A 576,716-nucleotide genomic window follows, 5' to 3' on the forward strand; every position below is an offset into this window, starting at 1 on the left:
GACTTCTACTCAAATCATCACGAAGGCTATGGCGTGCACAAGGCTGTGTCCGTATGTATGTTAAGGACCCAAAAGAAGACTGGGTGAGATCTCGGGCTGTTTCAGTCCCAACACCACCAATTGCAGTTTCACACATAAAAGACTACAAGTTTAAACTGCAGCTTTTTTTTTTTTTGGCGGGGGGGGGGGGGGGGGAGAAGCGCTCATCATTATACTCTTCAGATAAAACCAAAGTATCATTTTCTTAGGGATACCAGGAAAAGCATCTTAATGCATAAGCTATTAAATACACTACACTACTAAGTTGCATTAAGCATCTCAAAGATAATTCACCCACATGCAATGTTACTTGGTGATGACAAAAACATGCTTGAAAACACTTCTTATTCTCACCCCTAAACTGTTAAGGTTGGACGAACAGTTTCGAACATTTTAGTCTTGAAAAAACTATTGTGCTATGAACTGTTAATTTTCCTCACTGGGATAAAAGTCAAACTATCCATCAGGCAATTCAGATCCATAAAATGCTAAAAATTAGTTCAGGTCCAAATTGCAAACCTTTTCAAACTTGGAATTAGGATGAACCTAAGAGTAACCATATTCACATTTCAACAGCCGATTATTTTGTGCATCTTTTAATTCATGTTTACCATTTACATCAGTGAACATTCTGTTGACACAAACCAATTAACATGAACTATGGTTTTTGAATACAGGAGCACATTCAAAGAAATCAAGTAAAATTAAATTCTTTTAAGTTTCCTGTTATGGGGATAAGAGTAACAGATACATTTATACAAAAAAAAAAAAACATAACAGCATTTCAAAAAGGAATCAAAGAAAATGCAATACAGGCCTTTATTTTATAATATGTATAATTATATAATTTATTAAAATTAATTTAACAATATACAAAATATTAGCAGTAATTTTTAGGTTCAAAACCAGAAATGTTGAGATGGCAATACTCTAGGAAGATCTTTTCCATCAACAATGTGATCTAGCTCACTAGTTCAGGCTGAACATTGACTCTTCGAAGCACTTCTTCAGGCATGCAAAAAACAGGACTAACAGGTTTAATCTGTTCTTCTCCCAAAAGTGACAACCCAGCAATGCCAAATAATGTATGAAAAGGATCCACCTATTAAAAAAATTTGAGACCATTACAAAATGAAAATGCCTCTAAAGTTAAAAATACTAAATGTCAGTTATGCTTAAAATTTTTCTGAAACAGACTAACTTGTTTACTACTTGGCCTTTATAACATAAACTAAATTTTACTGAGGCCCCCAGCCTCCAAAACCAGGAAAGAGAATTACACATTCAATAATATAGGCTGCTATAAAAGAAAGCTGACTTTGGAGGTAAAACAAGGAATAGAGACTCAAAGGAGAATGCAGGTCATATACAGAGGCAAAGAACTGGTGATGAGAAACTTGGATCCATATCATTCACTATGTTTTAAGTTATTAAAAAAATACACTACTTTTAAAACTACACTAGGACTATCCACTGGATGTACCATCATTTCTACAACCATAAATGCCAAGAACCATGACATTTAATATTTTAAAAACTTTATACAAACAAACATGTTCAAAATATACTTGCCATGTCTCCTGGCCTATCTGCAAACCCTCCAGTTTCTTCATCTTGACATGCCAAAATGAAGGCTCGCAGTTTCTCTCTGTCAATCCAATGAAGCCTTCCAATTATCTTTAGGGAAGCCAATACCCACCATGAATAGCACACATCCGGTAACTGGAAGGGGAAAGGGGCACAAAAAATTGTCACCATTTCATCCTCTTATATTCTTAGTTTTTAGAAATATTTGTAAGTGAATAAAAGTCTCATTTTGTTAAAACAATGCAGGGAGAAATCAAAGATGTTACAAACAGACTGAAATGTTTCTTTCAAACTGATCACTGGAAAAGACCAATCTCCAACTCAACTCTTACCCATGCTGTTTCAGTTCTCAGTGAATAAGCATACATATCTTTATTAATGTCTAACTTAGCACCTTAACCAACAAGCCTAGTCTAGTAGTAAAGGCTCACAAAAACCCATTTTCCACTTTCCTAGGTAGAGCATTTTTAACAAATACGGTCCTGAAAATGTGGTCACCTGAGTGTAAGAAATGCAGATCCTACACACAACAGTTTGCATTTTTAATGAACTCCCATAAGGATTTATATGTACATTAAAGGCTGCTCCAGATTCATATGCAGGCTCTTGGTGCTCTGACAGCCACCCATTCTTCTTAATGAGGTCTCCAGGATTCAAAATCAGACCTTATCTACATATCACTTGTGGGTATTTCCCTAGCCATTAATGATATCCAAAAATATTTATAAAGCAAAGTTTAAAAATACATCAGGTCAAATGAAATGCACCATCATGCCCTAGTTCATGGGTCCGGGGCACAGCAAACCTTCAGAAAGATGGGGAAAAGACCTCCCAAAAGTTCAGATATGAGACTATAAAACTATGTGCATTTAATGGGGTCTTACACTAGTACTGGAGATGGTTCCTAGATTTGTTCATGAGTCAAAACTAGACTATAACCTAATAGTTTTAAAAACAATACATAGTTTTTAGATCATAAAATACAAATGTTATCCCACAATAATTTTAACTGGAACACTGCTAGACTCTTATTTCTATGACTGCATTTGCAATAGGACAAATTGTCCTGCAAGCAAAACTGCATACCAGCAAAATCAAAACACTGGCTGACTATCCTACATCCAAAATGCTTGGGAACAGAGTTTCAAATTTCAGAATATTTGCAAAAACATTCAAAACCATGTTTCATATATAGTTAAAACACATGGACAAGTAATGTTATACACTATTTTAGTGTGCTTGTGTTTTGGTGGTAATCTGTCACATAGGTTAAGTGTGGAATTTTACACTTTTGTAGCATCATATAGATCTGAAGCTTTCAGATTTTAGAACATACTGGATTTCAGATTATGGATACTCACTCAATCTGCATTCAGTATGGCTCTTAGAGACTTAAGATTTAGAACATAACGGTAGGAAAATTTTAGTAACCTTACCTCTAAAAATGTCAAAATTTGGGTTTTCCCAGAAAAATGTCTTATAAGTTTTCAAACCTCAAAACTGGGCAAAATCAATTGTGCTTTCAAATATATGGGCATGGAGACTTATGTATAAAATGTGTCACAGTAAAGCCTTTGGCTATCAGCTTTCACCCCTTCAGTGCATGTCTGATACCCTGGTATAGGTCCCTGAACTAAGGTTTAGAAAAGGTTTCATTTCAAAGCCTGAAAAAATACAAGGCCTTCAGATGGGGGGGGGGGGGGGGTAATCCTTCTAAAAACTCAAGACAATAAATACTTACACTGGGGGATGGGGAATAGTGGTGACTGACTGATTACACACAATTCTGAAAATAGATACCAGGGTCATTAAGAATTTCTTCTAGAAGGGTCTTTTGTTTTGCCAAGGACTGTATTTTTGGGGGGATATTATTTAAAATTACAATACAGCAAAGTTAAAGCTCATAAGTGATCAACAGCAATATTGAAATGTGATGACAAAGAAGCAGTGTCTGCTCAGGGTTAAAAAATTAGTAATGCTAGAACACAGTTATGAAACAATACCTTCTCCGGCCTTCCATTGAGTCCTCCTGAAGGTAACTGACGTTCACAAAGCCACCAACCAAGTAAATCAGAATTTACTTGATGCAGCTGACTAGTAATAGCCAGAAATCCTGTGCAACAATAGATCTAAAATTACAGACATAAAGTACATGTGTATAATAACTTCTTGATAACAAAATTAAAAAAATCATTCAAACTGTTTAAACTCCATTTTATATTTAAGTTTTATTACTAGGAGCCAATTCTGCCCTGACATAATATTGTCAAAATTTCTTCACAGCCCATTTCCACAAGCATTTACATATACAATATTCTTGGCAGAATGTGCTCACTCAGAAAAACATGAGGACTTAATCTAATTATGTTCTACCTAATCAGAGGTATCTACTAAGAAGGAAGGTATATACATGGGACAAACTATTGTAAAAATGCTTTCCCCTCATGTAGCACTAAGCAATTCTTATGTAATATCCCACATTACAATCAAAATTAACTTCATTTGCATTCAACAAATTTACTACAAATGGTCTCTTCAAAATGGACACTGAATCATAATCAATATAAATTACCTGTCCAGCATGGGATTCAGAACCAGGTCGACAACCAAATCCACCATCAAAGTTCATACAGGATAAAACAAATTCGATTGCCTTTTCAACATTAATAGCATCAAGTTTCCCCTATACACAGAAGGAAAAGAAACTACTGAATTCCAGAATATTCACAAATGTCTATAATCATTTCAATATCAATAGTCAAATCTTACCAACAGAGCCAAAGTTGCCACTGCACAAAAGGAGAATCTTGTATCAATTTCTCCTAAAACAAAAATGGATTAAACCAACATGTTACCAGAGGCTTCTGATCATAACAGTTCAAGTTATCTTAAAAACAATGTCAGACAAATATCTCAAAATTTCCAGAAGTTTAAGCTTAACTTTTATGTTGCATAGTCAGAAGTAAACTGAAAAAAACTAACAAATAAGAGTAAATTATCTTAATTTACTTACATAGAACTGAAAGGATTAGTAATTTCTAAAATGCAATAAACTTACCCTATTTTACAAAAGTAGATTTTCATATCCCATGAAGCAGCTGGTCTCTCTGGTCTGCACTTGTGTTCAACCCTAAAGCAGAGATTATCTACATTTATCAAATAAACTACTATTCCCTCCCTCCATTCAAATATTCAGAAATTTTGTTATTTTTTTGGTTCTCTTTCCATCAAAAAATTTTAAAACTTTACAAAACCACCAAATACTGGGGGGAAAAATGTCACCTACCTTATCTTTTTAGATTGGGCCCCTCTGTTCCAGTGCTCCTGTATGCTGATATAACTACCACAGGGCATGCTGGAACCTCCAGGCCATTAACTCCAGTTAGACCAGCTGCTTACTGGGACCTGAAAAGATGAAAAACTTAATCTCCTTATAAACTGATTACTACCAAGACCAGGATATATTGATATTTAATTTATGGTAGTATGGACAAAATCTGACATTACCCCAAATGTCTCCAGCAAAAGAACCATCTTCTTTCTGTAGACTTTGAACATATTCCACAACTTTATTTACATCAATAACATTAATACTATCATAAAGAGTAAGAATCTGTAAGAAAGATAAATGAATCTGGTAAGTAACCTTCCAAGTATGTTCTTTTGCAGTTACTTTCTAAGATGTTAAACAATCATGTCCTTTGTCTATATGAACCTGTCTCAAAACATGCAGACTATCCTATTGTTAAATATATCAACCTAAGTATAAATAGACTTCAATATTAAATTCTCATTATTTTCAATGTTACATATACTGAAGGAAAAAATTTTACCCTCAAGGTCTCAGTGTAATTTTAGAATTCACATCACTTTGCATTCAGATAATACATGCCATCACATCACTGACCTTGTGGGAATGACTTCACTTAAACAGAACAAGACTTTTTAACATTAACATACTAATCATCTTCCTAATACAGTTTCAATTCCTAACTCTTGAGAAAAGAGAATACATTATCGAGACAATTGAATCTGAAAATTTACCTGGACAGCACTAAGAGTATACAAAAGATGAGGATCATGTCCAATGCTTGCACTTATTCCACCACACTCATGTTGGCATGACTTAATAAACGTCAGAATCTCTTCTCTATTCATCCGATCAAGTTGTCCCATGAGATCCATTACTGTCAGACCCCAGTAGATACCACTCATTCTCAAATACTCAGACATACAGTATTCCTAAAACAACAATTTCTTAAATGTGTCAGTTTGAATGACAGGTTAAAGAGATTTAACGCTAATAGCTGGCTTATAAACTGGGTTAACCAGGATTAATTCACCTGTTTGAAAACTTAAGGGCAAACCAGAGCTTTAAAAAACAACAAAAAAAGATCTGTTTATATCAGTAAAGTTCAGTGTATCTTTCACAGTACCTATACTACTTATCAGAGATTCATTCTTTTAATGTGAATGTAGCACAAAATCTATTATCTATAAATTTACAAAAATGACCTAAAAACACAGAAAGTAGATGTGCAGATAGATGCCCAGCTCAAGTAGTAGATAATCAAGAAGACTTAAAAATTAATATGGATTCCAGAAACAATTTTTTAAAAAAGTATTTTTAGTTATAGATGGACACAATACCTTCATTTTATTTATACGTGATAGTGAGGATAGAACCCGATGCCTCATATGTGCTAGGCAAACACTCTACCACTGGGCTATAACCCCAGCCCCAAACAAAAATTTGCTGCACTCAACAATGCATTATTTTAGAGATTGTAAATCAGATGAGGATCTTAGTTTGCTGCCAAACCAAATCCAGGGTTCAAAGGAGACAATTCATTAAAAAGGAACAAGTCAAGTTTCATGCCTCTTAAAGTCACACTGGGGAAATTGAAGTTCTGACTTAAGTTCATGATCCTATTAAGAAATGTGAAACTACAGGGTTAAAAACCTAAAACTTAGGAGTGAAAGTTAATATCAGATGTTTGTTTCCTAAGATAGCAGAAAACTAGCTGTTCAGATACTATAGCCAAACTGTTCACTACTTCTTGCTAATATTCTCACGGAGCCAGATAATCTACTTAAATTATTGTTAAAAAAGCTTGAGATAATGCTGGGCCTGGTGGCGCACACCTATAATCCCAGGGGCTCGGGAGGCTGAGGCAAGAGGATTGGAAGTTCAAAGCCAGCCTCAGCAACTTAGATGCACTAAGCAAATTAATGAGATCCTGTCTCTAATAAGATATTTTTTAAAAAAGGACTGGGGATGTGGCTCAGTGATTAAGCACACCGCCCCCCCTCAATCCCTGTTACAAAAAACAAAAAAATTGAGGCAAAATTTTCTCAAGGTCTCAGTGTAATTCTAGAGCTAAGTATTACACATCAGCAGTGAATTCAGGTAATACATGCCAATACATCATTGACCTTGAATGTATACCTCAATTACAAAAACAAAAGCCTATTTTTTACCTTATACTCTATCTTCTTTGTCTGGCAAGGTCTCTACTTATGGGTAAGATCATGGTTGATTCTGCCAAACCACCAAACTCATAGATATACAAGCGACACATATTAAACTTTAAGGGCAAATCTTCAGTCCTCTGCACAGAGGAGGATACCACTTTAACAAGACATAAATACTACTATATTGCTTAGATATGTCAGACTTCTTTATAACTTTTGAACATAAAAATTCATACATACATAGTCATCTTTCTTTGAGCCATAGGATGCAATATAATCTGCATGTTTCTCCAGTAAAAGGGTGACAGGTGCATCAGACTTGATGATAACATCCTTCTGTGGTGTGCCCTTTCAAAAAATAAAAAGCAGCAATCTCATCAATGTTTACTCTGCCCCTTAGCATACATTCAATTTACACCTGAATTTTCTCACTGAAAATTTTCCAATTAAGAAAATCTCAGGTATCTGTTGTAAAAGTAACTTTTTAAACAACCAGTCAAATTCAGGTATTTTTCAGGTCTCAGAGTAATTCTAGAGCTAAAGTATTAATAATCAACTTTTGATTCAGAATACATGCCAGCTCATCATTGACCCAAAAATTACCACTTGCATTTATTGTTCCTGTCTTTCACTCGGTTAAGTAAAAGCTTACCAAATGGGGAAAACTTAATACGTGGCAGAAAGCACGCAATTTTTTTTTTTTTTAATGTCTGGGTGGGAAATAATTTGCACTCCCGTTTAATCAAACTCAGGTTTCAAAGCACCCTCTACTCTCATAAACCATTCCAATAATGAAGTATGCAATCCCATTAACTCCTTCACCACCGTTAAGCTCAATCCGAGTATTTCCAACAATCCCCAAATAATGTAGTTATTAATTTTTCCATATATCTACACCTTTCCATATATCTACTACTGAACTGTAGTTACCATAAGTATGCCAAGGAAATGACCAAAAATAAAACTGAGTAGCAAATTTCCTTTGGATTCCATTTAAAATTTAGAGATTTCCAGCTATCCAAGAGGGTGAAGCATAAGGATCTCAAGCACAAGGGAGTCTAGGTAATTTTTCCACTCGTGTCTTAAAATAAAATTAGAAAGGACTGGCTTGCATAGCATGCACGAAGGCCACGATTCAAACCCCAGGACCAGGGAAAAGAAAAAAAAATTGGGAGGCCTCATCGCTAATGATTTCTAAAATTTACTCGAACCCAAAACTAATTACAACAAGCACGGAAAAACGTGTATATGTACACAGAAATTAATAAACACGGAGGGAAAGTCAGCCATCAGTGAGGCTTTTTTTAGAGGAACCAAGAAACGTGGCCGCTCAGCCCAAAAGAGGCCCGCCCAAAGTGAAGAAGCCTACGTAAAATTAGAAGCGGCAATTGCGCCTGAGAAATTTGCAGAAAACGCTGCGTAATACTTTAACCTGAGCCCTCAGAAAGTTCCCAAGGCCCGCGCCTTAACCTAACCATTCTCTAATACTAGACAGATAACCTATAGCAACTAACTGCTCAACAGTACATATTCTTTTTCTGACCACTCTGAGAAGCCCCGTAAAAACAGTCCACACTCACCATGTCTGAGAGCGAAAAGAGAGAACCTACCCACCTCCTGCGTAGACTTATGATTCGCGCGCCTGCGCAGTAGCTTCCTTGAGGCCCCCACCACACCCGACATAGCTGCCCAAATGCCCGCCTGAAGGACACAGCAGTTCCCTGGCTGCTCTAGGACTCCCCTGGTTTCTCATAGGTGTCCTCATTGCCTGTGTCTTAAATTTTTGGCTCACCTTTTCCCGTCGTAAGATCAGTTCGATTTATATGAAGCAGTTTTTTTTTTTCATTTTTTTTATTGGTTGCTCAAAACATTACAAAGCTCTTGACATATCATATTTCATACATGAGCTTCAAGTGAGTTATGAACTCCCATTTTTACCCCAAACACAGATTGCAAAATCATATCAGTTACACATCCACATTTTTACATAATGCCATACTAGTAACTGTTGTATTCTGCTACCTTTCCTATCCCCTACTATCCCCCCTCCCCTTCCCTCACATCTTCTCTCTCTACCCCATCTACTGTAATTCATTTCTCTCCTTGTTTATTTTCCCATTCCCCTCACAGCCTCTTATATAAGTAACGTTGAAATATCTGAACCCTGTTAAGAAACTATTTGTTCTTTAAATGCTTAAAAGATGTGTAAAGGCAGTTAATTAGAATGCCCGCTTGCACGTAGTAAGTGTCCATTCCTGTATTGCCTTCTGCTCCCCGAAGTGCTTAGTAATTAAAATACTTAGATATTATTTCCAAAAAGAAATTGAGATTTCTACAGAATTCTGATTTTTTTTTCTCTTGTGTGTTGTCTTCCACGCTAAAGGTTTTTGTTTTGCTTTGTTTTGTTTTGGGGGTACTGGGGATTTGGTACTCAAGGTCACTTGATCACTGACCTACATCCCACCCTCTTAATTTTGAGGGGTGTAGGTGGGGGGAGACAAGGTCTTTGCCAAGGAGCAGAGGCTGGCTTTGAACTTGCGATCCTCCTGCCTGACCTCCTAAATCGCTGGGATTACAGGCTTGCTCCACCAAAGCTGGTCACACTTAAGCATCCTTTAGAAATATTCCTGATATGCTGATTCACATGAACTGTCAATAATTGAGACAAACTATGATGATGAGCTTCATTATTTTTCCCTATCATTCTGTTGATTTTCCCATTTATAATTTAGAACTGTTTTGCTAAATGCATCTAAACTTGTTTGGTGATTCGTTTGGTGAATTGAGCCTTTATCATTAGGTAAGGACTATTTCTGTTTCCAACAATGTGTTTTATCTCAAAAAGCCTCCTCTGTTAGATATTAATGTAATTTTCCTAGTTTTCTGTTGGTTAGTAATTACTTCCAGGGGATTGTTTGTTTGTTTCAATTTTACCTTTTAAGCTTTCAGTATTCCTATGTTTTAGAAAATGTCTTATAAATAGAAAGTAGCAGATTTTTTTTATTGTCTACTTTTAACCAATAACTTCAGTCCATTTATATGTATTGTGACTATTTATTTGGACTTATATTTAACTTTTTACTTTGTATTTGTTATTCATTTTCTAAACTCTGTTATTTTTTCTTCTTGCATTATTAGGGATTGAACCAAAGGCCTTCACATATAAGCTGTACCACTGAGCTTCACCTCCAGCACACACATAACACACACACACACACTCACTCACTCACACACCCCCACTTTTTTTTTTTTTTTTTTTTTTGAGACAGTCTTATTAAGTTGCCCAGGATAGACTAAAACTTGGCATCTTCCTGTCTCAACCTCCCTCCTAACTGGATGGTAGACATTAGCCTCCATGCTCAACTCTATGCTTATTGTTTTGGCCTTTCTTGCCTTTTAAAAAAATGTATGTTCTAATAATCTGTTTCCTTATTCTATTTTTTTCCTAGTCTTCTGGTTTATAAGTTACAGACTATATATAATTCTATCATTTTTGTGACTACTTTGAAATTTACATTGTATGCTTAAAATCACTTTTTAAATTCTTTTGTTTTAAAATTGTAGATGAACACAATACCTTTATTTATTTATTTATTTTAATGTGGTGCTGAGGATTGAACTCAGGGCCTCACACATGGTAGGCAAGTGCTCTACCACTGAGCTACAAACACAGCCCACTTAAAAACATTTAAAGTTAATACCCTAACTTTACCTCCCAACAGTATAAAAACCTTAGTATGCTCTTGTCACCCTTCTTTTAACTTGTTCTGTGGTATTTTAGTTTTTTTTTTTTTAAAGAGAGAGAGAGGGGAGAGAGAGAGAATTTTTAATATTTATTTTTTAGTTCTCGGCGGACACAACATCTTTGTTGGTATGTGGTGCTGAGGATCCAACCCGGCCGCACGCATGCCAGGCGAGCGCGCTACCGCTTGAGCCACATCCCCAGCCCGTATTTTAGTTTTTTTTTAACTTCAAAGATAATATTTTGTTATCATCACCTGATGAGGGCAAAGATTTATCAATTCAGTTAACTATTTCCTCCTGCATATCACACTGTCCTTTTGGAGTCATTTTTTATTCCTTTAATGATCTTCCTTATTTGAATGATTGTCTGCTGATTGTAAACTCTCAGTTGTGTTTATCTGAAAATGTCTTTATTTTCACCGTGGATGATTCTTCAAATAATTTTGTTTGTTGCTGTTTTTAGAAAATTCTGACTTAACAGAATTGTTTTTTTCTCAACATTTAAAAGATAATCCATTAATGCTATTGGGAAGATACTAGTCATTCTACTTGTCACTTTGTGGGTGAATTCTTTTTTCTGCTTAGAAGATCTTTTCTTGGTCTTCTGTTTTATGCATTTTCAATGAAGATGTGTCTAATTGTGGATTTTTTTTAAACTAAATATTTGATGAACTTCATATATTTGCAAGTTAGTTATTTTATCCGATCTGAAAATTCTCTAACATTTTCTCTTCCAATGCCACTCTTAAACCCAAATTGGATTCCTGGTCTGGACCTCATTTATAGAAGGTCCTGCTCTGTTCATCCTCCATCCAACATTCTTCTACATCTGACAAGGTGTCCCTGGAACCAAGCCATTCACTTATCTTTGACAACTGAGTATGCCTCCCATAGCCTCCTTCCCCATTTCCAGACCATATTTTAGGACCTCCTGAATTTCCCTGCCCAGCTGTTTCATAGCCCACTTCCATATTCTCTCTGGGTTCCTTCTGTGGGCAGGTTTCTTAAAAGGTAAAGCATATGCTTGGATGTGTACCACATGTCCTCAGGGTGGTCAAAGCACTGTGCTAAGTCATGTATGGATACAGCTTGGATATATAGGCTGAAATGTCTACATTCATTGGTACAAAACCCAAGACAAGGTGAGGTACAGGCCCTAAGAGGCATTGCTTTATTCTTTTGAATTATTTAGCACAGGATTCTTAGAAGCCCAAGTAGTCTAAATTTGATCCTGGCTTTCTGCATTGTTATAAAGGTATAATTATGAAAGTGGGAGGATAGAACATAGTTTAAGAGTTTATTAACTTTGTTTTTAACTTTTAAATATTAAGACATATGCATAGGCCTCCATTTGTGCTTATTCTAGGCCCTAAAAATGTAAGGGGTGGATCTTCTCTCAATATTCTCTACTTGTAGGTCTTTAGTAAACATGTTAGACTTTCTTGTTCCATGCTTCTTATTTCTTAGCCTATTGTATTTTCTGCCTTTGTTTTTTATGATTGTCTTGGGTAATTTCTTCAAGTCTATTTTCTTTTGTCCTTTTGTTACACAGTCTGTGGGCTAATAGCATCAACATTGCAGGATCTTTTAGAAAGGCAGAGCTGGACCCTCAACCTACCAATCACGTTTTTTATTTTAGCAATTTCCCCAAGTAATTTCTATGCATGTTAAAATTTGAGAAACACTACTTCAGTTCTCTAAGTCTCTCTTCAGCTGGTGCCTAATTTGCTATCTAACAAATTCAATACATTTTAATTTTAATAATTATATTGTTCAGTTCTAAAGATTCAATCTTATTATTTCAGATCTGTTTTTATAATTGCCTGTTCTTTCTTTTTTGTCATTAGTTTTGTTGTTGTTGTTGTTTATTTGTTTGTTTGTTTTGTTCTAGGGATTTAGCCCAGGGTTGCTTAACCATTGAGCCCTTTATATTTTTTGAGACAGTGTCTTCCTAAGATGCTTAGGGCATTGCTAAATTGCCCAGGCTGGCCTCAAACTTACAATCCTCCTGTCTCAACCTTCTCAGCCCCTGGGATTATAGGCATCTACCACCACCCTGGCTTATCATTAGTTTTTGTCTAACTGATCATTCTAGTTGTTTTGTTTTCCAGTAGTGGGGATTGAACCAGAAGCCCTCTACCACTGAGCCATACCCCCAGCCCTTTTATTTTATTTTGAGACAGTGTCACACTAAGTTGCTGAGGCTGCCCTCAGACATATAATCTTCCTGCTTCAGCCTCCTGAGTCAATGAGATTGCAGGTGTCCCCACCATGCCTGGCTGTGTCTGATCATTCTTATATGTAGTCTTGGATTCCAGAATCTGTTATTTTTAACTTCTTTTTACTTTTTTCCATGAGACTGATTGCTTATTTATTTTAGAGATTTTTGGGGTGAAAGCTCCTATTAGAAGTTGTTTTTCTCTGGAGAATATTTGCATTTGCTTCTGACAAAGGTCAAATGGTCCAAATTACCTAAATCTACATTATGCATACTTGTAATAAATGCCCTATATAGCTGACACTCAACTAGAGAAAACAGCTCAAATAAGAACTGTTTCTGCTGGACATAGTGGTGCACGCCTACAACCCCAGCAGCTTGGGAGTCTGAGGCAGCAACTTAGCAAGGCCCTAAACAACTTAGTGAGACCCTGTCCCAAAATAAAATGTAAAAAGAGTTGGGGATGTGGCTCAGTGGTTAAGTGTCCCTGAGTTCAATCTGTGGTACCCCCACCAAAAAAAGTTTCTATTATTAATGATCCTAGTGGGAATGACAGTTGGTAAATAATCTATGATTAAATTCCATGATAAAGGCAAGCTCAGCATCCTGGAAAAAAGGTGTCTAAATCAATGGGGTGAGGGCAGTATGGTAGGTATGTAGTACAGAAGAGGTGGACACCCAAGGAATTTTTTAGAAGATGGTTTAAGCTGCAGTAGTCCAGAGGGGCTAATGCCTAAAAATTTCTGGACCCCAGGTCTGAAAATTTTTTTAGATTTATACTCATTGGGGGTTTACACCCAGGGCAGGTTACATAACAGTTATTCTTTGTCCTGTGTTTTAGATCAGACAGGTTTCACAAGTTTTTACCAAGGAAAACAGAAATAATAACTTTTGCACAGCAGCAAGCTTGATTGCAGATCTAGCTTTTATAAGAAAGAGAAAGTTGGTCTTTACAACAAAGAGGAACCCTCAAACCATAATGAGCTCTCTGCAGAAATACTTTATAAAAGGAATACATTCTTTGTAATAATCTTTCTCACAAGAGAAGCTTAGCTATGGTAGAAGTCTTTAGAGAAGCTTAATTATGGTGGGGATCTTTTTGATGGGGGTATCTGGTGGCTGAATCAGTAGAAGAAAGTAGAGGAGAGAGAAACTGATCACATGTCCTAGGAAAATCAGTCCATGAAATAAAAATGATACATGCCTCAAATCCAAGACATAGCATTATTCAGATTGTGTCAATATTGGATGAAGGAATGAAAACTATACCTCACTTCCTACTTTATAAATTCACTGAACAAATATGAACTGGATACCCAAAATGTGCCACATAGTCTAGGTTCTGGATATACAATTGTGAATAAAATAGAAATACATATAAGAAATATATTATTGTAATCACAGTCAGTAATTCTGTTTCTAGGTATTTTTCCTACAGATAAGGGATACCAAGATAAGGTATGAAATGATTTATGTGTAAGAATATTAATAGCTGGGGATATATCTCAGTTGGTAGAGTGCTTGCCTAGCATGCACAGGCCCTGGGTTCAATCCCCAGTACCACCACACACACAAAAAATTTATAGTAGCAGTTCTCATAATAGCGAAAAATTATGAATATTTTAATTGACCATCAAAAGATCAAATAAATTATGATACATTATTCAGTTATTTAAAAAGAATAAAGAAGCTCTATACATATTGCTATTGAAATATTTCAAAATACACTAAGTGAAAAGAGGATTTAGGGTGTAGCATAGTGGTAGAGCACATGCTTAGCATTTGTTGTGAGGTCCCTGGTTTAATTCTGAGTGTGTGCTCCCCCCCCCATATGTGTGTGTGTGTGTGTGTGTGTGTATAAATAAAATAGTGTATAAAATGTACTATGTATATATGTATACACACACACACGCACGCACACTAAATGAGAACAAACATAAAAGGTACCAAACTGTACAATATGCTATTTGTGAGGAAAGCAAAGGAAAAGTACATATACATATTTGTGGATATATGGGATTGCTAAAAGCAGTTACCTACAAGGAGATGAAATAGTTGGCTGAGGAACAGGATATGAGAAAGGTTTGGAGTCAGGATGCAGCTCAATGGTAGATAACTTGTCTAGCATGTACAAGACCCCTAAGCACTGTAGGGAAAAAGAAATTCTATACTTTCTTTATAATTTCAGATTTCTTTCCTCCATTTTTGTTAAAGCAGCTTAAGTTGACTAAAATATATAGTACTATACATCGCGGTTTGGTAGTGGGGATTGAGATAAGAATGATACATGCTTCAGATTTTGCACATGCTGAGCACATGCTGTGCCACTGAGGTATCATCCTAGACATAATAGTACTTCTTAAATGATGTTTAGTTTTGTTTGTTAATGAAGACGCTAGTTAGTCTCAATTTCCTAAATTTTTATATTGGTTTATTGATCAAATTAACTAACCTAACTTCTACATAGTTTAGAATTTTGAAAAATATTATATTTGAATTCTACTAAATTGAAACCTAATTTTAATAACTCTTCTTTTAAAAAAATTCCATCAGTATTTTAGAGTCATGTCATTTTGAAGAAAAATGTTTAGGAAATTTGAAATTTTGAACTGATTGATTTTACTCCAAATCAATTATGCTTATTGTTTCTTAGAATAGTGAATCATTTATTGCTAAGCATACTTTTAAATATGTATACTCTACTTAGGAGTTGTATCTTTAGGTCAAGTTAATAGTGTTTCTTAAATGTCAATTTAAGGTGGAGAGGGATGGCTATAGTTATATAAAAGTCGTGTTATATTCATGAGCTTTGTTGGTTTGCTAAAATGTTTGCATGACAATTCTCAGTGATCTACTTTCTAGCCTTCTCTGTGAAACAGAAATTAGTTTCTTTGGAAGCGGGGGTATAGCTCAGTGGTAGAGCATTTACCTAGCATGCATGAGGCACTGGATTCAATTCCTAGCAACACACACACCAATTTTTTTAATTTAAGAAAGGATGTTAGTTTTTCTGACTAAAGTATAAAAAGAGTCATGTAACTACAATGGGAATAATAGTGACAGAGAAATACAATTATGCATGTGTTTTGGATTTTTAGGAGCAAAAGAGTTTTGTTCTAAAGTATTGGTTTGTTCTGGAACATGACAATGTGAAGTGCAAAACTTAAGAAAAGTGAATTTTATTTGCCTTGGTATATATTACCTACTTCTGAAAGATATTGGATAGTGCTACAATTTTGACAAAGTTCACTCAATTTTACTGAGCTTGTTTCTTTGGCTTACTCATTAACTCCCTCACCAACAATGTTAAAGGCTTATTTTTACCTTCTGTTCAGATAGATTTTGAATTTTATCAGAATAAATTTTCTTTGCTCTATATATTGACTTTGTCATATCCTTAATTTTTAAGAAAAGGAACAAAGTTTCCTCATTTGGAAATAGCTAAAGTTCTTTATAATTGTTAATAAATATAACAATACTTATTAATAATATAAATAATCATATCCTTGGTATGTTTATTTTTTAAGTATTTATTTTCTCTTGAAATAAAGTAACCAAATGGTCTTTCTCAGCTATCCATGATCCTATTTTAATCTGATATCTCTTTTGATTTTATCTTCTCAGGGTTAAATCTTTAGTTAATTACTTAATTAATTTTGGACACTGGCGTTGAATTCCGCACCTTGCTCATGCTAGGCACATACTCTACCACTAAACTATATCCCCAGTACCTAACTCTTTAATTTAGAAAAATAAAAAATTTCATGATATATTTTATATCTAGAAATCTCTTTGAAATTTTCTGGAGAGCCCCTAGAAAATCACAGAAATCTGTTCTTTGACCTTATAGAAAGAAAGATGTCAAAAATAATTAGGTTTATTTCTTTATTTCAGGTGCTCCATACTTCCTAGCAACACTATTCTAAGATCATCATAGGAAAAGTGACAAGTAAGTCAGAAAAGTGAACGCCTTTCTTGGCTCAAATTTATATAGGTAAAATTTTACTAATATAAATATATCTCAAATTACACACTTTATGAGAAGGTCCTAGGGATTTTTGCAGTGCTCTTAGTTCCCTTGGGGTAAACGATGATCAAATTCTTGAGAAATAATTACATACTATACTGTAATAGGAAATTTTACTCTCCTCCCTTCTGATATTCAGCCTGTTATACCTTGATATTTGCTTGAAGGCTGTAATATAGTCAAGAGGTCAAACTTTGTGCATTCAAGAAGAGACAGTCTCAGAGCGTCTTGGAAACTATCAGATGCTTTGAACTGTAACACTTTGACCTACTGTTAAATACTTAAAAGAAGAAGAAGAGCCTTTGTAGGACTCTATTTAGTTTGGAAATAGCTTCATGAAAGTAGTCCACTGATCCGCAAGATCCATAATAATTACACAGGCAAATTTAATCACCATTGCTTTTTGAATATTGTTTAGTTGTAATGTTCTATTTTAGAGGTATATTAGGTATAGAGGTATAAGAGGTTAACTCTTCTTAACCTATCTTTTGATCTATTTATTTTTCATCTTTGGAACATCAATTTTATTATAAGATTTGTGAGAAATAGAAATTTATTAAGAAGAACCTCTACTATACCCCAAAACATGGGAGAAAGGGCAGAGAAGAACAGGGCTGGGGAAAATGTCCCAGGAAAAAGTTTTTGATGTCTCTTTCAGGTGGGGGCAGAGGAGCCCACTCGTCTCCAGGTGACAGAGGAGGCCACAGGCAGGTTTCACTTCTCCTCTAGCAGCTGTTCTGCATAAGTAAGAGCTTGTGTGATCTGTCTACTTGACTTTGCCTATTTCTCAGCTATCTACTTTCATTGGAGCCACTTTTGTTCTGAGTCCAGGTTGTGTCTGTTCTCCTTTTCCTGAAGCCACTTTTTTTCCCCACATTTTTTATTGGTGTATTATAATTGTATATGCTGATAGGATTTGTTACATGTTTGTACATGCACACAGTACACAGTATAGCAATATAATTTGGCAAGTATCACTCCCTAGGTATAGCCTGTGGACCCACCATGGAGTTACTCAGTGGAGACAGAGCTTTCTTCTGATGACACATCCTGAGTGTACTTGCTGCACTTTGCCTCCCACATATTGCTGCTCAACTGATCAGAAGTTGGAATGAAGGGGTGAAATGAGATGCTGGAGGGAAGGGATGCTATGCTGGTAGTGGATGTGCTTACCTGCAAGCTGCAAGGGGAGACGTTACGCAGTCTGGCTCTTTTGCTGCCCTTAGAAGCTGATGATCATGGAGCAAAGGGGAAGGAGTGAAGAGCAGACTCACTGGCACTCTTTGGGTAAAGGGTGAAGCTGGAAAGAACTGAGGGGAATGGACAATGCCAAACCTCCAGCTGTACAGGCTTAAGTTGGACTGTGCAGTCTGTCCCCTGGTTTTTCTGGTACTGGAGCAGCAGTTATATCACCATTGCTTCATCACATTTTTTGGTTACCAGAGATACATAGGTATCATATAGGCCATAACCCAGGTTAACCCAGGCCCATCATTATTGAGGGGTCCAGGTGTGTGGGAAGTGAGTGATGTGGTGAGTATTCCTCACCCTGGCCCAGCCACTGGTGCTCTTTGATTTGGTCTACTGTGGGCTTTTGTGTGGATCACAGTCAGTATTTGATGAAGCTTTTCACCTTGGCTGACGTGGGAGAAGATGCACCTTGCATGCAGAACTTGCTTCCTCAGCTGCTCAAAAGTGGTCCCATTAAATAGGAGGCACCCTGTGACCATGAGGTACAGGAGGACACCCAGGCTTTAGACATTCACCACAGGGCTGTCATACTGTTTGAGCTCTAGAGCTCAGTATGCCAGGGTGACGCAGATCGTGTCCCACTTTTGTCCAGTCATGGACCTGCAAACCAGGCTGAAGTTACAGAGCTTGGTATTACCTCCAGCATCTTGAGTTCAATTTAGTGGGCTCTGTTTTTGTAAACTTAAATTTTAAAGTGGCATATGATTTTAAGCCCTCAGAATACAGAAACTACTTGTAAGGAATCTCCTTGCATTTCATGGCAATACTCAATAGAAATATGTACTCCTTTTTACCTAGATATAATTGAATAAATTTATTATATTAACCTAAAATTTTCTCTTCAAGAATAACTCTCATGATCAGTTATGACAAGTGCTATCCAAAGCAAATTGACTTTATATGTGGTGTCAATGCCTACAAAACTGTTGCAATTAAATTGAAATAGTGCCAATACCATTCTTACAGGTGTTAATGAAGGGTACTGTTTGGCAGGCCCAGAAATCTAGCAAATGTTTGAAGATACTCAGGAGAGAAGCTCACCCAAATTCTTAGATACTACAGGCAAAACCTAGTGGATAATTTCTTGAGTTTGGTTCCCTATCCTTGGGATAGCAAGTTACAGAGCCTTTTAATAAAAGTCTAATGTTAGAATTTTTATGAAAAATTTCAGATAGAAATTAATCTTATATACTTAGTAATTGTTCAGTGTTTCATGGCTCTTTTTTTGCAAAGCAAATTTGAGATCTACAGGGTTAATTAACATTCTTGGGGAACCTAGGTAAGGTCAGGCCAAACGTAATAAAACCTTTCTATTTGTAATCAAAATAATCTTGACCCATTACTTATGATTGTAAGGAAGAGACTCTTAAAAAACATCATAGAAGACTTAGATAAAACAGAATTACTGGATGTCCTTTTAGTAGAGTGCTAAGTACTACTTAATGGATCTTTTGCATATTATCTGAAGGGATATGCACCTTTGATTATCTTTCTGTTGGTCATATTATGGTTTGGATATGAAGTGTACCTCCAAAGACTCATGTGTTGAAGTCTTAGACCCCAGTATAAAATGTTCAGAGGGGGGCTCTTGGGAATTAATTGGATCATACAGGCTGTGACTACATCAATATAGTAATGGACTAATCCTTGGATGGATTAGTACTTTGAAGGCATTATTGGAAGGTGGTAGAAAATATAGTAGTTGGGGCCTAAGTTAGAGGCATTAAGTCACTGGATGTGTGCCCTGAAAGGGAATTATCTTGTCCCCAGTCCATCCTCCCTCTTTCTGCTTCCTGGCTGCCATGAGGTGAGCAGGTTTTCTCCCTGACATTCTCCTACCAAGATGTTCTGCCTCACCTCAGGTCCAAAGCAATGGAACCAGCTGACCATATATTGAAACCTCTGTAACTGTGAGCCAGAATAATCTTTTCTTCTTCTAAGTTGTTTTTTTTTTTTTTAGGCATTTTGTCTCAGTGATGAAAAGCTGACTAACACAGGTATCACATTAGTTTACTTTGCATTTCTACAGTGAAATACCGGAGGCAATTAACTTTACAAAGAGAAAAGCTATATTTAAGTTTTAAAGGTTTAGCAAGCCTACCAAAGGTTTAGCAAGCGCTGCCACTCAACTGCATCACTTTGTGGTATGGATGGCAATGATTTTGTCAAAGCAAAAAGCGCGTCTCCAACCACAGCAGAAAGCTAGTGGATCAGAGTCCCACAATCTTTTCCAGGGCACATCACCAATGTTCTCTCATTAGGCCTCACCTCTTAGGCCTCACCTCACCACAGCATCTCCCAACATAGCCAGCCACCCTGGGGACCAAACCTTTACATATGACTTTTGGGAAATATTCATCCAAACCATAGCAACTACACTGTTTCACAACTCTCTTAGAAATTAAATTGTAGAAAACAGAAAATAATACAAATAAACTATAACCTACAACTTATTTCTACTATGTAGGAAAGATGGCTGCATTACATTTTATTGCCTTTTCAGGTACTAATCAGTTTCTTATCAGTGAGCAAATTCTGATTTGCTATGTCTGCTCTTCAATTTTTTTTTTTTTTTTTTTTTTTTTTTTAGTACTAGGGACATAGAACCCAGGAGTACTTAACCACTGAGCCCCATCCCCAGTTCCTGTTTTTTGTTGTTGTTGTTTGTTTGTTGTGTTTTTGTTTGTTTGTTTTGGAGACAGGGTCTCACTAGGTTGCCTAAGGCCTTGCTATTGGACTCAAACTTGTGATTCTCCTGCGGAAGCCTCCCAAATCACTATTACAGCACCACATACCAGCTGCTCTTCAATTTTCATAACAGTTTTTATGAGTTAAAATCTGTCATGTTGTTATGGTTTGGATGTGAGGTGTCCCCTAAAAGCTTACCTGTGAAACAATGCAAGAAGTTCAGAGGAGAAATGACTGGGTTGTGAGAGTCTTAACGGAATCAATGATTAATAATCCCCTAATAGAGATTAACTGAGTGGTAACTGAAATGGTAGAATGTGGCCGAGGAGGTGGGGTTTAGGGGTGTGGCTTTGGGGCATATATTTGTATCTGGCAAGTGGAGACCTCTCTGCTTTCTGATCACCATGTGAGCTGCTTCCATGTACCACACTCATCTGCTATGACGTTCTGCCTCATTTCAAGCCCTGAGGAATTAAGCCAGTCTTCTATGGACAAGACCTCTGAAACCAAGAGCCTTCAAACTTTTCCTCCTTTATAGTCGTTCTGGTTGGGTCTTTTAGTTGCAACAGCAAAAAAGCTGAATAAAATACGTGTTAAAATAAATAAATAAATAAACCAAACACACTGTTGCCTGTGGAATAGTTTTTAATCTCCAAAGACCTCTTCTTCTGTTTAATCATGGGGTAATGTCTTAAAATTTGTGACTATAATTCTAGAATCCATATCAATGGCACTTTTCCCCTTACCTTTCTTTTCTATTTCCTGCATTGTTTTACTTTTTTGAAGGCAAAGATGAAAGCCAAGGATGGGGGCTGAGATGTGAGATAAGGATGTGGGCTGCATTGCTTACAAGTTGTTTGTTTTGCATTTCAAGTTTCATGGGAACTTCTCTATTGAGACTCAGTGTACTATCTTTCTTTTTCTGTATTCCCAAGTTTCTCTCTCAGCCCTAGACAGTTAATGTCTATATGTGATGGTCAATTTAATATTACAAATATGCTATAGAGAGGTCTTATTCTATTGTGGAATCAAAGCTGAGAAAGCCAAACTATAAAACAGGACGGAATGAAATGTGAGAATAAGAAGTGTTCGGAGTAAGAAAAGACTGTGTCTCATGGATTCCTCAAGACTGTCTGGTTATAGTCCCTTCTTGTAAATGATTCCATTCCCGATCTTCAGATCCAAGAGACATTTCAGTGTATTTAAGACACGTTTGCCTTCTTTGCTTAAAGTAGCTTAATTTGTTGTGATTCAAAAGTTATAATTCATATAAGTTGTATAATTGCTTAATGCTAAAAAGCTTACTTCATATTCTCATATGGCCTTAAGAGTACATTTATATCATGTCTATAAGCTATATGTTTTAAACTGGTAGGTAAAATTTTGAATCTGCAAATTGCAAATTCAAATCTGCATTTGAAATGCATATTCTCTATTTAGCTTATAATTTCTATGTAATATTCAATTAAGAAATCTCTAAATCTTACCAATCTTGTGCCGTTGAAATACAATTTCAATATTAGCATGAAAAAAAGTCATTTAAACTTTAAACAAGAAAACATTAAGCTGAGGACAGTGGTACATTCCTATAATCCCAGCAGCTCAGGAGGCTGAGGCAGGAGGACAAGGAGTTCAAAGCCAGCCTCAGCAAAAGCAAGGCACTAAGCAACTCAGTGAGACTCTGTCTCTAAATAAAATACAAAATAGGGCTAGGGATGTGGCTCAGTGGCTGAGTGCCCCTGAGTTTAATCCCCAGTACGCCACCCCCCAGTTAGATTTTTGTGGTATAATAAATGTGGTATAATACATATTTGGTCTTTGTCCACAGTTCCTGGCATAAAATCAAATTATATACAGGGTCTGTAACATATAGAGCATCTGAAATCTGATTTTGTGAAATCTGTGAGAATAACTTAAAATCATTTTATCAAAGCTTGGGAAAAAAAATCTTCAAAGAGGATATTTATGTTTCAAAAAGTTTGGAAAAACTAATTTACTTTGATAAAGATATCATGTATCATTCATAGTGAGCCATTTTCAAACATACCTGCATTTATGCTAATAAGGTGATTTAGGGTGTGTAGAGAATCAGATGTGACTGCGTTACTATTACTGTCCTTGATGGAGTTTGCCTGCAAACAGGATATTCTGTCAAGATATAGAAAGGCAACAGCGGACATGCTTGAAAACGAGATGTTTGCTGTCCTTGGGAGAGCCTGCTCGCAAACGAGAGGCTCCTTCAAGGTTTAGATAGGTAACAACAGACATGCTTGAAAACGAGGTGTCTGTTGTCCTTGGGAGAACTTGCCTGCAAACGGGATGTTCTGCCAAGTGGGCTAGGAGGGCACTGAGAAAAATTTTATTATCTGTTCTTAACAAAGAGCAGAGCTCAACATACTCCGGGCCAAAAATAGATAAGCCATGAGAAGCGGGTCACTTCTGATTAGAAAGTAAAACTTCTGTATGCTATGTTTAATTAGCTGAAAGACCTGATTTATTGATGTTGGAAGGCTGCCTTCTTTGTTCACAATACTATAAAAAGATTGCTTGTACACAATAAAGGACTTTTTTTTCTGCTGCTGCTTCGCTTGCTCTGCTTCTTCTTTTTCTTTCTTTTCCCATGCTGACCTGCAAGTGAATTACTGCAACAAGGGTGGGACCCCTATATAGCCTCAAAAGGGTGTTGATCACCAGAAAGACCAATTAGAGTGTAATGACATGGATTCAAGTGTACATAGGACCCTCTGCCCGCAAATTCCCAAGTTGAGAAGTTGAAACTGTAACTCCCAGTGTGAAGGAATTTGGTGACAGTATTCAATGAGTCAATTAAGATCACAGATAGGGCCTTTACTCTTATAGAACTGGTGTCCTTGTAAGAAAAAAAAGAAAACCAGAGCTCCCCCTAATCCAACCCTTGGTATAAGCACAGAGAAGACATGAGAATATGGTAAGAAGGTAGCAGTCTACAAGTCAGGAAGAGAGGATTCACCAGAAAACATCCCTAAAAGCACCTTGAACTTGAATTCTAGCCTCCAGAACTGAGAAAATAAGTTTCTATTTGCACCATCCTGTCTGCAGGGATTTTTTTTTTTTTTTTTTAAGGAAGCCCTAGCAGACTCTCATAAGTGGGGATTTTCAGCTTCTCCAGTGGGGTCAAAAGGAACTAGTGGTTGAACTCTATAAACACTCTTGAATGAGATTCAGGGAACTTCCAGGTTAGAGAACACATAGAGGTGCTGGGAACCTGTTGTGCTGGTAGAAGGCAGGGAAGCTCTATGTAGTGCCCTGCCCCCAAACCATGCCCTGTGTTCTCTTCCATTGGCTGTTCCTGAATTGTATTCTTTGTAATTTATAAACAGGTAAATGTAAATAAAGTGTTTTTCTAAGTTCTATGAGCCATTCTAGCAAATTATTAAACTTGAGGTGGCATCATGGGAATACCTAAATTTGTAGTCATATTGGACAAAGTAAGGACTTTGAGGACTGAAGACATATGATTGGCCTCTGAAGTGAAGGCAGTCTTGAGAGACTTGTAAGTTTGGGTGATACTAGAATAGAACTGAAATACAGGATATACTGATACAGAAAAATTGAAAAATCAGAAGTAGTACCAGAAAACATCTCAATTTAGTGTAACATTTTTGCAATATATATATTTTGAATTATAAAACATTTGCAATCTTTGGTTCTTGTTTTATATTTATATTTTCTGAGGTCTTTCATAATAATAGTCTGATTAAAAATATATAGTTGGTAACATCATTGCAATTTAAAATCAAAACACGACCTGCATCTCATAGTAAAGCTAGGAAGTATACATATTACATGAAGTAATAAAACTTCTAGAAAGAATACATAATGATACATTATTAAGCACTGAACAGATGATTTTATTTAAGTTCCCCTTCAAAATGCATGTACATGAATAAGATTGTACATGATAAACAAAAGGTTACCTAGAGTTCAACAGTCATATAAAAATAATGTAGGGCAAATTTTATTGATTTAAATAAGGCAAGTAAAACATGAGGTCATCATTAAAAAGATTTTCAAGAAATTTTTCATAGTTGTATAATGAGCAAATATGAATATTGAAATTTTGGCTATTATTGTGCAGAAATGAAGGCAAGTGCATTTCAAATTGTAAACACTTTTAATACATAATACCATTAAATCTTCAAAGTTGCTTGCAAGTTGTTTGATGTTATCCAGATCCTATAATATTTTCTCAATGTAAATTTTGGCATATTTGAATTCATAGGCCCAATTTTATATCACTGGAAAATAATAAAATTCCAAGGTATTTCTGCTTCTTTAAGGCATCAAATGACAAATGTAATTTTCTTGGCTAATATAATTCAAGTACAGTGATACAAAGGGACCCACAATACTGGGGACTGAACCCAGGGCCTCACACATGGTGGGCAAGGAAAGTCAACCTACATTCCCAACCCTTTTAAAAAATTTTCTTTAATTTAAATATTTAATTTAAATCACTAAGTTACGAGGCTGGCCTCAAACTTGTGATCCTCTTGCCTCAGCCTCTTAAGTAGCTTGAATTATAGGTGTGCACCATCACAACATTATGACAACACATAATTGTAATGAAACCAAATCTATCTGAAAAAAAGGGAAATCATAGAGTTGTTAAACAAAAGTGCAAACTAACATTAGAATCAATGGTATAGATTTATATAAGAATATTTATTTTAAAGCCCTTTCTCTTTTCTGAAACATAAACAGTAGGTTGTATTCTAATTATTCAACGATTAACCACGTTTCTGTAGAGGTCTCTTTTAATTTTTATACCTGCTAACATGTTCACGAGCTATAATAAGCCTTTGAATTTGGGCAGTACCTTCATAAATCTGTAAGAAAAATATAAAACTAGGTTAAATATCTTTTGTACATAAATATCTTCATTTATTCAATATGTGGACAACAATAGAAGCTTCATTTTAATACTAAACTGAATCAAACTATATATAGGGTCTGTAGCATAAAGAGGGTCTGAAACCTGATTTTGTAAACCTGTAAGAATAGCTTAAAATCATTTTATCAAACTTTGGAAAAAGTCTTCAAATATCAAAGAAGAGGATATTTATATTTAAAAAATTTGGGAAAACTGAAGTTTAAAATTGCTGAAATACCTATCCAACTTTTCTGAATTTTCTTATCCAGTCACTTTCAGGAATTTTCTATTCTTCATATTAAACCTAATTTTTTCCCTCCTGCTTCTTAAGCACAGAGATATTAAAAGAAACAAAGATGTTGGGAGGATTTGGTTTTGGTCACTTACATATTCCAAGTAGTAAGCACTCACTTCCTTTCTAAGTTTCTAACCCTAGTTAGCCATTTGTTAGTTCATTTTCTCAGATGATAGAGAAAAGTTAAATGATTGATAATAACATAATAATTACAAGCCTCAGGAAAGGGAGACTATTACCAGATAAACTTCTGATTTTGGATATGAACAAATTCTGGTCCTCAGTTTTTTCATGTTTAAATGGGAGGCTGCAGTATGTCTAACATATTATCTCTAGAATTCTTTTTTGGGGGGTGATTGGAGAGGTACTAGGGGATGAACTTAGGGACACTGAACCACTGAGCCACATCCTCAGCCCTAGTTTGTATTTTTTATTTAGAAACAGGGTCTCACTGCATTGCTTAGTGCCTAGCTTTTTGCTGAGGCTGGCTTTGAACTCTGGATCCTCCTGCCTCAGCCTCCCGAGCTGCTGGGATTACAGGAGTGTGCCACTTCCCCCAGCTTCATCTCTAGCATTCTAATTCCACTCAAGATTTCAAACGACTGGATTTGTCAAACAATTTGGTGGGGGTGAGGCAGCAAGGGAAGGAATATTAAGGAGCATGTCTTATAATTAAGCCATGAATGAAGAAGATGCCCATTTTTGTCTTATTTGCTAAATTATACCTAAGTTTTTCTAACCACAAATTTAATTTAGAAATCAAATATCACTGTCGCCTCATGGTGGCATCTGACTACAACTATGGTTTTAATGAATCTGAGTAATCAGGCAAGACTCAACATAATTTTAAATGGCATGCATACTTTTGGGGAGAGCAAAACGTGGGCTACAATTAGTTAAGATGTTAATACTCAAAGAACACTGATCCAGACATATATGTCTGCGCCATTTACTTTGTTAGTCTAGTCCCTCTCTAGTCCTATACTTAATCAAAAATAACATTCTTTTTTGTTCAGGTTGGTTCTAAAAAGTAGTTCAGCCATCCATAATAGTGAGTTTTATATGACTAGTGGCATAAAATCTCTAAATAATAAAAAATCTATTATTTATGAATATTCTATCCCCCAATAAGCAACAAAAAAATCATTTTTAATCTTACCTGATAGATCTTGGCATCCCTCATTAGTTTTTCTACAGGATATTCTGTATTAAATCCATAGCCTCCAAAAATCTGCACAGCATCTGTGGCTAATTGATTTGCAATATCTCCAGCAAATGCCTTTGCAATAGAGGCATAATAGGTATTTCGGCGACCAGAATCAACCTCCCAAGCTGCTCTCTGGTAACTTAATCTAGCTAGTTCAACTTTCATTGCCATTTCTGCCAGCAAAAATGCTACTCCTTGGTGCTAGAATTAAAAAGAAAGCAATTTAAAGACACCTCTTGACAAAATTTAAAATTTTTCTCCTAGAACTTCTTTAAAAATTAATTTTAGACTTGCATAAAAGCTATTCCTACTTTCCCTTAATGTTAATGTATTATATAACTACAGTACAATGAGCAAGGTATATTATGAACTAAACTACAGACTTTACTCAAATTTGGCCAGGTTTTCCACTATCCTTTCTTTTCCATGATCACACACTGAATTTAGTTATTTCTTCATAAGTTCTCTCAGGCTGTTTGCTCAGCCTTTGTCTTTCATGACTTTGCCCTTCGGAAGAATACTGATTGATCATTTTTTGTAGACTGTCCCTCAATTTGGGTATATCTAATGCTTTCCCATAACTGGTATAAGCTTATGTATGCACTTTGAGCACGAATACCACAAATTATATATATTCTTCTAGTGTCTTTTGGGATATTTTTATTAGTAAAATTGCTACAGATAGAGAAAAATAGCATGGTAAGGTGTAAGATACTGATAACATGCTTCACAAACCCTAGATATTCATAACCATATAGACATAAAACAAATATTGTCAATAATAGGTAAGTGCTCTATGATTTATATAGTCAAGATGTGTTACAAGGTAGAATATGTTTACCATATATTATGTGAAATTTTCAAATATATAGTATAATTTGAAAAAATATACTCATAGAAAAAAGAATAAAGAGTGAAATATTCTCTGAAATTATCTCTAGATGATAGAATCATGGAATTTCATTACTTAATTTAACTTATATTGTTATAATACAAAATATTTTACAATAAAATGACATGTGCTTTTAAATAATATACATTAAAAGAAGCTCTATAGGCATTCAGAAACAATAAGAGGACTAGAAACCTGTTCCTTTAGTAAGCACATCAAACTGGACTTTGAAAACTTAGATGTTATGAAAACCACATATGTTCTAATCTGACTACAAACTAATTTAAACCAACCATCATAAAAAAACAGAACTGTTTAATTTCATATATTCACTATATTTAGTAACTGAAACCTGGCTGCACTGTTTTGGAATGTGACAAGTTGCTTGAGATTGACTTGGTAATTAGGTCTTCTAGGAGGCATAATTATCCAGTATGAATAACTCCTGTGTGCAATAAGCAGGATAATATCCTTCCTTATTTAAACTTGCCTGAATTGTTTCCTTTCCTCTAATCCAATAATTCTTTCAGCTTTTTAAAAATCATTTTGTTATTTTTGAATAAGTAAAATAGCTATCAATTCAAAGTCAAAAACTGTAAGTGGATGTGGTTATTGTTTAGATCTTAAACGTCCCCCTAAAGCTCTCATCCTGAAGGCTTGGTCCAGAGCTGATGTTGCATTGGGAAGTGGTAGAAATTTTAGGAGGTAGGGGCCTCGGTGGAGGATTGGTCACTGGGGCATGCCCTTTAAGGGTATATTGGGTCCCCAGGCCCCTACCCCCACCCCTCTCTGCTTCCTGGACACCAAGAGATGAGAAACAGCTCTGCTACATATTGCCAGCCATTATGTTCTGCCTTGCCACAGGTCTAAAGTGACAGTGCCTAGTAACCATGAACTGAAACCTCTGAAACCATGAATCAAAATAAATCTGTCTTCTGATTAAGTTGATTATCATAGGTATTTTGTCATAGCCACACAAAGCTAACACAGATATATAGTAAAAATGTTTCCTTTCTTATTCTACCATACCTGCCCACTACCTACCTCACTTAATTCCCCTCCTAAGAGTTAATCAATGTTCAGTTTTTTTTAATTCTCATAGATATTCTCACATATGGAAGCAAACATATCTATAGTCTTCCACATTTTTACACATCTTCTACACTACTACATTGATGGATTTTCATTCTGCTTTTCTTGTCTCAGACAGCTTTCTATATCAATGCATAAAGAACTTCCTTATTTTTTATAGCTACAAAGTATTCCATCCATTCTATGGACAATAAACATTCTGTTTTTATCTACACAGTGCTGAAATGAAAGTTAAAAATATTAAGGAATATAGATTATGGATTACATTATGTGGGCCCAAGTCTAAGTTCTTTTGATATATTGCCAAATGTGGTTCATAAAAGTTGCACCAATTTATATTTCTATTGACAACATGGGCAAATGTTTATTTTATCACAGCTTTGGCAAGCTAATACATAATAGAAAATTTCTTTAAGTTGCCCATATGCCTCAGGAGATTTTGATTTAAAATATCTGGGGTGGTACTCACTCCCAGCGAGTCTCATTCAGTTGGTAAACCCAGTTCAGACCTCCTGTGGATATGTTCAGCCCATAACAACGTCTCTACTTTTGGTTTGTTACTCTGCCTTGTAGTTCTTAGATTAGGACTTAAATTTTATACTGCCCTATTTTATTTCTAAGACTTTAGAATATTTGTTTTATGACAGTATCTTACCTCCAAAGTAGCATTAAAGGTTCCTGAAGGAATAAACTGTTAAATTTCTTTTCTATCCCTTGGAATACCACATGTAGCATGCAAGGAGGATAGGCTCTTTTAATAAGTGACTACTTGGGTTCAAGTCTTGGATCCATCATTTGTTGGGTAGGCCTAATGTTTTTACATGTGATAAATGAAAATAACAGTACCTACTCTCCAGTATTCTGAGGATTAAATTAATTGATATATGAAAAGCACTTAGAATAGTGTCTGAAACAGAAATAGCATCTAATTATTATAATTCTAATATAGTAAGTGTTCAATTACTATTTATTAAATTAAATAGAAGTTAACAGTAAAAAATATATCCTAAATGATAAGAGCATAAAGGTTTCTAAAAACAGAAAATCCTTTCTCACTTACATTCCAGTGAGAGTATAAGGGGTGATAATAAAGAAACATATATATGATATAATGTTAGATAGTAATAAGAGTATGAAGAAAAATGGGCAGGATTAATATATAGAGTGTTGGAGGTATTATTGTACATAGAATGAATAGAGCGGATCTGTTAGTGAAATAATCAGGAAGTGAATGAAATGAAAAAAACTATTCTTAAGCATATTTTGGGGAAAAGTAAAAATAAAAAGACAAAATGGTTGACAGAAGATCAGTGGAAAGACTTTAGAATTTAATCTTCATGTGATGAGAAGATACTGGCAGAATTTTGACCATAAAATAATTAAGGAAGAGGAAAGGAACAAAAAGTGAATTTAGTTTTGAAATTCCTACAGGACATTAAGTAGGGAAGTTAAGGAGGCATCTGAAAATCCAAGCATGAAGCTCAGAGAAGAGGTCAAGGCTAGAGATATAATTTATAGTAACTGACACATATTTTGTCTTTAAAGCCATAGAATCATACAAGATCACACAGGGAAAGAGTTTTCATAGTTCCCACTTAACAGATGACAAAATTGAAGTGGAAAGAAGCTAATTAAATTGCTCAAGGTCTCAAAATCCTCCTTTGTTGAAGGAGGATTCAAATTTAGTCCTGACCTTCAGTCCAGTCTCTTTTTTATTAAGTCATACTGTTTTCCAAAGAGAAAAATAATACTGGCAGCCCCAAGTTTCATTACTCTGAATGGCAGAATGAATTATTTTCCATTTTTCCTGACTGGGCTGCCACTGACCACCATTCATAGAGGAGAATGCAAAACAGAAAAAATAAAGGAAGGAAAAAGAAATGTAAATATTTTTTCTTGATAAGTAAATCATATTTGAGTTTTGAGTTTCATAGCATTTTTCACCCTCATCCACTTTCCTATCAAGAAATGGTTACTGTAGGAGAAAAGTTATTGCTAATTAACAATAATAATCAATATAATGGGAGTTTATTTTTAATAGATTCTTTCATAATATCCCAGACTAGACTGCACCAACTTCACCCAAAGTGTTTTTGTTTGTTTTCTTTTTTGGTGGTTACTGGGATTAAACTCAGGGACACTCTATCACTGAGCAACAACCCTAATCTTTTAAAAAAAAAATTTTTTTTTTTTAAACTTTGAGACAGGTTCTCAACTAAGATGCTCAGGGCCTCACTAAATTGCTGAGGCTGGCCTTGAACTTGAGATCCTTCTGCCTCAGTCCTTTGAGTTGCTGGGATTACAGGTATACACCACCAAACCCAGTTCAAAGAGTTTTGACTAGATAAAAGAATATGCAATTATTGCCATTAAGGGATTTTATCTTCCTAATATATAACTGATGTTTCTGGTTTTAATCATTGGTAAGAAAAAAATACCATCTTCTTACTTTTAGCAACTATCAGGCAGCCACATCAGGTTAAGCAAAATAAAGATAAGAAGCGGACACAGCATTCACATAAAGAGAGAAGCAATAACAACAATAAACATACTAGTGAATGAGAAAGTTCTTATTAAAGTACCATTCTATATAGTCCCCTAAAATAAAATAAAATAAAAATAAAAGTCAGCTGGGTATAATAGCACATGCCTATAGTCCTAGTTTCTCAGGAGACGGAGGCAGGAGGATTGCAAATTCAAAGCAAGCCTCTTAGGGAGAAACTGTCTCCAAAAAAAAAAAAAAAAAAAATTAAAAGGGCAAGGCATGTTGCTCAGTGGTAAAGTGCCCCTGGGGTTCCATCCGCAGTACCAAAAACAAAAAAGAAAGTGGAATAATCCCAATCTTTCTTTTTGGAGTTAATGGACACAAGCTACATATACACCAGTTCCTTAGAAAGAAAAAGAAAGAGTCTGAGAAATGATAGAAATAGAATGAGGAATAACTAAGAGCTATACCAAGACTGGTTATGTTTGAGTTAGAAAAAGAAACAGCAAGTACAATAAAATATCATTTCCTTTTAGAAAGTAATGAACAGGTCCTATAGTGTTAATTTAATATTTCAATGTAAATAAGCAGAAGAATAAAGTAGACTGCATAGAGGGTCATAAATGAATCTGAATAATATGGACAGAAAAACAATATTGGTGGTAAAACCTAAGTTTTATTAAAAATTAACAAAACATACTAAATTTTTACCATTTAACCTCCCTCCTGCCATGTTTATAATATGCACTCAACATAAAAGATTTAAGTTTTTTACTTTGCTTGGCTCCAAGTTTCTATGTGTTACCAGAGGAGTATATGGTTATATATTATCACATATTTCCTAATATCTGACATGAAACACCTAAACAATTATTTAAGCATGGATTTCAAGTATGAAGTGACTCTTTTTAATCATAATACTAACTATATACAGAGAACACAAACTAGCAGATTGGAGCTGCAAAGAGCACACAGATTGGGGGTACCTGGTAAAAGGGTGACAGGGAATTATGATACCACATCACTATACTTATTAATTAAAATGCATTTCATAGAGTACTTAAGAGGGAAGCAAATCTTCAGTAGAAATAAATGATAAATATCTAAGACTGTATTTTAAATTAAATAGTAAGCAAAAACTAGGAATTCTTCATATGACTTTTCCTATACTGAATAAGAATCTTCAGAACCTATAAGAAAGGGAACACAAAAGGAGAAGATTCCATATTAAGTTGAAGAAGAGTCAAAAAAAGAGTTATCTTCAGATAATCTGGTAAGAAGAACCTGAAAGGGGATGGGGATGTGGCTCACTCGGTAGTGCACTTGCCTGGCATGCAGCGCTGGGTTCGATCCTCAGCACCACATACAAATAAAATAAAGATGTTGTGTCCACCGAAAACTAAAAAAATAAATAATAAAAAATTTTCTCTTTCTCTCTCTAAAAAAAAGAAGAACCTGAAAGATGACAGATCTTAATTTTATAGTATATATAGATATTACTTATTTATGAATAAGCTAAATTAACTTTAATATAATGTACTTATAATGTACAGAAGTTCCAAGTAGAAAAATTGATGTAAAAGAACAGCTTATGGAATGATAAATCTTTGTGGTACTTGACAAAAATAGAAAAAAAGGTACCAAAGTCAGGCTCTAGGCTGCTTCAACAATGTACTAAGAAAAATAATACCTCCTGCAGATAAGCTTAGAAGCAAAAATTAAAACAGGAGATAACTGGCCATCATGAAGTTGCCTGATGCAATATACTAAAAGACTGGCACTAAGAAATCCAGAGATAACAGAATAAAATCTGAAGTAAACTATGAATGAAGAATTTTTGCATAATTATGGAGATAAAAGGAAAAAGAGATACTATGTTAAAAAAAAAACAGAATACCGTAATAGAAGGGAAGAAATGGAAAAGAACCTAATATAAATATATGTTATGGAGATTAAATTTTGTCATTAAAAATGTTTAAATAATCAATAAAAAAAAGGGAAAAAAAATGTAATAGGATTAGAAAATTAGAAACTATACCTGAGAAAACCATTTAGAATGCAGAATAGAGAGATACTAATCCAAATTTGGTCTGTCCTTAGTGGTAGTCTGCAACCTATTACTAGTTCATGATACAGAAGGTGGGTGACAGCAAGCATTTAGAAACTTTTATAGCAATTAAACATTTTGTGACATTTGTGAAAGTTGCCAATAACAAAATAAAGTCACTTAGGTCTTAATGAAACAGAACTGAGGCCATAAAGGAAAGTCCCTCACATATGTATGTCTATGACAGGAAGTTCACAAGGTATTCCACAAAACTGCAGAATTTCAGATAATTTGCTTGCACATGAACACTTGCCTATCAATGGCTGTCTATAGCAATGAGCTAATGTCAACTTCTGCAACAAGTCCCCAATGGTCTTTGCTATAGAATAACTTATATGGACTTCCTTTATCTTTAAGAGTTTCCTATTGTCTCAACTCCCTCAGATGTGTCTATGATCTGCCCTAGACTGCATATTCATATTATAATCCATTACTATCTTCAAATAAACTCTTTGTTTCAGAGTCAGCTCTGTTACTCAATTTAGGTTGACCCACTATTATATTTTATTAAAAAATGGTCTACCATTGATTGGAAATTAAACTCATTCTTCACCAAAGATGATTTGAGAATCACTAACATATGGTGATACAAATAGGTTCACTGTACATGGTAGATTATACATGACAGAATATAGTTAATGGGGAAATCAATGTTTGAAGAGTTAAGAATTTCTGTGGTAATTCATAGAAGACTTGACTTTGTATTTTCAATTGGTTAATGAGAATATTTATTATTTTAAAGCAAGTAGCAATGACTTTGGATGCCTATTTTAGAAAATACAATGAGAAAGATGGATTTGAGAAGCCAGTTACAAGGGAAGTAATACCAGCATAATTAAGATACAACAGTGGTGATGTGGGGATGCAGGAAGGAATCAAGACATATTTAAGGGGCTGGGGTTATGGCTCAGTGGTAGAGTATTCACCTCATACATGCAAGGCCGTGAGTTTGATCCTCAGCACCACATAAAAATAAATAAAGGTATTGTGTCCAACTACAACTAATAAATAAATAAATAAAGACATATTTAAGAGGTAGGATTGACAAATTTTATAAAGGTACAGTGTAATATGCTAGATTCAGAGAGGCCAGGTGCAAAAACTGGTTCTGCTTCATGTTAGTTTTGTGGTCTGGGGTGAATTGTAAAATATTTTTGAGATTTAATTCTCTCATGGGTCAAATGGGAGCAATGGAGGTTGCTGAGAGGATTAAATGTTTATGTGTGGAAAGTATTTACAACAGTGGAAGAAGACCTGACTTTTCAGTACTAAAATCTGATACACAAGAAGATATAGAAAGTAACATGGACTAAAAGCATAAAACAGAATCCTGGATTTGTGGTTTTTGTATAGACTTGGAAAAACTACTTAGTATCCCTAAAGCTCAGTTTCTAGATCTTTAAGAGAGATTAAATTTAAAGCACCATGAAGAAAAGGGTTACTGGGAGAATTAGAAAATGTATTTAAATACATAGTATAGTTAGTGTCCAGGTATATAAGAGGTACCCAATAAATGTTAGCTGTTCCTTTTCTTCTTAAAATAATCCCCAGAGCAACCAATGGTTACTGGCATTGTCTAAAGAAAATTTATTGTTAAAAACCATCATCATAATACCCTGGTTATCTTCTTGCTACCAAAGTAAGAAATAGGTATTCAGATAAAAATAAGTGTCTTTATATTTTACAAAACAAGCACAGTGTTAAATTACCTCTACAAGCAGCTTTCCAAAAGTTTTCCTCTCAAGGGCATACTTGGTAGCTTCATCCAAAGCTCTTTGTCCTAATCCAACAGCACCAGCTGCTACCTAGTATTTTAATAGTTCGTAAAGAAATAGTTAATGTTGTCTTTAAAACACAATATATGGCTACCTGCCTAAGATCTATGTTAAGGATTATGCAAGAGAAAATGACCTGTAGCTTAAGGCAGTTGGAGAATGGGTGGTGAGAAGAATCAAGGCAATTATTTATGAATTAAAGGTAGTGGTGAGGCTGGGGATGTAACTTAGTGGTAGAACATGCACTTAGCATACAAGAGGTCCTGGGTTTGATCCCTAGTACCAACCCTCCCTAAAAAAAGTAATGGTAGTCATTTGTAAAGCACAAGATAACCTAGAAGACAGACATTCTCTGTTTGAAAAGGGAAAGCCTCAGAGGGGAAATACTCTTAATAGGTAAAGGAATAAGAAATACATAATCAACAAAAATGATCAAGTGTGTGGACTGCCTCTCTGTAAATCTACAGAAACTACATTAATTTTGCATTTGCTAAAATAATTTCTATGAGCAGCAAAAAAAAAAGCTGAAGAATTACAAAAGATAAAAGTAACATTTCCCCTCCATCCTTACTAAAATAAAGACATTTAAAAACACACTAGGCCCAGTAGTGTGTGCCTATAATCCTTGAAGCTTGGGATGCTGAAGCAGGAGAATCACAAGTTTAAAGCCAGCCTCAGCAACTTAAAAAGTCCCTAAGCAACTCAGCAAGACCCTGTCTCCAAATAAAACACAAAAAAAGGGCTGGGGATGTGGCTCAGTGGTTAAGCACTCCTGCGTTCAATCCCTGATACAAACAACCACAAGGAAAAACAACCCCACCAAGCATATAATGTTAAAATAAAAACTTACTTAACGTAATAAAGAATCCTATAAACTCATATTACTCACTGTTGGTCTGGTTCTATCAAAAGCTCCCATTGCAATTTTGAAACCAGCTCCTTCACCAATTAAAACATTTTCTTTAGGTACTTTCACATCTTCAAAGACAATTCCTCTTGTATCTGAACATCGCTGGCCCATGTTTAACTCCTAATAGGAAAATTGTCATATTTTAATATTTCTGAGTCACATCAGTTTCAGCTTTAATCATTGTTAGACGACGTCTTTCTGCAATTATCTAAAGCAGGGGCAACACATTACGGCCTTAATCCTGTTTTTGTAAATAAAGCTTTAAAGGAATACAAACACACCTGTCTGTTTATATATCTTCCATGGCTACTTTCTTGTTACAATGACAGAATTGATAAATTGCAACAGAGACCCTATTGCCCATAACTTGGACCTTTATGAAAACCCTTGTGTTTGCCAAACCCCAAGCCGAATATGATATTTCATAAACTTTGAAATTAATACTAGTCTAAAGGTCTACAAATTTATTAATCTTTGTATATGTCTGAAAAGTATCTTTTTTATCATGAGTGTCAGGAAAAGCATTTAGTAAACATAATTTGATTAGGGTCTTTAATCTTAGCTTAACTAACAGAGCTAGCAAAGTAATTTACTGATTAAAAACTGGATTTTGCTTTCCTCTCTTTCTTAAAATTAGGTGTAGCCTAGGCAAGAATATTGTAAGTCTGGACTGAACTTACAGCAACTTGTCTCAAAGTTAAAAAATAAAAGTAGTGGGGATGTAGCTCAGTTGTACAGTGCCCCGTATAGGAAAAGAAAAATTAGGTTTACTCAAGTCAAATGTACACAAAGAAAAATTTTAGGTAGTTTCCCCTTATCTGAAGGGAGTATGTTCCATGATTCCCAGTGGATGCCTGAAACTGTTAATTGTACCAAATCTTTCAAATACTATTTATATGTATATTTATAAATTAAATTTTATCATATGATCATATATATTATCTATACATATATGTATGATATATATCATATGTACATATATGTGATAAATTAGACAGTAAAATAATGACTTAACATCACATCTCAAAGCCCTAGAAAAAGAAGAGCAAACCAACATCAAAAATTGTATAAGACAGGAAATAATTAAAATCAGGGCAGAAATCAATGAAATTGAAACAAAAGAAGCAATTCAAAAAATTGACAAAACAAAAAGCTGGTTCTTTGAAAAAATAAACAAAATTGACAAATCCTTAGCTACCTTAACACAAAGAAGGAAAGGAAATATCACAAAAAGGAAATATCACGACAGACATTATTGAAATACAGAAGACAATTAGAAACTATTTTGAAAATTTATACTCCAGTAAAATAGAACACCTTAAAGACACCAACAAATTTCTAGAGGCATATAATCAACCCAAACTGAGTCAAGAGGACACACAACTTAAACAGATCAATTTCAAGCAAGGAAATAGAAGAAGCCATCAAAAGCCTACCAACCAAGAAAAGCCTAGGATCAGATGGTTTCATAGCTGAGTTCTACAAGGCCTACAAAGAAGAATTAATACCAAAAACTTCTCAAATTATTCTATGAAATAGAAAATGAAGGAACCCTTCCAAACTCATTCTACAAAGCTAGTATCATCCTGATACCAAAACCAGGCAGAGACACATGAAGGAAAGAAAATTTCAGACCAATATCCTTGATGAACATTGATGCAAAAATTCTCAACAAAATTCTGTTTGTATTATTTTTTAAATATATTTGTTTTTAGTTGTAAGTGAACTCAATACCTTTATTTTTATTTATTTATTTTTTATGTGGTGCTGAGGATTGAATCCAGTGCCTCACCTGCGCTAGGCGAGCACTCTACCACTGAGCTGTAACCTCAGCCCCCCTGTTTGTATTCTTGATGTCTGTCATTCTGACTGGAGAGAGATAAAATGGTATTCTGATGGGAATTGAGGGACTGCATTAAACCTGAATATTGATTTTGACAACATTGGCCATTTTGACAATATTATTTCTGCCTATCTGTGAATTTGGGAGATTTTTCCATCTTCCTGTGTTTTCTTCAGTTTCTTTCTGCAATGTTCTATAGATTTCATCATAGAGGTTTTTCAAGTCCTTGGTTAGAATTATTTCTAGGCAGTTTTTTATTTATTTTTCTTTTTGAGATTATTGTGAATGGGATTGTTTTCCTGATTTCATTCTAACAGATTCAATATTGGTGTATAGGAAAACTGCTGATTTTTGTATGTTGATTCTGGAATCTGCTACTTTGCTGAATTTTTTTTTTTTTTTTTTTTTTTTTTTTTTTTTTTTTTTTTGGTACCAGGGATTGAACTCAGGGGCATTCAACCACTGAGTCACATCCCCAGCCCTATTTTGTATTTTGTTTAGAGATAAGGTTGCACTGAGTTGTTTAGAACCTCGCCATTTCTGAGGCTGGCTTTGAACTCATGATCCTCATGCCTCAGACTCTGGAGCCACTGGGATTACAGGCATGTGCCACTGCGCCCCCGCCTAAATTTGTTTATTACCTCTAGTAGTCTTCTGGTAGATCTTTTTGGATCTTTCTAAGTATAGAATGATATCATCTGCAACAGTGATCATTTTACTTCTTCCTTTTCTATTTTTATCACTTTTATTTCCTTCTCTTGCCTAATTGCTCTGGCTAGAATTTCTGGTTACTATACTGAATAGGAGTGGTAAGAGTTAACATCCTTGTCTTGTTTCAGATTTTAAGGAAATGGTTTCAGTTTTTCCCTTATTCATTATGATGCTGGTTTTGAGTTTGTCCTATGTAGCCTTTCTGATGTTGTTTCCTCCCAATTTTAGCAATCAAAAATAAACTAGCCAAAATATTTCTGCATAGGATTTTGTTTCCATTTCTCTCACATAAATACCTAGAAGTACTGGGTATGTGGTGTATGTATATAATTTCTTATAAATTTATAAGAAATTGCTAAACTATATATTTCTTCAACTCTTTGCTTTGAAAATTTTCAAACTAATAGAAGAGTTGTAGAAGTAATATGAGTACTAATATACCTTTTACTTAAATTCACCAATTGTTGACATTTTGACACATTACTTTATTTCTTTCACTGTGTATGTATGCAACTATTAGCATCATACTGAATTATTTAAGAGAAGTTGCAGACAATGACTCTCCTCTTTAAGGAAAAAAATTAATCTTGTTTTAATAAGCAAGAGGAGAAACATGCAATGGAAACAAAGCTATAAGCTTATCCTTTAATTTTCTTGTTTAAATATTAATAATATTCTTCTAGGTTTTAACAAATAGTGACAATGTATAGTTTGACTCAGGAAAAACCAATATCCCTTTACTTTGCCTTTATAAATCAATAAACTCTAGTACCTTAGACTACCATTCAGGTATAATGAAAAAATATTATTTACAAAACACTGTTTAACCTGTTTCCCAGAATCACCTCCAAGCCCCACATTTAAAACCAAAATGCTTCCTTGATTCAACTCAAACTATATAATTTCTAAAACACACAACATTTTGAAAACATCAAATTTTGCAACTGGCCATTTGTTTCAAAAAGATTTGAGAAGGCTTAAATATATACAATATAATTATCTGTACCCCTTCACTAGAAAGTGAGTTCTCCAAAGACAAGGGATTTTATCTGTTTTAATAAATGCACTATCCCTAAAACCTAGAATGGTGCCTATTTGCACTCAGTAATAGTATTTATTGAATTAGAGATGCTTTAAGTGAGAAAACTGGATAAAAAGACAATGAGATTAGAAATAGCAAGATAAAATTAGGAGTGGATTTACTATGGAAAAAAGAAATGTAAGTTGGTAAGTCTTTCATACTTTATTTCTACAGATGGGCCATACAATTGGCCCTGAATTTGCTAGCAACCATCCCTAAGCAGGAAACATGACATGTTCAATTTATTTGAAGAAACACAACATTCTTAGTACTTATATTTTGTTTTATAAATAATATCACTAGGGGTAGCCTACCTTTAATGTGTTCTTTTAAAAAATATAGCACAATAAAATGTCAGAAACTGCAGTGGACAAGTTCCTAGAAAACTTTACTACTGATCTCAATTCAGCTTCTTAGGTTTGTGACCTTAAGTAAATCATTAACTTGGTTCTCAAATTCAATAATCAGTGAAGAGACTGAAATAAATAACACGTAGGGTAACTTCAACCTTTAAAATTTCACAACTTAAAAGAGAAGTTTACATACTTCCATTTTAAGGAGGTTTGGATACAACAGGAAAGATTTTTTTTTTTTTTTTTTGTTGCAGTGCTAGGGACTGGACCCATGGGTGCTCTACCACTGAGCTACATCCCCTTTCCATTTTATTTTGAAACAGGGTCTCCATAAATCGCCCAGGCTTGTCTCCAACTCCTGCTTCAGCCTCCTGAATAGCTGGAATTACAACCATGCACCACAACATAGAGATTCTGATGTAGTTTAATAAAACAGGATTCTACACATACATAAGACTGGTTTAGAAATTTTTTAAAACTCAATTCAAATTAGTTTCTCCAGTTAAAGCTATGTAGACCTACTCTAATATCTGATCAGATAATCTATACTTTTTCCCATCTGGGAAGAAGAAAATATGTTCATATAACCTCCAGTAATTCATAATAAACATCCACAAATCCTCCTTTGCCTTAGGTACATTGTATGGTTATAGTTTTTTTGTTTCCTTCCCTGCCACCATCAGAGCCATTGGCATTCATCAGCTCTCTCAAATGTCCCTGCCAACACAGGCTTCCTCATAGGCTCAGAATTAGACTCTTAAACCATGCTTTGTGAGCTCCCACTAGGACTACTTTAATGACTATTTTTTTTTTGATTTGTCAAGTTTTAAATTTTCTTAAGTGCTAAATTATCTCCACACATTCAGATTACAACCTTTTTCAAATATGTTGAACCACCTTTTCTTATTTAAGTAATTTTTTTTCTTTTTATATTTTAGGTGCTTTGCCATCCCACATTCTTTCAGGCATAGATGGTTGACTTAATGTTATATAATCTTGGGTAGTCCATTTATATCACATTAACACAGGAAATGGGCACAATGTCACTTATCTTACCAAAAGCTTATGGGGAGAATCCAAAAGGAAAAAGAGTGGGAAAGTCCTTTGAAATATAAATGATAGTGTGATTTCTGTTTCATTACACCTTACAATATTAGTATTCTTCATAGCTTGATACTATGAATGGGCAGACTTTCAAAATAACGTGAAATGACTCTTCTCAATTTAAAGCCTTCAGCAACATATAAAATATTTCATGTTATCATCAAAGTTACAAATAGTAACTTTGATAATTATAGTTAAAATAATATTTGAGATCTTATTCATTGATAAATATACATTTTACCTTTTTTCCAATCTGCACTCCTGGGGTATCTGCTTCCACAATAAATCCAGTAAAAGCTTTATTAGCAGGAGCTTTCGGATCTGGATCAGAACGTGCCAATAAAAAATACCTAAAATAAATACACACATTAATAGTGATAATGATATTAATTAATAACACATGGTGAATGTTATCTCAATCCTCCCAACAATCCCAATTATTATTACTCACAGCTTATCATAGAAAATGAAGAATCAGATGGGTTATAAAACCTGCACAAGTTACATTTCTACTATGTGGCAGAATTAGCATTTCAACACAGGTCTACTTCTTGACTTATACAGTATTTAATTTTTTTGTAGTATAAGTTAAAATTCCTTGTATAAGATAGTGTAATATGAAAAAGAAAAGTATATATAGGGTGGAGTTGGCATTTTTTCCCTCCTGCATATCAATTTTTTTTTTCAGTATTAAAGATTAAACCCAGAGGCACTCAACCAATGAACTACATTGCCAGTCCTTCTGTGTGTTTTGTGTTTTTATTTTGGTAATGGGGACTGAACGCAGGGGCATTCAATCACTGAAATACATCCCAGCCGTTTTTATTTTGAGACATGGTCTTGCTAAATTGCTTATGGCCTCACTAAATTGCTGAGGCTAGCTTTGAACTTGCAATCTTCCTACCTCAGGCTCCTGAGTCTCTTAAGATTACAGGCATGTGCCATCACACCCAGACTGCAAATCAATTTTATTCTTTAAGGGACAAGCTCTCAGAGAAAAGGAGGGCAAAGAGGGTTGCCTATGAAAAGGAATAATAATCTTGACTATTATGTTCTATGTTCTGACAACTACTGTCCCCGCCACCCCGCCCCACCTTTTTTTTTTGTACCTGGGATTGAAGTCAGGGACACTCAACCACTGAGCCACATCCCCAGCCCTATTTTGTATTTTATTTAGAGACAAGGTCTTACTGAGTTGCTTAGTGCCTTACCATTGCTTAAACTGGCTTTGAAGATGTGCTTCTCCTACCTCAGCCTCCTGAGCTGCTGGGATTATAGGTGTGTGCCACTGTGCATGGCACTACTGTCCCTTTTATGCAGCAAAGTCAGTGTATTTGTTATAGTTGGATTATGAATATTGCTGGTTCCTACCTCTAGGATTTTGACCAGAAAGATTTTTAAATAAAGAATGAGGGGGGAAATGCAAAATATTCAAAAAGTTGCATATACAGAATTTTACTAAAAATGTTTTAAAAAGAACAGGTATGGTGGTGCACACCTATAATCCTAGCAACTCTAGAGGCTGAGGCAGGAGGATTGCAAGTTTGTGGAAGCTTCAGCAATTTAGCGAGACCCTGTCTCAAAAGGAAGAAAATAATAAAATGGGAAAATGGGAAAAAAAGGCCAGGGGATAGTTTAGTGGTAGACTGCATGGTTGGCATGTGGAAGACCCTGGGTTCAATCCCAGGCAGCATCAAAAAAAAGGGGGGGACATATTCCTCCTTAAATAACAAATTTATTTCCTGTGCTTTGAACTAATAAACTATCTTGACTCTATGGTTTTATTTAATTATAGAAAAAAATTGAAAATTGCTTTTTTAGTTTTTGTAGTACCTAATTTGTATGTGAAGACTCTAGTTCTTGACATTGGATATTTCAAATTGTGTTAGATTTCTCAACTTATTAAATTTTAATACTTTTTAATTTTTGGCACCAGGAATTGAACCCAAGAGTACCTAAGCATGGAATCACATCCCCAGCCTGCTTTTTGTTTTTAGGACAGGATCTTGCTAAATTGCTGAGGCTGGCTCTCAACTTGCAATCCTCCTGCCTCAGCCTCCTGAGTTGCTGGGATTACGGGCATTCGCTACTACACCAACTAATAGATACTTTTTTATGACTTGCTGATATTGGGATGCTTAATGATAATGTTATAGCACTTTATCACAATGGATATATTTAGGATACTAAAAGGGACTGACATATATTTAAAATAAACAATAACTTCATTCCCAAGAATGATTATTTTTATTCATTTATTTTTAGAAATGCTGGGGATTGAACTCAAGGTCTTATGTATGCTAAGCAGGTGCTTTACTACCACTGAGCTTCAGATTCTTTACTTGCTAGAAATTCTTTACTTGCTAGAAACTTGTACTACATATCACACAAATACATTGAATCAGAATTATTTTCAGATAGTAGTTTCAGATAGATAGCAGTCAGTCAGTACATTATCACGATCACTAAATTCTTTTTTTTTTTCTTTTTGGTACTGGGGATTGAATCAAGAGGTGCTTTACTCTTGAGCCATATCCTCAATCCTTTTTATTTTTGAGACAGAGTCTCACTAAGTTGTTGAGGATCTTGCTAAGTTGCTGGGGCTGGCTTCCAACATGCAATCCTCCTGCCTCAGTCTTCTGAATCATTGAGATTATAAGTGTATACTGTCACACCCTGCCCACTAAATTCTTTCAAAGAATTCCCTATTTATATACTTGCAGTGATGGGCAAATATATACCAAACACATATTGGACAGCATTGTTGAAAAGCTTGTTCTTATGTTGAGCTAAATTCTACATTTTTCTGATTTTCACTCATTAATTCTTTTTTGTTTGAGTTTTGCAGTGCTGGGAGTTGAACCCAGGGGCATTCTGCTACTGAGCTACATCCCTACTCCTTTCTATTTTTTGTTTTGAGTCATGATATCACTAAGTTGTCCAGGCTGGCTTCAAACTTGTGATCTTCCTGTCTCAACCTCCTGAGAGGTTGGGATTATAGGCATGTACCACCACATTTGGCTCATCCGTTAATTCTAAACTGGCTTTCTAAAGTAAACTTACAAGCCTACTAGTCTTTCTATATATTATTTCAAAAATTTCAAGATTATTCAAAAATAACTAAACCTACATGCTTTACTTTTTACAAATGTCTTATAGCTTCCTCCTAATACAAGACCTGCTTCTGAATATATGTCTTAAAATGTGTTACCTATAACTTTCTTTTTTAACTCTTGTTTGGCTATATCTCTATTACTTCAGCTTAGCTCCCCCTCTACCCTTGGTGCTAGGGAAGGAACTCAGGGCTGTACACATGCTAGGCAAGTGCTCTAACCACTGAGTATACCCCCAGCCATATATTTGTTTTGTAAAGGTTGATATCTTGTTTAATCCCATTAAACTTATAGTTATTTATTAGACTTTACTTTCTTTTTTTTAAACAAATAACCAGGTATTTTTTAACACTTTATATTTAAACAAAGGATGTTTTAATCTTTGGTTTACCTTAATTTCATTATTTTTAGACCTATATAAGTATATGTGTATGTTTGTGTATATACATATATATGTGTATAAATATACATATAAAATTTTTTAATTTAAATATTTTTTGCTAGTACTGGGAATTGAACCCAGGGCCTTGTACATATTAAGCAAATAGTCTATCACTAAGCTACATCCCCAAACTCCTTCTAAATATTATTAAAGTCAAATTCTGAATTCTCTAAGTCTCTCCCTATTTATGAGATCAGAGAAATGTTCTATACCAATAATTGTCCTATTCCCTTATACTTTTAGAGGTTCCAAGAAAGTGCTGGTATAGGAGATGGGTAAGTGGAGGTAATAAATCAAACAGATGGAAGACTAGCCTTTGTAATCAAATTTAACCAGAGTAGGTATTTTATTTTACAAATTAAACTTCTTAATCTGAAACAAGCAGTTCAGGGGCTTCAAAATAGTTCTTTTTAAAAAATGTTTATTCTTAAGCTTTATGTGGATACAATATGTTTATTTTACATTTATGTGGTGCTGAGGATCGAACCCGGTGTCTTGTGCATGCTAGGCGAGCACTCTACCACTAAGCCACAACCCCAGCCCCAAAATAGTTCTTGAATTATGGAACTGCTTATAATCTCTTATGGACCTTCTAGTTCATGAACATGATTTACTTTAATTATAGTGGTTTAAAAATAAGAGAAAAATTGGGTATGGTGGTGCATGCCTGTAATCCCAGCTACTCAGAAGTCTAAGGCAAGTTCACAAGTTCAAGGCCAGCCTGGGAAACTTACCAAGTCTCTCTCAAAATAAAAAATAAAAAGGGCTGGGAATATAGCTTACTGGCAAAGCACCACTAGGTTCAATCCTCATACCACTAAAATTTTTTTAAAAATAAATAAATAAAAAGAGGAAGAAAGGGAAGATTCTGAATAAAAAGTCATTAAGAAGAAATATACAGAAATTTTTCAAAAAGCATACCAATTAGCTTTTCCTCCGTTGGTTATCCACATCTTCTGACCATTAATAATATACTCATCTCCTTTCTTTTCTGCTCTGGTCTTTATACCAGCTACATCAGAGCCTGCTCCTGGTTCTGTTACACAGTAAGCCTTGAATATGTGGAATAAAAGAAAAAATTAAAGGCTAAGTACTAAGTTATAAATGTATAGAAACAGAATTTTGTTTAGTCTTGTTTCTGCAATTTGGGGGACTGAGTCCAGGGTCTTGTACATGATTGAGCTATATCTCCACAGTCCCCATATTTTATTTTTAAAGCAAGTAAGTAGTTCAATTATTTTTAAAATATCAAAAATTAAAACATTTTTAGAAAATCAAATAAATGTCTCAAATGTAAAAATATTTAATGTATCAATTAAAATTGGGTGTAGGACACTAATAAATAATATAAAAAATTAAAATGCTAGGTATCTTCAAGCAAATTCATTTAATTCAATTCAATATATATTCATTTCCTGGAACATTTGCATATACTAGACTATAAAGTAGGAGATGGGAAACCAGAAATGAAATCTTGTCCTAGAAAGTTTTACAATGTAACAGTAAAGATAAATAACCTTATTGTTACTATATGTCTAAATGTAAAAATTATGCACAAAGAAGTTGAAAAACTGTCTAACTAGAAATGATGCTTAAATTAAGTCTCAAATGGAAAAGCAATTCTTTGGGGGGAGGAATAAGAATTGTTACCATGTAATCTTGGTATAGATGTTTTCTAGGCAGCAGTACAGAATATGACACCAAGAAAAGAAATAGGGTTATCTAGTATTTGAAATGCTGGAAGTACTGGACTTCTATAATATGTGAATATATTGTATTATATACTGTGCATGCAAGGAATGATAAGATATGAGTCTGGATAAAAGGAACAAAACAGATGACAAAGAACCCATTATATCAAACTAAAAATTTTAAATTGTATCTATTAGAAACAGGATGGCTTCTTAAGGCTCTTCAACAGAGGAGTGACAATAGACAGCCAGTAATGGATAAAGGGAATCTAGGGAGGCAAGAGTTAGCGAGTTCAAGTTAATTTGAGTTTATTGAGCAAAAGGTACAGTGGATATATACCATCTAAAGACACAGGTTCATTGCTCTTAAGTTACTTAAGAGTCCAAAGAAGAAAGAAATCTTAATTTAAAATCAAAGTATAAAATAATTACTTAACTTGTTACAGGAGGGTTGGGAGATGATGGGAGGTATGGAGGTTGAAAAGAAGTAAAACTCGCTGGAAAAGGTAAGTTTTAAATAACAAGAGTGAGGTAAATAGATCTAAGGCTCCAAAAGAATGAAGGAGCAAATGTGTAGAGGAAACTACCAACAGTTCAGTACTAAAATGTAAGGAGAAACTTAAAGGCATAAAAAGAGGCTGGTGAAGCAGGCAGGGAAGAGCTCATGGAGGCCAAATGATATGTCACACTGAGGAGAGAATATTTTTATGCATTCAACAGAATAGTTAAATGACTGCTTACTATTATGCCATGGAATCTTAAGGAATCAAATAGATAGGCTTCACAGAATAGATAACACCCTAGTGTGCAAAAGTGAATAGTATATACATTTTTTTTAGAGGAAGTCAGATTTGGAAATGGACTCACAAATTTAAACATACCTTAAGTTCTAGTGCAATTGATAATATAGAACCACTGAATGCCTTTGTAAACACATTTGCAAACACATTTGGATGTGCTTTTAAGTTTACTATTACAAAAGTTTGAAGGATGGATTTAAAGAGGAATTATAATAACAGCAAGAATCATCTTTCAGGTGCTGTTTGAATAAAAACCATACTTGGGGCTGGGGATGTGGCTCAAGCGGTAGCGTGCTCGCCTAGCATGCATGGGGCACTGGGTTCAATCCTCAGCACCACATAAAAATAAAATAAAAAGATGTTGTGTCCACCAAAAACTAAAAAATAAATATAAAAAAATCTCTCTCTTTCTCTTTAAAAAAAAAACCCCACAAACAAACCATACTCAAATATCAAAAGGGCTCTACATCTAAGGGAGATAATTTGAACTAGTGGAAGGAAACTCTAATGACATTATTAAGATACCTATAATGATATTATAGTAAAATTTCATAAAAAGAAATGATAAAAAACTGTCACTTGGTACATGTAATGTTGGTTAGAGATGTTCCCAAAGGGAGTTACTTCAAAAAACCTCGACTCCAGGCACTCAAGGTATGAAAACATGAGTATAATGGCTTTTGGACAGGAATGCAGTAGAACAAACTCACTTGTCACAGAGGTTAAGTGAACTAGATTACTCTATTTGAAGATTCAATAAAGTGTTCAGCATCATTAACAAATTAAGGTTTTATACAAATGAACTGACCAGAAAAGATGATCCTCTTAAGTACCAAAATTTTGTGTTAACCATCTTTAATAATTTTAAAAAATATACTATTAGACATGTTTCTTCTTAATAAGGCAAAATTTTTAGAGCTTATAAAATATATGGGTCTATCTTTGGATACAAAATAGCCTGTCACTGCTGCTTCTTTGGAGTTGTTTTTTAATCTTATTTGACCCTTGTTTAGTAATTAATTTACTTTTTCTAACCCTCTTTTAGAAGAAGAATCCCTTTTTTTTTTCATTGTAACTTATTCCCTTCTTTACCTCACTATTTGGTATGATACAGCATTATACACAAAAATGTAGTTGCTCATGTTGTTTTTCTTATTCTACATCACAATCTCTTGAAGATAGGATTGATAATACTGTTTAATAAACGATGTCCCTAAAATTTTTCATCTTCATTATTCTAACTAGTTTGATTTCCAACATTAGATGTGAATTTGCAAACTAGAAGATCAAGGAAATCAAACCAGTACATTGTTTTGTTCATAATTAGTAAGTAGACACTGCATAAAGATATAAGTTTATCAGATTCCTAATTCCTTATAAGGAGAAGCCCTGTCTTCTTTACATTCTATTCTCAGTCTATCTGGCTTACAACTCAAATATTTGAATAAGTATAACATTATGCTTTTCTTTATTAATGATAATACCACCTCCTTACATTTATATAATTCACAAAGCAATATTGCATTTATTCTTTGTTTAAATTTTCTGGGCGGTATTAAAGCATTTTAAAGGAAATTAGATAGTTTATATATTTAAAAACAAAAATATTAGGGTGAAAGAAATAAAACTAGAAAGAAAAACAATACACAGCAACATGTTTTGAGGTTCAAATAATTACTAGAGTAAAAATTGACTCAAGTTTTCCTACTTACCAAAAGAGAGAAAACAGTATTAGTTATAAGTTTCAAGTATGCATTTCCATAAGTGAAGTCTGGCATATATCATGAAAAGCAGTTATAAGAGAAGCAGTTCCCTTAGTCATTAGGTATGAAAGGCATTTCGCTAATATATTTTTGCAACACTCAGTGAAGATATTCCTATAGAAACATAAGTTATCTTGTTTTTCTTTACTATATCCTTTTAAAACATTATACACTCAATGTTTAGTAAAGACTTCAAGATTAAGTGAATATACAAGATTATCCTGCTGTTATATGACGAGTTAAGACCTGAAGCCCAGTCTTTAGAATCCAAGTTTAGATCTGTTAGGCATATTCCAGCAATTTTCTAGTTCCATGAAAAATACAAGGTTTTACGACAAGAGTTTTATTTACCAGGGGGTGTTTTACACTTCTGGATTCTAAGACTATGTTTAGACAAATGAGTTTTACTGAATGTCCCCATAACAAGCTATTGAACAGTTTACACTTGATCTTAGGCAAAGGTTAAGAAGTGATAAATTATCTAGTGCTACATATATTTTAGGTATATACTGCTTAAAAAATAAAATATGGCTCTTAATTCTTAGAATATCATATATATAATATTAATTAATAATTCTGACTTTACAAAATGTTTTTGCAGTAAATGGCATTAAAAGTTATGGTTTTGCCCTTATTTATCTCCTCAGGTAGGGCATATGTGACTATAAGATCAGGTAAGTTATAAATAAACAATAATAAATATATCTGTTCTGTGAAGTTAAATATAAAGATCTGTGTTAATTTTTATGTATCAATTATTCCATGGCATTTTTAAGAGCAAAAATCTAAGAAGTTTCAATATTAAACAGTGTAGAATAGTAATTTATAGTGTATACATTAAAGACCATATTGCAGTAATAAATACCAAAGCATTTAAAAATAAGTAGAGCAAAAGAAAGTGCTCATGATATTAAATAAAGATATAAGAATAGGCAATTGTGCGACCCCAGAGATCCGGGCTGACTGATTCCCGCGGCCTGCCCCGCGGCTACAGAAGGCTGGACGCCGCAGAGAAGTGATTAATTAGCAAGCAGGGAGGAAAGTGGCTGCGATTCGGTGGATCCCCGCCGGCCAAGCCCGCACTGACCCCCGGGCTGAGTATGGGATTTCAGACGGGGAAGGAAGCAATACAGTCCTATCCCCCACAACGGAAACTCCAACAAGGCAATCAGCGGCCACCATCTTGGAGAGCTGAAGTATCCACCGCCACTCTCCGACAGACTGCAACAATAAAACAGGTCTGTGTCACTCAGCCCATCCCCCATACATCGGGGAATTTGCATAAAACCTCCCCTAGGCTTTCCGGGGGAGGGAGTATCAGAGTGAGCCTGCATAAAGACCAGGGGAAAACTAGAGACACCTGACCTTCAACTCCCCCTCCCATCAGCAGCCAAAACGAAACCTGTCTAGCCAGCGCTGGGGGAGGGGCAAGCAGAAAAAAACAAAACGATAGAGTGCCGGGGATCCCAATAGGCAATTGTGCGACCCCGGAGATCGGGGCTGACTGATTCGCCCGGCCTTCCCCGCGACTACAGAAGGCGGGGCGCCGCAGAGAAGCGATTAATTAGCAAGCAGGGAGAAAAGTGGCTGCGATTCTGTGGAATCCTGCTGGATGAGCCCACACTGACCCCCGGGCTGAGTACGGGATTTCAGAGCGGGAAGGAAGCGGTACAGTTCTATCCCCCACAACAGAAACAAAACAATAGAGTGCTGGGGTTCCCAATAGACACCCTCCACACCCAACAAACGGCAGGCCCAGAGTACAGTTTGAACTGCCGAGAGCCATCACTCAGGGGAAATCTGGTCTAGCAGAAGAAACCAAGACTAGCAGGAGAAACCAGGGGACTAGAGGCCAGGCCCTCGCGACTGGGCGGCTGGAAACCGCACGCCAGCCGGCGACAGTTCACCCACTGCCCGTGTAACTGGGCGGTAGGAGAACGCCCGCCCGCCAGCTACTGACCGCAGGACTGGGTTCCTAGAGATTGCCTGCCCACCGGCGACAGCCGGCCCGCTGCCCGCGCGACTGGGCGGCTGGAGTCCACCCCCCCGCCGGCGACACATCACCCACCCGCTGCCTGAGATACTGGGTGGCTGGAGACTGCCCGCCTGCCTCGACATGGAGCTGAAACCAAACAGAGACAGTTCAGTCACACAGCCCCATTAGGACACCCCAGCAAGGAACCTGGGGCCCGTCATAGCAGAGTAGTGATGTCACCGGAGCTCGGCCGTCGGAATTCCATCCCAGCAGAATCCACGTTAGTAGGCACAGTTTAACAACACAAAGAATAAACAACAGAGTAATACAGAACCAAAACAAATCTATAGAAGAGAGCAGAAACACGGCAATCAAATAGAACTGGAAAGTAACGTGGACAACATGAGAAAACAAACAATGCAAGACAACTTAATTCTACAGGAGGACATAGAAACATCAGAAGCAGGGATAGGGAAAGAACTCAAGGCATACCTAACTCGAATGTAAAAAATATTAGAGAAGACATGAGACAGCAAGTCCAAGCAATAAAAGTATATTTTGAAAATGAATTAAACAAACAAATTCAAATGGCAAAGAATGAGCTCTACCAGGAGATAGAGATCTTAAAAAAAATCAAACAATAATCCTAGAATTGCAGGAAAATATAAACCAGATTAAAAACTCAAATGAGAATATTACAAATAGACTTGATCAAGTAGAAGTCAGAACATCAGATAATGAAGACAAGGTTTATCAACTTGAAAAGAATATAGTCAACACAGAAAAGATGCTTAAATCCCACAAGCAATCTATTCAAGAGATATGGGATGTCATAAAAAAACCAAATTTGAGGGTCATTGGGATAGAAGAAGGCACAGAAATTCAAACCAAAGGAATGGACAGCATATTAAATGAAATAATTCTAGAAAACTTCCCAGAGATGAAAGATGAAATGGATTGCCGAATCCTGGAAGCCTACAGGACCCCAAACATTCAAAACCATAATAGACCAACTCCAAGACATATAATTATGAAGATAGCCAACGTACAGAACAAGGAGAGAATATTAAAAGCTACGAGAGAAAGGAGGCAGATTACATTCAGGGGTAAACCAATTAGGTTAACGACTGATTTCTCATCACAGACTTTGAAAGCGAGAAGATCCTGGAACAATGTATTTCAAACGCTGAAAAATAATGGATTCCAAAAAGAATACTGTATCCAGCAAAATTAAGCTTGAGATTTGACAATGAAATTAAAATCTTTCACGATAAACAAAAGCTAAAAGAATTCGCAGCAAGAAAACCAGCACTGCAAAGCATTCTGAGCAAAATACTACAAGAAGAGGAATTGAAAAATAGTGCCCAAAACTAACAGCAGGAGGTATCTCAGTAAAGGGGGAGGAAAATAACCAAAAAGTAAAACCAGCCAAACTAAAATAAATAAATAAAGAAGCATGACTGGAAGTACAAATCATATCTCAATTGCAACCTTAAATGTTAATGGCCTAAACTCACCAATCAAGAGACATAGGCTAGTAACCTGGATCAAAAAAACAAATCCAACAATATGCTGCCTTCAAGAGACTCATATGATAGGAAAAGACATACACAGGCTGAAGGTAAAAGGTTGGGAAAAAATCATACCACTCACATGGCCCTCGGAAGCAAACAGGAGTGGCCATACTCATATCGAATAAAATCAACTTTAAACCTAAGTTAATAAAGAAGGATAAAGAAAGACACTATATACTGTTAAAAGGAACCATCCACCAACAAGACATAACAATTATCAATTTGTATGCACCAAACAATGGAGCTGCAACGTTCATAAAACAAACTCTCCTCAAGTTCAAGAGTCAAATAGACCACAACACAATAATTATGGGTGACTTCAACACACCGCTCACGCCATTAGACAGATCCTCTAGAGAAAAACTGAACAAAGAAACTATAGAACTCAACAGCACAATCAATAACCTAGACTTAACCGACATATATAGAATATATCAACCATCATCAAGTGGATACACGTTCTTCTCAGCAGCACATGGATCCTACTCAAAGATAGACCATATATTATGCCATAAGGCAACTCTTAGTAAGTATAAAGGCGTGGAGATAATACCATGCACCATATCTGATCACAATGGAATGAAATTGGAAATCAATGATAAAAGAAGGAAGGAAAAATCCTACATCACATGGAAAATGAACAATATGTTACTGAATGATTAATGGGTTACAGAAGACATAAAGGAGGAGATGAAAAAATTCTTAGAGACAAATGATAATACAGACACAACATACCGGAATCTATGGGACACATGAAAGCAGTTTTAAGAGGGAAATTCATTTCTTGGAGTTCTTTCCTCAAAAAAAGAAAAAACCAACAAATAAATGAACTCACACTAAACCTCAAAAACCTAGAAAAGGAAGAGCAAAACAACAGCAAATGTAGTAGAAGACAAGAAATAATTAAAATTAGAGCAGAAATCAACGAAATTGAAACAAAAAAAAAACCATTGAAAAAATTGATAAAACTAAAAGTTGGTTCTTTGAAAAAATAAATAAGATAGACAGGCCCTTAGCCATGCTAACGAAGAGAAGAAGAGAGAGAACTCAAATTACCAACATACGGGATGAAAAAGGCAATATCACAACAGATACTACAGAAATACAGAAGATAATTAGAAAGTATTTTGAAACCCTATATTCCGATAAAATAGAAGATAGTGAAGATATCGATAAATTTCTTAAGACATATGATCTGCCCAGATTGAGACAGGAAGACACACACAATTTAAACAGACCAATAACAAAGGAAGAAATAGAAGAAGCCATTAAAAGACTACCAACCAAGAAAAGCCCTGGACCGGATGGGTATACAGCGGAATTCTACAAAACCTTCAAAGAAGAATTAATACCAATACTTTTCAAGCTATTTCAAGAAATAGAAAAAGAAGGAGCTCTTCCAAATTCATTCTATGAGGCCAACATCACTCTGATCCCAAAACCAGACAAAGTCACTTCAAAGAAAGAAAACTACAGACCAATATCTCTAATGAACTTGGATGCAAAAATTCTCAATAAAATTCTGGCGAAACAAATACAAAAACATATCAAAAAACTTGTGCACCATGATCAAGCAGGATTCATCCCTGGGATGCAAGGCTGGTTCAATATACGGAAATCAATAAATGCTATTCACCACATCAATAGACTTAAAGACAAGAACCATATGATCATCTCGATAGATGCAGAAAAAGCATTTGACAAAGTACAGCATCCCTTTATGTTCAAAACACTAGAAAAACTAGAAATAACAGGAACTTACCTCAACATTGTAAAAGCTATATATGCTAAACCTCAGGCTAGCATCATCCTAAACGGAGAAAAACTGAAGGCATTCCCTCTAAAATCTGGAACAAGACAGGGATGCCCTCTATCACCACTTCTATTCAATTTAGTTCTCGAAGTACTAGCCAGAGCAATTAGACAGACAAAAGAAATTAAAGGCATAAAAATAGGAAAAGAAGAAATTAAATTATCGGTATTTGCGGATGACATGATAATATACTTAACAGACCCAAAAGGGTCTACAAAGAAGCTGCTAGAGTTAATAAATGAATTCAGCAAAGTGGCAGGTTATAAAATCAACACGCATAAATCAAAGGCATTTCTGTATATCAGCAACAAAACCTCTGAAATGGAAATAAGGAAAACCACTCCATTCACAATATCCTCAAAGAAAATAAGATACTTGGGAATCAACCTAACAAACGAGGTGAAAGATTTATACAATGAAAACTACAGAACCCTAAAGAGAGAGATAGAAGAAGATCTCAGAAGATGGAAAAATGTACCCTGTTCATGGATAGGCAGAACATCATCAAAATGGCGATATTACCCAAAGTTCTCTACAGGTTTAATGCGATGCCAATCAAAATCCCAACAGCATTTCTTGTAGAAATAGATAAAGCAATCATGAAATTCATATGGAAAAACAAAAGACCCAGAATAGCAAAAGCAATTTTAAGAAGGAAGTGTGAATCTGGAGGTATAGTGATACCAGAGTTCAAACTGTACTACAAAGCAATAGTAAAAAAAACAGCATGGTACTGGTACCAAAACAGGCAGGTGGACCAATGGTACAGAATAGAGGACACAGAGACTAATCCACAAAATTACAACTATCTTATATTTGATAAAGGGGCTAAAAACATGCAATGGAGGAAGGATAGCATCTTCAACAAATGGTGCTGGGAAAACTGGAAATCCATATGCATCAAAATGAAATTGAATCCCTTTCTCTCGCCATCCACAAAAGTTAACTCAAAATGGATCAAGGAGCTAGATATCAAATCAGAGACGCTGCGTCTGATAGAAAAAAAGTTGGCTCCGATCTACATATAGTGGGGTTGGGCTCCAAATTCCTTAATAGGACGCCCATAGCCCAAGAGTTAATAACAAGAATAAACAAATGGGACTTACTTAAACTAAAAAGTTTTTTCTCAGCAAGGGAAACAATAAAAGAGGTAAATAGAGAGCCTACATCCTGTGAACAAATTTTTACCCCTCACACCTCAGATAGAGCCCTAATATCCAGAATGTACAAAGAACTCAAAAAATTAAACAATAAGATAACAAATAACCCAATCAACAAATGGCCCAAGGACCTGAACAGACTCTTCTCAGAGGAGGACATACAATCAATCAACAAGTACATGAAAAAATGCTCACCATCTCTAGCAATCAGAGAAATGCAAATCAAAACCACCCTAAGATACCATCTCACTGCAGTAAGATTGGCAGCCATTAGGAAGTCAAACAACAATAAGTGTTGGCGGGGATGTGGGGAAAAGGGTACACTTGTACACTGCTGGTGGGACTGCAAAATGGTGAGGCCAATTTGGAAAGCAGTATGGAGATTCCTGGGAAAGCTGGGAATGGATCCACCATTTGACCCAGCTATCGCCCTTCTCGGACTATTCCCTGAGGACCTTAAAAGAGCGCACTATAGGGATACGGCCACATCAATGATTATAGCGGCACAATTCACAATAGCTAGACTGTGGAACCAACCTAGATGCCCTTCAATAGATGAATGGATTAAAAAAATGTGGCATCTATACACAATGGAGTATTATGCAGCACTAAGAAATGACAAAATCATAGAATTTGCAGGGAAATGGATGGCATTAGAGCAGATTATGCTAAGTGAAGCTAGCCAAGCCCTAAAAAACAAATGCCAAATGTCTTCTTTGATATAAAGAGAGCAACTAAGAACGGAACAGGAAGGAAGAGCATGAGGAAAAGACTAATAGTAAACAAAGACGAATGGGGGGAGAGAAAGGGAGAGAGAAGGGAAAGCATATGGAAATGGTAGGAAACCTTCAATGATACACAAAATTATAAGAGGTTATGAGGGGCAAGGGGGAGGGGGGAAAAAGGGGAGAGAATTGAACAACAGCAGAGGAGGTAGAGAGGGAAGATGGGAGGGGAAGGGAGGGGAGGGGGGATAGTAGGGGATAGGAAAGGTAGCAGAATACAACAGTCACTAATATGCCATTATGTAATAATGTGAGTATGTAACAGATGTGATTCTGCAATCTGTATTTGGGGTAAAAATGGGAGTTCAAAACCCAATTGAGTCTAATGTATGAAAGATGATATATCATGAGCTCTGTAATGTTTTGAACAATCAATAAAAAAAACAAAAAACAAACAAACAAAAGATATAAAATTGCATATCTAATATGATGTTAAAATACAGAAAAATATTTATATATTTAAAAATCTAGTAGGAAATATAAAATAGCAATCCCAATTAGCTTCATATCTTTAGAATTACAGATATTTTTGTTCTTCTTGATACATTTCTAAGTTTTCTCTACTATTTACAATTTTAAAAATGTATTAAAATTTAAATAATGAACTGAATCAATTTAAGTTATCAAAACTTATTGATACTTTCTATTTTTACCCTCAGCTTAGTATTTTAAGTACAACTACTGCTATTTAGCACTAGAATGAGAAAAATGCACAGCAAATCGTCATTAATTTAGAAGTTATCAAAAGAGGGAATAGTAAATGTATTTTTACATATATTGAAGGTATTATTTAAAAAAAGTTTGAATATTTGGGTTATATTTAAAGACTCAAATATTTTAGAAATACCTATTTATAACTAGTATAAATATTCTTATCAATGTATTATGGTAGGTTCACTTAAGCATTTCTATGCTTCAATTGATTAACCCATGTCTATCAATATATATGCTACAAGAGAAGAATCTAGATATTTTATGCAGTTTTTAGACAATATTGAGAATATTTACACTAAACTCTATAATTTCCAATTACCTCGTAAATATGTATGAATGTCTTTATAAGTAGTTTGCCTGACTTTTAAGTATCTTCAATGAATAAAATAATTTATTTTAAAATATTGCTTTCTACTCTTTCAGATGAATTCTCTCAATTAGTTTAAAATTCATAATAATCTACTATATTTCACTATTATAAACACACCGTAGATGGATATTTGGCTAATCAACAGGTAAAAATCCTTCAATAAAGAACAATTTCAAAACAGAACCTTGTATATATGTATGTGCGTTGTTGTTGCTGTTGTTTTTGTTTTTAAATTCATTTTAAAAATTTGTTGAATTGCTTTCAAATAAAATGACAAATATACTCCCCAAGTCAACTGGCCATTCAAAAAATAAGTTAATCTCTTCAGTCACAGGTTTATATTAGTTTCTCACTAATTCAAACATCTACTGTTATACATTTAATCTGAACTTCCTCAGAAGTGGTTCTTCAGAAGAACCACTTAGTTCCTGAACTGCAGAATTAAGTAGATAGTGCTCCATTAAATAGATACTGTTCTCCTGAAAACATTATTTAGTAGATATTTCTCCTGTAGAAATAAGAAAGGGGATTATTATGACACTTTATTGGCATCTTAGAACATCACTCTACCTAAATATGTTGACTACTTTTATCTTAATGTCATATAGAATAGTATATACATATAGATTCAAAACTCTTTGTAAATGTGAAATATAAAATAAAGTCGTAGCTATAAATACTCACACACATCATTGGCTCCTCAGTCATCCTCCCCAAATACTTCTTTTTTTGTTGATCATTTCCAGCAATAATAATAGGCATTTGCTAATGAAGAAAACAGACATTAAAAAGCAAGACATTTTTATTAAATATGTAAATTCAGAGATATTACAATTCAAACAAGAAAAGAACTATTTCCTCCACAAGAGGTAAGTTCACAGAACTGGTTTTTATTCTGCCTTCAAGTTAAAAAGCTAAAGCCATGAAGTAATACATCTGCTACTGTCAGTATTTTCATATAAGTTATTTGTATAACTTATTACTTTAGTAAAATGCTCTAATAAAGGATTAAATTTAGAATGCATGACTTAGTACATATGATCTGGCCTCCTAAGAACTGCTCACTAAATTTCAGCACTGCTGACAGTGGCAGCAAGCCAACCTGATTGGTTCCTGAAGGCTGGCTCTAAGGCCTTGCCCTTACTTAAGAATTCCCACTATAGCTGTAGCCAAAAGTATACACTTTCCCCACAAGGACAACTAGGACTCCAAGTACTAGAGGCAAAAGACCAGAGCAAGGAAGCCTTAGTATCATACCCTGGGCTTCACTGCTGAAACTTGTGTTTCTTTTTGAAAAAACAAAAAACAAAACTATTTTAATATTAATCTAACTTAGCTGTTAACTGTCTCATTAACAGCTTAGTTAGCAATTAATTTTTTAAGTAACTTACCCCCAAAGAGTTTGCTTCAATAGCAGTCTGAACCCCTGTGCATCCATAAGCCAATTCTTCAGTTATTAAACAAGCATCAAAAGTTCCAAGTCCAAGTCCTCCTACAGCATCAAAATGTTTTAAGAGCCCATTCTGATGTGTAATGCATCTCAACAAAACTGTAGGTGAACTATTTTAACTTACTTCAATTTGGCTTAATTTTTATTTTTTTAATTCACATTTAAAAAAACATTAATTACATTTTCTCCAGTTTCCTATATTAATGGTATTCTGAGTTCTTTTTCCCCCCCACATTTTTTATTGGTGCATTACAGTTGTACATAATGATGGGATTTGTTGTTACATGTTTGTACATGCACACAATATAATATAATTTGGCCATTGTCACTCCCCTGCAGTTCTCCCCTCCTTCCCCACATCTGGGTATTTTCTTTCCTCCACTAGTCTTCCTTTGATTTTAATGAGATTTCCCTCCCCTCATGGCCTAATTTTGTTTTAAAAGAAATATACAAATATAATATCTGTAAATGTTTTGGCTGGCAATAATAACAAGCCATACTTTTAATTCCATACTTTTCTAAAATAAATTTTAAATACTTCAAAAATTCTCCATTTGTAATCTGGATCTACATTTCTGTTTAAACTTGATTTTGTAAAAACTCACTTTAACTCTGCAAAAACTCTGACCCACTGATCTGTTGAAAAGAGTAATGTTTTGGAGGCTGGGGATGTGGTTCAATGGTAGAGCACTTGCCTCGCTAACACAAGGACCTGGGTTCAATCTCCCTAGCACCGACCAAAAAAAAAAAAAAAAAAAAGAGTAATGATCTCACATACAAAAAAGAAGTCTCAATGAAATCTAAAATGCAAGGTAGGATTAAAACGCATGAAATTCTTGGGAAAAATAAAAAAACAAAATGCAACAAACTAACCAACTCTAGAACTTTAGAGAAATACCAAAGTTCAGGATCAATTGATCAATTAGAGGGAAAAAAAATGCCTGTGTTTTGCACAAGGCTTTTAAAAGCAGACAAATACTGTAGTCTGAACCAGAAAACAAAGGCAAAAAGTCACTTAATGTCAACAAATATTTAAAACAATAGGTAGAGTTTCATAATTTTTCTTGTTCAGGTGTATTCTGGGACTAAAAATGTGAAGAAAGCTTACCACAACTCTCGGGAATGTGTGTATTGATTAAACCAAGTTCCCAGGCTCTTTTAATTAGGGGGAAAGGGTACTAAAAGAAAAAAACAAACAAACAAACAAACCTCAGTTATAATACATTTAAAACTTTCCTAGTCTGATTATATAATCTTGTAAAAAATGTAAAATTTTTTCTCCCTAATATTTGTATACCTACTTCACCAGTTTTATCATATTCTGCAGCAACAGGGATTATTTCCTCTCTGGCAAATTTACGAGCAGTAGCTTGAAATTCTTTCTGTTGTTCAGTGAACTCTAAGAGAAAGATATTTAGAAAACATTAAAATGGGACAATGAGTTGAGGAAAAAAGCCCTATAAAATTGGTATGTGGAAATTTATATATATAATGGGGAAGGTAATTTTTGATTAGCCACAAAGACAAAAACTATATTTTCTGACTAATCAAATTCACTGTACAGTACAAACAAGTCTATGTCAATACAAATGCTGAAGGAAATAAGATTTCTCGTTTCTACAAGTAAATAACAGATATAAATCTGTAGAGCTCAAGGGTTTTTTTTTTTATCTGATTGGTGAGATAAGAAATTACTTATTTCTAATACATAATAAGACTTATCAAGTATTTCCTAATATTGGAGTGAAACTAATTTACCTGATATCAAGAATAAGTCTAAGGCATTGAAACATTTTCCATGAACATAAAACAACAAAATTTGTTTCAAAGAATTATATAAAATAATTTAAACAAATTTTAAGTGTAAAAATTAGCACAAAGAAACCAGTAAAAGTGATGGGATATTTTCTCAGAAGACAGTAGTAACATAAACTCCTGCTGTATTGCTAGTAAGTGGTGTCCAACAATTCATTTATATAAAATGTTATTAGAAAATGAATGAAATGAAAATAGCTGGGTGCAGTGGCAAATCCCTGTAATCCCAACAACTTGGGAGGCTGAGGCAGGAGAATCACGAGTTCAAAGCCAGCCTCAGCAACTTAGATTAGGCCCTCAACAACTCAAGGAGACCCTGTCTCCAATAATATATATCATATATGTGTGTGTGTGTGTGTGTGTGTGTGTGTGTATATATATATACATAAATAAATATATGGACTGGGGATGTGGCTCAGTGGTTAAGTGCCCCTGGGATCAATCCCTGAGTACCAAAAAATAAAAAATAAAAAAAAGGGTCAACCACTAACTATATTTTTACAAATCTATGTTATCTAGTGTCTTAAGGTAGTTGCATCCAACATCAAAACATAGATTATTTACAAGAAACATGGGGTATTTTAGGCAAGAAAAATGAGAAAAACACAGAAGAATGAACAAGAATGTTTTAAGACTCTAGTAATCACTTGTCTGGAAACATGGAGGAGAAAATGTAAGATAACAGAATTTTGGTACTGAATTGAAGAATGTAAGATGCAATCTCTCATTTTATAGACAAGGAAATTAAAGCACTGAGGCAACAAATGATTAGACCCATAGTGTTATAATGAAATAGCAGAAGTGGTTCAAGTCAGGGTTTTTACATCTTAACTTCTTTTCTAGGAGTGGTCAGTCCATATCAAGGTTGTAGGTGGGTAAAGGTAGACAAGACAGGGATCTATGATGTATTATTTATTGAGAAACTACTTTGATCCAGTCATTCACTATATGTTAGGGACTTTATATACTGCATATAATTTAATCTTCAAAGAAATTCTTGGTAATATTCATTATCTCCATTTTATAAAAAATCAGATCAACTGGTCATATGTGTTATTCTATATTCTTTTCTTTGGCTTCACTATCTCCCTCCCAAATATTTGTAGCTATCTCATTCTCTGGCACTCCAAAACCCATCACAGCCTTCTGATAGTTTCTTACTATAGTGATTATTACCAAATCAATGCTAATGTCTCAATAAGACCCATTGAATCAAACCACTATCCTCACACCACTTGAACATTTTTCATTTCATTCTGGCAAAATATTTTATAATCAAGGGGGAAAAATTTTGAACAAAAGCAATAACCTTAAAGACTGTCAATTTCACCTCAGTGTGAGTTAATTATCTGAGGTGCCTTGTAATTATTTTTCGAGATTAAGTTAACTAAGAAAATGTTTGTTTTTTTTAACTAGAGGAAAGGTAAAAACTTTGAAGCAAGAAGTTCTTTTAGGAGGCAAAGAATGCCAAAGATAGGAATTATTATTAAAAATTTTTTTTTGGCCTGGGGTTTTCCTTTCATAAAAGGGAAATAAAATCTTTTATTTTTCCCTCCAATATCACATTACTCCCATCTCCCATATCTGACAAATTTCATCTAATTGCACCAAAACTGCAATCAGATTAAATGATGACCAAAATGGGCTTAGTTTATTATTAGACAGCTAGCATTATATATCTAATAAGTGTTTTAAGACTCATGAGTATTTGTTGAATTCAAATTTGTAAGTCAAGGACTATACATAAATACAGTAAATCTGCCATTTATTTTTGGCTACATACTTAGAAAAAAGGAAAAGAATATTTGTATGTATGTTGCTAACATAGATCAAATGTATTTGTTTATTTATTTGGTACTGGGGATTTAACCCAGGGGTACTTTGCCCCAGAACTACATCCCCACCCCTTTTTTTGTTTTTATTTTGAGACTTGGTCTCATTAAATTTTCGAGGCTGACCTTGAACTTGTGATCCTCCTGTCTCACCCTCCCAAGCTCCTGGAATTACATTTGTGCACCACTGCCCCTGGCCATAGATTGAATGTATAGAATAATATGCTTTTTTTTTTTTTGGTGGTGCTGGGGATTGAACCCAGGGCCTTGTGCATGCAAGGCAAGCACTCTACCAACTGAGCCATATCCCCCAAAAATGTGTAAGGAAGAATGGGGGTAACTGACTTAATCTCTATGTATGAATGATGACTGGGTTCTATTCATTATCAAGTTTATAAACAGATTCCAGACAAGTCCATTTTAAAATCAAAAGACAGAACATAACACATACCAAAACTAAACCCTAATCCTGGTTCTCGTTTTTGATGAGCTTTTGTATGTTGTGATCTCCAGTCAAAATGAGAAATAATACTTCTCAGGACCTGTAAAAGATAATCTTATTAAAAATAAATTTGATAAATTACATATCAATCAAATAAGAGAATTCTGACCATTTTTATCAAAGGGTACAACAGTTTTTAAAGTCATTATTAAATGTCGTTAATTATAATTTAAATAAACCAATTACCAGCTATATGAGTACCTATTATAGAGAAAATTAATGCAAATAAAATTAGTGATTGTGGGAAGCCATTCTGACATGTGATTGGGTGACTCCCGTTAAGGGTCTGAGGTGTTCTGGCTGTGTCGGAACTTTCCCTGCCCTTTCCTGATGAGAGAACCCGTCAGTGTGGGGGTGTGACTGACCACTGACCCCGGGGACCCAATCACTGACCCTGACCTTGGAGTGCAGTCCCCCCTCAACCTTCATTGGATGGAATTCTCCCCTGAATCTCTTGTTCCCCAATAAAAAGCTACTCCCAGGCGTGTTCTCTCTCTCTCTCCTGCTAGCCCAGAGTAATCCTCGCTGCCCTGCTGGGCGGTTAGAGGTGGGAACAAGAGAAGGGAGCCGTCTCGGACCTGGCAATAGAAATAAGGTAACTGAGTCTGTGTGTTTTATTTCGATCTTGCTAACTTTTATGCCAAGAACCTCATTAATGAAACCATTGCGCTGGCCGCATGGTGGAAGTGATATTTGCACTACTGAAGTGGAGGGTTTCCAGGACAGAAAACAGGGATAAGACACTATTCTGGAAATTTCATCAATAAACTCCTAGACCCACTTCAATCTAATGTATGAAATATGATATGTCAAGAGCTTTGTAATGTTGTAAACAACCAATTAAAAAAAAAAACAGAAAAAGAAAAAAAAAGAAAAAAATAAATAAATAAACTCCTAGGACATCGGTGAAGAGGAAGCTGATGAAGGGAGAATAGTAATATGGATTTGATAACCTGATAACCAGTCCCTGTGATCCTCCCAGATATGCCTCTGGGAATCTACCCATGGAGGATTCCATTTTCTAAGATGACTCACTCTATCTAACAAAATAAATCAGAATAAAACCATGTTCTATAATTAATTCTGTTGTTTATAGGCCTTCATACACGGTTCTAAGCCAGGAGCCAGCAAAATACAGAAGCTATCAGTTTTTTTGTTTGGTTAATTTTTTTTTTTTAAGCAGGGGGGCAATACTAGGGATCAAACCTAGGGGTGCTTACCCACTAAGCAACATCCACAGAAATTTTTATTTTTTATTTTGACACAGAGTCTGGCTAAGTTGCTTAGGGCCTCACTAAATTATTGAGGCTGACCTTGAATTTAGTAATCCTCCTGCTTGGTATCTTCCAAAGTTGCATGGATTACAGGCATGCACCACACTGCTTCTGGCTGGTCACCAGTTTTTTAAGTAAAGCCCTATTGGAACATAGCCCCACCATAACCTCTATTGCTACTTTCACAGTAAAGCTATGTGATTGAAACAGACACCATAGGTCTACAAAGCCAAAGATAGTTACTATTTGTTCCTTTATAAAAAGTTTGCCAGCTCTGTTCTAACTATTAATATACAACCTGTCTTAATATCTGAAATATACTCATATTTCTTCAAGGATATATTGAAAAAATACAATCAAGATACACAAATACTATTCCTTTGGAACCCATTTTTATATTCACTACAATTTAATCGACACAAAAGTAACCATTAGTATTAAAGTTATCAAACTGGAAACTATAATAAGGTTTAATTTAATTTAAACCATAATAAAGGTCTGAGTTCAGAGAAAACCTATAAATTGAAAGCAATTTATACTTTAAAGATTTTGATGGAACTATACCTACATAGTTTTAATAAGCTAGGTACTGAGAAAAAAGAGAAGCTCTACAATACACTAAAGTTTTTAGAACCTAAGTTTTTCAAAATATGTAGAAAGAAACTGACCACTTTATAAAGGATAATTTCAACTGATAAGTGTCACCTGCATTTAAGCTGACAGTATGACTGCCAAATATAGTAATTTAAATAGCCTTTTCAAAAATAACATACCTCCAACTATGACTTTAAAATAATACACTGTATGAAAACATTTTCTTTAAAGTTTTTATTAACTTTGTTTTGGAAGTAAAACATGATTTCTTTTGTCCTCATTGTATAGTCTTCACAGACCAAACCTATTCTTTACAGTAACATTACACATGAATTCACTGAATCTCAGGTCAAACCTAGAATTAAGGAACTGTTTTTTTTTTTTTTTAATTATCATTTTGTATAGGAAGAAACTGAGGTTCAGGAAGGTCAAGTAAAATTAGCCAAGATCACTCTACACTTAGGTAGTGGGATCAGAATTCTAATTCTCACATTTATTATTAAGAGTCCATGCTATTAACCATTTTGCTTTAGTTATACTGGTCTTTCAATTAATTTCCTATCTGATCATTAGGTTCCAGAACAAAGAAAAACACCCACAAAAATCAGACCAAATAACCTCATTCTACCATAATGTGTTTAAACATCATTGCACAAAAATCATTCTTCACAAACAGGTAAAATGGTCTGCTGAGAGACATTAAGGAATTATTTGTGGACTTAAAGTAATTTACAAGAAGTCAGTTTACATGGGTTTTCAAGAAGACATGTTATATAAAATAAGTGCAAAGGTTTCTACAGCCAAGAACACCGCCCACTATGCCCACTAACCTATTAATTACATAACAATGTTAAACATTTATTTAGAGAAATGGTCTAGTAGAAAAAAGAAACAGCACATGATTTCAAGTTAGAATTGCTGAATTTGAATCTAGATAGCACAACTATCTTTGTGACCTTGGACAGGTTACAAACTTCTTCTTCTATTCATACCAAAAAACTGGGGGTTAATCTCACTGGATAATTTGGGGGTGATTTAAATAATATAATATTTTGAAAGCCTCATGTCATAAAATATTGGTTTTATTGCTTAGGGCTGTCTTTGGAGAACAATGGTATTCCAAATAGGCAAAAGATAGCAACTTCAATTATCCATTTTGCAATTAAAGCACCACTACAATCAAATATTTCCAGACATTTCTTAGAAATATAAGGGGCCGGGGTTATGGTTCAGTGGTAGAGCGCTCCCCTGGCACGGGTGAGACCTTGGGTTTGATCCTCAGCACCACATAAAAATAAATAAGTGGAATAAAGGTATTGTGTCCAAGTATAACTAAAAAAGAAATATATATTAAAAAAAAGAAATATAAAGTGTCTTAGTTTTATGGGGATGCCAAAAAAGAGATAAAGGAATGTACATTTTATGATTTTTTTTTTCTAGATCCTTTCTTGGGAGAGATTGAGATATCTATTTTCTGATGTCAGAGTTAAAAGTAATTCTTAAAATATTCCAACTTCTGCCTTTAGAGCCCAATAACTTGTATATATAACAACGGCAAAAATTCAATAGGATTATTGTAAATTCTAAAACTGGAGGGGCTTTTTCTGTTGTTGTTTTTTTTTCGTCAAACAGCTTTAAGCAACATTTAAATGGCAGTCTTGCAATGAATATATTAATAATATTTACGAAACTAAAACGCATCTAGCGACTGAAACATATTTAGAATCTATAAGACACGATGCTAGAAGAGTTAAGCTTCAAGGAAAGTTCTATGGTAGGTTTTTTTCTTTGACTTTTTCTTTAACGGATGCAACTTGGAAAGGCATCCCTCCAGATTACAAAACTACCGACATATTACATATTTAGTGACTTGAGCAAACTACTCCATTTTCCTTTTCCAATGATTTTGTAGATACCCAAGATAAGACTACTCATATTCTAACACCTTCTAGTAAATATAATTGCAGAACGAAGTGTATTTGATGAGTTCCTTCTTGGGCTGGGGGCATGGGCGGATTTACACTAGATCTGCAAAAAGCAGAGCAAAAGTGAACTCTGTTCACTTTGGGAAAAGGGTGGGATTCCTAGTTAGAATTATCTAGAGGGCTCCCGCGCAGAAGAAAGAGTCCGAAGGCAGGACGGCCTCATTAGGGTCTAGGAGGTTAAGCGAAAGTGAAAACCCATAAAGCTTTCCGTCTGGCGTGGAGAGGAGTGGCAGGCCTGCAGGCACCGAAACTGCGGAGGCGTCCAAGCCTCGGGTAAGCAGGCCTGGCGCTAAGAGGTGGTTCTATCATAGCTCGGCTTCCTACCCCTGTGATCCGCATCTGTTCTCGGCCCCCTTTCCAAACACGACGCCATCCATTCCCGCGCCCCACCACTACCCTGGTCTCCCTCTCACCCCGCAGCTTCTCCTAAACGCTGCGGCCATGTTGACTCGCGTTGTGGACCCTCGGACTGTAGCCGCCCGGCCGCCACTCTGAGTCTGTCAGACTTCAGGCACCCGCTGGGCCCATCTGGCCCCGCCCACCTGGCCTATCTGGTCCCGCCCACCGTGAGGGGGCGTGGCCGGGGGCAGGTCGCGGCGGAGAAACGCGGGGCAGGGCTCTGAGAGAGTGGAGGGCACGGAAGGGTGGAGCTTGGCTACCGTCGCTAGAGCTGGTCCTGCGACCTTGGCAGAGGGTTCGCCCGCGCTCTCACGTGGTCACCAGGAACGCAGCACTGCTGTCTGGAGTTTTCTAATGTTGCGTCTTCTCGGGAGGACGCCAGGGCAGACCGCAGGGTACGGAGGGAGCGGGGGGGGGGGGGGGCTGGACGCTGGGCTGGTTCTGAAGAAGAGCTCTCTCGGCGGTGGGCGGTGACCTTTATCTGAAAAGACCCTGTCAGACTGAAGTGTTCTTAAGATTCAAAGTAGACCTCACTCACAAAGGCTGGACCAAAGCGAAAGGTTTTCTGTGCTTTGCAAAATCTAAACAGGGGAAATTAATTGCTTCGATAAATTCGACCTTTCTGAATATTTCCAAAGCGATTTTCTTTTTTTTATCATTATTTTTAATGCCTTTGTTTGTATTTATTTTTATGTGAACCCAGGGCTTCACATGAGCTAGGCGAGCGCTCTACCGCTGAGCTACAACCCCAGCCCCTCCAAAGCGATTTTCTACCCACTTATGAAAGAGTGTCCTTGGAAATGAGGGTGCAAGAGGAGCCTGTCTAAAGCTTATGGCTCAGCTGATGAATGTTGATTTCTGAAGAATCCTACGTGAAGTTCACGTTGTCCTCCACTGGTACCCCGCGCCTGAAACGGTAGCTAGAATGTCATAAAGCCAGGGGACTGTAAAGCTGGGTTTGGATACCTCTAAAAAGCTAACAGAGGGCTGGGGATGTGGCTCAAGCGGTAGCGCGCTCGCCTGGCATGCGTGCGGCCCGGGTTCGATCCTCAGCACCACATACCAACAAAGATGTTGTGTCCGCTGAGAACTAAAAAATAAATATTAAAAATTCTCTCTCTTTCTCTCTCTCTCTCCCTCTCTCCTCTCTCACTCTCTCTTTAAAAAAAAAATAAATAAAACAACATCCCAACTACTGTCTCTTTAAAAAAATAAATAAATAAATAAAAAATAAAAAGCTAACAGAAGCCCAAATGAAAGCCAGGACTAATTGTTTCAACTATTCCCCAGGATTTTTAAATGCTTTCATTCTAATTTAGGCTTTTCTCAGCTTGCCTGTAAATCTTGTGACTAATTTGCTAAACATTCTCTTTTGTCTACTAAAAGCCACCATATTAGGATGAGCAAAAAGTCTTTCTAAGCCAAGCCTGGTGGTGTCTATAATTCCAGCCACTTAGAGGCTGAGGCAGGAGGATCAGAAATTCCGGCTGTCCTCAGCAACTTAGACTCTGTCTCATAATAAAGAAGACTGAAGGTGTAGCTTAGTGGTAGAGAGTGCCTGAGTTCAATTCCCCAAATCACCCCTATCCCTTCAAAAAAGACTTTATAGGGATTAAACACAAAATGTACTCATAAAGATGTGTAGGAATTTGCTATGCACAGTTATTTTTCCAATTTCTTATTAACATCAGAAAAGATGAACAAAAAAGTACAAAATCATCTGTATACCCATCACCTAGATTCAAATATATTACCATATTTATTTTATTTTTCACATTTGTGGATTTTTTTAAAAATCAGAACTCTTAAGTTTTACACAAGACACTCCACCTGTAAAAATACTTTAGTTATTAGCTCCTATAGGTTGTTTTTTGTCAGGGTCTGTAAACAAGTTAAGATGGCGCCTGGCATTTTGCCAGAGGGAGTGGTTTGTGAAGTAATGCCAGCAAGCCATTATGTGTGGAGATTACTTATAGGTTGACTGCTGTATCTAGTTTATGTTAATTAAGATAAGCTGTGTGGAATGTATATATACCCCTCCTGTCCTACAATAAAGGGCTCCCACTCCTGCTGTATCAATGTACACAAGTTGCTCGTCACCCCCCCCCCCCTTATTTTGCTGCAGCCGGACTGCTGCAGTTTTTCTGTGAAGATCTTTATCACTGCTATGAAAATAATTATTCTCTACTGTCTATATGTAGATTTCTCCAATTGTTGACAAAATGACATTTGTATTTGTTTTGAATCATGATCCTATGAATGATGGCACATTGCAATTAGATTTTAACTTTCTTTGGTCCTTTTTTTTTTTTTTTGCAGAGCCAAGGCAGCAATTACAACTGCATGCTGAGATTTATTTGCAAGTTCCTTTTATATTCTTCTTCTAACAAAGCAAGCAATTAACACTTTACCCACATTGCCCAAATATCATGCCTCAGCGGGTACACAGAGCTAAATTCAGATCGTTCCTGTTCATATGATAAGTACCCTTCCAAAGTTCTTTGTAAACTTTATCTAATCCTCTGAGGATGCATTTGTTTCTTTAGAATGACTGTTCCCAGGACAAGTATGCAGGAAGCTTCTTCCTCTTGGCCAAACCTTGCAGAACTTGTGACTTGCCATAAGGGGAAGAGAACTTTTCCTCCTCCTAACTGAGGTTTGCCTCAGCTGACCTAAATCACAGCCACAGCTCTTGCAAAAAATCAGGCCTGAGGGAGCTAAACTCTGCAGACTCAAACCCCAACAAAGAGCTACCTTTAAGGATGTGGAAATTCAGTCTGTTCAAATCATTATGAAATGTTAAAATGTTAAAAAGTTAAAATGTCAAAATTTGTAAATCAAGATGTGAAAATCTGGGGCTTATTTTCCTATATCTATGTCCTTCCTATAACTCGTAATTTCACCATTAAAATAAACAGAAAATAAATTACAATGATATGATAATGCAAATTATATTCCACATTAAGTTTGATTAAAATGTGTAAAAGTATTAAGAGATGCTAGAGTATTATTTACTCAATAGTAGGTTTTACTGTTGCATAAAACAATCAAGTGGAATACTGTGATGTCTGTCATTTAATGACATGATGCAATACATGTGTGTTAACATATACAGAAATATAAGACATATTGCATACATAAATAGGTAAAAATGCTCTGTAAACCTGGCATGATGGTCCATGCTTGTAATCCAAGCAAATTGGGAAGCTGAGTAGTTTCAGAAGTTTAAATTCAGCCTCAGCAACTTAGTGTGGTTTAAATCTAAAACATTTAATCTAATCAATTTCCTCTTAATAATACTAATTTGTTTTCATTGAGAACAAGCTAGGTGTCCTGAACAATGCCCTAATTTTGAGTTGTCTGTTTGGTTTTTTTTTTTTTTTTTTTTTTTTGTTTGTTTTTGCCTCTAAATCTTGTGTTTCCTTTAAACTGCAAGTTACGAGAGGCTTGAGTGCTTCAGATTAAACATTTGGAAACGATATTTCATAAATCATACTGTGCAATTCATATATTGCATCACTATTAGAGTCATTTAATGTCAGTTTTTTTCCACTGTTGATAATAAGTTTGATCCTTGTATTAAAGTAGTGACACAGTTATTACTGTGGTTAAGGTTTATTTTTTTTTCCCTTTGCAAGCAAAATAATCTATAAGGTGACATTTAACATCATGCCAAACAATCTTTCTCTTAAATTTTTCCCAGTGGTAGAGATTAAATCATCTCTCAGTAAATACCATATCAATAATTGGGCACTGTTCCATAAAACTTTTATTACATTTTTAGGTGAAATAATTAAAACATCCTAGTGTTCTTTTCTTACTTGCCATCTCTACCTAACCCATGGGAATAAATAACATGCCACCTGTAGTTCTTTAGTTTAGCCTTCTTACCTTGGTGTCTCTGAATATTCAAACTTAAGGTGGAACTGAGATGACTTTGGAGTTAAATGCACTATTTTATATGTATGCATAAATTCCTGAGAAGATTCTCACAATGGTAGGAAAGTAGGAGTTTGGTAGGTATGATGGAGGAAGTACTTGAAAGTTTTCTTCTGATTTTGCCTAGGAAATATAATTATTAGCAGAGAATAAGGAAATTTGGAGAAAGAGTATAAAATTTTGTGTTAAGTATGAACTATTTCCTCTTCTCACTACTTACGAAGTGAGGGTGTTAGAGGGTGAGGTTCAATACTTTGGCATGTCTGAGGTATTTGAAAAGTTAATGGAATTAGAATATTGGTGAAAAAATGAGCTTAAAAGGCAGAGTGTAGTCATTAGGTAGAGAAGTGTAGTTACAATAAGACCACGTCTAGGTTATTATCATCAAGTTAGTAGTTGAAGTAGAGAACAAGATTATTGCAGGAAAGGAAGGAGGACAACAGAGGGGCCAGATTATTGGAAGGGTCATCTTTGTGGATATTAAAATAATGAAGAATGATGTCAGTAGTTTGAAGGAAAGTGACTATGAACTAAATGAAAAGGTCTTTATAGCATCCATATCTTTTTTCTCTCTCAGATAAAAGGGAAAAATTGTAGAATTATAAAGCTGATGTATTTGATGGAAAACAGCAGCCTTAGCCCTTTTGGTACCCTTCTCCCCCTCCCCCCAGTCCGTTTACAAATAGTACTCTGTGTTCCCTAGCAATAGTTATAGAGTTATTATTTACTAAGCACATTATTATCCTTGGTAAATTATGTTCTTATAAAAATGGTTTCATAGAAAAGGAGTTGGTAGTCACACCTGCCAAGTCTCTGCTATTGCTTAAGGCCCTGTCAGCCTTGGCAATGAAAAATCAAGTTCACATTCAGTGACACTTCTATTTATAAAGTAAAAGTCGTACTTAAAAATTGTTGATTCTACTTTAAGAACTAGATTTAGCTCTTTGGCTCAGATTCCAGGAATTAATCCTTGCTGACATATTTTTCTCTTAAAGATATCTTTTACCCTGTACCAGGTACAGGGGTGCATGCCTATAATCCTAACTACTCAGGAGGCTTAGACAGGAAGACTGCAAGTTGGAGGTCAGACTGGGCAACTTGGGGGTGGCATTCTTCTAGGGGTTAGGGGCTTGGCTTAGTGGTGGAAGAGAGTGTGCCTAGCATGCATGAGGCTCTGGTTCTATTCCCAGCACCTGTGGGGGGTTTGTGGGAGGGACTTCTTTCTCTTACATGTGTGAAAGATTAATCTGTATATTCAGTTTTAGATGGGACTCATGTATGATCATCCTAGAACCACAGATTGATTTTTTTAACTTTATAGCCTCAGAAAGTTGAAATTATCAGTTTTCCTGAATAAGATCATAGTATAAACTCAGATATTAGTTTGAACCACATAGGCAAAGGAGCTGAGATTCACCAAAGCATAAAACCAGACTTTATTGTCTAGTATAATTCCTTAAGCCAGAAAACAGAGAAACAAGTAAGGGGCAAAAGTAGGATCTCTTGGGTTCTGAGAACTGATGGAAGAGTAAAGAGAATGCTTATAAGGTGAAATCTTATTTAACCTGCCTAGTAAATACTACCTTCATGGGGAATGATCCTTCAGGAGACAAGGAGTAAAACATAAACTAGAACAAGAAAGATTTTAAAAGAAACTGAGACTATCTCATACCAAACAACAACAGTTATACAATTCATATTCAGGCCAAAAGTCAGAGTAACATGGCTATATAAAGTGCTAACCAACAAGAGGGCCATGGGTTATGTGTAGGTCACCTGGTTCATAACCTGATTTCAACATGAAATTAGTCTAATAGAGATATCAAGCACAGGCTGCTGTCCTCACACCAGTTTCTATAGGAATTAGCCCCTGCTATTTGGGCCAATGTATGCACAGTCTGATCTAAGGGAAATCAATTCATGAGCTGATTAAAAATTTCCAGTGGCCTGGCACAAAAAAAGATAAATTTAGCTAATCATATTACCTGTTTTGGAAATTGAGTCAACAAAGCAGAGGTATTGATTGGTTCATGGGCAACTAAAAGCCCAGAACCCCCACTGCTCATGTGCAAGCTAAAGTTATAAAGGAACAAAAGCTATGAGTACTGAAGGCCACTAGCTAGAAAGAAGAAAACAAAGTAAATGAGTGAAGAAAAACAGAATTACTGGAGAAAGGGGTTGGGGGAACCTTACATCTTCAAACAGAGCTCATTAGATTCATTTTTTCCAAAACCTGCCTTCCAGTTTAAATTGTCATTAGGCCCTATTATATTTTCCTAGAGTATATTTATCCATCTATCTATCCATCCATATATATATATATATATATATATATATATATATATATATATATATATATATATTTAAGCATATATATTTAAGCATATATATTTATTTATATACACACATATATATAAATATGGAAGTGATTTATGTATACATATATGCATTCTCTAGTTACTGGGTCCTTGACTTTCAGGAGATTCTCAAAATAATCTTTAAGAACTGCTGCTCTATTTTATTAGCCTCCTGCACATGAATGCAGATCCATGCCCAACAAGAAGCACTGGAAGTTAAATGCTCATTTGCAGTTAGATTAGACTAATTCTACCAAACCAATTTCCAAAGCCATGTCTTAAAAGAATTGGCTTTTTACAACCTTAATTCTTGTGACTTTTCTGTTTTCTGAATTAAGTTTGTATACAGGCTTTGGGGTTGGTCCAATAGGTATTGATATTCTGATTCTATACCCTTTAACCATGTTCTTTGGCAAATTCTTTAACCTTTAGGAGTCTTTGATTCTATGAATTTTCATATTCTTGTGGATATAATTGAGACATATGTGTCTAGTGTGACCACTAGATCACAAAAAAACATTTTCAACTCTTTTTTTGGGGGCGGGGGGGTGGTAACTGAGAATTGAACCCAGGGGCACTTTACAACTGAGATACATCCTTAGTCTTTTTTTTTTTTTTGAGACACAAATTTGCTAAGTTGATGGGGTCTCAGTAAGTTGCTAAGACTGGCCTCAAGCTTTCAATCCTTCTGCTTTGGCCTCCCAAGGTGCTAGTTACAGATAGGCAAGCACACTACCACCAAGCTACATTCCTGGCTGGCCCTGTTTATTTTATTTTGAGGCAGTGTATAGAACTCTGAGCCTATGCACACCAAACCATGAATCCTCTAGTATAGTCCCTCCCTCTATTTTAAAAAGTAGCATTTCCAATGTTTCTAAGGCTGACTTATGTTAGTTTCTATTGTACCCAGCCTCCAGGTTGTATATAATGCAAGACTGTATTTGGGGGTGCCTCTTGGGATATACAGCTTGCATCCATTGGCATATGATTGTACACACGATATTGGATTTTGACAGTATTTTGCAACTTAGAATATAATGTGGGACATTAAACCCTTCTGAAAATTTTAATAGTTTAAGTTTAAAATAACATTAGTTTTATCTTTTTTTTACCAGAGATTTTTAAAAAATATTTAGGCAAGCAAGTAATTTCCTGTTTTAAAGGGGAAATCTTAAATAATTTCTTAAGTATTTCATTTGTAAAGTGAGTTACTCTATCACTGAAGAGTATTGAATGTATTCCTTCTGTGAGGAAAATAAAACACAAAAATATTTTTATTGTAACAATTAGAGGCCTTATCTTTTGGCAAGAGAAAATATAATCCATCCAGAAAATGATAAGCCTTAAAAATCTTTAAATGTAGGCACCTAAATGCTGTTCATTTCTAAATGTTTATATGGTCCATAGGATGTTCAGAGGTTTATCCTACCTTAACAGTTGTTTCTGGGTTATAATTATAAAAAAGGCAGAATTTTGTCACTGGTTGAGCCTGTCAGGTAAAATGTTCTCACTAATATTTTTGTTACATTTAGTGCAATTCATCCTGCCAGTGTAAGTGCTCTCACATGGCGGGGGAACAGAAGTTTCTACTGGTTGATTTAGACATCACCAAGTTGCTTTCTTCAAAATGCTGAAGTCTACTTTGATATCCATGAGATAATTTTGAGGTAACAATATCTTTTTCTCTTCTATAGAGGCAGAATATTTGTTATATCTGAAAAAGTCTTTCTGAGTTCATTATCAGATAGAATAACTAACTATCTTTTAGGTGCTAATAATAGTTAAATCAGTATAGGTTGTTGATTTTTACAGAGTATTTACATCCTTCATCTTAAAAAATTATCTTATGTGTGAATTTCAACTATATTTGACAGATTTTATTTTGTATGTTGGAGTGACTCTTGGTAAGTCATTAATTCATTTTCCATTTTTGTGTCAAACTCCTACCAAAAAAAAAATCTTAGAGGTATATTTACTAGCATAGATGTTAACTATGAAAACTTTAACAAATTGGCATATTCATGTTAGAGCTTTCAAGTTGGCAATCTGAGTAAAATAAACTATGTTATAAAGAAGTATCAATAACAGAATTTTCAGAAGGTCCAGCATATCCTGTATAACATATATCTTTCTAAGTTGTGAGCCATCAACAAAATGGGGGAGTATCAGTAGAGTTAGGATATTGCATGCTTAGATTTTTGAGTAACTGTTAGTCATGGGATTTATTTATATCAAGAATGGAAATAAGGTTGCTGGATTTAGATTTGACTGGAGTTTGACAGTTGTAAGGAAAACAGACAATAAAATAATTTCATAAGCAATAATGTGGCTGGCCAAGAATTGAGTACTGTTTTGGGGTTGAAAAGGTTTCTGCTCCACAAGACTCAGAGTAAAAGGCTGATATAGAACAATGTTGTGGAGATTTCAACTAAACTACTTGCCTCACAAAAGCATATACACAAGGCAAATTATTCTCAGCTACAGGGTTAAGAGAAATTCAAAGGTAGATAATGTGCTCATTATGAGTTCTTGGGTTTTGAAGCAGCACCCCTAAAGTACAGCCACACTTTTAGCTATAGTGTTAGCATTGATTGGGAATGCTCAAAATCAAGAGTTATGGGGCTGGGGATGTGGCTCAAGTGGTAGCGCGCTCGCCTGGCATGCGTGCGGCCCGGGTTCGATCCTCAGCACCACATACCAACAAAGATGTTGTGTCCGCCGAGAACTAAAAAAAATAAATATTAAAAATTCTCTCTCTCTCTCTCTCTCTCTCTCTCTCTGTCTCTCTCTCTCTCTCTCTCCTCTCTCACTCTCTCTTTAAAAAAAAAAAAAAGAGTTATATGTTTGGCACCAAATACTTTTTTGATATCTTGCCCCCAAGGAAGAGTTACTGGGCCATATGTTTTTTTAAGTATTCACAGTGGTTAAACTAATTAAAATTTGACAAAACATATTGAATTATTTTAATATCCCTCCTTTTATACGGCAAAAGTACAAATTTTAGTGCATGTTACCATTTGGGAGGCATGAATGATAGCTGGGTATAACGGACATTTTAACAATTTTATTATTTTGAATTTATGACCTGAATTTAGTGAAAGCAATATGAAAAGAATCAAAAGAAGAGTTGTCATTTTAATAAGATTTGGGTATAGTACATACATGCCTAAAGACAAGAAATAATTAGTCTTGGTTCAGAACAGATATTCTCAACTTTTTTGATTCATGGACCCTTGTGGCAGTTTGATGATGGCTTCATCATTTATATCAAAAATGTATTTTAATGCATAGACAAAAATGCATTGAGTTTCAAAGAAAATCAATTATATTGAAATATACTTCTAGAATTTGGCAGTTGTTTTCTATATATAGTCTTATGGCATTCTATAATTTCCTGAAATAAGGATTCTTATTTCTGATATCATTTAGTTTTTTACAAGGTTATTTAAAATTTGTAGTGTTTCATGAATAATCATCCATGAACATATTTGTACAACATATTGCATGTGCATGCCTTTCCTTCATAATATAGTGTGAGAAAAAGAAAGAGAATAAAAAGAGCAAAATAAAATAAATAACCTCTGAACTAATATACAGGGCTGAATGTTAAATCAGATTTACCCAAATTGGAGTTTTACACAGAGTTATTGTTTGGATCTAGAATGTCCTCCAAAGTCTCATGTGTTGAAGGCTTGGTCTCCAAATGCAACAATGTTTCAGAGGTAGGGCTTTTGGGAACTGATTTGATTATGAGGACGCTGACTTCATCAGTGGATTAATCTATTGAGAAAGTCATAGTTAAATGGATTGTTGGCTGCTGGTGGAAACTGTAAAAGATAGGACCTAGCTGCAATAAATTAGTTCATAGGGGTATACCCATGAGGATCGTATCATGTCCCCAGCCCCTTCCTCTCTTGTGCTTCCAGGATGCCATGAGGTGAGCAGCTTGGATTGAAACCTCTGAAACCTTGAGCCAAAATAAATATTCCTTTAAGTTGTTGTAAGTTGTCAGGTGTTTTTGTCCCTGTTAAATAAAATTGGCTAACACCATCAATATCAAACTTAATTAAATAATTTCAAGGTTGCAGACGTTCAGAAGAAGCAGAGAGATTCTGTGGCATTGGATATGGCTCACTGGGTCTTTTAGCTCCTGACATGCATCTCTGCCTTACAATAGATGAGGTCTGTGGGGTTTGTCAAAGAAGGTGTTTGGATTATGCAACTTCACCTTTTATACCTATTGTTACATAGCTTTGAAGAGATTCCAAACAGTTATGTAGTTTTTTATGCAAATGACATATTTTGGGGTGACAATTTGTAGTGTGATCACCTTTCTTGTAAAGAATGGAACATTAGCCCCTTTCAGATCAAATACCTTACATGATTTAATCATTATGTTAACATTGTAGAGTGTACTCACATAAACACAGATAGTGTAGGTCATTCACTTGATGTGACTCCTTAATGAAATTAAGAGACACAGCAAACATGACATATCTGAGTCTTTGAAGACATAACATGGCAAACTCTTTCGCAGTAGGTATTTTTTATAAGTAAGAATACACTTCAAAATAACAATTAAGGGCTAGAAGTTAGCTCAGTGGTAGAGCACTTGCCTAACATGCACAAGGCCCTGTAAATCAGTAACATAGTCATTTGTTGTTGTTATCAAGTATTGTGTACTATTCATAATTGTATGTGCAATACTTTTATATGACTGGCAGCACAGTAGGTTTGTTTACATCAGCATTGCCAGCAACATCTGAGTAATGTGTTAAGCTGCAACATTACAATAGCTATAGTGTCACTAGGTGATAGGATTTTTCCAGCTTCATTATAATCTTATGGAATCACCATTATAGATGGGTCCCTCATTGACAGAAGCCTTGCTATGTCATCATGACTGTACTTAAAAACCTAATTGTTTGACAAACACTTTGTAGGCATAGACTGTGGCAGGCTGTACTATCAATTGCTTCTCCAAAGACTTGACAACTCAGGTTTCCAAGGGGTCATACCCTGTTAGCCTTGGAGCTATTCTTTGGAAGCCTTGCCCACCAATATAGGCATGGCCCATAAGTAGCAAAGTGCCTTACCTGTCATTGAGGATCTAGGTTGTGTTGGATGCCATTTCTTCTGAGAACTAGTTCTAGAAAGTACACCTCAGACTTTATAATTAGACTATTTTTCATGAATGCTACTTCCATCCTAACTGAGAAACTAGACTAATAATTTTGTAACTCATCATGTGGTTAATGTATGTCATCTATTGAGTATGTTCCTTGTGAGATTTTTTTATGTTATTCCCTTCATCTTTAAGCATCATAAGCCTAAGAAAAACAACATGTTTGGTATAAAGCAATATATAGTATGACTTGTAAAATCATACTTTGATTGTCTCCTTAATGTAACCATGTACAGGTTATGTGATATTCTCCAAGAAGGAATGCCTGACAGAGCCTGATTCTATTTAGACTGCAGAGATCCAATCTCCACCACCCCTTTTTGAAGGAAGTGAATGGAAGGCAGACTGCCTGACTTAATATCTTTCTACTAATCGTAGAATTCAACAAGATACATGATTTTTATTTTACAATCTATCCATAATAAAATTTTATTCTAAATAGCAAATATAAATAATAGTTAAAGAATTACCTCTGTTATCTGATGTGTTATAGCTTTTCTGGCATATCCATGTAGCCTGAACACCTACTTGTGTTTTAAGAGGTCCTGCTGCCTTATGGAGTAAGATGAGATTTCTCATTTGAACTGTCCAGACTTGCCAATGTTAAAAAATGGATGATGGAGTTGATGTTGTCATTTAATCAAAAAGGAATTATAGATTGGGATTTCTGGGTCACCACTGTGAAAACATGCAATGTCTCCCTTTTCATGCTGAACAAATGACAGTAGTAGAGTTATCCAAGAGTTTTCCAGCTACATTGCAGGAGCATCTGTTGACAAGAAGACTTCAATCACATTTGCTACAGCTTGGAGTATAATAATGATTGTAATTTCAAAATAGCATAAGCCTAAAAGATATTTCAACCTCTGCAATAATTGTAATGTGTTATAAAATATCTATGTAATTTCTATTTGAGATAAAGTCACAAGTAATACTAATATATTAAAGTATTATTTATTTATTAATTTGCTTGCTCATAATTCTCTAATTAAACTTTAATTAGATGTTGATGAAAATAAGCATGTATTTTTTTCCTATTAAAATTCAGGATCCCCTGAACTCTATGCAGATTCCTTGAAACCTCTGGTTTAGAGTGACAGGATTCAGGACATACAACCTGAAAATATGTGCAACACCTGTACTGATGTTTGCTTACATCAGATGTTTAAAATGATGCTTCAACCATCTTTTGAAATGTTTGTTCTTAAGAGTTTCAGACAATACCACAAATCAAAATAGCATGTAATTGAAGCTTAGTTGTTTTATTAATGATAATTTTTTTTTCAGCACTGGCGATTGAACCTAGGGTCTTATGCCTACCAGATAAATGTTCTACCACTGACCCATATCCCCAACCCCATGGATGATAATTCTAATAGGTATTTATTGAACTCTTACTGTGTGACAAGCACTGCTCAAAACTTCTGTTACATTTAAATAAGGTATTCTTCACAACAATTCTGCAAAGTAAATGTCATCAAACTCAAAGCAATTACAAAATTTGTTCACGGTCATACAGTTATTGAATAGAAGTACTGCATTTCAGCTTCAGGCAGTATGACTTCAGAGTAATTTCTCAAAATCACTATATATGTCAAGTGAATCAATCAATGATTCACTGTATTTTTCCATAGATAATCCTTATCTCTCTACTCATATTTTTCCAGTTTTGAAACATCAACTGATTTTGTCAAGTAGAAAAAGCTTTAAGATGAACACATTAAGTTTTTGTCAAATTTAAATATAGCTAACATACACAGTGTTTATTCTATGCCAAGGACTGCTCTAAGGACCCATTCATTTGCCTTATGCTTCCTGAATATTATTCCTATTTTCTAGATATTAAATCAGTCCTTTATTGTTTTCATGATATATTTTAATTTTTGATTTGTAGTAGACAAATACATAAGCAAATTTTGTTTATATTTTAATTATGGGAGGAAAATAATCAAGGCTTATTACAAGGGAGTGTTTGTGTCTCCAAAAAAATTCATGTTTGAAACCCTAATCTAAATGAGAGTATCAAAAGGTGGGGACTTTGGCATACAAATCCTCATGAATGGATCAGTGTCCTTATAAGAAGAGGAAACTCATTCTCTTTTTACCATGTGAGCAGACAGGAGAAGTCAGCTGTACAACTTGGAAAAGGACTTACACCAGAAACCAACCATGCTGGCACCCTAATCTTATACATTCTAGTCTCCATAACTGTGAGAAATAAATCTTTGTTTGTTTGTTTAACACATCTCTAGTAATTTTTTTTTGTTAGTCTAATGTGTCTATGCCACTCCTCTACAAAAGGAAATCATTGATTTAAGAAAATAGAAAGGCTATTGAAAGAATAAAGAGACAGATTGAAAAGCCTTTATCTTGGTTTCTCCATGGCACTCAGTACTGCTAACCATTCTTTTCTTTTCAAATTGATCTTTTCATTAGCTTTCACATTATTATTCTTTACTTGTTCTCCACCTTCTCCTACACTAATGTTTCCAAGTCTCCTTCCTTCACTTCTTCATTTCTATGTTGCCTTTTAAATATTGGTGAATTGTAATGTACACCATGCTTTACACTGGGCTCTCTAGAAATGAAGAATTATATGCAGATTGTTTATTGAGGAAAGTCCTTGGGAGACACACCTTTAAGAAAAAGGGAAGACAATGTTGGGAAAAAGCAGCTGACCCTCAATACATTTGGAACTGAGACCTCATCCAGCTTTACAGAAAACTCTGGAGCTGGAATTGAAGCAAGAGAATGGTATTTGTTTATCTGCATCAGCGAGTAATTGGCCACAGATCAACAACTGGGTGAGGCTGTTTCCTGCAGCCAAAGCAATTTCACATGAGGGGCATAACTGAGATCCATCAGAAGCCAGAATTCCTAACAGCTAGTGTACAGGTGCATGGGCCTTAAAGAGGGAATCTGATGGAGCACCACAGAACCAAATACATATTCTAAGCCTTTCCTCTTATATACTTCCTTGTTTCTCTCTCTGAAATGTAAAGTCAAGATCATATCTCTAATTTTAATACCTATTTTGGCTTATTTATATTTGTAGGAAAATGTTAAAACTTTGTTGCATAAAAGAAAAGAACCTTTGTATCTTAACTCCAGGTGATTTCTCCATTTCATCTTTCTCATATTTCTCTTCTATATCATGCTCTTTCATATCACCATGGTTGTCTGTCATCTGATCTCTCTGTATGTATATCCAGTGTCTTGGATTTCCATGATTATTATCATATGATATTATTACTCAAATGTAATGTTAGGTAGAATTCCCAAATCTGCTTATCAAATCAAGTAATTTTTCTTGTGTGATTCCTGAACAAACCTCTTTTACAATATAATCCTAATAAAGGGTTAGGGCCCTATATAGCCTCATTTCTGCTTGGAGTTACATATTAGGAAACACAATATGTTAATAAAATGACTAAAAGATGAATTTTAATCTTTTATTTATCTGCAAGAAAATTGTTAGGAATTCAATATATAATCCATATTAATGGACTGTTAAATCCTATTCCCTATTTTCAATTGATCTTTTTTCCTTCCAAATTCTCTGCTCCCCTCTCTCCATAAAAGAAGTTTTCTTTCCCAATTTTCTTACCTCAGTGGAGGAAAAATCCATAAAAATACTTGGTTTTTTTTTCACTTTCTCATAGTTTCTCTCATCCACACTACCTTTTTCTCTTCTTTCCCTCCTTTTTAAAAGCAGTTTTGTTAAATCTATCTATAAGAGATTCTAAGGAATTGAGTTACAACATTATGGAGACTGCAGAGTCTTTAAGTCTGTAATTACCAAGTTTAAGACCCAGGAAAGCTACTGTTATAGCTCCAGTCTGAGTCTGAATGAGTTCAAAGGCTGACATTTCAACTTAAATAGTTTGGAAGAATTCTCTTTTACACATGGGAGTACAGTCTTTTTAAAGGTTCTACCCAGCTCTTAATTGATTGGATGAGGTCCACACACATAATTAGGGCAATCTGCTTTATTCATCTACCAATGTTAATCTTACCCAGAAAATCCTCACAGACGCTCAGAATGACATTTGACTAAATGTCTGGTCACCCCATGACCCAGTCAAATTGCATATAAAATTCACCATCACAATTGGCAATATGTATATATGTAATACTAAAATTAATATTCTTGATTCAATACTATTATATAATAATGGCTGTAATATCTTTAATGACCACAATTCCTTAGCCCCAGTTTTACTTATGCGATGTAACAGTAAAAATGAAATGTAGAGCTACCTATACAATAAATAGGTTTAGCAGAAAAAAAAATTTCTGTCTAATTTTTAAAATAAAGAAATACATATAATAAACATATTGCCATTTTAAACATTTCGAGTTTATAATTCAGTGACATAACAATTGACCATATCAATTTCTGAAATATTTTCATCATCTAAACAGAAACTCTACTTATTAAGCTATAGGTAATGTATTAATCAAACAGTAGCACAATGGTTTGTAGTAGATTTGCTGAACAGACCTGGGCTACATGACATTGTGTTGTTTTCTCCAAAGGGTTTGTGTAGCTCTACTCCTATGTTTTTGCTAGTTGCATCTTACATAACCCCTTTTCTTGAACTGTTTATGCTTGATTCCTGTAGCTTTCATCTGCAGGCATTCCACATTACTGGCATCTCCAATCTCAGGGGTCTTAACTGCAACTTCAGCTTTCTTCTCACGTCTTCCTGCATCACCCTCTCAGGTAGCCTGCGGCACTCTGAACCTATTACACTTTGCCTGGCTTCCCAGGCCTTCCTTTGAAGTCTTAGTGGAAGCCTTCATGGACTTCTAACTCTAGCATTCTGAATTCCTGAAGAACCAGCACAATGTGGGTGATACCAAGGTTTGCAATAATCTGGAGCAGTAGCCAAGCTTCCTGGGACCATGAATACAGCAGTCTCTGAGTGTCCAAGCAGCTGAGCAGAGTGAAAAAACTCCCTAGGCTCCCTTTTATGTATGGAGTGCTACCAAGGTCTTTACTTAAGGGAATTTTTACCTTTATACCCTTTAACTTGAGATGGATGTAGTCTTGCAAATACCAGAGGTGCCTTCAAGCCATCTTTCCAATTGTTTCTGTGCAAAGTATCTAGTAACTCCTTAGTGGCTGTAATATCTTTAATGATCACAATTTTCATTATCCCCAGTTTTACATGCACTTTTATGGCCAAATTCCAAGTTTTTCAAATCTTTTTGCTTTGCTTTCTGCTCCTGATTATCACAATAAACTTGATTAGAAGCCTCTAGAAATATTCACATCACCCCCAAATTCAATGTTGCCTTGAAATTTCCTCTACCAGATTAATTAATCCATCATCTTTAAATTCAATCTCATACAAAGTCTCAGGACATGGACAAAATACAGATAACTTCTTTGCCAGAACCTAACATGAATGGCCTCTAGCCCTTTTTATAATAGAGTCCTCCTTCTTTTCTGAAGCCTCATGAACCCAATATTTACAATCTTCAGTCCTATCAGTATTCTGGTTTTCTTAGTCCCCACCAGAATTGCCCATTACATTCCACTTATAGCATTCTAAAGCTTTTCCAACTTGCATCTCTATGCTTTTCAAAAAAATTTCTCCCATAGGTTCCAAAAAGTTCTGAAAGCTTCTAAACCACATGGTGAGGTTAGTCACAGCAACAACCCTACTTCTTGATACCAATTTGTTTTTGTAATTTTTATGTTGCTGAGACCAAAATACCTGACAGAAACAACTTAGAGGAGAAAAAGTTTATTTTGGCTCTCAGTTTCAGAGGTGTAGTCCATATCTCTGGGCCCAAGGACATCATGGTGGAAGGGCATAAAGGAAGCAAGAAGCTCAAGATATGGCAACCAGGAAGCAGAGAGTATGTACCTTAGTAGTTATTAATCACATCTACCACCACCATCAAACAGGAAAAATGAGGGCTTGTTGTTTTCCAGGGATGGTTCTAAGTTTTTGCAGGCATTCATTGGTTTAGCCTTGAAACAACCTTGTAAGATCATTATTATTTGATTTCCAGATCTCAGATCAAGAAACTAGAGGACAGAGATGTTAGAATGTTAGCTAACTAGTCCAAGGCACAAAGTAGAAAAACTGATTTGTGAATAGAGGCAATCACAGAACCTAGTGCTGAAATGAGTATTGACCTATGGGTAATATTAGCTCTTCTGGAGTGTGAACAAATGTATTATATATGTCATATTTTAAAACTGGCTTTGGGCTGGGGATGTGGCTCAGGCGGTGGCGCGCTCGCCTGGCATGCGTGCGACCCGGGTTCGATCCTCGGCGCCGCGTGCCAACAAAGATGTTGTGTCTGCCGAGAAGTAAAAGATAAATATTAAAAATTCTCTCTCTCTCCTCTTTAAAAAAAAAACTGGCTTTAGCCTATTTCATAAGTTTAGAGTAAACTGAAATGATAGTCATTCTGAAATAAGATGAAAGAAGGTGCAGTTACTAGAATGGTCAGCAGAGGGTGAAGGGAGGCAGCATTTGTAATGTGCTATTACTTTACAATGGGATAAATGCATGGAACTGATCATCTCTAAAGTTTTCTCTTGTTCTAATGTTCTATGATGATCCTTACTTAAATTTATCCATTTCAGTGCAATACAAACACAAGAAAAAAAAAGGAGTGGTCCCTTCTCAAATATATGTAACTGAAGCAGTTTTTAAACCTAATTTAGCATGGTTTGTATTTTAATATTTATTGAATGTTTGTTAAGAACATCTCTAAAGAAGGGGTAAGATGTTCTATATCCTTAAAGAGTGCAGGGCTCACTGAAGAGGCAAGATAAATAAAAATTTAAATGATAATAATATATGAAACTGTGAATTTTGGAGAGGAGAAAATTAATGGTGATGAAATGGAAAATAATATACATGGGAAAAGGTAGCCTTGCTCCAGTACTGAAGAGTGCATAGGAAATATGTGAATAATAAGGGAAATATTAATCTCTTCTTAAAATTCAATTTCCCAAGCATTTGAACTGTCTTCAATGCTCAGGGTTCCAGTTCAGGTGCTGCAAAGAAGTAAAGATGGGTGATTGAGTCTCTGCCCTAAGGAAGTTACGGATATTCTGACAGTAATAATATGAGGCAGGATGTATTAGATAAGTAACAGGATTTTCTATCCGAGACTCCAAAAGTTAATGACAAAATGATATGTGCATCTCATTCTAAAGGGAGGTGCCAGACTATTCATGTTGAAACCTCAAGGTTTCCTAAACTAGTTCTGTCAGCCATAGCAGCTCATCTACCACCATCATTGATGAAAAATTGAGGTTGAAGAGAAAGAGATTTCTTTGGAGAAGAATTGAAAAAGTGCTTTGCATTTCACTCACCTTAGTATCCACCTCTGATGGGAAAAAGGAGAACGTATTCCAACACAGCAGAAATTCTCTAAATAGACACAGATGGAAATGAAACCTATGCTCAGAGAAGAGGAGCAGCCTCAGTGCTGGCACAGCAAGAATTTCAAAGCCTGGGGAATATGGCTCCCTGCATAGCAAACTCATTGCCTTCTGTTGGTGCTCTAAGTTGTTTCTGGGTACCAATGTACTGGGGCATGAAAGACAGTGAGTCCATATCATTCTCAGATCTGGAAAATTGGCAGGCTGCCAATTTCACTGACTGTAAGATGGGGTTCTGTGGGATACATGGAAAGCCTGGGGAGTGAACCACTGATATCTTGTTTTATTTCTATCAATGGCAGTTTATTTACTGCTTTGGGAATAATAAAAAATATGAAAGCAAACTTTTATACATTTTACCTATCCTTGAACTTGGACCAGTCAACCCAGTAATACTAATTTTAAAAGGCAAAATATGGTAGATGTACAGCCTCCTCTCAAGTCAAGGAGGTGCTTTTCTAGAGGGACCTTTGGAAAGCTTTATGAATGTCTCTGGGGGACCGAGCCTGCTACCAGTGAATATTCTAAAAGTGCTATGGCTACAACTGCCCCAACTCGGGGGAGAACACATTGGTGGCTGCTTTAGGACGGGGCTGCATTTCCTCCCATTTCAGGTGCGTGTCTTTGAGATTTGATGGGGACTTGTGGAAATGATCCTAACAAAGAATACTGCCTGAAGGACACAAACAGGGGAGCATCCCAGAATTCTAGCAGCTAGATAGAAAAGATGCAGATGAGGCAATTATGTGAGATTAAATAGAAACCCAAGATACCCCAACAGAGACAGCAATTGTACTACTGCTATCTAGAGGGCCTTCAGGTAGATTACAACAGTGCCTGTCAAAAGTGCCCCATTTCTCCAACATCTACTCTCCCATCCCCCAGATATTAGAAGCAGTGACTAGGAGGATGGGGCCAGGAAGGGAAAATAAGCTGATTTAATCTCTTATCTTACTTGGGCTGGTGACCAGAAAAAAATTAAATTTGAGTGGATTTGAAGTTTGAAATTATATTCAATATTTGTTCCTTCTGCTTTCTAACTTGGTTTTAGTTCTATAGGAGTGTTGTAGGTTTCTCATTTGTTCTCATAGCTTTGTATTCTACCTTTTCATCTGTAATGTTGCTTTACACCTTATTGTTAAAATAGATTTGATGTTCTCGTTAACTTTTATATCATGAAGCACTTTCGGGAAACTTTTTCTTTATGGAGTTCTGCTTATTTCCAGAATGGTGCTTTCATCTGTATTCTCCTTTCTCAAATTTATTTATATTTTTCTGCTAATAATATGTTTGCAACATTGTTGTGTTCTTTTATTTCTATTCCCCTCCTCCTCCCCCTCCTCCCCCCCTCCTCCGCCTCCTCCTCTTCCTCCTCCTCCTCTCCTTCTCCTTCTCCTTCTCCTTCTCCTTCTCCTTCTCCTTCTCCTTCTCCTCCTCCTCCTCCTCCTCCTCCTCCTCCTCCTCCTTCTCCTTCTCCTTCTTCTTCCTTCTTCTTTCTTCTTCTTTTTAGAAGCTTTGTCCAGACCTCCTGTTTGCTCTGCAATGTGTTAGTGCATTCCACTTGCTTTCTGTTCCCTTAGATTTAAGGAGGAGGGGAGAACTCAGCTGAGCCTGTGTGCAGTATTGGCTGAGGACCTGTGCTCTATCTCTTGGGGTTTGGGGATTTTAGTATATATTTTCTTTTGGTACCAGGGATTGAACCTAGGGGTGCTTAGACCTGGCATATATATATATTATATATATATATATATTATAATTATATATATTATATTATTATTAATTATTAAATTATTTTATACATATATAAAATAATTTTGAGACAGGGTCTCACTAGGTTGTTCAGGGCCTTGCTAAATTGCTGAGGCTGGCTTTGAACTCGTGATCCTCCTGCCTCAGCCTCCAGAGCTGCTGGGATTACAGATGTGTACCACCATGTCCAGCAATGTTAGTATATATTTTCTGTGCTAAATTCTGTCCATCTATTGGGATTTATCTTCACCACTCTGAGAAATATTATTGAACTTTGGATTATTTCTTCTAATCATCGTGAAGCCTGGGTTCTTTGTTTCCTTTACAGTTATCTGCGTTTTGTTCTATTTGTTGGACTCTCTACTTCATTGTCACCAGTTCTTAAATGTTTCTCTTTCCATATTCACCTTTTTCTCCCCGACAGCAATTTCCTTTTCTCCCAGCTCTGCTACCACCTCCATTGGGGAAAAGATTAATAATAAACTTGTAGTTTACTTCTCTTCAGGTACTCAGCACACTTCTTTTCCCCGTTCCTTCTCCAGAGACTCTTGTCCTCATTATTTTCTCTTTTCTCCTTCCTATCTGCCAAACCACTATTTATTGTTGAACATTTAACTCTGAGTATTTTTTATTGTTCTTCTGTTCTCCCCATTTTCTGTTAGTTGGAAGATACCAAAATGGAGAGTCTTATTAGTTTTTCCCTTTTCTGATAGGACCTGAAAGTACTTGGGATGGAACTTTCCCTCCCTTGTGAAATTCTCCTCTAAGGAGAAAAAGATCTCCCATATCTTACCTGAAGTCATCTTTCCCATGTTGTGGGATGGGACAGGGGTTAGAGTTTTCAGGATTTTGTTTGCTCATGTTCCCTACATAGTACTTCTATGCAGGGTGATATTTAGAGGCTTGTCATGCTGCTTTGAAATTTGTTCTGTAAATTCTTAGAAACATCTCTGTCTTTGATGGCCACCAATGTTTAAAGGTTATAACATGACCCTGTGCCTTGTTTGAATGCTACTGATATGTTTTAGCTGCGTTTATATTTTTTTCCTCTGCCTGCTGTTTATTTAATTTTCGTGGGAGGAAGATTTTTAGATTTGACCAAACTCCAATATTTTTAGATTTGACCAAACTCTCTTATTCCTGTTTGTGAGTTGTAGAAATTAAAGGTCATAGTATTTAAGAAATTTGCTTGAAACACAGCTTGTTGAAGGAAGGGACAGGGAAGAGACATGATTCAAATCTAGACCTGTCTTTTATCTAGTAATCAATGTTCCTTTCTGTAATCTACGGCAAGTGGGGAGAATTTTTAAATAGGTTACTGATGAAATGAAACATTCATCTTAGGTTCAGAGCTGGCATGTGGTCTGGTAGAGATATGTGAAATGAATCTGAAGAGAGGAAAATATGAAAGCAATGAAATAAGCTAGGAAGGGGTTATAAAAGCAGACAGAAAGCAATGAATGCTTGAGGTACAGGGGAACTTCTTTCATATCTTAAACTTTTGAATTTGGTAATCAGTGTCTTTTTTCTTATAGGTTTCTAGGGTATCATCAGTCTTTCTATCATATGCTCAAATTTGTAAGAATTTTGTATTAATATGGGAAGATTTGGATTAGGAGGAAAGGCAAGGATTAGTTTGTAGTTGTTTCTTGTAGTTGAACTAGCATGAGGTCCACAATAAATCATTTCAACTTTCTGGACCTCATTTTCTTTAGGTTTAAATTGAAGAGTTCTCTTGCAGCTCACAGTCAACGCTCAATAAAAGATGAATAAGTGAATAAGTGATGTTTGAAGACTGAAAGAACTTTCCTTCCCTTTACAAATGGAATCTGTTAAATGAAGAAGACATCTAGGTTATTTACAACTCTTCAATTAAAATGTTTATTAAATATCTATTATATACTCATTTCCATTCTTTATAACTTGACATCCAAGGGCTCCCTAACTTGATCATAGAGTACCCTTTCAATCCTATCCTTGCTGCTCTAGTAAAGAACATCTTTATTAGCCAGGCACCATGGTGTATACCTGTAATTTCAACAATTCCAGAGGCTGGGGAGTAGGATCACAAGTTTGAGACAAGCCTCAGAAACTTAGGGAGGCCTTCAACAACTTAGCAAGACCATCTCAAAACGAGAAGATAGGAAGGAAGTGAGGAAACAAAGTGAAAAACAGCAAATTTATAAGAACATGTATAATATAGTTAAGGAACTGTGAGGAGTCCAGTGTGGCTAGAACATTGAATACTGAGGGTAGAAAGTAGAAGAGACTGGAAAGGTAACCTGAATCCAGGTAGCGGAAAACACTGCGTCACATAGGTAGCTTGGGCTATATTATATAAACTTTCAGAGAAGGATATGCTTTTTCTCAGTGTAATAGGATGATGTCAAAAGTTTGGATCTGGAGTGTCCCCCACAAGCTCTGTGTTGAGGGCTTTGTCCCCAGTGCAGCAATATTCAGAAGTGGGGCTTTTAGAAAATGGATCATAGGGCTCTAATCTTATCAGTGGGTTAATCCATTGATGAGTTCATAATTGAATGGACTATTAGGAGGCAGTAGAAACTGTAGGAAGTAGGGCCTACTTAAAGGAAGTAGGTCACTTAGGGACATACGCTGGAAGTGTATGTAACTTATCCCTCGCCCCTTCCTTACTTCCTACCCTCTGCTTCCTGGCCTCTATAAGGTGAGCAGTTTTGCTCCTCCATTCTTCTATGACATCCCATCTTGCCTTAGGCCCAGAAATAATGGAGCCAGCAATGACAGACTGAAACCTCTGAAGTTGTGAGCCAAAATAATTCTTTCCTTCATTAAGTTGTTCTCTGGCATTTTGTCACAGGGAGGGAAAACTAATAACAGAAGATAACCAAGGCAGCAATGTGAAGAGCAATAAGAGAGGCAAGAGAATGGAAGCAGGAGGTCAACTGGGCTTCAAGCAGAAGAAAAGAAGTTAATAATAGAATTTGCTAGTTAATACAGAAAAGGGGCTGAGCTAATACAAGCAAAAAAGGTTCTGCTAAAGAAGCAAAGCTGAGGGTATACATATGAAAAAGAAAGTAATAGAATCCACCCCAAACTATGGACTTGGATTTATTTCTTCCTGCCCCTCTCTACAGGCTTGCATGTAGAGAACAAGGAGAAAGACAGAATAGGAGGCTAGAAATGATCATGGATCAGATCATTCCTGTGTAGACATTTTTCTAAAAGCAATGGAACTTGATTGCAGAGATATTAGCAAGAGAATGAAATGGTCAGTCTCATTCTGTCCTCATATCCTTCCTTATTTTGGCAAGTTCCATAATACTCTACTTGTTTCTTGTCAATCTCTACAACTTCTGTGTCTTGTTAAACTTTTCTTGAATCCTGCCTGCAAAACACACACCTAGTTCAAATCCAAACACCCACCTTCTCTTGTCCTATGCATCGACTTAAAAATAAAATAAAATAAAATAATTATTTCTTTTTTATTATTATTTTATTTTATTTTTATTTGTTCTAATTAGTTATGCATGACAGTAGAATGCATTTTGGAACATCATGTATAAATGGAGTATAACTGCTCATTCTTTTGGTTGTACATGATGTAGACTCACACCAGTCATCTAAACATATGTACAGAGGGTATTACTATTGCCTTTATACGTTCTAAATTATTATATTTCACATATATTTATTATTATTTTTAGCTTTCTAACTTTGATCTCTTTATTTTTAATTTATAATATTTCTATGATTTCTTATTCATAGAATCCTACTCTTATTTTATATGTCCTTAAATCTTTTTTAAATTGATTTTTATTTTTTTAAATACATGGCAGCAGAATAACATTCTTATTACCCATATATAGCAGTTTTTTAAATGTCTTTGTTTGTGTGTAAAGTATGTTCACACCAATTCATGTCTTCATAAGTGTACTTTGGATAATGATGTCCATCACATTCCACCATCATTGCTAACCCCCTGCCCTCTCCCTTCCCCTCCCACCTCTTTGCCCTATCTAGAGTTCCTCTCTTCCTCCCATGTTCCCCCGCCCTACCCCACTATGAGTCAGATTCTTTATATCAGAGAAAACATTTGGCATTTATTTTTATACACAATGGAATATTACTCAGCAATAATTTGCAGGTAAATGGATGGAGTTGGAGAAGATAATGCTAAGTGAAGTTAGCCAACCCTAAAATAATATTCCTTTATAAATAAATAAATAAACATTTTAAAATAAAATTGTTTTAATAAGTAATGATATAATAATTAATGGAATAAGCTAAAATAAATAAAAATAAAATAATTCTCAGCTTGGTTAAATTATAAATCAATCCATTACCTTCAATAGTATCTTGACTTCAACAATGACAAGAATTCTTTCAATGTTTCCTTAGTTATTCTTTTTTCCTATTCTCTGCAGTAGACATATAAAATCGTTTCTGTTCTTTTCTGGTGTTCTCCACAATCCACTCCTGCTACAAACTCAGCTGATAATTTCATTTTCTGCTTCAAAGAGAAAGTAGAAATCCTTAGAATCTTTCTCCACATCTTGCCATATCTGCAAAGTTACTTATATCTTCCTATGCCCACATACATTGGTTAGGAAAGGGACTGTATCAGAAAGCACAACAGCACTTTAAACTATAGGAGTTTATGTTTTCTGACATAAAAAGATTGATGGAAGTTACTTAGCTATTGGAGAACAGAGACAGTAGTATCAAAAAATAAATCAAAAAATAAAATTCCTTGCATGTATAATTTTATAAAAATTAACCCAAATACTATGTATAATTATAATGCTCTAATAAAAATATATTTACAAGGAATTACTGTTGAAATGTGAATAAAAAGATCTAGTATCGTAGTTAGCCTAGCTATGGCCCATAATAAGAGCTCAGTAATTACTGCTGCTATTTTTTTTCGAGTATGGAAGCTGTCCAAAATCACAAAGTATAATACTAGACAAGTTGTGACTCAGATTTGCTGATTTACTATGTTTTGGTAACCCTATTGTAGACAGTATTTTTGGCCTGTGGGACTAAGTAATGTTTAAGTCCTCACAAACCATAAGGAGTCCTGCAGTTCCTTTCACATTGAATCAGTGACATTCATTACTTCTGGGAAGGCACAATCCACCTAGAGAAAAGGAATCTCAGTTTTTAATCTCAAAACCAATTTTTTTTTTCTGAGCTTCTTGTGAGACAATTGTCTTTAAATTCATGTTGTTTAAAAGTGAAAAAAAAAATTCCGGCTTCTAAATTTCAAAAGAAATCCTTTACAAAAGAAGATGAAAGTTCAGTTCTCTGAAAACAGAGACCTCTCATGTAAAAATCATGGAGGATATGCCCACAGGATATTCAACCTGTGAAAATAGAAAGTGCTTAGAGAGGAGATGGAAGTATTGGGGGGATAGATGAGTTAGAGGTTCTACTGTACCTTTACTAACAGTGCCACTCATGGTTCTTAGTTTGGGGGTGGGGGATTTGGGAAAATCAGTAGTTAAGAGGTTGGAAGCCCTGTCCCAGCATGAGTTGACCATGGTAACATATGAATACTGGCATGCCCTGTTAGGTAGAATGGTAGCTGGTTCCCCTGCATGTTATGGAAACAATACAGAGGTTCCTGAGTGATACTGAGGAGATGTAAAGGGCAACTTAGAGATAAGCTTTATTATACTTGTCAGAAATCACAGCCAAGGAAGTCTCAGCAGGGTTCCCTGTTCAGAGGACATCATAGTGGTAGTTGGGAGTGGGTCACTCAAAACTGTGGTCGAGATGGAAGGCACTACTAAATATCAGAGGATCAGTAGCATCAGCAAAGATCAATGTAGGCACTCTGATAAACAGGAGAAGTTGACTGAGCTTCTTATGAACAATCACCATATCTGAGGAGAAAACCCATGAAAGATGGAGCATTAAGCTCCTAGGGAATTAAATTTATCCCAAATGAACTCTTACTTTTAATTGGGAGAGCCTGAGTTTTCCACTTTTTCCTGCCATTTTTCTTCAACTTATATTTTAGAACTTTCAGAACAACAAAGAAGTTGAATGATTTTATATGAACATATTTGTGTCCTTTGGTAATATTCATCCATTTTAATATTTTGCCTTAGTTGATCCATGTATCAACTAATTTGTATCTTTCTATGTATCTACCATCTATGATTTTTTTTTGCCTAAAAATTTAAAAGCAAGTTGCAGATATTATGGAATTCAGCTCTAAATGTAGGTTGAACCATATGAAGTTGCTGAGTTTTAGCCATTTTTGTATGCTTAACATAATACTTTGGTATATCTCTCCAAAGAAGTAAGGCTTTCTACACAACTATAGTACCACAAACTTACTTAGGAAGATTCACATTAATCCAAAAACATCCGATATAAGTTCATATTTGACATTTTCAGTTGTCCAAAACATCTTTTATTGATGACTCACTTTCCCATTTTATCTGGAGTCCCACTGAGGTTCATGCATTGCATTCGGAATTTATGACTTTTTCTTGTCTGTTTTTATGACATTGACTTCTGTTTGTTTTAGAGAAGTTCCCAGGTCAGTTGTACTACAGAATTTCACATTTTGGATTTGTCTTGATTTATTTCCTCATAACTAGATTTAGGGTAAACATTTTTGGCAAAAATATTACATAGGTGATCTTGTTGTACTTACTGAGTCACATCAGGAGGCAAAAGAAATGTTGTTCAACAATTGGTGATGATATTTTAATCACTTAGTTAATTAAGGTGGTGACTACACAAACTCTCCATTGTAAAGCTTCACTTTTACCTTTTGAATTAGTAACTAATATATAGGAATCATATTTTGAGACCATATGAATATCATATTTTCAAAAAAGTTTGGTCTAATGGTGTAAGCATTTTTGATGATCTTTAGTTATTATAATCAGGCATTACAAAATGAGGATTTTCTAATTCTGTCATTTCTTCTACACTTATTAGCTCACATTATTCTGAAAACATAGTTTATATTCTCTGTCTTTTTGATATCACTGTGGATAATTTATTTTATTCCACATTATTATTTATTGTCATAATTGCTCTAAGACTCAAATTTCCATATGTTTGATCAGTGGGCAATCACCTCAAGCTGGCTCTTTTGTTCTTTTGACATGACATCATTAGTCTTTGAGCTCTTCCTTGTTTTCTGACACAACAAGAAATTTCTTTCACCTGCAAAAGACTTGGAGTCATTTTCCAAGGTTCTCTGCTTCTTTTCAGTGGACAAAGGTTTTCAGAAACCAATTTCTGGACACCAGTTGTGTTCTTTGCTATGAAGTACATTGCTTCGAGGCCCTTGAATTGCTTTTATTTGAAAAGTTTTCATATTGCTTCTCAAAGAGTTCCAGAGCATATCAGAGTCTTAGTGTGCAAATTTAACTCTCACCCAATCCCATAACTATATAATGAATTTATTAGGCTCATTCAAATTACCCATACAAGAATCAGAGAGGTATTTAAAAATGTGAATTAAATGATATTGTTTTTCCTACTTAAAATCGAGTACTAAACTCCAACCCCATTGATCTTTCAGTTCCTCTCATGTAGCACTTTCTGAAGTCATAGTTGTCAAGCATTTTTTAAAAATTTTATCTTTTTGTGTGTGTTTTATAATGCACATAATATATTAGTGAAATAGAACACATGATGTAAAAATAACTAAATAAATGTAGCTGGAGATGTGTGAGCAGATTTTCTTTTTTAATTAATAAGATGCCTGATCACTTTGAAACTTAGAGTTCATTGCTCTAACTCGGAATTTCCTATTGGGGTCTTTTAGAAGATTGTTTTCCTATCTGGAACAGTTATTCCCTCACTTTTTGCTTGATTCATTCCTATCTGTCATTCATTTCTTTGTTTAAAAATCACTTCCCCTGAGGATACTTTTTTGACATTCTGAATCTAAATTATGCTCTACGTTATTCTCCCACAGCTCTATGTTCTTTTTCTTCCTGTAGAACTTATAACAATTTATACTTACCTATTCATTAATTCTGTCTTCCTTACAAAACTGTAAATACTATGAATGAATGACCATGATGTTTCACTCTACATAGTATAATCAATTACCTAGAAGGTGGTTGGCACATATATCACTCCATGCATATTTGTTGAATAAATGTTGGATAATTGATGAATAAACAGAAATAAAAAGAAAATAATGGAAGATAAAACTTGTTCTATTTTCAAACATGCCAGAAACATTTAATAAGTTATTTTGTATCCATTATTTTGTATGCAGATTGCTCATTTACACATGAGACAATCATTTGGTCAATTGGAGTTAAGGAACAAAGTTTTAAACAGAAATTAAAATTATAATGGGACAGATTAAGATGGGGATAAATTGATTAATTGGAAACTAGCAGAGGTATGAGTGTTCTTTCTTTGAATAGAACAACTGGTGTATCAAAGAAAACAATTTTAATTGTTTATATGTTTCCTGGAAAACCTTGAAAATTTAGATCTGGATTGAATATATCTGTTCCCATGTAATGTCTGGCAGCATCTTCCACAGATTGCCTTACTCAGGCCAGATCTATTCTATGTTATTCATCACATTGGTAATGCACTATTGAATTTCTGAATGATATGATCAGAAATTTTAGCTTTAGGCTTTCCTGGCTGTCACAAATGCTTTCTTTGGCTTCATTGTAGATTTTTAAAAGTGCCTTATTAATTAACTCCCTTTCAAGGAATGCTGTTCTATAGGTTTGATGACAGTTGGTAAATTGAACTTGACAAGATTAAATAAAAAATTTCACTGCACAGATTCATCATGATATTTTCAATTGCTCATAATGATGGTAGTGATATGGGTAGCTGGAAAGCAATAAAGTGTTAGGGGGTCTCTTTGTGAAGACTTTATATTTAAACCTTTCAATGATGTCTTAGAATTTCATGTCTTTCTGCACAATTTAAACATACATAAAAGAAATTACATGTTTCCTAAGACAAGGGTCCATCAGAGGTATAATCAGAGTGAGATAAAGAAACAAAAATTCTACAGGCTCTTGCTGGGGACTCTCCATTCAAATCAGGTGAAATTTTATTGTAGTAAGTATCTGAATTCTACTGGTTATCAGCAAGAAAGGTAAGTGTAATTTAAGTCTCATGTGTCCATAGTAGTGTGTGGGATGAACAGGAACTCAACTACAGTTCCTTTATCCTCTTCTGTTGTTGATTTTGCATACATGTAAGTGCCACAGGAATTTCTTTTTAAGGTACCAATTGGCTGATTCCAGTCTCTTCCCACAATTCTATTTTTACCTTTTCTTAGTTCTACCTAGAACTGTTTAGTCCCTTGAACTATCAGCTGAGGTAAGTATTACAATTTTTCAATACATACAATTTTAAAATAGTAGGTGTTTTTTCAACAGCAGGGTGAGTTTGGATTCTTTTGACATTCTTTGGTATAATAATGTGATTAAAACAGAAAGTGGAACTTTTGATTTTCTTTTTCCTTTTCTCTAAACTACTTGTGGGTTGACATTTAAGATAAAATATTTCAGCCAACATCTTCTAAGGGTTTTATTTTTCAACCTTTTTATTGCAATTGCACTAACGTACAACCAATGACAATCACACCTTGTATAGTATGAATTATATTTTTATTTTGGTCTTTAGTGTAATTTTATGATGAATTCAGTTCCCCTGTTTAACTCACTTAATATTTCCACATGAGGAACATCCAGTCTCTCCCCAACTCTATAAGTAATCCAAGAAGAATGATTTACTCTACATAGAACTAAAGTTACCAATGTGGCTATTTTTTGGCAGGGTTCATTCAGAACCTTCCTAGAAAAGAAATCAAGAATAGGCAATTTATACATGTCATCATCATTGAATAAAATGTGTATGTGTCTGTGTGCCCAGCAGAATCACATGTGACTTAGAATTATTTAGTTTACTCAGATCATTTTCATTGATGACTTTAAGAATTGCCAGAAATTTAGAAAAACAAAACCTATCTTTGTTACCAAAGTCTTGATAATCTCTAATTCTACAGGCACACTGAGGCCATAAGAATCAGAACCATATCCAAGGATTCAGGTTAGTCCCCATTTTCTGGGGATAAAACTCGATGTGATGTAGAAATGGATACAGACACACAACATATATGTTGTGTATTATTGGCAGGTGTGTCTTGTTAGACTTGCCTTGCTTTTGTTTTTGTTTTCCATAGTAGGTCAACATTACAAAGATGATTTCACCAGAAAACCTGGATTCCCGACTCTCTGAAAAATCAGAATCCTTATAACCCAAGGTCTCCATTCCCACACATGCACCTGAGTAGTGGTATATATGCTCTCAGATCCCTACCATTTCCATCCCTCACTCAAATACAACAGATATTCTTATATACTGCTTGAGTCATTTACTTTGCCTTACTGGTTTTTATGGGCATTCTATTTGTATCCCTTGAACAAAAACATAGAATGTAGGCTACATGTAGACAGTTGTGACCTTAATGTCCCTGGGTCTTAGTTTTCTCATCTGCACAGTGGGGCTCTTTTGATGATTTTCTGTGATGGCTGTGGCCTTCAATTGAGATAATGCATTTTGAAGTGCAACAAGTATAAAAATGTTAATTCTATCAATGTACAAAAATAGATATAATCAATTAAAAGTTTGAGTTTCCTCTGTTGAGAATAGCATTAGGACTATGGAAAGAATAAATGCAGAAAAGGAAATTGTCCCTGATCTGAAGCAGGAAGTCTATTTTACAGGTAGCAGGTGTCATGGGAAGAGCTGGAATACTGAGTTGAAGTCCTAGAAGCCATGGGAAAGTTGTCACATCTCCACAAATACCTTTTCATTATCTGTAAATCCCAGAAGACAAAACTTACCTTTCAACTCACATATTTGTCAGGATCAAATGAAATAAAGTATGTGAAAATAATGCATGGATTTAAAAAAATGTTATTCTGATATAGGTAATGATTAGTACATAGTGATAGAATATGTGCACATAGAAAACACTAAGAATATTTACCCAGCCCAGCATTTACATAACTTAAAAATGTGAAGTCCTGGAAGACTAGTTTTGATGATGTTGTTGTCTTGTTTTTGTGGTACTGGGGATTGAACCCAGGGGCACTCTACCACTGAGTTACATCTTCAATCTCTTTAAAATTTTTTTTTTTTTTTTTTTTTTTTGAGACGGTGTTCGACTAAGTTACCAGTGCTGGCCTCAATCTTACAATCCACCTGCTTCAGCCTCCACAGTTGCTGAGATTACAGGTATGTGCCACTGCTCCCAGCTAACAGTAGTTTTCAATTTAGTGAGAGGCAGCTTTCTTAGAAGAGGGAAATCTTGACAAAGTCTCATGTTTGGCAAAAATCTGAGATGGTTCTGTTTTGCTTGTTAAAATAAACTTGTGGGCTGGAGATGTAATTCAATGGTAGAGTACTTGCTTAGCATGTGTGAGGCCCCCCTGGGTTTGATCATCAACATTGAAAATAAAATAAAATAAACTTGCTATTTGTGTTTTACTTCTGATACACATCTTTGTTGTGAGAGGAACTGGGTATTTCACAAACATTCTTCAGATTATTTACAACAACATATTGCATTATGTCAAGTTAAACCTAGAAAGATTGCCCAAAATAGCTTGTGATGATTTTGTGACTAGGTATCTCAGAAAATCTTTGAGATGATATTTTACAGACTAGACAACAGAAAAACAGAAGAAATAAGTGATTTGTCCAATTTCTCAGAGGTATGAAGTTCCAGGGCCAGAACCCCAAATTAGTTTTTGACCCTAGTGTTCTTTTTACTGTACATTGATGCTGGAACAACTTTTCGCTAGAGGTACTAAATAAAATCATTCAATATTTAGATAATCAGATTGGGAGTTGTATTTACCTAGGAGGAGGAAAAGAAATTAGAAAGTACATTAGGGAACAACCCCAACAATTTTGCCTCCTTCCCCGAAGGTGGCATACGCTGTTAGCCCCTTCCCTACCCTACCCTTTGCCCCATTGTTTTAAATCAGGCTGCTCCTTTACATTCTCAGACCTGTCTCAAACTTTTGCCTGCCTAGCAGTCTCAGGACAATGGCTGGCTTCTTTCTTATCCCTCATCAGCACGTGAGAGAAGGACAGCTCCTTCAGGAAAATAAAAACTTTCTAAAGAAATCACGGATCAGAGCGAGAAAGAAAGCGGCCAAGGGAATTAAGTTTCTACTGGAGGCTAAGAAATCACTCCTCCCCCTCCCAATTCCTCCAACACTTGAACTTTCTTTCCTCTTTTCTACAGTGCCAAGGGAATGACCATGAGCTCCCGTTATGAAGAGCTTTAGGGCCAGAATAAAGTCCTTTTTGCAGAGTCTGGCGGTGGGCTGCCTCTGGAATGTAATTTCAATCCTCCCTCAGCCTTCAGCTTCCCTCTTCCCTCTCCCCTCTCCCCTCTCCCCTTTTGACTCTGGAGGGGCAGAGGCTACCTCGCGCTCTGGGGCGCGTGGAATTTGGGCTCGCCATCCCGGAGCAGGTGGCGGAGGAGGGCGGCTCCGGGCCGCTGGAGAGTGATGGTGTTGGTCCTCTCTCAATTGGCAGGAGTTCGTGGCCTATGAAGATGAGTCCCTTTGGTGAGCTAGTTGTGTCCTGCTGCTTGATCAGGGGCTTCGGAGGCCCAAAGGCAGGTAGGCCGAATGCAAGCTTCTTCAGATTCGGACTGTCTGGCTTCCTTAGCCACGGCCCCAGATGGCCACGGTCTCTCCACTTCCCCCACTCCCCGCTACCGCCACCGCCACCGTGGTCTTCTCCAGTAGTGACTGCGGGATGAGGGCGCCGTCGCCAGTTGGATTGAAGCTGTGGCTCAGACGGGACACCCAGGGTGGGAAGTGGGGGAGGGAGGCTGTGGGAAGGGGGAGGTCAGCGCTGGGCGGGCGCTCTCGGGAACCAGCGCTGCCCCCTCCAGCAGCATGAGCAGCATAGCAGCATCCACTGCCTCCGCCGCAGCTACAGCGGCCACAGCAGCGCGAGCTGGGGGCTCTCAGCGCCGCGCGGCCGAGAGCAGAGGGGCGGCGGCGCCCGCCCCAACCGAGCAGAGCCGAGCGCGCAGCCGGCCGCCGCCGCTGCCTCGCAGATGCCATCACAGCAACAAAGAGCTCGCTGAGCGGAGAGCGGCCGCGAGAGCTCGCCTTGAAGCCACCGCATCAAGCTCCCGGAGCTGCGCGTCAGCGGGAGGAAACGGAGAAGGAGTTCTGGGGGAGGGAAGAGGGCAGAAGATGGCCAGGAGGAGAAAAAACCCCAGCATCAAGGGTGAGTCCCTTTCCATCGGCTCCTTCCATCCCGTTTCTCACCTTCGATTCGCCCCTCGGGCCCGCCTGTTTACCAGGCTCGGCTAAGTGGAAGCCTGCCAGCCAGGGAAGAGTTTGCTTTCTTCAGGAGGTGGGGGGGACCTCAGCACGGCTTCACAACCCTTTACCTCCGGGGACGCTCTGACCGGAGTTTGTCCCCTTTTTGTAACCTGAGGAAACCTGGAGACTCTTTCTTGTCACCCCACCCCTTTCCTACTTTGTGAGCTTGGGCTTCTATCTGTTGCACCTTCTCCCTTCAGGGCAGTGGTTGAGAGTAGCGACTTGTGGCTCCTAGCATACACACACATACACACACACACACACACACACACACACACACACACCTCTCTCTCTCTCTCTCTCTCTCTCTCTCTCTCCTCTGCTCATCTCTCCCCAGTCTCCCTCTCCTGTTCCTGTCTCTCCAACATCTCTTCTATTCTTTGTACCCAATGCTCCTCTCCTTTCGCCTCTTCATCCCAAGGGGGACAAGTTCTGATCATTTTCTCAACCTCCATCCGAGGAAATTGGAGCTGTCTGGCTCTCTTTCTCTGATGCTCAAAGGGACTTGCTACTGCTAGGTCTTTGAGGGCTATTACCACCTCTCCAACTTGCCCAGGTGGGCCATGACTGAGTCGTCCCCCTTTCGTTCCTTAGGAACCAAGGCTTCCGAAGTTGGAAAGTTCTTGGGGTGGGGTGCGTGGGGGGAATAACAAGAAGGACAAGGAAGATCTTGTTGATGGAGTGACTTGAAGCTTCGCTGCTCGGTCCTGGGAGGGATTTCAGAGGGAGCCTTCTGGGTTGCGCCCTGCCAGCAGGCAGGACTGGGAGGAAGGGGAGGCTCCCTGGGACAAGGAGAGCGCAGCGAGCGCGGGAGGGGGGGGGGGAAGCAGGTGAGAGGTTGCCGGCGCCCTCCTCGGACTAGCAGAGGTCGTGGCTCACCCGCTCCCCCCCCCCCTCTTTCTCTCTCGCTGTCACTGGGGAACTAGCAGTGCTGGAGAGGTTGTCTGCAGCATTGCGGAGAGGTGGAAGTCGACTTGACACCACGCACCACGCGCGGTGAGGAAGGCTGTATAATAGGGAACTGAATCTGAGGGGGGGGGGCGAGGAGAAAGGGGCGGTGTTAGATTTTGGGTTTCAACTCAATGGATCTGACGGCGTGGAAGGCGGAGACTTGTTACATCTTGGGGTTATATAAAATAGGACCATGACTCTGAGATGAGAGCTGGGGCTGTTGGATATATTGGCTTGGTCTACTGCGATGTGCTGTGCTTTGGCATGCTCCTGCTTTTTCTTCCCAGGTCTTGCTTATGGAAGCTCAGCTCCACTCTAGAGGTCACTAGGGGGACACAACTTTATCTTGTTGCTTCAGCTTGTATTTTAATTGTTCCTGACTACTCGAATTGTTCATTGGAAAGGGTTAAGAACCATGATCCTTAATTCTTTAGACGACATTACTACAAAATTTCCGAGATTTTCCCTTTAAACTAGAACCTACCTATAACAATTTTATTGCAAGATATTATCTTAAAATATTATATTAAACTTCCGTGCTTTTCATCATTAATTAGTATATGTCCATAGAGGTAGACAAGTAAAGAATGAGGGAATATATTCATCAGCAAACACTTTGGTCTCCTTACCAAAATATCAAAGAACTTGTCTAAACCCTTACTGACTGGTGCACTAGCTACAGTTTTGGTTTGCTCCTTTTTTTTTTTTTTTTTTTGTGGAACCATATGGCACCATGAGTGAAACAGAAGGATTGGTTTTTAGCACTGCTGATGTGACTATCCATTGGCAGGAAGATATTTCATACCCACCCCAAATCTTGCAGATTGTAAATGGTCCATGAAGAGTCCAAAAAATTTACAGTTTTACAGTACATGGTGGCTGGTGACAATACTACACTTGAAATGGATAATCTTGGCAGAAACACCAAAAGATACAATGAGCTGGGGTTGTGGCTCAGTGGTAGAGATTTGCCTAGCATGTGTGAGGCAATGAGTTCAATCCTTAGTACCACATAAAAAATAATAAATAATAATAACAAACAAATAAAACAAAGTTATTTAAAAAGAATTTCTTAAAAAACCTTAAAAAAGATAAAAATGAAACAAAATCAATGGGAAGTGAGCTAATATAAGAAGAGATTTGGTGAAAAGACAACTTTTTCCTCCTCCTGCCCCTCAAAACACAAGAAATTTTTGTTTTATATATCAAGATGGAATTGTGTGTATTTTCTTAAATAAATTAAATTGTTAGTGAAATAGTGAAGAATAGTAGTTAACAGAGCTTTGTCATTTAAGTGTTAACAGTTCATACCAAACTTTCCTAGTATATGTGGTCTTAAAAAAGTTTCATTGTAATTCTTTAAAAATAAGGTTCTCTCATGCTACACATTTTTCTTAAAGGAAATATTACATTGTTTAGGTCCTACTGACTTTTGTTTCTCTCTTCTTTCTATCTCTCTCTGTCTCTGTCTCTATTTCTTTCTCTCTCTCCCCCACCCATTGTTTTTTTTTTTTGAACCAGTTAATTTAATATTTTTAGAACAAAAAGATACTTTTAAAATCCTTGTAGTTTCATTTTAGCAGAATTGATTATTTTATATATAACAAAGAAAACCTAAGAAAATGTAATCCATTGACTTGCCTGAATTTTGCCTTTTAAGAGAACTGTACATTAGCCCCCAACCACAGCCTTACTGAACTGCTCTCAGACAACTCTTCTAAGCTGCAAGCAACTACACTGGGTCTGCATGATAGAAAACAAGATTTCTGGGCTTTTTGGGGGGGTGGGGAGGGTAGGCTGCTGATATGAACTTTACTGGATAATAAAATATAAACTATAGATTTAGCAATATTCCATGTTGTGTTGATTATCCTCCTCCCAGTGCTGCTTCTCTTCTGAGTTACACTGGGAGAGATCATTCATTGGATCTTATGGCAGGCAAGTTGCTCCTTGGCTTCTGAAGTCCTAGCAATAGACACTACATATCTATAACAGCTAGAAATTGGACAAAGAGAAATGTAGTTTCTCAACGTTGACTGAAAAATAAGATCCTTCTGCAGAATTTCTCAAGGAACACTAGCATTCACTTTGGCATCTGATGAACAGGACAGCTTTTGAAAAAGGCAAATGGAATCTTTATTATTTAGTATTTATAAATTTTCAAATAAAAATTCTGTAGTCCATGATCAATAAAAACTCTTATATGTTAGCCATCCTGTTAAGGTGATACTTATACCATCCCCTCACCCTTTCCCAATATTAGTACAACAAAGACTTCTTTCCAAATTACTTAAGTTTAAGGGTTAAATGCTTGCAGTCATCTATTCATTTTTTTCATTCAGTGTGTATTTATTGAGCATGAAATATGTACCAAGTTCTGTGCAAAGCACTAGGGATTCAGTGATGACTATGATAAATCATAGGGTCTAAAGGGGGGGTGTGGGAGGGGAAGGTAAATAAAAACATGAAGCAGAAATTTTTCACATGGTGATTAATACTATGAAGAAATAAAACATGATGTTGTATTAGAAAAAAGAGATTGTGGGGTTACTTTAGATTGTCTGAGGAGATGACATTTGCATTGGGAAACACAATGAATAGTAATTTGCATGTCAAGAACTAGAAGGTAGCACTGCTGGTCTTCAGACAGGAATGAGGTTGCAAAAAGGCAGGTTCAAGGATAGAATGGAGGCCAGTTTGCCTGGATTGCCTTGGTGAGAGATGGAGACAGGTAGAGAGAGGCTAGATCTTTTTTGTCCATAAAAAGGAATATAGATTTTAGGTGAAGTGGAAAGCCACTGGATACTCCATGTTTGGGGCTCCATTCCTATACTCAAGGATTTCAGGGAGGATGGGTTCCTACATCAACTAAGGCCCTAGGCAGAGTAGGGTGACCCAGTAGACTTCACTTTTCTAAAAGGTCCAATTGTACTTATGTATCCCTTCTTACTATTCACCAGAAATAATTGCAGTGTTCTGGGGGATTGAGATATTAATAGCATCTCCAGGAATGTCTGCTTAAAAAACAATTCTGGAGAGAATGAGGACCAATTCAGCATTTTAGTAGAGACTGTCAGATTAGTCACCCCTGTCCAGCAATCAACTCAAAGCAAGGCAGGAATGACAAAGGGTCTGGAACACAACTCCCAATAGGCAGATGTGGAAGACAACATGGGAAGCTCCTAGGTAATGGAAAGAGGTCCATGAATGGAGAAGAAAAGTGATGCTGGGAAAGGGGACATAGGAAAGCCTCAAGACAGCATCAGCCAATTCATGATTTTGCCCAAAGAAGTGGGAGCCTGATGTGACAGTGTTCCAAGAGAATCAATCCAATTCAAGTACAAAGGAGGTTCAAATCAGGGTTTGCCTTAAACTGATCTTTTAATAGAGAAGAATTCATAATAATAAAAGCATCCAGGCTTAAAAGATCTCAGAATTTTACTTAATCATTATTATGTTGTTCTTAGGGATTACAGACCTCACAAATGAAAATAGCCTGAAAATATTAATAAGCTGCCATTCATTAGAGGAAGCTATTTGATAGCTAGTTAGCAGGAAAATTATGCTCTTGGGTTTCAGATTTTACTGTGAAAATATGGGCAAGGGAGAAATGGGTTTTGTTGGATGATTTTCTTCACCCTAAGTTTCTGTGACTAGAAGATGCCATGATATTTAGAGACGATATAAATTATAATTGATTATTTAAAGCTCTCCCCTGTCTACTCCCACCTCCAAACTATCTGTTTCTTTGCCAAGGATTGATAATTAAAAAATATTCTAAGAATTCCTGTAGAGCTTTGTTTACTCTCCTCCTCTTTTTCTTTGTACTTCAAGCAGGTCTTTGGAGTCTGGTAGTACTTCAGGGTTTATATAACTAAGAATGGAGTCTGGTCCTTAGTGACACTGTAATAGAATGTGTTTATGACATCAGCTTTTCTTTAAAGTAGTAAGAGTTATAGCTTGTTGGCGTTAAAGGAAGCTCAGTATTTATAGTTGTTGAAGAAATGATACAGTAAGAGGTGAGTGATGCTGCCAAAGATGAAGAGTTTATGTCTATAAGGAATTTAATTAAGACTATTATTTGAGACTATATATTCTACACAAGCATATACATAGATGTGTGTATATATGAATATACACAAATACATATGTAGTGAAGTCTAAATGTAAGCTGAACACCCTCTACATATGTATTTATATAAATGCATACAATCTATAAATAAATGTGTGTATACATACACACATGTGCACAATAGAACTTTTTTCCCATTTTATATTCAGACTTTACTCTTTTTTAAAATTTTTTTTAGTTGTAGATACACATAATATCTTTATTTTATTTATTTATTTTTATGTGGTGCTGAGGATTGAACCCACTGCCTCTCTGTGCAAGGCAAGCACTCTACCACTGAACCCCAACCCCAGCCCCAGACTTTACTCTTTATACATGCCATTATGGTGATATTTTATGCATTTTACATATGAGGAAATTGAGACTCAAAGACATTAGACGCTTTCTTGAGGTCTAATAGTATATAAGTAGGCACATAACTGAGCCCTTTGACTCATTCCTTGTCTACTTTCAGCATTTGAATATCTGCTCCTTTTCTCAAGATCTACCAAATCTAACATAGAAAGGCAATTTATCGGGGCTGGGGCTGTAACTCAGTTGGTAGAGTGCTCGCCTAACATGTGCGAGGCCCTGGGTTTGATCCTCAGTACCACATAAAAATAAATAAACAAAATAAAGGTATTGTGTCCAACTACAACTAAAAAATAAATTAAAAAAAGAAAGGCAATTTATCAACTCCTCCTCAACCTCTGCTGAATCAAGAAGATGTTATGTTTTCTTATACTTTCTCCAAAAGTGTGACAAGATTATTCTTAGTGATCTACCATTAAAGTAAGAAATACATTGCTAGCAAAAAGTGGGCTAATGCTCAAAGATGAGAAGGCAATGTCATAGGATTTAGGGCTTTTTAGAGATAGAGAAAAGACCAGGTGAACAAGTATCTTGAATAAGATAAACAGGAAAAGATGAATCTGTGTTAGCACTGAGTGGACTGAGATCAGTTTGCCACTCATAAGATAAGCCTTGAAGAGGGCTCTCAATGCTCCTTACCTACTGGTGTTCATGTTCCAGTGTGCTCTCCTCTCAGACTGAATCTGGGCTAACTTTGTGACTGACAAAGTTATGGAATAGGGCTGGGTCACCGGTACAGGCATTGCAGTTTCTTCCTTGCTCATGTATGGTCTTTGTTCTTGTATATTGTTCATTGGTGGGGAAATCCAGTTGCTACACTATGAAAACACTCAAACATTCCCTGGAGAGGCCCATGTGGGAAGTAACTGAGGCCGCCTGTTAACTGCTAGCACCAACTTGCTAGTCATGAGAATCATGAGAATGATCAGAAATGGATCTTCTAGCCTAGTCAAGCATTCCAATGTCTAGTCTCTGTCCACATCTGACTGAATTTCATGATTAACTCTGACCCAGGACTGTCCTGTCAAGCTACTTTTGGATTCCTGTTTCAAAGAAACTGAGAGATAATAAACATTTACTGTTGTCTTAAACCACTAAATTTTGGGATAATTTGTTACATTATATTAGATGATGAATATACATGTAGTACATTATTTTGACATATCTATCTTGGGATGTAGGGAAAACCTTACTGGTGTGTAAATATTAGGGAGACATTGTTTGTGCAAGAGAATATTAATGCAAATCCTGCACTTCAATGGTATTACTTTACTTATTATACAATGACTGTAGGGATTCCCCTGTACCCTGCTGCTTCTATGCTCCAGAGGAAAAAAGAATATTCTAATTCACCATCTTCATTACTAGTCTTAACATTGGCTTTGAATCATAGTGCTCTTTTCTAATTAGTGAATTGGGCTTTAAGCCTGAAATTTCTTTTTCCTGTTTCCCTTGAGTTAGTTTTAGCAGCTTGCTTCCTCCTGTGCTCTTTTTGGGCAATCATTCCTGACTCCTCTGCTTCACTTGGTTTAGAAATTTTTTTTCCAAATAGAAGAACCACCAAACTAAAAATCAGAGTGGTAGAGAATGTACAAGGCCTAAAATCTCCAAATAGCCCCAATGCCACAGTCCCCTAAACTGAAAATGCAGAAAGTCCCTAAAAACCTAAAATCTTTTATTTTCACCACAGCTATTCTATGACACATACCTATATCAAAAGATGCTGTACATCATAAACATAATTTTTTTTTTTTTTTTTGGTACTAGGGATTGAACTCATGGGCACTTAACCACTGAGCCACATCTCCAGACCTATTTTGTATTTTATTTAGAGGCAAGGTCTCACTGAGTTGCTTAGTGTTTTGCCATTAATGAGGCTGGCTTTGAACTTGTGATCCTCCTGCCTCAATCTCCCGAGCCTCTGGGTTTACAGGTATGTGCCACCGTGTCCGACATACAATTTTTACTTGTCAAAGAAAACAAAAAACTTAAAATATGCCAATAAAAATTTCTGCAAATATTTTTATCCATTCCTCTCTACCAAGTACCTTTCTCCCCTCTCATTCCAACTAGTCCTTTGATGTATAAGCAAGAGTCTGAGAAAGAAGATAAATAAAAAAAGAAGAAGGTTGCCATGTCTTCATATCTTCTGCTTCAGGGTGGAGTATTAGTTTTATTTCACTTGTTCACTTATCCTTCAGTGACTCTACAAATAATATATAGCTAATCATTTTATGCTAGGCCCTATCCTATGTGTGCTTGGGATATATCAAGAGAAGAAAATGGAGCCTTTGTGGAGTTTTCCTTTCAGATAGGGAAGGCAGACAATGAATAATAAACATAAATTATTGATATTAAAAATTGAAAAGTGCTGTGAGAGAAAGAAAAAATAGAACTGAGTAAGGGGAATTTGGAGCACTGGTGTTAAGAGATGGTAGAGAGGGCCTGCTGTGAATATTAAGAAGATGATTGGGGTAGACCTAATTGAAAAGGTAATATGCAAGTGAGGTAGTTATCTATGGAAAGGAAAGAGAATTTCCAAAGAGACAAGCCAGGACAAAGTTCTTAAGGTGATCATACAGCTGGCCTATTTAACTACAGAAAGAAGACTGAGTGGAATTAGTAAAGGGGATAGAAATGAGAAATAAGGTCAGAAAGAGGAGTGGGGACCAGATTGTGTTAGGCCCTTCAGACAATCTAAAATCTTAGACTTTGACTTTTATCTTGAGTTTTGGCAGAGTAATATGATGTGACATACATTTTAAAAGAATTACTGTTGACACAGTTTTGGGAATCAGCATAATTTGTAGGGCTAAGGAGGGGAGCTAGAAGGCCAGCAAGAAATCCTCTGCACTTCTTCAGTTGAGATGCCCTTCTTTTTGGCTGAAAAAAAAAAAAATATATATATATATATACACACACACACACACACACACATACATATACATATATAAAATAATACATTTTAATAATAAATTATATATATACATATATATGTATATATTTAGGGACCCTGCCTCTAAATAAAATATAAAATAGGGCTGGAGATGTGGCTCAGTGGTTAAGTGCCCCTGAGTTCAATCCCCAGTACCAAAAAAAAAAAATATATATATATATATAATTATATATATAAAATATATATATATATAATATATATAATTATGCACATCATATTTTCTTTCTCCATTCATCTGTGAATGGATTCTCTTAGTTTACAGATCTTTACTGTTGTGAATAATGCCACAGTGAACATGAGTGCTGATATTTCTTTGAGATACTGATTTCATCTCTATCAGATATTTACCCTGAAATGAGATTGCTGGATCATAAGAGAGTTCTATTTTTATTTTTTTGAGGAACCTCTTACTGTTTTCTGTTATGGCCATTCCAGTTTGCATTCCCACCAAGAATGGGAATTCGTGTGTACAAGAGCTCCCTTTACATCCTGGCCAGAATTTGTTCTCTCTTTTGTCTTTTTGATAATAGTCATCCCAGGTAGGAGGTGATATCTCATGTGGATTTGATTTGCATTTCTTTGAGGATTAATGATGTTGGGCACTTTTTCAGATGTCTGTTGGCCATCTGTTATATGTCCTCTTTTGAAAAATGTCTATTCAGGTCCTTTGCCTATCTTTTAAATTGGGTTATTTGCTTTTGGGGTTTGATGACATGGATAAATTTGGAGGACATTACACTAAAATGGTAAGATGTGAAGAATTGCTGTTTTTTCATATCTAACTTCTTATTTCCTGAATCAGCTTTAAACATACCCTCAATAGGAAATTTTCAATAAGAAATTTTCAAAATGTCCAGTTACTATGGGAATAAAGAACATTTTTATTTTTAAATAATTAGAATATTAATTTGTTATTTAACAGGGTTTCCTTTTTAAAATGATTATAGCCCAGTGTGATGGTACACACCTGTAATTCCAGTGACTCAGGAGGATTGTGAGTTCAAAGTCACCCTCAGCAACTTATTGAGGCCTTAAGCAACTTAGCAATTACCCTGTCTCTAAATAAAAAATAAAATAAAATAAAATAAAAAGGGCAGGAAATGTGGGCTCAGTGGCTGAGTGCCCTTGGGTTCAATCCCCACTACCAAAGTAAATAAAATATTAAATGATTATAAAGGCACATTTGTCCACAACATACAGCAATGTACCCATATGGAATTGTATTTTAGGCAGAAGTGCACATGATTTTCTTACTTATAAACTAACATTAAATTTAAGAACATTTTAAACATGATTAAGTGGACAAAAAACCTACTTTTAAAAAGAGTCCTACAATGTTGATTTAGAGAGTGATACTATAATTCGTAGCTTTCATAGTCTCAGGTTTTTGAACAATGTTGACATATATATGATTTTATGTTCTTGTCATTTGTGAGAAAGGGAACAAATGCTCTTTTTTTCTATGATGGAGATGCTAGGTTCCAAGTTGGCAGAAAGGTTTCAACAGCATCATTTGGTCTATAAGATACATTTATTGGTATACTGGCTATACTATACATGTTAATTGTAGGGTTTTTATTATAAAATATTTAAAATAAATAAAAATTCATATAGAAAACTATAGAAATTCCCCATGTACCCACCACCAAGAAAATTAATAATGTGTATTTTAAAAATGTTACAGTTCTTTGTTCCATTTCTATTCACTGCTTTCTGCAGAGTTTGCTGCAGTTGTGTACCTCTTTCTCTCTTTGTTTTGTAGTTTTCCTATATGCCCACATACATAAATACCATAAGATTGAGTTGTGAATTTTATGTTACATTTAAGTGGATAATGTTGTACATAGCATCCCACAGCTTTCTTTTTGACTTCATATATGAATTTGGAAAAAATTAATGTTGATGCAAGTACTCTAGTTTATTTTTATGGATGTATAATATTTTGTCATGTAAGTAAATCAGAACTTATTTATCCATTTTCTCATTGATGGACTTTCTTACTAATTAATTCTTTTTTATCAGTGTATACAGTTTATACAAAATTGTGATTTCATTATGGCATATTTATATATACATATAATATGATCAGTTTCACTCCCCAGTACCTCTCTCACTCACTCCCCTGTTACCCTTTCTATACCTAATGGTCTGCCTTCTACCTTCATGTTATCTTCTCCCCTTTTATTCCTGTTTCTTCATTCTAGTATCCACAGTAAGAGAAAATATACAATACTTTCTTTTTCTGAGTCTGACATTTCACTCAAAATTATGGTCTTCAGTTTCAACCATTTTCTTGCAAATAACATAATTTTGCTCTTTCCGGCTCAATAAAACACCATTATGTAAACATACTATATTTTCTTTATCAATTTATCTGTTGATGGACACCTAGGTTAATTTGATAACTTTGCTATTGCAAAGTGCACTGCCATAAATGTGGGTATACATGTATCTCTAAAGTATGCTGACTTTAATCCTTTTGAACGAATATTAAGGAGTAGTATAACTATCATATGGTAGTACTATTTTTAAGGTTTTGAGGAACCTCCATGTTGATCTCCATAGTAACTGTATTAATTTACATTCCCACTGACAGTGTTTAAAAGTTTCTTTTTTTCTCCACATCCTCATCCGCATTTATTGTTACTTATATTCTTTATTTATTTATTTTTGGTATCAGGGATTAAACCCAGGGGTGCTTAACCACTGAGCCACAGCCCTTTTTATTTTGAGAAAGGGTCTCACTAAGTTGCTGATGATCTCGCTAAGTTGCTGAGGCTGTCCTTGAACTGGAAATACTCCTGTCTCAGCTTCCCAGGTGTTACACAAGTAATTATTTTTTAAATTTTCTTTGATATTTTATTTTTTAGTTATAGTTGGACACAATACCTTTATTTTTTTAATCTATTTTTATGTGGTACTGAGGATCGAACCCAGGGCCTCAGATGTGCTAGGCAAGCACTCTACCGCTGAGCTACAACCCCAGCCCACTTACACAAGTAATTCTTGATGATTGCCATTTTAACTGGAGGTGGAATCTTGATGTAATTTTTTGATTTGCACTTCCCTGATGACTCAAGATGTTGAACATTTTTTTTCATATAGTTTTTGGCCATTTGAACTTCTTTTGATAGTATCTTTTCAGTTTATTTCCCATTTATTGAGATTGGGTTGTTTTTTTCAAGTTGAATTTTTGAGTTTTTATATATTCTGCATTCTCTGTCAGAGGAATAGCTGGCAAACATTTTTCTGCCATCCTGTAGAATCTCTCTTCACTCTGTTGTATCCTTTGCTGGGCATGAGCTTTTAAATTTGTTGCCATCCCCTTTACTGATTCTTGCTCTTATTTCCTCAACTATTGGGGTCCTATTTAAAAAGTCTTTGCATGGGCCTATATGTTGAAGTGAGTACCCTATTTTTTATTTTTTCCTTCTAATAGTTAGAAAGTTTCTGGTATTATATTTAGGTATTGGATTCATTTTGAGTTGACGTTTGTACAGGGTGAGGGGAATCTTGTTTCATTCTTCTGTCCATGGAAATCCAGTTTTCCCAGTACTACCTGGTACTGGGAATGTGTCTTTTTGCACTTTGGTCAAAAAAATAATTGTGGATTTCATTATGGCATATTTATATGTACACATAATATGATCAATTCTTGCTTGTTTAAAGAGTTTCCTTATGAGGGAGGGGTGAATTAGTGCAGAATTGTCTTCTATTTCTTAGTTCTACAGATGTTTCTCTTTTAACTTTGTTTTGTATTTAAGTGTATTATTTTAAAGGAACTTAAATGTAGATTAAAAGAGGTGTAGAAATTGACTACCTTACCTATTATAACATTTAATAAAACGTTATAATAGGAGAAAGTTAACAGGAAAAAAGTTTACCAGTCACCTTGTGCTCACTATTGTGGTCCATTTCTCAGCTGAAAAATTCTTGAAGAACCCAAGAAAAAAAAATTAAAAATGTCTTGTGTGGGGACTAGCCTCGTGGTTCTCCACCAGGGGTGATTTTGCAATGCCTGGGGATATTTTGGCTTGTTGTGATGGGTGGGGTTGGTGGCATATGGTAGGATGAGACCTAGGATTCTGCTTAACATTCTATGATGCAGGGATAGCCCCATAAAATAAAGACTCATCTAGTTTAAATACTCAACAATAGCAAGGTTGAGAAACTCTGGACTAGCCTCATCAGTTTTCCTTTCTTCCAAAGAGGAGCCTGGAGCTACTTCTAAAAGAAGGAATCCAAAAGAATCAGCTCTCCCTATTCCATTGATCTATGCTTAGACAAGACACAGCTTTTTAACAAAGTTCAAAATAAAGATATATCTTTTTTTTCTTTGGCTTTCTCTTTGCCCTTCTTACTTCTTCTTTGTGTTCTCACAGAATATTATGGTTTTATAACTTTCAGTCGTGTTCCCTTAGGACCTGCAATATTGGAAAAACATTAAAGTCACTGTGAAAAGTCCCTTGTTCAATCAAAGAACTGCAATTCCACAGTGCTCATTTATGTTCTGCATCTGTCAGATAACTTTGCAAAAGAAGGAATCAAGAAATAGGAAGATTTTGTAAGCTCTGACTCTACAGCTCTTTAATGGGAAAGGATGGGCCACTTCCTAGACATATATAAAACTTCTGTTGCTTCTTTTGGTCACCAGGGTTTGGAGGAGAGCTGTATTCTTGATAATCCTACCTTTGAGATATGCTTTATCTGATAGAGAAGGCTCAGACAACTCTCAGGATGGGTCCTAAATGCTTGCTGAGTGAAAATTTTCCTATAGGATCAAAATTTAAAATCCAGATTTAAAAGAAACATAAAAGAAGCATAAATTTGTGCATCTTAAAAATTTGATGGATGGGATGGGATTGTGGCTCAGTGGTAGAGTGCTTGCCTAGCATGTGTGAAGCACTGGGTTCTATCCTCAGCACAATATAAAAACACAAATAAATAGAGGTATTGTGTCCAACTACAACTAAAAATAAAAAAAAAAAATTGAAGGTTGTCTTTTGTGTAAATTTATTTATTTATTGGGTTGTATTTCAGTGTTCAAACCCAAAGACAAAAATAAGCTTTTAAAATCAACATTTTATAAAAATTTTATTGAAAACCTAATATCTCTTTTTGCCTTAAAATATCAAAAGTTATTTTAAGTTTGCTTATAATTTTTTTTACACCTTTGTTAGGTATAGGTTTAAAGATATCAAAAGTCATAATTGTTTAAAAAGGTGAAAGCTTCTTACTACTGGGCATTTGTATTTCAAAAATTCTAGACTTAACAGTACTTTCACTTTGAATTAAGCTTCTTTTTCTTCCTCTTCACTATTCTTATCCTCGTATTCACACTTCTTTTGTTTGGCTGCTCAAGAATGTTATCACATTCTTTTCTCAGGCAATGACATTGATTCTGCTGATTTAACACCTTTATGTGAAAGAGCCTTTGTGAGTAAAGGAGGACCATAATGCTGTTAAAAAATACTGATAATAAATAGATTAGTTCAGGGATACCTTGGCTGTTTGAGATATGACAGACCTGAAATTATAAAGAATACTTTGGCACCCCCCTCTCCTATCCTTCTTCACCACTAAGAAGGTCTACATTTAAATGTGTACTTTTTCATACATTATGGAAGCTGCATTAAATAATTATCACACTTTCCACACACAAATTTTTCTTTAGTAACCTACAGAAAGATAACAGACAAAAGAAGGGCATATGCACTTGACAGTTTCTGAGTTCAGGATTCCTTATGTTTTAACATCTGTAAATTCTCATTACCTGATTCTGAATTAATACCGTAGGTATGATGAAGAGTAGATATTTAATACATTAAATAAATTGAAGTGGGTTTAGTCTATTTAACCTGTTTGGGAAAACAGACCATATTTAAGTTTTTTGGCACTATTAAATGAAAGAAAAGTGAATTAATTAGAAAGAATCATTTACTAAGGCAACATTTTGAGGCAGCCTCATGGGTAATGTCCTTAGTTAATTGCTTGTAAAGTAATAGAATGTCTTTTGGATATTAAGAATTTTCATGAATCTAGACTTGCTTCCCTTCATGGATTAGTGAGGTTTTATGCTGCATCTGGTATTTCCAAAAATTAGTTTTTTTTTCTTTTAAATATTTATTTTTTAGTTTTAGGTGGACACAATATCTTTATTTTACATTTATGTGGTGCTGAGGATCAAGCCCAGTGCCTCATGCGTGCTAGGTGAGCACTCTACCACTGAGCCACAATCCCAGCCCCCCAAAATTAGGTTGTTTAGTGTATTGCAGCAGAGAATCTTGAGAACTGATATTGAGTTGGTGGTTCAGGAATCATAAGGAAGACAATCGGGGATGGCAAGGTGATTTGATGATGTCCTTGAGCCATCTTTATGAGAAGGCTATTTATGAGAGAGTTCCTGAATAAAGAGGCAATCTTTTCATTGCTGAAATATGCTAACAAATCTTAAAATCAACCAGACCCTGAGATAGCTCTTTACCCAGTTCGTGTTAATTAGCTGTTATAATGTTCTCTGGCATCACTCTATTAAGTTAAAGGATATTATTTCTTGTGCTGCTAATCACTATTTTACCAAGAATCTGTATTCTGAAGGGCCTAGTGGAGAAATTTCTCTGAAATGTCACTAGTCAACAATGGACAATATGTGAGTCATGGAACTCATTGTGTTTTCCAGGCTGGACAGAGAGGTAGGAAGGTCAGAACCAAGGCTAGCTCTCTTGCTCAAAACTATGTCTTTGTGAGTCAAACACATTAAATAATCTGCTCAAGTTTATAAACTGGTAATTTGCACAGTTATTAATTTGTAGTATATCTGGGTTTATGTAATTACTCTGCAAACATTTTTCTTCCTTCATTTTGATAGGTTACTGTCTAGTTTTTGTTCATATATAATTTCTCATAGTTGTGATTTTTACAGAATGACATATTTATTTACCTTCTTGCACAAGCCAAGAATCCTTGATTTTACCTTCCCTCTTCACATCCTCTGTCTAGGACTTTGTTCACTGATTGAATAAGCTGCTACTATTGATCCTAAGTCTCATTTCTTCTCTTTCTGCACTGCCACAGCTATAATTCAGCACTCAATATTCCTAGGATGATGAGAATCACCAATATGTTAACTGCTTTCCTGACTTTAGACCTAGATCTCCAAATTTTTCACACTACTGTAAATGTAACACTCCTAAAAGACAAATCTGCTTATTTCACATCCCTAAAATCCAATATGAGTTTCAAGTGTCTACAAAGGAAAAAGCGAAAGTTCCATAGTAAACCATACAAGAGACCAAGATGTGGCCCATAATGACCTTTTCATTTTCATGTTCAGCAACTTCCCACATCCATCCTTATCTTAATTAGTCCACTACCCTATATACTAGGGCCATACACATTCTGTTCATGATGCTGTTTTATTTTTTTCCTCATAATGCCAAAAGTTCCTATTTAACCTTCAAAACTGAGCACAAATATCACTTTCTCTACAAGACTTTCTGTTTCTCTTCCCTTAAATTAAGCACATCCTCATCTTTGCTCTCAAAATTTTTTGTACATACTTCCATCAATGCTTTTATATTTTGAGGCTTACTTCTGCCCCGAAGCAAAAGGAACTAAAAATCTGAATGGAAATCAGTCATTGTCTTAACCATCCAGGATGAGAATGTCACTCTAATCCCTTTGTTTCCCATTGTTCTGGTGACACTATTGGTTAATTGTAGGCCAGCCAGCCTGCAGCTCTTTCCTAGGTCTGCTTCTAGTCTCTTTGCATATCATATTAATTTTTCTGGATCAAATCTGGCTGGATGGTGTGCCTGGAGTTGGAACTGAATTTTTATGAGATTGCCACAAAAGCTTGCCATAAAGATTTAGATTGCCTGAAGTTTGTCATGTTTATTTGCTATCTACTTTACTAGGTCTGCTAGACCTTGAACAACTTGAGGGTCCTGGTAGTGTGACATTTATCCTTTAATCCAAAATGTCCAGTATAATTCTGGGCATACAATAAATACTAAATGAATATTTATTTAATGAATTATATATTTTATGTATTCTTCATTTCAATAGTTCGATAATATTCAATTACATTGCTTTAACATAAATGGCATACTTAGCAATTAGAAATTTTCTGTGCAAATATAATGGTCTAATGAACATTATATATGTGTGTACATGTGTGAGTATGCACATAAATGCATGCTTTTACTGTGTTAAACTGTCTCTTTAGGTTAAAGAGACCCAGGAGCTTCTGAGTCTAAAAGTAAAATATGGCACATAAAAGGGAAAGTAAATTTGCTGTTAATATATCCAGGCACTTATACCAATTGAATATCAGAAGATTTAATGTTAGCTCCAAATCTTAATAGTATTATCTTGGGATAATGTTATAAAATTATCAGAAAGTTAGTGTACAAGTTAGATATGTAATAATAGCTTGAGTTCTAGGAAAAGAGGCACAAAAGAAAGGGATGCTAAATTGTCTTTCTTTAACAGGAGCTTCTAAGCCTTAGATTTCAAGAATCATTCAATTTTCTTTGTCCTATTTCACTGATAGCACATTTACACATGAATATGAAATTAAGTTGTAAACTTCTGGAAATTAGGGACTACTAAATCTTTCTCTTGATGTCTAGTACTTAGGAAGTCAGTAGCTAAAAGGTAAGTAGCTAAAAAAAAGTGTCCAATAGTTATTTGTTGAATGAATACATGAATGAATTTTAAGACATAGCTCTTTTCAAATCATAAATGGATGGAACTGAGCCCTGGTGCTGGAGAGTGAGCTGAAACCCACAGAAAGCTCAGAGCAGGTATTGCTTCTTCCTGTAATGGAAAAGGTTCTTAGACCATGTCTGAAAAATCTATGAAATGAGTCTTTCTGGATAATCAAATTTACTATTATTTTTATTACATTTGGATTTCAAATAGGAAGCAGTGCAATTCATCAAAATATTTTTTTTTACTGTAATATGAAAGTTATTCATGATCCACAGGGAATAAGTAACTTTAGGGTCCAGAGCCTTTGAGATGTTTTGAAACACTGAAATCTTGTATGCTTTGGACAGGAACATTTCTCATTTAAAAATATAGACAATGGGATGGGGAGGCATGTGAGTGAATGATGCAGGGGTGCTCCTAGGCAATGTTTTTTGAAAGGTTCTAACACTGTTGTTCTAGAGTTAGTCTTTAGTTAGATCCTAATCAGTAACTTTTCTACTACATTTGTAATCTTTAAAGATCATTATTCTAGCTGCTGGGGTTATAGCTCAGTAGTATAGCACTTGCTTTGTATGTGAAGCCCTAGGTTTGATCCCTAGAACTGCAAAAACAAAACAAATCAAAATAAAAACAAAAACAAAATACTCAAACAAAAAACAAAATCTACAAACAATAAGCAAAAAAACACATTAGTCTAGAATTACTTCTGAAATACCTATACAGATATATTTTTTCTTCCTCTCCTTTCTCAACCCTCTCCTTTCCCTTCCTTCTTTTCTTTTTTTTTAAATTACTTTCTGATTTGGGGTTAATCTTGGTTAACAAAAAGTAATTTATTAAAAATGGTTACAGTAAAAATTGCAGCACTGTAATACCAAGTTTAATTTTAGATGAATTTATGCCTTTGTATTCAGCCTTTTATCTTTCATTGAAATCAGAGGCAAAAATATTATATCTTGAAAAAACAACTTTACTCTCAGGTTGTTATTATTTATCATTGTCAGTTTAGTAATCTTTTTTACTAACATGACATAAAAGTGTACTCTATTCTCTCTTTCATATGCTGTTGCATTGTTAACTTTCTTTCAAGGTATAAAACCTTTATAAATGTTAAATCATTAATCTTCAAGAGGCAGGGGAAATTTGAAGATGTTATTTTTTTGATCTCTAAAGGTTTAAAGCATTTAATTTCGTGCTTGCTATCAATTCATATCACTCAGTAATTTTATTATAATTTTGAGTGTCATTTTATTTTTTTTTAATTTATTTATTTTTTTAATTTAATTTAATTTTTTTTTAATTTTATTTTTTATATTGGTTGTTCACAACATTGCAAAGCTCTTGACATATCATATTTCATACATTAGATTGAAGTGGGTTATGAACTCCCAATTTTACCCATGATGCAGAATGCAGAATCACGTTGGTTACACATCCACATTTTTACATACTGCCATATTAGTGACTGTTGTATTCTGCTACCTCTCCTATCCCCTACTATCCCCCCTCCCCTTCCCTCACATCTTCTCTCTCTACCCCATCTACTGTAATTCATTTCTCTCCTTGTTAATTTTCCCATTCCCCTCACAACCTCTTATGTGTAATTTTGTATAGCAATGAGGGTCTCCCTTCATTTCCATGCAATTTCCCTTTTCTCTCTCTTTCCCTCCCATCTCATGTCTCTGTTTAAAGTTAATCTTTTCTTCCTGCTCTTCCTCCCTACTCTGTTCATAGTTGCTCTCATTGTATCAAAGAAGACATTTGGTATTTGTTTTTTAGGGATTGGCTAGCTTCACTAAGCATAATCTGCTCTAGTGCCACCCATTTCCCTGCAAATTCTATGATTTTGTCATTTTTATGGCTGCATAGTACTCCATTGTGTATAGATGCCACATTTTTTTTATCCATTCATCTATTGAAGGGCATCTGTGTTGGTTCCACAGTCTAGCTATTGTGAATTGTGCTGCTATAAACATCGATGTGGCAGTATCCCTGTAGCATGCTCTTTTAAGGTCTTCAGGGAATAGTCCAAGAAGGGCAATATCAGGGTCAAATGGTGGTTCCATTCCCAGCTTTCCCAGGAATCTCCATACTGCTTTCCAAATTGGCTGCACCAATTTGCAGTCCCACCAACAATGTACAAGTGTACCCTTTTCTCCACATCCTCGCCAGCACTTGTTGTTGTTTGACTTCATAGTGGCTGCCAATCTTACTGGAGTGAGATGGTATCTTAGGGTGGTTTTGATTTGCATTTCTCTGACTGCTAGCAATGGTGAGAATTTTTTCATGTACTTGTTGATTGATTGTATATCCTCCTCTGAGAAGTGTCTGTTCAGGTCCTTGGCCAATTTGTTGATTGGGTTGTTTGTTTTCTTATTGTCTAATTTTTTGAGTTCTTTGTATACTCTGGATATTAGGGCTCTATCTGAAGTGTGAGGAGTAAAAATTTGTTCCCATGATGTAGGCTCCCTATTTACCTTTCTTATTGTTTCTCTTGCTGAGAAAAAACTTTTTAGTTTAAGTAAGTCCCATTTGTTGATTCTTGTTATTAACTCTTGTGCTATGGGCGTCCTATTAAGGAATTTGGAGCCCGACCCCACAATATGTAGATCAGAGCCAACTTTTTCTTCTATCAGACACAGAGTCTCTGATTTGATATCAAGCTCCTTGATCCATTTTGAGTTAACTTTTGTGCATGGCGAGAGAAAGGGATTCAGTTTCATTTTGTTGCATATGGATTTCCAGTTTTCCCAACACCATTTGTTGAAGATGCTATCCTTCCTCCATTGCATGCTTTTAGCCCCTTTATCAAATATAAGATAGTTGTAACTTTGTGGATTAGTCTCTGTGTCCTCTATTCTATACCATTGGTCCACCCGCCTGTTTTGGTACCAGTACCATGCTGTTTTTGTCACTATTGCTCTGTAATATAGTTTGAAATCTGGTATCACTATACCGCCTGATTCACACTTCCTGTTTAGAATTGCTTTTGCTATTCTGGGTCTTTTATTTTTCCATATGAATTTCATGATTGCTTTATCTATTTCTACAAGAAATGCCGTTGGGATTTTGATTGGTATTGCATTAAACCTATAGAGAACTTTTGGTAATATCACCATTTTGATAATGTTAGTTCTGCCTATCCATGAACAGGGTATATTTTTCCATCTTCTAAGATCTTCTTCTACTTCTCTCTTTAGGGTTCTGTAGTTTTCATTGTATAAATCTTTCACCTCTTTTGTTAGGTTGATTCCCAAGTATTTTATTTTATTTTTTTTGAGGATATTGTGAATGGAGTGTTTTTCCTCATTTCCGTTTCGGAAGTTTTGTCGCTGATATACAGAAATGCCTTTGATTTATGCATGTTGATTTCATATCCTGCCAATTTGCTGAATTCATTTATTAGTTCTAGTAGTTTCTTTGTAGATCCTTTTGGGTCTTCTAGGTATAGAATCATGTCGTCCACAAATAGTGATAATTTAAGTTCTTCTTTTCCTATTTTTATGCCTTTAATTTATTTTGTCTGTCTAATTGCTCTGGCTAGTATTTCAAGGACTAAATTAAATAGAAGTGGTGAGAGAGGGCATCCCTGTCTTGTTCCAGATTTTAGAGGGAATGCCTTCAACTTTTGTCCATTCAGAATGATGCTAGCCTGAGGCTTAGCATAGATAGCTTTTACAATGTCAAGGTAAGTTCCTGTTATCCCTAGTTTTTCTAATGTTTTGAATATAAAGTGATGCTGTACTTTGTCAAATGCTTTCTCTGCGTCTATTGAGATGATCAGATGGTTCTTTTCTTTAAGTCTATTGATGTGGTGAATAACATTTATTGATTTCCGTATATTGAACCATCCTTGCATCCCAGGGATGAATCCTACTTGATCATGGTGCACAATTTTTTTGATGTGTTTTTTATCCGATTCGCCAGAATTTTATTGAGGATTTTTGCATCTAGGTTCATTAGAGATATTGGTCTGTAGTTTTCTTTCTTTGAAGTGTCTTTGTCTGGTTTTGGAATCAGGGTGATGTTGGCCTCATAGAATGAATTTGGAAGAGCTCCTTCTTTTTCTATTTCCTGAAATAACTTGAAAAGTATTGGTATTAATTCTTCTTTAAAGGTTTTGTAAAACTCCGCTGTATACCCATCCGGTCCTGGGCTTTTCTTGGTTGGTAGTCTTTTGATTGTCTCTTCAATTTCATCCATTGATATTGGTCTGTTCAAATTGTGTGTATCCTCCTGACTCAGTCTGGGTAAATCATATGACTTAAGAAATTTATCGATGTCTTCACTATCTTCTATTTTATTGGAATATAGTTTTTCAAAATAATTTCTAATTGTCTTCTGTATTTCTGTAGCATCTGTTGTGATATTGCCTTTTTCATCCCGTATGTTAGTAATTTGAGTTCTCTCTCTTCTTCTCTTCGTTAGCATGGCTAAAGGTCTGTCGATCTTATTTATTTTTTCGAAGAACCAACTTTTAGTTTTGTTAATTTTTTCAATAGTTTCTTTTGTTTCAATTTCATTGATTTCCGCTCTGATTTTAATTATTTCTTGCCTTCTGCTACATTTGCTGTTATTTTGCTCTTCCTTTTCTAGGGCTTTGAGATGAAGTGTGAGCTCATTTATTTGTTGTTTTTTTCTTTTTTTGAGGAATGACCACCAGGCGATGAATTTCCCTCTTAAAACTGCTTTCATTGTGTCCCATAGATTCCGGTATGTTGTGTCTGTATTTTCATTTATCTCTAAGAATTTTTTGATTTCCTCCTTTATGTCTTCTGTAACCCATTGATCATTCAGTAACATATTGTTCATTGATATATGGTTTGTACTTCCAGCTATGTTTGATTATTTATCCTTTTTTTAAAAAAAATTTAGTTTGTTTCCCCATGATTATCTTTCCCCTCCCCCTCTGTCTTTACCGAGGCACTTCCCACTGATGGTTTTGGTTATTGTTTTTCATTTCTTCCTCGTGTAGTGTTTTGCTCAAAATGCTTTGCAATGCTGGTTTTCTGGCTGCAAATTCTTTTAACTTTTGTTTATCATGAATGATTTTTATTTCATTGTCATACCTGAAGCTTAATTTTGCTGGATACAGAATTCTTGGTTGGCATCCATTGTCTTTCAGTGTTTGAAATACGTTGTTCCTGGATCTTCTCGCTTTCAGCGTCTGTGATGAAAAATCCGTTGTTAACCTTATTGGTTTACCCCTGAATGTAATCTGCCTCCTTTCTCTTGTAGCTTTTAATATTTTCTCTTTGTTCTGTATATTGGATATCTTCATAACAATGTGTCTTGGCATTGGTCCACTGTGATTTTGTGTGCTAGGTGTCCTGTATGCATCTTCAATTTGTATATCTGTTTCCTTTTTTATTTCTGGGAAGTTTTCTGTAATTATTTCATTCAGCAGGTTACTCATTCCCTTGGTTTGAATCTCTGTGCCTTCTTCTATCCCGATGATTCGTAGGTTTGGTTTTTTTATGTTATCCCATAACTCTTGGATGTTTTTCTCGTGATTTTTTACCAGCCTATCTGAGTTGGCTAGACTCTTTTCAAGATGATATATTTTGTCTTCATTATCTGACATTCTGGCTTATACTTGCTCCACTCTGTTAGTGATACTCTCAATTGAGTTTTTAATTTGGTTTATCGTTTCCTTCATTTCTAGAATTATTGTTTGATTATTTTTTATAATCTCTATCTCTTGATAAAGATGCTTAACTTCTTCTTTTATCTGTTTATGTAATTCGTTCTCAATGTGTTCTTTCGCTGCTTGAATTTGCTGTCTTGTATCCTCTTTAAGGTTCCATTCCATCTGTCTAAGGTGTTCCTTGAGTTCTTTATATGACCATTTTTCTGATGACTCTAGGTCCTCCTGAATATTTAGGCTGTCCTGCATTGTTTGTACTCCTTTTCTTCCTTGCTTTTTCAAGTTGCTCATGTTACTTCTTGTTCTGTTTGACTGCTGAGTTACTGTTTACTCCTATAAATTTATTTGATGCTTGGGAGAAAAGGTATTAGAAGGGAAGGGAAGAAGTCACTGTAGCCGCAGGTTTCAATGAAGTTATCTCCTCCACCGCAGTCTGGTGACGTCAGTTCTCTGCCATGGTGGTATCTCTTGCAAATGGCGACAGTTCGTTTCCCTTTGCCGGGTGACCAATGCAGTGGGTGGGTCCTTACTGTCTCTTCCAAGCCCCGTTTCAAACCTGTGGCCACTACCTATGAAGGCTCGGTTGGCATTTACCTCCGTAGGATCAGAAGGGCTGACCAGTTGTTTCAGCCGGATGGATTAGTGCTGAGTCACAGCTGTTTGTCTGCAGGAAGCAGGCAAATGGGAGCTTGAATTCAGCCGATCTGGGCTCAGTGTGTGTTCTGAGAGGCCCAGACTGATAGCCCCAGATTCACGTCAGTTCAGCGTTGCCTAGTGATCCTGAGCAAACAGAATTTAGATTTTTATGACTCCCTATGCCCGCACAGCTGAAGAGGTCAGAGACTTGATCTCTCTGCGCCCGCCGCCATATTGGAATCCTTGAGTGTCATTTTATATTTAACATGTTGATACTTTTAAAAACTGTAGACCTATGAATAAAATTTTTATTAAGACTGGAATTCAGCTTTCCTAAAGTTTTTCTACTGTATAGGAGTCTGGAAATATAATACAGATAGGGAAAATTCTGTCTTTTAACATTTATTTCCCTAGGAGACAATAATAATTTTGGATTTGGCTTTAAAGATTCTTATACTATATTTAAACATATTTCTTCCCATGCCTCAGAACTTTGTTTTGGAATTTTTCAAAATCTGGTAGATTTGCATTTATGATGTCAGTTTTTCTTACCTTCTTCAATATTGTACTAAGCCCAATGAAATGTACTGAGCCATGCTGTGGTCCTCTCATTTCGTTGGTTCTCAGTACAGTTTTCAAATGATACAACTTGAAATAGTCATCAGTATCAAAGCCTTAAAGATAGTTATAAATCAAATTTCCGATCAGCAAACTATGTATATGGTTGAATAGTCATTAGAGTTAAAACTCTAGAGAATGTTAAAGTGTGGGAGAGAATTTAGAAATGGTTTAGTTTCATTTGCTTTGCAGATGAGGAAACTTAGACACTGAGAAATTAAAATTACTTTCCCAAAGTCACATAACCAGCACTTGGCAAACCCAGATCTGTTTTTCACCATTTGCTCAGGAATTTGCCCTTTGGTCTGTAGATGACATGGCAGATGGAGTGACAGAGGTCTACATTTATCTTCTGGAATTCAAATATTGTTTTGAGTGTGTGTGTATACGCGTGCATGTCCACACACAGGCATGTGTGTGCAGTTCCTCCAACCAAAGCAGAAGAAAGATGCTTTAACTTTCTTTACTTATACCTGAAGTTAAACTGGAAACTTTGACATTCTTCCTTTTCAATATTTATTTGTTCCTATACTGCCTCGAGATTTCATTTGTCGAATTTATCACTGTATTTTAATTGTATGCTCACTTTTCTCCAGTATTTGACTGCGTATTTCATGTTTTGTTCAGATTTGTGCCTCTGATGGTCCCTAGCACAGTGCCTTATCCTTACTAGGGTACACAATTGTTTGTGGAGGAAATAAGTGAAAAAATTAATAAATGTCTTATATATTTTTCATATTTTTATTAATGCATTGCAATTATAATGGGATTCCTTTTTATATATTCATACAATATATATTTAAAGAAAACATTATGGAGTAGGTATATGGATCATACATTCTATTTTAAGAAGAACGATTCCATATTATAGTCAGTTTCTATTGTGCCTTGTACATTCCCAAAATGATTTTTCTTGACACATTTAAAAAATCATCTTCTGAGTGCTTACCTCCTTTTTTCATTTGGTGGTAGTTGTGGAGACTTGAGATCAGACATATGTATTCAAATCCCAACTATAGGATTTTGGGGAATAATCTCTTTGAACTTCACTTTCTTTAGCTGAAAAATAGAGATAATAATACCTACTTTAGGATTTTAGTCCCATTGTAAGTATTAAATTGCACAACAAATGTCAAAGTGTATAGTATCCTGTGTGCAGTAGGTATTCAAGAAATGCTCAATTCACTTCCCCTGTCTTGCTGTCCTGAAAATAAGAGAACCACAGCACGGTCAAAGTTGCCTTTTTCTTATACCAAAGGTGCTCTGTAGCCTCAGCTTGCCTCCTGGTCAGTCTCTGTTACCTCATACTTCTTTCCTTTTCTCTGTTGGTACCCACCACTGACCAGGTTTACTTTCTGTTTCCCACATTGAGTTCCTTACAATCTAATTATTCTGCCATATGCATGATGGTCAACATGTGTTCCACAGCAAGGGTAGCAGAAATGGGAGGAGGAGAACAGAGAAAACGGGGAGTGGTGGATGCTGGTGCCAGAAGCAGTTAAAAATGCCAGGAGATTGTGTTGACTGCAGAAGGTTCTTGGGGTCTTTACAATGCCATTTTAAGGTCTGACTGAAAAAGGAAAGGGGGAAGTCACAGTTATTTGTTGTTACTGTTCCTGGCTGTTAGGGATGCTTTTCATTTTCTTTCAATCAGGCTATGTTGTAACACATTTTTAACCAAGATGTGAACTAATGTTTAATAAAGGCCTAACATAAAAAAAGAGCTAAGCCATATAACTGAATTTAAAAGTCAAAATAATAAAATGATCAAAACACTGTCTGAAGGACAAGGATCTCTTGAGATGTGATCTTGTCTAGGCACAGAGGAGGAAGCTGCTGGTGAGGTTTGGATTGGCTCCTTAGAGGTTCAGAAGAAAGCACTTAAGAGTATTTGGCTCAGAGTAAGACTGCATTTCTCCTGACCTGCCACTACCTTGAGTCCTTGTGGCCTGAGCCATCAGGTTATGAAATGCCATCTATAAAACAAATTATTATACACTTGGAAACTGTTGTTATTATTATTATTTTTTTATTTTGGAGGGCAATAGGAAGGAGGTTATAGCCCATGCTAAATTACCTCAGATTCTTTTATGATTTGGCTTTGAAATGTTGCACAAAGGCTCGTGTGCTGAAGGCTTGGTCCCCAGTGCAATAATGTACAGAAGTTTTTGGGAAGTGATTTTATCGTGAGGGCTCTCACCTCATCAATGGATCAATCCATTTAATGAATTCCTAGTTGAATGGGCTATTGGGGAGGAGGTGGCAACTTTAGAGATAGGGCCTAGTTGGAATAAGTAGGTCATTGGGGGTGTGCCTTTGAAGGGTCTCTGACTCTTTGGCTATCTGGCTACCATGAGCTGAACAGTTTTGCTCTACCATGTGCTCCCTCTACGATGTTCTGCCTCATCACAGACCCGAAAGCATGGAACCAACTACCCATGGATAGAAATTTCTGAAACCCTCAGCCAAAATAAACCTTTCTTCTTCAAGTTGTTTTTCTCAGATACTTTGTCACAGCAATGGAAAGCTGATGAACATACATTTCTCTAAAGCTGAGTTTCTCAAACTAGGCATTTTTGAGATTTTGGACTGGATGCTTCTTTGTTATGGGTGATGTTCTGGGTATTTTAGTATGGCTAGCGACATCCCTGACCTTCACTCGCCAGATGCTGGACCCTCCTTAGTTGTGACAAACAATGATGTTTCCTGACATAGTCAAATGTCTTCTAGAGAGCAACCTCTCCCTGCACACACACACTTTGAAGAATCACTGCTGTAATGAAAGAGAAGAAAGAGAGATGATTGTCCATGAACCTCTAGACTTCTCTATAGAGATGCTATGAGACTTAAAAAAATTGTGATAAAATTTACTCTTCTAAATTGAGTTTATATTAGTTCATTAAGGATTTTATTGGCTATCTAGAGGCACTGTGCCTAGACCCTTGGGGGTTCATCGATGAGTATAATCTGATCCTTGCTTTTAAGAAGTTTGCTTTCTACTGGAGAGAGGGAGTAATGCTCTAACAGTTTGTATCAATACAAGGCTGTTCAGTGTAATCATACATCTCAAGTCAATACAAAGTACAGCAGGGCTGCAAAGGTGTGACCTTCACATTTATCCTAGAGCAAATGTGTCAGCTAAAGTTTCATTGAGGAGGAGTAACCACATGAGACTATTTCAGCTTATCAAATTCAACAAAATTAAACTTCTGATATCTAAAATAGAAAATTTTGATACTATATTCTCTGCCTATTGTTTATTTTTAATTTTATATGTACATAATTTCATACGGTATTAGGTGGAATTCTCTAGAGAAATAGAACCAATAGGAGACAGATTTATTTTTATCATATGGAACTGGTTCAAGTGACTATGGGGACTGAGAAATCCTATGATTTGTTCTCAGAAGGCTGGAGAATCAAAAGAGCTTGTGGTATAGTTCCAGTCTGAGGCAGAAGACTGACATCTCAGCTGAAAAGAAGAGACAGGCATGGTGGTGCATGCCTGTAGTCTCAGCAACTTGGGAGGCTGAGCCAGAAAACTTGAGTCCAGGAGTCTAAGAAAGCCTGGGCAACATAGCAAGACCTCACCCTATCTCTTAAAAATAAAAACAGTCATGCAGTGAAAGAAAATTCTTCCTTACTCCTCCTTTTTGTTCTATTTAGTTCTCAAGTGGTTTGAATGAAGCTCATATGCAATGGGCAGGGCAATCTGCTTTAGTCAGTCTACAGTTTCAAATGTTAAGTTAATCTCATCCAGAATCACTCTCATAGACACACCCAGAGTAATATTGAACCAAATATCTGGGCACCCTGTGGGTCCAATTAAAGTTAACCCATAAAACAAACCATCACAGATATCATTAATGTTTCTCAAATGCTATGGTTCACAAAGTGTCACTCTTGGACCAGCAATATCAACATGTCCTGGGAACTTGTTAGAAATGCAAATTGTTGGACATAAATTCAGACCTACTGAGTCAGAAACTCAAGAGGTGGGTCTAGCAAACAAGTTTTTACAAGTTCCTCAAGAATCATGCTGAAATTGGAGAACCATTGCTTTGATAATTCACTAATTAATTCTTAAATGTGTTGTGTAAAATAGTTTTATGAATAAATATTTATAAATATTTAGAAAGTATTTACATACTTGATGTATTAAGCATGTGTTAACTGCCTTAATATATGATCTCATCTAATCCTCACAACAGTCCTCAAGGGAAGCTTAGTAGCTCTTTGTCCTGAGTCAGCTTCTAGTTACCCATGGAACTTAAATGCAGTTGTCAATGCCTTGCCTCAGGCCTACTCAATCAGAAACTAGAGGGTTTCTGATAAGTACTGTAATTGAGACTCACTGAAGTAGGTATTTGTATTTGTATATTTTGCATACATGAATTTTGAGGCCTAGAGAGAACACAAAATTTGATTGGAGGTTCTAATATAAGTGAAATTAAACAAGTAGTTGGTTAATTTACTTATTCAGCAAATATTTTTGACAATGAATGATTACTGAGTCCATCTCACCTGAGGGAGTGTGTTCCTAATCATTCAGGTAAATTGTATTCACATGATCTACCTAAACAAAATGCTTTACTAAGGAGAAACAAAGCTAATATTTGCAAAGTGATTTTCAGTTTCTTTATAAAGTGTAACAGCCTCACAATGTTATTATTATTGCTGTTTTAAAAACTAGGAAACCAAGGCTGAGTGAGATTAAGTAATTGCCTGAAATCACATAGCCATCAAGTCCTGGGGTGAGAAATCAGGCTAACTCTGGATTTCAGCTTTTCCTCACTACTCTCATGTATATTCATATATAGAATTAGAATAACAAGGCTAAGTTATGTAATATTTGCAAGATTATCTTCCTGATCATCAAATTGGCTTAGAAACTATAAAAATAAAATTGCCCTCTGCCAAACTTAACCAAACAAAAAAGAACCCCAAGAACAGTTTTATGGTTGAATTTTCTTTTCCTTCTTAAAGAAAGTGTCGACGAATTATTACTCCATCTTCCAAACACCAGGAAGCTCTCTAATTAGCAGTACATACACTGACAGTGTCCTAATTCTTAGTTAATTCAGAATACATTTGCCGATTTACCACAAAAGGATTTTGCATTCTAGTGTGATAGTGGAACCTGGACTAGTTGGCTAGTATGGTGACTGAAACAGATTAATGTATTCATACCAGGAAAAATGCAATTAGATGATGCTGTACTACTCTTGCTATAATGACCTCTTAATTACCTTGGACTTTCACCCTCTCCACCAGTGCTAGATCACAGAAGCTAAAAAGGACAGTAGTTTACTCTTAAGGGAAAGAGACATTTGGATGAAGCCTTTAATTCCTTTATTTTGAATTTTTCCTCTCCTGGGTAGTTGGGTAACAATTCAGAAAGACAAATTCTCAAAATTCTCATTGGAGGAGATTTATTTAAACGGTACTTTAAATCTCTGACATGTGGAATGGGAGATGCCTGCTGTCTTAGAATTTGAGACCTCAAAGCTTAAGGCACACGGTGACAATTTCCTTCACATTCCAAAGAAAGGTGCAAGACCTCACCCTGCAGGAATTACTGCAAATTGGTCAGACCACCAGTCCTGTCATCTTTTCATTGGTCTGTTCAGAAGACAGTTATTAAATATTCTTGGAAGGGAATTTGCAGGACTAACAGAGCAATGTGCATTTTCTTTTTCCCCTTTCACAGAGAGGGTAAGGAGATTCTTCCCTTACCTTCAAGTCAAGTGTTGGGAAGCCCCAAGAGTACTTACGGCTCGTAGGGGTTAGGATTTTCTACAAAATGGTAGAATGGTATCTCAGTCCTTGGCTGAATGTTTACAAAATTATAGTGGGGATTAGTGGGGTTTCCTGTGCCTATATATAAGCAGAGTATTTTTTTTTGGGGGGGGAGGTGTAGTTATTATGAGAGGTTAGCTGAAGAGCTTATTGTCCTTTGTAGGAAACATGTAGGCCATAGAACCTTGCTAAGATCTCTTTCAAATCACAAATACACCTGGTGAGTCCTAATATTTGGAAATCTGCCACAACAGAGGGCATCTGATAGTCAACTAAGAATTAAAGACAAGACCTCTTATTTTGATTTCTATCATCTCCTAGGATTCAGAAATGAAAAGGGCAAGGTTGGAAGTGGGATGGGGAGGGAAGAAAGGAGCATAAAAGAATAGAACAGGGCCTTCCTCTATCTTCTCACTGTTTCTCCCCTCCCCCAAACCAGGAGTCTTACTCCAGAGCTACCAGGTGGGGAGAAGATCCAAATCGAATATTAGATGAATGCTTTGGGTTAGACAAGACAGGACTTTTTAATACCTGATGGCAAAATTGTTATTGTGGAAAGAAATCTGAAAGAGAGGCTGTCAAGGTGAGAGGAGGGGAGAGCTGACAGAATGTTTGAAGGCAGTGATGGGAGGAAAATGAAGCTGTTTCCTGATTGCTACTGAGTCCAGCTTGTGATCATGAATAATGAAGGGTACTATTTCTTTTATAGATAAATTGTAAGGAGGGGAAAAAGATGAAAGAGGAGTCTTTTTTTTTCTGAATTATAAAGAATTTAGGAAATTACTATAATAGGAAATGCTCATTTAAATAAGATAAAATAGTTTCCAAGATACCTTTAGACTCAAAAATCTATACTTTGTGAGAGGGGTGGACAGGGGTGAGGAGGGCAATTTTTTAATAAATAGATTATGGCCAGAAATACATTGTCAGACTTCAATATAATTTATATAACTGGGGATAAAATATTATTTGGAAGTCTCTACCTTTCTCATGCCATATACATCATTTTAAGGAGTTACGGGAGAGTTTCATTATAATTCTGAAATTACATTCTCTATTGCTGACAATGCAGCTTTTAAATTGTTGGTCCTGATATGACATGAACTACTTGGCATTTTTTTATTATTTTATGCCAGTCGACCCAAATGACTTCTTTTGAATATCAGCCAATTCATTTAGCTATCTCTTATCATTTTTTAAAGGCCAAGACACAAAGTGGAACAATTTTAAAAGACCCCATGATCAATTTTTAGACAATGAGCTGTGGTTTTGAAAAGCTTGATCATATAATATGATATAAGTGCTAGGCTCCCACTTCCAATCTGCATTCCTCAGTTTCTTTTTTAAACCTTTGTCTGCTAATGCTAATGCTTCTTGATTCTTTTTTTGGTAGTAAAAAATAAATCATTGGAGTTATATTAGATGTTGAATTTGGCTGTTTTCATCAGCCTTCAGAGACTGACCTGTCATACTTTTAAACTGGCAAAATTGAATAATAATATTTGTTTTTTTTTTTTGTTTGTTTTGGGTACTGGGAATTGAACTCTGGGGCACTCAACCACTGAGCCACATCTCCAGCTCTATTGTGTATTTTATTTAGAAACAGGGCCTCTTGGAGTAGCTTAGTGCCTCCTTGTTGCTGAAGCTGGTTTTGAACTTGTGATCCTCCTGCCTCAGCCTCCCGAGTGGCTGGGATTATAGGCAGTACAATTTATTTTTAAAAACATGATTGCCTTAGAATTTTTCTGACTTTTTGACATGTGCTTAGAGCCACGCTTCATAGAAAGTAGGTATCCAAAGAAGCAGATTTTCCTCTAGATTTTGATTAAAAGATACACACACACACACACACACACACACACACACACACACACACACACACACTGGTCCTAACTCATTATTTTCCTTAGGTCCTTCAGCAGTGCTAACTTTGAAGTGTCATAGTCCTTTCTGCTAAAATACTTGGTTATATGATGCTTAGTTTATTTCCACACATGAACAAGGGCTTGTGGACCTTATGGTCGAGGCAAAGTAAGAAAACCCAAATATTTGCATCTGACTCTGGAACAAAACACAAGTTTTAGAGCTAATCATAGGAGAAGATCATTCTGTTTTTTTTGTTTGTTTGTTTGTTTTGTTTTCTTGTGGTGCTGGGGACTGAACCCAGGGCCTCACACATGCTAAGCAAGTGCTATACCACTGAGTCACATCTTCAGCTCATCCTTTCTGTTTTAAAGCATAATAACATATTGTTCAGAATGATGCAAGTTTTGCTTCTAGGCTCATAAATCCTTCAAGAGTCCACAAAATAATCTTTATAATTTAGAATTTTTGTCTTTTTATTTTATTTCATCCCTTCTTATAATACCAGTATTATAGCTGAGACCTATCAAAAAATACATGCCAAATGCTATACTAACTCCTTACAAGCTGAAGTATTTAAAACATGCAAAAGGTTGATCTGAGATTTTAAAAGATGGTCATTTGTGTTACCTCCTGAATTACTTTTTTTTTCCTTCTTGGTTGGCAGATCGATATAGACTGGTTACTTTTTTTCTTTTTGGACATTTGAATTTTGGAGTCTCAAAATTTTCTTTCTCTGTTAAAGGCAAAATCTATAGTCATTTCAGATTTTTTTCTTTTATATATTTTGTCTTCTCTAAGCCTTATTTGTCAAAAACCCTCTTTTCATCTTCTGTCATTTCAAAAGTGATCCTGGGTCTTAACCCACTGTATATGACTCTTGATGAGAGGTATAATTGGTAGGAAAGACATCTCTTAAATGCTCTGGGTCCATGAAAAAAGGGTGTCAATTTGGAATTTATGATGAAGAGGAATATATTAGCGTACGGAAGGAAGTGAAGGAGAATCCTTTTAGACATTTTGCTCAGGGACCTAGAATTTATTCTTATTCTACAGCTTCTGGCTTAAATTTATGTATTCTAACCAAATCCACTTGATTAGTCAAGGCATTTCCTTTCATCTGAATTGCCTTCAGTTGTCATCCAAATGTAACTCTTTCCTGATTACAACCAACTCTTTTTCCTAGTTAACTAATGGTCATAATTTAGCATCCATTTCATTTCTTGAAGAAAACTCTTATCTCAGAAATCTAAACTGTAAATTTTAATTATTTGTTTTTATAATGAACATTGCAAGTCTAAAGATCCCAGTTTTTAATCAATATTACTACTATTGATTAGAATAGTTAAATAGTATACTCTATTTAAGTACATAAGATAGATTTTATATGGTAATATTTTTATGTTTTATATGATGAAATTTGAGAATGGATGATTTTTTAACTGATATTAAAGTCTTATATATTTATGATGTACAACACGATTTTTTGATAGATGTACACATTATGAAGTGATTAAAATTAAGCTATTTAACATATCTATCTCCTCATATATTTATCATTTTTTGTGGTGAGAATATTTAGCATATACTGTTTTAGCAATTTTCTGGTATACAATGCATTCTTATTAACTGTAGTCACCATGCTATATAACAGATTGCCAGATGTGATTCTTTCTGTTTAACTAAAATGTTGCACCCTTTGATCTACAACTAACAAACACTGAGTCTCACTAGTCCCTGACAACCAACTTTCTACTCTCTGCCTCTGTGAATTTGACCTTTTTGGATAAATGAGATTATGCAGTATTTTTCTTTCTGCGCCTGGCTTATTTCACCTATCATAATGTATTCTAGGTTTATCCATCTTGCAAATGACTAGGTTTCCTTCTTTTTAAAGATTGAATGGTTATTGATTCTATTGTGTGAATATTTATACACCACATTTTTTAATCTCTTCCTCTTTCAATGGATACTCCTCAATTTCATATCTTGGCTAAAGTGGATAACACTACAGTGAACATTGGAGTGTGCCCATCTCTTTGATATAATGATTTCATTTCCTTTGGTTATATGCCTGGTGTAAGATTGCTGGATCATGTGATAGTTCTATTTTTAATTTTTTGAGGAAGTTTCATACTGTTTTTCATGATGCCTGTACCAGTTAACATTCACACCAACAGTGTTCAAGGGTTCCATATTCTTATTGTTGTCTTTTTTGAGTATAGTCATTCTAACAGGAGTGTGGTAACATCTCATTATGGTTTTAATTTGCATTTCTCTGATAAATAATGATGATGTTGAGCATTTTTAATATGCCTTCTGGTCACTTCTGTCTTCTTTTGAGAAATGTCTATTAAAATACTTCACTTATTTTTAAATTGGGTTGTTTTCTTGCTTCTGTTTGAGTTCTGTATGTATTTTGGATGTTCACTTCTAAGCAGATGTTTGCAAATGTTTTCTCCTGTATCATAGCTGTCTCTTCACTCTGCCGATTACTTCTTTTCCTTTGCAGAAGTTTTGAAATTCAATTTGTCTATTTTTGTTTTTGTTGTCTGTAATTTTATTACCCAGAGACCACAGATGACTTTTTTTTGAAACTTAAAGTTCTGTGTAAAATCATGTATAATATAACTCTGTATTGATTAGGCAGGAGAAAGAGTCACTTGGTAAAAGAATTTTGGATTAATTAAAGATTATATGTGCTATAAATTAATAACTGAATTAGGCAAAATTATAATCAATAAAAGGTCTGCACCACTGAAACTGTGCAAAACAATCAAAGCTTTCTAAATAGTGTGTCAGAATAATTACTATGAACATCTGCTATTTTGTGCTATAGACATACAGAAGTGCTAATTAAAACCAGCACTAGTTATGTTGGATTCCAAAGAACCACCTGAATACTGCTCATATTTTTGATATATGATCCAGTTATGTATGAAATTAACAAGAGGTAAAGAGAGGAAGATAATGGCATGTTCATTTTTTTTGGAATTTCAGTAATTTATTATACAGTTTGAAATTCTTTTAACTAATTAAACTCATTTAGTTCACAATTTTAAAGAAATTATAGAAAATGAATAGAGAATGATATATAATTTATATGTAACTTTATAATTCTCCTTACTTAAAAGGTACTTATGAAAAATGTACATAGGGACTCTTTAAAAGAGTATACAATATATATTTATGATAGAGTATTAAAAACTAATTTTTAACAGCATCTTTGTATGAAATGACTTAGTTGTGAGTTTTTGATGCTAGAATAATTAAATAGTAAAGACAAAACAAAAGCAATACATTGAGAAACAATAAACTATTTTGAAGTTAACACCATTTATGCTCAAAGTAAATGTTGAGAAGACTTTAAAAAATAGGGGTAATTATATAAACCAATACCCTGAGTAAACTACAGCTAACAGTTACTGTACACTTTGTATGTGTCATGCATTATTAAATGTTTTGTATTTACTAGTTACTGAATTCAATTATTTGATAAACATTTATTGTATACCTATTCTGTTCTGGATGTTATTAGTTCAGGCTCTGGGAATATATGCTGAAGAATGAAACAGAAAAATATCTCTGCTCTCAAAGGAATCCCATTCTAGTGGAAGAAGACACACAATACTCAAAATTAATAAGTAAAACAGTTTGTTACTTGGTGGTAAATGTTGGGAGACAAAATGAATCAGTAAAGGGTGAAAGAGGGAGTTTGCTTGAATGTAATGCTTCTTTCATATTAAAAGCTTAGTCTGGGAAAGCCTCACTGAGACTTGTGATATTTGAGCAAAGATCTAAAGAGGTGCTAAAGACTTCTGGAAGAAGAAAAGCCTAGCAAGAGGGAACAAGGGCAAACATCTCAGGGTAGGAGTTTTCTTCACACATTTCAATACAGCAGAGAAGCTCATAGCCAGGAGGAGACTGTCAGGAAATGAGGTTCAGAAGGGTCATGAGGGCCTGATCATGTAGGTGTGGGATTTCTTCCTGGGAGAGATGCACAGCTAACAAAGTGTTTGAGCAGACACAATCTTATATTCTAACATGATTCCTCTAAACTGCTGTGTTAAGAATAGATTGTGGAGGGAAGAGTTAAAAGAGGAGGTCAAGTTAGAAGCTGTTTGAAAAGTCTGAGCAGACATTATGGTGTTTGCACCAGGGTGCTGGTATCGGTGGTGTACGATGAGAAGTCTTAGATTCTGGATGTATTTGTATTTTTCCCCCCAGTTTTTGATGCATTATAATTATGTATAATGGTGGGATTTATTGTTACATATTCATTTATGCACACAATATAAAAATATAATTTGGCCAATATTGTTCTGAATTCTGGATGTATTTGGAAGACAGAGCCAACAGGATGTGGTGTCTGAGAGAAAGAGAAGAGTGAATTACATGGAAAGAGCATGTGGAAGACTGAAAGGAATAGATACAGAAAGGGAAGATTAGGAATTCAGTTTTGGACATTTTGAATCTGGGATGCCCCATAGACAGTCAACTAGAGATGAATCCTCACTGCAACTCTATGAGGTAGTCAGTAGCATTATCCTGACCGTGCAAAGTAACAGTATAGAAAGATTGCCATCTCTTTATTTAATCAGGAAGTAAGTGGCTGTATTCACACCCAGGCAGACTAACAGCATAGCCTCTGCTGTTTAATAAAACACTGTGAGTTCTACATCTAAGGTACTTGGGAATGAGTGTAGTGACATTGAATCATACAAAATTATAATATGGAAAAGTCCTATCACCCATCATGTATAGGGCATGTGGTAGTTAGATTAAAATGGCTATTTTTAAAGGAACTTTTTGAAGTTCCTGCCATTCCTCATTACTTCCTGAATGCTGGTTGGTCCAACATTCTGGTTTCCTAGGAGGCCATAGCTAATGGCATTGTTCAGCATTAGTGTATTCTTACCGTTCCATCTTGCCCAACATGCTTATAATTAACTTGCCACACATAAGCTATTCAGGTATTCTTTTGTCAATTAATTTTTCTACACAAATGCAGCCCACACAAGTGTTGTATTGTGTACCACATAACTCAGTAAAACAAGTTGTTACAATTGAAATATATATCTTCTATATTAAGTAGGATAGTATTAATGTGGACTACTCTAAATTACTTGTCCAGACAATTATGGAGTTTAAAAAATTGATTTAGTCTTCAAAGAATTAGTTATGATCTGGGCTGTTTCCTACTAGTTCATAGGAAATGTTTTATATTTTGGCATGGCATCCCTGGAAATATGTATTTATAAATGAATGGCTGACAAACTGTTAACTGTTCAGTAATACATTCACCAAATCAATACAAATATAGTGCATAGTCAATAATATGAATCATTTGTCACAGGCAGTTGGTCCCATCAGAATAAGTACATTACAAAAAGCTAATTTTTTACCTTTCTACACTGTACACTGTGCTTTGCTCCATGATTAAACTAAAAAATTAAAGTCTAAACTTATTATGTTTCATACTTACAAATAATAATATATGTGGTTGGAAACAATATAATTTGTGGAGAGAATTTAATATTGTGCTGCATTAAAGCAATGTATGACTTGAGTTCAGAAGGTTGATTAACTGTAAAAATGTGGAGCCTGTAGATAAAGTAGTCTTAGGAAGAGAAATGAATTTTGGTTTTTCTGCTTGTCTAAGTTTTAGTTAGCATTTTAATGTGTTGTATGTTTTCTCTAGAAATAGGAGTCTACTCCTAAGACTTCTTGCATTCTTCATTGTCTTTTTTTCGTATCCCAGAGGAATATGTACTGCTGTCATTCCCTTACAGACCTAGCCAGCTCCTTTGTGTTTTACTCCTGTTAGTTCTCAAGCATATTGCATATAAATGTTCTGCCTTACCGGGAGCCCAGAGGAATGCAGCCTGCTGTCCTTGGATTGAGACCTCTAAAACCAAGAGCCCCTGAATAAACTTTTCCTTTTCTACAATTGTTCATGTCAGGTCTTTTTTAGTTATAGCAGTAAAAAAAGATGACTCAAATAATATTCTTGCTTCAGTCAAGTTGATCAAAGTCAAGTGGCACTACTTAGATTGTTTACTAAACAATATTGACATGTATTTTCTATCTGGGCTTCCTTAAAGTAGATTAGTGCAATGCAGTCTAGCTGGAGCAACTTTTTGAGAATGCAACTAAAAGAATCAGAGAGGCCTTATTTCTTAATAAGAGAACCCATAGGGAGAATACATTTTTGTCCTCTGGTAACACAGTTTACTTCCAGGTGCAATTCAAGGTGTTAACTTTGATGCATTTTGCTTTCTCACTTTTATCTTTTTCCACATGCCACCTCATGAAGCTTATTCAGCTGAGACTGAAATGAGTACAGACTTTTGCTGACAAGTCTCCAAATTTGTCATATTTGCTCATGCTTTTGGTGCACCAGTGCATGGGGTGCATAATTATTTTTACCATAAATATTATATCTGGGTAGAAGATGCAAATATTATTTTTGAATCACAGTATAGCCAAAACATTATGCATAGTTTTCAAAGTAACAAAAATTCTCACAGGAAGGGGAAGAAGGCTTTTCCAGACTTCTTTTACTTGAATTCATACTCCATATGGACTAAATTATTCTTTTAAAAATTTACATGATGCTTACTAAAGTTGTGTCTATTTGTTTTATAAGTCTCCATAAACTTGTAACAGTAGAGTTTACTGGATTGGGGTCACTCTTCTAATGTAAGGTGACTGTCATTTTGAGAAGTTAGTATCAGATTAATCTATACTTAGGCACATTCCTTTTACATTATTGTGAGGGCGCACTCTAAGAAATATTTTCATATATTGATATGTCAACAAACATTCAATTCTATTGAAACAATTGATTTACATGGTGAAAATGTGAAATAATACAGAAGAATTTATAACAAAAATCCACAATTCCTTGCCACACTCTTCCCTATCTCTAGAGGTAATCAACTTCTTTTTTTTTTTATTGGTTGCTCAAAACATTACAATGATCTTGACATATCATATATCATACATTTGATTCAAATAGGATATGAATTCTTATTTTTCCCATGTGTATAGATTGCAGGATCACATTGGTAATAAACTTCTAACAGTTTTAGTGTTGATTTTCCTGAGAGTTATGACTGTATCTCTACATTTTCAATGTGTTTAATGTAGGTGTTTCATATTAGAATCTTTCTCTATAGGTTTAATTCTCTGCCACATAGTGGAGAAGGTTCTTAGACTCATATCTCAAATGAACCATTTATTGAAATACCCCACTCTCAGATTTTATCTTATTCTCCATTTTTTCAGAGTTCTCAATCCATTCGTTTCCCTTTTTCCTCTTGAGATGTCCCTACTGGAACACTGCATCTGTTGGGTTGAGTCTGTACTGTTCCTCCCTAGGTTCACTCCAAAGCTATCTTCCTGAGCCCTATTTCTACTCTCCCCTGGGCAGTATCCTGTTTCTTGTATCTGAAATTTTCTTTGTGGCTTATGTTCTCAAGTTTTATCTTAAGGAAGGGTATATAGGAGGCAAAGTGAATGAAATGTTGCAAAAAGAAAAAGTTTTATATGACTGTCATACTCAATTGACCTAATAATTTGGTGGGAAATAGAATTCTTGGTTGAAAATCATTTGTTTTCATAACTTTGGAGGCATTACTTCGTTGTTTCCTAGTATATAGTTATGCTGATAGAAAAAAATCTAATGTTACTAATTCATTTGTGGATTACCTTCTTATGTTTGAAATTTCAGGATCTTTATCTTTGTTTTCAATGAACTTTATTTACTTGTTTATTTATTTACTTTTAGTTCTAAGGTATTCTCTTTTTTAAAAATATTTTATTTATTTTTCTTATTGGTTGTTCACAACATTACAAAGCTCTTGACATATCATATTTCATACATTAGATTCAAGTGGGTTATGAACTCCCAATTTTTACCCCAAATGCAGATTGCAGAATCGCGTCGGTTACACATCCACAATTTTACATAATGCCCTATTAGTAACTGTTGTATTCTGATACCTTTCCTACCTTTCCTCTTCTAAGATCTTCTTCTACTTCTCTCTTTAGGGTTCCGTAGTTTTCATTGTATAAGTCTTTCACATCTTTTGTTAGGTTGATTCCCAAGTATTTTATTTTTTTTATTGTTGGTTGTTCAAAACATTACATAGTTCTTGACATATCATATTGCACATTTTGATTCAAGTGGGTTATGAACTCCCATTTTTACCCCGTATACAGATTGCAGAATCACATCAGTTACACTTCCATTGATTTACATATTGCCATACTAGTGTCTGTTGTATTCTGCTGCCTTTCCTATCCTCTACTATCCCCCCTCCCCTCCCCTCCCCTCCCCTCTTCTCTCTCTACCCCCTCTACTGTAATTCATTTCTCCCCCTTGTATCATTTTTTTCTTTCCCCTCACTTCCTCTTATATGTAATCTTGTATAACCCTAAGGGTCTCCTTCCATTTCCATGCAATTTCCCTTCCCTCTCACTTTCCCTCCCACCTCTTATCCCTGTTTAATGTTAATCTTCTTCTCATGCTCTTCTTCCCTACTCTGTTCTTAGTTACTCTCCTTATATCAAAGAAGACATTTGGCATTTGTTTTTTAGGGATTGGCTGGCTTCACTTAGCATAATCTGCTGTAATGCCATCCATTTCCCTCCAAATTCTATGATTTTGTCATTTTTTAATGCAGAGTTATACTCCATTGTGTATAGATGCCACATTTTTTTAATCCATTCATCTATTGAAGGACATCTATGTTGGTTCCACAGTCTTGCTATTGTGAATTGTGCTCCTATGAACATCGATGTAGCAGTGTCCCTGTAGCATGCTCTTTTTAGGTCTTTAGGGAATAGACGGAGAAGGGGAATAGCTGGGTCAAATGGTGGTTCCATTCCCAGCTTTCCAAGAAATCTCCATACTGCTTTCCAAATTCGCTGCACCAATTTGCAGTCCCACCAACAATGAGCAAGTGTACCCTTTTCCCCACATCCTCGCCAGCACTTGTTGTTGTTTGACTTCCTAATGGCTGCCAATCTTACTGCAGTGAGATGGTATCTTAGGGTGGTTTTGATTTGCATTTCTCTGACTGCTAGCAATGCTGAGCATTTTTTCATGTGCTTGTTGATTGATAGTATGTCCTCCTCTGAGAATTGTCTGTTCAGGTCCTTGGCCCATCTGTTGATTGGGTTATTTGTTATCTTATTGTCTAATTTTTTGAGTTCTTTGTATACTCTGGATATTAGGGCTCTATCTGAAGTGTGAGGAGTAAAGATTTGTTCCCAGGACGTAGGCTCCCTATTTACCTCTCTTATTGTTTCTCTTGCTGAGAAAAAACTTTTTAGTTTAAGTAAGTCCCATTTGTTGATTCTAGTTATTAACTCTTGTGCTATGGGTGTCCTATTGAGGAATTTGGGGCCCGACCCCACAGTATGTAGATCGTAGCCAACTTTTTCTTCTATCAGACACTGTGTCTCTGATTTGATATCAAGCTCCTTGATCCATTTTGAGTTAACTTTTGTGCATGGCGAGAGAAAGGGATTCAGTTTCATTTTGATGCATATGGATTTCCAGTTTTCCCAGCACCATTTGTTGAAGATGCTATCCTTCCTCCATTGCATGCTTTTAGCCCCTTTATCAAATATAAGATAGTTGTAACTTTGTGGATTAGTCTCTGTGTCCTCTATTCTGTACCATTGGTCCACCCGCCTGTTTTGGTACCAGTACCATGCTGTTTTTATTACTATTGCTCTTTAGTATAGTTTGAAGTCTGGTATCGCTATACCGCCTTATTCACACTTCCTGCTTAGCATTGTTTTTGCTATTCTGGGTCTTTTGTTTTTCCATATGAATTTCATGATTGCTTTATCTATTTCTACAAGAAATGGCGTTGGGATTTTGATTGGCATTGCATTAAACCTATAGAGAACTTTTGGTAATATCACCATTTTGATGATGTTAGTTCTGCCTATCCATGAACAGGGTATATTTTTCCATCTTCTAAGATCTTCTTCTATTTCTCTCTTTAGGGTTCTGTAGTTTTCATTGTATAAGTCTTTCACCTCTTTTGTTAGGTTGATTCCCAAGTATTTTATTTTTTTTTTGAGGATATTGTGAATGGAGTGTTTTTCCTCATTTCCATTTCAGAGGATTTGTCACTGATATACAGGAATGCCTTTGATTTATGCATGTTGATTTATATCCTGCCACTTTGTTAAATTCATTTATTAGCTCTAATAGTTTCTTTGTAGACCCTTTTGGGTCTGCTAGGTATAGAATTATGTCATCTGCAAAAAGTGATAATTTAAGTTCTTCTTTTCCTATTTTTATGCCTTTAATTTCTTTCAACTGTCTAATTGCTCTGGCCAGTGTTTCGAGAACTATGTTGAACAGAAGTGATGAGAGAGGGCATCCCTGTCTTGTTCCAGATTTTAGAGGGAATGTCTTCAATTTTTCTCCATTCAGAATGATGCTAGCCTGAGGCTTAGCATAGATTGCTTTTACAATGTTGAGGTATGTTCCTGTTATCCCTAGTTTTTCTAGAGTTTTGAACATAAAGGGATGCTGTACTTTGTTGAATGCTTTTTCTGCATCTATCGAGATGATCATATAGTTCTTAATTTTAAGTGTATTGATGTGGTGAATAACATTTATTGATTTCTGTATATTGAACCAGCCTTGCATCCCAGGGATGAATCCTACTTGATCATGATGCACAATTTTTTTGATATGTTTTTGAATCCGATTCGCCAGAATTTTATTGAGGATTTTTGCATCTAGGTTCATTAGAGATATTGGTCTGTAGTTTTCTTTCTTTGAAGTGTCTTTGTCTGGTTTAGGAATCAGGGTGATGTTGGCCTCATAGAATGAATTTGGAAGTTCTCCCTCTTTTTCTATTTCCTGAAATAGCTTGAAAAGTATTGGTATTAGTTCCTCTTTAAAGGTTTTGTAAAACTCTGCTGTATACCCATCCGGTCCTGGGCGTTTCTTAGTTGGTAGTCTTTTGATGGTTTCTTCTATTTCTTCAATTGATATTGGTCTGTTTAGTTTGTCTATATCCTCCTGACTCAATCTGGGCAGATCATATGACTTAAGAAATTTATCAATGCCTTCACTATCTTCTATTTTATTGGAGTATAAGGATTCAAAATAATGTCTGATTATCTTCTGTATTTCTGAAGTGTCTCTTGTGATGTTCCTTTTTCATCCTGTATGTTAGTAATTTGAGTTCTCTCTCTTCTTCTCTTTGTTAGCATGGCTAAGGGTCTGTCGATTTTATTTATTTTTTCAAAGAACCAACTTTTAGTTTTGTCAATTTTTTCAATTGTTTCTTTTGTTTCGATTTCATTAATTTCAGCTCTGATTTTAATTATTTCTTGCCTTCTACTTCTTTTGCTGTTGTTTTGCTCTTCTTTTTCTAGGATTTTGAGATGAAGTATGAGATCATTTATTTGTTGGTTTTTTCTTTTTTTAAGGAATGAACTCCAAGCAATGAATTTTCCTCTTAGAACTGCTTTCAATGTGTCCCATAGATTCCGATATGTTGTGTCTGTGTTTTCATTTATCTCTAAGAATTTTTTAATTTTCTCCTTGATGTCTTCTATAACCCATTCATCATTCAGTAACCTATTGTTCATTCTCCAAGTGATGCATGATTTTTCCTTCCTTCTTTTATCGTTCATTTTCAGTTTCATTCCATTATGATCAGATAAGATGCATGGTATTATCTCTACTCCTTTATATTGTCTAAGAGTTGCCCTGTGACATAATATATGATCTATTTTTGAGAAGGATCCATGTGCTGCTGAGAAAAAAGTGTAACTGCTTGATGTTGGGTGGTATATTCTATATATGTCAATTAAGTCTAGGTTATTAATTGTGTTATTGAGTTCTATAGTTTCCTTATTCAACTTTTGTTTGGAAGATCTGCCCAGTGGTGAGAGAGGTGTGTTGAAGTCTTCCAGGATTATCATATGGTGGTCTATTAGATTCTTGAACTTGAGAAGAGTTTGCTTGATGAACATAGCTGCACCGTTGTTTGGGGCATATATATTTATGATTGTTATGTCTTGTTGGTGTATGGTTCCCTTGAGCAGTATGTAGTGTCCCTCTTTATCCCTTTTGATTAACTTTGGCTTGAAATCTATTTTATTTGATATGAGTATGGACACTCCTGCTTGTTTCCGAAGTCCATATGAGTGATATGATTTTTCCCAACCTTTCACCTTCAGTCTATGTATATCTTTTCCTATCAAATGCGTCTCCTGTAGGCAGCATATTGTTGGGTCTTGTTTTGTGATCCATTCTACTAGCCTGTGTCTCTTAATTGGTGAGTTTAAGCCATTAACATTTAGGGTTATTATTGAGATATGGTTTGTTCTTCCAGCCATATTTGTTTATTTATGTGGCTAAATATGGTTTGTTTTCCTCTTTGATTATTTTCCCCCCTTTACTGTCCTACTTCCCACTGTTGGTTTTCATTGTTGTTTCCCATTTCCTCTTCCTGAAATGTTTTGCCAAGGATGTTTTGAAGAGATGGTTTTCTAGCTGCAAATTCTTTTAACTTTTGTTTATTGTGGAAGGTTTTAATTTCATGTTCCATCCTGAAGCTTAATTTCGCTGGATACACGATTCTTGGTTGGAACCCATTTTCTTTCAGAGTTTGAAATATGTTATTCCAGGATCTTCTAGCTTTCAGAATCTGTGTTGAAAGATCAGCTGTTATCCTGCTTGGTTTACCCCTAAATGTAATCTGCTTCCTTTCTCTTGTAGCCTTTAAAATTCTCTCCTTATTCTGCATGCTGGTCATCTTCATTATCATGTGTCTAGGTGTGGATCTCTTATGATTTTGCACATTCGGCGTCCTGTAGGCTTCTAGGATTTGGGAATCTGTCTCATTCTTCAAGTCTGGGATGTTTTTTCGTATTATTTCATTGAATAGATTGCTCATTCCTATGGTTTGGACCTCTATACCTTCCTGTATCCCAATGACTCTTAAGTTTGGTCTCTTTATGTTGTCCCACATTTCTTGAATGTTCTGCTCATGGTTCCTTAACAGTCTTGCTGAGCTGTCTATGTTCTTTTCAAGTTGAAATACTTTGTCTTCATTGTCTGATGTTCTATCTTCTAAGTGTTCTACTCTGCTGGTAGTATTCTCAATAGAGTTTTTAAGTTGGTTTATTGCTTCCTGCATTTCTAGGATTTCTGTTTGTTTGTTTTTTATTACCTCTATCTCCCTGTATAGTTGAACCAACTTTTAGTTTTGTTAGTTTTTTTTCAATAATTTCTTTTGTTTCAATTTCATTGATTTCCGCTCTGATTTTAATTATTTCTTGCCTTCTGCTACATTTGCTGTTATTTTGCTCTTCCTTTTCTAGGGCTTTGAAATGAAGTGTGAGCTCATTTATTTGTTGTTTTTTTCTTTTTTTGAGGAATGACCTCCAGGCGATGAATTTACCTCTTAAAACTGCTTTCATTGTGTCCCATAGATTCTGATATGTTGTGTCTGTATTTTCATTTATCTCTAAGAATTTTTTTATTTCCTCCTTTATGTATTCTGTAACACATTGATCATTCAGTAACATATTGTTCATTTTCCATGTGATGTAGGATTTTTCCTTCCTTCTTTTATCATTGATTTCCAGTTTCATTCCATTATGATCAGATAAAATGCATGGTATTATCTCCACCCCTTTATATTTACTGAGGGTTGCCCTATGGCATAATATATGGTCTATTTTTGAGAAGGATCTATGTGCTGCTGAGAAAAAAATGTATCCACTTGATGATGGTTGATATATTCTATATATGTCAGTTAAGTCTAGGTTATTGATTGTGGTATTGAGTTCTATAGTTTCTTTATTCAACTTTTGTTTGGAGGATCTGTCCAATGGTGAGAGAGGTGTGTTGAAGTCACCCATAATTATTGTGTTGTGGTCTATTTGATTCTTGAACTTGAGGAGAATTGTTTTATGAATGTCGCAGCACCATTATTTGGTGCATAAATATTGATAATTGTTATATCTTGTTGGTGAATGCTTCCTTTTAACAGTATATAATGTCCTTCTTTATCCCTTTTGATTAACTTAGTCTTGAAGTCGATTTTATTCGATATGAGGATGGCCACCCCTGCTTTCTTCGAGGACCATGTGCGTGGTATATTTTTTCCCATCCTTTCACCTTCAGCCTATGTATGTCTTTTCCAATCAGATGTGTCTCCTGGAGGCAGCATATTGTTGGATTTGTTTTTTTAATCCATGATACGAGCCTATGTCGCTTTATTGGAGAGTTTAAGCCATTAACATTTAGAGTTACTATTGATATGTGGTTTGTACTTCCAGCCATGTTTGATTATTTATCCTTTTTTTAAAATTTAGTTTGTTTCTCCATGATTATCTTTCTCTCCTCCCTCTGTCTTTACCGAGGCACTTCCCACTGATGGTTTTGGTTATTGTTTTTCATTTCTTCCTCATGTAGTGTTTTGCTCAAGATGCTTTGCAATGGTGGTTTTCTGGCTGCAAATTCTTTTAACTTTTGTTTATCATGAAAGATTTTTATTTCGTTGTCATACCTGAAGCTTAATTTTGCTGGATACAGAATTCTTGGTTGGCATCCATTGTCTTTCAGTGTTTCAAATACATTTTTCCAGGACCTTCTTGCTTTCAGCGTCTGTGATGAAAAATCCGTTGTTAACCTTATTGGTTTACCCCTGAATGTAATCTGCCTCCTTTCTCTTGTAGCGTTTAATATTTTCTCTTTGTTCTGTATATTGGATATCTTCATAATAATGTGTCTTGGCATTGGTCTACTGTGCTCTGTGTCCTGTATGCATCTACAATTTGTATATCCGTTTCCTTTTTTATTTCTGGAAAGTTTTCTGTAACTATGTCATTCAGCATGTTACTCATTCCCTTGGTTTGAATCTCTATACCTTCGTCTATCCCTATGGCTCTTGAGTTTGGTTTTTTATGTTATCCCATATCTCTTTGATGTTTTTCTTGTGATTTTTTACCTGCCTTTCTGAGTTGGCTAGACTCTTTTCAAGATGATATATTTTGTCTTCATTATCTGACGTTCTGGCTTCTACTTGCTCCACTCTGTTAGTAATACTCTCATTTGAGTTTTTAATTTGGTTTATGGTTTCCTTTATTTCTAGAATTATTGTTTGATTATTTTTACAATCTCTATCTCCTGATAAAGATGGTTAACTTCTTCTTTTATCTGTTTATGTAATTCGTTTTCAATGTGTTCTTTCACTGTTTGAATTTGCTGTCTCATATCCTCTTTAAGGTTCCATTCCATCTGTCTAAGGTGTTCCTTGAGTTCTTTATATGACCATTTTTCTGATGACTCTAGGTCCTCCTGAATATTTAGGCTGTCCTGCATTGTTTGTACTCCTTTTCTTCCTTGCTTTTTCATGCTACTCGTGTTACTTCTTGTTCTGTTTGCTGAGTTACTGTTTACTCCTATAAATTTATTTGATGCTTGGGAGGAAAGGTATTAGAAGGGAAGGGAAGAAGTCACTAAAGAGAATGAGAGTAAGCAGGTAGAATTCAAGGAAGGGGGAATAAGAAAATTGAAAAGAAATGAAAAGTCAAAAGAAGACAAAATAGGAAATAAAAAAAGAAAATTTTTTTTTAAAAAAATAATAATAATAAAAAAATTAAAATTAAAATTAGAAGAAAAAAATTAAAAAAAATTTAAAAAAACAATTTAAAAAACAAGAAAGAAAAATGAAAATGAAAGAAAAAAAACCCCAAATCAAAAAAAAAAAAAAAAAAAAAAAAAAAAACTAATAAATGCAGTCTTAGAGTTTGATTAACTTCTCTTCCAGTAGGTGGAGCTGTGCCCACCAGGCCAAGCTTCTCCTTTCAATACGCGGGAACCAATCACTGTGCAGCAGCTCCTCCTCCCAGACTGGGCGAGTCTCCAATCCTGAGTGCCTAGGGCCTCCTGTTGTGTCTAGTCACTTCCCCACTTTTCCTCTAGCCAGGCCCCTCTCATGGGTGACTCTCACCACAATACTGGCTACACGCCAGGTCTGCTGCTCCCGGGAGCCCTGTTTTCATGAACGACTGGGCACACTCTCCGTGTTTGCCATTCCCTCAGACCCTAAGTTTGTAGAGCTTGGGGCTGAGAATCCTCAGCAAATTTTACTTGCCCTCCGGTAGCCATGCCCCCGGTAGCTGGTGCAAGAGACCTCAGTTGTCAGCACTGGTGGGAGCGGTAGTTGGGAGTTCCGCGCAGCGGGTTCCGCGCCACTCCTGATTCCCTGGGTCTGGCTATCACGCTCACGGGAGAGCTGGGAGGGGCCCTTAAGGTTTCCCCAATGTGTGGAGAAGGAAGGGTAGGGGATTACACACCTGTAGCCACTGGTTTAAATGAAGTTATCTCCTCCGCCGAAGTCTGGTGACGTCAGTTCTCTGCCATGGTGGTGTCTCTTGCAAATGGCAGCAGTTCATTTCCCTTTGCCGGGTGACCAATGCAACGGATGGGTCCTGACTGTCTCTCCTAAGCCCCATTTCAATCCTGTGGCCACTGCCTATGAAAAGTCAGTTGGCATTTACCTCTGTAGGATCAGAAGGGCCAACCAGTTGTTTCAGCGGGATGGATTAGTGGTGAGTCACAGCTGTTTGTCTGCGGGAAGCAGGCGAACGGGAGCTTGAATTCATCCGATCTGGGCTCAGTGTGTGTTCTGAGAGGCCCAGACTGTTCGCCCCAGATCCACGTCAGCTCAGCATTGCCTAGTGATCCTGAGCAAACAGCATTTAGACTGTTTACAACTCCCTATGCCTGCACAGCTGAAGAGGTCAGAGACTTGATCTCTCCGCGCCCGCCACCATGTTGGATCCCCAATATTTTATTTTAGATGTAGTTGGAACACAATACCTTTATTTTATTTATTTATTTTTATATGATGCTGAGGATTAAACCCAGTGCCTCTACTAGGCGAGCGCTCTACCACTGATCCACAACCCCAACCCCTCTAAGGTATTCACTTTATGTTTATTTTTGATAATCTTTCCTTTATATATTCTCTTCTTTCTAGAAAATTTATTTGTGAATATTGAACTTCTTGGGCTTATTTATATTTCTTCATTTTATATTTTCTGTTTCTCCATTCTAATGTTCTATGTCCTAGAAGATTTCCCTGGTTTCATATTCTAATACTTCTCTTGAATTATTTACTGATGTTTCTTTTGAGTAACATCTTTGTCCTGTGTATAGAGTGAACATTTTCTAGAAATTCTTTGAGAATATTATTTTAAGATTTTAAGAATCCTCTTAAATAACCTTAATTGTCTTGCTTCTTGTGGGGTCAATTTTTTCCTGCTAGTTATGTCTTTCTTTTTAATGTTGTAAGCTTTGGTCAAATGTCTGTTGATTTTGGTGGGCAGTTCATCTGGAAGAATGAAACTAAATGGAGGCTCTGGGTCTAGAGAGAATTTCCTGATTGACACTCTCTGCTTTTGTGTTCATGGCTGGGTCACTAGTCCTTAAACTTTGCTGTCCCTAATTACCAGCCTAAGGGGCCTTTACTTAGCACACTAATACATGCACAGTCTTACTTTTTCCTAATATGATCAGAGAAGATGGCTCAGATTTCACCCCTAGCCCCCCATTGCAGGGTCAAGTGCCTGGCTCCAGAAAGTCTTATTTCCAGGGGATGGGGAAAGGCTTGTATGTGTTTTGACTGTTCTATAAACCAGGAGTCAACAATATTTTTCTGTAAAAGCCAGATTGTGGATATTTAGGCTCTGTGGATCATATATTCTTTTTTAAAAAATAATGCTTTAAATATTCAAAAAAACCTACATAAATAGACGATGGGCTATAGTTTGCCAACCTCTGTAAAACAGATTTGTAGTTAATCCCTCTGTTTTTAGCTCCATGTGTCACTCTCAATTTCTGAGTCTCAATTCTATCTGGGATTGAGATTCTTTTTTTTTTAATTGTTGCCTATTAATTTTGCAGAATGGTGGGTTTCATTGTGACATATCCATATATACTTATAACATGGTTCAATCAAATTCATTCCCCATTACCTCCCCTTACCCTCTCTACTTCTGATTGCCTTCTATAGTGATTCATTTTACATTCATGACATCCCCGCCCACATTTTTCCTCCCTCTAGATTCCACATATGAAAGAAAATGTGATTATTATCTTTTTGAATCTGACTAATTTTGCTTAACCTGATAATACCCAGTGTTTTCCCCATTTTCCTGAAAATGACTTGATTTCAGTTTTATTTATGGCTGAATAGAACTTGTTTGTGTACATGTACCACATTTTCCCTATCTCTTCATCAGTCAATGAACACTTAGTCTGATTCCATAACTTTGCTACTGCAAATTGTGCTGTGATAAACATGGTTATGCATGCATTACTGAAGTATGCTGACTTTCATTCTTTTAGATCAATACCAAGGTATGGTATAGCTGTATCATATGATAGTTGTATTTTTAGTTTTTTGAGGAAACTCCATACTGATTTCCATAGTGGCTCTAGTAATTTACAATCCCATCAACAGGGTAAAAATGTTCCTTTTCCTCCATATACTCATCACCATTTGTTGGTTATTTGTGTTCTTGAAGATTGCCATTCTGAATGAGATGGAATCTCAGTATAGTTTTAATTTGTGTTTGGGATTGGGATTCTATAAGGTATATTAAGCCTTCCTGTATTAGTCAACTTTTCTTCACTGTGACCAAAATACCTGACATAAATGACTAAAAGGAGAAAGGATTTATTTTGACTCATGATTTCGGAGGTTTCAGTCTATTGTCTCTGACTCCTTTGCTTTGTCACAGAGGTGTGGTAGAATACCATGGTGGAAGGGTATGGTGGAAGATAACTGCTCAGTTCATGACAGCCAGGCAGCAGAGAGAAAGAGAGGAAGGGACTGGGTAGTTCCCAAAGGTATGACCTCAAGGCCTGCTCCCTTCAACTAGGTCCCACCTCCTACATTTTCCACCACCTCCCCATAGACCATTGAGTCACAACGGAGGACTAACCCTTTAATGAGGTTAGTGCCTTCATGATACAATCACTTACCCCAAACCTCACCTCTGAATGCTATTGCATTGGGGACCAAGCCTTCAAAACACAATCTTTGGGAGACACTTCATATCAAATCACAACACTTCCCCTCCCAGCTGGAATCCTTTCTGGGCTTCCTCCTTCTTCCTTGTATATTCTGAGCTGGTTTTCTTGGGTTTACCAGTTACTAATTGTCTGTCTGCATTCTGTCTTCCAAAAATCTGTCAAAAATTCATGACACTAATGACTTCTTGCCCATTCTTTTTGTGTTGTTATGTATAGTAGATACTGTTGGTACCCTTTTCCCCCAGAACCCACTCCCTCTTTCAAATGTGAGCATCTCCAACTTTTAGCCTTATGGTTTCTTGTCTGGCATAGGATTTTGGTCTGCCAAAAAAAAAAAAAAAGGTTGGTGGAGCCAGAGAATGTTGTATTCTACCAGCCCTTAACCAATATTAATAGGAATTGGTGGGTAAATGCCCCAGCTCCTTTGTCCTTCTGTTGGGATAACTCTGAGGAATGTGTTCTACACTGGGTTCCAAGCTATATAAGGGGATTAGGCTCCAGGTAACTGATGGTATCTTACTTGATAATGAACGCTTTATTGAAAGTTCTCTATTTCATATCTCATTTTTCTTCTTCCTATTAGTATTTCCCATGATTAATTCTTATATACATGGATTGTATTCAAGACCCCTTAACTCAGGATCTGCTTCTGGGATACCTAAATGGAGATATCATGAGTTAGATTTTTCTTTATTTTAATTTTAATAAAATTTCAGGTGGAAGAATAGATAAATTGAACATTTTATTATTCTTAATTTGAATCTTATTAGCTCATATTATATTGGGTATTCCTATGGGTCAAATATTATTCCTGGGGGACAGAATAATGAATTAGACATGATTTCAACCTGCAAGGATCTGTGTTCTACTAAGCAGATAATCTACACAGTAGAATGTTTTAAGTGTTAAAGCAGACTGAGATATATGTGTCATAGGACATAATAAGTTTGAGAAGTTATTTGCAGATGGGTGACTTCAGCCAGAGAGGGAGTATTTGAGATGGGGAAAGGAGAAATGGATTTGGAAACAGAATTATGGGGCTGAGCATTCATAGAAGAGAAAACAGAATGAGCCCAGTCCTTCAAGTGGCATGTAAAATGGTTGACTCTAGAGAAGCCTTCCATCCCTAAAGGAGGAGAACAAAATCATGTATAACAAGTATAAGAGCATATAAAAATCGAGACATATGCACAGAATTAATTAAAATTGTAGGAAGATGTTTGTATGAATATTGATGGAGATGGGTAATAAATGATTCATATAATTAGGAGTTTGGATTTCATGTGGGAAGCAAATAGGAACCATTAGTTTCCTCTGTAAATGGAAATTAAAAACATCATTAAAGGGAGAATGTTGTGGTTTAAGATTTTTCATTCTTGTGAGGAACAGACTGAATGGCATTGAGGAAAAGACTATTGCAGGCAGGTGGTGATTTTTCAGTCTGCATCCTGTGACATACTATGGGGTTAGGGATGTATGAAGAATAGGAAAGTAAGAAAAAATTCAGAGGAAGAGGTCATCCTTTCTTTGAGAGGTCTTGAGAATCTCTCAAAGTATAAAAAACACTAGAAAGAATAAAAAAGAAAAGGGCTTCTATTTGGGCCAGTGAGAACTGAGCAGGTTAGCAAGATAACTTATTGGCAAGAACTCCAATAAGAAATGCTTATTTATCCTGTTACTATTTGTAATCATTCATGCCATCCAGAAAAGATGGTGAGAAATTGTGCAACCTTAATTATATTATTTATTTATTTATTTATTTATTCATCTATCTATTTATTTATTTATTAGTACCAGCTCTCTAAGATGTTTTCAATTGGAATGATTTATAAAAATAGAATGTGATACATTTTTTATTGGTAATAAAGTCTTGAGATTGAGTGATTCTTAGAACTCTTGAACTGTACATTGATATTTTTAACAACTGATTTGCTGATGTAGTCACAACAGTTATTTTTCTGATTTCCATGAAGGTTTCTTGTATAAAAAGAAAGTACAAAACAGAATCTGTTCTTTTCCTGCAATGCTAATTTCTTAGGTACCAATCCATAAATTAGTGTTATTAGTGGGTAAGACACCCTATGACTAGCTACGTGTATTTAACTATATGCTGAGAAGACTGCTCATTACTGCAGCCATAGATGTGTGATAGCTACACATTAATAAGTTATAAGCTACTATTTCAGAAAAATTGCTGTACCAATAATAAGTAGTCTATGTTCTATTTTTCTTCTCCCTTGGATATCTGTAGAAAATAAAATTAACTCAGAAAACAACAATTTTAGAGAAGTGGCAAAGCTTAAATGGTTTCATTATCAGCCCTTGCATCCCCATCACAACCTCATTAATAGTATTTCAAATTATTTTAGCATATTAGTTGTTCTTTCAGATCTCAAATCTTAAGCACTTGTTTCATTTCACACATCCTGTCAAGGTCACCTCCTACTGTCTTTTCTGTCAGCAACTAGTACAAGCGTATAACATTCTTCTCACTACCTACATTTTACCTATTCAAAATTTACCTGAAGGTTATTTTTCTTCTCTTTTTTTTTCTTTTTTTTTGGGGGGGTCATCTAACTATACAGAAGCAGGCTACTCTATAGGAATTCTGCTCTCTTAGAATTTTAGAAGTAGTGATTACTCAAAAGCCATTGGATACTCTAATCTTGCCTTTTTTTCTTCCAAATTTACTTATTCTTTTAACAAATATGTCATTGTTTATATCTACATGTATACAATTATGTTTTGCTGCTTGGCTACTGTTCAGACATTTCTGTTTAGCAAATTATACAGGAAGTTCTAATTCCAGGTACTTCTTCTTGGGGGGCTTCTGGGGTTTTCATATATATGGTGAAGCTCTACTTCAGAAGATAGCCCTTTTTTCCTGTTTCAGCTTTAACTTTGGAAAAAATGCACAAAATTATCATTGCAGAAATGAGGGATACTTAAATACCTGCAGAAGTGGTAGTATCACTATCTGAACTCATCTACTTCCAAGATAATACAATGATTAGGCTGTGGAGTCTGAAAGAGACCATGTAGATCTGAGTGCTCCACTAGCCAGTTATCACTCTCATTCAGTACTAGACTGTGAAAATATGAGGTAGAAAGAGAGCATATAATATCCATTAGAACTTCCTGCATAATTTTCTAAATAGAAATATCTGACAGTAGCCAAGCAGAAAAACCTAATTGTGTACATGCAGATGTGAACAATGACATATTTGTTAAAAGAATAAGTAAGTTTGGAAGAAGAAAGGTGAGATTAGAGTATCCAGGGCCTTTTGAGTAATCGCTACTTCCAGAATCCTGAGAAAGCAGAATTCCTATTTTTTCTAAGCTGAAAGATGGGCTCTGGAGTCAGATGATGATCCACTTATATTTATGTAACCTTGGGCCTGTTAATTAATCTCTTTTTGCTTTAACCTTTTCAATAGTCAAAGAGAAATATTAACAATGCCTATACTATAGAATTGAGGGGTTTAGAATATTTTAACCATAAAATAATTGTAAATGGTTATTACTTTTGAAGCATGTGAAGATCATGTCTTTTTTTTTTTTGGTATTGGGAATGAAATCAGGGGCACTCAACCACTGAGTCACATCCCCAGCCCTCTTTTGTGTTTTATTTAGAGACAGAGTCTCACTGAGTTGCTTAGCGCCTCGCTGTTGCTGAGGCTGGCTTTGAACTCTCGATTCTCCTGCTTCAGCCTGCAGAGCCGCTGGGATTACAGGTGTGTGCCACCCACTAGAAGATCATTTCTTTAAGTTTGTGCTGAAATCTTTTCCTGTCAATAATCCAAGAAATGCATTATCAGCCCAGCTTTTTGAGTGAAGGCTTTTTCTTTTCTTCTGTGCTCTGCATTGTAACAAACCAGTTTGGCAAATTATTCAAATGAATATACATGTTTGAGAGATTTTAAAGCTATAGCTATATTTACACAAGGATTTAAATAGAGATGATAAAGATATTTGCCTTTTAGCAAGCGTGATTTATTCGATTTACTATTATGCTGGCATTGGAGCTTGGGCCAGTACTATTTTGCATGACTGCTTAAAATAACTGTAAGAAAAATAAAGCATATTCTGCTTTAACTGCAGCTGGAATTGACCTTTTGTTCACAGATTCAGTCTTAATACTTTTGAAAAATAAAAGCATTTTTTTTAGCATTGATTATTTAGTTCTGACAAAATGATTTCTGAATCTCATAGAACTTCTGTTGTTACTAGCAGATTAGAGGTGATCACCTCATGTGTATTTTTATCCTAATTTAATACTTGTAGTGAATGTCTCCTATCCTTTTTATTTTATGTGAGTTGTTACTCTAATCTTTAGGCACTGAGTCTCCCTAACCTCTAGTTATATTCTATATAGAATAGTTTTCTGTTTCCTCTCATTTCTCACAGGCTCTACACATTGATTTCAGAACTCCTTCATTATTGCATAATGTTCCTGGTTCATTGTCAGAAAAAGATAACCTGAAGTGGAGTATATGCTATTTAAAGACAGTGATGTTTTTCTTCTTTTTTACATTTGAATAATGCATCAGTGTGAAAAATAGCATCTTCTATATTAATAAGTTTTGGATGCCAAATTAAATTTCAAAAGTTTATGACTCAAGTGCTGCTTTACTACCTATAAAGCTCTATCTATACTCAGAAGGGAAAGGTTTTCATATTTATTTAGTTGCTTTCCACTGCCAGGCATTTTGCATAAATTGTGCTGTTTAATTCTCATAATAGCTCCTGGAGGTAGGAATTACTCTCATTTTATAGAGGAGGAAGCATAGTCAAAGAGATAAAATGATCTGCAAAACTGGTAAGTGAAAAGCTGGGCTGGGACTTGAACCTAGATCTAATACCAAAGACTGTCCACCCTCTTTACTCTCCTGCCTGGAGTGAAGGATAAAGAAATAGATGTAGTGAAAATTGAAATGGCTATGGCCATCTGGCAGGAGAATTCTGCCAAGTTCTAATACAAAAAGTGATCTGCCTTGTCATGGCAAACATTAACATCAAATAAAAATCTGATACAGATACAATTTCTTAGTTCCCCTACACGATGGCACAGCACTGGCCATAATTAGTGCTCTCATTTTAATTTGTACATTAATGACAATTTTGTGAGGCAAGGTGAAGTTTCCTATTTAGCAAGAGCTTGATTGTTCTCTCTAAGACTTCCCTTAATCTCCTGCTGAGATCATGTTAAACATTTGGAAGATGCACTAATCAATGTTTTGCATCCTTTCAATATTGTGAACATTTAATTTTTTGGTTATAATTTAATCTGAGACTATTCAGGTGGAAGTAGATGGAAAGATTCCCTCACTGGTTATGGTCTGACAAATGATGCTGATGGGTAGGCAACCTCATCAATGTTTAACCTTTAAAGGAGACTTTAGATCAACATCTATGAATGGGCAAAAACTTATAGATAATTAAAAATAATTTATTCTCTCATTCTGAAGATAAGCTATTCTAGGCCACTTGCAGAGACTAAAATTCCTTTTGGAGGTCTTATGAGAGGAAGGTAATTCATTTGCAAAATCCTCACAGTCGAATCGACAAGCTTTTGATAGTGCCTGTTGATGCTTGAAAATCAAATTTGCTCTTCCTTCACCCCAGTGGATCACCTCAGCATAGAGTTAGAATGCTTAATTTGAAACTAGTTCTCCCAAAAGGAGAATACTTCCAGTTTTCTGTAAACTGACTTTGTATGTTTAATATTAGTAGATTGCACTGTTTTTTTGTGTTGTTCCTGAATCAAGGAGAGTGCATTTGAAAATGATGGGTATGTCTCCACTTGTAACTAGGAGCCAGTGTGTATTTTTAGTGTTCCAATTATTAGGCAAGAGTATCTTCAATGGCAAGAGTCTTCACCGTATATGTTTGTAGAGTCATGGGTGATAATCCAGTTCTTTTCTTTATTTCTTTTTGTGTGCTGCAGGGTACAGATTTTAATTCTCAGCTTTACAACTCATATTTTTGCCTTATCTTCTTGATTACCAATATCAATCTTTCCCAAACATTTTTAAAGACAGTTCTTAAAATTTGGTTTAAAACAGAAGTGGAAATCATAGCTTTTTGTGTGCTTTGCAGACACCTATATTAAAACTGAAGTAGCTAAATGCCTCATTATATAATGAGATCCAACAATTATGTTATTTGCAGTTATATGGTTTTGGCAGATGAGTTATTTTGAATATAACCACTTCTCTTATGTTTGATATCGGGACCATGGCTCTGACTTGTTTTCTAGAGGAGATTTTGGATAAGTAGGACAAATAAAATACTTCTTTTACAGAATGGTTCCTGACAAGGTTGCTTCTTGTTTAGGTGTGTCACATTCACTGTTTTCCTTCCCTTCTTTTCTTTCTTCTTTGTTCCAGGGACTGAACCAAGGGCCTCAAGCATGCTAAGCACACAGTCTACCACTAAGCTATACCCCAGCCCCATTTTCTCATTTTAAAAATACTCATGTACACTTATCTTCTCATATCTTTGATACTTTTATTCAATGCTAATGAGTTGATGAGGCAAAGGTCTTGAACTGTTAATCTCAGCATCAGCTAGCTTAGTTTTACATTTCTCACAAATACATCCTGATACTTTACTGTATTACATTCCCATATCTTTTATTTTCCTGCCAAAGGAAGAATTCTTTTATCTTCATATTTTATGCAATTTCTTGGATAAATGATATTAAGATACGTGTAGTCAAAAATTCCATAGAATTTAGTGATATCTGTTCAAAATAACAAAGAAGTTTTCACAATTAAAAGAAACCTAAGCAAAATCATATGAAATACATAAAAAAAAGAAATGAAGTACATGTATGTTTATAAAAATTCCAGTGTTTCCTTTGGACAGTTTTCTTGAATTGTTTCACTTCTTGAGGATTTCTATGGTTGTCTTAGAAAAAAGTAGGATAAAAAATTCATAGAACACTAAGAATATGGTGGTCCCACTGATTTGAAAGAAAGAGACTGAAAGGATACGTACAGATCCTGAGTCAGGAGGAAGAAAATTAAGGGAAAATTTCAGAAGAAATAGAAAGACAAAAATTGCAGCAATAATATAGAAATCACTTAAAAAAGCTGACATAAAAATGTGCAAGAAATGATGGTATAACTTTTGAATTTATTTCTATGAACAAAATGAAATCTGAGGGTCAAAAACATTCTCCATAGAGGAGTAATGATGGAGCAGAGGAGAAAGAGAATAGGAATAATAAAAATATGTGGGGAATATTAGTATCATTTTTATGACTATCATCAGGTAGGCTTTTATTGAAATTTTATCAAAAGTTTCTAAAATTGTGTTTGTTATAATGAATAATATTACATTAATGTGGCTTCTGATAAATACCTGCATCTCTAAATAAAAATTTCTCATTTCACTTTTCCAATACAAATAAATTATAACCATTGCTTCATGCTAACACAGTAATAATAAGCAATAAAGTTAAAGTAACAATTGCTGCAGTCTGGCTGGGCACAATTCAGGAGCCACTTGTCAAAAGAAACGAACTTTATTTTTAGAACCACACGTGCCAAACAAAACAGCTCCTCAGGAAAAACCTTCAGAGCCCAACTGCCACCACCGGCTTCCCAAAAGCCTCTCAACCTCCCCCACTCCTCCTGCTCTTGAGGCCAATTGGCTAGGTCGTGTGGGCGGAGCCAAAAAAGTCCCCCAATGAGCAGCTCCGTGGTCTGAAAGGGCAGGGAAACAGCCCAATGAGCATCACCGCAGAGGAGCCAATCAGTTGGCAGCTAGAAGTTGCTGGGGCCACTGTGAGCCAATCATCAGCTGGCAGCTGGAAGTTTGCTGGCAGCTGGAAGTTTGCTGTGGCTCTCAACATCTCCCCCTCTCTGTTTAAACAACAAGCATGTGGCTTAGGGACTGTGCCTGCCTTAAGTTGTCCAATAGTACATATGGTCCTTATCCGTTATCGGATGAGCTGACCTGAAGGCGTCAGCCTCCTGTCTTAGGTTGGTACCATTGCAATTGGATCTTACCTGTCCCTGACTACCAGTCCAGTATACAGCCACATCTGTGGATAGGTCTTTGCACCAGCGGGGTGGGGGGTGAGGTTCTTTGCCTCACCTTTGTTGACCCCCAAATTTCAGCTGAACGACCATGACAAGCAGAAGGGAGGAAGATACACCAAGCCAATTGATGGCTCCTGTTGGAAAAATTGTACCACTGATGACACCATCAGCATAAATACCCCAACACTACCACAAGTCGCTGCACCACAATGCATACAAGTGAGTTCACAATGCATACAAGTGATACATAGTCCAGGCAAGTTCTGCAAGCAGTTTAGTGATGGCTATTGCAGAAGCTGTAGATTGGTTTTATCTTTGTCTTCACCGGCACTGGGATGAAGATAGGAATTCTGGCAATAATGGCTAAAGAAAAAATTATATAACATTCCAGAAGGCACTAAAAGAAAACAATTTTCTTAACAATGTACCTTATCTTGAACAGAATTATTAAATATAATGAAAAAGAAAGGTGAAGTAAACAAACAGATCTGTTAACCTCCTTTTTTGTTCACATTTTAAAACAATCCTCAACAGCTGTTTACCCATTTTAAATTAAACCATTTAAATCACATGAAAAAAAATATATATTTGGATCCATTTTTTCATTTGTGCTCATCATATATGATATATGGACATACGTACATTCAAACATATAACACAAAACACAAGTGTGCACACATAATATAATACATACAACACATAACATAATAGTAAAGGCCTTATAACTTTTTACAGGTAAAATCTCCATTGCAATGTTTAAAAACTTTACAGTCAAAAAATAGAACTGATCAGCAAAACATTAACCTAGGTCTGTATGAGCTCAAAAAACAAAATAGAACTTCATGATGTGGGAAAGTGTAATAATAAAATAGATATTGAAAAAAGCATCCTGGTTCTGTCGCAGATGTAAGAATAGCCAAACTGGAGTTTGGGATATCAGTTGTTATGGATTTGAGCCAAATCATCTTCTTCTTGGTCTGTAGAAATCGCTTTAGTTAATCTTTCTGGAATCGAAATCGGCTGCTATTCTCCCTGTGGAAACACACAAACAGACCCCTGACTCCAGACAATTACTGGGTCAGGACCTTTCCATCGTCCTGTTAGAATATCCTTCCAAAGTACCTTGGGCTTATGTAAATTTTTTGGACACATATGCCTTTCTGCAGCACTAAGCCCTGATGAATCCAAATTTAAAAAGTTTAGAGTAAAAAGGGTTATTTTAAGTTTATCTTTGGGGAATTATATACCCCTTCCCAATTCTTTCTTTTTGCTTTAATAAGTACATTTTAATAGTTTGATGAGCTCTTTCAACTATGCCTTGTACCTGTGGATTGTATGGGATTCCTGTTATATGAGTAATGCCAAATGATGAGCAAAATTGTTTAAAAGAGGTAGAAGTATAACCAGGGGCATTATCTGTTTTTAACTGTTTTGGAATGCCTACAGTGGCAAAATTTTGTAAGCAATGAGCTATAATATCTTTAGTTTTTTCTCCGGCATGAAGGGAGCCCATCAAAAATCCAGAAGAAGTATCAACTGTAACATGCAAATATTTTAATTTTCCAAATTCTGGCAAGTGTGTGACGTCCATCTGCCAAATATGGTTAGGTATCAATCCTCTAGGATTGACTCCAAGATTAACTTGTGGTAAAAAGGTCACACAATTTTGACATTGTTTTATTATTTGTCTAGCTTGTTCCTTAGTTATTTTAAAATGCTTTTGTAAAGTATAAGCATTGACATGGAACTTTTAATGAAAATTTATAGCTTCTTATAGTGTAGAGAAAATATGTATGTCATGTGTAGTTTTATCTGCTAAATCATTGCCCAAACTAAGGGCTCCAGGCAATCCTGTATGTGCCCTGATATGTCCTATAAAGAATGGATCTTTTCTGTCCCAGATTAGACTTTGTATAGTGGAAATCAAAGAGAAAACAGTAGAGGAAGGGGAAATCCTACCAGCATCTTCAAGGGATACTATAGCATTAACTATATACTGACTATTGGAAAATAAATTAAATACAAAATCTTTAAACATCACAAAAGCTTGTAATACTGCATTAAGCTCTACCTTTTGAGCTGATTGTTTGGGTACTAAAAATGTAAAAGTTTGGTCAGCTGTAACTATTGCTGCTGTACCATTATTTGACCCATCAGTGAATATATTTGGAGCATTCATGATAGGTGTTTTTCTTGTCATTTTTGGAATAGTATGACAGTAAATGATAATCTTAAATGTTGTTTAATGTCTTGAAAACACAAAATCTTATTGTGCATACAGTAGAGATTGGGGTCATCAAGAAATTGAAGGGATTTCATGATATAAAAGAGTTAAAATTTAAAAGCATTTGATTTTTTTGTTTTGAATATTGTTCAAACAGTGATTATATGATTCTTCCAATGCTTTCTAAATGTTAAATCTATCAACTGTTTATTGACCACTTTACAGTACTGAAATATTGAACACCTCTAGTATTGATGTTACAAATGCCGGAGACATAGTAGTGAAAAATACTAAATCCCTTGCCCTTGCAGTACTTATTCTCCTGGGAGATGATGGGCATTAATAATTTATAGAAAGGATAAATGGAAGTACCATATGCCAGTTAGCATTAAATACTATTGAAAAAATAAAGCTGGGCAAGAGCAATTTGAATGACTGTCTTATTATAGCTTTATTGTAATAACACATTTCTATTTTTGTCTTTATTTAGTTCAGAAATTTACTAATAATAGACTCTGAAAATACTGTGAAACTCCATGTATAATTACACATAATTGATTTCTCCACTTTTTCCCATATTACAAAGAGCAGATTATGATTCAGTAAATTTAGATCATGCAGAGAAAATATTTCACATAAAAGTGGTCCATGGAAATAGACACTGACATCTTGTGTGCTATCAGAGGTCACAGTTAAATAGCTAGTGAAGTGCTGAGTTAGCCCATGGCCATATGCATAGGAGTCTTGGATAGAAGTAGTTTTAATCAGAGATAATTTTAACCCTAATAGAATTTTTATAGCAAGTATAGCTAAATAATTGAGTACATAATTTATTATCAACCTAATTTATGTTTTGGTCACTGAAAACATACATCTGAAATGCAAATAAATTAGAAATCTAAGTAAGTTGTCAGCACATTTCTCAGCCCGGTTGTGATTAATGAACACTTTTTTTTTAAGGAAAAATCTTTTTGAGTAGAAACCAGAGCTGCTTCTGTCTCTTGAGGCATTTTCTTAGTCTTGGGGTGCAGTGGGGTGGAGGAACAAATTTACCACAGACAAACTTTGTAATGACAAGTAGAAACCAGTCAAAATTTTTTAAAAGTTCATTTTTTGAATAACTGCTTTTTTATAACCACTATACAATACTATTTGCCTATTTAAAGTATCTAGCTAAAATTTTCTTTTAGAATATTCACAGGGTTGTGCATACCATCAATGGAATGTGTCCAATCCACAATTTAATTTTGGAACACTTTGTTTCCCCTAAAAGAAACCCAAACTCCTTAGCAGTCATTCTTCATCCCTTAAATCCCCCACCTCCTAAGTCTCAGATAACCACACTTATCTACTTTGTCTCTATAGATTTGCTTATTTTGGACATTGCATTCAGAATTTTTATAGCCAAACATCATTCTATTATGTGGAAATATACTATATTTTGTTTATCTAGTTGATAGACATTGAGTCATTTCCATATTTTGGTGCTATCATGAATAATGTTATTATAAACATATTTGTACAAATTTTTCTGTAGACACATATTTTCATTTCTTTTAGATATATACCTAGGAACAGAATTGCTGGACCATATGGTAATTCTACATTTGCTTTTTTGAGTAAGTGTCAAACTGTTTTCTAAAATGGCTGTACCATTTTACATTCCCATCAGTAATGTATGAGGGTTCCAATTTCTCCATATCCTCACCAGTAGCCATTGTTGCCTTTTTAATTATACCCATCCCAGTGGATACAAAATGGTGTTTCATTGGGGCTTTGATTTGCAGTTCTCTAATGACTGATGATTAACATCATTTAATGTGCTATTTGCCATGTGTGTATCTTTGGAGAAATGTCTCTTCAAATCTTATTCCCATGTTTTATTAGGCTATCTTTTTTATTGTGAAGTTATAAACTTATTTATATGTTCTGGTTAAAAGTTCTTTCTTAGATATATGAGTTGAGGGTGTAGTTCAGTGGTATAATGCTTGCTGCCCAGGGTTTGATATCCAGCACCACTAGAAACAATAATGATTATAAATGTGTGTGTGTGTGTGTGTGTGTGTGTGTGTGTGTGTGTGATTTTGATGATGTTTGACAATTTTGATATTCTGTGGGTTGTAAAGATTGTATTATTTACAGCACAAAATTTTAAAATTTGGACAAAGTCCAATTTGTTTATTTATTTTTCTATTGATGCCTGTGTTTTCACTGTCATTTACTGTATACTTGCTAAGAACCTAAGCACCTATCTTGTTTAAGAATATACACTCATTTTTTTTTCATGGTTTCATGTTTGTAAGATTTTTTTTAGGAGATTCCAGGCTTCTTGTGAACAATGTCTCTATGCCTGAAAAAATGGCAGATGGTTAATGAATAGTGTCAATTACTTCCCTTGATATTTTGGGCAATCTTTCAATGATAGTATATGTTTTATTTATAATAATAATAAAAGTCATATTAACTTAGTTGAATCTATGGCAAAATGTATGACCAACATCTCTCTGTATTTTCCTACTCTTTTTTATTTTTATTTTTATTTTATTTCCTACTCTTTGCATGAGTTTGATTTCACATGAATGTGTTTTTTCTCAGTCCCAATATTGAGGTTTCAGGGCCTACAACAAAGCATCACAAAATTGCCGATAATAATAAAAGTGAATTATAAAAGTTTCACGTTCTATAGTTCCATATGAAAGTTTGAGAATTTTCTGAATACAATCTTTTAGTGTTTTCTCTTTTTAAAAAGTGATAACATGGGGCTGGTGTTGCAGCTCAGTGGCAGAGCACATACCTCACACATGTGAGGCATTGGATTCGATCTTCAGCACCACATAAAAAAATAAACAAACAATAAAGATATTGTGTCTATGTATTACTACAAATATTTTTTAAAATCATGGGTAACAGCTATAAGTAAGGCAGTTTAGAGTTTTTCCTTTTCTCTCTATGGACTGGGAGATCAACTCTGTGCCCTTGCCATACTTGTAGGTGTCAGAAGGCAGCAAACTGTGCCTCTGTGGCCACTTCTATCTGTTCTATCCAAGTGATATTTGTGCTGGTTTCTAGGCAGTAGGTTGAAATCTCCAACAGAAAATAATTGATGTAGCTTAATAATCAACACACTTGATCTTTGGCAATGTTTTGTCCCAGCAAGTAATTTGAAAATTTGTGTTATATTTTATTAAGTGATAAAAATTCAGATAATATGTTTCTCAAATCTCTCTGGTGAAAACTCTACATTGCTCTTGTTATTACTTGATCATCTTGCTCAACTATCTCACTGTTATTTCTAAAGAAGAAATAAAAATGAAAAATGTGAAGGGAAGAGAAAGAGAAATCAGAACTTAAAAGTAATTTGTTGTGTCAGTCACATAGATTTACTATAATTTATCAAATTGTCAATCATAAGGTTGTAATTTTTTTGAGGACAATGCTCAGTAAATGGCTCAGTAGATGCTCAGTTAATGGCTGTTGATTTATTTGTGTTTTTGGAGTTGGCAAATATATAATGAAGCTTTAATAATTCAAACTGAAAAAATGGATTTTTTTTTTTTGTACCAGGGATTGAACTCAGGGTCACTTAACCACTGAGCCACATCCCCAGTTCCTATTTTGTATTTTATTTAGAGACAGGGTCTCACTGAGTTGCTTAGTGCCTTGCTGTTGCTGGGGCTGGCTTTGAACTTGTGATCCTTCTGCCTCAGCCTCCTGAGCCACTGGGATTAGGGGCATGCACCACTGCGCCTTGCATGAAAAAATGAATTCTTAATGTTTGACTCACTGACCCTAAAATTGTATATTAATCGTCAAAAGTTACAATTAGCACTCAGATAATAATTTATTCTTGATAATTTTTTTATACTTGCTAAAGTCTTGGGCAGATAAAAATCATGCATACTAATCAGACTGCTGGGCACACCTATATATATACAGTGTAAATGTGTAATGGGCTTGATCTCATAGCTGGAAATGACTTGAAAAAAGAATGCTTTAGAAATATTTAAATATTTAGTATTTAAATATGAACCATATTCTTTTTCTTTTTTGTTTAAAAAAAATTTTAAGTTTATGTTCTGTCTACCTTGCCTCCTCTTGACACCCAGGCGACACTTGTAGAACATGAAAATCGCCCTAACAGAACTCAAGAAAACACTCTAGATGTGAAATGTTCAGAAACTGATGCTGTACTATAGAGTCACACAAGAGGCACGATTGTTAGATAAAAATGGTGTGAAGTTAAGCCACTGGTCACTATTCCCACCCCTCTTATTTTCACTTCTTTTTTCATTTTTCCAGTTGCATTTGCTCTCCCAAAAGATAAGAAACTAACATGTTACTGTAAGATTATCCGCATGCTCCTTGTGGTGTTCACAGTATGTCAAATCCATTTGCTCTCAGAGTGAAGTTTCTTCCTCTTGCTTGGCATATTTATATGCATTTTGAGAAAATTTATGGATAACTTTGTTCACATAGCATCATAATTAATAGCATGGATATGGGTAATAAATCTAGACCAAATCCTGAATCTACCTTTTAGTAGCTGTGATACAGATTACTGGTTTGCTTCTCTGGCCTCTATCCACAACCCCCTTCTCTCTAGCACACTTTCATTTAGGGGTAGCCATATGATACAGTCCTGGTGAATGACAGATAAGCAAAATCCTGCTGGGTGGGAAAACTTGGAGATTCTTCCTACCTGGAGCCCTGGGATGCCCAAAGATGCAGCAGCATTATATAACTATGAGGCAGCATGCAAAGCAGAAAGAGAAAGCACCTTTCTGTCCTGGTTCATGTTGCCTAGCATCTAAAACAGACTCAGATCGCCTTCTTTTTGCCACCTTTTAAAATTTTATTTATTTTGAAGTTTAATATACATTATTTGTTTAAGCCACTGCAGTTGGGTATTCTGTTACTTAGAATTGAACATATTTCTAACTGTCCTCAGTTTCCTCACCTGCAGCTTGGGAATATTTCTACCACCTACTTCATAGGGTTGGCATGAGGATGAAATGAAAAGATGCAAGTGAGAGGCTTACCAAAGGGGCTACTCAGAGTAAATACTCTGTAAGGGTCAGCCAAAATCTTTACTCCAACTGGAGTATTATCTTCATTATATTTAGTGGCAGCAATTTAGGTTTAATACAGATCAGTTAGGTCTATCTCTTTTTCTCATCTTCCATGGTTGTTTTTAGTATTTTCTTTCTCTTCATTTTATTGATTCTTTTTAGTTACACATAACATTAAGATGCATTTTGACACAATTATAAAACATGGAATATAACTTGTTCTAATTTAGTCTCCAGTATTTCCCCCTCCCCTCTCTTTCTCTCACCCACTGTTCCCTTTTTATAGTATACCGATCTTTCTTCAATTTATTTATAGTTTTTTTTATTAGTGCTTTGTGTACATACACAATGGTGAGATTCATGTGGTATATTCATTTATGTCATATGAAATTAAGGTCAGATTCATTCCACTGACTTTCCCTATCACATCCTTCCTCCCTTCCCTTCATTCCCTTTATCTACTCCACGGATATTTCTTCTATTTTTTTATTCCCCCCTTATTTTGGATTACTTTCTGATATCAGAGAAAAAATAGTTTTGATGAAGTATATTTGCCTAAACTGTACACATTTTTTAATTTATTTTTTAGTTCTAGGTGGATACAATATCTTTATTATTTTTTTAATGTGGTGCTGAGAATCGAACCCAGTGCCTCACACATGCTAGGTGAGCGTGCTACCACTTGAGCCACATCCCCAGCCCCTAAACTGTACACATTTAAAGTTAACGGTTTGAGAAGTTTTGACGTATTTATTACCTGTGAAAGCAGTATAGTGCATAGAAGTAGAGCAAAATAGAACCTCATTAATTGTGCCTGGTGGGAGAGGGGTCAGAAAAAGCTTTAGACCACCATTATAATTAAGATAATAAGTGGATCCACCATTCCCAAAGACTTCATCCTACTTTGTTTAATCCCTCCCTCCCACATCTACCTATGCCCTCTCCTTCCATACCACCACTGATATGCTTTCAGTCACTGTAAGTTAGTTTTCATTTTATAGAGTTTTATATAAATGGTATTAAATAATGTATACTCATTTTAGGGTGATGGGGCTGATTTTTTTTACTTTTGTTTAAAACTACTCCTATGACTTTTTTTTTCATAATTATTTTGAGATTCATCCATGTTATTGCTCAGTCAATAATTTGCTTTTTTGTATTGTATTCTTTGTATTCTACTGTGTGGTCATACAAAATTCTGTTTTTCACCTGTCGATGGGGAATTTTTAACATTTTAATACATTAAGCATCTTTTACAACACTGTTCATAACTCTATTGGAACAGTTCTCATGGTAAACTATATTGCTTTTATATATCCCCCATTAGACTATGTGATTGCCCTTTAGCATTGGGGAATTATGTCTCATTAATCCACTATGCCAGACCCTAACATAGTGGCATGGCTTCAAACTGACACTCTATGCAAACTGTTGTGTAAGGTGAGGCCCAAACATTCTTTTTCTCTGGTACTGTTTGAGACACATGTTTGTTTGTTTTTTTCCTAACCAGTTTTGTTTAGGTATAATATATTTCATAAAATTCAAACAGTCCGAGTGTACAGGTTAAAGACTTTGAGAAATGTATAGAACATTTTCATCTACCCAAGAAATTCACATTTGCATCTTTAAAGGCAGTATTTGCACTGCTCCTTTGTCCTAGGCAAATTCTGATCAGATTTCAAATGGTAATGTTTGAGAAGATAGAGATGCTTACCTTGATTGGAACATTACACAATGTATACACATATCAAAATATCACATAATAAGTCATAAATATGTATGATTTTTTTGCTACTAGGGATTAAAACCAGGGGTGCTTAACTACTGAGCTACACTCTTTGCTCTTTTTATTTTTTTATTTTGAGACAAGGTCTCATAAAGTTGCTTGGGGCCTTGCTAAGTTGCTGAGGATTCTCTTAACTCAGCCTCTCCAGCTGCTGGGATTACAGGAGTGCACCACTGCCCCAGGAAATGTGCATAATTTTTATGTATCAATTAAAAAATAATTAGAATTATCAATTCTCAGGATGACCCAGAACAGGGTCCTGAAGAAAAAGTAAAATGGTTTTATTTAAACTTTTCTGTAAAGAAAATTAGTATGTACTATTTTGTGTTTACATTTTTTTCACTTGGCATAGTATTTGAGAGGTTTAACCATGTTTCATTGATTGTATTTTCAAATGAGGTGTTTAATCTATTTATATTTAGTACAATTATTGACATTTGGGGAGCTAAGTATACTATCTTGCTATTTGTTTTAATTCAGTTGTTTCTATTTTTTCCGTTGTTTTTTTTCTGCCTTATTTTAGGCTGATTGAATTTTGTGCATGTGTTTTATCTCAGTTTTTGTATTGACTTCTTAGCTACACATTTTATTTTTTTAATTGATTTCTCTAGGGCTTACAATATGTATCATCAACACAGCAGAATTTATAGGGGCAATATTCTGCCTTTTTGTATTTCCTACTTTCTTTACATACATCTTATCTCTTGCTTTACAAATATAGTAATATTAATCAATATTCTTCTATATATACCCTCCCCTAAATTTGCTTGTTTTGCTTAAAACCACTCAAATAACTTCCATTTTTTCTAGTATTCAACTTAAACTTTCAATCTGTCTTATCAAATCCACGTTTTTGATTTTGTTCACATCCCTAAACGACATCTATTGCTACATCAACACCAGGAATATTGATTTTCTTATAATTCTTCAAATGCATCTTTTTAATTAAAATTTATGTTTCATATATGCATAAATATGCACACAAATCCATATACTTATTTATCAGGATATATATGTTTATCTCCTTCTGTCTGGAATACCCATCCCCTTTGATCATCTGATACTTATATTAATTTTCAGAATTTTTCTGAGGATTTGTTTACATGTGAAACCTTTCCTGATCCCTTTCTCTCTAGGCAGAGCCAAACATTCTCTTTTTTTTAAAGTTTTTTTTAAATCTTATTTTTTTTTTGGTGGGGTTCTTTTTTTTTTTTTTTTTTGTCTTTTTTGGAACTTGGGGTCGAACCCAGGGCTTTGCGAATGCAAGGCAGACGCTTTGCCACTGAGCTACATCCCAGCCCCAAAATTCTCTACTTAGTTTTACTTCTGTGCCTCAGATATGCTCATATCAAATGCAGCTGTGTACCACTTCAGATTGTCTTGGCCCTACCTCTTATTCCAGCTGTGACTCCAGTGACCATTTCTGTGAAGGTGCTGTCCAGTTTCATGAAGGCATGATGTGACTGTGCTTTGCCTCAGGCCTCTGCAGTTTACCACAGGCTTTTTATTGACTCACTCCACACCTTAAGGATTACTTACTGAGGGAGAAGGAGTTTGGGATGTCTAGGGGATTGTGCTCAACATTCATGTATGTACAAACCAGAAGTGTGGGGGGTACACGCCCTGGAGGACCATCCTTGACCAATGGGGGGAAAGTAATAATGGATAAATGATTCCTGTTTTCTTTCTCTGAGAGATTATAGGGCTGTCCTATAATACTGAACATCCAGCCACTTGTATATGTGGTCATTTAACTCAATAATAAACCATTTTTGGATTGTCTTTCATTTCTTGTTTTGTCCCTCTCACCTTTCCCTAACTGTTACTCCCTAAATCACACCCTTTGTCTTATATTTTTGTATCTGGAGAACCTAGCAAAGACAGTACTTCTATTGTTAACAGTATGAGCTTGTATTGTAATTAAATGTTTTCAGCTTTCCCTAGACTAGTGATTTTTCCAATATCTTGAAGCAGTAGTATATTAAATCTCCAAATATAAAGCAGGTAAAAATAAAATCATTCCGATTGAAATGGGTGTGGGACAGAGACTTTGAAAAAGCAATTAAAAAACAATTATTAGGATATGAACTTCACCAGAGTTAGAAAATATGTCTTATTAATATTTGATTTCTCAGTAGGTAGTCAGTAACAGTTGTTACACTGAACTAATTGAGCTGAAGGAAACTAACACCCAGAAAACAAAAATAATTTTTTTAAGGTTGCAGAGATTATGGGTAAAATAGGAAACAAAATAAATTAGAAGTACAGTCTACTTTTTCCTTTGGAAATACATGTGAGGTTTATTAGAGAAGACAATGTAACTTCTGTAAGCCCACACTTTTCCATTCTTGACTTGGTATGTTAGTTTTCAAATTGTTATTCTGGTTTCTGGCATATGCCAGCAAAGAGAGATTGAAAAGAAAATCTTTCAAAACACCTTACATTCGTTAAGCTGCTATTACCAAAGGTGAAAGGAATGGGAAAGTTATCACTTATAATTATTTTGTAGACACAAATATGAAATGGGTGAGGTAGAAAGCTCGAGATAATTTCTAGAAAACAAATATACAACTATGAAATCAAAGGCTTGTAAACAGAAGCTTCTCTTAGCTACTGAGATTATAATCAATATTGAGGAGTGTCCTCATTTCTTAAAGGCAATGAAAACTCAAGATGGACATATTTGTTGAATTACTTATTGTGAGCAAAGTTTTCTGAGAAGTCAGAGTGGAGAAAAAAGCCTAAATCCAACCCAACTCAACCAAACAAACAAACAAGCAAAAACCGAGTCAGGAAATTTGTGCTTTGAAAAAATTTAACAAGGTATATTTTTTGTATGAATAAAATATTTTCTTTATCAATTGATGGATGCATTCACTCATCATAATGGTGCTGAGGTTGCATGAAGATAGCCTGCCTAAAAGTTTGTCCTCAACCTCTAGTCAATGAATTTTTTGTCGTATTTCCTTAAACTAGAATTTTCTTTGTTTGGATTCAGACAGTTTGATGGAATTTCATTATAATGATTGTAATTTTACTTGACTCAGTCCTTAGTTACTCAGGTCATCTGACCTCAAGAGAAGTTGATTCTACATCTTAGATGGTAGTGCACACAGAAAACTAAGGCTCATGCAGAAAACTCGTGCACAGGAATCAGCAGTTCTTGATTACCACAGTAGTTAATTCATTTTACTTATTTGTATGTGCTTGCCTAGAATAGAATATACACTATTCCCCCCTTATTTGCAGGAGATACTTTCCAAGATTTCCAATGGATGCCTAAACTGCAGACAGTATCCAACCCCATATGTATTGTTTTTCCTACACATATATAACTATGATAAAGTTTAATTTTAAAGTTAGGCACAATAAGAGATTAACAACAATAACAAGTAATAAAATAAAATAAGCTAGGCCTGGTGGTACACACCTGTAATCCCAGGAATAAGGAGGGTAAGGGAGAAGGATTGCAAGTTTGAGGTTAGCCTAGACAATTAGTGAGATCATTTCTTAAAATGTTATGAAAAGGGCTAGGGATGGAGCTCAGTAGTAAATTGCCCCTGGGTTCCATCCCCAGTACTGCAGAAAAAAAATGATTATGATGATATGCTGTTATAAAATTTATTTAAAACTTTTGAATTTATTTCTGGAATTTTCTATTTTCTATTTTATTCTGTTTTTGGAACCCAGTTGGTTGCAGGTAACTGAAAATGTGCAAAGCAAAGTCACACATAAGAGGGACTACAGCACCAAAGAAAGAGATTAGCCTGTTTTCCATTCCCCTAATTCCCTCACCTCACTTAAATCAGAACTTTAAACTTTGTATAGAAATCTAGTGACTAATTTCCACTTTATTTATTGTAAAAATTGGGCCTATTTATAAGATTTCTAAGCAAAATATAGTCTTAAAATATATACCTCCAATCATTCCACATAAATGTCAGTGGCATTTACTTGGTGCTAATTGCTGAGGATTTAATAGTGAATACTGGTCAGGGATATCAAAGCTTGAAGGGACACTGAGAGACATTGTAGGGTGGGGTAGGAGGGCAGAAGTAAGTACTTGCTATGAGACTTGGATGTCCAGAAAAGCTAAGGGACTTGCCTGAGATCACAAAGCTGGTGAGTAAATAATTTCTCAGGATATATAAAGCTCTTCTCAGATGTTATTTTTATTTGCACTAATGCTTTCCATAAGCATTACTGCAGGATAAACCATAAAGACAGTTAATTGCAAAAGGTAGTTGCATAAATGAGAAAAAAACACTACAAAGGAAACACTTCAGAGGAAGGATTAGGGATAAATTGTGATGGAGTGTAAAGAAAATTTAGGATCATTTCAATTCGTCTGTAAATTTTTCAAACTTGGATGTTTTCCCCCTATTGCGTGGCATATGGTTTAAAAAGATTAAGCTAGTGTTAATTGAGAGTCTAACATAGACTAGGCACTTTAATATAAACGAATGCATTTAATATTGATAACAGCTCTGTAAAATTTTGTATTTTCAAATCTGGATGGCTGATTGTAGCCTCATGTCACAGTGTCTGTGCCATCCTTAGTGGGTTAGTATTGCTCAGAGTCTGATAACAGCTTTCAGGTTCAGAAATTGGGTGATCTTGTGGTCACATAGAAGTTGACAGGCCCAGGCAAATTGATTCTTTCCAACCAAACTTACAAGAGCCTGATTATAAACCAGAACATCAATTTACAAGTCTCTATGAGGAAATTAACTGCCAAGTAGACCAGAATACTCCTGTCAGCTTGTCAGCACATTTTAATTCCTAAAGGAAAGAGAGCTTGGGGAAATAAAATTAAGGACCAGAGGATGCTAGGGAAGTAGAAAATCAGTAGAAAGTGAGTTGGGTGCTTTTAAAAAGAAAATTGTCATGCAGTGTTAGATTCCCAGTGTGCCTTCTCCACCACGAGAATATACTTGCCTGGCTAAGGGATCTGAATATTATTTTCAGTTAGTCAGGTCCTTTTATTTCAATAAATCTCAGATTATGGCTGTTTGTGAATTCATTAGCTGCAGCAAGACAGAAAATTAGAAGAGCCTAAAACTTTGTTCAGAATCAACCCTCTGGGGTTGGCTAAGCTTCTGAAAGTGCTAGAAGAAGAGACGGAGAAGTCACAAATAGAATAAATCTTGTAACCAGGACAAAGATTATGACAATCACAATCTCTACCTGATGGAGGAATTACCATGTGTTAGGAACCTGTGCTAAGAACTTTACATCAATTACCTAATTTTATTCCCACAGCTTTCTTAGGTAGCATTCACATTCCTACTCTGTAGATGAGAAATAGAAATTTATAAAAATTAAATACATTTAGAAAGTAGAAGTTTCTTAAACTAGGATTATTCTGACTGGGTTATGTGCATCTCAAGGTTTAATGTGTCCAAACTTGAGTACTTCATTTCCTCTTGAAATATGTTCTTCCTTTAGTCAGAACATATGAGCGCTTCTGGGTTCATCTTCTCTGAGTGCTTCTAGGTTCATCCTTTTTTCCTCCACTCTCCCTGCCCTCAGTTCTTGACATCAGCAAATACTGCATGTTTTATTTCCAGAATGCACAGTGGATCTTTTCCCTTTTTTTCCATCTGTGATGTCACCATTCTAGTCCAGTTGTGGACTAGCTCTTATAACAGCTAGTTTGCCTCCATTGCAACTAGTACATTGTTTAGAAAATGATCTTTTTATATTTTTAATTAAGGTAAAATTCACAAAACATAAAATTCTCATTTAAACTTTAAAAAATATACAATTAAATGTTTTTGATAATCACAATATATCACAACCATCACCAATATTCAAATCCAGGACATTTTATCACCCTCTGAATATACCTTCATCTATTAAGCCATCTGCCATAGCCCCTGGAGACCAGTAATCTATTTTCTATTTCTATGAATTCACCTTTTCTGGACATATAATAAATGAAATCAGCCACTCATAGCCTTTGAGTCTGAATTCCATCATTTGACATGTTTTCATCCATAATGTAGCATGTACTAGTACTTAATTCCTTTCTATGGCCAAACAATATTCCATTATATAGATATATCATATTTGCACCTCTGTTGGTTGATAGACACTGGGGTTATTTCCACTTCGGGGCTATAATGAATAACCCTGCTATGGACATTGGTATATATGTGTTTGTTTGAACACCTGGCAAGAAAGTGTACAGTTCTAGCCTTAGTATTTTACTAGGCAGGTATCCAAGACTGAACCACAAACACAAACAAAGCCAACGTTCAAGGTCTAGATGCTGAAACTGCATTTAAGATGGGAATTTGGTCAAAGCACAACCTCTACATGTAAAATGAAAGTTGATGAAAGAAAGAGTATGTTTAATTTTATGTCAATTCTAGAGAGGCTGATTAGATTTCCTTAAATCTCATCTGTCTAAAAGTATTGTTTCTAGACACAAGGCTGGGCTGAAGTTATAGCCGTAGCTTTTGGGAGAGGGAGAATGTAAAAGATTGGGAACTAGGCAGGACTTGATCAACCCCAAATTGTGTTATAGAAACATGAGTGAACCTAAAGCACTTCAGATCACCAGCCATCTATTTTCACTTTTAATTAACATACCATTCTTAACTGCCTTGTGTCTCCTTGCTTCCATTTCTTCATTTACAAAGGGAGAGCATTGGGTTGTATATGACCACCAAAGTTCTTTGCAGCTCTGAAAATCTGTTTTTCTCTATGCTGTATTTTCCAAGTTTCAAACTGCTTTTTATTCTACATAGCTGATATTAGCTGCTTCTTGATCTTATTTGTTAATAGTTTTTACAGGCACAAAGGTATGTTATTCATAGTGGATGAGACCTGGTTAGCCTCTTTTAGACAGATGCATTTCCTTAGTCCTTTGACAAGGGAAAACTGCATATTTGGGACCTGTACCTATTACTGAACTGATTAGAGAGAGAACTTCAGAAATAAATTCCAAAATAACAATTTCGGAAACATTTGACTAATACTTGGCAGCAAAACAGTCTAAATTGTTCTTTAGTCTAGTAATTGCTTCATACAAAGATTTTAAAATCATTAAATTTCAGAAATCACCCAAAGTAACTTTTTTTTCATTGAAATTATTAGGTCATTCTCTGAGGATTTCATTTTGATTCTGGTCTAGAAAGGAAATTGAACTAGTGGAATACAAAGAAACTGGTCCCTAAATTACAGAATTTAGATTGTCTTTCTTATTCTCTGCTATGTGATGAAACATGACAAAAATTCGAATTAATTTGCTCAAAATGAGAGGTATACTATAAGGATTCCTAGGTAGGAGTTGAACATTTCCCAGGACTTATTAGGGAGCAATGTAACAAGTCAGGAGTAGTCTCAGATTATAATTAGAAGGTTGAAAGGAGACTTAGGAACTTCTGATAAAAATTTTACAAAGTATAAAATGGTTAAGTTGAACAGTATGAAATGTCAGCTCTTTGGCTTCTTAACATATAACATTTGAAATCTAGAGTTAAATAAAAATGTGATTGAAGTGTAAAAATAGATTCAAAGAAATCTTTTTTTTTTAAAAAAAGTCTTGATTTTGGACACACAAAAAATAAAAGTGCAAATCAAGGAGAAGGACCTTCAGAAAAAATCAATTAGTAATGTAGAAGGAATAAGGAAGATAGGAAATCACCATTCTGCAATCATGGAAATACTGAATTTAAAAGAACAATCACTGGATAATAAAAGTTTAAAAGAGGAATAGAATATCTATGTATTACAAAAATATTCTCCCAAAGATTAGTTATTGATTAAAAAATGAAAAATGGTAACTTTACAGTGGAGAAACCTGACCAACATCACCTCCTGAGTGATTGAGTTAACATCATCCGTGATGGGATAAATTGAGATTTGATTTCTGATGCTATACAGTGAGATAGGCACAAAATTATTTATACAGATCCCTGCTGAAAATGCATAATATGAATCTAACCAAGCAGGAACATCAGATGCAAAGGAAAAATTTTCAAAATAACTACTCCAGTGCTTCTGAAAAATTTTGTTGTCATGGAAAACAGCATGAAAAACTACTCCAGATGAAGGGGATTATGAAGACATGCCTACTACATGTAATGTGTAGGTTTGGCTCTGGATCAGAGAAAAATATTTTTATAAAGGACACATTGGGACAATTGTAGAAAAATGAATATAGACAGTGTATTAGATAAGAGTATTGTGTACATTTTAAATTCCTGAATTTGACAAATGTACTGTGTTATATCTGAGAATATCCTTGTTTTTTGGAAGTGAATCTCAAAGTATTAAGAAATAAAGGAACATGATTATGCAACTAATTTCTAAATGGCTCATGAAAAGTATTGTGTGTGTGTGTGTGTGTGTCTGTGTGTGCACATGTGCACATACCTGCTAATGCATGTACGCTTATGCACATGCAGAAAGAAAGACATCAAATATGGCAAAACAAAACAAATGATTAATGTGGCCAAAAGGTGTACAATAGCTCTTTGTTCTATTCCTGTTTTAAGTTTGTTATTCTGCTACTATCACAGAAGGCCACAGACGGATCAATTTATGATGAATTGAAACTTTCTATAACATGGTTCTGGAGGCTCCAAAGTCCAAGATGGAGCTCTCACATTTGGAGAGGGCCTTCTTGTGTCCTAGCATGGCAGAAGGCATCACATGGTGGAAGGGTAAATAGAGGGAGATAGAGACAAAGAAAAGTAAACTTAGCCTTTTATAAGAATCCCACTCTTTGAATAACAGCTTTAATTCATTCAAAGGGCACAGCCTATGTAGTCTAAACAACTCTTAAAAGTCCTATCCCTTAATACTATTAAATGACAATTAAATTTCATTTCTTTCTTCTTTAATACTGAGGCTTGAATCCAGGGGCGCTTTACCACTGAGCTGCATCCCCAGCCCCTTTTATTTCTTTATTTTGAGATAGTTGTTGAGGTTGGCCTTGAACTTGCTATTCCCCTGCCTCATCTCCCCAAGTCACTGAGATTACAGCCTGCTCAGAAAAATGGCAATTCTAATTCAACATAAATTTGGGAGGGAGACAAACATGCACACCATAGCATGTTCATACTCTTGAGTAATTTTGAAATTATTTCAAAATAAAAAGTTAAAAAAGTAAGAATGATTATGAATCACGTGTCTGAGGATAGGTGTTATCTTTAGTCTGAGTCATTCTTCACAAGATAGAAAGAATTTGACAATGCCAAAATGAAGTTGTGGAATTCTGTGGGACAGACCTGATGACAGAGTTGGAAGATGAACCTGCCAATCAGTATAATTTAGAAAATAAGGTAGAGATTTTTATAGGTCTCCCAGAAGACTGTTACCTTTTGTGGATAGTTGATTTTGTAAACATTAATGGTTCTCCTATTATATGTCAGGAACTTTGCTAGGCACTGGAGCTACAGTGATGACTGAGTTTCCTGATCTCAAGTTACTGACAGGTGGGGAGAACAGCTATACAAGATATGCCAGGGTAATGCAACAAGGCAAACACAGAAAGAAAATTAGTAGCAAGTGCAACAATTACAATGATACTGGGCATGGTGCAGTGGAAAGAAATAACAATGAGGCCCTGGAGTTTTCCAGCTGGTGGGGGTGGTAGAGGGATGGAGTGGGCGTATTCCATACAGAGAAAGCCACAGGGCAGAAGTGGGTGATATAAAAAAGCTTGGGGTACAATGAGACTTCTAAGCAATTTGGTGTTATGGAAGTGTGAGATAGCTTTCTGACTTTCAGTTTGTAATAATGGAAAATAAATTAGCTTTTGGTTTAGTTATGAATACTTATGACATTAAAATGCTATAAAATAATTAATACTAGGGTACATATAATACAAACTAATATTTTGATGGATGTTTTTATTGTATGTGACATGCCATCTCATTATAAGTTGGGATTCCTTGTTTGACCTGTGTACCAATTATATATAAATATATATATATTTTTAAATCAAATTTGAATAACATGACCCTTTTTTAGAGAAAGGGTCATAATTCCCAAGTGTCACATCTTCAAATGCTTAAGGTTGGTGGATCTTAGTTTGAGAAAACCCAAGTTAAGGAACAAAAATGTTATTTTTATGAAAATGTTTTTCAGTTACAACTTAGTATAAAAGAGGTATTTTGTTTTCAATTGGCAAAACAGTTTTGAATTATCAAACTGTTTTGAATTATCAAAATGAAAACAAAACAATAAAAGGCAAATATCAAACAATAAAGGTTATAGTCTTTGTGTTAGAAGCTTAATAGTACCAATATTTAAGTTTTACACAAATTTGTAACACTCAGATACCAATAAGTACATAGGCACAGGGCCCAGGATAAGTAAAATATGTTTGAATTGACACTGTACGACATTATTTGGACAATACAATGATGCTTTTGAAGACTATAAAAATGATTGTTATATTAGATGTAGAAAGCAGTCAAAAAACAGTAAAATTTCAACTTTGTTAAAATATACATAGAAAGAAGATCTAAGTAAATATATTATGGCTGGGGAAGATTTTAGCATGTCAAATGTGAAGAGCTGGTGAAGAATATATAAGAACTCTATTATTATTTTTTGCAGCTTTCCTGTATGTCTAAGATTATTAAACATAGAAAGTTAAAAAATGTGTGGGAAAATTACTAAAATGAAAAATTACAAAACTTTAGCATTGTTTTCTCTGTGGTAAAATTGAGTAGTTTCCCCCCATCATTTAGAACATGCTTCTCTGTAACTTAAATTTTTACAAAGAATTACAGGTTGTACAATCTTCCCCTGAAAATTAAAACAAACAAAAAATATTCCTAAGCTCAAAATAAAAAATGCCACCTACTACAATCAATGCATTAATCAGCATGGCAGCAAAATAAGAAGTGAATGTGTAGCTAAACAAAGGATGCATGTGGATGGAGGATAAGATAGGAACATCAGCTGGTTGGGGATGCAGTTTACAGGTGCAATGGGAAGTGTGAAAACAGATCAAGTGTAAGGACTGAGACTGAATCTGGAAGCTGTGGCACTGAGCATTTTATTTTACTAATAAAGATAAGAAATGCTGCATCTCGAAAGTGTGTAGATATCTTCAGACTTCATGTGTGAACGATAATTAGGCTAATTCTCTGGGCTTTGGAGGAACATATATCATAGTAAGTTATGGATGTATTCCCAACTGGTTGTTTTTTTAATGAGGTAAAATCACTTGCTTGAGATAACTATCTTCAAACTTGTTTTTATCACAGACTCCTTTCTAAGCAACTCAAGTTCACGGTGATTCAGGAGTTCTTCTGAAGAGACAGCCTCTTATCTTAATGAGTGACGAAGGTAATCACCTCCTCAAATTAAGTCTCTCTGGATCTAGACTTTGGTGTCTTTGTAGATTTCTGCACTATGGTGTCAGATAGTCATCTTTATTCAAAATTAAATAAGAACAAATAGAAAAATGAATACATAGCAGTGATGTTGTTAGGAACTGCTCTGGAAAAACTGTAGCATGTGAGACATTGTGGTTCTCAATCTTTCCCTGTGTCAAGACCCCTGAGATGCAGCCATCCCTAGGATGTGGCAAGCAGGGACTGGATGGCTTGTGAACACACATCCCCAGGCTGACTGCGTCATTCCCAAGCTGCTCTTTTCTCCTTGCACCACCCTCTCTACCCTGGGAGTAGTTCTAGAACCAGAATCTTCTAGCTTTCACATTTTATTTTTTGGGATTCTTCTTTTAGCCACCTTCTTCATAGTTTGGACAAAGCCAGAGTGTATCCCTTAGAGAAGCCTCATGGTGTCGCAAGTTGTTTTGTGTTGAGGGAACATGTGACTCCCATTCCGATTTTTGTCCTGATTGAAACTGTGTCTCCATAATTAGATTTTGAGCCCCTTGCAGGTACAAACCTTGTCTTATTCATCTTTTTACCCTTCTTCAGACTTAGTCTTTGACTTTTGAAAAGCTAGTTACTTAGTAAATGCTTATTGAAAATGAATACCATTTTCCCTAAGGGCAAATTATATTCCTTCCTGAAGGAAAATATATCCCTTGCTATAAAAAATGTGGTTTAAGTACAAATTAAAGTGGAAAATACAGAATGTGCAGCTTAAAGCTAAGAGCAACTTTGATCTCTGGATGAGTATATTAAAAAGATTAAAAGAGTTATTAAAAATAGGATCTGAAAGTCTGTCTAACAAGACTCTTCAAAGAGGGTCCAAGAATATATCTGAATTTACACACAATCCTGAAGTCTGAAAATACATTGTGCTATGCGGGGAGTCACTGACAGGGGCTGTCTAACCTTGTGAATGTTACAAGAGATTCCTTGTCCAGAGCTTCTGCCTTCCAAGTGTTGATTCCTCTTTGTTTCTCAAGTATGAAAACTGGGAAATGACCAACTTACAGGACTTTTTCGGTCATAGATATGTGCACTGTTATTAACACACTCATGCTTAGGGTAGATTATTTCCATATAGGCCTATTTGCTCAGTGGTAAAAGACGATAACAGTTATTATCTTATAGACTGAAGTAATGACTACTTTGGCATAGAGGGAGTATATACATGTTCAATAAATGGTGGTTTTTATTTTTGTTCACAGATAAAAATTCAGAAGTGTATCACAAGTGGGTGTGTGAATTTGAAGTAGAATTGCTAGCACCATACTATATTTTTGATTGGTTTATGTGACTTGAAAGCAAAGTGTTGCTATCGTGTCTCACAATGCTTGCGGAAAGCACTTCCTCTTGGAGTTGTGGAAGCATGTCACACATTCTGAGTGTTGCCTAGCCCTTTTCCATGTTGCTTATTTGATATTTATCTCTCTTTTTTTAAATATTAGGTAACCTAAGAAGGGACATCACAACTTTCACCATTGAAAATAGAAATAGAGTGTTTCTCTCTCATTAGCATTCACTTTTTTTTAAACTTCCAGTAATCACTGCTTCTTGTTGACTTCTACTTTATGTCAAGTAGCTTGAAGGCCTTTTAACCTTAAGTTAATGAATGACTTCCTCTTTAACATTGATGAGTCAGACTCCTTGAACTTGAGCCGTTTTTCAACTCACTGTGTGAGAACATTCATTTTTTATTTTTTAATTCAAGTTGTGGGAAGTGTTTACAATACAGTGAATGAAAAAAATCATGTTGATTGTTAATCTGTAACAAAAATTATAGAAAATAACAGATGTTGTCAGGAATGTATCTGTTCATAGGACAATATTTTTATATACTTGTCACAAGTAGAACTGAGATGCTGACATCACCAATGCCACCACCATCAGTGGAAATCATCCAGTAGGACTAAAATTACCTGTGAAGCCAAGCTAGATGTTCTAATAAGAGGAACTCATCAACAGCAGTGACCAGTGATTTATATAGAATTGACAGATGGATAGAATAAAACCACGAGGCAAATACCTACATCCATGGACACTGTAGTTTTCACTATAAAAAGATAAGGTACAAATGAAGTTTTGGCATGTGGAAAAGGTCAGTTATATAGGTGAGGTAGAGCTGGGAAACGAAGTTTATTTTGATGTCATTGTGGACTAATAACAGTTGCAATGTGAGCGTGTTCTCTTGAGTTTGTCAGGGGATAGGGTGTGTTTGTGTTTCATGGACACGAGGACAGGGTCTGGAGGAGAAGAAGCTGTTATTCAATGTGGATTTCTTCAGGCTGATCGAGACTCTGGGTGATCCTCACTCCTGCAGATGGGCAAGTCAACGACTTATGATACATTTCAGTGTGTCTTTGCTTTTGTGACCAAGGTAGGGGTCATTGAAGGGAATACCAATATTTTTATGCATATAGATGCAGGTCAATATGTAGTTTCAGGGATAAGAAAGAGTGCTGCTAAAGTAAGAGGTAATGGAGATTAGACATGAGCAAATTATTTAGCACCAAAAGTTGCCTTAGAGCTGAATGAAAAATTTCATTTGAAATGAATGTGAATTTTATGTTGCCAAGGTGGCATTTAGCAGTAAAGCCAATAGATGTTTTGGATTTTCATACTAACAGTTTCCCATACTTTCTATCTTTGTTTAACTGGGAGGGCCTCAATTCACTTTATTTTTTTATTTTTAGAAATTTTTAGACACAATACATTTATTTTATTTATTTTTATGTGGTTTTGAGAATCTAACCCAGTGCCTCACACATGCTAGGTAAGTGTGCTATCACTAAGCCACAACCCCAGGCCCTCCATTCACTTTTTATTTATTTCTTCAATCAAAGGGAAGACTTTGTAGCATGTTTTAAAGCACACTGAGGATTTATTTGTACAAACATCTTAATTTTACTAAACAATAAGTACCATGCCTTATTTTCAATCTTTTGTTAGGAAATTGCCCAGAAGACAATGTTCATTGTAAAATTTAAGAGTTATATGATAAATAGCATTTCCAGAAATAAGAAGCTGTCTTTATTTTACATTTATCTGTACATCCACATCTGGATGTACATTTACATCATGTCTATATATATCTATTGCCGCAGTCTGGCTGGGCACAAAATCATGAGCCACCTCACCTTGTAGATTCAAACAGCAACTCTTTATTCCCAAACTCACACCGGCACTCTACACTCACGTTCTGGGAGAATCCACCGGCACTCTACATGCACATTCTGGGAGAATCCACTCCTCCACCGGGCTCTGCATCCCAAATACTCTCTGAATCCCGCGAGAACTCAACGGGAACTCAAGGAGCGGGCGCCTGGAGGCAGCATAATACGCCCAATTCCCAGCAGGATACACCTTAAACCTGGAACCGCCCTAAACCCAAGGAGCGCCCTAAACCCTGATCCGCCCTAAACCCGGATCCGCCCTGGTCCTTGAGCAGGGTCACCTTTCTCAAACATTCATGCAATGTCACTGCAAATGACCTGGGTCCAAGGCAAGCCCATTTCCACAATGGAGAGTCCTCCCTCTAAGCAACATGGGGTAGGCTGACAAGGAAATTGCCATGCGTCATTCTTACTTGGCTATGGCTCTCAGCAATTTATCTTGTCCAAGAGTCACACTCTCAAACATATTGGTATTACATAAAATAGAAATTGACATGTTTAGTAGCATTGATAGGGTAAAATATCATAAAGATTAAACCTACACACATTTAGAAAGACTACAATAATGAAAATAAAAAGAATAATACTTTTTCTTCTACTAAACATATTTAATCAAGATCCATCTATTCATTCATGGACATTCAATTCTACTTCTGCATTTAGCTTTCTGCATCACATTTACTACCACTGGAATATTGCAGAGAAGATGACTCACAAATTTGTAAAATTACATATTTCTGCATATTAGGTACTACTTTCTGTGGATTCCCATAGCATGTATGTACACTAGCTGTCATCTTATTACTATACTGTAATTAACCATTTTCTTCTGTCTCTATCATGAAACGATTTCCTAAAGAAAGAAATTATCATCTGTGTCCACATGGTCTAGTACAGTGCCTATGTTCTAGAAAGCATCCAAAAAATGTTTGTTTTTCTTTTTTTTTCTTTTTTATTGTTGGTTGTTCAAAACATTACATAGTTCCCGACATATCATATTTCACATTTTGATTCAAGTGGGTTATGAACTCCCATTTTTACCCCGTATACAGATTGCAGAATCACATCAGTTACACTTCCATTGATTTACATATTGCCATACTAGTGTCTGTTGTATTCTGCTGCCTTTCCTATCCTCTACTGTCCCCCTTCCTCTCCTCCCTCCCCTCTTCTCTCTCTACCCCCTCTACTGTAATTCATTTCTCCCCCTTGTATTATTTTTCCCTTTCCCCTCACTTCCTCTTGTATGTAATTTTGTATAACCATGAGGGTCTCCTTCCATTTCCATGCAATTTCCCTTCCCTCTCACTTTCCCTCCCACCTCTTATCCCTGTTTAATGTTAATCTTCTTCTCATGCTCTTCGTCCCTACTCTGTTCTTAGTTACTCTCCTTATATCAAAGAAGACATTTGGCATTTTTTTTTAGGGATTGGCTGGCTTCACTTAGTATAATCTGCTCTAATGCCATCCATTTCCCTCCAAATTCTATGATTTTGTCATTTTTTAATGCAGAGTTATACTCTGTTGTGTATAGATGCCACATTTTTTTTATCCATTCATCTATTGAAGGACATCTATGTTGGTTCCACAGTCTTGCTATTGTGAATTGTGCTGCTATGAACATCGATGTAGCAGTGTCCCTGTAGCATGCTCTTTTTAGGTCTTTAGGGAATAGACAGAGAAGGGGAATAGCTGGGTCAAATGGTGGTTCCATTCCCAGCTTTCCAAGAAATCTCCATACTGCTTTCCAAATTCGCTGCACCAATTTGCAGTCCCACCAACAATGAGCAAGTGTACCCTTTTCCCCACATCCTCGCCAGCACTTGTTGTTGTTTGACTTCCTAATGGCTGCCAATCTTACTGGAGTGAGATGGTATCTTAGGGTGGTTTTGATTTGCATTTCTCTGACTGCTAGCAATGCTGAGCATTTTTTCATGTGCTTGTTGATTGATAGTATGTCCTCCTCTGAGAATTGTCTGTTCAGGTCCTTGGCCCATCTGTTGATTGGGTTATTTGTTATCTTATTGTCTAATTTTTTGAGTTCTTTGTATACTCTGGATATTAGGGCTCTATCTGAAGTGTGAGGAGTAAAGATTTGTTCCCAGGACATAGGCTCCCTATTTACCTCTCTTATTGTTTCTCTTGCTGAGAAAAAACTTTTTAGCTTAAGTAAGTCCCATTTGTTGATTCTAGTTATTAACTCTTGTGCTATGGGTGTCCTATTGAGGAATTTGGGGCCCGACCCCACAGTATGTAGATCGTAGCCAACTTTTTCTTCTATCAGACACTGTGTCTCTGATTTGATATCAAGCTCCTTGATCCATTTTGAGTTAACTTTTGTGCATGGCGAGAGAAAGGGATTCAGTTTCATTTTGATGCATATGGATTTCCAGTTTTCCCAGCACCATTTGTTGAAGATGCTATCCTTCCTCCATTGCATGCTTTTAGCCCCTTTATCAAATATAAGATAGTTGTAGTTTTGTGGATTGGTTACTGTGTCCTCTATTCTGTACCATTGGTCCACCCGCCTGTTTTGGTACCAGTACCATGCTGTTTTTGTTACTATTGCTCTTTAGTATAGTTTGAAGTCTGGTATCGCTATACCGCCTTATTCACACTTCCTGCTTAGCATTGTTTTTGCTATTCTGGGTCTTTTGTTTTTCCATATGAATTTCATGATTGCTTTATCTATTTCTACAAGAAATGCCGTTGGGATTTTGATTGGCATTGCATTAAACCTATAGAGAACTTTTGGTAATATCGCCATTTTGATGATGTTAGTTCTGCCTATCCATGAACAGGGTATATTTTTCCATTTTCTAAGATCTTCTTCTATTTCTCTCTTTAGGGTTCTGTAGTTTTCATTGTATAAGTCTTTCACCTCTTTTGTTAGGTTGATTCCCAAGTATTTTATTTTATTTTTTTTGAGGATATTGTGAATGGAGTGTTTTTCCTCATTTCCATTTCAGAGGATTTGTCACTGATATACAGGAATGCCTTTGATTTATGCATGTTGATTTATATCCTGCCACTTTGCTAAATTCATTTATTAGCTCTAATAGTTTCTTTGTAGACCCTTTTGGGTCTGCTAGGTATAGAATTATGTCATCTGCAAAAAGTGATAATTTAAGTTCTTCTTTTCCTATTTTTATGCCTTTAATTTCTTTCGTCTGTCTAATTGCTCTGGCCAGTGTTTCGAGAACTATGTTGAACAGAAGTGATGAGAGAAGGCATCCCTGTCTTGTTCCAGATTTTAGAGGGAATGTCTTCAATTTTTCTCCATTCAGAATGATGCTAGCCTGAGGCTTAGCATAGATTGCTTTTACAATGTTGAGGTATGTTCCTGTTATCCCTAGTTTTTCTAGAGTTTTGAACATAAAGGGATGCTGTACTTTGTTGAATGCTTTTTCTGCATCTATCGAGATGATCATATAGTTCTTAATTTTAAGTGTATTGATGTGGTGAATAACATTTATTGATTTCCGTATATTGAACCAGCCTTGCATCCCAGGGATGAATCCTACTTGATCATGATGCACAATTTTTTTGATATGTTTTTGAATCCAATTCACCAGAATTTTATTGAGGATTTTTGCATCTAGGTTCATTAGAGATATTGGTCTGTAGTTTTCTTTCTTTGAAGTGTCTTTGTCTGGTTTAGGAATCAGGGTGATGTTGGCCTCATAGAATGAATTTGGAAGTTCTCCCTCTTTTTCTATTTCCTGAAATAGCTTGAAAAGTATTGGTATTAGTTCCTCTTTAAAGGTTTTGTAAAACTCTGCTGTATACCCATCCGGTCCTGGGCATTTCTTAGTTGGTAGTCTTTTGATGGTTTCTTCTATTTCTTCAATTGATATTGGTCTGTTTAGGTTGTCTATATCCTCCTATCTCAATCTGAGCAGATCATATGACTTAAGAAATTTATCGATGCCTTCACTATCTTCTATTTTATTGGAGTATAAGGATTCAAAATAATGTCTGATTATCTTCTGTATTTCTGAATTGTCTGTTGTGATGTTGCCTTTTTCATCCCGTATGTTAGTAATTTGAGTTCTCTCTCTTCTTCTCTTTGTTAGCATGGCTAAGGGTCTGTCGATTTTATTTATTTTTTCAAAGAACCAACTTTTAGTTTTGTCAATTTTTTCAATTGTTTCTTTTGTTTCGATTTCATTAATTTCAGCTCTGATTTTAATTATTTCTTGCCTTCTACTTCTTTTGCTGTTGTTTTGCTCTTCTTTTTCTAGGATTTTGAGATGAAGTATGAGATCATTTATTTGTTGTTTTTTTCTTTTTTTAAGGAATGAACTCCAAGCAATGAATTTTCCTCTTAGAACTGCTTTCAATGTGTCCCATAGATTCCGATATGTTGTGTCTGTGTTTTCATTTATCTCTAAGAATTTTTTAATTTCCTCCTTGATGTCTTCTATAACCCATTGATCATTCAGTAACCTATTGTTCATTCTCCAAGTGATGCATCATTTTTCCTTCCTTCTTTTATCATTCATTTTCAGTTTCATTCCATTATGATCAGATAAGATGCATGGTATTATCTCTACTCCTTTATATTGTCTAAGAGTTGCCCTGTGACATAATATATGATCTATTTTTGAGAAGGATCCATGTGCTGCTGAGAAAAAAGTGTAACTGCTTGATGTTGGGTGGTATATTCTATATATGTCAATTAAGTCTAGGTTATTAATTGTATTATTGAGTTCTATAGTTTCCTTATTCAACTTTTGTTTGGAAGATCTGTCCAGTGGTGAGAGAGGTGTGTTGAAGTCTCCCATGATTATTGTATGGTGGTCTATTAGACTCTTGAACTTGAGAAGAGTTTGCTTGATGAACATAGCTGCACCGTTGTTTGGGGCATATATATTTATGATTGTTATGTCTTGTTGGTGTATGGTTCCCTTGAGCAGTATGTAGTGTCCCTCTTTATCCCTTTTGATTAACTTTGGCTTGAAATCTATTTTATTTGATATGAGTATGGACACTCCTGCTTGTTTCCGAAGTCCATATGAGTGATATGATTTTTCCCAACCTTTCACCTTCAGTCTATGTATATCTTTTCCTATCAAATGCATCTCCTGTAGGCAGCATATTGTTGGGTCTTGTTTTGTGATCCATTCTACTAGCCTGTGTCTCTTAATTGGTGAGTTTAAGCCATTAACATTTAGGGTTATTATTAAGATATGGTTTGTTCTTCCAGCCATATTTGTTTATTTTTGTTACTAAACATGGTTTGTTTTCCTCTTTGATTATTTTCCCCCCTTTACTGTCCTACCTCCCACTGTTGGTTTTCATTGTTGTTTACCATTTCCTCTTCCTGAAATGTTTTGCCAAGGATGTTTTGAAGAGATGGTTTTCTAGCTGCAAATTCTTTTAACTTTTGTTTATTGTGGAAGGTTTTAATTTCATCTTCCATCCTGAAGCTTAATTTCGCTGGATAGACGATTCTTGGTTGGAACCCATTTTCTCTCAGAGTTTGAAATATGTTATTCCAGGATCTTCTAGCTTTCAGAGTCTGTGTTGAAAGATCAGCTGTTATCCTGATTGGTTTACCCCTTTCTCTTGTAGCTTTTAAAATTCTCTCCTTATTCTGTATGCTGGGCATCTTCATTATAATGTGTCTAGGTGTGGATCTCTTATGATTTTGCACATTCGGCATCCTGTAGGCTTCTAGGATTTGGGATTTTGTCTCATTCTTCAAGTCTGGGAAGTTTTCTCATATTATTTCATTGAATAGATTGCTCATTCCTTTGGTTTAGACCTCTATACCTTCCTGTATCCCAATGACTCTTAAGTTTGGTCTCTTTATGTTGTCCCATATTTCTTGAATGTTCTGCTCATGGTTCCTTAACAGTCTTGCTGAGCTGTCTATGTTCTTTTCAAGTTGAAATACTTTGTCTTCATTGTCTGATGTTCTATCTTCTAAGTGTTCTACTCTGCTGGTAGTATTCTCAATTGAGTTTTTAAGTTGGTTTATTGCTTCCTGCATTTCTAGGATTTCTGTTTGTTTGTTTTTTATTACCTCTATCTCCCTGTATAGTTGATCTTTTGCTTCTTGGGTTTGTTTATGTAATTCATTGTCAAAGTGATCTTTCATTGACTGATTTTGCTGTCTAATGTCTTCCTTGAGACTCCAGATCATCTGAAGCGTGTATATCCTGAATTCTTTATCTGACATTCCATCTGCTGCAGCTATTACCTCTTCTAATGTTGAGTTGACCTGCATTGCTTGTGGCCCTTTCTTTCCTTGTCGTTTCATACTGCTCGCGTTTCTTTCTGCTTGGTGAAACTGTTGTGTTTTTGAAATTTTCCCCCTATAAATTTATATTGCTCTTGTATAGTTGAAAAGTCTCCCTTGCAGGGTGGGCAGCGGCTGTGCTCCTCCTCCAGTTGGTGTGACGTGTCTACCATGCCCGCGGACCCCTGGGGCTGCTCTGGCGGTAGGTCCCAGGTCTGCCTACCTTGCAGGCGCGGGCGGCGGCTCTGCTCTGCCCTTACACCAATTGGGGTGACGTGTCTACCACGCCGGGGGGTTGCTGGGCCTGTTCCGGGCACGGGAGGCGGCTCTGCTCTGCCCCTACTCCAATTGGTGTGACGTGTCTACCACTCCGGCGGGTCGCTGGGCCTGTTCCGGGCATGGGCGGCGGCTCTGCTATACCCCTACTCCAATTGGTGTGACGTAACTACCACGCCGGCGGGCCACTGGGCCTGTTCAGGGTGCGGGCAGCGGCTCTGCTCTGCCCCTACTCCAATTGGGGTGACGTGTCTACCACGCCGGTGGGCCTCTGGGCCTATCCCGCCGGTCGGTCACAGGTCTGCCTACCTTGCGGGCTCGGGTGGCGGCTCTGCTCGGCCCCCACTGCAGTTGGGGTGAAGCGATACCACGCCAGCGGGTCACTAGGCCTGTTCCGGGTGCGGGCGGTGGCTGTGCTCTGCCCCTATTCCAATTGGTGGGATGTGTCTAGCACACCGGCGGGTCGCCAGGCTTGTTCCGGGCACAGGCGGCAGCTCTGCTCTGCCCCTACTCCAATTGGTGTGATGTGTCTACCACACCGGCAGGCCACTGGGCCTGTCCTGCTGGTCGGTCGCAGGTCTGCCTACCTTGCGGGCTCTGGCGGCAGCTCTGCTCGGCCCCTACTGCAGTTGGGGTGAAGTGATACCACGCCGGTGGGTCGCTAGGCCTGTTCCGTGCGCGCGTGGCCGCCCTGCTCTGCTCCTACTCCAATTGGTGTGACGTGTCTACCACGCCAGCAGGCCGCTGGGCCTGTCCCGCTGGTCGGTCGCAGGTCTGCCTACCTTGCGGGCTCTGGCGGCAGCTCTGCTCAGCCCCCACCGCAGTTGGGGTGAAGTGATACCACGCCGGCGGGTAGCTGGGGCTGTTCCGGACGTGGGCTGCAGCTCTGCTCTGCCCCTCTGGCCCCCACAGTACTCAGCAGGATCCGGACCAAGAAGCAGTCTCCATGGGTTCCTCAGCCCTGGGTCAGAGCAGCTCCGGGAGCCAGAACTCGGCCGCTCTGGGCTCCGTGCATGCTCTGATAGGAGCAGGCTCCAAGAAGCAGCCTCCGCGGGCTCCTTAGCCCTGGGCCAGAGCAGTTCCGGGAGCTAGAATTCAGCCGCCCCGGCTCCGTGTATGTTCTGATAGGAGCAGGCCCCAAGAAGCAGTTTCCGCGGGTTTTTTAGCACTGCGCCTGAGTAATTTGTCTCCCCAAAAATGTTTAATGAATGAATAAGAGAATGGAAAGCTTTATATTCTGTGGCTTAGAAACAAGCCGCAGCTCTTTGAATATATCATGCTAACCCAAAAATGATTCTAAAGCCATTATTTACTTCCTTCCTTACCTTGTCTTCCCAATGGCAGAAATTCTATCATAGCGTGATTCCTGTGTGGTCATCCCCTGTTGATAACCAGTGAACGCAACTCAGTTTGATGATGGACAGACAGCTAGACTGGTCTGCTCTTGTTCTTGGCCATAAGACCGTTTCTGCCTACTTTTGTAGGTACATCGAACATGTTTTTATTTCAGTTTTGTTTTTGCTGGACTGTCAATATTTGCTTTTGATACTATATGGATTGCTATAATTATAATATTAGAGGTCAGAAGGAGGCTCTGGAAGATATATAATGAGAAATATTTTGGGAGATGCATGTTATCTAATACAAATAAAGTGGACTTCACAGAAAAGAGACCATAAAACGTTGCTATTCTTTAAATCTTCCTTCTTTATATTCTACAATAGTGGGATTGAATAGAAGAGAAATAAAGTTGCAACATTTTTCTGGAAAAAGAGATTTACATTGTGGTACCTATTTGAATTATTCTGTGTGATGATTGCACAGATTATAATTCTTTCAAATGTCACATGATTACATACCTGTCTAGCAGTTGCCTCAAATGAACACTATACAGTTAAATTGATAAGACATTGGCACATTAGATTTTAAAATCAGGTACAACAGTAAAAGCCATTTTAACAATTTTTTTTTTTTTACTAGTAAGATGATAATGGGAAAAGGAAATTAATATTTAGTTTCTATCATGGATCAAACATTTTTATGGGGCATTTTTCATATATTTTTCTGTAACTCTTGGAATATAGAAAGCTAGTTTTATTATGATTATCTTATAAAAGAGAAAACTTGGACTTGGAGATATAAAGTAATTTGCTCGTGATCACAACTGAGAATTGAAAAGCTGTGATTCTAAATCAAGTTCTCTTCTACTTTCAAACTCATTCTCTACTTACTCTGTTGGATTAGCCAGAATTCAGTCATTTTTCAAGGAAAATGACAATGTTTTTGAAGGGTTTTTCAGTGACTGTGAGTGGTATCTCAGAGGCCAGCTAAAAACAGTTCTGCTCTGTGAGGTGGAACACTTGTCCCTTCCCTGAATGAGCAAGTGTATTGACTGAAGAAGTGATGTCATCAGTAATGTGATGGGGGGGACGGTAAGCTATGAATTATGGGACTAGAAACTAAAATGCACCAGCTTTTCACAAACCATTCTTCAGGGAACACTGGTCCAACTTTCTAGAAGTCAAATCTGCTCTGTTGTCTAGTGGGTACGTGCTCAGGGTCAGCTAGCAGAGGAGATCCAACCAGAACTTCTGTTTTCATTTTTGTTTTGACTCCAATTCATGATCCACCAGTGATATCTGGACTGAATATCATGGATGAAGTGAAACTTTCTTCAGCCTTCTAGGGCTCCCTGTCCATAGGCCTGTGGCTAGATTTTCCCAAACTGGTAAAGATTGCTCCTGTGGATATGGGTGATAGGCCCTGCCCTGAGAAGCAGGGGGTAGTGCAGACCTAACTGAGCAGGCAGATTTGGCATTCCTCCTGGCCTGGTGGTAGGGTGCTTCAGAAGGGAATGGTCCTGTATACTTGCTGATTTCCTGCTCCTTCCTATAAGTAGGAGTCAGCTTCACCTCTTGGGGTAAAAGATCAGACCACAGGAGCCACTGCCTGAGCCTTGTAACTAAGCAACATAGTTGCAGAAGTGCATTAACTCTAGAAAGTAACAGAACTGTCAGTTGTCATCCTGGTTTCCTTGGTCAATGCAGAGTGCCAGAGGCAGTTTCTTACCATGTTAGATCATGTTTTTTTTCTCAGAAAAGAAGCTTCAATTGTAGTATGCCTAAAAAATGAGAGTTAATCAAGACAGAATTATCAATTGGCTAGGTGACATGTGACAACTCAAGTTTTATTCTAACTGCATTATGAAGGTGATGGTAATATTTGGAAACTATGATTTGGAGAGATCCTCTGGAAAAATTATAATTCTAAAATATAGGCATACCATGGTGAGGAAATGGTCATTATTTGTAGTAAGGTAGATGTTTGTCTTCCCTCAGCTCTTTATATTCCTTCAAATCTCTATCTTTTCTTAAAATGTAAATTTAGCGATTAAGCTATGTTTGAATGAATGTCTTGCAATTAATGAGGGAGGTCACCTTTAAACAGCTGACTCTGTCAGGAATGTATTCAAGCCCAGTTTCTATTAATGAACACTATTTCCCTTTTCTTTTTCTAGGAAAGTAGAATTGAAATAATCTGTTTTGTCTATTTCCAGTCATGACACATTCTAGGTTTAGGTAAATAAACTGAACTGAAAAATAACAGGCTAACTATCCCTGTCTATCACTCCACTCGAAGCTGTTGTCATTTTTCATTTCAACATTATATTTATCAGCATTAATATGAAAACTTGCTGTCAAAGGTTTGCTTCTCATGTTTTGATTGCTTTAAAATGGACATTTAAATACTGAATTTCAGAAATGGATTGGAAGGGACAGAGAGCCTGGACACAGAGTTAGGTAGCTGATTCTGGCTGTGGGTCTGATGTGTGTGTGTCTGGACAAGTCACTTTAAATTTCTTACCATCAATTTTCTTTTGTCTTTAAAAACAGGATAGTTAGGTTAGCATGGCAAATAAGTCTCTTGTTTTCCACCAGCTCTAATCAATTGGTAATGCCTGCCTGGAGAGTTTCACAGGAATGATGGGGAAGACTTTTGAAGACCCAATTGTCAGGAGAACTGGGAGCAAGATACCCAATTATTTGCCATCTGCAAACTTGACAACTTCTTGCATGATTTTCTGCTTCTGTTATGACTTTCATGATTTATTCTTACTCTTTCTCCTCAAGAAATGTTCTTTCTGTAGTTTATTTAACGATGTTTTAGAAATGTGAGAGCAAGAAGAGATAGTCTTGAGATCACCTGGTGAAAGCTAGGCCAATGTATATACAAAAGTGCTTTTTAGAATGTAAAGTATCACCTTGATTATTTGGGACAACATTGATTATTAATGGTAAGACTTCCTATTGTTTCCTTTGGACTCTGTTTCCCATGGAATGTTTATCTTGTGCATGACACAGCCTCTTTTTAGTAAATTCCTTGGGAATTACTCATTCCACTGTCACTAAATCAAGATAAATAGTGCTAAATTGTATGGTGCAGCAGTACAAACATTCAGAGAGCTAGAATCAGCAGAGTTGTAAAATAGGGAATATTAAAGCAGAAGGTGAACCTGAAGCAGAGACTAATATGGACTGACTTTAGATGAAAGGGCACATTAGGTATGGGACAGAATTTGAGTACAGCTTGGAGTAACATGGAAGTGCAATTTGGGACCATAAGTAGGAATCAGAAATGTTCAGTTTCATTAAGGAAATATTTAGACTGCTAATAATAACACTAATAGTTGGCATTTCTCACTCCTTCATCATAGCATTGGGTGTGTGTGTGTGTGTGTGTGTGTGTGTGTGTGTGTGTGTGTTTGACTTTATAGCTCTTATATCCTGTAGAAGAAGATATAGATGAAGCGACAAGTAATATGTGCAGCAGGTTAGTGAGTAATAACTGCAAGGGAGAAAAATGAAACAGGAAAGTGGATGAGAAAATGGTAAGGGTGGGTTGCAATCTTGGATAGAGTAGCCAAGAATTTATGAGGGTAATGACTGTGTGATTATCTGTTTCCATTGTTAGTGCAGGTAAGTGAACTCACTTCTGACTCACTTTCATAATTGAAACCTATTTAGACAAGATCATAGGAAGGGGCTGTGGTCTCTGTCAGTTCTGGTCTGAGAAAAACATGTAAAAGTTATTTTCTGTCTGGCAGAATGAGGTGGAGCTACTGGGAAATGTCAGTGTCACCGGTAATATACATGAAGTGAACTCAGGAGGTATGGATGAAGAACAATTCCTGGGCAAACAAAAGAGAAACACCAAAGTTTGATTGACAGTTATAAAATATAAGATCTATCACCAATTTTTAACTCAAAACTAAAAAGAAACAAGTGAACAGGAAATAAGGGATGTTAGATTTGGGAGAGTTCAAAATTGTTTTTCTGTGGTTTATTTCCATTGATTTTCTTTTTGAAAATTTATGGCCCATTTTAATTCTAACTGATAATTCCAAATTCTATAGCTCAAGAAGCATTTGATTTTAAATTATACTTGCTAATAAGTTACCAGTATTTTAGATAAGATTTTGTTCACCCAAGCCTCTGTTTCCTCAAAAAGTCAAAACAGTTTCACTTTGTTTTTGTTACAGAATAACTTTTAATAATAAGAAGTATGAAAATATTTTCTTGATAATATCCTTGCTTTCATCAGTAAGCCATATCATAGTCAGTTTTTTCTTTTTTATAAAAGTATTTTTTAATTTGAATTTGTCCCAAAAGCTCAAAAGCTTTCTTTTTTTTTCTTATTACATTTTCCTAACAATTTAAAATATCATTTTTTGGGCAAAATCAAGTTAGTACTGTTATTTCGACTTATGACATATACATAATTTTCTTAGGAATTTTTCTCTTGAGTCACTTAACTTTGATATTACTTTAATGGGTAAACTCGGATATGTAAACATTGCAAATCTGACTCCATATGTTTCTTTTCCCTGTATCTTTAGTTGACTGAATTTTCTGCCCTTGAAGGAGAAACTTTGAAGAGATGGGTATGAAAATTTTAAAATTAAGCAGAATATATTGAATTAAGTAGTCTTTGATTTCAAAAACTTCTGGAGGGGATTGGTAGAGTTTCCACCCACTTTTTCTCCATCCCTAAAATCTACACTTCCTAGAACAATATCTCTATAATGATGACTTTGAGATCCCATAAACAACCCAGTCTTCCTCTAAAGATTCAATTTTTCTTATTGTACTAGATTTACTAAGATAGAAGGTAGACACAGAATAGATAGAGGTTGACAGTCTCTACAAAATAGCATTTTTCTTCCAAGATGCTTGATCTGCTTTGTTGTGAATCTCTCAATGGTGGGAGATGACATTTACTAGGCAACCCTGATTCTTGAGTTGATTGAGACCTGGATGATTGAGCTAGCTGCACAGCTGCACACCTACCTCTAAACAAGAGAATAAGGCAGGTGTTAAGAGAACATCAGTTGGTGATTTGCGGGTAACATGGGCAGTTTGTACTACAAATCCTTATGGGCAGTAGGGAAGAAATAATAGAGGCAGCAACTGTCCCACATGCCAAAGGTAACTTGCCAATGAGCCATATTTAATGTACATGTTGAAGGTTGCCAATAAGACTTCAAACTAAAGGTTCAAATTTTGCTTTCGGTTACTAGGATTCTATTACCTAAATACTTATATAGCATCTATCCAATAAAGTATTTATCAGCCCTCATCAGATGCCAGATTTGGTGTTGGGTGCTGGGATATCAGGGAAAAAATGACAAACATGGTCATTATCATCTTCTTGCTTGCTGACTAGAGCAGGATGCAGACAAGTAACAAAAATAATAAAACAGTGAGTTGTGTGCTCTGGTAGGAGAAGTACAAGGAACTGTGGTGGTATGCAGGAGGGATATTTAACTTTTACTTCAGGAGTCAGGTAAAAAGAGACATTAACAGGAAAGATGAACAGGGAATAGGCAGACCAAGAGGAGTTGAGGCAGAAAATAATATTCTGGGGAAAAAAACAAATAAAGATCCCAAGAAAGGTCATAAGAATGTTTTGTTTGGAGCATAATGCTACTGGGAAGAAAGAGAAGTGGCCAGAATTGAGGATCAAAAGTATACAAGGTACGAATTTTCGGTAAGGTTTTGTAAGCATTTATTCCAGATGGAACAGGAAACTCTTGAAAGATGTTCCAGCAGAGAATGATTAAAAATGCATCCTATGGCAAGGAGTCAGGTGGCATTCTGGAGAAGGGTTGGAGGGAGATAATGCCAGAAGAGGGAGATCAAGAGAGAGACTGTTGATAAATTCACATAACACATGTCAGTAGCCTGGATTTGACAAACAATGTCATTCTTTTAATTTTTTTAAATGTCATTTTTAACAGCTGGTATTTTGGTGTTTGACACACTAGACACTGAAAGTTGTGTACTCTTACTTTTATAAGAAGCATTTATACTGTTCTTAGTATTTCGCATTTTGTATTTCTTCAAGAAACCATCCTTTTTTTCCCTTATATATTTGTAAATTATTACATTTTTGTTGCTTCCTGAATATTTTCTCAAAAATGTCTTTTCTGCTCTTGACAGGCATGTCTTTTCTACCTTTGGTCTTTGTGTTTTCTTTTTCAATCTTGGGCACAGAGGGTTCACGTTGTGAGAAAATAATCAGGATTCTAGAGAATAAATCTTGATCATCACAATGCTGGCTAGCCTGAGATTTCCTGGGAAGGACTAGTAGAAAAAAAATCAGTGGTTCTCAGAATTGGAAGGAAAAAATCAGTAGTTTAAAGAGAAGTAATATTCCCAGAAAGAAAGAGGCTTGGTATACAGCAATCAATATAGTAAGATTAGAAAATAACACACACCCCAAAGTACAATACATAATTAAGGGCACAGAAGGCACAGAATACATGTCAAGTTCAAAACAAAAGCTGAGGAATTACAGAATGAAGTTCAGAGTTTTAAAATGACAGACAGGGCAAAGGTGGAAAATAACAAAAACATTTCATGCAAGATGAATGAAAAGTGCTACAATATTGCATAGAAATTGCCTAGAAAGGTGTCTAATGGATAGCAGGGGTGACCCGTTGACTGAAAGGGTCTTGTGAACAACTGATTAAAATGGTAAAATTAAATGAATTATTTGCCTTAGTGATATCAAGAAGCATAGTCCTGCTAAAAGGAGAAATCAATTTAAAATGAAAGAAGTAAATTGTTCCTTAGAAATGTTACCAATCCATAGGTGGTAAAAATAATAGAGAAATTTGAATTCTCCTATAGGGCCAGATATGTTTTCTTCCAGGATTAGTGCAGCCCAAGGCCAATAATTCAATCTTTGGCTGAGAAATCCTTTTTTTAAAGGTATTACGTTGGTTTTGTGCATTTTCTTCCCAACTCATTGAATTGCAGGTCATTTTATTGCTTTCTTGTCTATACCAAGATTACTAGCATTATGTACTCTTTGTCCCCAAATATATGCTGGAGTATGTTACATCTGATCCTTAGGTAAAGCAAAGGAAACATCAAGAGGATTTGTAGATGTCTTGGCAGAAGGATTTCCAGCCTGTTAAACTATTTTCTTTTTCACATGGTGGCCCAATATTCTTGTTGTGTAAGGCAGAGATCTGGAGAAACAGGCATTGCTCACTGTATAAATCCTCAGCAATAAAAATAAAATTTCTCTAAGGAACGCCAATTGTTCTTTTTTTTTTTTTTAAAGAGAGAGAGATTTTTTTTAATCTTCTTTTTTTTTTTTTTTTTTAGTTTTCGGTGGACACAACATCTTTATTTTATTTTTATGTGGTGTTGAGGATCAAACCCAGTGCCCCACGCATGCCAGGCGAATGCGCTACCACTTGAGCCACATCTCCAGCCCTGTTCTTTCTTAATTACATGTTAAAGACAAGAAAAGTGAGCGGGATGCGAAAGTAGAGGAATTTCCTATTGTCCTATAAGAAGGGGTAGAAACTATTAGGTTAACCACATGAAATTATCGTTTTTTTAAGGAAAAACAATTGAATATTAGTAATTTATATACAGTTCAACCTAATACACATAGTTCAGGGACTGAGATTGGTATGATTTTTCTACATTTGTTTGTCTTCCTGTTTCCTTAGGTCTGTTTCCCCATTGTGATGAGAGAGTAACTCATTAAAGCAAAACAAACAAAACAAAACAAATAAACCCCAAATCAACAGTAAAAGGTTTTCCCTGGGCATCTTTGATGGGCAAAATTTTGTCCCTAACATGAGGGTCTTTGGGGACAAATAGTATGCAGTGAAAGTAGTAATTACTAGAAGAAAGTTGGCCCAGCTACAAGGAAACAAGGTACAGCTGAGCCCCAGAAAAGGTGCCTTGAGGTGGAGTCTAAAGGGATTGGGTGAGGATATTCAGTTCTCTGTGTTTTCCTAGTGAATGATTAGCATGAGGAATTGGTGTAGATTAGTTAATAGTTTGGGGTTAAGCACTCATTCTGAATCCTGTGTGATCTTGGGCACATTACTTAACTCCAGCACCTCCACCCTGCCCGCTGCATGCCCCATTTCCTCATGAACAAAATGGGAAAGATAATGGTGACTTCCTCACTGCTGAGAGTACAAAATGAAAGAATATTTACAAATCATTGGTTTTATAGTAAGCAATATGTTCTAGGTATTATTATAAATAAAATGAAAATAAAAGGAATAGTAGCCAAAGAAGATGTTTTAAAAGGGGGTCTTGCATGTTTGTCTTACATATTGATTGTCAGTATAATTATGATTAGCTGCCACGACAGGCAAAGCCTAAAATTTCAGTGGCTTCACACAATAACAATTTCTTGCTCATGTGACAGTCTACTGTGAATGGGGCATCTTCCTCCATTATGTCGCTACACCACTGGGCTCACTTAGCCCCACAGGCTGCTGTGATAAAGGAAGAGAGAAGGATAGAAATGGCTATGGGGCTCTTAACTGTGCCCCGAGGTGACATATACCTTTTTTGCCTAAACCAGTTAGATGGCCCCTAACTAACTCCTGAGTGGCCTTGGAAAAACAGGGGAGCGCCAGTAAGTATCTGACCAGCACAAACTGTTTTTTGTTGAAGTTAAGGAAGTCAGTTGCGGATTGATCTGTGTTCTGTATTGTCTTCCCATTATTTTGGGGGAGAGAAGGAGTAAGGTAAAGATAGGAGCACTTCAGGTGGACAGGATGGCCCTTGAACTGTATTCCGGAAACTGGGGAGATGAATGGGAGTGGAATAGAGCTGGGGTGAGACAGTGTGAGGGTGAGGAAGTCTGTCCCTTCAGGAGACAGTTGTAGGTTCTCCAGTTCCAGGTAACTGCTATGTACATCTGGTCTTGGAAGGAGAAGGGCTGGTTCTAGGACTACTAATTGTATTACTTTAAATATAGTTATGTTGCTTCAGATACATTACTTTAAAATTTTGGGGTATTTTTCTTAACTTTATATTGAAGCATTTTCAATCATATAGAAAGATCAAAAAGCTAATATGATATGAACACTTGACTGATTATCTTTGATTTAACAGTTGTTCATATTTTGCCATATCTACTGTAACAATTTATATACATGTATACTTTTTTGACTACCTTGAAAGAAAGTTGTAAACATGATATTCACCAAATATTTTATATAACTAAATGCCATCATCATCTCTGAGAATTATACACACACAACTCTCCCTCCACAATGTCAGGAATTTATATTTGATTTATATTGTTTCCCTAACTATCCAAAAATGGCATTTTATTTCTCTTTCTCCTCCTCCTCCTCCTCCTCCTCCTCCTCCTCCTCCTTTTTTTTTCTTTTCCTAAGAATAGGATTTAAATAAGGTTCACAGACTGTATTTGGCTATTATGTCTCTAATGTCTTTTAATCTTGACATCTTTTCTTTGTTTTAACATTTGCTTCTTGAGAAGACATTCAGGACAGTTGAATTGTAGAAGGTCCCACCTTCTGGATTTGTGTGATACACTCTGCATGGTGTGGTTTTTCTAGTTTTATATTCCCTGGATTTCCTGTAAATTGAAATAAGATTAATGGCTTGATTAGATTCATGCTAAACATTTTTGACATGAATATTACGTAGGTGATGCCCTTGTTTCACAGTATGTCACAACAGAAGTCACATAATGCCAGGTTTTCCACTAAAATGATGTTAAATGATGTTAAACTTGACTACTCTGTTATCATGACGATCACTAGATCTCTTCATTGTAAAGGGCCTTTGGGGACATGGGGTAGATAATCCTAGTAATCACTAGAAGAAAGTTGGCTGTGGGTCTGGGCCCAGTTATAAAGAAACAAAGGTAAGCTGAGGCCTGAGAAAAGCTGCTCTGAGGTACCTATGTAATTAGCAACTAATTAATCCACTTTGCAATTAGCAACTAATTTGTGGGATAATACCTTAGAACTTTTTGAGTGCCCCAACAGTATTTCACTAGAGATTTTAGAATTCATTGACGATTCTTGCCTCAAAGGATTAATTGGGAATTGTAAAAATTGGAATTAAAAAATTCATATTATTTCTCTTTTATTTCTTGTTTGGCATTCTTCTACGAAGAATAAATTTCCATCATTAATTAGTACTGAATTATATTCTTTCCTAAAAAGCAGGGTACATTCATGATTTTAAAAAATAATTATAGGAAAGTTTTACTATAGAGAAAAAAATAAACATCAGTTGTAGTCTCAACAGTCAATGAACTGCTATTAAATTTTTGATGTATTTGTTTACATTCTTTTTAAAAGAACATATAGGATAATATTTTATAAAATTTGGTAAATTTTATATTCAGTCTTTTATAGTTAAGAGCATAATTGTTGTCACTTTACTGGGTTGTTAAATGTACTTTATTTTTGCTGACTGCATGCCATTCCATGATAACCATAAGGAACATTCCCTTATAGCCAGGGAAACCATATATCCTCATTTTCCCAGGGAAGGTCTGATTTATGACTACTGTCCTTGCAGAATTATTAAAGCACCACCCTTTCCTCCAAGAATTATCCCAGTTTGGAAGACGAATTATATGGTCACCTTTCACATAATTACCCAACCCAAAATTGATAATTTGCTGTCTTTAATTTTCTGATATATTTATTCTTACATAAGTCTGTAAGTGCATTTGTGAGAGCAAATTCCTAAAAGTGAAATAAGTGGAGTACAGTGTGTGAATATATATTTCAAGGACTTGTCTATATATTGTCCTTCTTCTATTTCAGTTAAATAAGTAGCACTCTAAACTGTTGAGAACATGATTCTGGGGCTGGGGTTGTGGCTCAGAGGCACAGTGCTTGCCTAGCATGTGTGAGGACTGAGTTCAATTCTCAGCACCACGTATAAATAAATCAATTAATTAAATACAAGTCCATTGACAACAAAAAATATTTGAAAAAATAAAAGAATATGATACGGAACAAATTTAGCTGTGTTTAACTTTGAATATTTTATTCTCTTTGAAGGAGGGTTTCTCAGCAGCAGCACTATTAACATTTCCTTGTTGTAAGGGCTTCCCTGTGAAGCCCTTACAACAAGGAAATATTGCAGGGTATGCTGTTTTTTAGCAGCATACCCTATCTCCTAGATTGGCAGCATCCGAATTCCCAGCTACAATCATCAACCTGTCTCCAGATGTTGCCAAGTGTCCTTGAGGGTGAGAGGCAAAATCACTCCCAGTTGTGAACCCTGGTTTTAACAAATGTGCAGGAGTAATAACCAACAACATCCTCTTTCTCTGATTTGTTTTAAGCCATGAGTTTTTGATCTAAGAATTATTTAGCTAGTGTATTGGGTATGGTAGAAATTACTTATTTAAAATTGTATAACCCAAAGCAACAGAGTAGGGATTTAACCTAGGTCTGTCCCTCCCCAAAGTTTTATCCATATGCCTTGTTCTCTGAAGAGCACATTGAGTAGTGCTGTCACATACCAGACATTGCTAAACAGGAAAACAATGAGAAAAGAAGTATTTTTCTCCAGCAATTTCTTGCCAATTGTGTAGGGTCTGTTTGATTGTTACCAAGGTGATTCTTTTTATCGTGGATTGGCTGTGTGGAGTCAGCGCATAGAACCTATATTCATTTCCACCTCCTTGCATTGGGGTTGTCATAACCATCTGCTAACGTGTCTGTCTAGGGCTTAAAGGGGAACCAAGCAGAGTACTGACTAGTCCCCCCACCCTTTCTCCTTCAAGAGCTGTCCTCCCGGTTTCCCTTATGCTGATAACTCTTATTTTTTAAGAAAGGAGCAGGAAGCAAACAGACTCCAGGGCATCCCAAAGTGGAGGAAGTATGATTTAAATCACAGAAAAATGTTGATCCTTTCTTTTCCCTTCTGTCTCAAAAGCTGTTCATTTAGAATAAGAAAGCTGTTTCCAAAGTCTAGAAGTAGAGTGCCACATGTCTAGCGTGGTTTGGGGTTGTCTGGGGACAGGTTCTAAGCCACAGTGGGGAGAGTGTGTTCATACAATCTTGTGCTGCGGTCAGTCCAGCGCTGCCAGGTGAGACCTGAGTGATGATGGATGGTGAAGGAACCTGACCCCGCATCCTCCTCTCCTCACCCTGGAGGGGGAGATTTGGCTCAAACTCAGCTTAGAACCTTAAATCTGATTGCCTTATTGTTTTCATGAATGTACCATCATACATAATCACAAAACTGACCTAGCTGTAGCATACACAACAGACTGGTGCATGAGACACATAGGAGAGTTTAGCCATTTACTCAAGATGAACTGGTATGGAAGGGCCACTTTCTGTTACATGTGGGGCGTACTAAAATCACAGGTGTCCTCCTCTTCTTCAGCCATTTCAACCAAAATAGCAGTCCTTGCCAATGGTCCACCTTCTCCTCAGTCTGCTCCTTCTTCACAGAGATTTCAAGTTTTGAAGCAGTCCTCATCTCTAAGCAAGCAAAGTCAAAAAAAATTCCAAAGAAATTCTAATAGTCGGGGACAGTAAATTTTAGTACCCCTGGCTGAGCATCAGCCTGGTTCAGGATGATCCTGGCAAGCCTCTATTGTCTTAACTTATTCTTAACTTCAAATTATACTTTGTTTTGGGGTATTCTGTAGTTTTTACAATTTATTCACAAATATTAGTTGTTTGACCATTAAAAAACAGCATCAAAAGGCAAGTCAAATAGATGCTAACATTTCAGAAGAGGAAAAAGTTGTGGGTTTTCCCAGATTTATAAAATTAGGAATGATGACTGATTTAGTGCTGTCTATATTCTACCCGAATGAGCACACTATTTATCTGATTTTAGACTTTTTCTTATTTTACCTGCCCTTTAAAATGGTCTATTTGTAAACAGTACTTGAAAGAACAATTATGCATTTGCCTTCCCCAACTTTAATGCAATATTTCAGAATGTGCCCACCATATTGTCTGAAATTAAGGTACTACCCTGACTCTCTTTTATAAATTTTCTGCTTTTATGTCCTTGTGAAGGGCTGAGCAGTTTATTGCTATACATATATCACATTTTGAGTTTATGAGAGCTTTTCTGTTAATGTGTTGGATATTATTGTGTTTCAACCCCTGAGACCCTGTGTCAGGACAACTCAGCTCTGGGATATATTGCAGAGTCATAATTTTAAAAACCCTTGACCCTTTTCCCTTTAAAGCAAACTTAAAGGTTATAACAGTGTTTTCTTAAGGAAGACAGAGCTGGGATTTCTTTTTTTAGTAAGCGGTGGATATTTGAAAAGCAGTGTGTGGTTAAAATAATACAATCTCTCCCCACCTTGCTATATGCACTCCACTTCTTACACTGTGTTAAAACATACTCTGAAATGAAGAGGAGTGCTTTTCTTTAGCTATCATGGTATTATTTTTACTTATGTCTCTTAATCCTTTCCATTTTATGAGTTTTATAGAACTACTTTCTCTCCTAGACAGGCTTTCTTCTCTCTCTCTCTGTCCCTTTTCCCCTCCTTCCTCTGTTGTATCTATCTACACATTCATATCTCTCTCTCTCTCTCTCTCTCTCTCTCTCTCTCTCTCTCTTCCTGCTTCTCCCTCCACCGACCCATTTCTTCATCTGTAAGTTTTTCTCTTAGTAATAGGGAAGCCCATATGTAACATCTCTGGTAGACAATGCAGAACACTTTCAGAATTGAAAGTTGAAAAGTTTTCTTAAATTAAATGAGTTTGAGATTGGTGTGCTGGCTCCAGTTTTAAGAGTGTGTTCTCCTAATAAAATTATATGATTGTCCTTTAGCTGTAATCATTTAATCTAGTACTTATAATTTCTGGAACATTAAGTGACGTCAGCAACTAAGAAAGCTTATGCTCAAGAGATTGAAATTCAAAGCCAATTCAAACTATGATGAAAATGATTTTCTGTGCCTCCTCGTGTTTTTAAGACATCAGCCTTTACGATTTCAGTGACTGTGCCATTTCAGGCACCCCCACCCCCACCCCTGTCCTTTTCACCCTGGGAGAGACCAGTCTTACTGGTATCATGACTCTGCATCTTTGGCTTTCTCCGAAAGGAAAATAACAGTTGGCTGGGGAGTTTTCCCTTAGCAATCCAAAAGATGTCTTAGAAACAACTGTATTTGTTTGTTTTTATCTTACAAAAGACATCAGGAATTTAGATGACTCAGTAGTGAGTGGCTAGAGTTGTTATTGAATACCTGAAGGACTTAAACTCAGCACACTATAGTGATGCAGCCATGTCAGTGTTTATAACAGTGCAATTCACAATAGCTAAGCTATGGAACCAACCTAGGTGCCCTTCAACAGAGGAATGTATAAAGGAAATGTGGTATATATACAAACAGAATATTACTCAGCCATTAAAAAGATGACGTTTGTCCATAAATGGATGGATCTGGAGACTATCATGCTAAGTGAAATAAGCCAATCCCCCCAAAACAAAGATAATGTTCTCCTGATATGCAGATGCTAACACACAATAAGGGGTAGGGGGTTAGGGGAGAATAGAAATTCAGTGTATTAGAAAAAGGGAGGGCTGGGGATGTGGCTCAAGCGGTAGCGCACTCGCCTGGCATGCGTGCGGCCCGGGTTCGATCCTCAGCACCACGTACCAACAAAGATGTTGTGTCCGCCGAGAACTAAAAAATAGATATTAAAAATTCTCTCTCTCTCTCCCCCCTCTCTCACTCTCTCTTTAAAAAAAAAAAAAGAAAGAAAAAGGGAAATGAAGGGAAGGGAGGGGGAATGGGAATAGGAAGACAGTAGAATGAATTGGACATAAATTTCCTATGCTCGTATATGAATATAACACATGTGTGGTATATTCCACATCATGTACCTCCACACTAGAATGGGATCCTAATTACAATAAGTTATAGACCGTGTGTATATAATATATCAGAATACATTGCATTGTCATGTATATCTAAAAAGAACAAATAAGAAAGATAAGAAAATTTTATTTAAGAGATAATACACATGCACTAAAGAGAAGATATAATGACTTCAGTCTCCATGAGTTTACAGAATCCTGCACATTTTTCAAATGTAATAGGTTTCCCATTTGTTATTGAGAATTGTGCATGTTGTAGTATGTGTATCCAGAAAGATTTTTACTTAGGTTAAACCACTTTATGAACTAACAAATACATTTTATGAAGGTGCTCATGCTTTGTGCTAAGCTCATCTCTGTTGTATTTGGTTGCAATATTTTGAGGAAAAAAATGTGTTTTTAGGGAGATAATCAGAGCTGCAGATTGTTTCTGGATTCAAATAAAAAAAATGAGAGCTTGTAATGAAATAAGTTTTACTAAAAACATTAAAATATTTTAAACAAATATTTATTGAGACCTAATTTCTTTCATAAGGTTCTCCCATTTAAAATATATAGCTCAATGCTTTTTAGTGTATTTACAGAGTTGCAAAATTATAGATATAATCTAATATTAGAAAATTTTCATCACACCAACATGAAATCTCACTGGCATTTACTCTCCATCTCCATCACCAACAGCTTCCAGCCCTAGATGAATACTAATCTCTCTATGTTGTTTGGGTTATTTTGGACAGCTCACATAAATGGAATTATACAATACATGCTCTTTAGGACTGGCTTCTTTTACTAATAACTTTTTGTGATTATACAAATTATTCTTATTTTAGGATTCTTAACATAAATTATTTTTTAAAGAAGAAAATTAAAACTACTTCTAAGCACATCACTCCAAAGAAAACAGCTGTCTGTCAATCAATAAAAAATTCAAAAAGAAGACAGTTGTGTTCATCGCCCCCCCCCCCTTAGTTTTTTCCTATTTAAATTATTTCACTTGCTAATTTGCATAGCAACCTATTTTGAGTACTGGATTAGTCTCAGGGCCTGGCACTGGAGTTGCAGAGAGACACAAGACAAAGGGTTAGAACCATTAGGGTGAGGGCTACAAAAGTGGGTACAGACTACTTGTACCATGTAATAGGAAACTCATTTCATTTATTATTTTGAATCATATGACACAAAGTTTAGTATTTTTTTCTAAAACTTATATCATAAATATTTTACCTTCCTTTGTTCTTTTTAGAATGCTATTTTTAATGGCTCCATTATTTCTTGCTGGGCAGATATAACAAATTTATTGGAAATTTGAACTTATTTTGAATTTAAATACATTCTTCTTAAGGTTTAAAGTGATAAAAAGCTCACATGTGAAAACATATGAATTTATAGCTAAGATCTATCAATTCCTTTAAACACATATAACTTCAAGATCCCTCTAGAATCCAGACCTTGGATTCATGGCTTCTGAACATTAAGGATGGTCTCAGCACTCCTTGCTTTAATAACCACCTTTGCTGCCATTGCTTTCAGATATTTGGCAAATCTCAGAAATCCAGTAACAGGGATGGCAAAAATCACCCCTGAACTTTCACAGCCCCTCTCTACTCCACAAAGAGAGTTTTCTCTTAACTTTGTGTAGAGACTTGGAGCTGTTGTTAGTGGCAAAGATGCTTTTTTAAATGAACTTTTAAAAGAGATGTTAATATCATTGATGTTTGGAAAGTAACTCTTTGAATTTAATTTATGAGTTTATTTGCTTTTGGTTTTTCCTTTTTGTGTTCTTCTCTCTACTTTTCTGTGTGCATCCACCTGTTCTTTATGACTCACCTTCTCTCTGTGGTGTGCAGGTCAGATATTCTAGTCTATCTCCCTAGGGTCAGAATTATCCAAACATAAACCCTTTTCTATTGGCCTCTAGCTTTTCTCCTACCCTTCAGTCTCCCTTCCTGAAACTTTCCTGCTTTTTTGTACTTTGGTATTTTGTTCTCTCTCTCCCCTCTGTTTTTGTCAGCCTCTCACTGCTGTGATTAAAATAACTGACAAAGACAATTTATAGGAGGAAAAGTTAATTTGGGGTTCAGGGTTTCAGAGGTCTCAATCTCTAGATGGCCTCAGAGATCTCAGTCCATAGATGGCCGACTCCATTTCTCTGGACCCAAGGCAAGGCAGAACATCATGGCTGAAGGTTGTGGAGGAGGAAAGCAGCTCAGGGCCCGGAAGACAATCAGGAAGCAGAGTTCTGCTTACAGCAGAGTTCTGCTTACCAGGGACAAAATATAAACCCCAAAGGCATGCCCTTAGTGACCTACCTCCTCAGCCACTCCCCATCTACAGTTACTGCCAGTTAATTTATTCAAGTGGATTAATTGGATTAGGTTAAGGCTTTCACAATCCCATCTTTTTACCTCTGAACTTTGTTGCATTGTTTCACACATGAGCTTCTGGGGGACATGTCATATCTAAACCATAATAACTTCATTCTCTGCATTTAGTATTTGTTTTATCTTAGTTCTGTTCATTTGTGGTCCTGAATTTGTGTAATAGCTTCTCATACAACCTATGTAGACTCACAGGGGGAAGAGGAATTGAAAGGAAAAAAAAAATTGGAAAGATCAACTGTTGTCACTGATGGATGGAGCACCAGTGTCACATGTAGATTCACCTAAAAAAGGGACTATCTGAAGAAGGAAATTTCCATAACGTGTTGCTCCTATTAAGAAGTTTCCAGGCTTAAGCCCAGCATTATTTTGAAAGAAGACTTCTAAAAGTAGGCTGGTTGCTCAAGTATGATATTGATAGAGCTACCCCTGATTCTTCCCATAAATGAAATTGCTATTTTAGAGGCTCGTAATGGGGGAGATATTCTAGGAAGTAGCTGATCTTTAGGGCTATTTTGAACTAGATTTTAAAATTTTCACACACCTGATATGTTTCAAAACTCCATATGGTAAAAAATGGCTATCTAGGAACTCTTATAGTAGTTTTTTAAAAAATATTTTTTAGTTGTAGAGGTACACACAATATATTTGTTTATTAATTTATTTTTTATGTGGTGCTGAGGATCAAACCAGTGCCTCACACATGCTAGGCAAGCACTCTGCCACTAAACTACAGCCCCGCCTCTTCTACTAGTTTTTTAAAAGAGTTTCTTTCTTTCAAGAAAAAGAGCTAATTTGACAAACAGCATTGTGGGGCTACTATATGTCATGCAGTGCCGAATGCAAGAATCTTAGGTGCGCAGCACACAGCACCTGCCCTGTTAAGTTCTTATGCAGAATTCAACCTTTTTCAATCTGTTCACTCATTTGTTCATTCAACATCCATGAGCACAGTTTTAGACTTTGACTTCAATAGTCTAGAACCTCTGATTTACTGTCCACAGGAACTCAGGTTTTGGATTAAGGATTTGCAAACACATTTTGCAAACAGAAAAAAATGGTAATTTTTCAAAGATAGATGAATTTGAATTGATATAAAAGTTTTCAGATAACTGAGAGCTTTTCACAGTAGCCCTACCTAATATAATTAGAAAATTGGACTGGAAAATTTCTTAGGTTTCTTTCAGCTATTTAAATTTTTTTTCTGATTTTATTCATGTCTCTTTTATCAGTTGATGTCTGTGAGATTCTGGTATCTGTAAGACATTTCCATAACTCAAGAGAAAAGAAAATTATGTTTTCCGTATCCAACCATCATATGTTGTTTTTAGTCATAACAGGTGCTCCTGAATAATATTGGAATGGTCTGGGTTTGTCCTTAGAGATAAGTGTAGTTTTTCGATCCAAAGAATTCACTTTTATTCATTATTGGATATTTAAATAAAAAACATTTTGTTGCCTTTTCATAGTATGAAATGAACTTGGTGTAATCAGTATGATTTCAATGATGCATGTTTGAAAATATTAATTACCTAATTACATACCAAAATAACCCTGTTCCAAACAAAATTATTTGAGTAAAGAAGGGAGATTAAAATGAGTATATCAGATTAGAGAGGTAGGAGGCAGAAAAGAAGCTCTATTTTCAATGATGTATCTCAGTTTTTCATGTGGACACCATTCTAGCATCTTTCCTTTAGCACATGCAGAGTGTCTGAGTACTTCGCATGATGGCTGCATTGACTACAGTGGAAATGTAGTTCATTTTTACAAATTGTTGTCATGCTTGGAATCTTGGTGTGACAGATCTGTGCTGGCAGAAAGGCAAGTATATAATCAGCTTTGAGAGACTCAGGTTAGATTCAAAGAAGTATAGAGCTACCAATTCCTTGCTAGTAATTTTTGGTTCTACCAAATGTAAAAAAAGAGATACTAAACAAGAGCCAACCAGTATAAATGGTATTTTTATCATACTAATAGTGATTAGGTATGATTTGAATATACAGTGATATGTGGTGGTCCTTTATAAGTAATGATTTTAAAATTAGAGTAAGATTTATCATACTCATCATGCAATGAGGAGAGCCAATATGAAAGGTATAATTTTCTCTTCTAAAGATTCTTTCTCTGTGTTGGCTCCTTTCTGAGTGTTCATCTACTTCTGGCTATGAACAAATTAGTATTGGTGAAGAGCTCCCTTCTTTGCCAAGGGAGTATTTGGAATGTATAAATAGGAATTTAAATATAACTAGAATTGTTTTAGAGGTGGAAAAGAAAGCACACATATTTCTGTTTGCATATGCCATTTAAGGAAAGGAATACATTTAATGTTAGCACTCTGATATATTCTTCTACAAATCCAGAATGTTTTGTGTTTAAGCTTTTACACTGGAGAGTGATTTATTTTGTCCAATCATCTAGTATAAATGGACAAAGCCACACTTTACAAATGCATAGAATATGAGCTCTCTATATAAAATATCTAGCAATCTTTAATTTGAGACATCAAATTTTTACATCCTGATAAACATGATTCCTCTATTAAGGAAGTATATACCGGCAAGTGCATTTGGGGAATGTATTATGCTAGTTCATTTAACTTAAATTCTAAATGAAATTTGCTTCAATCGTAAATGCTGACCACATGCAATTCACTTTAGAACTTCTCCTTTCTATTTAATGTCTGCTGTTTAGTTCAGATCCAAGCCTAAATTGCACTGAACCAGGAGTCACAAGATCTGGTTTTCAATTGAGGCTTCACTGTTTACTAACCATGTAACATTGATCAAGTCCCTGCATCTCAGACTTCATATTTAAACAAGCATAATATTATCCTTCTACCTGATAGAGTTGTTTTAAGAATCAAATAGAATTAAGTTAGAAAATGGATGATAGAATCCTAACTATTGTAATCATCCCAAAGAAATTAATCATAGGCAAAAGTACCAAGATTAATGGCATAAAATATGTGTGGGAAACATAAATATGGGATATGCTCCTATTGTGGTCCCTTTCCTTTCCCTTTCTCTTTGCCTGTTAGCTGTACCCCAGCCATCCCTGGGCAAATCTTACCTGACTTCCTTCTCCTCCACTCCTCCCTCATCACCATGGGTAATTATGTTCTACCCCCCGTCATGCATCTCATGATCACAAGACTTCTACAAGTGATATCTACTTGTGTGTTTATCTTATTGTCTCTCCCCTTAGGTCTTAAGCTTCATGGGAGGGGGTGGGGCACTTGCTTGTTTTGCTCAAATATCCTAACACTGCCACTGTGTGTGGCATCAAATAATCATTGAGTGATTGATTGTTGGATAAAAGTTTCAGCTATTAATATATTTATCTTAATTAAGTTGAGGCACTAACCAAAAATTGGATTCAGGACAGCTCAAATACTCAAGAAAGTCATCTCAGAGATGAAGGAACAGTCAGTCATTCTACTTGAATTTGGATTCATTATCCTTGGTCTAAATCCAGACACAGATTGTTATCTTTGGGGCCCTAGGTTCAAAGCAAATTTGATTCTACTAATATTACATGAAAGGGATTTCTGGTTGCAGTACTTTTTATTGAACTGTGGTCAGTCATCATAGATGTTGAAAATCTTCTGGTTATAAATGCATTTTAAGTTCATTTTCATTATGTAGTTATAAAATAATTCCTTAAAGTAGAATTACATTTTCAGAGAGAAATTCACATCTTAAGGCTTTTTTTAAAAAAAAACTTGAGATGTGCTCATTTACATGAGCACACTTTCAGATTTACTGAGGCCAAGCCATAGCAGATAAACAAGATTGTTCAGTGGACTTAATACAAACCCAGGGACTTATAAGTTCCTGGCACAGCTCTGCACATAACTTCTTTTTGACCCCATATCAATCAGTAGGACCTCTGGACCTCAGCATCACAGTCATATAATTGGGAATATAATATGTGTCTCTTCCCTGTCTCACTTGAATGGTAAAATGATTAATGAATAGACTGGATTGACTCTACTGGTAAGAAAGAAGCAAATCACTTGCTTTTTAAGGGGTTCATTAGCTCTTTGAAGTTAACTTGTATTTAATGCTTGGAAAGATAATGATAACTAAATACCTCAAAGATATAATATTCTTCCCAAATGTGAGAAATTGTTCATTTCTTGCTGGTAAAAGCAGGCATTCAATCTTGCATATCATTCTATGAGAGTAGGTTTCATAAATGTGCATATCAGTTACATTAATTTGTTAATATCTTATGAGATGAAACTAGTGAATATATTATTATTCTGAGAAAATATATTAAATAGGATTTTACAGATAATATTTGTTCAAATGAGAAACATTCCTAGGCTGATATTTATATTATTCTGCCTTCCTATTTTCAAGTAAATTCTAAAAATTACATGTGCTTTTATCATACCAGTGCTTTTCAATCTTTCTGCCTTCCCATAAAATTTATGTATTTTAAAGTTAACTTATATAAGTACAACATAGAAGTCTGTAAAACATGTTTGGTTTTAAGTCACGATACTTAAAAAGTTTAGAAACTACTGTCCAATTACAAATCTGATTATTTTTAGAATACAAATCTGGCTATGTTTAGCATTCCTGTTCCTGACTATAGCAAGATCTAAAGTAACATTTTGAATTTTCTCAATGTTCTTACCACTTTGGTGTCATTAACAAATTTTTCTTTGTTGATCAGAACTGAGTTCAGAGAACATGTCTCTTTATTCTTTACTCTAACTTCTCAAACAGGGATTTTATCAAGGCATACCAATAATTTACCAGATTTTAGCAAATAATCTTCTGTGAGATGCTTCGCTATTTAAAGGCTTCTGTGATTGCCATATCCTGAGGCAGTGTATGTGAATTTGCTTAATATCACCCAGTAGCTACATAGTGGATATTCAGTAAATCTAAGCTTTCATTTCCTTTTTGCCTTTAAAATGTATAAGGGATGTGAATTTCATATCTTCCATCTGTCCAAATGGCCTAGAATGTATGTCCTAAATAGTTTCATATGTCTTCCTTTTTCCTTTTATCCAAGTTTTTCTTTCCATAGCGCACTGCTCTATCTTTAATCCTAGTTTCTTTGTACTGAGATATTCATTTTTATCTCTAAAACCTAGCACAATTTTATCCTAAGCAGTTTGAGAAATATATTATTTTTCTTATTTACTTAGAATACCCTTTCCTTTTTTGCCCTTTAATACTCTGTTCAAAGACTACTTACTCATAGCAAGCTTTCCATGACCTTTTGGATTGAGTTGGATGTCCCTTATCTCTGAGTTTATAGCAACTCATATGAATCTCTGCCATATTATCTATTACCTAATCTGCGTATGCATTAGACTGTGGGTCTTAGATACTGGGTTTCTTGTGCACTGTATTTCATCTCTGAAACCCAGGGCTTAGCACATAATGAGTGTTCAATAAGTATTTACTGATTCAATAAATAAAATTTTATTTAGTTTCTTGTGTTAGTATCTTAAATTTATTACTTACTGTCCTTTGGAGTATACACATCTCAGATGGTAACTTTTATTTCTGCCTTTCCTTCACAAATGACTTTCTCTTGTCAATTAGTGGGCATCTCTTTCATTGCAGATCTTTTTTCCAGTGTCATTTATATCTTCCAAAGTAATCACTTTATTTTCAAAGTTTTAACTGAGCGTTTTTACCTTACCACTTCTCATTTACATTACCATTTCTCATTTGAAGTCTTCCTGATCAAAGCTATAAATTTCTGGGCAAACATATTGACTTTTTTTTTCTTTAAGTTCTCATGAATCAAGGGCTTTGTACCAACTAGAGTTCATAATTTGCTATCTTAAAACAATTTCAGAAATTCAAATCACATTCTCTGCTCTCATAACCACCTATTTCCCTTACATTTTTCTCTTTGCAAATTCAAATTTTCAGTTTGGTTTAAAAGTTCAATGTAGGTTGTATGTTTCAACCCTTAAACATTCTGTCAATAAGATACTTCTAGATATTTCTTGATAGTGGTTTTTTTTTTTTGACAGATGAAAACTGATCCAGCCAATCTTATTGGATATAAGAAGGCAGATAATTATTTCATAAGAAGAACACTGGAGTACTAAAATACACTTTTTCTCAGGATAGGCTTAACAATTATCCTTAGTACTTATGGAGAACAATAAAAACCAAGTAGAAATTCAGGCAAAGTGTGCTTTAGGTAAATGATATTTTCTTAATCTCCTGGCCTTACCGTCACACACATACACACACATACACACTCTCCATCTCTCTCTCTCTCTCTCTCTCTCTCTCTCTCTCTCTCTCTCTTTCTCTCTCTCTCCCCCTCCCCCACAAAGCCTTGATTTGTATTGATTTATATCTGCTTTTCTCACATGTTCCTGATTATGGGTGATATTAAACCCTAAACTAAACTAAATTTAGCCACTATTTGGTATAGAGTCATTAATTAAAAGGTTCAAAATAAAGCTAACTATTTCCCGAAGTCCAGAAAGCTTTCCCCTGGCCATTTTTCTGTTCAAGGACATGCATTCACTAAATAAATCAGAAAAGTGTAACCAATTTTCACTAAATTAACTCATATAACTATAGTAAACTAAGTATACCTGAAAACATCAAAAATTTAAATTCACTTACAAATAAAATATTAAAATTAAAATACCACTTTTGAACAGATACTTTGATATTCTTATGAACATTGAATCTTACTTTTGATCCAAAAGAAAAAAAATTCAAGGATGAGATATTGTTCTCTAAATGTATATTCTATTCCTTTCTTTAGAGCAAAATCACACATTAGAAATAAAAAGGATTGAAATTAGAATGCCTGCTTGACAGTGTTCTTTTTCTTGCCATGAAACCCCAGGTATGGATTATGTGGAAATGCCCCAGAAAAATCAGTAGTTTCTGGGTGTCCATGTCAATCTGTCATTTCCATTCCCCCAAACAAACTGGTTCCAAGAATTCCCTCCTTTGTAACTGCCATCATGAAGTTTATTTCCTTCTAATTCTTCAAAGATAATTTACTTGGGTTACTTCAGAAGATCTAGAAAAATCCATTGTGGATGAAAATCTCAAAGATGTGGCATAGCTCAAGTAACTTAACATTTTTTCACTGTTTGATTTAATTATTTTTATTTACTCTTTGCTCAACAGTGGTATGATTTTAAGAGCACTTAATTTCCTTCCTTTCTATTTGTAGTATTTTCTTTATTTGAAAGAGAAAGCAATCATTTTCTCTAATAAACTGTGAGATATAGAGTTATTTCTCTAGTTAGAGAAAATTTTTGTATACTGTATAAGGCAAAAAAGTTAATGATTTAGCACTAATTTAGAACTTTTAGGTTTCCACAATGGTTTTATATGTACAGGTTTCAAGTTAATTTCCAGTATTGATGTAATTTGTTTGGAACTTAATATAGAAGGTTTTCTTTTTTAGTGAAAAGAACAAAGGAGGGGCTGAGGCTGTGGCTCAGTGGTAGAACACTTGCCTAGCATGTTCGAGGCATTGGGTTCGATCCTCAGCACCACATATAAATAAATAAAATAAAGGTATAAAAAATCACATCAATCTTTAAAAAAATAATCAAAGTTATTTAAAAAAGAACAAAGAAATAAAATGTGTATTTATATGGTTATTTCTACATTTTTTTCTATAAAACTTGTATGGATTAAAATAATAATTGAAATGCCTATTTTCATTACTCCTATCTTCTTTGTGATTATTTTTAAATAATATTTTTACTTATTAGATGCATATACAAAAGTATGAATGTCATAAGAGTATAGTTTAATGAATTATCACAAAATGAACACATCAATCTAACTATCAACAACATCAGGAAATACACACCATTGGTCCTCTAGAATCTCTCCAATTCCCATTTCCAAATATTATCACTCCTTTTTTATTAAAAGTAACTATTATTTTAACCCCTATCAGCAGTGATTACTTTTGTCTATTTCTTATGAAATAGGCAAATAGCAAGAGTGAGAATTTCCCATTTGTGGAGTACAGAAAACCTTAGAGAAAATGGAAATATTATATATCACTTTAATAGAACTTAATTATGCACACATATATATCAAATAACTTTGTCAATTTAGAATTATAAAAATGCTTATATAGCTAGGGTGTCTCATTCAAGTTGCAAAAATGAATCTTTGGAAGTAGAAAAAAGGTAAAATGATCAGAACAAAAATTTATCACTCAGTGGTTAGGAAAAACATTAGGAAACAAAATCTATACTTATATTAAAAAAATTCTCTCTCTCTTAAAAATATCCTACATTTTCTCAGGTCTTCATATCTCCAGTCTGGACATGTAGTGGTAACATATATTTGTCTATTTCCCAGCTCTTACCTTTAGTGACTCAGAATACCACTGGGCCCTGAGCTGTGGTGGGTCAGCCTGGCTGAATATTATTGTCCTAGTAGTTTCATGACCATTCATATAGGCACAGTCTCTTACTTTCATTGCAACCCAAGTATTAAGGCAGACCAATAATTTTGTCAGCATGTGAGAACTTGTTTTTACAAATGGACAATCTGAATAGAGCAGATTTACTTCAGAGATTTATAGGAGTTAATGCATTTTTTTTAAGACAACATGAATCACATACTAAAACGTTGACTCTACAAATATAATTAACACTATTAAGGAGAAGAATTAATTGATATTATGTGTGAGGAGATGTTAAAAAAGTGTTGAGATAATGTGAAATTATTCAGATATTCAGAAAGGCCCATGTGTTTTTGTTAATTATTCTTGTAACTGTGAATGTTGCTTTGAATAAAACATAGGGACAATAATACCTTTTGTTCATGTAACACTTCTAACTGTAATATAGTGCTTTTATCTCATTTAAGTCTCAGAAAAACTCTGTTACAGAGGCGAGAAAAATATGAGCCTGGGAAAATAAGACTCAGGAGACATTGAGTGATTTGAGGCTAAGCCAAGAATAGAGCCCCCCTCTTGAGCTCCCAGTGCCAGGCTTATTACATTACAATGCTTGGGCTTGTTCAGAAATAAGCCAAAGCCCAATTTAAGTCACTTTTGAAATGGTAATTTTTTCAAAGTCAATTTATTGGACAAAATGAATTTAAGTTTCTACTTTAAAAAGTAGAGATCTTAAAATTTATCCTTATCCTCTTCATGCACAAATATCACTTGAGGGTCCACAGTGTGGTTGACATTGTAAATGACTAATTTCATGGACTTCCCATGAGTTCATGCTGAAGTAACATGCTGCTGGCTAAAAACATGCTGTCAGATATACAGGCAAAAATATTTTTCTGTCCTTTGATCAGTGTTGTTTAGACTTATTCAGCCAATTTTTGCCTTTCTCTACCGGCAAGCAAGACATAGCAGGCACAGAGCTGCCACTAATTTGGGAAGAAGCAGCTCTGTATTCAGAGGAGCTCCACGGGTGTGTTTGACGGGAGGGTACATAATTTGGCCATTTACTGGGTGCATCAAAATTGCTGCCTTTCCTCTGTTGCTTTTGTTAGAAAAAATTATTGTTGGCACTTCACTGGGTACCATCCACTGATTTTCACACTTGCTTTTAGGTCTTGAATCTATCTCATGCATTGTTTCATCACAAAGAACTTCAGCAATTTTATTCCCATTGTATCTGAGTAATCAACTTTGTATGTAGAACTTGAGCTCATTAGATCCATTTGGGGCACATGTGGACTCAGAGAGAAAGCAGATTTTTAAAAGGAACCATGGAAGTTAATTGTTTTGCTGTATGCTGTTGTTTTATTAAAATTTGGCTTTGGCATTATTCATTGGCATCTGTCATTTCTCTTTGCCTGAGGCTTTTGATTCAGATAACAATTCATCGGAGAAGCACAATTATTCAACAAGAAACCTCTGTGTAAGAACATGGAGAGTAAACTATTTCGTATATCTGTTGGGGTGATGGGACAGTTTATTGGTGACCAAAAAAAAAAAAAGCCATAATCTCTCATTGGCTCATAAAATTCATGACTGCAAACTTTTACTTTGAGCAGGTATTACTTGATCATATTTCTTTCAATATAATGAGAAAATGGATGTGAGAGTGCTTTGAATTTTATAGAATGCTTAGCAAACATGAAAGTATTGCTATCATTATCAGTTATGCCTACTAGAATGTCACCCTAATAATGTGAGATTAACTTGAAAAGGGAGCAAGATCTGCTGTCTTTAGTTTTGTGCAATTGGGGAGAATGTTGTAACAAAATGTCAGCTGACAAAGAAATATCTGATCCATTATCTATTTTGTTACTGCCTTTTAGTCTTTCAGTGCTTAGCAAAGGGAGATGAGGAAATACAGAGGAATCAAGAGATAAGAGATGTGTGGGGAAGACAGGTTCTTTGTCTCCTGACTCCATTAATTGGAGCTTGTATTACGTTTTTAATGTTCATTAGTGTCAGTGATGGGAGTCTTTTAAATGTTCTCTTCTTACATGTGAATACAAACTACTAGTTTTCTGTTTGTTTAAACTTTGAAATTAGGACAGGATAAAGAAACAGAATCAACTGAGCACTTTACCAAATGCCTGGCTTTGCCTTAAGCATATTGTACATGTTATAATATTGTCATGACAACCTTACAAAGTAGGACAGGTTCTCCCCAAGTTATACAAAAGAAAAAAGGTGACTTCAAGATAACAGATCAATTTGTTCAAGGCTATACACCTAGTAAATGGAGAGCTCGCATTCAAGATGAGGTTTCTTCGAGTTCCTTCAAAACGCTTTTTACTCTGTATCCACCATACTAACTTTGAAGTGAAGTTGCTATTGATTTGAAGTGGCTATTGATTTGATGTTTTCAAGATTCTTTCACCAAAGTAATTTTCTCTTACTTTACTAATAATTGTATTGGTAAGCATAAATGAGTAGCTTCATTTTTTTACAAATCAGCTTCAGAGTGTATCAGTTAAGATTATTTGATGTCACAAAAAGCTTCAATATGTGTAATATTCTAATCTGGTTTATTTCCCTTTTATAAGAAATAAAAAGTAAACAACACAACTAACCTTATATTTTTAACTGGTGAATTGGTTCTCCTCCAGGTAGTGATTCAGGCATCTAGGTTTCTTCCATTATTGTGACACTTCCATTTTAAACACATGGCTTTCGAGGTCATGATGGCAGAAGGTCGATGAGGAAGAAGAAAGTGATGACAATGATTGCTTCTGCTGATTTTTTGGTGCAAGTTAGTCACATGACCCTACATAGTAGCAAGAGGCACCGAGAAGAGTAATTTCTAGCAATGGAGATATGGTTCAAAAGGCACATGATCATCTTGTAGGTTTTTGCAAGCAAAAGTTTTACCAAGTGTTTTGCCACTGCATAACCTGAGCTTCCATCTTTATAGTATCTGACATTAATTCCTTGTTATTTATTACCTAGCCATACATTTTAGGCTTTTGTTACAAGGACACCCATTTCAAGATATGATTTTGTGTTGATTATGACAGACTGATGTACCAAATAAATTTCAAAATTGCCATACTTTAACACAGTAGAAATTTATTTCAGGCTAATGTAATGGCAATGTGGGTCCATACTGTAATTTGTGTGTTGGAAATGGGGAAAATCAAGTTCATGGGGATTGTACTCCAAACATCATCCAAACATCTTCGTATCCATTGGTCTGCCATATTTAACAGGTGGCTTCCAAGATTGCTTGGGCATTGATAGATGGCCACAGAGTGGATGGAAGAGTTTCATGGGTGAGGTCTAGTAATGGTTAGTGTCACTCCTGCTCATTTTACCTAACTCAGAACTAAGTGACATAAACATACTATCCTGTAAGGGAGGTGAAAGTGCAATAGAGCTATATGACCAGGAAGAAGGTGTAATGAATTGGCAATTACTTTCTTCCAAAGTGAATAATGCTTTTAAAAGAATATTTACATTTGCCACATCTGTACTTTGGATAAAAGACTAACTGTGTTTGCAGGAACTGAAAATATTCTGCCATTGTATAAGCAGAAAGAGAGGTAGGACAGCCAAAGAACTACTTAACTGCAGCAAGCTCCTGTGTGTCATTTGAGTATATAAAATATATTTACAAAGATGCAAAACATGTGGCAAACCTGTTTTGATTATATTTGTGGGTAGTAAAAATTTGATTTTTAATGTGTGCTGCATATAATTCTGTCATTTGAAAAAGGAAGTGTATTTGCAAAACTATGAGTGAGTTCTCTTGTCTTGAATATAATCCATGTTTGCAGCTAGATTAAATTCACTTCATGGAAAATTTACATACCTACTGCTTTAAAAAACATGATTTTGCTAATATGTATTTCCTTCCACTGAGCATGTCTGACTTCAGTCCTTTAGCATGGAAAAACATAGACTGATTGCATAGCTTTTGTTGTACTATTAAATAGAAAATGCTTTTGAATACTAAAGTAAAAAGAGCTCTATTTGCATACCAATATTAACATTAAACATGAAAATTGCTATTATTTTAGGAAAAATTTAACAAAGTAAAATTAATCTTATATCTTCCTATATATAGTTTAAGAATTCAATGTTTTAATTTTGTAAAAAATAAAAATATGATTCAATTGACTGAAGTAACACCAAAATTTTAGGAAGATTGTACTTCTAGTTCAATAGTTTTATTATGAAAGTTTACTGTTATCTTGACTTGATATATATTTAAGACTTGATATGTAGAAAAAGGAGAATACATACTCAGCATGTGTGATATCCATGTCCCACCTCATCTGACCTTTTGAGAATGATGGACCAGACTAGATTTTAAGAAATATTTGTTGAATGAAAGCACAAATGGCAAATGTCATATTATTTAGTTCAGCAAATTGTTAGGAATAGTAGTCTTAATCAATAGACATCTTTTTTTAAAATTTAAGTTAAATTGTTTTCTTGTTCTCTCTCTGAACATGACATTATGTCCTCCCACCTAACATTCTTCAAGTACCCATTGATTAGAATCTTTATTTTTCTCTGGATTTTCTTGTCTAGAATTTAGATTTTTGCATTTTTTAAATAATGAGTTACTTTATTTGTAGTCATTAGTAAACTACATTTAGTAATACTTAAAAATCAATTTCTGTGACTATCTTTTTTCCTTCTGGTTTTATTTTTGTTCTCAATAAAGTACATTCTTAAGTCATTATTTTACTTATGGTATAGTTGTGCTTGAAATCCCTACTGATATTTTCACTTTAGTTATGGTATTTTTCAGCTCTATGATTTCTATTTGATACTTTTTGTTTTCATCTCTTTGTTGCATTTCTCACTTTGTTTATTTATTGCCCTTCTGACCTCAGTGATTATCTTTATGACTCTTATATTGAATCCCCTTGTAGGTAAATCTCCATTCCATTTGGGCCATTATCTTATTCTTCTATTTGGAACATATTTTCCTTGACTCTCAGTTTGTTTCTGTACATTAGATAAAATATCCACCTCTCCCATTCTTCAGATATTTTAAGTACTTCTGAAACTTTTGTGTTCCAAACCATCATCCTTTTTCTTAATGGCACCAGGAGACTAGAGTATACCAAGTCCAATCAATACCCTGAGGCAGTGGTGCCCTGAGCAGAAGGCAGAAAGGCAGTGTAACAAAGAAAAGTAACTCCCTTTTCATAATACCATTAATCTCACCCATAAAAGCACACCCCTTAGGAGTTAATCACCTCTCTAGTGTTCCACTTCCTAATACTATTGCAATATAATTAAATTTCAACATAAATTTCAGAGGGGACAAATATTCAAACCATAGTTGGGAGAAAAGCCTGTTCCTCTCTAAGTTCCCAGGGGACCGATGATATTTTGGCCCCTCAACTCTCAGATACCAGCTAATTAGATGCAGACCCACAGGCAGCTTCTATTTTAAAGGAAAATTTCTCAGTCACCTAGTATACAGGAGTCTATCAACTTAGACTTTAAATTTTTCTCAGAGGGAATTGATTCATGTATAGATATTTATTTCAGAGCTCTGCAGGTGGAGAGGCAAATCCTATGCCTCCTATTCTGCCATCTTGCTGACATCCCCTCTAAGACTTTTTTTTTAATATTCTGTTAATTGCTATATATCTGAAATGTCAGTATTTTGTTCCTATTCATGGATGGAAGTTTAGCTGTGTATACATGTTTGAATTAAAGCCATTCCCCCAGGATTTGCAATCCTCCTGCCTCAGTCTCCTGAGCTGCTGGGATTACAGGCATGTGCTACCGCATTCAGCTTCCCTTAATTAGAATTTTATTCAACCAATATATTTTTATCATTGCCTTTTTGGAGCCTTCCTTAGTCTTATCTATGTGTACTTAATCATTTTATGTGCTTCCTTGACATTTTGCATTTGTTATGAAGTTGATCACCTCATTTCATAGTTATAATGGTGTGTCTCTCCCTTCTCAGACTGTAATCTCTGTGGTAAGGGGCCATATGTCCTTGTCATTTTTATATGCTTCATTTATTTATTCATTCAATCATGGATCTGTTCTACTAATATTCATTCCTTTCTTTGTGCCAGATACTGTGACAGCCTCTGGGCAAATATTGGACATTCAATAAATGCTTTCTTGGATAAAACTTCCTGAACAGAAAATGCTTCTCTTCTGCTACTAAGGTTTTGACAGGCTAGATATTGTTCTTTTCATTTTTCTTGTTTTGTAATTTAAAAGCACAAATTATCAAGAATGACCTTTGAAATGCTACACATGATGTGCATTTCAAGGAAAAAAAATGGATTAGCACAACAACTTCCTCACCATGTTTTGAAATCCAATACTTCAGGGATAGGGCAAAAGAGTAAAGCAAGCCAAAAATCTTCTCCACAGAGAGATGCATTGTAGAGCTTGGTACATCCCTGTTTTCATGTAAACAGGTAACAAACCCATTGTTTGCATTCAGCTATGAACTCTTTCAGGATACTTTTTAATAGCTTGAAGTCTCTAAAATAAATTCAAGTGATTCTCTGTGTAGCACCAAATAGAACAAAAGAAAAAAATGTAAAATGGGAGAAATAAAAACCCCATGTTCTTTCTCTGATTACCACTTACAATTATAAGAAATGTATTAGAGGTGAGTTTCTTTTTCTAAGGCAAAATAACTTTTTTTTTAGAAATAAACTGACGTTCCCACATAGCTAGATAGGTTCCAGCAGATTCTGTCACATTGCCAAAGACCTAACATGAACGTATGCATGTGTGCACATGTGTGTGCAACCTTGTGTGCATATTAAAGTCTGTGAGACAGACCCTAAACATATACATTTTCCAAGGACACTTGTGTATGGTTTTCGGGAAAATAAAGCATCATAGAAGTAGAAGTATCAAATTATATAATTTATTTATCTTTATAAAATATATTTTTTCTCAGTTTTTTGACTTTTTAAGTCTTGTTTCTTATATCTCTGTCTCTCCTTCCCATCCACATATTTAACTCATCCTCCAACTTTTAGAAACAGAAGATCCTCAAATTGCCTGATGTAAGCAATAAGAAAGTACATTATGCAATCTAGAGTTTCCAGCATTGGTTAATTCATATCTCACCAATATCAACTGTATCCTGTTCTTGACATCTCAAAACTTTTATGTCAGTATATCAAGTTTGACCTTAAGCTGTTTTTTTTTTTCTTGTGGTGCAAGATGACATCACAACCAAATCACAACAATGTCTTGCTGAAAAGGATCCATCTTTTCCATGTCTCTTTTTCAGAGTGAAGAAATCTTAACCACAGCCCCAGCAGATTGCTTCTCAATGACTCTTTGCCAGAATTAGGTCACATGCCTTGACTAAACCAGTCCCTGGAAGGGGAATTACTATAATTGTCTTGGATTAGCAGGATTTACCTCTGAGTAATAAGGGAAGAGTGGACACTGGTCAAAATCAAGGAAGAAATGGGAACTAGATATCAGGCAGTCCTACATGGTGTCTCTTAACCCACCTCGAACACATCTCTGATTCTCTTAGCAGCAGGCATTTGATTTGCTGTCTTGCAAAGAGCTGTTTAAAATGTCCTTTGTGGGGGAAATGCCATATCTGAAAATGTTTTCATACATTCCTCTTTTAGCATTTTCATATTATAGTCTATTACTAAATTTTTTAATATAGTTTTAGGATTAATATTTCTTTAGAGATAATCTAGTCTGACACCCTCAGTTTATTTTTTCATAGTAATATAATTTACTTGTATTTGCATAACACTTTTTTGAAATGTCCTTGAAATGAAAAATTTGTAAATAACTTTTTAAAGAATAAATTTTTATTTTTTTGTCTCTTAGAAAAGGGGCAGGGATTTCCTTTTTCTAAATGTTATAGTAACGCTTTGATTTCAACATCTTATTCCAGGCTCTCATTTGGAAATTTCTTTATATATTTCTAAATCCTGGGTAGAATATGTGTTTCATCTTATTTCAATTTAGGAGGTCTTTTAAATACATAAACTACCCTATGTGCTACTAGGTAACAACTGGGCTTACAGAATAAGCTGTATTTATGGTTTAGTACTTTTTAAATACTAGTAATGATAAATGATGTCTGGGTTTCGGGACCAAAACTTTGGTCAGCTGTTTATTTCTTAATTTCATGTTGACTAATCTCTCTCCAAAGCAACAGCTGTCTTTTTCTCAAGCCAGGTTTGGCCAATGCAACTTTCCCTTTGTCCTGAGAGGTGGCAAGCTATATCAGATCTTTTCCCCCTCAAAATTAAAGGATTTTGTAACTACTTCTTATGCCTAGCATCTGGTAGGTGCTCAGTAAATTAGTTGAATATGAATAAAATGTTGTTATTATATTTTTACCATAAATGTTATTTATTCAGCTTTCAAATTTAACTGGTAAACTTTATATACTCATGTGATTATATTATTTCATAATTTTTATGTAAATGAATTTTCTTAGTGTTTCAGATTTTCCTAAAAATCTGATCCAGTAATATAGGAATAAAATAATACATATCCAAGGATTAAAAAATGAAACTTATCTCTAATCTTTAAAATAAATTTTTTGAAGGGCAGGTACAATGCTACATATTCTCTCACGACAGTACATTTCATCCACTTTGCAAGTTAAGAACAGCTTGCTATTAAAGTCTTTTTGTTTTGGACTCATATTCCTGACATTTTAGGTCCAGAGGAATTTTTAGAGTGGTATAAACTAAATTTTTTAAATTTTGAGACAAGAAACATGAGCGATTGTTTCTTCTAGCACAGTGTGTGTGTTATTAGATATTAATAACATGTTCAACACTCAGGCTAGTGGCTATGATTCTAAATGCTGTTTCTGTATTATCTTGTTAATTCAGATACACCCTTTTGAAATGTGTATTGTTTCTATCTCCATTTTACAGATAAAGAATAAAAGCCCAGAGATATTAAGGAGGCTTCCCCCATCACACAGCTTAATCAGTTGTAAAGTTGGGTGTTGGATCTATTTATGTACCTCTTTGAGCCCTCATTTTTGTTTTTTTTTTTTTTTTTGTTTTGTTTTGTTTTTTTGTTTGTTTTTTTTTTTGAATGTAAAAGAGTAGGATATGTTCAAATGAGAAGAAAAGAGACTGAGCTCCCACAAGTGAGAAGAAAAGAGACTGAGCCAAAGGGGACCCAGGGGTTTGCCTGAGCCTTCATTCCCAACTGGTATACCATGTTGTCACTCTGATTAAAGCCATCTTGTGAAGACTAACTTGCAATGTTTTAATTATGGGTATTCTCTAAAAGGTTTAGAGATGGTTGACTATTTTAAGTGATAATACATCAGAGTGGCAGCAAACATATGAAAGGGAGCTGGTGAAGCTGGCAGAAGGTAAAGAGGACAGGAATGATGGTATGAAATTCTTTGTCAGTAATCATACAATGTTGAAAGAAAATGGATTTTCCTCAGCATCCAGAAACAACATTTATTCTGAGGACCTAACTAATCTTACTGTTGGAAGGGCCGGCCTCCCAGGGGAGTAGATCTACTAACATCTCTCCTAGATATCTGCCCCTCATGCCTTTTCTTCTTCTGAAATGAATTCACTTATTAAAACTGTAGTTTGTCTTTTTTTTTAAGGACTTGCAAACAGATTCTGCATTTTAATAGGTGAAGATAAAAAACACAATACCTAGTTAACAAATAGAGAAAAGAAGGAAAAATTGCTGATGTCATGCACTCTATATCATACTACCCTATTTTATACATGAAGCTTATATAATTGTTTGAAGGAAAGAAACATGTTTGAATATCCACAGCTGTTAAGCAGACCAGTAGAATTCAGAATCAACTATGCATGACTCCAAGTCACAAAGATTTTCAGTAGGCCACATACTACATGCAAATTTTCTTACTGTCTGAGGTTTTGGATAGAGACATAGCAAAAAAAAAAAAAAAAAGCAGGATCTGTGTCCATATTGTGTACATCACCAGTGGAAATAATATACTCAAGAGTGTTTTTCTGAAGCTTCTAAAAAGAACTTGGAATAATTTTGAGTAATGGCTGATGTCTCAATTTAGAAAATCAATAATAAACAATACATTTTTTTATGAGAATAATACAATGCATTCCACAGGCATGTTTGTCTTTTGAAAGGTTTTCTCAAATGATTTTGAAAGAACACCTAGACAGAGGACATAAAGCCACTGTCTTCATTGGGCTTTTGCTGAGCTGTGACTGTTGAAGAGATGAGGCGTAACATCATCACTGCTGATGTTATTTTGCCTCATCAGGACTTCCTTCATGGAGGACAGAGAGGGCAAGTAGGCAAGGACACAGAGCTCAGTCTTTTCGTCATTCTTCTTGCTGATACATGAATAACTCAGAGTTTTCCCTTTATGCTATTTCAGTCACCTGAATTGTTAATGATCTCTTTCCCACTTAAGATCATAGATTCACTGTGTATTTTAGTAAGAGAAATTCCATGTCTCCACATCCAAAATTCCAACAATTATGTCTGGGTCTTGTGTTGCCATTTTGTCAGCTGGACTGGACACACTGCTATTGGAGAAAGTCTAAAAAGGCTGCTTGGTTTTAGTAGGACCCTTAACTGGGCCACTTTAGTAAGAGTGGCACTCTGGAAGAATTAAAAATTATGTGAAAATTATGTTAACTAAGGTATACCTTATGAATCAAATTAAATGAAAGGAAGAGTTATATTGTTTACTCTAAAGTTAGTGCAAGCAAGTTTTCTGATTTTTAAAAAAGAAAACTCAATAAGATCATAGATTAAATATATATTTAAATAAGAGAAATCCCAGGTATAAAATCCTACTGATTTTGACTTTTCCTTGTATTATTGCCATTTTAAAATATAATTTAGCCACATAATTCTATGCCCCATAAAGCAAACTTGCAATTAAGTTGGCCTACTAATTGGCAGTAACAAAACAAAACATCCTAGTGTAAGGTTACTCATAAATGTCTTACTATCAAAATTAGTCAATGACCTATATCTTAATTTTATGAGTGACAATATCTCCAGGGTACTGATTACCAATCCAGAAAAATATTAATATCAGAGGAGAATACTGACATTTAGGTATGTATTTGAAATGGTTAGTATTTATAAGATTAAAAGTAATCTGTTCTAGTGAATGAATATAAGTATGTAAAGTAATTATCCTTGGGGTATGTTTAACTTAGCTTCATTATGCAGTGTTAAATGGCTTTATTTAACAATAAAACAAAATGGGTGTAGTAAATTTAGATTGGACAGATTTATTGTTAGCAGTAAGTGCCTAGGAAATGGTAGAAGGTGCAGGCCATATGATAATAAAATAAATATATATATATATATATATATTGTTAGATGTTCTTGCCTTTTCTGTTTGTCAGATTATTGCCACAGCCCATCCTGTCCCCTGAATTCTAGAGTAAAATCTGCTATTAACAGTGAGCTGATTTAATGAAGGAGTGTTAAGTATTCAGTGAAGCAGCAAATCTGCTTTCATATTTATTAGCACACAATTTTGAAGAAACAAAGCAGGTCTAAAGCGAAGGCCTAGGCTGAGATACAGGTATAAATCGAGATCATGTATATATGTCATTTATGTATTCAATTAAATCTAAAATACTTGGCCTCTCTGATTTTCTATGACACAGCAACAGTGAAGAGCCATAGAGCTTATATTTGGAGAACTGGCTATATTACTTGGTAGTAAATAATTGCCAGCTAGACTGAACAAATTGTGGACAAATCAAACAAAGTCTGAGAAAGCTACTACAGAGGAAACAACCATCTTATTTAAAAAATTTAAAAGAAAGATAATTTATAAAATTATGAGAAGCCCATGAGGAAAAAATAATACTAGATTCAAAAAAAAAAAAGAGCTGGTAAAATAGAATGTTGATTATGGAATGATGCTAGAATCAGAGAAGCTGAAAACAATAGGAAAGTCATCTGGGAAGTTGTCTTTTGAAAGTGAACATAGAGATGTTCCCAAACTGATGAAGAGAGGGTAATGCAACATCTATGTGTGAATGGGTTTTGATTGGGGTAGATTGGTGATTTTAGGAGAACAGCACAAAACTAGTCCTACCCCCACCCCTGAACAAATAAAAAAACCTCATTATCCCTTCTGTCTTACCAAAAACTGTCTGACACAGGCCAAATCCATGTCACTAATTTAGGAATTTTCCTTTGGAAAGCAGCCAGTGCAATTGAGTCATATTTTCAGATGCTTCTTTTTTGGAAAAACACCAACACATTCTCATTTTGTGGGATGATTAAAAAAAAAAACAAAACAAACTAGAATCAATTTTAAAAACTTTATTCAATTCTTGGCTCTGAAGAGGCCTATGAAGGATTAGGTAAAGTGCTACCCCCTTTGGAACTTCCATTTAGGCCCTGGAGATGTTAGGAAGTGCTTGTGAGTAATTTTTTTATGCAGGAAAAGGACACCCAGCTGAATGTTGGACTGTAATTCAATCAAAAAGTTCTGATGGCATTCTAAAACTGGAAAGTACAGTTTGAATGCTTTATGAATAATACCACATTGCCAACATTGAATTACAGCTAGTATTTTTATACGAGGACCAGGAATACTAGGAACATAAAACAACTTTATAGCCAGTTACCTTTGAGGTTGAGGGAGATGACAATTCATCACACTGAGGTCTTTAGTGCATGCCACAATGAAAGATTATAATATGTGTAGGAATGAAGGTTTGCCACTTGTTAGTCTATGAGGAGAAGGATTTGAGTATAGAGGACATAGCGGTCTGCAAAGCATGACAGGACTTGGGAAATGAGGACAGGGTTTGCAATGCTTTTAAGGTTACTCGGTTGCCAGGGACACAAATCCTACTCCTCATAAATACCACATTTTATACTCTAATCAGAAAAATTCTATTAAGACTAATGTTTCAGTGAGGGAATATTATCTAAACATAACACAGTCCTTTCAGCTGCTAGATGAAAAACTTATAGTTTATGAGGCTAGGAAGAAGTGAGTTTGAATGTTATCGTAAGATAGCACATGGTCCTGAGGCACCCTGGGGTGCTGATATCTCACATCCCAGCACAAGCTCAAGAAAAACCTAGCCTGCTTGATAATTGTTAAAATTATTTTAATTTGAGCCATAACCAATTATTTATGTAAAAATATACTGTAAGGATGATAGTTGGAGAGCAAGAACATGAAAATGTATTTTTTTTCAGCCTTGTTGAGATTAACAAACCCTCAAAAATGTTATTAACTTTGCAGAATGAGTACCAAGTCTAAACAGTTCTGCATTTCAAAATACTTTGGTTTCTTTTCAAAAAATGAATTAAGGTGATATTCATGACTAAGCCAGAAAGGTACTATCAAAGCTTCTCAGTACATTTTTCCAGCGTGAATCACCCTAAAGATACCTTAATTTTGCCACAAAGCCTTTTTATTCTTTTATTTTTGGTCTTGTTTGAAAGCTGTATTCCCCATGACATGAAGGAGGAAAAATAAATAATCAGATTTCACTTTTTTTTTTTAAGCCAGGAAGATGTGCTCTGCCTATTATCCTGACTACTAGCCCAAGGCCTACTAGAGCCTGGTATCTAGTATGGCCCAATCCTGCTCAGTGTGGGCCTGAGAGCCCTGTCCAGTGCTTGCCACAGAACAGATTAGGGGTCAGACAAAAAAGAATGCCTGGTAAGTGGCATTATGAATACACATCAGAGAAGAAAGGACTTTAGTAGTTCCTTAGTTATGATTCTCAAGAATGTTCAGGACTTTTGGATAAAGGATATTAACTAGCATATCTGATGTTCCCTGAGTATAGAGTAAGAGTAAATGGCCTAAAGCATTACTCAAAGGATTTTGAGACTCACCTAAAATAAGAAGCTCCCAGTCTAAAGACAGTTGGCAGAAGAACATTAATAAGAAATAGAGGGTAATGGAATGCCAGAGACGGGAGTGCTTTAAACTCATTAGAAAAGAAAACCTGAAAAAAAAAAATTGGAAAAGAGACATCAGCTCGAAGAATGTACACCAGGATTCCAACATGGCTGCAGGCGCAGAGAGATCAAGTCTCTGACCTCTTCAGCTGTGCGGGCATAGGGAGTCGTAATCAACCTAAATCTGTTTGATCAGGATCACTAGGCAATGCTGAGCTGACGTGGATCTGGGGCGAACAGTCTGGGCCTCTCAGAACACACACTGAGCCCGGATCGGCTGAATTCAAGCTCCCGTTCGCCTGCTTCCCGCAGACAAACAGCTGTGACTTAGCACTAATCCATCCGGCTGAAACAACTGGTCAGCCCTTCTCATCCTATGGAGGTAAATGCCTACCGAGCCTTCATAGGTAGTGGCCACAGGTTTGAAACAGGGCTTGGGAGAGACAATAAGGACCCACCCGTTGCATTGGTCGCCCGGCAAAGGGAAATGAACTGTCGCCATTTGCAAGAGATACCACCATGGCAGAGAACTGACGTCATCAGACAGCGGCGGAGGAGATAACTTCATTGAAACCTGCGGCTACAGGTGTGTAATTCCCTAGACCTCCCTCTCCACACATCGGGGAAACCTTTAGGGCCCCTCCCAGCTCTCCCGTAAGGGCCCCTCCCAGCTCTCCCTTGAGCACGATAGCCAGACTGAGGGAATCACAGGTGGCATGGGACCCGCGGCACAGAACTCCCATCAGTGCTGACAGCTGAGGTCTCTTGCACCAGCTACCGGGGGCGTGGCTACCGGAGGGCAAGTAATATTCGCTGAAGATTCTCAGCCCCAAGCTCTACAAACTTAGGGTCTGAGGGAATGGCAAACTGGAAGAGTGTGCCCAGTCGTTCATGAAAACAGGGCTCCTGGGAGCAGCAGACCTGGCGTGTAGCCAGTATTGTGGTGAGCGGCACCCGTGAGAGGGGCCTGGCTAGAGGAAATGTGGGAAGTGACTAGACACAAGAGGAGGCCCTAGGCACTCAGGATTGGAGACTCGCCCAGTCTGGGAGGAGCTGCTGCACAGTGATTGGTTCCTGCGTATTGAAAGGAGAAGCTTGGCCTGGTGGGCACAGCGCCACCTATTGGAAGAGAAGTTAATCAAACTCTAAGACTGCATTTATTAGTTTTTTTTTCTTTTTTTCTTTTCTATTTTTTTTTTTTGATTTGGGTTTTTCTTTCATTTTCATTTTTCTTTCTTGTTGTTTTTTTTTAATTTTTTTAAAATTTTTTTTTCTTCTAATTCTAATTTTAATTTTTTTAATTATTATTTTTATTTTTTTCCTTTTTTTTCTTCTGTTGTCTTTTCATTTCTTTTCAATTATCTTATCCCCCCTTCCTTGAACTCTACCTGCTTACTCTCATTCTCTTTAGTGACTTCTTCCCTTCCCTTCTAATACCTTTCCTCCCAAGCATCTAATAAATTTATAGGAGTAAACAGTAACTCATCAGTCAAACAGAACAAGAAATAACATGAGCAGCTTCAAAAAGCAAGGAAGAAAAGGAGTACAAACAATGCAGGACAGCCTAAATATTCAGGAGGACCTAGAGTCATCAGAAAAATGGTCATATAAAGAACTCAAGGAACACCTTAGACAGATGGAATGGAACCTTAAAGAGGATACAAGACAGCAAATTCAAGCAGCGAAAGAACACATTGAGAATGAATTGCATAAACAGATAAAAGAAGAAGTTAAGCATCTTTATCAGGAGATAGAGATTATAAAAAATAATCAAACAATAATTCTAGAAATGAAGGATATGATAAACCAAATTAAAAACTCAATTGAGAGTATCACTAACAGAGTGGAGCAAGTAGAAGCCAGAATGTCAGATAATGAAGACAAAATATATCATCTTGAAAAGAGTCTAGCCAACTCAGAAAGGCTGGTAAAAAATCATGAGAAAAACATCTAAGAGTTATGGTATAACAAAAAAAAAAACCAAACTTACGAGTCATTGGGATAGAAGAAGGTACAGAGATTCAAACCAAGGGAATGAGTAACCTGCTGAATGAAATAATTACAGAAAACTTTCCAGAAATAAAAAAGGAAACAGATATACAAATTGAAGATGCATACAGGACACCGAGCACACAAAATCACAGTAGACCAATGCCAAGACACATTGTTATGAAGATATCCAATATACAGAACAAAGAGAAAATATTAAAAGCTACAAGAGAAAGGAGACAGATTACATTCAGGGGTAAACCAATAAGGTTAACAATGGATTTTTCATCATAGACACTGAAAGCAAGAAGGTCATGGAACAATGTATTTCAAACACTGAAAGACAATGGATGCCAACCAAGAATTCTGTATCCAGCAAAATTAAAACCTATATTCCAATAAAATAGAAGATAGTGAAGACATCGATAAATTTATTAAGTCAAATGATTTGCCCAGACTGAGTCAGGAGGATACACACAATTTGAACAGACCAATATCAATGGATGAAATTGAAGAAGCCATCAAAAGACTACCAACCAAGAAAAGCCCAGGACCGGATGGGTATACAGCGGAGTTTTACAAAACCTTTAAAGAAGAATTAATACCAATACTTTTCAAGTTATTTCAGGAAATAGAAAAAGAGGGAGCTCTTCCAAATTCATTCTATGAGGCCAACATCACCCTGATTCCAAAACCAGACAAAGACACCTCAAAGAAAGAAAACTACAGACCAATATCTCTAATGAACCTAGATGCAAAAATCCTCAATAAAATTCTGGCGAATCGAATACAAAAACACATCAAAAAAATTGTGCACCATGATCAAGTAGGATTCATCCCTGGGATGCAAGGCTGGTTCAATATACGGAAATCAATAAATGTTATTCACCACATCAATAGACTTAAAGATAAGAACCATATGATCATCTCGATAGATGCAGAAAAAGCATCTGACAAAGTACAGCATCCCTTTATGTTCAAAACATCAGAAAAACTAGAGATAACAGGAACTTACCTTGACATTGTAAAAGCTATCTATGGTAAGCCTCAGGCTAGCATCATTCTGATGGACAAAAGTTAAAGGCATTCCCTCTAAAATCTGGAACAAGACAGGGATGCCCTCTATCACCACTTCTATTCAATATAGTTCTCGAAACACTGGCCAGAGCAATTAGACAGACGGAAGAAATTAAAGGCATAAAAATAGGAAAAGAAGAACTTAAATTATCACTATTTGCAGATGACATGATTCTATACCTAGAAGACCCAAAAGGGTCTACAAAGAAACTACTAGAACTAATAAATGAATTCAGCAAAGTGGCAGGATATAAAGTCAACACGCATAAATCAAAGGCATTTCTGTATATCAGCGACAAAACTTCTGAAACGGAAATGAGGAAAAACACTCCATTCACAATATCCTCAAAGAAAATAAGATACTTGGGAATCAACCTAACAAACGAGGTGAAAGATTTATACAATGAAAACTACAGAACCCTAAAGAGAGAAGTAGAAGAAGATCTTAGAAGATGGAAAAATATACCCCTTCATGGATAGGCAGAACTAACATCATCAAAATGGTGATATTACCAAAAGTTCTCTATAGGTTTAATGCAATGCCAATCAAAATCCCAACGGCATTTCTTGTAGAAATAGATAAAGCAATAATGAAATTCATATGGAAAAATAAAAGACCCAGAATAGCAAAAGCAATTCTAAACAGGAAGTGTGAATCAGGCGGTATAGCGATACCAGATTTCAAACTATATTACAGAGCAATAGTGACAAAAACAGCATGGTACTGGTACCAAAACAGGCAGGTGGACCAATGGTATAGAATAGAGGACACAGAGACTAATCCACAAAACTACAACTATCTCATATTTGATAAAGGGGCTAAAAGCATGCAATGGAGGAAGGATAGCATCTTCAACAAATGGTGTTGGGAAAACTGGAAATCCATATGCAACAAAATGAAACTGAATCCCTTTCTCTCGCCATGCACAAAAGTTAACTCAAAATGGATCAAGGAGCTTGATATCAAATCAGAGACTCTGTGTCTGATAGAAGAAAAAGTTGGCTCCGATCTACATATTGTGGGGTCGGGCTCCAAATTCCTTAACAGGACACCCATAGCACAAGAGTTAATAACAAGAATCAACAAATGGGACTTACTTAAACTAAAAAGTTTTTTTCTCAGCAAGAGAAACAATAAGAGAGGTAAATAGGGAGCCTACATCCTGGGAACAAATTTTTACTCCTCATACTTCAGATAGAGCCCTAATATCCAGAGTATACAAAGAACTCAAAAAATTAGACAATAAGATAACAAATAACCCAATCACCAAATGGGCCAAGGACCTGAACAGACACTTCTCAGAGGAGGATATACAATCAATCAACAAGTACATGAAAAAAATGCTCACCATCTCTAGCAGTCAGAGAAATGCAAATCAAAACAACCCTAAGATACCATCTCACTCCAGTAAGATTGGCAGCCACTATGAAGTCAAACAACAAGTGCTGGCGAGGATGTGGAGAAAAGGGTACTCTTGTACATTGCTGGTAGGACTGCAAATTGGTGAGGCCAATTTGGAAAGCAGTTTGGAGATTCCTGGGAAAGATGGGAATGGAACCACCATTTGACCCTGCTTTTGCCCTTCTCGGACTATTCCCTGAAGACCTTAAAAGAGCATGCTACAGGGATACTGCCAAATCGATGTTCATAGCAGCACAATTCACAATAGCTAGACTGTGGAACCAACCCAGATGCCCTTCAATAGATGAATGGATAAAAAAATGTGGCATCTATACACCATGGAGTACTATGCAGCAATAAAAATGACAAAATCATAGAATTTGCAGGGAAATGGATGGTACTAGAGCAGATTATGCTTAGTGAAGCTAGCCAATCCCTAAAAAACAAATACCAAATGTCTTCTTTGATATAATGAGAGCAACTATGAACAGAGCTGGGAGGAAGAGCAGGAAGAAAAGATTAACATTAAACAGAGACATGAGATGGGAGGGAAAGGGAGAGAAAAGGGAAATTGCATGGAAATGAAGGGAGACCCTTATTGCTATACAAAATTACATATAAGAGGTTGTGAGGGGAATGGGAAAATAAACAAGGAGAGAAATGAATTACAGTAGATGGGGTAGAGAGAGAAGATGGGAGGGGAGGAGAGGGGGGATAGTAGGGGATAGGAAAGGTAGCAGAATACAACAATTACTAATAGGGCATTATGTAAAATTGTGGATGTATAACCAACGTGATTCTGCAATCTGCATTTGGGGTAAAATTGGGGGTTCATAACCCACTTCAATCTAATGTATGAAATATGATATGTCAAGAGCTTTGTAATGTTGTGAACAACCAATAAAAAAGAGACATCAGCTCCATCTGCATCTTTCAGGATATTCAGCTTGATGGAGGGCATGTGCTTTCCCCAGCCACAAGTGGGCAGAGGCTATGGTCAGGGCAGGCAATGATTCTGAATGCTGCTGATATGGTTCCTCCTCCCTTCTCTTTGCCCTTATTCTGACTTAATTCATGGTGTGTGCATATGCATGCATGCATGCACATGCGCACACATTAGAGAGAGGATTTGAACACTCCCCACTCCTACCCCCAGGCAAAGTGAAGGCCTCAAATGGGGGAAAAAAAAGGTCCATTTCTCAGGAAAATTTTATCCTGGGGATTCCCTTTAAGGCAGAAATTCAAGCAATAGTGAGAAAGGTGCCCTCAGACTTTCCCTGTAATGAGATGTTACAAGCAATTAATTTTATGAATGTTCCACAAACCACAGCCAGACCACAAAAAAAGAAAAAAAATTGATCTAGGAATCACTGAGAAAATACTAACTTTCCAAATTCAGTGAGTGAATTTGACTGAGTCCCCTCCCCCCTTTAAAATTTCCATGTTGACTTGAATCAAATGTATGAAATATGATATGTCAAGAGCTTTGTAATGTTTTGAACAACTAATAATAAAAAAAATAAAATTTCCATGTTGTATTTGAATCCAAGTTATGCTTAATTAGTTTTTACATTTCCCCCGGAAGACCCTGCAAAATGGTTTTAGGGTTTTCAAGTAATTGGCAAACTAGGAAGAAAAAACGTAGAATGACTCAAAGCAAAAACACTCAAAAGCTTTTAGTAGTTCTCTATGGCTCTGAAGGTCAACTCCATAATAATTATTGCACACACAAGGGACCAAGGATCAGCCTACCCTTAACTTCTGCCCTCATTTCTCTATCAGGTGGTCTGACTTCTCTTGGTTCCTTGTCATGTGGTGTTTCTTTCTGCCCTTGGCACAACTGGTGGTTTACTTTTATTCCAAATCTTTTCACTAAGTTAGCACCTCCATGAAGTTTAGCTTAGGTTTTTTATTTCTTCTGGAAGCTGACCAGACTTCATACCCTGCCCTCCTGTCAGGCTATGATGCTTCCTCTGTCTCCACCCTAACTTCTCATCTCGGTCTTCTCTGCACTGTGAAGTTGTTTAGAGGCCTATTTACTAGGCCCCTAGTAGTCCTCATTTGACTATAAACTCTATAAACTTTTATTACATTTCACAAAAGTTTTTATAACATAAACCAGCTTTCATGGTAGGATCGTTTCAAACTTGAGGGCCTAATTTTAACTGTGGCAGAAGGTGAGGAACATTTATGGTGGGTGCAAGGATACATTCACTTGCTTTCCCTTAAGTGCCCATTCTCTTCCATCATTGAGTATGTTTTTTTTTTTTTTTTTTTTTTTTTTCTTTTTTTACTGTAGTTTTAAACTATAGCCCTGGGGTTTTTTGAAAACCAAAGTTTTAAGCTTCACTTGTGGACCTCATTCAAGTTTTTAAAAAAATAGTCTTGAGAGTTGACTTGAAAAGCTTGTTGTCATCAAAAACCCTTATCTTTCCTGGGTCACTTGGTTGATCTTATAGAAGCATCTAAGCTGCAGCAGTACCTTTACTGTGGCCGAGGTGTCAGATGAAATGGTTGGTAATAAATACTTGCCTTGAAAGAAAGATTTTGGTGCTTGGGAAATTTGCAAGACATTCTTAAAGCCCTCCTTTCTTTGAAGGACAATTTGCTATTTTAAGAGTCAGGATACCTTGACTTTGCTTTTTAAGGATGCCTTACTCCAATGGCACAGTATTTTTATTTTGTTATACTTGATAACATTTTGTTATTTTTTCCCCTATTAAGTTACACATATTTTGGTTTTACAGAGATATGCTAAAATAAAAAAGGGGGAAAAATAAATCCTGTTTTCAGCAGGGAATGAAGGTAAAATCTGCATCTGAATCCCATGAATTGTATTACTGCCTTCCTATGGCACATGGGGTTACAGATCAATATTTGTTGTGTAATCATTTACCTTGCATAAGTATTTTCATCATTCTTTTTTCAATCACCTAGATTTTAATTGTGCAGTCTAAGACAGTTTCCTTTTTGACATACGTAGCTATTGAGCACCTAAAATGTGGCTGGTCTGAATCCAAATGAGCTATAAATGTAAAATGAAGACCAGACTTCAAAGAATCAGCTAAAAAGAACTTTAAATAACAAATCTATCTTAAATAAATCCATTTACATTGATTTCATGTTGAAATTATCATCTGGATGTGTCAAGTTAAATGAAGAGTATTATTAAAATTAATGTTATTTTTTTCTTTTTAGTTTTTAAATGTAGTTACCACAAATGTTTTAATTGCACACATAGCTTACTTTTTATTTTTATTGAACAGTGTTGGTCTAGACAGCATCTGAATAATGAGGAATTTTTGTTTACCTTTTCTAGGAAAGAGCTATTTATTTCATCATTTTAGCAAAGAAAACTTGTGACAGTTTGACTTTTTAGACTCTCAAAAGGACTTTAAGTATACTTAATATCTAGGATAAACTACTTATAATAATTTTAAGAAGAATGACTATTCATCTAAGACTAACTACTTTAATAAATTAATGATATTATTTAATCCCTCAGATTTTAGGGCTAGGGTTTGGGTTAGGATTTAATAGATATTATTGTGAAGGAGTGACATTAAATATTGTCTCATGAAGAAAAGGGTATAGGTGGAAACTATCATAGAACAATTTTGAAACTATTTTCAAAACTGACATATGTAATGATGGGCTTAATTATCTATAGATTCAGAGCATAAGAAAAAGGATCTCTTGTTGTCTGTGAAGATTTGTGCCAGATCTTTTTTCATGTATCTAGATAAGCTGTGTAACCCTCCTTCTAAATGGTTTATGATATTTTATTTAATCAAGATGTCAGCCTTTATGTAACTATTCCCCTGTTCTTAGAGATTGGGTTGCTTCCATTTTCTCACTATTATTGATGTTATGATGATAAATATCTGTGAAACTCTTTCCATATTTTGGGTAATTTTCCAAGGATGCCCAGTTGATTTTAGGAGATAACAAATTATGTAAGAGTAGAAAAAACATTCAAGTTTTTGGCTAAAAGTGAACAATTATTTGACTTCACCTATTTTGCATTTCTAGGGTAGAAAAAGAAAATGGGGAAAAGATTTACTAAATGTTGACATGAGATTGTTTCTGTTGTGAGAATTTTGACAAAATGATAACAAAACTAGATACCTTTATTATCAGAATCTTGAATGTATAACTTTATTTAGAGTAGCTGAAAGAATTCTGAGAGTGCCTACAATCTATGTAAGGGCTCATATAAATGACCAGCATCACATGTGAATTAGTTTAAATATGCATGGTAATTTTGGAAAGAGACTACTTATTTGCGTTTGTAAATTAATTTAGACCTTTCAGTTCCATAATAAAAATCTTGGAAGAAAGATTTCATTTTGCCCATGATTGTGTGTTTATACAAGTTTTATTTTTAGAGCAGATGTTTAAAACCCCCAAAGCTGAGTTTACGTTTTGTGAATATATTTATTGTCTTAATCACACGTCTGTTACTGGTAGTGGGCTAGAAATTGCAATTCATTCCAAATAAAGTTGGGCGGAAATAGGAAGGCAACCCTGCAGTAAAGCAGAGTATTTTTAATGATGATCTCTTTAAAATACAGCTTCTCATTATCATAACATTACAAGTCCCATTTGTAGCCAGAGCTCCAGAGTTCAAGAGCAAATGTTCTGAGCTTCTGCAGCAGTGCTCATTCATATGGAGAGAATATTGCAGAGAATATATATTCAGTGAGCCTGATTTGTGTAGTTCATGTTCTGTTAGGGTTGTTAATTTTTATACAGTTGTCCTTACTTTCAGGAATACCTGCTGCTTGAACAACCCACTCTCTCCAAGAATTATTTTTTACTTCTGTTGTTTGGTTTTAAGAACAGTGATTGAGTGCTGCTTTTGTATAAGAATGTTTTTAAGTTACAATTACTGTGATATTGGTTGAGCATATAAAAGGTTCTTGATACCTTACAGAGATCATGACTCTTGGCCTGCTTCATGCTTGCGAATCCTAATGATGGTGTGCTGATAAGATGACTTTCTGAGTTTTGAAGGAAAAGTATTCCATTTAGAATCAATGCCTTAAATTTGGGTGCTGTCCATGTAAACTGGGCCAGTCATATAACTTGGGAAGATTCAAATAATAATAATCATGTGATCTTCCCAAGGAAGATATTTACTACAAAGGTACATAAGGAAAAGTTGGGGGAGATCAAAATAGTTTATGTATTGATTGATACCTGCATGACTATGTACATCTGCCAAAACCAAATATTGAAAAAAAGGATAAACTTTACTCTGTATGAATTATATCTCAAAAAGCATAATTTACGAGGAAATTCTGTAAAATACTAAACAAGTCAAGTGATTTGTTTTTCAATTTCGTAAGATAAGCAATAATTTCATACTGACTATTAGAGGGAAATGATTCTTCCCTACTTGAATTTGAGTAGATGTCCTGGTAATTCTTGAATCTTGATCTACATAAATTGTTTACCTTCCAAATCCTCAGGTCAAATGAAATGAAAATTTTATTTAACTGAGTCCCTAGGGCACTATCCTTCACCAGTATCTTCTTTCATTCTGAGCGCATCCCTTCCCATGACATCAACTATTCTGATAGCATCCAATTCTCTCTCACTTGTATCTCACTCCTGAGCTCTAGACCTGCATTATTATTTTTTTTTCCTGGAGATTTCTACTTGGAAATTCCACAGACATCTTCAAACTCATTACTTTCAATACTGAGCTCCTTCTTTCTGCAAGTCCCTTGTTTTTTCATGAATTCTTTATATGTTTATTGGATGCACACTTTACAAAAGCATTGGGTTAGGCACTGGAAATGCATATGTAAAACACACAGTCCCCTTCTTTTTTTTTTTTAATTTTCTTTTTTTTTCTTCTTCTAGAGAGAGTGAGAGAGGAGAGAGAGAGAGAGAGAGAGAGAGAGAGAGAGAGAGAGAGAGAGAGAAATTTTTAATATTTATTTATTTTTTAGTTCTCGGTGGACACAACATCTTTGTTGGTATGTGGTGCTGAGGATCGAACCCGGGCCGCACGCATGCCAGGCCAGCGCGCTACCGCTTGAGCCACATCCCCAGCCCAACACAGTCCCCTTCTTTATTAAGATTATAGACCAATACAAGAAAATATATAATAAATTCAACAATGTGTGATAAGTATTTCCTTCCTTAATTTTTAGGAAATCTAGATTTAATCCTTGATTCTTTCCCCCTCATTTCTACACATTTCTAATGGTAAGTTTTTCTGATTTTGCCTCCCTAACCCTCTGAAGCTTATCCATCTCTCCCTCCATCATCTATAATATAACTACCTAGGTTTAAGCCGTTAGAGTCTCGTTATTTGACTCATTGATAGCCTCCAATTGCCTTCCATGCCTCCTGGGCTGTTTCCCTCAAATCCATCAATAGTTCTATTATCAGAGAGCTTGGCCTAAAGAATATGGGTTTTTTTCCCTGTTTAGAATTCACCTGTAGAATAGCTCAAAAAGTTCTTAGCAGAACATTACTTACCCTCCAGTATTCAGCTCTTTCCTTTCAGTTTAGTCTCATGACAAAACATTTGCTTCATGCTTTGCATCCCAGAAACACATAACTATTTTGCTTTTTATTGCACACAACATACCATTTATGATCTCCAGGCCTGCACTTAAAACTTTTTCATTCTGCCAGAAATACTTTCCTAACCTCTCGGTCACCATCCTCACATTAGCCTTTTCTTATTCTTTAAGATTCACCTGAGATTTTCTCAAGTTTTTCCTAGAGTGAATTAATGCCTTTCTCTTTGATTTCACTTGTCACTTTATGTTGAAATCTGTTTTGGGTCCACTTACCAGACTGTAAGTTTCCTGAGGGTGATGACTGTGTCTTAGTACTCATATCCTCAGTGTTAGATGCTTGGTAGTGCCCAATATATGCTTGTTGACTTGAAACAAAGGATGTGTTCCTTGACTCTTCTCCAACTTTATTTCCTGCCATTTGATCCCACTCCATTATTTCACCTCAGTGAAATTCTTATAGTTTCTTGAATAATCCATGGTCTTCCTTCCAAGTGTGTATGGCATGATACTGTTACATAGCCTGGAATTCTTTTCTTCCCATTTCTCTGTGCAGTTTATTATTGCCTGTTCTTTAAGACTGCAGCTTGACCTAAGTCATCCCTTCCTCTGGAAAGGCTCTATTCCTTTCCCCTACCATTTTAGGATAGATGAGGATGCCCACTTTAATTTTCTTACAGCAAAGTCAGTGATCACAGCACTGTTTATTCTGATCATCCTTTTGGAATACTTGTCTTTCTCCCTGACCAGACCAGGACATCTGCTTCTTATCACTAGATTTATTAGATACCTAATAAATTTTTCTTTAAAAAACAAGAGAGATCAGTGGTTTATTGATTGCAGGGTTTTGTTTGTTTATTTTAAAAGTGGAATTGTACACTTCTTTGGTGCAAATTAGTACATCAAAATATATTGGGACTTCCTTTTTCAAATTAAGTGTGCATGATTATATATGGAACAATTATTAAGGTATCAAGGTGGAAGGGCTAGGGAAAGGAATATCGAATTCTTACTTGACTTGAAGGTGCACGAGGAGGTGCTTTGTGTAATATATTGTACACTATAGCATCTTTGTGGGTTTCAATAAATTAAAGTTTTTATCCCCCCCTAAAAAAATAAGGAGGGAGACAATTTTTCTTTTCTATATTTAAGAAAGAATTTAAATTTTGAGAACCTAATATGTGCTTGTCAGTATATGATAGGTGTTTATATAGTATTTGGAAGAAAACCATAGACAAAAGATTTAGCAAACAGAAATCATTTGCAGTTTCATAATCTGAGATTGTGTTTATCACAGGTTTGGGTTATCTACATTGTTTTCCCCATGTGTACTATGGCTCTTTCTCCCATTAGAGATAGTGAACTATTGGGGAAGTTCAGATAATTAATTTATTTTATAATATTCTCTGCTTTAGGGGAAGAAATCCTGTTTAAATAGATTATAAGTATCTCTTAAATTGGGGCAAGCTTCTTTTGGGGATGTGAAGCCGAAGAATAAGCAGATACATCTTCCTGACATGTTAGTTCATTTACTCAGAGCTACATATAATGCAGTTAAATATGGTAGAATAAAGCCCTTTTAATATTACTCTCCTCTTAGAAACTCATAAAACAATAAAAACAAATGGAGAAACTCATCCCAAATCCCAGATTTTAAAAATTGGGAATAAAATATTTATGTTCAAGTGAAAACAGGAGACAATTGTGAAGAATTATTAGCTAAATATAGTGAAATGGAGATCAAATAGGAGAGGCTCCTCAGACCCTAAATAAATCTAAGACCTGGGATAAAACAGTCTTTTGTAAACATAGACCTGCAAGGAGAAGTGGGGAATAGTCCTGAGAACACAGGTGCCATATGCAGACCCCAAGGGAATGGGGTAAAAGGGAACCCACATAATCTAGCTATTTTGGTTAACGATAACTTAGATTCTCAGCTGAGGAAGATTTCTGATGGTAAGACTGGGAAAAGGAACTAAAAAGGGAAAGCCAGTATTAGTAGGGCTTGCAATTCAGGGCTGAAGGCAGACTAGCCTCACTCATGTCTACAGCTGAAGGGAGGCGGCACTGAGGGAAGGGCACACGACAAACATGGCAAGATGTTGCTGGAAGCAATGAGCCCACATTGAAGATTCTGATTTCCCTAGTTCACTTAACAGCAAAAATGTATAAGTAAAAACAGTGACAAAACGACTAGGTGCTATGATGGGGTATAAATAGGTCATTTGACAGTGTCTGTGGCTCGGGGGTTTTCTCTGAGAAAGCAGTTTGAGTTGAGAACTGATGAGTGAGTCAGTGAGGCAATGTTTTCTTGTTTGAGGATGAAGTACATTTAACATCTTTGAGGCAGGAGAGAGAAAACTGTGGGTGAGAAACAGAAAGCAAATGTGTCTGAGATGAAGGGTGGGAGGGTTGGAGAGAGGATAATAGTGAGAGGTAAGACTAGATGAAAGCGGGGAGGTTCGGGTCAAATATTTGCACTTCCGTGTTCTTGTTAAGGATTCCTCAGAGCAATGGGAAGTAATTGGAAGATTTTAATGAGTTAGGGCTTGATAGGAATATTGGCTTGATAAGAAGATTGGCCTTTTAAAATTGTGTAATGAAGATGATTTGAGAGCATAAATATAGGGAGACCAGCTTGGAGGCAGTAGTAAAACAGGTGAGAGGTCATGATACCTCAGACTAGGAGCATGACAGTGGAAGGCAAATAGACCCACTTCAATAATGGATTAGATTTGGGGATGTATAGGGCAGAAATGTCCTTTGTAGGGGAAAAGCCATATAAGAAAATATTTTCATACATTACTCTTTTTAGCATTTTCGTACTATACTTTATTACTACAAATGTTTATGTAGTTTTAGAATTACTATTTCCTTAGAAATGATCTAACCCAACACCCTGATTTAATTTTTTCATAGTAACATAATTTACTTGTATTTGCACAGCATCTTTTTTATATATTTTTTATTTGTAGTTGGACACAGTACCTTTATTTTATTTTTTATGTGGTGCTGAGGATCCAACCCAGTGCCCCCCATGTGCTAGGTGAGCGCTGTATGGCTGAGCCACAACTCCAGCCCCGCAGAGCACTTTTTTTGAAGTATACTTTGAAATGAAACTTTTATAAATAAGTTTTTAAAGAGTAAATTTTTATTTTTTATTTTTTATCTCTGAGAAAAGGGGCTGGGCTTCAAGATTCATTCTCCCTTTCTTCCTTTTATAAATAGTACCATCTACGCCACCTTGAGTTGGGGCTACCCCCATGTATTAGTAGCTGTTTCACTGCTGTGACTAAAGGACCTGGCCAGCACAATTGTAGAGGAGAAAAGGTTTATTCAAGGGCTCACAGTTTCAGAGGTCTTCATTCATAGACAGCAGGCTCTATTCCTTGGGGCTCCATATGAAGCCGAACATTCAGGACAGAGTGTGTGGCAGAGGAAAGAAGCTCACGTGGTGATCAGGAACTAAAAAGAGAGAGGGACAAAATATATACTCCAAAGCCATGCCCCCAATGTCCCACCTCCTCCAGCCACACCCCAGCAGCCTTCAGTTACCATTCAGTTAATACCTATCAGGGGATTAATTCACTGATTGGCTTAAGGCTCTCATAACCTAATCATTTCTCCTCTGAACCCTCTTGCATTGTCTCACATGTGAATATTTGGGGGATACCTCAAATCCAAACCATAACCCATGACTAGTGTCTACATTTGTAAAATTGTCTTTCTTTGAATGTGATCATGGACTAAATTTGAGCCAACATCCAGATTCCTCCCTGAAATACAAAGCTGCTTGCCCTGGACTCTGAGCCCCTTTTCCTGAGCTGGAATATAGACACAGTGCTAAAGATCCTTTCCATCCATGTAGACTTGAATATCAACCTAAGGGTTATCGGAAGAAGATAGAAGTAACCTAGATTCTTGGATAATCTTGTGGAGTAGAGCCTTCTCACTGGCTCAGTTCTGTTCACTTTTGTATTCTACATCTGATAAGAGATCTCCTGCCTTAGTTGAGCTACCATACTTTAAAAAAATTTCTTTGTTATAGCAACTTAGCCCAATTATTTTAGGTGGTAGAAGAGGACTGAACTGGACGAATGGTGATGCCATTCACTAAGATAGGAAACATTTTCATTATCTCATTAAGCTTTTAATCATTTACATCTTGAATAAATATTTTATATCTTAATTCAAACAATCGATAAAAATGTTTCAAAACTAGAAATTGTCTGGTTTGCCACAGACTCATTCTAAGAATAAGTTTTACCAATTGTAATTTTATCTAATTGTGCTATTGCCAGTTCATATTTATCAAAATATTAAGGTATCATGAAAAGCAAACCTGACTTACTGACCACTGGATTGATTTACTTCCATTCTCTTGAGATGACATATCAATCTAGCTAAACAAGATGCAAACAAGGCAAGAGAAAACTTAATAAGGGGGAGGAAAGAAAAGAAGGAAAGAGAAAATGAGGTCAACTTAGCTTCAGTTTAGTTTTTAGTTCACTTACAAGAGTCTCTAAAAATCATCCTTATCAATTTTCAGAATGGTTCATGTCCTCTACATGTAATAATCTACATAATAATTTTATTCAGAGTAGAAGCCAAACTTAATATTCAGAGTCCACGGCTTTTTCCTTTTTTAAAACCACGACAAGCAACCCAGGGCAGCAGATTTCAAATTTTCTTTTTTCTTTTTGATACCACCCCAAATTTAAGAATATTTCTATCAAAACATTTTCTATATTATTTATCAAAAAATAATTATTACCAAAGTAGTAGAAGCTAGAGTTAGGTAAAATAAACGGTTACCATCATAAAAATTATCCTTACCTTACACAACCTATATTAAACTTACTTGGAATTTTATGAACTTTTTCTATAAATTCAAAGAGATAAAAATTAACAAAGGACCCCATTTCCTGCAATAATCTTAATTTTAAACTATAGCTCCAATTTCAACAATTTAGGTCCTTTATACTTATCAGAAGAGAATTTGTTGGAATATATTAGAGCAGCTCTTCTTATTTAACGGATGAAACAGTAGAGTTATTGAGTAAGAGAAACTATTATAGGTTTACATCTTAATTAGAGACTAGATAAGTTATTCACTTGGAAGTTTCTGCTGTTCAGTCTGAGGTACCTTCCACAGGCCTTCCTCTGCTTTCTTAGTGTAAATAGAAGTTCATTTATCAAATTATATGATATGGGAATCTATTTGAAAAGATACTAATTTCTTCTAAATGATGATTTCTGTAGATACTCTATTTCCAAATCTTTCAGTGTTATTTTAAACATTGGAAAGTCATTTGAAGAAATGATTATTCTAGGAAGCAAGTAAACTTTGGAGTGTACCGTGATTCATAAATCAATAAACTTGATGCAAACAAAATTATTTAAAAGATAGATTTGCCAATTAGAAGGGAAGAATTTAGCTGTAATTTTCAAAACTATTTGAAATGGGTTTGGATTCATTCAACCATCATTTTTTTTAAGCCAGACACATAGTTCACAATGATAAATAAGATAGTTTCTGCCTTCATAGAAATTTTTTTTCCAATGAGGGAGATACAAAAAAATGTACATAAGACATAATACTCATGCAGTTAAGAAAAATGAGGTAGAATAAAGAGGTAGGGAGTGATGAAGAGGGTAGGACTCTTTACAATCAAAATATCAGCTTGAAGAAGTGATATTTGAACAGAGAGTGTAATGAAGGGAGTGAAAAATCTCAAAATTCCTGGACTACCTTTCAGAACTGATGCTGGATAGGTTTAACTTGACATCTTCTAAAAATGAGAATGCTGATGTCCCCGAAATGAGTAAAATGGAAGTGGGAAGACATGATCAGGGAGGCAGCCATAGCCAGATCCCTTAGGGCCAGGTCCATCAAAGTGAGAACTCTGAATTTTGTCCTAAATGTGATAAAAAGCACTGAAAGGTTTGAGCATGAGAGTATGTGATCTGTTGTTTTCAGAAGATTACTCTCACTACACTATGAGAATAGATGGAGGGAGGGAAATGGAGATGGTGTGGAGGCAGGGAAGCTACTGCAGTGATGTAGAGAAGGGATGCTGGTGGCTGAGCAGTTGTGGAGCTGGTGAGGATTCACATTGTGGTTTATTTTGAAGATGAATCTCTTATATGTTGCTGAGGGATTGGATGTGAGATGTAAGAGAAAAATAAATGAAAGAAATACCTACGTTTCCACCTTCAACAACTAGATGAAGGGTGGTGCCATTTACTGGGCTGATGAAGACTGAATTGAAAAAGGAACCATTGGAAAAATTAAAAGTTCATTTTGGCCATATTAAACTTGAGTTGCCTTTTAGACAGCCAAGTGGAAATATCACACGGGTAGTTGGATATATAAGTCTGGAGCTCCTAACTGAGGTAGGAGATGCAGATAACCAATTTGTGAGTCCTTAGCATGTTGATAGAGAGTTCACACAGACACATAATGAAGAGAGCATATCTAGGGCTGAGCTCAGGAACTCCATCATTAAGAGGTGAGGAAATAGACAAAATTCAGCAGAGAAGAATGATAAGGAATGGTTAATGAGGAGGGGGAACATAGAGAATGTGTATCAAGAAAATGGATGTCTCCTCCCATTTTATTGCTCAGTGTGTTCTCTTTCTTACTCTTAAATTTAACCACTTCTCACTTTTTCTCTGCAAATCTTCATCTGTCCCTTCCCTACCCAACTCAATTTACTATCAGCTTATGACACTGTTTCATATTTCACTGCAAAGATAGAGCTGCTATGAGAACTTCAAAATCTTCATAAAAACAAATATATCATCTGCAGCTACACTGCCTTCCCATCTGTTAAAGCCAGTGAACTGTCTCTGCTTCACTGTAGGATGGACTCCTCCACTTATGTACTGGCCCAAGCTCCTCTTTCTATTCAAGGACTCTGTTGTTTAATTATGTTTCTCTCTTGCATCATCAATCACTTTCATGTTGCCTATCTCTTACCTATTATTGTCCAAATATGCTGCATTATCTTATATCTTAAAAAACAGAACAGAGCAAAATTAAAATAAGCAATAAAATTATTCCCTGTTTCCATGTTTCCTTCTATCTTTGACTTTTTATCTTTTCTCCTCTTTATAGTAGGTCTGTGGGTTAGATGTCTGTTTATACTGAATCTACATCCTCACCTCATATTCATGCATGTTAATTTTTATTCTTTTACAGAATCCTTTCAGATGATCATATGATTTTTCTCCTTTAATTGCTCATTTATAATGTTTTCTATTTTTACACAATTTTCCCATTCCTGTTCACATATCTCCCCCACCCCCCTCTCTCTTTTTGGTATTGTTAGTTTTTCCACCCTCCACTCCCAGCACTGAGGATTCAACCCAGGTTTGCTTTACCACTGAGCTACATCCCTAGTGCTTTTTATATTTTGTTTTTAAGACAAGGTCTCATTCAGTTGCTGAGGCTGTCTTCAAGCTTAAAATCCTCCTTCTTCAGCCTTCTGTATCACTACAGGCACGTGCCACTGTGCCTGCTATGCCACTGTATGTATGTATATATGTACGTATGTATATGTATGTATATATGTACAAATATTTAATGTAAAATTTGTTGTATTTGGCTGAAATTTTCTTTTTGTAACTGTCCTTTTGTGCTGTTGGAATCAAGGTTATGATAAATTGTCCTAGATCATAAAATGGGAATTTAAAATTATTTTTTGTTTATCAAAACAGCTTGGGTATTGATACGTGTTCCTCAAAACCTTGGTAAAACTTGCCTGTGAAAAAATGTGAGTCCTTTGGTTTTTTAGTAGTCATTTAAATGGTTTAATAGTTACAAATTCAGGGTTTTTTTATTAAATAAATTTTGGTAAGTTACATTTTTCTACAAATTTATACATTTTATTTAAGTTTGCAAATTTTGACGTAAAGCTGTTCATAATGTATGTAGTTTTAAACCCCTTTTAGACAGAATATGCATTTATTTGTGTTTTCTTTTTTTGGTCATACCAACCAAGATTTTCTCAATTCTTTTAGTCTTTTCAGAGGCAGGGTTTTTTCCGCCCTACTTTATTGATTTATTTAAATTTTTATTTAATTTTTTATACTTTCTTTAAGTTTATTCTGTTATTTTCTGATTTTTTATGTTAAAGACTGTTCCTACTAATTTTTAGCATTTAACCTTTTCCAATATATGCATAGAAGGCTACAGATTTGGTTGAAACCATTAAGAAATTGCTGACATTTGATTGATGTTGATTTTTTTTTAAATGGCAACTTTCTATTATTAAATTAATGTTTTTAACACAGTATTGTTTTCACAGTTCCTCAGAAGTTTCAGTATGCAGCATTTTAAATTATCAATTTCAAATTTTAAAAATTTTTACTGTAGTTTCTTTGACTCATGAAGTATTTAGAAGCATGTGGCAATATATGCTTATGATTTAAATATACAAACTTATGAACATTTAAAACTGTCTTTTTCTATTATCCTGTTATTGACTTCTGAATGTCATTTTGTTAAGGGAATACAGATTATGTTAAGAGAAAATAGTTCAGAAACTTGTTAAAGATGGCAAGAAAGGCTTTATTCAAGAAGGAAGACATTGCAGTGAGGTCTTCACTAAAGGAGAGATTGGGGTCAACTCTGAATACATGAACAAGTGAAGATATATAGTTAAGAATCAGGGTATGGATCAGGAAATGGAAAATTACTAAGAGGAAAACATCAGGTCAAGGGAGATATTGGCTAAACTGACTTAGAAGTCTCTTCCTGAAGTTAGGGCAGATGATAACTTATCAAAGAAAGATGGGGAAGGAGAAATTTGATCAGATATTGAAGGTGGGGATTCTCACTTAGCTGACCCAGTTGGATTCTTGCTCAAACCAAAATTAGTACATGAAGGTAGAGCCCCAGGTCAGAGCGGGGTTAAGAAGAGACTCAGGGGAAACTGACTCAAGTTTGGTCAAGAAGACAATCTTTGCCAGGTATGTTGGTTCACATCTGTAATTCTAGCAGCTCAGGAGGCTGAGGTTGGCAGATTGTGGGTTCATAGCCAGCCTCAGCAATTTAGAGAGGCTCTAAGTAACTTAGTAAGACCCTATCTCAAAATAAAAAGTGCTGAGGACATAAGTTAAACACCCATGGTTCAATCCCTGATACCATGAATAAACAAATAAATAGTCTTTGTCCAGGACTAGAGCCAATTCCTCTCCCCTACTGCCACGCCTATCACTACAGTTTCTTCAGTCTTCCTGATCATCTTTATCAAGTGTCATGAATATTATTTTCTTTAGCAGCTGTACATTTTCTTAAGTTTATAGAAATTTTTCAGTGATTAGGTTCTGAAAATGTTCCTTAGAGCATATTCTGTATTGGTTAAAATTATGGGCAAAAAATAGAGCCAAATTACAAAGTGTCAGATTTCAGTTTGTACTTATAGACCTAGCTCAAAACAGTATCATGAGAATTAAATAAAAACTGCACTGCTATCTTTAGTTACCTCCACTATTGCCACCACCACCTTTAGTTGCATATTAATACTCCTTGCCCCATAATAATAAAGACTTTAACTATATGTTATGGTTTGGATGCGAAGTGTTCCCCAAAAGCTCACATGTGAGATAATGCAAGAGGATTTGGAGGAAAAATGATGGGTTATAGCCTTAACCCAATCAGGGAATTAATCCATTATGAGATTAACTGAGTGGTAACTGGTGGCAAGGGGGTGTGGCTGGAGAAAGTGGTTTACTGAGGACATGGATAATGGGGTATATATTTTGTATCTGGAGAGTGGAGTCTCTCTGCTTTCTGATCATCATGTGAGCCAATTCCCTCTGCCACACTCTTCTGCCATGATGTTCTGCCTCACCTTTAGTCCTAAGGAATGTGTCCTGTTATCTCTAGATTGAGACCTCTGAAACTATGAGCCCCTAAATAAACCTTTTCTTCTTACAGTTGTTCTAGTCACAGTAGCGAAAAAGCTGACTCAAACTCTATATGATGGCAATGATTGTGAAAAGAATGTGTGTTCTCTGACCCACATGGGAGTCAAGGCCCAGGCCCTGGCCTAGGACCACCTCTGCATACTCATGTGGGAGCCTAGGCCAAGGTTAGTCCCAGGACTGCTCTGCCATCAGGCAGACCCACACAGGAGCCAAGGCCTATCCCACCTCCATCTTGGACACTGCAGCCATTGCCATAGCCCTCCCCACATAGTAGCCTACACCTTGGGACAACAGATAGAGCCTGGAGGCTGCTGCATCTCTGAACAGGCAGGCCACCCCTTCAGACCCATATCTTAAATTGGTTGCATCCTTCTTGGGACAACTGCACTGCTGTCTTGAGTTACCTCCACTACTGCCACCATCACCTTTAGTTGCAGTAGCATCCATTGTGGGACACTGGCCAGGGACTAGAAGCTGAACACCAAGGTGAGGTACAGGTAATTTGTAGGGACACTACAAATATATATAAACTGTAATGCTTCAGATCTGTACCACAAGAAAGGAAGACACATAGACAACATGAAAAAACAAGGGAAGAAAGTGCCCTAAACAAACCAAGATACCACAATAATAGAATTCATGGACAGTGCGATTGATGAAATATCAGAGAAGGAGTTCAGATTGTAAATAATTAAAATGATCTATGAATTAAAGAATGACCTAAGTGAGCAAATATACGCCAAAATTGATCACTACAACAAAGAGATCAGAGAGCAAATACAGGCAACCATTGATCACACCAATAAAGAGATAGGGGAGCAAATACAGGTAGCAAAAGATTACTTCAAGAAAGAGAGTTTCTGGGAAAAAAACAATCAGAAATCCTTAAAATGCGGGAAATAATAAACAAAAATAAAAATCTCAATAGAAAGCATCACCAACAGACTAGATTACTTGGAAGACAGAACGTCAGTTAATGAAAACAAAATATAGAATCTTGAAAATAAAGTTGACCATCACACAGTGAAGATGGTAAGAAATCATGAACAGAATATCCAAAAATTATGGGGTAACATCCAAAGACCAAATCTAAGATTTATTGGGATAGAGGAAGGCACAGAGAGTCAAACCAAAAGAATGCACAATCTCTTCAATGAAATAATATCAGAAAATTTCCCAAATGTGAAGAATGAATTGGAAAATCAAACACAAGAGGCTTACAGGACATCAAATATAAAAAATTACAACAGATCTACACCAAGGCACATTATAATGAAAATGCCTAGTATACAGAATAAGGATAGAATCTTAAAGGCTGCAAGAGAGAGGAATCAAATCACATATAGGAGGAGAACAATTTATATCTCAGCATATTTTTCAACCCAGACCCCCCAAACCAGGAGATCTTGGAACAACATATACCAAGCTCTAAACGAAAATTGATACCAACCAAGAATCTTACATCCAGCAAAATTAAGATTCATATTTGATGACAAAATAAAAACCTTTCGTGATAAAAAAATAAAAGAATTTACAGTGAGAAAGCCTGCACTACAGAACATTCTCAGCAAACTATTCCAGGAGGAGGAAATGAAAACCAACAATGAAAATTAGCAAAGAGAGGAACTACACTAGAGGAAATCAAAGGAGAAATGAAGTCAAGTTAAAAACCAAAACTAAACCAAAATGTTTTGGAATACAAATCATATTTCAATAACAACTCAGAATGTGAATGGCCTAAATTCATCAATTAAAAGACATAGATTGACAGATAGGGTTAAAAAAAAGACCCAACAATATGCTGCCTTTAAGAGACTCATCTCACAGAAAAAGACATCCACAGACAAGGTGAAAGGGTGGGGGAAAAAACCATACTACTCACATGGACCATGTAAACAAGCAGGGGTTTCCATCTTCATATCAGATAAAGTGGACTTCAAACCAAAGCTAGTGAAAAGGGATAAAGAAGGACATTTTATACTGCTTAAGGGAGTCATACATCAGCAAGACATAACAATCATAAATATCTATGCCCTAAACAATGGGGCATCTATGTATATCAAACAAACCCTTCTCGACTACAAGAACCAAATAGACCACAACACAATAATACTGGGTGACTTTAATAAACCTCTCTCACCACTGGATAGATATTTCAAACAAAATCTAAACAAAGAAACTATAGAATTCAATATTGCATCAATAATTTGGACTTAACAAACATATAAAGAGTATTCCATCCATCAATGAGTGAATACACTTTCTTCTCAGCAGCACATGGTTTCTTCTCCAAAATAGACCATGTGTTAGGCCACAAAGAAAGTGTTAGCAAATACAAAATAAAAAAAAAATAGAGATACTACCCTGCATTCTATCTTACCATAATTGAATGGAATTAGAAATCAAAGATAAAATAAAAAATAGACGCTACTCCAACACTTGGAGACTAAACAATATGCTATTGAATGATGCATGGATAACAGAAGACATCAGGGAGGACATAAAAAAAATTCTTGGAAGTAAATGAGAACTCCAATACAACTTATCAAAATCTATGGGGCACTATGAAGGCAGCGCTAAGAGGAAAATTCATTGCATGGAGTTCATTCATTAAAAGAAGTAAAAGTCAACAAATAAAAGACCTGATATTACAGCTGAAAGCCCTAGAAAAGATAAACAAACAACACCAAAAGTTTGTAGAAGACTGGAAATAACTAAAGTCAGGGTGGGAATCAATGAAGTTGAAACAAAAGAAACAACTTAAAAAATTGATGAAACAAATGGCTGGTTCTTTGAAAAAATAAATCAATTTGACATCCTAACCAACAGGAGAGGGAAAACTCAAATTATTAAAATTTGTGATAAAAAAGGAAACATGACAGACACTATTGAAATACAGAAGATGATTAGAAACTATTTTCAAAATTTATACTCCAGTAAAATAGAAAACCTTGAAAACACCAACAAATTTCTACAGGCATATGATCAACCCAAACTGAGTCAAGAGGACATACACAATTTAAACATCAATTTCAAGCAAGGAAATAGAAGAGGCCATCAAAAGCTTACCAACCAAGAAAAGCCCAGGACCAGATGGATTCATAGCTGAGTTCTACAAGACCTATAAATAAGAATTAATACCAATATTCCCCAAGTTATTCCATGAAATAGAAAAGGAGGCAACTCTTCCAAACTCATTTTATGATGCTAGTATCATCCTAATACCCAAACCAGGCAGAGTTACATCAAGGAAAGAAAATTTTAGATCAATATCCCTGATGAACATTAATGCAAAAATTCTCAATAAAATTCTGGTAAATTGCATATAAAAACATATTTAAAAAAAACAGTGCACCATGATCAAGGGGGTTTATTTCAGGGATGCAAGGATGGTTCAACATAAGGAAATCAATAAATATAATTCATTACATCAATAGACTTAAAGATAAGAATCATATGATTATATCAATTGATGAAGAGAAGCATTTGACAAAATATAGCACCCTTTTATGTTTAAAACACTAGAAAATCTAGGGATAGTAGGAACATACCTCAACATTGTGAAAACTATCTATTCTAAACCCAAGGCCAACATCATTTTAAATGGAGAAAAATTGGAAGCATTCCCTCTAAAAACTGGAACAAGACAGGGATGCCCTCTTTCACCACTTGTTTTCAACATCATCCTTGAAACTCTAATTGCCAGAGCAATTAGACAGATGAAAGAAATTAAAGGGATACAAATAAAAAAGAACTCAAACTATCATTCTTTGCTGACACACAATTCTATACTTTAGGATCCAAAAAACCCCACCAGAAAACTTCTAGAATTAATAAATGAATTCAGCAAAAATAGCAGGATACAAAATCAATACTCATAAATCAAATGCATTTCTATACATCAGTGATGAATCCTCTGAAATAGAAATTAGGAAAACTATCCCATTTAGAATAGTCTCAAAAAATAATATTTGGGAATCAACTTAACAAAAGAGGTGAAAGACTTCTACAATGAAAACTACAGAACACTAAAAAAAGAAATTGAAGAAGACCTTAGAAGATGGAAAGATCTTCCATGCTCTTAGATAGACTAAATTAATATTGTCAAAATGGCCATACTGTCCAAAGTGCTATACAGATTCAATGTATTCCAATTAAAATACCAACTTCATTCCTTATAGAAATAGAAAAAGCAATTATGAAATTCATTTGGAAAAATAAGAGATCTAGAATAGCCAAAGCAATCTTTAGCAAGAAGAATGAAGCAGGAGGCATCACAATATCAAACCCTTAAACTATACTAGAAAGCTATAGTAATAAAAACATCATGTTATTGGCACCAAAATAGACTTGTAGAACAAAAGTACAGAATAGAAGACACAGACACAAACTCATATAAATACAGTTATCTCATACTAGAGAAAGGAGCCAAAAACATACATTGGAGAAAATATAGCCTCTTCAACAAATGGTGCTGGGAAAATTTGAAACACATATGCAGCAAAATGAAAATAAACCTCTCTCTCTCACAATGAATAAAACTCTACTAAAAGTGGATCAATGACCTAGGAATTAGACCAGAGACCCTGTGTCTAATAGAGGAAAAAGTAGGTTCAAATATTCATCACCTCAGATTAGGCCCTGACTTCTTTAACAAGATTCCTAAAGCATAAGAAATAAAATCAAGAATTAATAAGTGGGATGGATTCAAACTAAAAAGCTTCTTCTCAGCAAAATAAACAATGAGGCGAAGAGAGAGCCTACATTTTGGGAGCAAATTTCTGCCACATGCACATCAGATAGAGCACTAGTCTCCAGAATATATAAAGAACTCAAAAAACTTAATGCCCAAAAAACAAACAACCCAATCAATAAATGGGCTAAGGAGCTGAACAAACACTTCTCAGAAGAAGATATACAATCAGTCAACAAATATATGAAAAAAATTGTTCAGCATCTCTAGTAATTAGAGACATGAAAATCAAAACTACTCTAAGATTTTATCTCATGCCAGTCAGAATGGCAGTTATCAAGAATACAAACAACAAGTGTTGGTGAGGATGTGGGTGAAAAGGTACACTCATACATTGCTGGTGGGACTGCAAATTAGTGCAATCACTCTGGAGAGCAGTATAGAGATTCCTTAGAAAACTTGGAATAGAACCACCATTTGACCCAGCTATCCCACTCCTTGGTCTATACCCAAAGGGCTTAAAATCAGCATAGTATAGTAACACAGCCACATCAATGTTTATAGCAGCTCAATTCACAATAGCTAAACTGTGGAAGCAACCTAGATACCCTTCAATAGATGAATGGAGAAATAAACTGTGGTATATATACACAATGGAATATTACTCAGCATTGAAAGAGAATAAAATTATGTCATTTGCAGGTAAATGGATGGAGCTGGAGAGTATCATGCTAAGCAAAGCAAGCCAATCCTGAAAAAAAAAAAAAAAAAACAAAGGCCGAATGTTCTCTCTGATAAGTGGATACTGATCCATAATGGGGGAAGGGTATGGGAAAAATGGAGGAAATTTATTTGGGCAAAGGAGAGGGTGGGTAGTGGAGGGGGTATGGTGGAATGCAAAAGACATTATTACTCTAGGTACATGTATGACTGCACATGTGGTGTCACACTATATTGTATACAATCAGATAAATGAAAAGTTGTGCTGCAATTGTGTACAATTAATCAAAATGCATTCTGCTGTCATATATCTAATTAAAATAAATAAATAAAATTTTAAAAAAGCATGTGTGTTCTCCAAATGATAGGTACACACATACATTCAAACTTATTAACCGAGTTGTTCAAATCATGCGTATTTTACTTAAGGTTTTATGTGTTTGACTTAGCAGTAATTAAAGTATGTTGGTGTTTCTTTATATACATACAAAATCTAATGCTATATTTTGTAATATATCAAATAATACAACTAATCTGACTTTCTTTTGGTTAATATTAATATTTTAAAAATATTTCTGTGTTTCAAGTTTATATGCATTACTTATAAGCAGTGTAAATTCTGAATTGGGTAATATTTTAAAAAATCCAACTAATACTGTAACTGGAAAGTTTTATTTCAGTTATATTTATCTTGATTAATTATGTATTTGGAATTGTTCCTCTTTTCTTGGAATATATGTTCCTTCTCTGTCTCTTTTTTTACTTTTTTCCTCTTGCCTTTTATATCAGGTATTGTTAAACTTCTAAGTTAATTTGCTTTTTTTCTCCAGGAACTTTGGTGGTTCTTGTATAAGGGTTAGACAGTATCCTTCTAACAAACATTTGGCAATATGTAGATGTGTTTTTGGTCACTGACTAGAGTAGATCCTGGAACATTTGTACTCTAAACACTTGTGTCATATATGCTACTGTCCAAAATTTTAATTCTACCATTTTTTATTTTGAACACCACAAATAGTACATTATCATCATTATTATTATCTTATATTGATGGTATTTCTACTATAATTTCCCAATATCTTTGTTTCTCATTCTTACACAAATTTCAGAGTTATTTTTTTCATAAATTCTTTTCTTCCTAAAATTTCTTTAATGTAAGACTATCACTGGTAGATTCTATTATCATTTATCTGAAAATGTCTTTATTTTGCCTGTATTCTTGAAAGACAGTTTTCCTTAAAACAATGTTAGTACTTGCGTCCAGGAAATCTGTCTCCTGATTTTTCTCCTGCCTCGCTTCGGGCTGCTCTCCAGTCAGTCTCCAGTATCTCTTCCTGAGTTCCCTAATGTGTAAGGTTGGTATGCACCAGGGCTCCGATGTTGGAATCTTACCCAGTGTCATGACTTTCTATACGATGTTTTTACTGTTGAATCCCAGATTTATCTCTCAGGTGCAGCCTTCACAAATGAACTACAAACCACTGGATTCATTCTGGCATTTCCATGTGAAAAAAAAATAGTAATATATATTTCTAACTTCACATGTTCACACTGAGCTCCCGATTTTCCCTGCTCTTTTCTGAAGAATTTTCCTCTTCAGAATGAAAGTCAATTGCAACCCCCCAGTGATCTGGATAAAAGTTCTCTTTTATATACCAGTTCAAAACCTCACCAAATCCTTTGACTCAAACTTCAGACATGACTACTTCTGACCATCAGCGTCATTGCTACCATGCACACAGCACCCTGCTCACCATAATCTAGGTTTTGCAGTAGCTTCTCAGCTGTTTTTTTTTTTTTTGCTTTTCTCCTTTCCCTCTTATAAACTATTTTCATTCATGTAATCCTGTAACAATGTAAATCAGATCAAAATTCCCTAATAGCTCTCTAATCACTTAGATGAAAAGCCCAAGTCCATAAGGTCCCCTGGAAGTTCCCTCTCCTAACTCTTTATCTCAGCCTGCTCTCTCTGTCACTCCCACTGTTGGGGCACTGGCATCCTGGTTGCTCCTCAGCCATGCCCTTGATCTGGGACATGACCTTTCACCTTGCTGTCTTTCCCTGTAATCCTCTCTTCATAGCTACCCATTTAGCCTTCTCTAACTTCCCTCAGGTTTTTAATCCAAATATCCCCTGTCCTATGAGACCTTCTCAGACCACCATAATATTAACCATTGCAAACTCTTCCTTATGCTGGTACTATCCCCCTTTCTCTTTTATCTTTCTCCATGGCATCTGACATATTAAATTATGATCTGACTTAGTTACTTATCTTAAATTATAATCTTTATTAAATTTTAACTTACTATGATGTGAGGGTTTTTTTTTCCCAGTGATTTTTTAAAGTATATTTCTCTCCTTTCCTCTTGCTCTCCATTTTTTTCTATCTAGAAGCTGGCTGTCAAAGTTTAGGTAATAACTACTTTCTTTCTGACTTAGGATTGTCTCCTTGTTTCTATCTTCAGTTTTCACTGTGGTGTGTCTTGGTTTGGATATTTTTAATTTTTCCTGCTTGGTGGGCATTATGTCTACTGCATCTGTAGATTCATGATTTTTAATCAACATTAGACTATCCTCTGCCATTAACTCTTGCAAAATTGCCTTTCTGACATTCTCTGTTTTCTCCTCCTGGACATTAAGTAGAGTATTGTTAGATCTCATTATTCTAACCTTCATTTCTTTACATGTCTTTAATATCACATATATTGTTTTTCTGTGCTACATTCTAGATAATCTATATCTATTTTCCTGACACTGATTCTATTCTGCTAAAACATTGTTATTTCACCTACTGATTTTTTTTTTAACAACTGTGCTGAGAGCCATAGCCAAATTGGAATGAGGCATGGCATTTTTGCCATTGAGATGATAATGGTTATGTTAAGCTGTGTATTCAATTTTATATTAGACCCCTGCTGTCGCCTCAGCCTGCTACTTTGGAGTTCTGGGCTACTTTGGAGTTCTCCCGGGGATTCCCAGAGAGTTCCCATTGGTTGGGGAAGTGCTGGAGGAGGGATTTCCGGTTGGTGTGTGGTGTGTCTCACGAGAAGGCCGCGTGCATGGCATTCGCGGGAGTAAGGGAGAATAAAGGAGTTCCTGTTTTGAACCTACAAGGCTGTGTGGCAGCTTGGTTATTTTGTGCCTAGCCAGACTGTGGCACAATTGTAATGTTTTCCTTTTAATAAAGCTTTATTAGTTATTTAAAAAATCTGGTTATTTTTATGGCCTCTTAAAATATCTTAAGCTGTTTTATGTTGTAACAACAGAGTATCATGGACAGAATTTATAATGAATAGAAATTTATTGTCTTACAATTCTGGAGGCAAGGAAGTCCAATATGAGGGACTAGCAACCCACAAAGGCCTTCTTGCTCTCTCATGACAGAAGGACAAAGAAAAGGTTGAGAGAGGGAGCAAGAGGAGGACTGAACTTTTCCTATTATAAACAACCTACATTTGAAATAACTAACCCACATCCATGATAAAAGCATTAATCCCTTCACAAGGCCTGTGCCCCAATGACCCAAATACCTCCCCGTAGGTCCCACCTCTCAACACTGCTGCATTGATCAAGTTTCCAACACATGATCTTTGTGGAACACATTCAAACCATAGTGTTATTTCTTTAGGGTTTTTTTTTTCATATATAGGTTTTCATTTTGTTTTTAACTTCAATATCTGAAGTCTTTGAAGAGATCTAAGTCTATTGTTTATTATTTTGGTTCTTGCTCAAGGTGTGTTTGGTAATATTTTGAAAGTGTTATTTCATATTTATTTGACCTTAATTTGTGAAAATACTGGGCTCCTATTTTGGGGATACTTTCTCTAGGAAGAATTAGCTTTTGCTTCTGCTAAGTGCCTGGGGTCCTATCAATCTGGGACCACATTATTCTCTTTGAGGTATTGGGATTAATTTGACAGTCTGAGGTTTAGCTCCCCTGCTTTGCAACTGACCCAATGCCTAGTCTTAATTAGTAGTGAGGATATTGACATTATTTACCTTTGATATACCCCAGCTTCCTCTTATTCAAATAACATTGTGCTACCTACTTAGGTTTCAGCTGTTGGGTTTGTTTTGGTTTATTTTGGTAGCTGTGGTAGAAAGGCTTGAATATTCTTCTTAGTTCTTGCAAACCTAGCAGCTATTTAAAACAGCATGTTTTATTCATGATCTACTTTATTTGTAGCAGACTGGCTCTTCCAGAAAGTCTGGTTTACCATTCTGTGGAAGCTATCATCCTATCTTAAATCCACTCCAATCAGGTTTTCTTCCCTATCATTTCACTCCATAAAATTAGACTTGTTGAGGTCATCAGTATAACTTTCAGATTGCTGAATCTAATGATCAGTCTTCATTTCCTTCTAATTCTTAGCATGATTTCTTTTCACCTTGTGAATGACAACTTTAACATTGCTCAATATAACCTTTTGAATCCCTGGGATTTGAATTGCTGGACTTTCTGAGATGCATTTTTCTTCTTTTGTATCAAATGGCTAAGTAGATCTTTGATGATGGTCCACTCTGAGCACTAACCCTACTTGGAATCACTACCACACACAATTCAAGAATCCAGAAGAACTAATGTGGTACAACAATAAATAAAAAGCAATGTGCATTATTGAAACCCCACTACACTCATATGCAGTTTATTTCTTCCCATAGCTAACATTGTTGTTATCTCTTAACAAAGAAGATGCTGTTCTTTTGACAGTCTATCCTTTGAAGTAGAGGAGTGAGAGAAAAATTATTCCTTCATCACTGGTCCTGGTAAATTTTCAGAAACTTATAAAATAATTGCTCATCTACAAATACCAGCTGGTGCTAGAGGTGTTGCTAATTGTTCTGGTGGTTTTCATTCCACCCTGCTTTATCAGGGCCTTGTTGCCCTGCAGCACCTTCTGTACTTTTTATCCTCTTACTTCATTAATAATGACTAAAGCTACCATTGATGAATTCTACAATTCATATGAAAAGACAAGCTCTTTCAGTAAACACAGAATAAACACAGACATCAGAATTAAGAATAAAATTTTGATCATCTTTAATTCCTTTAGGTCATAAGGGAAGCAGATATTGGGGTTACCTTGTTCATTGAGTCATTATTTATACAAAAATGTAGGCAACTTCATATATTTGGGTACCTCTTAATTTTTGTGCTGTTTATCAAATTTGCTTAAATTAGCTGCATTTTTTATTCATAAATGATATTTAAGGTAAGACTAATCCCAAACCTGATTATTTTCTAAATGAATCATTTCAATTTTCAAGTAACAGTCTTGTGTGTCTATCATGTGTTCAGAACTTACTAGGGCTTGAAGATACAAATGGAAGAATATTTAAATGATTCAATCTCTCCCATAGATCCAAATCTGTTTTCTTATACAGATTTTAAAAAAGCAAAGATACATTTTCTTATGAGCCAATGTCAAATTCAAATATCCACCATGATAGAAATCTTTTGGATGTGTGCAGATTGAATTGGATCGGGTAAAAACTGTAAACAGATGATTAAGGTCCTTTAAGGAGGAATAAAACTTTAAGTAATCAGTGATAGAAAATGAGTTTTTAATACTGACATATATATAGAAGTTGTGAAGCCTAAAATAGCTCATGTATAAGACAGAAGGCAGCCACATTTATTCTATCAGTTAAATTCATCATGCTAATTTTTAATAAGTGCTGCTTCTGCCTTTGAACTAACCAAGTTGTGAGGTTTCTAAAGAACTAACCAAATTGTGAGGTTAGTTCTAAACTATACCCCCAAATGTATGCCCCCAGTGACCCACCTCCTCCAGCCATATTCTACCTGTCTAGAGTTACCACCCCATTAATCCATTCAGTGGATTAATCCAGTAATTAGGTTATATCTCACAATTCAACAATTCTACCTACAAATAATTTTTGCATTGTCTCACACATGAGCTTTTGGGGGACACCACATATTCAAATAATAACAATAGATAATTTTTCAATCGTAAAGATGGGTAAATTTACATCTTAGAAATCAATTTACTATTTTACCATGACAAGTGATTATTTTATTATTAGAAAATAAAATATAAATTTGTTAATATTCAGTGTTATGTTCAAATATAATTTTGTGAACTATAGCTTATCTCCATTTATGTTTTAGAATTTATTTTAAATTATTTTAGTTTTTCTTTTTCATCACTGTGACCAAAATCTCTGAGAAGAACAATTTTAGAGGAGGAAAAGTTCATTTGAGTTCATGGTTTCAGAGGTCTCAGTCTATGGATGGCTGGCTCCATTGCTCTGGGCCTGAGATGTGAGGCAGGACATCATGATGGAAGGGTGTGGAAGAGGAAGGCAGCTCAGGACATGGCAGTCAGGAAGTAGAGAGAGAGAGCTCTGTTCACCAGGGACAAAATATAAACCCCCAAATGTATGCCCCTAGTGACTGACCTCCTCCAGCCATACCCTACCTGCTTAGAGTTGCCACACCATTAATTCATTCAGTGGATTAATCCACTAATTAGGTTATATCTCACAATTCAACCATTTTATCTACAAATAATTCTTGCATTGTCTCACACATGAGCTTTTGGGAGACACCAAATATTCAAATCATAACAAAAATTATGATGCAGGATAAAAACCAATGTGGAAAGACTTCTTTTTCCTTCTTGTAGAAAACAAATAGTGTAACCGAAAGTCTACTTTAGTATGTTTAGTTTCAAAAGATAATTCTTAATTGTGTATGATTTCTCATTTAAAGTTCTTGAGTTCAAAAGGTGAAATATTTTGAGGTTGGGCCCAAATCAGGTTGTGGCAGTTTTGTGAGCATGTGTGTATGTGGTATATGGTAATATTGGTGATATGGTGGGAAGAATGGAGAGACATACAAAGATCTCTTGAAAGGATGCTAAGTAACATTGTTAATTATTTCATTATGTTTTATTAGGTAAGTAATATAGAGCCTGTTTATTCTGATGTTGGATTTGTTCTCATAAAGCTATAAAAATAAATTGTTCTGGGGGGCTGGGGTTGTGGCTCAGCAGTAGAGCATTCTCCTAGCACGTGTGAGACCCTGGGTTCGATTCTCAGCACCACATAAAAACAAATAAACAAAATAAAGGTATTGTGTACAACTAAAAAATAAATATTAAAAAAAGAAAGAAATTGTTCCGTCTATGAGTTTACTCCAATGGGAAGTAACCTTTCCCCAACATAGAAGTGTGTAATAGGTGTCTTCTCACTGCTCACTGCTTCAGCTGACATGAGAGCCACCACTGTAGGATGTGTGAAACACAGTATCTCTAGTTAAAGGCTATATCACTTTTTTTTATTGGTTGTTCACAAAATTACACAGCTCTTGACATATCATATTTCATACATTAGATTGAAGTGGGTTATGAACTCCAAATTTTTACCCCAAATGCAGATTGCAGAATCACGTCAGTTACACATCCACAATTTTACATGATGCCCTATTAGTAACTGTTGTATTCTGCTACCTTTCCTATCCTCTAAGACACAGACATCCTTGAGGTAAGAATATAGTGTTGTAATCAGATGCTGATACAAAGATAAGCAAAATTAAGGAGTAGAGTTTTGAGAGCATTCCCCCCCCCCCAATTTTACAAGTAAACAAACACTGTTTGTTACAGGCAGATGTGAGGCTATTATATGAGGTGTGGAGAACAACCATCCTTATGGTGTATTTTGTGTGTGTCAGAAGTTGAAATTGGGGACATGAGGCCTTGGAATAGAGAATTTTATTTTATTTTATTTTATTCATTATTATGAATTTCTTTTTTAAATTATTTTTTAAAAAATTTATATGTGACAGTGGAATGCATTATAATTCATACTACACATATAGAGCACAAAGTATATTCATACCAATTAGTGTCTACATACATGTACTTTGAATAATAATGTCCATCACATTCCATCATAATTTCTAACCTGATGCCCCCTCCCTTCCCCTCCCACCCCTCTACCCTATCTAGAGTTCATTTATTCCTCCCATGCTCCCCCTCCCTACCCGACTATGAATCAGTCTCTTTATTTCAGAGAAAACATTCTGCATTTTTTGGGGTGGTGGTGGTGATTGGCTAACCTCACTTAGCATTATCTTCTCTAACTCCATCCATTTACCTGCCAATGCCATGATTTTATTCTCTTTTATTGCTGAGTAATATTCCATTGTGTATATATGCCACATATTTTTATCCATTCATCTATTGAAGGGCATCTAGGTTGGTTCCACAGTTTAGCTATTGTGAATTGTGCTGCTATAAATATAAACATTGATGTGATTGTGTCCCTGTAGTATGATGTTTTTAAGTCCCTTAGATAAAGACTGAGGAGAGGGATAGCTGGGTCAAATGGTGGTTCCATTCTCAATTTTCCAAGAAATCTCCATACTGCTTTCCATATTAGCTGCACCATTTTGTAGTCCAACCAGCAGTGTATGAGTGTATCTTTCTCCCCACATCCTTGCCAACACTTATTATTTGTATTCATAATAGCTGTCATTCTGACTAGAGTGAGATGAAATCTTATAGTAGTTTTGATTTGCATTTCTCTAATTGCTAGCAATGTTGAAGATTTTTTTATATATTTGTTGATTGATTATATATCTTCTTGTGAGAAGTGTCTGTTCAGGTCCTTGGCCCATTTATTGATTGGGTTATTTGTTTTTGTGGTGCTTAGCTTTTTGTGTTCTTTATATACCTTAGAGATTAGTGCTCTATCTGATGTGTGAGGGGTATAGATTTTCTCCCAAGATGTAGGCTCTCTATTCAATACACAGATTATTTCTTTTTTTCTTAAAAGAGAGAGAGAGATAGATAGAGAGAGAGAGAGAGAGAGAGAGAGAGAGAGAGAGAGAGAGAGAATTTTTAATATTTTATTTTTTAGTTATCGGCAGACACAACATCTTTGTATGTGGTGCTGATGATCAAACCCGGGCCGCAGGCATGCCAGGCAAGCGCGCTACCACTTGAGCCACATCCCCAGCCCACAGATTATTTCTTTTACTGAGAAGAAACTTTTAGTTTGAATCCATCCTATTTATTGATTCTTGATTTTAATTCTTGTGCCAAAGGAGTTAAGGAAGTTGGGGCCTAATCCCACATGATGGAGATTCTGGCCTACTTTTTCTTCTATTAGATGCAGGGTCTCTGGTTTTATTTTTAGGTCCTGGATCCATTTTGAGTTGAGTTTTGTGCATGGTGAGAGATAGGGGTTTAATTTCGTTTTGTTGTATATGGATTTTCAGTTTTCCCAGCACTATTTGTGGAAGAGACTCTCTTTTCTCCAATGCATGTTTTTGGCAACTTTGTCTAATATAAGATAATTGTAGTTTTGTGTCCTCTATTCTATACCATTGGTCTACCAGTCTGTTTTGGTGCCAATACTATGCTGTTTTTGTTACTATTGCTCTATAGTATAGTTTAAGGTCAAAGAACCAATTTTTTTTTCTGTCAATTTTTTCAGTTTTTTCTTTTGTTTCAATTTCATTGATTTCAGCTCTGATTTTAATTATTTCCTGTCTTCTACTGCTTTTGGTGTTGATTTATTCTTCTTTTTCTAGGGCTTTAAGATGTAATGTTGAGTCATTTGTTGACTTTTTCTTCTTTTAAGGAACAAATTTCATGCAATGAACTTTCCTCTTAGAACTGCTTTTATAGTGTCCAAGAGATTTTGATATGTTATTTTAGAGAAGGATCCATGTGCTGCTGAGAAGAAAGTATATTCTCTCATTGAAGGATGAAATATTCTATATATATCAGTTAAGTCTAAGTTATTGATTATATTATTGAGTTCTACAGTTTCTTTGTTCAGCTGTTGTTTGGAAGATCTATCTAATGATGAAAGAGGGGTGTTAAAGTCAGCCAAAATTATTGTGTTGTGATCTATTTGACTCTTGAGCTTGAGAAGAGTTTGTTTGATGAACGTAGACACTCCATTGTTTGGGGCATATATATTTATAATTGTATGTCTTGTTGGTATATGGTTCCCTTGAGCAGTATGTAGTGTCCTTCTTTATCCATTTTGATTGACTTTAGCTTGAAATCTACTTTGATATGAGGGTGGAAACCCCCTGCTTGCTTCCGCAGTCCATGTGATTGGTATGATTTTTGTCAACCCTTCACCTTCAGTCTGTGAATGTCTTTTCCTATGAGATGAGTCTCTTGGTGGTAGAATATTGTTGGGTCTTTTTTAAAAATCCAATCTGCTAGTCTATGTCTTTTGATTGGTGAGTTTAGGCCATTAGCCTTCAGGGTTATTATTGAGACATGATTTGTATTCCCAACTATTTTTGTTTATTCTGGGTATTTAATGTGACTTTGGTTTCTCTTCTGATTAGATTTTCCTTTAGTGTAATACCTCTCTCTGCTGATTTTCATGATTGTTTTTCATTTCCTCTTCTTGGAATATTTTGCTGAGGATGTTCTGTAGTGCAGGCTTTCTAGTGTAAATTCTTTTAACTTTTGTTTATCATGAAAGGTTTTTATTTCATCATCAAATCTAAAACTAAATTTTGCTGGATATAAGATTCTTGGTTGGCATCTATTTTCTTTCAGAGCTTGATATGTGTTGTTCCATGATGTCCTGGCTTTGAGGATCTGGTTTGAAAAATCTTCTGAGATACAAATTTGTCTCCCCCTATATGTGATCTGATTCCTCTCTCTTGTGGCTTTTAAGATTCTATCCTTATTCTGTATTCTAGACATTTTCATTTTAATGTGACTTGGTGTAGATATGCTGTAATTATGTACATTTGGTGTCCTGTAAGCCTCTTGAATTTGGTTTTCCAATTCATTCTTCATGCTTGGAAACTTTTCTGATATTATCCCATTGAAGAGATTGTGCATTCCTTTGGTTTGAAACTCTGTGCTTTCCTCTATCCCAATAACTCTTAGATTTGGACTTTTGATGCTGTCCCATAATTTTTGTATGTTCTGTTCATGGTTTCTTACTATCTTCACTGTGTGATCAATTTTATTTTCTAGATTGTGTACTTTGTCTTTATTATCTGATGTTCTTTCTTCCAAGTGATCTAGTCTGTTCTTTATGCTTTCTATTGAGTTTTTTATTTGGTTTATTGTATCCTTCATTTCAAGGATTTCTGACTTTTTGTTTTCAGAGAGTCTCTATCTCTTTCTTGAAGTAATCTTTTGCTACCTATATTTGCTCTCTTATCTCTTTTTTTGGAGTGATCAAGTTTTATCTGTATTTGCTCATTTAGGTCATTCTTTAATTCACAGATCATTTTAATTATGAACTCTCTGAACTCCTTCTCTGACATTTCATCAACTTCGCTATCCATGGGTTCTGTTGTTATAATATCCTGGTTTGTTTGGGGGCACTTTACTCTCTTGTATTTTTATGTTGTCTATGTGTCTTCCTTTCTTGCGGTGTGGATCTGAGATATTACAGTTTCTACCCTATATTCTTGTAGTACCTGTGCAGATTGTCCATACCTAACCTTGATATTGGGCTTCCAGATCCTGCTGGTGTCCCTCAATGTATGCTACTGCTACTAAAGGTGGTGACAGCAATAACTGAAGTAACTAGAGATAATAGTTGAGGTGCCCCAAGATGGATGCAATATCTTACAGAGATGAGGCTGAAAGGGTGGGCCTCACACTTTTTGGGATGCCTGCTCTGAGATGCAGCTACTTCTAGACCCTGTCTGTTGTCAAAAAGTTAGGTGCTACTATGTGGGAAAGGCTATGGTGATGGCTGCAGTGTCCCAAGATGGAAGTGGGTTAGGTTTAGGTTCCCAGGTGTGTGTGGGGGGCAAACTCAGACCTACCCTGGACCTTGGTCCTGTGCATGTCGGTGTGGTTGGATCTGGGCCGGGCCTGGGCTCCCATAGTAGTCTCCTGGTTGGAAGGGCCAGTCCTGTGCCAGAGGCTGGGCTCTAGCGGATGCCTTCTAGTGGAGGGATGGACCTGGGCCTACTGTGAGCTGGGTCCTGTGCAGGTCCATGTTGGTGGATCTGGGGTGGGCCTGGCCTCCCACCACAATGGACAATTTTAGAAAAGGAGATTTCTTTTCTTTGCAAGCATCAAGAGTGATTCTGATGTGAAAGACTAATGCATTAAAACCTGAGATTTCTTGATAGAATTCTTAAGTTTCATGTTAAAACCAAAGATATATCATTTATCTTACATATGTGTTTTGATTAATATACATTAAATATTTCAGTTAATTGATATATTTCAATTAACTAAAACTCTAATACCTCATACTGTCAGAGATGTGCACAAAATAGATTTAATTATTTTGAGCCAAATGTGTCAGAAACAGAGAGAATGATACTAAAGTTCTTAAACTGGGCTTTTGTAAAATGAGTGATAGAAGAGTTCTATGAGCCACTTTAATAATTCTTAATTGAATGCTTTCAACTGTGACACACTGGTATAACCACAGTAAGGGAGTCTAGATGTCATTAAGGAGCTTCCTTTGGTCTAGTTGAGGAAATGCACATATCAGATTCAGGACATAGTGCGATGTGTGTACCTGGAAACACAAAGTGCTAAGGTACATAGTGGGAGAAGCAATTACTCCTTATAGGAAGAGCTGAAAAAGTTCATTGAAGAGGTAAAAGAAGACCTTAAAAGTTGAGTAGGATTTCAATAGACAGAGATAAAAGGCAGGCGTCCCTCTCCCTCTCCCTCTCTCTCTTCCACTCCCTCTCCTTCTCCCTAAATACAGAGGGTATTCCAGAAGTGATTAGATAAATTGCATATATTGCTGGGGTGGCAGATTGATGGAGGGATACATGAAGTAGGAGATCAGGACACAGTAGGCAAGAACCAGCCACAGAAGACTCTGAATGTCTAAGGAGTTTTTCTGTTATTCTGCAGCAAAAGTCATTGAACATTTTGGAGCAGCCGATTTATAGGATCAAATTTGTATTTTAGGAAGATAACTACTAGCAGAATTTGTAGAAATAAGTATGGAGAAGTTGTGCAAAGGGGACACAAAGGTGACCAAGACATTCCTACTCCCAGAGAACTTAGTCTCTTGATATAAAAAAAAAATGGATTTGAAACAGAGATATCAGTTAGTAGGCTTCAAATTTGTTTCACTGAGAGATTATAAGAATTTATACTAAGGCAATTGCAAGGGAAATGGAAAGTATGGGGCAGAATCAAAAGATACGTGAAAAAAGTCTCAGCAGGACTTGAAGCTGAGGGGAAGTTGCAGGCAAGGGACATGGTGGCCTCCTCGACCATCAACTCTAAAGCTCCTTCTCTGTGCCTGAGAGGATGGTGCCACTGTTTGTTGGACCCAGAAGGAAAGCCAAGGGATGGGAGTGAGGGAAGCCCAACTCAGTGTCGGAGCCCGATATACCAACATGATGTCTGTGAGAAGAGTTCAGAAGGGATTTAGAACGGCAGGCCTGAGAGAGAGAGCAAAAAATGAGAACTATAATCATAAATTTGGAAGATACTGACAGAGAAATTAGTTGGAACTGTGTCAGTGGTTGAGCTCGCCTGATGGAATGGTATAGAGGAAAAAGGAAAAGAGAGTAAACATGTGCCTTTATGAGTTTTGGAAGAATTGGTGATATTAGTAAGAGGAGACTTAGGATTTTGTAAGAAAACATAAGAGTGTTACAATGAGGGTTGGTTAGCAATGTCAAATGCTGTGTAGAAGTCAACTAGAATGAAGGTAAAGGCAGAAGTCATGGATTTTTTAAATTAGAAAAGGATTGGTCACCTCTGGAGACCAGCTTTAGCAGAGGAGTGGGCTCAGCAGTTTTGTTAAAGTGGAATGAAGAGAACACGTGAGATGAAGCAATAGGGAAATGGATTTTTCTTCACCCATCCAATCTATAAATATTTATTGAGCATTTGCCTCTCCTTTGTGAAGTAAGAAGAAGGGTGGGGATGGCTTAGGTATATAAAGGAGAAGTCAGGGTCAAAGGAAGTTTGATTTTTGATGGGAAGGATGAACCTCTAGCAGAAGGGAAAGAGCAATGCAGAGGGAAAGACTGGGCTTAAAGAGGAAAAAAAAACAAAAAAAAAACAATAGAGCTGAGCTTCTAGCAGATCCGTGGGGATGGACTCACAAGCTAAGGTGGAAAGGACTGACTTTAACCAAGAAGGGTGTTTAGGTAGCTGGGAGAAGGGTAGGGTTACCTGAGACTGCGTGTCCCAGATCTCAACTTTAATCCACACTAACAACTGACTTTCTTTACGACTTTATTGTCTGTGATAATGTTTGTGAAATAGCATGATGATATTTTTCTTTGGGATGGACCTACATATTTTTTTCCCTTACAGATAAACAGGGCTTTCTAGGTCATAATAGAAAATGGAGCTGAGTGTAATTTCCAGTAACTTAGTTTTGTAACAAAGTCACAAAGAACAAAATGTCTCTCAAGAAGGATTTTACTTGCTATGTAGAATGTATTGGCCATTCTCTGGAAATGACGCCTATTGGAATTAACTGGTGATCATGTGAAATAAAGGAAGTGTCAGCCTCTGCATATGTGATGAAATAGATCATTTTTAAAAGCATTTTTTTAAGCTTAAGGAAGTGTGCTTTCATTTATTTAAAAAATGTGTTAGGAACTTGTGTCAGTCTTGCAGAGGAACCTTGCTTAGGGAGCTTCCCTCTGTTTACTACTGTTGCAGAGGTGAGAATTGTCCCAGTTGTAGAAGATCTCTGCAGGGACTGCTTGAAACCGTCTCATGGTGGTGGGGTAAAGAAACTGGGTTTATTGTGAAGAATATTCTTACTTCAGTTGATTTTGTACTGAAACTTCTTTGACTGAGAAGGTGTTGTTTAATAATGATTCATTTTTTAGGAAGTTTCATCAAGCAGCAAGGGAAATGTATTTCTTAGAGGGCTTAGAGAAATTGAGGAGAGATCAGAGTTGACAAGAAAACTTAACCTTGATTTAATGCAAATTGCTCACAAAAATGAAGGAGGAGGGATCGAGAGGGAATCCTATTTTCATTATTGACATGAACTGGCTTGACATTCACATATCCTAAGTGGGAACTGTCTACACATAGGCAAGAATTAAATGAAGTGAAGAACGCTTTAAAAATTCTGCATTGTGAAATAATTCCTGCTGCATGCAAAAGATGAAATTTAAAACAGAGACATTTCTTCCCATTAGGAAATAAACAAACTACACTTTCCAACATTTACTTGAATTATATTCTTTCATCTAAAGGACTGACCTGTTCCTCCCCTTCTCTTTAGAAGGCTGTTTTTATTGCATAGTTTTTGCTACATCGTCAAAAATCTTGTATATTTCTCATTGGGCATGAATTAATAATGCTTTACCTGAAACACAAAGAACTATTAAAGTGATAAAGAGACAATGAGTATTTCCAGATCTGCAATAAAAAACAAAAATCCACTCTTCATCCCCGGTAGACTATTAAAAGCTGAAAAACCCACCGGCTTTCTTGCAAAAGGGTCACATTAAGGGTCTATTAAATAAATAAGTTAATTAAACCTTGACATTCTAAAACAATTCTGAAAATTTCTAATTAATTTTTAAACAATATCAAAATAATTATTTGGAACCTCACATTCTTTTAAAATATTGTAACCCAATCAATCCCACAACACACTATGCCACGGTAAGCTACTGATTTTCTAATGGTTAGAAACTTAGTTCATTGGTCTGGATAGTAATCATGAGAGCCTGAAGGGGAAAAAATCCTTCAGGTTTTATAGAAATGACCAGAATTTTTAATGGCTTTATTGACTCTCCCTAGCATTTGCTTTGTTTCTTCTTGATAGTATGTTGAGGCACAGAAACCAATGTATTCAACTGCAATTTTTTTTTAATTAAGCCACTGTTACCAAAGGTTGTAGGATTGACTCTCTCGACTGGAGAGATTTTTCTAATTCAATATAAAAAGTTGGGTTTGGATTTTTTTCCTTGGAATTTTCCAACTATATTCCAACTTTTACCTCACTCAACTGTATAGTGAAGACAAATAACCATTTCTTAACCACTGGTAAGGATTCACCCTTTTTCTTTGTTGTTGTTACTTGTGTGAGTGTTGGATGTTTGAATAGAATTGTGTTCAACATTACAGAAGAGGTCATGGGGAATAATAGAAAAGGAGCTGAATCTGTTTGGAGCCTAGAGATCTGAGCTCAAGGCTGGTGATCTCTCTGAAATGTGTGGCTTCCCTTGAGACAGTCCTGTTTCATCTATAGCAGTTCTCACCACCTGTGTAAGACGTCCTGGTATGCTCCTTAAGAAGGTAGATCCATGGGGCCCCATTCCAAACCATTAAATCAGATTCCCTGTGAATGGTGTCTGCAAATATGCATTTATCAAAAGATTCAGGATTTTATACTAAAACTAAGATTCCTGTCTATTGGATAACATCTAGGTTTGTGGGCACAGCGAAGACACCCTTCCCTGAAGTGTTAAATCTCATTTCTCACCTTTCCCAGACTCAGCAGTTGTGGGTGGGGAAACAAGCATTTCTTTCGTGTGGTTTCAAAATCATCAAGTCTTTGTATATAGCTGCCTATGTCTGTACTGCTATAACAAAACACCATAGACTGCGTAATTTATAAAGAATAGATATATTTTTATTTCTCACTGTTCTGGAGGCTGAAAGTCCAAGATCAAGTCTTCAGCAGGTTTGGTGTCTGGTGAGAGCCCAGTATCCACTTCCAAGGTGGTGACTTGTTGCCTCCTCTAAAAGGGAGAATACTGTGTTCTCTTATGGGCAGGGCTGGAAGGGATAAAAAGAGACCAACTCCCTCCATCAAGCCCTTTTATATGGGCATTAATCTGTTCATCAGAGTGGAGCCCTTATGACCTAAACACGTCACAATAGGCCCCATCTCTCAACACTGTTAGGGATTAAATTTCTGACACATGGATTTTGAAGGAAACATTCAGAACATAGCAATGATGTTGCCCAGAGTCATTCACTTGACAAATCTTATAATGTCAGAGAACTCTGAGATAAATAGCTCCATGAGGGCCATGACTTTGTGTTCACAGTTGCAACCTTGGTGCTTAGCATGGAAATGCTCATAAATATCCTATGAATGGATCAGTGCTAAGACACCAATCCACTCATTTGCCCAAGAAAGATCACTTTCTTTCTTTTCTGAACATGATTTTAATGTGAAGCTAGTTCATGATGTTCAGAATACAGATTTACTGACCCTGGAACCTGTTCCTGGATTTTTAAAAATGTATTCTAACAACCACCGTTCACTGTAGCATAAATTGAGTCATTTAAGATGTGATATGCATTCATTCAGTAAAGGTGCAAAGTAGAACACATTGAAGCTGCTTTCAGTTGATGATTCTTGTGTTTCTGACATACTTTCTCACTCACACAGGTGTGCATGTGCTCACACACACACAGAGTGTTAAGAAGTGTTTTTCTGGTTGTTTTGTTTTTCTGAGATGAGTTCTCTCTGTGTTTTCCAGACTGGTCTGGAACTTATGGGCTCAGGGCAATCTACCTGCCTCAGCCTTCCCAGTAGCTAGGACGACAGGTCTGCCACCACACCTGGCTAAAAAGTAGTTATTTTTTAAATATTAGAAATAGTTGTCACTGAGATTGGCAGTGAACACAACAGTCATGAAGCTCCCAGCTTCATAATCATAATCTTTAAGAATGGGACCTAGGCCCCATCTTTAAAAGCTACTGTGAGGATTCTTATATTCAATCGGGGTTGAACCACTGCTTATACTGCATGCAGAGTAACAGTTTAGTGATCATATATTTAGTACACACCCTTTAAACTATTTGGTATTATGGAAAGATGAGAAAATTCTGAGTCTTACCTCTGGCACTTAGTAGCTTTGTGCTTGATGCCAGTTATTTATTGCCCCTAGGCCTCAGTTTATTATACTTAAAATTGAAGTGTTGGATAGACGATCTCTGAGATTCTCAACAGCTCTGCTCTTGCATGCTCTTGTGATTATAACCTCAACTAAAATCAGATACTGGAATGGTAGAGTTGTACAGGTGGCTATGTACCCTGTGGCAGCTGTCATTTATTTATTTTTTCCTAAATAAATATTTCCAAATCGGTGCTTGCCCTGGGAATGCCTGTCAGATTTAGTTTATTATGCCAAATAGTACCCTCTTGGATGAAGCTAATTTAGCTCCCAAAGTCACATGGATTAGCAGCTTTCACAAGGAGAACATCTGATCAGATCACATTTTGCACTCTAAAGCTTAATTTGGGTTAGCAAACTTTTCCTGGGTTCCAATGCTATATCAAGCACAGTGCTAAATTTTGCCATACCAAGATTAATATGATACGGTCCCTGTCCTTGAGTTGCTAACAAGGATAATAGATGCGCAAATAGGGAGGGTATAAGCAGGGTGATGCCCATAATAGAAAACTTATGACTTTTAATTTTTTTTTTTTACCTGAGGTCACTATATTTTCAGAACCTTCTTCTGCCTATAGCCAGATCTTGTCCTAATTTAGGGCCTGAAGGATAAGGAATCCATAAATCAACTGTGTTTTATAAGGAATACTGGACATTGAGAAACTGGTCATGACTGGAAGCAGGTTTTAGAATTAAAAAAACAAGAAAGAGTTGGGAAAACATTTATTTCATTGAAACTTATAATTGGATATCATAGGAACTAAGACATCTGTGGGGTGTGAAGGAACAAGATTGGAAGTAGTAAATAAGTAAGTAGACATTTCTAGGGTTTATGCAGAAGCAGAAAGTAAAAGGATTTATGCAGAGCAGAAAATAATCCAAGTTTCCTAGACTTATTGAAAAAAGGCTAAAATAATCCTCTGACCTGGACTCAATTCAAGCCTAATCTTCAACTTTCAAAGATTATAGGGTTACTTAGATTTAGATGAGCAATTGTTGGTTACACTGGCATTTACAACAGAATTGTAACAAGATTTGAGATTTACCCCTTTTTAAAAAAATTGCTCTCTTTAGTTATACATGACAGTATAACATATTTTGGCATGTTATAGACACATAGACAATAACTTATTCTAATTAAGATCCTATTCCTGTGGTTGTACATGGTATGGGGTTTCCCTGGTTGTGTTTTCAAATACAAGGCTAGGAAGGTTATGTCCAATTAATTCTACTGTCCTTCTGATTCCCTCCCTCCTTTCCTTCCCTTCATTCCTTTGTCTAATACAATGGATTTCCATTCTCCCCACCCCTCAATCTCCCTTGTTGTGAGTTACAGCCACACATCAGAACATTCGACCTTTGGTTTTTTTGTGATTGAGATCTGCCCTTCTTAATTTGGAAAATCTTATGCGAATGCAATGCACGTTCATCTATATAACCACTGCTTTTGAAGTGCTCTGCCAAGAAGTCCCCACTATGAAAATAATGATAGTGCTAACATTTATTGTGCTTGAACTCTATGGTAGATAGCAAATTTATTTAAATCTCACAATAATCCCTATTACCATAATTTTACAAAGAAGAAACCCAAGGCACAGTGATGTTAAGTAAATTGCCCACATTCAAATAGCTAGTAAGTGGTAGAACTCTGGGAACCAAGCCCATAAGGTAGTTAGTTATCTTTCTGTTAGTAAATAAAAGGAAAATAAACGAAGTCAACTTAAATGAAAGAAAGGATGCAGGTCTCTCTGATGTCACCCATTGACAGGAATGAGACTGGACCTCTGAAAGGGTTTTATTTTCTACTCCTATCATCTCACTTCTTTTTTCTCTGTGTCTGCTCTGTTGTCTCTTTCTCTTTGACTTTTCTCATACCCTTGCCTTAGAACTTTCAAAGTAAACAGCAGGGAATAGTGGTTAAAGCCCGATAAAAACATGAGCTTTGCAATAACCTGCCACATGACCTTGATCAGGTCAGTGAGGCTGTACTTACAGAACTTTCTCTAATTGTCTGGTTCTGCTTTAATATAAAGTGAGAGTAAATACTAGAGATCAGGTAGCTATTTTTGTAATTCCATAATTAAACAGTCTCCATGATTTCCCCTTCATACACATATTATTCTCTGAATTATATATTGAAAGACCTTCCAAATTTATATCCCAGTATAACTCTTATGCTGCCCTGATTCTTTCTGGAAAGGGATTGGATAAGCACATTGACTTGAATGTGCAAATATTTGATGATTAATGTGCTATTTCTCCCAGAGTTATGTCTTAGTTAAAAATAAAACTTGTGATTCGCAAAGAATCTTTAGGATAAATTTCAGATACCAAAGGAAAGGCTGTGAAAAAGTAGACATTTTTATGTTTCATTAACCTTACAAGCATTTTAAAAATTATCCTTTACTGGTATTATCCCACTCTAGGTATTTCTGAATATGTCATTCACTTGAATAGAAAATACTACATAACCAGTATATCTAGATAATTGTCTTGCTTTCTGCATTAGTCAGGATAGACTAGGTTATGCTGTAGTAACAAACATTCTTTAAGGTACCAGTGGATTAAGATAATAAAAGTTTATTTCTTGCTCATGTGGCATATCAATCACAGGGTAGCAAAAGAACCCTGCTAATTTTAATCACTGCTGTCTTCCAGTCTTTGCCATTTCAAATATTCTTAATCACCTTGCCAGAGGGAAGAGAGCACTCTGGAGAATCTGACACTGCCAATTTAATATGTATACTCTAATTCATGTGACTGGCTCATTGGCCAGAGATAGAAACATGGCCCCATCTAACCACAAAGGAGGTAAGAAACACCATGTGCTACAGGGAAAGATAATTTTATTTGACTAACAGAGCACACATGACTATCAAGCATTCTAATAGTTTTTCCTGACTAGACAGAATTCTAGAATATAAAAAGAGCAGAAATTTCAAATTTTTTAAACCAAGAGTCAGGTATTAGTTTAATCATTTTGTTTATCCCATCTAATTTAATCATCTAAAATCTTTTTATTATCCCTATTTTAAAGATAAGAGAACTGAGGCATAAGGTATTGAAGTAACTTGTCCAAGATTTCCAAATAGTCCCAGGCAGATAAGGTGGTTTCCATGAATAGTTAATGGCACTTTGCTAGAGAAATTCTGAATGACAGGTATAGCATATGTGTAAAATAAAGTTGTTGCTTGTAATTGTTTCTTTACAAAGTAGAAGTTGTCCAATCCTGAGAGCATTCATTACAGGAGACATTTTTCTATTTTGGTATGCTTTGGAATTTCAGTGCATGGCTGGTATCCCTAAGGCAAGATCTAATTTAGATTGATTTGTTTAGGAGAAATAAATGATAGCTTATTTATAGAGATCAACGTGCAATCTGACTTTAAAATATGTCTGCCTAAAAATTAATGAAGGTAGCATAGAGGGCTGTTAACTTTTAATGATGAGAAATAATGAGGATGCAAACCTAGCCAAGAGAATCTTGCTATGGCATGGAGGGGTTCCCCTGGACAATTTGCAATTCTGGTATGCCAGTCAAGGAGAGAGGGGACAGCCGCAGGGTCTGACTTTGGTTGACAGTGACAAACATAGATTTATTGAATAGAATCTGCTTAGCTGACAGAGCTTCTGAGAATTCTGAAGAATGGGTCCTGGAAAAAAGGTGAAATATTGTGGAGAGGAGCTGAGGGATGGATGCTGCAGCTTCTCCATTTGGCATAGATACTGCTACTGCACCTGGAAGCCAAGTGTCTCTACTGCCATCAGTGCCACCAAAATGGATTCTCCTCTATTCCCACTTCTTTGTGATGCCAACTCCACATTAAAGTCCTGAGTGGCTTTAGCTATTTGTCCAGCTCTAGGTCAGGTGCCAATCCTGTAGTTACTAGATAGACTTGGAAACTGAGTCTTCTTTTGAGTTTTAGAGTGGGAGGTGGACTACTCCTTCTTAAAATGTGAGGAATTCTATGAATGTAGGAAGATAGTTTAGATGATGTGCAGCCAATAATAAAAGAAACAGGCAAATGGTTATAACTGGTTAAATGTGACTTTCTGCAATATCTTTTTGTGTGTATGATTAATCAGGAAAACATATCCTTCTCCCAATTTTACTTTCTTTCATTTAATGTGCAGCTAGATGACTTTTAATTATCTCATCCATTTGTTTAGTTAGAAATAAGTATGGATTTCTTATCAAATGTGAAGCCTTATTCTAAGTACAAAGTGTAATAGAAACAAAAATATAGTTTTTCCTTATCAATTGCTCAGGTTGATTTGTGGAGAAAAAAGAAGTAGTGTATAAACTCAAAGGATGGAGAGAGAGATAGAGTGCATAGAAGCTGACCAGGAAAAGCTTCAAGGTGGAAAGGCATCTGAGATGAACATCTGACAAGCAGGCATAAAAGGACAAATATTTCACATGTGGGACCAGACAAGAAAGGAAAAAGAATCGTTGATTTTAGGGAATAGCAAGCTATTTAGTAGTCATAGCAAAGGCAGGAAACTTCAAAAATAAGCCAATTTCATGGATACATGTTCTTGAATTATTGGGTGGCAGTTTGAATTTCAGTTTATAGGTATTAAGAAATTATTGAAGACTGTATTGTATAAAAGTTATAGAAATCCAACAGTTATTCGGGAAAATCAATATAGGAATAATATATAGAATGAACAGAAAGTAACGGAAACTGGAGAGAAGTTTGTTAAGAAACCATATAATACAAGACAAAGATATTAAGGCCCTAAAATAAGTTTTGAACTAAGATAAGCATTAAGAGTAAGGATGAGGAGGGCATATTTGAGAAATATCATATATATTACATTTTACAAAAGAATTTTTTTTTTTTTTACATTTGGTCACCATAAGAAAGGAGTTACTAATAAAGTGCCAACTCCAGCGAGCCCTTGAGAGAATTGGACCAGTGTTTTTCTGAACGTCACATTAGGATGCTGATGATGTACTTTCTGTTCTGACTTAACAGTAAATAACATGATACTCCCATCTTCTGAAATAAGATTGCCCCCCCCCCCGCCAAATAATAGCAATTACTACCAAGTATTGACTGCCTGTATCACATATCTAGCATTTTGCATGTTTTGTTTCTGATCTTCACCACAACCTGAAGAGGGCAAGTATTGGTGTCACCACATGTATGAAGAAACTTGAGTTCAGGAACAGCAGGAGTTAACATTCAAACTCAAGTCTTTATCAATAGCCTGTGATGCTTTTCCCACTCTTTATGCTGCCTGTCAATGAACTCTAACAAAAAAAGTAAATTAAGTTTCCAATAAATATCATTGAAGAAAGCAAAATAATAAAATCCACACATGAAAGACTTTCAGAATCATATTTTTCATCCCCAATTAACTTAAACCTGCTATAGTTCAGTATGACTGTGAAAGTCCCCCTCCTCCTCAGTGTGGCCCTGTCTAGACTGACAGGCTCTCACAGCCCTTTGCTTTCCCTTGGAGTAGTTCCTCCTGCTGGGGCAAGGTCAGTAGGAATTGAAGAGCACAGGTATCTCTGAGTACAATACACTCTGGAGATTGATTTGACTGGGTCCAACACACTTTTGTCTAAAAACCAATTAAAACCTCTCTCAGATACCTTTCTTTCTTATGAATGGTTTAATCCTTTCCCTGGAGACTGGTAGGATCAAAGGGAGGTGAAACCCTGTAGACTCACATAAAGGCAGTAAAAGGGTCAGTGATGGACAGAAAGGGGAACAAAAGTGTCTGACAGTGCTGGCTGTGTGATCATCCTGTAATAGCCTGTTTCTGGTATTTTCTATCCAAGGTGCTGCTGATGTTCTTCTGAGGCTTTAGTAGAGCCATGAATCCTGAGGCTGAGAGATCTCAACAGTATACATAAAGGGAAGCCTAACTTCCTGTCTCTAAATAATTATTACCGGAGGAATCTGGGCAAGGCTGCTACTACTCAGTCTTCGTTTTCTCAAAGAATGGTTAGGACAAACTTCGTAGATGTGAAACAAGTTTTTTAATTAAGTTAGTCTGTCTATTTGACAGCTTTTGGGTTCCCGAGCAGATAATCGTCTGTGCAGACTCATTCTCTTCCAGTAGACCTCGGTCCCTTGATTGCTGACAGTGTTCCTTTAAAATGCAATGTTTCTGCAAGTTTACAGACTTTAGGACTCCACAGCTTTATCGACCATCTGCCACTTTCACATTATTAGTTTTGCACCCCCCCTCTCTCTGGTTTTACTTGTTCATTTGCAAAGTTCTTTACTATTACATGCCTTTCATTAATTTGACCAATCAACCACAAACGCTTCATGAAGCTGCTCTATGCATCTGGCACAGTGCTGGGCATCTACCTGTGTGCAAAGACCATGGCATCTTTCTTCCTCATCTTGGACTGCACCTGCATGTTGCTTTGTCTCCCTTTTGCTTTCCATTTTGTATAACCTTCTTACCTGACGAGTGCATTAAATTTACTATCCAGTCTCAACTTTTGACAGGTTGTGCTGAGAGAACTACAAGAAAAAAAAATTAACAACCCAAAAGGAAAGTAAAATCATATTTTTAAATTGAACCTAATGGAATAGTGCTGTTATTTTAAATGTTTCCTAACTACTAAAGGGCTTTCTTTTGGGAAAATGTATTTAGCTGTTTTTGAGTTTCTTGTATTTTTCAAATGAACAGTATATAATTTTGTTACTTCTTGAGTTAGGGGATATAGTTGGTTCACTAAATTCTTCAATTTTATGTTCTTTGAAAGAAAAAACCTACAGTAAGTTACTGGAATTGAAAATCAGGTTCACTAACTGGGGTTGTGGTTCAGTGGTAAAGCACTTGCCTTGCATGTGTGAAACATGGGTCCTATTCTCGGCACCACATATAAATAAATGAATAAAATAAAGGTCCATCAACAACTAAAAAAAGAAAATCAGTTCACTGAAATTTGATTCAGAGAATCAGGTTCACTGAAATTTGATTCAGAGAATGAACTATTTGAAAAAAAAGTTTTCTTGACTATTTAATATTTTATCTTTCATCTTCTGAGATATTCAAACTCAAGGCAGACCTCATTAACTAGAAATCTTTTCTGTATTGACTTGTCATTTCCCTATTAGTAAACTCACACTCTTGTTTTTATAAGGGACTTCACTATGGAGAAGTATAATAATACATCAAATATTTAAAACTCTCTTAGGGGAAAAGGTCGAAAACATGTCAGGAGGTGTGGGGAGCTCTTTGCTACTCTATTAATGTATTGCTGTGGAGTGAGAGTTCAGAATTATATAATCATCTTCAGAAACCAAACAAAGCCTCTGCAGACAGAGCCAAAATAAATTTCCCAGAATCTTTTAACATGAGTTGTATTGAAATTCTTCTGTGTTCTGGGAGGTGGTCCTAAATATTTGGAATGCACGATTGCTTGTAGAGATGGAATGAAAGTGGCACATACCAACGCCAAGTCCAAATTCTCCAGGGTCTTGTGGGTTTCCAGCAAAGCAACACTTTTTCTAACCACTTGATGGTATCCTTGCTGCTTATTCCCTGAGCAACAAACCATAAGAAACTAATGATGTTTTAAATGGAAAACAGCAGTTCATTACGATTGGTTAATAGTTCGTTGGCAAAATTTCAACTTAATGGTATGCAAGTGTATCTGTGTGTGCTCAGCAAGTCCCGTCCCAAGCTCTCTAATGGTGTCACTCAGCACTATAAATTTACTTTGACAGCTAGTAAACAGAGCAGTGTGTCCTGGGAACAAGGAGCATGGAGCTCTTAGTAATTTCCAAAAACAGACAAGGCAAATATAGCCAGGCACACATTGACACAGCAAACATTTAACTTTTCTGCTTCTCCAATCTTTAACAGAATGATAGTAAAATAGTAAAGCGTGATGCAAAAGCTTCCTTTCTTAAAGCCCTAAACTCATCGACCCTTGTTAGAAATAGAAGATTAGAAATAACCAAGAGTTAAGCCATAGTTCAACGATATTAGCTTTTTTGTCCTGTGTTAGATCAATATTTCTGTTGGCTACAGCAGGGTTAGGAGAAGATTCATATAACAAGCAGGCATCCATTTAATTTAATTCCAGCAGCCATAGGAAACTGCAGCAGAAGGTGCTTGTATTTCATTGTTTGCTGAGGAAGCTTGACCTTACTAAGCACATTACTAAGCTTTGCTTTATGGTATGTGTGTGAGGTTGCTATGTGTGTGAGAAAACGCTATAGGTGTTCATTCCATTGAGAGTACTGTAGCTTTCTATTCTCTTTCAGGCAGCCAGAATATTATAGTTCACCCCAGAGAATGCTTTCCCCCCCCTCAGTCCTTGCAGAAAAAGCATGTGAGGGAAGAATCAGGATTTAATGTCAATGAATGAAAGTAGCTTAAGTCTTGAGAATTTTTAGAGCAGAGAAAATGCAAGGAAGCCTTTACTATTTTGTTTGCTTGTTTTTAATTAGCACATAAAGGCAGCAGGAATGGAAGAGGGCTGGTTTCTGGTAAGTCTGAGTCTATAGTAGAATGCAGCTGCAGGAGTGGGAAGAGCAGTAGACCAAGAGTCAAAATCTAGGCTCCAGTTCCTGTTTGGCTGTTTAGTCATTATGCTTTCGGAAGGGATTCACATAAGCTTTTCTGAGTTAGTTCTGTTTCCTGTGAATGGAACAAATAAGACTTTCCTCATGCACTGAAGTTTTCAGGCAATCGCCAAATATCCTAATGGCTTCTTAAAGTGTAAAACATGCTTCACACTCTGAAGCTCTTTCTGACATTCCTGTCTCTGTTAGTAACATGAACATTTTTCCTAGTTGGAGCTTCTCTGATCACTCCTGCAGCATAAGTATCAGTGGTTTGAGATACCATTTAAATATACTAAATAACAGGTATTTCCCAAGTTTTTATCAACACAGATATTTTCAGGTAAAACAAAGCTAGCTTGTCATAGGTGATTGTTGCACAAGTATTCTCTAAAGGTCTTCCAAGTGTAAGACACTGTTGTGCAATGTGAGAGGCTAGATAAGGATGTGCCTAAAGTTCTCCTGACCCTCAATGAGCTTGCAGCCTAGGAAAAGGTTCAGAGGCATCCATAATTGACCATAAGCCATATCTCTAATATGGAAGCATCAACTAACATCAGTATTTACTCAATAAGTACATTTGCTTTTTCATACCAACTGTCTAAATTTTACAGCATATGACTCTAGGTAAAAAGTACAGCCTATTATTTAAAGCAGTGCAAATACACACATATGCCACGCCAAATTCTCTTTCATCAAATATTTCTTGAGTCTGGAAATTTTACTGATTATCTAAAGGAAGTGATAGGTATAACCTACATTATTCAATCACAGCTTTCTCCTAGAAACCCTTTCCTGGTCATAAGAATAGAAGTTCCATCATTCACACTTCAAATCATTCACCGAGGTCCTCCCCTCACCCCCTGCAAGCATCTGGCAGTATAACTCTAAAGTGGGTTTCTGATTAATAAAATTTACACCTCTGCATCACATAAGCTTTTACAAATGGTAGGTAAAGTTTATATAACAGAAGCTTTATTCTACCCATATGTTTTTCTTTCCCCTGTTGTATTTTGATAAACCTCAGCAATGCAGCAATTTGGTAATGACATATATGAAAAGAGTAGCCTGCAATTGGCCCTTTAAGATCTGTAAGCAAAATGGTGATCTTAATGAAAGAAGAGGAAAGCCTTAGCAAATTTCCTAGACCACTATGGCACCATGGAGTACAATTTGAAATCGTATCTCTAAGCATTCAGCAAAATGAACCCCAGCATACCACAGTGCAGTGGGTCACTGGCAATCCTTTCCTGTTGAAATAAAATTCAAAATGAGAAGATGAACTGGGCTGTTGTCCATTCATGCTTTTGCACATGTGGCTTATAGCCCGCATTAAAATCTTTAACCAGTCAGTATCATTTCTACTTAGAAAAAGAAGCAACTCTTTTTCTTCTTTCTCAAGTTTGCAGCCTTCATGCCATCTAGGGTATCTTAAAGAAGATGGTGGTTTTGTTTATCACCTGTGGAGGCACCAGTCCTAGTGCCACATTCTAACTACACTGATTAAAATAATATCAAAGGATTTTGTAACAGATACATGTTTGTATTAATAGTATATGGTAAAAAAATAGTATATGGTTATCATTTTCAAGCTATTCTATGATAAACAATTATGTTTTGAAAGAGCAATATTTGAAATGGACTGTAGTAGTATTAGTACCATAGTACCACAGACCATTTTCTACTTAAAAAAATAAACCTGTGAGGAAAATAAAAACAATTTCCTCTTCTGAGACAGTAAAGTTATATTGAATTCCAAAAGATAATTTCTTAGATGTTTAAATTCTTGCTATTTTCATTTTTTGGTGAAATCTGTGAATTTATTCTCCATTATCAAGTATTGTTCATGAGGTGGACTAATCAGGAAAGAAACTTTTAAGGTCTTGGTAAATTTTGAGGAAGTTATTTCAACTATGGGCCATGTAATTTTTCCCCTTGATTGACAGTGATAGATGAATGTGAAGTAGAAGAAAAGAAATTTTCAGCTTTTGGTGTGCAAAATCCCTTATAAACAGTCTCTACGATTATTGGAAAACTTATTATGAAAAAAATGTATTCAACATATCAACAAAAAAGTATTTCCTTTTACTGAGTGAAAAAACTTATATATGCCACAATAATCTCAAAATCTCTAGGATCTACTAAAATCACTCAAAACTAAGGAAAGTAAGGAACTTACTATGTTGAAAACCCAGGAACAGGAAGTGGTTGTATCTTGCTCTGTAAAAATTTATCTGAATTGACAAACTCTGCCTTTTAAATGAAGTGCTTAGGTAATTTGCTTTTATCTAATTATCAGTCGAGTTTAATCAATAGCATTTTGCTTTTTGTTTTTATTGTTTCATCTATTAGGTTCCTTTTCCCCTCTTTTTTCCTTTTTTTTTTTCGAATGAGTAAATTTTATTATTCCAATTTATCTCCATTAATGATTTACTGAATTTCATGTTTTGGTGGTTATCGTAGTCCATTTGGGCTGCTGTAATTCAAACTCTCACAGACAGGGTAGCTAATAAGCAACAGAAAGTTATTTCTCTCAACTCTGGAGTTTGGGAAGTCCAAGACCAAGGCTCTGGCACATTCCTCATTTAGGTCTGTTCCTTGTTCATACATGGAGCCTTCTTACTCGTCCTCGAAATGGTAGAAGAGTTGTCTCTGGGCTTCTCTTTTCAGGGTACTAGTCCCATCAGTCATAAAGGTTCTGCCTCATGTCCAAATTTGTCTCTCAAAGTCCCCAACTCCTACTTCCATTACTTTGGGAGTTTGGATTACATATACATGTTGGGGGCACAAAAACATTCAGACCATAGCAGTGGTTGCTCTAGGGTTCCCAGTTCTTTTTTGATTTGCCATAGTCTACCACCAGATACTATACCTCTCCATGTATTTTGAGACTCTTACACTATACACTTTCATACCCTCCTCCTATCCTTGGTCTAATTGTGGTATTGTCACACATGTATTACCTACCCCCTAATATACTGCTATCATTCTTGCTTCAAACAGTCTGTTTTCATTTAAACAGATTAAAAATGAGAAAATTGTTTTTATATTTGTCTATACACTTACCCTTCCAGTTGCTCTTTGTTCCTATATGTAGATCCAGCTTTCAATATTATCATAGAGATCTTCAGGCAATGAGTTCTCTACCTTTGGTTGATTGGAAAAAAGTTTTTATTTCATCTTAATTTTTTAAAGATGTCTTTCCATCTGTAAAATTTCATGTTAACAGTTCTTTTTTTTTTCTCCTTCAGTACTTTAAAAGATGCCATTCCTTGTCTTAGATCCCTCAAGAGAAATTTCCATCGTTTATTCTCATCTTTCTTCCTCTCACATTAGGGTTTTTCTCTTACTGTTTTTGAGATTTTATTTTCCATGTTGCTGTTTTTCATCAATTTGATTATGCTGCTTCCTGCCTTTTTTTTCCCTCATGATTCTTTTCTTGTGTTTGTTGAGATTCTTGACTTTGTAGGTTTATGGTTTTCTGTGAATTTGGAAAAATTTCATCCATTGTTTGCTCAACAATTTTTTTTGGTCAGGTTTATTTATTTATGTATTATATTAATTTGAACTAAATTTATTATTTTATTTGTATAGAAAACATGAAAATTGTACATTTTTATGGGCTATCATATGATATTTTATACATGTACACATTGTATAAATGTTTAAATCAGGTTAAACATGTCCTTCTGCCATCATTCCCCATCTTTGTTTTTGGAGGGGGGGATTGAACCAGGGATTGAACTCAAGGGCACTTAACCACTGAGCAACATCCCCAGACCCACTTTGTATTTTATTTAGAGACAGGGCCTCACTGAGTTACTTAGGACCTTGCCATTGCTGGGGCTGGCTTTGAACTCGAGATCCTCCTGTCTCAGTCTCCCTAGAAGCTGGGATTACAAGCATGCATCATCATGCCTGGCTCTTTCACACATTTTTTGCACTATAGTTTTGTATATATTGGACCACTTGATATTATGATATTCCTGATATTTTGCCCACAGATTTTAGGTCCTAAAAAATTAACTTTCCTGTTTATATTCTATCATAGCATCTGTAGTTTTCCTTCACAAACACTGAATACGATTTGTAGTTACACTTATTTTTGCACTTATTTTTAACTGTCCTGGTAGATGGTATAACTCATTAACTGACCTGATAGATGGTATAAGCTAAAAAACAGCAGGTATTGCGTATGTTTTGAACATCCTTGCATTCCTGAACTCTGCCAGATAGTAGATACTCAGCAAATATTTGTTGCCAGATTATTGTGTGAATTGGGTAATATTGAATGTCATATATGACAGGCCATGGGTTATGGCATAAGCATTATTTTTAGGAAATCATACACTTAGAGGAACATTGATAACTAAATAACACAGCTCTTAAAATTTATTATAGTTTTAGTGAAACAAGTAGATCAGTGTGCAAGGTAAAAGTAAAAGTATATGGCAGTTTCTGGAAGTCTCTGTGCTCATCACCAATAGTTGCTCTAATCTTTTTAAAAAGCAGCATAGATCTCTCATCTCTTCATTTTAAAAACAGTGACTGTGGCTTTTAGTTCTATGACTCTCTAATTGTGGGATTTGGAAAACATAGACTAGTTTTTGTGATATCTCTTCGTTTTCTTGGTTGGTTCCTTGCCTTCTTCCCATTCTTTTTCTGGGCTTAAGATTTTTAACCTAGGCTCTCTGCCCTTCTCATTGGAACCATTTCCTTAGCCATTCTTACCTTTACCCTCTTTTAATTCTCATATTTCTTCTGGGCTCCAGACCCATGCATCCAGTGCCAGCCGGTACACGACATCTTCCCTTAAGAGATCCAACCTGTGTCCAGGAGCGAACTTATCATCAGCCTTCCCAACTTATGTATTCCCACTGCTTCTTATCCCAGGGGCTGTTACAACCATCTGCCCAGTTGTCCAATCCAGAAGCACGGACTTCATGGTGAACTCCTCTCCCTCCCCAAGTCTATCACTTTTGTTAAATGCCACTGTGTCAATCTGTTTCTATCTAACTCCATTTGGTGTTTTCTTACTGAAAGCTACAATCATCTCCCACTTAAGCTACTGCTCTGCTTCCCTGACTAATCTCCTTACATCCTTCTTATTTCCCTCCCATCACTCTCCACGTTACAGCCAGACTAATCTTTGAAAAATACACAATTTTCCCTGCTTAGAACTTTTCAATGGTTTCTCTCTGATGTGACAGTAAACATAAAGACCCTAGCCAACAAGGTTCCAGGCAGTTTTCTGCTATATTTTCTGCCTTCTCTCTTACCACCCTTGCACTTGCTCTTCTACTTCTTTCTAGGGGTGCTAGACTTCTGTCAGTTTCTCCAGCGTGCATCTCTCTTCCCTCATAGGCTTCACACATGCTGTTTCCTCTACCTTGAACAATCACCTTCCTCACCTTTTGACTATGTAATTCCTGCCTATCTTTGACACCTATATTTTGAGACTTTCCTGTGCCTCAAAACTTACACTTCCATAGAGACTCTCCTTTCTGGCACCTCAACATACTTTGATGTGATAATTAATTGCATTATTAATTAATTATGTTCTTTTAAGCTTCGTGAGAACAAGGTCTGTAGCTGTCTTACTCCTTGTGGACTCTGGTGCTTAGTACAGTGCTTTTGAATAAAGTAAATGCTCCATAACTATTTTGGATTGAAAGAACCTTTGAAAGGTTTGCTGGTGCATTCATGCCTTCACAAAGAGGAAAAGACATAAAGAAAAAAAAATCCCAACATGGTATAACCAATTCAAACCTGACCTTGACTAAGCCAGTGTTCAATGTGAGTCTGATTTAGGACAGAGCAGTGGGGATCAGGGACAATTAAAGCATGGACACTTTGAGCAATGGACGTTGTTGGCAACTCTATATGTTTAGATTAAAAGCCAGGAGGGCAAGGGAGTAAGGAGTCAAAATCTAGCTCTGGAAGAAAAGAAGCTGATATAAAGAACCTTTCAAAGGTTCTTTCAATCCAAAATAGTTATAGTGCATTTACTTTATTCAAAGTGAAACAATTTAAGATTCCCCTCTGATTGCTGGACTCCATTGTTCATATTGCAACATGGGTGCTATTAGAGATCAAGCACAAGGGAGACATAAGACAACAGACAGGGGAAGAGACTGGCTCCAGATGTCAGAAAGCTAAGAATATGTTTTTCAGTTCATGTAAAATACCTGGGAATCTCTTTAGCTCTAATAAAATACCTTTTGGGCTTGTGTCAATTGAGTGTTCTGAGTTTTCAGGGATTCCTTAAAAATATGTGCCACTGGACTTGGGTAACATTAGCCCAAAGTCTTGACTAACCTGAAATTTGTGGGTAGCAGATCTGTTGTAGTCTATTCTGTAGGGGGTCAACACAGGCAAAAACTGTTGCAGGTACCATGCTTAGCAAGGTAGATGCCTATATTAGGGAGAAAAAATGTTATACAACCTAAAAATTTTATAATTCAATTAGTCAACAAATACTTGTTGAACACCTCATATGTACCAGGTACTAGTGAATTAATGTATTCTAATCAGATATCACTAAATATACAAGATCCTAGATAACAAAGATGTCAAATATTATAAATATCTTAATAGACCAAGTTCCCAAATTAATTTTATTTATAATAAGCATACCAAACAAAACAAAACAAAAACAAGCTCTCTTGGGCTAAGCTATGCATGGCCCAAGATTTATAGATGTCTTAGTTCAGTTTCTGTTGCTCTAACAGAATACTTGAGACTGGTATTTTTATTTTTAAAAGAGGTTTACTTCTCTTCTTGGCTTAGGAGACTAAGAATTCTAAGATAGGGTGGCTAAATCTGATGAGGGGTCTCATGGATGCTTTAACTCATCATGGAAAGTATAAGGACAAGTGAACAAAAAAGGCAAAACATGAGGTGTAACTTTGTAAGAGCTCACTTTTGTGGTATCTAATCCAGTCCTGTTAAAGGGAGAATTCACAAGAGTAAGGCCTTGTGTTAGCTTCTGTTACTGTAACAATACACAAGATAAATCCACATAAAAAGAACAGGGTTATTTGAGCTCACAGTTTTGGAGGATTTAGTCCATGACCAATTGGCCTTGATGCTTTGGCCTGTAGAGGCACATGAGGTCAGTAGTGCATAGAGGAGCAAACCATTCACCTCATGGCTAGACAGAAGGAGAGAGGAACAGATGAGCATTCCAGGTGACACAACACTCACTAGGCTGCCACCTCCCAGTGATACAACTCTGGGTAATAAGCCTTGAACACACGAGTCTTTAGGGAACATCTTTGATACAAACTATAGCAACATGAATCATTCATGAGAGTTTGGCCTCCATGACCCACACACCTCCCACTAGGCCCCCACTTTGTACACTGTCATATAGCAGACCAAGCCACAACACGAGTTTTGGTGAGAACAAATCATAGCAGGATGCAAATTGTGAATCGTAAGAGAGGAAGATGGCAGAGTAATAAACTCTAAAATATGCATGTTTATGAATTATGTTAATTATCTAAATTGTTAATATGTATGTTGATACCAGAGGAAATATTTTGGAGAGATACTTCCTGTTCATGGTGTACCTGACAGAGACCTCTACTGTGGGGATAGAAATAGATTTCACTCCAAATGTCAAATTTGATTTAATAGAGTGGAACTGCTTTGTCTGCTCTATTTTGAAGAATTCTGGGGCTGTTTAGGCTCACAGTGTAAAGTGATATGATTGAAATGTTCAAAAGGGATCAGGATATGGTTATGGAATCACTTGATCACTAATTTGTCCTCCTGTTGGATGTGGGAATTGAAGTTAACCTTTTCTCCCCTCACTTTAAGAAATTTATTTTTTCTTGTATTTATTTATTCAACAAGTATTTGCTGAATTCTAATATGTACCTGGCACTGTATTATGTACTGGAGATATAAAGATAAAAGACATTGTCCTTGCACTTAAAGAACTTACTTACAATCAAGTAAAGCAAAATGACAGTTACTGCATAAAAAAAAAAACCCTTGTTTCTATGTATGAACAGTATTGTGAGGTGCTATATTTTCTTCATATTTTTTTCTTTTAAAATGCCAGTGAGTAAAATCTATTCAGATAAATATCAAAAGTATGCTAAAAACTGTCATTCTCAACTCATTTGGAGTTTAAGATGAAAAATCTTACAAAATTCACATTCTCTGGTGTCATTCAATAGAGAACATTATTATCTAAAGATATGGACTATATGGAACTGTTTTATTTTGGCACATAATTTAAGCCCCCATGACAAATATATATGTATGTATGTATGTAGTGTGTGTGTGTGAATAATCAGTGTGTGGGGACAGCTATTTATAATTAAGATATAAAATATTACAGAAAAAGTAATATTAAGAGTGTATCTTCACATATATAATGATCTTTATTTTCTTATTTGTCTTTGTTTTTCTCTCCTCCCCCCCATTTCATCCTTTCCCTGGGAATCCAGAGTTTTCTTGTTTTTCATTGAGGATTATAATTTTCTTCTCTTTATATATTGTGATGGGACTATGTCTTAGCTCAGTGAATGTGAAAGAGAGAAAGTTCTGAATTCTCTGTTTGTGATTCTTTAATTCTTATTTTCAACTCACTGGATACTTGGTAGCTTTTGCTTATTTGACTTGTAAACATTTTATTCTCTTTGATCTCTACTTGGGATTGAAGTTTGGCTATTGTTTTGCTTCTATCCTTCAGAGGCTAAACATAGACATTATCCAAAGGCAGATGAATATATGTGAAGACTTACCTTTAGATTTCTCTAGAAGATTGGGGAATTGACTAGTATCTTGGCACCAGACAAATCTGTATAACCTACTTATGGGTCATATTTAGCTCTTCCTGACTCATTGCACTCGAGAGCCCTTTCCTCTTCAATTTATGCTTAAGGTAATATACTAGGATGAGTAAAGATTGCTGCATGCCACTTCCTTTATCTAATCTGCTCTTCATTGTCATGAACCTGAGTAAGACTAACATCAACTATGCTTCTAGCATTGGAAAAATGGGACACGCCTTTTTGCCAATAGTCCAATTTGAATTCCTGAAGCAGCTAACTTCCATATTCTATACATGGATCATCATCCTTCCTCATTTTCCTCCAATGTTTTATCATGATGACACTGCTAGGCACAATTGCAGCCTCGAGAGATATGGCAGAAGTGTCATTCTCACTGGACTACAAACTATTCAAAAGCAGATATAGGGTCTTGCTATTTCTTTGTGACTGTACTAACTACACTGTTAGTACAGAGCAGGTACTCAAGAACTTTTGGTTAGATGAGTGAAAACAATACGTATCTATTTTCACTTAAAATAGTAAATAAATATAACAAGTGCCATTTGTACAAACTCACAGTGAAAAATCAGTTTAGTCACTTTTTCACAAACCTTGAGAGTTGCTTTCAAATTTGAGTTTTCATGTGCAGTGATTAGATTTTTTTCCTATCCAATTTCTATCTTTTGTTTTCTCATCACTACTGCTACTCATCATTATGGCATATTACAGAGGCTGATATGGAAAGAGATAGCCATTTCTATGACACTTTGGATAGTTTATTTTCAAATGGGAAGTCTGAAACCTATATGTCTCCAGTAAGGCATGTCATCCTAATGAGTGTGAACCAGCATTGCTAGTTTTAAAAATGTATATATGGTGGAGGGCATTCCTGAACACTATGAATAATATCTATTTTTTGTGATAAATCTGATACAACTATAGGCTTATGGTTGTATTGATTACAAATGGACTCTGGACCCACACAGTCTAAAGTTTAAATTCCGTTATTTGCATTATGACCGCAAGTAAAGATTAGTGCTTAAGGTTCCTGATGTCCCTGGGAATCTCACTTCCTATTTTTTAGAAAATATAAACTGATTCTTTTAACTACTGCAAATGTTATTGTGAATATTAAATGAGCTAATGTAAATGAAGCATGGCATATAGTGCATAGTAGCAGTTCAAAACATTTTTTTCTAATTATCATTATTATTATCTTTCCCAAGTGAACACAGTTTACAAATATTTGCTTTCCCTGGAATCTTTAGTCCAACTCTGATTCTCAACGATTTGCTATTGTTAGATTGATAGGGTGCATCAAAACTGAGACCAGGTGTTCTGGTTTCTGCCCAGCAGGTCTATAATGGGAATTATTTTCAATAGCTTTAATGGGTTGGCAAATTTGATAAAGCACCAGAGAATGGGCTGTTCATTGAATGTATTAATATTTTTGTTTAGCACATGTGAAGCTGAAGGCCATTATTATTCATTACAGAGCATGCCAAATGCCCTGTCCCCCAAATTACCATAATTTGTACCTTCAGAATTGAATAGGCTACATGCATAGGTATCATGTGGAAAATTCTGTTAAAGCTGAAGGCCACACACAATGTGATTAAAATGGGGCTTTTGAATTTGAATTACATCTTTCCCCCTCATCTACACTGACTTTCTACATATAATTAAAGGTATTTAATGCATATTAAGTTTTTCCTGACTAATGTATCTTTTGAAGTTTAATCAGTAACAGAAAGTGAAAGTAAATTAAATACCTTATTACCTGGTGATAAATCTTTTGTGTGTTGTGTGTGATGAATTTTTTGATTCTATACAAATCACCGACACAGTAGGTGAGGTTTGATGAAAATGTAAGAGTTACCAACCTAATTTCCCCACCTCCAAACCTGTACCTTCTTGCTTTTTTTTTGTGTGTGTGTGGGGGTAACTTTTTAAGATTAAATGCTTATTACCAGTGGCTTAAAGCATTAAGTACCCAATTAGCATCTGCAGGTTCCATATCAGCAGATTCAACCAAAAATGAATAGAAAATGTTACATTGCCACTCACCTATACTATATAGTTATGTCTACAATGGTTGGAATTTGTCATTAATTCCTTAAAAATATAGAGCTGTTTATGTTGATTTACATTATGTTAGATACTATAAGCAATAGAGATATTTAAAGTGTAGGGAAAGAGGTGTGTAGGTTAAATGCAAATGCTATGGAATTTAAAGAAACAGAGCATCCATGGATTTTGGTATCCACAAGGGTCCTGGAGCCAATCCCCTGTGAATAGTAAAAGGCAACTATTTATTAGCTCAGACCTTATGTTATTTTGTTTGTGAAAGTCTGAGGACAAGGATATTTTAGAACAGGGAAAAATTGGTATAAAGCTCCAAGGTCAATGACTAGTAAAGATGTTTGCCCTTTGTGCTTTTTCGTAGAAGAGTCATCAGAAACTCCTCCCAATGAGGAAGAGGACCTTGGTAAGTCATAGTCTGAATGTTGAGTTAGTCTAAGAATCTTTCTTAATAATCTATCCATCAAGAAATACATAATCCTTTCAAAATCTAGGAACACCTAAATATTTAGGAAAGGATAATTGCAGACTACAGGCTTGTGGGATCCTTCTTTCAAGTGGGCGATTTATCCTGGAAGGGATTACCTTTCTTTGGAGCTGTAAAAAATTCCCAAGGAAGAACATAACACACCTTTGAGGTTTTGTTATCCAAGTTCACCCCATACATTTTATTTTTCTCATCTTCTCATATCAGTTTATGATGCTGATACGCAGGAATCTTGTTCACATCTCTTTGTGGTAAAGCTCCCACCATCAGGCTTTCATGACACCAAGTATTTTACTCAGTCTTCTTCGCTGTGTGACAGCTGGCTCTCTCCTTAGTTGGTCCCATAAGAGTTGAGTCCTGGGCATGGCAGCTCCTGAAAGGTAGAAATGTAAACTCTCAAGTCCTGTTGCAGACTCACTGAATGAGAGCCTGCATTTCCACAAGGTTCTCGGATGGCTCATGTGCAAATGTGTTTGTGCAGCACTGATTTCAAGATTTGCTCATCCTTTGTGCATCCTTAATATCCCTGAATATGAATGTGAGTACTTTATGCTGCTTTTTTCCAACATTCCTAGATCACAAATACTCAACTAAGAAGGTGTTTTATATATGTGATGAGAATGTTAAAAATCTATGCTATTAGCAGTTTTGAAATAATACAGTACGTTAACTATGGTCATGGTGATTGAGGTAACAGATGTGTTAAGTCTTTTTCAATGTATTCATAGATCAAAGTTTCATACTGTATTTCTTAAATACACACAATTATTACTTGTCAATTAAAATAAATTCAAAACATATTGTTACATATGTACTTTCCTGCTTCTGTGCTCAAATCCCCTTTATTGACTGTTTAATTTTACTTGTTTAGATTCTGTTGTTTGTTCTCACTTTTAGATAGCATTTATGGTTTCAAAATTCCAGTACAAAATTTTGTTGTTTGATCAGATATGATCCTTCAAGGTAGAAAGGTAGAGGCCATTTTGGAAATTTCCATTCATAATTTTCTAACCTTAGGATTGGAAATAAAAACATGAAAGATAACCTTAGAAAAAAGTGAAAGCCAACCTCTTTGGGCTGTCAGAAGTCAGTGAATTATTCTACCTCAAATTTATCATGAATCAAAATATTTTTTTCTGTTTGGTATGAACTGAGTTATGTTTTCATTCCTAAACCTTGTGTTCTCAATCAGAATAAAGAATTAAGTCTAAGGGTGTCCATACTCATATCAAATAAAATAGACTTCAAGCCAAAGGTAATCAAAAGGGGTAAAGAAGGACACTACATACTGCTCAAGGGAACCATTCACCAACAAGACAACAATCATTAATATATATGCCCCAAACAATGGTGCAGCTATGTTCATCAAACAAAATCTTCTCAAGTTCAAGATTCAAATAGACCAAAACACAATAATCATGAGTGATTTAACACACCTCTCTCACCACTGGACAGATCTTGCAAACAAAAGTTGAATAAAGAAACTATAAAACTCAATAATAAAATTAATAACGTAGACTTAATTGACATATATAGAATATATCAACCAACATCAAGTGGATACACATTTTTTCTCAGCAGCACATGGATCCTTCTCAAAAATAGACCATATATTATGCCACAGGGCAACTCTTAGCAAATACAAAGGAGTAGAGATACTACCATGCATTTTATCCAATCATAATGGAATGAAATTGGAAATCAATGACAAAATAAGGAAGAAAAATTCCTACATCACTTGGAGAATGAACAATATGCTACTGAGTGAACAATGGGTTACAGAAGACATCAAGGAGGAAATTAAAATATTCTTAGAGGTAAATGAAAAAACAGACACAACATATTGAAATCTCTGGGACACTATGAAAGCAGTACTAAGAGGAAAATTCATTGCATGGAGTTCATTCCTTAAAAGAAGAAAAAGTCAACAAATAAATGACCTCACACTACATCTCAAAGTCCTAGAAAAAGAAGAACAAATCAGCAGCAAATGCAGAAGGCAAGAAATAATTAAAATTAGAGCTGAAATCAATTGAAATTGAAACAAAAGAAACAATTGAAAATTTGACAAAACTAAAAGTTGGTTCTTTGAAAGAATAAATAAGATTGACAGACCCTTAACCATGCTGATGAAGAGAAGAAGAGAGAGAACCCAAATTACTAGCATATGGGATGAAAAAGGAAATATCACAATAGACACTACAGAAATACAGAAGATAATTAGAAATTATTTTGAAACCTTATACTCCAATAAAATAGAAGATAGTGAAAGCATCGATAAATTCCTTAAGTCATATGATCTGCCCAGATTGAGTCAGGAAGATATACATAACTTAAACAGACCAATATCAAGTGAGGAAATAGAAGAAGCCATCAAAAGATTACTAACCAAGAAAAGTCCAGGACCGGATGGGTAAACAGCCGAGTTTTACAAGACCTTTAAAGAAGAACTAATACCAATACTCTTCAATCTATTTCAGAAAATAGAAAAAGAGGGAGTACTTCCAAATTCATTCTATGAGGTCAACATCACCCTGATTCCAAAACCAGACAAAGACATCTCAAAGAAAGAAAACTTCAGACCAATATCTCTAATGAATATAGATGCAAAAATCCTCAATAAAATTCTTGCACATCTAATACAAAAACATATCAAGAAGATTGTGCACCATGATCAAGTGGGATTCATCCCCGGGATGTAAAGTTGGTTCAACATACGGAAATCAATAAATGTAATTCATCACATCAATAGACTTAAAGATAAGAACCATATGATCATCTTGATAGATGCAGAAAAAGCATTTGACAAAATACAGCACCCTTTTATGTTCAAAACACTATAAAAACTAGGTATAACAGGAACTTAACTCAACAATGTAAAAGCTATCTACGCTAAGCCTCAGGCCAGCATCATTCTAAACCTAGAAATACTGAAGGCATTCTCTCTAAAACCTGGAACAAGACAGGGATGCCCTCTCTCACCACTTCTATTCAACTTAGTTCTTGAAACATTGGCCAGAGCAATTAGACAAACAAAAGAAACTAAAGGAATAACTATAGGGGAAAAAAAAAAAGAACTTCAACTAGCACTATTTGCTGATAATATGATTCTATACCTAGAAGACCCAAAAAACTCTACCAAGAAACTTCTAGAACTAGTAAATGAATTCATCAAAGTGGCAGGATATAAAATCAACACCCATAAATCAAAGGCATTCCTGTATATCAGTGACAAATCCTCTGAAAAGGAAATGAGGAAAACTACCCCATTCACAATATTCTCAATAAAATAAAATAAAATAAAATAAAATACATGGGAATCAACTTAACAAAAGAGGTGAAATATCTATACAATGAAAACTATAGAACCCTAAAGAGAGAAATAGAAGAAGACCTTAGAAGATGGAAAGGTCTGCCTTGATCATGGATAGGCAGAATTAATATTATTAAAATGGCTGTATTATCAAAAGCATTATACAGGTTCAGTGCAATTCCAATCAAAATCCCAATGGCATTCCTCATAGAAATCGAAAAAGCAGTCATGAAATTCATCTGGAAAAATAAGAGACCCAGAATAGCTGAAGCAATTCTAAGCAGGAAGAGTGAAACATGTGGTATCGCTATACCAGACCTTAAACTATACTACAGAGCAATACTAACAAAAACAGCATGGTACTGGCACCAAAACAGGATGGTAGACCAATGGTACAGATAGAGGACACAGAAACTAACCCACAAAATTACAACTACCTTATATTAGACAAAGGTGTCAAAGCATGCACTGGAGAAAGGATAGCATCTTCAACAAATGGTGCTGGGAAAACTGGAAATCCATATGCAACAAAATGAAATTGAATTCCTATCTCTCACCATGCACAAAAGTTAACTCAAAATGGATCAAGGATCTAGGGATTAAACCAGAGACTCTGCATCTAATAGAAGAAAAAGTAGGCCCTAATCTCCATCATGTGGGGCTAGGCTTCAACTTCTTAATAAGATGCCTATAGCACAAGAATTAAAACCAAGAATCAATAAATGGGATGGATTCAAACTAAAAAGTTTCTTCTCAGAAAAAGAAATAATATGTAAGGTGAATAGGGAGCCTACATCATGGGGACAAATTTTTACCCCTCACACATCAGATAGAGCTCTAATCTCTAGGGTATATAAAGAGCTCAACAAGATAAGCACAAAAAACAAATAATCCAATCAATAAATGGGCCAAGGACCTGAACAGACACTTTTCAGGAGAGGATATACAATTAATCAACAAATATACAAAAAAAATGCTCATCATCTCTAGCAATCAGAGAAATGCAAATCAAAAGTACTCTAAGATACCATCTTACTCCAGTAAGAGTTGCAGCCATTTTGAAGACAAACCACAATAAGTCCTGGCGAGGATGTGGGGAAAAGGGTACACTTGTACATTGTTGGTGAGACTGCAAATTGGTGCAGCCAATTTGGAAAGCAGTATGGAAATTCCTTGGAAAGCTGGGAATGGAACCACCATTTGACCCAGCTATTCCTCTTCTCAGACTATACCCAAAGGACCTAATAATAGCATACTTCAGGGACACAGCCACATCAATGTTTATAGCAGCACAATTCACAATAGCTAAACTGTGGAGCCAACCTAGATGTCCTTCAATGGATGAATGGATAAACAAAATGTGGCATTTATGCACAATGGAGTATTACTCATCACTAAAAAATAATAAGATCATGGCATTTGCAGGGAACTGGATGGCATTAGAGCAGATTATGCTAAGTGAAGTTAGCCAATCCCAAAAGACAAATGCCGAATGTCTTCTCTGATATAAGGTGGGTGACTCAAAATGGGGTAGGGAGGAAGAACATGGGAGGAAGATTACCTCTAGATACGGAAGAGAGGTGGGGGAAAAGGAGGGAGGAGGGGAATCGCATGGAAGATGGAAGGAGACCCTCATCATTATACAAAATACATGTATGAAGATGTGAATTTGGTGTCAACATATCTTATATACAGAGATCTGATAAATTGTGGTATAAAGGTGTATTAAGAATTGTAATGCAAAAAACAACAACAACAATAATAAGAGAGCTCATGTAAAAAAATAAAAAAAGAATTAAGTCTATAACAAAGTTCTCATCTTTCTGACATGGTTTTTGAGATAAATGAACCAAGGAAGAATACACATTCCACTTCTGATACAAAATAGCCTCAGGGGCCTCTCAGTGTCACCAGCTGCTGTGCTCCAGGAGGACTGAGTTAGCTCTCAATAAACACCTCTTTACTGCTTAAAAAAAAAGCCTCAGGAGAGAAGTGCTGCTTCTGCTTGGATGTGCAGGAGTCAAAGAAAGGGGGAAAGTCCCACACTATGGCCTTGAGACCTTGCACAACTTCTCTTTTGTCCAATAAAGTGTAAATGAGGGAACACCATGAAATCATGGCTGAATCATGACCCAGGAACTGTTGGTTTTGCATCCCCTAAAAGTGCTTCTATACTGGGAGAAACACTCCCAGATTCTAAGAGTGATCCATCCTCCAGAAGTTGGGAGGGGGGAATGGTCAAACAGGAATAGCATCTGGATTGAGTAAGCTGTGCCATTTTTAAAAATTATTTATTTATTCTAATTTGTTATACATGACAGCAGAATGCATTTCAATTCATAGTACACACATAGAGCACAATTTTTTATGTCTCTGGTTGTACACAAAGTAGTCACCTGATTTGTGTCTTCATACATGTACTTAGGATATTGGTGTCCATCTCATTCCACCAGCTTTCCTACCCCTATAGCCCCTCCATTCTTTTCCCTCCTCTTTGCCCTATCTAAAGTTCCTTCATTCCTCCTATGCTCCCCTCATCCTCATTATGGATCAACATCCACGTATCAGAGAAAGCATTTGGCCTTTGTTTTTTGGGGATTGGCTTAATTCACTTAGCATGATATTCTCCAACTCCGTCCATTTACCTTAAAATTCTGCAATTTTATGGGGCTTGAGGTGAGGCAGATCATCATGGCAAAAGAGTTTGGTGGAGGGAAGCAGCTCATATCATGATCAGAAAGCAGAGAAAGAGAGAGTGAGTACACTATACAGATACAAATGTATACCCCAACCCACACCCGATTCCCACCTCCTCTAGCCACACCCTACTACTTCAGTTATGGCCCAGTTAATCCCCATGGGGGGATGAATTCACTCACTGAGTTAAGACTTACAACCTAATCATTTCTCCTCTGAACTTCTTGCATTGTCTTACCATGAACTTTTTGGGGGGATACCACATCTAAACTATAACACCATTCAATCACTGATGGACACCTAGGCTGGTGTGTAGATGGGCTGTAGTGAATGGTGCTGCTGTAAACATAGGTATGCATGTGTCACTTTAGTATGTTGTCTTTGATTCTTTTTTTTTTTTTAAAGAGAGAGTGAGAGAGAGAGAGAGAGAGAGAGAGAGAGAGAGAGAGAGAGAGAGAGAGAGAGAGAGAATTTTTTTTTTTAATATTTATTTTTTAGTTCTCGGCGGACACAACATCTTTGTTGGTATGTGGTGCTGAGGGTCGAACCCGGGCCGCACGCATGCCAGGCGAGCGCGCTACCGCTTGAGCCACATCCCCAGCCCTTGTCTTTAATTCTTTAGAATAAATACCAAGGAGTGGTATAGCTAGATCACATGGTAACACCGTTCCTAGTCTTTTAATCCCTCCATACTGATTTCCATAGTGGTTGTACTAAGTTACAATCCCACCAACAGTGTAAAAGTGTTTCTTTTTATCCATATACTCTTCAGCAGTTATTGTTTGTATTCCTGAAGACTGCCATTATGACTGGGGTTGAGATGAAATCTCATTTTAATTTTGATTTTCATTTCCCTAATTGCTAATGATGTTGGACATTTTTTTATATATCTATTGGCCATTTTTATTTCTTCTTTTGAGAAGTGTCTGTTTAATTCATTTGCCCATTTATTAATTGCATTATTTGATTTTTTTGATGTAAAGTTTTCTGAGTTCTTTATATGTTCTGGATATTAATCCTTTATCAAAAGAGAAATTCTCCAATTCTATAGGTTCTTTCTTCACATTCTTGTTTCCTTTGCTGTGCAGAAGCTTTTTAATTGGATGTCATCCCATTTATTAACTCTTGACATTGTTTCCTGAGCTTAGGGGGTTCTACTGAGAAAGTCATTGCTAGCACCTATATACTGTAGTGTTGATGCTACTTTTTCTTCTAGGAGTTGCACAGTTTCTGGTCTAATTCCTAGGCTTTGATCCATTTTGAGTGGACTTTTGTTCAGGGTAAGAGATAGGATCTAGTCTAATTGTTCTACATATTGGGATTACCAGTTTTTCCAGCACTATTTTTTAAAAGGCTATATTTTGCCCAATGTTATGTTTTTAGCACCTTTGTCAGGATCAGATGACTATCTGTGTTGCTTTTTGTCTCTGTTCTATTCTGTAACATTGGTCTATGTCTCTGTTTTTATGTCAGAACCATGCAGTTTTTGTTGCTGTAGCTCTATAGTATAATTTGAAGTAAGGTATTGCATTGCTTCTACCATTGATTTTTTTGGCGTAATATTGCGGTGGCTATTTTAGTCTTTTATTCTTCAAATAAATTTTAAGACTTTTTTTAAGTTCTGTGAAGAATGTCTTTGGTATTTTAATGGGAATTGCATTGAATCTGTATATGTGTGTGTATGTATGTGTGTATATATATATATATATATATATATATATATATATATATATATATATATATATATAATCTGTATATATATTTTGGTAGTATGGTTCTTTGTACAATGTTAAGTCTGTTCATGGATACGTGAACATGGATGATATTTCCATCTTTTGTGTCTTCTGAATTTCTTTCTTCAATGTTCTGTAGTTTTTATTGTAGAGGTCTTTCACCTCTTTAGTTAGATTTATTCCTAGATTGATTGATTGATTTTTGAGACTATTGTGAATGGGATTGTTTTCCTGATTTCTTTCTCAGCAGATTCATTGTAGGTATATAGTAAAACTGTTGATTTTGTAAGCTGATGCTTTGATGAATTTGTTTATTAGTTCTAGCAGTCTCTGGTGAAGCTTTTTGAATCTTCTAAGTATAGGATCATATCATCTACAGTTTTTTTTTTTCCATTTCTCTCTTTCTCTTTTCTAATTGCTCTGGCTAGAGTTTCTAGTACTATATTGAATAGGAGTGGGGAATGTGGACATCCTTTGTCTTGTTCTGTATTTTTAAAGGAAATGATTTTGGTTTTTCCCCATACATTATGATGTTGGCTTCTGGTTTGTTGTGTATACCTTTATGATATTGGGGTAGATTCTTTCTATTCCTGCTTCCTTCAGTTTTTTTTTAATCATGATTATATGCTAAATTTTGTTTAAGATATGTTGTTTCATGTAACTAATGACACTTTGTACTATTTAGGAGTTTGTAAGGACAGCCTACATTCAGCTTAGAGTATTTAAATGCTGTTTTCTACTACTAAAATAAGGAAATTACATTTTCCTTCCCATTCCTACTTTTCCCTTTCTCTCTGACATCCCTGATTTCCCCCACTTTCCTACTTCATTCCTGCTTTGATCTTATAACAAACTTAACTCTTGGATGATACTCAGCTTACTGTTTGATCTCTGCAGGAAACCATATACCTGCAAATTTTTGTTTGAATATTCTGAGTACAACCCATATATAATAATCTCTACTAGGGTTGCTCTGATTTCTGCCTGAGGAATTTTGTTCCTTCTGTCTGCTCACTGCAGCCTTTGAGATTGACTTTACAGTTCACTTTTTATTCTACACTCTCTACACTTTGATTCAATATCATCTACATGATTGAGTCCTATAGCTGTTCTTTCTCAAGCCTTGGCAGTTATAGGCATTGTTATTCAGTTAGCACTTAGGCAGGACCTATCAAATGCCAAAGGTTTCGAGTCAGAAGAAATCTGGAAGGTTATCTTTAATCTCTTTGTTTCATAGATTAAGACATTAAAACTCAGGAGGCTAAAAGACTTGTCCCAAGTCAACAAGACTGTTGGTCCTAGACTAGGACTACACTTATGATTTAGAATCTCTGCTATTTCAATGACATGCTCTTTCACTCTTATACTTTGAATTTACAGTTTTGGGTTATGTCTAGGCTTTCATAATATTCTTAAAATTTCCCCTAACACTTAAAGATATTAACAAGGACCCTCTAACTTTTGTAAACATATAACAAGAATGCCTTAATTTGCAAAATGGATCCCAGTCTCTACCTTATTATTATTATTATTATTATTATTATTATTATTATTATTATTATTATTTTTAATTAGAGGTTCAGGATACATACTTGCATATTAACAAAAAGTCTCTCTCCACTTGTCTGTGCTTTTTAGCCACACATTTGCATTTTATCACAGTTTGGTTTACCTGAACAACTCTGATCCTCATAGTTCTTGCACCCACACACCTGGGCACAAATAACAGTGCTACAGTGGGACTCCTAAAGGCTGCACACATATGCAGGAATGAGAAGTCTTGTCACCTTTGCTCTTCTGAGGATATCAGAGATGTCTTTTAAACAAGTAATTATTTCACGTTAGTTCTTTCTTCTCTTCAGGAACTCTTGGGATTTTTAATAATCATTAAAAAGTATTACAAATAACATTATTTTAAAATTCTTTTGACATGATACTGATAACATTTCTTATCTTGTTTGTAAGTATGTAAATCCTAATAGTGAAAGAATGAATCATTTTTTGCTTTCTTTGAAAGTCGTGCATAAAACCATGAAAATAAGAGAGAAAATATCTATTAAAATTTAGTGTTGTTGATAAATTTTAATGTGAATTTAACTAGAGTGTACAATTAATGTTCCATAGAGAAACCTCCTACCTGATTGTGATTGAGGTAGAGACACAGTAGACATTCAAAACATTTTCAAAGTTGTACAATATCACAAGAAAAAGTTCCCTTTAATAATAATAGACACTTTGTGGAACATATTTTTACACCAGTGTTTATTTTGAGCATTCAACATACCAATTTGTTCTGAATTTGTGAATGTATTGTATACATATGTGTGAAAGAGAGAGATTGTTATAATATCAAGGTACCCAGTCAGAGTACCTTACTCTTGTTAGAGTTTACAAACATTTCTCCTAAGAAAATTGAGTGAATTCTACCTAAGTTGAAATCCATTAGGATCTATAAATAACGATTTAAGTCTGTGATAAAAAATTTTGTCCTAATTGGTCAGATGATCTTGTTAAATGTGATATTTGGGAGAGAACTCTTATTTTCTTGATTGATTATTTGGGTGGATAATTCTGATTATAGCAAATATCTTCATAAACATTTACCTTTTCCTCTTATGCCTAGCTTAGTGATGTGATACCAGCCTTAGTTAAGAAACACAGCTGAGGACTTTTGTCCCATAAATATAGATCAGTGTATTCCTTAACCATAGGAATGTGGTGTAAAAAATATAACACCAGAGTAATATCAGCAATGTGGCAGAATAAGAGGTTCTCTGCTCATATTCCTCTCACAGCAATAATGACTTGGCAGCTATACATGGAAACAGTGCCTTTGTTGGAGGTTTGGGATCCAGGTATGAGGTTTAAGCCCTGATAGACACCAAGGCCAAAGATGGTGGTTTTGAGAAGTCTGACCCATGCCCAGTTGGCAGGCTTACCCAAGACCCTAACAGCAGCTCACCAATCACAAATCCAGTTGTAGACCCAGTAGGAACCACATAACCCAGTTCCAACCACTCTTCACTTCATTCCCAGAGGCAATTCCATGATCCTGGGTACCTAACAGGATAAGCCTTTACCTGAAAAAACTGGTCTGTAAAAACTAGAGTGTTTCACACTTCAAATACATAGAAACCAACACAAGTCTACCTGGATCAAGAACTATGAGGCAAATTTAACATCATTGACAGAAACTAATAAAGATCATGTAACTGACCCTAGTGAAGTGAAGATCTATGAATTGCTTAACATGTAATTCAAAATAATAAGTTAAAGTATCTCAATGGAATGAAAGAGAATACAGATAGGAAAGTATACAAAACAGAAAGAAAATCAATATATGAACAAATGAAAAGTTCATAATGTAGAAATAGAAACCCTAAAAATAACCAAACAGAAACCCTGGAGCTGAAGAATGCAATGATAGAAATGAAAAATTAAATATTTTTCTTCAATAGACCAGATCATTTGAAAATTTTTTTTTCTCCCAATTATAGTTGTCACCAGCTCAGTGGGTCCTTTAGCTCATGCAGGATAAAAATCAAATATGACTAGCAAAAAGAAGTTTAGGAAGGAAATCAAGGGGTGAATAGCAGTAAGGTGGCTCTACCACAGGTAGAAAAACAAGGAAAGGTAGTTATCCCGTAGGCAGAGTAGCAAAGACAGGTGACTACCCCAAGGGCAGAGTAGCAAGGAACTCAGGGATAAAAATCTTATATACATTTGGGGACTAGAAATTAATATATTTATAAGCTATGTTATAATGTTATTACTGCACCTGCATTATTTTGCACTTGACCAAAAATGTTTGCATATAGCTCAAAATGTGCTTAGTATTTTGTTTTTTTCACCCATCCCCTAGGCATATCTTCAGCATGCATTTACATTCATTTACATGATGGTTTTGGTTAATTTTCAGGCAAGCAGTTGTCAGCTCTACTTGCACTGTTTCAGCTTTGATGCTTGTTATGGTTTAGATAAAAAGTGTGCCTGAAAAGTTCATGTGTTCTAAAAACAATACCTAATGGATAGCAATTTTCAGTGGTGAGGTTATTAGATTATGAAAACTCTAAATTCATTGATGTATTACTCCACTTGATGGGTTAATAATTTGGATGGAGTACTAGGTGGTAACAACAGGCAGGTGGGGCATGACGGGGGAAGCAGGGCCCTATATGCCCTAGAAGATTTTATTTTGTCTCTACCTCCTTTCTCTCTCTTTCTCTATTTCCAACCCCAGCACAGAGCAATGGAGTCAGCTGACCATGGACAGAAATGTCTGAAACCATTAGCCAAAATAAACTTTCTTGTCTACATTGTTCTTCTGAGTCATAGCAATGAAAAGCTGATCAACATAATACTTTCTTATTATTTGTCTTCAACAATAGATGTATTTGGGGAAGGTGCCATGTATCTTAAGCACAGAGCATGCTGTCCTTCTCTTTCAACAATTACGAAATAAACCTTAATCCTGTACTCCTGTCTTAGAGGGGAAAAATGAAGCATATGAAAAAGAATGAAGAAATTATGCAGAATTTATAGGACATCAGATAACAAATGAATACATGCATTATTAGAGTTTTGGGAAAAGAGAGAAAGGGGAAAGAAAAATGGGTGAAAATTTTCAGAAATCTTGAGCCAAGGTATTGAATTCAGATTCATGAATCCCTAAGGTTCCTGAGAAAGATCAACCTGAAGAATTTCCTGAGACACATGATGAAATTATCAAAAGTCAGGTAAAAGAATTTTGAACACAGGGAGAGAAAAAAGATTCATCACTTACAAAGAAAGTTTCTATCAGTGAGTTTCTCAGCAGAAACTTGTAGACCAAGAGAAGTGGGATGATAAACTCAGTGCTAAAATCAAAGCAAAGTGAAATAAGAACAACAACAAACCCCTCACTGCTAACCAAGAATATTATACCAAATGGAGCTCTCCTTTAAAAATAAAGCAGAAATAAAGACATTCTCAGACAAACAAAAACTGAGTAAGTTCAACACTACTAGACATACAAGAAGTGCCAAAGGAAGTTATACATATTGAAATGACATGAATATATGAAAACATATGAAAGTATAAAACTAACTGGTAAAGATAAATCTATAGTCAAATTCAGAATGCATTAACACTTTAATGATTGTATGTAAATAAATTACTTTTAATTCTAGAGTTAAAGGTAATATACCAAAGTTTTAGAAGTATAGCTACAATAATTTGTAAATTATTAGAAAAATACAGAAGTTTTAGATGTAAGTATAGTTATAATAATTGGATACACAATACAAAAGATATAATGACACAAGGAGCATAAATGTGTGTGGAAGGAGTTAAAGTATAGAGTTTTGCAAATGATTGAAGTTGTTATCAGTTTGAAATAGACTATTTAACTATAAGATGTATATTTAATCCTCATGGTAACTACAAATAAAAACCTTGTATAGATACACAAAATATAATCAGAAGAAAATGAACATACCACCACAAAATATCAACAATCTACACAGGGAGACAGAAAGAGAAAAAGAAAGGAACAAAGAAACTACAGAAGCATCATAAAATAATGAAATGACAGTAATAATTTCTTACTTATCAATAATTACTTTAAATATAAATGGATTACATTCTCTTGTTAAAAGTTATAGAGCTGTTGGATGCAGTGGTACACACCTGTAATCCCAGTGGCTCTAGAGGCTGAGGCAGGCAGATTGCAAGTTCAAAGCCAGCCTCAGCAACTTAGTGAGGACCTAAGCAACTCAGTGAGAAGCTGTCTCAAAATAAAATATTAAAAATAGCTGGGGCTATGGCTCAAGTGGTAAAGCACCCTGGGTTAAATCCCTGGTGCAAAAAAAAAAAAGAAAAGAAAAGAAAAAGAAAAAGTCATATAGCTAAACAAAATAAAAATAAAGAATCTGCAATCTAAAAAAGACTCTGTAAATTTAAGGACATACATAGGCTAAAAGTGAAGGAATGGAAAACAAATTACTAATGGAAACCAAATGACTGTAAGTATATCTATACTTTAAACAAACAAAAAAATCTTTCAGTCAAAATCTGTCATAAGAGATGAAGAAGATCATTATATAATAATAAAGTAACCAATTTGTGAGGAAGACATAACAATTGTAAGTATATATTCACTCATCATTAAGCACCTAAATACATATGGCAAATATTTATTAATATCTATTGAACTAAAGGTAGAAATAAACAGCATTATAGCAACAGTTGGGGACATTAATACTCTCAACAATGAATAGATCATCTAGACAGAAAAATCAAAGAAGAAACAGTGGATTTGAATAACACTTGTCTAAATGAACCAATGGCCCTATATGGAACATTTCATTCAACAAGAACAGAACACATATTCTTCTCAAAAGTACATGGACCATTCTTTAGGACAGATCATATGTTGGGTCACAAAGCATGTCTCATCCAATTCTAAAAGGATGAAGAAGAAAATTATATTTATTAATGTCAAAATGAACTTCACTATTAGGTATAACTGTAATGCACTAAAATAAAAATAAGTAGATGAAAAAAATTAAAGTAATAAATTTTAAAAGGTCGAAATTACATAAGTATTACAAAATGAATGAGAGGAAAATTAGAAAACTTACAAATATCATGGGATTTTTCAGTTTCCATAATAAAATAAGCCAATTCCCCTAACAAATCCCCTCCCATATATCTAAACCTATATTTGTATATGTGTATCTACAATCTGATTGGTTCTCTCTCTCTAGAGAAACCCTGATTATTCAACAAAAAGGACTTAAAGAAAATAATAAGAGGAGACATTATTACCGATATCACTGAAATATAATAAATCATAAGAGTACTGTGAGTAACCACATATTGATGTTTGATAACCCAGAAGCAATGGGTATATTTATAGAAACATCACACTCTACTAAAACTGAGTAATGGAGAATAGAAAATTTTCGACCAATAATGAATAGGGATATTAAAGCATAATGGAAAAACCTCCCAATGATTAAAAGCCCAGGATCAGATCAACATCTCAAAGAAATCTCTACACCCTCATGTTCATTGCAGTGTTATTCAGTATAGCAAAGATATGAAAACATCCAAGTGTGACATACATGTGTATGTTATATGGATAACATACAATGGAATATTGTTCAGAATTCACAAAGAAAGAAATCCTGCCATTTGTGATGATAGGGATAAATCCAGAGAATATTATACTAGGTGAAATAAACAAGGCACAAAAAGACAAGTACTGAATGGACATAAATGTGGAATCTAAAAAAGGTTGACTGATAGGAGCAGAAAGTAAAATGGATAGATCACAGAAATGGGGGTGGGAGCAAGGGGATGGAGAGATGTGCATTAAAGGAAGGATACACCGAGATGAGTGTGAGATGAGTAAGTTCTGTACATCAGCAAGGTGGAGGAATATAGGCATTCATTGGCTGTAGGCCCCTCCTAGAAGTCCAACTAGCAACCCCCAGTATAGGCAAGAATACTTTTCTGAATATCCCAGATCTTGAGAGCGTGGCTAAGATAACCCCTGTATCACAGAACTAACAGCTGCATTACAAGAGTAAGAAAAATGATTTCACTGTGACCACACTGCCCCTCCCCTGATCTAGCATAGAGCCACACAAAAATTCTCCTGGGCCCACATTTTCTACACTGAGAGAAAATCTGGAGGCAGACATTCAGCTTTCCCAACATTCTGAGACACTTTGCAGAAGAAACACTTTTGTCTCACCAAAGAAGGAATATAGGGGGGTACTGGCAGGACCAGACCACCTACAGTCAGTTAGAAACAAAAAAAGGGGTGAGGTTCCCAGATCTTTAATGTAAAGATCTTGTCAGTGGCTCTGCATTTCAGCTGATAGAGACATTTACCAGAGAAAACTAACCTACAGCATGTCTCTGTAGGAAACAACATGAACAAGTCCACCAGGCTCCAGTTCCTAGCCTGCAAAACTCCAGCCTCCAATGTTCTGCTAAGCCTTCCCCAGGCCAGGTTGGCTGCATCACTGTAGTGTGCTGATTTTAATCCTTTGGGTATATGTCAAGGAGTGAGATAACTGGATCCAATGGTGGTTCCATTCCAAGTGTTCTAAGGAACCCCTATACTTCTTTCCATAGTGGTGGCACCAATTTACAGTCCCAAAAGCAAGGTATGAGTGTAACTTTTCCCCACATCCTCACCAACAATTTTATTGTTACTTGTATTCTTGATAATTGCCATTCTGACTGGGATGAGATGGAATCTTGGTATAGTTTTGATTTGCATCTGTCTAGTTGCTAGAGATGTTGAAAGTTTCTTTGTATATGTATTTTTTGACCATTTATATTTTTTCTTCTGTAAAGGGCCTGTTCAGTTCTTTAGCCCATTTATTGATTGCATTAGTGTGTGTGTGTGTGTGTGTGTGTGTGTGTGTGTGTGTGTGTGTGTGTTAAGTTTTTTGAGTTCTTTGTATATGTCCTGGAGATTAATGTTCTATCTGAAGTGAGGTGCAGGTGGTAAAGATTTTCTCCCATTCTATAGGCTCTCTCTTCATGTTCTTGGTTGTTTCCTTCGCTGTGAAGAAGCTTTTTAGTTTGATGCCATATCATTTATTGATTCTTGAATTTACTTTGTGTGCTTTACGGGTCTTTTTGAAGAAGTTGTTTCCTAAGCCTACATGGCTGAGAGTTGGGTCTACTTTTTCTTCTAATAGGCATAGAGTTTCTGGTTTAATGCCTAGGTCCTTGATCCACTTTGAGTTGAGTTTTGTGCAAGGTAAGAGATATTCAATTTCATTTTGCTGCATAAGAATTTCCAGTTTTCCCAGCACCATTTGTTGAAGAGAGGCTATCTTTTCTCCAATGTGTGTTTATGGTGCCTTTTTATAGTATGAGATAACTATTTGTGTGGATATATCTCTGTGTCTTCTATCCTGTTTCATTGGTCATTATGTCTGTCTGTGTGCCAACACCATGCTGGTTTTGTTATTGTAGCTCTATAGTATAATTTAAGGTCTAGTATTGTGATGCCTTCTGTGTCACTTTTCTCCCTAAGAATTGTTTTGACTGTTCTCAGCTTCTTATTTTTCCAAATGAATTTCATAACTGCTTTTTCTATTTCTATGAAGAATGTCATTGAAACCTTAATAGGAATTGCATTTGATCTGTGTAGTGCTTTGGATAACATGGCCATTTTGACAATATTAATTCTGCCTATTCAAGAATATGGGAGGTCTTTAGACACTTGTTTTGAAAAGATAAAATCAGTGAACTCTTAGACTAAGAAGAAAAGAGAGAAGACACAAATAAATAAAATCATCATGAAAGATGGGAAATTACAATACAACAAAATTCAAAGAAATCATAAGAAATACAAAGAATCAGAAGAACTACTACTACCAGCAACCATCTGCTAACACATTGGATAATAGGAGAAAAGGATAAATTCCTAGACATATGCAACCTACTATGGATGAGTCAAGAAGAAGTAGCAAACTTGAAGAGACTGATAATGAGTAATGAGATTGAATAATTAATTTAAAAATCCATCAAACAAAAACTCAGTGCTGTATGGTCTCATAGCTAACTTCTACCAAAATTTTGAATATCCATCTTTCTAAAACTCTTCCAAAAATAATGAAGTGGAAGGACTACTTCCAATCTCATGTCATGATCTCAGCATCATCCTGATACCAAAACAATAAAAATAAAGTACAAGAAAAAATATTGTAGACTGGTACTTATGATGAACATAAATGCAAAAATCCTCAACAAAATATTTGCAAACTGAATTCAACAACACATTGAAAAAATCATCCACTATGATCAAATAGCATTTATCCCTGAATACAAGGATGGTTCAACATATGCAAATCAAAAACTGTGATAATCTCATGAACAGGATGAAGGATAAATGCCATATAGTCACCAATAAGTGCAATAAATGCAAAAAAAAGAATTTTAAATAATTTGTTACCCTTTCATGATTAAAAATAAACTGTCAACAGATTAGATATTTAGAAAATGTACCTTGACACAATGAAGGCCATGTATGACAAACCCACGGTTGACATCATACTCATCTATGAAAAGCTGGAACTTTCTTTAAAATTATAGATAATAAAGAATGCCCACTCTCACCCATTAATTTTCAACGTAGCTCTGGAAATATAGTCAGAGCAATGGGATAAGAGAAAGAAATAAGAGCCATTTTAATAGGAAAGGAAGAAGTGAAATTGTCTTTGCTAGCTGGGCATGGGGGTGCACTTTATAATCCTAGCTGCTCAGGAGGCTGAGGCAGGAGGATTGTGAGTTCAACGCCAGCTTCAGCAAAATCGACGTGTTAAGCAACGTAGGAGACCCTGTCTCTAAATAAAATACAAAATAGGGCTGGGGATGTGGCTTATGGTCACGTGCCCCAGAGTTCAATCCCTGATACCCAAGGGGGGAAAAATAGAAAAGAAATTGTCTTTGCTGGTAACATGACCTTGCATATAGAAAACTGTGAAGACTCCACCAGAAAAAATGTTAGAACATTTGAACAGAATTCACTAAGATTGTAGAAAATAAATTAACATACAAAATAATTAACATTCTTGCACACTAGTAACAAACTCTCTGAAAAGAAAACAAAACAATCTATTTACAATGACAACAACAATCAAAAACCACTTAGGCATAAATTTAACCTCAGAAATGAACAATCTGTATATTAAAAGCATTGACAAAAGTAATTAAAGAAAACACAAATAAATAAAAATATATCATGTGTTTATAGATTATAAGAAATATTAAATTTTTCATACCATCCAAAAGTGATCTACAGATTAAATGCAGTTCTTATCTAAATTCCAATGTCGTTTTTCAAAGGAATAGAAAAAATAATCCTTAAATTTGTCAAAACCACAAATACCTTGAAAAATTAAAAAAATTCTTGAGCAAAAAATTCAAAGTGGTAGGCATCACCGTCCTTGATTTTATAGTTATACACCACATAATGACATTTTGGTCATCAATGGACACATATATATGATGGTGGTCCTATGAAATTATAAGGAAACTAAAAAATTCCTATCACTAGGAATTCCTAAAAATTTCCAGGAATACATAGCTGAAGAAGAGGCAAGAGAAAAGGAACTCAAACTTATCTCAATAGCAAGAAAACAACCCAACTAATAAATGGGCAAAGGACTTGTACAAATATTTCTCAAAGAAAACATAAATTTTCACCAAGTATATGAAAAAATGTTCATTAGGAGAATATAAACTAATATTGCAGTGAGATGTCACCTCACACTTGTTGGCTATTATCAAAAAGATGAAAGATACATATTGGAAAGGATGTGTAACAAAGTGAACCCTGTACATTGTTGGTGAGGATGCTAATTAGTGTATCCACTAAAGAAAATGCTGTGGATGTTACAAAAAAAACTAAAAATATAATTATCATATGATCCAGCAATTCCTCATCTTGGTACATATCTAAAAGAATTAAAATCAATAAGTCAAAGAATTATCCACATTTCCATGTCCATTGCAGTCTTATTCACAGTTGCCATGGTATAGGATTAACCTGTGTCATTGACAGATAAGGAGGTGCAGACAATATGGTGTACACAGTAGAATACTATTTGGTTTTAGAAAAAAGGAAATTCTGTAAATTTCAACAACATGGATGAACCTAAAGGCATTATGCAAAATGAAGTAAGTTGGACATAGGAAGACAACTACCACATTATCTCCTTATATTTGCATTCTATAAAAACAAATTTATAAAGTAGAGGGTGGATAGAGGAGGATAGGAAAGAGATGGAATGGTGAGCTGCTGTCAAAGGATACAAGGTTTTAGTTACACACAAGAGATAATTTTTCAGATCTACACAACAAGGTGACTGTAGTCAATAATGATGTACTGTATATTTTAAAATTGCTTAGCAAGGTAAATCTCAAATGTTCTACCACAAAAAATGATAAACAAGCTGAATATGTTAATTAGTTTGATTCAGTCATTCCACATTGTATACATACATCAAAACATCACTATGTACCCCATAAATGTACACAACTATGACTAGTTAAAGTAATATTAATTTTAAAATAAAGTTAGTTAAATTTCAAAAATCAATGAATATGTTCTGGGGATATAAAATATGGCATGGTAATTATAGTTAAAATACTATATTATGTATTCTAAATTTATTAATGGAGTAGATCATTAAGTGTTTTCAACACACACAAAAACTGATAACTGGGTGAGGTGACAGATAGTTGGTTTGGTTGTAGCAACCATTTCACAATGTATATGAATATTAAATCATTACATTGTATACCTTAAATATCTAAAAATTTTATTTGCCAGTAAACCGTAATAAATCTGGAAAAATTTCAAATAATAATAACAATACAAAACTTCTTTTTTCATGCTATAATCATATTAAATGAAGTCTTATATATGTAAAGTATAGCCTTCGTATGACAGTAGCTAAGGGTAATTTATCTACCAAATATGGAGTGAATACTTTTTTAGATCCACATGTTCACTGTATTTTTTATTCATTTGTTTTTATTAGTTTTACATGACAGTGGGATGTATTTTGTCATATTATACATATATGGAGTATAACTTCTCATTCTTCTGGTTGTATATGACATGGAATTACATTGGTGGTGTATTCATATGTGCATATAAGAAAGTAGTGTTGGATTCATTCTACTATCTTTCCTATTCCATTCCCCCTCCTTTCCCTTCATTCCCCTTTGTCTACTCCAAAGTATTTCTATTCTTTCCTAACTCCCCCTTATTGTGAGTTAGCATCTACAAATCAGAGAGAACATTTGGCCTTTGATTTGGGGAGGATTGGCTTATTTCATTTAGTGTGTTATTCTCCAATTCCATGCCTTTAATAACAAATACCATAATTTCATTCTTCTCTATGACTAATAGTCCATTATGTATATATAGCATATTTTCTTTATCCATTCATTGGTTGAAGGGCCCTAGGTTGGTTCTGTAACTTAGCTATTGTGAATTGAGCTGCTCTAAATATTGATGTGGCCAAGGAGTTGGAAAACTGAGTCAAATTGTGGTTCCATTCCAAGTTTTCTTAGGAATCTGCATATTGCTTTCCACGTGTTTGCACTACTTTGCAGTACCACCATTGTATGAGTGTACCTTTTTCCCACCATCCTTGCCAACATTTATTGTTGCTTGTATTCTTCATAATTGCCATTCTGATTGGAGTGAGATGAAATCTCAGTGTAATTTTAATTTGCATTTTTCTAATTGCTAGAGATGTTGAACATTTTTTATATATTTTTTGACCATTCATATTTTTTCTTCTTTGAAGTGCCTGTTCAGTTCCTTTGCCCATTTACTAATTGGGTTATTTGTGCTTTTTTTGGTGTTAAGTTTTTCAGTTCTTTATATTTCATGGAGATTAATGCTCTATCTGAGGCGCAGGTGGCAAAGATTTTCTCCCATTTTGTTGGCTCTCTCTTCACACTTTTGATTGTTTCCTTGCTGTGAAGAAGCTTTTTAGTTTGATATACCAACCCTTTTGTTGATTCTTGGTTTACATCACTTTCAAGTACTTGTCTGCTGGAGAAACTTGGCTGCCCAAACTCTTGCCTGTTTTCTGTTCTACTTTTCTCTATATATGTTTACTAAGTTTGTCAACTATGAATATAGAATGAGATCAAGTAGTTTCTAGAATGAGATCAAGTAGTTTATAGGATAACAAGCTTTCCTAAGCAATAGCATAAGATTACAGGTTTTTCTCTGTGTGCGTATATGTGCATATGTGTGTGTGTGAGTGACATTGAAGATGGACAGAACTAGAAACAGATTAGTGCAAAAACTGTATTCAATTTTAAAGGAGTTATTTTTCAAAATTTCTTAAATTCTGGAACAGTTTTTCTAGAAACAGATGTGGCATGTAAGTTCTTGAAATGCATTTTGAGAGCACAAATAAAGTTTCAAATCAGTAAGAAAGTAAAGTCTAGCTATCTGAATGTGTCTTCAGCTGAAACTAGTGATGACCATATTTATCCATTTCCCTGCTGTATGGTATATGCTCTCTTTCCCTGGCACACTGAATTTCACCATCTCAGGTTTTTCTCCCTCCACCTTTTAGGAATAGTCTCTCTCCCTTCTTTCAGCAGCTATCTTTCATGTTACGTCTTTTGTGAAGATTTTACTGGTTTCACAAATGAATAGGAACTACCCTTCCCTTGCATTTTCTGAGACCTTGTTATTCTCCTCTTGGAGCACTCTGAACTCTTTTTTCTATTGCAGTAATTATACATTTGTTTATTTCTGCTTCTTTACTGGAATTATTTTTCATAAGAGAAGCTGTTTATTATATATCTTTATGTCCCTGGCAGTGCCTTGCACAGCAAATGCTCAAAGAAATAAAATCAATTCTATTCAATACTCAGAGAAACCTCTTTTAGTGGTTGAAATGAACTTAAAGGGAAGTTTTTGGTTAGGACATCTTCATATGTTAAGGGCTTTCTGTCAATAAAGTGTATTGCAAGCTGCCTGATCCTTCAAGTTCAAGAGCTGAGATATGTGAAAACACTTTATTTTGGAGAATGAAAGCCTCATCATTATACAATATACATGAATGAAGATGTGAATTTGGTCTCAACATACCTTTTATATAATCAGAGATATGAAAAATTATGGTGTAATGGTGTATTAAGAATTATAATGCAAAAATAAATAATTTTTAAAAAGAGAAAGAAAACCTCCAGAAGCTACAGTTAAGAAAGAAAGGCATAAAGATGATCCTCTTTCTCTAACTTTTCACAGGTGAGACAACTGAAGGCAAAGCGAGTGGTATTTATGGATATGGAAATAAAATAGATCTGGAGTCTTAGGAGCAAAGTGGGGAAGGAGAAGGGAAATAATTTTTGTTAAGGATCTATTATGACTCAGGCCTCTTGCATTGTTTATTATATAATGCATTGTTTATTATATAATCGTAAAACAGTAATCATAACACTCACATTTGTGGAAATGTCTCATACTTTTAATAAATGATTTTACATCATGATCTCTTTGATTTTCCCAACTGCAATGTAACTAGTATATGGATTATATCCAGGTTTTAACAGAACCTGAAATATAAGAAGGCAAAATGACTTTTTCAAGACTATTTTTTAAGTAAAAGACAGGACTAGAATATGACATTTTTTCATCTTGTTTAGCTTTCTTCTACTACATTGTTTATGTTATAAGCCAAACAATACAGTTTTATAATTATTTTATATAATTATCTTTGACATTAGTTAATAGCTCTTTATTTCTTCTTGTGTATCAACCTTGGTTTCATTTTATTATGAAATTTCCAGAATTAGAATATGTATATAAAATCTTTGTTAAGTAAACGTAGACAATACAATAATTTAGAAGTTTTCTCCAAATTTATCACTACAAAAAAAAGACACTTTATCAACCTCTCATTCATGATTCTGATAACTTAAGGTTGGGAAAAGTGGACATCGAAAAATGGGTATAAAATTCAGAAAAAATGGAGACATATTTCTCAGCCTTTCACTTGTTTTAATGTTAGCTGAAGCAGACAATGTGGTAGACTATCCTTAAATTGGACCGTCTCAAAACAGGAAAGAGGACCAGAAAAAATGAGCTCCTTTTCACTTGAAACATAAAATTTGTCCAATGAACCTGAGTCAGATATGATATCTCAGAGTTTGGAGAATGCTTAGCAGAATGAGATGACCTAGAAGATTTTAGTGAAGAGCTCAAAAGTCGGTGGGCCATTGGCCAATCATTTAAATTTGAAAGCTCTTCTTTCTATCTTAGCTCTGGTATCTCATTCATCAGGAGGCTTTCAAAATGATTGGGAATTGGCTATAACCTGAATTATGTTCAGAATGCCTGGAATACTCACTTGTATATAGTTGTGTTGACCTTCCCATAAAGATTCCCTCTGGGATGTACTCTCCAGTCCTCTGAGAATTTCCTATGGCATGAGAATGGTCTGGGAAATTTATGGCTCAAAAGACAGATAACTGCAGTGATTCTACAAGTAGAAGCTAAATGTGTTCTTTAGAAGTAGAAACTTTGCTCTAAAATCACATAACTAAGTTCCATTTGGATTCGGCGGACACAACATCTTTGTTGGTATATGGTGCTGAGGATCGAACCCGGGCCACATGCATGCCAGGCGAGCGCGCTACTGCTTGAGCCACATCCCCAGCCCCTCTCCATTTGGATTCTAAAATATGTTATTTTAAGAACAGTAGTGAGAGAAAGGTAAAGTATTGATTGGCAGGCCTTGAAGTGAATGGAGTGTAGAAGAAGAGTCCTTGGAAACAGGTTGAGCACAGGTTCCATCTTGCCCCATATTATTCCTTCATTAAGAAGTTGAGGCTGAGGTGCTAAGTAACTCAGTGAGACCCTGTCTCTAAATAAAATACAAAATAGGGCTGGGGATGTGGCTCAGTGGTCGAGTGCCCCTGAGTTTAATCCCTGGTACCAAAAAAAAAAAAAAAAAAGAAGAAGAAGCTAAGGCTGGAGGGGCCATCCATCCTTAACTACTAGAGCAGAGGCATGACTTGACATAAACATCACTGAAGCAGCCCCAGTGACTGGAAAGTGCTCAGGCAGTGTGCCTATTAACATCGTCATGATGTTTCTGCAGAATGCAAGTTGGAAATCTAGCTGGCTGTAAGGTTTTTGAAATGTGAATGCAGAGCGCTTCTTCAGTCAATTTTATAATGTGTTCTAGCCAATAGTTGCATGAGCAGCATTATAAAAATCATAACTGTCACCTGCATATGTTATAGAGTGAATAAAAAGTACCAGCACCAAAAACTTTAAAATCCAGCTCTAGGATACATTGCATTATTTGTTCATAACAAATATTTAATCAGCATCTACTTTGAGCCACAGTATTCTGACTGGTGGGACCTCCAGTGGGGAATGAAATGGATAAAGCCTGTCCTTGTAGATCCAATATTGTAGTAGGGATGGCAGACAATGAACAAAAACTATATGATGAACAGTATATAGTCTCATGTATAGCAGTATATGAGATCTTTGTTAGGGAAGTAACTTGTTACAATTACAAAGAGTGCAGTTGTAATCAAGAGCAGATTCCCTGATATGGTTGATTCGCTGAATGGATGAAGCCTCCAAACCCAAATGATGAGAGTTTCTGAAATAATATTGGTATTCTATTTTGGACTTATTTGGCTTTCTGTTTGGAAAATAGAGTTTTATTTTCCTACGTGTGTGTGTGTGTGTGTGTGTGTGTGTGAGAGAGAGAGAGAGAGAGAGAGAGAGAGAGAGAGAGAGAAACTCTACTTTTTGATGGATGTTTAATTTTTTTGAATTGTTGGCTATTACAAATGATGCTACCATGAAAGTTATATGTGTATCTTTATGCACATGTGTAGAAGCTTGGGGCATATATTTAAGAGTGAAATTGTTCTGTCATAGAATCAGATCTTGATGAACTTTTTCAAAATATTTCCACTAATTTTTGTTCTTATTAGTAGTGAATAAGAGTTCCCTTTAATTCACAAATTTGTCAACGTATAATTATCAAGATTTTAATTTTTTTGCACGTCACTGTTGGCATATAGTAGTTTTTCTTTGTGGTTTTAAGTTACATCTTCCTAATTATAGAGACCCAGTACTACTAAGTTATTTATTGAACATTTGGACTTTCTCCTGTGAAGTCCTTTGCTTTTAAATTATGCTCTTTTTAAAAATAGGAGCTATTTATATATTTTGTATATTAGCAATTCAAAAATACAGGTATTGCAAGCATCCTTTATGGTTATCCTGTCCCTTCCTTTATTGAATCTTTACATGAACAAAATTTCTTATTTTTATTGTAATTAAGTTCATTATTCATTATCTTTTTTGGAAAATGTTAGAATTTCAGACTGCAGTGGGAGACTCTCAGAACCACTACTCCTGGCGTGCTGCATGCCAAGTCCCACACTCGAGAGAGGGTGCTTCTGTGGAGTGGGAAACATCTGGATATTTGGTGCTGCTTTCCTGTAATTTAGAACATCTACTGTGTAATAGCAGGAAGAAATTGTGTAATAGCAGGAAGAAAGCCTGATGTTTCCATGCCTGATGTGAAACACCGTCCTCCTGTCTCCCTACAAAAAGATGCAGTTTTAACTGCTATCTTTTTTTCCCCCCCTTAATAAATCCTCCTTCTGAGGCCATAGAGGTTTTGTGATTTTACCTTTCACTTTCAGCCTTTCTGTCTGGAATTGGTTTTTGTGTCTAATGAAAAATAGGGGCTTCAAGTTTAACATTATTTTTCCATAAAGGTATCTATTGTACCATTACCATTTATAAAATAGAAAGTACAATTATGGATCTTTTTGTCCATTTGATTCTAGTATTTGCTAAAATTATACTGAAAGTGTATCAAAATCTCTACTATGAATGAAAATGTCTTTTTCCTCCTTATATTTCTATATATTTTCTGTTACATTTTATTAAGTTCATAATTAAAATTATTGCATCTTCCTGGTTGATTGAAACTTGCAATGATTCCCTGTTGCTAGTACTGTGTTTTACTATCATTTCTGTTTTCAGAAGTTCCCTGCAATGCTTTTATGTTTGTAGTTTATTTGTACTTTTCTCATATTCATACTTTTGCTTCTATTTTTCTGCTCTTATTTTTGGAGACACATATAGCATATACTTGCATTTTGCTTTTTTTTCCCCAGTTCGACAAGTTTTATCTTTTACAGGTACTTTTTGTTCATTTATATTTAATATAATAGTCAATAAGATTGAGTTTATATATGCCCAAGTCTGAGCAGACTGCCTCAACAAAATCCGTATGCTTAAACAATAGAAGATCTGGGTGGCTGAAAAATCTGAGATAAAGGTGCTTGCAAATTGGGTTTCTGTTGAGTATCCTCTTTGGGGCTTAAAAATGATCATCTAGCCGTATCCACATATGGCAAAGATAACTGGTTTCTTTTCTCTTTTTTAAGGCCATAATCCCATCAAGGGATTCCACTTTGATGATCTCATCTGTACAATACAATCTCAGAACCCTTTCAAATATCTTCACTGTGGGGGTGAAGGCTTCAATGTACCAGTTTAGGAGAAACACAGCATTCAGTCCATGCAGTGAACATCACCTGTGTGGTGTTTCCAGATGCCCTTACTGTTCTGTGTTTTAGATGATTTTGATGGCCTTATTCTCCACAATACAAATAATAAATAAATAAAAAGCCTATATTTCATCAACTCTTGGATTACGTTTTATTATTGACATAATTTTCTCTTGTTTTATTTAATCCTACAAGCCTTTATTATTATTGGTTTATATAGTCAGCAATAATTCTGTATTTCCTCCTTAATCAAACATCTTCCATCTGGCCTGCTTTTTCTTCTCTCAGAAATATTTGATCAAAATTTTCTAGTGAGGGTCTGCTGATGGCAAACAACTTCTTTTTGTTTGTTTGTTTGTTTTTCTTGAAATTATCTTTACTTCACCCTTTCCCTTGGACATATTGCCACTCATATAGAATCCTATGTTGGCAGTTTATTTATTTATTTTTGTTGTTATCTTTTTCATTGCTTATCCCCATTATCTCTGATTTTTCCTTTTGATGATATGATTTGGTGTATGTTGAAACTTCTCACTCCATCCTCAGTGTAGCAACTATTTAATATTTTCCATTCCTCTGTTTCTCTGTGCTGAGTTCTAAGTAATCTATTTTGAATTACATTCTAGTTTGCCAATTGTCTTCTGCTCTATGTAATTGGGTGTCAGACTTATACACAGAGCTATACACTTAATTTATTGTGGCTTTCACTTCCAGATTCAACTGGCTTCATTTTTAAATCTGCTAGATAATTTTATAGTGTTTCATATTTATTTTCAAGTTCGTATTTTATTACTAAAAAAACAGTAAACATTGTTATTTGGTAATCCGGAACTAGTATTTTAAATGTCTGAAGACTTTATGGGTTTGTTTCCGTTTGATGATTATCTAGTTCTTTCAAGTTGTTTTGTTTCTTTATGTAATTTGTGTGTGTGTGTGTGTGTGTGTGTGTGTGTGAGAGAGAGAGAGAAAGAGAGAGACAGAGAAAGAGAGAGAGAGTGCTATCTTAGGGGCAGCCAGCACTTCACCAGGGTAGATTCCTGCTCAGGAGGTGTGAGCTGCCTGAGAAATAGAAAGTCTGAAAGAATTAGAAAGAAATAGAGACAGAGCCAGAAATTAGATATAAAAGGGAGCTCCTGAGAGGTCTTCCAGTCCTGTTAGGAGCTGGAACTGAACTATAAAAAAAGGCTCTGGTTCTCTATTTAAGAGGAAGTAAGTACATCAAAGGCAGGGCTAAGGTTTCTGTGGGAGGAGTCTTGCTTCCTAGTGTGGCAGGGGTTTTGCAGCAAACAAGTCGATTGGCATCATGGCAAGCCACACCCATCTCTGAGAGGCTGTGTGCTGTGTGGCTCCAGTGGGTCACCCCATCTCTGATGCAGTGCTGAACTTTTGGCAGAGCTAGGTAGGAAGCTCCATGAACCAGGCATGCTCTGTCTTTGGTGCTCCCTTCTCCTTCAGCCTGTTAAGACCATAGATCTCTCTTAGGCTATGTTGGCTTTAGTAGTATTCTCTTTGGGTTCTCACTTTCATTAAATTTTGGGCTGATATTTTGCCTCTATTTTGTCAGCTTCTTTCAGGTGCTTTAAAGAACACATTCTTAAAGCTTTATATCTATACTTTTTGTTTGCTTTTCCGGGGGGTTGGGGGGAGAAAGAGAAAGAAATGTTTCTACTGTATTTTTCAGAATGAGAGAAATCCCTTGTTTTGAGTACTAGATTTCCCTTCTTGAGTCTTTTTTTCCCTCTTTAAAATTTATAGAGAATATAAAAAAAAATGAATCCAAAGTTTTTCTTTTAACAATGAACTCATATTATGTTTAGTCTCTATGGAAAAATCTGTGATCAAAATAAACATGAACATTTCTGCCTCAGGTATGCTCCATAGAATTACCAGTATAAAGTCCAGGCAGGACATTGACTTCATTCAAAGAGATATAGGACTCTAGAAGGGAGTGGTTAAACTCTCAGACATTCCAAGTGATTGTCTTGTTCTATAACCCATACATCACCACCACCCTGAGCCTTGGGTCTTTCTTCCTCTCACTCACTCTTTTAGAACTACTCAAAGTGAGTCATGCAATAGGTTGTGTTTGTCCATCTTCTCTGCTGTTTTCCCTATTTATAATTCTAGGACTGTCCTGACCCATTGGTGAGACACTATTATTTACCACAAATTTTCCTCAATTATACCATAGATAGAGGCATCCACACGGTACAGAATCTAATAGTGTACTCCACCTATAATTTTTATTTATTGGAACGTGGTGCACTGTGCATAGAAATTATGGGCAAATACATGTTTTCTTTCCTATACTGCAGGGTTTTTTTTTCCAGCAATTATTATCTTCCATCTTCTTGAGTTGTGGCAAAAATCAGAGTTGATAAGCAGTTTAATTTTGTTCTCATCAATAACCTGTGGATGATATGAGGAAGCAGGGGAAAAGGGTTCTCTAGCTACCAAACTGCTTTATGTACTGTGATAAATTGTCAAATTCTTGCTATTTTTCTACAGTAGTGTTTACTCTTAAGTTTAATGGAAAGTTTTTTTCTCAATTATAACTGTAAAGACAATTTTCTCCTTCCCTGCCAAAGTTAATTTTGTATTTATGTAATGGTGAAAACTATCATTTTCCTCAGCCTGTAGTCAATTTTCTGTGCTATTTCCCGAACTTGGTAAATGGAAAGGCAAGGTGAAGTCACTAATTTTTATATTTAGAATGAGTAAATATGCTGTTCATTTTCCATCACTGGTTGTGAAATTGTTCTTGTATTTCTTAGGAGGTAGGGAGAAAGGGCCTTGTGTAATAATGAAGTACATACCCAATGAAAATAAGGAGTTACTCCAATGTAATTAGAGTATGTCATAGGTCATTTTTTTGAATGCCTCATGTTGAGCAATAAAATACAAATATGGCTAGAAAGAAATATTTAAAAACCCAAGCGGATAACCTTCAAACTCAATTCATGTTCTTGTTTGCTTCCAGATTCTCTTTTTAAATCAATATTGATCCAGAATTTTATTTATTTTGAGAAGATGTATGATTATCCAATAATTCATGGCTCTTCCATAGCACAAATTCACTGATTTGTCACAGTAGTCAAGAAAAATCATTTTTTCAAAAGTGCATTTCCAATGCCCCCAAATGTGCATCCTTCAGTGCTGCCTATAAAATCAGTTTATTAAGAAGAAGCCTGAGTGCTTTATATGTGCTTTCTTTTAACTGCTCTGTGAAATCAGAAGCTGTTCCTTTTAGGTATTATTTTTAAGGTTATAAATGAATTGTGATTTGTGATTTGTGTTCATATAGGGCAGAGTATTTCAAACAGTGATACAGACCATTTAAGAACCACCCTTGTAATTAAAAACTCTTTCTTAAAACAGGAGATTTGACACTCTTGATATAATACAGAGTGATTTACCATCCTTATACATTTAGAACGTTATTCATATTGGGATAAAACAACCATCATAAGATTATTATGCCACTGAATTATTTGGATTGAAGTCAGTGCTGAAGGCCTCTCATTTGCATTTCCATTAATCTTATCATGTCCACTGTGGGGTCATGTTTCTGCCTGAGATGAGTTCCTGGAACGTGCATATTTTCTGCAAGAGGTATTGTCAATGTTAGGTGATGAAGCATGGTGCCATGCCCTCTCTTTCACCCCCACCAAATATATTCTTCTGTAATGCTTCTGGAATGTCTTCATTCCCTTTCACTGCTATAGCCTCAGTCACCACCCATAATTGGATGTCTTAAATATCCCTGCAATCTCCTGGTTGGTTTATCTGCTTTAACTTTCCTATTTCCTTTGCATCTTGCAGATATATAAACACATGACAATTGTACTATTTTTCAGAAGACTTGAGGGGCATAGTGAATCCTGCACCAGCTCCTGATAACAAACCTGATTCCTGTGAATCACCTAAGCATGCACTCTTGTCCAGCTTTCCCACATGACATATTCTCTTCTCTAAACATGCTTAAAATTCCTCTTTTCCAAAAAAGTTATACCATAAATATTATACCTGGATTTGCCATTGAAACTTTTCTAAAATTATTGTCACTAATAGCCAACATGTCAATTCAATCAAAGTTGGGTTGTATTGATTCTACTCTGATCTACTTTGGTTATTAAGGTAACATATATTTTATAATTCCCATGTATGATAGTCTCCCCTGAAGGCAGAATTGGTTTTTTCTTCTCTCTACTATCATTTTATGGATCACAGAATAGAAGTTTGGAGAGGAAAAAAGCAATTCTCCCAAGAACATATAGCTGGTGGGTGATAGAGATGGCATTTGATACCAGGTAATTTGATATCCAGTTTTTATTCACCAGTATGGGTTATTTCCATCCCTTATTTCCTGTGTTAACTCCTACTGATCTTGACATTACAAATTGAATGCTGATTTAGTGTTGGTGATGGGGGAGTAATTTTTCACATCAGTGTAATTCTAGGAGTCTATTATCTTGCCTCTAATCCAAATGGAAATCTATCTAAAATCATTAGCGGGTGATTGTCAAGATTGAGTCCCTCTTTGTATTTTCATAACCTAAATTAAAGAGATGAGAGTTCAAACTAATATTGACATTCTTTAAAAATATATCTTATAAATATTTGTGGAGTGTCTATTATGTATACACAAGGCATTAATGTAGGCAATAGGAATAGTACAATAACTAAAGTCTAGTTTCTGCCCTGAAGGAGCTATTTATTAATTCATTAAGAGACATGGTCATTCTCATTAGTTTTGTGATAATGAATTACTATAAACTTGTGGCTTAAAATAACACAAATTAATTATTATATTATTAGGGTGGTCAAAAACCCAAAATCCATTTCAATGAGCCAAGATCATTGGCATTGGCAGGGTGTGTTCCCTTTTAGAGGCTCAGGGTGGGGGCAGGGGATCCATTTGCTTTCTTTTCCAGCTTCTAGAGGCTACTGCTTATGCTTCTTCCATCGCAAAGCCAGCAATGGCCGGTGCAGTCTTTGTACATCACATCATTCCGACCTTGTTTTTCTTGTCCCATTTCCTTTTTTTTCCTGTTTCCCTCTTCCCCATTATAAGGACCCTTGTGATGACATTGGGTTCATGCAGCTAATGTTCCATAAATGAATCACTTTCCCTGTGTAAAGTAGCATATTCCTAGATTCTAGGGATTAAGATGTGGACCTCTTTGGGAGACCATTATGTCCACCAAAGCCTGTAAACCAATGCCTTTGATGCAGTGTGTTAAATACAAAAATGCAAAGAATAAAAGTATGTGTGTCTGAGAGATGAAAGGAGTCATTTGCTGCCTTGAGATGGGCTGAACTGAAGGATCTCAGCATTGGTCTCCAACCATGTTGGGTTCTACCCACTAGGATAGTGGCCAGTAGAATGTCACTCCATATCCTTCTTGATGATGACTGGAGAAATTGTGAGGGGAAGTCTAGACTTTGTTAAACCATTGCCAGGTGAACAAGAAGAGGGGAAATCATATTAACAGAAGTAACAGGCTCTACCAAACACCTGACGTGGGGAAGGAAATGAGCAGTGCAGAATTGCTAGAATGGTTTGAAGTGAGTGGAATAAGAGATGGGTCACATCATGAAGAGCCATGTGCGTTGGTGTTTTGGGTTGAAAAAAGGGAACCTCATCCTCTAAGAAATGACAAGAAATATGGTTTTAATCCTTTGTTGAGACTTAGAAGGAAAGGGAATCCCTCTCTAGATGAATGACTGACCCCTTTTATAGACACAACACAATAGATGTATCTGGAAAATAAAGTAAAACAAGTATTTAATTATTCACAGTTCTCCACTGGCTATTGTTGAATATTAAAGCAAATTTGAATTTTGTACTATTCCACTCTTACATGCTTTTTAGGGGGTTATCTGACTTGCTTGCTCATAATGGGTCTCTTTGGTCCTAGAGCATATACTTAAGTTAGTTCTCCTTTCACTTTCTGAATCATATTAGGTTAGCCAAATGAAAATGTTCCTGAAGGAACAAAACTAAACGTTTTAGAATTTTTATTTTTATACTGATCAGTGGTAGTTATGTTGTCATTTTCTTTGAAAAACAAATTTCTTTTTTTAAAAAAAAAGTATCTGTATAAGCATGACTAGCTGCTTTATCTTCCCATGTGTTTTCAGTTGAGCCATGTGAAATCTTCACCGGAAAATGAATTAATTACCTGGACTATTTCCTTAATCTTTGTGAATTATTTCTAGTATAAGGAAGTTGCACTGAATGAGCACAATGCAAACTGTTAACTACAATAACAAATCTGTGGCTGTCTCTAATAAATGCTTTTCAGTAATTCTATTGTCCTAATAATTTTGGTGCTCAAAAAGTCAAATAAGATTAAGGTGCTTATAAAATATTATCTAATTTTAGTTTTTTACATTTTCTTTAAATGAGAAATATGAATTATGTTCAACTAGCTAAGCCATCTGACAGTGAGGCATTGTGGCTCTTTAGTCAGCCTCTCAGGCTATTTATTCCAGAGATGCAATTACAGCATGTGAGGGACCCTGGAAAAGCACTGCCCTATATTGATTTGCAGGAAATAAAAAAAATTTGCATCACAATGCAAAGTCTGCCAGCACATGGGGGCAGAGTGAAGTCATAACTTTCCAGCTGTCTTACTGCATGGAATCAGCTAAATCTTATCATCTGACTGTGGTTTCTTTGTATTTTCAAAGAAAATATAAGGGAGCCAGCATTTCCAATCAGAAAGTACCCGCTTTTCAGGCAGCTTGGACAATGACATTCCACTTACACTGCAATCTGCTTTTTCACTTGGTGAGGCACATATCACACCAAAACTGGAAGCTGGCCTAAGTACCTATAAACTAGTTTCACCTATCTTTAATGTAAAAAGCAGATAATTACAGGATCGATATGTTATTAACCCCTTTCAATTTGTCCTGTCTCCCCACTCATCTGTGGAATTACTTTAAGATCCTCAGTGAGATTCAACATGGGCTTTGGAGTCAGCCTGTCTGCCTTCCAATCCTACCGTCCCCTCTTGTTAGGTGAGTCGACGAGTATAAATCAGTTCACCCTTCTCTGCCTCAAACCCTCAGTGGTAAAATGGAATGATAATAATGGCATACTTCACAGAATTATTGGGAACCAGGGCTGTTGTACAGCTCGGCCGAAGGAAGTTTCCGTGGCATTCCATGTGAACCTGTGCAGGATAGTAGACCCTGGTAGGAATAAACATTCACTATTCAGGGGCACTTGACCACTGAGCCACATCCCCAGCCCTATTTTGTATTTTATTTAGAGACAAGATTTCACTAACTTGCTTAGCACCTCGCTTTTGCTGAGGCTGGCTTTGAACTCACAATACTCCTATTTTAGCCTCCTGAACTGCTGGGTTTACAGGCATGCACCACCATACGCAGCTTGAGTGTTCTATGTGACTTCCCACGACTTTTACTTTGCCTTTTATTCCCAATTACAGTGTTTCCCATCATATACATCATGTTGGCCTGCCTTTCTCTTCCTTTGCTCCCTTAGGATTGGTCTGCTGTGTAGAGCTAGAATTCGTGACTGCGTATAGGTTATGAGGTTATGAAGTTCAGCTTAGGGGAGCCCCAAACTGCTCTGCCTCAGAATCATGTGGTAGGACATTTAAAGTTTCAGATTCCCAGGCTTACCCCAGATCTACAGAATGGGAGCATTCATTGTATGTGTGTGTGTGTGTGTGTGTGTGTGTGTGTGTGTGTGTGTGGTGGGGATGTTGGAAAATGATGCTCCAAAAGTTTTTGAGGCACTTTAACTCTTCAGGCTCATATATATCATGATTTAAGAACAGGGACCTAGGATGAGGAATAATACTGGTGTTCAAAGTGAAAGTGAAAGAGCTCAGTCAAAAAGTGTAGTCAGAAGAAGGGCAGAAAGTGCTGCCGCAGCTTGTCAGTCAGGAGCTTGTGAATCCTGTTCATCTGTGACCCCTCTGTGCTCCGTGGTACTCTCTGTGTGTTTGTATCACAATTCTTCCCACACAGTGTTGACATTATGTCTTAAGTTTATATTTCTTATTCAGACTTGAGATTCATAAAGGAGACTCAGACTGCAGATTTCATCCTCATATCCCTACTATCTGTTCATGGCAAGGATAAAATAAATGTTGTTAAAATAAATTGTTCCCACATGTGGTGGTGCATGTTTGTAATCACAGCAACTCAAGAGGCTGAGGCAGGAGGATCACAAGTTAGAGCCAGCCTTAGCAACTTAACAAGACCCTAAGCAACTTACAATACCCTGTCTCAAAATAAAGAATACAAAGAGCAGGGGATGTGGTTTAGTGGGTAAGCACCCCTAGGTTGCTGGTACCAATACACACACACACACACACACACACACACACACACACACACACAATTTTTTAAATGGAAATCAAGAAAAGAGAGAGTGAATAATCAGTAGGCTATTTGGTTGGACATACTCAATTTGAATTAGAAATAAGAAAAGAGAGAGAGGTTGGGGGTATAGCACTTGTGTAGCATGCATGAGACCCTGTGCTTGATCTGTAGCACCATAAAAGAAGCCAAAATAAAAAAGAAAAGAAAGAAACAAAATTCAGTATAAGGCCTATAGCATAGTTCATGTATCTTACAAAACTCAACCGTGGACCTTAGGTGGAAACTAGACCAAGAAGCTAAAGGCCACCAGGAATTCCATCTCTACTGCTCTTGTACATTTTCTTCAGTAATTTCTTTCCCCAAACCAGATTTCTCTGCACCTCTGGCCTTCAGGGTTTAGATTTTATAGCTCCCATCTCCTACTGAGTATAATTTCCTGTCCTAACTCTACAATCCTGGTCCAGCATGAGTCCAGTGTCCAAACCAGATCTAGGTGTCCATGACCAGGCTTCAGGCACAAGTGAGAAGAATTACTGCAAGAGACCCAGCTCTGTGTGCTGGGAGCACAGAGGAGGAGTTAGACATCTCTACAATTACCTGTCACATGTGGCAGAGTCAGACATGTAATCTGAACAAGAGAAGCTGATGATGTGTCAGAGAAGTTAGCACTGGTGTAGGGACTCAGTCTCAAATAGCTGTTTTCACATACTTTCCCTTGGAGGCAGAATTGCAGGGCACGACACTGGCATCAGCTTGCCTACAATAGACTGGGCAGTATATGGATCTCAGGGGGCTCATTTATCAGCTGTGTGATATGGACATGTTCCTTGCCCTTTCTATGCCTCATTTTTTACATCTGTGAGTCTAATAATAATTTCTAACCTACTTACACAATAAGATTATTTTGATGCAGTAAACAAAATAATACATATAAAGCAAGCAGGACAGTGTTTCGTCCTTGTTGCTAAGACCATGTTAAATACTATTGTTATTGTCATTTTAATATGATCCTAAAACTAACAGATACTGAGGCTCTTTGTGGAGTTTGTCTCTTTTTAAGACAGAAGTTTTATGGTTTCCAAATATCTCAAGATTTGGTTTAATTTCAAGGCTCTGATTTCTTAACTCCAGTTGATTGAACATTCAATTGGATGTCACTTCAGACTCAAGGGAATCAAAACCTGATCCATGATTTTTTTCCTTAAAATCACTTTACAAATTCTTCCACTTGCTGTTTTAATAGCACAAACTTTTCCTCAAAACTGGATAAGAAACCAGGAATGATGGAGAATTAGTTTCCAGAGGATCTGTAGTCACTTGATTTGGGGGATATCTTTGACTTCTCTGTTTCTTACCCTTGGTCTCACCATTCTTCAGGTTCTATTTATCTTTTTCATGTAACTGCAGAAGAAATAATAAGCATTTATAGGGACTTAGGAAGTGCCAGAGTGATTCTAAGCACATTTACAGGTGTTAATTTACTTTAATCATCATAACAGCACAACAGGACACATACTATTATCATTCCTGTTTACAAACATGGAAACCAAGACATTAGAAGTGAAATGACTTTCTAAGGGCACCTGCTAGTGGACAGCAGTGAGCAGGCAGCCTCACCACAGAGCCCTTACTCCTGGGCCCTAAGTCACATTGTTGCTTTTGATGAACCTTGAATCTCTTTCCATTACCTCACCACGACTTGAGCAGTGACTCACATGACTTCACAGCCGTAATAAATAGATTGCTTCTTATGCCCTTAGATTGTGCTCCTTATAATACAACATGCAGGTTGTTATGAGATTGCTTTTAAACACTGCTTCTACTATGTTATTACTTTGTTCAAAAATCTTTCTTGGCTCCCTGTAGCCTATGATGTATGAAATAAATTCCATTCCTGGTTTGTTTGTTTTGGTGCCAGGGACTGAACCCAGGGCCTTGCACATGCTAGACAAATGCTCTACCTGCTGAGCTACACTCTCGGCCCCCTCATCCTTGTTGGTTTGTTTGTTTGTTTTTGGCTGTATGTAATCTGGTCCCACACCTTCTACTCAGCTTTATTTTGCTATCTTCCTATCCTATTATCCATCCCCTCAGTTGGGTTGATTTTTTCACCAACCCCATAAACACATATACACTCCCGCCTCTGTGACTTTATTCATTTCTCCAGGTCTAAACTTTACTTGTCCATTTAAAATATCGTGGCTCTATGAACCTTTCCTCGATGATCTCCTTGATAGAATGTGGCCTTTTCTTCCCTGTGACTCTCCTAACACTGATTTTGAACCCTTCCTGTGATATCATATTCTGCTTTTTATTGTAATTAGTTGTGTAATTTTTTTTTCTCTCCTTGTTGGCTCGTTGAAGACAAAAAGTGTATTTTGCTAATCTTCTGATGCTCAGCAGTGCCTTTTTTCATAGCAAGTGGTCAATAAATAGTGATAATCAATATAATGGAATTCTTGTTTTATCAATCCAGAATGTTTCTCCTTTCCCTTTCTTTTTGTTCCAGTCTTTTACAAAAACCTAACTCTCAAACGAAGCTTTCTTGACTTTTCTAGTCTTTGAAGAGAAATGTGCATTTTCAGACGTCTCGTAATACTGAGGTTTGTTACCACATCTTGGTCTATTCCTGTGGCTATAACAAAATACCTTAGGCTGGGTAACTTATACACAACAGAAATTTTCTTCTAGATCTGGAGGCTGGGAAGTCTAAGATCAAGGCACTGGCAGATTTTGTATCTGATTGCTTTGCTTACAACATGGCGTTTTCTTGCTGTGTCTTCACATAGTGGAAGATGGTTAAGAGGAGGAACACCGTGTGCCAACTTTGCAGAAGAGATGACCAGAAGGCTTTCTGGATCCTTTTTCATGACAGTGTTACTTCCATTCATGAGGGTGAAGGGTGAAGCCCTCATGGCTTAATCACTTCCCAATAGGCCCCACTTCTTAAAACTGTCATTGGGAATTCTGAACACAGATTTTGGAGGAACACAAACATTCAAACTATAGCAACATAAAATATAGTACTTTGTTAATTGTTTTACATGGTGTATTCTTGGTTCAAGTATTGCTACACATAGCCTGGTATATAGAGATTCTCAAGAAATATTTATTCAAAGAATCAATATTTCAGTCTTGCTAACTAATTATAAGGTCTCTAAGATAGGATCATGCCTAATGTACATTCCCCATATCCTCAGAGCTCGCCTCATACAATATTCACTTACTGCGTGGCTCTTGGATTTCCATTGCAAATCTGTCCTTCGTTTTGCTGATGTTCTTAGTGTGATGACTCTGAAGAGGCCTCTGAGTTCTCTGGTTTAATTTCTCCACTTAGCACAGGCAAGGGCAGGTTGCTGATAACAGAGATCTTTTTCCCAATTCCTTTTAAAGTCCTGTCCTCAATTCTGGACCAACCTTTCTTACAGTGACAAACTCCTACAACACATGGTGCAAGTGCTTGCAAGGAAAAGCCAGGGCAGGGGATTGCAAATGTAGACATTTGGCCAGGAGAGATTTTTTAGAGCTTGTTTCTATTATTTGCTCTAGCATATGTGCCAAGAAAAAAAAAGGTATTCTGAAAGAACCTATACTGTTAAAGATGAGAGTTTTATGTTACAATCCTGATGTAATAATAAATGACTAGGGTATCTTCCCAAATAGCATGAAGTCTTCCAGTAGATTTTTAAAAATCGATTAAAAATAGCATTTATACAATAATAATTTTATGTATTATTCAGCCAATATGGTAGAAACCAACAGGAACTAGCATTGGACCTTCTTGGAGGAAAGCCTAATCTATTGATTGCTGAGAGCACAGGGGAAGCTGAGATAAGTAGACTCCTCACATTTCACTGTGCACCTTGCAAGTCCTCAGGAACACTAAGCAGTAGTAAATGCTTTGAAGGTCAGAAGGGCTTCAAGTTTTGCTACCTTGGATCCACTCTTCAGGGTTGGTATTCAATACAATGAGAGGATGTCTTCACAGGTGCGAGGAACATGGTCCTTACCCACTTTTCCTAGTTTTGCTTCTAGAAGGAGAAAGAAAAAGAAACTGACAACTTCAATCAAAGTACCCCTGACATTTCACTGGATCAAAAGAAGAGCTCCACATTGCCCAGAGCAGTGGATTAGCCAAGATGTAGAACCATGTTTTTAATGTTTTGTGTTTATTTACTTGCCATATCACTGGCTTATATGCTTAAAAAGTTCTTTGTTTTAAATGCAGGTGAATCAAAGTCATCTGAGCCAGAATTCAGGAGGCCTGTTGTGGAGAGGTAAGCAGTTATTTTCCAATGAATGTATTTTTCTTTTTAACAAACACAGAAAGCTTACTTTGGGTATACCATTTTCCAGTCAATGGAGAATTGTATCTGTTGTGAGATGGAAATGACTTATTTCTGCCTAAATGTCAACTTATTTTATATGGGAAAATACGGACAATAAATCTTCCCATGGGTCATGAATAACTTTTCTCCTCTTCAGCAAAGAACTGCCTTCAGTTATCAGACCAAGAATTTGTATTTCTCAAAAGAAAAAGCAAAAAAAAAAAAAGACAAAAAAATGCTTTCTGAGATTTAACCATCTTGTGGTGAAGAGAACATATTCAAGTAGTTGTTTTATGCACCTGTGTACTCTGTGACTCATTGTTGCAAATGCCAAGTTGCTATGACAACTTCTTCCATGCCGTGGGTTTGTGTCACTCAGCTTCCACAAGCAGAGTGCTGTCTTGGAGACCATCATTTACCAATATAGCATGTACACTTTAGGACACTTTAAAATGCTTCAAGAGAAATATGTACTCAACTCAGCTGGTGCTCCCCCTCCTCCAAGGTTGTATAGCATTTTAAAATTAGCCATTCTAGTCCTCTTATTTATTTTTACCCTTTACTCTCAGGCTTCTTGCTAATCAAAAGAGGATTTGTGGGATGGAATGGCTAAATAGGAAGTGAATAGGATGCTGTTGGTAGCTGTTTTAGCTTTGATTTTGATTTTTGGCAGTCATATGTCATAATAAACAGTGATGTGCAGTAATGATCAGCATGCTCATTTGCACTTGCCAGTCAATAGATGCACACGAGCATTGACTATTATGTGCCTGTGATATGCCAGCTTTAAACAGATGTGTATTCAGTTTATTCTAATTCTGAAAAAAAAAGCCAAATCATTCAACGGTACACTTAGAACATAGATGCCTTCTTTAGAAGGAGTCTGAAATCTCTTTTTTTCTCTCTCTGGTAATACTGAGTACATTTTTTTTTTTTTTTTTTATCTATCGTCCACACAGCTTCATTCAATGTGGTGGTTTCTTTTGCTGTAGTTGCATTTATTTTACAATGACTAATTTGTGAGGACTGAATGTAGCCTATTGTCCTCAAGGGACTTCTAGATGTAATTGAGATTCAACACTAATAATTAAATAAATAAGCTGCCACATTTAGAGAGAGAAAACACAGATCACAGGTGTATCTTTTCTAACCACAGAGAAAGCAGTAGAGTTAGGCCTCCCTGATCTTATGTAGGAAAGTTGAGATCTCACTGTCTTCTGCTCTTGTCCTGTGCCACATGATGACATTTTAATCAACAAGGGACACACACTACAGTGATCCTATAAGATTATAATATATCCAAAAAGTTTCAATCACCTAGTGATTTCATAGTTGTCATAATGTCCCAGTGCAATTGCTCACATGTTTGTGCTGATGCTGGAGCAAACATTTAAAGATACATTTAAGCACACAAACACTCACTTTTATGTTACAGTTGTCTATGGTGTTCGGTACAGTACCATGTTGTACAGGTTTGTAGCCCAGAAGTAATCAGATACATACATGACATGTATACCACATAGCTTACGTGTATAGAAGGCTATACCATCCAGGTTTGTGAAAGTGCACTATGGTATTCATACAATGCTAAAATAGCCTAACAACACATTTCTCAGAACAGATCCCTGTTATTAAGCAATCCATCGCTATATTAGGTATTTAATGATGGAACCAGTAGTCCAGGTACATCCTATACAACTGTGATGGTCACTGTGAGGAAAATAATTTATTTTCACCTCAGGCCTTTCTGGATGCCCCAAGGACCACCCACGTCTGAAAAGGTGAAATGGTCATTCTGTGGGCATACCTCCCTCACCTCTAATCAAAGAACAGGGGAACCGTATCCCAAAGCCACAGGGCCATGACTATAGGAAGACACAGCAGACCCATTTGTAACTCTTTCAGGTAGCAGGGCTCTAGAGTGCTTTAACTGGGAATATAATTAGGACATTAATGTATGATATATGATATGTCAAGATCAATGTAATGTTTTGAGCAACTAATAAATTTCTGACGTTTAAAAAAAAAAAAAAGAACAAATAAGAGTGGTTGGGGGAGGTTGCTCAGTGATATATCGTATGCTTGCCCTGGGTAGAAACCTAGGTAAAAAGAAAACAAACAGATTAGAAACCCCCAGGTCTCTGTATTGTCTCTCCCAGCAGAGCCAGGCATAATATCATCTTGTGCTTTGTTGGTATTTTCATGAGAGATCCAGAGCCTTATGGCTGTTCTGCAAACTCTTCCTGCACTCATGTCAGTCTACCATGCTCCATTCACCTCTTTGGGTCACACAGACAGCATTTTGTTCCTGGTCACTGTTGTCTTATTTGTTCCCATCCCTTAAGAATTGAGTTTGTGGGAGCTATTGACCCATGATATGAAAAAAAAAAAACTGATGTTGATAATTTAAAGTTTTCCCTGCCCCTTTTGTAAAAGTAGGTCTCTAGGCCCCATGCTTCATCTTCTATATTCACCAGAATCAGTGTTGGATTGATGTGGTTAGAATGAAAGGGGAGTTCAGCACTATTCTTTGTAGTACATTAGAGGGTGGGAATGAATACACAGAGAAAACTAAGAAATAAAAACTCTTTTATAAAATGATACATGAGAAATTTCTCTAGTAATTTAAAAGTAAGAAAATTTTTTAGTTAGTGGAAATTTGGTGTACTTTCTTCTGTTAGATAAGGAGAAATGTGTAATCCACAGTTTCTCTTTTTGCACTGACTTGTAGAAAACCCACTGGTACATTTAATTTCAACGCCAGCAACTGTATTAGCCTTTGAGCCAAGAATCTCTTTTCAGGACTTTGAATTTCTATTTCTATTTTAATAATTCTATTGCATCCAGGTGTGCTAAATCATTTCATTTAAGACCCCTTTTGGGAAGAGGCAACATACATATAGATAGGTATATAGAAAGGAAAGCCTTGTAGGTTAGCCTGGTACCTCTTTTCCTTTATCCACAAGACAGATGAAGAGCCCATGAGCTGCACTTGTCAAATGATAGGGTTCACAATACTGAAAATAACTATTATAATACAAGGTAGAAAAACTATCTGACATTTAATAAGATGCATTTATTTTTACCTGAGGCATTGATGAGGTTGAAAATTTACTAACAGGAAAAGGTTCAAGGAGAGAGTGAAGAGCCATTGCTAGGGATGTTGTAGTGGGGATTCATTCACATAAAGGAGATGGACGGAATGACCTTCAGGTCCTTTTTGATCCTGAGTCTCCATGATTCTGTGATTGAATTCTCAATGCCACTCACAAAAGGAAAGCTTCAGCTTCAGGCCTCAATGATGAGCACATAAAGACTGTGTCGACTCCCATCACATCTCTTGGGAATTCAAAGTGCTGTCATCAAGGAGACATCTCAAATTATTGTGATAACACGGTGTTGTCTCCTAAGATTATGTAGTTCTTGTATCTGCTTGTTGTTGAAATAATTGGTATGAAGCCTGTATCTGTAAAGGGGACTTTATAAAGGTAGGTTACATTATTATAGAAAAATATGAGGAAAATGTTATAGGAAAAAAAATCACATGACATTCAAGAAAAAGAATATTTTTAAAATAGCCCCATGTTGAAAAAATGTCTGAAAGAGGTTGCAAACCATTTTGATTTGAAAAATAGATTGGAATATAAAACCTGTATCTACAGAACTTCCTTTGAAAACTTTCTTAAATTCTCAAAATGTAGAAGGAAATGAACGGAAATAAAAATAAATAAAGCCCTGAATGCCTAATCCTTCAGAATGTAAATGTAAATTGAAGAAGTGCTCTAATCCTGACATTTATACTCCTCACTCAGAGTGGAGCACGTGGCCTAATGTGGTCTATTATTTATCAGTGAAATGTTTTTCTACAGGAAGATGTTGACTAACACACTTCTTTAATATTCCTAGCCTGTCTCTTATTCCCCATGTGGAAAATTGTTATTTTTTTTTCCATTTTTGCACTTTAAAATGTCACTACCTACAAATCATTCCTGATGGTGAAGATAATCAACCTCAGAACTTCACAAACACCTTTAAATCAAGGTATTTGAAGGAAAATATTCCTAACTGATGTACTAGACACTTTTCTAAGAACTAGGGAACAACCATGAACTAAGCTAATTTCCTGCCTATGGTGCTTGCATCCAGCAGGAGAGGCAGATAATTCTGTGGTATTTTGGTTGGTTTTTTTTCACTACTGAGACTAAAAGATCTGACCAGAAAAATTTTAAAGGAGGAAAAATTTATTTGGGGGCTCACAATTTCAGAGGTCTCAATCCATACAGAGCAGGCTCCATTCTTTGGGGCTGATGGAGGTGAGCAGGACATCACAGGAGAAGAGGATGGTGGAGGGAAGTGGCTTATGCAATGATCAGGAAGTAGAGAGAGACTCCACTCACCATATACAAAATATATACCCCAAAGGCACACCCCCAATGATCCAACTTCTCCAGCTATACTCCACCCACCTCAGTTACCACTCAGTTAATCCCCATCACTACCTACATATTATTGGGCTAAGGTTCTCATAACCCAATCATTTCTTCTCTAAATCTTCTTGCATTGTCTCACACATGCGCTTTTGGGGGATACCTCACATCCAAATCATAACTACTAGGATCCTATTATTATTACCGAAGCTACACAAACACATGGTGGCACCATCTCTCTCCGTCTCAGCACTGATCCTCATGCCTCCCACCACTCACACTTGGGCCTACTGGGTTCTCTGCTTATACCAGACCATTTCCTGGACAAGCATTTCAGGCCTGTGTGCTTTGCTGCATGCAGTTGAGTCTTCTTGGAATGTAGATTATAGCCTACTTTTAGCTAATCTCATCTAGGCCAATACTTTAAATATTTTCTATACATCAGCAGCTCCCAAGCCTACAGTTCTGCAATGACCTTTCAGTTCATCTTGTGTTTTTTTTTTTTTTTTTGTATCCAAATATTTGGCATCTCTTCTTAGATTAATAGTACTTATTCAGATTTAATTTGGTCAAACAGAAGTCTTGATTTCTACTCTCAAGGTTCTACAGCTCCTCCCAGACTTTTTAATTTTAGAAAATGACTCTGATATTCACCATGTGTCATTTAGGCCACAGGCCTTTCATTTCCTCTTGTTTTTTTCTCATATCTCATTGGAAAGTCTTGTTGGCTTGGTTTCAATATATATATCACCAAGTTCCATGCTTCTCCATTTTTTCTCCTATCACCCTTAATCATGACACTGCTGCAATGGATTCGAGAAGGGTCGCCCTTTTTGCACTCCTGGTTTCATTTCTTTCCTTTCTTGGCTCCATTCTCCATCCATATCAGACCCCTCTCCTACTTATGTAATAATTTCAAGAGCTTCCTATTAAACTTGGCTTAAAAGTTGAACTTACCAGGTATTATATGGGTCCCTTCTCTCTAACTCACTGATTTGATCACTTACCCTTTTCTTTTACCCTTTGATTGTAGCCATACTTCTTTCTGTTTCTTGGACATTCTAAACATGTGTTTGTCATAGGGACTTTACATTTGTAGTTTTTCTGCCTGAAATGCTTTGCTCCCAGACCTTTACATGAATAATTTTCTCTTATCAACGAGTTTTTAACTTGGCTGCTATCTGCCCAAGAGCTCTTCATGACAAACCAGTTTCGTATTCACTCTGCCACATCATTTAATTGTATTTACTTGACAGCATTTATCACTATTGAAAACTGCTTTATTTCTTTGCTTACATCATTAATGTCTTGTCTAGAATATCAGGTCTATGAGAAGCAAGAACCTTGTCTGTTTTGTTCACCAGAGTATCCGCTGGGTTTAGAAACCTCCCCAATACACAATGCCGAATAACTAAATCTATTATTCGAGCTTCAAACTTGAGGATAGATTGGAAAGGGCAGAAACTGGTTAGAGTGCAGGAGAAGCACCATTCAGTATACTATTTCAGTGACCCAACTGAGAAATTATTGAAACCTGGACTAAGGGAGTGCCGTTAGGGAGAAGAGAGTTAAAAGAGAATAAGTCAGGCTCTTGGACTGATTGATTGTATGTTGATTATAACTTGTTGGCAGAAGAGGGAATCTGGTATAACCGCTCCTTAACAATTAAATGTTGTGGTTTTGCTCACCAAGATGGAGAACACACCAGGAGGAGCTGGACTGGGTCCAAAGGGCAGAGAAACTTATGGCCTAGGTTTTGAAATGTTGAATTTGGGATGCCTGGGGTCCATTTAGATAGAAATATCTGGTGGAAAGGTTGACATACAAGTCTGTTTCTGAACCTCTTTGAAATATTTTTAACTAAATAAATATCTAAATAAAGGGGAAAATTCAAAAAGAATATTAAAGTCCAGTAGGAAAACACTAAGTTTGTTCTGAGCTATATTTCCTGTTATCCTAGAATAAACTGCAGGTATCCTTCCTTGGTGCTCCCAGAATAATCTATGCTCTTATATATTAATCATAATTTGTTGTTTCCTGAGCTAAATCCTCAATTAAACCATGAGCTCCACTAAGTAGGGCTGCATGTGGATCCATGAATAATAGTGAATAATGGGTAATGTTAATTTTACCTGTTCTAATTTCACCATGTTTTTCCCTTCTTAAGAATTAGTTTCAAATGTCTTAACTCGATATACAAAGCCCTACACAATGTGTCAGAAGTTCTCTGTCTAAACTCCTCTCTCTCTGTGGTCTCTAAACCCTTGAATGAGCTTGCTGCTGTGCCAAACCAATGGTGTACATTTCTGCGGGGTGTTGAAATTGATTTTGTCAGTGTCTTATAATTATTCCAAGTCAGGGATGATGATTGGCACTAACCAAGCTCACAAGAGACCGATGTATAAAATCAGAATGTCAATGAAATCATTTACATTGAGAAATTTAATTGCTGAGCAGATCTGATGTTCATGTTGGCCTGACCAGTCACATTGTTCCCTTTAGGCAAACTACATGAGAAACCTAATTACCAAAAAGTTGCATGATGAGTGTAAAGTCAGAACAAGAAGGCTTGCATAAGTGGAATGAATAATAGCCTTCTGCTAGCTTGTGGTCAACAGAGTAAGACCTCACATGGGTTCCTCCCATCAATTTGAGTTGGTGCCCTGTCCTTGAGAGTGTTTGGATGGGCAGAGCTATCTGGCAAACCTTTGCATTTCTCTTTTGATATGTTAATAAATTCTGATATGTAAATAAATTTTTATATGTTAATAAATTCTCTTTTGATGTGTTTATAATAAATGTTGGCTAGACTTTGAGACTTACAGTCTCCAAGTTGACTGTGTTCATCACTGCTTTAATTATGTGCTGCTTTTATGCTTTAACTCTCAGGAAGTAATGTTCTTTTCTGTATTTCTGTAGGTTGGGAGTAATAGTTTTCGTGGCTTATTGGTCCTGCTCAGGTCCAGCTCCTCTGACCACAGCTTCAGTGTCCCCTCCCTCCACTGAAATCCCATGGTTTGTGCTGTGGCCCACACATCTGGTACTTGGCACATGTTGCCTTGATTTCTCTTTAGCTTTTGGTACATTTGTGCTACCTTGTCATGGGTTATGAATTTCCCTTGGACAACAGAGGTCTACATATTAGTACATATTTGCAGAATTAATTATGAGGGTTGGCTTTTTCTTTCCTTTCCTTTGCTTTTTCTTTTCTATTATTTTCTCAATAGACCATTGAATAGGTCACCTATTCTTTAGGTGGCATCTTATTTGCAAAAAAAAAAATGGAGTTATTTCTTCCATGGCTATTCTTAAGAACACCAGGCATCTTTTAAAAAATATTATTATAAATCAACTTATAATTGTATTTGTTTAAGGAGTGTAAAATGATGCTATGATTTATGTCTACAATGTAGAATAACTAAATCAAACTATTTAACATATCCATCATTGCAAATTTTAACTGTTTTTTTTGTGGTGAGTACACTTGTAATTTGCTATCTTAGCAATTTTGAAATGTACAATATTATTAACTTTATTCACCTACTCTGCAGATCTAAAAAGAAGAAACCTACATATTCCTCCCTGTCTGAAATTTTGTACACTTTGATAATTATCTTTCCATTTGACTTGGTAACACCATCCTACTCCCTATTTGTGAGGTTTATTACTTTAGATTCTATGTATAAATAAGAATATGCAGTATTTATCTTTTTATGTCTGGATTATTTCAGTTAGTACATTATTCTCTGATTTCATTCTTGTTGATATGAACAACAGAATTTCTTTCCTTTTGTGACTAAATAGTATTCCACTGTGTAAATATTTCATACTTTCTTTATCCACTCATCTGTTGATGGATACTTAGGTTGATTCTATAAAACTTGGCTATTGTGAATAGTGCTACAATAAACATGGGAATGCAGATGTCTCTTCCACAAACTGATTTCACATCCTTTGGGTAAATACTCAGAAGTGGGACTCATGGGTTACATGATCATTCTTTTTTTTAACTTTTGAGCAACCTCCAATTTATATTTTCACCAGCATACGACAAGGGGATCCTTTTTTCCACATCCTTGCCATCATTTGTTAACTTTTGTCTTTTTGGTAATAACCATCTGACAGGTGTGAGATGATATTTCATTGTGGTTTTAATTTGAATTAAATGATGAGCAATATGGACTTCTATTTTGGCTATTTTATGTCTTCTTTTAACAAACATCTATTCATGTCTCTTGCCCTAAAAATATTGGGATTCTATTAGTTTGCATCCTCTTTGGGGGGGGGGAGTTTTCTATTTAAAAACAAAACAATAAAACAAATAAACTCTATCTCCACATCCTCAGTGGATAATATATGGCTTTTATCACAGAGTGCCAACCATAATGATTTGGACTTTATGTCTTTTCAGACCTAGCTTACAGATCAAACAAATGGTCACAATATTTTAATATCTTTGCCATGACATAAAAGAAGGAGATAAACAGAACAGGCTAAAGTTTTTGTGCCAGGATCTGTAAATCTTTGACCTGCCTTAACATCACATACATTGATCCATAGCACCTACTATTTTAATTGATCGAATTCAAAACTAGTCCGAGGTGTGTTCCATAAGCCCTAGTAATACATAGCTAGCATTCTGGGATTATTTTTCTATTATTTGGGATTCTTATTTAGGAATTTGACTTCCCGTATCATACCAATGATATCTAATGATGGTATAGGATTTAGATAGTGTCTTAGCAGGAGCTCCAAATAAAGACTTTAAAGTCCTGGAGTTCAGTCCCTGACATGAAGCTTCACTTACATATGGTGACAGTTTTGTCTTGACTATGGTCGTGCTGTGGTCTTACAAAGCCCTCCTGTGTTTATCTGTGGCTTCTATGTAACACTATTTCCTTCTCATCCACATCTTCCCTTCTTAGCTCTTTAAAGTAATATTTATAGTGTACTTACTGTAGGACAAGAGTTATCTAGTAGGTAATAATGCCAAGTAGATTGTCGTTATCTTCCAGGAATTAACAAACAACAGAAGAAACAGACCACTGAAAAGACATTTCGGTTCAGTGTGAGAAGGCAACTGGGGTCAAGTTAACAAAGGGTCTGGCTTTTGGTGGTTGGTGTCTCATGTGGCTGTCATTCCAAAGATTAATCTTAATCTGTTTTCGTTCAGTAAGTATTTATTGAGCATCTATTATGCAACCAGTCTCCTCTGATTATTAGAAATACAAGTGATAAGTAAGTTACAGAAGACAGACAGGCAGACAACATCTGACAAATGAACATGAGTACAAGGAAGAAAGTTTAAGAGGGTGATGTGCTAGTGCCTAATGGTGGAAGGTGTGGAGCATAGCTTACATCTGATGGTCAGAGAAGACTTTTCTCTGGAGGTGATAATTTAAATGAGACTTAAATGATAAGGAGGAGCCAGCCATGCAGAGGTTAGGCTACAGTATTTCAGATAGAGAAAGAAAACTCCAGTCTCCAAGACAGTGATGAACGTCATGTCAAAAGTCAGAAAGAAAGCTAAGGTGCATGCAGCATGGTGAATGGGGGTGGGAAGTGAAGAGCAGGTGGAGAAATCCACAGGAAGCCTTTGCAGCCACCTGAGTGAAGGAGCCACTGGTAGTGGAGATGGAGAGAACGGAAAATGTGTTTTGGTGCTAGAGGTGGTAGTGCCTATTGAAGGGGTTAGATGTGAGAAGCAAGAGATGGAAGGGAGTCAAAGATAAATGCCAGATTTGTGAATTGACTACTGGGCAGACGATGATCCCCTATAGTATAAATGGACACTATAGGAGGATCAGGATTGCTGTTTTAGGAACAGACTTCTATTTTGGTTGTGTTAAGCCTGAGATACCAACTACGTATCCTATGCACAAGTCTGGAGCTCATTGAAGAATGAGAGGAGAGCTGGGGATCAAGAGCTGAGTTGTTGGCATATACAGGAGTGAGTGTCCCCTCACCTTCAGAGCATATACCCCAAGACCCCCAGTGGGTGCCTGAAACAACAGAGTACCAAGCCAAATACTTGCTTTTTTTCCTATACAGACACACCTATGATAAAGTTTTGCTATAAATTGGGCACAGTAAGCTATTAAAGCCAATAACTAATAATAAAATACAACAATTATAACAATATACTGTAATAGGAGTTATTTGAACGTGGTCTCTCTTTTTCTCAAAAACACCTTACTGTCTTTCATCTTTTCACTTCAAGAAAGCACTTTATGGCTATTGTGAATAAACATGGGAGTGCAGTGTTTCGTACACAGCAAATCTGAATTGACAGCCTCACTACTCTGGCACTTTGGAACCAAGATTAAGTAAAATAAGGATTACTTAAACAGAAGCACTGTGATATTGTGACAATTGATCTGATAATGGAGCAAGCTTGCAGGTGATTAATAGGTGGGTAGTGTGTGCAGCAATGGATATGACGTACAAAGGGCATCAACTCGTGTCCTAGGTGTGATGAAGAAAGATGGTGTGAGATTTCACCGTGCTGCTCAGAGTGGTGTGTAATCTAAAACTTATGAATTGTTTATTTCTGGTATTTTCATTTGCTATTTCTGGATTTTTATTTACTGTGGGTAACTGAAATTGTGGAGAGCAAATCTGTGGGGAAGGTGGGATTGCTGTAGACAATATTGACATTTAAAGTCAATATCTGGATAAGCTCGCTTAGGAGGGTGAGGAAGAGGCCCAAGAACAAAATCCTGGAACCAAAAATATTTGGAGGTCAAGCAGAGATAAGAAGAAGCAGTAAAGGAGAGAGAAGAAGCACCCCGTGAGCTAAAAAAAAAAAAAAAAAAAAGCCAGGAGAGTGTGGTACTGTAGAAGCTAACAGAAAATGTCACAAGAAGAGTTTGGTTTTTATTTACTTATTTGTTTATTTATGGATGAAATGGTCAATTTTGTTGACTGCTTTGAGAGGTCAAATAAGATTAAAAACAGAAGTGACCATTGGATTTAGCAACATAAAAGCCACTAATAACCTCACTGGGAAGAGTCTCAGTGATGCAGTGAATACTAAACTTCGACTGGGGAGAGTTCAAGATTATAGTAGCTTAATGACAGGTGTGGGCAGGTATCATGCAAAGGAGGTTTACTTGGCTAGATCAGAAAGTAGAGGCTATATGTGACATACAATGGAAAATGGAGGGGACTAGACATGTGTACAAAACCCTGTAGATAAAATATTTGCTGGATTTCATTTTAGGAAGAAGGAAAAATAAAGTGGTTGGGTGGATTCCAGATCATGCATTAGGTTATTGCTTCATTCACAACTCTTGTCTATTGTGCACTGTAGGGCAGACAGCATTAAATAAGGCTCAGGTTATGCTCTCAATACGCTTTCAATTTAAACCCCAAATTTAATATTTAAAAATGAATCATTTACTAAACATGGGTATAAGCATAATTCAGAGGGGATAGAGTAAAATGAGTAATTATTCCTGAATGAAAAGATCAGGAAATGTTTCTCAGAAGAATCATTCAAGCTGGACTCCGAAGGAGAAGATTTGGATAGATGAGAGAATGAAATTGAGAACCAGGTTCACAGGGGTACATGTTATTGATTGGGTTTCCTGGAAGGAGATGCTGAATTTGGGATTGGTTTGCAGATAGTTTATGAGGGCTCAACACCATTAAAAAGAAGGGGAAGGAATCAGGACTGCATAGAAGGAAGTATCAAACTGCTCCGCAGGCCCAGCCAAGCCTTAGCCCTGCCCACAGAGGGCTGGAGTGCTGCCCTTCCAGGGGACTGCCCTTCCAGTAACTCTGAAATCACCTCACCTTCATGAGCCTCCAGCTCAGTCTGTGGCTTGTCTACTATTCTGTAAGGCTTGGGGTGAAGGCAAGACACTGAAGAGGCTGAGGCAAGACACTGAGGAAGCTGGAAGCTAGAAGCTAGGTGCTATCTGCAGACTGCACTGCCCACTGCTGGAGAGCAGGTCCTTTCTGGAAGGAGATCCTAGGTGATGAGTTCACAGAATCTGAGTACCTGGCACATCCTGTTGATCTCCAGAGGAGCTGGAACAGACACTAGGATGAAAGACATTTGGGCATGAAGCCAAAGTAGAGATAGATCATCATTTCATATCCTGCTTTTGGGAGATGATAACCCCAGGTTCAGCACTGGAACCACGTAGCAACGACAGTAGCCATGGAACCCAGCAACCTAATAAATTGGTGGGTAGGGATGGGGGGAGGTAGACCATACCTCATGTCTATTTTCTTTTGGATGGCAGTATTATTGATGGCTCATTCACACTTGGACACCTTTACCATGATTAAACTACAGTGTTTGTAACTGACCCATATCCTCTGTTTTTAGATTAGATCTTGTCATCTTTATTACCATATATGTGTGTTAGGAAAAAATGACAACATCAGGGGAATGTATTACCATATATCTTTCAAGTCTGGTTGTCCCAGGGGTTTTTTGTGATTGAATGGATTTGTTTGATTATTCTCAATTATTATGTGTTCTTTATTATCATTTTATTTATTATAATTTTCAATAAGACATATTTGTACATCTTTATATTACATTATGGTAATTTAATACATGTATAAAAAGGTGTGTAGTAGTCAAATCAGGGTAATAAGTTTTTCCAATTATTAATAAGTTTCAACCAATAATTATTTTTTTCTCTTGGGAACGTTGTACTTTTCTAGTTATTTTGAAATATATCACAAATGTTTTTAATTTAAAGTTACTCTACTGTGCTAAAGAAGAACCAGAAGTCATTCCTCCAGTCTATATTTTGCTGCCTCTTATTCAACTTCTTTTCACCCTCCTCCCTGGCCCTTCTCAGTCTCTGGTGACTTCTGGTTTTCCACAAGATTGACATTTCTTCAAATGCGTGAAAACATGTCAAATTTTCTTTTTGTGTCTGTCTATTTCACTTAACATAATGACTTTCAGTTTCTTCCCTGCTGCTCCAAACAACAGGATTTCATACTTTTTTGCAGACTAAATAGTACTCTGTTGTGTAAATATCCAATATTTTCTTTATACATAGATCCATTGAAGGGTATCTGGGTTGGCTTCTTATTTTGACTACTATGAATAGTGCTGCAGTAAACATGGGAGGGCAAGAATCTTTTTGTTACAATGATTTTATATATTTTGGATATATACCCAGTGGTGGAATTGCTGGATCATATGATAGCTCTATTTTTAGTGTTTTTTTTTAGACAGATCCATAATGGCTATACTAGTTTATATTCCCATCAGTGGTATATAAGAATTCCCTTCTCTTTGCACCCTACCAGTATTTATTTATTTATTGTCTTTTTTATGATAGCCATTCTAACAAGGGGAGATGACATCTCACTGAAGTTTTGATTTGTATTTCTGTGATATTTGTGAGATTGAGCATTTTTTCATTTCTCATAACTCATTATTGACCTGTTTAAATTCTCTTTTACTTCTTGATTCAACTTTGGTAGGTCATTTGTGTTCTGAAATGTATTCACTTCTAATTATTTTTTTGCCATTTGTATGTCTTTTGGGAGGTAACTGTTTAGTTGTATTGCACATTTTTTAATTGGAGAAAAGAAAGAGTATGTTTTCAACTATTTTGTATTCTGGATATCAATCAATTCCTTGTTGGATGAATAATTTATAAGTAATTTCCCATTTTATAGTTGGTCTCTTGATTCTGCTGATTATTTCCTTTGCTGTGCCTTTGTTGCCTCCACCTTTGGGGTCCTACCTAAAAAATCATCACATATACCAATACCTTGAAGTGTTTTCCCTATATTTTCTTATAATAGTTTCCTGGTTCAGATTGACATTTAGGTCACTAATCTATTTTGAGTTGATTTTTGTGTATGGGAAGAAGAAAGGGTCTAGTCCCATTCTTCTGCATATGAATATTCAGATTTGACAACAACATGTACTGAATAGACTGTCTCTTCTCCACTGTTTGTTCTTATGACTATTGCAAAATCTGTTGGCTGTGTTAACTTCTGGGTTCTCTATTCTCTTTCATTGTTCTACGTGTCTGATTTTATGCCCTTACTATGTTTTAGTTACTATACCTTTGGTGCATAATTTGAGGTCAGGTATTGTGGTAACTCCAGCATTGTTTCTTTTGGGCTTTTTTAAAAAATTTTGTTTTGTTTGTTTTGGAGGTAGTTCTCCTGGGTACTTTATGGTTCCAAATGAGTTTCAGGACTGTTTTTTCTATTTCTATGAAGAAGAAGAAAGACATTGGTATTTTGATTAGAATTGCTTTGAGTGTTAAGGTCATTTTAACAATATTTATTCTTCTAGTCCATTTTTTATGTATTCTATAATTTATTCATCAGTGTTTTATAATTTTCATTGTAGACATCATTCACTTCCTTGCTTAAGTTTATTCCTAAATAATTTAATTTTGTGGCTTTTATGAATGGGATACTTTCTTAATCACTTTTTCAGGAAGCTCATTTTTGGTATATAAAAATACTACTTTTTTGTATTTTGATTTGTATCCTGCAACTCTATTGAACTTATTTATAAATGCTAGCAATTTTTTGTGGTGTATTTAGTTTTTTTCATGTATAGAATCATGTCATCTATAAATATCAATAATTTATCTTCTTCCTTTACAATTTGTATGCTGTTTATTTTTTCTCTTGCCTAATTACTCTTGCTAAGAATTCCAGTACTGTATTTAAAAAAGTAGTGAAATAAACATACTTGTCTTATTCCTAATCTTAGAAGATCTTTCTCATTCAGCATGATATTGGCTAAAGGTTTTTCAAATATAGCCTCTAGTATTTTGAAATATATTCCTTCAGTACCTAATTGTTGATAGCTTTTATCAAAAAGTGATATTGAATCTTATCAAATGCGTTTTCTGCATTTATTCAAATAGTCATATGATACTTGTCCTTCATTCTGTTAATATGTTTACTTGTTTGTTGATTTGCATATGTTGAATAATCCTTGCATTCCTAGATAAATAACACCTGATCATGGTGTATGATCTTTTGATGCACTGTTGAATTCAGTTTGCTGGTATTTTATTGAAACATTTACATCTGTGTTCATTAGGGATATGGGTCTATAGGTTATTTATTTATTTATTTATTGCTATTGTTTTATCTTCAATCTTGATATTAGGGTAATACTGGTCTCATTAAAAAAATTCGGGTTCCTCTTAGTTAAAATTTTTTTGAACAGTTCAGGAAGAATTGGAATTAGTTCTTTAAATGTTGTATAGAATTCAGCAGTAAAGCCATCAGATACTGGACTTTTTATAGAGGGAATTTTAAATTACTGCTTCAATCTCATAACTCATTATTGGCCTGTTTAAATTCTCTTTTACTTCTTGATTCAACTTTGGTAGGTCATATGTGTTCAGAAATTTATTCACTTCTAGATTTTGCAATTTTTAGCATATAGTTGCTTGTAATAGTTTCTTATGATCACTTGTGTTTCTGTGATATCAGTTGTAATGTCTCCTTTTTCTTCTCCAATTCTATTTATTTGGATCTTGGCTAAAGGCTTGTCCATTTTGTTTACCTTTTAAAAAACCAACTCTTTCTTTCATTGATTTTTTTCTGCATTTTTTGTTTTGATTTATTTATTTATGCTCAGATGTTTATTATTTTCTTTCCTCCCACTGATTTTGGGCTTGATTTGTTCTCACTTTTCTAAGTATTGAGGTGCATTGTTATGTAGTTTATTTCATATGTTTCTGTATTTTTGTTGTTTTCATTTATTGCTATAATTTCCCTCTTGACATACTTTTGGTTTATTAAAGATTTTGTTATGTTGTTCTGTAGTTTTTATTATCTTTTAGAAATTTTTTTATTTCCTTTTTAATTTCTTCAGTTATCCATTTGTTATTTGGGAACATGTTACTTAATTTCCATGTATTTGTATACTTTTTATTCTTCTTGTTGATTTGTGGATTTACTCAATTATGGTCTGAGAAGATATATGATATAATTTCAATTTTTTAGAATTTCTTGAGACTTGTTTTGTGGCCTAGCATATAAAGTATTCTGAAGAATGTTCCATGTGCTGATGAGAAGAACGTGTATTCTGCTACTATTGGATGAAATGTTTAATAATTATCCATTAGGTCCATTTGTTGTCTAGTGTGTTTAAGGTCAAATGTTTCTTTGTTGATTTTAAGTCTGAATCATCAATCCATTGGTGAAAGTGGGGTGTTAAAGTCCTTCACTATTATTTTATTACAGTCTATCTCCCCCTTTGGATCTAACAATATTCATTTATGTATTTAAGGGGTCCCAGGTTGGGTGCCTATATATTTATAATTGCTGTATCTTCTTGCTAAATTAATTCTTTTACCAATATATAGGACTTTTTGTCTCTTTCCATTGTTTTTTTTTATTTAAAGTCTGCTTTATCTGATATGACATATGTACTCATACGTGTTTTAGGTTTCCATTTGAATGACATACCTTTTTCTATTCCTTCACTTTTAGTCTACGTGTATCTTTACCAGTGAAGTGAATTTCTTTTAAGCATCATATATTTGGGTCTTGTTTTTTTTATCCGTTCAGCCAATCTGTGTCTTTGGATTGATAAATGTAATATAATTACATTCAAGGTTATTATTGATAGATAGAATTTCTTTCTGTCATTGTATTAAATGTATGTTGCTTATTTGTATATTTTCTGTTCCTTCCTTCTTCTTATTTTTTTTTTCTGCCTGACTGGGGTAAATTCAAATCACCTATCCTCAAGTTCAGATACTCTTCTGCTTATTATAGTTTGTTGTAGAAACTATATTATATTTTTCATTTCATTGAAGTTTCTACTTCTATGATTTCTGATTGGTTCTTTTTTATTTATATCACTTGGTGAATTTATTATTCATATACTGAATTGTTTTTCTCTTTTGTTTGTATTGTTTATCTGTATACCCTCATTTTACTGAGTTTCCTTAGGATCATTATTTTAAATTTTCAGGCATTTCATAGATTTCATTAAAATTGAGCTCTATTTCTGGAGAGTTATCATTCTCCATTGGGAGTGTCAAGTTTCCTTTCATGTTTCTTGTAGACTTACACTGATGTCTGCAAAACTGGTGTAATATCATTCTTCCAATTTTTATAAAGTAGCTTTTGTTGGAAAAACACAAATGAGCCCTTTCAGTGGTTTCCAGGGATAAGCTTGATTGATGCTGAGTCTTCTTTGACCAGCAACTGTGGTCCCAAGGCCATGGGCTGGGTAGGAGACCTTACCTAGATCCTGCTAGCTGAGCAAAGGTAATTATGGGAGTTGGGACCACTGGTAGCCTCATTACTGGAGCTCAGGGCTCAGCTTGGAGTTTTACCACCTTCTGGTGCACAGGTGCAGATGAAGCTGGGACTTTGCAACAGTGGCTACAATCCCAAGATTGTGGGCTGAGACGGAGACCTTCCCTAATTCCTATGGGACATGTGTGAGTGGGATTCAGGTTTGTGGCTGTGGAAAATGCTGGTCCTGAAGCTGCTGTATGCTAAGAGGGCTACCTTCGACCCAGAGGGGTATGCACAGGACCAAGGCTTCTAGCAGGGTCATGCATTTGTCATTCCCCAAGTCAAGATGGCATCTGGCACTGGTTTTTGTGGTAGTTTGAGTTCCGGGGGAAGGGGGAGATCCATCATGAGTACCTTCTTTGGAGCAGGGGAGTTGCTTTAAAACCAACCGGCTCTGCAAACTGATTTTAAAGCTTGTAAGTACTATGGAATAACCCTGCAGTTAGGACTGCTGATTTGCTGCTATGATTGGGCTTGCTGGCACTTTCCCACTTACCTGTTGCTGGCAGCAGTGTTGGGACTCCTGTCCAAAGACTTATTTTCTATTAAACAATTAAGGACCATTTGTGTACAGTGGGCTCAGTTGGGAAATCCGCAGAGAAGAAGTGGAAGGCAACAAGCAGTTTGTGAGGGCTTAGACCCCAGGGCAGGGTCTCTCTGTGACTGGGCTGTAGAATATGAAATGAAGACTCTAGTGACAATCCCAGAAACAGCATCCCACAATGTGATTTCAAGTCATTCAGAAATTAGCAGTGTGGAACCAGGCTACCAAGACTAAATAGAAGCATAACAGAACCTGAGAATAGATAGAGCATATCAGGAGGCAGGTGGCAAGACCCGGAAGAACTCTCCTCTCACTTGAATTTCCTTCCTTCCTTCCTCCTTCCCTCCCTCCCTCCCTCCCTCCCTCCCTCCCTTCCTTCCTTCCCTCCTTCCTTCCTTCCTTCCCTCCTTCCTTCCTTCTTTTTCCTTTTTTTTCTTTTCTTCCTTCTTTTTTATTTTTCTTTCTTCATCCTTCTTGTTCTCCATCTCCTTTTTGTGGTACTGGGAATTGAACCCAGAAGCCCTCTACCTCTGAGCTGAGTTACATTCCCATCTCTACCTCCACTTTTTTTTTTTTTTTTTTGAGACAGAGTCTTATTAAGTTACAAGGATCACCTTAATTTTATGATCCTCTTGTCTCAACCTCCCAAGTCACTGAGATTACAGCCATGTGCCACCACACTCAACCAAATTGGTTTTCTTAATGTAAAGGCTTTGCGGGGTTTTGATGCCAAGGTTATTTTCTAACTAGACCTGTGAGGAAAAATAGTGGGAAAATATGTCAAATTTTACCTAGGTATTGGTATTTAAATCTTTTCCAACTCATGTATTAGATTTTTATGCACAATTTTATCCCAAAGGCTGAAAAGCAGTGAGATATTGGTTTTTAAAATGATTATCTTGCTTGGTTGATTTAATAAATAATTAGTGTGTGCACTAGTCAGTTAAGTATTACTTCAGATGCCTTTCTTTTTGGGGTAGGAAGTCGCCACTCAAGAATAACCTTTCACTTGATATGAGCTTGCCCAATTTCCATATAGCATGTCCAGAAGAAAAGATTCAACCTTCTATGGCCAGCCTAACCCATATATATAAAGTGAGGGTGAACCTCACAGGTGTACATTTTTAAAGTCTGGATATGATAAAATTAGACTGAAACCTCCCAACACATACTATATTGTCATTTTTATTTCAGTTATTTTTAAAAAATGTATCCAAGATTTCATTGTATTTCATGATTTATAAGCATAGGCACCATCTTACATGCACTAGACTTTTGAATTAAAAATCACTGGGACTTTATTTTAAATTGGAAGTCTCCCTCTTATTTATTTGATAAGTGTCTTCAAGAAATAATGCTTCCATGTTGGCAAACATGTACCTCTCAGTATTAATTATGATTTTAGTAATTTATTAATTTTATCTTCATAGAATGCTTTTTATCTGACAGTAAAAATAAGCAAAGCTTAGAATCAATGCTGAAAAACAAAGAAAAATAAAGATGTGATTAAAATGCAAAGTAAAACAATCCACATCAGATCTGAGTGTGTCCTACAAAATAAGATGTGTTTTAATGTTTCTTTTCTGAAAACACTTTATTGTAATGTGTGTTAACATTTTTTTTAGGTTGCCCTTGCATAGAAGAGCAAGTTACTGTGGTAGGAACTCTTACTGCAGTAAGGGGAGAAGATTTCTTTCTTTTATAGTTGTGAATTTGATACCACAACCTGTTCTCTCTTTTTTCATATTTGGTAACTAAAGTTACAACCACAAAAATATTTTCTCCATATGCCTTGTCAATCACTTAATTTTATCTTGTTCAATGAAATTGAGCATGAAACTCCATCTTTTTTCCTAGATGTTCGATTTTCTATCCCACTGCCATCATCTTCCTCCCCCAAATCCTAGCTCTGATATGAATGCTGAATTCATGAATTTATTTAATTAACACTTTTAATTTCCCAACTAGATTATTATATCACTGTGCTGTTTGTTGACTCTCTGATCTATTTTGTGTTTACAGACCACATCTATTTTCCTAAATTAAATGACATCTGTGTCAGTTACAAATCAACTTGAGAGTTTAAATTAACACAAATAAAAGTGGTTATACAAGTGGTTAAGTAATATGCTTTTGGTGGTGATTTTAAGAGTAATGGGATTTTCAGTTGTAGAAGAGAGCTCAGTTAGGTGCTTGAACATCACATTTAACATAGGAAAGAGTTTTTGAAATGAGATTTGAAAGATGGGTAAGATGATTATTTTGCAAGAAAAGGACAAATTATTCCAAATGAAGAAAAAAACCACCAAGAAGAAAAGAAAGAAGTCTTAATGTAGAATACTGTTCTGAGCACAACTGGCCCAGTTTTTTTCATTGGATCAATCATATTGACTAATTGTCTTGATATTGAGTACACCTGGTATCACTATGCTACAGGAGAAACACAGTATTTTCTGTCAATATCCTTAATTAACTTTTGTTGCCTGAGGGTGCCAAAATGTGAGGAGTCCTTAATTCCTTCAAAAATGAGAAGTTCATAGGATACATGCTGAATGGTTTTTACATCTCTGGAAATGTTTAGGGTAAAATATGCTATTCAGTAGTTGGAATAGCCATAGAAAGTGGCATTGTATTTTACGGAATCAACTCATTTATTTAATTAGGAAATATATGGGAATAGATCATTCAAACAGTACAGAAAGGGCATAGACGCCCTAGTTCCTCAGAATCCCACTTCAGAGACAGTAAACCTTTTCAATGCCTTCTGTATTCAAATAAATATATGCATTTAGGAGTATATATTTGTAAATGTGTATACATAAATATTTTTCTTCCTTTATTTAAATAATAGCATGTTATAACAGTGTTTTATACTTTTTTTAACCTAACTCTATCTGGAAAATCAATTCATCAGTACATATAAAATATCCATAGGAGTTTGAAGAGAGGCCTTGAAGGATTGTTTTTATTCTTAAAAATATACTGTTATCCATACAATTTAAAAAATGGTGTCTTTAATAGCCACCTTGTTGTCTTCTCATATATAAAAGCCCACATTTACTCTGTCTACCCCATTTACTCCTTAGCAGAACCAATTGCTTTCTTGTCTAAGTTTTATAAATACTTTACTCATTGTACATACTCCATTTTTTATTCTGACCATATTGAATATTTTTGGTTGCTTCTTTTTATCCATAGATAGATTGTGATTTCCTTAATGCTTTTATTTCTCTCTGAATCCTAATCTGCTTTTGTAAGGTCTGGTATATGATTGGTGTTTAATAAATATTTGCTCAACTGAAAAAGTGAGAGGCCTTTAACCTTAATTGTTCATAAGGTTCATATTTTCTTTCCTTGTGATTGTTATCTGACCTGAAATATTTTATCTTCTCAATGGTAACATTTTAAACCATGAAACAGGAAAAGAATTATGGGTAAAAAATAAAACAAGTCATATAGAAATATTTAATGCAATACTCTCTTTATAAAATTTTATAAGAAGGAAAGATGATTCTTTCCATTTTGTGTCACAGATTCCTGAGAAAAGACTGATATGGGCAAAATAAATCTACAGCTTCCAAATTGGAGCAATTGCCCATAGATGTGTTTGCCTATACATACACACTTCTTGATATATTTTATGATGTATGCATGTGTTTGTGTGATGTTCACAAAAATGCTTCATGTCAATTACTTTGAAAATTTTCATGTTTGGCTTATTCAAGCAAAGACTTCTTTACTAGCATCATGGATTTTGTTGCCATGATGTAAGACTATGGTGATATATTTTCATTTATTTGTGCCTGCTCATTTATAGCATTCTCCTTTACTTGCAATATTTAATAGAACTTTTGATGTAAATGAAAATGTTGAAAGAATTATTATTTCTTCATATTATGGAGCTTGTGGATCTAGTTTAATCATCCTTACCCAAAGCATGAGCATTTTTCTTCACTTTGCTTTGAAGATCATTTAAACTCATCCTTTAACTGCCTCATTATGTCTTTCAAAAATATAGTTCTCATATAACAACTAATCAGGAAATTCAAAGTGTTTGAAATATGTTGGGAAAAACAGATGTTTGCTATTTAAAGTACTGCAGATGATTGTTATTTCTTTTTCTAGTCAAAAGACGTTCATATCCACTAAATAAATGTATTGTCTTTGAGTGTGCATCCTTCTGTGTCACGGTGGTGGGAAATCTTCATGCTAGAGTTAGAAATGAAAATGTTCTGCTAATGTTCTGCTTAACTATTCATTTTGCACAGTAGGGAAGCTTGAGTTAGGAAAATATCAGTAAATTTCATTCTTCTTACCCTAACATGAAAAATAGGTGATGGAAATGTCAGCTGTTGGAGGCTCTCAAATACTAGCTTGCTGAATGACTTCAATAGATGCATTTATTTATTTATTTATTTATTTATTTATTTATTTATTTATTTATTTATTTATTTATTTTACTCAAAATAAGCTTAGTTAATTTTAGACTAAACTTTACAGTGCAATTAAATGTTAACATATTAACACCTGAGTCATGTAGCCAAATCTAAAGAAGCAGAGTAGAAAGGATTAGAGAACCCATAAATTATTCATTGCATTCAACCGTATGATTTATAAGAACTAATATCGTCTTAATACTTTTTGTGAAACAGATTCAAAATAATCATCTGATTTTTTTTTTTTTACAAAGAAACAGTTTATTTTACTCAGCCCCCTGTTTTTGTTTTTTTTTTTTTTTTCCTTCCTGGAGAGGGCAGAAATAGAGGCCTAGAGAGGTGAAGAAGTGTGGTCAAATCAGGTAAAATTGGGCTTTGAGTCCAGATCTCTATATCATGAATCTGGAGTTCTTACTTCTGTATTTCTCCAAACCCATTTCCTGAAATATGACACTTTTTATTTCAGTGCAGCATTTTGTTTGTTTCTGATTTTGCTGAGAAGGGTAGCAAGCCCAGGATGAGAGGAAATCCATATTTATGCACTGGATGGAGAAAGAGGAAAATGAGAACGGAGACTGATTCTAAATTGAGATTTGTCTCAAAAATATTCCAAATTTCTAATTTTCCCTGGTTACTGAGTACTTCTGAAATGTCTCCAAAATTACCAAGTGTTCTCCCAATTATTTAGAAAAATTAAGTAATATTTGGGGGAAGTCATGCCAGCATGCCTGTAACAATTCCAGTGCTAATTTGGTATCATGATAGAATCCACCTGATGAAATGGGATTTAGCAAGAGGACAAGAAAATACAGATTTATTTATTATTCCTGACTGTATGAAATATTGAATTGTTTTTTAAAATATTTTTAAATGTTTTTAAAGTATCAATTTTAAAAGCAATGCAGCACATTGCAAATGGGAAACTTGAAATTAAATTTCCTGTGGAAGTATCATCAGTGAATTTAAAAAAATACATGTGAAGGTGATGTAGTATGGAACATTGGACTACGTAACTAAGAAATCCAGTAATGACCAAGACATGGTTGCTAAATTCAATCAAAGGGCGGAGAATGTAAGCTTGGTGGGAGGGTACTTGCCTAGTATGAGCAAGGCCTCGGATTCAATCACCAGCACCACAAAAAAACAGAACCAAAAAACCCAAGATGATTCAAATAATTTTTGGTGATATTTGAAAGGAAAAAAAAATCAATAATTCTAAATTTTTAAAATAATATGATTTTAAAGTACATGTATAAATAAACTTATAAATGAGATATTATAAATGGATTTCTGAGTATTTCATCCACTTCATTATATTTTGATGTAGCTCTGCTATGGACTGAGTGTTTCTGCCCCTCCCCCCCAAAATTCCTATGTTGAAGTCCTGATTTCCAGTGTGATGGTACAGCATTTAGGGGTAGAGCCTTCTGGAAGTTAAGGAGGGCACAAGGGGAGAATTCAGGGATGAGATTAGTGTTCACCATTTTGTGTCTGAAATGCAAGAGATACCATCTTTCCCTGCCATGGGAGGAAAAAACAAGAAGGCATTCATCTAAAAAGCTATGAAAAGGGCCTTCCTGAGGAGTCGAGTTGTCTGGCATCTGGAGAGTTGGCCTTCTCTCTCTAGAACTGTGAAAAAATATATATCAGTTGTTTAAGCCACTCCGTCTATGGAATTTGGTATAGCAGCTAAGCAAAGTTGGTATTGAGAAGCGGAGTACTGCCATGACAAATACCTAAACATATAGAAGAAGTTTGGGGACTGACAGAATGCACATAAAGGTAGGCGATAATCTTTCTTCATTAAGAAGGTATCAGGCAGGGTATGGTGGCAGAGGCCAGTAATCCCAACTGCTCTAGAGACTGAGGCAAGGGATTCTCAAGTTTGAGGACAACCTCAGAAATTAGTGAAATCTTTTCTCAAAAATAATAAAAATAAAAAGAGGCACTGGGATTGTAGATCAGTGGTAGAGTACCCCAGGTTCAATCTCCAGTAGCCCAAACAAAACAAAACAAAATCATTGCAATACCTGTGATTATATATAGATACAGATTCCTGATTTTAATGCTTTTAGATATATACTGAGGAGTGGTATGCCTGGCTCAGTGGTTCCATAACTAGTTTTTTTTTTTTTTAAAGAGAGAGTGAGAGAGGGGAGAGAGAGAGAGAGAGAGAATTTTTAATATTTATTTTTTAGTTCTCGGCGGACACAACATCTTTGTTGGTATGTGGTGCTGAGGATCGAACCTGGGCCACACGCATTCGAGGCGAGCGCGCTACCGCCTGAGCCACATCCCCAGCCCCCATAACTAGTTTTTTGAGGAATCTTTATATGGCTTTCTAGAGTGGTTGCACCAATTTGCAGTCCCACAAGCAATGTATGAATGTACCTTTTCTCCACATACTTGCCAACATTTATTGTTTCTTGCATTCTTGATTGTCGCTAATCTGACTGGAGTGAGATGAAATCTTGGTGTATTTTTGATTTGCATCTCTAATTGCTAGAGATGTTAAACATGTTTTCATATATTTGTTGGCTGTTCATATTTCTTCTTCTGTGAAGGGCCTGTTCAGTTCCTTTGTTCATTTATTGACTGGGTTATTTGTTTTTGGTGTTAATTTTTGAGTTCTTCATATATCCTGGAGATTAATGTGCTATCTGAGGTGCAGGTGGCAAAATTTTTCTCCCTTTCTGTAGTCCTCTCTTCTTGATTGTTTCCTTTGCTCCGAAGAAGCTTTTAAGTTTGATACTGTCTCATTTATTGATTCTTGATTTTACTTCTTGTGTTTTAGGACTCTTGTAGAGGAAGTCATGATTCCCGAGAAATACATGTTTTCCAAGTGTTAAAAAATATAAATAAGCATCTTAATGTTATCATTGTCTTACTATTATGGTACTAAATTCTGATTCATATTTATCCTATATATTATATAGATAATATATAGATATATGTAGAATATATAGATTTCTGTTTTTTCTCTACCAAAGCAATTTAACAATGATAAATAAGAATACTTACTTAGAATCCCAGCGTGATTTTCTGAAACAAGGTCATGTATCACTAGCTTATTTATGCAGCTCCAATCTTTTACTAGAAGGTTCTTAAGGGATTTGTGAATTAAGTCTTTCAGTGCATCTGAAAAGCTTGCTTGGTAATTGGACAGAAAGAGACCCTTAAGTATAAGGTCACCTAACTAAAACTGTTATTTAGGTCACATACCACTTTAATGTTAAGTAGTCAGGAAGACACAAGTATAATTAATGATCCTTAGTGTTTCATGAGTAACCGTCATTTCAAATATTGCTCCCATTAGGGAAAGTTAGCAACTATTAATATTCAATCCTTTGAATTATAACTTAAAAACAAACATATCCTTAGGCATACAGAATGAATCTGACCTCCCTCAACTTACAAGAAAAAAATATTTGCACATCTTTGATTTGTTCTTTGGTTAATTCTTTTGGAATACAATATGTGGTGTTTTCTTCCATACAAATTAATGGCATGTTGTATTTGGTCTCTAAAGGCCTATCACATAATTCTGATATTTGCTACAGGGCAAATTAATTATAAAATCTCACTTTTAAAGTATCTTTCATTTCTAGGATTTCTATGAGGAATTCCCTTGTCCTTTTTATTGTTCATTTTTCCTTCTAAGAAGTTTTTTGATCATGAATTTTTTTTCCTAGTCAGATATAGTTTGATAGTTTTTTCTATTATTTTTTGAAAGATCTCTATCTCTTTGCGGATGAGTAGTGGTAGTCTTACCACATTTAAATATACACTTCTTTGTAAGCTCTATCCCACCTGAGACTTCCATGCCATCTATTCTGGAAAGTATATTTGGATTTTATATATATAAAGAACCTTTTTTTGTTTTGTTTTGTTTTGTTTTGTTTTTGCCTGTGACTAATTAGCTCTTCTTTAGGGTAGAAAGGGTCATAACATTAGAAAAGGAGCAGAGTGAAATAGTGCACAAAGGGGATATGGGAAGTAGAGGAGAATAAGTTTCCCAATTCAGGTGTAAAAGCTAACCATTTAATAAACTTGCCAGGATGATTGTTTTAATCAGTTCTGTGTCACTGTCAACGATATACCCAACATTAACAACTTAGAGGAGGAAAAGTTACTTTTGACTCATGGCTTCAGAGATTCAATCCTTGATCAGCCAACTCCATGACTCTGGGTCCTAGATGAGGCTGAACGTCATGGCAGAAGGGTGTGGTGGGAAAGCTGCTCAGAGTGTGACAGCCAGGAAGCGGAGACAGAGATCTACAGAGATCCTCTCGCTGGGGACAAAAAATCGACCCAAAAGGCACACACACACCTAGTGACCTCCTTCCTCTAGCAGTCCTCTACTTGCCTACAGTTACCATTAATCCATTCACATTATTAGCCTATCAAATGAATTAAATCACTGACTAGATTACAGTTCTCATAATCTAATTGTCCCACCTCTGAACATTCCTGCATTTTCTCACACATAAGATTTTGGGGGATATCTCACATCCAAACCAGAACAATGATAAACTGAAAAAATTTGAAGTGTTTTTTGATATTTAAGTATTTTATCCAGTTTTTTTTTTGTTGTTTGTTTGGTCATTTTTTGTTTGTTTGTTTGTTTGTACCAGAGACTAAACCCAGGGGCTCTTAACCACTAAGCCTTTTTTATATTTTTATTTTGAGACAGGGTCTCACTAAATTGCTGAGGTTGACTTTGAACTTGCCATCCTCCTGCCCCAGCCTCCCAAGATGCTGGGATTACAGCCATGTGCCACCAAGTTGGGCTTATCCTGTTTTCTTTACTCAAGTATATCTTCTTTCTTTTCTAGGATACAGTTTTGTTTTGTCTGTTATATTTTAGAAGTCTTACACTGAGGTTCTCATGATATGTAATCATTGTATACTCTGTTCCCTGTATTCTATACAAAGACAACCCAACTCATAGCCCACTGTTGGAATTATGCATGCACCTCAGTCTAGAAGAATGATAGCAGGGAGGCAGAATGCTGATGTAGGCTTACTCCTTTGGGCTTCTAGAGAGTATATTTCAGGAGAGTAAAGGGCAGAGCTTGGGTCAAGGGTCTATAAGCCTTTTTTTTTTTTTTTTGCTAATTTTAGAAGAATTGGTAATGATTTAAATACATTTATAATAAAGATATTTTAATGAAAGTAAGAATTTTCTCCACCTTTTATTATCACCTCTAAGGAGTTGATTGAGAGCTATTATTGAGGCCCATACTGTAAATAAAATCAAACTAAAAATGTTTTGTAGCAAAATTTGAGAACCTTATCAGCCTGGGATGTTTATAAAATTTTCTGCCATCTGAATTGATACGGCTGCTGGGACGAATATCATTCCTGTTTGCTACTTATATATTCAGAGAGAACGTATTTGCCAAAGGATTGTGGGTAGGGAGGAAAAGGAAAGATTGTATTTCTCTTTTGAACAAATATTAATGTATCTCAAAGCACACAGAAGTCTCTATGGAGTAACATGGAGCTAAATAAAAATCAACAGAATGCACTGTTTATCAGCCTAGCATGTAAATGTCAGCTTGGCTAGGTCTTTGCTGGGGCTTTCTTATTTGATAGTCTTGATATGCTTTTGGTAACTAAACACACACCCCTGAAGATTTGCAGATCCAGAAAGTTCTTGAAAATACAGGATGGGGAGATACGTGGTGGCAGTGGGAGTGAGATTTGAACTGGATATTTAGGCTGAAGAATGCTAGGTTAACTTTATATGTTGTTGCTGAACAAAAGGAAGCAGGGCTTTGTTCTCCACTTTATTCCAGGGCTCTTCTCCCATTTAAAACTGTTGCCAAGAATACCAAGGAAACCATGCAACAGGTGAGCTATAAAGACCGATGCTGGCCACAAGCTCTATACTGAAAATGAATCTTAGTGTAGAATATTTAAGAGAGATCCAAGGGTGGTACCTCTGCATTGAAAGTCAGGAGACAAAGTGTTATTCTTCTTCCCCTCCTGGATTTTATTTATCCTTAGATTCAAGGACATAAAACCTCAAGTCACTACAAGAAATGTTTATGTGCATGTCATAGAATTGCATTTTTCACATAACTTATTGATCTGTACTTTGGGATAAAATTAACCAAGTTATTTTGCTTAAAATTAAATATGCTCATGGAAGTGAAATGTGTAAACATTTATTTTATTTTAGTTTATACGGTAGATATAAATGACCTTCACAATAACTTTTGAAAGAGGATTTATATACTCCAACAGGAATAGGTCTGTTCCAGTGCTACACTATGAGAAATGCTACTTTCCTGGCATTAAGAACTGAATGTTTGGGTACCCCAAAATTCAAATGTTGCAGTCTCAACTCCAATGTGGTGGTATTTGGGATATGGAGCTTTTGGTGATAAATATGTTTAGAGAAGGTCATGAGCGTGTAATCCTCATGATGGAATTAGCACCCTTACAGGAAACCAGAGACCTAGCCCTCCCTCTGCCATGTGAATATATGACAAGAAGACAGACAGCTATAATGTAGAATCAGGGCCCTACCAGAGTCTGGCCATGCTGACCATGCTGACACATCAACTTTCCGGCCTCTAAAACTGTGAGCAATATATTTTTTTAAGTCACCCAGTCTATGGTATTTTTTTAATATTTTTTTTTTAGTTTTTTTTTAAGTAGACACAATATCTTTATTTTGCATTTATGTGATGCTGAAGATCAAACTCAGGGCCCCAAGCATGCTAGGTGAGTGCTCTACCCCTGAGCCACAACCCCAGCCCCTATGGTATTTTTTAATAGGAACTCAAATTGACTAATAAGACACATAGGATGTATCTTCCCACCATGATTGCATTTTAAAATGAAAAATAAAATTTCCTTTGCTTAATAGTCTCTCCTCAACTGTGTGTGGATAGGGACTTTTATGAAATCACAAAAACATTGAAAATAAGTGACTTACCCAATAAGGAATTTGTTACACTTAATTTTTAAACCAATGTTATGAATTTCAGAAACCAGTATTATATAGGCATCGAAACATTATGACACCCAATCCCTCTTCACTAATGTGTAGGAAAACTGGCAATATTTCTGTCCTAGTTCTGGTTTAAGGCCTTCCTAAGTCCAAGACCTGCTATATCTTCTTTCCTTTCCAGGATACAGTTTTGTTTTGCCTGTTACACATTAGAAGTCTTACATTGAAGTTCTCATGGTATGTAATCATTGTATACTCTGTTCCCCATATTACCCATTGGTAAACTTTTTTAAGGCTTTCGATTACTTACAAGTCCAAGACCTGCTGTGGCCCTGGTCCTGGATCTTGCCAGATCTGCTGTGTTCCTGCATATCCTGTCTGTACCTGCATAAGTCCAAGCTAAGTAGATATCTTCCTGGTATTAGAGATGAAAAGTTGAAGGATGAATAGTCTCTTGGTCTCAAATCATATTTTTAAAATATGTAATGTTCTAAATTCTAACTTGGAAAACCTATTATTCTTGTTTTCTGAGAAGTCTATTCCTTAAAGTACAGATTTCATCTTTTCTATTTCTTTAGCTCCTGAGATTTTCTTACACACTAATTCTATAAATTGGTAAAAAGCTGGAGATGTTTCAATAAAAAGAGACTCTGTAAAAATGTCTGCAAATAAAAGGCCTCCTATACATTCTGCAGTGCCTGGCATGTTTTTGGCATTGGAGAGAGCAGGTCGGTGACACCATGGCATATGACGGGTATGAAAACAAGTTTGGTTTGAATGTTGCCACAAACAGTCTTAAGATCACTTAGTTGTCTTTTGGCTCCTGCCTGCATCTGCTTGCTGCCTCCTGGAGTTTTATGGTGAATCTTCTACATCCGCTTTAATATGGGGTACATAGGCATTGCCTTGGGACAATGTGCTTTGATAGTGCATCATCATTTCTTTCAGAGCCACATTAAATTCCTCTGGTAAGAACAGATACACCATCGAGTAAGGGGCCAAAAGGGGAAGGTGATATAAAAAGAGGAAAGAGGCATTCTATACCATTTTAACTCAGAATACTAACCCACTCCCACTTTGAACCAAAAAATTTACTAGTTACTTTGTATAACAAGTTCCAACAGTGGTACACTCACTCATACATTTATTCATTCAAAAAATATTTATTAACTTCTAATTAGACATAAAACTAGAAGTAAAGATACAGAGATGATTAAATCTTAGTATTTCTACCTTCAAATTTTTCACATGCTAGTAATACAGACAAATAGGTACAAATAGTTAAGAGATAGTGTTCTGGCAAATGAAAGGAAGCCCAGAGGGGGGAACTTGTTTTTAACCTTTAACCTGGGTCTCTATGTTTTAACAGAGATTAAGGGTGATAGATCATTCAAGGTAGAGAGAAAAGTATAACAGTTTGAGACATAAAATTGACATTTTTTTAGATCAAAACTGTTAAATATCAACAATTTCATTTGGTTCAGCAACATAAAATGCTACTCAGATTTAAGAATGTGTAGGCTATGTGTGTGAGTGGATAGAGAATAGAAAGTAATTTTGAGCCACTTAGAAGGAGAAATTTGGGTTTTATTTTGTAAGTAATCAAAAGCCTTAAAAGAGTTTACCAATGGGTTCATATGATCAAGTTCTGTATTTGACAAAATGTGGATGATGGATCAGAGAGCAAGAGCTGTTTGGAGGCTGTAGTAACTATTGGTCCAGATAAGAGATGATGAGGTTTCCAACTGCACAATGGCAGAGAGACTTGGCAGGAAGAAACAGAACATGGTAGCATGGAGAATCAGTAGGACTTATCAATTAACTAGAGCAGAGAGTCAAAAATGGCAGAATATTTAGTGTGAATGAATGATTGGTGTGGATAGAAATAGACAAGGAGAAGAGAAAAAGATTGGGGACCTTCTGGAAACAATAGAGAGTTGATTCAATTTTGGACATTTGAATTAAGAATGAAAGCTGGGCATGGTAGCACATGCCTGTAATCCCAGAGACTCAGGAGGCTGAAGCAGGAGGATTAGAAGTTTGAGGTCAGCCTCAGCAACTTAGTGAGAGGCTGTCTCAAAACAAAAAATAAAGAGGTTTAGGGATGTGGTTCAGTGGTTGAGCACCACTGGGTTCGTCCCTAATATTAAAAAAAAAAAAAAAAGGAATAAGGAGCTGGAACTCAGGAGAAAGAGTGAGAGCTGTTCCTGGCTGAAGCCTTGAAAACTATAGTATAAATGAGATCACCTTAAGTTAGCCAATAGTGTTGGGAGATAAGAGAGATCATGATAGAGCCCTGAGATTAGGCCAACATGACACAGACAGAGAAAGAACAGCTCATGAAGAAGATTGAGTAAGAACAAAGAGATAAGAAGAGGTGTGTGTGTATGAGATAGATTTTTTTGTTGTTGTTTTGTTTTGTTTTGGAAGATCAAATAGGAGATGTTATAAGGTTGAAATGCATAATAATTATGGTTTCTTGGAAAATTCATGTTTGGAATAAATGGAAAATAGATCAGATATTGCTCCATTTGGTAAAATGAAAACCAATATTAAGTAATATTCAGATATTTCAGGCCTTGTTACATGTTAGAAAAACTGAATATTTTATAGATTTGATTTAAACTCTTTGGGCTCCTAAAGCTTCTCTTCTTTAAAGTTTTTGCATATGCATGCATATATAATTTATGTTAATAATTTAGAGTGCAATCCATGTCAAAGTTCCAGTTCCCTTCTTTGTGTGCTTTTTTTCTAAACATGCACACATGGACACATACTCCTCACCCACATTTTTCTATGAGGAGTTCTATGTGCTTTAGAAATATTGCATAATTATCTTCTTCCCAACTCTGTTGTGGAAAGAAAAAATAACTTTGTGCTGGAAACTAAGGTAAAGAGGTATTAAGAAAATTGCCAGAAAATTAACTAAAGAGAGAACAAAATCCCTAGACAATAATTCTCAAAACGAATCTGTACCTTAAGGATAAAACCCAAATTGGAAAGAAACTGTATTATGCTGCACTCGGTGGTGTATACCTACAATCCCAGCTGCTGGGGAGACTAAGCCAGCCTCAGCAAAAGCGAGGCACTAAGCAACTCAGTGAGACCCTGCCTCTAAGTAAAATACAAAATAGGTCTAAGGATGTGGCTCAGTGGTTAAGCACGTATGAGTTCAATCCCCAGTACCGAGAGAGAGAGAGAGAGAGAGAGAGAGAGAGAGAGACTCTGTATTATGAGTATCTTCCTGTTTGCACCACGATGAGATGAGAATGATTAAAAGCTGCAGTTCAACCACTTACAATGAAAATTTTATTCCACTGAGATTTCTCATAGTGAACACAAACTAAAGCAATTGCATTAATTTGACATCCAAATTTAAAAACAAATATGAAAGGGGGGAATGGAAGGATTGCATGACCAATGTAATTCTGCAACCTGTACATTCAGAAAAATGAGAAATTATATCACATCTGATTCAAATGTACGATATGTCAAGATCATTGTACTGTCATGTGTAACTAATTAAAACAAATTTTAAAAAGAAAAAAAAAGAAAAACAAATATGATAGATTTAAATTCCGGAGAGCTACCACTGAGCCCAGTAGAAGTGATGCTCCAGAGTCAGGGATGGTTTGGAGTTATTTGATGCTGATTCCCTGAGAACCTTAAGAGTCGCAGTTACCTTTCTTAAACTTGCATTTGTTAAGGGAAATTCAAGTCCTTAATGTGCCTGACCTATTTCGATATGCCCTTCTTAAATCATTAGGGGTATCTCAGCCATCATCATTGTTACTACTGCAACCCTAGACTCAATAAAATATTGAAAGATGGGCTGCTACTCCACATCCTTGGGACACATTTATCCAATAACTGGAAGATGAAGCAAGATTCTACAAGTCTTCAAGCTTTTAATAATAAACCACTATTGAACTCACACAATTTTTGCATCAAAATACAAAAGATGATGTTGTCATGTTTCCTATTAACCATGATAAATAGCACTGGACTGAAAATTGTTCTAACTATGATGCTTCTGGGACCATAGATGCAAAGTTCAGATGGATTCTCCAATTGTAGTACCGGGAGACATGGAAAGACACATGGTCTGTGGAGTAGGTTTTTGGTAGCTGACAAATAATTGTTCTAGTAGAAAGGAATTAACTATTTAAATGATTCAGGGAGAGAAACAATAGATACAAAGGTCAGATTCCTGAAAACTCTGCTCTAGTGCTCATTCTTTATTATTGGACTGTTAGAACCTTTTAAAATCTAAGGCAAAAATAGAAGAATTAAATAAATTTAAGGTAAGTTAATACTATCACCCACCTGATTCTCTCCTTTTCTCACACATAAAATAATAATTTTATAAATTAGATATGTATCTGCTTTTGGATTTTTCCAAACCCAAATTGATTTTGATAAATTTCCTTAATTGTGTATCCTCTATTTTCCTTTTCTTATACCATAAATAGTTCTGTATTTTTCCTGATCTTATTTTTCTGATTTTATTTTCTTTTACCTTTTTCCTTCTCAATTTTTAATACATTGGATTTTCCTATACTCTCCTTTCCTTTTTTTCTTCTCTAAAACCCTTTTCAATTTATTTTTCTCCTGTGTTTGTCTTGCTTTCAGTTGTCACTTTTCTCTTTCCCTCTTTTTCCTTTACCCTGTCTTTGTCAAGTTATATGCAGTTGACAAGAGCTAGAAACAGCACAATTCAATGACTTGTCACATGCCTTGTTAATAATGGACAGTCTACAGCCAGGAGCACTCAGGGTCAGCTCTCTTTTGATGTGGCCCTTTGGGACTAAAACCAACAATAGAGCAATCCCTTATGTCCACTGCAGAAAAGACACATGCCCGCTAACTGCATTTAGAGAAGAAAACTAAAAAACAAAGTCTTTGGTCTCCAAAAGCTCAGAGAAAACGAACTTTTATCAAGTTGATGCAATAAAAAGAAAAGTGGAACAGAGTGCTTTGAACATTGTAGGAGAGATAAATATTAGATTTGGTGCTCAAATGATACATAGCATCCCTTTTTTCCCTTTGAGTTAAAAACCACTGGAGAGAAATCTATTAACATCTAGTTCAGTCTGTGAGGGATATTTATGGAGCTGTAAGCTGTCCCTGTGCCATGGAATGTATCTTCACACTGTCCTGGTGGTCCAGGAAATGAGGAGACTGGTGATGCTGACGAAGCAGAGCTAGCCCAGGGTCCCTGCGCTCCTGTGTTGCCACCATCCTAACTCGGTCCTCATTCCCCCAATCCTCACCTTCTGTACCCACCACATGCTTCTTCACAATTCTTTCTTCATCCTGGTTCCAAATGGATCTAACTAAACCATGGCGTATATTCTATCATTGCCCTATTCGAGAACCTCTAGTTGAAAATGAACTGAAATTGTAGATAGGAATGACTTAATGTATGAAACGGTGTGTTATTTTAGCTCTTTCACTGCTGTGACTAAAAGACCTGCCAAGAAAAATTTAGAGAAGAAAAAGTTTACTTGGCACTCAGGGTTTCAGAGGTCTCAGTCCATAGACAACCGGCTCCATTCCTCAGGGGTTGAAGTGAGGCAGAACATCCTGACACAAGACTGTGGCGAAAGGAAGGAGCTCCAGACATCACACCAGGAAGCATAGAAAGAGCTCAGCTCAACAAATATATACCCCAAAGACATACTCGCCATGACCCTCAGCCTCCAGCACACCCCACTAGCTCACAGTTCCCACTCAGTGAATCCCTGTCAGGGGATTAATTCACTGAGGGGGTTAAGGCTCTCATAATCTTAACATGAGTTTTGGAGGGACAACTAATATCTACACCATAATATTCTTGTATCAACTTTACAGGGTTCTTGTAATTGGCCAAATGAGATGAATGTCAAAGCTAGTCATGAACATTAGGTTCTTTAATGCCGCAGTCTTGGCTGGGCACAGAATCACGAGCCACCACACAGCTTTGTAGATTCAAACAGCAAATCTTTATTCCCGAACTCACACCGGCCTCCACACACGTTCTCTCGCAATCCCAGTTCTGCTGCCACCCAATTCACCTACTCCACGAGGCTTATTTCCCAAAATGCTCTCTGAATCTCACGAGAGTTCAACAGGAGCTTAGGCAGCGGGAACGCCCTAATTCCAGCAGCAATAATCCTCAACATCGAACTTCCCTAAAATCCAAGGTCTTAAACTGGGAACGCCCTAAACCCAAGGACCAGGATACTATACTTCCTCAAACTGCAGGATACACCCTAATCCTGGATCCACCCTCGTCCTTGGGCAGGGTCACCTAACATGCAATGTCAACAGCGAAATTAACATGGGGTACGCTGGCAAGGAAATTTCCTACTTGGTAATGGCCCTCAGCATCTCCCCCCTTCTGATTAATTAAACAACAAGCAATGTGGCTTAAGGACCGTGCCTGGTAGGTTGTCCAATTCAACATATGGTTCTTACCCGTCATGGGAAAACTGACCTTTAGGCGTCAGCCTCCTGTCTTAGGTTGAATCCACTGCAATCAGATCAACCCGTCACTGACTACCGGTCCAGCATTCAGCCAAGCTTGTGGAAAGGCCTATGCACCAGTGGGGGGGTGAGGTTTCTTGCCTCACCTCTGTTGGCCCCCAAATATCCTTGGTGCCAGTGGGGGGGTGAGGTTCTTGCCACACCTCTGTTGGCCCCCAAATTTTAGACCATCACTAGTAGAAGGGAGGAGGATACAGAAATGCCACGACACCAAGCCAATTGACGGCTCCTTTGGAAAAATTGCGTCACTGGTGACACCATCAGCAAAGATATGCCAGCATTACCACAAATAACATGGGGTGAGCTGGCAAGGAAATTGCATCACTGGTGACACCATCAGCAAAGATATGCCAGCAGTACCACAATTCACTGCACCAGACGATATTTCACAATGCATGCAACTGATATATAGTCCAGGCAAGTTCTGCAGGCAGTTCAAATCGGAGGAGTCTATCAATATGTCCATTTCCTCCCAAAGTAAATCGAGTCCTTGATTGAGTATTACTTGTTGAGTTATATTCATTGATGCATCAGTTTATGCAGTTTACTGTGATGGCTATCATAGAAGCTGTAGTTTGGTTTTATCTTAGTCTTCACCGGCACTGGGATGGAGATGGGAATTCTGGCAATGATGCTAAAGAGACATTATCCTGAACAGAATTATTAAATATAATGAAAAGGAAAGGTGAAAGTAAACAAACAGATCTGTTAACCTCCTAAAAAAACAATCCTTAACAGCTGTTTACCTAATTTAAATTAGTAAACAAAAGATCTGTTAACCACCATTAAAAACAATCATTAACAGCTGTTTACCTAATTAAAATTAAAGCATTTAAATCATGTGAATAAAAAAAAAATTCGAATCCATTATTTCATGAGCGCTCCTCAAATATGAAATATGGACATACACACATACAGACATACAACACAAAACAGAAATGTGCACACATAACATACAACACATAAGACAATAAAGGCCTTGTAGTTTTACCTAGGTGAAATCTCCATTGCAATGTTTAAAAACTCCACAGTCAAAAAATAAAATACAGTCAAAAAATAAAACTGATCAGAAAAACATTAACCTAGGTTTGTATGAGCTCAAAAATAAAATAGAACTTTACGATGTGGGAAAAATGCAATAATAAAATAGATATTGAAAAAAGCACCATGGTTAATCACTGTCGCAGATGTAAGAATAGCCAAGCTGGAGCTCTGGATATCAGCTGTTATGGATTTGAGTCAAATCATCTTCTTTTTCTGTAGAAATTGCTTTAGTTAATCTCTCTGGAATCCAAATCGGCTGCTGTTCTCCCTGCGGAAAAACACAGACGGAACCCCGATTCCAGACAATAACTGGATCAGGACCTTTCCATTGTCCTGTTAGAACATCTTTCCAAAGTACCTTAGGCTTATGTACATTTTTCGGATACATATGTCTTTCCGCAGCACTAAGTCCTGATGAATCCAAATTTAAAAAGTTTAGAGTAAAAAGGGTTATTTTAAGTTTATCTTTGGGGGATATATACCCCTTACCAATTCCCTCTTTTTGCTTTAATAGGTACGTTTTAATAGTTTGATGAGCTCTTTCAACTATACCTTGTCCCTGTGGATTGTATGGGATTCCTGTTATATGAGTAATACCGAATGATGAGCAAAATTGTTTAAAAGAGGCAGATGTATAACCAGGACCGTTATCAGTTTTTAACTGTTTAGGAACACCCACAGTGGCAAAATTTTGTAAGCAATGAGCTATAACATCTTTAGTTTTTTCTCCGGCATGAAGGGAGCCCATCAAAAATCCAGAAGAAGTATCAACTGTAACATGTAAATATTTTAATTTTCCAAATTCTGGCAAGTGTGTGACGTCCATCTGCCAAATATGGTTAGGTATCAGTCCTCTAGGATTGACTCCAAGATTAACTTGTGGTAGAAAGGTCACACAATTTTGACATTGTTTTATTATATGCCTGGCTTGTTCCTTAGTTATTTTAAAACGCTTTTGTAAAGTATTAGCATTAACATGAAACCTTTTATGAAAATTTGTAGCTTCTTCTAATGTAGAGAAAATATGTACATCATGTGTAGTTTTATCTGCTAAATCATTGCCCAAACTAAGGGCTCCAGGCAATCCTGTATGTGCCCTAATATGTCCTATAAAGAATGGATCTTTTCTGTCCCATATTAGACTTTGTATAGTGGAAAACAAAGAAAAAACAGTAGAGGAAGGGGAAATCCTACCAGCATCTTCAAGGGAATTAATAGCATTAACTATATATTGACTATCAGAAAATAAATTAAATACAGAATCTTTGAACATCACAAAAGCTTGTAAAACTGCATTAAGCTCTACCTTTTGAGCTGATTGTTTGGGTACTAAAAATGTAAAAGTTTGATCAGGGGTAACTACAGCTGCTGTACCATTATTAGACCCATCAGTGAATATATTTGGAGCATTCATGATAGGTGTTTTCCTTGTCATTTTAGGAAAAATTACAGGATGCTTAGACCAAAAAGACAACAAAGGATTCGATGGCAAATGATTATCAAATGAAACATTAGATTTACACATGATTATTGCCCAAGTATTTAGCTCATTAGCTAACTCATCAATTTGATCCATAGTATATGGAGTAATAATTTTATTGGGAGAAATTCCAAACACTCCTTTTGCTGCTCTTATTCCTTTGAGTATTAATTGTCCTACAGCCTCAGGATACCTAGTAAGAATAGTGTTAGGAGAATAAGATAAATGTATCCACAATAATGGACCTTCTTGCCAAAATACTCCTGTAGGAATATTTTTTGTTGGTAGTACAATAAATAATAAAGGCAAACTTATATCAATTCTATCTAAATGCATATTTTCCATATAAGTTTTAATAATTTTTAATGCCTTTCTAGCTTTAGGAGTTAACATTCGGGGTGAATTAGGATCTGATGGACCCTTTAGAATATCAAATAAAGGTCCCAACTCTCCTGTTGGTATGCCTAGATAAGGCCTTATCCAATTTATGTCTCCCAATAACTTTTGAAAATCGTTGAGTGATTTGAGTTGATCTACTCGTATTTGAATTTTCGGTGGACGGACCATGGTTGAGGATAATAGAACTCCTAAATAATTAATTGGAAAATTTAATTGTACTTTATCTATTCCTATCTCTAGATTATAATTTTTTAATAAGTTCGTAAGTGTGGCATAACATTCCAGCAATATGTTTTTATCTTTATGTGCTAATAATACATCATCCATATAGTGAAATATTTTTAGTTCAGGATTTTGATTTCTAAGTGGCTGGATTGCTTTATTTACATAGATTTGACACATAGTTGGACTGTTAGCCATACCTTGAGGGAGTACTTTCCACTCATATCTCTCATCAGGACCTTCATGATTTAATGCAGGGATAGTAAATGCAAAACGTGGACTATCCTCGGGATGAATTGGAATCGAAAAAAAACAATCTTTAATATCTATAGATAAAACATGCCACGTTTTTGGTAAAGCAGACAATTGAGGAATCCCTGATTGAGCAGGTCCCATAATAACCATCTCATTATTAATGGCTCTTAAATCTTGCAATAATCTCCATTTACCCGATTTCTTTTTGATGACAAAAATGGGAGTATTATGGGGAGATACAGAAGGTTGTAAATGTCCTTCTGCTAATTGTTGTTTGACCAGATCATGGGCTACTTGTATCTTTTCTTTAGTCAAGGGCCACTGAGGAACCCACACTGGTCTTTCTGATTTCCAAGTAATTTTGATTGTCTCAGTGGCCCTTTCTGAAAATCCGACCCATGTCTGTCTGTTCCTTGATCTAATTGAATTGGTGCTGCTAAACCTTGTTCTTGTTTTCCTAATCTTTTTTCTTTCTTAACACCTTGTCTAGCCCTAGTAGTGGGCGCATTAGAATTGATGTTATTTGTTAACATCAAACCTAGTTGATCCAGGACATCTCGTCCCCATAGATTAATAGGAAGGTGATCCAAAACATATGGTTGTATAGTTCCTTCACATCCTTCAGGATCCTTCCAATCTAATACCATAGAACTTCTATGGGGATTAGTAGCCACTCCTAGGCCTCGAAGCGTTTGAGTGGCTTGTTGTAATGGCCAATGTTTTGGCCATTCTCGACGAGATATAATGCTAAGGTCAGCACCTGTGTCCAGTAGCCCATTAAACTCGTGCCCTTGAATATTTAGTTTTAGCATCGGGCGAGAATCTAAATTTAAAGACAACATAGCCCAGTCTACACCTGTGGAGCCTAATCCCTTAGAACCTCTTTCTACATTATGACTAGAGAACTTATTATGTAGGCTGGGTATTATTAACAACTGTGCTATTCTATCTCCAGGTGAAATTACTGATATACCTCCTGGAGAACTAGCTATAATTTTTATTTCACCTACATAATCGGGATCAATTACCCCAGGACTTATCATAAGTCCTTTTAATGTAGATGAACTACGTCCCAATAATAAGCCTACTGTTCCTTGGGGAAGAGGTCCTTTTACTCCTGTAGGAATGATTTGAACTCCCATCTCTGGAGTTAATACTGCTCTGGCAGAGGCGCAGATGTCCAACCCTGCGCTCCCTCGGGTTTGTCTGATGAGGGATTTAATGGACAATGTGTCCTGGGCACCACCCTGATGGTGTTGCTGGGTTCCTCCACTGCCCCGTATATTTGTGGTTTTGGGCCCCGGAGCATTGGGCCCCTCACTCCGTTTTTTGGCAATGAAGCCTGATGCCTTTCTCCACAATATTGTGGGTAAATACCTGATCCTTGTCTGTTTTTTGATAACGGAGTACCTTCTATGGTGGTTTGAGAACGGCATTCATTAGCCCAATGTCTCCCTCTACGGCATCGTGGGCAAATACCCGGTATTCTATTCCTTTGATTTCTAGTTTTGTTAAAACCTCCTCTTATAGGGCAACTCCTTTTAAAATGTCCTGTTTGTTCGCAATTATAGCATGTTTCTGGCCTGGCATCTAAAGCCTGTTGTACTGCAGCTGCCAAGACTTGCCCTTGTTCATTAATATCTCTACATAGTTTAATATATGTATTTAAGTCTTCATGTCTCCATGGTCTAATAACCTCTCTGCAGCAACGATTCGCTTGGTCATAAGCAAGTTGTTTTATTAATGGCATTGCTTGATCTGTATCCCCAAAAATTTTGGTGGCTGTTTGAATAAGCCTATCTACAAAGTCAGCGTAAGGTTCATTAGGTCTCTGTATTACCTTAGATAGCTGACCTTGTGAATCTCCATGTCCTTGTAAAGTTTTCCATGCCCTAACTGCGTCTACAGCAATTTGTGCATATACAGCAGGATCATATTCAATTTGTTGCCGTTGACCCTCATAAGGTCCTTTTCCTAAAAGCATTTCTAGATTTCTTTGAGGGTAACCAGCTGCTGCATTTCGCCTAGCTGTCTCCGTGCAAAATTCCTCATTGGCAACTTTCCATAACAAATATTGTCCTCCATTTAGCACAGATTTACACATGCTAGCCCAATCTGCTGGCGTCATGTCCAAGTTAATAATGGATTCGACCATGCTTACCGTGAAGGGAGCTTGGGGACCGTAGGTTGTTACAGCCTCCTTTAACTGCTTCACTGTTTTAAAATCTAAAGCACGGTGAATTCGCTGCCCTCCTACCTGTTCAAGTACAGGGCATGCTAATCTTTGAGGTCCTGTCTCAGGATCCCACTTATCAACTACGGGGTTTGAGGGCCACTCAGCTGTTTCCATCGGTGGGGCTGTTGGTTGAATTACGCCCTCTGGTAATAAAACGGAGTTAGTAACAGCCTCTTGTTGTGGCCTTTTTCCTAATAACCCCTTTTCCTTTAAATTTTCTTCCTCTGTCTGACTAGCTCGAGAGACCTTCTCTTTTAATTGATCTAAAATGTCTTTCTCCATGGTCTGAATCTCTAACACTTTGCTTAACACCTTTTCGGTTTCTTTTTTACTAATTTCTAATCTTCTATAAGAATAACGCAACCCAATAAGATAACACAGAACAAAACCGAAACTGAATGAAACAAAAACTGAATAAAAATTCGCTGTATCAATTTTCTCTTTCTCTGGGCTGACAAACTTCAAACCTTCAGCCATCCATTTTTCCCAGTTTGCCTGAGAAATTTCTAGGGACAGGCAGCTTGAAACAAAAACGAAATAAATCAAAACAAGAACACATTGTTTTTTAAAATAGTCACCCATTCTCTCGCCTTCCCTCAGGGGCGAGGAATTTCACTTACCTCCAAGTTTCAGACGTTCCCCGTACGGGCCACCAAATGCCGCAGTCTTGGCTGGGCACAGAATCACGAGCCACCACACAGCTTTGTAGATTCAAACAGCAATTCTTTATTCCCGAACTCACACCAGCCTCCACACACGTTCTCTCGCAATCCCAGTTCTGCTGCCACCCAATTCACCTACTCCACGAGGCTTATTTCCCAAAATGCTCTCTGAATCTCACGAGAGTTCAACAGGAGCTTAGGCAGCGGGAACGCCCTAATTCCAGCAGCAATAATCCTCAACATCGAACTTCCCTAAAATCCAAGGTCTTAAACTGGGAACGCCCTAAACCCAAGGACCAGGATACTATACTTCCTCAAACTGCAGGATACACCCTAATCCTGGATCCACCCTCGTCCTTGGGCAGGGTCACCTAACATGCAATGTCAACAGCGAAATTAACATGGGGTACGCTGGCAAGGAAATTTCCTACTTGGTAATGGCCCTCAGCACTTTAACATCTAAAATGGCTCACTGGGGATTCTGTGGTAGCAAGTCATGCTCCTCCATACTAAAGCTACTCAATCTCCACTTGTACTGTCTTCCTCTTGTGCCTCTCACTCCCTGTGTTTTGCTCTCCCTGGCTCTCTGTCATCTCCCAGGAAATACCCTAGTCCTATGTAGACATAGGGTCTTTGTACCTGCTATTTCTTCCCTCAGAAACACAAGATTCACCATCTCTTCAGAGGACCCTTTCTTTCTTGGTTCAGTACTGGTGATGGAACACAGGGCCTGGTGAATACTAGGCAAATGCTCTACCACTGAGCTACATCCCAACCTTCAGAAGGTCTTTCTTACAACCCCTGTGTAGGCACGCCATCCTCAATATTCCTGTTCATATTATCAGATTTGTTTTCTTCCTCACTTTTAATACACAATCTGTTGTTATTTTCTGAAAATTGACCTTTATTTATTATCTATTTCTTACACTAAACTATAAACTCCCTGAGCACATGTTGCCTGTCTGCTTCACCAGTCTATTCATAGCAACTACCACAGTACCTGATTCAGGGTAGTTACCCAATTCATATTAGGCAGATAAACGAACAAATTAATTTGTGTGTATGTGTGTGTGTGTGTGTGTGTGTGTGTGTGTGTGTTTTACAGTAGTCATCAATTTTATCATTTCTACCCGATAAGAATTTTAGCTAACTGGGCATCTTTTTTATTTCCATCATCTATGCTTAATTTTGCACCTATATTCTTATACGTTCTTTTGCCTAGAATGAAACTCTATTCTCCTCCAGTCAAAATCTTATCTATAATTCTAGACTTTAACCAATTTCCTTAAGTATAAAATAAAGAGTCTCAAAGCTCTAATTCAAGTCGTCTTTTGCACTCTAACCATCTAGATTACCTCTGGTTTTTAAAATTTACTTATTTTTAATGTTAAACTTTTTGGTGAGATTATTTCTGTTTTTAAAATCATGAAATTAGAGTCTTTGTGGGTTAGGATTGTGTTCTTCTCCCACTCTATAGCTTCTCTCCCTGGCAGTCCAGGCTTACTTTCCTTCTCATCCTGCTTTGTACACATACACACATGTGCCATGCACACACATATGCATTCACACTTCTCACCGGAGTAGCATGGATACTTTCCAAACTCTGGATGTTTTCCAAAATACCATTGGAAAAATTTGCTAGGGAGGCTTTATGAAGCCCTGAGGAGGAAGGACTTACATCTGCAGAAGCCCTGGAAAATATGGTTCCTCCATAAGCATACCTCAGAATGGCAGGAAAGAGAACAGTAATAGGAACTGAGACCCCTTATGCATGCTGAATTATAGTGCTTTGTGGCAAGAGCACTCGGGACCATTCTTGGACAAAATTAAGTATAAAATTGCATAATGACTCCCAGACTTACTATTAAGATGCTATTCTGAGTATTTTATGTTGAAATGAAAAAGACTTACTAGTACAGTTTGTGAGACATTTCATGTCTAATAATTTTTAAATATATGAATATTTTTTATCTCAGTATGCAGCTTATGACAATTTCAGTTGTAGCTATTTACTAAGGCTGAATTTAAATTTCAAATTCCATTCCACTGAACATGAATGTCAAGGAATTATATAAACAATTGAATATGAAATGTAAAAATTTTCAGTGATAAGCTCTAACAAGTTGCTGTTTTGCTGTTGTTGATATTAGCTCTAGAATACCTTTTGCTGGAAACTGAATCCTCAGTTTGATTTACTTTAATTCTGTGCATAGACAATATTCAGTTTTCCTATGCTAATCTTGTAAGATGTTTAGTGTTTAATAATAATAGAGAAAATGACACATCTTGCATAATCCACTTGGGTTGACTGGAACTTATTAGATTCGGGCAATCTTATTTTTTATGATTGTTTAAAATAAATCTCAGTAGCCTATATATTTGGGAATTTGTCTCACTCAACATTCATTACAAACAATCTCTCCTGCACAAGCTAAAAAGTTAAGAAACACTTAATTTTTTTAAACCTGGAAGATAGATTAAAAAATTATGAGACACAGTTTTAAGGAGCTGAGAGACTTTTCTTCTGTAAATAAACATAAAAAAAAGCCTTATTGAAGAGATTCAGGTGTCCTGAGTGGGACTGTCAACTTGTGACATGAGACTTAAGCTTGAAGAAAAGTGTCTGTCTGCTAAGGATGAGGTGGCAGAAAGGTGACATGAGTTGAGCCCCTAATGGGATCACTGAATGATGCACCACACCTGCTAAGAACTGATAACTGAAGGACTTCTTGCTGGAAACAAATACATTCTTTGGAATTTAAGCTGTTATTTCTATTTTTAAATTTTCTGGGTTTTTCAGTGAAGCACATTCTTATCAGATGTAAGTTTAAATTCAACATAGATCACATAAAGACTATACTTAATAATTTCAAATCAATAGGCATCTAAAGAGTTTTTTAAACCCCTACAAAATTTGTCTCTCTTGTTTTTTTTTTTATTTAAATAACAATGACCCTATTGCTATAAAGAATGCTGTGTTGTTGTAGAACCAGCTTGCAGGTAAAATAGATTGGTAAATAAGTAAATAATGTATGCACCATGCTGGGTTCTAACCAAGTGATTAGAATTTCCCATTGCAATGGTTGGAATTTCCCATTTTGCTGAACAATTTGAGAACAAAGGGACACATCACTTTTATAGATTTTTTGAAAAGATGTCAATGTCTAATATTCAGGTAACACTTTTATTCATTCATTCAACAATTTCATGTTGAATGCTTGAGCTTCTTTGCTATAGTCAAACCTTGAAAGCTCACTGTTCCTTATTATACCAATTCACAAAATCTGTTCATTTTCTCCCCCTAATTAGTAAACTCCTCCAATCCAAAGGAAGGCTTGCCAACAGCACGCACTGGTCCAACGCTTGATACTCTTCATGCCAAATATGGCATATTTTCATATTTTCTTTGAAAAACCATCTAATTGTCTTACCAAATAAATAAAAGAGTTTATTGTACAGAAACATTGTTTTCTACATGTGTGAATTATATTATAATGGTCATAGTTCAGCTTTATTAATCAAGAAGAGCATATATATAATATAAGGCATTTTACTTGGAATATATTCTTAATGATTTTATATATGTAGCTTGTAGTTTAGTTTTTCTAAAATTAAGTTAAATTTTCTCCACTGTATTACACTTAATAGCTGACATAACTTTTTAGATTATGTTTAAGAGATGCCAAATCAATACGTGACTTAAAAAAATAATTATTGATTTTGATTAAGTAATGCATTTGATTGGCACACAACTTAAGAGTGGCAAAGAATATACAGAAAGTCTCCCTTGGCTCCCAAGTCATAGTTTCTCTTCCTGAGACAACTTCTAATTCTGGGTACTTAATGTAATCTTACCCAAAATTACTTAAAATTTGTTTCATTTAATGGACATTGAAACAATTAACACATATAAAATGTTTTAAGATTGAAGTGATATAAAGACTAAATGTTCAAAACTACATTTTTGTCTAACATTTTGAAAGCACTATGATGGCTATGTGAAGAAAATGTTAAGCTTAGGATGGAGATAATAAACATTCAAAGCAGAGACAAAGTTCTGAGGCCACCATGAATAAATATTACTTTATGGAAAATAACAGGTGTTTTATTACTTAGACTCTCTAAACACTCATAAAGGAAATGATCTATAAAAGAGAGATATAATATCTTGTCATAAAGATTTAATTAATCAAAGATTAGGTGCCAATTTTTTTCTTTTCTTGTTTGTCATTTCTTGCTTCAAACAACAACTAGGGATATATATTTGTAAAAATAGTGAGATTTTTATATCACTAGATGAAAGTGTGATTTATAAGATATTGTGATGACAAAATTATAGACACATCTTTTCTATTTAGTTCCCATTTGCAAATGTCTAGGCAAAAAAAAAGAATAATCTAAAGACAATCTTTTACCCTCTCTTAAGACTATAAAAACTGTGTTTTGAATTTTATTCAATGATCAATAAAAGAGTCAAAAGAGAGAAAAATTTGTAAACATTTTATTTGAGGGGTTCATAAAGAAATCAGTGTAATGAGATAATTCATCAATCTATTTATAGTTGTCAAATATCTGTGTCTTAGATTAATACTCTTAGTCTAAAAGTAATTTATGTCCAATGTTAAAGTTTAAACATAACAGAAAAAGAAAAAGAAAAAAACAAAATCACATGAAATCTTACTACCCAGAGAAAATGACCACTTATATATTTATATACTTTCTGTCATCCTATACATATACACATCATTGTACATATAAACACTTATAATCTACGTTTTATTTTATTGCTGTAAATTTTATTCACATACTGCATGTTTCATACTATTTTTACTCAGTAAAATATTATAAACATGTTTTTATATCATCTTTTTTATAAACAGTTCAGTGATTTGCATCTTTATTAAAAAATCCTGACTACATCTATATTTTTTTCCATGATATAGATTACTAGAAAGGAAATTACTGGGTCAAAGGGCATGCAATTTTCTAAGTCTCCCATCATTAGCAGGCAACATTTTTTTATTTCCTTATTAAAAGCTTAGATGATAAATAGTGATATTATTTTAGTGTGCTTGCCTCTGGTTATTAAAAAACAACTAACTATCATACAATTATTAGGAGGCATGAATGTTTTTTTAATGGTTGGATTTGAATATCCATGTCAGCTGTTGCAAGTATGAAAAATTTCAGAAGTTTAGTTATTGTTTTAACAAATATTTAGAGCTTCTATCCTGCGTGTCTAATATAGGTTCTATCCTATTCCAAAAAGATTAAAGAGTATTTGTTCTAAGCTGGTGTGGATGTCCACCTTGTTGGTAACTTTTAACTAATGTCCCATGGCTGTTCCAGAGCTGGCTCTCTGTGCACCTTCCCTTCGGAGTACCTTTGGTCTACAAAGGCAGATATAACATGAGCAATAACTACAATCTGGATTTCACTTTATGAGCAATTCATAGAATGGATTCCACCCACTGACAGATTCCTGGATATTATGCAGTTTTACAAAGATAATGAATAGTAACAACAATTTTGTCTAATCTTGCTTCATTTTAGACAAAAGACAGATTTATACAGGTATCATTTAAACCCCTTAAATAAAAAAAGTTTTATTTTCCTTTTACCAATAAAAAATATAAATCATAACCAGTTAAAGCTATTCTCTCAATGCAGTGGAATCCCAAATCAAGCAGAATAGTATAAAAGATTTAACAATGGGCTTTGGGCATTTTTTAGACTTGGTTGTTCAGAGAAACTAACTAAATCAGTTAATATGATCTAATAAATTTGAAAGGTATTATCAATGTCATCCTATATACTTTTTTAGAATATCAAGTTATTTGGCATCTTTTAATTCTCATCAATAGTTTAAAATGTGCTAAATAATAATCCTCCAAAATAAACTCTTTTCTCAATGGTTGGATATCTGAATTACCTTAAAGACATTTTTACAAATTTTTAGAAGACTTGAGAAACTTGTATTATCATCAAACACCTGAAAATACAGGTTCATGTAATTAAGTGCCTTCTCATTAAGTTTCTTATTTTCATAACTGAAATTCTTCAAGATAATCTTAAGCCCCTAATTATACTTATAGAAATGACCAGTGTAATGTTCTTCTTACTAAAACCTCAGCACATGTATATACACACACATGCGTGTACACACACAGTGATGGAAGGCATGTCCTAAAGCTGTGCTTTTGGGAACAGAGTAATAGACAACTTTTAAACAATGTGTCTGAGAAGCAGAAGAGAAGTTGTAAACTTCTTCAAACATGAGTTCTTAGAGGATACTCCTCTCACGAAATTATCATGTTTTCTTTTAATAGTAAAGGGCAAGAAAATAGAGGTGAATTATGTTTTAAGCTGCCTAGACCTCTACCCCTAAAAAGCCCAAAATATTTTGAGTCATGTAACTTATTAACATCAATGTGGATAACCTGTTTAATTCAAGCCACGTTCTGTATATGCAAAGCGTATCTTGGTGACACTTGAAAGGTGGCCTCAAAGTGCACTGTCTTCTATCAAAGTCTTTGGGAAGCTTTTGTAAGGAGCCTGCAGGAAGGTGTCTAAGCAATTTGGAAGCAGTCTTCAATCTCCAACTTCTACTCCAGCAAAACGCTTGACCCTTTGAGTGAAGCTGGACTGTTTTCACACCTCCTTCCTTAACCTCCCCAGCTACAGCCAGTGCCCTTCTTGGTCTCTACAAACTCTCCGCAGACACACTGACCAGATGGGGAAACCCCGGAAAGATCGAGGTGCAGCAACAGCCAGTTAGGCAAAAGTGAATAGCCAGAGTATACTTGCTCCATACATTGTTGAATCCAGTATATCTGTTTCTAGCAACCAAAGAACTGGACTGAATTAAAAAGAAGCCACAACTTGGGATGGGAGTAGGTTTGGTCACCCAGGAAAACAGAAAGACTTCCTGGAAACTTGGAGGCTTCTAGAATCACTGTTAATGAGCACACTTGTTTGATCCTGGTTATGGCTTCAATACTCCAAGCTTTTCAGTTACTAACTATCTACTAGGCCTTGGCTAGGCTCTGGAGAATTCAAGGTGTTCTGCTTGTGCTCTCGATACTTTGTGGAACAGAGAGACAGAAAATAAGAAGCACCAAAAAATGGTTAAAACAAGTTGTGTCATCCTCTGTTGAGAACAGAAGACTTCGAATAAATGAAAAAGCAGGATCACTAGGCAATGCTGAGCTGACGTGGATCTGGGGCGAACAGTCTGGGCCTCTCAGAACACACACTGAGCCCGGATCGGCTGAATTCAAGCTCCCGTTCACCTGCTTCCCGCAGACAAACAGCTGTGACTCAGCACTAATCCATCCGGCTGAAACAACTGGTCAGCCCTTCTGATCCTACGGAGGTAAATGCCAACCAACCCTTCATAGGTAGTGGCCACAGGCTTGAAACGGGGCTTGGGAGAGACAGTAAGGACCCACCAGTTGCATTGGTCACCCGGCAAAGGGAAACCAACTGTCGCCATTTGCAAGAGATACCACCATGGCAGAGAACTGACGTCACCAGACTGCGGCGGAGGAGATAACTTCATTGAAACCTGTGGCTACAGTGACTTCTTCCCTTCCCTTCTAATACCTTTCCTCCCAAGCATCAAATTAATTTATAGGAGTAAACAGTAACTCAGCAGTCAAACAGAACAAGAAGTAACATAAGCAGCTTCAAAAAGCAAGGAAGAAAAGGAGTACAAACAATGCAGGACAGCCTAAATATTCAGGAGGACCTAGAGTCATCAGAAAAATGGTCATATAAAGAACTCAAGGAACACCTTAGACAGATGGAATGGAACCTTAAAGAGGATATGAGATAGCAAATTCAAGCAGCGAAAGAACACATTGAGAATGAATTACATAAACAGATAAAAGAAGAGGTTAAGCGTCTTTATCAGGAGATAGAGATTATAAAAAATAATCATACAATAATTCTAGAAATGAAGGAAATGATAAACCAAATTAAAAACTCAATTGAGAGTATCACTAACAGAGTGGAGCAAGTAGAAGCCAGAACGTCAGATAATGAAGACAAAATGTATCATCTTGAAAAGAGTCTAGCCAACTCAGATAGGCTGGTTAAAAATCACGAGAAAAACATCCAAGAGTTATGGGATAACATAAAAAAACCAAACTTACGAGTCATCGGGATAGAAGAAGGTACAGAGATTCAAACCAAGGGAATGAGTAACCTGCTGAATGAAATAATTACAGAAAACTTTCCAGAAATAAAAAAGGAAACAGATATACAAATTGAAGATGCATACAGGACACCGAGCACACAAAATCACAGTAGACCAACACCAAGACACATTGTTATGAAGATAGCCAATATACAGAACAAAGAGAAAATATTAAAAGCTACAAGAGAAAGGAGGCAGATTACATTCAGGGGTAAACCAATAAGGTTAACAACGGATTTTTCATCACAGACACTGAAAGCAAGAAGGTCATGGAACAATGTATTTCAAACACTGAAAGACAATGGATGCCAACCAAGAATTCTGTATCCAGCAAAATTAAGCTTCAGGTATGACAACAAAATTAAAATCTTTCATGATAAACATAAGTTAAAAGAATTTGCAGCCAGAAAACCAGCATTGCAAAGCATTTTGAGCAAAACACTACACGAGGAAGAAATGAAAAACAATAACCAAAACCATCAGTGGGAAGTGCCTCGGTAAAGACAGAGGGCGATGGGAAAGATAATCATGGAGAAACAAACTAAATTTTTTTAAAAAAGGATAAATAAGCAAACATGGATGGAAGTACAAACCATATATCAATAGTAACTCTGAATGTTAATGGCTTAAACTCTCCAATAAAGCGACATAGGCTGGTATCATGGATTAAAGAAACAAATCCAACAATATGCTGCCTCCAGGAGACACATCTGATTGGAAAAGACATACACAGGCTGAAGGTGAAAGGATGGGAAAATATATACCACGCACACGGTCCTCGTAAGCAAGCAGGGGTGGCCATCCTCATATCGAATAAAATCGACTTCAAGACTAAGTTAATCAAAAGGGATAAAGAAGGACATTATATACTGTTAGAAGGAAGCATTCACCAATAAGACATAACAATTATCAATATTTATGCACCAAATAATGGTGCTGTGACATTCATAAAACAAATTTTCCTCAAGTTCAAGAATCAAATAGACCACAACACAATAATTATGGACACACCTCTCTCACCATTGGACAGATCCTCCAAACAAAAGTTGAATAAAGAAACTATAGAACTCAATATCACAATCAATAACCTAGACTTAACTGACATATATAGAATATATCAACCATCATCAAATGGATATACTTTTTTCTCAGCAGCACATGGATCCTTCTCAAAAATAGACCATATATTATGCCATAGGGCAACCCTCAGTAAATATAAAGGGGTGGAGATAATACCATGCATTTTATCTGATCATAATGGAATGAAAATGGAAATCAATGATAAAAGAAGGAAGGAAAAATCCTACATCACATGGAAAATGAACAATATGTTACTGAATGATCAATGGGTTACAGAAGACATAAAGGAGGAAATCAAAAAATTCTTAGAGATAAATGAAAATACAGACACAACATATCGGAATCTATGGGACACAATGAAAGCAGTTTTAAGAGGAAAATTCATCGCCTGGAGGTCATTCCTCAAAAAAAGAAAAAAACAACAAATAAATGAGCTCACACTTCATCTCAAAGCCCTAGAAAAGGAAGAGCAAAACAACAGCAAATGTAGCAGAAGGCAAGAAATAATTAAAATCAGAGCGGAAATCAATTAATTTGAAACAAAAGAAACTATTGAAAAAAATTAACAAAACTAAAAGTTTTTCTTCGAAAAAATAAATAAGATTGACAGACCTTTAACCATGCTAATGAAGAGAAGAAGAGAGAGAACTCAAGTTACTAACATACGGGATGAAAAAGGCAATATCACAAAAGATGCTACAGAAATACAGAAGACAATTAGAAATTATTTTGAAAACCTATATTCCAATAAAATAGAAGATAGTGAAGACATCGATAAATTTCTTAAGTCATATGATTTGCCCAGACTGAATCAGGAGGATACACACTATTTGAACAGACCAATATCAACGGATGAAATTGAAGAAGCCATCAAAAGACTACCAACCAAGAAAAGCCCAGGACCGGATGGGTATACAGCGGAGTTTTACAAAACCTTTAAAGAAGAATTAATACCAATACTTTTCAAGTTATTTCAGGAAATAGAAAAAGAGGGAGCTCTTCCAAATTCATTCTATGAGGCCAACATCACCCTGATTCCGAAACCAAAGACACCTCAAAGAAAGAAAACTACAGACCAATATCTCTATGAACCTAGATGCAAAAATCCTCAATAAAATTCTGGCGAATCGAATACAAAAACACATCAAAAAAATTGTGCACCATGATCAAGTAGGATTCATCCCTGGGATGCAAGGATGGTTCAATATACGGAAATCAATAAATGTTATTCACCACATCAATAGACTTAAAGATAAGAACCATATGATCATCTCGATAGACGCAGAAAAAGCATCTGACAAAGTACAGCATCCCTTTATGTTCAAAACATTAGAAAAACTAGGGATAACAGGAACTTACCTTGACATTGTAAAAGCTATCTATGCTAAGCCTCAGGCTAGCATCATTCTGAATGGACAAAAGTTAAAGGCATTCCCTCTAAAATCTGGAACAAGACAGGGTTGCCCTCTATCACCACTTCTATTCAATATAGTTCTCGAAACACTGGCCTGAGCAATTAGACAGACGAAAGAAATTAAAGGCATAAAAATAGGAAAAGAAGAACTTAAATTATCACTATTTGTTGATGACATGATTCTATACCTAGAAGACCCAAAAGGGTCTACAAAGAAACTACTAGAACTAATAAATGAATTCAGAAAAGTGGCAGGATATAAAATCAACACTCATAAATCAAAGGCACTTCTGTATATCAGCGACAAAACTTCCAAAATGGAAATGAGGAAAAACACTCCATTCACAATATCCTCAAAAAAAATAAAATACTTGGGAATCAACCTAACAAATGAGGTGAAAGATTTATACAATGAAAACTACAGAACCCTAAAGAGAGAAGTAGAAGAAGATCTTAGAAGATGGAAAAATATACCCTGTTCATGGATAGGCAGAACTAACATTATCAAAATGGCGATATTACCAAAAGTTCTCTATAGGTTTAATGCAATACCAATCAAAATCCCAACAGCATTTCTTGTAGAAATAGATAAAGCAATCATGAAATTCATATGGAAAAATAAAAGACCCAGAATAGCAAAAGCAATTCTAAGCAGGAAGTGTGAATCAGGCGGTATAGCGATACCAGATTTCAAACTATATTACAGAGCAATAGTGACAAAAAAATCATGGTACTGGTACCAAAACAGGCAGGTGGACCAATGGTATAGAATAGAGGACACAGAGACTAATCCACAAAATTACAACTATCTTATATTTGATAAAGGGGCTAAAAGCATGCAATGGAGGAAGGATAGCATCTTCAACAAATGGTGTTGGGAAAACTGGAAATCCATATGCAACAAAATGAAACTGAATCCCTTTCTCTCACCATGCACAAAAGTTAACTCAAAATGGATCAAGGAGCTTGATATCAAATCAGAGACTGTGCATCTGATAGAAGAAAAAGTTGGCTCCGATCTACATATTGTGGGGTCGGGCTCCAAATTCCTTAATAGGACACCCACAGCACAAGAGTTAATAACAAGAATCAACAAATAGGACTTACTGTTGGGGTTTGAGTCTGCAGAGTTTAGCTCCCTCAGGCCTGACTTTTTGCAAGAGCTGTGGTTGTGATTTAGGTCAGCTGAGGCAAACCTCAGTTAGGAGGAGAAAAAGTTCTCTTCCCCTTATCGCAAGTCACAAGTTCTGCAAGGTTTGGCCAAGAGGAAGAAGCTTCCTGCATACTGGACCTGGGAACAGTACATTCGGGGATTAGATAATGTCTACAAAGAACTTTGGGAGGGTACTTATCAAATGAACAGGAACAATCTGAATTTAGCTCTGTGTACCCGCTGAGGCATGATTTTTGGGTAATGTGGGTAAAGTGTTACTGAAGAATTGCTAGCTTTGTTAGAAGAAGAATATAAAAGGAACTTACAAATAAATCTCAGCATGCAGTTGCAATTGCTGCCTTGGCTCTGCATCCCCTGTGTCCCGGTTATTTCGCGACCCTTACCCAGGGACCCGAACGCACTAGATGTTCACAACTTACTTAAATTAAAAAGTTTTTTCTCAGCAAGAGAAACAATAAGAGAGGTAAATAGGGAGCCTACATCCTGGGAACAAATTTTTACTCCTCATACTTTAGATAGAGCCCTAATATCCAGAGTATACAAAGAACTCAAAAAATTAGACAATAAGATAACAAAAAACGCAATCAACAAATGGGCCAAGGACCTGAACAGACACTTCTCAGAGGAGGATATACAATCAATCAACAAGTACATGAAAAAATGCTCTCCATCTCTAGCAGTCAGAGAAATGCAAATCAAAACCACCCTAAGATACCATCTCACTCCAGTAAGATTGGCAGCCACTATGAAGTCAAACAACAACAAGTGCTGGCGAGGATGTGGAGAAAAGGGTACACTTGTACATTGTTGGTGGGACTGCAAATTGGTGCGGCCAATTTGGAAAGCAGTATGGAGATTCCTGGGAAAGCTGGGAATGGAACCACCATTTGACCCAGCTATTGCCCTTCTCGGACTATTCCCTGAAGACCTTAAAAGAGCATGCTACAGGGATACTGCCACATTGATGTTCATAGCAGCACAATTCACAATAGCTAGACTGTGGAACCAACCCAGATGCCCTTCAATAGATGAATGGATAAAAAAAAACGTGGCATCTATACCCAATGGAATATTATGCAGCACTAAAAAATGACAAAATCATGGAATTTGCAGGGAAATGGATGGCACTAGAGCAGATTATGCTTAGTGAAGCTAGCCAATCCTTAAAAAACAAATACCAAATATCTTCTTTGATATAATGAGAGCAACTATGAACAGAGCAGGGAGGAATAGCAGGAAGAAAAGATTAACATTAAACAGAGACATGAGATGGGAGGGAAAGGGAGAGAAAAGAGAAATTGCATGGAAATGAAGGGAGACCCTCATTGATATACAAAATTACATATAAGAGGTTGTGAGGGCAATGGGAAAATAAACAAGGAGAGAAATGAATTACAGTAGATGGGGTAGAGAGAGAAGATGAGGGGGAGGGGAGGGGGGTGGTAGGGGATAGGAAAGGTAGCAGAATACAACAATTACTAATATGGCAGTATGTAAAATTGTGGATGTGTAACCGACGTGATTCTGCAATCTGCATTTGGGGTAATATTGGGAGTTCATAACCCACTTGAATCTAATGTATGAAACATGATGGGTTAAGAGCTTTGTAATGTTGTGAACAACCAATTAAAAAAAAAAGTCTCTGGGAAGTGAAGCATTCATTCTATTTCTTGGAGCACACTGCTGTGTAAAGAATATGAGGGGTAAAAGATGACTTGGTGGTATTGTTCAGAGCCCAGCAGAACCACAATGGACACTTTGGGCTTTAAAGGCAGTCTGTTGTAGACATATGTTCCCAGGTGACACGGGAACTTTCAGATGAGAGGTAGCTTCCAACTGGAATCACAGGCAGAGGACAGTCCCTAAACTAACTCATTAGGCACAAATGATGATCTGTCAAAGAATAATGACTTTTTAGGATTTTCATTCTTGCTCTAATGCTTGATATTAATGACCTTCCAGGATAGTTGATATCTTTTGGAATCTCACCTGCTACAAAAAAAAAAAAAAAAAAAGAAAAGAAAACCAGTAAATGAATCTGTTTCAGGACGAGGGTAGAAAGCTACCCCTGAAAAGGAAGCTAAATGACAGTTGTTAGAGAGTAAGAGCTGGTGTGGGGCTGAAATATGTACTGATCAAACAGAACTCTAATGATCTCTGAATTAAATATAATGTTTTTGTTGTTGTTGTTTTGTTTTTTAGTGATTTTAATTTTATTGGAGATAGCAGTTTCCAGATGGCATGCTGAAGCTTGACTAAAAAATTAAATCTAGAGATAATACATTTACTATGTTATGTCAGGAAAAAAAAGATGTGAACTTTGAAGCACAGCACTTTGATTTTCACCAGCGCCTGCTTATGGTGCATTAGACTGTCAGAGATGTGTCTCACTAATCATTGGTGGGACAGAGACCCCTGTATGTCTCTAGTATGCCAGTATCTCTCCTAAGTGGGCTGTATAGGACTTTATGGCTGAGGCCAGAGGTCAGCAAGCTTCTTTAATAAAGTTTCAGGTAGTAATTATTTTGACCTTTGCAGGCAGGATGATTTCTAACACAACTCTTAAACAGCTATTATAAGACAAAAGTAGCCTCAGATAGTACATAAATGAAAGAATATTACTGTTTTACAAAAATTTTTATTTGTAGACACTAAAGTTTGAATTTTGTATAAATTTTATGAGTCATAAAATATTGTTATTTTTGTTTTTTAGACCATTTGAAAATGCAAAAAACCATTCCCAGTTTATAGGCCATACAAAAACAAGTAGCAGACTAGATATGGCCCATGGACCATGATTTTGCCACCCCTGGTCTAAGTTACAATAAAGAAAATATAATTGCTTGAAGATATAAAAACAGAATTTCTTCAGGTCTACAAAGATGAGATTTGGTCTCTTCTAGTTGAAAATCTCATGAAGGTGGTGACATTTGAGTTGATTTAAAAGATGTGGTTTTCACAGATGGAGTGAAAGACCACACCTAGGCACTTGTGAGAGTAAAAAGAGCATTCTTTATGGGTATTCCAGGACAATAGGTGTAAATCCTGTCTGTCCCATGCTAATGGGGACATATGGTTGCCCCAGGAGGAGAGTCTAGAGATGCTACGAGCAGAGTAGTGCTTGATCCCTCGTATGGTCAAGAAACAATGAACTGCATATCAATGAATGAAAGAGTCCAAGTTGGTTAAAGCATGTGGAAAAAGAGGCATGGGAAGTAAACTAGAAAAATAGTCTGGGGCTTGAACTAGAACTGGACTTCTATAATCTTTAACATGAAGCTAAGACATTTGGAAATTATTAAGTAGGTGGTGGAGAGGCACCAAAAGTTCTTAACCAATAAAATGATGGCACCACATATCATTGATATCTGATGTACAGAGAGACTTGGACCAGACAGAAACTACTTGCAGGAGCCCAATTAAGAGACCATGGCAATAGTTTGAAGACAGAATAAGAGAATTTGGACTGAGTCCAGGCAATAAGAATACAAAGGGAGCAGTGGATGAAAGACACATCAGAGAGAAGGAGTGAAGATAACTTGTCAATTGAATATAAAAGATACACTAAGAAAAAGGGAAATGAAAGGAAGGTCCCAACATTTTCAGTCTAGGTGAGTGTTATTGAACTATATTTGTGGGTTGGAGATAGGAGGCAAAAGAAAATCTGCAAATGCATATTATAACTGGGCTCCAATTCTTCCTGAATTTAGAAAACAGATATAAGGTAGTAATAGTGCTTCTGTAACTTAACTTTTGAAAATACTTTCATGCTGGGACAGCTCAATCCAGATAAAGTTTTGGGTGGCTTTTTGATAAATGAGGGCGCTTTGTAAACGTGGGGTTTTGACTTGGAGGAAGAGTGAGGAAGACAGTTGGGATATTTCTCTGTAACTATTCTTCCTTTCATCTTTCTGGGACCCAGTGGGATGCAGCCCATTTTTAGCTTAGTACAACGGTTCTTAGTGCTTGCTGTGAAAGTAAAAATGAGCCCACCTGAGGAAAAGATACAGCTGTGACAGCCCTATAGCTAGAATATGATTCAGAATGACTTTTACCCATAGCTCATATCATATAGTTATCTCACTAGCTGTTCTGAGAGTTTTTAGAATTATCCAAATTAAATCTTTGGTTAAAAAAAAAACAAACTCATTTTCTATAGAACATTTGGGAGTATGATAGATGTCCTGGAGTCGAAAGAAAAAAAAAATGATAAGAAGCTACAACTTCTAGAAGTTCAATTGGGCATCTGATATATTCCTTTACTTACAAAGGGATGCTCAATCTATATTTATATTTTGTCCAATTACAATTTTCCAGTAACTCTCTAAACACCAGCTGCCTTTCTTCTCAAGAGAATATATCTGAAGAAAGGGAGACAGGCAAATAATTGGGGCGGGGGGGGGACCAGATAATTGTGATTACCTAAAAGTATTACATACACACATGCAAAACACCAATTTTTTAAAAAAGAGAAATTCTAAAACAATGAAAGAAACCAAATCACTACCAGAGAAAGTTTAGAAATTATCAGAGTTCCTACTCTTTGTGACTCTTAAATTTTTTATTCATGATGTCCAGTTTGTTCAACCTTCTCCTGTGTTTAAAAACAATAAAATTAAACAGTCTGGCCATGGGGTATGGTTTGCTACTTCTCTAAAGTAGTTTGCCAGAAACTAACTTGAAGGCGTTGTCCTTGCTGTCTGTGGAATAGAGCTACCCTAAATTACAGTAAGAAAGCTCTAAAAATGCTATCCTACTGTGGAAGAGCCGGCTAGAGGAACGTTGTGTGGGCATGGACTAGTCCCCCATGCTCTAGTGTATCCCCAGCACACACACACACACACACACACACACACACACACACACACACAGAGGAATCATGTGTAAAAAACCCCATCTGCAGCCAAAATCTAAACTGATGCCTTTTTGTCAGTGCGAGTGGTGAAGGCATGTGGGTTTTACTTGTTGTAAAATTTCTATTTGAACTCCTCTCCCTTTGCATCGTGACCTATACTTTGACATTGCTAAGCTCTTCATTTATTTTTCTAGTATGTTTACCTGACCTTGTGCTCACTGCATAACATTATCAATATACCACATTACAATAATAAGTAACATTAAGCCATTTAAATATACATTATAGTGTTTATTATGTATGATATAAATATATAGATGTAAACACTATAGATACCTAATGCCAGTTGGTGGGTAGATCTGGCTTTGCGGCCAATCACATCCCTGTCTTCCTCTTCTTGATAATTATGATCACACACCAGGGCTTTGACAGCTTCAAGATTTCTAATTAAAGCACTCCAGCTCCTTCTTTGTGCTGTTGCCTACGGGTATTTCCTATTAGGTGTTGGCTACTTAACAATGGTGCTGGTAGGATGAGACCCTGATCTTGAAAAGGATGTGTCAGAATGCACATGAAACAGATCTCTCCTCACATCTAAGCAGGATTTTGCTTTCAAGGGTTGTTAAAGAAAAATAGAGTGCCTGTTTTCTTCTCTTTTTATCATTCTCATAATTCTGAAATACAAATGAAATTTAAAAATCTCTAGGTTAAAATTGAATTTAAACAAATGATAATTGTTTTCTGGACTGGACACAGTTAACTTTATGAAAGATCCATTTCCTATAAAGCATTATGGGAATGGGTGCAATTATTTTCGGACATAGCTGTTTTGAATCTTAACAGAAAATTTTAATCATATTGACATAACTAGTAGATTTAAAAGTTTAGGCATTAGAGACCTATATATTTACCTGCCTTCATAACTACCTCTCATGCTTCTTAAGTATGTTAACTCACAATTATTACTTCTGGTAACCAAAATCATTCTTAGGAAACTCACAAAGTTATGTATATTAAAGCAAAAAGTTATAACAGGACTTTATCAGTGTAAGTAGTACCATGTCTATTACTGTACAATTATCATTCATTACTACTGCTATAATACAGCATTATTAGTGTAGCTGGATATTATTTCAGTTTGCTCCTCATAAATTTGCTTTGAAAGGCAGGCAGTGTTTTTATATTCCCAGTGAGAAAACTTAGGTTAGATAATCAGCCAAAGCCACCAAATAATATGGGAAAACTCTAGGTCTGCCTGATGCTATACTATTGCTGCCACTAGAAATGGTGTGAACTTCACCTGCTTTTGCTGAAAGATCAGAGTATCCATGTGCCCTCAATAACTAGAGTGTTTTGCTATGAAATTTTTCGTGTGCAACCTTTAACCCTGTCAAAAGGGGCAATCTTTTTCTTTACTAACAGGTTTGTCATTAAGTTTCAAATAAAGAATGACAATATTGTTCACATTCACAGCTTTGACATAGCTTTGACCTTCCAAAACACTTAACTCTAAATGAAGTGCAATATTGGGACAGGAAATACTTCAGTTGAAAACCTTGAGTATCTGCTGGATGCTGGCATGGCATGTAACCTTTACCAAATCACTTAGTCTCTCTAAGTTGAATTTGCTCTGAACCTAATTTGACACAATATCTAGCTTATAGAAGATCTGGAAAATGGAAAGTTTGGAAACATTTTTAATGCTTTATATACATTTTTGTTAGAATAGTTATAACTCTATTCCTTAAAGCTAGTAATACAGTCAATACTTTCTTTAACAAGAGTACCATTAAAATTTGTACATAGAAAGAAGATAAAGAAGGTAGGGATAAAAAAAAATGGCTAATAAATTTGCACTACATGTTGGAAAGACACGAAGAGGAAAACCATCCAATCAAGAAGCTTAAATTACGTTTTCAAATTTAAGAAGAAGAACTACTTGATGTTGGTGTGTTTCGAACTCTAAAAATATTTTACAAATAAGGAACTAAAAGAGAAGGAGTGCTAAGAAGTCTGAGGGAGCTTCTTCAACTGTGGAACCATGTTACTAATATTTTTGATTACAAAAATGCATCTTGTCTAACTGACAGAATTTTTGCATGTAAAATGGCATATCACTATTATTATACCTTTTTTCTATATTTTTGTGCAGTAAACAAATCATTTGGGACTTCTTTTAATTCTTTATTCCTTTTTTGTCTTTAGGAATTTTACAGATGTTCTGTGCTGCATAATCTTCCTACTGTTTATTACGGGCTACATTGTTGTAGGACTTGTGGGTGAGTAAAATACAGGTTTAGATGATGTTTAACACTTGATAATGGAAAAACTAAGTCAATTTCAGATTTTAAAATTAAGTTATTTTTCTCCCAAAAGCCTTCTTTTGTTTTCTTCTGTTTTGTTTTCTGCAAGAAACTCTGTTATTGATCAGGACTCACAGAGCAGCAGACATAGTACAAAATGAACAAAGCAGTCTAGCCAAATGCAAACCAAAGTTACTCTAGTAAATACAGTTGTAAAGAAAAAAGGAAACTACTAATTCCTCTTTTCAATATTTGTACTTTTGAAATTCTATCAAACAATTGATTATATTAGTGTTGCTGTTTACTAATAAAAACCAGGGCCTCGATCAGTTTATTTAATATATAAACCCTCTCTTTTTATGAGAAAATTATAAAGAAGTACAATCATTAACTATTTCACCATATAACTCATTGACATTGAATGAGGTCCGTTCTCATCTCCAGAAAGAGATGTCTTGTTAGTTACTATTAAATACTATTACTATTTTTCTAGGAAGTGAAAATATAGAGGATAAATACAGAGGGTTTTTTTTTCATGGATTTGTTTTTAAATCTATCAAGTGAACTAGTGTGGATATATTCTGTAAAAAGGCTTCACCATTGTATGTAAGTGTGATATATACATTTTTCCTCTGAGACATGTCTTATCATTTAGATGTCAACTTAGGAAAATGTAATAGACTGTTAGGATGAGAGCTGTGAAAGTCAGGTATTGTAGCACAAATAATTAATAGCATGAAGTTAATATGGATAGAATATATTAGCAGAAAGTTGTGTGCTACCTCAAGAACAAGTCAAAATTCTTTTCCCTGATCTTCAATTTTTTATTATAAAAAGAGAAGCACTTTGAGAACAGCCATTAAAAATAACTTATAAAAGATGGTCTCCATATTATCATGAAGAAAAAAACTATACAGAATTGGAATATTCAAAAAATTAAGGCAGGAAAATAGGATAAGGGAGTAGAATATACTCCTGTATAGCCTTCAGAACATCCCTTTGTTCTTTCTTAAGTATTTTAACATCTAAATTTTAATGTACATATAGAACAATGTGTAATCTATAAGTTGCATATTGTAATAAAGTGAATTTCCTTTCTAAAGCAAGTAGAATTTTAGCTCCTCTAATTTTGGGGCACATCTTTCTTGTCTATGACTTTGATGGTTTTTATTTTTTTGTAAAAAAGTTGAAATTTATTGTAGAAGAAGGAAGATTTGGCATCAGGCAGACCTAGAGTTTCCCCATATTATTTGGTGGCTTTGGGCTGATTATTCTAACCTAAGTTTTCTCACTGGGAATATAAAAACACTGACTGCCTTTCAAAGCAAATTTGTGAGGAGCAAACTGAAATAATATCCATCTACACTAATAAGGCTGTATTATAGTAGTATGTAGTAATTTGTTTGCTACCAATGTGTAAGTAATATATTCTGAATTTTAATAAATTTCTTTTAAATGTAATTTACTATATTGTTTCTCTTGAAACCCATAATTTTGGTTATTAAGTTTGAATGCACATAAGAACTTCACAGAGACCTCATCCTGTGACTAGAATCTTTCCATTAGGGACCTTATTCCATAATCAGATAAGTATCTCCTACATATCTCAAAGCCAGCTGGATGTAATTCACAAAGGAATGCCTTTTGTCCTTATATGGAACTGGAAAAGCCACTGCCACTCTCCTACAGACACAAAGAGCGGAGGGTGTGTCATCATTCACTCTGGAGCAACACAAAATATTTACCTTTTTGTTAAAGATCTCTAGATCAAATTTGTAAATATCTTAATTCACATAAGGATATTAGAGGATAATTGTCCCTCAAGGAAAAGCTATATTTAATACTATAATGATTTAATGATTCTCTCCCCAAATTAATCCTGATACCTTTACTTGAAACAAGTGACTGAAAAAAGTCACTAAATAAATGTCCATTCCTCATTCCTCCTAGCATACCACACAAGGGAAGTTCTTCATAGTGTGCTACTAATAGCCTTATTGGCTTAATTCCAAAAGTGAGCTTCAGTTATGTTCAATGTTGATCTAAAAGAAACTTGAAGGAAAACAATTAGCAAATGTTACTAGAAGTGCTGAGAATTTTTAACATCAAAGAATACATACCTTCGCTTAAGGAAAGATGATACTGAGCTAGTGTCATTGACACAAATATTTTGGCATCTTTTACCATCTTTATTAGATCAGAACTTTCATAGACTTATCTTTTATCCATGATCTTTTTTTTTCCCCCCATAAGAAATGTTACCATGGAAGAGCCATGTGGCTCACAAAATCTGGTGAGAAGAAACTGTTCTTTGTATTTTGGAATATGGTCAGCTAGGGTAATATTTGAATACAGAAAAGGCACTTAGCATTAAACTGATGAAAAGCAGAACCTCTGCTCAGTGGATGAAGTCTGGGTAGAAGGTAATCAAATTTCCTTGAAAGATCAAGCTAACATTTATGATAATAGACCTCTTTTGTCCTACTTCACTGATGGTTGCTATTCAATTATTGTACTAGCTAGAAAAAGAGAATAGGAATATTTATTATGCAAATTATTCTTTGCTATCCTTGTGCTAACATTATGTATGTACAATGTTATGTACTATAATAGCCCGATTTTAACATTCAATAAGTTTTTATTTCATTTTCTTTCCAAATGGATTTCCAGTTGAGCAGGTTAGTTCATTGTTACATTTACTTAGGAGCTGCTTGAAGTTGGAGTTGAAAGTTTGTTCTGATTTTGTTTTTCACTATTTCCCAGGAGTAATTAGCCCTCTTAGTTGAGAAGATAGGAAGTTAACAACAATGTTAATGCAGACAAGCCCAGAACTCGGTTATCATGCTGTGACAAGCACAAGCCCATGGAGAAGCCGCGTGTAGGGGTCCTGGGCAACAGACTCAGCTGGGTTCCCTGGGGTAATCAGCCCAGTTGGAAAATGATTGAAATCCCAGTCAACATCTGACTGCACGAGAGACCCCAAGGGAGAGCTAAGTTTCCCCAAATTCCAAAATATGAGCAAAATATAAGCATATTAAGCCTGTTAGTTTGTGGGAGCAACAATAGATAAGCAGAACAAAACTTGGTATCTGGAAGTGGGTTCTGGCTTAGTAAAACCTAGAACATAGGCATTATTTAGAGACCAGAGGTCTTCATAAGCCCATTGGATTTTGAGGAGGTTGTTAGTGAAAGTTTGAAGGAAAGTGAAGAAAATGTGAGTGGAGGCAGGGGAAAGAGCACTTTTCTTTGAGATGGTGAAATGTTTGGCAGGATTCTTGCCAGTGGCGATATAGGCAGAAGGAAAAGTACCTAATTTCTTCAGCAATCTAGGTAACTGGGCCATCCTTACAAGAGGATCCAACCCCAGAAGAACCTCACCCACACTAGGACAGACGTAAGTAATAAGATTCACATCTTGAGCCCAAGCCTGATGCTGTAATTGGAGGAGGCTTCTGGGGATCTTGGAAGAGGATATTTAGTTTGGAAAAAAATGTAAAAAAAAAAATTGCAGCCAGAGGATAAAGTATGTTTTAACACAATGCTGTAAATTCTTTGCCATTCCTCCCCTCTCGAGGTATGATTTGTGCTGCTCTCCCTTTTAATCTGGTCAGGCTTTTTGATTATTGCCCTCTTAGAGAAATGAAGCAAGCCAAAGCAGACCAGTAAACAGCCTTGATGTGCAGGTAATTTATAGATCAGTACAAAGGATTCTGAGAATGTCATTACGGCTCACTTGGAGACAATAGGTCTGAAAGAACCAAGTAGAGAAGGAAAGCGGTCCAGGTAATCCAGCCTAAATTCTTCAGAGAATGGAACAGAGAATGAACAAAGGACTTCACAATGCAGTGTGGTCACACTTGACCTTCTCAGTTCTGGTGCTGAAGTGCATGCTTATTATCATGAAGCAGCCCTGCAGTCACTTGTCTATTTTTCCAGCACTCCTTAAGAAAATCCAACATAGCATTCTCTTCCCTGACCTGAACTGTTCCCAACCACCCAGGAGAGAACTGTCTTTTTTTCCAGTTTCTAGTGAGGAGAGAGACTCTCAGTGCTGCCGCTCTGACATTTCAGTTGTGCCTCTTGGTACCACTAAATAGTCCACTGCTCATCTGAATCTTTCCACTACTCCAGTGGCTTCCTACACTAGGATCCAAGACTGTGACTTGTGAGTCTTCGAATAGCCTTGTCCACTGCTCCCCATTTTCAGAACAGCTGCAACATTCATGGTGTCTTGCTTTATCAGAACCACCTTCTTAGGCCTTCTCTTGAGCCAGATTGCCAGCACGGTCTCTCCCTTTGTGGCAAGTTCCTTCGGGAGACATTTTTATTCTTTTTGGTCAACAAACCTAACTAAGGATCAATCTCTCTAAATTGTAATTTCAAGGACAAAGGGTTGATGTCTTATCCCTTGCCTCCATGAAAGCAAATTGGTCTTTCCCCATTCCAAGGAATATGAGGAAGGGAGAAACCACAAGTTGGTAACTGGAACAAAGACAATGTGAGGACTTTTTTATTATCTCTGTAGAGAAGGCAGTGACACATTTCTCTTACTAATAAATATATATAATTTTAAATTTTATTTTATTCAGTTTGTTTTTTCTAGCTTTGTTGACAAAATATTGTACGTATTTAAGATGTACAGCATGGCATTTGATAAAAGCATACCTTGTATAATTATCAGCATAATTATACATATTTATACATACATTCATGAATTAGCATATTCATCCCAACATAGTTACCTTTGTGCTTGGGGGGGACGGGGCGGTTAAAAATGCTTAAGATTTACTTTTAGTACATTTCAAGTATATAGTACATTACTGTTTTTTACCGCATTAATTATTAGATCTTTAGAATTTATTCATCTAGTACCTGAAAGTTTATACCCTTTGAACAATATCATCCAATTTTTCCCACCTCAGAGACCATCATTCTATTTTCTGCTTCTATGAGTTTGGCTTTCTTTCTTTTTTTTTTTTTTAAAGATTTTGCATGTAAGTAAGATCATTTTGTAATTTGTCTTTGTCTTTTTGTGTCTGGCCTAATTCATTTAATAAAAGTCTCTTAAGTTCAACCCTATTATCACAGATGATATAATTTCCTTCTTTTTAAAAACCAAGTAATATTCCATTGTGTTTTTGTGGATGTGTAGTATGTATATACATATCATAATTTCTTTATCCATTCATCCGTTGACACTTAAGTTTCTTACATATCTTTGATATTTTAAAGTGCAATGAATGTGGGAGTACAGATATCTCAAGATACTGTTTCATTTCCTTCAAATGTATACCCAGAAGTGGAATTGCTGGCAGTTCTAATTGTAGTTTCTTGGGGAGCCTCCCCATGGTTCTGCATGATGTCTGGACCAATTTACTTCTAACCTTCAGTGTACAAGGTTGCTCTAGCACCTCCTCAACACATGTTCTCCCTTGTCTTTGTTATAATAGCCATTCCTACCTCACCAGGCTTCCTGCTCTTCTAGTTTAGGAGTTTGGCAGTGTAATCCAATATTTATTGTAAGGGGAATTCGGTGATGGAAAGTGACTATATGTAACAGGAAATCTTGGGCTTTTTGTCTATATTGGAACTAAAATAAACTTACTCGTCAGATCACAATTTAGAAACATTACTAGCAAAGTTTAAAACATTGTTTTAGCAAATTCAATCAAAGGTGAGAAATTTTTAAAAAAATTTAGTTTCATTATTTGAAAATTGTTCTAGTAAACTTTCTTAATGAAAAATATATTCTACATACATAACTAGAGTCAATATTAAATGTCCTTTTGCATTCCTTACTAATAAACATTTAAAAATTAAATCACATTCTTATACTTCCTTTTGTTTTGAAAGTGTTTTAAAAAGAAAACACATTTTTGAATATAGCTTGAACAGATTTTTTAGTATTGAGTGAGAATTTTTACTGTTTGTTGTATTTTGCTGAATGTATGCATTCTAGATGATTTTAAGTGGAACATTGTTAGCATAAGAAGGACTGATTTGTGTTCAAAGACATGGCCCTTAATTTATCATTGGGTAGAAGAGGCCACCTGTGAAATGATAAAAAATGTTTTTTCTTATCCAGGCAACTACATACAGGGCTCTTCCAAAATGTTTCTATAGCAGCAGAATCATCAACACAGATTTTCAAATTCGGTATCATGTGTCCTATTATCTGCTTCATTGCATTTGTAAATTGCTTGTGTTAAAAAGCCATAAGCACAATTTGGCAGGCCTGTTCCTCACATATTAAAACAGTTAAAATGTACCTTTAAGGGATACAAAATAATGATTTGAAAGCCAACATTCCCAACCAGCAAGTGTTTAGGGAATGCCTTAGTTGCCCCAAACAGATTTGCAGTTAATTTTTAAGTGTCAGTGCAAGCGGTTGGTCTAATCACATTTTCTCCTTGACAGAGGGCTTTTTAATGGCTGCAACTTCTTGACTCAACCCTAGAGCACAACAGGAACATGCTTTGCAAATGTTTGAAAATGGGAGATGATGTTAGATATAATCATACTTGCTCCTGGTACTTCAGTAGCATACATTTCCTTCACACAAGTGAAAGCAAGTTTGCCTGAATAAAGTTCTCACCCACCTCTTACCAATCTTTGGTTATCTGTAGGAATTAGCCCAACGGAATTTACACTTAACAATAATTTTTCCCTCTCTTATTCTCTCTCTCTCTCTCTCTCTCTCTCTCTCTCTCTCTCTCTCACACACACACACACACACACACACACACACACACTCATGCATGTTCACACTTGTATGCATCAGTTTCACTTAAAGCAGTCTTTAAAGGTACTTCTAAAACAGTAGGATAATGAAGAGAATAGGATAATTACTCAGGTTTGCATTAACTGCTGAGTGACTTTGTCGATTGGTTTTATTCACCATCCTAACTCAGGCAGTTTAATTTTAGAGTCTGCTCTTGGCCACTAACCCCAATAGCCTTTTATTTAATGAAGAGGAAGAAAGAGGATTCCTTAAGCTGAAGGGAACAGAAAGGGACCAGAGACTCTAAATACTGTCTCTCCCTCTTTTCCCTCACCGTCTCCTGTCATTCCACACTGAGTTGAGCTTAAAACAGCAAGTTCTAGTAACAGTTTAAGGAAATAAATAAAGGGCACAGTTTAGAGGGATAAATGGAAGTAAAGATCACGAACAGTTGGACATCTGCAGTCTTGTCCCTCAGAGACTGGTATGGGTTCACTTGGATTCACTTGGTGCAATGTTATTAACAGAATTATTAGTAAAACTATGCTCTGCACTGGCCAGTTAGAATGATTTGTTTCCCTTAAGAAGAATGTGTTAATGAGTAGCATCATACTAAATATGAGATGTTTATCTCCATATACTGGGTCTACATGTGCCCATCACAAGTACATCCCTATGAATAAATGACTAAATGAATATGAATAACAATTCAGCATAAAAGAATGGGAGTTTGACCATATTCTAGACTGGTATTTTAAGATAATGCTTTTCATGTTAACTTTCTTTTAAGAATGAAGGCAAATAGATACTATAAAATTTGTTAGGTCCTAATAAATAGCTTAAATCCGTTGAAATTTTCATACAGTAAAGGACCAGAAAATACTGAAACTTAGAAATTGTAGCTGTAAGTGTAAAATTAGCAAAACAAATAAAAGGAAAGGGATTTGTGCTCTAATTTATAATTTGGGATAGAAAAAGATGGTATAACTACATCCTTCAAGAATAGAGGACATTTTAAAATGTAATATGATAATGACTTATCTATTGCTATGTAGTAAATTACCTTCAAACTTGGCACTCTAACAAACATTTCCAATCTCACAGTGTCTGTGGTCAGGAATTCTCAAGAGCTTAGTGAGGTGGTTTGTCATGAAGTGGCAGTCAAGTTGCCAGCCCAGGTGCAACTGACTGAAGGCATGGCTAAGGTGGAGGGTCTGTCTTCAGAGAGGATGTTGGCAGGAGGCTTCAGTTCTTGCTGATGGCTGACAATCATGTGGCCTTTTCTGTACTACTGCCTCTGAGTGTCCTTATGACATGGGGCTTCCCCTAGAGCTGGTGATCTGAGAAGAGAGGAAGTGGGAGAGGGAGAGAGCAGAGAGGAAGCTGCAATGTCTTTTATTACCTACTCTTAGAAGCCATACAATATCACTTCTGCCACATTCGGTTTACTAGAAAAAAAGTTGTCAAATCTGGTTCACATTCAAAGCGTGAGTAATTAAGTATCACCTTTTGTAGGAGAAATGTCAAATAATATATAAGCATATTTAAAAGCTACTACTACGTGATCAGCTGAATCAAAATAAATAGGATTGATGGTAAGAGAGAACTCCGTGATAATATCACTTTTTTTTTTTCTGGGAGAAAAGAAAGACAATATGGAATCTGTATTTGTTGACATTTTGAAGAGTGGGAATATACATCTATCCAGTGGCTCTCTCAGCACTGCCCAGGGAGTCTTGAAAAATTGGAGTTGATTCTTTGATTTTCAGGACATTGGGTGCACCAAGGGAAGATAGATGTCTTGCAATATTTGGGACAGTTTTGTAAAGCAAGACTGACTGTAATTCCTGCCAGACTTTCCTATGTCCCACTGATGTAGGATTTGTTTTTAAATATTTGAACATAGAACTTCTGTTTTAAAATTACAAAAGATTTTTGCAGGATCTTAATAGATATCAAGGAAATGTGAAAGAAGATTCTGCTTTTTTGTTAGAATTTACTACATTTAGGAAAATCATACCATTTACAAAACCATTTGCACTATTTGATTTTTCATTATAATATGTCTACCTCCTCATGCAACTGTAGCTGTTATATTTACAGTGATTCTACCTGTAGGTGTAAACACGTGACACCTTCACTGTCTTCTAGTTTGGTCACACTGGAGCTTTTACATACTGATGTGCATACTGTTTAATTATAAAAAAAATTGGTTCTTATTTCTCATTTATATTACAATAAGGGAATTATATTGAATTTTTAAAAATTATCTGTGCATATTATATTATCAGGGACTATTATTTCAATATTGTAAAAGGGGCATTGTAAAATATGCTATGAAAATGATGTGTTGGCGGAATTTGCAGGGAAATGGCTGGCACTAGAGCAGATTATGCTTAGTGAAGCTAGCCAATCCCTAAAAAACAAATACCAAATGTCTCCTTTGATATAATGAGAGCAACTAAGAACAGAACAGGGAGGAAGAGCAGGAAGAAAAGATTAACATTAAACAGAAACATGAGGCGGGAGGGAAAGGGAGAAAAAAAGGAAAATCACATGGAAATGGAGGGAGACCCTCATTGTTATACAAAATTACATATAAGAGTTTATGAGGGGAATGGGATAACAAACATGGAGGGAAATGAATTACAGTAGATGGGGTAGGGAGAGAAGATGGGAGGGGAGGGGAGGGGGGATAGTAAGGGGTAGGAAAGGTAGCAGAATACAACAGTCACTAATATGGCAGTATGTAAAAATGTGATGTGTAACCGATGTGATTCTGCAATCTGTATTTGGGGTAAAAATGGGAGTTCATAACCCACTTGATTCTAATGTATGAAATATGATTTGTCAAGAGCTTTGTAATGTTGTGAACATCCAATAAAAAAAAAGAAAAGAAAATGATGTGTTGGGCATTGTGGTCTTGAGTATGACAGCCACATAGATCAGTGATATTATGGCACCTCACATAAGAAGTTCTTGACATTTGTGGGGAATGTTCTAGAACAGATCTATACAGGATAGATCTGTGATTACTATGTGTAATGTTAAATTTTCTACTGGCCACATTTAAGGGTGTAAAAAACAGGTGAGAAACAGGTGAGACAAACCAGGTGATATATGCTTAATTCCAACTACTTAGGAGTCTGAGCCAAGAGGGTTTCAAGTTCAAGACCAGCCTTGGCAATTTAGACCCTATCTCAAAATAAACTATAAAAAGGGCTGGGATTGCCAGGTGGTGATGCACACCTATAATCCCAGCGGCTCAGGAGGCTGAGACAGTAGAATCATGGATTCAAGACTAGCCTCAGCAACAGCAAGGAGCTAAACAAATCAGTGAGACCCTGTCTCTAAATAAAATACAAATAGGGCTGGGGATGTGGCTCAGTGGTTGAGTGTCTCTGAGTTCAATCCCCAATACAAAAAAAAAAAGGGGCCGGGGGGAGCTGGGGCTATAATTTAGTAGTAGATCCCTTGCCTAGTATGTGCAAGGTTTTCGATTTAATCATCCCAGCACCATAAGAAAGGAAAATAAATAAGAAGGAAGGAAGGGTATAAAAGAAATAGGTGAAATTAATTTTATTAATAATTTAATAATGTTTTGATAAATATGACTTCAAATTAAATCAATATAAAAAATATCTAGATATTCTTTTTGTTGTTGTTCATACTATCTTTTAAAATATGGAATATATTTTGCTCCTTAGACTAGAGGCTGGTAGCTACCAGCTTGGATAGCACCATTCTAAATGTCCCATGAATAAAGAAATTCCAAGAAAGGGAATAAACTTCGAGAAGCCCCTTACTTCGTGAACAGGGGCAAAATAATTGCTGCTGGTTCATCTCTTTTTCCTCATCTTTTTTGCAGCTCTCAGCTCAAAGTCCTGATGTACCAGATCAAACACACACCATCTGTAGCACAGCTTCCATGCCAGAGGCTGTGTGGAGAGGGGGTAGAAGCAGCTCAGTAAATATGACCACCTGTCACAATTCAAAACCGGAAAGTCAAGGAGAATTTTTCCCTTGACATTTCTATCTCCTCTCCTCCTCTGTCGCCAGATCTCTGCTGAAACATCATTCTCTCCCTTACAAGTACAAAGCTCTCCTCCCACAAGGACAAAGTTTCCCAAACTGCCTGTGTCCTCTCCTTTCCTATGTTATGTATCCAGCATTTTGCTGACATCCTGGTTGTTCACATCAACAAGCTTATACCCAAACTGTCCTTTAGTAGGTAGCATAGTTACCACTGTAGTCTCGTGGTTAAAACTCTGAGCCTTAGAAAATAAAACACCAAAGTTTATGCCATGTTTATATCCCTTAAAAACCATGGAATTTTGATAAATAAACTGAATCACAATTATCTGTAAAATTTAGGTAAAAACAATATCCACCTCTAGGGTGGTTGTGAGACTCATAATGTGAGTCCAAGGAGACAGTGTAACAAACATGGCATAGCCTTGGCACACCATGCATAATGAATAAGTTCAATCTCTCACTATTCCATGATTTCCTCACTTTTTTTTCCCACTCCCAGCTACATGTCCAAATCCTAACCATTTTTCAGTCTTTCTCAAGCTCCACTTCTTCTGGAAACCTACAAACTTTATTCTCCTCTTTCCATGCCTTTCTTATGAACTCTGACATAAACTTATGCAGATACTGACTTCTGATAGAGTATACATGATGATCATTTAGAAAATTCTTGAATTGACTGATCATGGAAAAGTGAAAGAAAACTATGGCAGAGGATGCAAATATCAGAACCCCCTTCCCCTTGTCCTACAGGTTTGTCTTCAATTATGGTGGACAGCTTTACTGTGTCCCTTCACAGGTAGTTTCCATACAGTGCCACGGTTTCCAGAGGCACAGAGCCACAGCTGGCCACTATAGTGACCCATTAGCATGCTCTTTATTGGCCTTAATACCTTCTCTGAATGCCTTCCTTTGTGACTTTTTAAGCTTCTTGGAATTACCTCCCAAATAAACTATCTGTATCAAAGTTCTTCTTTATGATTTTGCTTATGAGGAAATCCAAAAGACAAGAACTGATATTAACTGAGTCTATGTGGGATGCTGAGCTCCATGTTAGGTATTCTACTTCTATTTTCTTCTTTCATATTCTCAACATTCTTATGGTTTGGGTATTTTATATACATTTTTCAAATAAATTTGAAAGCCAAGACTCCAAATAAGTGATTTGTTCAGGGTTATAGATAATAAGTCGCAAACGTAGCCATCTAAATGCTGCTTTAGGTGCCTATTTCTGAATTAATAATTCTTCAGAATGAATAGAACATTTTAGGATAAAACTAAAAGAAATACATTATAAAAAGGAGAGCTAAAATTACATCACTGTCTTAGGTTTAGCCAAAATGTGACAAAGTAAAATATAGAAACAGACTATAGTGTCTGGAGACATTGTGCTTTGAACACATAGATGTCATTTAAATGCCATATTTATAGTCCAGTTTCTTTATTCTGGGAAATAATGATGGGAAGATATGACAGCAGAGAGCTACCCGATGAGTCAGATTTCATAAGAAGGTATTAGAAGATGAAACTGATTTGGCCTCTATGACATTGGAGAAAGAATTAGACAAAGGAGACTTTTCTGAGTATTTAGATACTGAACAGAAAGCCTTGGACTGATGAGAAAAAAAATAGAGAGAAAAATTCCTCTTCCATATTAAAATTCAGAATTGATTTTTTTTATCTTCCCAAGTCACAGGCCACATACATAAGCATGATTGAATTATAACGTGAACTGTCAAATCCAATAAATGTGGGTAAAGAGATAGCTGGGCAAATGTTAAAGGAAGCAAAGGACAAAGATGTGTTTTCCAATGCAGAAGCAAGCATTATATGACCAATGGATTTCCTAGAATATTAAAAAGGGTATTAATCAAACTGGAGAAGTTAGAAAATTTTAGTTAGAACTAGGGACTATTACCCCATTTAGCTGATGGATATTACTTTCTGTGGTGATAAAATCTAGAGCTAAATCAATAAATGATTCTTTTAAAAAAAATGGTGATGAGTTTTTATGAGGGTAGAATTCAGTAGCATCATAAAAACTAGAATCAAATCCTCAATTTTGAAGTTTGAGAAGACTTCATATTTATATCAAGCTTTGAAGTCATTAGACAAAAATGCATGGTAAATCTTTATTCTGTGTTGCCTCTGTTGTTGATTCTGTTTGCCTTGAAATGTCACTTAAAATCACAGGGAACCAGTCAATTTGAACCAGGCATTGTAGTTTCATTCCTTTAAATTTTAAAAATGGTTTTAACTTATGTACAACCCAAATGCATTACATCATATTATTTACTTTAGATTATTAGCTCTGCTATGAAGTCATGTAGTTTTTGAACCCTGGAAAAAGTGTCTTCTAGCCAAGTAAGCTTTTGTACTGTGCCCTCTAGTTCACATTTTAATAAATGTCATTTTCTAAGTGCATTACCTCATGTTTTGGCTCCAGCCCAGATAAATCCTGAGAGAATAAGAGAAATGTGCTTTCTGACTGATTCATCCATATTTTATTTTACTTTTCATTAAGAAATTACTCTTTGAAGAAAATCAATAATCTTCTGTGACTGAGGGGCAAGGTTAGCGTGTTGCGGTGGTGCATTCTAATATCTCAAAGCAGACTGCCGTTGCCCAGCTATTGCTGATAGAATTTCTGTTCTTTCTTATTCCTGCAGCCTGGGTACACGGCGACCCCAGGAGAGTGGCCTATCCTACAGACAGCAAGGGCCACTTTTGTGGCCAGAAGGGCACCCCCAATGAGTGAGTATGGTCACTTTTGCTTTGTGTGGTATCACTGTCTAAGCTGGAACCTAGAAATCGCTTTTATACCAATCCTCCTAGACTGCTTAGGGAGACTGAAATTCATGTAGGAGGCTTTCCCCACCACTTTTCCTACAGACAGCTATAAGCAGTTGGGAAGTTCAATACTAAATGACTTAAGATGCCATGTCATTGTCATGTAGCATTTTAGTAGAATGCATGAAGGCTCTGCTTTGTGAAAATACAATTCTTAAAGATGGATAAGACCAGTAATTTTTTTCAGTAGCCATATTTTAAATGTTTTATGAGATGGGCTATTGGAAGACCTAGTCCTGAGTAACTGCCTAAAAGTTAGAAGTTACCATAGTTTAGTTTTGTCACACACCCAAAGATGAATCATTCTGCCTTTCAAAGGTAAGGGCACAGAAGGTCTTGGATGCTTGGTGGTCTTTTCATGAGAACTTGGCTTCTGTGGACATTGCCCCAGAGTAGCTGAGCAAAACATTGCCTTTAGATTGTGAATCAGAACAGATATTTTCACTTCTGAAAACAAGTTTTATATTTCTTCACCTAAAAAAAAAAAACAAATAAAACCCCATAAATTTCACATTTTTAGAAAACATTCCCCCATTTATCATGCGTCCATTTCTTTGCTTTCACTGCCTGAGGTTGTTGCTAAATCTCCTGGGTCTTCATAACCAATTCAGTTCCTATAAAAGCTGATTTGAGGTGGAGGAGAAGGAGAAGGAGAAGGAGAAGGAGAAGGAGATGGAGAAAGAGAGGGAGAAGGAGATGGAGAAAGAGAGGGAGAGGGAGAGGGAGAGGGAGAGGGAGAGGGAGAGGGAGAAATAGGTTCCCCAACACTTCCACCACCAAAATGCATGTTTCAGAAGACTTGAGTTTGTTCTCTTGCTGCCCACCCCTAACCATGAGCTTATTATTTCAGGAGATACACATATTTTTAAGAAATTAGCATAATTTATGAGTAAAATTCTTATTGAGCAATAAGAAAACTCAGAAATTTGGAGGAGTCAGAGACAACTCTTTAATTATGTCAGGTTGAGTTTACAGGGACAAGTTTACTCCCAGGAAAGAATTTCTCCCTATTAGGGACAACTGGAGTAAATTCTGATTCAGGGTGGCAATCCTTATTTTAACCTCAGTAACTTAGAAAATCTTAGACTTTGCCAACAAAACCTTCATACTATGAAGGACAAAGAAAGCACCAGGTGGTAAAAAGAAAAAAAAATCAAACAAATCTCTAAATCTTTAGTTCTTTAAAACACTATTTTTGAAAGGGTTTTTGTAACAATAAGTTTTCTAGACCTGAGCAATGACCCACTTAGTTTGAATGAAAATGTGACACCACAAATTTCAGGACATACAGATTATTCAAAGACAATCCTTGCTTAATACACAGACATTCTCATTGAAGTAATTTATAATAATACACTGAAAACTGAACATATCTTCAACCACATGTGGATACTAAACGATAGCCCATCTATTTAATAAAATGTAATCAAGCCAGTGGAGATTATATTTCTATTTTCAATAGTCAATTCTATTGATGTTTCCTTATAGTTCCTGAAGTTTATCATGATTGTATTAATTGCTTTCCTCCTCCCTCAAAATAACATTCTCCTATATTTCACTAGTATTTTTATAATTTTCTTTTATATATTTAAATTTCCTTCAAAACAAACACTGAAGCACTAAAGATTTTGTATATACAATGTAATTCAGAAAAGCAACAACAGAAAATGTAGGGTATATTTATAGAATTATGCAGTAAAACAACCTTTCTTAAACATAATGCTAAAATCCCCCCCAAATGAGCAATTTTAAGGAACATTACCACACAAAGTAAGTTACCTTAAGTCACTGCCGAACAAAGTTACAATCTAGATAAGAGGCAATCCAAGAAAACTAAATATTTCAAGCAAATATTCCTGACTAAAAATCAATCAATAACAACGATATGAGCTGCTACTAGAAGATCAAAAAGGAAAAGATGATTGATCATCTAATATAAAAAGAGGCAAAAACCATAAATGGGAAATAACGTAACGAACAATAATAGTAGAAACTGCTGTTGAAGTACAGTTTAAAAAAGAAAACAAACTAATGGATATAATATTTTTTTAGTATTAGAATGCCAGATATTTAAAAGATTAAAATTTCCAGGGTTGGCTAGAGTGAGGAGAAATAAGCACCTCATTTGCTACAGGTGATAGCATGATATGATATCAATTTTTTTCAAATATTTTCAAACATATATGCTGTTGTTGATTCTCCTAGAAACTTATCTCATGGAAATTTGAATACATTTCCTACTATAATAGGTGCTGTGTCACTCAGCTTTCCATTGCTCTCACAATGGAAAGGTTTATTTGGGCTGATATTTTCAGAAGTTTCACTTGATGGTCACTTGGTCCAGTTGCTGTGGACCTGAGGTGGCACAGTACATCATGGTGGGACACTTGGCAGAGGAGGCATCTTCACCTCAAGGCAACAGGGAAGCAGAAAGAGAGAGAGACAAGAAGAGGGCCAGGGTTCCAATATGCCCTTCAAGGGTGCTCCCTCAATGACCTACCTTCCTCCAACTAGAACCCACCTCTTAAAGGTTCCACTAGCTCCCATTAGCCCCACAGACTAGGGACCTAAGCTTTAACACATGACTTGGGGAAGCACTCGAAACCAAAGAAAACGGAAAGAGCTTAAATGTTCATCAATAGGAGATTGAGTAAACAAATTATGATATAGTCGTATAATAACATACCATTTAATCTTTAAGAAAATGTCACATAGAAATATATTTTTGGCATGGAAATGTGCCTATGATATATTGTGAATTCAAAAAATTAAGTTATTTAAAATGGAGCATGAGCAGGGCATAGTGATACATACCTGTAATCCCAGCGTTGGGAGGCTGAGGCAGGAGGATCGTAAATAAAAGGCCAGCCTCAGCAACTTAACAAGGTACTTAGCAACTCGGTGAGACCCTACCTCAAAATAAAAATCTTTTAAAAATTAAATTAAAAAAATAGAGTACAAGTATAATTTTGTTTTGTGGGCATGTTTGTGTACTGGTACATCTTATAGTCACAGATATAAAAACACCTATACGTGCAAGGAAAAAAGTTTGAAAGGATACACATATGCTTTACAGTAATTATTTCTAAGCAAAAGGTGTTATTTTTTATTTTTATTCACATATTCATTGAGCCCCTGTTTTGTCCCAGACGGTCTTCTAAAGGAGGTTAGGTTGCACACAGCGGACAAACCATCTGTTCTCATGAAACTTACATTTCAGTGAAAGAATAATTGGAGATAGAGATGTAAATAAACAAGATAATTTCAAATAGTGATAAGGAAACAAAACAGGAAGCCTGATGGAGAGTGACTGGTGTTCTGTGAAAGGGAGGTCCCTCATGGCTGCCCGGTTGGGGGAGGGCTTTGATGAGGGTTGTACTTTTCAACTGAGATAGGAAGACTAGAAAGAGAAGAGCTTTCAAGCCAGAGGCAAGAGGTGCAAAAGTCCTGAGGCATCTGATTCTCTAGGAGTAGAAAGAAGTCCAAGAAGCTGGAATATAGCAAACAAAGAGGCAGGACTTAAGCAGACATGTGAGAAACAGGAGGGACCAGATTTGTGGTTCCTACACACTCTGCCAAAGTATTTAGATTATTTATAAATGTGGGGAAGGACATGGAAAAATGTTCAGCACAAGAGTAATGGAATCCATTTTACGTTGTTAAAAGACTATTCTTGATTTTTTTTTCCCATGGTGAACTGTTTCAATTGTTCACAATAAGCATGCATGCAGAAAAATATAAGCTTTCCATTTTTTCTTTTTTGAAAAAAATTAATGAAATGGGATGTATTAATGAAATATAATTATAGGTATAATTCTATAATTATGAAATAAAGGTATGAGTAAATTTTATTTCCTTATTTATGTGCTTATATGCATTGTAATTTTCTACCAAAAATATATATATTACTTTTATATCCCCTCTCAAATTTTCTAAACATCAAGACTTTTTTAAAAAGTATATAAGCTGAGACAATGAATAACTTAGCTATTAAAGTCCTTTCTGTAAAAAATAAAGTACAAAAAGAAAATGTTGTCAGAATACATACCCTGCAGTCAAATCCTGACTTTGCCTTTGAGCATTGACATTTGGACCTGGGACACATGCTACCAGGCCTTAATTTCCCTATAATGATGCAAAAGTTAAACGAGGACAGTAATTTAGAAGAAACTGGCACCATCTTACCTGTTTGCAAAGCACTTCTATATTCCATACCACATCATTTGTTAATGTCCTCCGATTTCGATATTCTAGGCTTTTGATATCCAGTAAATAAGATCCTCTTATATTGTTAATCTTCGAGAACCTCTAGGTTTTCAGAGCTAGTCAGTGAAGCCACAGATTCCAATGCAGTGTGTTCAGCACAGCACATAATTTTAAAATGAAGCATGATGCTATTGTCCCCTGTGAAGCAGCCACACACACACACACACACACACACACACACACACACACCAGTTGGTCTTGGGCACAAGATCCTGACTTACTACCATGGGTACTTTTTGCTCCCTGAATTTATGTGATTATTAACTTGCTGACTTTGCCAAACTCTCTCTACTGGGCCCATGGTTCTTTGAGGTGAGGGACATTCTCTGTCTTTCTCATTGCTGTATCTTCAGCACCGAAGAGATTCCCTGGCATTGTAGTAGGAACTCACAAAATTCATTACTAAACGAATGAAAACAAAGAGGCCACACAGATTAGTGATTTGCTCCTACCGTGGAGGTCCTAACAACACTGCTTAGCGACTATCATTATTACTTTCATTTGGAAAATTTGGAAATGGAAATTCAGAAAAGTTAAGGTCCCACAGACTACTAAATAGCATGTTCCAACTCCAGATTCTGTGCTCCTTAGACCACACATTGATAAAGATTGCAGTGAATTTGGTTTTCCATTATAACATGCTCAACCTAGGCCTAAAAATCTTGAACAAAGCTGGTAAAAGTTATCATTTAATAAAAATAAGTACATAAATACATAAGCTTGTGTGTTTGTGTCACAGTGAAAAGCATGTGTATTAATGGATAAGCAATTGATGGAGCCCCAAACCAGAGGGACATGCTTGTTAGACTGTAACCATTACAATATTTGTTCTCTTTAGTGTCATGATGACCTTACAGCAATCCTTTGATTCTGACCTCTGAAAGACATTCCTTAGAACCAAACTTCAATTCACTGTTTAGAGAGGGGTGTGATCATATTTGAAATGTAGAATTTGGCTTTTTGTGCTTTATCTATACCAAACCAAAGAACTCGAGGGGAAACTCTGGGAGTTTTCTAAGATATCAAGATACATGAAAGAGAGACTTCAAAGCAAGACAGGGTGCTTTGTTATTCTGTGTAACTTTCTCTGCCTTTTCAGTCTCAGGAAAGTTGTTCATGACACTGGGGTTACAGAGATTTCCACTAAAAAGAACTTGATTGATTTTGATGCCACCTTCTGGCTACTACAAAAACTTCAGCTAATAAAGGTTGTGTTAAAACAACTTGGAACATTGTCTGAAGTCACCGAATCAGACAGACTAAACTACCCTTACCCCAGGATGTGGCTCGGATAAGGAAAATGGAAGATTGAGGGGCAAAAGCTCTTCCACTTAAATTTTGTGTTCAAATTATGCTATTATACATGTACTCTCTTTTTTTTTTTTTGCATTACAATTCTTAATACACATATATACCACATTGGCGTGAACATACTTTATATACAGAGTTACGAGAAATTGTGCTATATGTGGGTAATAATGAGTGTAATGCATTCCACTATTGTCATGTATGAAATAAATAAATAAATAAATAAATAAATAGATTTTGTGTTCAATTTGGCATCTCCATGAAACAGGAACAACTTTGTCTTTATTCACTGCAGGACCTTTCACAGAATTGCAAGAGCGTCCCACAAATCTGTTTGACTGAACCCAATACAAGCCCAGACTCCAACTTAGTTTAATTTTTAAAATTTGTGCCAAAATAATATATGCCTGTGAACACAAATCAAACAGTAACGGAGAGCTTATCTTCAACCTGATTTTATTCCACAAAGATAATCTTTTCCTCTGGTTTTAGTTCTTCTGACAATTTTTAAAATGTATATAACTTTAGATGATATGCTTACCCTTTTATTTTGTGCTTTATTAACTTTAGTTGATATCTACTGAATATGCTCAGGACAACAAAGACTGAGCTCATTTACATTATATCTTTCCCTCACCTCCAATTCCTCCTCCTTCTCCTCCTCCTCCTTCTTCTCCTCCCATTTTTGATAGTTAAATTGCTACCTATAGATTTCCTGATGGTCCCATTTGATGGTATACTAGACCTCTACTTCTTGTTCTACTAACATTTTTTTAAAGAATTTAACCTTTATTTTATTTATTTGTTTTTATGTGGTGCTAAGAATCGAACCTAGTGCCTCACATGTACTAGGCAAGTGCTCTACCACTGAACCACAACCCCAGCCCTCTACTAACATTTTTTGAACTATAAATTGTTTTATTTTTGTTCCGAAAATTTAATGTTCACTTAAAACCCAGAACATAATAGGAAAAGATATATTTATCCATTGAGCCTTTGCATAAACGTTTTAAGAGTTGACTCACAGTATATTATTTAAATTATTTCACGTAAATCAAACTTCTTATAAAGTATATTTTAAACTCTATTGATGATTTTAGAAAACAATCACAACATAAAAATCAAGACTCTTCCTCTGTTTCCAGGAAAAAATGGTTTACTGTAAAGTTACCCTTTTAATATCTTTGATGTCAATTCTGGGGAAATGAGGGTGGCCATTTCCTGCCTTGTTTGATGATCCTCTTGCCCTGATTGTGTTCATGTAGTGTCCCTCCTTTGTACAGCATGACAGCTCCTACTGTAGAAGCCTTAAAAGGACCCCCTTCTTGTTTCCCTAACTGCCGTCTGATTTCTGTGGTCTCCTTGCTCACCTTCTCATTGTAATAGCCACAAAGGACATGCTTCTGTTTCAGATGTCCATGTTCAGAACAAATGTCTATATTCTCACATTTAATAAAGTTTCTGAGGGTTTCTTCTCCTATGCTGTTTAACTTCAATGCTGTGTCTGTTTGGAGGAGCTGCCATCCAAAAGATGTCATCCAAAAGGCTAGAATTCTCCTTACTTCCACTGGTATCATTTTCCTGTGCTTTAAATATGGCTGGACCCAGGACTGCTAATGCTGGCCCCCAGGGAGGGCCTGAGAACCCTGGACAGCTCTGTTGACGTTTTTGCTGCAGTAGCTCTCAAGAGTTTTAGAGCAGTCCACATGCTGTGGGCTACCGAGGCACCACGGTCAACAGCATGCCAGATGCCATCTTCCTTTTCTGCTAAATTTTGACAGCATCTTGACACCTCTTTAGGTCCGCACTTTTTATTTCCCTCCTGCCCCTTTTCCTTTGCCCTTCTACCTTTCTGTATTTACTCTTTTATGGGCTTGAATTTGTCACCATTTATGTTCAGTCCTGCAGTTCAACAGAATCCAGCATGTTCTGTTGGTAGGTTGATTTCAGAAGTTGGGAGCAATGATAAAGGACTTTGATTTGGTCTTAATTGTACAATCTTTATTCACTGCCAGGCTATTATATTCACATTTCTATCATGTCTCTAATCTAAAAATCAAATCTCAAATGAATTTTATTAGTTAGTTATAGTTATACATAATATTGGGGTTTATTCTGACATGATTACACAATGATGGAATATAATTTGCTCCATTTCAGTTCCTAGTACATCACCTTTCTTCCCCCTCCTGCCTATTATATATTTCTACTCGACTGATCTTTTTTTCTATTTATTTATATATTTTTTAAATTAATTACATTGTGAATACACCTAAAGATGAAATTTACGGTAGTATCTTCATATATGTATGTAAGAAAATTTGGTTAGATGCATTCCATATTCCTCCCTTTCCCCATCCCTCCTCAATCCCCTTCCTCTACTCTAGTTTCATGGAATTCCCTCCCTCCTTTTTCTCCTTCTTTCTCTTTCTCCTTTATTGTTTCCTTATTTTGCTTAATTTCCAACTATGAGAAAAAACATTTGGCCCTGGATTTGGGGGGGCAGGGTGTGACTTATATCCCTTAGCACAATATTCTCTGTTTACCAGCAGAATATAATTTTACTCAGAATATAAATAATAATTTCATTCTTCTTTCTGAGTAAAACTCCATGGTGTGTATATATACCACATTTTCTTTTATCTATTCATCTATTGAAGGGCATCTAGGCTGTTTCCAAAACTTGGCTATTGTGAATTGTACTATAAACATTGATGTGACCGCATCACAATAGTATGCTGATTTTAGATCTTTTGGATACACTGAGGAGTGGGATAGCTGGTTCCTCTGGTGGTCCCATTCCTAGAATTTTGAAAACCTTCAAGTTTAATAGCAACATAAGATCATTTCACATTTTACTTTGCTTCAATATAGAGCAATAACATTCTTGAATAATTTTTTGTTTGCTTGTTCCCGAATATTATCCTGAACAGAGGTCGTCAGGAACATGTTTACTGCTAATGCACGTTACTTTGAAGAGGCTTCCTCTTCTTTGAAGACCTATCTATAGAGCTCTGTCCCTTAGCTCCACTCAGGACCTGGTAAATCGAAGGCCTGTTGCATGGCATTCATTCTGGAGCTTTCCTACCTCAGAAGATTGGATCCTATCTCTAGAGTTGTCAGATTAAGCAAATAAAAATACAGAATACCTAGTTAAATTTTAATTTCAAATAAGCAACAATTCTTTCAGTACAAGTTATGTTGCATTCAGTTTCCTGTGTCCCAAGGCTGTTCCTTTCTTTGCTGACCCTTTGTTTTGAAGAACATTCTGTTACCTTCCTAAGAAAAAATGGGAGGAAAATTTTATAAGTCCCTTGAAATGTCCCCTTTTCTCTCATTTTATTGTCCTTTTTCTCTTTATATTTGGTTGAAAGTCTAGTTATAAAATTGTAGCTTGAGACACAAATTCCCCTGAGAAATTTGAAGCCTGTTCTGCTGTTCTTGGCATTCAGTAATTCTAACACTTTTCATTCACATACTTGGTGGCTTTTTTCTCTGGAACTATGACCCTTGTCAGCTCTGGAATACTTTCTTTTGTTATTTCTTTGCTGCCTTTTTTCCTTGCATTTTTTTAAAAATAATTTTTAGCTGTTGATGGACTTATTTATTTAATGCAGTGCTGGGAATTGAACCCAGTGACTCATACATGCTAGGCAAGCGCTCTACGGCTGAGCCCCAGCCCCAGCCCTTTCCTTGCATTTTATTAGCCCTCTTTTTAAAAATTATTAGTCATACTCTGGATTTTTTTGAGAATTGAATCCCTTCAGCCAGGGATTACAGGTTTGTGCCATTACATCTAGTAGAAGTGTGTTAAAGAACCCTGTGTGCCTTAAATTATTTTATTAATTTCATCAGCATCAGATTCTGTCTGCTTACCTTAGTCTTTTCCTTTTGTTTTCTGATTTGCCTCATATTCCTGGTTGATCATTCATTCTTTTTTATTATTATTTATTAGTTCTAATCAGTGATGCATGACAGTAGAAAGCTCTTCAATTCATTGTATACAAATGGAACAGAATTTTTCACTTCTCTGGTTGTGCATGAAGTAGAGTCACACCATTTGTGCAATCATACGTGTACCCAGGGTAATGATGTCCATCTCATTCCACTGTCTTTCCTACCCTTTTGCCCCATTCAAAATTCCTCCACTTTTCCCATGCACCCCACCCCCACCAAGATCCATGACGTGTAGTTTATTTATTTAGGTACAAATTTGAGTCATATGCATGGAGAGGTTGTGTGGATGATATAGTTGCTTGAGTGATGAGAGAGCCAAGCTGACACTTGTGGATTAGCATCCACTTGTTAGTGATCATTCATTCTTACTAAAGAAAGGCTGAGGATGAGTGTGTGGGTTTTCTTGGCTGCTGTGTTTGCAGGTCAGGTTTCCAAGGAGCTCTCTGCACTATGTCTGGGGTTGGGTCTCCGTTGGCTGTCAAATTCTACTACAGCATGAGCTGATGGGAAACCAGGTAGATGTCAGTCAGTGACTTTCAAAATACTATAATATAAAGGGACGTGGGCCAGAATATCAAATCCACAAGTCTTTGTTATCCTCAGAAGGTTCGTTTAATATTAAGTCTCTGTTTTTGCTTGTTTTTCCTGGATGCTGGACTTTTAGGAGTATAGGAGTATAGGAGAAGAATAGAGGCGGTGATTTACTGTGCAGGTCTATATGTAAACTCTCAATTGATCTTCCTGCTTTTGGCTACATTTCTCACTGTGTCCAGCATTTTTCATGATTTTTAACAGGCAATTCATGCCTCCCCCTTTCTAAGGTCCTGAAGGATGTATTCATCATTCAGTGAACTTCCATAAGTATTGTTGAACTCTTGTGATTTGTGAGCAAAGTCACCCTCCATAACCTTAGCTAGTGTGATGATTATTCTTTTTTTGTACTTTTATTATTTTATTTTAATATGGCTCAGGAAGAGATGGTACATCATCTTGAACTTACAGTTTGCTATTGTTTCTCTTTTTTATTTCTTGATGAAAATATGATTTCCACTAAAGAAAGAGTTACTTTTTCAATCACTCCCTCAGAATTGATCAGCCACAACCATCATCATCTAATTGGTACTCTAAGGAATGTGAGTTCCACTGAAATTTGAATATATGAGAGAAAGTGGCAGAAGATTTGTACTGAACATTTAAAGAGAATTTTTAACTAAGACTTTGAAAAGTCTTAAGTTGGAATTGGTTTCATTCATTTCACATTTGTGAGTGGCTATAATGGGTCAAGTACTAGACTACATTTTGGCAAGGTAGGGACATAAAGATGAATAAAGTAACGCTTGCACCCTTGAGGATAACATAATCTGGTGAATAACTTGAATGTATGTTGCATTTTGCAGTTTATAAATTAAATTTAACTATGGTGGACTCCTGACACTTACTGATTTACCATTCACAGTTTTAACTTCTCCTTAGGGATCCCAAGATCCATGACGTGTAGTTTATTTATTTAGGTACAAATTTGAGTCATATGCATGGAGAGGTTGTGTGGATGATATAGTTGCTTGAGTGATGAGAGAGCCAAGCTGACACTTGTGGATCTCTAAGGTTTCCCTGTGCATATTGTGTATGAATTAGTAACCAGCTGCATTAACCATTTGACGTCAGTGGGTTACAAGCACAAAATAGGTTTATTTTTCTTCTATCATTGATTTTAACCATGCTCTTTCATATCTCCCTGCCTGTTGCATAGTTTCCAGATACATCATTAAAATCTTAGGGTAGCTAAATTTAAATTTTATTTCTTCCAATCCTCTTCAGCTGGTTTGCAAGTTTGACCCTGCAAAGAAACTTGGAATGGGAGAAGGGGCCTGGTCTACTCTTTCACTTCATTTTTCTCTTTCTTGTTCTAGCTGTTTTGTTGTGCAGTGAGGGATGGTAGGATAAGGAAGGAGATGAGTGTCTGTTATGTTTTTTTTTTTCACTTTTCTTTTTTTTTATTGGTTGCTCAAAACATTACAAAGCTCTTGACATATTTCATACATAAGCTTCAAGTGAGTTATGAACTCCCATTTTTACCCCAAACACAGATTGCAAAATCATATCAGTTACACATCCACATTTTTACATAATGCCATACTAGTAACTGTTGTATTCTGCTACCTTTCCTATGAGTGTCTGTTATGTTGATGACTACTTCCCGACACACTCCCACATGGTTGTTATTACAACTGAGACATAACTGATTGGTCATCAATACTCTCTTTATAGCAAGCATCCAAATAATGGCTCATTCATGGAAACAGGGTGGCTGTATAGTTGTCTGATGTGAAATATCAGCTCTGTTTTGCTGTCCCCCAAATGCCTTTAGTTCTTCCATTCCTGGTGTTTCATATCCACATTCTTTTACTGTCAAGCAAGGTACCACCACGAGGGCTCAAAGCCATTTACTTGACTTCCACATCCTATCTACCATGACAAGCTGCTTCACTCTTACCTTCTTTCTTCTCCATTAACTTTTTTTCAACTCTTTGGGTCTCATTTCTTCATTCTCAAATAGGTACAGAGGCAGATCTGCCACAGAAGGAGGTGTTCAACTGGAAAATGAGGTCCTGGTCTGCCCTTCTCTCAGGTTCCTTCGGTCTCTGTGGGAGGTTCTCTCAGATCCTTCTGTAATTTGGATGTGAGAAGAGACAACCCACCCTCTCCTCAGTGAGGAGGGGAGGGAAAGTCCTCTTAACTCTGATCATTGCATTTTGCCAACTCTGTTTGCTCCAATCTGCTTGCCTGACTCCATCTTTTGTTTATGTAGGGGCAAGAAGAGGATAGAGTGATAGAAGAATCCAGCCCCAGTTCTTTGTGGAGGACTTTCTTTATCCATGGATTTGGATTCTTCTTACTAATTCTGAGCCAGTAGGAAAAATATTGCTCCACAGCCCATTATGTTTATGCTATATATGTAGTCACATGGATTCACAGGGGACTTGATAAAATGCTAGGAAACATTTTTCTTGAGTAGTTAGGAATGTATTTCCTTTTCCCCCCACGTTTTCATTGGTGCATTATAGTTGAATACAATGGTGGGATTTGTTGTTAACATTCATACCTAGGGCTATGTTTCTTAAGATGTGATTTATAAGCCTCCTATATCTGAATCCACTGGGGAGCTTAAGGGAACTGTTGCTTTTTCCTGGGTCTCATGTTCAGCCATTGGGCTCTCAAGGTTGTAAAGGAGAATAGGAATCAGGATTTTCAATAAATACCCCAAGCTTTACTTATGTTTACTGAAGTTAGATAACTACTTGTCTTGCCCACTACACATTATCTTAGTCCTCCTAACACCACTGTGAAGTAGGTAGTGCTTGGTATTGTCTTCATTTGACTAATGAGGAAATTGAGATTCAGAAGAGAACCATGATTTGTTGAATGGCAGAGTAATAGTCCACACAAAGATAGTGATTAATTAGCTGCCACTGACTATAATTTTAAACAGAAAAATAGCACTGTATCTTTGTTGGGATTACCAAAATAATACGTGTTTCTTTTAACTAAGAAACACATAAAGGCACAAAAAATAACTCAAGAAATATGGTTCCAATATTTAGATAAAATAATTTTTCCCCAAATATAATTTGTCAAGTCTCTTTTTACAAAATTGAAATCAAATCATATTTTAATACTCTTTAGTAAGCTGCTTCTTAAAATTAATGTATTGTGAATTTTTCCATTCATTATGTCCTTCAACATTAATTTCAATGGCAATGTAATATTCCTCTTAATGAAGGTACAGTTTTAGATCTAACCAATCCTTTGCTGATGGACAATTTAATCATTTCAATGTTTTACAATTACAAAAAAAAATGCTTCAATTATTAGGTAACTTAAAGGGGAGTTTGAAAATACATTTCAATTGTCTAGAGAAAATGAAGCCAATTTTAAAAGGTCACATGTTAAAAGTATTGGGATCTGAAATGTTATGGAACATTCCCATGGTTACTAAAAATATTATATTACGCTGCTTTCTTTTTTTAACAGGAACAAGACCATTTTGTTTTACTTTAACCTGTTAAGATGTGCCAAGCCTTCCATTCTGTTCGGCCTACAGTGCCCTACCACACAGGTAAGGGAAAAGATGACTCATTGGAGATGTTAGAAATTCTGAGCGTTTTTGGATGAGATAATTCAGAGATTGCATTTGAGTTCTGTGTATGTGTGGTGGGAAAACATAAGTAAGATCTCATGTTTGTTCATAGAAAACCAAAACTAAACAGAGATTTAAAATTTAGAATCACTAAGGAATCCTAATGATTATCTTATCCAACCACCTACTTTTACAAATAAAGTGGATATATTTTTCTCATGACCATTATCATATTAGGAAGAGTGAGCTAGCTTCTATAACTAACTAGTTTTTCAGTGACTTAACACCATAATGTTCTCCTTTGACTACATAAGAGCACAAGGCAGATGTCTGTGGTCAGTGGACTACTCTCCTCCAAGCTCCTGCTGTCCAATGACTTTGCCATCCTTTAAGTCCTCTTCATCACCTGTATCCAGCTTCCAGAAGGAGACAGTAAGAATGAATAAAGCACCCCTACTCTTGTTTTTCACTTTTTCTTTTTTAACAGGGATTAAACCTAGAGGGGCTTAAACACTGAGCCACACACCCAGCCCATTTTTTTATTATTATTTTGAGACAAAGTCTACTAAGTTGCATAGGACCTTGTAAGTTGTTGAGGCTGGCTTTGAACTTGCAATCCTCCTGACTCAGCCTCCTGAGCAGCTGGGATTACAGATGTGTGCCACCATGCCCCACTAACAACCCCATTTTAAGAAGCCATGAATCAGAAGAGTTACACATTGCAATTTTACTCATATGCCATAGAGATAAATTAGGTATGGTCATCCCTAGATGCAAGAGGGAAGGAATCAAGCAATGGTAGTTCAGAAATGAATGGCCTCTCCTATTCCATGGAACAAGAGTCACAAACCTCAATGGACAGTTGATTGTGTCTTCTATAGTCTACTCCTCTGGCTCCCAGAATACCCTTCTTCTTCTGAAAGAAGAATCCGAAGTCCCAAGTGCTTTCTTTACTTAAAGTCCTGGCATTCCAAGTTCTAGGGGTGATGGATGGTTCTCTCCATCAGATCTTGACACTGAATGTACAATGGGGAATGTGTAGGAAAATCAGAATATAAACTCCCATTTAGAAAGGGAGACGTGATAAACACACAATAGTCTCTGGTGCAAGATGATGGAAAGCAGTCCTTTTCTGACCTGAATTATGCTCCATGAGAGGCTCCTCCTCATCCATTCCTTATATGGTCTTTTGCTGAGCCACCTGGGAGGCTATTTCCTGTCCATTAGCTCCATGCCCCACCATTGCTGAGCACCGGAGACAAAGCCCTCCAGACAGTCATATAGCTTTGAAGCTCAACTTCTGTTGTGTATGTTTAGTGCCTCAAAGAATATTTCGACAGATGCAGGCTTTTCTAAGCTAGCTTATAATTTATTTGGCATTTCATCAATCTCAAAGCTTAGTAGACTTCTGACAGACGTGCTTTTTCTTGCTTTCATGTGCCAGTAATAGTACCCAAAGATCTTTCCTAGAGCTAGTTTATAGATCCACTTTCTTTGCTTACTCATCTCCCTTAAAAATTTTTGAAATTTTATTTCTGTCACTTAGGATTTGGGTATCTTAGTTCTGTGACCACCTCTATTTAAGCCCCCAAGGTCAAGGTCAAATATTTGACCTTGTCAGTAACAATAATCACCACTCTTTACAATCTCAATTTCAAGCATCCTACTGTCTGGTCCTCTCAATTTATAATATTCCCACTTTAGTGATTCTTCTTCCTCACTGGGAAGTACAAACCACTGATCCTTACCCCCCCCCTTCAAAGTGTGCCTCATTTCCCTGATTTTTCATCTCCCTCTCTACCTGACTTAGATTCCTCCACCCCTTATTAAAAGTTGCAACTTTATACATACTCTCAATTCCTTTGCCCTCTCTCACTTCAATGTAGTAAATCTCATTTCTGGTTAAATGTGATTTTCTGCCTATTCCTATGCACGTTCTTGGAAAAGATCAAACAATCCTTTAAATTTAGGGCCTAACCTCAAGTGGGTCTTTACTGCTGTTCCACAACCATGCTCTAGACCCCTGTCTGTTCATTAGCTTACTTCCTTAGAAAACAATTTCATGCCTTTCTCTCTTACCTCAAACCTCAAAACCTTCCCAGCCTCCATGCCTGATTTTGCTTCCTGCTTTGATGAGAAAGTACAAACATTCAGGAGACAGTTTGAAAGAGTTCTGCTCTGACCTCCACTTGCCTATGTGCCTTCATTCATATCATATACTCATCCTTCCTTTTCTTCTCTGTGGGAGAACTGCCTGTGCTTCTTGTGACAGCCCCTCCTTTTGTGCATGAGATCTCATCCTGTCTCGCATCCTGGATCATCTCACTTCAGAAATATCCTGTTTTTATTCATTATCATTTTCCCTTCTCTACTAAATCATTCCCCATCAATATCCAACCATGTTGCTCTTCCTTACATCTTAAAATAATCTTTTTGATCACATATACCTCCTTAGCTACTGCTCCACATCTCTGTGCCTCTTTTTTTTTTTCAAAAGATGGTCTATATTTGGGGATCTAAATCCTTTTCTTTCAGTCTCATCCTGCGTTTTATCCCTACTTCAATTCCTAATTTGCAAATTATACCTATTGATGTACCTATTATTAGACCAAGAGTCATTTCTCAGTCCACATTTACTTGATCTGGCAGCAGTGTTTAATCTCTCTTCAATACAATACCGTCTTCATTTTATTTGGGGCGGGGGCACAGATTCTTCTGTATTTTCTCTCAGCTCTGTGGTTGCTTCCTATCAGTCTCCTTTACTGTTTTCTCTTCATCTTTCTGACATCTCCTAAACATTGGAGTTTCTTTCCTTACCAAACTTCTTCTTCTAATTTTGCATTTACTCTTGGTGATCTCATCTAGTATCATGGAATTAACACCACCTTCTACGCTTCCCTTTCTAATTTGTATCTGAAAAATTATATTCAACCACCTGTGTAGTGTCTTTACAGGTATAGTTAGTTGACAAAATTTTAAGTGTCTAAAACTGAATTACTAATCTCTGACTTCATTCCTAAATTTCTTCCCTACCCCCAAAAGTCTTTTCTCTTTCAGTTAACATTAGTACCGAATTCCATGGAATCATCCTTGATACCTCTCTCACATACCCATGCTTGAACTGTCTGTTAATTCCTTTGGTCATCATTCTGAATCTACTCTGGACAAAACTACTTGCCACCACCACTTCCCTTTCTCAGGGAACCATCATCTCTTTTCTAAATCAGTTGAGTGATCTTCCGACTGGTCTTTCTGACTCTGTCCTTGTGTGGACCTGCTCTTCTATAGTCTCTTTCCAAACCAGCAGCCAATGTGGACTGTTCAAATGTAAGTAAGATGATTTCTCTTCTTCGCCTAAATGCTCCAATAACTTCTATGTATCCTTTTTGGTTTGACCAATTCTCTGAGCACACATCTCTGATACTCCTTTTGCTCGCCACACTCAGGTCACACTGACCATCTGTTGTTCTTTAAAGGACCCAGGAAAGCTTCTGCCTCTGAGCCTTTGATTTTATCATTTCCATTCCCTCCCATCCTCTTCCTCTAGACTGTAAGGCTTGATTCATGTCAAATGTTACAAATGCAAAGCAAATGTTACTTTCTTAGAAAGACCTACCTATTTAAGATTGGAATCTCACCCAGCCATCCCTTCCCATCTAACCTCTTTTCTATCCTTTTTCCCATAGCATTTAGTCCTATCTTATAACAAACATTTGCTTATTTTTTATTTGTTATATATCTCTCCCTACTAGAAGGCAAACTGCTTGAGAGCAAAGTTCTCATTTGTTTTGTTCACTTCCGACTCCCCAATACCTGGAACAGTCTCAACATAGGTGACAAGTCAATATTTATGGAATGAATAAATTAATAAATGAGTGAATTAATATCTTCCTACTTTCAGTTAAAGATTTTTCTACCATATTATACAAATCTGTCATTAATATGACAAAACAAAAAATAGTACACATTATGCTTATTTATTATTTTTCATAAACTATTTACTAAATCATCTTTTCTTCATAACAAATATAGTGTTTTAATCTCCAATGCAATGCACCCTCCCAATGACCACATTCTAATTTATTTAGAGTGTTTAGCATATATGAATTAGAGATATAAAAATAGGGGCAAAGAACTACATTTAAAGTGCCCTTTGTGGTATACAGAGAATCAGAGTTGAGTCAGGATGTGTTTTAGATGCTGATAATGCAGCCCTGCACTTAGTTTGCCAGGCCATGGTACTGATCTGAGCCATATTTTTATGCATTAAGTTTTTGATAACTGCCAGCATGGTCCAGACATGTGCCACAGGCATTTAAAGGACAGACTGAGATCAATTAGGATACCCAACCTCAATGTGACCTTCATTTTTGGCTAATTATATGTTGATTGCTACTAATCAGCACCCTATTTGAAGTGAACAAATTGGTCTGATAGAAGAAAGAGTAAAGAGCAGTTGCTGTGTTGGTTTTCATTTTAAGAGCTCATTTGTGTCTGGAATGAAATTTGATGTGATTCTCTTTAACAAACCACATTTTACCATTTTAATTACTTTCTTTTATGTGTTGCATTCACAGCACTTTTATGTGTGGTACACATGGTGTGTGTATTTGTAAGAGCAGAAATTGTCATGATCCCAACTCAGTAGTTCCTACCATCATTTAAAGCCTATGAAAGCATTCGCTTTTTAAATGCTCACTTTTATAAATCCACTGAAATGCATCCAACAGGGGAACTAGTTCAGTTATCTTTCAACCTCTTTTGAGTAAATAATCAAGCCTGGGAAATATCTCCTAATATGTTAATTTATTCAGATTAACTGCAATCAGAGTGAACTTTTGATATTTGCATCGATGATAACCTTAATCATCTTCCAAAAATGTGGACAGGTTGGATGGTGTGAACACACCCTATATAGTTCTTCAGCTTTTTTAGAAGGGTACCTGTGACACCTCTAATATCTTCTCCAGAAGTGTGTTAGTCAGTTTTCCATTGCTATGAAAAAAAAAAAAAACAAGAAAAACAAATTAAAGGAGGAGAGGTTTATTTTGACTTATGGTTTCACAGGTTTCAGTTCATAGACACTTGGCTCTGTTGATTCTGGGCCTGTGGTGAGGCAGACCATCATGGCAGGGAGGGCATAGCATAGCAAAGTTGCTCACCTCATGGCAGCCAGGAAGGGTGAGAGAGAGAAAAGCGGGTGAGGGGTCAGGAAGAGATAGAGTCCCCCAGAACATACCCCCAATGATCCACTCCCTTCAAGTAGAATCCTACCTCCTATAATTTCTACAACATCCCATAACCCATTCAGTTATGAATCCATCAATGGATTGATCTATTGGTGACACTAGAGTGCTGATGATCCAATTATTTCTCAAAAGCCCCACCTCTGAGTATCACTGCACTGGGGACCAAGCCAACACATGAGCCTTTGGGGGACATTCTACATCCAAACTATAAGAAGAGGTATATAAGTGTGTGTGTGTGTGTGTGTGTGTGTGTGTGTGTGTGAGAGAGAGAGAGAGAGAGAGAGAGACAGAGGTGGGGGGGAGAGGGAGAGAGACTATGAAAGAGAAAATATATATGGAGGTGTGAGTGTGGAGGAATGGGCTGTTTACCTTTTCAAATCTTCTGGAAGGTATTAGACTGCTGCTGTAACAAAACGATGTTCACTTGAGATTTGAGGAGTCCACTTAGTTAGCCTAGTAACTTAGCTGTAAGGTCAGCACTAAATACCCTTGTGTATAGCAGAAACACGACCCAAAAGAAGGAAGAAAGATGTCAGCTCAGCAGCAGTATTTTTGCCTAACTGCATATAGGGATCAGCCAGTGAGAATAATTACCAAAGTACAACGTGGAGATGGTGTAAGTCAGGGCAAAGGAGGAGTTCACAAGGAGAAACTGAATTAGTAGAGATGTTTAATGGCTGACTGTAGCTCAGATGGCTTACTATGATCTTTCTTTCTTTTTTTAATTATAAACAAAAGCAAAACCAACAGGAATTCTTTCTTTTTGTGGAATTACTAATTGAATTGCAGTCACTTCCTGGTGGCTCCATGAATGAGTGATTTGGTTTGGCACTGATAGTACCCCAAGTTCATTAATATAAAATGATAACATGAACGACCTCTCTGCCCATGTCTACATGGTGTTGGGAAAAGACTATAATAATGATTGATTGTGGCAAGTAGCCCTAAATAATTGTTCATTTCTTATGGGATAAAACTCTGACCATATTTTGAGAATTCACTGTCACTAATTATTGTAATGGCATAAGTTATCAACATTCAGAACATTTTAAACTACCATCTTATTCATATTTAGAAAAGGACACAAGATTCTAACTCTGCATATGAATAAAGTATACAGGCAAAATTAATCTTGATTTATACTCTTAGCTCTAATTCATAAAATAATTTTTAAAGTTTTATTTAAAAATCCATCATTTCTAGGCATAAAGTGGTGCATTCCTGTAATCCCAGCAATTTAAAAGTCTAAAGTTGGAGGATTGCAAGTTTGAGGCTAACCTTTGAAATTTAGCAAAATCCTGTCTCAAAAAAAAAATTCTTTAAAGGCTTGGGAATGTAGCTCCATGGGAGAGCACCCCTGAGTTGTATCCTAGTATTGAAAAAAAAAAGACCATTATCATCCTATGGTAATGATCACATAAATATACACATGTGATAAATTTTACAGAACTACATCCCCATGCAGACACACACAAATGAGTGAATATAAAACTAGTGCAATCTAAATAAGTTTAGTGGACTGTAACAATATAAATTTCTTCATTGTAATATTTTGTTATAAGTATGTAAACTCTTACCATTGGGGGGGGGGAACAAGTAAAGAGATGTGGAATCTATTTATTAAAACTACCTATGAATCTATATTTATCTTAAAATCAAAAGCTAACAATAAGCTCATCACTGTATAGTACCTGATTGTTTTAACATAGCATCAACATTGGAAAGGAAGGAGTAGAGCTTGATAACTCTGTATTTGGAATTTAATTTTTTTACAATAAGACTAGAAATTGGTTTACATCCTTCTGATAGAAAACAGTGCTTTGCTCTTTATTCTGGTGGACAATTCACAAGTCTCACCTTATGGATACTTCCTGATTTGTTCTCATTTCAGTTGCCATCATTATTTTCCTATTCTTCATAGATCTGTGTCTCCAAGTGCCCAGAAAAATTTTTAACCTACGTGGAAATACAAATTTCGTACAAAGGAAATAATAGTAATTGGTTATACTACAGTCAATTCTGCCAGCCTACTGCTGAACCTGAAAAGGTACGTGTGTTTAAGGTTACAACTAGAGAAGAATTTAACTTTTGTCTCTGTCTCAAGTGTAATATGATCATTTGTTACTGGATAAGCCCCTACATCTAAGAAATGATTACTAAAGGCACCATTCCATTAAAACACAAAGCATATGTGCTCTCATGAACACACACCCCATTTATAGAGTATTGCTGTGCAGACTTGGAGTGTTAAGACAGGCTGTTAAGTCTGGTAAGTTATCTTCAACTTTTTTCTGGCACCAGCAAATTCTCTACCTGGATGGAAATTTTTGCTGTGAAGAGTTAGGATTTAATGTAATTTGCAATCACCATTTCATTTATGTGTGATGGAGCCCCATAGTAACTTAACAATACAAATTTTACTTCCAAGACTAGTTTGATAAATACTCATTAAACAACAACAAAAGAAACCTATCTAGGTTTGAGATTTATAAGGGATTTCTAAAGCCTAATTATGTTAAATAATATTAGTTATTTTTACAGTAGAGAAGATGCTCTTTTCTGGCGTGTGGGAGTGGTGGTGTGATGTATTAGACACCAGGATATAGCTAAAACAAAGACACACACCCTCACAGGTGTGCTTTGGTTTTAGAGGGTCTGGTTGTATTACTGTTGATTTGATTGAACCATGGTTAGGGCATTTAAAAGAGCTTGTCAAATAATAATTTGTGTGTGATGATCTTATAGTTATTATTATTGGGAGGAAGTAATTTGGAACAATGAGATTTATGGAGTTACATTTGGAAGGAATAAAACTTTTATATGGAAAATAAAAGTAGTCCTCACATGACTTCTGACAATTTAATTCACTCTTCCTTTGTTTCAGCCCATCTCAGAAGTCTTATTGGATGATGACTGCCCTGCAGCAATTTTTCCAAGCAAACCTTGTAAGTATTAATAATTTTACCTTTGAAAAAGACAGATTCTACCAAGAAGTAATTTAATTAAATTTCCATGTTTCACAGTTGATGAAATTAAGATCAGGAATGTTTCTATGTCTGGCCCAAGGTCCCAGAGTTCATTAAGAAGTCTGAGGTAAAGCCCATCCTCCTGACTCTAGCCAGAGATATTTCATTGGCACTCTGGGCTGTGGGGTGTTGCTACATAAACACATGGAAAAGATTGAAAGTTGATTTTAAAAGCCAATCTGATTGATTATTTGGAATTCTACAAGCATGTATACCCATACACACACATACCTGGATTCAACCAGAAAGTTTGTTCAGAATTGCCTTGGGGAGGGAGCAAGGCAGATACTTGTCTTTATGATCTTATATTGGAAATATTTATGTCTCCTGAATGAGTCTACATTTTATTTCTTTAAAGTTTTAAACTTTACTTAAAGTGATACTTTGTTTAGGGAAAAATAACCACTTATTTTCCTTTCTTAAAGATATAATCCTAGCTACCAAAAAAAAAAATTTACAGATATCTATTACAGTGTTTATTCAAAGTAATTAGAGAGAAGTGGGGCACAAACATTAAAATATCCAAGTACAAGAGAACATTTAAACAAATCATGATGCATTCATTAAAAGAAATGTTAGAATTATTAAATATAAATATTACAATAACATTAACATATATGTTATGATGTGAAAATGCAAATTATATATACACTTTAGTGACAAGCATGAACAAAAATGAAAAAAATATGTTCAAAGAAAAAGATCAGAAAGAAATACACCAAATATTAAAGGGTTGTTTGGGGTGGCAAAACTATGGGCATTTTTCTCTTTTTCTTTCTTTCTTTTTTTTTGTGATTTATGCACTTCTCAACAATTAGTATATATAGCTTTTAAAATAGGTGAAACTTTTCATGTACCCAGAGGATCACACTGAAAATTTCCTTGCAGGACTAGTGTACTAGCAGTCAGAACTGTGGTGGTGGGAGTCCAGAAGGACAAACATTTGCAAAGCTTCTTCCACTCTTTCACCAAGCATGGGTTGAAAAGAGTGCAGTCAAAACTCTAACCTAAGGAGGCAGATGCTTCCAGAAGAATCTCAAGGGGGTTGTAAAGCAAGCAACAGTGGTAGCTGTGGGATCAGGCTCTAAAAGAAAAGTGGAGAGATTCAGCCAGTTAGCATGAAAGGTGGAGATAGAGTGTTTCTCTTAGAATAGGGATACACTGCAGTCCTTCTAAATGGTGAGGTTTATTTCTTATTTGAGATGGTGACATTCCTGGAAAGATATTTAATTCAGGTAAACTGAATTAAATCACTGTCAAAATAGTATCATGTGAAGCTTCCCATTCCACTAAAGTTCTGAGATCTTTCATCATGTAAATAATTTTCATATCTCTTTTTATAATTTAATCATCCAAACATAAAATACAGAAGAAAGGTAATAGTCATCATCTTATGCAGAAAGTCAAGTACTCTGAAGAAGCTTCCACCAAGCACATGTCTTTATTGCTCTGTGACTTTTCTCTGGGTCACTAAAGACCCTGAAGCAAAGATGAAGGTCCTGCAAGCAACCTCCCTCACCAAGATGCCCTAAGCAACAGCTGTCTGTAGCCAAGAACAGCGTTAAAAATGTTATGAAAATAAATCATTGGTCATGTAAGATACAGTATATGAGACACATCCCTGCCCTTACAAGTAGCATTAGATTAAATTGCAGAATATAAAATGTACATCGGGGATACAAAATGAATAAGGCACAGCCTCTCACAGCCTAGTGAGGGAGAGATTAAAAAAACATTGCGAGGGAGGGAGCATGGCCGCCGAGGAGTAAGCAGCGACTCTAATGTCTCCGCACTAACGAGATCAAAAAGACCCTTTGGAACAGTGGCAGTCTTCACACTTAGGAACCTCTAGCAGAATTCCATGAAGAGGGGTCCTGCAGGGATCTGGGAGGTCTACTAGAAGTGTCGGTTTGTGGCCGCCGGGACTCGGGGCCTGGGGACTGCGGTACTTGCCGGAGTCAGGCCGTCGCCTCCCCGGCCCTGGGCGTCGCTGGAGCCGCGAGCCATAAAGACACGGACCAGGCCGCTGTGTGGCTAGAAGCCGGGAACGCCGGGGGCGGAGAGAGCGAACAGGGCAGCGCCTGCTGTACAAACAGCGGCGGAGAGAGGCGTGGGAGCTCGAGGCAGAGACGCACCGGACAGAGCGAGCCAGCACCCCGCCATCATCCCGAAATAGCGAGAGGAGAAAGATGGCGGCGGGAAGTGAGTAAGCCCCTCCATGGTCCGTGCCCCGCACCACCGCGTCTGAAAAGCTGAGACAGACACCTGCGACTCAGCATTAAGCTATCCGGCTGAGGCGGCGGGTCAGCTCTTCTCATTCCCCGGAGGTGGATGCCTGCCGGGCCTTCGAGGGTAGTGGCCGCAGGGTCCAGGCGGGGATTGGGTGACAGTGGGGACCCGCCCGTGGCGTTGGTCGCCCGGCAGGGGGAGGCGAACTGTAGCCGTTTGCGGAGAACACCACTGAGGCGGAGGGCTGGCGTGGCAGGACTGCGGCGGAGGAGATAACTTCATTGAAGCCTGCTGCAGCAGGTGTGTGGTCTCCTGGTTCTCCCTCTCCACGCATCAGGGAAACCTTAAGAGCCCCTCCCAGCTCTCCCGAGAATGCTATAGCCAGCCCGAGGGAGTCAGAGGTGGTGTGGGACTGCCGCTCCCTCCAGGGCTGGCTGTTGAGGTCTCTTGCACCAGCTACGGGGGTGTGGCTACCGGAGGGCAAGCAAAATTTGCTGAGGATTCTCAGCACCAAGCTCTACAAGCTTAGGGTCTGAGGGAATGGCAATCTGGAGGAGTGAGCCCAGTCGTTCATGAAAACAGGGCTCCCGGGAGCAGCAGACCTGGCCTGTAGTCAGTATTGTGGTGAGAGGGGCCTGGCTAGAGGAAAAGTGGAAGTGTTTGGACACAAGAGGAGGCCCTAGGCACTCAGGATTGGAGACGCGCCCAGTCTGGGAGGAGCTGCTGCACAGTGATTGGTTCCCGCGTACTGACAGGAAAGACTTGACCTGGGGGGCACAGCGCCACCTAGTGGAAGAGAAGTTAATCAAACTCTAAGACGGCATTTATTAGTCTTTTTTATTGTTGTTGTTGTTTTTTTTTTTTTTTTTTTTCTGATTGGGGGTTTTTCTTTCATCTTCATTTTTCTATCTTGTTTCTTCTTTCTTTTCTCTTTTTTTTCTTCTTTCTCTTCTAATCTCAATTTTAATTTTTTTTAATTATTATTAATATTTTTTTTAATTTTTGTTCTTTTTTAGTTCCTATTTCTTTCTTCTTTTGTCTTTTCATTTTTCTTATCCCCCCTTCCTTGAATTCTACCTGCCTACTCTCATTCTCCTTAGTGACTTCTTCCCTTCCCTTCTAATACCTTTCCTCCCTAGCATCAAATAAATTTATAGGAATAAACAGTAACCCAGCAGTCAACCAGAAGAAGAAGCAACATGAGCAGCTTCAAGAAGCAAGGAAGAAGAGGAGTACTAGCAATGCAGGACAGCCTAAATATTCAGGAGGACCTAGAGTCATCAGAAAAATGGTCATATAAAGACCTCAAGGAACACCTTAGACAGATGGAATGGAACCTCAAAGAGGATACAAGACAGCAAATTCAAGCAGCGAAAGAACACATTGAGAATGAGTTACATAAACAGCTAAAAGAAGAAGTTAAGCATCTTTATAAGGAGATAGCGATTATAAAAAATAATCAAACAATAAATCTAGAAATGAAGGAAACGATAAACCAAATTAAAAACTCAATTGAGAGTATCACTAACAGAGTGGAACAAGTAGAAACCAGAACGTCAGATAATGAAGAAGACAAAATATACCATCTTGAAAAGAGTCTAGCCAACTCAGAAAGGCTGGTAAAAAATCACGAGAAAATCATCCAAGAGTTATGCGATAACATAAAGAAACCAAACTTATGAGTCATCGGGATAGAGGAAGGTACAGAGATTCACACCAAGGGAATGAGAAACCTGCTGAATGAAATAATTACAGAAAACTTTCCAGAAATAAAAAAGGAAACAGATATACAAATTGAAGATGCATACAGGACACCGAGCACACAAAATCACAGTAGACCAACGCCAAGACACATTGTTATGAAGATATCCAATATACAGAACAAAGAGAAAATATTAAAAGCTACAAGAGAAAGGAGACAGATTACATTTAGGGGTAAACCAATATGGTTAACAACGGACTTTTCATCACAGACACTGAAAGCAAGAAGGTCATGGAACAATGTATTTCAAACACTGAAAGACAATGGATGCCAACCAAGAATTCTGTATCCAGCAAAATTAAGCTTCAGGTATGACAACGAAATAAAGATCTTTCATGATAAACAAAAGTTAAAAGAATTTGCAGCCAGAAAACCTGCATTGCAAAGCATTTTGAGCAAAACACTACACGAGGAAGAAATGAAAAACAATAACCAAAACCATCAGTGGGAAGTGCCTCAGTAAAGACAGAGGGCGAGGGGAAAGATAATCACGGAGAAACAAACTAAATATTTTTAAAAAAAAAAAAGGATAAGCATTCAAACATGGATGGAAGTTCAAACCATATATCAATAGTAACTCTGAATGTTAACGGCCTAAACTCTCCAATAAAGCGACATAGGCTGGTATCATGGATTAAAAAGACAAATCCAACAATATGCTGCCTCCAGGAGACACATCTGATTGGAAAAGACATACACAGGCTGAAGGTGAAAGGATGGGAAAAAATATACCACGCACACAGTTCTCGTAAGCAAGCAGGAGTGGCCATCCTCATATCGAATAAAATCGACTTCAAGACTAAGTTAATCAAAAGGGATAAAGAAGGTCATTATATACTGTTAAAAGGATCCATTCACCAACAAGACATAACAATTATCAATATTTATGCACCAAACAATGGTGCTGCGACATTGATAAAACAAACTCTCCTCAAGTTCAAGAATCAAATAGACCACAACACAATAATTATGGGTGACTTCAACACTCCTCTTTCACCGTTGGACAGATCCTCCAAACAAAAATTGAATAAAGAAACTATAGAACTCAATATCACAATCAACAACCTAGACTTAACTGACATATATAGAATATATCAACCATCATCAAATGGATATACCTTTTTCTCAGCAGCACATGGATCCTTCTCAAAAATAGACCATATATTATGCCATAGGGCAACCCTCAGTAAATATAAAGGGGTGGAGATAATACCATGCATTTTATCTGATCATAATGGAATGAAACTGGAAATCAATGATAAAAGAAGGAAGGAAAAATCCTACATCACATGGAAAATGAACAATATGTTACTGAATGATCAATGGGTTACAGAAGACATAAAGGAGGAAATTAAAAAATTCTTAGAGATAAATGAAAATACAGACACAACATATCGGAATCTATGGGACACAATGAAAGCAGTTTTAAGAGGAAAATTCATCGCCTGGTGGTCATCCCTCAAAAAAAGAAAAAACCAACAAATAAATGAGCTCACACTTCATCTCAAAGCCCTAGAAAAGGAAGAGCAAAACAACAGCAAATGTAGCAGAAGACTAGAAATAATTAAAATTAGAGCAGAAATCAATGAAATTGAAACAAAAGAAACTATTGAAAAAATTAACAAAACTAAAAGTTGGTTCTTCGAAAAAATAAATAAGATCGACAGACCTTTAGCCATGCTAACGAAGAGGAGAGAGAACTCAAATTACTAACATACGGGATGAAAAAGGCAATATTACAACAGATCCTACAGAAATACAGAAGACAATTAGAAATTATTTTGAAAACCTATATTCCAACAAAATAGAAGATAGTGAAGACATCGATAAATTTCTTAAGTCATATGATTTGCCCAGACTGAGTCAGGAGGATACACACAATTTGAATAGACCAATATCAATGGATGAAATTGAATAAGCCATCAAAAGACTACCAACCAAGAAAAGCCCAGGACCGGATGGATATACAGCGGAGTTTTACAAAACCTTTAAAGAAGAATTAAAACCAATACTTTTCAAGTTATTTCAGGAAATAGAAAAAGAGGGAGCTCTTCCAAATTCATTCTATGAGGCCAACATCACCCTGATTCCGAAACCAGACAAAGACGCCTCAAAGAAAGAAAACTACAGACCAATATCTCTAATGAACCTAGATGCAAAAATCCTCAATAAAATTCTGGCGAATCGAATACAAAAACACATCAAAAAAATTGTGCACCATGACCAAGTAGGATTCATCCCTGGGATGCAAGGATGGTTCAACATACGGAAATCAATAAATGTTATTCACCACATCAATAGACTTAAAGATAAGAACCATATGATCATCTCGATAGATGCAGAGAAAGCATTTGACAAAGTACAGCATCCCTTTATGTTCAAAACATTAGAAAAATTAGGGATAACAGGAACCTACCTTGACATTGTAAAAGCTATATATGCTAAGCCTCAGGCTAGCATCATTCTGAATGGACAAAAGTTGAAAGCATTCCCTCTAAAATCCGGAACAAGACAGGGATGCCCTCTATCTCCACTTCTATTCAATATAGTTCTCGAAACACTGGCCAGAGCAATTAGACAGACGAAAGAAATTAAAGGCATAAAAACTGGAAAAGAAGAACTTAAATTATCACTATTTGCAGATGACATGATTCTACACCTAGAAGACCCAAAAGGGTCTACAAAGAAACTTCTAGAACTAATAAATGAATTCAGCAAAGTGGCAGGATATAAAATCAACACGCATAAATCAAAGGCATTTCTGTATATCAGTGACAAAACTTCGGAAACAGAAATGAGGAAAAACACTCCATTCACGATATCCTCAAAAAAAATAAAATACTTGGGAATTAACCTAACAAAAGAGGTGAAAGATTTATATAATGAAAACTACAGAACCCTAAAGAGAGAAGTTGATGAAGATCTTAGAAGATGGAAAAACATACCCTGTTCATGGATAGGCAGAACTAACATCATCAAAATGGCGATATTACCAAAAGTTCTCTATAGGTTTAATGCAATGCCAATCAAAATCCCAACGGCATATCTTGTAGAAATTGACAAAGCAATCATGAAATTCATATGGAAAAATAAAAGACCCAGAATAGCAAAAGCAATTCTAAACAGGAAGTGTGAATCAGGCGGTATAGCAATACCAGATTTCAAACTATATTACAAAGCAATAGTGACAAAAACAGCATGGTACTGGTACCAAAACAGGCGGATAGACCAATGGTTTAGAATAGAGGACACAGAGACTGATCCACAAAGTTACAACTATCTTATATTTGATAAAGGGGCTAAAAGCATGCAATGGAGGAAGGATAGCATCTTCAACAAATGGTGTTGGGAAAACTGGAAATCCATATGCAACAAAATGAAACTGAACCCCTTTCTCTCGCCATGCACAAAAGTTAACTCAAAATGGATCAAGGAACTTGATATCAAACCAGAGACTCTGCGTCTGATAGAAGACAAAGTTGGATCCGATCTACAAATTGTGGGGTCGGGCTCCAAATTCCTCAATAGGACACCCATAGCACAAGAGTTAACAACAAGAATCAACAAATGGGACTTAATTAAACTTAAAAGTTTTTTCTCAGCAAGAGAAACAATAAGATAGGTAAATAGGGAGCCTACATCCTGGGAACAAATCTTTACTCCTCACACTTCAGATAGAGCCCTAATATCCAGAGTATACAAAGAACTCAAAAAATTAGACAATAAGATAACAAATAACCCAATCAACAAATGGGCCAAGGACCTGAACAGACACTTCTCAGAGGAGGATATACAATCAATCAATAAGTACATGAAAAAATGCTCACCATCTCTAGCAGTCAGAGAAATGCAAATCAAAACCACCCTAAGATACCATTTCACTCCAGTAAGATTGGCAGCCACTATGAAGTCAAACAACAACAAGTGCTGGAGAGGATGTGGAGAAAAGGGTACACTTGTACATTGCTGGTGGGACTGCAAATTGGTGCGGCCAATTTGGAAAGCAGTTTGGAGATTCCTGGGAAAGATGGGAATGGAACCACCATTTGACCCTGCTATTGCCCTTCTTGGACTATTCCCTGAAGACCTCAAAAGAGCATGCTACAGGGATACTGCCACATCGATGTTAATAGCAGCACAATTCACAATTGCTAGACTGTGGAACCAACCCAGATGCCCCTCAGTAGATGAATGGATAAAAAAAATGTGGCATCTATACACAATGGAGTACTATGCAGCAATAAAAAATGACAAAATCATAGAATTTGCAGGGAAATGGATGGCACTAGAGCAGATTATGCTTAGTGAAGCTAGCCAATCCCTAAAAAACAAATACCAAATGTCTTCTTTGATATAATGAGAGCAACTATGAACAGAGCAGGGAGGAAGAGTAGGAAGAAAAGATTAACATTAAACAGAGACATGAGATGGGAGGGAAAGGGTGAGAAAAGGGAAATTGCATGGAAATGAAGGGAGACCCTCATTGCTATACAAAATTACATACAAGAGGTTGTGAGGGAATGGGAAAATAAACAAGGAGAGAAATGAATTACAGTAGATGGGGTAGAGAGAGAAGTTGGGAGGGGAGGGGAGGGGGGATATTAGGGGATAGGAAAGGTAGCAGAATACAACAATTACTAATAGGGCATTATGTAAAATTGTGGATGTGTAACCGATGTGACTCTGCAATCTGCATTTGGGGTAAAATTGGGGGTTCATAACCCACTTCAGTCCAATGTATGAAGTATGTTATGTCAAGAGCTTTGTAATGTTGTGAACAACCAATAAAAAAATAAATAAAAAAAAAAACATTGCAATCAACTTGTACTCCTCTTAACCGCAGATCAAGCATATGACTTGTATTAGTCAGGGTTCTCTAGAGGAACAGGATCAACAGAAAGTATAATTATAGAAAGGGAACTTATTAGATTGGCTAACTCTACCAGGAGCTGGATAGTCCACAATGGCCATCTGCAGGCTGGAGAGCTGAAAGAACCAGTATCTGCACGGTCCAAGATGCTGAAGCCCCAGAACAAGAGGGATCACCCGTGCTAACCTAGTCTGAGACTCTCCATAGTCTGGAGAATCCCTGGCAGAATTCTATATGAGGAGTGAAGAAACCAGAGTCTGGTAACCTAAGAGGATCCAACAACCCCTTGGGACTGCTTCCTTGTTCTTCCAATTTTTATTCCATACAAGCCATCATCCTATTGGACAGTGCTTCCCATGCTTAGAGAGGGTCTCCATTTCAGTTGGCTGACCCACATGCCAATCATTCCTAAACACACCCTCACTGTCACACCCATAAGCCTCTTAATCCTTGCAATATCTTAATCCAATGAAGTTAATGGTTCAAATTAACCATTACAGGACTCAATGGGATACTATGCTACTAATAAAGTTTACCCATTAAAGACTTTATAAAAGGAAATAAATAATATTAAGAGAAAGAAACAGGGCTGGGGTTGTGGCTCAGTGACAGAGCACCTGCCTGGCATGTGTAAGGCACTGGGTTTGCTTCTCAGCACTGCATATAAATAAATGAATAAAATAAAGGTTCCTCAACATCTAAAAAAATTTTTAAAGGAGAAAGAAACAAGGATGCGAACACTCATATGTAGGGAGTAGAAAAGGATAGAATGCACCAAAAGAAGGATAGTGTAGGAGAGATGTCTCCATGTAAACAAGAAAAGAGCTTCACAAAGGCGGTGGTGTCTACCATGTCAAAGGCTCAGAAAAGTTAGCTCATTCAAATATTGGCCAAGTTCTACTAGTGCCAGGCACTACTCTTGGTAACAAGTCTAGTGGGATGAGGTCATGGGGGTCTCTGGGAGGACAATTTCCATGGCAGGGCAGAAATCTGCTTGGACTGAGAGCAAGTGAAGCAGCTGATGGACAATACTACTTTAGATTTGCCACAGAAGGGGAGTGAAGAGCAGGAGAAAAAATAGGAATGGTACTGGAAGAATCAGCCATATTATAAGAGCTAAAGAAGTTGGAGGTGGGTGAAAAAGAGAGCCAGGAAAGTCAGGAAAGGCTTTATGGTAACATATTTCTTTCTCTGAACTAAGTGCTTTAATATTTTATTTTAAGCCATGTATGCAAATTGGCAATGCTTCTTAAAAATTGTGAAAACAATCCATTTCTGATTCCTCTTAACTCTTCATTTAAAACTGGTCTTAAAATAGTTTAATAGATAATGTAAAGAAGAAAGGATTCTATTTAATCAAATTAAGAATATAGGAGATCAAACAGCAATTTAATACTCAGAAGTTATACTAGTCTACAAAATGTGAATTTCTTTGGATAGCTTCAGAATTTCCATTTCTACTCCCTCCAAATACTGTGTAAATAAAAAATCTGGAAGGGAGGAAAATTATTAAGAATTCACAAACAAAATTTCTGTTCTTTTACTAGTCTATATAATTCAATTCTTATTTCCCAAGGAATTATTCACTAATCTCCAGTTTTCATAACTTCATTCAAGGAATATCCAAGATTTTTTTAAAATAGCAAGCCTATTCTCATTTAGTCATACAAATGAATGCAACTTTTCTATTAAAGTGATATGTACCAGTGTTATGTATCTTATTTGTGGCAATTTGGTGAATATTCTAAGTAAAAAATAATATTTACCATGTATAAAATTGCCAAAAGATTCAGAACATAGCTTCAGATTGTGATCATATTTGCTTTCTATTTCAGCTTTAGAACTACCAGAAAATCTTCAAATTATCAAGTAAAAAGCAATTAGCTATCTATATTGAGCCATTTAAATACCTAGTAAGAATTTGATTATAAATAATAAAGTTTAAGAAAGAAGGACATCATGACAGAAATAGAAAAATGATTACCATAATTTTAATTTACTTTTACAGTTCTCCAGAGGTGTTTGCCTGACTTCTCAACCCACAATGGCTCTTTAACTGTAGGAAATAAGATGCTGTATGAAGATGGAAGTGGAAAAACAAGAAATGTACTAGAACTCAGGGAGGCTTCAAAGTATGTTTATTACATTTTCATTTTCAATGTTGATGCATCCTGTTGTTGTATCCAATATTAAAGCTCCTGTAAGGTTAGGGGTTTTAGGAAAAGAATTATGTGTTATTATGAAATATACATATACATGTCACTTTAGATTGGAGAACTTGATATGTGTTCATTAAGAAAACCATGTAGATAAAAGGAGAAAACAGAATGAATTAGAACAATGATGTTTTTCAAAATGGTCAAATCTTTCATTGTGAATAGGGGTAGAAATGTGACATAAGGAAATGTATTGGCACTATATCAAGTTTCTACATGCTAACTATAATGCAGCAAATTAACTGTTTCTTTTGACTACACACATAATTACATTTCCCTGGATGCACATATTCACACACTTCAATGTGTGTAAAACATAACATGTACAGAGAGTGTCATTGCATAACTCAGTTGTAAAATTAATACTGAAAACTTGAGGTATTCTAAAATTGTTATTTCTCTTTCTTGAAAGACATTAGCATGTAGTATAAAGGCATGATAGAACAGCTCTTGCATTTTTAGATAGCAACATAGGTGAATTTCAGAAAGAGTTATGTGAAAGAACTCATAAAATAATAATAGAAGTACAATTTCATTGATATTAAATGAAAAAAGAAGCAGAACTAAATTAAATTTCCCCCATTAATTGATAATAAAAGCATTAAATGAAAAAACAACTGGAAAATTATTATCACAAGAGTCAGAGTAGTGGTGACTTTGGGGAAAGAGGGAGGTATTACAATTGGGTCACATGGAAAGGGCCGACAGTGTTGTATTATAGGAGTGTATTCACCTTGATTATTAACCAGATTGGACTCTAAGGATTTGTGCACTTTCAGGGGTGTGCCCCATCATGCCTTACTGCTACAGTGCTGTCAGACGATACGAAGGAGAACTAAAGATGATATTCATTCTTGACTCTATGAATTTTATAAATTACAAACTGATCTTATTTAAATTTATTTCTTACAGTGAGGTTTGTGTAGTATTGAGGGCATATATACTCAATATATATATTGGATACACTAGAGAAGAATCTGTGCATTGTTTTCAAAAGCCATGCTCTCTGTGTGTGCAGCTGTGGCCTCTTTGGCAAGCTTATCCACCTTTGAAGTTTTCCCAACTTTGCAGGTTTACTAAAATGGTATTTCATGTGGCTAGAAAAAGAGTCACTGCTGATATGTGGTTTCTAAAAACATGTTTTGAACAGCAACTTGAAAAATCCCTTTTATCATAAAAACATTTCTGTTTAACATTGACCAAAAAATTATTAATTTTTCCTTCTTTGAATTCAGTGCTGTCAATAAACTCCTTGATGCAAGGTCAATTGGATCAAAAGTGTTTGAGGACTACACAGTGACGTGGTATTGGATCCTCCTGTAAGTGTAGACACATAGGTGCTTCTTCTCCAGCCCCTTTCTGATTTCTTTTATAGACTGATCCTTCAAATTCCTTATTCTACAAGGTTGACTCGGATCTTTTAGTACCATTTTTTCCAGTAGGGTGAAATGGGGCAAAGAAATATCCCCACTGTTAGCGGGAAGTTATAAAAATATAAATTTTACATTCTACACTGCTCATTCAAGCACTCACCTGCAGCAGTACCTGTAGGACTTCTGTGTCTATGATACTTGTGTGCTGCTCATCATGGTATAGTGTGTGTGGTGTTATTTCTCTGGTTCTTTTTTCTCATTTGTCCCTACCTTAACCTCCAAAGTATTATTCTTATTTTTTCTAACATTTCCTTTCCACATAATAATTATCATCCTCATCATCAGAGGCATTGTAATTTATGAGAAGCTGAGAAAAACATATGGAAGAGGGCATTTTTAATTTTCAAGTTTAAGATTTATATTCCAGAAACATTAAAGAAATGCAGCCACTGTCCCAAAGTAGATAAATGTGATTGACATTCTAAGACTGTCATGACTGTCGGGCTCTTTGTCAGTTACCAGAGCTTCTGTGCTTCCCTACTGATCAAGGAATGAAATTAAAACTTCTTTAGGTACTTCCAAGGGCCTTTATGATTTGGTTCACTTAGTTTCTCAGTGTCATCTCCATCCTTGTTCCTTAATTAACCACATATTTTTAATATGTCAAATAATGTGCCTATCCCCAGACCATTCAACACCTTTTTCCCCTTTTGTTTCTTTCCTGCCATATTCTTGTCTGAGTCCTGAATAGCTCCAGGTCATTCTTTAAAATCAGTTTTAGTGTCACTTGTGAAACCTTTCTTATCTTCCCTAGGTCAATTAATTGTTTTAATTGTTCCCCTCTATTTTCCTCACACCCATTTTGAGTGCACATGCAGGCACACATGCATTCCTTGACATACAAGTATCCACTTTTCTTCTACAAAGCACCTACCACTAGGTATTTTATCTACCTGGCTTTTTTCCTCTGATGAACTGTCTACTCTTTATAATGGTAATCATACCCAACTTATGTTTAGTTTTCTATCTCCTGACAACAGTTCTTGGAATGCGGTAGATTCACAAAATATGTGGGTTTGCCAAACAGTTATAAAAGTACTTGGGGGAGGGAGGACAAGATAGGTACAATATATTTAAGTGTGTGGGGCTTGATAAAGTTAAAATTGTATTAAATATTACTGAGTAATTTTAGAGCTATAAAACTACAGTATTTTGTGAGATTTGCTCATTTCAATGCTTTGTCTTCAACAATTCCAATAATAATTTTCAGTGTGTTACAATACATCTCCATAGCAGACGTTATAGTTTATGCTATCAATACTTGAACTGGTTTCCCTATTGTCAGACTCTACTGTCACTTTCTGTGTTTTTTATTCATTTGGATTTTCTACTCTCATCTAAACAAGTGTACATTACCATAGACTCTCAGTCCACCTCACCTAGACACACACTGAAACTCTGTGTACCTGGGTACCGCTCTTAACCACTATGAAATCAGCACCTGCCTTTACTTTCAGTTTTTCTGCTGCTCTCATCTGTTTAATTAATAAACAGCCAAAGTAGTAATAGGCTGAGACTTAGTTTATTTTGTTAGAATTTTTATGAAAGAATTTAAAACACATAAAAAGTAGCTTTCTCCCCACCCCCTGGTCTTTTTTTGATTGTTCCCCTTGGACTATGCTATAGAATAATCTTTCAATTGTATTGAATATTTAAGTACCTATGATTCTAAGAGGGAATGTCTTTTGAAATTAAACACAGACTGCAATGTGTTTACCTGAAAAGGCAATCTTGATGCTGTGCTGTGCTCTATTCAGCAACAGTAATTATTAAGATTTTTTTAAATTTAACATTTGAGACCATGAATTGGACCAATGTACCAGGGTTTTTCTGTTGCTATGATTGAAAACTTGCAGATAGCACCAGAGATGTCAGTTCTAAATGAAAGAGTCAGCCAGCTTACAATCTTAATGAATTCCCTTTGAGGAATTACCCCAGGGACTCCTTTAGAATCTGAACCCAGATTCTAATAGAAGCTTCTCCAATAGCTCAGTCAAACTCAAGGAAGAAACTAAAATAGAAAATAGTCCTTCATGATAAGGCTACATGGCCTAGGAGATGCTGAAGACTTACCAGTGGCCCACAGTTCTCAGGGGACTTGGGATAGCTGTCTGGTGATGTCAGGCACAACAAATTACTCAAGATAATTATGTTATAGTGATAACAACCACAAAATTATGAGCTCAGGAACTAGGTAGTCAGTTATCTTTCTTGTCTTTCTAGTTCAAGTCTATTCTAGACATCCATGTTGTAGAAGTTTTCCATTAATCACCAGGTAGAGAGAGTAGCACAATCCACCATGCATATATTTTGTAATCTACCACCTAGGAAAGTAGCTGTGAAGCGAAAAAAATAGGACATAACAACTGTGGCAGACAGGTCAAATTGTAGGTTGGAGGAATTGTATTTTTCCTAGACTGATGATTGATACAGTGCTTTGGTTTATCTTGACATGCAAAGATGCTCATATATAAAGTCCCTAATTTTCCTATATGAGCATCTCTGTGTCTAGGTAAACCGAGGTTGCTTATACTTTTTATCATTATAAATGTTTCTCTTTAGTCAGGTAAAATAAAATATTCTAAGCATTATTTTGAATAGAAATGGGTCTTGTCTTGATATTTTTATTATGTTATTTGCAGCACGTTGACTGCCATGTTTGTTGTGGGTTTTTCCCTCTAGAGGCCTATGTACTGCCATGATCCTTAGTTGGACATTTCTGATACTCCTCAAATTCATAGCTGGATTCCTCTTCTGGATATTTGCATTTGGTGTACTTGGAATTGTAGGATATGGTATGTATCAAACCTCTTAAAATTACCAAACATCAGAATAATGTTTTCTTTTTTCATTTGCCATTGTCAATCACCAGAAAGCATTTACTTGCTTTTTTTTTTTTTTTTTTTTTAAAGAGAGAGTGAGAGAGGAGAGAGAGAGAGAGAGAATTTTTAATATTTATTTTTTAGTTCTCGGCGGACACAACATCTTTGTTGGTATGTGGTGCTGAGGATCGAACCCGGGCCGCACGCATGCCAGGCGAGCGCGCTACCGCTTGAGCCACATCCCCAGCCCCAGCATTTACTTGCTTTTGATTTGATTATTTCCTCCCCACAAATAGTGACATTTAAAATAATTATTAACCTTTAATATATTGTCTTCATAACTTCTATTTAAAAGTCTTGGTTTTTTGTTGTTGTTGTTGATACTTGGAGCTCTAAATAACCCCTGCTCTTTGCTGGAGGAGAATCTAGGCATGTGATTCAAGCATTCTGTTATTGTCACCAAGAATGAAAGGGCAATAAAGCCTGCTATTGACTTCACTGACTTGTCTTAAGCAGCAAAAGAAATCTGAGATTGGCTATGCTACAACTTTGACAATGGAAAAAGAGAGAAAGGCAGTCAATATATACAAAGTGCCAATGAAGCAATCAATTTCAATTCTCTACTGATTCCTTAGATAGTGCTTACACAGAAAATAATCATGTAGCAATTAAGCTTAGAGCTACTTATGGTGAGGAAATGTCCAATTGGATTGGAAATTATAAGTAAATAAGACTGAATGCAGGTGACCTCTGCTACTGGATTTCTACATATAATGGGCAACCATTTCCTACTAAACAACCAGTTTACAAGGACATAAAACAATGTGGATGTGTCATACAAGCAAGGGGGAAAAAAAGCAGACAACTTGTATTCGAGGGCCCATGTGCAGCAAGGGAACAATTCTCACTGAGAACAAGTTAAGGGAAACACAGGAGAGTCTCCATAACTCTGGGATCATGAACATGAATTTAGAGTTTGGGAAAAAAAAGAAGAAGAAGAAAGAAACCCCAGATGCATGTCATATTAGCAGTGTGATCCTCTGCTAGTACATAGTCTCTCTAATTCATAGTTTCTTCAACAATATAAGAAATAACTGTGAACATAAAATACAATAATATATATACAGTACTTAGAAATCTGGTAGCATATAGCAAATTTGTTCAGTAAAGACTATCTGTTCTTGTTGTCACTGTTGTTATTGTAAGGCAGAAATGTTATTGAGGGAAGAGTACTTGAAGTCCAGAGATCCTAACTTTTTTAAAAATCTACTTTTGGGTTCAGTATAAACTACAGTGAGACAAAAGTAGATCAGTGAGACCAGTAAGGTGGCATTTGCAGCAATCCATGTACTATGTGGGAAGCTCAGACCAAGATGCTAGCAATGGAGGTAGTCTTAATGGTTAACCAAGCTTTTTCCTGATGGATTGAAATACAGTTGTGATTTTTAAAAAGTGAGTGGAAGAAGAAAAATGAATCCACAAAAAGATATGAGATACAAGAAAGGATAGTGAGCAAAGAAAATAAATTGATAAACATATAGGTAAAGCAGCAAAGACCTTGCCTATTTAAGATAATAGTAATGTCCAATTTAAAATGTACAGAACTAAAATATTGAGCAATAACCAGGAAGTGTTTATTGAGTAAAAACCCAAAATAATTAAGATCAGAGCCAAAATCAGTGAAATTGAGAATAAGCAAACAATACACAGGATCAATGCAACAAATATCTTTGTATTTGAAAAGGTAAATAAGATTGACAAATCTTTAGCCAAACTAAGAAGAGAAAAAGAAGATTCATATCAACAAGATGAAAAAGGAAATATCACACAGACCCTTCTGAAATCCAGAGGATTATCAGAATCTATTTTGAAAATTCATAGTCCAATAAACTAGAAAATCTGGAAGACGTTGACAAAATTCTAGAAACATATGACCTGCCCAAATTGAATTTAGAAGATATAGGAAACCTAAACAGAGCAATATCAAGTTACAAATAGAAAGATTGAAATTGAAAGTCTTAAAAAAAAAAAAAAAAGCCCAGGACCTATTGGATTCTCAGCTGAGTTTTACCAGACCTTTACAGAAGAACTAAAAGAACTAATACCAGTCTTTCTTAAATCATTCCATGAAATTGAAAAGGGGGGAAATATACCCAAATACATTTTATAAAACCAGTATAAACCTGATACCAAAACCAGACAAAGACACCTCAAGGAAAGAAAACTGTAGACCAATATCCCTAATGACACATGGATTAAAAAAATTCTCAATAAGATGTTAGTAAACTATTCAAAAACATCAAGAAGATAATACTGCATGATCAAATGGGTTTCATTCCAGGGATGCAAGTTTCATTCAATGTATCTAAATCAATAGATGTAATTCAATACTTAAATAAAATGAAGGATAAAAATTATATGATCATTTCAATAGATGTAGAAAAGATCTTTGATAAAATTCAACACCCATTCATGTTACAAAAATATGGAGAAGCCAGGGATTGAAGAAACTTACCTAAATATAGTAAAGGCTATTCATGACAAACCCAAAGCCAAAATCATACTAAATAGAGAAAAACGAAAAGCATTTCCTTTAAAATCAGGAAAAAGACAAGACTGTGCACTCTCACCACTCCTATTCAATATAGTCCTTGAAACATTAATCAGAGTGATCAGGCAAGGAAAGGAAATCAAAGGGATATGACTAGGAAAAGGAAAAGTCAAATGAGAGGTCATTGCTGATGATATGATCCTATATTGAGTAAATCCAAACCCTCCAGCAGAGGGTGGACAACAAATAAATGTAAAGGTGTTCAACATCGTTAGCAATTAGAGAAATGCAAGTCAAAACTACACTGAGATTTCATCTCACTCCAGTCAGAATGGAAGCCAACAAGAATACAGACAATAACAGATGCTGGAGAGGCTGGAGAGAAAAAGAAAAACTTTTATACTATTGGTAGGATTGTGAATTAGTACCACCACAGAAATCAGTATGGAGGTTCTTGGAAAGACTAGGAATGGAACCTCCATGTAACTTAGCTCTATCTAAGGATAAATACTCCTCAGTATTTATCCTAAAGAATTAAAGTCAGTATACTATAGCATGCATACCCATGTTTATAGCAGCACAGTTCAAAGTAGCCAAATTATGGAACCAGCCTAGATGTCCATCAGCAGATGATTAGATAAAGAAAATGTGGTATATAGACACAATAGAGTTTTAGCCTTTGCAGGAAGATGGATAGAACTTGAGAACTTTATGTTAAGCAAAATAAGCCAAGTTCAGAAAGACAAGGGTCATATGTTTTCTCTTATGTGTGGAAGTTGGGAAAAAGGAAAAGAAAGGTAGGCATGAGAATCTCATGAAAATTAAAAGGAAATCAGTAGAGGAAAGCAATCAGGCAATGGAAGGAAGAGAAAGAAAGTGGAAATATCTGGGAATCATATTGGCCAAATTGTTATACTGTGTGCATGTATGAATATGTAATGATAAATGCCACCATTGTGTATAATTATCATGCACCAATAAAAATATGAGGAAAAGACAGATATACAAGATGGAACTCTATGTTATTTACAAAGTTACACAAAAGAAAGTACAATATTTGAAAGTGTAAAGATGGGTAAAAAAAATACTAGCAATCATTAAACAGAAGAAAGCTTTAGAAACTATAATAGTATCAGATGATACTTTTAAATAAAATACCTTATTAAGGAGAAAAATAATTAAATTAACTAAAATAATATCAATTCTAAACTTTTATTCTTGTCTTACGATAGCCTCAAGGCTGGGATATGACTCAGTGGTTAAGCACCCCTGGGTTCAATCTCCAGTATTAAAAAAAAGTCTTGAAATTCCTAATTTATAAGGACAAATAAGTTAATAAATAATAAATTGGTACTGAGTGTTGAATTGGGTTGAATCTCTCTCCCAGAGAGATTTCAGCACATTTCCTTACTGAACAAATATGCCATAACCAGTTCCTATTGATAGACATTAAGGTTGTTAGTAACCAAAAATACATTTAAAGTCAGAGTTATCCACATAAATACTGAAAACCTGTGAAATACAGAAGCAATTTAGACTTTTAGATCCAAATAAAATATTTACCATGTAAATATGAATCTTACCTTTGTAGAAATGACCATACTGACTAGTTTCACATGGTTATGTGTGATAAGCATATGGCTTCTAATTCAGAAAATAACATTTTACATTAATATGTTTTTCTTTCTTTTCAAGGAATATGGTACTGTTACCAGGAATACAACAATCTTCAGCAGCATCCAAATTCTACACTGACTATATATGACATCGGGATTGAGACAAACATAAGCATGTACTTTAAATTGAAACAGACATGGTTCTCATTTTGTGAGTGGATTTTAAAAACTAATTTTGTTATCATAATAATGAAAAGATATCTCTTCATGTAAGGAAAGCGTGGGTTGGTGTAAACTGTTAAATACATTTCCCACCGATGGAATTACAGGTAAATGTCTGCAAGCTATAGCAAATGGAAAATTCATTGAGGAGAATTTATTGTATGATCTAAGAAAATATTACTTTACAAGGATCTCAAGTCATTTGCCTTCAACTTAAAATGGTTGGGTTTGGGGTGTTTATGGACAGTAACCTGATATCTAAGAAAGATTTCATAAAGAAATAAAAGGTTGATCTTTCAAACTTGTTTAAGTAAAAAGAAAAAATAAGAAACTTTTTCTCATAACAAGACATTTGAACTATTGTAGGAATTTGAGCAATAAGTAACTGAAAACAAATGTACATTTTTAAATGTTTGATCAGATTATTGAATTAGTTAAGGGTAATATTAATTTTTAAAGCAAAATTTCCAAGATGACTTTAGTCTTATATTCATAGAATGGTTTTATTATAATATTCCTTGCACTTCAGAGACTCATGTTCTTTAATCAAGATTTTAATTATCTCTAATTACATGTTGCTCCAAAAAAATTTCCTTTTTATATTGCTCATTTTGCTCTTTACCATGTTCAGGGAGGTCTGATAAGGAGTCCAGAAAGAACCTCAGAAGGGGAAACCTACAGTGACACACCATGATTCCAGGCATAGGTCCCTTTCCCCCAAATTTGAAAATTTGATTTTGTCTCTTTATTTAAGAATATTTAGCCTTTTTATTTATATATGACAGCAGAATGCATTACAATTGTTATTGCACATATAGAACACAATTTTTCATATCTCTGGTTGTATACACAGTATATTCACACAGGTTCAAATCACATCACCAGAATTTTATTTGTTTATACCATTAGGCTACTCTCCCTGCAACCAGAAAACAGACACATCTCATCTAGAACAGCACTCTCCTGGTGTCAAAGCAAAGGGCAGCAAGATTATCAAAGAAAAGCTTTTGAAGCAAAGGGGCTCAGATGGGTTTGGGAGATGGTTTCTTCATGAGGATGCCAACCTTGATGACCTAGCTCTGTAGCACACAAGTCCCCACCAGGTTCTTTTTGTCTTCCAAATTCAATTTTTCTTAGACAGGATTTTATCAAAATGTCAAATTCTTACTTGTCGACTTCCCATTTCTAACTCTCATGAAGACTATTTCCCTTCACTTACATGTTTTTCAAATATGTTGCAGAAGAAGAGCTTCATTTACAGATTTTATTTTTAACTACGAAAATCATGCAACTTATGAACTGCATCCTCATTCCTTATCTGGAATTTGAGTGATTCCATATCTTCTCATGGATCCCCCCCCTTACTGTTATCTGTCCTTTCTAAAGGGAACATATTTCACTCGTTATGTATTGAAACCTTTAGTTCTTCTCTTCGATGGGTCTCAGTCGCAAATTTGGAAAAATTAAGAGCGATATTTTTAGGAAAATACAGAGCTTTTCTTTTTCTTAAATTTGCAAGTGTAACAATATGAATCTCTTTTTAAATGAGCCTGTGGCTTCATAATTGATCAGATATTAATTGATTACTTTCTCTGTGTTTGGCAAAATTCTAGGTACCAGAGAAAAAAGCATACATGTGAAATTATTAAGAAAAACACTAAAAATAAGCATTTACAAATAAAAAATTATAATTTTATGAGTCCTTGATCATGTTGGAAGATAGTTCTATTCCTCTCTGCTATTAACTTCATGACCCTGGGTAGCTTTTTTATGCCCCAGGTTCTAATCTTCTCCTCTGTTAAATTACAGAGTTATAATATCAGTTCTATAGGATATCAAATATGTTTATATTACTTACTCTTATTCAGACATAAGAGGGCAACATAGTACATAAATTCAAAAGACATTTAAATTTCTCTAAGGTAACCATTTTGATATTTCACTTTCTTATTATAAGTTTAATATACAATGTTCCTTAATGCAATTTCAATATGTCATTTTCTTAGGTTTATCAGAAGATAACAGTTTTAGCATAAAGTAGCTATATTCCAAAATTTAAGAATGAAATTAGTGTTTTAAGAGAATAAAATGTGCATGAAAGTATAAATACATAGCTTCACTAAAAAAAGATGTTGAAGCAAGATGATACTTACATAAGCTCCTCCTGCAGCTCCAAGTTTTTACTTACTTGGAGATCTTAACTGATGTGTGATATGATATCAGAATGTGTTATCATAATAGAATGAATAATGAGCTGTCCATCACTGAATGTGCTCAAGCATGAATAGAACACCTAGCAAGGAGATTATAGTAGGGATTCCTTCCTGGGTAGGATTTTAAGTTTCTATAAAGTTTCTTTTATACTTTTCGGGTCTATTATTAGTAGTACTATATTTTCTTGATTTTATGATCCATACCTTTCTACTTTTAACATTTCTGAAATCATAATGCATATTAAAATTATTACTTTCCCTAAAATTTTGTTGCTAAATATTCATCTCAGAATTGAGGACATGATAATTGAGATTATGTAGAATTAAGTTTTAACAAACCTAATTTAGCTAGCTAAAGAGAAAAAACTGAAACAAGCTCTAGGGGTGGAGGAGGGGGCTATTTATTATAAAAATATAGAAGTAGCTCATCAAACTCAAAAAAGGAGCTGGATGTTCAAATTCAATCGCATCAAGAAAAGAAAAAGTCCCAAAGAACTCAAATTTCCCTCCTTTTATTCTTTTTCTTTACACACATACATGTTATTCTTTCTTTGATGATTCACTTTCTTCACATAAAGATAGATTTGACACAGTTCACTAAATTTGTATTACCCTCAGTTCAAGAGGCTTATAAACTTCAGGACTAAACTAAGTTTCCTTAGTTTTGATTCTAAGATGTTTATTGGCCAAGTTTGCTTGTATTTACACTCCAGTTCCATCAATAGTGGTGGCTCTGGTGGGTGGAGTCACAAAATAAAAATGTGGTAGCCAAGAGACCGCCCTGACAGCAAGGATAGTTGAGAGACATTGGAGCAAGGTGAACAGCCTAAAAAGTTCTTCTGTCATAGTTTCTTACCATGGAAGGAAACCCTTCCTTCTTAATTGCCTATTTCTCAATTTCTACAAGAGGTGTGAAATGTTTTTATGGATAAAATGAAGCCTTTTCAATTGATATGTTTAAACTCTAGCTAAAGGTGTTAGTCTGAATTTCTTAGTATATCATGCAGGTGTTAAAACTGACTCAGAAGGTTGGTATTTTGGAAAGGCAGCACGTTTAAATTATAAAGTGTCAGAAATGACAGAAATAATCTTAAAGCACAGGTCCAACTTTTGGGGAGGAAGTTTGTTTTTGTATTGATTTTTTTTTCCCCTGTTCTAAGTGATAATACTCATCATCGTTGAAGTGATTGTCATCATCTTGCTGATCGCCTTCAGGAGACGAATCCGTGTCGCCATTGTTCTGCTGAAGGAAGGGAGCAAGTAAGGCTCTTACTATAGAAACTCAGTCAGTGAAGTCAGCCACTGCTAGTTGCACTCCCCACACAGTTTTTCCACTAAGAAGACTCCTTAAAGAAAACTATTTTCCATCCAGGAGGACTCTTACTAGAAAATTCACCATTAACAATCCCTTTTTGTTTTTTATTTTTATTTTTTTGTGGTGCTGAAGATTGACTCGAGGGGCACTTACCCCTGAGTCACACCCCTAGCTCATTGTTATTTTTTTTCAAATTTTGAGTGAGGGTTTCTCTAAATTGCCAAGGCTGATCTCAAACTCAAGATCCTCCTGGTTCAGTTTTCCTAGTAGCTGGGATTATAGGTGTGCACCACCACACCCAGCTAACAAATCCTCAGTTATTACAGGGTAAATAGGATACAATCTGTCTTGTCCATGTATCAATATTTTTTGAGCACCAAGTGTATATTAGAAGAATAAAAGGTTAAAGTGAGCAACAAAGTTCTATATAAGAGCTATATTACAGGTTATATTATATCCTTACTGTGTCATATATTAACATTAATAGTTGAAATGTTTTATAGAACTTAAATCACCATGATTCTATAATTCAATTATATGCTATTATCATTTATATATGATTGACAACATTTTCTAATGGAACAATTCTAGCAGCACCAGACTACTCATTCTGTAAGGCTCATGATTCAGGAACACAGAGCCATTTTTATTTTTAAATATTATAAAATAAACACTAAATCTTTCATAAAATTCATGCTGGGAGATAATAACACCTATAGTTTATAAACTATTCCAAAAGGTCACTTGAGGATAACATTTACTCTAAACTTTTGAATAATGCATGGAAGAAACAAGGAGAACATTCCTATAAAGCCAATAGCACACTCTTTACTTAGGACGATGGAAACTAAGTTGTTAAGGACCAAGAACCAAAATTATTTTTAATCATCTTTAAGGACTATTGTAACCAAACTGCCACATTATTATAATAATAATAGTGCCACCTGAAACCAGTGGTTTAAATAGTCAACAAGCAGTTTGTTAAACTCTCTCTCTTTTTCCCACAATAACTGTTGCCCTATCATTATCCACTGAACACCACTGATTTGCTGGGTTTATTTCTTAAATAGTATGTTACTGTGCAGTTCACGGTAACATGCCCCACTTGTTATGACCCTAAGTGTGTGTGTGTGTGTGTGTGTGTGTGTGTGTGTGTGTGTATGTTGTGTGTGTGTGTATTGAAGGGCTAATACTACTGTAACAAGTTGATAGCTTGCTCAAGGGAAAATAAAGACTGGAATGAATGCATATGCAAATTCAAAGTAAAATTAAGGATACACAGTAGTTCACTTGAAATCAGTGTATCAAGAAAAGAGAGAACAACATAGCTTAAATAGTGAAGGAAAGGTAACAAATGCCAAAGAACTGAGACAGGTCAAAGCATCTGCAGCAGTAAGATTCCCATCATATTTTTAAATGGTACATCAAACTGTATTCTGTCATATTCTAAAATGGTCATTTGTAAGTAGTAGTTAGAAACAGCACAGCTAGAATGATGAACATTTTACAAACCATATCCTATGAGGAAATCAAAGAAATGATTATCCAGGAGAAAAAAATGGATATGGAGTTACTTGAAGGGTTGCTATGGCAAAAAATGGTGGTAATTGACCATGAACATTTCTTCCTGGAAATAAGTTGCAAATAGTTAGAAAATGCAGAATTTCCTAATACTTTGTCAGGAAAATGAAATGAATGGTATCATGTAAAAGTAAGTTCCCAACACTCAATGTTTGCAAATGAATTCATTTGAATATAACAGAAGGGTTTTTTGTTGTTATTATTACTGTTTTTGTTTTTTTTTTGGTTCCAGGAATTGAACCCAGGGGCACTTACCTACTGACTCACACCCCCAGCCTGTTTTGGTATTTTTGTTGTTGTTGTTGTTGTTGTTTTGAGACAGGGTCTTGCTAAATTGATGAGACTGGCTTTGAACCCACAGCCCTTCTACCTCAGCCTCCTGAGCTGCTGGGATTACGGGTATTCACCTCTGCACCCAGCTAGGTATTTTTGAATTAGGGAAGAACTCAGAAGGAGATCTTCAAGGTTTAACAGAAAATCTTCAAGGTCTCCAACTTTAAAAGTTTAACAATCTGAACAAAGGAATAGGTCTCGTGATTATAATGTATCAGAACTTTATGGTCCAGACACAAATAACTACAAAGAAGAAAGTTTGGGGGACTTTAGGCAGCAATCAAGCATGCTCATTATACTTCATTATTCAAATTCTTACAGGGTTTTTCCTAGCCATACATTATACACCAGATACAATAACAGTGTTCTTGGAAGAATATCCCAACTTACTTTAAAAAGAAAAGGTAATAAATACAAATAAAAACCAAATAAGAATCAAACAGAATGATCAGTAAAAAAGAATCAGGTTCTTAGAATTAATTCAGTCTAAGGCTTATTTCTATTTCTAACAGACAAAAATTTCACTGAGAAATTACAGTTCTGATTGAATTTCAAATATTTGTTTTATTTCAGAGCCATTGGATGCATTCCTAGTACATTACTATATCCAGTTTTAACTTTCTTTCTGCTCTTAATCTGCATTTCCTACTGGGTTGTGACTGCAGTGTATCCTTTGATGAGTGACCTCTTTAATCCAAAGGTCCATATTTACTGTTCAGGAAGAGGAATTTATTTTCAGTGTTTTCTTTCTCTGGGAAAACAAGGAACCTCCTAAAGAAATACCTGGATATTTTTTCCAAGCTCTAAAATGTTTTGTCTATTGTTTTAATTTCTCCTTAAAAAAAAATCATGTGGTAGACTTGTTTTCTTTTGGCCTCACATAACCAAAGAGAAGTCCTTTATATTTCACTGTTTTTAGGAGCCACTCAGGGCAGGGGGGGCAGGTTATATTAACTTAGGTGTGATAAGTAATGAATTATTAAAATATTAGAAGATATTGAAGTTCATCTCCCCATAAACTTTAGAGTTATCTGTGTTATTTTCTTGTCTATTTTCAATGTCCCAGCAAAAATTTTTTTCCTTAATAGAGTCCATTCAGTTTTTTGGCTACATCAGGAATACCTATGTACACAGTTACAGCCACAGATGAGCCATGTATCTATTCAAATAAAATCTGTGAACCAGAGGTAAGTAGAAGAAACTCTCTTCAGTACTTACTTCATTACAGAGTTCTACTGCATTTCATCTTGCAGTTGTATTCATCCTGAAGTGGAGTTTTCAATGCACAAATGCAACAATAACTATTTGGAGGGTGGGTCAGCTGTTAAGGAGGAGAGCATTGAAAACGGTAGGAATACTGGAGAGAAAGCACTATCACTTTTTTTCCTGAGTTTTCTTGTTCTATCATAAATTCAAGAGGCTGTTATGGCCAACAAAACACTAATAAATGTGAAATTATAGTAGCTGCAAAGTGATGAGCATATGATTGAAAATTAGGTACTTTCCAGGGCTCATTAAAGAATTATATAAAGTGATCTAATAGAAAATGGTGGAGTATGGGCTGGGGATGTGGCTCAAGCGGTAGCGCGCTCGCCTGGCATGCGTGCGACCCGGGTTCGATCCTCAGCACCACATACAAAACAAAGATGTTGTGCCTGCCGAAAACTAAAATATAAATATTAAAAAAATTCTCTCTCACTCTCTCTCTCTCTCTCACTAAAAAAAAAAAAGAAAAGAAAATGGTGGAGTAACAGCAAAAACTAATATAGAAAAAAAACAAGACATGCTATTTGGGAGCTACAAAAGACAAAAAGGCAGGGAGATGTTATTTTGAAGTGGAATTTATTCTTGTGCTTTGTTTTCTTTCTTTTTTTTTTTCCTGAGTACAGAGTTTTAATACAACTGAAATTCCCAGAGTTTGCCCGGGAGCTCATTGTAACTTTGCTTTCTATGGTGGTGGAAAGAGTCTGTACCATCAGTACATCAATACCTTCCATATATACAATCTATTTGTCTTTATCTGGCTTGTAAACTTTGTCATTGCATTGGGTCAGTGTTCCCTTGCTGGTGCTTTTGCTGCTTATTACTGGGCCATGAAAAAACCCGATGATATTCCACCATTTCCACTTTTTACTGCATTTGGATACGCTTTACGGTAAGCTCCAATGTTAAGCTCCTTTACCCATATCCTCAGTTATATTTAGTATGCTCATATTTCAGTCTTGGCTAGTTGCTTCAAGTGGCAAAGTAAAAATGAGGTTAAGAGTGGGGTTTAATATTTATGGACAGCCATTGGCTTGTCTGTTTTCATAGCCATGGTTTTACAATCTCTACCCAGGCCAATATTCTTCTAAATCCCATAAATTCCTAAAGATGGGAAGAGATAAAAGAGAACACCAAATGAAAGATTAAAGATTAACTTGGCTCTGTATCTTCACTGATCAGGTCAAACTGTCTATTTTTTTGAGAATAGACTGTTGATAGATGAAGGACAAGACAGATGTATATGGTTTAAAACCTTCTGTGGAGATGTCCCTCCATGTGAATAAAATCTCTTTCTTCTGCAGATCCCTTTTTCCTGTGAAAATTGTTTGAATAGTAACCAGATAGTTAAGAGTTTAAGCTTATTTTAAACTTTTATTCTTGTTTTATTTGTCTAGATATCACACAGGATCACTAGCATTTGGAGCTTTAATTCTTTCATTAATTCAAATATTTAAAATGGTCCTAGAATACATGGACAGCCAACTTAAAAGTAAGATTCCAGAATTTATTTCAGACTTCCTGACTGTTGTGAAAAGAATAGCTAGGGGGTAGGGAGAGGCTTGATGACTAACTTGGACTGGGGTAGTAAAGATGGAAATGGTCACGTTTGGAAAACATTTTGAAGAACAACCTAATAGGACTTGCCACCAGAGGATGGAATGCCAGGAAAGGGAGGGGCACTGGTGAAGAAAAGAGGGGGGGAAAGTGTGTGGTCCTATTTATAAAGATGAGAGAAGCAAATTAAAAAGAGTGCAAGATTAAGAAATCTATTTTAATCTTGTCACTGATGTGAAGCGTAGTGATGTCAGGTACGCAGTTCCAAGCCTAGGGATCAGGTCAGGTTAGATTGAAAATATGAATGTGAATATCACTGACAGAGCCTTTAATACGATACACAGAGTTCAAACACAGGAACTGTGTTTAGAATCTGCCTTAAACGATAACTGAAACAACCTTGAAAAGGAACAACTATTCAAAATTAGTTCAAAACTTAATACAAAGCTCTAGTAATTCAATCAGTGTAGAATTAGCATAAGGATAGATATGAAGGCCTACAATAGACTAGAGATTTCAGAAATAAACCCTCACATATAAAACCATTTGCTGTGAAAATTAGACTCTCAACTACTAGTGCTGGAAAACCTGGATATCCACATGTGAAAATATGAAGTTGGACCCTCACCATACACCAAATATGAAAATTAATTCAAAATGGATCAAAGAGCTAAACATAACAGCTAATAGTATAAAACTCTTGAAAGCAAACATAGGAAGAAATCTTCATGACATTGGATTTGGTGATGATTTCTTAGCTATCACACCAAAAGCATGGGCCAAGTAAATAAATAAATAAATACAACTTCAAAATTAAGGACAAGCAATAGTCGAGTACAAAGGGTGGGGGGTGGGGAGGCAGGAAAGACCTGAGAAAGTACCAAAATTTGGAAAAAAAAAAGTTTTGGAACAAAATCTAGCAAATTATGCTATGTTTATATATAAGTATACCATAATAAATAAATCCCACTTATATATCAATATATATAATTATAAATAAATAAAATAATAATAAAAACAATAGAAGGGAGATTAGTATCGAGTGTAGGTAGATCCAGGAGGGGAAGAAGGAGAGGGAAAAGGAAGGTACTGGAGAATGATTGATCAAATCCCATGAATGTGGCATAATGAATCTCACTATTATGTATAATTACCATGAATCAATAAAAAGAATTAAAAATATTTGGGCATCAAAAAATACTATAGGAAAATGAAGCAACAACTCACCATGGAAGATATTTGCAAATAATATGCCAGATAAAGGATTAATCTCCAGAGTATATGAAGAGCAACTACAAATCAACAGCAAAAAAAGAAAAAAAATAGTTCCAAATGGGCAAAGAGCTTAAATGGACATTACTCCAAAAATGATACATAAATAGCCAATAGGGACATGAAAAGATGCTCAATATCACTATTTGTAAAATGCAAAGTTAAAACCACAATTAAATTATTTTCACACTCCTTAGAATGGCTATCAAAATAACAACAAAAACAGAAAATTAAAGTGTTGATGAAAATGTAGAGAAATTGAACCTTTGTATATCACTGGTGAGAACGGAGCAACCACTGTTGGAAACAGTATGGCAGTTCCTTCAAAAGTTAAAAATGGAATTTACAATTCATCCAGAAGTTCCTCTTCTAGATATATTTCCAAAAAATTGAAAATGAGGACTTCAAAAAATATTTGCACAACAATGTTCATAGCTGCATTATTAACAATAGTCAAAAGATGGAAACGATACAAATTTCCTTTAACAGATGTGGCAAAAGTTAAATTTGTTGAATACATTCAATGGAATAGTAGTCAGCCTTAAAAACTAATGAAATGATGAAGCTTGAAGACATGATGTTAAGTGAAATATGTAAGATACAAAAATGACACATTTTTTATGATCCCACTTATGAAGGACCCAAAAGAGGCAAATTCTTATGGACAGAAAGTCTAATAGAGATTACAAGAAGCTGTGGGAGGTGGGCATCAAGGAGTAATTGTTGAATGCTTATAGAATTCCTGTCTGAGATGATAAAGAGTTTTGAAAATGGGTTGTGTCCAGATGCCCCTCAGTAGATGAATGGATAAAAAAAATGTGGCATCTATACACAATGGAGTACTATGCAGCAATAAAAAATGACAAAATCATAGAATTTGCAGGGAAATGGACAGCACTAGAGCAGATTATGCTTAGTGAAGCTAGCCAATCCCTAAAAAACAGGCGCCAAATGTCTTCTTTGATATAATGAGAGCAAATATGAACAGAGGAGGGAGGAAGAGTAGGAAGAAAAGAGTAACATTAATCAGTGACATGAGATGGGAGGGAAAGGGAAAGATGAGGAAAATTGCATGGAAATGAAGGGAGACCCTCATTGCTATACATAATTACATATAAGAGGCTGGGTGGGGAATGGGAAAATAAATAAGGAGGGAGATGGATTACAGGAGATGGGGTAGAGAGAGTAAAAGGGAGGGGAGGGGAGGGTGGATAGTGGGGGATAGGAAAGGGAGCAGAGTACAACAATTACCAATAGGGCATTATGTAAAATTGTGGATGTGTAACCGATGTGACTCTGCAATCTGCATTTGGGGTAAAATTGGGAGTTCATAACCCACTTCAGTCTAATGTATGAAGTATGATATGTCAAGAGCTTTGTAACGTTGTGAACAACCAATAAAAAAAAAAAAGAAAATGGGTTGTGTGATGGTTGCACAGCATTGTAAATGTGCTCAAGGCCACTGAATTATAAATGTAAGAATAATTAAAATGGCAAATTTATGTCTATTTTGCCACAATAAAAAATGTAAGGCCCATTTTTAACATTTTTTTATTTAACATATTATTTATTTATTTAAATATTATTATTTATTTTGAATCATAGGATTCAGAAACAAATCATTAATAGATTAAAATATCTCCTTCTCACAGAAACCCAAAACAGCATTTCCAAATTTCTACAATGCTGCCTGACATGCTGTTTCTGGTGTTTGGAAAAAATGGTAAAGTTTTTAAACAGAAATGCCTATATTATGGTAAGTAGGTTTCTTTTTTAAAATTTACTAAGCTACTGCTTACAAACCCAACCCCAGATCTATGCTGCTCCCTTGAAAGCACTTTTACATAATGCAGTTGAACTAATCGCCATGTTGATAAAAGAGTTTGTGAATCCAACCTGAGATGCAGGGCTGTGCTTCTGTAGTTGAGACAGGATCTTAATTATATAGTACTATTAGGGATATAGTTAACTTCAATATCTTTTTTGAGAGTGTAAGTACTGGAACTTAAAAGGGTGCTAGATTGAAAACCATTTTGTGGTCTTTGAAGGAGTAGGTGGAGAACTTTGTTGATGTTTCACTCTGAGAAGAAAATATGTTTCTAATTATGGGATTTACATAATTTGAAGAAAGGAGGGCCTCATGATTTTTTGTGAATCTTGTGTTAAAATGTGTAGGTATTTACAGTATTTGACTGAATTTGTTATGTATTTCTCATGGGAATATGACGACTTCTAAAGATATTTTTTAAGAGGGGATTCAGAAATTTAATCCTCTTAAATTTTAGAAGCTACTACCATATGACACTTGCTTATTATCACAGTGACAAAGGGGTCTGGAGAAGGGATTCAAATAGTCATGGAGACTCAAATAATTGTTCATTTACCTCCAGTGAGTGTATTCTGTTGAGTCTTTTAATCAGCAAATCAAATACAGGGAAAGGCATTGGATTTGAGCAATTTTTGATGTAAAGACTATAATATTTAGCCCATCCAAAACATTCCAAGGACAGTGGTCCTAATCTGAAACTGGATAAAAAGACGTGCATCTGTAGGAGGCAGTCTAACCCCTGGAGTTCAGGGTCTAGGGCAAGTGAAGGACATTATCATGTCAGGGACCCTGAGGGCTCTGCAGAGTTGAAGAACACACAGTCCTCATGCCTCCCACAAACCCATATGTTGGAAGGAGGAGGGCATCAGTATGGATGACAGAAAAAATATCTAATTGTTTTCCTATCATTGGATTGTCTGTTGGTGGTGTCAGAGTATGCTACTGACTCAAGAATAGTATCAATTGTCTTCCTCAGATTGCAATATACGGGAAAAACTTCTGCATATCAACAAGAGATGCTTTCAATCTGCTGATGAGAAACATTATAAAGTAAGTAATCAGGTTGAAACTTGCAACAGTTTGATGAACCTGAGCATTATATTCTTCATATGTTATTTATATCCTTCATATGTTATTTGAAGTATTGGTAGCCTTGTTAGGCAAGAATGTTACTTTAATTTGATAGATTTAAATCTTCTCTCTCACATCACTGATTTCTTTTCATATCCTAGAATTGTTTTTCATCATCCACTTACATTTTTATATACACTTGGCATTTGTTCTTTTTTTTAATTTAGTTGTAGGTGAACACAATATCTTTGTTTTATTTATTTATTTTTATGTGGTGCTGAGGATTGAACCCAGTGCCTCACGCCTCACACGTGCTAGGCAAGCACTCTACCACTGAGTCACAATCCCAGCCCCCATCTGTTCAATTTTATTATCTCTTTTGCTTAAGAAATTCCCCAGATGAACCACATTGTCATCTTATCACTGACCATATCCTCCCCGCAAAATTGATGGAGACTGAGTGAACAAAATTGGAGAACAAACAGCATCTTCAGGATTCAGGGTGTCTATAACCTCAACGAGGGGGCGGGGAGAGAGAGAGAGAGAGAGAGAGAGAGAGAGAGAGAGAGAGAGAAAGAAAGGGAGAGGAGAGGCTGACACCTCGGATTGCATGATACCCGACAGGCCTACAATGCCATCTTCTGTTTATTTCATTTAAAAATAAGTCAGAATTTTGTCTCTGGGTTCTACTTTTATTTCCTTTATTTAATGATTGTTGAATGAAATTTTAGCAAAGACACATTAAAAAGAACTCATGAATTATTTACTCTCATAAATTTCAAGTAACAAGTGCATTTTAAACATAAAGTTATACTTTCTTTTTTTCTGATACTCAGAGTTGCAGTTACAGATGAAGTTACACACTTTATATTGTTCCTGGGAAAAATTCTAATTTCTGGGTTTATAGGTAAGTACTACTACTAAAAAATAATAAAAAGTTGAAAAGATGCTTTGGAAAATGCTCTGCTGCAAAAAGCTACCGCTTTTGTAAGTGCATAATATATGTGTTCTGCCTTTTAAATGTAGGTATCCTGGCCTTCTTGATCTTCACACAAAAAATGCCAACGATTATACAAGGACCAACATCTTTAAATTACTACTGGGTACCATTGCTGGTAAGAACTGGTGTCTTAGTCAGCTGAGGTTGCTATAGGTACCATAAACTGAATGACTTAAACAATAGAAATTTATTCTTACTTGATTCCATTTCTGGAGGCCCTCTTCCTAGTACACAGATGGATACCTTACTGTTGGTTTATGTGGTGGGGAAAGAGAGAGAGGAAGAGAGAGAGATGTCTTTCATGTCACTTCTTATAAGGGCATTAATCCCTCTATAAGGGTACCACTCTTCTGAGCTAATTACCCACAAGACTCATCTTCCAATTCCATCACATCAGGGATTAGGGTTTCAACATGAGAATTGGGGTTGAGGGGAGCACAATTCAGTCCATAGCAGCTGATAGCAGCTGAGTATTGTTGAATCTGATTTATCAGAGATAGGGAATTTTTTTTTTTTTAAAAAAAGAGCAGTCAAAATGACAGCTAACATTATCGATCTAACTTTGTGCTAACCTCCATTCTGCTTTAGAGATGAAAACAACTGTTGAGACAAAGAAATTCATGTAGAAAGTTTTTTATTAGTTCTCTGCTAAGGTACATTTGTAAGAAAGCCAGGAGGGCAGGTCTGGGCAACAGAAAAAGCTGACCTCTGCTGCAGTCATAGTTGAGACCACAGACATAATTACAATTAAATTCTGGCAAAGGATCTGGGCCTTCATCAATCTCACCAGGCACCTGGCAGCCATGAACTGCCCTGAGGGGTATTGCCCTCCAGTTAAGTGGTTCCCTGTGGGCAGAGCAGTTCCTGGTCAGGAAATCTTCTGAATTATCCCAACATTTGGATAGATGATGAGGCAACTGGAGGATATCTGGGTGAAGTTTGGAGTCTCTGTTATAATGTATTACCTCACTCATCCCTATGTAATAAATGCTGTTGTGACCCACATTCTTGTCTTCTCTACTGCCAGTTTAATATAAGGGGCCCAGAGAGGTTAACTTGTTGAGCCCCTGAGCAGTGATTCAAACCCAGGAAGTATGTGCTTTTAATCCCTTTGCTTTACTGACTTGGTATGCTGTATCCTAAAACTGGGATATTTGGGATAGGCATTGGGACAGCAGAGAAAAGACAGATAGGCAATCTAGTACATTTTCTTTAAGTCTCAGGACAGAGCACACAAAAGCATTATTAATATTTTTGGTCTTTACTTTGAAATCTAACAGAGTTACTTCAAAGCTTCATTGCCATGACTTTCATTTTCACCTGCATTGTTGTTCTGGGCAAAGTCAATGATATGCTGATTTTCTTCTCTATCCATTTCAGACTGTCATTTTTGGATCTTATCTAATTGCTAAGGGGTGCTTCAGCGTCTATTCAATGTGTGTTGAAACAATTTTCCTCTGCTTCTGTAAGTATTCAGTATGTGTATTTCCCCTCTTCCTGGATAACTGACAAGTGAGAAGGTGAGGACCCACATTTCTAGCTGATTTGTGGGTTTGTTATTACCCAGCTACAAGCACAAAGCAGTATTTATTTGGAAGGAGACATTGCTTAGTATATACTCTTTAAACCTTAACAGCTGGGAAATAACCCAGAGACAGAGAAACAAATACTGCTTAATCTCATTTATATATAGAATCTAAGAATGCAAACTCAAGAAAGGAGAAGAATGCAGACCTGGAACCAAGGGGCGAGGAACCCAAGGAAATTTTTTTTCAATGAGAACAAAATTGCAGTTGCAGGATAACAAGTTTGGAAATCTCATATACACCATGGTCATCATAATTAAGAAAACTATATTATATACTTGGAATTGGCTAGGAGAAATCTTAAGCAACCTCACCAAACACACACACAAAAGATAACTATGTGAGATGATGGATATGTTAATTAGCTTGATTTCCATAACCACACCACAATATGTATGTGTATCAGAACACTCCATGCCTTAAATATATACAATTTGTTATTTGTCAATCAAACTTCAATAAAGCTGGGGAAACTATACCTTAGTAAACTGTGGGGAAAATACAAAATCACCCACACTCACAAAAATAAAAATTAAAGAGAGAGAGAAAGAGAAACAAAACAGAACTTCAACAGTGGAAAGAACAGTTTACCAAGCACAAGAAAGTCATCTACTAAAATGAATGTTTTGGGTCATGGCTGGGTACTAGCATGAAATTATTTTTTCAGTTCTTAATATATTTTCAAATTCACAACAGTGATGGACTTCTGATGTGCTTTGTGAACAGAACTGAGGATGTAACTGAATTTTGTGCACTGGGTTTTGGGAATTCTTTGAGGAGATCACTTGTAAAGCCAAGATGGCAACAGTTTCAAAAATCCATACTGTCAACTCATACAATGTAACAGCATAACACATGGATATAGGGGAAGTGGTTGGATCCATTTAGAACCTTAAGAATTTCAATGCCTCTTTCACCACTGAGCCCCTGGGTGGCATGTGCAATTCACATACACAGAACAAATGCTTTATATTAGCACCTCAAATGCTTTATATTAGCACCTCATGTAAAATAATAACCCAGAAAACCTGGTGCCCATCAGGATTTTGATCTGGCTTTCACCTTCAGTGACATCTCTGTGGCAAACCTAGAGAAGTCAGGGTCAGCCAGTGAGATAACAGAATCCATTAGGCATACAGTTATAGACCCAGAGAGATGATGTCTCTGACATGTTGCTCTTAAAAGAGCAGAGAAAACTTATTTTTGTACAGGGCATTACTGAGCAATCCATGTGTATAAAACTATCAGTATTTTTATAGAGTAACCTACAGCATCAATTTCACACTGGGGTCATGAGAGGATATAATGATTATAAGGTAAAATATGTGAAGAAAAATCTCCTAGAAAATAATGACCTTTTTTTTCTTTCTGAACATGTTAAGAAATAATTTAAATAACTGGACAAAGAAATCAGAGAATCTTTGTGTACCACTTAGCCTTTCCTCTGGCTGTAAATGGAACAGAAAAGTTTAATCCTTTACTAGTATCTCTGTTTTTTGTATTTTTTTTTTAAAAAAAGAAAAGTCATATTTAGAAAACATGAGAAAATTCCAGCTTTGTCATGGGATGGAAGAAGGCATATGGTCCTTAGGCTGTGCCTCAGCCACCAGAGAGAAGGGGCTCTGTCATCTCAGATGCTCATCATAGGCACTATTTGGAGATCTATCTATGATCTTCTTTATTCTTGTAACTTAAAATATTTCTTAAAATTTATCTTAGGAAATGTCTAGAACCTACCAGTACTCAGTCTTTGAAAGCTTAGGCTAATAATGTTGATTTAAAATTTGTCAGTGTACTTTTAACTTAGGAAATTAAAACAACGTATTTTCCATCTATATTTATTAATAGATTTCCAACTTCTTGAAGATGAGTGTAATGTCAGTTTTATTCAATACAGTGTGTGTTGACACAGTTTCATTTTCAAAGACTATTGTCTCTGATAATAGAGAACAAGGGAAACCGGGTGGCATTCCTCTTCCCTCCCAGTTATTATGAGAGGCAGCATCATACTCTGGAGAGTTTCTTCTTAAGTGATACCCTCAGCCAAATTCTGGTTGTGTTGAATACTTTTTGTTTTTTATATATCTTTTCATATCCATTATGCTGGTTTCCAGAAAACTGATGCTTTTTAAAAAATGCCAATCACTTGTAAACCCTTTACTAATGGAAACATAGCATCTTTGTAACATTACAAAGCACTGATAATAGGCTTGCTACCTCAAGGGTAAAAATGATACAGATATATAACGTGATATTATATAGAAATAAGGTTAAGGACAAGAAAAACAACAACAACAACAAAAATGTGCATTGTCTATCATGTTCCTTCCTAGCTTTTTCATTTTGTGTGTAAGGAAGGTCACTGAGAGTTCTAATATAAAAATCTACTAAGTCAATAATCCAGCTGTTCCCCAAAGAATCTAGATAATCTGTCCTGTGAATCATATATATTCACTGGAAACTTGGTCCCATGCAAATTTCTCCTAGCTGCTGATCATAGTTCTGAGGCTCCCCCCAGCCACCCAGTAGGTGGGTTAGTGACAGTACCATCGTTTTCCTATTCGCTTAAGCAAGCGAAGAGGAAGGTAAATTCACATAGGAGAGAAGTCAGTGAACCCTGGCGTTCGCCTTGAAATGTAATCTGAGGTAGACCACAAAGACTTAGGGGAGGGAGCTTTATAGTTCAGTAGGATCAGAGTTGGCCTAGACATCCAGAACCTGGCCCTCTCTTCCTCACTGCCTCCCAGATCACATTCAGCTATTTTACACCCCTGGGCCTCAGCTTGAAGAAGCTGCAACATCAGTATATGGACTACTATTAAAATTGACTTTAAATTCTGATATCCAACTATTATTCTACATTTATCACACAATTAATATAGTTCTTATTCAACTTCATCCCCAGGAATGTGGCTCTTTGTAAGTTTCTAAAAGGAACAGTCATAGTATTTAAAGATAACCATTGACATGGATAGCCTTGTTAACTTTGAAACTATCTGAATAAATTTCTTTGGGAGTGGAGAGGACGAGTGTGAAGGGCCAACGCTTCTGGGCAGAAGTGGGGGCCTCTCACCTTGTCCGGCATCAGCAACTTAACTGTGTTAATCTCTCTTATATTTGACTAATTCTGATTTCTCTGATTTTTCCCTGTTCGATTCTCCAATTTATAAAAATGTGTATGATTGTTCTGCTGCTTGCTGCTTTTGCCCTGCTTTGGCTGCTGCATTCACAGGTGAAGATCTGGAAAGAAATGATGGATCTGCAGAAAAACCCTACTTCATATCCCCTAACCTGCATGGGATTCTGATCAAGAAGCGTCCAGCTCCCCAGAGGCAGAGTAGAAACTCTCCCAGCAGTGCCACCCACACTTGAGTTGAAGTTTTGTAAACTAGGCCAAGTGTAATTTGAAAATGTTGCTTTGGGGTAACGTGAAATTTCCGTGCTCTTTCTAAAAAGTCAGCACTTGGCACCATCTGAAGTGTCAGTCTCTTGAGGACAATGACCTCTGTGAAGTAGTCTACTTTATAGACTGTGGTCCTAGCTGAACAGCAAAGTGTTAATGTCAATCATTTTTAAAAATCTATAGCAGAAAGTGTTTTAATAACTTTTATAATGGTGTGCTATTTCCATTACAGCACTTTGATAGCCTTTCTTTTTATAAGTGTATATTTGTAAAGGATATTCATGCAACTTTTGAAAGCACTATAAATGTGTAATTAGTTAGCCATAAAAATATTGTTTATAGTTAACCAGCATAAGGTACTAAATTTGTAAATATGGTGCTATGGTTTTTATTTATATTGTTCAAGCTGGTGGACAACTCTCCAAACTGTGATTAAGTGTGTATTAATGGTTCCTTAAAAAGTATATTTCGGTATGTGAGTCAAGTCCATAACAATCATCTAGATGTTATTGTCACACAAGTTCTATAGAACATTACTGGGTGAAGGTAGTGAAGAACCTTCACAGTCCATTCTGTTTTAGTGAAATTATATTTATATTGAAGTCAAATCTGAGTTCTAGAATGTCATTTCCGATAATATGAGCCTCCAATAACCAGGAGAATATTCTGAACTGAAATTGCCACGTAACTCAGGCCTTTCGTCTCCAGCCAGAATTTCCTACTCCAACCATGTATAAAATTAATATGGATTTGCTTTAGACAAGTGATTTTTCTTGTCATGATAATACCTATATTTCTAGATTATAAGGATTATGTGGCTTTGTTCTACAAAAGGTTAAAATTTAGCTCAACCTTCAGTGAGGAAAGAGAAAAGATAAATAAGACACTTCAGTATTTACCCTAAGGAAATATGATACTGGTCCTCCATTAGGTACCTTATCTGGTACCTTTACAATGGACATGCTCCAGGTTAGGAAATCTCTTTCTCCAGGGCTTAAGAGAAGTGTTATTGTCACCCTCCACTGCTGCTGGTCAGAGCAAAAGGCCGGTTTCTGGTAAGCCATGCCTACGTCTTGCACAACAGAGCAAAGTATGATTCAGATGCTCATATACCTGCCTGCCCCTCCTTGTGCAAATGCATATGATGCGGCTAACAGTGTAAAAATGTAACCCAAGAGAATCACTGAACCAGTTGGCATCCTTTTGGCTTTTACACTAAGCTTTCTTACAAGGATTATCTAAGTATTGGCTGAATGGAACACGTTGACCTGACATGTTGATTGGAACATGATCTGCATATCCAAGAAGAGAGTCATAAATGTATTATTGTGTTACACATTACTATAAATACTAACTTACTTAATTACACTGAAGTGTAGGAAGCTAGATTTAGACTTATTATGGCAGCTTAATAGTATGTAGCCAATGAATAGAAAAGATTTTCAAAATATCCATCCTATGGACCAGCAACTTGTTCTTAGCTTTCTTTCTTAAGTTTATTGTAGTCAAAAGTCACCTGGCCTCACTTCTTGGCAAAAAAAAAAAAAAAAAATCTTAATTTTCATTCTTCTTTAAGCATAATGCAAAAAAGAGTGATTGCTTATCTTTCTAGATTTTTACTATTACTTTGTTGTTCAATAATACAAGGGCCACAACAAAGAGCTAGTAAAACAGTAACCTCTATCAGTGAACTTGTTATAAATACAGATAGATACCCTTGCCCTATCCAAGTGATTATGATGTGTTGTGCTTGAACAAGGACCTTCAAATATATGAACTTCTCTAGTTGATCCCAACACACATAAAAGTTGGAAAATCACTTGAATAAATTTAAGTCAACATGTAAGAAACAGTTGCCTGTTTAACTGTATTATTGGCTTATTCCTAGTCAGAAAGATATTCTCTATTAGTTCTTTGTGTAACTGAAATGCTTAGAGTAAAAATGAGCATTTTTTAAAAGAAATTTAGAAGCCACTGTTTTACAGAACAAGTAAACTAATAACTGTAAAAACAGAGCAATATTTCTCAAAACTTTCATTTGAGGGATCTGAAAATACCGTTCACTAAAATTGTACAAATGTTATCTTTCAAAGCTGTACTGTCTATGTTGTTGGTGTCTAAACAACAATATCTTGAACCAATATGGTAATTTAGGAAGTAAATGGAGAAAAAGATAGTAAAAGTTATTTCCTTGACCGTGCAACTGACAGACATTCCATATTGGCAAAATCTGACCTGGTAGACAGAATGAGCTAATATTTTGCTATCATGATAACAAGGGCTGATTGTTTTTTCATACCTATGTTTACAAAAACGTTGATTAACTGTTTTTAAAAAAGTGATATTGTGAATTGCTGTAAAACAAGTATGCAGCAGATGGCGATGTTACTTCTCTTACAGTTTTTCTTTGATACTTAACTCTGTGCCATTCTTCCTCCTAGTGGACGACTTAGAACGAAATGAAGGTTCTAAAATAAGACCCTATTTCATGAGTCAATCTCTGATGAAGATTTTGATGGAGAGCGATAAATAAGAACCAGTAGAAGAACGAACTGGTCATCCTGCTGCATGTTATCTTCCCGAATCTGCTGTCTACGCAACACTTGTTTCATAAGTGCTTTGTGTTTGGCGACACTGTATTCACAACCTTGTTGGCTTGTATTTGCATGTTTTATACCAAAGCTTATATTGTAATAATGTGAAGCCATCAGAAGTTGCAAGGGAATTGTTAATAACATGGAACATTTTTATACTAAGATCTTTTGTTTTGTAATTCATTTTTAAATAAGAGTGGCTTGGATGTTTTGAAAATACATCTACTGTGTTAATATTCTTTTAGATATTAGATTGAAAAAAGGGTACACTGTTAAATTGATAGCTCCTAATATATTTTTAAGATGACAACTAAAAGACTTCTTCTGCAGGGAAAATTGGTAAACAAAGTGAAATAAACATTTTTAGGGCTTTCCCCACTCCTGTTTGACAGTAAACAAGTAAAAGGACCACCCACTCCAGTCTTTGCTGTCTTTAGTATAGAATGTTTCCTGTTAAGCAAATTGCCAATCATCCAGCCTTTACTACTTCGTCTGCTGACAAAGTGCCTTACTGGCTAATACTACCCAGCTTTTGTGGGCAAGTTTACAAACATTGTTTTTAAAAATTAAAATCTGCGATGTTTAGTGATTAAAACAAATCTTCTTGCATTTGTTTTCCTCTTGCTCACTGAATGGAACCCATCGGTCATTTCACCATGTTTGATAATCTCATTATTAGAGAGTTCCTTGTGTGGTGTAAACAATTTCCCTTGTGCCTAATGGACATTCATGAATGTGTACTATACACAAGGGAAAAAAATGATATTGCGTTTGTTTTTTGCTTTTTTTAAAAAAAGTTTAAAACTGTAATGTTTTCTATAGGATATCTTTGAAAATACAATAAGACTGTATTTCTCTGTGTTCTCTACACATTGGAAAGGGAAACTTTACCCATGAAAGGGTGCTTACAGACATCATGTACTGAAAAAGCTCCATTATAAATGATTGCTTATTCTCATCAAAACCTGTTTTATATGTGCCATTTCATTTTCTAACTTTTGATACAAAACAGTTTACTTACAAAATGTTAATTTTTATTGTGCCAATAGAAACAGAAACAGTTTTGAATTCAGTTTTAAATAACTTTACTAGTACTACTAACTTTAAAGAAGATTAATTCAGTGTTGTATTTGGTGTAAAAGCAAGGGTTCATAAAAGTATTCACCCTAAGGATATGTCAATCAGATAATGATAGTTTGTGAAAGATTTAGGAATCAATCAACAGTAAGTTACTAATGGTTTATCTATTATCACATTTATTTAGATGTGACTTTAGATACGTTTATGCCAAAAATAAACTGACATGAGAGCATATCAGTCTGAGCTCTATAATCAGTGTGCTTCTGCAGTGCAGAAGTGTTAGGAACCCTTATTTGAACATATTTAATAACTAAAATGTTTAATACTTAATGGGACTTGTTGTTACTCATTGCTTTAAATATATTTTTTTCTAATAGATATTTAGATTAAAAACTATCTGCCTTTTGTTTCTTTAATCTAGAAAGAGAGTAAAGCTTTTGTTTTTTTAAATCCTCCCATACTATAACATCATCTTCTCTGTACTAAGCATCTAGGGTTGTTAAAGAATATCTATATTTTTAAAATTTTCCCTTGCTAAATCAAGTAATTGAAACTAAAGATTTATCCAAGTTAATTATTCAAATATAAATGAGTTAAAAAATGATGTTTTTAAAAAACCCAAACAATGGCCTAAACTAGTTAATTGATTTTTTATTTTAATTTGCCAAAGGTCTGCTCACTCCCTCATTTGGTTTTTCCAACTTCATAAGAAGAAAATGTCATTCTTAAGGCATGGCTAAATTTAGAGACCCTAAAAACATGTGAAGAATAGTTCACAGTAGTTTTCTAAAACAAGATTAAATGAACCTATTACTGGTCTACCTTAAGCTAAAAGAGCATCTTTTTCTTTCTTTTTTTTTAAGTTGAATTATGTGTTAAATCTTCAAAATTAATTTTCTTTTAAAATTTAATGGATTTCTTTCAAATGTAAAATAAAACGATGTTCTTGCCATTTTCAGTGTTCTTTTAAAATGTTAAATATAATAAGATGTTTATTAACACAGGTAACAATTTTCTCTTTATTTGATGTTAAAAATATAGTTTGGTTTCTAGGAGAAATCCAAATTGTGCTTTAGATCTTATTACCTCTTACTTTGGGCTGATAAAGCACTGATATTTGCAAATAAATTGTATGTAATTGGACTATAATTGATTTGGTTTTTCTGTATGCCAAAAACAAACAAAAGTTTAAAAAGTTTATGTATCCATATAATAAAATCACACATTGAAGGGTTCTATGAGATCTTCAGGATGATGTATTATTTAAACTGATATTGAAAAATGGGTTCTGTGCACCAATTCCTTATTTTCCTTTTAATATATAGCCAACCAGTACTCATTCCAACGTATGTTCTTTCACTTTTACAAGTGGTGCCTCAGGAAATTGCTCTTAAACTCTAACCAGGCATAGTAATTATCTCCAGTATTATCTGGTTCTGGGTAGGGGAACATGCTTTATAAATCAGTCTTTCTTGGCATAAGACATGGGGACAAAATTGAACTAAAAATCATTATTACAGACCACGGTGTATAAAATGGTATCTTAACGTTTTTTCCAGTTTCTTGCAGATATTATCATTAGATGTTTGCAACTGTTTGTGTTTTTAAAATATAGCTATACAAGAATGTCATTCAATAAATCATAAGTAAAAAAAATCAAAATAGAAGAATGCATGCTCTATTGAAATCAACAATTTTCTATCTCATAAGCATATTTAATAACTAAAATTATCTGGGTCTGAAAAATAAACAGAATTATATTTGATAAATACATATCAGAAACAAGTTACTTCTTCAGAGTTACTTCCCATCTAGCATGTTTTCAGTCTTGAAAATATAGGTAGTGAGGACTTTTCTCTCAGGCTTTAGCTGAGTTCCTTAGTGAATCTATCATCAGTCAGAAAACAAAACCAATCCCATTAAAACAAATGTGAATTCATTCGTTAATGGCTACTGAGTGCCACTTTATACAAAATCAGTAAGATGTTACAGTCATGGACCCACTTAAAATTTACCAGAACAAACTGATCCCTTCCCACCCCCATTTACAATTTTCCAATTGCTCAGAATAAAAGGTCATCGTACAGTTCAGAATTTGGCAGTATCTTCTGTAATAGTTTCTGTGTTGTCAAAAGAGGACTGTTATGTGACATGTTTAAGGGTAATCAATTAGATTTTATTATTTGAAGTTGCTGATTTTTTTCTTTAAATTTAACTCCCTTGGTCCCCCACCCACCCTCATTCCTATATCTACTGTATGAATCAGAATATTTTAAAGCCAGGGGGAATTGTGAATGCAGGTCAAATGCCCTTCTACTGTTGGCTCAAAAATATGGTACATCCTCATCTTCCAGCCCTTTGTTTTTAAAAAGCACAATGTGTTAACAAGGCTAGGAGAGGCTTATCAATAGACAAAGATGTTCGTATTCTTCACATAAACTAACATAGAGTCCAAACTTGATTCATTGTTAGAATAACCCAGGAATCTCCATATTCCTCTACCCAGATGAATGTGCCCTGCTTCATGACTATTTGCACAGAAAATTAAAAGTAAGGTAAGAGATTGGGAAAAGCATTGGTATCCAAAGAGAGAGCACTCAAAGGACACATAAAGAAGTCTGTTATGGAATTCAAGAGGGTAATGTTACAGGAAGAGGGTGCCTTCCAACTGTAATTAATGATTCTATTGAAAAGGAACTCAGCAAATTGGAAGCCAGTAATTATACAAAAATATTTCCCAGTATATTTCAGCATGAAGCAGACAATAAACTAATCACATAGATATGTTTAGTCCAAGCAAATAAAGAATAATATCCCAATATGATGTCTGATTAAGGAATTTTTTAAGTCTGCCTCTCTATGTAGAGCAGGTGATCCAACACCTTGCTCTCAGATGAGCTGGTGTGTTCTCTCTTTCCTGTCCACACCAAGATGAATTCTTGGACTTTCTTACTCCCTTCCCTCCAATTTGGTCTCTTTGTCTCATTTCCTTTGCTTATAACAAATTGAAGGACTTTTGTAAATTCTCCAGAAGGAAACAGAAGTGGGATAGGAAAAGGACGAATGAAAATGGTGATTCAGCCAGTTGCTTGGGCTAAGCTATGGAGTGGCAGGTCCTCAGTGTGAGTTCTGAATGATTCTAGGGCGTTGGGAAATGCATGTGTGACTGAGCCAGGTCATAGAGCGTCATGGCTGTTAGCATGGACTTTAGAGCTAGACCAAGCAAACTTCAAAACCATCCTGTTACTATGTGACCTCGTTTGTGACCACGGGCAAGTGTTCAACTTTTCAGAGACTCATGGAGACCCGATGCTGGGAGCCTTTCATGGAGACATTCTCTTACCCAAGGACTCTCAGAACCCTTGATGCTTTGACTTGACCATGGCCCTTCCAGTGGGCAGCTGATTGAGGCCTCTCTGAAAAGCTAGAGAAGGGCATCACAATAGGGGAAACCGCTTTCCACCATCACCCCTGCACTCGAGTCAGATAAATGAGAAGGATGTGAGTGACTCTTTCCCCCAGAGCTTCATTCCAAATCCCACATGAGAGTCCTTTAACATAGCTCGAATTCTTGGGTCACTAGTGACAGACCTCTTTGAGTAGACAACAGGAATTTCACTGACCTCAGCTCCTAACATGCTTCCTCACAATGACCTTTTTTATTTTAAATTCTGGCATTAAGCCAGGATATGAAGCCAGAGAATAGGATGGCATTTTTACAGACTCTTAACCTTTACTTGTTCTCTAATGCTGAAACCTGAATAACATTTAAATTTAATGTTGCAAAACTGAGTGAATATAGCCTTCAAAACTGAGGCTTTAGATCTGCACTTTATATGTCTGGTGGTTTTTTTCTCTGCAGATCCTGCTCTATGAATTTGTGCAAGTCAATGCAAAGACTTACTTTCTTCTGGCTTTCTACCTTGGGTGGCCAGGCAGGAAGCCCCTGATGAACAGCACGCTTCCAATATATTTTGATTCCTGACTGCAGGCCTCATTACTGGGGCTCCATTTTCTTTAGACAGTACAAGGTGGCCTTACCAGTCTCAAAATCAGCAGACAAGACATTATTCTTTTTCTTTCCATGGGTCTTTAAGTAGCTTTAGGTGACCATAAGAGAGAAAGAAAAGGAGAGAACAGAAGACATTTTATGTTATGCCATTTATATAACAATTGTATTTATTTCAACTCACCAGGTAAACTGATTAACAGACAAATTACTATTTATAACCTGATACTTGAATATCATTGTGTTTTTTGAAGGCAGAATCAAATTCAAACCTTAAATCCTATGAAAAGGGCAAGTTAAAGATTTTTGTAAATCTATAATTCTTTTTTTTCATATGGTTTGCTCAGAGCATCAGGGTATTTTTAGAATGCTAATTTTAGAACACTAAGTTTATGGGATAGAAATAATACCTGAGTACAAAGTACATTTCCCAGCTCATACAAAAAAGGTAGATGTTAAGATAAAGAAACAAAAATTCTAATACAAAAAAAAATATAGAAATATTAACAAATATATTTTTCCTAAGTCATTATTTTAAAATTAAATCATTTTATGAATTTTTAAATTTAACCTTTTTTTTAAAGCAGAGTTGTTTAAATTTGCCTCCTATTCAAAACTTAGAAAAATATAATTTAAGTTTGCTTCTCACATAATTTTTTGTCTGTATTGCCACTTTTGCATACGAAAGTCTTGGGTATATAAATTGCTCTTGACTTGGTCTTATCAAATGTGAGCCATGATAAAATAGTCACTCTCAGATTGTCCTTAATGGATCATAAAAGTAGAAAATAAATCATGTGTAGAGAGAAACCTTGATGGGCCTTGATTGCCTCAGAGCAACATGCCTGCAGTGTGTGCCTGTACATGTGTAAGATGAACAAATGTGTGTGAGGATGTGTATGGTATATGAGAACAGTATTCAGTAGAGTACACGAGTCCCTCTCATCTGTAACGGCTGTCTCAGAAATTCATAAACAATTTCTATCTCACTAAGAAGCTTAGCCAAATACCAAAATTATCTTAACATTAAGAACAGATGGGCTAGCAGTAGCTCAGTGGTAGCTCAGGGTTCGATCCCCAGCATGGGAAAAAAAAATCCAGAAATAAGAGCTGATCTAAAATGCTTCCCTACCAGCTCTGCTATATTTCCTAAACCACCAAACACTCTTCTCTGGTTTATAAAATGGTGGTATTTGAGGGGAAAAAACTCTACTGATATAATCTTCAGAGGGAAGATTCACTCTTAAGACAGTGCAAGCTATTTGGCGGTCATTTGTTCCCCAGTCAGCTTTTAGGTGAATTCACTTGAAAGAGTGCCATGTGTATTTTAGTCAAGCTCCAGGGAATTGTAATTTTTGCCAATACCACCCAGTCAGCACCAAAGAATCAGCTCCTTGCTCCAGGCTGAGCTTTCATCACACAGAACTGCTCTAAGAACTTTTTTTCCACCTGAGATCGATAAGACACAAGGCATCCTTTTCAAAGCAAAGACCCCAGATAACTGGCCTTATCCTTTGAGTCCTACCACAGCCCTCAGCATGGGCTGTTTCACAAAGGCAGCATTAGTGAATACTGGGTCAATGAATAAAAAGTGGGAGGTAGGCCCCAAAAGTCTCAGACACAAGGCATTCTTTTCAAAGAAAAGACCCCATATAACTGTCAGTGGTACAAGACCCAGATGCAAATGCATGCTGATATCCTGCCTCCAGATTTGAAGGGGAAAAAAATCCAAGTTGATAGTTATTAAACTCTTCCTGGATATCAGGGAATGGGCAGGATTTGAAAGTTTCTTTTGTTCCTATCCATTGCCTTTGCTTTAGAGCAATCATTACAAGTGCTCAGTTGCTGATTTAAAGTTCTCACAAAGTATAAGTTCCATGAGGGCACAGACTCCCTTGTTCTCTGCTCTGTTACACTGTAGGTGCTCATTAAATGTTTCTTTAACAAATGAATTATGATGGGGGGAGATAGGACTTGCGTTGTCTTTGGAAGGATGATGAAGGAGATAGGACTTGCATTGTCTTTGGAAGGATATTGCAGGTAGGTAATAAGATATTGCAAAAAGAAAGACATTAAAGGTATCAGAAAGGGAGCAAGAATTCCACAAGGAAGGTGGACGGGGAGGGGTGAGGCCCATGTTTTGAACATTGGCTTTGTGCACTGTTGGGGCATACTCAGCAGGAAACTGCTGATGGGTGACTACACTTGAGTAGACAGGATGACTCTTGATGTATCACAGCAAGTGTTTGAAGCAGGAAGACAGAAACTCCAAAAGCGTGTTCCATCTCAAAGAGAGGGTATGAGCCAGGAGGCAGGAGGACCGAGGAAGCTGCTTGGTGTGGAATCCACAGAGGCTGACACAATAGACAACAGCCCAAAAAGGTGGAGTAAGGACCTCTTTATCCTTTATTTGAGGGTGAGAACTGTTTCCCTTTCTCCCTCTCCTACCTCCAACTGGCAGGGCCCTTGCTGTTGTCTTCCTCTGAGAACGGGCTCAGGGCTTGGTGTACCATCCACACTTGATACACCCTCCTGGACTAGTAACTTTACCTCTCTGAGGTTTAGATGCTTTGTCTATGAAGTTGGGATGACAGCTGCCTCTTGGCATTAGGGTGAGACTATGAAATTCTTAGTGTTTGAAGGCTTTAAAGCCGTAAACACACCAAATATGACCCATTGCTGAGAAGAGATAAACAAGTAGATTAATGAAGACATATGGATATAACAACATGGGCTGCTGTTACACAGAGGCAGCACTAGTGAATATTGGGTCAATGAATAAAAAATGAGAGGTATGTCTCCAAAGTCCTTGGCACCCTCTCTCTAGTCATGGTATTAGAAATAGAGATTGTAGATGTGGTTTCTTCCTCCCACTTAGTACCTTTATCTAGATTCAGAAGACAAAACTTAAGGCCTGTGATCATGAGTCTCAATGGACCAGGCAATCTCTAAACTCTCTTCAAGTGCTAAAATTCTCTTATTCTCAGATTATAAAAAGAAATGTTTGGGAATCACATACCTAAGTTTTTTTTAACAATGCCATTTCTCAAGAAGAGACAGAAGTCACAATCATGAACAAGCTTAGAGGATCCCATGACTACACTTTCTGATCCGACAGGCCAAGAAGTTTCCTCCTTTTATAGGTGAAAGCCTTAATTCTTGAAAGAGTCATTCATGGGTAAGTGAGGGGCTTAAATCCTTATTTTTCTTTGAGGCACCATAAAGTTAAGTGTGCCAGCCTCAGACTGAGACAGGAGAGTGAGTAATGAAAGCACAGGTGGTAGCTATAAACACTGGAAAGCAAGGTATCAAATGCAGAGACTGGGAATTACGTTGAAAGCACATTTTTTAGGCAAATCCTTATGGTGTTCCTTTAATAAGCATTCTATCCCCAGATCCATAAGCTCCCAGAACATACTTAATGTAACAGACAAGACTCACGGCTCCTCCAGTCCAGGACTCTGCCTAAGGCAGATGTCCCAGCAATTTGTGGTAGAATCCCTCAGTATCTCCCCTCTCCATCTTCCCAACAGATGCAAGGACCTTCCAGATTTTGGCCCTATCCTTTGAGTCCTGCCACAGCCCTCAGTGTGGGCTGTTACACAGAGACAGCACTAGTGAATACTGGGTCAATGAGTAAAAAGTGGGAGGTATGCCCCCAAAGTCCTCCACACCCTCAATCATGGCTAGTAGTTCAATGATATATGAAGCTGCTCAAATTGTTTTTTAATCTATTCCATATTTTCAGCCTCAAAGAGTTCAAATAATTAGTAAAGGACTGCTTCTGCTCATTTGTTCTAAACTATTCTCTCCTGCTTTGAAGCAGCTCCTTGAGGAGCCATCAGTCTGATGGCAGAGGTAACAGATGCATAAATATAAAACATACAGCATAATGTCATTCACTATAAAGTATGCTAAACACCAGGAATATTTAAAGGGGATGATGACTTTTAGGGAAATAGGAATGTTTTGAGCACTAAGTGGTATGTGTGTTATGTTTTGAAGGAATTATGAGATTTGGAATAACCAGAAGAAAAGGAAGAAAATGTTTTAAGCAAAGAATAGAACCTAAGCGAGGCATGAAGGCAGAAAGTGAAAAATGCCTACTGAAAGCAACTAGTTAGATTCAAGGTAGACTGTCTAGATCATCCGGATTAAGTATAGGCTAGGGATTGTGGAAATTAGTGTATAAACACAGGTCAGGGTTATACTGTGAGGATGTTTTGGTTACTACTGAATTATGTAAACTGGGATACTATAACAAGGAAAAATAGAAGCAAAGTTTAGGAATACTATCCAGAAATTGTGTTAAATGGGACTATATCTGTATTCCTGGGTGCTCATTTTATTATTTTTCCTTTTTATTTTTTAAAATTTGTTCAAAATAGTTGTATATGGCAGTAGAATGCATTTTGACACATTGTACTCAAATGGAGCACAACTTCTCATTCCTCTCTGGCTATATATGGTGCCGAGTCAAATAGGTCATGTAATCATACATGTATATGGGGTAATAATGTCTGCCTCATTCCACCATTCTTCCTACTCCAACACCCCCTCCCCTTACCTCACTCCCCTCTGCACAATCCAAAGTTCTTCCACTCTTCCCTACCCACTCCCATCCCATTATTGATCAGCATCCGCTTATCAGAGAAAACATTCCACCTTTAGTTTTTTGGAATTGGCTTATTTCACTTAGCATGATATTCTCTAGCTCCATCCATTGGCCTGCAAATGCCATAATTTCACTTTTCTTTAAGGCTGAGTAATATTCCATTGTGTATATATACCATATTTTCCTTATCCACTCATCTGTTTAAGGGCATCTAGGTTGGTTCCATAGTTTAGCTATTGAGAATTGAGCTGCTATAAACATTAATGTGGCTGTGTCACTGTAGTATGATGATTTTAAGTCCTCTGGGTATAAATCAAGGAGTGGAATAGCTGCATCAAATGGTGGTTCCATTCCAAGTTTTTTGAGGAATCTCCATATTGCTTTCCAGAGTGGTTGCACCAATTTCCAGTCCCACCAGCAAACTATGAGTGTGCCTTTCCCCCCACATCCTCACCAATGCTTATTGATGCTTGTATTCTTGATAACTGCCATTCTTACTGGAGTGAGATAAAATCTTAGAGTTTTGATTTGCGTTTTGATTTGTTGAACATTTTTTCATATATTTGTTGATTGATTGTACATCTTCTATGAAGTGTGTGCTCAGTTCCTTAGTCCATTTATTGATTGATTATTTGTTGTTTTGGTCTTAAGTTTTTTTAGTTGTTGCGTATCCTGGAGATTAGTGCTTTATCTAATGTGCGTGTGGTAAAGATTTTCTCCCATCTGCAGGCTCTCTCTTCACGTTATTGACTGTTCCCTTTGCTGAGAAGAAGCTTTTTAGTTTGAATCCCTCCCATTTATTGATTCTTAATTTTCTTTCTTGTGCTTTAGGAGTCTTGTTAAGGAAGTCAATTCCTAAGCTGACATGATGAAGATTTGGGCCTACTTTTTATTTTAATAGGCACAGGATCTCTGGTTTAATTCCTAGGTCTTTGATCCACTTTGAGTTGAGTTTTGTGCAGGGCAAGAGAGAGAGGTTCAATTTTATTTTCCTCATATGGACTTCCAGTTTTCCCAGCACCATTTGTTGAAGAGGCTATCGTTTCTCCAGTGTCTGTTTTTGGAGACTTTATCTAGTAAAAGATAACTATATTTATGTGGATCTGGATGCTCATTTTAGAAAATGACATGCCTTGCTCTTTGAAGCATGATAAGGGACCAGCAGCTTTGACATCGCTCCAGGCAGTAGGTTAGAAATATGGAACTTCTGGACTAAGGTTGTGGCTCAGCGGTAGAGCGCTCATCTAGCACGTGCGAGATCCTGGGCTCGATCCTCAGCACCACATAAAAATAAAGATATTGTGTCCATTTACAACCAAAAAATAATTTAAAAAAAAAAAAGAAATATGGAACTTCTGAATGGCTCATATCTACAAATCAGAATCCCCATTTGAACAGGATTCCCAAGTGATCCTGGTGCTCACTAAAATTTAAGAAGCACTGGTCAAGGAAAGCTGAGATAAGCCTACACACATGACCCCTGGCAGATGGCAAGGAAGAGAGAGAGAAAAGCGACCATGTAGAGAGAACCACTAACAACTTGTGAGACATCTGAGGATGAGGAGAACAGCTGGGCAGATCTCAAGAAGGAAAGTGCAGGGTTCCTGGGACTACAGGGAAGGGGATAATGTGCCTTCCTACCTAGTGATCAAGGAACCAGCAGGGTTATTCAGGCAGAGATACCCAAAAGGGATTTGGAAGAGCGTATTAGATAAAGAATAAAGCTCTCTTGCACTTCATCTCATCATTCAAATTTTTAAAAACATAAGAATTCACCTAAAATGTTATAGAATAACTATGTCACAATTCAAAGGAAGCATAGATGCTGTCTAGTCCCACCCTCTCCTGTGATGGAAGGATTAGCTCAGACCCAAGAAGAGAAAGTGAGATTAACAGGTGACTTAATAGACAAATGATGAGATTATAAATCACCTGACTGCCAAACCAGGGTTTATACCACTTCACTATTATTCTAATTTTAGGCCTTGGGAACTAAGAATACTGGCATAGGGTTCAAGGAAAATATAGTTTGAAATCCAGACAGAATCCATGAAAGTCTTCACAAATGACTCAGCAAGACAGCTTGGGTAATTTTGCAAACCTCTCTGCATGCTGGATAGACCTTTGACAGATATCAGAGTTATTTCTGATTACACTTGGTATTCACTGCTAAAACCAAACCTAATCTGGAATTTTGACTATATGTCAACTGTATTAACAAACCTTTACCTACTGTTCACTATGTGTCATTCACTGCTGCAACTGCCTTACATATATTTAACTCATTTAATACATAAAAATGGGATTCCACCTCTTGGGTCCCCTTCTTCCTCTGGGAGAAGTCTTTTCTGCTGTCCTTTAATAAACTTCTAATTTCTACTCTGACCTTGCCTTGGCGTGCTTCTCTGGTGTTATTCTTCAACATTGGGGAAGCAAGGACTCGTCACCGGTCAACAGCGGTAACATATTGGAGGTTCCCAACCAAGATTCTACACCGAGGTAAGCGCCTCTCCATGCATGCCATGTCTGTCTGAGGTGCATCTTTCTCTCTCTTTCTTTCTGGAGGGTAAGGTGGGCACCCGATGGCTACTTAAATGCAATGAGTGCAGCTGCCACTCTTCAAGACTCGGGTGAGAGGTTTCCCAGCCTAGGCAGTTCTCAAAAACCTGTTCAATACAGAGCAGGCATGTTGGGTTTTGCCAAAGCCACTTCCAACTTTTCTGTCTGGGCCCAGAGAGCAATTGGCGTGAGTACACAGTGTCCCTAAATCTCGATCTGTCTCAGATGCATGGAGGTGGAGGAAGGAGTTTGGAACAACTGCAGAATTCTGGTCTGGGCTACACTCAGACATGTTCCTAAGGTTCCTTTCTCTTGAGCCCTCTCCCAATAGCCCTCAAGGGTATCTAGGGTGATCGGTAGATGAATGGCACTGAGGGAAAGCCCCAGTTACACTTGCCTTGTGAGCTACGCAACACTCCCAACCCCGCATCCATTCCCTCCTGGATGCCCCCCTTCCTTCGCAGGTCAGAAATGTTAGCAATTCAGGTTGTAGGACTGAGAGAAAGGCATGGGATAATTAGTAAAATCTGCCCAGGTTCCCTAAGGTGCATAGGTAATTTTCACTAGTCTGTTTTACCACCCTAATGTTTAAAATGTGCTGTGTTCTCTTTAAGCTGCTAGAGAGATCAACTCCTCCGGTAATCTCTCTGATAGAAAGCGCTACCTTACAACCAGTAGATTTCCCTCACCCTTAGGTGGATCCTTTAGTTTACAGAGCAAAGGCAACAAAAGAGCCCATGATTCTCTTTTGCAATGGGTTTTTAGTGGCCGGGAGGATAAGCAGTAATGCCCCTAAGTCTGAATCATCCCAGGGTCTCTGGAACAGGGCAAACTGAGACCCTAGCACTTTGCCAAAGGGGACCAGAAACACCCTTGGCAAAGCAAGGTGAGAGACGGGTTTTCTGGACCGTTTAGGAAGCTCAAGCTTAGGGAGACGTCTCTAATGAGAAAAGTTTTCTATGGCGCGGGTGCCTGAATCCTGTTTTCTTCTCACTCAGATGGGAGCTTCTCTCTCCAATACGCCAGGTGCACCACTAACCTGCATATTGAAAAATTGGGATAGATTTGACCCTCAAACACTCAAGAAAAAGCACCTCATTTTCTTGGCCTGGCCTCAATACAAACTCCCTGATGGAGAAACCTGGCCACCAGAGGGAAGTATCAATTTTAATACAACTTTACAGCTTGATAAATTTTGCAAAAAAGGAAGGGAAGGGAAATGGTGTGAGGTGCCGTATGTTCAGGTTTTCTTTGCTCTAAGGGAAAATCCTGAATTATGCCAACAGTGTAAAGTAGACTTAGCTATGATATCTGCCATGAAGAGAGAAAATCTTGGGGACTCACTGAGGAAAAAGAATCAGGAGAACCCACAAAATCTCCATTAGCTCTCCTGTCCCCCATATCCTGGCCTCTCTGCGTCTGCCCCAACAGGCAAACCAAATATATTACCTCTCCAGGAGATGCCAGGAAGAAAATTTGGGCCGATCAAAGTACATACCCCATTCCCCCTTCAAGACCTAAGGCAGATAAAAACTGACTACTGGAAAGTTAGGAGATATGCCAGATTGCCTGGGATTGAACTAACCATAGGAGCTAATCCTGTAAGTAAAAGGAGGGTCTGAAGGACTCCCAGCAGCTGCCGAAGCCATTTTGCTTTGGGGAACTTCCTCTTCCTTCCCTGCACTGTAAGGATTACTCCACCTCTGTCTACTTAAAAAAAAGAAGGGACAGTTAATGCAGTAATGTGTTGATATTATAGATTGAAGATGATTTTTTATTGTAACAATGTGGTATCTGAATGGGTTTTTGAAGCATTGCACAATCTTGCAGTTAAAAGTTGGGTTTAGGTAATTGTGTAGTTTATGATTTCAGATAGTTCATGCTAGAGAACTTAAATACTTAGGATGGAAAATTTAAAAACTCTACTTCCAAGTTGGCAAGTAACTCCCAATCATTTAGTTTTATTTTTTCATCAAGTTTTGAACTGGGTAGCCTGAATTTCACTAGGTGTACCCATACATTAATTTGGGCAAGGATAGTAAATTATGATATGGTATCTGTTCCCCGTCCCCCCCCCCCCCGTGTGTAGGATTTAGGAAAGTAAAGTGTTAGATTGGGACGTTAGTCTGGCTTATTGAATGACATTGAATAGCAACAGTCTTGGAAATTTTTAAAGCTTAATTTTGGATATACATGGTAGTGTGTGGTTCTCTTTTGAAATTTTTTTCAGGTGACTTAATGTAACTGAATACTACTTTAGGAACTTCAGAAATAATCTGCCTAAATTCAGAAATTTACAAGGATTGTTTCAAAATGTGAACAGAAAAGGAGGTTAACAGATGGAAAAGAGAAATTAGAAGGTTCTAGGTATGGATTTAATAGAGGGAAAATGTGTTTCTGTATAAGAGTCTATGTGATTAAGTAAATAAGAGGGTTTAAGTAAGTGATAAAGAAGGCCTGTGTAAGTTGGTTATATGTGTAAGTTTTTTGAGCAAGTAATCTTAATGAAATAAAAAATTGTACAACTATGGTTAAATAAGAACTGTTGTTTTAGAGAATTTTGCTATGTTATTTCTTTAAGAACTAAATTTGGTTAATATAAAAACATCAATGTAATTGTGGTGCTATTAATGTGTTCATGTCTTCCAGGTATACAAGTCTGTAAGGTAGAAGCTTTAAAAGAGCATTATATCAAGCTGGTATTCTTAAGTTGTATGGTAATTTTAGGCTTAAAAGAAAAACATGTTGGAGGTGTATTTATATCATTTGTGTTCTATAACTGGACTTGTTATCAATAAGATATGTAAAGTTCTATGTTACTTTTTACACTGAGATACAATTTAAGTTATTGATTTAAGTATTTTTAAGTTAATGAGAGCCTAATCTGTGTGAAGGTTAATATTGCAAAACACAAAAGTACTTTACTACTTTTCTACAAAAGGTTAAAAGCTTTCAGCCCTTCTTTAATTCATGTTTTAGATGTGATGTTATATTGTGTTAACTAATATTCATGTGAACTTGAGCAACAATTTATGTAGGCTTTATAAAATGATGTCTAAAAAGCAAAGATCAGCTTCAGAACTATAGTACTTAAGATTTATGAAGAACCCCGCCTTACCTGAGATAAGGCTCTGTGACCCATCTCACTACATGTGACAGTGACTATGAAAGAAGTAGGCCAGACTTCATCACATTTAAAGTTGTGTCCAAAAGTTGTTTTTTGTCAAGATTAATAATAATAATAATAATAATAATAATAATAATAATATTTTAAGGTATACGCTTTATGTTAGCCTCCCAAAATAAGTAAGACTGGAGGCTACAAAGAAGAGATTCTTAGACAAGAATGCCTGATAACTATCAAAAGAAACTATCAAGAGGAACTACCAGAGTAGTTTTTAGTTTAAGGCCTACAGCTATTTCCAACCTACACAGGTAGGCTTGGTGTTTGCTAGTATGATTATCCAGCCCTAAGTAACAGAATTAAAGGTTTCTCTATTAGACACAGAGGTCATACTAGAAAAAGGATTTTGCAAGATCAGATGACATTTTTTTAAATTATTAAACTATATCTTAAGGGAAAGGACATCTGTAACCCTAAAAGTTAAATGTTGTGTTTACATCCCTGACAATTCTGGCAATGTGACAAATATCCTTAAAGATTTACATGCTCAGATAAAAGCCATGTCCTCACCAACTTTGTCATGGGAACAATATCTTAGCTCCTGGTTCTCTGGTACTTCCTGGTGGAAAAGATTGTTAGTCTCTGTCTTTGGCATCATACTCATTGACATATTCCTGTGCTGTGACATTTATTGCTACATCAATCTGGTTCCAGTACTAATGGATTCTTGTTTCTCTTATAGACCACCCATCCACTCAAATGGCCCTCCAGCCTATTACTTCTCAATCGGTCTTCTATCATGGACCGCTCGATAGACCCGATTTTTAAAGGGGACTCCAAACTGCTTGCCCAGCATCATCCCCTTTCAGCCTGAAGAAGCCAGAATGATCTTCGTCCCCCTTCCTCACAGCCGTAAGGAGTTCCCAAAATTAGAGGGGGGAATGAAGCCAGATTTAAAGTTAGGTAGTCAGTGTAGTTAGGTAAATCTAGTCTAATATCGAGTAAAATCTAAAATGGAGGCCATGCTGAGAATGAATTCCCGGAAAAGTTGAGCAACTCTCGGAATGTTAATGGAAGTCCAGGAAACAGCCCCCAACAGATTTGAAGATAGCCCATCCCAAAGAAATGTTAATGAACAGCAAACTTGAAGATGCTGACTTGGAAGTGCCCAGATTACTTCTTTGGCCCACCTGTGTCCCAACCCCTCGGGCCTTCCCACCTACATTACATCACCGAAAACTATAAAATGGAGAGACAACCGCACTTGCACGGATTCCACCTCTTGGGTCCCCTTCTTCCTCAGGGAGAAGTCTTTTCTGCTGCCCTTTAATAAACTTCTAATTTTCCACTCTGAAAAAAAATACATAAAACTATATGAAATAAGTACTAATATTCTCTCCCATTTTACAGATCATGAAACTGAGGCATAAATAAATGAACTTATCCAATACCACCTGGCTCATGGTAGAGATAGGATTCAAACGTGCAGAAATTTTATTTTTTATTTTCTGTACGCAAGACTGGCTATATATATATTTCCCCTTTTCCATGTAAAAGTCTAAAACATTTTTTCAAGAATCAGTTCGAATCCTTCCCAATCAGTTATGCCAAAAGCCCTTCTCTGCTTGGGGCACTTCCTGGTTTTGCATTTGTTTGTGTTCCCTGTGGCTAATCTTTGTGCCATATTGATCTAACACTGGCTTCTGTCCAGTGACAGTGAGCTACTGCCATATCCTTCTTAACACATTTCCATCCTGTTATCATTGTGTCATTTCTAATGATCACCCTCAGAGTAAACTCTGCCTTTCAACATGTTTCAGTAACAAGAGAAAGGAAAAGATGCAGCTTCTACTGGTTTCTAAGGCTAAAAAGCCTCCTTAACTGGGTTTTCTCTTCTCTGGAGCTGTAATTTCTGTTAGTGTGACTCAGTTTCCTTAGTCAGAGATGAAGGGTGCTGGCTATGGTTGAATCCCTCCCTCCTCCTCCCCCACCCCCGCCCCCTAAGGAAGAGCCTCCAGGTTGCCACCTGTGCCTCTTCTGCAGCATCCCCTGACCCTGTTTCCTTTGGAAGGTGCTGGCATGACTGCTGTGAAATAAATCCTTCCAGCTGCAGAGTGTGGAGCCAAGGGTGGGGTGCAGAGGCAAGGCCATCTTATGGGGACCTTCATTAATGGCCTGGTGGGTTGCCTTGGTTTTCCACACATCTGACCAAGTCAATTTCCTGTCTTGGATCTTTTTTTCCATCTTGTCAAATCCCAATTTTTCTCTCCTTTCTTGGCCTAGCTGTGTGGGTGATGGATTTTAATTTTTCTGCTCAAAATGTACCAAGTGATTGCCTTTTGGGAAGAAATCCAGAGCAGTGTCAAGGGAAGGACCTAAAGTTTAATTTTTTCCAAATGATAAAACTCAGAGTCTGTTTTCTTTCTCTCCACCCTCTCTTCTTTCTTTTTTTATTTGTTAAAACTTTTTTAAGTGGACATACCATACGATAAAAATCAGCCTTTTAAATGTACTATGTTATGACTCTTAACAAATGTATAGAGTCATGTAATCACCACCATCATCAGTCCCTTGCTTTTTTTTTTAACTCCTTTGAACAAAATATTAAATAAGCATGCGAATACGTCAGCTGATAAAACTACTATTGGCACAGGACATAGTGGCTTTTTCACCCAAAGAGGATTATGTTATTCATTAAGACATCTTTTTAAACATTGCAATGTTTTTGTTTATCTCTAAGAGAAACTTCTAGTTCTTACATACATGGGTATAAAAAGGACAAGATCAACATATTCATGGTTTAATACAATTCAGTCCATCAAGTATATCTTCACATTTTTCTTCTCTGTGGTCTAACATTAACGGTGTTTGGGTGGTTTGTTTTAAAGGATCTTGATTTTTTATTACTTTCTTTGAGTAGTTATTTATTTAGGACAAAATAAATGATATCTGGATGCAAAATTGTATTTATATTCCATAATGTGGAAAACAATGTTGTGAAAACAAAATAAGTAGAGGGACACAAATGTCAAGCTTGACTATTACTTCAAAATCACAAGTTCCAGATTTGGGAGAAAGTAACCCTAACATGAAAATGTGAGACTGAGAGAAAGAATCTGCCTGTGGCTTTGTTTTTGAAGCCAAGAATAAAAGGGAAAAAAATAATTTTGATTAATGGAGAACAATCTGTATGATTCTGAATGGCAAAACAAAAGTCCCCCAAAAGTCAATTGAGATAGGCTTGACCTTTAAATTCTAAAGAAAAAAGATGTTTTTCTCAGATGTACTTATTAAAGATGTTTTTCCTACACTCTACCATTGCTTTGGCCTCTCATTCCATGAGATTCAGCTTCACAGAATCCTTCTCTGAAAAGATTTTCGGGATTTCCCAGGCCAGATGTAATCATTCTCTCCTCTGTGTTCTGTTCAAATATCTCCTGGAATAGTAAACATTTCGTGTCACAGTCCTCTATTTACACATCTGTCTTCCTCCCTGAGCTGTAGGCCACTTGATGAAGGACCATACCTTATTGATCCTTATAGGGACAGAGGCCTAGCAAAGAACCTTCTTGTTAATGAATGAAAAATAATTAAATAAATATCATCAAAGAGTTATTAAATGGTCAATATTCATATTCATTCAATTATGACCGTTAGTGGGGGCCTGCACATTTCTAAGACCACAGTAATGAACAAAACCAACCTGGTATTCGTCTTCACAGTGATTACAGCCTGGTTATGGAGAAAACAATGATTAATATCATCAATTTTAAAGAGAGTATCTTTTTCTTGATTGGTATATTTTCCATTATCGTTCTTATGATATCACTAACATTAGGTTTATGATATCACTAACATTAGGTTAATGACGTCAACATAATTAGCTATTAGGTTATGACTTCAACATAATTATAAAGTGTTTGCATGCTTTTTCTTAACTTGGAAATCACATTTATTGGAAATTACATTTCAGATATGCCTCCACATGTACAAAGTATCATGTTCATAAAGTTAGTCATTATGGTAAAATTTTTTAACATTAAAATACGTAAGACATCCAAAGTGAAGTCTGAATTTCTGGATTCCAAATTTACATGTTAATGCTTACTAGAAATGTAAGAATTTGATAACTTTTACCCAGGTACTCAAAAGCTTTGTTGGCACACAGACTTGGGTTAGTATTTTGGTCCCCATATTCACTGCATTCTAAGTAGCTTTTTGTTGCATGCTTTTATTTTTTGAGGTTTCTTTGTTTGTTTGTTTCCGTTACTGGCTGATAATGGTCTTGATGTTGAAAACTTGTCTGTTGACACCCTTTCCATAAATTGCATTTTACACACCAGTTGCATGTTCTACTTGTACTGAAATCAATAGACCAGGCTGCTAGTCCCTTCCTCATCGCTTTAAGGTTTGAGTTATATTTGTGATGATGTTTTTATAAATTACTGGTTTGCTTGACTAATCTAATAACCTGCATCCAAATTTTGATGGCAAACTTGCTCTTTAGAAAGTAGATTGATTAAATACAAGAAAATAAGGGGAAAGAAAAGATCATAACTTTCTGTTTACTTGATGGTGTCTTGTTTTCCTTTATCCCAGGAAAGAAGCAGCCTGCTTATGTTTTGATAATGCTGTTTATCTGTCAGATGGCGCAGGCAAGAGCCAGCTGTTTCCCATAAAGATATCTTTCAAAATAGCAATGGTGCTGTCTACAATGGCAGATGCTATCTGATACCATTTCTAGGGGGTAGTTCCTGTTGAAACGTTGTAGGAGGGTTTTTCTAGAGAACAGGCTGAGATGTCAAGAATGGTTAGTGCTGACATATGCCAAAGTCAATACAAAATAAGAGGAGAATAAAATCCTTGTTGAGGCAGAAAGGAAAGGTTCAAAAGATGGTTAGAAGCAAGCAGTGCACATAGAGTTGCAGAGCCAGAAGATATTGAGGAAACCGTCTGATTAAGAGTCTGAAAGCTCCAAGTTACAACACATTGACTATGCCCAGATCTCAGCAGACATTTTTATAACAGAGGTCCTCAGGATTTGTTTTAGTCCGCTTTTTCACTGCTATGACCAAAAGACCCGAGAAGAACAATTAGAGGAGGAACAATCGGAGGCTCACGGTTTCACAAGTCTTAGTCCATAGACAGCCAGCGCCATAGCAGTGAGCTAGAGGGGAGGCAGGACATCATGGTGGAAGAGTGTGGCAAAGGAAAGTAGCTCAGGACAGGGCACAAAGAAGCAAGGGGTGGAGAGAATGAGACTGCAGACCCAGAACAAAATATATAGCCTAAAGGCACATTGTAACAACCCACCTCCTCCAGCCACACCTTACCTGTCTGCAATTACCATTCAGTTAATTCCTATCAGGAGATTAACACACTGATTGGTTAAGGTTCCCATAAGACAAATCATTTCACTTCTAACTTTCTTGCATCATTTTACACATGAGCTTTTAGGGAACACCTAAGATCTAATAGGATCTGAACTTGACATTGGAGGGAAGAGAAACCAAAAGACCTCACATGCCTTCATTAGGTTAAATTTCCAATGAGGAACATTAAGGAATTCTTTCCACAGTCATCAAAGAGGAATAATGCCCCAACATATGGAGGCAGGACCCAGACACAGGATTCATATGGTTGATAGGTAAGACAGACAGCAGCAGGTCTAGAGGAAGAGGCACAGGGGAAGGGGAACTGTGAAGTTTGGCCCATGAAAAATGAACACAGGGGAAAGTAGTTCAGGGGAGAAAGGACAAGCTTTCTTCAAATGATTCAAGAAGTGTTTCATAGAAAGTCTTGATCTAGAAGTTCCCGAGGGCTGGACTAGAATCTATAAGAAGAAGTCACAGGTGGATATTTTATCTGAACATAGGTAAAGCCAGGTTGTTGGACAGCAAAATATTTTGGTATAAATATAAACCAAAGGTGACTTTTAAATCTATTACCTCTTTAAACATGTGCCTTGCCCTGGATGAAAAGTTGGGTAAGCCCACGACTTTTCTATTCCTTTTGAGGCAAAAGAAAGCTTAATAGACACTAAAAGTGAAAATCATAGCCTCAAACAAATAATTAAAAATGAAAATGATGGAGGCCAAGGCAGGTGATTGCAAGTTAGATTGCCTCAGCAAATTAGCAAGACCCCCTATCAAAATAGAAAAATGAAAAGAATTAGGCATGTGGCTCAGTGGAATAGAACCCTTGGGTTTAATTCCCAGTACCAAAGAAAAGTGTGTTGGGGGGTGGCAATAATGGTGCACAACATTTCTATATATTTTCTCTGGGCCCCAGCTGCTCACTGACTTCTGGCCTTGCTTCATTATAACAATGGCTTCAGCTCCCTGGATCAGACAGGAGTTTAAGATGGTTCTGTTGTGTTCCTCAAGAGTCCTTCCCTATTCCTGATGGTCTCATGTCTGCAGTTCCCTTGACCTAAGGTGAATGAGTTTAGTCTGCTGGTTGTTTCTTTCCCCTCTGTCCCTAGGAACCTCACCTCAAGCTTCTCTTTGTTGAGTCTTTAGTGCCCTTTGGGTAAACCTACTGAACACAATCTGAGAAATCCTCCGTGCTGGTGTGCTTTGACACACACAATCTGGAAGCACAGCCCCTTTGCAACACAAGAGCATCTCTCCACTCCATTGCCAAAGTACCCAGCCAAGTCTTTCCATTCTTACCTTCTTGGTCCACTGTGCCTACCAACTAGAGGGAGCAAGTGCCCAACTCTCCAACTTGGCCACCAGAATTGAGATAATGGAGGGACCCTCCAACACTTTCCCCAGAAGTTTCTTCCTAATCTCCAGCAACTTGAGCCTTACATACCCTGTATTTCCTACAAGTCTAGTAACAAATTTTCAGCCACAGTGGTCTATCTCAGAGTTCATTTGGACTGTGGCATCTACTGTCAACAGAAACTGAAATAAGAAGAGTTCCATATGTTAACACCCGATTACTCAAGGGAGGACTTTTTTCAGATAAATACTATTTGTCATGCTGAGTCAGGGACAGGACTCATTTTAACAGTTTTCAAATTTTACTGTGGCCAAGTTTTGCATTGTTATGCCTTGGAGACTGTAGGGGGGACAAGAGGAAGCCTCAGTTGGTGCTCTGCTTTTCCACCTCATGTCAACTGTAGCAGTTTTGCTTTTGTTTCTTACATATTGAATTTTTAAGTAAATTCATTGGGAAAATGTGATGCTGCTCCCCCCCCAAAAAAGGGCTTCTTACCAGACAGAAGCAACTCAACTAAAGATACAGCCATTCACTTTCCTCCTATGACTGAGACATCTATCTAAGTACAGTTTTACTCTGACTCTATTAGAGCTCATCAGCAGAGTTTCCAGTTACAGTCTAACTGTTTGGGTCAGACACTTCCTCACAGTGGGAACTTAGGGGAGTTTCTGAAATTCTCCTTCCCATCTTAGTTTCACAGCTGTTAACTACCTAGCTGGTAGTACTTTTTGAATTATGTCTGTCAAATGCTTAACACAGTGCTGTAATGATTGCTGGGACTCTCGACATCACAGTTCTATGCCCCTTCAAAGCTGCCTAAGAAATTAATGAGAAAAGTTCCCAGAAGTCACCTTCTCTTATCATTAGTTTGAAGGAATCTGCTCTAGTGACACAGGTGACAAGGGTTATGTACGATGTCCTCTCAAACCATTCCTTCTCCTGCTCCCTAAGTGAGAATCTTTTATTTTGGATACGGTGTGCAGAGGGTCCAGCTGGATAGCTGTTCCTAACCAGAAACCTGAGCAACCTCATCACTGGATAATCCAAATGTCCTCACAACTTGAACACCGATTAGCCACACAGAATCAGAAGGAAGCTTTGTGAAGATAAAAGTCAATGCATTCCGATGGTTTCTGCCAGGAAGTTGCCGTTTCTGATTGTCTACCAACTTGAACATTCCCTAGTACCCCGAGAGGGTAATTCTCAATGTCATAAAACCCAGAAGAAGGATGAATCCCATGATGGCTAATTTTCTGTGTTAACTTGGGTAGGTTATGATACCCATTTGTTTGTTTAAACACCAGTTTAGATGCTGCTGAGAACATTTATATTATGTGTAATTAACATATAGCAAGTCAAACTTTGAGAGAAGCAGATTACCCTCCATAATGTGAATGGGCCTCATCCAATAAGTAGAAGGCTGTCAAAACTAAAACTGAGGGGCTGGGGTTTTGGCTCAGGGGTAGAGCACTCGTCTAGTGTGTGCAAGGCCCTGGGTTCAATCCTCAGCACCACATAAAAATATATAAATAAAATAAAGATATTGTGTCCAACTACAACTAAAATAAATAAATATTTTTTTAAAAAAAACAATAAAACTCAGGTATCCCTGTGAAGGACTTCAGCATCAAGACTGCAATTATAAATCCTGCCTGGGTTTCCAGCCTCCCTGGCCCACCCAGCAGACTTAGTACTCAAGATTGGGACATCAACTCTCACCTGAACCTCTAGGCTACCAGCTTGCCCTGCAAATTTCAAACTTACCAGTCTTCATAATTGTGTGAGTTAATTTCTTAAAATAAATCTCTTTAAGTAGATCACTGTCTGTCTACCTATCTATTTAATCATTGAAGTTCACCATAGGCAGGGAGATAGATAGATAGATAAAGTATCAATTCCATATCTTTGTTGAACTGTGATAAAAATCCCATCTTGGTACTCTTCACAGTACTAGCACAAGGCTGAAGTGTCTTTTCAGGGATACAGCTGGTCATTCTTTGGACATGAAGTATATATAGTAGCCATAAATGGCCAAAAAAAAAAAAACATTATATATGGAAAAACTGTTTCCTGGATTTTCCCTACCACTTACTACCTATACCAGGCTCCTCTTGTATTGCCCCAAATCTGCTAAGTCCTACCTGTCCTCTTGTCTACTTGTCCCTAGTCCTCAGCAACTCAGCAAGAAAATGCCCAGGTTGTTTCATTCTAACACCACTTGGGCCCTCTTCCTCCTGTGAGTTCTTCTGTGGCAGAAGTCACAATGGCTCCAGAAGTCACTTAGGTCCAACCCATGGGACCCATAGAGACTCCATCTTCCCAAAATAATTGTCAAAAGAAAACAGGTGACAAAAACTGCTATTGCAGAAAATCTAATACCACTTGGTGTGGATGTTGTAAGATAGAAGATAGAAAGGAGTCAGCAGATGAATTGTTTGCTGTCCTCCATGGATGGGTTGTTCAGACACAGTGGTTGCATATGGAGGTCTAGACTCCCCAGAGACGTTCCAGGCAATGAGGGCCTTCGGCAGAAGCTATAACCAGCTCGGTAAATTACCTTTTTGGATTTGCTTTCCTTCCCTGCCTCCCTTCTCCTTTTTCTTCATTTTTGATACACAAGGAGGGGGGCATAAAGCTTTCCAGTGTTGTCTGTGGTGGAGTGGCTCAGTTTATGCCAATCTAGGATCCACTAACAGGAAACCCGTCAGTACTACACAGAAAAGTCATCAAGGACTTTAAAGGCAACAAGGTAGAACACCCGTTGCCCAAGGGCAGCTGGCCCCTAAAACAAAGAGCAGTGAGGAACTAGCCAGCTTCGGTACTTCTCCTAACCTCACTCATCCAGTATCTCTATTTTGTAAGGAGAAGTAACAGGTGGAGCAATGGCCCAAAAGTTTTGAGAGAACATTTCTTCTCATGAAAACTAGGAGTGGAGGAGACACAGTCCATCTGCTGCCATGTACTCTGGTACTTTATCTAGTTCCACCATGAATAATAAGTTGTTGGGGTGGGTGTGGAGGATTTCACTAGAGAAAATGTCATTTACTGAGAAACAGGAAATAGGATAGCTGTGGGGACTGAGAGTTCAAGACCACATGGCAAAGACAGGGGAAGAAGCTGGTTCTAGGTTCCAGGTCCTTGTGAACGTATCTTGGGAAGGATGACTTTGGGGTGTGTATGTGTAAAATACAGAGGCTATAGAACAAAGCATATAAAATGACTGAGAACCTGGGTTTATGGGGGTAGAGGTGCCATAACTAAGCATACCTAGGCAGGGGTATAGGAAAAGAGACATTCTCTTTTCTTCTGTACCTGAAGAGTGCCCCCCACACACACACAGTGGACCAGAAGCAGAAATGGAGCCTGATGTCACCAGGGCCTTTCTTCAGTGAACAGGGCTTGTGCCAGGGTCTCATTTACCAGGCTGAGAGGTGGGGGCACATGGGAGCCCATCAGGCTGCTAGTGTTTCAGCGATGACATGTGGCACAGGAGCCAAAATGAGACTCTCCTGCAGAACAAAAGTGTTCTCTCTTCAGGACCATCATAATAAAGATTGGCTCCTTAGACAAGGGAGGATAACTGGGATCTTAGAAGCTACTATGGCAGGAAGAACACACTTGTTAGGGAGAAGGCTCAGAATTATTTTATTAGAATATTTTAAAAGATCAGGTTCTTTTTTCTTCAGAGATAATAGATGGCTTGGGGGTCACATTATAGCTCAGTAGTAGTGCACTTGCCTAGAATGCAGGAGGTTCTGGGTTTAATCCCAGCACTGAAAAAGAAAAAAAATTGTTTCCTGCTCTTTCCTTCCTTCCTTCCTTCCTTCCTTCCTTCCTTCCTTCCTTCCTTCCTTCCTTCCTTCCTTCCTTTCTTTCTAAGATAGGACAGCATAATGATTAAGAGTATATACTATGGTGTTTACCTGCCTAAATTTAAATTTTGATCCTGCTGCTTATAAGCATTGTGGCTTCTAAGAAAGCCAGGCACAGTGGCACACTGTGTCCCAGATACTCCGTGGCTGAGGCAGGAGGAGTGCAAGTTTAAGCCCAGCCTGTGCAAGTTAGCAAGGCCCTGTTTCAAAATTAACAAGAACTGGGATGTAGCTGAGGGATAAAGCACCCTTGGATTCAGTCCCCAGATCCAGAGAGAAAGGAAAAAAAAAAAAAGCAAAAAACTTTGTGACTCATGCTTCAGTCTTCTCAAATATGAAATAAGGATGATACTAACTAGGAATGTAGGGAGGATTCAAGAAAAGTTTACATATGCAAACATCAGCACAGGGCCTGGCACATACTATTTAGTGCTCACTAAATATGTTGGTATGTATGTGAATATTGCCATTTGGTTGGTGGGGCGAGGATGGAGGGTTATGGAATTGAACTCAGGGGCACTCAACCAATGAGCCACATCATCCTCAGCCCTATTTTTTTGTCTCTATTTAAAGACAGGGTCTCACTGAGTTGTTTAGCGCCTTGCTTTTTGCTGAGGTTGGCTTTGAACTTGCCATTCTCCTGTCTCGGCCTCTCGAACTGCTGGGATTACAGGCGTTTGCCACCGCACCCGCCTTCCCATGCCCCCCCCCTTAGAGATCTTGACTTCACCAATAAAAGTGGGGACTTCCAAAAGGCTCCCCAGACTGACTGAGCATGCACACAATCAGCACTTACTACCTGAGGCCTTTCTTCAAGAGACTAAGCTGAAAAGAAAGCAAGCCAGAATTCAATTTGACCTTAGTTTCCAGCTGAATGCTATTTTAAGGTAAAACTAGGTAGTCATTGGGAGGGGTGGGGTGGAGAGCAGCTCAGTCACCCCACAGAGAGACCACTCACTGGCAGGCAAATCACCTGGGAGAGCCCAGCAGGTTCCTCAGGAGATTCAGGCAGAGGACCCCAAACTGGCTTATTTGTGTGCCCATTTCAAGGAGGATCTGCAAAGGAGGGGAATTTGGATTCAGAGACTAAAATGAGATGATCTTTGAACACTGTTCAGCAAACAGTGTCAAACTGAATTCTGGCTTGCTTTCTTTTCAGATTGTGCAAAGCACTGAGCCTGTGAGGGGGACTAAAAGAAGGGAGATTAAAAGGTATGTAAGGCAGGAGAATTCAGACAGATGCTAAGGAAAATCGGCCCCAACCAAATTCCTGCTGAACCTCAGAATACCTTGGTAAAGGAAATGTGAATGTTATACCCAAAATTATGGAAAACAAAATGAAATCCGAAAGGCTGGGGGGAAATCTTACACTGGTGGTGATACAAGCGTCTTGACCCATTTCACCATGGCTGAAAGTTAATGTTGATCAAAATATGCTTCAAAGGGATTTGGATGGACAACTTCAACAGTGGCCAAAATCAGTTCAACATTGGCCTCTTCTCTTGTGAAATCTCCTATATGGGCAGTAGGTATTAGGTGTTGACTTACAAGGGTAAAATAATTCATGAATTATTTTTTAAGTGAGGCTGTCTGAAATCTTGGGAATAGTGTAATGGCCCCACGTGTCCCTAAGAAACAGTTCACATATCAGTGATATGCTGTGGAGTTTGTTATGAGGTTGTGAAATTAGGCTGTCATACTCCATTTAATAAATAAGGACATTAAAATGAGATTAAACTGTTGTTGCAAGAGAGAAATATTTATGCTTCAAGAGATGAAAGATGGGGGTAGCTTTGGCAAGAAACAGAGATGAAACAAGCAGCTGCTATATACAAATCTCTGCTATTATTCTTCCAGAGCATCCCTGAGGTTTCCAGTTCAGGATCTCTTACCCTACACAAACACTAATCATTCTGCCAAGCTGTTGGCTCAGCATACAGTGTAGGAACTAAAGCCATTCCATCATATTAGCAAATTCTCAGACTATCATGCTGCTTCTCTCTCTGCCACTCAGTCTTGAGAACAGCCTTTGTCACCCAGCTTTCATCCTTCTTTGGTGGCAAGATAAAACTCAGAGGGTGTCATCTGGAATCTGAGGCTGCACTCTTCTCCAGGCATTGCCATCCTGTGCACATCAGACTTTACTATCTTTAACAATAGAGCACAGTTCAATAGTGTTTATGCCATAGCTCCAGTGTGAACAATCTTCCCTCCCATCACAAGGACACATCTGTTTTAGCATGGATTCCCTTTATTTTCAAATGTCAGCAACTTCAGGAGAGGGGTTCTCATAGGGGAACAACTTCTGACAACACCAAGTCTATTGGATTCTTACTATTTTGGAAGAAATGGTTGCATTCATGTAGACTAGCACACCCGGTATAGAAATATACCAAGAAAAAGAAAAAAATTGGCTCCCTCTCTTGGTCACTCAGTGACTCAGATTTCCTACCTGAAAATTGGAAAACTCGGCTCAAGTCTGTGTCTCTATGACTAGCCAAAATGTCTGAATATTTGAAAATATGTGGATGTTGGGTACCAAGTATACTCATCCAAATGACTGACTCGCATCTTGGCAACTGAGTCCTGCCAAATAGAAATTCAGCCAAAGATTCCATGGATATTTTTTTATAAAGGCAGAAAAAGGAATTTTGGTATAAACAAAATAGATCCAATTGTTTGTTATGTTTTGAAACGACAGAGTTGGTTAAGTTCTGAGTGCGCCTTAGTTGGTTTGCTCCCAGGCCACCTGCCCTTCACTCTTTCTCAACCATCACTGTTACTAATATCGTGGTTAAAAAACAAAAAAAAACAAAAAACAAAAACCCCAAGGCCTTGGTTCAAATCCAACCTACTAGGAAAGTGATTTGGCCATGCTGAGCCTCAACTGTATCATCTGTAAAGTGGAATGAGAATAATTTACTCTGTGGCATTGTTGTGAGTAGTAAGCATAGTGTATGTTAGGCCCCAGAGTTCATAGTAGATCCTTGATAAATGAACAATGACTAATGAGGGCAAACATAGTATGAATTAGCACCTGATGAGGCAGCTGTTTAAACTACCTCCTACTGTCCCAGGGCTTCTCAAAAGTGTAATCTCTGACCATCTGCCAGAATCCTTCTTGAGGGCTTAAAAGAGACTTTTGGTCCCCACTCCAATTATGTGTCATCAGAGTCTCTGGGAACCATTTCTAACACTCCTCAATCTTCAGATGACTCTTGAGTATCTTAAAATTTGAGAACCACTGAATCAGACACTGTTTAAAACTTATTTTTAGTCATTGATTTGTAAAGGAGTATGTGGCTCCTCGTGTGTGTCAATGATTCTTAAGTACTCTCTGTGGTTCCTGAGTCCTGGGGTTCACATATTCTCTGACAGATCAGATAAGATGGAACTTTGGGAGAGGTTTCAAAAGCTAGCAAAGGTAGTTCATAAGGAAGCTAGATTGCTTACATTATTTGTTTATTCATTTGGTTTGGTCTTTTGGGTTTGTCTTGGTTTTTTTTTTTTGCTTGATTTGCTGGCCAACTGAGTAATTTTGTGCTATTATTTAGACCCAAAATGCAGCAATTACCCAATTCCCTCTGCTATTAAGCAGAATTTTACTCATTTAGTTTTAATAAAATCCCAATTACCAAAGAAGGTGTGTGGTCTAAAACCCACTCATTCTCATATTCCATATCCAAAAGAAACCCTTAAACCAGGGGCAGTGGAGACTTGAGCTTTTGGAGGAGAGAAAAATTATCCTATTTATGTGACACACTGTGCACAAAGGTGAGACTCCAGACAGCCAACACTGACCTGGGATAACTGCTGAAAAGGCAAAAATGGAGTTGGCAGAGCTGGCAGGCTATCCCACTGTTCATCTAGCAGTGAAATTAGGGCAGCACTAGGAAGTCCAAGAATGTGTGGCAATTTCTCTGGCAAAGACTGGGAGCTCCTGGTCGAGGAATCCTTATTAAATGGGACCCTGAGCTAAGTAGTGATATGGAGAACCTGGAGAGCAACCACGGAAGGCAATCAAGATTGACTGGGTTTCTAATGAAAAAAAAAATTTCTTCAAGGGACTGGCTTCTCCAGGCTTTAGTGGAATAGGGTTGTGGGCAGGGATTAACAGTACGTCTAGATAGCTAAGTGAAGGAGTTTGAATATTTCTAAGAACATCAAATGAAAAGGCTCAGGCTGAATTTCAGCAGAAATTGGGGTTTGAAATTGAAAATCTGGTTGCAGAGGAGAGAGTTATTCTTTTTTAGAGAAAACTCTAATGCAGTTTTCCCACTTCACAGCCTCCCACCCCATCCATCACCTCTACAGCCCCCACTTCTTGGTACAGGGTTGACAGTATGCCAGACATTGTGCTACTTGCTGTTATGTTTTAGATTGCATTTAATTTTCAGAATAACCCTGCATGATGGGTATTGGTGTGCTCATTTATAAAAAACAGACTGAAATAAAGCAACAAGGTCACACAGCCAGAAAACAACAGGTGAACCCTATTTTATCCCGCTCGATCACTGGTGTTCTAGAGGCCAACATGGAGGGAGGCCGGGGAGTGTGAGAGGAAACTAGAGAGTAATGGGGTCAGTAATATGGCAGTCACCCAAAACAAATGCCTTTCAAAGGCAGGGAGAATGTCGTATTTTCTTCTGAATACAAAGAGCCAACTGGGTTTTAAGCAGAGTAGCTCTAATCGATGTGTGAAATGCATTTTAGGACAGACAGGAAGAAAAATTGCTGTGTTATTTTTAATCTCTGGGGTTATGTTTTGCTTGAACTGAGGTCTCACTATGTTGCCCTAGGCTGACTTTGAACTCCAGGACTCAAGTGATCTTCCCACCTTAGACTCCCAAACAGCTGGGACTATAGGTGATCACTACAGTTTATGCAGCCATTTCAGCAGTCCCAACTAGAGATGGTGACTTGTACTAGGGAGTAAGATGTGGAAAAGTGGGTGGGTGGCTTATAGCCACATTTCAAGAGTAAATAAACAGAATGTGATAAATTGGTAAATGATGTGTTCCAGATCACATAGGTATCAAGAGGCTAGACAGAATTTAGATAAATCCCTTAACTACCTGAAAACCAAACTCTGTGATCTTTCCATTGACTGCCGTGTTCCACGGTCACAGATCACTGGAAAAGGTATTTCTGCTCTTCTGTATCTGAGGCCCAAATAGAAAAAATGTCCCCATTTTGCTGAATTTATGACTGAGTTATGTATGTGCATCCTATAGGACTATGGCTGTTTCTCTCCAAAGAGTTGGCCAAGGTTATCCAGAACACACAGGACAATGACCAAGCTCTTTCCCAAACACATCAGTACCTTCTGAAGACTAACAGAGCATGTGACTTGAAGGCCCAGAACAGTTCCAGGGGACATGGCGAAAGGTAAATCTTATGTTGTTAGCTGCACTAGATAGAAGAAGGGAGGAGCCACTCAGAAGAAATGAAAAGACTCTGTAGCCACATTTACACAGCAAAAGCCAAGTGGAAGATTGAGCAATTACCCAGTAACTGCAGGCTGGGGAGTCGGCCAATTTGGGTAACTCAGATAAAAACATGTGCTTTGGCTGCTTCTCTTGCCTGAATTACTCGATAATGGCCCAACTGTCTGTTTTGCTTAGTTGAAGAGAACAAGAAACAGGTCTCAAACCAAGGCGGAGACTTTCTGTGGGGCTGAGGAGCCCACATGAGAAAGGCTGACCTTTGGAGCCTGCTATCAAGATGGCATGGAGAGTTCACAGTGGAAGAGATGCAGCTCCATCAGCAATCTGCACTAGGTTCCAGAGACCCTCATGTGAACAGTCCCTATTCTGACATATCTCAAAGTCTAGTCTTGAGACTAACTTGAGGAAAATTATAATAAAATACATTGTGTAGAGAGATCATTTGAGAAAATGTTGGGAATTCAAAGGTGGCAATGAATCCATACTGGGGTGGGGTGTGGGGGCGGAAGAATCAGGGAATGCTTCCCAGAGAAGGCACTGCTTAGCGCCACCTCTCCTCTGCCCTCCTTGGTCCCTTAAATCTTGTCCTCTACCTACATGAGTTCAGTGGGCTGCTGGAGCTATGAACTCCTCACACACTGTAGCTGCCACAGCTTAGTTTTACCACTGTCTCCTTCTATCCTAACAGGAGTGGCAGCCCATCATAGGTTTGCATTCATGTCTTGTGCAGTTTTCCTGATTTCTTTCATTGTTTCTATGACTGATCTCCTGCAAGTGCCAGGCTCTGCTGCAAACTATGAAGCTAAATCCTTGCCCACCAAGACTCCAGAGACATAGTTTTACCATTCACCAGACTGTTTTCTGAAAGATAAGTGATGACTAGGAGAATTGCACATGGTCTCGCTTGGAGGATTTTCAACCAAAGATGAAATTTGTGGTTCAAAACCATAGTGGCAAATAGCAGACTCATCACAGTGCATATAAAAGAAATGAGCTAATAACTAGTAGTAGTTCTCTGGAGACTTCACCCTGGTTCCTGGAAGTAAATATTTTCAAACTGAATTTGTAACAATGGTTTCCATTTTCAAATATTGCATCCTTTGTGTTTTAAATAAATTGCAAACATTCTAATTACCTCTGCAAGCTAAATTCATAATTTTTTATACCCAAATCACAGGTGACACCTCCACTGACTCTTTAAGATCAAGAAAGGAGTTTGCACAAAGTAATTCATGTTTTCCATTTGAACTGCAGCTAGAACAAGGGAACTCCCCTTGAGAGCCTAGATGTTCCTTCCATCTCTGACTTTACTAAAATAAATGGATAAAACACTGTAATCATGAAGTTCCCTAGGGTAGGGTGGTGCTTGCAAATTTTCTGGTACTTCAGCAGCTTAGCCTCAGTTTGTCTTATTTCCTGGCACTAGCCCACCCTCCCAAATTAATTGCTCATGTTTTTACAATGCCTTTTCCATTCCCCATCCCATGTTCAACTCATCCTTTAGCTATTGAGGAAAATGGCATCAAAAAAGGCCAAATGTCCTTATTGTACAGTTAACCCCTGTCAGAGAATATGGAAAATATAAGCCTAGGTGTTTCACATCCAATGCTAAATAGCATTAAAAGTATATGGACTGCCACAGGTATGTAAGGTATGTGCTGAAGGCAAGGAAAAAGAACATTTTAAGCATTTGGCAAGAGCTCTCATGAAATTTGAAATTACCCTAGTGGGCTTAAGCATGAAATATTATTCTGATTGTTTTCCTACAACTCTCATTCAATAGACTGAGCACTTACCTGGGGCCTATTTTTTATAGCAAATATTTTGTAGCAAATATTGCAGAACACAATGGAAAGCAAGGAGATATTTTGTTTCTACCCTCCCAGACTCAATTACCCTTCTCCTATTTCTTAACCTCCTTCTTTGTTACCCCCACCCCTCAAACTCACACATAAGTAAATGCACAGTCTACCCCTCAACTCCACTCTTAACCACATTTTGAAAAATAATTTGAACTTGAAGGTTAAGTACTATACGTGATGACAAAATGAGAAAGGGAGAAGGGCGTTTCCTGCAGTGCTTTCCACATCCTCTGAGCTGAAGAAAGTCTATCATCCTTGCCATTTGTCACAAAACTCAATATAGTAGAAGGGTTTATAAATTAATTCTCCTAAGATCTCTAGATATCTATAAAAGTAATCTGGTGTTTGCATATTAAAACCCAAAGGCTGGGCTGGGGTTGTAACTCAGTGGTAGAGTGCTCATCTAGCATGAGTTCAGTTCTCAGCACTGCATATAAATAAGCTAATTAATTAAAGGTCCATCAACAACTAAAAAATATATATTTAAAACAATTGGGGGCTGGGGTTGTGACTCCGTAGTAGAACACTCTCCTAGCATGTGTGAGGCACTGGGTTCGATCCTTAGCACCACCTAAAAATAAAGGTACTGTGTCCACTTACAATTAAAAATGTATATTAAAAAATTTTAAAAACCCAAAGGCTAATTATGTTAATCAATGTTTTCTAAATTTCAGTTTCCTCATCTGTTGGATACATAGTGATGTACAGAAAAGCATTTGAAAAAATGCAAAGGACCATGTAATAAAGGTACCACTATAATTGTTAACAAAGATAATAGAATATGAAAGAATAAAAGAGTGCTAGGTGTAAAGTAAACTGATATCAACTGAATGAGCAAATTTTAAAGAATGTTTGCTTTAACCTTATATACAAAGTAACTAAAAGGGAAAAAAAAATCACGGAAGGTCACTGTTGGGCTTAATTTTATCCCTTTTACAATGCAAATTAAATCCTTATATCAAATAATAAAGTTTTAAAATATCATCTTTTTACTGTAAAAATGGAAAGAATAATTAAAATATCAATAATTTCACTGGCAGACAGGATAAACAAGGGTTCAGTTAAAACCTCAAACACTGCTGATAGAGGTGTAACAGTCCAACATTATATAGGGGAAATGAATGCATTTCAAGAGACTTAAAACATGCACTCACATCCATTCCACTTCTTAGAATTCATATTAGTGAAAAATTTTTAAAGTGAATATTCTTTTATTTATAAAAAGGTGGTTATGAAAATGCCCATCACAATATTGTTTAAAATAGAAAGTAAAGCATAGAATCAAGAATGTAGTATCTACAGTCACTGAACTTCTGGATGTACATCCTGGCTTTGTTACTGGTCACTGAGACCCTGGACATACTTTTCAATTTCCACGTTTGTAAAATGCGAGTGATAACAACAACCTGTTCTATGAGGTTGCTGTGTCTATTTAATAAAATACAGTGGAGGCATCTGGGCATACTGAAAGTACTCACATGGTGAGACAATACTGATAATGAAAAATTAGAAAGCACCTGCATATTTAATGCATCATCTCATCCAAAGCAATATTATCTATCTTAGTCCATTTGGGTTGTTATAACAAAATACCTTGGACTTGGTAATTTATAAAAAATAGATACTTACTGCTCATAGTTCTAAAGCTAGTTCAAGGTACTAAGTGTATTGCAACCTAATGATCAAGGCGCCAGCAGATTCAGCATCTGTTCAGGGCACACTCCTCATAGATGGCAACTGCTGTGCATTCTCACAAGGTGGAAAAACAAAGAAGCAAACGAGCTCCCATGTGTTTTTTTTAAGGGAACTAATTCCATTTATAGGGTTCTGTCCTCATTACCTAGTCACCTTCCAAAATTCTAACCTCTAAAAACCACTGTATTACAGATTGTTACAACATATTAATCTAGAGGTGGAATACATTTAGACCATAATACTATATATCAATTATTACAGATGAATATATGACTTGGAAAGATATTATTATAAAAGGGGAAACAGGCTATAAAATAATATTACATGATTGAATACTAGTAGATGTTTAATAGACATTAATCAGTGTACCTAAACTGTTTTTGACTCAGATCCATTTCTTTCTCTAAAAATCTAGTTGTATTTCAGAAGAGCAAACATCAAATATGCTAATCTCAGTTTTTTCACCTCCTGTGTTTGGCACAACTAAGAATTTTTCTTGTACTAAAATATTTTGGTACTCAGTGTATTGCAACCTAAATGACTTGTTATAATAAAACAGAAGCATTTCTTTACTAACTGGTAAAGTCCTCCATGCCATAAAAAATGTCCTAAGATCCCATGTAATCTCATAATTCTACTACAGTAATTATATACATAATATACCAAGAAATATTACAGCTATCAGCTTTCAAATACCTAAAATACTTTTTAAAGTCTGAACTATGATTCTATCTAACAATGTTTTCTTAGAGGATATGCAAAACAGATGTGCTTATTTATAAGTATGGAAGTATATGGAATTTTAAGAATGACATTTGTAAAATGTAAAATTACTGCTGTTAGTGCTACCTCATTCTAACAAGAATCACTTAAGGAGTATTGACTGCTATTGATATTGAATAGAATTCTTAGTTTGCATTGCAAAAATGTTATTCTACCTTCTTCAGTGTATGAATCTCTTAATACCTAAGAGAGAACTACTTTTTACCCAGGTCTTTCTCCTCTTAACAATAAAAACAAAAGCTGTTTGACCAATTTCAAGCAAATAAATACCTACATGCTTATGTTGAATATTACTAACATGGAAAAACTTCAATGTTTCCTAATATTTTAAAATTAGCACCTTTGACTTACACCACAGAAGCAAAAGAATGGCCATATACTGCTGTTAAGTGTCCCTTTCTTAGTACTCTATTATCTATCTCTTGTCATTATTAACACTTTAATAAGCAGGATATATAAATCACAAATTTTTTATCTTTGAACCTTCAACTTTGGAGTTCATCTCTGAAACTAAAAGAGTGTGACAATGTGGTTTGTTACATGAAAAAATGTTATACAGATTCAGTGGGTAAGTGAGCACAGGAAAAAGTGAGAAAAAGAATACTCACAATCAGACATCTCCCAAGCTAAAGGATGCTGATTATATTCAGCTGAGAAATGCAATAAAGCTGCTAATCATGCTGAGTTTGGCTAGACTACAGGTGCTTTCCTTGACATCCTGGAAAAGTTAAGCTGATGTCACCACTTCATGTCTGGGACAGGTAGACAAGAACCCAGGAAGATTAGCATCAATCTCACAAGATCAGATAGAGCGACTTTGGCTATGTTCTTTTGTTTTTGGTCAAAAAGAATTCCAACTGGAGTTACAAGTTAAAAAAAAAAAACAAAAAGCAAAACAAGCAAGCAAAAAAACACAAAACAAAACAAAACAACACAACAAAAACCTAGAAAGCTCTTTTCCTCCTTTTCCCATAATGAAACTTAAGTTTATTGCTTCTGGTTTGAGGCAGATTGTTAGGTATGTCCACATGACTGCTTTCTGGTTGCATTTATGATTACTAGGATGGAATTACAAATACTCCAATATTACTTCCAGTCCTCAGCCAGATGTGAATCTGCCAAGTTAAACAAAGACTTAAACTTAAGATTCTCAAAATTTTCTCTTGTTACCTTTTGTCCCAACAAGGAGTGAATACTGATTAAGTTATTTAAATATAAAAATTAGTGAGAGCAGCATTACTCACATCTATAATTCAGAGAAAAGATCCAGTACCATGGAGAATAGAATACTAGGGTTTAAATTTGAGCTCTAAGAACCACAATCCCAGATAGTATTCACTAGGGAGAAAAAGTGAAGACTCCTTGTTTAGGAACTCCAAATACTTCCAGTTTTACTTTTTTGTCCCCGGGGAAATAGATTCTTAAAGCCTCTATTTCATTTCGGGATTGGGAATACCCTGTAGGTCATTTTGAAAAATGTTTTTTTCTTCATATTAAGTTTATTACCTAGTTTAAAAGAGACTATTTGCCAAATTAGATGTTTTCATGTGTTCTTTTGTTGAATGAGTACAATCATCTACAAATGAGTTTCCTATTAGAACGCACTTACAACACAGCTCAAAACAAAATGCCTTTTTTAAGTTAAGAGTAGATTTTAAAGACATTAAAAACAACTTATTGCTGAAAACACACACAAAAAAGGACAAATTGGTTGAAAGTTTCACAAGAATGGAAAATGTTTAATAAACTTAGAATGGCGGGCTTATTAAACTATAGTGTTATTTACAGCCATAATTCATCAACCACAAACACCAGAGTGTGTTTGCCTGGCATGCTGCAACAGAAGCTTTACTCCCTTCATTCAGAAAACACTGGCAAAATAATTTCAGTTGCAAATTCACAGATACAAGCTTCAAAGTATAAAGTTGTATATAACAAAAAAAATACAGGTAATATTTATAACAATAACTTACAGATACAAACTAATGATAAACTACAATTTCACAAAAGATTGTAAACATTTTGCACATTTGTCAGTCCTTTCTTTTAGGCAAAGTGCTCTTTTGATGACAAATAAATTAACAGATACACACTAGAGTGAACTATTTCCAGACAATACAAAAAAACATGTTTTGTTTTGTTTTCTTCTTGTAAACATAAGTTTTACCAAAAAAAAAAAAAAAATGAAGAATAAAAGTGTCTTGCAGGCCAACTATAGATACATACCTGGGCAGCAAAGTGATGTTGGAAATGCTTTTGGTGTTAAATAAAAAAATTAACATTAATATCTTTTCAATGATATTTTATACATAATAAATGACAAGTTATATCCTTAATCATTTCTATCCCTGAAAAAAGAAATTAGGTATGACTTATTGGCAGTTGTGTCATTGAATGGGGTAACAAAGGCTGGAGTCCAAGAGTTGTTGGTGAATGAGCTACAAAATAGAAATAGAAAGAAATTTGAGGATCAGGTGTTTTTTTTTTTTTTTTTTTTTTTTTTAAGAGTGAATAAAACTGATTTAAAAACAAACAAAAACAATTCAAAGCAATGTGTTTTCTTCATGCATTACAGCTGAGGGCTCCAAGCTATACTCATTCCACAGACCTCAGCAGGAACAGTAACTTATTCAGCATAGTGGTACTGTATTGAACAAGAATCCATTTTACCCCTAAAATATTTATTGGGGCCACAAGCTTTGGCCACTTTAATGTACTCCATCCATACCCCATTCACTGCACTTTACACTGTAGCTAGAAAAACACACAGCTTGTTCTGCAGAGATGTTGTTGGTTTTAACATGCAGGAGTCTGTACAGGATGTCCTTCCAAGTTCCCTCAGTACCACCTCCCCAAACATACACCAAAACACATTTGACTCAGGCAGTACCACAGTCTTTCATATGAACACACACAAAGTTAATGCTAGTGTAAACAAATGGCAACAATGGTATAGCTTTGGATTTTTTTTTTTATTTAATCAAAACTTAAAATGAAGTCCTACTTTCAGCAAGGGCTGTGTTGCTTCAAACCTAACCTCCCTCTGAGAACAATTAGAAATGCTGGACGATATTTTAAAAAATCTGTTGGAAAGCATCTGAAAGATACCAAAGTAGTGAGAAATTGCAAAGTCAAGTACCAGAGAGGAAGGAGAGAATATGAGGCTAAGGGACAATTTTAAAATAAAAGTAACATCTAGAAGTTAGATTTTTGCTGAATGATAGGATACAAAAATAAAAGATTAGGACCCACTAATGAGAAAAAAGTTGTTGAAAGCAACCAACAAAAACAAACTTAGGCTTTTATTTGGAATCCCAAAGTGCTAAATTCAAGAAGCAGTGAAACAAATATACCAGCCTCATGAAGACTGATTGGGCTAAGTTTACCTCCCCCTACCTCAACACTGTGCCAAGGTAAAACTCATCCTCTCTGGTGAAAGATATCATCTAGAGCCTCATTTTTTTTTTTTTTTAGTTTTTTTCAGACCCAACATCTGAAACACAATGAAAAGATAACAAGGCAAATAAGAAAACATGACTTGACCGAAAACAAACAGGAAACAACAAAAACAGGACAGACCTACAAAAGACCCAGATGCTGGAGTTTTCAAACATGAACTTTAGCATAATTGTAATTAATATAACAATAATTTAAATAAGGAAGATAGTGAAAAAAGAGGCATCTGTATAGAAATGGAAATTCTCAAAATGAAAAACACGACAACTGAAATTAAGAAGCCAATGGATGAGTTTTATGGGTTCTTAGATACAGAAAGAATTACTGAACTTTAAGATAGGTCAGAAGAAAATATCTAGATTAAAGCATGGGGAGTAAAAAGATTGCAAAATTTGATTTTTTCCCCATGGGCAGAAAACAATTTTTTAAGAGAAAGAAGCTGAGAGTGTCTCATAATGAAAAACATCAAACTACATATTCAAGAAGCATACTCAGGCACAAAACAAAAATTTTAAAAACCAAACATGAAGAGAAAATCTGGGGGGAAAAGCCATTTACTTGCAAAGGAGCAAGATAAGGATAAGAGCTGACCAACAATAAATGATGTCAGGTCAATTGGCTATCCATAGGCGAAACAGACAAAATGGAAATCAGAAAAGAATGCAGTCATATCTTCAAAGTACAGTGTAAGGAAATAACTGATAACCTAGATTTCTACATACACAGGAAATATCTCCTACAACTGCTTCATAGGAAATGTTGAGAAATAAATGTAATAATAGAAGGTATGCAAGATTATTAAAAAGCTCTGAAATATAAGAAATGATTTTAAAATGTGAATTAAATATGCAGACATACTAAAGTTCATGATATGAAATTAACATTATTAAGATAGTAGTTTTTCCTAAAATTGATCTATATATTTACTGGATTATTGTTTCAAAATCTTGTTTTCTCTTTGCAGGATGGAAATTGACAAGCTGGTTAAATTTATGAAAACACAAAGGGTTAAGAACAGGCAAAACAAATTTGAATAACAAAGAAATGCTTGTATTATCTGATAATAAGAATTACAGACCTAGCATAATTAATATGACTAGGTATTAATACAAAGCAAAATCAAACAATGAAACAGAATAGAGTGTACAGAAATTGATACATAAAAGTTATGAACATATGATTGAAGACAAAATGGCTCTGAAGAGGAGGGGGAAATTTCATCAATATAACAAAAAAGCTTCACTTCCTATCTGACACCACATGCAAAAATTATTTCTAAGTATAAATGAATGTCAAGGTAATCTAAATGTCGAAGATATGATAAAGTTTCTAGATGATAGGATGAATATCTTCATTATCTTTGAATAGGAATAATTTCTTAAGTCATCCAAAAAGCACTGTCCATAAAGGAAAACACAGATGAAATGAACTACATTAAAATTAGAAACTTGTACTCAACAAAACATTCCATTAAAAGAGAGGAAAAGGCAAACCACTGAGGAGAAAATACTTTCAACACATATTTATCACAAAGCATTGTATGCAGATTATACCAGGGAATAAAATCAATTTATAAAAAACAAATCAATAGGCATGTGTGAGCTTTTCAAAAGAGGAGATACAGATACCCAAGAGAAAATATACTTGCTCTCATAAGTCATGAGGGAAAAGTAAATTAAAATAATGAGCACTACACCACCAAATGTGCTAGAATTAGAAAGTTATAGATAGCATTCTAAGTATTATAGGGGAGGTGAAGCATCTTGAACTCTTCTGTATGGCTGCTCAGAGTTCAAACTGGTTCCACCACTATAGAAAAGTGGAAGAACTGACTATAGGTGAGCATCTGCATAGCCTAAGACCCTTTGTCCCACTCCCAGGTATATATCAAATAGAATTAATGTGCACCAAAAGGCATGTACAGTAAAGTCCATAGCAGCATGTTCATAAGTACCCAAACTAGAGGATGCACAAATGTCTATCAACCATAAAACAGATAAACTGTGCTAAGATTCCTACAGAATTCTTTATAACAATAAGATAAACAAATCACTGACTCTTGCAACAACACAGATGAATCTCACAAGGTAACTGAAGAGTGAGACACATAAGAATACATTCTGTATGGTTCACTTTATGTAAAGCTCAAAAAAAGACTAACTAAGGCAAGGCTTTAGAAGTCAGAGCTATGTTACTTGGAAGAAAAGAATAATAATTAGGAGGAGACATGAGGGAGGCTTCTGGGGTGCTAATTATGTTCTCCTACATCACTTGGGTAGTATTTATGGGGCACATTCACTGTTTTAATACATTTAGCTGAAAACTTAGGCATGTACTTTTCTCTATAGGTAAGATTTGCCTCAATAAAAAGTTTAACAAAACGTAAACCCCAATCTAAAGATCTAAGTGTGAATACCTTCTTTGATTGTAGGAAAATAAATTATTTAAATATTTACCAGATAAAAACAAACGAACAACAACAAAAAAAAAACAGTAAAAATCAAGCAGTAAGAGTCATTATTAATATTTGCACTTTTAGCTAAAGTGAGTGTCAAATCTGTCTCCTAAAGATGGAATAACAGAAATAAAAATTGGGGGACAATTGTGATGTCTACTGTACCCCCTATAATATTTTTCAGCTACTGAGGTAATATTTCCAAATATAAGTCGTATCAATAATCTAATATTAGAAGTTAAAAGTTAGTGATTGCTTGGAAGAAACCAGTTAGATGTTGGGATACCTACCATCCATGTAACTATGCAGCGCAGTTAGCATCGTCCCATCTTGGGGCACGTAGGCAGAATACGCCATTTCTTCTAACATGGGTGGAGACAGCCTGGAGGGCGGGACTGCAGTGACTGGGGCTGAGGAAGAGTGATTGGGACTCACGTGCTTCTTATGGCGTGCTCTACAATTCTGAAACCACACCTTAAGGGGAGAAGAGCAAGGTTAGTAGGTCAAGGTTGGAAGGTCACATGTCAGGTAGGTCACCCTCAGTGCATTACCAACCCAGTTTAAAAATGAATTCAACATCACTCTACCTTTTAAAAAAGTTCTGAAGACAGAAAATACACTTTTTAACCCAGATAACCACAGTTATATTTTCCCCCTCAGATAAGAGCTCTCTGGTGATTTACTTTAAAAGCTGATTCTGTACTAAACCAATATCTTTAAAAAAAAAAAAAAGACAAAATGACATTGAGAAGAAGGAAAATGGGTAGAAAAAGGGATGAAAAGGTCCAGAAGAGTGTCCATGGTTTAACTACTGGCATTTGGAGGTAAAAGAAAGAGCCTTTTTAAAAAGAACTTAAAAAAATGCTACTAAATGTATTCTTAGACACCTGCTGGACTTATTTCTAACCCTTTTTCAAATGATCAAAATCCCTACAGAGAACTTAAAGCTTTCTATAAGCCTCTTGATTCAGTTATTCCAGTTAACATTTTAACCTGCTGAGTTCAATTTCTCTTAGTGAATACATAGACTATTTCCTAGGAAGCGTGTTAAGGACAGGTGTATAATAAGAAAAAGCTAGTAATATTTAAATAGAACTAAATACAAACACGTCCACTGATTAAAGTGTTCACAAAACGTAAAGCACTAACTACTCTGTTTTCCATTCTATCCACAGAAATGAAGCGAATTCAGGGGAAGCAAGGTCTTACATTCAGGTCTGGGTAAGGGAGGCTAGACCATCCATAATGCTACTAATAATTAATCAGCCTGTTTGGAGTCCTCACCATGAAATAAATCTTGACCACAGAATTTTGCTCTATTAAAATATTATTATATCAGAGTTGGGGATGTAGCTCAGTGTAGAGCACTTGCCTAGCCTATGTGAAACCTTGGGTTCCATCCCCAGCTACTGCAAAATAAATATACATACATATATCCATATACACACATATATATACATATATACATATACACATAGACATACATGTACATATACATGTGTGTATAATATATATACATATATATGTAAATTGCCATCATTCCAAAAAATTCTGTCATAAGAAGAAAAATAAGGGAAGGGATCAAAATGTCAAGAGAATTATGATGGGAAACTTTGGGGAACAGGGAAGAAATGGCCAAGATCTCTGGTCTGTTCAGGGTTGGCTGGTAGGAACTTGAAGGAAGAAGGGAATCAGGGCTACAAAGAATTTATAAGAACAAGTTGGCCTGATTTCAAAGATATACCCTTCTACTGGCAATCAAAAACAGAAGGCTGGTGAAGTATAAACTCAAGAGATTAAAACTAAAAGAGTAAAAGTTAACAATGTAATGGTATAAGCAGCTCTGAGCAGGTGGCTAAAAGGCAGCACCCAAGGAAGGTTTCCGGGACAAGTCTCTGGCATGCACCAAGGAAAAGGAGTGAGAATTGAAGCCATCCCCAGCACTCTCTGAGTTATAGACCCTGAGATACCTGTAGAGAGACCCTACTCAGATTCTCCAGTCAGCCCACAGGCAAACAGTCGATGATGTCACTGCAGTCACCAGTCTCACCCAAAGACATCCGTCCTCCTGGCAAGTGGGTGGAGAGAAGGGATGCCACCTGCCTTTTCCAGAAGTCACACACTCCAGAGAACTACATACAGCCTCATTAACTGTGCTTCCTGGAATTTCTTCAAAATATCTTTTTGTCTCTAGTAAATTGTATGGAATATACAACAAACAACAACAACAAAATTATTATCTTTTCATTGAAACAAAAAATATTGTCAGACTTTGGAAATAAACTGGAAATTTGGAAGAATGTGTGACAAATGGAAGAATAGTTACACTAACATTAATTCAAACAAAAAAAAAGTGCTATCCACTTTCAGAATTCAAATACAAGTCCCTTGGACTCCTCACCTACTTTCAATTTCCTCCTGCTTTGCAAATTGATAACAAGAGTTAAAAATTTCTCTGAACAACACAATTTAAAATTTTGGAGTTCTAAATCATAAACTACATAAGGTGAAAACAGGTCATGGAGACATCATGCAAAAGAAAAAACTAACATTAAAATGAATCCTTTAGAATGCCCAGACTAAAAGACAAATACAACAATTTAGTATATGAGAAAGATGATATTTAGTATTATTGTGAAAGCATGGCTTACTGATTTAGGGAAAACTGGTTAACAATTCAAAAGAAAAATACAGATAAATCTTTACCTCAGATGAAACTAATCCAGATAAAGTTTAGGTACAAATCATTGAAACCATGAATTTTTAAGGAAACAAAAGCCAATATTGATAACATACTTTTCAGATAATTTTGGCCTTTGTGCTATGCTTCTCTATCAAAAAAATTAAGAAATTTAAATACTTTTAAAAACATAAAGTTCTATGTAGGAAAAAAAATGAAAAGGAAAATGATAGACCATGAAAGTTTAACACAATAAACAGGATTAATAAAAATTAGTAAGATGAAGACAGAAGAAATAACTCACAGAAATATAGATTGAAAATAAATAATTTAAAATTATTAAATAAGCAAACATGTTCAATTCCATTTATTGTTATTTTTTTTTTTTTGAGGTGCTGAGGATTGAACACAATCTTGTGGGCCTTGTGCATGCAAGGCAAGCCCTCTACCAACTGTGCTGTATCCCCAGCCCTCCATTGATATAAAAATATAAAAATATATATCAAATATATTTAATAATCTTACTCCTGTGAAAACTCCTGTATATAGGTACTGGCTGGAAAAGAAAAATGGTATGAACTTTCTAGAAAGCAATTTTTGCATAAAGACTCTAAAAATGTTCTTTTTATTCAGCTATCTCACTTCCTATCTTTTTGTTCAACAATCTCACTTCTAGAAATTTATCCTAAGGAAACTGTTGAACATACAAACAAAATATAGTGTTGCTTATGCCAACATTTTTTGTGGGGTGGGGAGATTGAACCCAGTGGTGCTTAACCACTGAGCCACATATCCAGCCTTTTTATATTTTATTTAGAGACAGGGTCTGAGTTGCTTTGTAACTTGCTAAATTGCTGAGGCAGGCTTTGAACTTGAGATCCTCCTGACTCATTGGGATTACTGGCTTGCACCACTGGCTCCCTGCTTAAAAATGGCAACATTTTAAGATAATGAAAAACTAGACACAAAATAAATTATCCAATGCTCAATATATTCAGCAATAAAAATTATGTGCATCTCAGCTTTTGGAAGGGCAATCCTAGTCACACTGATTGAAAACAGCACCAATAATGTTTTACCCTGTTTCTGTAAAATATACAACTCATAATTAACTTATCTGAAAGGGTATATGAATAATGATTGGCTCTGGATGAAAAGTATTAAAAATCATCCATCTTTATTCTCTGACTTTAGCACAATGACAATCTGCTATTACAAATGTCCCACTAAGCAGGCTTGAAGCTAGTGAAGTTGAGACTCTCCATGTGTCAGACCATTGCTTCCACCTCATCTTTGGATGACCTAGTTTGCATATTACAACAGAGATCTAGTAATCAAAACTCTTTTCCTTAATGTGTCTCAAGTGCTGTGCCCAACATTAGGAAGGAGGTTGGGGGAAAGACATAATTACTATTTGAGGTCACAGTACTTAATTCTTCAAAAACACTGTGAAGAACTATATATTTAAATTACATATACATATGTATATATACAAATAATATATACATTTGCTTGCTAGTACTCTTTGTCAGCTTATGAAAAATATCCAACATGCAATCTTTACATTTAAAAAGCCAAAAATCAAAACTATATTCTGTGAGTTTTAGCGTTTGAGATCAAGTTAACATACACATAATACTGGGACTTAAATACCTGAGAATTACAAGACAAGTGTCTGATTGGGACCCTTAGTCCTTCAAATATAATAAGAAATGCTCTAAGAAGGTCTTCCATTCTATTGTGCTTCTGACCAAAATAGTCTAATCCTAACAGTCAATGAATCTGGCTTTCTTGTAGCCTTCATTACTATGAATGTGCAAAGTCTTAGATTAGAAGCAACACTGGACCTTTGAGTCTGACCTGCCTTCAAAGGAAATTTCATTTCCAAGCACATAAAATGATCTTTAGTGATGGCCATACCATATGTGTAGTCTTTCACATGAAAAAGTTCATTATGAGTGAACGTCAGTGTTTTTTTTTAATATTCTTTTGCAGACCAGTCTTTATACACATTTAAAGATACCTATTCTGTATTAATTGTTCCTTTCCTATTTCCTGACCATCTCCAGTTAACTATCCTTATTGCCTTCAATATTATGGCAATTTTAAGATTTTTTTTATTACTTTGGTAGCTTTTCTTAAAGGCAGCATTCTTTCCAGATTGGCTAACAAGCCAAACACAATACTAAAATAAACACAATACTCTGAACATCTGAAATGTGCAGAGGAGATGTGGGACTCACCTCCTAAGAGAGCCTCATACTGCAGTCAACTAAAACCACTGGGGAATTAATCTTTAGAGAAGCTGCAGTGTTCTTAGGTCTTTCCCGTATGCTTCTTTATATAGACAGTTTGTTAATGTGAAACATTTTTAGCTTCTCAAAGAATATATACCTGTGTATCAACCTCCCAACTTAATAAAATACAAATACAATGAAGATATTTATCCACCACCCCCAAATAAATTTCATTTTACTTTAGTTCCTTAAACTTTTTTGAACCTCAAGTATTATTTACCTTCTACTTCACTATTCTTTTTACACCATTTTGTTAGTTGGTTGCCTCCTTCCTGAAGCAGCCACTCTTCTCCAGGCTTCCCACTGCTTCTCCACCAGGCTCCTTCCTTGATTCTAAGTATTACTATGTCCCACTCAAATGGCAGTACCTCTGACATGTTTTCTCCCTAATGCCCACCCTTTTCGGTTTTTGTTGTTGTTTTTTTGTTTTGGTACTGGGGATTTAACTCAAGGGTGCTTTACCACTGAACCACATCCCCAGCCCTTTTTATTTTTTATTTTGAGATGAGGTCTCACCAAATTTCTTAGGGCTTTGCTAAATTGCTGAGGCTGGCCTTGAACTTGGGAGTCTCCTGCCTCAGCCTCCCAAGCTGCTGGGATAACAGGCAGGTGCCTCCCAGCTCATTTTTTTATGCTCTATGTCTCCTTCTACAGGATCTAACCCAAAGGATCTCTTTGCTCTAGTACTGTTCATCCTTTCAAATACTTGTCTTCATATCCAACTGCCACCATCACTGAATGATTAGCACAACTAAAAGGGACTTCATCTTCCTCCAAACAACCAACCAGGTGTTGTTTTTTTTTTTAACTTTATTTCTGTTAAGAGTACCAATCCTATTGATATTTTGATTCTCTCTGCTTCTCTACTACAGTCCCCAAGTCCTTTTCTGGTATCCCTATCATCCAGCTCCTGACATTTCTTGAGCAAATTCTAGTTAATAAAATGTTTCTCCAACAAATCCTAGGCCCACTAACTCACTCTACCCCCCCCCCAGCCCCACCCCCCAAATCACTACTTTGCTGGGTATCCCAACTAAGTTGTCTGCTTCTAACTAGTCTTCTCTGGATTCTGATTCTTCTCATATGCTGTCACAAGCTCTTCCTCAAGTCACAAATAATGGCTTTTTTCTGACCAAAAAGAACTCTGCATTCATAGGCCTCTGCAACTACAATTTCATCTTCCATAATTTCTAAACCTCAATTCTACATTCTAATAAGTTTGCTCTAATTCATCCCTCCCTAGTTTCGTTTACATAACTCCCTCTTCCTGGATCTTTTAGCAAAGCCCACTAATACCCTTAACATACGTACACCTACCTACATACACATACACACACACACATACACACACAGTCAAAAAAAAGTAGAAAACACTGAATTCAGAACCAGATTGTGCTTGGAATTTCAGTTCTCTTTCTTAGCCTGAGGATCTTGGGGCTGCTGTGAGCACTGAATGAAAACATGCAAAGAGTCATTTGGCAAAAGGCAGCCTGACCCAAGGTAGACTACTTATCAGGTTTTAAAAAATTGATTTAGAGTGTGAAAAGACCTAAAACAGGAAGGTAATATGAGATTTCTTCACAAAAGAACAATGCACACTCAAAGATCTGGAATTGGAAATTTTTGTATCTCTTGATTGACCTTTAACATAATCACCTGTATCACACGTCTGCTCAAGCCTGTCCTCTCTGCCAGTTTCTGGAGGGTCTGTGCATCTGGGTTGTTGTCCTGAGCAAATTGTGCTTGCATGACCTGTTTTATAAAAGATGTACGTAGCAAATAGTTAAAAATACACAGATAAATCTAAATTTTGATGACAGAAAAGATAAGATATGCACAAGAAAATGTGATACTTATACTCTACGACTTGAAAATCAATATGGGAAGTATGTATAAGTGAAAAGGCATATTTTGTGAATTGCTATGCAAAAGTTATGCTGAGCTCTTTAACAAATAACCCACTTCAACAGAAAATTTGGTCTCTCAATTATGCTGTTAGAAATAAACTCACCTTTTCTTACTTCCCATTTTTAGAACCCATAAATGAAATGCATAAATAGTATGTAATTCTCACTATTTTATTCATTCTGTTAAACTTCCCAGCATTCGAAAACATAATAAAATATAAAAATCATATCACATTTATCTGCCACCTCTACTGAGCTAAACAAGAACAATATCTATAATATAAACAGGTATAATATCTATAATTATAGTAATATAATTTTCATTCATCTGCAGATAGTGAACAGCTCAAAAGATGAATTCCGCTTGGTTGTAATGATGCCATCATTTGGGGATCATTCACTTTATGCAAAAGACTATTTGAGATCTTTTTTTAAAAAAAAAAAAAAGACATCATCAGTCCATTGGATAAGAATTTATCAGGGGCTGGGGATGTGGCTCAAGCGGTAGCGCGCTCGCCTGGCATGCGTGCGGCCTGGGTTCGATCCTCAGCACCACATACAAACAAAGACGTTGTGTTCGCCGAAAACAAAAATAAATATTAAAATTCTCCTCTCTCTCTCTCTCTCTCTCTCTCTCTCAAAAAAAAAAAAGAATTTATCAGGATCTAAACATCTCTATATTGAAACAATTCACAGGTGATTCTGATGGAAGTCTTTGGATTGGAATCCCTGTGTCAAGTGCTATGAGATATGAAGAAAACTTTCCCTGCTCTTCATTTTCCTGAAAGATACAGGCATGCCAATAATGACCTAAAATAAGAAGTAAAGGGAGAAAAGTAGAGGAGAGTAGGGAATATCAGAATACAAGCACAAGCCAAGGACTCTGGATTATTCCAGAAGAGGGAATCATTATGGGAATAAAGTAAGATATTTGAATTTAATTATTAAAAGTCAATCAGCTGAGGGGAGGATTATAAAACATAAAGGATGTCTTGCAAACAGTCAGGGAAGCATCCAACATGTAGTGCACGTCTACAGTGTGGGGCATGAGTGCCCAAAATACCTAAGCACATAGAGCACAGCTCGCCTCAATGCTCTTTCCAACTGGCAAATCAGCTGTGTTCTCCACTATTGTCCTTGTGTAATACTATCATCTGCATCTGCACTTGTCACAGGGTAGCTAAATAATTCATCTGCAAGTTCACTGTCCATAGCAGAAAGTGAGCTCTTTGAGGACAAGGGCAGTGACTTATTCTTCATAACCTCATGGGCTACAGCCAAGTTAACTCCTTTCCTGTCACACAGTGTGCACTGGGAGTTCATGACAGAATGAGACTTACAGTGAGTAAAATCTGGTTAAAGTCTTCAGAAAAAGGCTAATGTTCAGGAAACCTTCTGAGGTTACAAGCTATATTTTCAATTAAGATTTGAGGGGCTGGGGTTGTGGCTCAGTTGTAAAGTGCTTGCCTAGTACATCTGAGGCACTGGATTCGATTCTCAGCACCACATAAAATAAATAAATTAAATAAAGGTATTAAGTCCATCTACAACTAAAAAAATATTTAAAAAAAAAAGATTTGATTAGTGGCTCTTCTAGACTTACGTATTCCTGGCTTCCCATCCAGCTATGCTCAACCTATACAATGTCAATAAAACATAACTTTTTAGTTTAAAAATATAGGCAAAATGGCCTAAATGTTTATAATCTCACTCAGTTCATTTTATTATTCCTTTCCTACTCCAAATGTGTTACTTTAATATATTCCTATATGAATGAGGATTTGTGTTTATAGTTTGACATGTACCATCCCAAAAACAAACAGAATGACCAAATTAATCGTGTCTTTGTGTTTTAATTTTTCAAAAAGAAAAATCTGAGCAAGTATTTGGGTGTTTGCTAAGAAGCTCGTTACTGATAATATCTAAAAAATAAACAGCATGCTTTCACAAATGCATATCCAGTTTTCAAGTTTAATAATGAGACCAAATTATATCTAATAAAGCAATTTTTCATCAAGGAATAAAACAAATCAACAGTGATCATTTAGAATTGGAATATTCTTAAGAAATACTTATTGATCTTCCTTCTAATAATATTAGTATTTAGTCTCATGAAAAGAAATAAAAGGGCTTTTTAATTTCTACTTTAGTTTCACCATTCTCCAGATGCTTCTGAAGCCCACTCCATTCCTTTTTTCAAGTTCTTCTAACATGGTCTAGGGGTGAGTCTCTATAGACACATTATTTTAAGGCCAAGAGATTTATGGCAATGTCAGGAGTCGACACAGTAACAGTTGACCAATTTGATATGAAAATTAAAGTAAGAGCTAAGCCTGGCATGTTTAATAGTAATAATCTTTGAGCCAATATTTGTAACTATAATAGGAAAATCATAACATTAGTAGGAATTTCTTAAATATCATTTTTATAAAGAGACAATATCTGATATGTATTTGCAGATGTATTTTTTGAGTCAAACTATTTTTCTCTCCATGAGTTTCTAAAGAATTTCAGGAAATTATTTATTCATCCTATTTTAACTCTTCTCTGTGCACTGTAGGTACTGTATGGACAGTCTTGACTTACTGTGCACATATAATATCTTACTGTTTTGCTCAGTTCAAGCAAAAATACTTGAATATATTCAGGTTTCTTAAAGAAAGGTAAAACAATTGACAATTAGAGATTCTGACAAAGTAAATATATATATTTTTTATCCACAGCTATCCTATATTCCTAAATTATAAAGAACCTCTAGAGGATTGTATCTCATTTGATTCAGCCATCCCTGGCATAAGATAAATACTATTAAATACTGAGTAAATGAGAACATCCTTTGAAAGCATATCAATATGCTTTCATTTTTTAAAACCTATGATTCTAATATACATGTTAGTCACTTTTAATTCAGATCACATTTTTCTATAACACAAGGCTTAAATATTTTATGCACATTTGCAACAACTTAAAACTGTAAGACTACCCATAAGATCCAGAATCCCACTCTGTTTTAGCTGTTGATGTTGCCATTAGATGGAGTTTTGCTAAGGCACATTTTCTCTCATGGTCTACTGGGAAGCCAAACCAAACAAAAAGACCAGGTTAGGGAACCAGGATTCAGATGTCTTTTCTACCATTCTCCTGGAGGTCTGTCTTCAGGGGAGTTCCTGAATCTTTTGGAGAGGCTACCTACATCAAGGAATAACTATAGGAGTTAAAGGAGATAATACAGATAAGATGCCTGGCACAGGACTTGTCATACCAAGGCTTTCACAGATATTCCCTTATGTCTATACACAGGGGTTTCAAATTCACACAATTATAAATAAATTTTTACTTCAAATTAAAATTATCAACCTTTGTAATTTTTCAAATTATAGACAATTCATCATGGGAACTGTCCACTTTAAAAACAGTACATTTGTATTAGAGATTCTGCTTTAACCCAGAAACTTTTTAGCAACTGGGTCTCTAAGGACTTGTGTGATCTCCATTTTAACTCATGGAAACTTCGAGGTAAGCAAGGTTTGAACAGAGATATTTCTTCTAATTGCCTTATCTTTCATTTATTACTTACTGATCAAGTACTTTATGCCTAAGAAATACAAAACAATGATGTATTTGGAACTTTTTTCTGAATGGTCCTAGATTTTAATGCTCAAGTCATTCCCACTGCCAAGTTCCCTCAGAATGTTTGTAATCATTCTCAAAATAAAAACTTCTCTTAAAACACTTTTATATGGCATCCATCTTCAATACCAGCAAGTCTTAGAATGCTACATATGATTTTTCAAAATATTACTTTCACTCATTAACAAATGCATAAATGTCTTTTGAAGTCTGAACTAAAATGGATGCTATGTCTCAGGTACCCAGTTGTACATGGTAGGTGCTCAATAAATATTACATTACCTTAACATAAAACACATAACCTAAGCGACATAAATCTTTTAGAAAAAGTTATTTTCTTATCTGAAAAAGTGCCAGAAATAATCATCATATGTATAGACTTAAATATAAACTTTTATCTTCTTGACAATTTGGATCAACCAAATTTACAACAATTATATTTAGGACAACTAAACTGAAAATAATCCCATCCTTTTCAGGGGCATAGCCAACCTTTAACATAAAATTATGTAATTACTTCCTCTACACCTTTTAAAAACAAGAAACGGACTACTTGATTGGAGTCAACCAGCAGCATGTTACTATTTACTTCAAGGAATACTCAATTCTTTCCTACTCAAAAAATATAACAGTCTTGTCCATTAAGAGTCTCATTGTAGTTTTTTAAAAAGACTAACACATTAGAGTCCCATAGACCTACATGCTGTCTCTTTCTGTTAAGAGTCTCAGAATAGTTTGTCTCTTGTTGTGATTACATGTCATAACATATATGGCTAGATTAGACTGATGTTATCATGAAATCAGAACAGATCAACATTTTGTTTCTACTGTGCTGCTGATACCAAAAGACGCCAAGGAAACAGCACTTGTATGACTAGACTATACACACAGTGTGTTGGAATACTGATAAACATTTCATGGCAATAAGTATATATTCATACATTCATTAAGTTCTCAAAAAAAAAAGCATAGGATAACCTCTCAGAAAACATGAATGTTTTTAGGCATCATGAATTTTGCTTTTTGTTTTGTTTTGGAATTTTGTTCTTGGTGGGGAAGGGCTCCAAAAATCTTAAATTCATTGTCACGTCTACCTGGAGTTGATCTGCTGTAAAGCTTGTCCGAGCTCTTTTTGCTGGTTTTGGATGATTGACATCTTGTTCTGTGAGGAGGGCACCTTCCACACTAATTCCATTACCTGCATTTTAAAAATATACCATACATATTGGTAACTCAAATCAGTCCACCAATCATGCAGTAATAGCTTTCTTGTATCTCTTGGTTTACTGTGAAACTGTACATATCTTCTAGATTGTAAAATCTCTTTAAGTTTTAAAACACACTGTAAACATATTGTGGAAACAATATTCCATTTATAGACTTGTGTTTTCAGTCAAAAGTGCAAAAATTTAGAAGTCACATTCTTTGGAAGGCAAATAAAACAAAACAATTGTTTTCAAAAAGAAAACCTGAACCTTATCTAAAATCTGCTGCCTGAAAATATGGCACAAAGCTTATACATACACCATGGTTTCTCCTATAAATAAACAGATGGAGACCATCACTAACAGAAGAGTGCTTAATGAATTTTACCACAATTATACTTTGCACAAAATAATGCATTAAGATGACTTTGGGAAAAATCATTTTTATCCCTGTATTCACTGTCCCCAAAGACTCAAAAGTATTTTAAGTACATATTTACCATTTTCCACTTCTCTTTTTAAATTATCCAGCATGCAGTCATAATGCACCCTGCATAGGACTTTCTCTTCCACCAATGCAAACTCCTCTCCCGTGGAAAGTTGCCTTTTGCAAGAAAAGCAGGCAAAGCATGCCAAGTGATAAACATTTCCCTTGGCTCTCCGGACCCAGTCAGTAGAATGGATGTGCCTCCCACATCGAGAGCAGCGAGCTCCATACCTTCTACAGTAAAGAGAAGGGCAGAACAGTAAAGATTTTAATGCTTTCATGAGATATTTATCAGACTAATATTAAACACATTATTTACTCCACTGGCATTTAAACATTTTGAAAAAAATAAAAATATTTTCTAAAAGTCAGTATAGTAAGAAATCAAGATTTAAGATCACAATTCAGATCTATTTTTAAAAATAAAACCTCATGGCTGCTGTAAATGAAGACTGAATTTTCTTTTAAAATAAACAAAACATGAATTTTAATATTCTTCTTACTGGGTCAAATATCAAAGCATTTATAAATTTATTTAGAGACTCAAGATACAAATACACAAGGTGGGGGAGGGGAAATGGACAGAAAAAGTAAAAGTGCAAAAGTATACAAACAAGATATAAATATTGACTTCTTAAAACCAAGTTCAGGGCTGGGGTGTAGCTCAGTAGTATAGCATGTGTTTAGCATGCACAAGGTCCTGGGTTTCATCTCTAGCATCAAAAAGCAAAACTAATTTTAAACTGGGAATTTGAGATTAGAAAATGACATAAAAATACCATAAAGAAGATATTAGAACATTTAAAATAGAAATTATCAAATGATACACAGAATAGAAATTCTTCATCCTAGTGGGTGAAGAAGAAAACTTGGAATTGTATCCTTCCCCGGAAAAGCTAAAGCATTGCTATCCACAGAAGGGAAGAAATATTATCTAGAACTTCAGAGACATATTTAAATATTAGATGCAAATCAGTCTTAACAGAATGCCAGAGATAGGTATAAATATTTCTTTTTTTCTTCCAGGCTGAGTGACTAGATGCTGTCATGACTTCTGTCACCATCACAGCCCCCACAACCCAGATCACACTAGAGCAGGGCATGTACATGCGCCGCCTCCTGGATGTGTCTTTGGAGAAACTACCAGATGTTATTTATTTTTTAAAAAAAATACATATTAAAACTGAATCCTAAAAATAAATTTCGGAATATAATAAAATATGAAGTATTTAAAAGTCCTGAAGAACAAGATTTTCAACCTTAAAACCAAGTATTTCAAAGGGCTTTAATTTACCATAAAAAAAATAAGATCAGCATATCATAAGTGAAAGAGAAAGGTAAACTTTACTACTGTAGAAGAAATGGAGAGTAAACCTAATAAGAAATATACATTTTGAGTGATCATAATATTCTGTGATTTTCATAGAATAAATGATTCTGGGTATTACGAAGTGCTTCAAATCATCCAGCAATTTTATTCAAATCAATCACTAAACACTCTGTCTAAAATCACTTTTTTTTTTTTGTGGGGAGGGTACCAGAGATTAAAACTCAGGGGCACTCAACCACTGAGCCACATCCCCAGCCCTATTTTGTATTTTATTTAGAGACAGGGTCTCACTATGTTGCTTAGCGCCTTGCTTTTGCTCAGGCTGGCTTTGAACTTGAGATCCTCCTGCCTTAGCTCTGGAGCCACTGGGATTACAGGTGAAATCACTTTTTGAAATGAAGTATAACGTATACAGTATAACATACACTCCATAAACAATATAACATCCATAAATGGAGTATGACAACATAATAAGTGTTGCAAACTTTGCTACATAGTATTAATTTACTAATTTCACAATGAACATTCCTCTTCATTTGCAAATGCAAATAAAAAGAAATATAGTAATTTCAAAATTCATGCTTACAAACCATTTCAATTTCCAACAGCTTGTCCATAAAGAATTGAATTATATCCTAGAAAAAAAACTTTACATTTAAACAATTATAAGGAGATCAGAGAGTGAAAATGTTACATTTAATATCCTGTGAAAATATAATCTCACAAACTAAAGATCCAAAAACAGACAAAGAAATTGAATTTCTAGGCAGAATAATTCAATGGAGTGTACTTACAATCCTGACCAATGTACTTCTGGCCAATGTACTTGATCACAGTATCCAAACTCTTGTCATCTTATAGGTGTATAACTGGGATCCTTCTATGGTAAATTGTTCAAAGCTTTTTTTCAGTTTTTTCCCCCGAAATGATTTTATGTCATCTTATCATTTCCCCCAAAGAAAGAACTTTGTCACAATAAGTCATTTTGTATTTTATACTTTATACCCATGCACAGCAAAGCTTCTGTTCGTAATACATAAAACTTTCATTCTCCAGAGTGAAAATCTTTTTTGAATTAACTTTTGTATTCTAAATTCCTAAAAGCCATATAAACATACTTATTGTGTTTTAATATAATTTACACCCCAATATTTTGAAATCCATCATATGAAAAAAAAATGGGGCTTCAATAAATAAAACTGTACAAGAAAAAGTCAAACAGGTGAAATCATTATAAAATCATTATAAAATTGTTTTCATAAAATTTCTTGAATTGTATACTAAGAAAAATATTCACCATGTACCTGAAATAATCGAGTTTGCAGAAAATGTCTTTGTCTTTAATATAACAGCTGGTGTGTCTTCCTAAGGAGGTTCTGCAGACACTGCAGGAGAGACACCGGACATGCCAGCACAAGTCATTCACCTGGGAAGGAAAGCAGGGCAGATGAGAAGCAGTCTGACACTACAATGAAGAACCCATTCACTGTTTTGTAAGTGAGGTAACACTGGCCCTATCATATTTTAACATATGCTTTGGATGTTTCCATCCAAACAGTATCATTTATATAAATATGCATCTGGATAGAGTCTATTTTAGACTCCAACTAGAAAATCACACTACTATATGCCACATTTGTGTTTATGTTTTTTTAAATTCCTCTAAAGAATTCAGGTTTATTCTTTCTTTTTCTTTTTTTCTCATCCCACCTCTTTGAGCACCAGAAACATTTTGGTTAAAGTCTTACATAGAGATTTTTTTGTTTTTCTTTTCCTAGGTTCTTCCTATAATGAAACCTGGTATTTAAGGAAGTCAAGACTAACAACCTATTTTTTGTCCAAACAATTATAAACTGTATACCTGTTAAAGAGAGCAAAAAAGAAAGTGGAAAATTGCTTTATAAGATACTCACACTAATAAAGAAACTAGGCAATCCATTTCTCTTACAAACCAGAAATTACTAAGGAAGCTCTAAAGGGTAATAAAGCAGTAGCCCTGGTAATAGAGCCAAAGAGTAAAACAATGGTAAGACTACTTAATGATTTGGCAACAGGGGAACAAACAGCATTATTTTCCATTTACACTTCAAGTAGTAAGATATAACATGGTATTTAACAAACAAACAAACAAAACAAAAAACACAGCACTTTTATACTTTCTAAATAGCAACAAGAAATATCACCAATTCAGGAAAACAAATCATAATTACTCTCACTTTACACTGTTGCCACGATACCATAAGCACAATTTTAGCCTTTAAGAATGAAGATGTGTGCTAGTTGAATTGGGCTGCTCATAAAGTTTGCTCTGTTAAACAGACACAACAAGTAGATTTATGCTTAATTAAATTTCATGTAAAAGAAGAGCAATGATGCAAAAACACCAGTTGCACCCTACAAATGGATCTAATGACTAAAACAGGAAAGTGAATTACCATGAGGTTTGGCTTTTGCTATACTATTTCATAATAAAGACTTTTCTATCCAGTGATCTTGTCAGATTGTAACTACTGTTCAACATATTATACTGTTCAACAAAATACAAAACTTTTAAACTTAATGTAAAAAGATTTATTGGCTTCTAATTAGAGGGATATACCTCTTCCCAAAGCATTAATGAGATGCTCATTTTTTATGAGAGTTTAAGTTTTATATTTTAGTTTTTTTCTTTAAAAGAATTATATATGCACGATAGAAAACACTGAAAATAAGAAGCCAATAATAGGGGGAAATCAGAGAAAACTGAAATTTAAAATATTAACCACGATGAATACTGTCCTGGAGGTAAAGATATATTTCCCTTTTTCTTTGCCCCCTAAAATGTGGCCAATTAATATAAAGTTTAAAGGTAGATGATTTTTTTTTTAGTATTCTACTGTTCAGGGACTTTTGTATTTCTGTCACATCCAAGTTTTATTTTGTTTTGTTTTGTACTTTAAAGCAAGATTTTAGGGTCGAGCCATGGTCTACAAAAACTAAACGTAATACCTGATTTGACATCTTTCCTCAAAATTGACTTCAAAAAACAAACAACAAAAAAATGAAGTCCCTTAATCTTCCTTTTTTGGGGGCAGGGAGTAAAGTGAAGCAAAGAAAGAAGATTCTGGAAACTATAAACCTTTACTGATGACTAGTATTGATACAATCAGCATAAATGCTTAAACATAGGAGTAGGACCCAAGCCAGAAAACCACCAAAATCACAAAACACTAAAGTAATAAATGGGGCAAAGATATATCTAACTCCTTTTATACTTTTCTGTTCTAATTCCATTTTACTTGCCTCACAAGAGAGTGTTTTTCTATTAGATACACCCTTAAATACTATTCCTATACTAGGTCTATTTTTTAACCAATGCCAAGTTTGAATTCAAATTTATCTGGAAGAATAATTAAAGTGTGAGGAGATATGGAGTTAAGAACTTGGAGTTTTAAGACAGTCATACAGTATCAGACTTAATTTGGTGCCAGTACACTTATATATAAGTATTCTACAAGATTCATGTGGAAGATTTTATTGGGCAGACTCCTGTCTCATTACAAAAAAAAAAAAAAAAAAAAAAAGCTTTGCATAACTCAGATGGCAGGTATTGTCTATAATACAAAGATATGTAAGTATATATTTATACAAGGTAAACACTAGGAACTATTTCAGAGGATGTGATTAGTGTTACTTCATCCTAATTTTCTCTGTTATGAAGTGTTAAAGTCTTCATAAACACATTTCAGAGAAATTCTTTTAAAAATTCAGCTAATTATTGGGAGGGCTCATTGAAAATAAGCAGTTGGTTTTGGTTCAAAAGATGATTTTAAAATATCAAAAGGCTCAGGTTTAGCAACATTGAAATTGGAATTTTAAGAATGCAGATTTAAAGAGAAAGCCATGTTAATTTGCCAACTATAGTGATCAACCACCAAGTAGGACAGACTTAGTTATTTTTAAACCTTTCCTTCAAAACTTTAAAACCTTTAGAACTTTTTTTGGTACTGTATCTGGGTTGTATAGGGTAATATTCCCATTTTACAGATGAAGCAGTTTTGTGCAATGACAGAAATTTACAGAGTTCCACTAACTCACTTTTTGAACTCATACTCTCCATAATTAATCCTTTTGAACCCCTTACATTATGGGGAGGGAATAGAAAGTGAACTGGTTTGCAACTAATTCAGTTTAAGAGAAACTATTATTTTACATAGTGGTTTTAAAAAGCTATTGAAGTTGAAAACCTAATGTATTAGGATTAAGACACTTGGGACCATGATCCAGCCTGCAATGACATGGATAACTGGGCCTGCCAGAATTTCTACTCCAAAATTCCCCCACAATATTTCAAGAGAAAAGTAAAACAAATTAAGACAGTCAACTCTGAAACCACTTGAAACACTTCATCGGAGGCTCTTGTGTGTGCATGTCTAACTTCACATCATTTTCCATCTTTTTTCTTAAGCACTGGAGAGGACATAACAACAGCATTGGGTGGGCTTAAGAGCAGGAAGGTACTGAAAAAAAATTTTTTATTTAAATGCTCCTATAAACTTTCTTAATTTGGAAGAGTTTCAAGTAACTGTAAATAAATATAAGACTATATTAAAAAGTATCCAGAAAAAAATCATTTAAGGTACTTCACAATGGCTTACGCCAAAGGAGACACTGCAAAGGGAAATCAGTTACCACATACTGACCTGGAACTCTTCTAAGCAGACAGGAGTGTGGGCGTTACTTGGGTGGAGGGATCAGTTAAAACAAAGATGTTTAAGAAAGCAATGGTTTGGGGCTTGGTAAAGAAATGAGAAGGCAAGCCTTTCAAACTTAGCAAGGGTTTCCCCAACTTCACGTCTGTCTACGAATCAGTTTGATTATGGTACATTCACCCAGGGAACTGGCATTTCTACACCAGGATATGTCTCCCATAAACTATTTTGCAGCAACATGAAAAGAGCCTTTTTTTTTTTAATCACACTTGACTCACTGTATGAGTCGCCCTAAACTGGGCTAATTTTCTGAGGTCTACAATCACTACTGAGAACTTGGATGGAAAGGGCGGTCAGGGAGCTTTTCTCTTTCCCTTGAGCTTCCACGCTAACCCCGCGGCTCCATCCTACCTTGAGAAGGTATTTGTCCACGATCTCCAGGCCGCAGCTGTTGCATACACACTTGCCAGGGGGGCAGCCGGAGCCCGAGGCCATGGACTGGGGCGAGGACGAAGGGGACAGCGGGGCCGAGGAGGAGCACGAGTCCTCGTCCCCAGCTCCCTCGGGGCTCACCTGCAGGAAACGCGCAGGCAGTTCTAGACCCCTCCTACCCTTTCGCAACCCACCTACCCACGGGGGAATCCCCAACGCCTCCCCTCCCTTCCCCCAGTCGACCCCCACCCCGTCTATGAGGTCTCATTTCTACTTCTCTCTCCCAGGTCCCAGCTCTGGCCACGTACCCTCTGGGGCTGCTGACCCCTGACCTCGACGACCCGGGGAGCTATGCAACCCTGCCGGCCACTTGGGCCAGCTAACTTCCCACCCATTCCGGCCCTCCACCCGCTTCCAGTGGGGCCAGCTGGCCCAGGAAAGAGCTCGCGGACAGTTGTCCCTTGTCCTTCGCCCGCCTCCCCACTCACCAGTCCGTCTTCTCCGGGACTTTTCCGAGTCCTTCCAGCCGCCAGGGCTGCAGTCCGCCCGCACTCGTCCGACATGAGCCCCCGGCACTGAGGGGTGGGATGGAAGGAACCGAGGGAGAAACAAGATCAGAAGTTCAGAACGTGCACGCGGCCGAGAGACTCGGCACCGGGCGCGAGCTAATGAAGGCCCCAGTGCGCGGGCTGCGCGTGCAGCCTTCCCTGCGCCTGAGCCCTAGCGCAGCGGGCGCGAGGGCGCGCAGCCTCTCTTGCCCGCCGCTGGCTGCCGCCACCCGAACGCCAAGGGCTCGCCCGGAGAGCTGCAGAGCTCCCGGGGAGCCGGGTCCCCTGTGCTCACCCAAGCACGTTAGTTCCCTGACCCCCCCCCCCGCCAGGGATAACAAGTTAATAACAATCATCTCCGCACAAAGCGTTTTCTTTCTAGACGTCAATCACCGCGAAGCGGGGAACACCGGGCTAAAGGGGGTGCAGGGCGGGGGGAGGTGAAGTGGGAGAGAAGAAAAGACGATTGAGGAGGGGGTGGGGGAAGAAACTTGATTTCTTTAATAACCTCAATTAAAAGAGCAAGACACATATATATTTTTTAAAGGGGGCTTTTTGAATAGGATAGCCCGAAAGGTGAAGAGGTTTAATAGGATACTTGAAAGCTAATTACAGCGGGATTTAAGAAGCCTGGTGTTTGTTCCGATGACAATTTGAATGAAAATGCTTCAGATTAAACCGAGCCAGCAGCTCTTTCGTAAACTTATAGCAATTAGAGCCATGAGTGATTTACACTCGTTTCTTTAAGGTGTAAATTGCCACTTATTGCTCAGTAAGTCAACATTTGAGCTACTAAGGGATTATTTTTAACCAGCGCAAAAAGCGGGTAGAATAATGGAAAATATCCAGCTGAATTTAATTTGTGCCATTAGAAAAACTCACCCAACCTCGGTCAGAATGTTTTAAAGCAACAACGCGCGTTACTAAAGTGTTTCCAAGCCTTTGCTGGAGTTTTGTTCTTAAAAGAAAACGCAGCCTCTGGGGGCTTTTTCTGCCGCAGTATGAAAACTCTAGCCTGGGAGTTAGTGGATCTCCAGAACCCGAGTGGCCCACGCTTCCGTATTTCTCATTCGTCGTCCCCTCCGCTTTCTTCCGTGCTTTGAAAGCGTCAGACGAGATTCTGCCCGAATGTGGGGATCTTGCGGACCCTATCAGGGACCCCCGGGTGCGTTCCCTACGAGGGACCGCAGCTGCACCAAGATGTACACAAAGAGTTCAAGCAGGAAAGCCCCAGTTTTGCCGGGTGTTACCAGCCAGCGTCCAAAGACATCAGTGCCTGCTGCGGGTCCTCCTGAGGCCCTCAAACAGGCTGCAGACGATTTTCAAACTGAAATCGCGATGCACCCACAGGTCTTGCCACCAGAGTGAAGTGAGAGCTTGTCAGTCCCCCACCCCCATCTACCCAGACAAACCGTCAGACTCGTTTTATGCGGTGGGATTTGCTTCCACTGGTGTTTTAAATAAAACGATGCTTCTGGCCATTCCTGGGATCCCCGAGGCCTTCCTGGAGCCACATCTCCCTGTATCTTGTTGTGGGGCAGAGGTAGCGCGGGTCGCCCTGCGGCCAGGGGCGCTTAAGGACGAGCAAGTGTCAGCCCGCAGCCGAACTCGTGGGGTCCCTCCCGACAGCCGCCCTGTACTCCCGACCCGCTCTCCCGGATCTCCATAGCAAATAGAACAAAAGCACGACTCACATGGACCCGAGAGCGCCTTAGGCTGGAGGCTTCGTCTCCCAAATTACAGTCTCCATGCCTCAGGTTAAGTGAGCTTGTGCGGAGGGGGGCAATGATTACGGACTAGCGCTACTACGTAATAATAAAAAAAAAAATTGCCAGGTCTGAAGATGAGGCCGGTTACAGGTAGTTTCTGAACCTCATTCAGAAGCCAAAACAACTCGCGTTCCAAGGAAACTGCAATTCAACTGGCCGGGCCAGTCATCGGCTCGCTCACCTTCTCTGGGGGAACTGCCAGGTCCGGCACGTCCTTTTCTTCTAGTTTACACACAAACATCTGATCGCTCTTCCAATACATGGCACTGCTAGGGCCGCTTATCACATACCAACTCCGGAGGATCAGAGGCTGCCCGTGGCTACAGATCTTTCCCCCTCCCCCGCCCCAAAGAACTAATAAAAGCTAACAACGAGGAGGATAGGAATGTCACAAGTGAGTCTTCGTCCAGAGAAGCCGGAGTGGCCGCAACCGCTCTCTGACAGATCGTACTTGAGATTCCTTTTCTGACTCCACTGAAGTCTGCCCCTCCAGGAAAGGGGGGGTGGGGGGGGTGTTTGCTTTCCAGAGGGTGGAACTTTACATAGAGGGAGGGGTGGGGGGGGGAGTTTTCCTGGAGGAATAGCCTCACCTACTTTAGGAAAACCCGCCTTCTCTACATGTTAAGATCTTTATCAGGACAAGCCAACTTACTCCAGGTTTAGTATTAAAGGGGGGAGAGGGGAACACCCCACGGGGGATGGTCTGTTAACGTGATTTTTAAAAAATCTGCTCTCTGCGTTTGCCTTGGCTTTTAAATTCTCGCTCCCCAAGCAAAATCTAAACAAAGATTCAGGTTACATCCCGTTCTGCAGCAAGCAGAAAGGAAAGTGGAGGTCTCTGACTTGAACGTTTTAGTCATTCTCTCCAAAAGCGCATCTCCTCTGCATCTGAGGAACGCGACCGCTCGCTGGCAGCACCGGGGCTGACTTACCTAGCGGTTCGCGCTCCATTTGAGAAAAGTTTTCTGATTAAGATAAAGAAGGAACATCTGAGCAGCCCAAAAGCTTATGGTTTGCAACTAAATTTGAAATCAAGGCTACAAGAAAGACAGAAGTATGTTGCTAATGAGTATTGCTCTTTCATCTCATCCTAGACAGAATCTAAATCCTAGAGGCGGCCAGCTAGCTGCTGCATCGAATTCTGGCAGCGTGGGGGTACTCAGATGCAGTAATTTAGTAGGATTGGACGGTGTGTTTTTTTAAACAGCTTATTTATAAATTTTACTTCGTTACTTTTAGTGCATGAAGACGTATTTGGTAAGAGATTATGTTAAAATAATCTTATTTCCAAACTCGCCCTTTTTAAGAAACAAGGGAAAACGTTTGAAGCATAAGCAATATAAGAATATCTGGGAAGGACTAGGGATGTGGCTCAGTGGTAGAGCACTTGCAGTGAGACGGTGGGTTCAATACCCAGCACCACAAAAAAGATTAAATTAAAAATTAAAAAGAGCATTCTGTATATGCTAGGTAGTTTTAAAAATATCTGTGAGTCTCTGTTTCTTAAAGGCCTTAACAAAATTATGTAATATTCCTTCAATTAGATATATATTATAAAAACATATATGCACTCACATATAATTTGCTTGCCTTATTTGTGTAGAAGAGGAAGATGGGAATGATCTTGTCCCGACAGGTCAGTAGCAGGCTAGTAGGCGAGTGGATGGGGATAGACAGATTTTCCTGTGATGAAGTGAGCCAGTGTTAAGAGTTTGGGGCCAAGAAATGTCTGCAAATTTGGTTTTTCCTCAATTATATATTTTTTTCTCCCATAAACACGAGGGTCTTTAAAACATTTCCCTACAGCCATTGGTTTCCTTTTTCGGCAACTGTGCACAAGTTCATATCAGCCATCCCTCTACCAAGTCTTTTACCGGAGGAGTGGAGGGAGAAGAAAGCTCTGATTCACCTGGGACCCTGTAGAGAACTGAAGGATTGTGATGGACCGACTTCCAGAAAAGATAACTTGTGCGTGAGGATCAGAAAGACTTGTGTTTTTCATCAAGTGAGAAATCAGTACTGGGGCAAACGGGAATCCACATAATGCATTTTCCATGAGATAGCTCATTCCATGAGATGGCTGGTCCGAACGGAAAGTGCAGGAGTTGGCGCCATCAGGCCGTGTATAGCACAGAATTGCATTTAAAGTGAAATTAAAAATGAGGTCCAGTTTGGAGATTTAATTACCGTATATTTGTGTAACCGTTTGCAAAGTACTATGGAGTGCTATTTGTCTACGATCGAGAATCATCTGCGCGGGTCATTTGGAGATGCCAAGAGCGCTAAAGCTGTTTGGGGGAAGTGGGGCGGGGGCGCTGGCGTTTATGCGGTCTTTTCACCCACCCTCGCCTAATCAGGCGGCTCTCAATCAGGTTTTCAAAATACTAATCTTGATCTAAGAGCTCCTATCTCTGCATAAGTGGAGGAAATGATTCATTTTTAGAGCCTTCTGGGCTTGGGAAAGGAGGATGGTCGTCACACATAAGCAGAAGACCTAAAAGCCAGGACTGGCGTCTGCTTTACTTCTGACACTCTGCAGGACACGGACTTCTCCTGCGGTGTTAATTTCGTGCACCCAGCTTGCTCGGTAGGCTACCGGGTGGTGAGTCATTTTCTGTAAGGCGGGCGGTGCAAGCCTTTGGGTGAGGGTTGAATGTGGACGTGGGCGGAGGGGAAAGGGCAGGTATTCCAAATGAAAGCTAGGGCTGATCGCCCCGCCGGTCTTGGGCCCAACGACCTCATGACCCCCTGTGAGCGGCCAGTCTAAGAGGGTTGCATAGAAGCCCAGCTCCTTGGAGTTGGCCTCACACTTCTTACCTACATTCCTCCTTGGCTCCGGCAAAGAAAAAGTTCACCTGCTGCTTTGCAGAGAATCTTTTCCCACTTTTAGGTACTTGGGCTAAAAATCAGAAGGTATAAGTATGGGTGTATGATATGTCTCTATCTTCATAATGAGAATTTTTAGCCAAAACTTCAATTCAGATCAATTTTGAACCAACGAGGACAGAACAAAAAACATCCCGTGTGTCTGCGGGTGGGAAAGGAATGAACATGGGATCTTGGTTCTTACCTACTAAATTGAAAAGTCGAGATGGCCACCTCTCCTCAAATAAATACCAGAGGTTGAAGGCCCACCCAGGGGGACTATCAACACCCCTGGACCACCTGGATCTTTCCAAGAAGGGGTGGGATAGAAGAGATAGCCAGAGGGACTTCCGAATATGTCCTGTCCCTGTCCCAGACTGTGCGGCTCCGGCGTAAACTGGGACTCCTGGAGTGTGCCTTCCTAAAACCCGAGGGTAAGGAAAAGGGTCTGGATCCCGTAGAGTCAGTTCTTGATTGGAGGTCCGGGACTGGAAAGTGGGAACACCAACCCGCCTCGACCCCCACAGCTTCCACTCACCGCGAAGAGCCGCCTAATTGGGCTGTGAGCAGCTGCGAAATTTGTAATCGTCTAATAAGCCTTCCACCTCGGTAATTCTTATCAAAAGGCATAAAACTGATATTTTCACACCCGGCTCGCACCACAGGCGCCATTTATAAACATCCTTCATCAGTGGGATGAAATTAAGCCTGCATTGACAGAGGTCTCTGGAACTCGATATTTAAAAGCAATAGATCCGAATTAGCAAATTATTACTTTAAGTAGAAAAAGTCCCCACCAACTTAACGGTTGAATCTTTTGCTTCTGAGTTCCTCGCAGTGAGTAACCACACGTTTGAGAAAACTTAACCTGGAGGTTCCACGGAATTCAGGCAATCTCGGCTCCCTGAATCACTGCCTGCTCTGGATCCCAGCTCTCACTCACCCCACTACGAGGACTCGCCTGGTTCAGACCGGTGTAAACCTGGGCAAGGCACAGCTGGGGCCTGGGAGAAAATCTGGTCAAACTAGTCGAAGCCAAGACTCTGGGGCCTACAGTTGCTGAACCTGCAGCTTTTCGGCACAGTGCTTCCGAGCCGCGGCACCTTAAGGGTCCACCTCCCAGGTACCGAGCCAAGCCAGCAAGACGACTGTTGAATGCCATAGCGGTATGGAAGTGTTCCGCGCCGGTAAGAAGGAGCAGCCTGCAGCTGATTCTGGCGGTGACTCCTTCCAGCACTGAAGGTGAAACCTCAGCCAAGATCGTTCTTTAACTGCGGATGTCACACTTGGTTCAGAGTTTTCAGAAAGTGTCTGGATTTTTGCCCACCCCAAGTATTGTATTAGTCTGGAAAGATACTGAAGGAAATAGCTTCTAGAGGTACAAACTTGTGCTGCTCAGAATCTGAATTACCCCTCAGAGCTCATGGAGTTGGAAACCCACTCACCTTGGGACTTACCGGTCCCAGTTTCCTTTTTAGACCTCATCAATCTGCAGTTTTCCAAGGGAAAGTACGTTTATTTATCCAGAAGGAGGTCGCCGAATGGTGGAGAATGCCTTCGTCTGCGACCTACTGTTTTCGCTTCGCATGGCTTGCCCAACGCGGAGGCTTGGTAGACTTTCCGGCTAGGCGAGCGGGTTGGGCAATCATCAGACCTAAGGGCAAGGCACAGCACACAGACCCGGTCCCCTGCAGGGGCGCCTCTATCTCGAAGTCAGGTCAAGCGAACCAGCTGGGAACAGTTGCCTTAGGCGATTCGGAATACCCAACAACCGAAAGTCAGGTTTTGAGCCCTGGAGCATGTACACGTGTATTAGGTGTTTCTTTTCAGCCCACGAGTGCGCGCGTCTTGAGCGCAGTAAACTGTCCTAGTCTGCTGCGGAAGAGGTCAGAAGAAGCGATTCCCACTTGGTGGAAGAAATAAACTTCGGAGCCTTGGAAAGCCCGAAATTAGGGGAAGGGGCAGTCTGAGATACTCCCAGGCTGAACAGTACAGTGAGAAAGAAAAATGCAAAAGTACATTCATTACGTCTTTTACTCATTGTGACATTTCCAAGCCGAAAATCTCGCCTTAAGCACGCCTGTGGTTTTGAGCTGCCGGTTTTGTATGCATTTTGCCTTTTTCAATGAGCAACAAAGCAGGAGCAGTGGAAATTTGATTCCAACATTTTTATAGAATTTTGCCCTCGCATAACTGCAAAAGCCCAAGTAGAAGGTGGAGAGAAAAAAATATGCAACTTGGTCTCCTTGCCCGACCCCCCCCCCTTTCCCTACACGTCCTAGGCACACCGTGTAGATCTAGTCTGGGGCTTGCTAATCTAGGAAGATGGAAACCCCATCCCTGAAGGTTTAGGCTTCTCGCTTGATGGACCCCCATCCCCAGTTCCTCGGAGATACCTGAGTGGCTAATTAAAACGCAGCCAGAGTGCAGGGAAAGCCAAACTTAACCTGAGTGCCGAAAACACGGGTGCCAGACAGTATTTCCTGGGTTGGACCGGTGTGCAGGAGACCTTATGGGCTTCCCATTACCAGGCTTTGATAAGATTTTAATAGGGCAACTCGCACCCTGATTGTTAACTAGTGTGAGTGAGCCCCAGCAAGCTCTAGCTGTCCCGCCCACAACATTGGTGTTTCTGGTTCTCCCTGGCAACCCTTCCAGGTCTGGCTGTTGCTTATCCCATGTATCCTGTAAACTGATGCTTTTACCAAAGAAAGTGGGTGGCGGGGGAGGGGGAGTATGGAATAATCTTAATCTATATTTTTAAATGGAAAAAAATTTTTATTTGGATTTTTGCTTTAGGAGACAGTGCTTTTGTAGTAGCAGTGTTTTCTTCTTTTTCTTCCTTTCCTCCCCCTCCCTTCCTTCTCCCTTCCTTGCTTGCCTTCTTTTCTTCCTTTAAGGGAGTTCAGGAATTAAGAGCTAGGGAACATGTTATTTGTTACATTAAGAACTCGAGATTTGAAGTTAGAAAAAACTTGTGATATGATTCTGAGGAGTTTAACTTAACACCACAGTTTTTTTTTTTCATCTAAAATGGAGTTAGGGCACCACTTATAGGTTGTCCTATAAATCAAAATGATGTTGAAACAGCTGTTCACTAACAAAGTGGGTTTTGAATCAATACAATCCTCTTCCTCCCTTTTCACATCCTGCTGCTCTGGATGTAGAGGCTCTTTAAGGCCTCATTTCCCAGTCAGAGTAGGCCAATAATCTTCAGTTTGCCAGGATTCAGGTTGATCATTTCTAGGGTTCACCAGATTTGGTTTCTGAGGTCCCCTCTACCCCAAGTTCCAGCAGAATGTTCAGAAGGAAGCCTTCTCTACTGTGGTATCTCAGATAGAGGATGGATAATGAACAACTTTCCTTCTCCTTTATCACTGATTTACTTTGGGGTTAATCTTGTGCATTAAAATGCTTGGTAGCTGGACTTCTGTAAGTGTGTGCAACTTCATGAACATTGAGAAAATGGCAGCAATCATAGCTGTACCTTGTTGCCTAACACCCCATTAGTGCCACTACACAGTCCCACTTTAACTTGCCAAAGACCTATTCCACCAGACCAGGTCAGAATTTGAATCCAAACACAAACTTTTAACCACTTTGCTGTTTCAACCCCATGGCTGTTTTTAGTGAGTTCAGACACTTTCAGTTAATGGGATTCATGACAAGGTTCTTTATGGAGTCCAGGTGACTTGGGTTTGCGGCTCCACTGCAGGTGGTCTGGCAGTCAGCCTCTTGCTACCACTGTGGACTTTTGGCTACTAGCAATCACAAGGCATCTCTTTCCCACCTCTTCTATGGCTGGGCCAAGGTTTAGTAGTATAGAATGATTTTGAGTGTCAAATAAAACAGCCAAGGTGGAAAAGAGTGGAACATTCAAATCAGCAGTAAAATCTTTCTCTCCCCTTTTCTTTGTAGATGACAGAGTCTGATGTCTAACTATCGACTGGTGGACTAATGCCCAGATTCAACAAAGGACGCCTCCATCTCTAAGCCAGCAGAGGTCCAAATGCCTTGGCTCACTTCTGGAACTTCCCTTTCAGCCTTGACCAATACTTTGTAACTCTGTAACTAGAGTGCCTGGCTAAGGCTATGCACAGGCCAAGGCATCTCATCCTTTGCCACAGCTTGGGAGAAGTCTTCAGAAATAGTTTTCCTAACACAAACAGAAGAAAGTCCACTCCAACAGTTCTATCCACAGCTCTAGGCCAGAAAGACCACGGAGGCAGGAGCCACATACTGCTCCCATTGTTTGAAATTCAATTTAAAGCCTGGCATTATACAGTAAACCTCTGCTTTTTGAATGAGAGAGAGAAAATGTGTGCCGACAGGCACAGAGGTTTTCATTTCTTTTTCTACCTTCTTCTAGTGCTTCCTACTTTTCATTGGTACCTTCTTGCCCAGGACCTGAATCTTTTAATACCTTGAAGAGCCTATGAAAGAAAGGAGTGGAAATTCTGACAAAAAATAGCAGGAAATTCTAGGCTCCACTTTTTTCATCTAGGACAAGGGACTTATAACATCCAATGGATCCTCTAGTATCATGCTTCATTTGGGTCCCTTCTGGGAGTCCTTCAGACCTCAGTGTTTACAATTAAATTTGACATCTACTCTGGATGCCTAAGAGACCATCCAAGTATGAGTCTTTTATAAAGGAGGTTATAGAGGATTCTTGTAGGAAAGTGTTGGATCCAGAAGGGTAAGCCTCTTTGGAGACATCTGCACTCATGGAAATGATGTGCATATTGTCAGATGTTGACATATGTTTTGGCTTACTCCAGGGTAAAAAGGGTACCCAGGGTGAACAGTCAGGATGGCAGCAAAGGTCTTCAGAGACAGGTGCTACAGCATAGGGTCCACAGGAAATATGCCTTCATTTACAGTCCACAAAAAGAAGGAAAACCAGAAAGGGGCTCTTAGTTCTTAATTCTTGATACTGATAGCCCCTCCCATCACACACCTGCATATGCTCACACATACACACACACATACACACACACACACACATACACACACACACATACAGACATACTCTCACATTCTCCTGGGTGCTTCTGCAGCTCAGCTAGACCTCTGCTGAGGTCTTTGCCCAGGGCTCACTACTGAGATTCAATGCCTAGGATTCTGAAGTCCTGGAAAAAGACTGGAAGAGTCCTTGCAACACTGAATAGTTGCACTAAACTTGGCTGTGTTGAGTTTACTCACCTCTAAGGAGGAAAAGCAAGAGGGCTTTATCCTGTATACTTGTATTTCTCTTCAGCACAGTAAGATTTGCAAATTCAGCCTTGATTGCTGCAGTCTTAGAAGCTTGGTAAAAATTGATTTTTTAGGAGTGGTTAATCCCAATCACTTAGGTGGAGTAGATTCCCCCTTTTCAGGAGGGATTCCAACTGGCATTTTTTTCAAGAATGCTTCATGTTGCACTGCCTTTGGGGAATAACACCTTAACCCACCTCAGTGTTTTATAGTTTGCATTCATTACTGCTTTCTTTAAAAATAATTTTTTTTTAGTTGTAGATGGACAGCATGCCTTTATTTTATCAGTTTATTTTTATGTGGTGCTGAGGATCGAACTCAGTGCCTTACACATGCTAGGCAAGTACTCTGCCACTGAGCTACAACCCTAGCCCTCATTACTACTTTTGAGTATTAAAGTCATGAGAAATAACAGGCAGCAGTTTCTTCTGAAGATACACACATGCGCGCGCGCACACACACACACACACACACACACACACATACTCACACACACATAAAATACCTTTAAAATATAATAACCTTTCAGTGTTGTTTCCTTCTTTCTCTTTTTGGAATACTTCTGCCCTTTGTCAGTAATTTTAAGGATGATAACAGAGGGGATAAAATGCTTTCATTAAAAACAAAACAAAACAAAACAAAACTGAACCAGTTCATGTAAACTTGTCTTTTAAAGGCCAGGGTGAAAAAATAGTTAACTACAATTCTTGCTTCTTTAAACTGCTCTTCCCCACCCCAATGCAGAGATAAGCTTTTCCTTAAAAAACTTACTAATTTTAGAGATGAATTTGTACCTTTTTTTTTTTTAAATAAGAAAGATGTTCACTCTGTTTTTGTTTAACATTATCCAGCTTTCACATATGTTGTCTCATACATTCCTCAGCATTATCTACCAGGTAGATATTATGCCCACTTCACATATGGTGAACTTGAAGCTCAGACAAACAGCTCAAATTTTCATGGCAGATTAGGTACAGAGGGTGGACAGAAACCCATTCTAAGATCTTAACCATTGTGCTACGTCTAAATATTTAGTGATCTTTCATCAAGTGAAACAAAGTTTTCCTTTCTAGCTGGTTGGATATTTGGCTCCTTTCTTTTGGAAAAATAGAAGTGGGAATTAATTCTCTTAGGAGATCTGGGGGACGACAGGAGGTGGGGGCTACGTCTGAGGAATCTAAGCACGGGGCACTGTTGGTTCTTGAAGCTCAGATACCTGTGTGGACGACTCGCAACTAGGGGAGTCCCGCTAGACGGATGGCAGGCTGCAAGGGGAGGGGATAAATCTTGTGCTGGGCGAACACTTTCTCATAGTCTGCTGGTCATAAATATTGTTGCATTTCCTTGGTAACTTCCACACCCCAGGCTCACAGGCCGCCTCCTGCGTGGGTTGACGCCCTTTCTCTTCTCTAACTGCCTGGGTCGCTAGGCCAGTGCCTGCCTTTGCGGAGGACCTCATGAGAACTGCCCTAGAGCCATGCATGTCCTGGCGGCTTTCAGACCCCTGTTCTCCAGGACCCTTGGTCTCCCCGCCAGTGGGGCTGCTGCTCTGGCAGGCCACGATCTGTGCACCAACTGGTGCGCTCGGATGTTCCTAGGTGCGTGGGTGCAGGGCAAGCCGGGTGAGCACCGCCAGCGCCCCGAAAAGCATGTTCTGATCCGAAAGCCGGCGGGGTGGGGGGGACCCTGACTGTGCGTACCGCATCACTAATCCAAACTCTGGGAGGGTGGTCGGGATTCTGAACGCCCAGATGCTCACCCAGGCCAGGCTGAGTCTGGCTCCCAGCGTGTCCCTGGCGGTTCTGATCACCGCGCTCTCCGGGGGGCCTTTTTCGTGGGTGACCCCAGGGCGGAGGCTTGAATGTGCAAAGTAAAACATTGCTCTCCTGGAAGGAGATCTGGCTGCCAGAGGATGTTATGACTTTTCTGAGAAAGCGCCCGGAGGATGCCCAAGGCCCAAGCCTTTCTTCCCCTCAACCTTATTTGCCTGTAAATAGGTAGGTACTTCGTGTTTAACAGTTCAAAAGCCCCAAAGTGCACACCCCAGCGACCCACAGAAAGCTGTTAGAAAAGTCAAAACTCCAAGGGCACAAACATCAAGGGCACAGGGAAAAGCCTGACCAGGCCTGGACGACGCGTGCCTGGGACGTCCTGTGGAGCGGTGACGCTCTGGATGCGGGAGCTGGAGACACCACCCGCTGCAGATTTCGAGTGGCCTGGAGGACTCGCCTTCCTCCCCGCGCTGCGTCTGTGCCTGCAGCGATGGTTGTGATGGGCGAGGCGCTAAGCGGACTGAGCCTGTCTCTTTACCCTCTCTAGGAAAGGCTCAGTTACGTCCTCAGCGAGGGCCGCCCTAGGGATGCGTGTTTCTTGCACTTGGTTTTAGTTCCTATGCTAACCAGAGCCACTAGATCTTTGGTACTTTTACTAAAGGTATGGTAATTAGTTAGGTAATTAGTTATGGACCGAACTGATAAATCACGTGTGTACAGATCTTCTGGGCGGGGAGGGGAGGAAAAGGAAAGAAAATAGAGAATTTGGTTCTTTTGGGCTGATGAGAATATTTTCTGTCTCAAATGATGGACGGGACCCGTAGGTCCCCTTTATTTCTTAGGTTAAATCAAAGTCTTTTTTCCCCTTTTATATGATTAGTTTTTTTTAACGTGCATTTAAAATTGTATCCTTAATTTTGGCCACCTTGGTAGAATTTTAATACCAATGTATAAGGGGAAGCCAAAGGGAAAGTATTTGTATGCCAACATTTGTCTGGAAAGAAATATCAGTAGCATTTCTTATTTGACAAGCACATGCATTTGTTCAGTCATTTCTTTTTCCCCCGGTTGGCAAGGGCATCGTTTTTAATGTATATCCCATGTTTATTGTTTCTGTTTGGTACCATGGTCATTTGGAGCACATCTGTTTCTGATATTATTCCTGTGTTAAGCACACACTATTGTGTTAGCAAGATTTTACACCATCTGTTTAAGAAAATTCTTGCTGGTGCTATTTGATGCCCAGTTGAACTTTAGCCAAACTTCTTCATTTTAGAATGTTCTCTCAGTCCTGAGCATATATAATATACTTTAATGAAATTAAGCTTTTGTACTTGCTGACAGACATCAGAAACACATTTGCACAGGTCAACAACAGTTAAGCTAAGTGTTGCATGGGAAGCACAATATTAAAATAGTAAAGATGTTGAAAAAGAAAAATATTTGGAAACAAAACTATGAAATTAAAATCAAATAATCAAACCCAAATAAACAACTGCTCTACACATTCACACACACAAAGAATCTGGACCTGAATATTGGAACTAGTGCATAGTTCTAATGATTCATGTATATCTTCATTTTAAGTATTAAATGTTGGAATTTATATTTTTGACATTATTCTAAGGGTATAATAACTGATTTGAAAAATAATAAAGTAGGACATGAGTATGCCAATATGTAAATCAGTGGAAGTGTAACTGATGTGACTCTGCAATCTGTGTACGGGGTAAAAATGGGAGTTCATAACCCACTTGAATCAAAGTGTGAAATATGATATATCAAGAACTATGTAATGTTTTGAACAACCAATAAAAAAAAGGTAAAGGAGAGCTAGAAAAAAAATAATAAAGTAGAATAATGCTGTAATGTGACTGTATTAACTATATATTAAATGTAACACAGACAATCTTTGAGCTTATCTTAAGTGGTGTTTACTTATTATTATTTTTTTTTAATCTTGTAGCTGTTCATAAAGATTTCCACCTGTATTATCAAATGCTGACCCAGGCAGTGTTGCTCCCTTCTGAGCCTTTTATTTATATCTAAATAGTGGAATAACTGCATGGCTAGAATTGGCTTGAAAAAGTGAATATTGGCTCTGTGGTTTAAAGTCTTTTCTAGAATGCAACACTTTGGCTGATACACTGATTCTTTTGTTTACACACATATGTAATTTCTCATGATATTTTAGATATAAGCTCAGAAATATCAACTTTGTTACTTGGGTTAATAAGCCTCTGACATTAATTCTTGGAATTAAACATTCTTCAATTGACAAAAAAAAAAATTTCCTTTGATTGAGATCATACAAAAAACAGGTAGGTCATCATATTCTTTTAGATATTACCTAGAATAGGCTGCTTTTATTGCTCTTTAATCAGATAATGTTGGAATGTATGTCCATTAAATAACTACTTAGAGATGAATAGTTATTCTTTTCATTTGTTTATTTAAGAAAACAGCATTTTATTTTGGTGTATTTAAGTTCTAAATAAAATGTTTCCACAGTAATGTGGATAATTGAGATTATTTATACAAGGCATTTGGAATTGAATACCTTGTTACTATGAGATACATTTGTTAAAGAAAAAGTCTCATAATGTTTATACCTACATATAGTTTTTAAAAATTATTTATCAAGAATCCCTTAATTGTTAATTTGGATGTGTTGAAATGAAACCCATAAATGTCTTTTTAAATTGCTAATGTTACTAAAAAGCAAACCTTGTGAATCTTCACATGTCTGGTTCCAATTAATTTGCTTAGACTATTTAATGGATAAAATAACAAACCTGATTTAGACAATCTGGAGTTCTGTAACCATTTTCTATGTGCCTTTTTAAGGTCTAATGCCTTTTCCTACACATATTTAGTTCATGGTTATAGTCTCATAAAATCTGGAATTGGAAGAATAAATAACTAGATGCATTTTCTCTTTTAAAAAGATCTCTTGCAGTTATATCAGTAAAAAACTGAGCTGCAAAATGAGTGTCAATGACTATTGAAAGAAAACTGTACAGGTCTTTTGAGTTCAATTCATCAGGCATACTTTGGGCACCTACAATGTACCAGGTGCTGGGGATACAAGAAGGATAAGACATGGGTGGTCCTTGCTCTCAGAAAATTTCCTATCCAATAAGGATACTGACAAAATACAACCAGTTCATCCTTTTGCAATTATATAATGATTCTATCTACACCTTGGGCTTTGAAATGGTAAAGTATCAGATAATCTCATTATAATACTTAGAATATGCTTTGAAAATTTTAAAGGCTATTATTTGTGTGGAACAAAAGCAAACTATCCCTGAAACCCTACTGAACATTAATTTTTTGACCTTGAGATAACCTATTTTTTTTTTTTTGTACTTCTTCAGGTGTAAGAAGGGGACAGAATTAACATGCTGTTCCTGAAACAGCTGGTCAATTATTTTGAGTCTTCCATCACAGTTAATCCTTTGGTGTATTGTGGAATCTGCTGAAAGAGTAGTAGAGGTTGGTTGCAGTACTGGGGATAGATAATTTTGTGGTTTGTTAAATTTCAAATAGCTTTTCCCCTGCCACCCTCTCCTTCTTGCTCTCCTACAAAACAGTTCTATAATTTTATTGGTAAAAACTTTTACTGATGATTGAGGGAGGAAAGGAAGATTCTTTAGACACTATCATTCAAGACAATGAATGACTGAAGCCAATATTTGCAATTTTTCCAACATACATTTGCTAGCTTCGGGAATTATTAATCCCAAAGTAGGAGGCTGAGTGTATTTTTCACACAAACACATTGGTGATAAACAACTTAGGAGAAGACTTTTTTACCTTAAAATTTGAAAGTTTTTGTTTATAGAACATTTTAGGAATTTTGAGTAACAAAATTTAGATATGAAGGTTTTATTTTAAAGCATTTACAAGAATTACACAAAGTTTTAAGTTACTATCTCTCATTATTTTGTAGATCAAAGTATAATTTTCTTCTTTTATACATTGATGGAAAATTTCAGGAAAGAAAGAAGCAATCATTTGATTGAATTAATTGATGCCTTTTACCCCTGAGGAAACATTGCGTTTTAATTGTCTTCTGTCTAATCATGGTTAGGGGAACGAGTCTGTATTGTGCTTTCCTTCTAGAGGATACTGCATCTCATTTTGCCCGCCCCCACACCATAATCACAGATCTGTTTACACCATCAGTTGACTCCTACTGCGCATTGTCATATGTATCACTTCTGATTCTCTCCATTTCTCCAACCCTTTGTTTTTTGGAGAGGCAGAATGATGAAGTGGAAGTTCTTAGTTGGAGGTTGCTGACCTGTACTTCAGCTTCAGCCCTTCTAATTATTAGCTGTGTGATGACCTTGGGGAAACCACTTAACTGTCTCAGCCCCAGTTTCCCAGTCTTTTGGGGAGATTAGGTCATTGGGATAAATTATCATCACCCTTTCAAAATCTTTATAGCTTTTAGTGATAAACTGCCATTCACAGGTTTTTCAAGAGCTTTTCTCCAACCAGCTTTGAAATTGTAGTTATTACACTCCTCCAGAGAGATATTTTTCTTCAAATTCTATCTCTGCTGTTAGAGTTCCATCATATTACAGTTTATTTGCTGAAATGAAGTTGAGGCTGAACTCTGTTCTCTAGGCTAGAAGGACTGCCTTCTGCAAAGCTAATCAAATTGTCTTAAGAAAAGTGAATTCTGATTTCAGTTCAGAGTATGAATCCAGGTGTAACTAAATGAGAAATATACTTAATGGTACTCTTCAAAGCTTGGAAAAAATAAGAGCAAAACAATGTCACTCATCCCCTAAAGCAAAGCTATTCCGCAAAATTATTGAAATTACAAAGGTTAAGTGTTTCTGTTTTTAAATATTGCAATTCTGAATTTTTTAAACATTTGCTACAGTTGGCTAATTGCTGCTGTTGATAATCTGTTTACTTCAACCAATCAAAATATTTGCAAATTCCCAAACAGGCCTTCCTCATTCTTCTCCTTCTTCAAATTCTAAATCCAAGTTTAAATCTGCCTTTTCCATGAGCATTTTTACTCAGCTGGAGCTGATTTCTTTTTTCCTTGAGCTCACACATTTAATAAATTGGGCAATTTCCTTGGTTATTTAGTTTATGTCTAGTATAGACACACCTAGTGTGACTTTCCTAATGCTATGACTCTGGAATATTATATTCAGTGATTAAGCCTTAAAGTTTCATGTTAAGTAAACCCTACTCATGAAAGTTAATGACCCAGAGCTCAGAACTGAAAGTGAAATCTTCCATAGGCACTTATCAATAAGCTCAGTATATTCGTGTGTCCCTTATTTCAAATAGACTTCTCTCAATTATCATGAGTATGACATGCATTTTTGTTCTTTTGGGGTTTTTGGTGATTTTGAACTGAAAAGGCCACCCTCTCTTCAGGTTTACTTAGTGGACACTTATAAGCCAATGGACCTTGTCAGAGATGAAGACTTTGGTCATGGAAGAGACTAAAGGGACAGGGACACCTTGTAGGTTTGATCTGAAATATGATGATGATGTTGTTGTACTGGGGATTGAATCCAGGGCCACTTCATTTACTGAGCTATATCCCTAGTTCCCCCCCCCCCTTTTTTAATTTTGAGGAATGGTGTCACTAAGTTGCTCAGGCTAGCCTCAAACTTGAGATCCTCCTCCTGCCTCAACCTCGGGAGTCACTGAAATCACAGGTGTGTACCATCACACCTGACCTGGAGTTTGATGATATTTTACTTTCCAAAGTTATATGGTTTAAAAAAAAAGTTTTCCAAAATTTTTCCTGACATGGTGGTGTAAACATTGGCATGGCTAATCTACTTTTTTAGGTGATTGGTATTTTAGTAGTGGGGAGAACCTACTAAAACAAAAAGGTGTCATCATCTTATTTGTGGCTTGGATTTGTGGCCCACTTTATGACTGCAAGGGATAATTTCCACTCTCCCCAAGGTGCAGGTTATTTCCATGTAAAATACTTGAGTAAAGATCTCTTTTTTCAACACATATAGAATTATGCATTAATTGAGCTAATTGATTATTACTACCCGTCACCAGAATAATAAGTGAGACTAATAAACACTGCTGTTTATTTCAACCAATCAAAATATTTGCAAATTCCCAAATAGACTTTTCTTATTCTTCTACTTCTCCAACTTTTAAAATCAAGTTTAAATTCTAGTTTCCCATGAATGTTTTTACTCAGCTGGAGATGAATTCTTTTTCTTTGAGCAAACGGATCTATTCTATAACTTGCACCACTGTGTAGTAGGCATGTGGCTTGATTGGCTTTGACCCTAACTCTAGGTCCAGAAGTGGCAAAAATGGTCCAGAAAGTACCATTATCTTCCATCTCACTGTGATTGATTTAGGGATGGTTACAGGAACCCTAAAAACAGGGACTTTGTTTTGGGCAATCTTCCTAGTGTCAAAATTAACATTTGACATACAGTAGGTGATCAATAAATATTTGCTGAAAGAATAAATGGAGCAAGATTTTATGGTCAAAATGATTCTCAAGAGTTTTGTTTGATCCTTGCTATGTTGGACAATTCCTGACATTCCTAGATGTAAACTAGTGTAGTGAAAAACCATCTGTTGGCTATGAAGGAAATGCCCAACAATGAAACGAACACATAGAGGAGGGACAAGGGCAAAACTGAGAAAACAAGAAACAAGCCTCTTTGTTAACCTGCACATTACTATATTACTTCAATGATTTAAGCTATCTTGAATTAGAATTTTTTTGGTTCCACTGAAAGCATCTTAAATGATAATCTGAGAATAGCCCAATGAAGAATAAATATATAATGAAGAAAAGTTAGTGCCCAGATTAACTATTTTCTTTTTTTTTTAAAGAGAGAGAGAGAATTTTTAATATTTATTTTTTAGTTTTCGGCGGACACAAGATCTTTGTTTGTATGTGGTGCTGAGGATCGAACCTGGGCCTCACGCATGTCATGCGAGCATGCTACTGGTTGAGCCACATCCCCAGCCCTAGCTATTTTTTTGTATATACTGATTCTTGAGAATAAGGATTCAAAGACTTGAACTTAAAATTACTGCATGACGATCTTGAACTGAATTAGAAACTTTAGAGAAAATTTCAAGATGTGAAATCCATATAGTTTTCATTTTATAGTTGAGCCAGAGACCCTTTAACAAATCAATAAGTAGTTTTTAAAATACAGTTCACTATTTCTTCATTTAGAAGCAGTGAGTATTAGATAAACATAGTAAACTTGATTTTTTTCCTTTTAGGTAAATTTTGGCTACATGACCTTTCAACTTTCTCAAGTTTGATATGATACAAGCATGTGCATTTAGAACACAATGGCATATTCTTGGTGCTGAATAAACATTTAGAGTGGTTTTAATCTAGCTTTAAGACAGAACTTAAATTTCTTTGTTAATCAGAATAAGGCATTTCTCTCTTATTTACCTTTTGTTAGGTATTGAAGATCTATTTTGAAATGTCTTAAATTTATGACAGAATTATAGCCTTATGCTCTCCTCCAAAACATTCACCAATTTTTAACACAAAACTGCAATGAATTGAGCTCTCTGAAGCTAAATCTATAGTCATCACTCCATATGACAGAATGTTAGTAAGGAAACAACGTTTAAACTTTGAGAACTGTGCTCTGGAATGCCATTGTAACACCAAAAAGAGATAATACAGACTGCCTCTGAGATCTGATCCCTGCATTCTGATTTAAATATCTGAACTTTGTGCTTGGCAGGCACTTTGTATATCCCTCTATTGTGGGTTTATCTGATTTTCTTATTAGCTTAAACACTTTTTGAGGGCAGTGAGCATGTCTTATAAAGCTCAAGATTCTTGGGGCACTGTCTTTGGTGTACAAATGGATGAATGTCTGCTCCATTTGGTGGGCTCTCAGTGTAAATAACTCTAGTGATCAGGTAGATATATAAATGTAGCAGGGAGTGGTAGGCCTCTGACACATCTTGCTTATGCACATTTAAATTCATTTTGGTTTTTAAAAAAAGGATCATCCAGAAATTTAGGAGGTTACTAATTTGTGACCATTAGGTCATCTTTATTAAAAAAAAATCTGTACTTGAAGTTAAAAGATTCAGCTCTGCTATTTACGAGCCCTGTGACCTACATTTTTGTTTGGAAAACAGGGATAATAATAACATGAATCAGGTATTTATTTGGAAGATGAGTTAACTTCTTTTAATTTACAGGATCATTGTGAGGATCAAATGAGATAATGCATCAAGATGTTTTTAAAAATGCAAAGCAATAAAATGATGTTAGGTGAGTTAGAACTTTCGGAAGCATCAGAATCTTATTGTGAGGGACATTCTAATACAAACAAACAAAAGGCCACAGTGATAAGACCCCATCAACACTTAGGGACAGGAGGAAGTCTGATGATGGTTTCTATTGTAATTCCTACTCAAATTCAAGGGATGTAATTTAGGTAGAAATTATGGAATCCAGGGATTATAGGTATTTGGGATTTTTCTATAGACTGTGAGATGAAGTCCAAAAAGACCTTCTGAAAAGAGAAAAGACATTGAGAATTCTCCATAGAAGGGCAAACAGGACAGAAACTGCTTGAACCAGAAAGTTCAGATACTACAGAGATTATCAGTGTTTCTTGCAACAGATTTGTGCTGAGAACTGTCTTCCTGTCAAGCCACAACTTTAGAAGAAAGAAGTCTAAAACTCTTCTCTGGGAAAGGAAAAAAGCAGTGGCACTAAAGTTCTTCCCCAGAGAGGGGTACAGGTTTTTTTTTTTTAAAAAAAAAAACATCCAGTGTAGACAACTCAATGATGAGCAGAGCGGCAGTAGACCCTTTCTTTTTCTGAACAGAAAAATTGAGCACCTGCTCTGTGTCAACCACTTAGGCACCAGGGAGAAACATGAAGGACAGGACAAACATGATCCTTTCTCATTTTTTAATGTTTGCAGGCAGGTGGCTGAGATACTGAGTTAGGTACTAAATAACTTACTCCACAGCTAATTTTTCCCACAGATGGGAATAGGTGAAAATGCAAAAATATGTGTGAATGAGATCTTTAATGTTGAATCATCCTATTTTTAATCTTCTCTCTCCAAACTAATTTATCTATCCTTCTTCTACTCCTCCTCCTCCTCCTTTTTGGCAAACTAATTTCTCACATTTTTTTTCCATTTTCAATTTTAAAAGCTACTTTGTTTCTCTTCCCTAAGAATACTACTAAGTCTGATGGTTTAAGGGTATAGAATTTAATTCCACTTTCAAAATAGACATAGATAAATTTTCCAAAAACTCAAGGTTAAAAAAGCAAATAATTAATGATTTTTTTTGTTAGGTGAAAAGACTATAAAACTCATATTTCTTCTTACTTAGTTTTATTTTATTTTCTTATTTTACTTGTTATAAAGCTCTGTAAATATTGTTGCATAACTGAATAAATGCACAGTCAGATCCTGAAGGATATGAAAATACAGTGACGGGAAAAAAAGAGATTTTGCTTATCCATCATAGGCTGTGACTCCATAGAACCAATGATTGTAGTTTTAAAAAAGCAGCAACATCAAAAACCTGATGGTCTACAGGACAGGAGGAATTTTTTAAAAATAAACTCAAAGGCAAATAAACATTATTTGGAAGTTGTTGGTTTCAGGGTCAGTTGTAAATCTCAGAATGTTTATTCTTAAGAGCTATTGCATAACTGTCTCATCTCAGCACAAACCTGCTATGGTGGTGCCTCCTTGTCTTTGGGGGTTATGTTCCAAGACCCCCAGTGAATTCCTGAAACCTCAAACAGTACCAAACCCTATATACTGTGTACTGTGTTATTTTTCCTCTGCATTAATACCTATGATAAAGTTTGATTCATAAATTAGGCACATTAAGAGATTAATAATAATTAATAACAAAATAGACAATTATAATAGTATACTATTAAAAAGCTATTTAAAACTTGGGAGGTGCTTATTTCTTGAATTTTCCATTTAATGTTTTCTGACATTGATTGCCGTAACTAAAACCTTGAAAGCCAAATCATGGATAAGAGGGGACTACTGTATTTACAATACTGTTTTACAATGTCATTTTTCCACATCTGTCATTTATTTCTAGCTAATAGATCCTAGTTTAAGTCAGAAAAAGATAATCAAACTGACTTGCTTGTGGTGAGATAGCTGAAGCTTCCATTTTTAGGAAAGTATTTTGTATTTGGAAGTAATCATCAAATCAGCAATTTCACAATTTTTCACTTTTTAGGATATTTTTGGGCTGTTAGATATATACCAAGTCATTAGTTTAGAGAATCTGAATGTAGTTCTTTTTTTTTTTTTAAACAAAACTTTAAACTGTCTCCTAAATGTTTTTAAGAATTTGCTTTGAAGTAATTTTTCCCCACTATATTGAATTACCATTTTGCTTATGTTTCAATTTGCAGATTTACATGGGACCCATAGTCTTCATAGTTTACCTTTTTCCTGTTTTTAAAGAAATGAATGTTTTGAAATAAATTTTGAAGCCTTTATATATTTTGGTATTGTAAAGAAAGCAAATTATGGATTTTTTTTGAGGGCCTCATATATGCTAGATATATATTCTAGATTCTTCTCTACCACTGAGCCCTGTCACCAGCCCTGAAATTTGTGTTTTTAAGTACAGATACCTTTTAAATATTTGTGAAGAATCTTAAAATATTCATCTTCCCTAGCAGAACTGAGAGAAAATTTAATAACTCCAATTTGGGAGTTTTTTAAAAATGATAAAATCCAGATGTTACTATAGATTACAGATATTTGCCAGCCAGAAATTTAAAACTGGTTATGCTTCAGCTCTGCTGGTTGAGACTATCTCACAGTTATGTATATTCTATTCATCTAGACCTTTCTCACTATTTTAGTAGTTGGAGGTGTGTGGGTACATTTTAAAAATTTAATAATTAACATCTTGTATCTTCAGATGTTTGTTTCTCTTTGGCTTAGATTCTGGTTTTGTAAAGTTTTTACTAGGGAGGTCAAGTGGAAGGGTCTACATTCTCCTCCAGCGTGAGGAAGGAGTTCTAGGACATGCAGTTCTGGTGAAGGACTTTCTGAGATTTACATGATACTTTTCTCTGCTCCCCAGTCCTCCCCACCCCCAGGTTCTTATCAGTTTCCTAACAGAAGGCCGGCCCAGCTGGTGAGACTCTGATGATCCACAATGGTTGTGCCATCTGACCAAAAGCATACACATACTACTGATTCTAGAGTTTACAGAATACAGATGGCTTTTTTTTTTTTTAAGAGAGAGTGAGAGAGGAGAGAGAGAGAGAGAGCATCTTCAACATTCATTTTTTTAGTTTTCGGCGGACACAACATCTTTTGTTGGTATGTGGTGCTGAGGATCGAACCCGGGCCGCACGCATGCCTGGCGAGCGCGCCACCGCTTGAGCCACATCCCCAGCCCTACAGATGGCTTTTATTGGCCAGTACATGCAGTTCTAAACACATTTACTGCTGATTCTTTTAGGGTAGTATCTTTTTTTCCCCGCATCTTAGTAAAACTTTTAAGTATAGAAAAATACTTCATTTCAGATCAAACAATTTACATGTAAATATTGTATGACATATTTAAAATGCCCATAGGTAACTATTTTTTTAAGGAGAGAAAGAGAGAGGAGAGAGAGAGAGAGAGAGAGAGAGAGAGAATATGAATCTTTTTTATAGATGGACACAACACAACGCCTTTATTTTTTATGTGGTGCTGAGAATCGAACTGGGTCCCACCCGTGCTAGGCGAGCACTCTACTGCTGAGCCACAATCCCAACCCAGGTAACTAATTATTAAACACACACACACACACACACACACACACACACACACACACTGGAAATTGAGCCCAGGAGTGTTCTACCTCTGAGGTGCAACCCCAAGCCCTTTTTCAGCAAGACAAAACCTCACTAAATTTCCCAGGCTGTCTTCAAACGTCCAGTCCTCCTACCTCAGCTTCCAAAGTGGCTGGAATTACAGGTGTGTGCCTTATACATGTGTGTTTGCTAAGCATGCTCTACCACTAAGCTACATCCCCAGTGCATAGATCAATTTTTTAAAGTGTTTATTTTATTGTCAGTTTTCCAGAAAACATATTACTATATCTCTGTGCCAGAAGTTGATTCTTACTGCCTAATACTGTATTTCCCTCTGTGATGACAGCGTTCCACAAAGAGAACATGATCATATATTATATATGCTATTTTACACACACACACACACACACACACACACGTATGCACCTCTCTCAAAGATTTAAGTTTTAAGTAAAACACCTCTAATGTTAGGACCCTTCTATCCTACGTGTGTGTTTATATATATATATATATATATTCTTGTTTGAAGAGGACACTAAGTCAAAAATCTGCTCAAGAACTAAATTGTAGGACTGGGGTGGGGTATTGCAGTGACAAAGCTCTTGCCTAGCATGCCCAGTAAGCACCTCTCTCAAAGATTTAAGTTTTTAGTAAAACACCTCTAATGTTAGGACCCTTCTATTCTACTCTTCTGTTGGAAAAATGAGAAACTGTTTAAAATAACACTGTGATAAAATAGCTTGTCTTCCATTATCAAAGAGAAAAGCTAAGTTGAGACTTAGGAATGTCTAAAATTCTACTAGGAATAATCAAAATTTAACTTAAATTACATGAATGAAGGTTGATATTTGTTCCATTAGAAAAAATATTTAAAACAGAAAGTGTTATAACAATGTTTTTAAAGTGGAAAGTGTTATATATATATATATATATTTTTAAGTTTGGTCAGCAATGTATCCTGAATTTATTATCTATGAATATATTAAAATAATTGATCAGAATTAGAGTGTGAGGTGGATTTTAATAGACAGGTATGTTTTTACTCTATTTTTGATTAAAGATTCTTAAAGTCAGTCTTTATTTCTGCTGAAAATGACAGGAGGTTTCCGTGGTTTTTGTTGGTTCACTGACATTGAATCTCCTTGTTAAATATTGTCATGTCAGAGGAAATACAGAATTAAGGAAGTGAGGATCAACTTCTGGAGAAAATGACAATAAACAACAACAAAATTCATGCTATGGGCTAGGGGTGTTGCTTAGTTGTAAATGCTGCTTAGCATGCACGAAGCCATGGGTTCAAGGGCAGTGAGAGCATGTACATAAGCACATACCTCATTGTGATGAAATTTTTTGGAAATTTTCATTACTAAGGTAAAATTGCAAATAAGAAAATGAATAAAGAAATAAAGAAATAGAGACTGTGGAAATTATGAGTTATTTTCCTCCTAGTAAGCTACATCTTAATCTTTATTTTAAGGACGTCATGAGCTTAAATATAAGCTTTATTTTTATAAGTAAAAAAATTGAAATACTAGCTCATGCTTTAAAAGTTCTTAAATATGTAGTTTTATTACTCATAATCAAATATATCTGAATAATCACAATTAGGTTCTATACTACCAGATAATATTAAATGTGTGTGAATTATAAGTATAGTTAATATTTATAATTGTTAATTATGCCTATGTCTGATAAACAAGGTATTATAATATATTTTAATTAAGATGTAGCACATTATAAGCATTCAGGCATTGAAATTTAAGATTACAGTTTAGGCATTAATTTTAATCTGAATTCCTCTGCATTATTACAAAGAGGAAAAGGAATATATTCCAAAATGTTTAAAGCCAAAGTTAAAGAAAACATAACAACAAAAATATGAAACCTGAGAAAAGCATTTTGAAACAATTGGTGTGTTCAATCAAACTACAAATAAACTATAACAAAGAGCATCAGTTGTTTTCTTTTGCATTTTATACGGTATGCCAGTACTAGATATATCTTTACATTTTATAATTTGAAATGGTGAGTTATATTTTCACAAAATAGAAGTGCATTCGGAGTTAGAGGCTTTACTTTTGTTTCCTTAGTTGCATTCCATCATTGTCTCATCAAAGGCATGGTACCAACAATTTCATAAAATCCAAATTATTAGATATGAAGCTATTGTATGTGATTCAAGTTAATTTGTTTTATATTGGATTTACTTTGAAGGGGAAGGACAGAAATGATAATAAGGTACCTAAATGGTTCAGAGATACTTGAAAAGAACACTAGTTATAGCAATTTAAAAAATATATATATTGTTAATTTTAAACCAGAAATATTTGTTATATGTCAACTATTTGCTCGATGAATTCTAACAGTAGATATGATTACTTCATGCCTTCAGGCACTTTTAGGACTACAAACATTTGTCCTTCTAATAGATGTAAATGTTGCTTTGTTAAGCAAACAGGTTTTGGGGGTTTTGTTTTGTTTTTTCATGAAGGCAAATGAGAAAAAAAAATGTTATGGGGCCAATTAAAAATTGTTTTATTTTTTCCAACTATAAATGTTATATATGCTTATTGTAAAATCAAAGTTACAAATAAATAAAACTAACTTATAAATAAAAACCATTTAACATTTCACATAGCAAATGGTTGCATTTTTAGTGATAAAAGATTATTTCTTCACTTTTTTGGATTCCATTGGAAAAGTGTAAGTTCTTAAAATGCTGATTTCATTAATGAGAAAAACGGTTCTGCTTTTAGCCAAGTAAAACATTAATGCAGGGCATAGTTTTAAGGAAAAGAAAGGAAAGTTTTCTAATCCTGTTGAAGACATTAGGAAGAGCTAATTTAAGTTAGGTCACATGTGGACAGAACTTTTGCCATATCCCCAACCCAATTTATTACTGATGGAGAATCTGAATCAGCTTCAATTTGGATCATATGTTTTTCAGTCACTCACACATACTCTCTCTCTCTCTCTCACACACACACTCTATAGTTTAGGATTATTTATTTCTGAAAATAATGTGAATTGTTTTGGCAAGGTTTTATTTAATACATTCTAATATGTTTTTGTTGTGATGGACTGCTTATATAGAAATTTTTATTAATTGGCCAGTTTATATGTTAATAAGTTGAAGTTAATATATTTTGCTTATAAAAATGAAGGGTTCAGGGGCTGTAAATGTGGCTCTTTGGTATAGTGCTTGCTTAGTACGATGTTTTTGGTCCTTAGCACCACCAAAAAAAAAAAATTCAAATTTCTTTCTTAAGTAGATTCCTTAACTGTACTTTTATTTAACAAATTGCTAACCCCCAAAAGCTTCAAAAACAAGAGGACACAGATAATATAATTTTATTACCTTTTAAAATTTTTACAAAATAATTTTTAAAATATATATGTATAAATCAAATAAGAGTAAGTATTCAAAAGACTGTGGAGCTAGATATTTTGTCACTTGAGGTTTGTTTAATCCTGACAAAGACCATATTAACCTGATAACCATGTCTAAATTTAAAATAACTTCCTTTTTTAATCTTGATTGTATTAAAAGGAAACATTTGTGAAATCTATTTTTAACTATTAATCAAGAGTTATGCCATTTGCTACTTAATTTTTCCACTTTTAAATATATATATATATATATATATTATATATATATTTCTCATTATATGAAAATTTACTTGCTTATTGTAGTTTGTAAAGACTACAGTATCCCTGAAGAGGACCTGAAGTTAATGGTATACTTTGTTTCTTATCTTCTAGAAATATTTTTATGCTCAATAGGTTATAAAACTACAGGAGTGTCTGTTCTGGTAGTATCCTTATATATGAACATGCTTTCAATCCTGAAAAATATATAAATTACCTTTATCATTTTATGGTCATCCCTTGCCTTTTTAAAATTTTACTTTAAAATTTTGATACTAGGGATTGAACTCATGGGAGCTTTACCACTGAGGTACATCCCAAGTCTTTTTTATTTATTTATTTATTTGAGACAGAGTCTTGTTAAGTTGCAGAGGATGGCCTGGAACTTTATCCTTCTGCCTCAGCCACTTGAGTTGCTGGGATTATGGGAATCAGCTATTGTACCTGGCTTCATTCCTAGTTATAAGTTGACAAAAAATAGATAGTGCATTTAATCTAATTTCAGAAAATCCTATTAATTTAAACTTTGTCAATTTGAAATTGGTGTTCATATAAATGGAGTTATTCTTTCTTTGGAATGACTATTCTTGAATAATTTATGTAATATTATTTTAGTAACATTTAAAATATTTCAGGAAATTTTTTTTGACACAGCATATATAATCTATGACATGTTATGTAAAATTGGTCTTCTGTATTAAATTATACATTTTATAATATAATGAAATACATTTGCAATAACCGTGTCAAAGAGTCCAATGACCTTTTCTATTAAGAGCTCATATGACTCATCAGGAAAAACACTAAAAATCCCACAAATAAGTGGGCAAATGCATTACCTTTAAAAAAATTACAAATGGCTAAGAAAAAAATTCAACCTCAACAGCATCTGAAAATGTACAAATAATATAATAATGAAACTACAGTTTTTACAAATTTGATTGAAAAGCTTAAAATCTTTGATGAGGAATGAAGAAAATTTACATTCTTACTAGGAGTTAAAACTGATACAGCTTTTAACAATATATAAATATATAGCAGAAAAATCTTTACATGTTCACAATGCAGTATTTATTTTTAAAGTATTCTAAGCAAAGGAAATCATATAAAAATTCTTACTATTCATACTCAATAACTTTTAGCACAGCTTTATTCGCAGCAACGAAAAGTTATAAATCCCCTAAATAGCCAGGGGTTGTGATTAAGTAGATTGGGCTTCACTCAAATGATGAAACCTAATGCAATCATTAATTATTATGAATAACTAACTAAAACAATAACTTATCTAAATAATTTTAATATCATATAACAATGCTTCTAATATGTTAGGTCAGAAAAACTAAATACAAAATTATAAATGTAAACTGGGCACAGTGGCACATACCTGTAATCCCAGCTACTTGGGAGGCTGAGGCAGGAGGATCACAGGTTATAGCCTTGCTTAGGCAACTTAGCAAAACCCCGTCTCAAAATAAAAAATAAAAAGGGCTGGGGAGGTAGCTTAGTGTTAGAGTTGCAGTGCTCACAAAAACAGACAAAATTATATATACAAAATAAAATACATATTTAAAATAAAACACTAGGAAGAGATTTGACAGAATGTAGTTACTGAAGAGGAAAGTTATAGATATGTTTTTCCCTGCTATATTTTTTGTTTATCAATATTAATCAAAGAATATTACTTTATGTTTAAATAAGTAAAGAAGATCCTTAAAGTTTTTACACATTGCCTGTACAAAGAGTACAACTATTTTTGTTGTTAATAAAAGCTATTAGAGAAAGCAGAATATCCAAATTATGAAACTCATTGAGATAGAGTTTATTTCTAGGATGGAGTATCATTTAGTTATTTAAATTATTTTTTTGAAGGGATTTTTTTCAATTGGAAGAAGTCTGATATATAACTAAGTTAAAAATTTGTCATGTACAGTAAATCTCAACTGTCTACAAAATATTGTATGGAAGGAAAACCAGAATGAATGTGTGAAAATGATAGGTAATTTTTATTTTCTTCTTCAAATGTTTTTGCATTTCTCCAATTTTTTTTTACTACCTTCTTAATAACTTTTATAATCAGAAAAACAAAGGTGTTATTTTTTTTAGTAAAAAGTTTTCTTGGGCGGGGGATGTGGCTCAAGTGGTAGCGCGCTCGCCTGGCATGCGTGCGGCCCGGGTTCGATCCTCAGCACCACATACAAACAAAGATGTTGTGTCCACAGAGAACTAAAAAATAAATGTTAAAAAAAAATCAATCTTTCTCTCTCTTTAAAAAATTTCTTTTGGGCAAAATTTTTAGTCTTAAAGATAATAACTTAAATAATATTTACTATATTTTACTTATAACTTAGTAACTTGAAAAGTAATAAGAGCTTTCAAGTTTCAAATCAAACTTTTACCAGTGGAGATCACTTTTTTTATTTTAACCCCACTTAGGGAGTTTTCCTGGTAGAAGCATGCAGTTTCATTAGTAATAAATAAATGATGATCATTTGAATTTTGATACCTGGGTCACACTGTTCAATGGCATACTCAAAGAAAAGCAGAAAGCCAAATCAAACAGGTAAGCAAATGAGGATGGTTTCCTACTTCTCTTCAAATGAATGTTCCAGAGTATCATAGAGAACTTTTAAAAATAGTCATGACTATTATATAATGAGTCTTATTTCATAAAAACGTACCCACTTACAGGTTGCAGTCTCAAGGGGGTAAGTATAGAAGGTGGCAGTTCCACTATCCCAGGGTAACATGTGGTGACTCAGGTGTCAAACCAAGTGAAAAAAAAAAAAAAAAGGTAGAACAGATCCTAATTTCAAACAATGCCCTGCAGTGTGCGACCCACCTGGTAAATAGGTAGGTGGACCCACCTGATTAGCGACCACAGGTTGTAGATATTCTTAATAAAGAACAGTTATTTTCACCCATGCAACCCGCCAGACATGGCTGGGAAGATCAGCCTTTCTCAGCCTGTTCACATTCATATGGGCTATAAATCATTAGATGCATTGTCTTGGAATGTCAAGCACCCTCCATTAATGTACATGAGTACTTCAAAATAAAGCAGCCCACTAATTTAGTGGTCATTATAAAGGACTAAAACACTCATGCTTTTTAAAAGGCAATTTGAAAAGGAGATTCAGTGAAAAGGAGAATATAAAATAAAACATAAAACATTATCTTCATCATAAAATCATTTTCAAATAAAAAATATAAATATAGTACCATAATAAGTACAAAGCATGTTAACTTGAAGACCTCTTAACTTGAAATTACTAGAATTAAATTCCTACTTATTTCTTCTCTAGTCACACTGTCTATAGATGAATAAATGTATGCTATAAATAAGTGTGTTCATACTAGAGACATATTCACATAAAATCAGTTCAGCTAATTACAAGCCCTATCTTTCTATCTCATCTCAGACACATATAGTAAGATAAAATACTCAAGGTACTCAAATCAGCCTTTTTTCTTTTAAAGAAATATCTGTGTTCCTTTTGAAAAACACAGTTTCTGATTGTGGGGATTTAAGAGTTCATAAATATCTAATGGGGAAAAATTGATAAGACATATCTGTTGTTACATATTACAATTTTTTTTTTCCAAATTTACTTCCATTTTCTTTTCCCCTACAAAAACAGGCCCAGATCTATTTTTAAAAAATCCCATCCACAACCCTTTAATCCTCCCCACGACCTTCCCAAAGCAAAAAAACAAAAACCAATTTTGTTCACATGATATTTCCCTTGAGGTCTTAATCGGTTTAGTCTGTAGGATTTCCTTTTTGGTGACATTATCAGAAGAAATTACCCTGTATCATTACCTATGGTCAATGAGGTTTGACGGGCTTTCCTTCTTGCTTGTCTGCATCTGAGTGGAGGTTGCAAGCAATTCCCTGAGACAGGAAGGTGTCGTCTAGACGTGGCCCTTTGAAGTTTCTTCTACTTCCATCTTCAGCTCACTGAAATTTCATTTTGGGGGGTCACCAACCTTCAACATCAGAGCTTGTAGATGCTGCTGCTTTAGTTATTATAACCATTTACTATACTATCCTGTGCCAGAGGAAAAAATCAGCTTGGCTGTGGAATTCGCCTGGAATTCATTCAGTGTCAGCCTTGGGTGGCCGTACCCACGCTGTGGCATCAGACCAGAGAGAAAAGACTTTGCAAACTGGGAAGGTCCAGATGACAGGAGTTTATCTTGGTCATGCAATACTAACTCTTAGGGTTTTGTTTTGTTTTGTTTTCCTGAGAATCAGAGTATTCATTGCAAATTTGCATCTTAAAACGGGTAATACTCAGTAACAACAGGAAAAAAAAAGCTGTCTTGAAACACTTTCTTAAGGGATTTTAAAAACTTATAGCTTTTATTTTGTCCTTTTTACATTACCCCATAAAACAATGTAGTTAAATTCTCTTGATATAACTAACATTGGGTAAAGTTTCAAATGAGTGAAAGTTTGTCCCTTTAGATAAAATGCTTTTGTTTCCATTCCCAACTCCAGCACATGCCTGTAATTCCCAGAGACACAGGAGATTGAGGAAGGAGGATCAACAAAGTCTCAGGCTAGCCTCAGCAACTGAGCCACACCCTGCCTCAAAAAATATAAAGGACGGGTGATATAGATCAGTGGTGAAGCATCTTTGGGTTCAATCCCTAGTACTAAAATAAAAAATGAAGAGAAAAGGGAAATAAAATGCTCATTTCCTACAAGGCATACCGCTTCCTTTCATAGATACAGTAGATCCAGGAAAAGAGATATTCCTGTCTTTAGTATAGTCCTGGGCATGTTCATCATGAGCACAAGAGAAAGAAATGATGTGTGGCCGGGGGTGTTGGCTCAGTGGTAGAGCCTGCCTCACACATGTGAGGAGGCCCTGGGTTCCATCCTCAGCCCCACATAAAAATAAATAAATGAAGATATTGTATCCATCTACAACTAAAAACATTAAAAAAAGATAAAGAAGTGATAACCTTAATAAGTCCCAACAGTCCTTTGAACACACAAACTTCTAGAAGTTAGTCTCATGACCAAACACTACTCTGTTGGGGAGACAAGGGAAGGGAGAAGGGCGGGAGTTGTGTAGAAATTCTAGATTTTCTTCTCTTATTAATTAAATAATACACTTTAGTGTTTCATTTTACACAGCATCCTTTTAATGTCAGTAATTTCCCTATACAGTGTTCCACCTGCTGTAGAAAATGGGATTACTTCCTTTGAATTCCCAACTGCCTTCCCTGGATTGGAATTTCAAGGAAAATGTGAAGCAGTCAGATTGACACAACCATTTAAAAGCAGGGCTTTACCTTTCCTCTGCTAAGGTCTTAAATCCCACAGGGCAATTTACTAGTGAGACAACGGAGTGATAACAGGGCTCATAGAAAGCCCTAAGAAATGCCCTTTGATGTCTCTGGGAATGCTCGAGGTCTTACCTTGTATTTAAAATTGAGCCCTAAGATTTAGGAGGCTAATATTTTGGATTGACTTATATCAAATGGAAGTGAAAATGGAAGAGAGGGAGCAGCATAAATATTGCCAGGCCAGAGAGGACAGTTTTAGGAATACCACTACCTTGTCTTATGGAATGCTTCATCGCTTAAAAAGACACTTTACCTGTATATAATCTCACTTTGATTTTGATCCTAAAAGTAATCCTTAAACAGCCATCGTCAGAGAGCCATTACCGTACTTCCAGTTTTTCAAAGTATAGAATGATGAGGATGATGTTTAGCAACTTGCTTACACTTGAATGGTTGGTAAAGAGCAAAAAGATTAAAACATAGCTCTGATGATGAGATCTTGCCATGTTCCTTGGTGGGAAAGGAATTATGGAGAATTTTGGCTCCTTGTGCTTTGCTGAACGCTAAACCTTCACTGATCCTGAGAATAAATCAAATGTACAAAGTGCAGGGCATATGTGCATTGTTTTAAACACTCACAAATTGATTTATAACTTTTTAACATTCTTTTACAAAGTGTTTTACAGATGTTCTATTTTAATTTGATAAATGCTGTATATTTTCTGCTTGTATATATAATCATTCAATGTATCATGAATGTTTGCCCCAAATGATACACTTATTTAGGTGGTGATGTTCCAACTGTTTTTCAGAACAAGTTATGTAGCTTATGGGATAAAGTTGAATTAAAAAAATCATACATTATAAATATTGGGAAGTTACTATTTTCTTGGTGATTCAAATGGGTAGGCTTGTTTTTATTGTAAACTCAGATATATAACTATATTTTCTACTTCTATTTATTTTCTAGTTTTTTGGATCCTAGAAAAACTCTTGCACATATACATTTTGAAGTCATCTAATAAATCTAATAATAAAATTTTTAAATGGAAGTTTATTATTTCTTGATGAACATCATATACCAATACTGTATAGTCACAAATATTAAATAAAAAGGAGAAAAAACATTTTTTTTTTAAAAAAAGCATATAGCCAAATGTTTTAATAGTGAGGTTGTCTGATTTTTTTTTCCCTTGAGGAGTCTGGTTTCTAGTGTTTCAATAAAAATTATGCATAATAATCATAACAAAATTTAAAATTAAAAACAAACTGCTATGAGAATAATTTTAATGCATAGAATTTATCATGATTCAATTTGTTTAATAACTTTCCCGCCACCATTTTAATTTTTCTTGGGCCTTTGCAATTCATTTCCTATTTTCTGATTTTGAAAATTAACAGGATTCTTTATTAGTACTTTATTATCTAGCAGAACCTGAGGATTTACATATGCACCCCCCCTACACACACACACACACACACACACACACACACACACACACACACACACCTCCCAGTGATTCTGAATCACTCCGGTAATTTTATTGGGCCTCCAAGTGTTCTGAGCCTGGAGGAAATACTCTATGTAAAGCTTGCAGCTTCATCTGGTAGTGATTTGTCATTTACCATGTTTTGGGCTTGCAGCCAGGTCAGCTATTGCCAAGAGAAGGCAGACGGGGGAATAGAATTATTATCTAGAAAATGCTTGGAAATGTACTCAGTGAAGCAAACTAAGACAAACTCAAACAATATCTGAGTTGTAATGGACTCCCCAAAAATAACTTAGAAGGGGCAAAAAAAGAAAGGGACCCAGTCCCTCTAGCTCAGTTTTGTTTTTTTCCCCTTTGCCCTCAACATATCAAATATTAGTCTTTAAATCTAATTAATTGGACAACTAGGAATAGATTTCCTCTAACATTGTAGTGTAACTGATTCCATGACCTGGAAATCCACTCACTCCTTTACCACTGTTTTAGTAGTTTTAAACGCAATTTCTAGCAGATTTATCTTCCAAACCCATTATTCTTCAGACTCACTCAATACAATACCTAAACTTGCAGTGTAAAGAATTTTAAGGAAAAAAACATCATTTAAATCTAGTAAGAAACCACCATGAGCTGAGGATTTCAAGTGTCCTTGGAGGTGAAATGTATTTAAAAGTCCTATAATTTTAAAAGATTCTGAATTAAAGATAAAAAAGCACCATAGATGAATCCTTGCATTATGTAATTCAAAAAACATTTGTAACTGACTTGAAATAAAGGTTCAAAAATCTTTAGAACTAGGGAAAAAACTCTTCAGGAGCTCACCAAACTTAATTAATTTTTCTGGTAGTTTTTAATTGAGATAATTATAACAATCACTAATATTTATTGAGTACTCTAATTTGACACTTCTTACTAAAGGGTTGAAGATAGAAATTATGCATTTATTTATTAAATTTCAATAAAGCTTATGGGAGCTGTTGTTACAAACCAGACACTATTAATGATTACCAAGAGACAACAGATAGAAAACACTTCCATAAATTGTTTATAAGTAATCTGAAATGTAGAGAACTTCTAAAGATGATGAGATAATATGTATATGCACAAGAAATGAATAAAATAAGTTAGAATATCATATTAATTCATACTTCTAAAATAGTCTTGCAAAGGTTATTTTAAAAATATTTTTATTAATGCATTATAGTTATACATAATAAATTGGTTACTTTTTGAGAGAATCATTTATGTCTAAATAAGAGAATATTGTATAGTGAAGTGGAAAGAGCATTGATTTGTCGTCAGACAGAACTGGGCTGGAATTCCAACTCTACCACTTATAAGTCAGATGACCTTGGGTGAGTCATTTAGAGTTTTTTTATATACAAAGAGGGAAGATTTGTAATAATATCTTCTTCATAGAATTCTTGTTGATAACATAGTCATACTGCTAGAATGATAAATGATACATATAGGAGTTAAATAAAGGGCCACTGCTATTATGGTGATATCATTTCATAATAGACATAAACTCATGCTGATGTTCAGGATTGTTTATTGATCATATTATATTGACTTTAGTCATGCTGGGATAGCTTTGTGAATTGTCTGGGATGACAGACTTGAAGTGAATGTTGGTGTACTCACATTTACCATGTTGCCTGGTGGGAGATTTTCCTCTAGAAGATAAATTGATAGCTTAAAATTTCTGCTTCTGAGCAGAAGAAGGGCAGAGCATTAATGGCCTACTGTTAGGGAGGAATAAAAAAGCAGGGAAGCTTGAGAATCCCTCTGCTGTTCCAAGATTTGATACCATTTCTGTAACACTATAAACTGTGGGATCTTGCATGTTTTGTGTTGCCAAGGCTACATGTCATGGGATCATTTTAAGTCCTAATACTGAAGAAAGAAAAGTAGTAGCTGAGTTTGGTTGTTAAATTTATAATTTTTAAATCAATGAAATATTTCTCAAAGCAATTTTAATAGTTATAAGATTTGTTTCAGATTTTCTGATTGTTTCAAAAAAAGGTTATTTCTTTTATATGTGCATTAAAGTGAAGGATTTGTCTTTTATTATTTTGTATTCCACATGTTGTCGAATATAGGATCTTGCATGTAGCAAATTTTTTAATAAAATTTAATTGACTTTAAAATACTATTTTTCCGATGACCTTTTTATGAGATTTTTTTGGGAGAAATATAATAACATGAATTTTTCCAAAGTTTTCCTACCTTAACCACTTTGCTTATAACTATTCATATATATTGCAGACAAAATAGGGCATGCAGAATAGTGATTAGGTTGAAGCCTCCTATTCCTTGGAAGTTATTAAAATGGCCATCACATATGTCTATTAGATGTGAAGCTGGTAGAAGAACTTTAATTAAGCAATATGCAACAACCCAAAAGAACTCTGTTCCCAGAGGAGGTACTGGGAGAAACTTACTTTTTAATACAATCGGGTTCAACAGTGATTTCTTTCAAGATACTGACTTTGTGGTCATCAAAAAATTAAATTATTGATTTATTGAAATAATAAAGTCATTGGGGCTGGGGATGTGGCTCAAGGGGGAGCACGCTCCACTGGCATGCGTGCGGCCCGGGTTCGATCCTCAGTACCACATACAAAGATGTTGTGTCCACCGAAAACTAAAAAAAATAAATATTAGGGGCTGGGGATGTGGCTCAAGTGGTAGCGCGTTCGCCTGGTGTGCGTGCGGCCCGGGTTCGATCCTCAGCACCACATACCAACAAGGATGTTGTGTCCGCCGAGAACTAAAAAATAAATATTAAAAAAATTCTCTCTCTCTCTCTCTCTCTCTCTCTCTCTCTCTCTCTCTCTCTCCTCTCTCACTCTCTCTTTAAAAAATAAATAAATAAATGAATAAATATTAAAAATTAAAAAAAAAAGAAATAATAAAGTCATGCTCATTTAAAAATATTTGAAGATACAGATGTTATGGCTGAAGATTTATTACAAAATGAATCCCAGTGAACCATACCTACCAGTCGTGATTCAGGCTTCTCACAGTGGATGAGGGCTGGCCGTAATAAGATTTGTTCAATGTCATAGAATGTGGTGCTAGTTCTGGCTTTAGGCGTTCAGAAGGCTGCAGCTTTGTCTTTGTCTACCCTGAGACATCATGTAAAGAAGTCCGAAGTAGTTAATTTGAAGTTGAGAATTATTCAGGAAAGATAGGCTTTATTGCTGAAAGATCATAAGGAAAAATCTCAAACAATTCCAGCCATATCAGCTTGGGTGTTTGATATGTGTTTGAATCTTGAATTCTTTAGTTCCAGTGAAGCTGCAAGTTGACTTCAAATGCTCAGGTAAATTTGGTTAATCCACAAGGAACGAGATAAGCTACTAAATTAGACCTGGTCCTTATTGCAGAATCATTAGAAAATACATAGCTGTATTGTTTTAAGCACTAAATCCGGGGATGTTTATCTGGCAATAACTCATAGCATTTTTTGGACAAGAATTCAAGATCGGCTTCTCTTGGTGCTTTTGACTTTGGCTCTAACTTGAGGTGGTGGTCACAATGCTGGCTGGCTGGGCTGCAGTCATCTGAAGGCTTTACCAGGGCTGGCATATTCTTTGCTCACATGGCTTAAGAGACTGGCAGGTTAGTCCTTGTTGTGTGTGTTGGGTGTGTTGGTTCCTTCTGTCCCCGGTCTCTCTGTATGGCTGACTGAGTGTTCTTACTATATGGTAGCTGGCTTCCCCAACATGTGATCTGAGAACCCAAGGGGAAGCTGCACTGTCTTTTATGACCTGGTCCTAGGTGTTACATATCGTCATTTCTGCAATATCATATTGGTCACTCAGGTCAGTTCTATCCAATGATATAAATAAATTTGGATGAAATGTAGAATAACAGAAATGTGTATAAGAAATATGTGGATGATAATGGAATCTGACAGGCCATTGAACCATAGAGTGAAGAGTTTCATTAATTCCTTAGGACTTGAGACATAAGGGTGGTAGAAAACAAGGTTTATACATTTTGTGTGGAAGAAAAGTTTCCATTTCTTACTAAAAATCATAAATGTGAAGAAAAGTTTAATGATAAGTGAAGAAAATAAATTCATTTGGACTTGAGTATATTAGTGAAATGGTATGCTAAGAGAAATTCTCCACCTTCAAGTTAAAAAAATCTGTATTGAAGATTAATTTATGCATAACAAGCATGTAAATAACTTGGAATCGTTAGAAGAAGTTTTAGTACTGAGTTAATGCACATAGTATGAATCTACACAGAGTAAAAATATTTTCTGATAGATGAAATTGGCCTCTAACCTAGTCAATGTGGAAGACACAGGTATTATTAAAAGTTATTGTTTTAATGTTTTATTTTGCTGATTTATACATAGAAATTTAGAAGATTTATGAAATCCCAGTGTATTAAAACTGGAATAATAATGTTTTGGCAATCAGAGAGTCTTCTTTTCAATACAATAATTCTTTCTGTGGTTTTGGGGATAGGATAGATGATGTCAGTTTTTTTTCTTTGATGTTTCTGTTGCATGATTCTAGTATTTTAAATTTTCATTTTTAAGTGTTGAGTCAATGTAGCATTTTGCAATCCATCTTTTTTGCTTTCAGTGTAGCAAATTATCTATTCCTGCTTTTTTTGACAGTCCTTCAAATGCCTACTTTTATTTTGCTTCCACTATGTCATACCAAGCCCCAGGCTATTTGCAGATAGTATTGTTAACTTCTTTATGACTTAAAATTCCTCCACTGTCCTAATATAAAAGCAGTCTGAAAACATTACTTGGAAATATAGATATATCTTGGTATGATGCAATTTGAATTTAGTACTTCACTAAATTATAAATTCTATGGAAGCAGGGGTTGCCTATTTTTACTCAGTATTGTATTCCTAGTACCTACTGAACTGCCTAGCACCTAAAAAAATATTGAATAAGTGAATATAGTAACACTTAATAGATATGTATTTTTGTCAGATCCTGGATTTGTTCTTTTCTTAAAATTTCATTACATTAATGGAAAAAATACTGCGTTTTTAAAGTATATTTCAGTATTTCAAAAGCATTTTGCAAACAATTAGTAAGTTTTTCCTATACCACTGGACAATGTTTGCCTTTTATTGAAATGGCACTGCCCTAATGCCCTAAGGGCATGTTTTTTTTTTTTAAACCATGAAAAGGAAAAGTATATTACTTCCAGTAGAAAAGGAGTAAGAACAATTCCATTCTTAGGGAATCCAATTATCCAAGGTATAGTCAGTATACTGGAGCAAAGTGAGGACCCTCTAAAATATGGAAACAAGACAACATTCTTAAAGTAAGGCTAGTAAGAATTGTCCAGTTTTAGTTGAGATTAGCCTTCTGTAGAAAAGTAATGTGTACATCAAGTTGTCTAAGGCTCATATAAAATGCCCTTCTAATCTCAATTTTGCTCAGTTCCTTGCTTACAAAACTGCTTTCTAATTAGTCACCTTTCCCTATATTTTGATCCGAAAGAGTCCTTGAATGGTAGATGGATCTATTTTCACCACCACTGAACAAACACATTTCTAATTAAAAACAAACATGTTACTTCATGAATCAGCCTCTGATGAGTTTATCCAGCCTTATCAATGTTCAGGAGCCTATTCAATTTGGGTGCCCTAAAAACAATAACAAGCAATAACCTCCCCAAGAATAAAAACATAGGTATTATACTATTAGTCTTTTTAAAATCTGTGTGGACAGCTAACACCTTTCCTTGTATTTTATTCCTAATCTGTCACTTAACTTTATTCTCAACATTTTAGAAAACTACATCATAGAGGTTAATATAATGAGCAGATATCACCATGAGCATTATTTGATAAAATTCTAGTTTGGGCATACAATTTTGGCAGTACACAAAGTATCAATTGGTTCAGCTCATTAAACTTTGTTGATATACAAACTGAATTTGACAAATGAATAAGGACTGCATGCCAAATCTTGTTTATGGCTACTATTTTAGCACATCAGCTCAACAATAAGTGTTCAACAATAACAAAGCAGTTTATCATAATATCTGTGATAAAGGGAATGTTTAAAGAGAATATCTAAAGAGAATGTTTCAGAAATGCACAAAATCATTTAGTTCAGAATTTATGTAGGAGATTTACTATACATAAGTAAAATATGTTCTCTAAGAGTTGCATTTGAATTTAGACTCAGGTTTTGAATGAAACGTCTGTGTGTTAAGTAAAGAAATATTTGTTGTTTTGAAAAAGTTCATGAAACTATTCAAATCTATTCACAGGAACATGTAAATAAAGAAGAATAAAAAAAAGTTTTGGATAATATAATAGCAATAAGATATATTATGTGAGTGTAGAAGGCAGAAACAACACCACCTCTAATTTTTCTTCCTAATCCTTAGAATCTGTTGATATTATACTATATGTAAATATAGGTGAATATTGCATTATATGGCAAAAGATATTGATTAGTTAAGAATTTTGAGAAGAGGAGCTTATTGCCAAATATCTGGAGGACAATAACATATTTTCATAAGGGTGAGACACGGAGGTTATACATGGGAAGGAGAGAAGCCAGAGCAGACAGAGATGTGGCCACAAGGCAAGAGATGCTAACTGCACCAGAAGCTGGAAGAAGTAAGGAGTAGCTTTTCCCAGAGCCTCTGAGGGGATATAAACTTCTGACACCTTGACTTTGGCCTTGTGTCTTCTTGAACTATGAGAGAATAAATTTCTGTTGCTGAAGCGACCAAGTTAGGAACAATGTGTTACAGCAACGACAGGAAACAAATACAGTTGGGGATAGGCTTTCAGAAGTTTTCTTCTCCTCTCCAACTTAAAAATCATGCTACTTCTTTCAGTATTGGGTTACAGATGGAATGTACACAGTTCATCTTAATGAAAAGCACTGTAGTCTGATAAGATCAAATGACATGTTTCTACATCAAAATGTTTTTCCTTTTTTAGTGATTAAGATTTACATGTAGTCTTGATTGTAGTTTTGTCTAACTAGGTGTGGTGACATATGCCTGCAATGTCAGTTACTTGAGAATCTGAGTCAGGAGGATTGTAAGTTCAATACCGACCTGGGCAATTTAGGAAGACCCTGTCTCAAGATAAAGTATTTATAAAGATGAGGGCTGGTGGACTGGGAATATATTTCAGTGCTTGCTTATCAAGAGTGAGGCTCTGGATTTAATCCCTAGTACTATCAAAAACTGTATGTGTGTGTGTGTTTGACTAGATTGGTAAGGTGTCAGAATGATAAAAATCAGGTTTGTAATGATTGATTTTTTAACATACATAAATAAAACCACAATGATGATATGTGATGCTTAATTTTCCTTTCTTTCTAACATTCCTGGCTTAACAGTGAATATTCTCCAGACAAAGAAAGTAGTACTTCTCTCAGATTCTGTGCTTGAGGTTTGGTACTTCCTGTGGAGATTTTTTTCTTTCCTTTCTCTCCTGTTTTTTCCTAAGTGTGTATTAAATGACTATTATGGCCATGATCTGTTCAAAATGCTGAGAATATGGCAGCAGACAAGGCAGAAATGGTCTTTGTGTATTTGATGACAGGGTCATCATGAGCCCAAGAGTGCCTTTGTGCAAATGAGTCAAAGGCACCTCCTTTTTTGCAGTCACAGCTTGAGGGCATGGGATTACCAGCTGAGTCAAACCTGGATTTAGGCCTCCCTTGCTCCCTTGGCTTGGCACTTCAGTGCAGAGCGCAACCCACCCTGCTATAGGCAGAAGCCCTGCTTTGTCTCAAGAAGCTCATTATGAAGACACAGCAGATGTTTTTCTGTTAGTATCTTCAGCATTTTTTACTTTGGGAAAAAGGAAGAACAATTGTTTCAGCTTAGTGAATAGAGCAGCCTCCATTTCCAAATAAGATCATATACACTCAAGAATGGAGAAGCTGAAAAGGTGAACATTGATACTTTCTACTATTGCATGCTTTCTCCACAGAAGCTGGTGAGTTTATCTAGACAGGTATTTATGAACTAAATCCTAACCCTACAAACCAGAGGCTTTGTTCTATCTCGAGTTGCACAGAAGATGGAATGTTGGAGAATAATCCTTGTACACATTGGATAGGAAACCAACTACTGCTTGGGAATATTTTGTGGGCTATGGACTGTTAAAATTTCTGGAGAGGTGCTAATAGGCTGTGAAAAACTATTTGGGAAGATGATATATTGAATGAAAAAAGTATTACAAGAACACATGTATCCAGAACTACAACCCAGATGTGTATGGAGAAAATGCCACTCTTTGGGGACTACTCAGAATTATCATATGACAGGGATGGAGAAAGTTCTTGAATTCTTGGTATACTTTATCTTCCTGTCATCAGCAGCAAAGATACATGTGGATAAATTTTTTTATATCTCTTCTTAAAGTGAAGATATATTTGTATTGTTTCAAAAAGAAATGAATATCCTTGGAAAGTTGAGAAGGTTGTGGGATTTGGGCCATGAGTATGTGTACATACAATAATAGGCATGTTTTCCTTTAAAAAGATAACAAGAGATTTAAATTTTCTCATATTTCCTATCATAGCTTAGGGATTTAGGGACAAAAAATAACTGATAAGTGATTTAAAAAAAAAAAAAAAACAGCAGAAAAATGCCTGATTCAGTAATCCAGCTTGCCAAATGGAGGCAATGGAGATTTGTATTTTTAGGAGTTGGGGTTGAGTGGGAGTGGAAGAAAGGATGTGAAGGGGGAAAAAGGAACCAACATCAGGCTGCAAACAGTTAGGAGGGAGCCAAGAAA

At 36.2% G+C, this 576,716-nt stretch overlaps 4 protein-coding genes, 1 long non-coding RNA gene and 1 pseudogene across 7 annotated transcripts; 2 read left to right on the top strand and 4 right to left on the bottom strand.

Moving 5' to 3' along the window:
• Positions 1 to 839: 839 nt before the first annotated feature.
• Positions 840 to 8,717, bottom strand: RABGGTB (Rab geranylgeranyltransferase subunit beta). The gene is made up of 9 exons (XM_081308889.1): positions 8,682 to 8,717; positions 7,342 to 7,449; positions 5,671 to 5,868; positions 5,134 to 5,239; positions 4,396 to 4,448; positions 4,199 to 4,309; positions 3,630 to 3,755; positions 1,612 to 1,761; positions 840 to 1,141 (listed from the first exon to the last, which is right to left on the bottom strand). The coding sequence occupies exons 1-9, from the start codon at positions 8,682 to 8,684 to the stop codon at positions 1,001 to 1,003; spliced, it is 996 nt and encodes a 331-aa protein (XP_081165015.1). The 5' UTR covers positions 8,685 to 8,717; the 3' UTR covers positions 840 to 1,000.
• A 90-nt stretch (positions 8,718 to 8,807) lies between these two features.
• On the top strand, positions 8,808 to 24,760 carry LOC308655835. Its single transcript, XR_014023525.1, has 3 exons — positions 8,808 to 8,904; positions 16,958 to 17,012; positions 17,749 to 24,760. It is a non-coding gene; the product is annotated as an uncharacterized lncRNA (long non-coding RNA).
• Positions 24,761 to 25,714: 954 nt separating this feature from the next.
• Positions 25,715 to 68,015, bottom strand: ACADM (acyl-CoA dehydrogenase medium chain). 2 transcript variants are annotated; one of them, XM_081306153.1, is made up of 12 exons: positions 67,862 to 68,015; positions 63,545 to 63,635; positions 60,748 to 60,845; positions 60,555 to 60,624; positions 59,388 to 59,488; positions 58,681 to 58,761; positions 46,273 to 46,403; positions 42,038 to 42,146; positions 36,684 to 36,824; positions 35,729 to 35,824; positions 27,396 to 27,644; positions 25,715 to 25,897 (listed from the first exon to the last, which is right to left on the bottom strand). In XM_081306153.1, exons 1-12 carry the CDS (start codon positions 67,889 to 67,891, stop codon positions 25,826 to 25,828), a joined length of 1,269 nt encoding a protein of 422 aa, XP_081162279.1. In that variant the 5' UTR covers positions 67,892 to 68,015; the 3' UTR covers positions 25,715 to 25,825. The 2 variants fall into 2 exon arrangements, with proteins under 2 accessions (XP_081162279.1, XP_081162280.1); XM_081306154.1 differs by lacking the exons at positions 59,388 to 59,488; positions 60,555 to 60,624.
• Positions 68,016 to 101,723: 33,708 nt separating this feature from the next.
• On the top strand, positions 101,724 to 470,503 carry SLC44A5 (solute carrier family 44 member 5; the record flags this gene model as incomplete). Its single annotated transcript, XM_081306152.1, has 22 exons — positions 101,724 to 101,757; positions 335,247 to 335,295; positions 396,747 to 396,820; positions 410,267 to 410,351; positions 424,011 to 424,095; positions 431,287 to 431,412; positions 432,250 to 432,310; positions 443,261 to 443,384; positions 444,704 to 444,787; positions 447,584 to 447,696; positions 451,970 to 452,101; positions 455,486 to 455,585; positions 458,128 to 458,220; positions 458,654 to 458,741; positions 459,444 to 459,709; positions 460,215 to 460,309; positions 463,299 to 463,402; positions 464,451 to 464,524; positions 465,382 to 465,452; positions 465,572 to 465,660; positions 466,926 to 467,010; positions 470,364 to 470,503. 22 exons carry the CDS (start codon positions 101,724 to 101,726, stop codon positions 470,501 to 470,503), a joined length of 2,172 nt encoding a protein of 723 aa, XP_081162278.1.
• On the bottom strand, positions 417,212 to 417,776 carry LOC308655834 (large ribosomal subunit protein bL32m-like; annotated as a pseudogene). The gene has a single exon. The product of its transcript is annotated as a large ribosomal subunit protein bL32m-like (transcript).
• Positions 470,504 to 510,750: 40,247 nt separating the features above from the next.
• Positions 510,751 to 536,212, bottom strand: LHX8 (LIM homeobox 8). Its single transcript, XM_081308787.1, has 9 exons — positions 535,972 to 536,212; positions 533,962 to 534,048; positions 533,453 to 533,614; positions 529,655 to 529,776; positions 527,034 to 527,254; positions 526,423 to 526,526; positions 521,448 to 521,543; positions 515,105 to 515,288; positions 510,751 to 511,341 (listed from the first exon to the last, which is right to left on the bottom strand). Exons 1-9 carry the CDS (start codon positions 536,050 to 536,052, stop codon positions 511,265 to 511,267), a joined length of 1,134 nt encoding a protein of 377 aa, XP_081164913.1. The 5' UTR covers positions 536,053 to 536,212; the 3' UTR covers positions 510,751 to 511,264.
• Positions 536,213 to 576,716: the final 40,504 nt, after the last annotated feature.

This window comes from Spermophilus citellus, assembly GCF_964194105.1.
Source record: "Spermophilus citellus genome assembly, chromosome: 9".
In the NCBI taxonomy this organism is placed as follows: domain Eukaryota; kingdom Metazoa; phylum Chordata; class Mammalia; order Rodentia; family Sciuridae; genus Spermophilus; species Spermophilus citellus.

What these genes read in the sequence shown, in the direction of transcription:
- RABGGTB (XM_081308889.1), bottom strand. An exon ending in GCTCAAAGAAAGATGACTAT is followed by an intron (nt 5,869 to 7,341) that starts GTATGTATGAAT and finishes TTGTTGTTTTAG; the next exon opens with GAATACTGTATGTCTGAGTA. An exon ending in ATACTCTTAGTGCTGTCCAG is followed by an intron (nt 5,240 to 5,670) that starts GTAAATTTTCAG and finishes TCTTTCTTACAG; the next exon opens with ATTCTTACTCTTTATGATAG.
- ACADM (XM_081306153.1), bottom strand. Translation starts at nt 67,891, where the DNA reads ATGGCCGCAGCGTTTAGGAGAAGCTGCGGG. An exon ending in TTGAAGCAAACTCTTTGGGG is followed by an intron (nt 58,762 to 59,387) that starts GTAAGTTACTTA and finishes TTTCTTCATTAG; the next exon opens with CAAATGCCTATTATTATTGC. An exon ending in GAGTGCAGATTGGAAAAAAG is followed by an intron (nt 36,825 to 42,037) that starts GTAAAATGTATA and finishes TTTTCCTATTAG; the next exon opens with GAGTTAAACATGGGCCAGCG.
- LHX8 (XM_081308787.1), bottom strand. Translation starts at nt 536,052, where the DNA reads ATGTATTGGAAGAGCGATCAGATGTTTGTGTGTAAACTAGAAGAAAAG. An exon ending in AAAAAGAGAAGTGGAAAATG is followed by an intron (nt 526,527 to 527,033) that starts GTAAATATGTAC and finishes TTTAAAATGCAG; the next exon opens with GTAATGGAATTAGTGTGGAA. An exon ending in TTACAGCAGATCAACTCCAG is followed by an intron (nt 521,544 to 526,422) that starts GTAGACGTGACA and finishes TTTATAAAACAG; the next exon opens with GTCATGCAAGCACAATTTGC.